General features: G+C 33.8%; 48 protein-coding genes, 1 long non-coding RNA gene, 3 other non-coding genes and 16 pseudogenes across 70 annotated transcripts; 39 read left to right on the top strand and 29 right to left on the bottom strand.

Annotated features, from left to right (window-relative positions):
• Nucleotides 1-15,677: 15,677 nt before the first annotated feature.
• Nucleotides 15,678-19,611, top strand: LOC120197804. Of its 3 annotated transcripts, XM_039199201.1 has the most exons (7): nt 16,165-16,424; nt 16,800-17,201; nt 17,308-17,430; nt 17,541-17,699; nt 18,174-18,296; nt 18,617-18,760; nt 19,010-19,611. In XM_039199201.1, the coding sequence occupies exons 2-7, from the start codon at nt 17,133-17,135 to the stop codon at nt 19,481-19,483; spliced, it is 1,092 nt and encodes a 363-aa protein (XP_039055132.1). In that variant the 5' UTR covers nt 16,165-16,424; nt 16,800-17,132; the 3' UTR covers nt 19,484-19,611. The 3 variants fall into 3 exon arrangements, with proteins under 3 accessions (XP_039055133.1, XP_039055132.1, XP_039055131.1); XM_039199202.1 differs by lacking the exons at nt 16,165-16,424; nt 16,800-17,201 and adding an exon at nt 15,678-15,898 and having other exon boundaries at nt 17,535-17,699; XM_039199200.1 differs by lacking the exon at nt 16,165-16,424 and having other exon boundaries at nt 16,596-17,201; nt 17,535-17,699.
• Nucleotides 19,612-21,067: 1,456 nt separating this feature from the next.
• On the bottom strand, nt 21,068-24,372 carry LOC120197805 (annotated as a pseudogene).
• A 4,793-nt stretch (nt 24,373-29,165) lies between these two features.
• On the top strand, nt 29,166-34,584 carry LOC120197803 (protein NSP-INTERACTING KINASE 3-like). 2 transcript variants are annotated; one of them, XM_039199199.1, is made up of 11 exons: nt 29,166-29,969; nt 30,226-30,358; nt 30,446-30,517; nt 30,635-30,778; nt 30,881-30,952; nt 31,091-31,150; nt 31,237-31,334; nt 31,457-31,594; nt 32,498-32,839; nt 33,430-33,821; nt 34,127-34,584. In XM_039199199.1, exons 1-11 carry the CDS (start codon nt 29,867-29,869, stop codon nt 34,442-34,444), a joined length of 1,872 nt encoding a protein of 623 aa, XP_039055130.1. In that variant the 5' UTR covers nt 29,166-29,866; the 3' UTR covers nt 34,445-34,584. The 2 variants fall into 2 exon arrangements, with proteins under 2 accessions (XP_039055130.1, XP_039055129.1); XM_039199198.1 differs by having other exon boundaries at nt 31,448-31,594.
• A 4,058-nt stretch (nt 34,585-38,642) lies between these two features.
• On the top strand, nt 38,643-39,794 carry LOC120198105 (annotated as a pseudogene).
• A 4,483-nt stretch (nt 39,795-44,277) lies between these two features.
• On the bottom strand, nt 44,278-50,759 carry LOC120198554 (annotated as a pseudogene).
• Nucleotides 50,760-57,768: 7,009 nt separating this feature from the next.
• Nucleotides 57,769-59,908, top strand: LOC120198555. Its single transcript, XM_039199867.1, has 7 exons — nt 57,769-58,135; nt 58,282-58,368; nt 58,486-58,713; nt 58,785-58,949; nt 59,021-59,074; nt 59,163-59,309; nt 59,527-59,908. Exons 1-7 carry the CDS (start codon nt 57,857-57,859, stop codon nt 59,902-59,904), a joined length of 1,338 nt encoding a protein of 445 aa, XP_039055798.1. The 5' UTR covers nt 57,769-57,856; the 3' UTR covers nt 59,905-59,908.
• A 21,699-nt stretch (nt 59,909-81,607) lies between these two features.
• Nucleotides 81,608-84,162, top strand: LOC120198048 (lipase-like). Its single transcript, XM_039199441.1, has 8 exons — nt 81,608-81,967; nt 82,067-82,161; nt 82,254-82,357; nt 82,599-82,699; nt 82,795-82,898; nt 83,114-83,551; nt 83,629-83,760; nt 83,841-84,162. Exons 1-8 carry the CDS (start codon nt 81,719-81,721, stop codon nt 84,001-84,003), a joined length of 1,386 nt encoding a protein of 461 aa, XP_039055372.1. The 5' UTR covers nt 81,608-81,718; the 3' UTR covers nt 84,004-84,162.
• Nucleotides 84,163-88,563: 4,401 nt separating this feature from the next.
• On the top strand, nt 88,564-90,538 carry LOC120198049. Its single transcript, XM_039199443.1, has 2 exons — nt 88,564-88,840; nt 89,408-90,538. The coding sequence occupies exons 1-2, from the start codon at nt 88,760-88,762 to the stop codon at nt 90,482-90,484; spliced, it is 1,158 nt and encodes a 385-aa protein (XP_039055374.1). The 5' UTR covers nt 88,564-88,759; the 3' UTR covers nt 90,485-90,538.
• A 3,961-nt stretch (nt 90,539-94,499) lies between these two features.
• On the bottom strand, nt 94,500-95,376 carry LOC120198050 (sufE-like protein 2, chloroplastic). Its single transcript, XM_039199444.1, has one exon. The coding sequence runs from the start codon at nt 95,257-95,259 to the stop codon at nt 94,552-94,554; it is 708 nt and encodes a 235-aa protein (XP_039055375.1). The 5' UTR covers nt 95,260-95,376; the 3' UTR covers nt 94,500-94,551.
• A 4,990-nt stretch (nt 95,377-100,366) lies between these two features.
• On the top strand, nt 100,367-103,531 carry LOC120198051. Of its 2 annotated transcripts, XM_039199446.1 has the most exons (3): nt 100,367-100,449; nt 101,903-102,208; nt 103,281-103,531. In XM_039199446.1, the coding sequence occupies exons 1-3, from the start codon at nt 100,439-100,441 to the stop codon at nt 103,288-103,290; spliced, it is 327 nt and encodes a 108-aa protein (XP_039055377.1). In that variant the 5' UTR covers nt 100,367-100,438; the 3' UTR covers nt 103,291-103,531. The 2 variants fall into 2 exon arrangements, with proteins under 2 accessions (XP_039055377.1, XP_039055376.1); XM_039199445.1 differs by lacking the exon at nt 100,367-100,449 and having other exon boundaries at nt 101,830-102,208.
• Nucleotides 103,532-106,668: 3,137 nt separating this feature from the next.
• On the top strand, nt 106,669-107,244 carry LOC120198104. Its single transcript, XM_039199484.1, has one exon. The coding sequence runs from the start codon at nt 106,669-106,671 to the stop codon at nt 107,242-107,244; it is 576 nt and encodes a 191-aa protein (XP_039055415.1).
• A 6-nt stretch (nt 107,245-107,250) lies between these two features.
• Nucleotides 107,251-108,072, top strand: LOC120198103. The gene has a single exon (XM_039199483.1). The coding sequence runs from the start codon at nt 107,251-107,253 to the stop codon at nt 108,070-108,072; it is 822 nt and encodes a 273-aa protein (XP_039055414.1).
• Nucleotides 108,073-109,172: 1,100 nt separating this feature from the next.
• Nucleotides 109,173-113,388, top strand: LOC120198616 (annotated as a pseudogene).
• Nucleotides 113,389-145,588: 32,200 nt separating this feature from the next.
• Nucleotides 145,589-149,963, top strand: LOC120198068 (annotated as a pseudogene).
• A 490-nt stretch (nt 149,964-150,453) lies between these two features.
• Nucleotides 150,454-154,020, bottom strand: LOC120198321 (probable E3 ubiquitin-protein ligase HERC3). Of its 3 annotated transcripts, none has more exons than XM_039199660.1 (7): nt 154,002-154,020; nt 153,127-153,167; nt 152,712-152,994; nt 152,281-152,630; nt 151,795-152,196; nt 151,122-151,506; nt 150,454-150,811 (listed from the first exon to the last, which is right to left on the bottom strand). In XM_039199660.1, exons 3-7 carry the CDS (start codon nt 152,934-152,936, stop codon nt 150,569-150,571), a joined length of 1,605 nt encoding a protein of 534 aa, XP_039055591.1. In that variant the 5' UTR covers nt 152,937-152,994; nt 153,127-153,167; nt 154,002-154,020; the 3' UTR covers nt 150,454-150,568. The 3 variants fall into 3 exon arrangements, with proteins under 3 accessions (XP_039055591.1, XP_039055589.1, XP_039055592.1); XM_039199658.1 differs by lacking the exon at nt 154,002-154,020 and adding an exon at nt 153,893-153,980; XM_039199661.1 differs by lacking the exon at nt 154,002-154,020 and having other exon boundaries at nt 153,069-153,167.
• A 10,640-nt stretch (nt 154,021-164,660) lies between these two features.
• On the bottom strand, nt 164,661-179,895 carry LOC120198322. Of its 3 annotated transcripts, none has more exons than XM_039199664.1 (9): nt 168,817-168,907; nt 168,582-168,646; nt 167,876-167,934; nt 167,486-167,773; nt 167,299-167,359; nt 166,319-166,443; nt 165,950-166,012; nt 165,730-165,854; nt 164,661-164,921 (listed from the first exon to the last, which is right to left on the bottom strand). In XM_039199664.1, exons 2-9 carry the CDS (start codon nt 168,601-168,603, stop codon nt 164,786-164,788), a joined length of 879 nt encoding a protein of 292 aa, XP_039055595.1. In that variant the 5' UTR covers nt 168,604-168,646; nt 168,817-168,907; the 3' UTR covers nt 164,661-164,785. The 3 variants fall into 3 exon arrangements, with proteins under 3 accessions (XP_039055595.1, XP_039055594.1, XP_039055593.1); XM_039199663.1 differs by lacking the exon at nt 168,817-168,907 and adding an exon at nt 179,886-179,895 and having other exon boundaries at nt 164,662-164,921; nt 168,582-168,669; XM_039199662.1 differs by lacking the exon at nt 168,817-168,907 and having other exon boundaries at nt 164,662-164,921; nt 168,582-168,727.
• On the top strand, nt 170,119-174,274 carry LOC120198319 (annotated as a pseudogene).
• On the top strand, nt 175,654-194,507 carry LOC120198323 (annotated as a pseudogene).
• A 13,755-nt stretch (nt 194,508-208,262) lies between these two features.
• On the top strand, nt 208,263-214,131 carry LOC120198320 (DNA polymerase alpha subunit B-like). Of its 2 annotated transcripts, XM_039199656.1 has the most exons (16): nt 208,263-208,474; nt 208,569-208,644; nt 208,823-208,954; nt 209,679-210,033; nt 210,121-210,216; nt 210,291-210,370; nt 210,784-210,859; nt 210,945-211,121; nt 211,457-211,561; nt 211,650-211,745; nt 211,960-212,052; nt 212,156-212,194; nt 212,283-212,324; nt 212,998-213,128; nt 213,255-213,381; nt 213,861-214,131. In XM_039199656.1, the coding sequence occupies exons 1-16, from the start codon at nt 208,399-208,401 to the stop codon at nt 214,020-214,022; spliced, it is 1,863 nt and encodes a 620-aa protein (XP_039055587.1). In that variant the 5' UTR covers nt 208,263-208,398; the 3' UTR covers nt 214,023-214,131. The 2 variants fall into 2 exon arrangements, with proteins under 2 accessions (XP_039055587.1, XP_039055588.1); XM_039199657.1 differs by lacking the exons at nt 212,156-212,194; nt 212,283-212,324.
• A 525-nt stretch (nt 214,132-214,656) lies between these two features.
• On the bottom strand, nt 214,657-219,195 carry LOC120197892 (3-oxoacyl-[acyl-carrier-protein] reductase 4-like). The gene is made up of 11 exons (XM_039199289.1): nt 218,877-219,195; nt 218,375-218,517; nt 218,087-218,140; nt 217,531-217,611; nt 217,413-217,458; nt 217,234-217,328; nt 217,117-217,149; nt 216,717-216,851; nt 216,325-216,418; nt 215,814-215,896; nt 214,657-214,939 (listed from the first exon to the last, which is right to left on the bottom strand). Exons 1-11 carry the CDS (start codon nt 219,058-219,060, stop codon nt 214,907-214,909), a joined length of 981 nt encoding a protein of 326 aa, XP_039055220.1. The 5' UTR covers nt 219,061-219,195; the 3' UTR covers nt 214,657-214,906.
• A 20,120-nt stretch (nt 219,196-239,315) lies between these two features.
• LOC120197894 lies at nt 239,316-240,889 on the top strand (annotated as a pseudogene).
• A 2,038-nt stretch (nt 240,890-242,927) lies between these two features.
• Nucleotides 242,928-243,572, top strand: LOC120198101 (B3 domain-containing protein At1g05920-like). The gene has a single exon (XM_039199481.1). It carries the CDS (start codon nt 242,928-242,930, stop codon nt 243,570-243,572), a length of 645 nt encoding a protein of 214 aa, XP_039055412.1.
• A 1,604-nt stretch (nt 243,573-245,176) lies between these two features.
• LOC120198093 (nuclear transport factor 2B-like) lies at nt 245,177-246,782 on the bottom strand. Its single transcript, XM_039199474.1, has 2 exons — nt 246,384-246,782; nt 245,177-245,487 (listed from the first exon to the last, which is right to left on the bottom strand). Exons 1-2 carry the CDS (start codon nt 246,675-246,677, stop codon nt 245,413-245,415), a joined length of 369 nt encoding a protein of 122 aa, XP_039055405.1. The 5' UTR covers nt 246,678-246,782; the 3' UTR covers nt 245,177-245,412.
• A 441-nt stretch (nt 246,783-247,223) lies between these two features.
• Nucleotides 247,224-247,305, bottom strand: TRNAS-UGA. The gene has a single exon. It is a non-coding gene; the product is annotated as a tRNA-Ser (tRNA).
• A 1,281-nt stretch (nt 247,306-248,586) lies between these two features.
• On the bottom strand, nt 248,587-249,419 carry LOC120197908 (flavonoid 3',5'-methyltransferase-like). The gene is made up of 3 exons (XM_039199303.1): nt 249,310-249,419; nt 249,044-249,206; nt 248,587-248,939 (listed from the first exon to the last, which is right to left on the bottom strand). The coding sequence occupies exons 1-3, from the start codon at nt 249,321-249,323 to the stop codon at nt 248,649-248,651; spliced, it is 468 nt and encodes a 155-aa protein (XP_039055234.1). The 5' UTR covers nt 249,324-249,419; the 3' UTR covers nt 248,587-248,648.
• A 4,943-nt stretch (nt 249,420-254,362) lies between these two features.
• Nucleotides 254,363-262,254, top strand: LOC120197829 (endoplasmic reticulum metallopeptidase 1-like). The gene is made up of 21 exons (XM_039199228.1): nt 254,363-254,782; nt 254,944-255,029; nt 255,204-255,305; nt 256,158-256,264; nt 256,355-256,455; nt 256,819-256,906; nt 257,080-257,168; nt 257,399-257,538; nt 257,632-257,794; nt 257,903-258,038; nt 258,183-258,279; nt 258,385-258,514; nt 258,865-258,924; nt 259,019-259,134; nt 259,685-259,809; nt 259,963-260,187; nt 260,384-260,544; nt 261,125-261,291; nt 261,375-261,457; nt 261,558-261,643; nt 261,933-262,254. Exons 1-21 carry the CDS (start codon nt 254,570-254,572, stop codon nt 262,074-262,076), a joined length of 2,619 nt encoding a protein of 872 aa, XP_039055159.1. The 5' UTR covers nt 254,363-254,569; the 3' UTR covers nt 262,077-262,254.
• A 4,320-nt stretch (nt 262,255-266,574) lies between these two features.
• On the top strand, nt 266,575-271,262 carry LOC120197787 (U-box domain-containing protein 6-like). Of its 4 annotated transcripts, none has more exons than XM_039199188.1 (6): nt 266,575-266,724; nt 267,718-267,793; nt 268,106-268,291; nt 268,463-268,570; nt 268,932-270,109; nt 270,356-271,262. In XM_039199188.1, exons 2-6 carry the CDS (start codon nt 267,743-267,745, stop codon nt 271,149-271,151), a joined length of 2,319 nt encoding a protein of 772 aa, XP_039055119.1. In that variant the 5' UTR covers nt 266,575-266,724; nt 267,718-267,742; the 3' UTR covers nt 271,152-271,262. The 4 variants fall into 4 exon arrangements, with proteins under 4 accessions (XP_039055119.1, XP_039055117.1, XP_039055118.1 ...); XM_039199186.1 differs by having other exon boundaries at nt 266,575-266,727; nt 267,678-267,793; XM_039199187.1 differs by having other exon boundaries at nt 266,575-266,730; nt 267,716-267,793.
• On the bottom strand, nt 267,005-287,016 carry LOC120197790. The gene is made up of 3 exons (XR_005523305.1): nt 287,006-287,016; nt 272,491-272,497; nt 267,005-267,146 (listed from the first exon to the last, which is right to left on the bottom strand). It is a non-coding gene; the product is annotated as an uncharacterized LOC120197790 (long non-coding RNA).
• Nucleotides 276,604-283,126, bottom strand: LOC120197786 (annotated as a pseudogene).
• LOC120197789 lies at nt 284,173-286,123 on the bottom strand. Its single transcript, XM_039199189.1, has 2 exons — nt 285,488-286,123; nt 284,173-284,471 (listed from the first exon to the last, which is right to left on the bottom strand). The coding sequence occupies exons 1-2, from the start codon at nt 285,803-285,805 to the stop codon at nt 284,442-284,444; spliced, it is 348 nt and encodes a 115-aa protein (XP_039055120.1). The 5' UTR covers nt 285,806-286,123; the 3' UTR covers nt 284,173-284,441.
• Nucleotides 287,017-292,394: 5,378 nt separating the features above from the next.
• On the bottom strand, nt 292,395-293,545 carry LOC120198098 (annotated as a pseudogene).
• A 4,859-nt stretch (nt 293,546-298,404) lies between these two features.
• LOC120198097 (probable chalcone--flavonone isomerase 3) lies at nt 298,405-299,108 on the bottom strand. The gene has a single exon (XM_039199477.1). The coding sequence runs from the start codon at nt 299,059-299,061 to the stop codon at nt 298,405-298,407; it is 657 nt and encodes a 218-aa protein (XP_039055408.1). The 5' UTR covers nt 299,062-299,108.
• A 5,666-nt stretch (nt 299,109-304,774) lies between these two features.
• On the bottom strand, nt 304,775-305,431 carry LOC120198095 (probable chalcone--flavonone isomerase 3). Its single transcript, XM_039199476.1, has one exon. The coding sequence runs from the start codon at nt 305,429-305,431 to the stop codon at nt 304,775-304,777; it is 657 nt and encodes a 218-aa protein (XP_039055407.1).
• A 2,015-nt stretch (nt 305,432-307,446) lies between these two features.
• LOC120197896 (sulfhydryl oxidase 2-like) lies at nt 307,447-313,890 on the top strand. Of its 3 annotated transcripts, XM_039199292.1 has the most exons (12): nt 307,447-307,747; nt 308,997-309,021; nt 309,086-309,178; nt 309,636-309,814; nt 310,746-310,815; nt 310,912-310,980; nt 311,096-311,169; nt 311,246-311,402; nt 311,808-311,848; nt 312,602-312,748; nt 312,829-313,272; nt 313,472-313,890. In XM_039199292.1, the coding sequence occupies exons 1-12, from the start codon at nt 307,527-307,529 to the stop codon at nt 313,491-313,493; spliced, it is 1,542 nt and encodes a 513-aa protein (XP_039055223.1). In that variant the 5' UTR covers nt 307,447-307,526; the 3' UTR covers nt 313,494-313,890. The 3 variants fall into 3 exon arrangements, with proteins under 3 accessions (XP_039055223.1, XP_039055222.1, XP_039055224.1); XM_039199291.1 differs by having other exon boundaries at nt 312,829-313,890; XM_039199293.1 differs by lacking the exon at nt 308,997-309,021 and having other exon boundaries at nt 307,621-307,747; nt 312,829-313,890.
• A 2,016-nt stretch (nt 313,891-315,906) lies between these two features.
• LOC120198058 (homeobox-leucine zipper protein HOX3-like) lies at nt 315,907-318,532 on the bottom strand. Its single transcript, XM_039199455.1, has 4 exons — nt 318,444-318,532; nt 318,113-318,288; nt 317,925-318,004; nt 315,907-316,273 (listed from the first exon to the last, which is right to left on the bottom strand). The coding sequence occupies exons 1-4, from the start codon at nt 318,502-318,504 to the stop codon at nt 315,970-315,972; spliced, it is 621 nt and encodes a 206-aa protein (XP_039055386.1). The 5' UTR covers nt 318,505-318,532; the 3' UTR covers nt 315,907-315,969.
• Nucleotides 318,533-322,631: 4,099 nt separating this feature from the next.
• On the bottom strand, nt 322,632-326,429 carry LOC120198094. The gene is made up of 7 exons (XM_039199475.1): nt 326,424-326,429; nt 325,597-325,721; nt 325,376-325,428; nt 325,042-325,120; nt 324,659-324,797; nt 323,661-323,774; nt 322,632-322,989 (listed from the first exon to the last, which is right to left on the bottom strand). Exons 1-7 carry the CDS (start codon nt 326,427-326,429, stop codon nt 322,789-322,791), a joined length of 717 nt encoding a protein of 238 aa, XP_039055406.1. The 3' UTR covers nt 322,632-322,788.
• Nucleotides 326,430-332,525: 6,096 nt separating this feature from the next.
• Nucleotides 332,526-338,747, top strand: LOC120198392 (putative clathrin assembly protein At2g01600). Its single transcript, XM_039199742.1, has 15 exons — nt 332,526-332,778; nt 332,886-332,955; nt 333,065-333,162; nt 333,931-334,069; nt 334,212-334,339; nt 334,445-334,537; nt 334,651-334,701; nt 335,993-336,058; nt 336,173-336,238; nt 336,417-336,497; nt 336,595-336,675; nt 337,268-337,435; nt 337,516-337,597; nt 337,708-337,829; nt 338,172-338,747. The coding sequence occupies exons 1-15, from the start codon at nt 332,689-332,691 to the stop codon at nt 338,541-338,543; spliced, it is 1,707 nt and encodes a 568-aa protein (XP_039055673.1). The 5' UTR covers nt 332,526-332,688; the 3' UTR covers nt 338,544-338,747.
• A 1,879-nt stretch (nt 338,748-340,626) lies between these two features.
• On the bottom strand, nt 340,627-342,562 carry LOC120198092 (E3 ubiquitin protein ligase RIE1-like). The gene is made up of 5 exons (XM_039199473.1): nt 342,039-342,562; nt 341,799-341,918; nt 341,586-341,718; nt 341,366-341,521; nt 340,627-340,788 (listed from the first exon to the last, which is right to left on the bottom strand). Exons 1-5 carry the CDS (start codon nt 342,560-342,562, stop codon nt 340,627-340,629), a joined length of 1,095 nt encoding a protein of 364 aa, XP_039055404.1.
• A 10,369-nt stretch (nt 342,563-352,931) lies between these two features.
• On the top strand, nt 352,932-356,198 carry LOC120198393 (annotated as a pseudogene).
• A 958-nt stretch (nt 356,199-357,156) lies between these two features.
• Nucleotides 357,157-360,312, top strand: LOC120198418 (zinc finger CCCH domain-containing protein 17-like). Its single transcript, XM_039199766.1, has 3 exons — nt 357,157-357,427; nt 357,931-358,041; nt 358,130-360,312. The coding sequence occupies exons 1-3, from the start codon at nt 357,272-357,274 to the stop codon at nt 360,098-360,100; spliced, it is 2,238 nt and encodes a 745-aa protein (XP_039055697.1). The 5' UTR covers nt 357,157-357,271; the 3' UTR covers nt 360,101-360,312.
• A 5,045-nt stretch (nt 360,313-365,357) lies between these two features.
• Nucleotides 365,358-393,101, bottom strand: LOC120198589 (zinc finger protein SHOOT GRAVITROPISM 5-like). Its single transcript, XM_039199898.1, has 5 exons — nt 393,092-393,101; nt 371,812-371,819; nt 366,968-367,094; nt 366,488-366,890; nt 365,358-366,070 (listed from the first exon to the last, which is right to left on the bottom strand). The coding sequence occupies exons 3-5, from the start codon at nt 367,080-367,082 to the stop codon at nt 365,380-365,382; spliced, it is 1,209 nt and encodes a 402-aa protein (XP_039055829.1). The 5' UTR covers nt 367,083-367,094; nt 371,812-371,819; nt 393,092-393,101; the 3' UTR covers nt 365,358-365,379.
• LOC120198091 (annexin D5-like) lies at nt 385,062-386,969 on the top strand. Its single transcript, XM_039199472.1, has 5 exons — nt 385,062-385,137; nt 385,216-385,361; nt 385,452-385,670; nt 385,741-386,043; nt 386,658-386,969. Exons 1-5 carry the CDS (start codon nt 385,062-385,064, stop codon nt 386,859-386,861), a joined length of 948 nt encoding a protein of 315 aa, XP_039055403.1. The 3' UTR covers nt 386,862-386,969.
• LOC120198591 (purple acid phosphatase 4-like) lies at nt 388,356-390,135 on the top strand. Its single transcript, XM_039199899.1, has 6 exons — nt 388,356-388,595; nt 388,675-388,831; nt 388,905-389,012; nt 389,086-389,342; nt 389,453-389,520; nt 389,895-390,135. Exons 1-6 carry the CDS (start codon nt 388,371-388,373, stop codon nt 390,112-390,114), a joined length of 1,035 nt encoding a protein of 344 aa, XP_039055830.1. The 5' UTR covers nt 388,356-388,370; the 3' UTR covers nt 390,115-390,135.
• LOC120198592 lies at nt 392,061-393,297 on the bottom strand. The gene is made up of 2 exons (XM_039199900.1): nt 392,941-393,297; nt 392,061-392,300 (listed from the first exon to the last, which is right to left on the bottom strand). The coding sequence occupies exons 1-2, from the start codon at nt 393,254-393,256 to the stop codon at nt 392,080-392,082; spliced, it is 537 nt and encodes a 178-aa protein (XP_039055831.1). The 5' UTR covers nt 393,257-393,297; the 3' UTR covers nt 392,061-392,079.
• A 2,331-nt stretch (nt 393,298-395,628) lies between these two features.
• Nucleotides 395,629-398,180, top strand: LOC120198612 (G-type lectin S-receptor-like serine/threonine-protein kinase At5g24080). Its single transcript, XM_039199919.1, has one exon. The coding sequence runs from the start codon at nt 395,657-395,659 to the stop codon at nt 398,126-398,128; it is 2,472 nt and encodes an 823-aa protein (XP_039055850.1). The 5' UTR covers nt 395,629-395,656; the 3' UTR covers nt 398,129-398,180.
• Nucleotides 398,181-400,058: 1,878 nt separating this feature from the next.
• Nucleotides 400,059-404,614, top strand: LOC120198615 (binding partner of ACD11 1-like). The gene is made up of 6 exons (XM_039199924.1): nt 400,059-400,176; nt 401,263-401,346; nt 401,911-402,014; nt 402,272-402,347; nt 402,822-402,905; nt 403,831-404,614. Exons 1-6 carry the CDS (start codon nt 400,171-400,173, stop codon nt 404,404-404,406), a joined length of 930 nt encoding a protein of 309 aa, XP_039055855.1. The 5' UTR covers nt 400,059-400,170; the 3' UTR covers nt 404,407-404,614.
• A 1,533-nt stretch (nt 404,615-406,147) lies between these two features.
• On the top strand, nt 406,148-406,233 carry LOC120198664. Its single transcript, XR_005523387.1, has one exon. It is a non-coding gene; the product is annotated as a small nucleolar RNA Z159/U59 (small nucleolar RNA).
• Nucleotides 406,234-406,333: 100 nt separating this feature from the next.
• Nucleotides 406,334-406,419, top strand: LOC120198665. The gene has a single exon (XR_005523388.1). It is a non-coding gene; the product is annotated as a small nucleolar RNA Z159/U59 (small nucleolar RNA).
• A 197-nt stretch (nt 406,420-406,616) lies between these two features.
• LOC120198089 lies at nt 406,617-409,503 on the bottom strand (annotated as a pseudogene).
• Nucleotides 409,504-412,129: 2,626 nt separating this feature from the next.
• LOC120198613 (transcriptional adapter ADA2a-like) lies at nt 412,130-417,707 on the top strand. 2 transcript variants are annotated; one of them, XM_039199920.1, is made up of 14 exons: nt 412,130-412,216; nt 412,310-412,415; nt 412,520-412,578; nt 413,231-413,418; nt 413,912-413,977; nt 414,094-414,219; nt 414,356-414,431; nt 414,677-414,737; nt 414,821-414,879; nt 415,047-415,151; nt 415,502-415,724; nt 416,361-416,571; nt 416,909-417,196; nt 417,401-417,707. In XM_039199920.1, the coding sequence occupies exons 2-14, from the start codon at nt 412,363-412,365 to the stop codon at nt 417,590-417,592; spliced, it is 1,707 nt and encodes a 568-aa protein (XP_039055851.1). In that variant the 5' UTR covers nt 412,130-412,216; nt 412,310-412,362; the 3' UTR covers nt 417,593-417,707. The 2 variants fall into 2 exon arrangements, with proteins under 2 accessions (XP_039055851.1, XP_039055852.1); XM_039199921.1 differs by having other exon boundaries at nt 412,186-412,216; nt 412,318-412,415.
• A 2,451-nt stretch (nt 417,708-420,158) lies between these two features.
• On the bottom strand, nt 420,159-424,430 carry LOC120198081 (annotated as a pseudogene).
• Nucleotides 424,431-428,267: 3,837 nt separating this feature from the next.
• Nucleotides 428,268-433,228, bottom strand: LOC120198080 (triose phosphate/phosphate translocator, chloroplastic-like). The gene is made up of 13 exons (XM_039199467.1): nt 433,073-433,228; nt 432,937-432,993; nt 432,483-432,559; nt 430,433-430,495; nt 430,126-430,204; nt 429,913-430,033; nt 429,727-429,822; nt 429,523-429,635; nt 429,330-429,407; nt 429,110-429,226; nt 428,704-428,803; nt 428,442-428,542; nt 428,268-428,324 (listed from the first exon to the last, which is right to left on the bottom strand). The coding sequence occupies exons 1-13, from the start codon at nt 433,226-433,228 to the stop codon at nt 428,301-428,303; spliced, it is 1,182 nt and encodes a 393-aa protein (XP_039055398.1). The 3' UTR covers nt 428,268-428,300.
• LOC120198614 (zinc finger protein ZAT9-like) lies at nt 433,165-434,895 on the top strand. The gene has a single exon (XM_039199923.1). It carries the CDS (start codon nt 433,301-433,303, stop codon nt 434,756-434,758), a length of 1,458 nt encoding a protein of 485 aa, XP_039055854.1. The 5' UTR covers nt 433,165-433,300; the 3' UTR covers nt 434,759-434,895.
• A 345-nt stretch (nt 434,896-435,240) lies between these two features.
• Nucleotides 435,241-436,396, top strand: LOC120198610. Its single transcript, XM_039199918.1, has 4 exons — nt 435,241-435,512; nt 435,667-435,756; nt 435,858-435,954; nt 436,197-436,396. The coding sequence occupies exons 1-4, from the start codon at nt 435,323-435,325 to the stop codon at nt 436,333-436,335; spliced, it is 516 nt and encodes a 171-aa protein (XP_039055849.1). The 5' UTR covers nt 435,241-435,322; the 3' UTR covers nt 436,336-436,396.
• Nucleotides 436,397-436,942: 546 nt separating this feature from the next.
• LOC120198608 lies at nt 436,943-439,193 on the bottom strand. The gene has a single exon (XM_039199916.1). It carries the CDS (start codon nt 439,086-439,088, stop codon nt 437,034-437,036), a length of 2,055 nt encoding a protein of 684 aa, XP_039055847.1. The 5' UTR covers nt 439,089-439,193; the 3' UTR covers nt 436,943-437,033.
• Nucleotides 439,099-442,493, bottom strand: LOC120198609. Its single transcript, XM_039199917.1, has 4 exons — nt 442,037-442,493; nt 440,291-440,526; nt 439,374-440,162; nt 439,099-439,246 (listed from the first exon to the last, which is right to left on the bottom strand). The coding sequence occupies exons 2-4, from the start codon at nt 440,522-440,524 to the stop codon at nt 439,226-439,228; spliced, it is 1,044 nt and encodes a 347-aa protein (XP_039055848.1). The 5' UTR covers nt 440,525-440,526; nt 442,037-442,493; the 3' UTR covers nt 439,099-439,225.
• A 12,765-nt stretch (nt 442,494-455,258) lies between these two features.
• LOC120197843 lies at nt 455,259-457,887 on the bottom strand (annotated as a pseudogene).
• Nucleotides 457,888-464,862: 6,975 nt separating this feature from the next.
• Nucleotides 464,863-466,980, top strand: LOC120198077 (annotated as a pseudogene).
• An 18,050-nt stretch (nt 466,981-485,030) lies between these two features.
• LOC120197920 (phosphate transporter PHO1 homolog 3-like) lies at nt 485,031-494,740 on the top strand. The gene is made up of 9 exons (XM_039199319.1): nt 485,031-485,792; nt 485,863-486,199; nt 486,288-486,538; nt 486,632-486,752; nt 487,928-488,186; nt 488,264-488,368; nt 488,437-488,910; nt 494,167-494,300; nt 494,426-494,740. The coding sequence occupies exons 1-9, from the start codon at nt 485,192-485,194 to the stop codon at nt 494,529-494,531; spliced, it is 2,388 nt and encodes a 795-aa protein (XP_039055250.1). The 5' UTR covers nt 485,031-485,191; the 3' UTR covers nt 494,532-494,740.
• Nucleotides 494,741-512,907: 18,167 nt separating this feature from the next.
• On the top strand, nt 512,908-516,831 carry LOC120198076 (annotated as a pseudogene).
• Nucleotides 516,832-520,696: 3,865 nt separating this feature from the next.
• LOC120198371 (probable methyltransferase PMT2) lies at nt 520,697-523,967 on the top strand. The gene is made up of 7 exons (XM_039199722.1): nt 520,697-520,893; nt 521,064-521,721; nt 521,836-522,046; nt 522,191-522,485; nt 522,764-523,153; nt 523,292-523,369; nt 523,481-523,967. The coding sequence occupies exons 2-7, from the start codon at nt 521,080-521,082 to the stop codon at nt 523,710-523,712; spliced, it is 1,848 nt and encodes a 615-aa protein (XP_039055653.1). The 5' UTR covers nt 520,697-520,893; nt 521,064-521,079; the 3' UTR covers nt 523,713-523,967.
• A 578-nt stretch (nt 523,968-524,545) lies between these two features.
• On the bottom strand, nt 524,546-525,100 carry LOC120198074 (F-box/kelch-repeat protein SKIP11-like). Its single transcript, XM_039199463.1, has one exon. It carries the CDS (start codon nt 525,098-525,100, stop codon nt 524,546-524,548), a length of 555 nt encoding a protein of 184 aa, XP_039055394.1.
• A 6,386-nt stretch (nt 525,101-531,486) lies between these two features.
• Nucleotides 531,487-531,990, top strand: LOC120198181 (transcription factor PRE6-like). The gene is made up of 2 exons (XM_039199546.1): nt 531,487-531,694; nt 531,836-531,990. Exons 1-2 carry the CDS (start codon nt 531,569-531,571, stop codon nt 531,986-531,988), a joined length of 279 nt encoding a protein of 92 aa, XP_039055477.1. The 5' UTR covers nt 531,487-531,568; the 3' UTR covers nt 531,989-531,990.
• A 4,496-nt stretch (nt 531,991-536,486) lies between these two features.
• Nucleotides 536,487-538,017, top strand: LOC120197917 (homeobox-leucine zipper protein ATHB-13-like). 3 transcript variants are annotated; one of them, XM_039199315.1, is made up of 4 exons: nt 536,487-536,877; nt 536,992-537,368; nt 537,437-537,515; nt 537,676-538,017. In XM_039199315.1, exons 1-4 carry the CDS (start codon nt 536,748-536,750, stop codon nt 537,843-537,845), a joined length of 756 nt encoding a protein of 251 aa, XP_039055246.1. In that variant the 5' UTR covers nt 536,487-536,747; the 3' UTR covers nt 537,846-538,017. The 3 variants fall into 3 exon arrangements, with proteins under 3 accessions (XP_039055246.1, XP_039055247.1, XP_039055245.1); XM_039199316.1 differs by having other exon boundaries at nt 537,437-537,524; nt 537,686-538,017; XM_039199314.1 differs by having other exon boundaries at nt 537,437-537,852.
• A 4,724-nt stretch (nt 538,018-542,741) lies between these two features.
• Nucleotides 542,742-543,424, bottom strand: LOC120198071 (protein LURP-one-related 14-like). Its single transcript, XM_039199462.1, has 2 exons — nt 543,186-543,424; nt 542,742-543,103 (listed from the first exon to the last, which is right to left on the bottom strand). Exons 1-2 carry the CDS (start codon nt 543,412-543,414, stop codon nt 542,742-542,744), a joined length of 591 nt encoding a protein of 196 aa, XP_039055393.1. The 5' UTR covers nt 543,415-543,424.
• A 9,071-nt stretch (nt 543,425-552,495) lies between these two features.
• On the top strand, nt 552,496-553,309 carry LOC120197899 (abscisic acid receptor PYL4-like). Its single transcript, XM_039199295.1, has one exon. It carries the CDS (start codon nt 552,567-552,569, stop codon nt 553,203-553,205), a length of 639 nt encoding a protein of 212 aa, XP_039055226.1. The 5' UTR covers nt 552,496-552,566; the 3' UTR covers nt 553,206-553,309.
• A 3,248-nt stretch (nt 553,310-556,557) lies between these two features.
• On the top strand, nt 556,558-558,873 carry LOC120198266 (ferritin-3, chloroplastic-like). Its single transcript, XM_039199616.1, has 8 exons — nt 556,558-557,062; nt 557,168-557,251; nt 557,340-557,400; nt 557,491-557,578; nt 557,958-558,019; nt 558,249-558,314; nt 558,388-558,451; nt 558,544-558,873. Exons 1-8 carry the CDS (start codon nt 556,731-556,733, stop codon nt 558,600-558,602), a joined length of 816 nt encoding a protein of 271 aa, XP_039055547.1. The 5' UTR covers nt 556,558-556,730; the 3' UTR covers nt 558,603-558,873.
• Nucleotides 558,874-564,755: 5,882 nt separating this feature from the next.
• LOC120197855 (protein SMAX1-LIKE 8-like) lies at nt 564,756-568,635 on the bottom strand. 2 transcript variants are annotated; one of them, XM_039199251.1, is made up of 4 exons: nt 567,363-568,635; nt 566,982-567,225; nt 566,684-566,795; nt 564,759-566,629 (listed from the first exon to the last, which is right to left on the bottom strand). In XM_039199251.1, exons 1-4 carry the CDS (start codon nt 568,589-568,591, stop codon nt 564,939-564,941), a joined length of 3,276 nt encoding a protein of 1,091 aa, XP_039055182.1. In that variant the 5' UTR covers nt 568,592-568,635; the 3' UTR covers nt 564,759-564,938. The 2 variants fall into 2 exon arrangements, with proteins under 2 accessions (XP_039055181.1, XP_039055182.1); XM_039199250.1 differs by having other exon boundaries at nt 564,756-566,795.
• Nucleotides 568,636-570,230: the final 1,595 nt, after the last annotated feature.

Below are 570,230 nucleotides of genomic sequence, written 5' to 3'. Positions count from 1 at the left end.
TTGTTAACCAACTAAAAGTTGGGGGTGTAAAGGAGGGATCATCTTAAAATTGGGAACAAAATCTGTGACAGAGAAGCATCTGATGCCGACAGTAACAATGGCAGTGGCAGTGGCAGTGGTAGTGGCAGAAGTAGTTTTTCTTTATAACAACAAACTACCGACGGTTCAGAAGCACTTTGTCGCTGTAGTCTTTCGATTGGTTCCGAAATAAAGAAGTAAATTCTCATTCCAATTAAAATAAAGAAATATTATAATTTCATTCTAAAATTCATTATTAATTTCAATGCACGAAACAAATGAAACTTTCAAAGGAAAATGGCGCATGATAAAAATATTCTTTGGGCGCACGATAGCATCTGAAAATTCCTTCGCGTCGCCGGTGAATCGATCGATTTTTCCTCGCAAGCCTCACCTGTTTCTTGTTCTTTCCTTAAACAATCGTCGGTTCGTTCTTCTGATGGAGTGGAGGAATCTCTTTGGATGCTCAGATGGACAAGAACTGGAATTCTTCTCCCCGTCCTACCCAGAAGGGATCCCAACAGTTCATCCCCCGCCTGAAGTCCTTGACGCTGGAATCTCCGAATGGAAGCTCTCCTTAGTGGGTCAATTCCTCGGGTCTGCTCCAAATCTTGTCACAATGCAAAGGATTGCAAGCATACTTTGGACAAAAGCAACACAAGGCTCTCGTGTCCAGGTTAGTAAGGCTGGAAGAAATCTCTTTATCTTTTCTTTCAACAGTGAAACTGCTAGAGATTGGGTCATAGATAATGGCCCTTGGCACATCCTAAACAAGCCAATGATACTTAGAAAATGGGAGCCGAACCTCAAGAGAATTAATTTTGATTTGTCAAAAATCCCAGTTTGAGTAAAACTCTTCAACGTGCCTTTGGAGCTTTATACCAGAACTGGACTCAGTTATATAGCCAGTGCAATTGGGAATCTTATCTCTTTGGATTCGATTACTGCTTCAAAAACAAGATTGGAATTTGCTCGAATCTGTGTTGAAATTGGAGTTACTGATGAAATCCCCAAATTCGTTAACGATATTCTCAAAGATGGGAGAACAACCTCCATTTCTGTTGAAGTGCCCTGGCTACCACTCAGCTGTAAAAATTGTAAAGTTTACGGGCACACAAAGAAAAACTGCTTCTCAAATGCAGCACCGGTCAAGACACAAGTATGGATCAAAAAGAGAGTACTACGTCCTAACTCAAAGGCCCCAACATCAGGAGAAAATGAAGCTCTGCAAGATCCAAATGAACCTGCCTCAATCACTACAATGGTGCAAAATAAAAACGAAGGTGGTCATGATAATGTTCTGGTGTATATCGAAACCAACTCAATTCATACGGCTCCTATTGTTGAGGAAAACTACACGGACACAGTTCAAGTAGAAACAGAAACAGATTCTAAACATGAAGGTATTCAAGACAATCACTTTCCAGCCCTTAAAGTTTCAGATATTGAGAATGTATCTACTGCTCTGGAACAATCAAATGACTCAGGCAGCAACTCTTCCACCATCCACAAACGAGAGAAAGGCAGACCAGTTAAGGACAACAAAAATGTTATCCTAGCTGGATCAAAAAATAAATTTGGCATCCTCAATTCAATAGACGAACATTCTTCTGTCACAGAGGGTTAAACCATAAAAGTTCGCACTGCTTCTCTAGGCGTTTCAGCTCTGCTCAATGATCTCAAAAAGAAGAAGAAAGAACACTTAGAAAGATCAAGGAGTTCAACAGTAGGAGGAACTGGGGGTGCTTCGAACTCTCTTGCTCAATGAATATCAGCTTTTGGAATGTACGTGGACTGAATAGTCCTCTAAAACAGGACAAAGTTCTACAAAGGGCTTACCAACATAATGTCGATGTCCTCTGCCTACTGGAAACACATGTTAAAGAAGAGAAGACAGTGGGCATATTTGAAACAAAATTTTCAAAATGGAATGTATGTTCCAATTACGATTTTGCTATTAATGGGAGGATTTGGCTTCTCTGGAAAAAAGATCTGGACCTCTCAATATGTGATACTTCCGCACAATGTGTTTCTGTCAAAGGATCCTACCAAGGCAACCCTCTTATTATAACAGCAATTTACGGAAGCAATGACGGAACTTCTCGAAAACATCTATGGCATCGTCTGCGAGAACTTGAAAGGAGTTATGGCCAATTATCTTGGATTCTAGGAGGAGACTACAATATTATATTGCACCCTAATGAAAGTTCAGATCATGATCTCCTGGGCCCAATCATTTCTCCTGAAATGAAGGAATTCAAAGAATGCACTCAAGACTTAGCACTACAGGATCATCCTTTTTTTGGTCCAATGTTCACCTGGAGCAACAAACAACAAGCCTCTTTCCTTGCGAGGAAGCTTGATAGGGTTCTAATTAATTCTACATGGGTGAGAACTTTCCAAAATTCATTTGTTGAATTCCTCGCCCCGGGACCCTCAGATCATTGTATGGTCTTAGTTTGCCTTAACAAAGAAATTCAAGCTAATAAACCGAAGCCATTCAAAATTTTCAACTTCTGGGCTCTCCATCCCAATTATTTGATAGAGGTACGACATTCTTGGCAACCAACCATTCAGGGCAACCCTATGCATGTTCTCTTCCACAAACTCAAACGTCTCAAAGTTTGCTTAAGGAAACTCAACACGGAATGCTACAGTGACATAACTATTCGAGTTAAGGATAAGCGGAAGGAGCTTGACCAACATCAACTCTCTACTCTCAGAGGTGATAACACTTGCGAGAAAGAGCTTATCTTACAAAAAGAGTTAACAACTCTAGAAAAGGCTGAGCTTATGTTCTTAAAGCAAAAGTCTAAAGCTAAATGGATAAAGGAGGGTGACAAATGCTCTAAATTTTTTCATTCGGTCGTGGCAATCAAACACAAGCGCGACACAATTAGGGTTCTTGTTGACGAACAAAGAAGAAGACTAGAATCCTTTGACACGATGGCATCTGAGGTGACTACTTTCTTCTCCAAATTAATAGGTACTTCAGATCCCAACGTAACCGAGTGCAATCAGACTCTACTCAAAAGCCTGCTACAATTTACTTTGCCTCCTGAAGCTTCTTCTGGTCTAATCAAGGAAGTATCAAAAGAGGAGATTAAGGAAGCCATCTTCAATCAAGGCAACGACAAAGCTCCTGGACCGGATGGATTCACACCTTATTTTTTCAAAAAATCATGGGATGTGGTTGGAGACGATGTGGTGGACGCAATAAAATACTTCTTTCAACAAACTTATCTGCTTCCAGCTTTCAATGCTACTACAATCGCACTGGTGCCTATAGTGCCAAATCCAAGCAAGGTTAAAGACTTCCGGCCAATTTCATGTTGCTCTGTTGTTTACAAGACAATTACTAAGATATTAGTAAAACGACTGACCAATCTACTCCCAGGGATGATTACTCCAAATCAATCTGCCTTTGTAAAAGGTAGAAGTATCGTCGACAATACTCTCCTTGCACAGGAATTGGAGAAAGGCTATGGAAGAAAATCAACTTCCCCAAGATGTTCTTTGAAGATTGACCTTCAAAAGGCCTTTGACACTCTTCACTGGGGCTTCATTTCATCAGCCCTAAATGTTATACAGCTTCCAAAAACCTTCATTGACTGGATTGAAGCTTGTTTCTCAAATGCTAGATATTCCATATCCTTTAACGGAAGCCTGATTGGATACTTCAAGGGTGAAAAAGGAATAAGGCAAGGTGACCCACTATCCCCCTTCTTATTCGTTCTCGCAATGAATATGTTGTCTAAAATTCTTAACTTGGCTGCTGCGAGAGGCATGTTTGGCTTCCACCCTAAATGTAAGAAGATAGGGCTCACTCACTTAATGTTTGCGGATGATCTTCTAATCTTTTGCAAAGGAAATTTGGAATCAGTTGTAGGAGTCAATACTGTTTTAGACAAATTCTATGAAATGTCTGGCCTCAAGCTTAATGCGGCCAAATGCGAATTCTATGCTTCTGGTATCTCTACTAATATCCTGGAGTTCATCACCAAAGCTACGGGGTTCAAGCAAGGATGCCTGCCTATGAGATACCTAGGAGTCCCTTTGGTCACAAGGAAACTCTCTGAAAATGACTGTGTTGTTCTCATTGACAATATCAAATCCAGGCTTTACCATTGGTCAGGTAAACTCTTGTCTTATGCAGGAAGACTCAAACTTATAAGAGCGGTCTTGTTTAGTGTTGCTAACTACTGGTGCAGACAACTTTTTCTTCCTCAATCTATCATTAAGAAGATTGAGCAACTCTGTTCTCGATTTTTCTGGAAAGGTTCTGATAAAGCGGTTACTGGAGCTAGAGTAAGTTGGGAAACGATATGCAAACTGAAACATGAAGGCGGGCTTGGGTTAAAGGACTTAAAAACGTGGAATAAGGCATGTATGATCCAACTAATTCGAAGTATCCTAGCAGGTGAAGGCTCATTGTGGGTTGCTTGGATAAATAACTATGTCCTCAACGATAAAGACTTCTGGCTCATCGATAGTGGTACAAACACCAGCTGGAGCTTCAGGAAATTACTCAAACTTAGACGAAAAGCCAACGTTGTATTCTCTACCGGAGCAACATCAATTCGTGCAATTTGGGAAGTGACAAGAGTTAAGCGAGACAAAGTTCTCTGGCATAATATGATATGGTTTCCTCTCCACATTCCTAAACATAGCATGATCGCTTGGATGGCTACCTTGGACAGACTTCCTACTAAAGTCAGACTACAACATATGGGTATTGTTACAGATGGTTTATGTGTTTTATGTAATGAGTCTCAGGAAACAAGATATCACATGTTCATAGAATGCCCACTTGTAAGCTCTCTCTGGAAGGAAATCTTACTACTAACCGGCTTGCGGAGATCTTCATTGTCTTGGGATCAACTATTATCCTGGGCATCTGGCACTTGGACAGGTAACTCCCTCCTTATAAATATTTTGAAGCTTGCTTGGACTGCATTTATTTATTCTCTTTGGGAAGAAAGAAACAAAAGGCTATTCAGAAGAAGCTCAAGAACAGTTGATGAAATTCTTAAAGCTATTAAGGAGTTTGTTATAATTCAACTAAGAGATAGGATAATCAATAGAATAGATAGAGTCAATATCTCTCTTTGTATTCAATGGGGTATTGACTAACCATATTACTATGTTGGTTGTTCATGCTCCACACATGTTGTTTTGATGAATGTTCTGTAACTGTTTTGATGTCTGCACTGTAGCATTATACTGCTGCCATTGGGTAATAATATTCTTTTATTTATCAAAAAAAAAAATTCAATGCACGAATGATAATAAAATAAAGTAAATTAAATTAAAAATTATCAATCCTTGTCGCGGCAGTCTTTCGGTTGGGTCTGGAATTGGGCTTCGACTTGAATTGATTAGGTTAGAGTCGCCACCGATCATTTAAAAAAATATTTAGGTAGATCGGATACCATCTTACCTGATCTGCGTTTTACAAAAAATGTGTCGAGTTCGGGAATCAGTTACGACAAATGAATGATTAGCACCCTTGAACCGCCCTTTCGGTACCAATTAATTTGTCGGTTGTCTTTAATTGCGAAAAATTAAAATTAAAAATTAAAAACCCGATCTGAATTACTTACCTTAGATTTGTTGAAGTTCTTTTAAAAAAAGTTGAAAAGGTTAGATAAAGAAATAAGTAAATGTTAAATATACAAACATAAAAACATAATAATAAAATTAACTAAATTAATAAATCAAAGGAGGGAAGAGAAGATAAATAAAAATAAACATTGATAAATCAAATAAAAATTTGAATAAAAAAACAAAAACAAAATTAAACATAATAAAATAATAAATTTAAGGGAAATAAAAGAAAAAAATAAGAAAAATATTAAATAAAATAAAAACAATATGAAGAAAAAAATAAAAAAAATAAAAAAAATGTTAAAATAGAAAAAACTAGTAAAAAAGAAAAAAAAAACGGAAATGAAATAAAAATTTAAAAAAAATAAGGGTTGGGTACTAAAAATAATTAAATCTAAACGAGACATGGACTAAAATAAAATATTTTCAAATATAATATCCAAAGTCAAATTTTAATGAAAATAACAAAACAAATAAGAGTCAGACTAAAATCAAAGAATTGAAACATTGATGCTCAAAATAAAATAAATTAAAAGTTCAATCCATGGCTAGAAAATGACATTACAAAGGATGAGGGACTCTTGATGATATTATCCCCTAAGCCAAATTACAAACCACCCCCATTAAAACTACGTCGTTTCGTGGGGATTATATAAGGCCTAAAACAAGGGTCAAATTCAACCAAAATCTCATATCTCCCATTTCCCCTCTCTCTCTACAAAAAGAAAGAAACTTGGTTCTCTCGCCTCTCTCTAGCCCTCCCTCATCAAAGGGAAACCGACAACGACCGCCTGCCGACAGAGGCCGACGACGACCGGAAAAACAAAAATGCCTCCACGCGTTCCTCTCACCTTTCCCAACCCGAAAATCAACTTAGCATCCCATAAAAATCCTCCTAGATTCGCAGATCTAGAGGTTACCTTTTCGAAAATAAACCGAGAAATAGATGATCGTTGGTGTTCCTGACGTTTCGCACGGTGGTGAGGATCTTCTTCTCTTCCTCTGGTTTTCTTCCGATGGCTCGGTTGTATGTTGTTATGGGTTGGTTGATTTGTGATTTGTTGTGGTTCGATGCATTGTTTTTTTTTTGTTTGTTGTGGCTCGACGATTCTGTGTTGATGTATTCTTGTAGCTTGTTGGATGTTTTGATGATGGTTTTTGGTGTTGATGGTTTGGTATTGTCGTGTCTCGGTTCCCGTGGGTTTTGTGTTGTCTTTCGATTTGCTCTGTTGATCGATGATGGTACCCCCACTGTTTGTTCGATCTTTGTTAACTGTGGGGTCTAGTTGGTCATGTGTGATCGGTTACCCCGGGATGGGTCAATCCCGGGGAGCTCGGTCGGTCGTTCGATGTTGACTGGAGCGTGGCCTCACGCGCCCCCCTCTGTTTCCCTATTATGCGATGCCTGACTAAGATGTGAAAACCCTAGCTTTTTGGGTTTCGATTCTGGGCTGGGTCAGGCCCCAAACCTGTTGGACCGTTTGGACCATAACCTTGCATCTGGACCGAAGAAAATAAAAAGAATTAATAAATAAATAACTAAAATAATAATAATAATAATAATAATAATAATATACTAATAATAATATAATATAAACTATATGATATATATATTTCTAAAAACATCTTTAAACTATATATTATATATTTTTTTTAAAAAGTTTTCAAAACTATATATTATATAGTTTTCAAAAATGATTTAAAAAATATTATATAAGTTTTCAAAAAATATTTTTTAAAATTATATATTATATAATTTTTCAAAAAAAGTTTTTAAAACTATATATTATATAAGTTTTTCATAATATTTTTTTAAAAAACTATATATTATATATTTTTTAAATGATTTCAAAACTATATATTATATAGGTTTTCAAAATGTTTTAAAAACCCTATATTATATATTTTCAAAATGTTTTTTTAAAAACTATATATTATATATATTTCAAAAAAATATTTTCAAAACTATATATATTATATGTATTTCAAAAACATTTGCAGATTATATATAATATATATATATATATATATATATATATATATATAAATAAATAAAATCGGAAGAAAATGAGTGTCTACAATCCTATTAAAAAGAAGAAGGATATTCGATTATTTAAAGACGTCGAGATCGGACCTTTTATAACTTCTAACAATCTTTTCTCGAAAAATTTAAACAGACGACCATTTCTTTTTCTCTCGTTCCCAAATTTTCGGTGCAGATAAATTCTTAGGGTTTATCTTGACGGGATACACTTTCATCTTAAGATTATCATAAAATGACTTTCTTATACGTTAAAACAGCTATTTTAAAACAACCTTAAAATGAAAGAGTATTACCCTTAATCTAATTATTTGAATCGAATGGAGTTATGCTTGTAAGTGTATCATACCTATTAGCTAAGGAGTGTCACATACTTATATAAATTATGGAACCTAGATCAATGCATTCAAAGGAGCACATGCATATGCAAATGCAGCTATTTGTATAATCTATAAACATGTTAAGGATTAATGATATTTAAATTCGATTAAGCAAATACATATTATAACTATTTTAAAGTAACATATAATAAATACCTTTAATACTAGCTCATATAATAATTGAAAGAAAATGTTTATCATGTTATATTTGGTATATGCATAAAAATATTAAGACGAGAATTAAGAACTATTTATAAATATGCATAGTATGGTCCATATGTAATAGATTTTGTTTTGCCTATAGATATGGGTATTCATATATTTAAAATATGTTTTCTATCTAAGATATTATGTTGTGCTTGTGTAATCTTATAGAGAGAGAAGATTGCACAAGCACAACATAATATTATCTTAGATAGAAAACATATTTTAAATATATGAATACCTATACCTATAGGCAAAACAAAATATATTACATATGGACCATACTATGCATATTTACATGTATATATATATATTGATGTTATGGAGGACTAAAACAACAAATACCAAAAACAGGTGGGCAAAGTGCAAAACAACAAATAAATTAAATAAGCATATTGTTGGACGAAAATGCAACCTAATAGAATTACAGGCACTGAAATAAGAATAAACCCACAAACATGCGTTGGACTAAAATGCGAATCATGAAAATAACGTGTTGAATGTATAAATAGTACGAAATACAAACAAACAAACAAGATGGACTAAAATGAAATATGCAAAAACTTAGAAGCCAAATGTCTAAAACAACATAAATTAAAAAATAATAATTGGGACTGGAATGAAATGTGTGTAAAATATAGAGACAAAATTAGAAACATAAAAACCTTGATTTGAGGATTAAAATGAATTTAAATGAAAATTGGCATGGCCTATACAACAAATAACCCATCATCAGGCGCTGAAATGGGATCCCTTACCCTAGACGAAACGACATCGTTTTGGCGACCAAATATGTAACAACCCGATTTTCAAAATAATATTTAATTGAAATTGGAGGTAAATTGTGAAAATGGGTGAAATTAAGTGACTAAAGTATAATTTATGAAAACTTGTATGCCATTTTCAAAGTAAAGGAAATTCAGGGACCAAGCCCTGAATTTCCCCTAAAAGTGTCGGCAAGTTTGTTATAACTAACGTGTTTTCTGATTTCAATAAGAAAACACAAAAGCTTTTCTTCAATTTTCTTCCTCTCACACCTCCATTTTCAAGTCCGATCCAAACGCTGTCCGAATTCCGATCGTTGTTTTGAAACCACCGTTGTGTTCATCATCGAGCGAGGAACAAACCCTTCAAATTAATTGAAGCGAAACGCGGCCAAACGTCGGGAATTTCCAGTCAAAGTAGCGACGGTTTTGTTAGCTCTATCGCCGAGGAAATCTTAAATTCACCGCTGATCGTTGCTCCGTTTACGACACCTCCCGCACCATCGTGTTCCTTGTGCCGTTCCGAGTTCACCGGTGTCAACCTTGTCCGCCGTAGACGGCAGCGCGTGAGGAGGTGGTACAGTCAAAGATTCGGCCGATTTGAAATCGAGCTCTCCGCCGTTCAAAAATTTGAACCGATCGTTGTAAGTATCTTGAAATCGCTCAAAATAATTTTTAGAAATTTTTTCGGGATTTTTAGGGCCCCGGAGGACGCCTCACGCGCCACACGCGCCGCCGCAGGGCGAGTGGCTGCTGGAAACCGGTTTAACCAGTTTTCAACCGATTCTGACCGGTTTGACCGGTTTCATCCGGTTCGAACCAGTTTGACCGGTCTGAACCGGTTTGACCGGTCTGAACCGGTTTGACCGGTCTGACCCGACCCGACCGTTGACCCGGCCCGACCGTTGACCGTTGACTTTCTTTGACCAAAACTTAGAATGGTTTTGACCGAGCATTAAACGACCGTTAATCTTTTCCGAGTATACCTATCCTGATAGTTTTCGACGTGCCGAATCCGTTTCCGTGGTCCGTTTTGTCAAATTCGAATCCGAAGGTCTCCAAATCTACGGTCAAAGTGGTTGACTTTGACTTTGACTTTGACCAAGAATTTGAATTTTCGAAAAGTCATACTTTATGTTTTTCGACGCCCTGATTCCGATTCCGCAATCTGTTTGGCCAAATTCAGACTCGAAATACCTCAAATTGATAGTCAAACCCGAAAAATGCGTATATACTTAAGAAGTTTAGCTTTGAACAATTAAATAGGATTTGAGACTGATAAATATTATTGTTTGAAGGTACAAGAGACTCTCCGGATCGTTCGACAGCTCGACCCAGCTCTTCTAGATCAGTTAAACCACGTGTGCCAGTATTCACCCTTTCGAAAACTGTAGCAGAGCGTGGTGAAACCAGCAATCAATAGATTTGTTATTTGAATCTATTGTCGAGGTGTGTTCCCTACTTATTATTGAACTGTTTTATTGGTTTTAATATGTGGTACACCGAATTCATTGGTTATTGTTTTATGGATGCACCAATTTAATGTGACAATTTATGGAATATGGCTGCTATCAAATTTTTGTTTTGAAATGGTATATGATTACCATGTTTTTGGATTTATGGAATTTATGTCACGGTGCAATTGAATTTTGGAATTGAATTACGATGGAATAGCTCTGATCAAGCTAACTGGGCTTAATGTGACTCTTGAGGGCCCCAAGATGTTTCATTAGGTCGGCTTTCCTTTGCTGTGTGCTTAGGGTAAGCTATATGGACTTATTGACTTGGGCTTAAGGATACAATCTTCAGAGTCTATCCTTAAGTCGGCTTTCTTTTTGCTATGTGCATAAAGTAAGCTATATGGAAAATAATTTTGGGAACTACTAATGGTGTACCAGAAAAGGGTTTACTCTATGATTTTCAAAAAGTTAAACTCTTTTACGAATTTGTGAGATTACTGGACTATGATTTGTACCTATTGTGATTTTATGGAAATGTTGGGACACACTGAGCCTAGCTCACCTTTTGAAAATGTTTCCCCCTTTCAGATACTGTTGGTTAGATACCTTGGTTCGAGCACTTAGAGGATCAACATATCTCTTGAAGTAAATCAGATTGTAATGTTTTATCTGGCAAGTTGATTTTATTTTGGTGACATGGACCTTATTTTAAAATATCGGATTTTATAATGATAACTCTTTTGCTAATACTGCTCGGTTTATTGTGATTTTGAATTTGAAGACATGTTTTAAATTAAATTATTATTTATTTGTACTATATTTACGAGTTGGATCTTGATAGTATAATTTGTTTATAATTTCATGTTATTTATAATGTGATTTTATATTGATGGAATAACGGTTGCGAAAAATGTCTTTAATAATCATAATGTGATCCACTAGACTTAGTCGAAACGCATAGGCCGGGTCTAGGGGGTTACAAAATATATATATATATATATATATAACATTTGGGTAAAAAATTAACCCTAGCCCATTTTTTAGCTATCATTTTTTCCTTTTTCTCTCTAACCCGCCATTTTTTTCTCTACTACCCCTTATCTCTTTCTTTTTCACTTTTGAACCCACGATCGCCATGGTCGTCTCCCCTAACACCCTGGACGAGGGACTAAAAGACCACTATATTGCAACCAAACAAACTCATAACCCGAAAATAAACAAAACTCCTACTAAAAACTAACCCTCAACCCCCAAACAGGTCCCAAATAATCTTTACCTACGACGACTTAAAGACGTTTTAGATCCAGGGGACGGCGAGGCTCCTTTTTCGACGGGAAATGTGAATTTCTTTCCTCTCAATGTTTTCCCTTTTTTTGGATGTCTGGTTCACTCATAAAAAGGGAAGAAACCTCTCTTTTATTTTTTACCTTTTCAGTTCTGTTTTCGGTGAGAACAAATAAATCGTCCCCCTTTTCTTTTGCTCGTGTGTTTTTTATGTATCCTCTAATTTTTTATCCCATAAAAATGCCACCTTTAATATGTTCCCTTTTTGTTTGTTTTGCATGTACGAGAAGGGAGGCCTTCTGCTATGACAGAGGGATTTTGCTCATCGACAAATTGCTCCTTACAGGCGTTTTGGACCATTGTAGCAGGTACGAACGATGGTGGCTGTGTGACTCAGACCCACAGGCGCGTGGAGCATTTGGTAGGGCCCGTATATGTCGAATGCACAGATCTGATCGGTTGGTCTACTCGAGTTGAAGATGGACCGTTGGATCGTTGGTCAGATCCAACGGTTCAAATGCATTGGCAGCGGTAGCAACATTCCAAGGTAAACATACCCTAGATCAGACCTAATATGGATCGTTAGACTCATTCTTGATCCGACAGTTGAGGCTCGGTGGCGCTGGGACTTGATGGAAGCTAGGGTTTCTTCAAACCCTATCAGATTAGGTTATTGGATTTGGGTTGAGTTACATCTCGAGCCTTGTGTGTTGATTAGTTGTAATATTTGGGCCTGTAACCAAAATTAATAAAGTGTTTAATATTTTGTTTTTAATTTTTAGGTTGCATGTATATATATTATCGTATACACATTATATTATATATATATAATAATATAACTAATGAGATATATACTTATAATTGTTGGAGGAAAGAAAAGTCAAAAAAGGGATTGTGTGCCACCGCCTAAATGCTTGGCATTTTAAGCAAAGTGGCACCGAACCCCAATTCTTTAATTAAAATATTTTTGGGTTAATTACATTTTAGCCATTACACACTTTAGTTTATTTATAAGATTAGTCTCTAAGTTCGACTATAAATACCCTAATCCATTTAGCTTCAAAATCATCCCAAAATCTTCCAGTTCTCTCTCAAGTGTGTTTTGTAAACACCTGTAATTTTTTCTCTTTAGTAAAAGATCTGCAGCAGTCCGGAGACGTAAGCACAATTGGCTGAACTCCGTTATCAATTTTTCGAGTATTATTTTTCCGCTTTTATTTTGTATTCTCACTAATCTGACTATAAGAAAATTACTCGTACCCGGTTTATTTCCCAACAATAATAACAATATATAATAGATGTATAGATGTATATATATATATACAAACCTATAAAGCGATGATCAACCATACAATTACGTAAAAAATAATATGCATATATATAGAAAGTCACATAATCATTATTAATAACTAACAATTAATAAAAATACGTAGCTGATAATATACCCAACTAATGATAATAACTAACAAATAATATTATATATATATATATATATATATATATATATATATAGATAGATAGACACATGCATAACTAATAATAATAACTAATAATTAATTATAATATAACAAGTGATAATATAATATATGAACCCATATAATATACACACTACAATGCATATGTATATAATTAAATACCCAAATATAATTAAATAGCCTAAACCAACAATTCAAACTAATTAATAATATATAATCACAAACGAAAACTCGAAGGGGAAAATCCAAGATAAAATGAGCATCTATACCTTCTGGTTCCAGGGTTTTACCCTGACTAATTCAGATCGATCCTCGTTGCACACCTAGTTTTGGTTGGTGAGTCTTTCAGTGAGAATTTTCTGCATACACAATATCTCGAACTCGAAACATGCTTAAACGATATCAAACTGCTTACCACTTGAACCAACCCATGTTGATGATATTTTCACTTTTTAATAAGAGTAACTTCTTTTTTTAATATATATATATATTAACAATATAAAATTTTTATACGAGATAAATATAAATAAAATTTTAAAACAAATACAATAAATAAAACAAATAAATATTGAAAATAATTCAATTTGAAGTTCAACATTCATCCGCCCTAAACTAAGCGTATGTCTGCGTCTGCATCTGCATCTGCATATACATAAACATATTAATTTAAAATAACGAATGTAAACACATTTTAATAGAAGTCAAACTTAATCACGACCATGAACTTTAATCCCTTATCTGATTTGTCTGAAAAGGAATAAAGCACCTCTCCAAATTCAGTTGGAATAAAACCAAATCGAAATTTGATACTCGTTTCCTCCATTCTTTGGTTGGTTTCAATAATAATTAGGGTAAAGTATATAAATGGTCACTAAACTTTTTACACACTTGCATTTAAGTCTGTTAACTTTTAAAACTTGCAATATAGTAACTAAACATTTAGTTCATTTGCAATATGGTCCCCGACGTAAAGACCGTTTCACTTCCGTTAGGGTAAATTATATAAATGGTTACTGAACTTTTCAGGTGCTTGCATTTAGGTCCCCCCAACTTTTAAAATTTACAACACAATCATCAATTACATTCTAAACCCCAAAATCCAAAATACTTCAATTATATTCTAAACCTCAAACTTCAAAATACTTTAATTACATACTCAACCCCAAATTCATAATTCATTCTTAAAATCTACTATAACAAACTAAACTTGAAGCAGTAACCCTAAACCCTCAAAATATAGCCATTTCAAAAAATTTAACCAACTATAAGTGAACAATAAGTGATTATGTTGAGTTTAGGGTTTAGGGTTATGTTGGAGCTAAATACTCAATTCAGTTTATAAAATAGTTGACTCGATTTTTTTTCGATTTGAGTTTATAAAATTTAAATAAAGTCGAATTGAATTGAATTTTTGAGTTTCTGTTTAAATTTAATTATAAATATTTATCATATTATAGTATTATTTTATTCTAATTCAGTTTAGTTTATAAAATAGTTGACTCAAAAAAATTTCGATTTGAGTTTATAAAATTTAAATCAAGTTGAATTGAATTGAATTTTTGAGTTTCTGTTTAAATTTAATTATAAATATTTATAATACTATAATATTATTTGATTCTAATTTAAATAGTTTTTTTAACCATATATAATACATACATTTCTTCATATTTTTCCCATATGTGATATAAATATATCATACAGAGTCAAGGGACTTGACTCAAACTTAAAAAATAGTCCACTAATTACTAAAAATTTTGAGATATTCGAGTTGTATTTTACAACTCGATTTTAACTTTATTTTTTTTAAGTTGAGTTTATGAAATCACAACTCAAAGTCAATTTGTATCAAATTTTTTGAATCAATTCAAGTCGAAAAATAATTTTTTCAGATCGAATTGAGTATTGTTCACTTATAGTTGGTTAAATATAACTTTTAAATCCTAAACCCAACATAATCACTTATTGTTATAGACCCAAAATGAACTAAATGTTGTTGATTATGTTGGGTTAATTGGTGGGGAAATTTAATATTTTGGGTTATGTTTTGAGGGTTTATGGTTGCTGCTTCAAGTTCAGTTTATTATGACAGATTTTGAAAATGGATTATAAATTTGGGATTGGATATGTAATTGAAGTATTTTAGAATTTGGGGTATAAAATATAATTAGTGATTGTGTTGTAAGTTTTAAAAGTTAGGAGACCTAAAAGCAAGCGCCTAAAAAGTTCAGTGACCATTTATATAATTTACTCTAACAATAGTGAAACAGTCGTTACATCGAGTATCATATTGGAAACGAACTAAATGTTAAATGATTGTATTACAAGTTTAAAATGTTTAAAGATCTAAATGTAATTATCTGAAAAGTTCAGTGACCATTTATATACTTTACGCTAATAATTGAGTTAGGATCAGCTTTTTTAGATCTATTTTCAGCAAGTTTCCTTTCTTTGAATGGTTGAAAACTTTCTTACTTTCCGAAGACCAAGCTCGTTACCGCCCTTGGATTCGCGTGTTTCATCTCTTTTGCCGCCCAACTTCTACTCTTCTAAAGCAAAAAGCTATCCACTCTCAATTTTCAGAATTTTAAATTCTGGGTTTTGTTTTTTGTTTCCTTTCGCCTGGAATCTCAACTGGAATGAATATTCTTGACCCCGGATTTATCCTGTAAGTTGAACCCCCTTTTTCTCTGATTTTTTCTCTCTTAATTTTTCATTGCAAATGCTGTTAGATTTCTACTGGGATGTTCGTTTTTGTTTCCGTTTCTGGGTTTTCTAGTCTCTGCCTTTGTCTTTTGATCATAACGTTTTCGGGTTGCATTTGGGAATTTGGATTCTGGATTTTAGAATGGTGTAAATTAATATCTATTTACTGGTGAATTTGAAATTCATGCAGACATTTATGATTTTGAATTTCATATTTTTTAACAAATGAAATTGGAATTTAAATATTCGAAACATAGTATTGATGGATAGTGATTCCAATGTACCTGTCTTAAAAGAGAATCCTGAATTTCGCTGAAAGCCATGGTTTAGTGCTAAGAATTTGTCTCAAGATTGTTTCATTTATGCTTAAATCTTGTATCTGGCATTGCCTTAAATATTAGCTTCATTTGATTAATTGTTTCGAAGGTTTGTCTTTGGGGATTATTGCTAATTTTATCTTATTGTAGGAGTTCTTCCAAGGTTTCCAAGTAAAAATATACTTCCTTTAAGAGATGTAGTTAATCACCTGATGAAAAACTATATTGCTATGACTCTTGTATCTGGCATTCGTGTTTTTGACCCCGAATTTGATGCTTATTTAGACTATAGTAGGGTATATGATCCTCTTAAGACCTTCCAACTATATGAAAAACATTGAACATCTATTCGATATCTATTCACGTCAAACACTCTCACCGAATCCTAGAACTGTAGATGAAATTGAAGATGCATCATAATGTTCCTGATCCGACCTGAACGCTGAACTGGAATATGAATTCTTACTAATGTCTATGCTCTAAGGCCCTATGTTACAGAGACAACAAATAATCCTAAAGAATGTATAATTTTGTGTGCCTTGTTAGTTTAATTAAGGGTCTGTTTTTTCTTATCTTTGGTACATAAGATTACTTTGTTGCAACTCTTCTTTTCTTGAAGTACTAATATCCAACACCTCTGTTGGGCACTTTTTCGGAGATGAGTGTGATTATATGATCCTCCAAGGAATCTTCAAATTTATGGAAAAAATTAGAAGAAAATGCAATGCAGTCAAGAAACTGATACCTAAGTGCCTGTGTTACACTTTCTCGGTCGTGAGTGTCAGATTGCAAGTATATCAATTTTTGTTTTTTTAGTTTTGGTGGTCATGTCTCCATACCCATATTGGAACATGTGTCAAATATGGGCATTTAAGAAAAATGAAAACTCAGGGCAACATAACTAAAAGCTATAGTAGTTATCAAAGTATCTTGCTGCCAAGCAGAGATGAAAATTTCCGCTATCCGTCCAAAATTTTAGAAATTTAGGAAGGATAAGAATACATCTTTTAATTGGTAACGGATTAACGTTTGCGTTAATATTCATATTTCACAGGTGAGAATGGAAGGGGGAAAAATAAGCATAGATATTCCCAGGGATGGAAAATCCAAGGTTCTTGATCCAGTATTTTCTGTCTTTCTTGTTCAACTTCCACACAAACTTCAAAACTGTCTTAAGGTTAGCCATAGCTTTTATGTTTCATGAATTTTATGATGCCATGCTGATAGATCATTTTTTCTCAATTAGAATTTGACTGACAAATTCCCCCTTCTTTTCGGTAGACACAACTCAAGAGATTAGCTAAATATGGTGACAAAATAAAACCGGTGAACTCTTTTATTGAGAAGAAGAACCGTTTATCTACCGGATTGTGGACAGATCGTGAGAAACAATTGCAAGCTTGGAGAGGAAATCCTTCATGGGTCCATCCACCTCCTGAAATAGAGGTAAAGAGGTATTGGGAAAATTTATGGTTTTATTCTCAAGAATGGTGCTGGTTTCACCCTTTGTCTTAAACATGGTGTATATCATAGACCAAGGATTTTCACATGAGATTGGTCAAGAACACAACACTTATGTTGCTTTGACTCTTCATTTTTCGTGATGCACTTGTGTCTGATATTAATATTCGATGCTTATCCTGGGCATAAACATTGGGATATGATCTTCCAATGACTATAAATATATGAAATTTTGAAATAATGAAACATACATCAGACACATACTTATGTCTAACACTTACATCCAAGTAACAAAGCATGAAACTTTCATAGTACTATTTCATTCATATAGGCGACATTGAAGAGAAAACTTTGTTTCTAATAATAAAAGATAATTATAAATCCAATATTTGCACTACAATGCTGTCATTTTACCTTCAGTTTTGTAAAATACTAGAAATCTAACGTTATTCTTGGCAGGTCAGTGTAGGGAAAGGCTCTCTTTGCCACCTTAAGGCAACAGCTGATATCGGGTTGCCCCCAGATGAGGTGTATAACATTGTTACTGATCCTGATAACAGGAGAGTTTTCAAAAACGTTAAGGTGAGTGCTACATTTTCATCCACAATAATAAATCGGAAGTTTTTTATATCATGGTACAATTACCCTATGTTGCTCTGGATCTTCATTTATTTTGAAGTACCGATATCTAATACTTGTGTTTGACATGTTTTTGGACTTGGTTATGAGGATACGGTCCTCAAAGGACCCTCCAAACATATGAAAGAATTCAAAACACGCACTCAAGTCTGAGTAACATAGCAACTACCCATATTTGGGAATGACGTTTATATAGCTTCAATGTTTCGAGCAGTTTTTGAAATTTCCAGTTTTTATTTTAACGACCTGCTTTCTGGATTCAGGAAGTGATATCAAGAAAAGTTTTAATCGATGAAGGTAAAAGACAGGTGGTCGAAGTGGAACAATCAGCTATCTGGAGATTCCTTTGGTGGTCAGGAACCATCTCGGTTCATGTTCTAGTGGATCAAAACAGAGAAGATCACACGGTATGGTTTCCCCCCCCCCCCAATTATTTATGTATATTTGTAATGATAATGGAAATTTGATCTTCCATGAATCGCTAAATACATAGAAAACCTATTCTAAATACCCGAGTCCGAATAATGTAAGTTTTACCTGATTGCTTTTTGCCTAAACTGATCTTGTTCGTATTGCTCGATGCATAAGTTGTTTGCTAAGCAATTGTGCAAGGTTTACTAGTGGATAACTCTTATTCTAATGATCTTGGTTAACAGATGAGGTTCAAACAAATGAGCAATGGATTCATGAAAAAATTCGAAGGTTACTGGCGAGTCGAACCACTTTTTGTCGACGAGGAAATCTGTTTTCCTTTCAAACCGAAAACATTATCAGAGTATTGTTCATGTACTGGAGGTAAAGGAAGGATTGGGACAAAGGCGAGCTTAGACCAACTGATTCAACCAGCCATCGCTCCTCCCCCACCCATTTCTTGGTATCTAAGTGGAATACCTGCGAAAACCACTGAGATGCTGATAAACGATCTACTTGCCGAAGCCGACAGTATCAAGGGCAGCCGTAACTCGGAAATCTTGGACAAGGAGCTTCGGTTATCAAAGAAAATAAACGAACATCGTTACCAACCCGAACAAGCCTGTGATATTAAAGGAAGATGGAAGTCACATCGGAGGAATCGGAAGTTGTTGCAGCGTCGTAAGAAGCTGTTCACATATGAATCCTCAAGTTTCTGATTTGTTCGAATTCATCTGTATTTTGTTGCGTCAATGCTATATGAAATTTGTTCAATAACTTTGTAATGATATCTCCATTTGGACATTTGTAACACTTTCAGATTTTAAGCAATCTTCCAATCTTCTTCCTCCACTTATGACCAGTGATTACAGTTAGAGGTGGCAATCAAGGGCGGGTTTGGCTTAGGTTTTTTTCGGGTTTTGGTTACTTTGGGTTCAAATTTGTCCAATTTTGGATTTTTTGGGATTCGGGTCAAGTTTTTTTTTTTTGAATCTTAGTGTTGGGTTTGGGTTTGTTTGCAATATATGTAATTATATCTATATATAATATTATTATAAAGACATGATCTGTTCAGTTCACACTGTATAATATTTTTTAATTTTGCAATTTTTTTTGGGAGAAAATATTCTATTTTCATTTATTAAACGATGTTAAACATGGAATCTACCCTTAGGGTGCGTTTGGTTCACGAAATGTAAGATTACTAGTGGGAATATAAGATTACCAGGGAATAGGATTACTGGAATGTTACATTACTGTGTTTGGTTTGTTTGACAGGAATGTATGATTACAGTGTTTGGTTGAAGGAATATGAGATTATTGGAATATATATTTTACCAAATTGTCCTTGTGCTATATGTGTTAACAAGTGAAATTCTAAATATTTAAATTAAAATATTCATATAAAAAAGAATAAAAATATATTACTTTATTATTTTAAATTTATATACTTTTTAATAAAAATTATATATAATTTTTTTATAAAATTTAAAAGATAAATGAGTAGAATAAAAGAGTAAATATATCATGTATTATTTTAATTATAAATAATATTATTTTTTACATTAATTATCTAAAAATATATTAAAATTTTACATCATGATTTAATTAAATAAGCATATGAAAATTTTAATAGATAAACCATTTTGCTCTTAAAGATAACAAAACTAAATTTTATAATTTAAACATTTTTTAAAATTAGAACAAAAACTAAAATTTATATTTATTCATTCAATAATTTCAGCATTTTATTTTGAAGTTCTTGATTGAGGTTGTTATTATTATTCTCTCCTAGATTGGTCTTCATTGTTGTTTGAAATTTGATATAGTTTGTGGTGTTGCTGAGTGGATTTGAAATTCCCGAATATTGAAGTTCGATTCGAAAATCTGACTGTTGAATCTTTTGTCCATGTTTGGAACAAAGCATTAGCAACCATTCCTAATTTTATTTTTAACATTGCCGAGGTAACAATTAATCCCTTTTTTAGGAATGCCCTGCCATCCCAATATAGTAAAACAATTTAAACCAGACTTACATGGAATAAGGATCAACCCGATATAAAGAATTAAATTGAGAAGTAAATAGGTGTTCGGAACATAATTAAGGGATAGTCTTGTCTTGTCCACTCAGTTATTCTAATGTTGAACATAAATATCTTACAAGTATGGAGTTAAATTTCCCATGGAAGCTTCAAACTTTCATAAATACCCCATAACTCAGCATCTAATATCGAGCAGCAACCTATTTTATACAAAGGCATTATCCTTACAATTTGGTGTACATTTCATTATTAGTAACGGATAGCATTTTATACAAAGGCATTATGCTTACAATTTGGTGTACATTTCGTCTTTACGTGGAGTAGTCTATACAACTTTACAAATAATTCAAAGCTAATTTTTGAACTAAAAATGCACAGCATTGTCACTCACTCCATTATGAACTTCCACACTTGGGCTTTGGGGTAAAGATACACATGTAAATACTCGGAGAGAACGGTTAACTTCTAAACATGGTTTAGGGCATAAACAATTTTCCAGTTCTGCATGTTTGCCTTCATAAAATAGAACACCCACATGCAGTCTTTTTGGGTGAATCATCGATCTTTTCAGTTTTAGACAGAAAACCAAGAATAAGTCGAATATATGAAATGTTACAACGTTGGTGACTCAGATTATTGACCTTAAAGACCAAAAGCAATCCCATTACTAATAATTTCTGGTGTTTAATTGATCTTATCAGTACGCAGAAATGAGGAAAGAAGCAAAAAAGGATAAATATGGCCTCTTTATAAGTTCATCATAATTCTAGAAGCATGCTCATCAGTGATAAATGACGAAGTTACAGGGAAGACAATATCAGTGGTACACCTAAACACCCTGATTAGCAGTTATAAGAATTCAAAGTTTAGGGTTTTATCTATATGTAGTGCAAGTGCAGATCCGTGTGAAGCAGCTTGTGTCTTCTTTATTGAGAAACCAAGCTTAAATGGAAATAAATAGGAGATCTTGAGATTTGAAAAGTATAGTTCCTCAGTTGCTTGGACTTCTTGACATGGTTATGTTCAACTTTTACTAAATTTTTTCATATATAAGGAGTGTCATATACTCGTATCACCATAATCATGTCCAAACATGCATAGGGAACTGTTTAAGAAACTAATACTTGAAGAGAAGTAAAGAGTTGGAGCAACAAAAGATGGTCCAACAAGAAGATAAAGATAGCGAATACCTGTTTTAGCTTTTGCAAGAGATGGCTGTACTACGACATGCATTATGATAGCTCCACCCGAGTCTTCACCAAAGGGTACTTTACAGAGACCAACAGTCCTGTTGTTCTCCAAAATTTTACCAGAGCTTATCAACTTTACTTCATTCACTGATTTTGGAACAAGTGTCTTCCCTAAGTAATGGCAGAAGCAACATTTAAGAAAATTAAAACAAAAATGCAATGCAAAATTGATGCATTCTTTGAGGATACTTAAGTCATATTAAGCAAACAATCAAGACCATTCTTTTAACAATCCATTTATTCAAATGAGCAAAATTGATGCACTCTTTGAGTATACTTAGCTATATTGGAAATACAATCAAGGCCATTCTTTTAACAATCCATTTATTCAAACGAGAAAAATTGATGCATTTTTTTAGGATACTTGGTTATATTGGAAATACAATCAAGACCATTCTTTTAACAATCCATTTATTCAAACGAGAAAATTTGATGCATTTTTTTAGGATACTTAGCTATATTGGATATCCAATCAAGGCCATTCTTTTAACAATCCATTTATTCAAAAATAAAACCATGATGAGGATAACATCAATGGAACAGTTGTATGACAATATGATGATTTACAACTATAACAAGCATTTAAATCACAGCTCCCTAGCTTAAGGGTGGGTTTCATATACGTGTACGTATCCAACAGAGGTGCACTCATTCCATATATTTGGAGGATCTTACTGTTCTACCCGTGTGCAAAATGTCAGAAATAAATTGCAGACATGCATATTCTAGAAAAACTGAAAAGATAGGGTAATATTTAATGTCTAAACATCCAACTGCCTTCATCTGAATATACATTCATAAGAACATTTTACAACTCATAAAATCATATAGACATGGATTATGCACCAAATTCATAAAATAATATACATATGACACTACAGAAAGAGTATCTCCACTCTTCATTAGGCAATCAATAGGTATTTTCCGAAGTGAAGGACATAATTTCTCCAAGTTTATCTACCCTAAAACTCTGCTACACCTTTCTGCTCTAAAACAACCCTTTCTTAATTCATTTATTGACTGACTAGCCCTATTGTCTTCTTCATCAGTCTTCGGTCACAACAATTAGGTTCAAAGCTCTGACCTGGATCGCTTGTTTCCACCAGTGTGGCAGTGTTCAATAGATAAGTTATTTTCCATACAAATTTAACCCTATGTTTGGATTGACAACAAATAAGGGAAAGGAAAGCTAAGGAAATGGAGATCCTTTCCTCTGTTTGGATCAATAAAGTGAGGGGGAGTTGAATATCCCTTCCTTTTCCTTAAAATACCTTGTTTCCATTTACCCCATTTTTTTATCCTCTTAACTTTTACATAAGAAATTTCATAATGAGATTATAAATGAAAATTTTTATGATAATCAGTATTTTTCTTTCATTTCCACAGATTAACAAAACGAAGTCCGGAAGTTCCTTTACTTTTCTTTTTCCTTTCCTTTGCTAATTTAGACTATCCAAACAAAATATGGGTGTATCATTTCATTTTCTCAATATTCCTTTCCCTTCCTTTCTTTTCTTTTCTTTTCCTTTATATTTTTTTATCCAAACATGGTGTAACAGAAATTCACCTAAAAATCTTACAAAAAATGTGAAATTCAATAACTAAACGAAACCCAACTTCAGAAGCATCATAAGTAATTAGAAAAGAAGTGAAAGAAATGAAAACAGTAAACCTTTAGGCCAATCAAAGACGATTCTTTGCTTAAGTATATCTGTCGTCGATGTGGCGGAGTATCGAAACGGTCCGATATCCGACCCATCATAAATCCTGAACTTTTATATCCACCAAATCCTCCTCCGACATTTTTGCACCTGCTTCCACTTGTTCAATTCCTCCTCAAATCCACTCACCCACTCATCACCGTCGACGGCTCATCAAATCAAATCCACCGCCTAAATTTTCCACAAACGGAAAACAAAACTGAAAATTCAACTAAATATTAAATTTAAGTACCGACCGAAAAATGAAATGAGTAGAATTCAAATCTGAATTCTAAAATAGGAAATTCGTAGCTTAAAAAGGGAACAAAAAAGTAAGCCTATGGAAGTGAGCGTTGGGGAAATCAATGGATAGATAGAAAAAAGACTTTGGCCATTTGCTTTGAAGCCTCATACCAAGAAGCCCAGAAGTGAAGGATAAGCGGTGCACCACTCTGGGTTCTTTTTTGGGTTCTTTCAAAACCAAAAAATATATTGAAAATAAAAACTGAAATATGGATGCCAGAAGCAAATATCTAAGTTAAATCAAAGAAGAAGAAGAAGATTTCAGTAGAACGAAGGAGAGGGGAAAAAGGTTATTTTAGACAACAAGGACGAGAATGAGTAAATACCTAAGGGAGAGGAATGATAGATATTTCCGGGAATACAGTAAAAAAAAAATTCATGTTGGTTTTAATTTTTTCCTGACAATTGGTAATATAACTCATCTAAATATGGATATTTTCATCCGGAAAAATAACATTCCTCCCGGAAAATAAATATACTGTGAATCAAACGTGGCCTTAATGGAACTGCCCAAAATTGAAATGGACGGATATTTAAAGATGAACAACGAACAAGAGCTGAGAGACGGAGATGAAGTTCGATCTGAATCCGACATCATTCGAGGAGATGTCTTAGAACTGGTTCTCTGCCATGTTCCACTTATGTTTTTTCTAAGTTTTTAAATTATTTTTTAGACCAAATAAAATTTTAAATTATTACATATAATCATTTTCTTAACTAAAATAAGCGTTTAAAGTTTGGCCGACTAGATATAATATTTTAAAATTTTATTTTGATCGAAAAATAGTTTAAATAGAGGTGTTCGCGGTTGATTTGGATCGGTTCTTGGTTAAAAATTTATCCGATCTGAAAGTATAAATGTTTGCGGTTTGAATGTTTATAAAAAAATCTGATCTAATCCGATCCGATCTAATTAAGTGTGACTTGATTCGGTTTAAATTTATGCTATTTTTTTATTCTAATTTTTTAAAATAATTTTTGAATTTTTTATATAAAAAAATAACATATGTATAATAAAACCAAAGAGAATATATATTTTAACAAATGTAAGTTTGTGAAACTTACAAAGAGAATATATATTTTAACAAATCAATAAACAAATTAGTTTCTCGTCAATAAAAAAATGGATGTCCCTTGTTTCCATATGTAATGGGGTAAGGGGATGTAAGATAGTATGCTGCCCCCAACACTAAGTTGAGAACAGTTTCCGTAGGAGACCTCCAAATTATGAAATGACCTACATGAGACTCAATCCTACGATCTCAAGGTTTAGAACCTTGTGCTCTACCAACTGAGCTGAATGATCATTTCAATTTCTTGTCAATAAGTCACTCATAAAAGTAAAATGACACATTTTTTAAGTTTTGTTTGACAATTTACTATTTACCTAGAAAATACCAAAAGACTATCATTCTTTGCTATTATCGTTTATTGCACCATCTTTTTCATTGGCATCAATGACTAAAATCTAGAACAAAATTGTTACGTGCATGTCGAGGAAAATTGAATCTGTATCTGGGTTTTGTGAGATTTAGTGGTGCTTTTGATGGGTTTGTTTCAAGTTTATAAATTCAATATTCCATTTCATCGATTTAGTTCGGTTCCGGATTTTCAAACTGAAACCGAACCTAACCGATCAGCTTGTAAAAAAATCACTAAATCAGTTTCAATTTTTTTCAGTTTATCAACTTTTTTGATCGATTTTCGACTATTTTTTTTAATCAGATTAGCTGTGAACACCCCCTAAGTTTAAAGACTTAATTTAGGGATTTATTTGTACTTTCAGTCTTAATTAAAAGAGGGGAGAAGAGAATAAAAACATGACACCAGCCACGTACATGGAAGGAGGACCCTTCTGCTATTTCAATGATAACATTGGAATAATTGTGATGTTATCTCATGATTTTCTTTTGAAAATATGTCTTCTTTATCTTTCACTTTTACTTTGATTAGTTTTGTTCAAACTCATCGTCTTATTTTTTTTTTATTTTTTATACTTACTTAATTTTGTCCATTAACAGTGTTTTCAATTTGGGTAAGCCCCCGCCTATATAGTAAACTCAAAATATATAAACAATAGGTTAAACTCGTTCTTACTATCCTAACTATTACTTTTATTCTATTTTAGTCACTTAACTATTTTTTTAAAAATCATACATAATGTTATATTTTAGTTTTATTTTGATTACTCATCGTCAAAAAATTAATGATGATATTGATATGTTACCAATATATGCCACATCATTATTGAAAAATAAAAAAATATTATATCAGTAGTTTTGTTAATTTTTTAACGATAAATTATCAAAATAAAATCAAAACGTAATATAACTACTGTTAGGTATGATTTTGAAAAATAATTAAATGATCCAAATAGAACAAAAGGGATAGTTTAGATGCTAAATGTGTAATTTATTTTAAGTATAATATATAAATATTTATTTATTTTTATTAAGAAGCCTTATAAAAAAGCACTCATTCTTCGTTATTTTCGAGAACTAGTGACCTAATCTACTACACAGAGGTTATGAATGTAGGTCACCCCGAGATAAATAAATAAATAAATAAAAAGTGAATGATTGGGGTTGAGACCCCAAAAAACGACCAAAATACCTTTCTTTTTTCCGCATTAAAGGATTTTGTTAATCATGCCTTAAAAATATCATTATTTCTTGTTTTAGTAAAACGTATGTTTAATATAACTAATTTTATATATCAATTTAAGGATTAAATACATAAATAGTCATTTGATTATAGATTCTTTTGTTAAATATTGATTAAGAAATTTTCTAAAACAATCATCTATGTTAACAAAAACAATAAATCAGTCCATTTCTATTAAAAATTTAATCTTCAATCTTTTTATTTTATTTTATTTTAATTTTTAATATTTAAATATTACATCAATTTATCCCTATAATCATATACTTCCTATTTTATTCTGAAAACAAACTAGACAATCATTGAACAAAGCTAATAAACTTTGTTTTCGAATTTTTATTTTCCAATAATCTAATTAAGAAGCTTTGTTTTTCAACTTTTTCCAACTCCTAATTTTCGTACATTTCCCATAAATCATAAATTAAAAATTCAAATTTTCCCAATTTCTTTTTCTTTTCCTGAACTTTTGTTTTCCGATCTTCGAAGTCATAATGCAAATATTATTTTTTTAAAAATTAAAATAAAACAAATTTGGTTAGATATCTAACCAGCAAAGATGTTTATAGTTATAGGCAGGGATTATCATAAAGGGTTGATAGAGGTAGATGTCCTAGTGAGAATTTTAAATTATTATATATTTTGATTTTTTATATATTTTTATTGAAAATCTAATTTTAGTATTTTTAAAATTTTATAAATTTGTCTTCTTTTAAAATTTTAATAATTATTTTCATAACATAAAATTCTGCGTCTGTCCTTAATTATAGGTAAGTAAACAAAAATGTTGATACTTTTAGAATTAAACTAAAGTATAAATAATAGGAGTTAAATTTATTGTTATGCAAATTTTATTAAGTATTATATTATATATTATTAATTTTTGATTAAAAATAATTAACTTGTTATTTTTATTATATCAAATATTTATTCTATAAATTTTCATAATCAATATTCAATAAAAAATAATATAGCACTACTTTTATATTTTACCTTAATTTTAATTAATTAATTGTTCACATTTCCCGCATGTATTAGCTTTCGCGAAGTTAGGGGCAGCTCCAGTGAACATACTCTCACCCTGTCTAATAATAAACAAATAAAACAATTTATTAAAATCAAATTGAAGCATTGAAGTGAAAGAGAATATTCAATTTTCCCAATGCGACAAATATGCTCTTGGGTTTTTACTTTTTTACCTTACTCCAATGCATTCATATTTTAATAAGACATTAAATTTTCTGGATTAAATTACATGAGAATTTATTTTTTATGGTGAATTATGTATTTTATTAAATAATAATAATAGATTAAAATTGTTTTAAACGTACAAAATAATTAGAATATTTAATTTATAATATCTGAATTTAAAATGAATTAAATATACATAAACATCTAAATTAATGTAATTGATATTAGGGTAAAGTATATTAATAGTCCCTGACTACATGATGTCGCTTTATTAAGTCTTCATACTATTTAAAGTTATAAAATGATCATCGGATTATATGACATTATTTTATTTAGTCTTTCGACTATTAAAAATTATAACATTACCACATGACTATTCAAATGATCCAGAATTGTCTTATTACATTAAAAAAAGTTATAACATTATCACATAACTATTAAAATTATATTTTAATGATGTATATTGGTACAACCGTTGTTTTAAAACACTGACTCGACGACATAATGTAAATAGACAGTTGATCCATAAAATACAACTTAAATAATTATGTGATCAAATTTTACAATAACTCAGTCAACAAGTTAACGTTTAGTTCAGACGACAACCAATTTTTTAACTAAAAATGACATGTTTAGAGCATATGAATAATTGACTTACTAATTTGTATTTTTTAATTATGAAAAAAGCAGCAAAAACGGTGGTTATAATACCAATAACTAGTTGATCTAGTTGGATGAGATACTAAATTTCTTAAGTAATGTCAAAGGTTTAACACATACGTTTGTAAATAAAATAAACTAGATTAAAAGGTCGTCTTTACTTTTGCAGTATATGATATAGATTAGTTGATAATAGATATTATACTAATAATTATTTAAAAAACAATACTTATATAATTTTTAATAATTAAAGCAATTGACAAAATATCGTTTTATAATCCAACATCATTTGTATATTTTAGCCTTGATATTTATTGCTATCCGGTAAATTGAACATTCTTTGTAAACATTCTGCCCATTTTACCTGGTGACCAATGTGTGCAGAACTTTAACAGAATAAAATTACAGTATCCTAAATTATTATTTTTTTATTATAAAAAAATGGAAAGTGATCCGAAAACCAACAAAGTTCAGGACAATCCGGGCACGTGATCTGTGATTCAGTCCAATCACTGATTTTTAAACAATCAATCCCTCCAAAAAGAATCCAAAATTCATATTTTTATATAAAATTCGTGATTTTTCACTATGTCTTTTGATAAGGTGTTTGCATCTGAAAGTGTGTAGACTTTGGCCTTTTGTTTTGGCCTTTGCTCCTTTGGTTCTTTCTTTGTTTCATTGATCTTTTATGCTTTGTGATTTTAAAGTGAATTTCAAAAAGGTGAAAGCAAAAAGATTGCTTTAAGAGAATGGTTTTTTTATTTAGGAATCAATAATTGAAGGAGCAAAGGGAAAGGTAGAAACCAAAGAGTAAATGATCGCTTCGGATTTGTGGGGATTAATCAAAAAACATATAGAAAATCAAATTCCAGCATTCTCAGATCTCTAGGATCTCAGAATTTCAGGAAAAAAGGCAACTTGTTGCTTGTTTCTCGAGAAAATTCTCTCTCTCTTTTTCTTCTTCTAGCTCTTTATCTTTAGCTCAATCTCTCCCTCTGGGGTTTACTCATTCGTATGGAACAAGTCATTTTAGGATCTGGGTGTTGATCAAAAACAAGTTTTGATTTTGTATTTTGAGGTGAAAAGGTTAAAAAACAAAAGGGATTTTCCTTTGAAAGTAATGGTGGTTTCAGTTTTGTGGTTCTGACAGAGACACCATTTGCTTGAACAAGGGTAGAACAAAGACTTTAGCTTCATGTGAAGAATGGCAGGTCATTGTTGTGCTGATCGGTGGGCATTGGTTTTTTCAGAGAAAGCATAGTTTGAATAAACTGAGAGACTGCAAGAGTTTTAACAGTATGGAAATAAAGAGTTTGGTGGTATTTACATTTGGGTTACTGATTTTGGCATTCATTGGGGTTTCCTCTGCAACTCTTTCTCCTACTGGTATAAACTATGAAGGTTGGTTTCTCTCTGAAAGTTATTCTTTGTCATTTACCTTCAAACTTGGAATTTTGAGGCTTCTTTTTTTTTCTCTCTTTTGTTCTTCATTTTGTTGTTTCTCAAGCAGTGTAGTGGAATTCCTTAACCAGTTTTAGTTTTCTCGGTTATTTTAGTATTTCCATTTTCTGTTCAATAGTTTTGCCATATTGATTGATAAGGAAAGAGATTTAACTCACCTATTTCCCCGTTCATTTATGATGGATTTCTTGAGCAGTGGTTGCTTTGATGGCCATTAAATTGAATCTACACGATCCCTATAATGTTCTCGAAAATTGGGATTCGAATTCGGTTGATCCGTGTAGTTGGAGGATGGTTACCTGCACTTCAGATGGATATGTTTCTGCCTTGTAAGTTTTCACAGTAACTTGAAAAGAAACTGAGAATTTTGGTGCTTGTTAGTAATGTAAACTCCTTTTTTTTAATCACTTGAACAGGGGACTTCCTAGTCAGAGCTTATCCGGGACCTTATCGACATCCATCGGGAACCTTAGCAACTTGCAATCAGTGTAAGTTATTGCCTCTTTGGTTATCCATGTAATTTTGTTGGATTTTCCTCATTTTGCAACCCTAAGTTCATGAAAAGTTCATTGCAGTTGTTATAAATGTGTTTGTTTTGCTTGTAGGTTGCTTCAGAATAATGCTATTTCAGGTCCCATTCCGGCTACCATTGGAAAGTTAGAGAAGCTCGTAACTCTTGATCTCTCGAACAATACTTTCAGTGGTGAAATACCTGCTTCCTTGGGAGACTTGAAAAACTTGAACTATTTGTATGTTTTAGAACTTATACTTCATTTGCATCTTGAAGCTCCGGTCGGTGTTTCTTTGTAGTGTTACTATTTCTTATATTTATGCTTGTTGGATGTACTTAGGCGGTTAAACAACAATAGCCTTACTGGAACCTGCCCGGATTCTTTGTCTAAAATCGGAGGTCTCACTCTTGTGTATGTACCTCAGCTTGTGTACTTTGTATTTTGATTTCTTGGGATGGCTATTTGTAAAACCTTAAAACCTATACGATATATTGTTATTGTTCCGTATGTATTTCGCTCATCATCGATTGTATATGAAACATGCAACAGGGACCTATCTTACAATAATCTGAGCGGTTCTCTGCCAAAAATATCAGCAAGGACTTTTAAGTAAGCTATTATTTCCCTTGTTTCATAATGCTTATAATGCATGTTATTATGGTTTATTAGTTATGGTTCCGGTTTTTTACTTTCAGAGTTGTTGGCAACCCTTTAATTTGTGGACCTAAAGCAAGCAAAAATTGTTCCGCTTTCTTTCCGGAGCCTCTTTCTCTCCCACCAGATGGTCTAAAAGGTGACATAACTGTGTTGTAGATACTGTTGCTTGTTAATATTTCCGGCATCTACTTTTCCCCATGTTACAGTTAATTACATGTTTTGAATTTATGGATTTTTTTTATTTCTTAGCTCAATCAGACTCCGGATTGAAGGGCCATCATGTAGCTGTTGCTTTTGGCGCTAGCTTCGGTTCGGCTTTTTTCATCATATTGTTTATGGTGTTATTTGTTTGGTGGCGATATAGACAAAACCAGCAGATTTTCTTTGATGTTAATGGTTGACTCCTTACACTTTCCTAATCTTCTTATTTGTGTTAAATTTCCCTTTCTAGTCTGCGATGCTGTACTGTCGTATGAATATCGGAAACTTTGGTACATAAAATATTATTATCGACATTCATCATCATCAAGGGGCCACAATTCACATGCATATGCTGCTGCCATGAAATTGTTGGTTCCGCTATGGTACGGTCAATGCCATCAGTTTTTATGAGCTCTGCATGCTGAGACAAGAAAGTTTCTCGGCATGTTGCATCATCTTTCATAAAAAAAGGTTTTATAGTAGGGAAAACTTGGTTTAAATGTTCCGCCTATATATTGTCCTTGCTTTCACATTTTCTCTGAAATCTCACTAAAGTCCATAAATTATGCAGTCATGATCTTTGCTTTGTTCGCAATGAAACATGTTTTCAGATAAGATTAATGTCTTCAATGTTCGTTAAGCCATACAAATCTTTGTAACTACTATTATTTTAAGGTTTTGATGTACAGTGTCCTACTAGCTTCATTTCCAGATATATCTTTAGTTAAAGGTTCATCATTTAAATTTCGTAAATGTACATGGTAAGATAAGATGAAACAAAGATGAATTTAAAAAGTGGTATTGTTACGACACAGTGTTTTTCTTAAAGTAACCATGTACGGCACTTGTGTGTGGCGTATTTTCGGACATGAATATGGGATATGACCCATGTAGAAAAATCATATCCGTATCAGATACATGCCCGTATCTGACACGCACACCCAAGTGCGAGCAATATAGTTAAGAAGGGGTAGACATGGACTTTAGAACAAAAGTTTGCTTTTTTGTCACATCTTGATCTATGTTTAACGTATAATGTTTTCCTTCGATTTCTTTATGTCATCCTCTTATTATGGAACCTTTCATGTTGAATGACAGAACAATATGTCCTGGAAGTATGCTTGGGCCATTTGAAAAGGTATACATTTAAGGAGCTTAGGGCTGCTACTGACCATTTCAACTCGAAAAATATTCTCGGGAGAGGTGGATTTGGTATAGTGTACAAGGGATTGTTGAATGATGGGACTTTGGTGGCTGTTAAAAGGCTGAAGGACTACAACATAGCTGGTGGCGAAATCCAATTTCAGACAGAAGTAGAGACGATAAGTTTAGCTGTCCATCGCAATCTTCTCAGGCTTTCTGGATTCTGTACAACTGAGAATGAAAGGCTCCTGGTTTACCCCTATATGCCAAATGGAAGTGTAGCATGTAGACTAAGAGGTTAGTCTTAGGAAAGTAGACTAATATTTATGATTCCTGTTTTTATTAGGATCTTCGTATATCGTACTATATCGAAAACTATGGCTGGTCACCTGTGGAACTGCTGTGTTTGAGTCACAATAACAGCCACGGGTGCGGTATAGAACCCTATGGTGCTTCTCGAGAACTGATATGTCTGTCCATCCTTGAGCAGCATATAGATTACATCCACTTACCACTGAATATGTTTCGGACATTACTCGAGGAAAATGAATAGTCAAAGTAACATAGATCGTTATTTTAGTTGATATTTGGACAATCAAAGTATCTCCATAATTAGTTTCCATAACTAAATACCATGATTATCCTATGGATAAACTTTAATCTCAGGGAATAGAATTTAATAACTAACCGGTGTTGCAAATAATTTTTCCGGTACGTGTCAACAGTTTGAACCATATAAAATTTTCTTTCAGCATATATTGTTTTCGTAAGGGTTACTCAATTCGGAAATTAAGATCCGAATTACTATTTGAGGGGATAAATCTTGCTAGAATTTGGCATCTATACGATACTATATTTTATATATATATATATGATATTCCTTTCAGAGAACATTCATGGTCGACCGGCTTTAGACTGGGCAAGGCGAAAGAGGATAGCCTTAGGTACAGCTCGTGGGCTTGTATATTTGCATGAACAGTGTGACCCGAAAATCATTCATCGTGATGTCAAAGCTGCCAATATTTTGTTGGACGAAGATTTTGAGGCCGTTGTTGGAGATTTTGGGTTGGCAAAGCTTTTAGACCACCGGGATTCTCATGTAACCACTGCAGTTCGTGGTACCGTTGGTCACATTGCTCCGGAGTATTTATCAACAGGTCAGTCATCAGAGAAGACGGATGTATTTGGGTTTGGAATCCTGCTCCTTGAGCTAATCACGGGTCAGAAGGCCTTGGATCTCGGACGAGCTGCAAATCAGAAGGGTGTAATGCTCGATTGGGTACTCTCTCTCCCTATGTGTTTGCCGAGTGCTGTTATTTTGAATACTTCCAATTAAAACATAAATGTAGTTTCCCTTCTTTGTTCTTGATGCATTATTCCATTCCTCGAAAAGGTGATTGTTAACTTGGTCTTTGGATGAGTTTCAATCTCTCCAACCTTACTGAACTCTTGGGTGAGGTTGTTAGGTCCGTTTAGGTCCGTCTCCGGACAACTATATCAACATCAGTTGCCCTCTTTCATGTACCAGACGTTTTTCTTCTTTCGATGAAATGTCTGCTTAATTTTTCCGACCTCTCTTGGCAGGTAAAGAAGCTACATCAGGAAGGCAAACTTAGCCTGCTGGTGGATAAAGATCTAAAGGGGAGTTTTGACAGGATTGAGTTGGAAGAAATGGTTCAAGTTGCTCTATTATGCACTCAGTTCAATCCGTTACACCGACCGAAGATGTCCGAAGTATTAAGGATGCTAGAGGGTGATGGTTTAGCCGAGAAATGGGAAGCCTCGCAAATGATAAAGACGCCAAGGTTCCAATCATGCGATAACCCTCCGCAACGGTACTCGGATTTCGTAGAAGAATCATCGCTGGTGCTCGAGGCCATGGAGCTTTCTGGTCCTAGGTGACACAATGTTTGCCTTGAAATCTTCGATCGCTACTCGATATATCGGAGCTCTGAAAACCAAAAAATATGCCGAGTGCTGTTGATAGTTGTGGAATGCCTGTATTCATCTGTAAAAACACGAAAATCATGTACAAGTTTCTTGTTGTTTTGGTCAAGAAATTTTGATAAAAATATGTTGGAAATATATATGGTATGTGCTTCTTTATACGGATAGTGCTGTAAGCAAGGGAATGATGAATCGTATCATTAAGTTTATTTTTAATGGAAACTAAAGATTTTATTTTCCCGACTCAGAAAATGTGTGTATTTGCTAATCCACCTGGAAGCTTATATGATTTGATTTCTAACATTCACAGTTTTTTTATCTCAACTATTTTAGATTTATGAATTTATTTTTTAGACTTTCATATTTAATAAATATTTCAATATTTGTAATTTTCTTTTTCATTTCAAGTTGTGAGGTAGATATAATATATATATATATATATATATATATATATATATATATATATATATATATATATATATATATATAATATTATTCCCTATTTATATAATATATTATTTAATTACAATGAAAATTTGGTCACTAAAAAACCGTCTTCGTTAAACTTTTTTTTACTGTTAATAAGTTTTTATCATTAAGTATATTTAATAATCAAATTAGTCTTAAACTTTTGAATATTCAGATTTCATTCTTAAATTATCACTCACATTCTAAATTCGTCTTTAAACTTTCGAACATTTTAATTTTATCCCTAAACTATAATACTCTTTCTAAATTATTCCAAAAACTTTTGAATATTCTAATTTCATCTCCAAATTCATCCAACTATGTAATTAGTTTCAACCATAGTTTAACCTAAATTTTGTTTTTTTACAAACATATAATAATATAATTTGGCCTAATGATTTTACTAACAAGGGATGTGATTAGTATATACATATAGTTTGGGATGAAATTGTGATGTTCAAAAAGTTTGGGGACTAATTTAGAATGAAGGTCATAGTTTGGGGTTGAAATTGACATGTTCAAAAGTTTAAGGACTAATTTAGTATGATAGGTATGATTTAGGGATGAAATTGAAATATTCAAAAGTATAAAGACCAACTTAAAATGAGATCATACTTTGAGATATGTGGTGTAATTAACTCATAAAATTAACTAGAATATCGCGTATTAAAATTTGAGGTAAGTCTCTAACATATTTAACTTGTTAACTGAAATCAAATTAAAAACAAAACGAAATATTATAACTTTGATCGATTTTTAAATTTCCTCGAATCCTAATTTATAAAACACGACCATTTAGATTTATATATGTAAACAAATCGAACATTACCGTTTAACGAAAAAATCATTTATGTCTATTATTTATTAAACGAACGAATATAAATAATATTTTATGTTTGTTCGTTCATTTACATTTGTGAACTTTCGGTAATTAATTAAGTTTATTCATTAATTTATGTACTTTTATGTTAGTTCGTTTATATACAATCCGATCTCCAGGCTCGTTTAAAATATTAAGACCTATTAAATTTTAACTTTAAACTCATTAATATTTTAAAACTCAAATGAAAAATATCCAAATCAATTAAAGAAAATATAAACTAAAATTATTTGGGGGGAAAACTCTTCTCAGATATAAACCCAGTTAATTTTATATTTATTTGTTTGTTGTGTTTGCATTCGTTTATGTTCGTTTATTATTTTAACGAATAAATATAAACAAAATATATTCTTTAACAAATAAAAACGAATAATAAATTTTATTCGTTAAATTATTCATATTTGTTCATTTGTTCGATTCATTTATCTGTCCTAGTCAGAGACCAACCAGATCATGGTAAAGCCGAAATTTAAATTGTACGATAATATTGGAAATGAAAATACTAGGCATATGATTATTTGCTGCCGGCTCCTTATTGATGGAAGGGACAATGTTCCTCCCATATGGGCCGACTCTGTATAATTAATGTGATGTTGCCTGTTAGCTTCTGCCAGATTACTTTCTTTGATTCCACGACAATTCCTGTCCATGCTCTTTTATGTGAGATATTGTAGGACTCTCTTATGTCCATCTGGAACATGTGAACCTTATCCAATTACGCTCTTTCTCAATTCAGAAAAGATGTTAACGAGGAATGGTATAGATTGCAATTTGGAAACAAATTAAAGGTAAAAAATGAACACCAACTCATTCCATTTATCCAAACCATTACAATGGGAGTAAATGTTTTAAAGGCGGATACATAAATAAATGGGTTTGATGTCTCTTGTTATAGGGATAGTATTTGTTGCATGAGTAGCGGTGTAAAATAGCATAGCATTTGGTGAACTGTTTGTTTATTAAGTTAAATAAACGACTATAAACAAAAGTTGTATGTTCATTTAGTAAACTAACAAACATGAATAAAAGTGTGTTCAGTTCGTTTACGTTCACGAACAAACTCGTTTATCGGCTTATTTTTTTATGTTAATGAACAAACTCGTCTAATAACGCGTTTAGAGCTTGTTTACTTCTCTCTTTTTGTACATTTTAAATATTAGTGATTATAGAGACTAAATTGAACATATGGTGAAATTTGGAATTTAATCTATAGAGCTTAAGGATTTTAAGTATTAGTAGCATACTTTTATCATTTTGAACTTGCAAATGAACATGTTTACAATCATATAAACAAATATTAAACGAACATGTTTACGAACGCTAAATGAATATTATATCACCGAGCAAATATTTGAAATATTATACTGGTACTTAAAAGCAACAACTATGTCAGTAGACATTATTAAAATATAATTTTATCATATCTCAGTTAGCAAGTTAATGTCCAATTCAGACGACCGTCATTTTTTCAATAAAAATTTATGATTTGGAACATATAAATAGTTGAGTGATCATTTTATAATTTTTAATAGTCGAAGGACTCAACAAAACAATGCGCTATAATTAAAATATCATTTTATAACTTTTAATAATTAAACGACTCAACAAAACAACACACTATAATTATAACCATTTATATACTTTTAACTTTTTTTATGATTAGGCGAATTTGGGAGGATTTGTGAATTAGTATGACCATTTTTGGTATTACGAATGATTTTAAAATAACATTATTTTAATTAAATTTTATTAATAAAAATCAATCCCGCTCAACTAAAAAAATGATGTTATTTTTATTTTAAATTATTTTTAATTTAAATAACATCAAATGAATTATTAATACCAATTCCATTAGTGATTTAAATATAGATAATGTATCAAGACACTGTCCTAGTTTTTGTTTTCATTCAAAAAATGCACTTCCAGTTTTACTTTTTAAAGTTTAGGATAAATTATAATTATTGCCGCTGAACTTTAAAGACATTTACACTTTGATCTCAGAAATAAAAAAAATTATAGTTTATTCACTTGCGTTCAGGAATGTTTTCATTTCTCACTCCATTAAATAATTAACGATATCTAAGGCCCCATTTAACATTACCGTTAGAAAGTATTTTTGGGGTCAAAATCACTTTTAAATTAAAAATAATACTAAACAGATAAATAATGTATGTTATAATTAATGTAATTTTAGTATTATTTTTACTATTTTATTTTAATATTTTAATTTTATGACATAAATTATGATTTTAATAAAATTAATTAATTTTATAAATATATACTTGTAATTTATATTGTAATTAATATATTTTTATAAAATAAATATAAATAATTTTAAAATATTCGACTCAACTCATATTCGTGGTCGTTAAAATAAATTATTTCTTGATATGACTCGCTGCTCATTAAGTTTGATAAAATTTTATTCGACTTATGATCATTAAAAGAACTTGTTACTCGACTCATTACTTATTACACTCACCAAAAGTTTTACTTTATTTTTTAATAATATGTAAAATCTAATAAATTAATAAATTAATATCCGAACGTTTGAATTAAGTTTGATAAAATTTCTAATTAAACACAAATCTACGTAAAATTAATTCAAATCAAACATTGATTCAGTCGAGTTTAACCATTCCACAGAACACCCATATCCTAAACTTGATACTCTACGTAAAAAAAAAAAAAAAACTTGATACTAGAACCATGTTCTTAAACCTTTTTATCCTTCTAAATATCATTAATTTTCTCAGCTTTTCCTCTCAGTTAGTTTTCTTTTTTTCCCTAGGGACGTCGGCTTTCATGGATGAAATGTACGGATCCTACTCTATAGGAGATCAGCACGTTGGCAACGCCTCACCTGAAAACATGATACTTCCTTCCGATTACCAAGCCCGGCTTTGTTTATCAGATCGGGTTCCGGCGTTTGCATCCGACGAGTTAATCTCTCAGGCCACCGCTATCTCCGAAGCCGGTTCCATCACCCCCTGAAATTCAACGAGAAGTGGACATTTCAAACGTGATCAAATCAAAAATCGCTTCTCACCCTTATTTTCCTCGTTTACTTGAGGCTTATATTGATTGCCAGAAGGTGAAGGGAACTAAAATTACTAAAAGGATTTTCGTTGTTTTTTCTATTTTTGATCGAAATAATCCACTGAAAAATTGCAAGTTTGAAAGAATTTCAAACTTTTTTTTCACTATAGCTTCATTAAATAGGATATAACGGTACTGCAGATGCTATTTGCAGGATTTCAAGGTAAGATTTGCTACAGTTGCTTTGTTAGTCGTGTTTTAAATTTCGGCCATTAATGAGTGTTTTACGAGGGTTTTTAGTCTCGAACTAGTCCGCACTGTGGTTTTCTTCAGTTTCAAGATCCTAACCTTTTCTTCTTACTCTTGGTAAAGAAATACCATAATTTAATCGGAATTATCTCATGGATATTTCATCAAATAGAGTGTATGAAGTTTATTGAAACTTTGTTTTGAGTATTGTTCTAAGCTCTTTATATCATTATTTTAGGTCGGAGCACCTGCGGAGATGGCGAGGATATTAGACGAAATTCTGACGGTGACCGATGTTAACAATCGGGATATCGTGCCAACCTACTTTGGACCCAATCCTGAGCTCGACGAGTTCATGGTTTCTCTCGTTCTTTGCGATTTTGAAGCTTTACTTTGCTTATCTATTTTCGTTGTATATAAGTTATGTATATGTGATGATCTGGGGTTTAATTTGTTCAGGAAACTTACATCGATGTGTTGGTGAAACACAAATCTGATCTTTCAAGGCCTTTTGATGAAGCGACTGCTTTTCTAAACAAGATTGAGATGCAGCTTCGAAATCTCTGCATGGATGCCTCCATTACAGGCCCTTTTGGTCAGTCCCTCTCTCTTCCACAAGTCGGAGTATTACAGTCTTATTTCTTATGGGTATCTTTATTCTTTGTTTAATCTTTTGATTCTTGGTTTTTGTGTTTTCTTATGTCTTCTTCTATTTTTTCCCCCTTATTTGCTTCTATTACCAAAGAAAATTCACCCAAATAAATGAATAAAGCTAAAATCAGTCTAGAAACCTCTCTTGAATCCCTGCAACTGGCAGGAAAAACTTGGGTTTCGTAGGTGGTTGGTGTATGATAATATGGATCGTTGAACACACGAGTGGACGACAGTTATTCATTTCCTAGTCATCGCTTTATATATATATATATAATTTTATTCAACTATATTTTGATATAATAATTTATGGTAAAATATTTTTTATTTGAATTGAATTTATTCAAAGTTTTTAAAAATAATTCGAAGTTAATTTAATTTGGAATTGAATACAAAAATGGATTGCATTGAATTTATTCTGATACTGTGTGAACAATAATAAACAATATCGATGTTCAAAAATTCCAAAATGTAAAATGAGTATCGATACCTCTACAGTAGTATCGATATTGATATAGTAAAATCAAACCCAACGGTCAAAAATTTTAAATATTACAAAGGTAGTACCAATACCCATTGAAGGGGTACCGATACTACTTGTTCTGGGCTGCTTTATTTTACAGAAAATGAATCTCTAACGGCTCCTAAACATCCTCAATGGTTATATACGACTTCAAACTCATTCTAACTTATAAATACATGTTCAAAACACTTGAAGAACATATAGAACAACTATTAAAACAATCAAACATAAGAGAAGAGTTTTTCAATCTTATTTCATCTTTCTCTTATAAATATTTTGCTCTTGTGAGTTTAATTTTTGTAAACATCTATCTTAGAGAGATTTTTTTGTTTACATTTTCTTTCATTGTAAATGAATTTTTGGTTCTAGTTAAGTCTAGTAAAAGCTAGTGAAAATGTTTTAGTTTATCCCGTGAAAAACTAGAGAATTGTAAAGGTTATCTCTTTGTCATTGAAAAAGAAAGAACAAATTAATGAATTTGTTGAAAAATCCTTAGTGAAGAGTTAAGGTAGTGGATGTTGATTTGGTTGAGAAATCGAACCACTATAAATCACTGTGTAATTCTTTATCTTTCAACCTCCTTACTCTCTAAACACAAAAATCGATCCCAACCCTCTTTGCAAACCATTCCGATTATCGATTCGAGTTTCTGCAAATCCCAACACATTTTCTGCTAGAGAACCGATTAGGAGGGTAACAACAGTACTCAAAGGAGAAACCTTTCGAGTGTATGGATAATATGATGGTAACACTAACGGAAAAACAAAAGAAATCCTAGAGATGATGTATAGACTAGTAATGTAAATGAGTCGCGTCGACTTCAAGTATTACGGAGTTTTATTCGATTTGAAAAAAAAGTTAAAAGCTAATTTAACTCGAACTCAAAAATAAAAAAAATAAAATTCGATTTGATTCAAAATCTCACAAACTCAAAATTGTCAATCTCGATTCAAAATAAAAAATTGAAGCTTAATTTGAGTTAAAAAAAAATTTGAACTCTAAACCTTCTTAGACTTAGCTCGATCGAATCATAAATTCAAGTTAGGTTCAAGTTCAATTTTGAGTTCGTACTTGAACTTTATACATGAAAACCTTATATTGTAATTTTTTTTAAAAAATAACATATAAATGTTAATAATATTAATACTTTTTAATTTAAAAAGTTTTAAAAAAATATTTTTTAAGTAAGTTATTAAATAATTCATTTCGAATCATTAAGAATTTGAATCTAATTTATTCAATTTGAGTATTAACTAAATTTTGACTCAATTAAATTTGAGTAATTCGTCGTATGTCTCATTTCATTTAGAACATTAATATAGACCCTTGGCTTTGTTTAGTAACCATTTCCGTCGTAACTTCCCCATAGTTAAGGTGGAATAGGGATTGATCTTTCTCCAGTGCAGTCAGTGTCATCAAGGGCTTGCATTTGCCTGTTAATTAGCATATTTGTTTGTCAGATCATATATTTGCTTTTTCAATGTTAGCTTCAGTTTTACCTTCAATTTTTTTTTGCAGTTTGTCAGAGAAAATGAAAAATGAAAGCCTGACAGTAAACATCTTTTGGTTTCTTTTTTGAGCTTATGAATTAACGATTCAGAGTTCAGTGAGTGACATGCGAATAATTGCTTGATAGACTCTCACCTGGGCGTTCAACTATTTCTTTTTTGCAATGCCTTAGATTATACAAAAACCTAAGCCTAGGGCCAGTTGTTTGAGTTGATTGAACGCTTGGATTATCTTATGTCATTTTTTTACCCCAATGTGTCTTCTTTCTCTCTCTTTCTCCGATTTTCCACATATCTTTCCTTTCTTTGGGGATTTTTTTTACATAATATGGTTGAAAAAAGAATGGGAAAATTAATTAGGGTAAAATTAACAGCATATAGTGGAAGACGTTCGAATCACAGTGTTTTTGGGAAGACACGACGTTTCTTGATACGCTGTCAAGGTTAACATTTACACTACATGTAACCTAGAAAAAACGTCGTTTCTTCCAAGCGTCTTCCCAAAGACATCTAGTACGAACAAACAAAATTCCCATCAAATTTACCCTTTTTGTGTGTGTTTTCCGTCTACACGTACAAGTGTAAGCTAAGGTTAATTCCATGGTACTCCAAGGTAATAAAATTCCCCTAAAAAGTAATTAACAATGCAGTTGATCCAAGCACTTGATCTTTCTTCCTTCTTTTTTTTTCTTTTTTGAAGTTTCCATATTTGACACGTTTGTCCTACATCAGTACAATGTATTTAAGAATGCAGTTGATCCAAGTTTTTTCTGCATGTATTGGTTGGAAGGATTATCTATTTACGTTAAAGTATGTGTGAAACACGGGTATGTTAGGTAGAATGAATAGTGTGGATAACTTGGGTTTTCATTTTGTTTCAAGTCTGATATACCTTTCCGATGATTTGATCACCATTTGTTAAAATGAATCTGCAGACTGCTTGAGTTGTAGGGCCTCGTGCATTTGTTTTCTGCAACAGTGTTATTGCATGATCGCCAAATCATGTTCCCCTCGTTTACAGAATTATACCCCAACCTCCTCCTAGGAACATATCCGAACTAAGAAGTTGGTGTTTCAAATGAACTTAAATACAGTAGATTTACTGCTGTTCATGATGATTACAATGTTTTATAGGTAAAAGATACATAAATCATTTTCCTGCAGTTTGCCGAAATGTTTCTAGCTTCGAAACTTTTGTTTGATGAGATCAATGCATAATTGCTCCATGAAGTGTGCTAAAATAATAAAAACATATACTATATATTTTTTTTATCTAATTAGATATTTGATTTTGATTTTTTATTCAGATATATATTCCTACTAAATAAATTATCATAAACGTTAATTTGGAAAAGAAATAAAGTTGAGTGTTAATTTAAAGTAACAAGTAAAGTTTAAGTATCTAATTAGCCACTAGAAATTTTAGATACTAAATTAAAATATCTAACTGGAACATGATTAGGTATTAAATTGTGTATTGAAGTTAAGTTTATATATTAAAACATATATGGAAGCTAAATTTTAAAATTTATGTTCATGTTCGGATCCAGCAAATCACTCAGATCATGGTCTAGTAAATTAAAAAAAATTATCGCATAATCTATGTATCCTTCAGCCTTCAAAATGTACTCTCGCTTGCATGAAACCATTGCATAAAGTTATAATGTCACACTTCCATTCCATTGCAAGAAACTTACCCGGATGATGCATATAAATAATGTGGAACAACGTGAATTTGTTCATCACACACTAATCTTACCCTTCAACTCTTCGACCAATTAACAAATCTCGACAAAACCAATAGTGCAATGTCGATAGAGTTGCGAACATTGTTTCTGTTCTCGACTTTACTCGTGTTTCTGGTAAGTTACCGATCGGATGCTGCCGAAGTAACACTAATACGATCCATCGGGGAAAGGAGTCAATAGGAAAATAAAAGAAGCCATTGACGTGCGCCGTTCCATCAAACAACGGCAAACTCGTTTTCATATTGGTTAAGCCTGGTATTTACAAATAAAAGATTGTTGTACCAGCGGACAAGCCTTTTATTACAATAAGAGGTTAAAAAAATGCATCTGTAATTATAACTTGGAATGATAGTGGAAATATATTTGAATCTCCTACAAAAGGTTGGGCTTTTTTTTCCTGGTCTTATTTCAACTGTATTTAATTTGTATAATTGAGTTTAGATTTATCATTTTATTTGGGTTTAGATTCAAATAATTATTTAGGAGTATCGGATTTATGTTGAATAATATATTTATATATGGATTTGGATTTAAATATTTTTATGATATATAAATTTAATAGACATTTTAAAATGAAGCCGGTCTTAGGGCTACCTATCAACAAAATTTTTCATAGCAAGTCCTACAAATTTTACATTATACAATAATTTGATGTCTTTCTGCATTTTGAGGATAAACTATTCACTCTACCAAAGATATACTACTCCTTCACCTTCATCTGTCTTCAAACATCATCTTGGGTAAAAGGAGTTGTGACCCATGGTGGCAATTGAATCTTTTCAACCTGCATATAGTGGATGGCTATTATTCTCGCACGTGTCGTTGAATTCCATCGTCTTTTCATCCATGACAGGAGGACTTGTTGGTGCTGGGAGGTCTTCTTCTTTCTTCGTTAGCATCTGTAGTGCCCTCGACATCGATGATCTTAGTGATCGGACCTTTTGGGTGCAAAGTAGCCCGATATGCAGTACTCTGTATATCTGATTCCTTTCATCGTTACATCGGCTGTCATCATTTAACGTTATATTCGGATCATAGATCTCCTCGGCAGTCCCTGATTGAAAGTGACTCCACGCCTGTTTGACCCGAAAAAGGAAAAAAGTGGAAATCAGCTTTATTTAAAATGGTGTTCCATGTAGGAAAAATTTAGGAGGGACTGTCTGAAGCTTACAGTTGCAATTATGCTGTCTGAGTAATCTGTCTTTGCTTCTGTTGTTTTGCTTTCCGGTTATGATCTCTAGTAAAAGCACTCCGAAACTATAGACATCTGCCTTGTCCGTTAACTGGCCATTGGCTAGGTATTCCGGAGCCATGTATCTGTTGGAAATTCAAACTCAACATGTCGGCAAGAAGAGTGTATAAAGTTTAAACGTGGCACCAAACAAAACAATAAAAAATATTATAGGTAACTTGGCAAATGAAAAATCAAAGTGTCGGCAGCCACACTTGAATGGAGCCAACATGCTTAACGTGGCAAAACAATAATTGTTGAAACAAGAGGCGGCGAGAGAATTTGAGAAGTTTCAAATAAGTCGGTTTAGTTTCCTATATATATATATGTATGTAATTTGTAGCAAAGAGTGTGTGAGTAAGTGGAAGAAAAATACGAGTGAGGAAAAATTAGAGAAAATTTAGAGAGCTTAGCAAAGTTATATTTGTGAGTTTTTAAACTAGTCGTAGCTAGTATTGTAATATTGAGGTAGTGTCATTGTAAGGTATTTTGTTTCGTATTAATAAAAGTTCGAGTGTTATAAATTAGTGAGTGTCCATCTACGCTTCCAACAAGTGGTATCAGAGCTTGGTTCGAGTTCAACATGGTGGAGAAGATGGCCAACATGATTCAACCACAAATCCCGAGATTGACAAAGACGAATTACGGCAATTGAAGCATTCAAATAGTGTTACTAGGCTCCAAAGATTGTTGGGATATCATCGAGGATGGTTACACCGAGCCTGAAAATGTAGCAGCAGAAGCAGCCCTAGCCAATGAAGAAAAGAAGGTATTGAAGGAATCCCGAAAAAAAGACAAAAGAGCGTTGCTCTTTATTTTTCAAGGAGTAGACGAATCTACCTTTGAAAAAATTTCTGATGCGAAGACCGCAAAACAAGTGTGGGAGATTTTGCAATAATCTCTGTAAGGTGCCGAAAAAGTAAAAAAGGTACGCTTACAAACTCTCAGAGCTGAGTTTGAGATGTTAAAAATGAAAAATACAGAAATCATCGATGATTATATTACTCGTGTGAAAGCGGCCGTAAATGAAATGAAAAGAAATGACGAATCACTCGATGATATTAAAGTGATGGAAAAAAATTTGCAGTCATTGACAAGAAAATTCGATTACGTGGTGGTGGCAATTGAAGAATCAAAAGATTTATCCCAAATTTCGATTGATGAGCTTGTGGGTTCACTTCAAGCCCATGAGCAGAAAATGAAACAAAATGAAGATTCTGAAAATTTGGAGCAAACTCTACAAAGCAAGTTGAATGTCAACGAAGGAGATGCTAGCAGCAGTTACACATGATGTCGAGGAAATCGTGGTGGTTATCGTTGAAGATACAGAGGAGGACGAGGAACTCGTGGACGTGGTGATCGATCATATGAAACCAATCAAATAAGTGAAAACAATCCAACATCAGGACGTGGATAAGGATTCAGAGGCCGAGGTAGATGCAGATATCAACAAGGAAATAAAATTCAGGTATAATGTTATAATTGCAATAAGTATAGTCATTATAGTTATGACTGTAGATCTGCTCCTAAACAAGAAGAAATAAATAACATAGCAGCAGCTTAAGAAGAAAAAATTTAAAAATCTCATGTATTCTTCACTTATAAAGGAAATGAAGAATTCAAGAAAAATATTTGGTATCTTGATAATTGTGTCAGTAACCATATGTGTGGTCAAAGGGAACTGTTTGTGAAATTAGATAAAACAGTCCATGGGCGAGTAACGTTTGGAGATGACTCGTACGCAGAACTAAAAGGAAAAGGCGAAGTCATGATTACTCAGAGAAATGGAGAAAAGAAATATATTTCAGATGTTTATTGTGTACCTGCTTTGAAAAGCAATATCATCAGTCTTGGTCAACTCCTGGAAAATGGATATGAAGTGCAGATAAAGAACCAGTCGTTTTCCATCAAAAACAAAGAAGGAGAATTGATAGCCCAAGTTGATATGACTCAAAATCGTCTCTTTACAATTGATATCGTTTCTGAAGAAGTCAAGTGCATGAAGACCGCGGTCAAAGATGATTCATGGCTATGACATCTAAGATATGGACATCTTAGATTTTCTGATTTGAAGTTATTATCAAAAACAAGCATGGTGAAAGGACTACCAGAGATCAATCCTCCAAATCAATTATGTGAGGCTTGCATCAAAGGAAAACAACATAGCAAAGCTTTGAAGTTGGTAGATCTTGGCGTGCCCGAAGACCGCTAGAGATAGTACACACAGATATAGCCGGTCCTTTTGACATACCATCGCTTGGCGGTAACAGGTACTAGCTAACTTTTATTGATGATTCTAGTAGAAAATGTTGGATTTATATATTGAAAGAAAAATCACAAGCGTTGAAAAAATTGAAAGAATTTAAAGCAATGGCGGAAAAACAAAGCGGTCAATATTTGAAGACACTCAGATCAGATAGAGGAGGCGAATATACATCAAAGTTATTTGAAGAATTCTGCAAAGAGCATGGCATCATCCATCAGCTGACAGCCAGATACATGCCACAACAAAATAGAGTTGCAGAGAGAAAGAATCGCACAATTCTAGACATGGCAAGAAGCATGATAAAAGGTAAACATCTACCGAGAAATTTCTGGGCTGAAGCAGTTCGATGTGCAGTTTACCTATTGAACAGATGTCCAACAAAAAGTGTGAAGTATATGACGTCAAACAAAGCATGGAGTGGACAAAAACCAGGAGTATGACACCTCAAGATTTTTGGATGCATCACATATGCCCACGTTCTTGAACATACCAGAAATAAGCTTGATGACAAAGGAGAAAAATGTATTTTCATTGGCTATGATGAAAGAAGCAAAGCTTACAGATTATATAATCCTCTTACCAAGAAAGTAATAATTTCAAGAGATGTCGAGTTCGATGAAGCAGACTATTGGAGATGGAGCAAAGAGGAAAAGAAAGTTGAAGGACTATTTTTTAAAGATGACGATCTTATCGCAAGATGAACAAGTTGATGATCAAGGTCCTCAACAAAATGTACAGTCGTCGTCAAACAGCAGAAACGATACCTGCAACATAATAGAAGATTTTGAAGCACCTCCCACAGAAGTTCAAAGATCCACAAGAGAGAGAAGAATGCAATGGATGAAGAAATTGCATCAATAACAACGATTATGAGCTAAATAATGTTTCACTTTTCTGCTTACTTGTGAACAGTGATCCAATAACACACGAAGAAGCGGTTGAAGATGAAAAATGGAGGAATGCAATGGATTAAGAAATTGCATCAATAGAAAAAAATGTGGAGCTAATTTACTGCAGAACTGAAAATCAACTAGCATATATTTTTACAAAACCATTGAGAACATATATATTCAACCGACTCAAAGAATAGCTTGGAATGGAAAGTCGAGTTTGAGGGAGAGTGTTGGAAATTCAAACTCATCAACATGTCGGCAAGAAGAGTGTAGAAAGTTTAAACGTGACAGCAAACAAAACAATAAAAAATATTATATGCAACTTGGCAAATGAAAAATCAAAGTGTCGGCAGCCACACTTGAATGGAGCCAACATGCTTAACGTGGCAAAACAATAATTATTGAAACAAGAGGCGGCGAGAGAATTTGAAAAGCTTCAAATAAGTCGGTTTAGTTTCCTATATATATGTATGTAATTTGTAGCAAAGAGTGTGTAAGTGAGTGGAAGAAAAATACGAGTGAGAAGTGAGGAAAAATTAGAGAAAATTTAGAGAGTTTAGCAAAATTATATTTGTGAGTTTATAAATTAGCCGTAGCTAGTATTGTAATATTGAGGTAGTGTGATTGTAAGGTATTTTGTTTCGTATTAATAAAAGTTCGAGTGCTATAAATTATCGATTGCCCATCTACGCTTCCAACAGTATCCGCTGTGGACCATACAAGTAGAAATTACTAGTTCGAACATGAGAAGCTTTTGATTATGCTAAACATTGAATAATTTCTGGTACAAGCAGAAAGAAGATGATGCTTACAGTGTTCCGGCAATGGCAGTGCTGATATGACTCTCATCTTCATTGAAAGACCTTGCCAAACTAAAATCAGCGATCTTGGCACGAAACTTCAAATCCAACAGGATATTACTCGCTTTTATGTCTCTGTGAATGATTTTGTTTGTTGGGTTCTCGTGAAGATAGACTAAACCTTCTACTGTCCTAATGATAATTTGGTATCTCTTTTCCCATGTAAGTTCTTTTCCTCTGCTGGGATCTGTTTATGCTTTCGGGAGGTCAAAACAAGCTTTTAGTGATATAATTGATTTAATCGTCAGTATCTACATTGGAAGTAAACTATTGGTGTTTACCAAAGATGAAAGAATCAAGGCTCTTGTTAGGGAGGAACTCATAGACAAGAAGACTTTCCGGTCCTGAACAACTACATCCCAATAATCTCACCAGGTTTCTATGCTCCACACTGCTTATCATGTTAACTTCATTGTAGAAATCTGCAGCTCGATGTCGATTGTTAAGGAAAAGTCTCTTCACAGCTATCTCTCTTCCATCAGGTAGAACTCCCTACAGATGAAAAATGAGTTACTGACCATGGCATACCACTTTAATGCCAAAGAAGAGCAGCTAACACATTGGTGGAAAAACTACCTTATAAACTGTCCCGAATCCTCCTTGCCCGAGCTTGTTCGCCTCATCGAACGATCCTGTAGCCTTCTCGAGCGTAGAGTACTTGAAATTTAAGTTACTATCACGAAGGACTTTCACCCACTTTTCTGCATAATTTGAACCTGAAAATCGGAAACATTTTAGAAATACAGACAAGGCTAGCTACAATCCCAGGTAGAAATATTCTTGCAATTTCATGTAATTGAATAATTTAGATAACTGTCTGAGATTCCTTTGTTCTTTTGCTTTTGTAGTGTAAAGGAGAGGAAAAGAATTTGCAGACATCGAAATTCAAATCGTACAATTGAGGTGACCGCATGGGATTAATTGAACTAAACATTTAATTTGGTAAGCAAACTTGTTACCTCTTTTCTTTTGTATGTATCTTCGCTTCCATATATATACTCCAGTAGCTGCAAGAACAGCTAAAACAACTAGGGAACTGAGAGTAGAAACTACTATAATTATAATGGTTCCTGCAAAATCATGAATACAAATCAAGTCATCTTATGTATTTGGTTCAATACCGGGTTGAGAAAATAACTCGAACCTGTCGTGTTCTGAAATTTCTTTTACCTCTTGAACTTCCTTTCGCAGGTTGTTTCTTGAGGAAATCTATATTGGAGTATCTCAAGTAGCAGCCGGTGTAGAGTGCCCGTCCCTCTGACCATGGGAAGCACCTTAACATCGCTGCTGATGCATTCCCGAGACATGCTTGACAAGAACTCCGGTTCAATGTCTTCCAGCAATTGACCAGAACATGAGCTGTGTCATTTCTTCCCGAAACCACCACCTGGGCCCTAGCATACACTCCATTATCCAGTGCAGTTGCCACTGCTTGTGACACCGGTCTTCTCGCCGATGATTAAAAATCCGATCCCTTGCGGCTTGCATTCCCGCACACAACCATGTCATTCGGTCCCAAGTACTCTTCATAGAAGCTATAGTTCCCAGATCTCACGAAGCATTTGTCAAGGAAAACTCGGCCACCGTTAGACGGATAGCATTCAGGAAGAACTGTACGTGCCTCAGCATAGCACAATGGACAGTCGGTCAAAGATAGATCTCCATAACACTGAGCTAGGCCATAGTTAGCATCAAGCCCTGAACCAATTACTGCAGTTCCCCAACCGAATTGACGCAAAACATCACTGATTCTCTCCATTAAAGCAATGAAATTGGGAACGAACAGAGTTGTGTTATGCTCCCTTTGAGGGTTACATGTCATGTTCACTATTTGAGCTCTCGGTTCAGCTCGAACTCCTTCGAGTAATGCTAGAGATTTGATCATAAGAACCGTGAAAACATAACCAGCTGTTTTATTCATTTTCTTTTCAACCTGAGCTTGAATCCTGGAGTTGTTTAACTATCTTCAACTTCTATTACAATGGCTCAAGAATTAGGTTTAAGTCCCATCAGCTGTAAATTTATCAATGAACCTGAAAAAGATGATTAGATTGATAATGCAAATTCCTCATAGTTTTGTCCCACTTGATATTCCCAATAAAGAACAAAATACAGAGAACCGACTCCACTTTTTTTTCTTTTTCTTTTTACTTTGCGGACAATATTAATTCATTATATAATATTTAAATATCTTGAAAAATAAAATACAGCTTTTTTTAAAAAAAAAATATTCGAAATTTTTTATAAAAAATCGTTCTATGCATTAAACCATAACTAAAATATAAAAAAAAAGTAACAATTACAGTTTTTGTCTCATAAAAAAGTAATTATAATTCAATAATTCTTAGTTTTGGTATAATTTCAAGTTTATAATCGGGTAGTTTTGGCTTAAAGATTGTGAATATAGCAGCGTTTGGATTAAAGATATGGAAGTGTTTAGGCTTATGAAAGTGAATTAATAAAACAAAATGGAAAGACTTAATTCAAGAAAATTTAACATACCAAAATCAATTAAGAGGCAGAAACCAAAAGGAAGTGAAAAAGGAGGATGTTATTGATACCTTAGTTGAACTTGCATGGAAATCCCGGAGTTGAGTTGCCGAAAGGAAGAAGAGAAATGCAAAGATGGAGGTCAAAGTAAGGAGTAGGAGTAAACGTATTTAGAAGCAAGGCACCACAATTCATTCCTTAATGGGCAGGAAGGATACTGCGCACTCTCTTTCAATCCCAGAATTCATCATATAGAATATTAATTGGAAAACTCCGGACCCCGCTGCTTCATTTTTCTACCTCTTCTTTAACTTCAAACTTTTCTACTTTTTTTTCCCAACCAATTTTACCGAACTAAAGCACAAATTGTGACCATAGTATCTTTACTTTTTTTTTTGAATTTTAGTTATTATCCGAATAAATATTTAATGAAATATATTTATTTTTATGATATAATTTTCGCCGTTAATTTTATTAAAAATATAAAATATCTAAATTATAATAAATGTTTATTACTAGAACGGTAAACTAAATATATAATAAAAATATTTTTCTAAAACTAAGAAAATTAGTCCATTAAGACCATATAACGATCATACGAGAAAAATGTTTAAAACCTAACTAAATAAACCCGAACAAAGGTAGATACGAACATATATGACAACATCGGTAAACAAACCACAAAAGTGATAGAGCAATTAAAAAACCATCAATAAACTGCAAATCATAATGTGAAAAATATTATCCACGAACGCAAATTGTGTATCTAAATTCAATCCGAGCATCCAAAAAAGGGAAAATCAACATGTTAGTAAATAAGTGTCATCTTGATTAGTCGTAAAAATATTAAATCCAACCCTGAACAAAGGGATAAATAAAAACAAATAGTCAAACAGCTGAAAAAGTGTTATAAATGCATAAAATAATTTATTATAAAGACAGAAGTAGATATGCCATAAACACAAAATTTTTAATAAAAAAATAATAAGGATATACTATAATTAAACAAATAAAAAGTAATGAATAATGACAGACGTTGATCAATACTGAAATTAGTGTCATCGCTGATTTCAAGAAGAAGAAAATAACGACTGACAATTTTTAAATACTATTTGCTTCCAAGTTCACGTTAATCAGTAATAAATAATATATGAATAGGAGCAATAGGTTTATATCTCATTATTTTAAAAAATGTTTTTATTTATTTATATCAAAACAAAAGCCACGGTTGAAATGGAATTGTTGCTGTTTCTTTTTTATAGCTGTAGAGATTTTCTATCGATTTATTTGATTATTAGATGTGGAAATTTTCGGATTTAACATGCCACTAATTCAAATTGGTGTGGTATAGTTTAATCAATCAAACTGGATTATTCAATCGATTTATAAGTTAAATATACAAATTTGATTGAATAGTACGATCTTTAATATATGATAATAGCTTACAAATTTGATGTATTTATATTTATACACATAAAAACTTTGATTACATTTCAAATTAATCTTATAAGTTTATGAAAATATCATTATAGCCCATAATAATTATAAAATTTTCACTTAAACCCATAAAATAAAATAAAAATAGAAAGAGCATATAAGCTTTTCCAATAGATGGGTCAATTTAAAGTCGTAGAAATTAAAGGTTTACGAAAGCATTTTGAAGTTTAAAATTTACACTTGATCTCTTTAGATAGTGGCAGAGTTGGTTGGACTATTTTTTTTAAATGTTTAATACAAAAATAAATATCTAAATTTTGTCTCAAAACATTTTAATATCTAAAGAAATTTTCGTTAAAAATAAATGTCTAACATTTTTATCGGAGATTTTTAGGCTCCTAGACTTTATCAACCGTTAAGTAACATGTGTCACATTCTACTAATTTTAATAATTTATTTTAAAAATAAAAAAAAAAATATTAAAAAAAAACAACCCCAATCACCGTGTCCCCCTTCTCCCCTTCTCTTTTCCCCCTTCCCCTTCCCCTTTTCTATGTTCGTCGGCCGGCCCATGACCGTCACCACCACCTTTATCAACACTGGCATTGACTCTCGACCAAACCCTAATGGCCTTTCATCGTAAAGTATCACCGTTTGTCGTATAGAAACGTTCAAAGGTTCATCGGATTTAAGCTACTGTCACTTTTTTTGTCGACTTCAACCGATCCCGACGTTCATAAACCAAACCTCCACCACCATTTTAACCAAGGTGCAATTCCAATCAAAATCCAAGTGTCCGACGACGATGGTGATTGAAAATGGCCGACGACAGTTAGTAATGGGGGTTAAAATGAGATATTTTAGTTTTTTAGATTTTTTATAATTTAATTAGAAGTTTAGGTTTTTATAAATAAATTAAGTTTTTTCAAAAATAATATTTTATTATTAAAAATTTTAAAAATATAACGATAGACACTTAATAGTGTAACTAATAAAAAATTAAACATCTATTTTTAAAAAAATATAGGTACAAAAACTTTTTTTAAGATATTGTTTAAGTACTTACTTCTGTATTAAAACAAAAACAAAATTATGAAATGACATCATGCATTGTGGTCACCAACAGAACCATACACTCATCCTATATATATATATATATATATATTAAATTAGTCATAAATAATAGTCGTTATCCTGCAAAATTTAATTATATTTTCTAAACATTACACTTCAACGAATGATGTTAAATATAAAAAATGAAAATTTAAAGAAATGATTGATTAAATGATTTCACTACTAAAAAATATTTTTTTGAATATTAAGATTCGAACAATTATATATATAAAATGTGTATTATAATGTACTGAATTTTTTTGAATAAATATTATTTTATGCTATTAAAAATATAAAAAAGAGCATTTGAAATATATTTATTTCTTTAATTTTATCAAATGTTTTCTCAAAATAAAGCACCAGTCTCCGTTAAAATAATTAAACAAAATTCAAACTTAAAATAAATCTAAACAGAACTGACATAATTTAAGCATGATAAAACTTAAATTAAATCAATTAACATTTGATAAGGCGGACAGAAATGGGTGTCAGAGGGGCCTCGGCCCATCTAAAATTTTAGAAAATTAGCATCTAATCCCTTAAAACATTTATAAATTTTAATTTAACCCTCTTATAATTTTTAAAAATTCTAATAAAGATTCGGTTTTTTAAAAATATTTTTAATTAGATCTCCTCTAATTTTTTTAATCTCATTAGTTTTTTTTCGTAAATTTTAATTAGACTTACAGATTTTTAAAATAAAATAAACCCTTTGAAATTTAATTTTTTTTAAATTAAATCTCTAAAATTTGAAACATACATTTAAATGGTGGTGGTGGTAATTCAAGATATTAAATTCCTAGTTTACAAAAATTTTCAATTGGAATTTAAATCTTAAATAAGTTTGTGGAAAGACATAAGGTTTAACGTTTTATTTTAGGATAAAAATCATATTTTAAAGTGTTAACCGTCTATTAACTAATGATTTTTCATTCATAGAGAAACCTTTTTATCTTAAAATAAAATGATGGAGGAAAAAATATTTAAAAAATAATATAAGTTAACATAATTATTTTGATTAAATGTGAGACTTCTTTTGACATTATACCAATTTGAAATGGAGAAGTCACAAGAGCAATGGTTCAAATATTTTATTTGCGGACATTAATAATTTATTTAAAAAAACTCCAATCAAGTGCTTCCATATGTTTTGAAAGGAGGAAAGGACTTCAATGAAAAAGCTTTCAAGTTCCGATTTATATTAGTAAAGGGCAGAAGTGATGGTAGTAGCGGCAGTGGTAGCAGTTTGGGGGTGGTGGCGGTGGTGTTTGGATATGTGGATGGTAGAGTGGAAATTGCATTGTACATGAAGGCAGAAAGAATAAAATAATTATTAAAATTGTTGAATGTGTAAATATGGAAGGTTAATTTGTGTTTAGGATGATTAGTTTGACGATGAGATCAAATTAATAAAAGAATTTAGAGGGTTAAATTAGTTAAACTAATTCAATTTAAAATCGAAATGATTAAATATATAAATAACGAGGATCATATATGTTATTATATAAATTTATTTAACTGTCAGATAAATAATTCTATTAATCGTTCAAAGTTTGTAGTTTGATGAATTCGTTAAGTGATCGTAATAGTAAAAGGAAATATTATTTTTCTTAGAGATTTTAGATTGGAGCAGAGAAAAATATAAACATATAATTAACATAATTTTATGAGATAACTGATTACTGAATTAAAACCATTACCTGTAAAAACCAACATCATCATGAGGATGATGCATTGGCAAATATGGTTCCATGAGATGATATGCCTTGGGAAATCATGGTATTGTAGTAGGCAAAATTAACATGTTTTTTGGACAAGATGGGTGATGTTGGCCTGCGACAATTATCAAAGATAATGTCTATTTGTAAACCCTTTTTTAGGGTTATTTGTTATTTATTTATTGCAACCTTGATTTAGCTAACCAAGTACTTAACCCATGCTTTGTCCGACAATATCATTGCTCAACATCAAGGTCCCATGCTTTTAAACCCTCCTTTTTATGTATTTATACACAAATATAGAGGTTGATAGAATCATGTGAACCACACCACACAGTAGCATGATGTTCAAAAACAATATATGATCTAACTTCATAATGTTAAGCACCATATAAAACACATGATGCAAAAAAATAGTACAAGACAAGATGAATATAAATTATTTTGATATATATAAAATACAAACAGATAAATTGTTGAATTTAGGTACAAACAGTGTGTTTGAAATCGATCCATGATTTTATAAACTTTAAACAAGTAGATACCCACTCTTCCTCATGATTCAATTCTCTTCTTTTCATGTGAGTCTTTATTGGAATTATTCTATTTTTGAATTAGGATAAAATATATAAATAGTTGTTAAATTATGGTAAAATAATTTTTAAAATTTTAAATTATTGAAAATATGAAATGAGTATTAAATTTTTTATTTTGTTATAAAATAGAAACTGTGACATTAGCCATTGTTAAAGGAATAATTATAACATGATACATTAAATTAGTGGATAATATTTTATTTGACCCCTCAACGATAATTAAAATTTTATTTTTGGTTCTGATCTAATATTTGTAAATAATAATCCTATTTTTTTTAAATAAATTTGTTATTTTAAAAATATATATGAAAATTTATAATTTATTTTTAAAATTATAATTATAAGAATTTTTTGCAAATCATAAAATTTTAATAAACCATTTATTAAATTTTCTTATAATTGAAAAATATTTTAAAATGTTAAAAGTGAATTATAATATTTTATATATTTTCAAAAAAAATCTGTTTATTTTTTAAAATATTGATATATTAAAAATTAAAATAGAATTTCCTCCTTCATGATCCCGAAAAGAATTTATTTTTACATTGTATATAAAATTTAAACATTTATGAGATAATTATAAATTATCACTTTCACGTTAAAAACGTTACATTTTGTCTCCAATAAACTAAGATCTTAGCTTTGTCTCTGTATATTCGTTAGTTAAACACCTCTCATTAAACCAGGTTAGAGTTTCAGACATCACTCTCCCAACCCACAGAAAACCAAACTTGACCTTTTCACAAAACAAATCCAAATATTCAAGTTTTTTTGTTATATTGCAGGAAAGTAAATGGAAAATTTTATGTGCGTGTAACTTTTTTTACCCTTAGATTTTGATGATCAAAAGAGATGGGAAAAAAAGAGTCTAAACTAAAATGGTAAAAAAGTCATTAAACCAATATTTATTATTATTAAAGCCACTTCTCAAATCATTTAACTTTAGTAACTTTTGGTTACTAATATTAAAATATGATATAAGAACATAAGTAAAAGTGTATCGATTTGAGCCAGTCGCCTAAACACCGAAACCATAGCAGCACTATGGGGGAAAATCAAAGTTGAACCCCAAAACAAAAGCATGAGCCGGAGAGTGTAATAGATGGAGCATGCAATGCAATACATTTGCTTGGATGTGTGCATAGGCATGCATGCAATGAGCAGCGCATTTAGGGTCAAACACATGATCTTATATAAGAATGAATTTATAAAATTTTAATTAACGAATTTATAAAATTTTAGAAATAATAAAAATATATTATTAATTGAAAAAAAATATCTAATATATATATAAATTTAAAACTTTTATGTACGACTACCCATTCACCCTCTCGATCTATCAATGAGCACACATATCCAAGTGCGGCCAATTTCTTAAAATAATTATAGTACAACCAAAGTGAAAGTGAAAGTGAAAGTGAAAGTGAGCTTTTTAGCTTGATGGGTAGCTGACACCAACAACATTATAGGGAAGTGAGAAATGGTTTTCTTTAATAAAACCAAAAGGCATGCAAATTCAAACCAAGGTGTGGGTGCGGGGACATCGAAACCAAGATATTATAAGAATCTGTAAGAGAAGAACAAGAAGAGGGAATTAAAGAAATATTTTTGCCATTCTTGGCTGTTTTCAAGAGCTTCGAAAAATGGTGAAGGAATATTGAATCGGTCGAGAAAGTTTTTCTTACAATGTTGATCTTATGTTGGATCGGATCAGCTGTCGCCATTTCCATTACGGAATAAGACTACTCCACCAGTGCACAACCATGGCTTCTTGTTGTCGTAAAATCTCTTCTATCATTCATATCTTTGCAATCTTTCTTCTTGTTTCTTCTTCAATTTGTCCTGTCTTCGCATCGGAACCCCACAATCTCCGTGCGAGAAATCAAACTTTCCGACCAGAGAAAGAGTTGAAAAAGTTGAAAATCATAAGGCAACGTCTCAACCAGATCAACAAACCAGCAGTAAAGACAATTCAGGCAATTTAATCTAATTTTTGGCCCTCGGGTCTTTTTAATCTTTTATCAGACATTACATCCAGTCTCCGACATGTTTTGGTATGTTTTCTTTTCTCTAACTATGTTATCCTCTTTTGACGTTCTTAGTTTCTGGTTTTCCGTTGCAGAGTCCAGATGGTGATATTATTGATTGCGTTTTGTTGCATCATCAGCCTGCCTTCGATCATCCTCAACTCAAAGGACAACAACCCTTGGTAATCATTTATTATTTATTCAAAACCCACATATAGAGTAAACATGACACAACCAGAAACATGTTATGATATGAGATTTAAATTTAACAGTTTTTGTGATTGTTGAGATATCTGCAGGATCCACCAGAGAGACCTAGGGCTTATGATGCAGAAGGAATGATGAATACGGGGGCAGAAGAAGAGCACGTTCAGCTATGGAGGATGTTGGGTGAAACGTGTCCGGAAGGAACAATTCCGATCAGAAGAACAACGAAAAAAGACATGTTGAGGGCTAGTTCTGTAAGAAGATTTGGAATGAAACCGAGAAGACGTGTTAGAAGAGATTCAATCAGCAATGGCCATGAGGTAGGTAGCCCTCGACATGTACTTTACTAAACAAAATCAATGGGAATAATAATAAAGGTAGGGTTACACAGCATGCGGTCGGATACGTGAACGGAGAAGAATATTATGGAGCCAAGGGCGGCATAAATGTGTGGGCACCTCGTGTCTTTAATCACTATGAGTTCAGCTTATCCCAGCTCTGGCTCATCTCTGGTTCTTTTTCTCACGATCTCAACACCATCGAAGCCGGTTGGCAGGCATGTCATTTCCCTTCTTAACTCTACTTTTTAAGACACTAATTAACTCACTCTAATTCCATTTTATGCAGGTGAGTCCAGAACTATACGGGGACAATTATCCTAGATTCTTCACCTATTGGACCGTATGTATATTATAATCATTTGGAAACAATTTAATTGCCTAATTTATTCCTCTTCGCTTTGCGTAATGATAATGAACCTATTTTGCAGAACGATGCATATGAAACAACTGGGTGTTATAATTTGCTGTGCTCAGGATTTGTTCAAACCAACAATAGAATTGCAATTGGAGCGGCGATCTCCCCAGTCTCATCTTACCATGGAGGACAGTTTGATATCATCCTCTTGGTTTGGAAGGTTATAAATTAAGTCTGCATAACTCGTCAAGTGACTTTAGTAGTAAAAAGAAAACGATATTCTTTTTAAAGTATTCGAGTTCAAATAGTTACTTTAACAGAGTATGTACATTGTCAATAGAGTAAGAAAAGTTCTAAATAAATACTATCTTGTAATCACGATACAATCGAACTTTTAATTTCAACCTAGAAACTCAACAGGTTTATGTTTGGTGTAGGATCCGAAGCATGGACATTGGTGGTTGGAATTCGGGACGGGGGTGCCGGTGGGATACTGGCCATCATTTTTGTTCACTCACTTGAGGGATCATGCAACCATGGTTCAATTCGGTGGGGAGATAGTGAATTCAAGGGGCGGAGGTTTCCACACCTCAACGGCAATGGGAAGCGGTCATTTTTCCGGCGAAGGGTTCGGAAAGGCGTCTTATTTCAGAAATTTACAAGTGGTTGATTGGGATAACAACTTAATCCCATTGACGAATCTTAGGCTACTAGCTGATCATCCCAATTGCTATGATATCCGAGCTGGGATTAATGGAGTTTGGGGGCATTATTTTTACTATGGAGGACCGGGAAGAAATGTTAGATGTCTGTAATGGAGAAGGACGAAGCCTTGGCCGGAATAGGTTAAATAATTTTGAAATCCAAATCTATTTTTACCATTACTAAGATTGTTCCAGGGTAGATATTATTATTTCTTTAGCATATAGTTTTTTATTTGAATTTCTTGGGTTTCTTATGGAGACCATTCATTCAGTAGGTTTGGGCTTTCGGGGTATTCTTATAGTAATTATTTTCCTTTTATTTTAATCTTTTTATCATTTTCTTAATTCCATGTATATATAATTAGTAAATAGAACACGAATGAAGTAATCTAAGTGGTTAAAATGATGATTGTTATCTCTAGAGGTTTTAGGTTTGGACACGACGTATGCAGAGATAATTAAACAATCATTGTTAAATATGATTGAGAGTTTTTCAAACATATATTGTCTTGTAACCATCTTAGACGGATAAAAAAGCAAATATAAAATGTTATTAAAAACTGTGAAGTTACATGTATCACGTTTATATTTTTACTTTTTTTAAAAAAAATATTATTATTAATTTAAAGAATCCAAGATATTTTAAAATTACATAAAAAATCTCAACACTCTAAAACCTCTCATTCCAATCACATTACTAACTTTTGTTGGTTATCACCAGCCGCATTCACCATCGTCGAATGGCCGCTCGACTGTCACTGGATCTCCATTATCGATCATCCTTATTGCCGTGATCCCAATCTCCTTAAACTCATAAATCCATAAACTTAAATCCTTAAATCTAATACCCAAATCTATAACCTTAATCCCAAATTTATCTGCACCATCTTCATACTCACAAATTATTCATAATCTTAAGTTTGAGTTAAGTGCATATTTGCATTTCTAAGCGCATGAACTGGGGAGGGGGGATTTGCACAGACATAAGTAGGGGGAACTTTGCGTATGTGAGGAGATGGGGATTTGTGCGGGAGGATTTTTAAAAGTAAAAATTTCAAAAGATATATAAAATTGATGTTATTTAACCATTTTTTTAGCTATCGTTACGGTATATAAACATAAAAATATAACGGAGAAAATATTAGACATATTTTTAAATAAAAAATCTTTTGACACTTAAAGTCAAATTAAATATAATTTGTACACTTATTTTTGCATTCCTTTTAAAAATACAAGTAGTTTGTAAAATTTGAACTCTATACATATGGTTACACTAAATTAAAACTTAGACATCATATTTTAGATTTTATCATAATTAAAATAAAATCTTGAAATTTATTTGAATATGATAATTTTAAAAAGAGAAAATAACCTGAGTGACCAAAAATCTCATATAATATACGATTTTAACCAACTTTTTCCGGATTTGCCAAAATGACCAACAAAATCGTAATGCGATCGCTAATTCGCAACGCGATCTCCATTATCGCAAATTCGCGTTGCATTTTCGCAATGCGATAGTTGAAAATCGTGTTGCGATGGTCTATAGTATCGTTGCGATTTTCCCAATTCGCAATGCGAATAAGTAAATCGCAACGCGAATTGGGAAAATCGCAATGCGATACTGACTATCGCAATGCGATAATAAAAAATCGCAACGAGATACTTACTTTCGCAATGCAATTTACATAGCGCCATTCGTATTAACGCGTATTTTTTTTTCAAATTCCAAACACGTATTTTTTCTTAATAAATCGGAAAATGAATCGTCCACAGTAATCGCAACTCATAACCTCAAACCCAAAAACACAACACTCAGTCCCATCTCCATCTCTCACTCTCTACGGCGAAATCCGTCCCCATCTCCGAAGATTTCTGTCCCCATCGCCGGCGAAATCCCTCACAACCATTCACAGTCAAAAATCCCTCACAATCATTCAGAAATGGAAAATCAATCTCCGAGGGTTAGTTTTTTTATTTTTATTTTGAAATTTTTGCATTATTTTAGGTTTTTCATATTGAGATTGATGATAAGTTTACTGGTAATTTCAATAATAGATTAACCATTTCACTTAGATTTCTTATTAAATTCATTCGATTGCTGCCAATACTGCTAAACTGTTTAGCCTGTGAAGTTAGTATTTGTCTTTGCTTTGTCTTTTGGTTGAAGTAATGCAGAAGAAGAATAGTTTCGAGAATGAAAATCGCAACGCGAAAATAACTATCGCAACGAGATAATCGTAACGCGAAATAAAAATCGCAACGCGAAACCAAAATCGCATTGCGATTTTCATTTCGCGTTGCGATTTTCATTTCACGTTGCGATTTTTATTTCGCGGTTGCGATTTTCATTTCGCGTTGCGATTGTCTAGTCGCGATAGTCATTTCGCGTTGCGATTCTCTCGTTGCGATAGTCATTTCCGCGTTGCGATTCTCATTATCTCGTTGCGATTTTCATTTCAACCAAAAGACAAAAACAGTGTTGCAAATTTTAGTTTCAAGAATAAACTACTATTTATGTTTATTGTTTTGTTTTTGGTATATCTTGACAGTGTAATTTTTGGTATATCTAACTTGGTATGTTTATTGTTTTTTTGTAGAAATTTTTTTCGGCTTCATTGACATTAAGGAATAAAGTTAGCCTAGCCACTACAATTGCTTCGAAGCTTTCACCTGCACAAAGAAAATTGTTTGAAGAAACCTGCTTCGGGCCATGGCTGAGAGTACACCATCCGGGTGGAGATGCTAGTTTGACCCATTTGTGGCTTCAGACCATGACTAGCGATCTACCCGACAGTATACAACGTGGTGAGGAAGAGATATGGTTTCATTTTCCACCGGCGTATACTTGTTTTGGGCGGAAGGAGTTCTGCTTAATCACTGGTCTACGATTCGGACACGATGATGTAGGCCGGTACACTCGTCATATCACCCGCCCATCATGGTTATCCAGGGTTTTTCCTGATGAGTCAATAGAGAAGCCGAACTTACACGTCGACGACATGAAGAAATTGTTTAATAAGAAAGATGGTTTTACTCGGATGAATGACGTCGATGTTGTCCGAGTATGCCTTCTACTACTTTTGTATGCCAGCTTTCTAGGCAGAGAGGCCAGACAACCTATTCCTCAGGAGCTAATATTTTTGGTAGAGGACCTAAATGCATGGAATCTGTTTCCGTGGGGTTCGTATATATGGAAAGCTACCTGGACTAAGTTGTCGTCTGCCTTTGATGACCACAAAAGTTTGCGGGGCGATGGGTCGAAATACACTTTGTCAGGCTTTGTTTGGGCCTTTAAGGTAAGAATTTCTATATAATGTTTTCAAAATTATAATTAATTATTTAACAATTACTAATGTTTGTTATTATATTGTTTGTAGATTTGGATATTCGAGGCTTTCCCCAGTATGCGGACATATGCATTAAAATCCTCAGATGATATTCCTAGGGCTATTTCCTGGAAGAGGAAACGTATGTTGGATTGGGAAGACTTAATACCATATGCGACAATAAATAATGTAAGTTAACACAAATACTATCATATATAAACAAGTTATTAATAGTAGACGTTTAACTTTGTTTTAGTTTTTATATTTTTAGGAGGCCAACACTCCATTAATGAGACTGACACCCACGGAGGCTGAGCTTGCCACTGATTGGTGGCAAGCTAGTCAGCGTTTTTTTGATGGCACGAATGATGAGCAGCCTCCACTTCCTCCACTTCGAGAGCCATCACCTCACCCAGAGCCATCACCTGATCGACCCGACTATACACCTCTACAACGAGAGCCATCACCTATCCCGTCACATCATCGAGTCTCTTCTCCACCATCACCTCATGATAGGCGACCGACAAAGATGCCACGACTTCTATCTCCCTGTTCTCCACCTCCACGGGATGAATCAAGGGAGTTACATGATGAGGTCAATGCCTTGCGTGAGGAGATCGGTACTCTACGCGATAACGATGGTGCATGGCGTGTGGAGGTGTCTACTTTACGTGGTGAGGTTGCCGCTCTACGTGAGATGGTAGTATCGTTGCAGAATGAGGTTCATACTCTACGCAACGAGGTAAGTTTAAGATTTTCCATATTTAACTTGATGATAAATTTACTCGTAATTTCACTTAAATTAACCATTTCACTTAGATTGCTTAGTAAATTTATTCGGTTGCTGCCAAAACTGCTAAACTTTTTACTTTAACACTGTGAAGTTAGTATTTGTCTTTGTTTTGTCTTTTGGTTGAAAGTTTGAAATATATTTATCTTTGTTTTCACTGTTTAAATATCATGTATGTTTATTTACTGATATTTGTATTTTTATTTAGCGGACTGATAAGGTGGATGCTTTACGTCGGGTTTTTCTTGCACGACAGAGTTCACGCATCAGACGGCGTGCACGTGCTATTAAGTCTCTGTATACCCCAATAGTGCAAAGACACCGCAAGAAGAAGCCCGACTCGCCTATCATCCCTCAAAAGTCCACTCCTATCATTGAAGAGGCCCCTATCATTCCTCGAGAGTCCCCTCCCACCGTTCAAGAGGCCACTGTCATCGTTGAAGAGGTCCCTCCCACCATTCAAGAGCCCGATTCACATGGCGTCATATGTAGGATTCTTGAGAAACCCTCTGACGTGCCGGACATGATGGATTCAAGTTGGCTCTCGTATGAGTTACCGGCCAGTACCATACCGGTATCTGAAGAGGAGAGGAAACAACTACCGGACACAATTCTGGATAACACCCTTTGGGCTAAGACCGCAGTTGATTTTTATCTACATGAGCGAAGCCAGGGGTGTTTCACTGACATATGCAAGCTCAATGATGATATCTATTTGTTGCTTGATCGGTCTTGGTGGGGCTTATTATTAGGGGTCGAAGACAATGGCTATTTCGATGGAGGGGTAAGTCTTATATTTTTCTTATATTTTCATTTGATTAATTTGTTTAAAAATTAATGTAATTCACTAATATATGTATTTTTTTGTAAAACATCATATCGATGCGTGGGTGTCACGTCTACTAATAATTAGGAAACTTAAGGAAAATAAAAGAAATACACGGTATACAATAATGCCGACGACTTTTAACGCAGTTCACTTGAAGAATCAACGAGATGAATCATTTGCGTTGGGCAATGGACACGCTAAACTTTATCATGCATGGTGGGAGGTCGATAAGGTTAGTGTTTATTTTAGATTGAGTTTAAAGGTATTCATAAATAAGTGCGCAAATGAATGAATTATTACTTATGATTGCAGGTGTTTATCCCTGTTTTGGAACGTAACCATTGGCTTCTCGTCGAGCTTCAGATCCCATCCCTTAAGGCAATAGTATATGACAGCATGATAAATTACATATCATTGGCTGATTTAAGAGATATTATTAAGGGATGGAGCTCTTATTTGGCTAAATACTTGGATGCGATAAATTATTGGACTCGTTCTGGAAACAAGAAGCCAAAGAAGCTCAATATTACAGTTAGCAGAGACGAGACCGCACCACAACAAACGAAAGGACCCAGAGGGGATTGTGGTCCTCTCATATGCTTGGCGTTGGACCGTTTGATCACAGGAAGTATAAAGTATCTACCTCCCACCGATATAGATAGAGCTGCAGTAGGCTAGTGGTTTCGACATTATATGGCTAGATCGATATATACGAGACGCTGCCTACCTGCATCCGCGTTATAAAAATGTCCATAAACAATTGGTATGTTTATAGGCTTGTGGTTTGAAAATGTTTGGTTAAGTACCTAGAATTCAATAATTTGCTGTTTGTAGGTTTTAGATGTGTAGAAAGTGTTGTTTGAGCAAATGTTTGGTTTATGCAGGTTAATCTCAGAAGTGAGCTGCGTGAAAATGATGTATGGCTGCAAAAGTTGATTCAATAGTAGAAGTGTTATTTTCTCTAATAATTATTGCTTATTTTTTTATTGTTTAATTGATTTGTAAAAGGTGATTTGTAAAAGTTGATTTGTTTAATTGATGTTAACATAATTCTTATTTGTGCTTGTTTAATTGATTGAAATGTAATGGTTGATTTTGTTGATTTCAATCTGCATTATGTTGAAGGCAAAAAGTACTATCGCAATGCGAAATGAAAATCGCAACGAGAGAATCGCAACGCGAAAATGAAAATCGCAACGCGAAATTAAATTCGCGTTGCGATTTTCATTTCGCATTGCGATTCCCTCGTTGCGATTTTCATTTCGCATTGCGAAATTAGCGTTGCAATTTTCATTTCGCATTGCGATTCTCTCGTTGCGATTTTCATTTCGCATTGCGATAGTAATTTCCGCGTTGCGATGGACATTAAAATGATTGCCTATTAAGTGATAACAACTGGAACAGATCATAGCAATTTTCAAACTCAAGTTACTAATACATGCCTAACTGAAAATGTTAAAAGTTCACACATAAAATCTACATAATACAACGTTTGCATTTAAAAATCACCTAAGTTAACAGTCCCAAAAGGTGAAGCCAGTTGTGATTGGGATTTTAAAGATGATTGCGATTTTGATTGCCTTTTTCTTGACACCATATGAGCTTTGGATTTTGATGATGATCCATATTTTGGTAGAGCAAAAGATGATTCTGATGGCACTGGTGATCCACATGTCAACCTTGTATGACCACTTTCCTTACACCGACTACATGTCGATCTCTTCTTCTCTTCACCCTTAGACGGTATACGATCGTGACTTTTTGGTCGGCCAGGTAGCCTTCTGTCCATGGTTGGTGGCAAAACTGTTTGTAAGTCATCTGGTATGTCCCACTCAGAAGGATGTGAAATAGGGTAGACAATCTCGGCATAAGTCTGTCGATATACTTCTGTAGTGTAGCAATCCATAGCGTATGTGCTTGAATCATCTTGGTTTAGATGAAGAGCAACTTTTATAACATGGCCACATGGATAACCAGATGTTTGCCATTTCATACAACTACACGTCCTTGCATTTAGATCGACAAGCCCATTTAAGTTATTATCCAGTACTTCAAACAAAGTGTTTGAACATGGTTCAACTCTCCATGACGTTGACTTCACAACACGTTTTGTTATCTTTTTTTTCAGTCCATGGTGTAACACGATGTTCCAATGTTCCTGTAAATTTAAATAAATAATACTTAGTAAAATATATGATAAGTTACGAATTCAAAGAAATAATACCTGCATGGTTTCTTTTCTTGTAGTACCACTGTTGAATAGAGGCTCGAAAAAACTCCATTAACATAGTAATGGGTAATTTCCGGGAATGACGACTTAGAGCGTTAATTGATTCTGCACTATTAGACGTCATGAAACCATATCTTGCTCCAAGTTGATGTACTCTTGACCATCTTTCAAACCCGACATCTTCTAGTGTTTGAGCACACTGAGGCAAAACACGTCTTAAACAGTTTATATGCTTATTGAAATCCACTTCCCGATAAGCCTTTACAGCCTTCCAGTATGTCCATTTGTGCTTTTTTATATCAGCAGACCTTGATTTTAGGTTTCTATACAAATGAACACCACAAAGTCCATGAAAAGCATCTGGGAAACACCTTCTAACAGCGTTGTCAATTGAGTTTGCCCTATCGGATATGATTGTCAGATTGCTAATAGGACCTATGCAATCCCTAAGATGCCCCATAAACCATGTCCATGAATCAGAGGTTTCAGATTTGCCAACCCCGTAAGCTATTGGCAATATCCCATTGTTAGCATCCATGGCTACTGCTAATAAGTTTACTCCAAGGTATCGACCTTTCAAATGTGCTCCGTCAACTATAATAACTGGGCGCATGCAAGTAATAAACGAACGAATCTACAAAATAATATACACAAGAAATATAATCATTTAAATTTTAAATGCATGTAACTAACAGAAATGAGTCAACAGAATTATATTGATTTACTAACCGCAGCACCAATGGCGATAAACAGCAACTCAAAGCGTCCATCTCTATCTGTTTTGATATGAGTTACCGACCCAGGATTTTTCAGCTTTAAATTGTGACAATAAGCCGGCAGTTGGGCAAACGATGCTTCTGGCGACCCCCTCAACAATTCCAAGGCATAACATTTGGCTCTCCAAGCTTGAGAATATGATATACTAATCTTGAACCGAGCATTCATGTCAGTCATAATTTCATGTCCCCGATATACCCTGCCATTCAAAAACATTAACTCAGCCAGAAAACCACCCAACACCTTTTTGTTTGCCTGTCTATGGTGAGGAAAAACTTGGGTTCTTGAACATGTATGTTTATCAATAAAAGTCCTAACTTGAAACATTGCGCAATCTTTTATCCTCTTTGCAATCATACGCCACGTACAGTTTTTGTCAATCGTACACCTTGTTTCGAAACGATCTTTGCTTGATTTGTTAACTTTTAGTTGATAGCCATCTTCCAAACATTTCGTATACAAAGCTATCTTCAAGTCTTCATTTGTATCAAAACAATCATCTTTCTTGATACGAATAACTTTTGTGTAACAATCAACTGCTTTCTTTGCCAACTCTTCTTCTGGTAACTGAAGTAATTCTGGCATATTCCAGTTATACTCCCGTGGCATTTTCTTTTCTTCGGGGACTTTTTCTTCTTCTTTTTCTTCTTCAGGATTATGAATTACAGAATGGATGTTCAACATGTTCATTCACAGTCGTAACTTCCTCCTCATTATCATCAATAACATCTTCCTCGGCAACGGGTGTTTCATCATCAAAATTCGGGTATTGACCAATATCAAAATCATTACACGCAGGGTCTGTTTCTTCTTCTGAAACATCATCAAAATCCGTGTATTGACCAATATCAAAGTCTGGGTATTGACCAAGATCAAATTTCGAATACTGACTAGTACTCACAATTTTTTCTCTTGGCTCATCATCGTTTAATTGGTCAATACGAAAACCGGATTTTGGTGCTGAAAGTTTATTTGGATTTGGATTAGAGAAAGGCTGTGGGTTTTTTGACCCACTTAGTTGATTACTACCCGCTACTGACCCAACAATACTACTTCTAGGTTCAACAACATACAATGTAACATCATCACTTGAAACATTAATGTAAGCAATGAATCGTTCAACATCTTCATTGTCGGTTAACAAATAAACTTTACCATTTCTCTGATAAGATAGCCTAAATCCACTTAGGGGCTCTAAATTCAATTTCTTTGAAACACGTAACATTAGGGTTTCATAAGTTAACTTCTTTAATGACAGTTTTAGTTGAAGATTTATGGGTAAAGGCATATATTGTAAAACACCATGAACATTCTCCCATGACCCTCCAAAACACAAATCTATCCAAACATGATCAACATTAGATGATTTCATGGTTGTAACTAAACAAACGAGATGCGAAACTAAGACCTGTTGCCGGATGGGGAAGGATGTCGTTGGATATTGGAACGAATGTCGCCGGAGAGAGTGATAGATGGAGATGGCATGAGTTACGATTTAGGGATTTAGGTTATGAGTTGTTGCTGCTGCGTATATATATACACTCAAAATTTGGCTTGCGAAACTAAAACCTGTTGCGAACTTTGAAACTCGCATTGCGATTCTGTATTATCTCGTTGCGAAAGTCAGAATCGCGTTGCGAAAGGCAATCATTTGACCATCGCAATGCGAAATGCAAATCGCAACGATAGAATCGCAATGCGAAATGAAAAAGGCAACGAGGATTAACATGCATAAACTTTTAACAATTATTATTGAATTCTAGGTACTTAACCAAACATTTTCAAACCAAAAGGAGTATATATGTTAACAAAACTTGCAATATGTGTATTTTATGTGTGCACTTTTAAAATTTTCAGTTAGGCATGTATTAGTAACTTGAGTTTGAACATTGTTATGATCTGTTCAGTTGTCATCACTTATTAGACATTCATTTGACTATCGCAACGCGAAAATGGCTATCGCAACGCGAAAATGGTTATCGCAACGAGAAAATCGCAATGCGAAATGAAAATCGCATTTGCGATTTTCTCGTTGCGATTTTCATTTCGCATTGCGATTTTCATTTCGCATTGCGATTTTCTCGTTGCGATAGCCATTTCGCGTTGCGATAGTCTGTTTTGCCTTCAACATAAAGCAGATTGAAAATCAACAAATCAACTATTACATTTCAACACAAATTATGTACACATCAATTAAACAAATCAAGATTTACAAATCATCTTTTACAAATCAATTAAACAATCAAAAAATAATAATAATTCTTATTTCTTCATCAATTATTGAATCAATGAATCAACAACTTTGTGACCCCGTACATCCATTTCACGCAGCTCACTTAAGGATTAACCTGCAGAAACCAAACATTTGCTCAAACAAGACTTCCTACACATCTAAAACCTACAAACAACAAATTATTGAATTCTAGGTACTTAACCAAACATTTTCAAACCAAAAGGAGTATATATGTTAACAAAACTTGCATTTGACTTACCAATTAACAATGGACACTTTCATAATGCGGATGCAGGTAGGCAGCGTCTCAAATATATTGCTCTAGCCATATAATGCCGAAACCACAAGCCTACTGCAGCTCTATCTCTATCGGTGGGAGGTAAAAACTCTGTGCTTCCCGTCGTCAAACGCGCCAAGCAAAGGCATACGAGAGGACCACAATCCCCTCTGGCTCCCGGCGATTGCTGTGGCGCGGTCTCATCTCTGACAACTGTGACATTGAACTTCTTTGGCTTCTTGTGTCCAGAATGACTCCAATACTTAATCTCATCCAAGAATTTAGCCAAATGAGAGCTCCATCCCTTGAAAATATCTCTCAAATCAGACAGTGATATGTAATTGATCATGCTGTCATACACTATTATCTTCAGGGATGGGACCTGAAGTTGGACGAGAAGCCAGTGACGACGTTCCAAAACAGGGATAAACACCTGCGATCATAAGTAATAATTCATTTATTTGCGCACTTATTTATTAACACCTTTAAAAAATTAAAAAAATTAACACTAACCTTATCGACCTCCCACCATGCAGGATAAAGTTTAGCTTGTCCATTGCCCAACAAAAATGATTCATCTCGTTGATTCTTCAAGTGAACTGCGTGAAAAGCCGTCGGCATTATTGTATATAGCGAATTTTTTTTTATTTTTCCTAAGCTTCCTTATTATTAGTAGACGTGACACACACGCATCGATATGCTGTTTTACAAAAAAATACATATATTAGTGAATTACATTAATTTTTAAACAAATTAATCAAAATCATATATAAGACAAATATAGTCTTACCTCCCCATCCAAATAGCCACTGTCTTCAACCCCTAATAGCACACCCCACCAAGACCGATCAAGCAACAAAAACATTTCATCGTTGAGTTTGCTGATGTCAGTGTAACACCCTTGGCTCCGCTCATGTAGATAAAAATCAACTGCGGTCTTAGCCCAAAGGGTATTATCCACAATTGTTTCCGGTAGTTGTCTCCTCTCCACTTCAGATACCGGAAGGGTACTAGCCGGTAACTCATACGAGAGCCAACTCTCATCCATCATGTCCGGAACCGGTGGGGGTTTCTCAATACTTCGATATATTACCCCATGTGAATCGGGCTCTGGAATGGTGGGAGGGACCTCTTCAACGATGACAGTGACCTCTTGAACGGTGGGGGGGAATCTTGAGGGAGAATAGGGGCCTCTTGAACGATTGGAGGGGACTCTTGAGGGATGACCGGTGAGTCGGGCTTCTTCTTGCGGAGTCTTCGCACCATTGGGGTGAACGGAGACGTAATAGCACGTCCACGCCGTCTGATGCGTGAACTCCGTCGTGCAAGGAAAACCCGACGTAAAGTATCCACCTTATCGGGCCGCTAAAAAAAATTAATACATAAATCAGTAAATAAACAGACATGATATTAAACAAAGACAAATATGTTTCAAACTAGCATTGTATTCACCCAAATCATTATTCTATCATAGTTCACAAAATGCTCAGATAACATTCCAGAAGTAAGCACTTATATAAACATTTAAAAGGACAACATATAAACATTCCAGAAGAAGAATAGTTTACTTTCGCAACACGAAACTTAAAATCGCAACGCGAAATGACTATCGCAACGCGGAAATGGCTATCGCAATGCGAAATGAAAATCGCAACGCGAAATGAAATCGCAACGACAAAATCGCAACGCGAAACACAAATCGCATTGCGATTTTCATTTCGCGTTGCGATTTTGTCGTTGCGATTTCATTTCGCATTGCGATTTTGTCGTTGCGATTTTCATTTCGCATTGCGATAGCCATTTCCGCGTTGCGATAGTCATTTTCGTGTTGCAAAAGTAAACTATTCTTCTTCTGCAAATTGAAACTTGAATGGATTGCATTACTTCAACCAAAAGACAAAAACAAAACCAAAAACAAATACTAACAAAAACATATTGGCAGCAACCGAATGAATTACGAGTATGAAAAATCTTAAACTTACCTCGTTGCGTAGAGTATGAACCTCATTCTACAACGATGCTACCATCTCACGTAGAGCGGCTACCTCATCGCGTAATGTAGACACCTCAACACGCCATGCACCATCGTCTTTGCGTAAAGTACTGACCTCCTCACGCAAGGCATTGACCTCATCACGTAACTCCCCTAACTCATCCCGTTGAGGTGGAATTGGAGAACATGGAGATAAACGTCGTGGCATCTTTGCCGGTCGCCTATCTTGCGGTGATGGTGGAGAAGAGGCTCGATGATGTGACAGAATAGGTGATGGCTGCCGTTATGGAGGTGTATAGCCGGGTCGATCAGATGATGGCTCTGGGTGAGGTGATAGCTCTGGGCGAGGTGATGGCTCCCGAAGTGGAGGCTGCTCATCAACCGTTCCATAAAAAAATGCTTACTAGCTTGCCACCAATCAGTGGCAAGCTCAGCTTCCGTAGGTGTCAGCCTCTGTAGAGGAGTGTTGGCCTTCTAACAATATAAAAGCTCAAACGAAGTTAAATGTGTACTAGTAATAACTTGTTTATAAACATATGATAGTATTTATGTTAACTTACATTATTTATTGTCGTATACCGTAGTAAATCTTCCCATTGCAAGGTTCGTTTCCTCTTCTAGGAAATAGCCCTGGGAATATTATTTGAAGTTTTTATTGCATATGTCTTCATGGCGGGAAAGGCCTCAAATATCCAAATCTACAAACAATATAATAACAAATATTAGTAATTGTTAAATAATTACTTATAATTTTGGAAACATTATATAAAAATTCTTACCTTAAAGGCCCAAATAAAGCCTGTCAAAGTGTATTTGGAACCATCGCCATGCAAACTTTTTCGATCATCCAAGGCAGACGATAACTTATTCCATGTAGCTTTCCATAAATACGAGCCCCACGGAAACAGGTTCCACGCATTTAGGTCTTCTACCAATTTGATTAGATCATTTGGAATAGGTTATCTGGCCTCTCTGCCTAAAAAGCCGGCATGCAAAAGAATTAGAAGGCATACTCGGACAACGTCGACGTCATCCATCCGAGTAAAACCATCTTTATTATTCAAAAATCTTATCAGGTCTTCTACGTGTAGACTCGGCCTCTCCAGCTCAGGAAAAACCCGGGATAGCCATGATGGGCGGGTAATGTGTCTAGTGTACCGACCTACATCATCGTGTCCGAAGCGTAGACCGGTGATTAAGCAAAACTCCTCCCGCCCAAAACACGTATACGCCGGTGGAAAATCAAACCATATCTCTTCATCACGACGTTGTATAGTCTCTGGTAGATCTCTAGTCATGGTTTGAAGAAACAGGTGTGTCAACATCGCATCTCCACCGGGATGTTGTACTTTCAGCCATGGCCCGAAGCATGTATCCTCAAACATTTTTCTTTGTGCAGGTGAAAGCTTCGACGCAATTGTTTTGGCCAGGCTGACTTTATTTCTCAAGGTCAATTGAGCCGAATAAAAGTTCTACAAAAACAATAAACATACTAAATTAGATATACCAAAAACTACACTGTGAAGATATACCAAAAACAATAATAAACATAAATAGTAGTAGTTTATTCTTCAAACTTAAATATGCAACACTGTGAATTTCGTATTTGTCTTTGTTTTTTGGTTGAAGTAATGCAATTCATTCAAGTTTCAATTTGCAGAAGAAGAATAGTTTTTGAAAATGAAAATCGCAACACGAAAATGACTATCGCAACGAGAGAATCGCAACGCGAAACTAAAATCGCGTTGCGATTTGCATTTCGCGTTGCGATTCTTGGTTGATTTAATAAGCAATCTAAGTGAAATGGTTAATCTATTATTGAAATTACCAGTAAACTTATCATCAATTTCAATATGAAAAACCTAATAATAATGCAAAAATTTCAAAAAGAAAATAATTAAAAAAACTAACCCTCGTTGGTTGATTTGGTTGATTTTCCATTTCTGATTGTGAGGGTGACTCTGAGAGATTTAGATAGACGAATTTCGCCGGAGATGGGGACGGATTTCGTCGGAGATGGGTGAGAGAGTGAGAGATGGAGATGGGACTGAGTTGTGATTTTAGGTTTTAGGTTATGAGTTGCGATTACGGGATATACTGTGGACAGTTCAGTGTTCCAATATATTAATATTCATGTTTGGAATTTAAAAATAAAAATACTTGGCCAGGATACTAATGGTGCTTTGAAAATCGCATTGCGATTATGTATTATCGCGTTGCGAAAGTCAGTATTGCGTTGCGAAAGTAAGTATCTCGTTGCGATTTTTTATTATCGCATTGCGATTGTCAGTATCGCATTGCGATTTTCCCAATTCGCGTTGCGATTTACTTATTCGCATTGCGATTTACTTATTCGCATTGCGAATTGGGAAAATCGCAACGATACTGTAGACCATCGCAACGCGATTTTCAACTATCGCATTGCGAAAATGCAACGCGAATTTGCGATAATGGAGATCGCGTTGCGAATTAGCGATCGCATTGCGATTTTGTTGGTCATTTTGGCAAATCCGAAAAAAGTTGGTTAAAATCGTATATTATATGGGATTTTTGGTCACTGAGGTTATTTTCTCTTTTAAAAAACTTTATTCAATCCAATGGACCATTAAAAATGTAAGGAAGCCTCTGTATTCTTGCGGCCCATTTGGTGACCTAATATAACCTTGATCCTAGGTTGATAGCATTTTTTTGGGGACAAATTTTCAATTTAATCTTAATTTTATTTAGAGATGAAGGTAATGATGGATTTTAGTAGAATAAATAAGAGTATTCCTAATGGATCTAGAATATATGATTAAAAGTTATATAAAGTAATAAAGATGAATAATTTGACCAACTGGCCGAATACACTTATTCATATTGATACAAACTTATCAATAAATTAAAAATAAAATTGAATCATAATATTTAAACAATCAATAATTTATAAATTTGGCGAATAGTGATAACTTTTATGACACTCTTGCTTCACTTGGAGCACCAAGAGAGCCTTTTTCATGTTTATGAGTTTGTATACACTATGTTTTAAACATAAAAGTATTCAATCTAGATTAATTTAATTTAAATTAAATTAAATATTTTAAATTTAATTATATATAAATAATTTTATATTTTTTATCATTTAAATATCAAAACGTATAAGATAAATAAAATCAAGATGAGAACATGAAATTATTTGGTGGCCTACATTCATGAAGTGGTTAAAGCGTGGTTCATAGGGGGTGCAATTCCACATGCACCAACTGGATGTAGTAAGATAGGTTTCAACAACTCGAGTAGAAATTATTCTGGTGACCTAACTTAATCCGACTTCATGAAGTGGTTAAAGCCTGGTTCATAGTGGTGCGACCACTAGCACCAGCTAGATGTAGTAAGATAGGTTTCAACAACTCTAGAGGAGAATATTTAATAGAGTCGAATTTTGTTAGCTATTTAAATTGATGAATTTTATTTTATAATTTAAAAATATATTTATAATTTTTTAAGTTTAGTCGAGTTATTAAAGTTTTTATTTAAGTTGATTCTAATTTAAAAGATTTTCTATTACCATATAAGATATTTTTATATATGATATACATATATCATGCAAAGTTTAAGGATTCTATTCCAACTTGAAATTCAATATACTATTTTCTAAAAAATTTGAGTTATATTTGAATTCTACTTTATAACTCAACTCAAATTTAAAATATTTTTGAGTTAAAAAGAATTTGTAAAATTACAAATTAAACTCAACCTTTTAAAATCAAATTGAATCAAACATTTTACTTTTTTTTAATCGAATCAAATTTTACACGTCTTAAATTCAAAACGAATTTTCCAGAAACTTTTAGAAATTCAAAACAAAAATATACATCTAATAAACCGCAACAAATGACGCGGGCGACAAGCTGCTGTTCCCACAACTTGAGATGGGGACCGCTGATATATACAACAATTTAATATTTATCTTTTCACCAATTAGTAAGAGCGTCTATATACAACAATTTTACGAGAATATTATCTTTTCAAAAATTATTTAACAAAATAATATTTCTCTTATTACATAAGTTTTTCTAAAGTACACATTTAAATCGATACATTTTTTTCATATGGCATAAATGATCGGAATAGGTGAACGTATCAGATAAAATGTGTTTATTTTTTTTATACATTTAATACATTTTTTTAGTGTTTCTGTATTTTATTTTTTATTTTAGACTAATTGTTTTAAGGTTTTTTACTATAGTTATTTTGGGGTTTGTAGGGTTATGGTTTTAGGGTTAAGTTTGTTAGGGTTAAATGATTTAGGGCTGTTTTAGTGTTCTAATTTTTGAAATTTGATGTTAAGAAATAATATGCGAGTTAATGTTCTAGTTTTGAAGATTATTTTATATTGTTATAAATATAATGAAATTGTTGCATGTGAAGATATACTAATAACGATTTCATTTAAAAGTAACTTTACAAAATATGTATTACAAATGATAAAAAACACCAATTATGGTTCAGGGTTGTGAGACGTTAAGAAAGATAAACAATTTTTCTTATTATGACATGGGTTTCTATAATAAGTTGTTCGGTTTTTCCATTGATAAATATTATTGTGATTCTTAGTTAATGATGAATAATAGCATGTAGGTTTATACACAATGAATAATCTATAGGCCAAGTGATAACATCATTCCTTTCTTTTTCATTACGGTTGGGGGGAAGTCATATACGCATACATTGATGACATACGAAAATGATATACATCATCCACGTATCTTCTATGATCTATATTAACATTTGAACATGTAAATATGATGGGGGTATGAATACTTGAGTGCTTGAAAAAAATCACAATTGTACCATCATTGTTATAGATTTACTTGGAATGAGTTTAACATAACACATTCCAGAGGTTGTTACATCTTCGTAACATAAAAACTTTGATTTGCACGTGAATTTTTTTTAATCATCGTGTTTGATTTGGAAAAAAATTTATAGACATTCCTTAAATTTTGTTTGAAAGATGTGTTTTATTACCAATCCACTTAAGAGCTTATCTCTCTAGGTCGTCAAATAGCTTACATAACTAGTAATATATTGCAAATCAATCAATACAATAAATAATGTCTCGATGTCACCATAGAAATCGAGTACAGACAATAGAAGGGACACTCAAAGTCACATATGCCTCAATATAATTTTCGCTCACGATATACAACATTAGTATGATGTCACCACAACATTCAGGCTAGGCACCAGATATCCAACAATCGGTATAACACAAGATCACAATATGCATAAGTGTCCATAGATCATACATATAAACCATTACCTTATAAGGTCAAACAAAATAATTTAAATATTTAAGCATCGTTGCTAACACAATCAAGTGAGAACATTTTCTCTCTTATTGCTACATAACATGTTCTCTCATCTAGAACGTTAAGCAATGACAACTTAGTCTTTTAGTAACCTATAATGTGTATGACATTAAGCATTATCGTCACTCATATGGTACATTATTCACTTAACACATTATTCAGCTTGAAATCGATTTTTCATTAACGATTCACTACTCATATGGTATAATATCATTTTAGGTAACTTTTAGTTTAAATATTAGTTAATAAGGCTTTTGTCTTCCTTAATTTTTAGATTCAAATACTTAATAGATTCTTGTTCTGTTTATATAAAATAATTTTACTCTTTCAACATTTGATCCTACTTCTATCCTTACCCTCAATTTATCAATAAACTTGAGAGGTGGCTTACACATCATCAATTCATCATTCTTTTTCAATACTGATACATTCAGGGACATTATCATAGATTTATCCATCTAAGGGTATTTTGATCATTTACCACCCTCAAGGATATTTGAATCAAAATTGTCTATTTTAAAATAAATTATAAAAAATTATAAAATTAATTAAAATAACATTTTAGATTGCACTCAATTAGAAATGTTAAAAAAAAGTTTAACATTTTTTATTATATCTTTTCTTAATTTTAAATTAAATTACCTTACAGCAGAATTACTCGATGAAAGAAAGTTTAAAACTTTCATATTTTTAATCTCTCGTTATTTTTTGTTTTAGTTTTTTAAAAATGTTCATGCATTAGAAAAAAATACACCGAATAAACGTAACATGTTAAACATTGTGAATAAATAAAAAATAAAAAAATATAAATTAAATAATAATAAATGTAATAAAGACAATTGGAAGAAAACAGGAGGTGCACGTGGGTTAGACAACCAACACCTAACTGATTACTATATTGCTCATTTGCCGCATCTCTACACTCCACTATTCCTTCACGCGCTTTCAACTTTAGACTTCCCATTCAATCCTTTTGACCGCTACAAGTTTTGGACCTAAACATTTAAAAGAACAAATTTGATTAAATAGAGTTGTTATTTTTATTAAAAATATAAAATATTTAAAATTATAATAAATTTATAAATTATCTGATTGTATTAACAAAAGAACCATAATAAATATTAAATTACTGAAAAAGCACCGACAACTGCAAATCATAATCGAGCGTCGTGAGAAAATTATTTACGAACACAAACCGTGTATCCAAGTCCAATGTGATGTTCCCAAACAGAGAATATCAACATAATAATAAATAAACATCATCTTGATCAGTCATGACGACAACGTATTCGATCCTGAAAAAATTAAACGATCTATAAAGAAAACAAATGAAAATGCGGAGAAAAACGTGTGATAAAAACATAAAAAAAGTACCATAAAAGTGGAGTTATTGAAAACTAAAAGAACCAAAAAGGACAAAGATATGATATAAAAATATAGGGAAAATAGAGAACACACGTGGTCGATTATCAATATTAAGGTTAGTGCTACAAAGTGGCGGATTTAAATTTTTTTTTTAGGGTGTGTACATATATATTAATAATATAGATTTTTTATAACTAGGTGTATATGATAAATTTTAGGATGGGCACGATAAAATTTCAAGGTAAACACACATATAGGAAAATTTTTGAATTTCATAAAATTTCAGGGTGGGCATGATCAACATAAGTCCGCCACCGGTGCCACCACCTAAATTTTTTAAATTTAGCTTAGTGCAAAAATAATGTCTAAACTATTTTTTTTAACTCTAGGTATTTAAAGAATTCTTCGCTCAAAGTAGACGTCTAGCATTTCTAACATTACTCTTTCAAGTGTCTATGTCGTACCAGTCATTAAAAAAAGTTGTTATATGAACGTGTCGTATTTATACTTTTTTTGAAACTTTTAACTTTTTTAAAAAATTCAAATTTCCTTTTAAAATTAAAAAAATCTAAAATCTTAAAATCTCTAATTTCAAACCCTATTTCCAGTAATCGTCGATTATCTCCGACCACTGTCTCTGTTACCACCCACCCACTGATCGGTCATCATCTTTCTCGTCATCCCAACCCTAAATACATAAACTCATAAGGTCCTAACCCTAAATTTAATGTGTGAAAGATTTAACTGGATTTAATCCTAACAATCCTAACATATAGGTGATTCATACAGGGAGGGAGGAGACGAGGAGGAAAATATTTTTTAATATTTTTTAAAAAATATTTTTATTTTGTAGAAAATAAAATTTTTAAAAAATTTAAACACGACATGTGTTAAATAATGATTTTTTTAACGATTATTAAACATAAATACTTAAAAAATAATATAAAATATCAAACACATACTTTAAACGAAAATTTTTATAAAAAAATAAAAAATAATATAATTTAGAAAATATTATTTTCATTAAATACCTAAACATTTGCCATCTCTATAAGGATGATGTCTCTCTTTTCAACTTGCAAGTGACTTGAAACCTTGAACTAATCTTTATCATAGGCATAATAACAAAAAAAACATATCATCATTAAATACCCAACTCATTAAAATTAAGAATTTTGTACGAGTATACATCAAAGAAATAAGTTCTGTTTAGATTAAAAACATAATGATTTATGAAAATAATCTAAATTAATTTACTTTTAAATAAATTAACCGCTATTTTTGTCAAGTTGAGAATTAATAATGTTATTTTTGATCCATTATCTAAAAATGATAAATATTTCAACCAGTGAAAAAATCGATTATTATTATTAAATCTTTCCAAGATTTGAATCTTTAATTTTTTATTAATGTGATTTTTATTGATCAGATCAATTGATTCTGCTGTGATTATTTTAATATGCATGGTATCTGCATGGTCGTATTGACTTGTGGGCGTAGGCGCGTGGTGAAATGAATGGATAGGATTGCAGAGTTGGCTCCAGCACACCTTTCCTGAAAACTCTCGCCTAGAATCATCTTTTATATATTTTTTACGTTAAACTCAAGATTTCATTTCTCTTTTACTATTCCACCTTCACTCAAATCTACAAACTTTATTTATTTTCTGGGTTTGGGATTTCACGGATCAATTTTTCCTATTAAAGTATTAGGTAAACAACTCATTAAAATAATACTTTTTTATATTTCTTTACTAAAATAGTAGTTAAAATATTTTAATTTTTAAAATATAATTTATTTATATTAAAAAAACGTCTTTACTTACTCTACTGGTCATTTGAACTTGTTTCTACAATACTCATCTAGTACATATCACTTATGTCTTACGTGATAAAATAATTTTGATACCACAAATCATTGGCTGGTCTCGTCTATCTACATGTCTTTATATAAAACAAATCTATAAATTGTATAATATGTATTTTTAAGAAAATTATGGAAAATTTGAGATTTAGGAAATTATTCGGTTGGTAAACTTCTTTTAATTCCACAAGTTAAATTATGAAGATCGTACGTTATTAGTTAATATTTTTTTTTATTAATTAAATAAAACACATGCTAATTTTTAATCCACTTGTATATTTCATAATTTATAATTAATTTATCAAATGACAATCTAATTTTTTTATTAATTTAAGGTGATTATAAGATAATATATGTTTAAAATATTTTAATTATTTAATAATAAACATTTAAATATTTTTTATAAACATCATTCTGGAACTAAAAATTCTATATATAACACTAATTCTTTAATTAACTTATTCTAAAACATTTAATGAAATAAACGTGAAATATAAATGAATCACTTCAAATGCGGGGAAGAGATTAGTGTGCAAATTTGAGAGGGCGAGAAGTAGGTGTGGGGTCACCAACAATGAGTCTTCCCGTTGGTAATTCCTTATATATGTCTGGAAATGTGGAAGTTTTTCCAGATTTTGTTATCACACAATTTTCGAACTTTGGAAGTTGAATCCCAGAAGAAATCTATATACTCATCTCCTCCTCCCCCCCCCCAAAAAAAAAAAAGAGGAAAATTTTGGTAACCTGTTTCTCCTTTCCCTTCTTCAACGGCAGTAGCATATAAGGAGACCCTCCATTTATTTCTTTGAAGAACAAGAAATTGGAGGATTTGTTTTACTTTTTTTATAAAAAAAAAATCTTTTGGAGGGGAGGAGTTCCGAGAAGATGATAAGATGGTGGTGGGTTTCTGCTTTTCAATTAGCCGAGCTGTTTGTTAGCTCAATGGTTCATCTTTTATATGGGTTTTATGTATATAGCACTGCTGTTGCTGGGGACCTTCCTCAAGCTTTGAGTGATCGGATTTTCAAGGCTAATGCAAGTTTAGAGGTGAAAAGACAAGATCCCAGTAAAACCAACGTTGACGATCTCCCTCCTATTGTTTTGGTTCATGGCATTTTTGGATTTGGCAAAGGAGTATGTTCATCTTCTTCCTTTTGGTGTTCTTTTTTTTTTTCTTTTTCTTTTTTAGTTTAAGCTGAATTTTATGATCTGATGTGGGTTATTTTTTTGCAGAAATTTGGAAGTGTTTCATATTTTGCAGGGGCTGAGAAGAAAGACGAGAGGGTTCTTGTGCCTGATTTGGGATCTCTTACCAGCATATATGATAGGTAAATTGATTATGTAGCATAAATGGTTGCCATATAGGTTTGACTTTGTATGTTTATATGGGATTTTTTAGAGGGTTTTATGTTGGTTTCAGGGCTCGTGAATTGTTCTATTATTTGAAAGGTGGGAGAGTTGATTATGGTGAAGAACATAGCAAGGCTTCTGGGCACTCCCAGTTTGGAAGACTTTATGAACAAGGCAAGCTGAAATTTCCCTGCCCTTTATTGTTGTTTATGTGTTTTAGTGGACGAATTTGCTCACTTGATTAGCATAATAGTTTATGCTTCAAGATATTTCTGTTAAGTGGACAGGAGAAGACTATCCCTTAATTATATTCTGAATAGCGATTTACTTTTCAATTTTCGTTCTTTGTGCCGGATTGATTCGTATTCCATGTAAGCCTGGTTTAAATTGTTTTACTGCAATATTGGGATGGCAGGGCATTACCCGGAATGGGATGCTGATCACCCTATTCACATTGTTGGCCATTCAGCCGGTGCTCAGGTTGCGCGCGTATTGCAGCAGATGCTTGCTGATAAAGTTAGTCCATCTCTGATTCGAACGTAGAATCGTCTTTTACGGGATTCTTTTTCTTTGTTTTAGTGCTGATCAATTATGTTAGTCTTTCTCCTTAGGCATTCAAGGGATATGAAAATACATCTGAGAATTGGGTGTTAAGCATAACAGCCTTATCTGGGGCCTTCAATGGAACTACGAGAACTTATTTAGATGGAATGCTGTGAGCTCCCTTCAAACTAATCTTATTTGCTTAATTCAAAAGCACTGATTGAAGTGAATTCTACCATCAATTTTAAGTATGGTAAATTTTGATATCCCGAAAAATAGCCGCTTGCATTCGAACGTTTTCATGATGCTTTAGCATTGATATTCATACCATCATCCTTGTAAAGAGTTTCCTGATTCGTGGTTGCTGTGATTTTGATTGGTTTTCAGGCCGGAAGATGGGAGAAATTTGAAACCTTTATGTCTGCTACAGCTATTACGGTTGGGAGTTGTAATATATGATTGGCTGGATATCCCCTTGCTAAAGGCCTACTACAATTTCGGGTTCGATCACTTTAACTTGTCATGGAGAAACGTAGGTCTTTGGGGTCTTGTCGATTGCCTCTTGGGGAATGCAGGGCCGTGGGCTACGGGAGATTGGATCCTCCCCGATCTTACGATTCAAGGAGCCATGAAACTGAACAGTAGTCTGCAAACCTTTCCGAATACATTCTATTTCAGCTATGTTACGAAACGTACAAGGAAGTTCCTTGGTGTCACAGTTCCTTCCGGTATTCTTAGCATACACCCTATGCTTTTTTTGCGAGTTCTACAGATGAGCCTGTATCGACATCCTATCGACGTTCCTCCGCCATATAAAGGCTACCGGTGCGTCCCTAACAAACTGTTGTTTTAAGATCGCAATGCTTGAGGTTTTAAGATTGAAAACATATTCGTATTTGCAGGGACGAGGATTGGTTGGACAACGATGGAGCACTGAATACGATATCCATGACCCACCCTCGTCTCCCGGTCGAGCACTTGAGCTGTCGTGTTTTAAATGATTCGGAGTGCCTATCTTTGCAGCCAGGCATATGGTTAGTACCACCGACTTCTCCATCAATGTTTTAGTCGTGTTGCATCAGCTTGACATGGAAATGTAATGAAAAAATTGCAGGTATTACAAGATAGTAGAGGGAGATCACATATTGTTCATATTGAATAGAGAAAGAGCAGGCGTTGAATTCGATGTTTTATACGACAGCATATTTGAGCGTTGCAGAAAACATATTCTAAAGAAGACTACACAAACTATACCCAATCAAGCTACCAATGCTTGATAAGTCCACTATTTCAAGCATTTTTCTTAGTGTTGCAGACATTTTTAGGAAACTTTGTAGTCAATCAAGCTCCTTCATTTAAGAGACTACTAGGGGCAAAACCTTTTTATTTCTCACTCATGCTTGTAAGCCTGGGTAAATGTAGGAAAACATGATCAACTTCTAGTCTTCTACGATAATCAATTGCAATATCTTCACATTTTTTATTTTCTCTCATGTCGATTCAGTATTTAACGATCCAATATCATAAAAAACAATATAATTTGATTGAAAAATTCTAGAACGCTCTTCGAGTGCGGATGAACACCGTTAACGATGAGTATCATTAAATTAATTTATAAAACCTTAAATTATAAAGTACTAAACATATAATTATAAATTAGTTAAAAATCTAAATGTAATTTAATATCATATTTATAAAACATTAGTTTTTAGGGTAAAATATACCATTGATCTCCTAACTATTTACCCCTTTTGCTTTAACTATTAATTTTTTAATTTTGTCAATCAGGACACCTAACTATTTAAATCTATGGTGACATGTGTTACTATGTGATTGGATTTTCTTCTTAATATTTTTATTTAATTTAATATTTTTTTCATCCAATCAAATGGTATCACGTGTCACCAATTGAATGAATAGAAAAATAAATTAAATAAATAACAGATGTTGGTAGGTTTTGAACCCAAGATATGAGAAAAAGAAGCAAACACATTGGAATATTATTAAATGACAAACCTATCACGACGTAATATATAGTTAATGACAATATAAAAAAATAGAAAATGACCTAATAAGAACTCCAACGTGAAATAATATGATAACGTGAAATAATATGATAACATGATATATGTACACAAATATTATAATTGGTTAATATGTGAATATATTTTATTTATATTTTAAATCATTTTAATAAAAAAAATAAACATAATTTTAATATTTTATAATTGAAATATAACGAAGAGTTTCATTAACTTCGAATTTTCCTGGTAGTTGATGGCTTATCGTAGTAAGCATTTTAACTTATGCATTGACTTGCTTATATCGATTAAAGTAAGAATTTTATATTTTATCATTTATTCATTACATATTTGAAGAAACTTTTAAGAGAAACTTGATTTTATTGAATTAGTCTATTTTAATATAAAGTTGTTAAATAAGATTAGAATCCAATCGATGTTATAATATTTCAAAATATAAGATATGATAAATTTCAATTCAATAAAATTAGAATAATGAAGACAATTTATTGATTTAAAATATGTAAAATGATACACTTCCATTTATAATATATTAAATTCATTTTTATTTTATATTTTTCATTAAATGTGATTTAAAATATAAATAAAACGTATTCATTTATTAACCAATTATAATATTTATTTATATATATTTTATTTTTTACACTATTCAATTATTTCATGTTTAAGTCCTATAAAGTCATTTATTACCATTAACTATATTAAAAATTATATAGGTTATATTTTGTATTCTAAATAAATTTAATAGTCCAACTTAGTGGTTAGAGTGCTCAATTTTTGGGATTGTGTCATAGGTTCAAACACTATAGGTAGTGATTATTGATTTAATTTATTTTTCATATATTCAATTGGTAACACTTGACACCATTTGTTTGGATGGAAAATTTATTAAATAAAAAATATTAAAAAAAATCGAATCACACAATGACTCATGTCTCCATTGGATCGATTAAATTTATTAAATTAAATAAAACTTAGGACCGAATTAATAGAATGTGTACGTAATGAGAACTAAATGTGTAATTATATAAATTTTATTAACTGTCGCATCATCTCCTTTGTTAATATTTAATGGCATGTGGCTTTATTGACAATATTTAAATAGCTAGATGACCCAATTGACAAAATTGAAAAATCGGTAGTTAAAGTAAAAAGAGTAAATAGTTAAGTGGTCAATGTTATAGTTTACCTTAAAAATTAATGTTTTATAAATATTATATTTTAATTAGTTACATTTAAAATTTTAACTAATTTATAATTATATATTTAGTACTTTATAATTTAACATTTTAAAAATTAATTTAATATTGTTCATCATTAACCGTGTTCTTCGAGCATGACAACATTATCCAATTTGATTTCACGATTACTAAATATGAAAAGTTTAAAAGTGATTTGTTTTAAAAATATATTTAATTTATTTTACTATCTAAATGGTATTATATGTTTAATATATTATTATATTATTATATTTTCGACTGAAAATATATTTAATGAATAATAATATATTTAAATTGATAAGATACAATTGAATTTTTTATATAAAAATTGTTCAAATATTCTAATATTTTTTAATAATTTAAAATTTATTATTTTATAATTTGTGATATTTATTTTAATTTTTTTAATTGTGTTATTGGAGTATTTTTATTTTTAATAACTTAATTTTTATTTTTAACTTTTTTTTGTATAATTATCGATATTCGGTCTACTAATCAATTAATTTTGATTGTATATTGTGGAGAGTCAATATGTGACGACCATTATAATCCAGTTTATTTTATTCGTAAATGTTAGAGTTCGAATACTTAATTTTTAAATAATTTTTTATTTTAAAATTAGATAAATTCACAAACTTTTTATAATAATTAATTAAATTTTTATATCACATCATCTTTTATAGTACATTGTCACGTTAATATTAAAAACTATCATGTAAACACTATAACGAGTAACGGTGATCTTTATTAATAAAAAATTATCTTTTTTCAGTTTAAACACCACATTAAATATAAAATAAATCTTGAGACCACCATGTTCTTTTCAAAAATTTAAGGGACAGTCATTTACGCTCTTCCATTAGGTTAAATATATAAAACTGCCTCCGAATTAACAGGAAGCAATAGCTCTTTATTCTTTAACTATATGATGATGCTGGCATGCATTACGAGTAAGGGAATATCATTAAATTAATTTATAAAATTTTAAATTATAAAGTAATAAACGTATAATTATAAATTAGTTAAAAATATAAATGTAAATTAATTAAAATATAATATTTATAAAATATTAGTTTTTAGGATATATTATATCATTGACCACCTAACTATCTATCTATTTTTACTTTAACCACTAATTTTTTAATTTTATCAATTAGGTCACCTAACTATTTAAATATTATCAATTAAGCCACCAACAAATAAATATTAACGGAGGAGATAACGTGGCAGTTAATAAAAATTTTATATTTACACATTTAGTCCTCATTACTTACACATTCTATTAATTTGAACATAACTTTTATTTAATTCAATAAATTTAATCTTCAATCCGATGGTAACATGTGTCATTATGTAATATGATATTTTTTAATATTTTCATTTAATAAGTTTTTCATCCAATCAAATGGTGTCACATGTCACCAATTGAATGAATGAAAAATAAATTAAATCAATAACTTTTGTTGATGGGGTTTGAACCTAGGACGCAAGTCGAAAAATTAAACATCCTTACCACTAAGTTGAACTACTAAATTTGTTTAGTATATAAAACATAAACTATATAATTTATAATATAATTAATTGTAATAAATGATATTATAAGGACTCAAACATGAAATAATTGAATAATATGAAAATAATATATATATATATAAACAAATATTATAACTAATTAATAAATGAATATGTTTTATTTATGTTTTAAATCACATTTAATGCAAAAACCGTAAATTTAATATGTTATAATTGAAACATATCATTTTGCATATTTTAAAATATTATAACGTTGATCTGATTCTAATTTTATTTAACAACTCTATATTAAATTAGACTAATTCAATAAAATCAAGTTTCCCCTAAAATTTGCTTCAAGTATATAATGAATAAATAATAAAATATAAATTTTTTACTCTAACTAAGATATAAACAAAGCAATTCATTAGTTAAAATGCTTACTACAATAAATCTTCAACTATTAAGAAAAATTTTAAGTTAACGAAGTTATTCATTATATTTCAATTATAATATATTAAAATTATTTTTATTTTTCATTAAAATTATTTAAAATATAAATAAAATATATCATATTATTGTATTATTCAATTATTCCATATTAGAGTTCTTTAAGTCATTTTCTCTCTTTTTTTATTGTCATTAACTGTATACATTATGTTATGATAGGTTTGTCATTTAAATAGTGTAAAGCAATAGTTGGGATGTTTGCTTCCTCTCTATTCTTCTTGGGTTCAAACCCCTATCAACAATAATTATTGATTTAATTTAATTTTTATTAATTTAATTGTGACATATGTCACCATTTGATTGAATAAAATTTTATTAAATTAAATAAAAATATTAAGAAAAAAATCCAATTATAAAATGATACATACCACCATCTAATTAAGAATTAATAAATATTGTATTTTAATTAATTTATATTTAATTTTTAACTAATTTATAATCACACATTTAATATTTTAAAATTTAACCTTTTATAAATTAATAATTGTGCTCATCCACGATCGTAGATACTTATAGAATTTTTTACATGTATTTGTCTGAGCGCGTGTGTAATTCCTTTAGCTCAAACTTTGCTTTAATTGACTTTAAGAAGGGTCTCTCTCATGGCGCTTATGGATTTTCCCTTCGTAGATGGATTTTCCTTTCGTAGAGAGGTTATAGGTAATAGATAAGCGTTGGAAGAGGAAAGAAGTTGGATCGAGATTTTCTGGAACTCATCTTTCTGGTTTCTTGAGGAAAACTATTTTTTAATGTGTTGGACGAAGAATGAAGGAAGAGGGCATTATTGCTCTAAAAAACATGATAATATCTGGGGATATGTATGTGGTCAGGTATTTTGATTTTCTTCCTTTTTTTCTCTTTTTGGTCTTAAATTTTTCGTTGGAATTTGATGGGTTGAATTTTTATTATCATTGCAATTTAGTTGCTAATCGTTGAATCTTAATTTCTCTGTTTTTGTGGGGTTTGGATTGTGTTATTGATTGTTTTCTTTTTATATGGGATTAGAGAGTTTGCCTGATAATCCATCTGAAATCTATTAGAAATTGGAGAATCTATGGATTAAGTGATTTGGGAACTTAATTTACAAAAGATTTGCTATTCGGATTCAAGACGAGTGACTGAATCCAGTAGAGAATCATATCTGGTATTTATGTACGTATATGAAGAGGTGTTTCTGGGTTCATAGCTTTTAAGCCAGAGATTAACTTCCTGCATATATTACATTGCTTTTCCTCACACTTCATGCTTATTCATAGGGTCGATGCAAGAAAATTTATGTTACAGGTTCGGGATAAAAGAGAATCAAATTATAAATATTTTGTGGTCCGAAACAAGTTTTTACTGTACCTTGAATGAATTTGATTACTTATTTATCTAGTACTTCCACGATGCTATAGGAATCGAGTCGATTGAGCATGTCGAGAATCCTTCGTATTTTATTGTTTCTACTGCTTCCGACATGCATCTTCAGTATATATGTTAATGGACTGAAGATCTCATACTTCCTTCGACCATTATGGGAATCGCCGGCGAAACCTTTCCGTGATATCCCGCATTATTATCACGGGAATGTGTCGATGGAGAAGCTCTGTAAACTTCATGGTTGGGGGATTCGTAAGTTTCCGAGAAGGGTTTATGATGCAGTTTTGTTTAGCAACGAAGTGGATATTCTCAAAATACGGTGGCAAGAGTTGTACCCTTACATTACACAGTTTGTTCTTCTTGAGTCCAGTTCAACATTTTCAGGAATTCCGAAGCCTATGGTTTTCGCTAGCCATCGAGATCGATTCAAATTTGTTGAGCCCCGGTTGACTTATGGCACAATTAGAGGAAGGTTTAAGAAAGGAAAAAACCCTTTTATCGAGGAGGCTCGGCAGCGAGAAGCATTAGACCAGCTCCTCAAAAGAGCAGGAATTGCCGATGATGACTTGTTGATAATGTCAGATGTCGACGAGATACCGAGCAGGCATACGATCAACCTCTTGCGATGGTGTGATGACATACCTCAAGTTCTTCATCTTCGGATGAAGAAGTATCTATACTCATTCGAGTTTTTTGTGGATGATAAGAGTTGGAGAGCATCGGTTCATAGGTATCAGACTGGTAAAACGAGGTATGCACATTGTAGGCAGGCAGATGAGACTTTGGCTGATGCAGGGTGGCATTGCAGTTTTTGCTTCCGTCGCATCAGCGAGTTCATATTTAAGATGAAAGCTTACAGCCATAAAGATCGATTGAGGTTCTCTCTTCACTTGAACCCGAAACGAGTTCAGAGAGCAATCTGCAAGGGCGCGCTTCTGTTCGACATGATCCCTGAAGAGTACACATTCAAGGAAATAATCCGGAAAATGGGACCTATACCCCATTCCTTCTCGGCTGTTCATCTTCCTTCGTATCTTTTACAGAACGCGGATGAATATAAGTTTCTTCTACCTGGAAATTGTTTGAGAGAGAGAGAGCCAATTTACTTGTAGGATATTCAGATCGTACCTCTTATTTGCTGTTAATTCTAAATCTTCCTTGTGAAATTATTCATTTACACAAAATAAAACAAAATTAATGTACTGACCTCGAATCTTGGCTTTAAAAGTAGCTAATTACACTTTCAAGTCTCCTGCACAGCCTTCCATACACAGATCAATCTCTCGGAAAACACGATTTGAGAATATACGTCATTATTTAAAAATATAAGGATCTAATTGAAAATTGAAAAGGTCAAAATATTAACAAATTTTAAATTTTAAGGACTGAAATGGATAACCTTCAAAAGCGAAGTGGCACAAAGATAGTTTCCACTTTTAACATCAAAGCACGCAGATCCTATTTTTGAGTCGTATCTTATTTTATAATCTTTCATATTAAATATTCTTTTAAAATAATTAAAAATCACCAAATCATAACTAACAGGGGTTAGTTTAAGTGGTAAGTAGTTTGATATCGCTTAAGTAATGTCTCGAGTTTGATTTATTGTTTATGCATAAAATTCCTGTTGAGAGACTCATCCACCAAAATCAGATGAGCAATGCGGGTTGGTCCGAATTAGTCAAGGCGAAACCTTGAAATCAAGAGGGCAACCAATTTTTTTTTACCAAATCATATATATATATATATTTTAAATTAAGAAGAAAAATTATTACAAAAAATTGATAAAAATTAATATTATAATACAAAAAGAAAATAAAACCTACATGTTGTTCACTATTTATCAAATTGTTGAGGGTAGAGATTATATTCACTCAGAGGTCAATGTTTGGGCTTCTATGGTCAACTTAGTGGGGGCTTTTCTTCTCCTTCTAATCTTCCTTTTCATCACTGTTCCTTAGATATGCATATTTTTTATTTGAGTAAAATTAAATCTTCCAATGAAATTGAATAACAACAGTAGTCACAAAAATTAAGAAAAATAGTTGTTCTTGGATTTTAGAAACATCCTAAATCAATAAATTCTCTCCATCCTTTTGCGGTGATAAGGAAAGAAGGAATAAAATAACAATTATTAAACTTTTTTTAATATTATTAAATTTATTTGCAATATATATATATATATATATATTAAATGTTCATAGTGTTGTTCTTTTTAAGGTTATAGATTTGAGTAATTGTGTCTGTAGAGTGAATATATGTTATTAATGGTTAAAAAAATTTATTAACCAATATTACGTTATAATCAACCCAAATTATTAAAAAAGGGTAAAGTACAAAAATAGTTCATTGATTATAGGACATTGTTCTATTGAGTCATTTGACTATTAAAAGTTACAAAATGATCCCCTATTATAAGGTGTTGTTTTATTGAGTCCTCCGACTATTAAAAGTTACAAAACAATCACTCGACCATTCATATATTTCAAATTCATAATTTTTTTGTTAAAAAAATTGACGACCATCTAAGCTGAACGTTAATATGTTGATTGGGTTACGATAAAATCATATAAAATCATATTTTAACGATGTCTACTGGCATCGCTATTACTTTCATACAGTTGTTCGAAGACATAATATTTCATGCGCTAACTCGACGATATAATATTTCAAGCACTAACTCAACAACATAATATAAATGTAGAGTATCTCCATAAAATACAGTTCAAACGGTTATAGGATCAGCTTTTATCATATATAGAATCAGATTTTATCATACTCCAATTAACCTGTTAACGCCTAATTCAAACGATCGTTGATATTTTAACAAAAAATGATGAATTTAGAAGATATGAATAGATAGAAATAAACTACCACCAACAATTAGTTTGTTTTTTTATTATTAGTCAATTAGGCCTTATTTTGTTGGACGGTTATCATTTTAGTTAGCAATATAGGCTATATAAGCCCACCAAACATAATGAGTTAGTTAACCATTTTTCTTTAATTAAGTTTCAATAATAATTCTCCACTAATCTCGTATTTATTTTCTCTGCTTTTGTAAAACTAAATCCTTAATATATGTTGTCGTCTTTCTCTTTGCTCATCAACTCCGATCACCGTGGCAACTTTCTCACAAGAATATTTGGGTGAACATATTATAACTTTTAATAGTTGAGAGATTCAACAAACAACGTTATATAATAAAATAATTATTTTATAAATTTTGATAATCAGATTACTTAACCAAACAAAACACTATAATTGAAGGATCATTTGTATATTTTATTCTAAAATATATTCCACTTTAAGGCTTCCTATAATCGTGGAAACCATAAATTAATTTAAAAATGCTTTAAAGTCGAGCTCTTAACCGCCATGCCATCATGTCATGCATGACATATATCATGTTATAATGTTGCATATTCGACACATATGTTATAAGATTCCCAACACAATACACGATGTTTTTCTTGTTAATGAGGAAAATTGTTTTAATATAGGATTTGATGATTTCCTTGGTTAAGTAATCTATTTTTTTTTTGGAAAAATATAAATATTGATAATTTAATTTGAGATCTATTATAGTATATTTGAAATTTATCGTATAAAAATAATGAGTTATATAAAATAAAATAAATAGTTAAAATTGTTCATATAAATATGCTGAGTATCATATAACTTGTGTATTGTTCAAATGATGAGTTTTAATTATGAATATATTTATAAAATGAGAAAATAACCTCAGTGACCAAAAATCCCAGATAATATACGATTTTGATCAACTTTTTTTGGATTTGTGAAAATGACCAACAAAATCGCAATGCGATCTCCACTATCGTAAATTCGCGTTGTATTTCGCGTTGCGATTTTCCAAATTCATTGTGATAGTTAAAAAAAAGATTTTGTTTCACTAAGATTGTATCCGCGCGGACGTGTCGAAGACACGTATTACCACGACCACGACCACGACTGCGGCGGCAACGGCGCGCGAGAGTCCCCCTTGTTCTCTATCACTCAACAAGGAAGTGGGAAAGTCAAGCCTTAAATACCATTCTCAATAGTGTTTCCAATACTATGTGGGATTAAGCATTACCAACACTTGTTTCCAATACAATGTGATTATTCAGGAAACAATTAACAATCATGCACCTTAAAACAACTGAATCAGCAACCAATTGCATTAGTATTATACGATTAAATATGTCATAATTAAAAGTCAATCTACAATCAATCGCGGTTATTGCAATTTTAAGCAAAACATTCAAAAATAATATCACTATTTAAGGCTCAATCCCACATAGTATTGGGAACAAGTGTTGGTAATGCTCAAATCCCACATAGTATTGGAAACACTATTGGGAATAGTATTTAAGGCTTGTCTTTCACACTTCCTTGTTGAGTGATAGAGAACAAGGGGGACTCTCGCGCGCCGCCGCCGCCGTCCGTCTCGTGGTCGTGGTCGTGGTCGTGGTCGTGGTCGTGGTCGTGGTCGTGGTCGTGGTCATGCGTGTCTTCGACACGTCCGCGCGGATACTATCTTTTTAGAAAAAATTCTTAAGAAACAAAATCGCAACGACAACTGTAGACTATCGCAATGCGAAATGGAAAATCGTAACGCGATTTTCAACTATCGCAACGCGAATTTGCGATAGTGGAGATCGCAATGCGAATTAGAGATCACATTGCGATTTTGTTGGTCATTTTCACAAATCTAAAAAACGTTGGTCAAAATCGTATATTATATGGGATTTTTTGTCACTGAAATTATTTTCTCTTATAAAATTTATCATTTTAAGTTTTATATAAATTAATATTTCAACACAGGTATTTTTTTTTAATTTCTTACCCACAATATTTCCAAATTTTATTGGAATTTGATTCCTAATTATTCGGTGGCGACGACAGAATATATATATTAAGATGAAATAATTTTATAAATAGATTAAATATCAACATATTATTATACAATTTTAAAATCAAATTCTTTTTATCGATGAGTTGTTATGTGTTATTTATTACTATGCATAAAATAAAAAACTTCATGCATCAAATATATATATTATATGAAACCCCTATCAAGTGTGGATAAAATCTAACAGTAGTGTATATACAAAAGTCATATAACCATTAAAATGAAAGTAGCTTAATTTCTTAAAAACAAACCTATATGTCTTGTCTAAATTCCATCAGAGTTGACCGACAAGGAGGAAAATGGTGGCCGTCTTAGCTGATGAGCTAATTTCAAGTGTTTCTCCGCCACCAACGCCGCCGTTCTATCCTGCATACTAGTCAACACATTCTGCCACGTATTCACTCTAGATTGGACCTTCCCGTGGACTCCGACGTTCAGCTCCGCCAGCTCCTCCGCCGTCACCCCAATAACCTCTTCAGGGTCGGCCCCATCCATTACCCATATCAAACACGAACAAAACCCTTTACTTATCTCCGAATCACTGTCGGCTCGAAACCAAACTTTCCCGTTTTTATCCATCCTGACGTCGAGCCACACCTGGGTAGCGCAACCTTTGACTCGATTCTCCGGTAACCGAGCCGATTCATCAAACGGAGCGAGCATCGCCGCGTAATGCAATAACCCTTTCACGCGATCGATCGGCTCCGTCAAAGACTTGAATTCCGAAACCAAAAGCTTAACCTTGTCGGAAACTCCTTGTTTATACGTAGTGTCGGAAGGTGTTCGAGGCTTGGTTGAACAAGGCGAAACAACGAATAAATCACTAGAACCGGATTTACATTCGAATTTCGGTCTAATATTTCGCCTGGGGAATTTTAATTTAACGTTTTGAGCGTTAAGGAAATAGTGTTGGTCAAAGAAACAACGGAGGGAGAAAGTGGAAGGGGTTGTTGTTGTGGATAATGAGAACATGTTTGGACAGAAAGAAAATAAAGAAGAGGTGGAAAAAAGGAAGGGAAATTACGATAAGGGAAAAAATGAATGGGAAGACCGACAAATTCGATAACCTTGAAGAATAAAATGGAAAAAGAAGATCCTTAAACTACGCAATGGAATCGGTTGTCAGATATTTTTCTTGGAAATTCACAAGCATCGGTGTTGACCATATATAATGACAACACCCAAAGGCTGCTTGTTACCAATAATCCATGAGTTTAAAAATAACGGGGCGGCGTTGGTTATTTTTTTATTTTTTAAGTGATTATAATGATCGTTTAAATTTTAATATTTGTGAACATATTTGTTTATTTATTTTTAAAAATGTTTGTGTTAAGTTTTTTTTTAATACTTATGAACATGTTTGTCTAACGTCCTTGAATATATTCATCAAAAATGTTTATGTATATGTTCAGAAAAATTTTGTCCATTCTTATTTAATTAACTTAATAAATAAACATAAACAAATATTATATGAACGATTCATGAATATTTCATCAAATGTCATCTTCAACTATACTCCTACCAATAATATTTTTTTTGATGAATCGATTGATCAACAAATTTCTTCAAAAATAAATATCAAAATCATGAATTTGTCAACTTCATTAAAATCTTCAAGGTATTACAATCGCATTAAATACATTTGGTTACAAGATTTATGGAGTATCAAAATCTTTTGATAATCTTCAACATATGAGCACTTGTAAATGCCTTCGCCTCATGTTCAAAATATTGGTTCTCCAAATCTTTGAATTTTTGTCCAATCGACTCATATAAATTCAACCACCATTGTAATTATCCGATACATTCTCAAAAAACTGATAACACAAATCGGGCCAATTCAAAACACATTTATCCATCCAGAACCGTTTCTCAAATTTTGGTAGCCCGGGACGAATTCGAAAATGTGACATCTAATAGTAAATATTTAAAAAATAAATCTAAGTATACAAAAAATTATCTAAAACTCCCTTTTGTAATTGTACTAATTTTTGTGTTCGTTTTTTTTCTTTTTCCTCCACTACCAAAAGCATATTTCGCGGTAACATTATACCATAAAAATATGAAGTAAAAAAATATAGAATGATAGCATCTGAAGCTTGTCGTTGAAATTTTATCCTACTTTTAGATAAATTAATCGACGATATAATACACTTTTACCTACATTTCATAATTAACAAAAGAAAATAAAAAATATATAATTGACAACTACAAACTATAAACATAATAAAAAAAGTCAGAATATACATAAATAAAATTAAAACACAATCAAAAATTAATAAAATATATTTAACTTAGTTTGAGTGGCTTTTAACCTTTGTATCTTAATTGATAACCACATTCAAATTCAAATATAAAAAAAAATCAAAAAGAGATTTATCAACTTTAACAAAATATAATCCGAACAAAATAATAATTTTTTTTTATCGTACGACTTATTATATAAACAAAAGAGGACAATCATTGAACATAAATATGGCTTACTGGTTACATCAAGAGCCTAGGAAAACTAAGAAAACAATCATTAATAATGACTTTATTAAATAAAACTAAAACTGAAATAATATTCACTTTTAAAATTTTATTTTTGGGTGATGTTTACGGTTGTAATTTTTAATCTTTGTGTTGTTTTATTAATGAATGATCAGTACTATTATTAAAAAAAGAAAAAAAATAAGTATAACCATTAATTTTTTATAATTTAAAATAAAATAAAGAAAATTAGTTTTAATTTTTTATTGGGGCATCGACAGGGAAAAAAGAAATGTATTTTACGTTTCATCTGTGCATTTTTATTTCTAAAACTGTAAAATATATCAATTCAATAAACTAACAAAATTATTTTTGAAAAATGGGATATTAAAATCAAAATAAAATCTGAAAAATATACGGTAAATATAATAAGAAACAAAAGTAAAATAAATATACAAAAAATTAATATATTTTTGGACATATTTTATTATTATATAAATAATTAAAAGAAGTAGTACTTAGCCCAAACATATAGATTAAATATATATGAAAGTTCAAGTAATTTTTTTCTTTTTCTTTATATATATATAAACATTACTACCACCTGATCCGAAGGCAATCAATGTTTATTTTTAAATTGGTATAATGTCAAAATTAGCCCCAGACGTTTATTAAAATAGCCCTTTTATCCCATATTCTACTTTTTGGAGCATTTTGGCCCTCGATGTTTCATTTTAGGGCAAAAATAGCCCTAACATTTAATAGAATAATCACTTTGTCCCTTTTTTTTTGGCATTTTAGCCATAAATGTTTCATTTTAGGATTAAAAAACTCTTATTTTGGAGCGTTAATAGTGTGTTAACTAATGATTTTCATCTATAGAGTGAGTTTTTTGCCTCAAAGTGAAACGTTGATGGTCAAAATACTAAAAAAAAAAAGCATCAAAATGACTATTTTAATCAACATTGGGGGATCTTTTTGATGTCATGCCTTTTAAATTTTAGTTTTGGTTTCTTATGTGAGCAATGACGATAATAAAACATATTAAAAAATGCTAAAAGATATAAATACATGCCCCCTTAAACCTATTGTTAAGTATGTCAATTGATATTTATTTAGTTTTAAAATAGAAAGCACCTTTATAACAAAACGTAATAATTAACTTTATAGATATAGTTAAAATATACTATTAATAACTGAACTTTAATCATATTTTTAATTTGATAGTTAAATTATAAAATATTTCATTTAAGACATTATTTTTTTTAAAAAAAATCTGTCACTAAATCGTTAAATCCAAAAGAAATCGATGATGTGACAATTTTGTTGATGCGTGCTGATGTAAAAGTTGAAATAGTATTTTTTTATAGATTTTTTAACGTGATTTTTATGTACACTCATATTTATCTGGGCTAACTCAAACGAGACTATCAAACCTACGGCAACCCAAACCCATACATATAACCCGATCCAACCCCAAACTTTTACTCGTGTATCATCACTATCAATCCGATCAAGTGAGGATCTCTCTCCTCTAATCATTCATTACATGTTCTCTCACCTAAAACATCGTGCCAGGATAAAATAATCTTTAGTAGCTTATGGTAATTAAGGCATCAAGCATTGTCATTTTTCACATAGCACACTATTAGGCTTGAAGTTTCTTATTCACCGTTGATTCATTGCTTACATTTTATTCTATTTTTCACACAATTCATCTATAGAAGTAATTTATTTGTCATTACACACCTAGAGTTTTTTTGATCATTTTCACTTTCAAAGGTATTTGAATCACAATTGCCCATTTTAGTATTCTTTAAGCTAAATCCTCTTATTACGAGTAATTACTTAATCTTACTATTATTTCGAAATCAAACTTATCTTTTAAAAGTAAAGAGTATTGATATTAAGTAGGGAGTATCGATTTTCAACTTTCTAATATTGATACATTTGAATAATATCAATACTAAAAAATATCTCAGAATCTTTTAATATTAATATCTAACTTTTGAAATCAATACCTACAATATTAATACTTACAGTAACATAAACCAAAATGTAAGAAGCTTGGGCTTACTCACCTTTCTTTTGCAGATGCTCCTATGATATTTTGTAAAGGCAATGTTGATTCTATTATGGGTGTCTTAAGTGTTCTTGATCAGTTTTCTAAAATTTCTGGGCTTCACCTTAATTCTTCTAAATGCAAATTTTTCGTTGTTGGCTGTTCTTCAAGAGCGTTAGATTTATTTAAACAGATCTCTGGTTTTAAAAAAGGGTGTGTACCTGTGAGATACTTAGGGATTCCCCTAGTTACTCGAAAACTAACTGAGAAGGACTGCGAAGTGCTTATTGATAAAATTAAACAAAGGCTTCACCATTGGTCTACTAGAAATCTGAGTTATGCTGGCAGGCTTGAACTCATTCGTTTAGTCATGTTCAGTGTCTCAAATTACTGGTGTAGACAACTTATTCTTCCCCAATCGATCTTATTAAAGATTAATCAACTCTGTTCCAGATTTTTCTAGAAAGGCGAAGACAAGGCAGCTGCAGGCGCTAGAGTCAGTTGGGATTCTATTTGCTTTTCCAAATCTGAAGGAGGCCTCGGTCTGAAGAACATAAACATCTGGAACAAAGCTTGCCTTATTGATCTCATTAGGAAAATCATTGTGAAAGATGGTTCTCTTTGGGTTGCTTGGCTATATGAATATATTCTTAAGGATCTTGATTTTTGGGATTATAATGCAGGTTCTAACTTGAGCTACACTGTTAGCAGAATATTAAAAATGCGTACTTTTCCTATTATTTCTTCTTCTGGTTCATTAAAACTTTCTGATATCTGGGAAGCTATCCGAATCAAAGGGGAAAAAGTTCCTTGGCACAAATTAATCTGGTTTCCCTTGCATATTCCTAAATTCAGCTTAATTTCTTGGATGGCTTTGCTGAATAGACTTCCTACTAGAGACAGGTTACTCAAAATGGGAATCACCTTGGAAGGGGCTTGTGTTAATTGCAATATTGAGCATGAGACAAGAGATCATATTTTCTCAACTTGTCCACTTGCTGTTCAGTTTTGGAACTCCATAATGTCTCTAAGCGGACTGCAAAAGGCTTACTTATCTTGGGATGAAATGGTTATTCATGCTGCTACAACATGGAAAGCGAAATCTTTACTCACCACAATTCTGATCTCATGGACTGCTTATATATACATTTTGTGGGAGGAAAGGAATCATCGAGTCTTTCAAGGCAGATTTAGAACTACCGAGAACCAGTTAAAGGTTATTAAAGAAGTAGTGAGGATTCAACTTAAGGGTAGAAATATTAATAGAACTGATAGTATTAATGATCACCTTTGTAAAGCTTGGGGAATTGACTAGCCAATCTATGTATTTGTAAGTAGGTTGATTATTGTTTTTTTGTTACAGATTGGTTGATTGTTTTGTAGCAGAACAATGCTCTTTGGATAATAAAATTTGATTTATCCAAAAAAAACCATATAGTAGAGGCCTTCTATATGTCAACAGGACATTAATGGAATAACATTTATTGATTGAGGGTATTTTAGTCATTTGATACTTACAGAAAAAAATACTCTTAAAAATCAAAAGAAAAAAACCCTAATGCAAATGTGTACCGATAGAGAGGGAATCCCAAATCCTGAGGAAAACTTATTACAGAGATGAACGCGAGGCGAGCTATTATCGGGCCGGTGAGTAGAGATGGTAAACGGGTACAGTTTCGTGGATTCCGCACCGCATCCGCTCCAATTGGAGCGGAGATGGGTATAATTTTAGCGGGTAGTAGGCGGGTGTGGATTTATAAAGTGGTACCCGTCGTGGGTGGTGGGCGGGTAATGGGTTTGAGACATTACCCGCCCCGCATCCGCCCGCCCCACATCCGCCCACCCAACTAAATATCTATTAAATTTTGGACCATTATGAATTTAGGTGTAATTTTAGAGACTAATTTATAAATTTTAATATTGTATAATATATAACATATAATTTATCCAAATATTAAGGATATTTAGTCTTTAATTTGGTCTTTAATTAGGAAAATATTCGACTCTTTGATTAAACCCATAATCCCAATAACCACGCCACTTTCCATGTTCTTTAGCCCATGCTGCCCATCCAAACACAAATCACCCGTACTATAAGCATCTTTCATACCAACAATTATATATTGTGGCGGACTCTAATCTAAATAGGGTTCTTCAACGAAAAAGGGTCAGAATGAGGAAATGGGATGATCCAGATTTATCATGGCTATCCAAGAATGTCCATCTTTGAATTAAGGGTTCGTTCATAGTGTAAGACTTATATGATCTTTTCATCTGATCTTTTCAATTGTTAGAATTTTTTTTTCTTGAAACAATCATGAATTTTTCTAGGACAGTATTTAAGGATCTCATCGAAAGCAGCAGTTTCCATGTTCTTTAGCCCCTCAAAACCTATATTAGGTGCACTATGAGCATTAACATCGAAAGCAACACAACAATCCAGCTCGGCAACTACATGCTCCATACAATCTGTCTCCATAACATTCGTAGAGCTACTCCTCTGACAAATTGAAGCATGCGCTGCTACCCCATCACAAACTGTCTGGGAACCAACTCCAACATCCCATTAGTTTGTTGTCAGGCGGGTCTAGATATGTATGTCGCTAGTGGGTAGTGGGTGTGGGGATGGATTTGAAAATGTACCCGCGTGGGCGGGTGTGGATTTGAAAATTTGTACCCATCATGGGTGGTGAGCGGGTGGTGGATTGAAAAATATTAGGTGGGTATGGAGATGGGGGAGGGGGTATCCGCACCCGACCCGCCCGTTTGCCATCCCTATCGGTGAGACAGGGAATCAACTCGATGGGTCATGACCCGAGTAAGTTTCAGGAAATGAGAGGTATAAGATACTCTTAAACAATATTAATACTTACAGTAACATAAACCATAGAGTAGAGGCCTTCTTTAGGTCAACAGGACATTAATGGAATAACATTCATTGATCGAGGGTATTTTAGTCATTTAAAGTTTTATAAAAAAAATACTCTTAAAACCCAGAAGAAAAAACCCTAATGCAAATGTGTACCGATAGAAAGGGAATCCCAATTCCTGAGGAAAACTTATTACAGAGATGAACGCGAGGCGAGCTATTACCGGGATCTTTACTCCGGTGAGACAGGGAATCAACTCGCTGGGTCATGACCCGAGTAAGTTTCAGCAAATGAGAGGTATAAGAGTGAAGGTAAGGGACGGGAACTTGGAGCGAGCGTTGGCGATGATGCAGCGGCTGATGCAATCGAGCGGAATCGAACGGATGATAAAGCAGGAACAAACTCATCACATGAAGAATTCTGAGAAACGCATTTTGGCTCGCAAGAATTTGGAGCGTAAGCTCCGATCGCAGGACCACGCTCGCAAGCTTCAGATGATCCTCGTCAAGAAAGTCAGGTACTTGAGAAGTTTCCTGGTTTCTAAAATTTTGAATTCCCTTTTTTTAGTGCTCTAAAAGGGTTAGATAGTCACAGTTAAAACTTGAAACTTAAATGAATCTAGCATAGAATGTCGACCATGAATAAATTGATGGATGACAACGCCTAGGGTCTAATTGAACGGAATCAAGCACAAATTTAAATCGAAATTTGAGTTCAATAGAGTTTCATTTTGAAAAGCTGGAATTTAGTTCAAGATAAGAATCAATTTGTTAGAGCTTAAAGCTCGTTTATCTTGTTCTTATACTCTATTTCAAATTGGATTATTAATGTTTGAGCTCGCGTTTGTAATCAGTTTTCCAATATTAATTGAAAATAAAGAAGTTTGGTTAGAGCCACAGACTACTCAAGTCAAGCATTGATAGACTATAATCTGGATTAGTCAATAGCCTGAGCTGCTCAAGCTCCAACGTGATTGAGAATGTTCATTGCAAATTCGAGTTCTTTCAAGACGAACTTGAATAGCTTACAAGCACAATTGTCTGTGCATAATCATGCAGTATCCTTTTGTATCTAGACTAGCTTTCATCCTCTATTGTTTGTATACTCTAGTAAAATATAAGCTTGCCTTTCATGCTCAACTTCAAATCAGATTATTTGTGTTTGAGCTGAGATTGAATTAGGTTTGTCAATACTCTTAAAACCAAAATTTTCAAAATTCTTTTCAAAAGTATTTTTTTCACAACATTTTTCAAAAGCAATGCTATGCTAACCTAGATAGAAATTAGAAAAAACTGGATTAGGCTTGCGAGCTAGCTGCTTATGGCAAGCATTAGGATACCTAGCATCTGCTTATTCAATAGCTTGAGCTGCTCAAACTCTAGCTCAACTAAAGAATGATCAAGACAAATTTAGTTCTTTCGAGACAATTTTGTGGAGCTTGCAAGCATAGTTGTCTCATATACTATCATCCATTACCATGTTCGAATCTGCTCTTTTATGTTTGCTATTATTTTCTCTGTTACTTCTTGTTTTGCATTTTCCTTTAATGGGAGAACATATATGAAAATGTCCTTGTTTTTGTTATGCAGGGGTCTGTGAGGACAGCTTTGGTGGAGTTTTCTCTGTAATTTTGCAGGAAATTTTAATGCTCCTTTTGATATCAAGGATTGAAATCAAGAACCTTTTCTTTCTTTCTTTCCCCCTTTTTTCCTTAGCTTGATGAAATGGGGATTGACATTTGCATATTTTGCTGGTTTGACAGTTCTTTCATGATTGGGAATTGAAGAATGATGATACATATTTATGTGCATTGAAATAATTACAGTGTTGACTTATGTTGTTTGGACTCTATTTTTCTTAAAGCACTAATGCATGGCACGTTTTTTGTTAAGGATAAGAGTATATATTCCTCTGAAGGCTCTTCAAATACTTGAAAAGAGAACTTTAAAATATTAAATTTACCCGTTTCGATTGCATATTTGTATCTGATATTTACACTTGTCCAAGGAATACAGGTTTTTATCTCTATTCCGTTGCACACATTTTGAAGTTTATTGGAAATTTTGCCCGTGCATTCAACTGTAGTGGTATTTCGGTAAAACCATTCGAATGTTATTGATTATTCATTCAACATTCGATGCCATTATTAGGACACTCAGATGTCACTATTGTGCATTCTAAAATGTTTACAAAGAAGATGCTTGAAGGGGCTTGGGGATTTGATTTAGGATTTGAAGAAGTAGATATGGTTGCTTTGAGTTGTGGATTTCAAGCTTATGTATCTGAACGTTAGGCTTCTTTTGGCTAAATATAAACCTTAGGAAAAATAGATGATTATTCGGATTATCCGATTGTTGAGGAGTTTTGACACCGATGAACAGGAATGGAATGTAGGGCTAACTAAATTCGACTTAAAAAAAAATTGAATTTTTCAACTCGATTCGATGCTAAAAATTTGACTCTAAAATTTTCAAATTTGAGTTTAGTTATAAAATAAAGCTCGAATAATTTTAAATTTGAGTTTAATTATAAACTATAACTTGAATAACTTGAAATTTTTAGTAATTAATAAGTTGATTTTCAAGTTTAAGTCGAGTCTATTAATTAGACATAATATATGTATACCAAATATAAAAAATATGAAGATATATATATATATATATATTATATATAGTTATTGAAAATCGTTTAAATTATAATCAAATAATATTGTAGCATTAAAATATGTATAATTAAATTTAAACATAAATTTGAACAAATCAACTCAACTTAGCTTGAATTTTATAAATTTGATTCGACTCATAAATTTTTAAAACAAAGTTTAAGTTATAAAATAGGGTTTATCAATTCATATAATTTAATTTTTTTATTTGATTCAATTCAATCGAATACTCACCCTTAATGATATGCTCAATATAATACTATTTTATGTTTTAAATTTAAATATTTTTTCTAAACTTTATTCAATTTAATTTTTTAAATTCTCATAATTCAACATTATTCTTTCTTTTTTCATAACTAAACAACTAAATAAAACTCAAAACACATACTTATACTGTTATACACACAATACAAACACAATTTATTACTTAAGAAATATTAATTTCACATATATTTATGCAACAATTTAAACAAGAACATATCAAAAAATTTATTTAAACAACATATACTATTATCGAACAAAACTTACTTGAAGTTGAACCTTGGTAGAGGAAGAAATTAATCTTTGCCGCCCCTTTCGACCAACCCCATTACCCCTCAATGACGGGCGAGCAATAGTGTAAAGTCGGCGAATGCTTATAGGACAGATCCAAAAATACTTTTAAAAATGAGTATATATATATAATAATAGCACAAAAGTTTTGAATGGACAGATATAATTAAAATTTAAGGGTGTGTGTTGTGAATAAAATAAATAATTAACTAAAAATAAATAAATTTTACTGTCTACCCTCGACAAGTTGTGGATTCCCCACTGATGGTTACAACTTATAAAATAGATAAACTACTTATTTGATACTTCACCTATTCTCACATTTAGGTTTTAGTCATCTAAATATTTTTAAAATCATACCTAACGTTATTTTGTTTTTATTTTTAATATCTTATTATAAAAAACTAATGATAATAGCGACATTAAATTTTTTCACGTCATATATTCTCTCATTGTTAGTATCTTAGTGATATATTTTAATGAATTTATTCGGTCTATAAAATGTTGATATGAAAATAATGGTAAAAGAAAATATAATATAAAAATTAAAAACAATAATAATAATTTCACATCATTATTAACTTTTTATCGATCGAATATCAAAATAAAAAAATATATAACATTAAATATAAATTTTAAAAATATAATTACATAATTAAAATAATAAGTGCCATTTTGAGGACATTTCCAAAAGGGTTAAGGATAAGAGGGATCAGCTTGAGCAAGTGTAGCTTGCAAATCTTTCACATGCTGGCTGCTACATTGATGATGAGAAGAGCCTTCAAAATGAGCTTCATGACCTTGAAGTGGCTAAAGCTTCTTTCTACAAACAGAAAGCCAAAGTCCACTGGCTTAGGGAGTGATAGGAATACCAAGTTCTTCCATTCTTCTGTGATGAGGAAGAGGAAGAAGAACACTGTCAGATTGCTTTATGCTGAGGATGGCTCTAGGCTAGATACTTTTGAGACCATGTCTGCTGAGATGGTGAGGTTTTATACAGTGCTACTTGGCATGGAGGACTATTGTGTTAAAAGTCGTGATGTGGATGTTCTTAAGGATTTGTTGGGGTATGAGCTTCCCTGTGCTACTGCTGCCTCCCTAGTGAAGGAGATTTCTAATGAGGAAATCAAAGCTTCCTTGTTTAAGCAAGGGAATGAAAAGAGTCATGAGACTGATGGGTATACTGCATACTTCTTCAAAGTGGCCTGGGATATTATTCAAGTTGATTTTTTTGCTGCCATTAGAGAGTTCTTTCAGACTGGTGTCTTGCTGCATGCCTTCAATGCTACAACCATTGTCCTAGTGCCTAAGACTCCTAATGCAGGTATGGCTAAGGACTTTCACCCCATATCTTGCTGCTCGGTTGTATATAAAACCATTACTAGCATCATTGTTGATCGTTTGGCTAGCTTCTTTCCAAGCTTGATTTTACTGAATCAGTCTGCATTCATTCAGGGTCGTAACATAGTTGATAATACCCTATTAGCTCAGGAAATAGTTAGGGGATACTCTCGCAGCTCACTGTCCCCTAGATGTGCTTTTAAAATTGACCTTAGGAAGGCTTTTGATTCTGTGTGCTGGGATTTTTTGTTGAAAGTTCTTGTTGCCTTGGGGATTCCTGAGGAATTTAAAGTTTAGATCAAGGTTTTTATCACTGGTGTAAGGTTCTCTGTGGCATTTAATGGGAGCTTAGTGGGATTTTTAAAGGGAGAAGGGGGATTAGGCAAGGGGACCCTCTGTCCCCTTATCTTTTTGTTTTGGTTATGAATGTGTTGTCTCATTTGCTTAATGTTGCTGCTTGTAATGGCCTAATCCGGTTCCATCCTAAATGCAAACATGTCTCCCTCACCCATCTTAGTTTTGCTGACGACTTGCTTATTTTCTCTCATGGTGATGAGAGCTCTATTTTGGGTGTTGTTGGGGTTTTGGAGGTTTTCTATGAGTTGTCTGGTCTTCAGCTTAATGCTGGCAAATCTGAAATGTTTGTTTGTGGGGTGCAAAATGATATTTTAAGTAGGATGCTGGCAGTAACTGGATTTAAATTGGGAAGACTCCCTGTTAGGTACCTTGGGGTACCTTTAGTCACTAGAAAATTAGCTGTCAAGGATTGCATTCCTTTGATTGATAATATTAGAAGTAAACTGAACATATGGTCTAAATTGAAGCTGAACTATGGTGGTAGGTTGCAGCTTATTCAACCTGTTCTTTTTAGTATTTCAAATTATTGGTGTAGGCATCTGGTTTTGCCAAATGAGGTAATTAGGCAGGTTGAGCAGCTTTGCATGAGATTCTTTTGGAAGGGTGGTGACATTCCTGCTAGGGGGGCTAGAGTGAGCTGATTGCAAATGTGCTGGTTAAAATCGGAGGGTGGTTTGGGTTTGAAGAGTCTTGGTTGTTGGAATAAGGTGTGCTGCTTCTTGTTGATAAGGAACATCCTAGCTAATGCAGGGTCACTTTGGGTGGCCTGGATCAAAGAATATGCTCTGAAGGAGACTGCTTATTGGGAAGTCAGTCCTAAACCTCAATTTAACTCGATTTTGAGAAAACTGCTTAAACTTAGGAATGAAGCTGCTGTCTTATTTGGTAGTATAGTGGACTGGAATATGGTCAAAAGTAAGTGGGTGTGGGAGAAGTTAAGAGACAAGAGGGAAAAGGTCAGATGGGAACACCTTATTTGGTTCCCCTTACATGTCCCAAGAATGTCAATTGTTGCTTGGATGGCTGTTTTGAATAGGCTCCCTACTAAGGACAGACTCAACAATATGGGAATGAAGTTGGATGGAGGTTGTGTTCCTTGCAATGCTGGGCTTAAAGACATAGACCATCTTTTCAATGACTGTGTTTTTACTAGGGGAATTTGGAGCAAGGTGCTGCAGACTTATAGAATCCCCTACAGGGAATTGTGTTGGAGTGATTCTTTGGCTTGGGCAGTAGCTAACTTCAGGGGTAAATCCTTGTTGATTTGTATTTTGAAATTGGCTTGGATTTGCCTTTTATACTTTGTGTGGGAAGAACGCAATCTCAGGTGTTTCAGAGGCTGCTCTAGGACAGATGATGATATCTTTGAAAGTATTAAGAGATCGGTTGGGGCTAGGTTACAAGGATACAACATAAACAAGGTTGACAGTGTTAATCTTCAGCTCTGCCTGGAATGGAGCATTGGCTAGTGTTGGTTTGCTGATTTGATGAGGGCTTCTTGGTTCTACATTCGCAGATGTGTGCAGGTCTATGGGCGGTTGCTTATGGGGAGTTTGCTCTTGCTTGCTTTTTGCTGCTTGTTTTCTTATTCTATTTATTTTTTGATGTATTTAGTTTGGTTGTTACCTAGGCTGTTAGTAGGGGTTTGGTACCTAATGACTTTTGGTAATTTGTATTGATTGTAGCACGTTTCTTTTCTTTCTTTTGGGTAATAAAATCAAATTATCAAAAAAAAATAATAATAATAAATAAATGACTTGTCAAATAGGTAGTTTAAACTAAATTTATTACCCAACACATGATCACGATTTATAAATTCGCCGGACATATTACCTATTTTATTCCATTTTTTAAATAAATCAAGACTTCAATAATTTTAGAATCAAGAGACAACGTAGTTTTCACCTTAATTCATGTCTAGATACCTCATTTCACTAATATTTTTCAAAGCTATAATGATAAAATTAGCCTCTAATGTTTGTGTAAAATTATTTTGTATTATATTTTTCTTAAAATATTTTTATTTTTAATTAAAATAATCTATATTTGATAAAAAAAATGTTAATTGATTAATAATTATTAATATGATATTTTTATACGTATTTAATTACTGACGTAATATGTATCACATCATTTAAAATAATGATGTGACATGTATTACATAACCCACGTCACTAAAAATATAACATGATAAATGTTATGTCACCAAAATAATATCATAGCACATGCTATATTATCAATTAAATAAAAGTAAAATGTTCATGTTAACAATGCATAGGTTAATTGGTAATTAACTAACTATTCTCATTTAAATTATTTTGATTGAAAATTAAACCATTTAAAAAGTTGATAAAGTAAGGATAACTTTTTATTATAGATATTTTTTAAACCACGATAATTCCCTAAATTAATCAGATTTTGTCGCCTTTTGTCATCAGTTGCTAAGAATTAAGATCACGAGACAGCGTCGCCTTTCGTATGATTGATGCAAAGTTTTGTTTTGTTTTTTCGCTTTGAAGAAACATGCAGGGACAACCTTTATGCAGCAGAAACTGAGAAAAGTATAATCTTCGCTAAAATCCTGTTTAAAAAATGGATCGACATGGTTCAGGGAAGAAACCTCATTGACTCTCTAGTCTCACTCAACTAAAAATCAAATCAAACTCATCGGAGCTTTAGTCGCAGATGCACTTGAAAAAGACACGTTTGCACTTTTAATTCCATGTGATGCACCTTCCCTTACCGAACTTTGTTGACCTTTCATCCCCCAATTACCATCATTTCGTTGTTTATTTTGACATAGAAACATCAAAAATCTTTTTCAGGTGGAGACAATTTCCGTTGTTTATTGTAACTCTCATATCTGTTTTTCAGATCATCGTGTAGAGTGACTGAATCTCAAGTCCCAACTGGATAAACCAAGGTTTGATCATTGTTACTTCACTTTTTTTTTTCTTGAATTTTTACTTTGAAATGAAGATGATGACTCAGAACCGTAGGGTCTTTGTTTAATATTTAATTGATTCGTTTCCAGAATATGGTTGGTTTATTATAGAATAATAAACCATCAAAACGCATTGATTGGAAAGCAAAACCGACAGAAAAACAATGGTAGTTGATTCATTTATTAAAATTATAATTCCTTGCTGGCGAGGGATGCGTATACAATTTAATGTGTATCGCTTTCTTTATTTTTATGGAAACATTTGGGTGTTAAAATTTCCTTTCATCAGTAGGTAGCTTTTCGAACCAGTCAATGCAAGCAGCAGCAATTTTTTTTTTTTTTTTGCATTTTGTTAGTCTTTTCTTTCATATCAGTAGGTAGATTTTAGTTGGCAAGATTTTGATCATATTCAATTATTGCAGTCATTTTATGAACTTATCCCATAAAAGTTGTCTGTCTTTCAATGATTTTCATGATTGATCTTATTTGATTTGCAGGAGTTAACATTTTTCTGCAATTTAAGTCTTGGGGTAGCTTAGTTTGTTAAGATTATATTGGTTATGGGAGGTAAAAGCTCAAAGGATTGGCGTGGAAGAGAGTATCGGACAAGCACGTCCAGTGGTTCGAATTCATGGAGTCAATACGGATACCCTCCGCAATCAGGACCCACAAAATCTTTATTATACACCACAGCATCACTATGCTCCACCTCCCTCGAGCAATTACGGATCGCAAACACCCCGCCGCGGGCATAAGACTGAAATACACGAGGATAGATGATAATTACAAAACACTGGACCAGGTAACCTTCTTGTTGCTATGCAATTCTTATGAGTGTTATCTGTATTGTCCTTGTTTTGGTTAACGTGAAGAAAGGGTGTGATTGGCGGTGATGGTAAACAGGGATATTTGTCCATAATGAACATGATTTCCATGACCCTATTTTACTTGCACTGAGCTGTGAGTGTTGGATATGGGGTATGCCTTTGACACGGGTATACCCAAAATTTTCTATTAAGATGGTTTTTAGAGGTTCATGTGTTTGACACGGGTACTTCAAGCGCAATGAAGAGTCATGGACTGCTAAAATTTAATTAGAATGCCTCATGAGTTCTGGAAAAGGATTAACTTCTGGTTTTTCATTTAGGAGATTCATTTAATTGACAGCAGTAATGTATTGTCTGTCTTGTGACAAATTTTGCAATGATTTTAAGTTGATTTTTTTCCTGTTTCTGCCATATGTGGCTGCTTCAATCATTCAGATGTTTCATGCGGAAAACTTGCTGACTGCATTAATTACTGACTGCAGGTTACCGCAGCCCTTGCACAAGCTGGCCTTGAGTCCTCTAACCTTATTGTTGGTATCGATTTCACAAAGAGCAACGAATGGACAGGTATAACTTACTGATTCTATCCGCCACGTAGCTTTTTTTTTTTAAACGATCTGCAGCACACCACTTAAATTTGCTGGAAACCAGGTGCAAGGTCATTCAACCGCAAAATCTTGCATCACATTGGTAATGGCCAAAATCCCTATGAACAAGCTATATCGATTATCGGACAGAGTTTGTCTGCTTTTGATGAGGATAACTTAATTCCGTGTTATGGATTTGGAGATGGTAAAGTTCATTGAAAGTGTTTTCTTACAATTCTGCATTAATTTGATTTCTACATATGGATTATTAAATTTATTCGCTTCATACGTCCTTAGCATCAACACATGATCAAGACGTCTTCAGTTTCTATCCTGATGAGAGATTTTGCAATGGATTTGAGGAGGTGCTTGCACAATACAGAGAAATTGTTCCCTAGCTTTGCCTCGTAGGTGCCAACTTGATTCATTGGATTATTCTTGTTATATATACATCTTGAAGTCAAACCACAACAGCCTTTTTATTTTTGTTTATGGCAGGACCAACATCTTTCGCACCCATCATTGAAATGGCCATGACCATCGTCGAGCAAAGTGGTGGTCAATACCATGTTTTGCTGATAATTGCTGATGGACAGGTAATATGCAAGAAGAAAACTCAGTTTTCTATGTTTCAAAATTTTGATTGTATACACTCTGGTCTAGGAATAGACAGAAACTGAGACATGCTCCGAAAAACTAGACTAGAGTAACAAAATATTTGGTTAAGAGGATAGACCAACTACTAAGCATTTGGTATAGTGGGTTTCTATCCCTCTAAATCCAAAGATAGTTTACTGCCACTATTAATAAGGTAACTCTGGATAATATAGAGAAGCAAAAACTAGAAGCATCTATTTGATATAGTGTCACCATCTCTCCGGATCCGAAGAACATCTGATCATTCTGATGTTGATTGGACTAACAATTGTCCGTGAAAGACAACTTCGATTTTACTCTTACGATGAGTCATCCTTAATATAAGTCCAGGTGAAATCTGGATCTCAGTTTCCAACATTTTTGTTTCATATATCTCCTAGGTTACAAGAAGTGTTGATACACAGCACGGTCAGCTTAGCCCCCAAGAGCAGAAGACAATTGATGCAATCGTTACAGCAAGGTGACTACCATTAACTCGCCACTTGCTTTAGATTGCCTCGCACTATATGTTCTAACATGGTTCATTTGGTTGCAGTGAATTCCCCTTGTCAATTGTCCTAGTCGGGATTGGCGATGGACCTTGGGACATGATGAGGGAGTTCGATGATAACATCCCTGCTCGTGCTTTCGACAATTTGCAGGTGAAATATCTTTGATGACTTGTTATTGTTGAAAACTGTAATTTACTTTTGTCTTCGGGTGTTTCACAGTTCTCTTCCCTTTTTGTCTACCGATGAATGTTCTTAGTTGTTAAATGCCATCTTTTTCGCCTTACTAGTTCGTGAACTTCACTGAGATTATGTCGAAGAATACGGATCCATCGAGAAAGCAAGCAGAATTTGCTCTTTCAGCCTTGATGGAAATACCTTCTCAGTATAAAGCAACTATCGAGCTCGGCCTATTGAGGTAGTTATCAAATTTGTTATCTATGTTACTTTGACTCTTAATTAATTTCTATAACTGTTAGTAATGTAACATTAATTTCTAATTGTTTTCTTGTTATTGATAAACCAGAGGAAGAAAGGGAAATACATCAGAGAGAGTTCCTCTCCCACCTCCCATGTACGGTGCCTCATCCTTCAATAACCCGAAGTCATATTCTCGCTCGAGCAGTTTTCAGCAGGATGCATCTCCGTATTCTCAATCCAGCAGTTTTAAGCAGAATGCATCCCCATATTCTCGCCCAAACAGTTTTCAGCAAAATGTACCACCGTATGCTGGATATGATAGCGCTGCTACCACCGGCACAGGTCCATCTTATGATACGGCAGCTACCACAGGCACAGGTCCATTTTTGAGCTCCCTTTACGATAACCAGGTATGCTAAACCTTCCATTGAAATAACATTGTAGTTATTAGCATTATAAAGGGCTTTTTAACCCTTTCTCTCTCAATCTTGACAGGTTTGCCCCATTTGTCTTAGTAATCCCAAGGACATGGCCTTTGGTTGCGGACATCAGGTTATATTCAATTTCTTTTAAGATTTCATTGAATTTGAAAAATCTAAAGTATATATATATATATTTCAAGAGCCGAGTATCGACATCTTCCTCGTCTATTTTTCTTGAAATTTGACAGACTTGTTGCAAATGCGGAGAGGACCTCCAAGTGTGCCCCATATGTCGGAGTGACATCCAAACTCGGATCAGGCTTTATTGATCAGTCTTTCGGACTGTGTTTTTGGTTCAGTAGATTGCTGAAACAAGCATTCGATGTCCGAAAGCAATGGAAGGTTAGCCCTTGACTGTGATAAAAAAACGATAAAAGAAATATAGGAAGTTTCCATTGATGAGCCTTTTAACAGCTAGCAAGAGATTGTAATATGTATAGGTTAAGGGCCATAGTCTTGCCGATGCATCCCTTTAGACGGTAAACTCTCTCATACCCTTTGCTTGATCGAGATTTATGATGTCGGCAATACAAGTCTAGACCGAGCAAATCGTATATTTTTGTTGTGTTGTTGATGTATGTTGTAAGTGGTGTGGTGTGTTGCGTTGTGTTGTGTTGCTAAGTCTATATTAGGGCTGTAAATAAGGAAAGACAATCATACACATCACGTATTATTCGAAATCGGTTAATATTCGAATTTAGTGATCTCAACTTAAGTTCGAGTTGAGTTACTTTATATTCGACTCGAAAAGTTCACATAACTCTAAAAAAAAAATATATTAAATTTTTAAATTTGTAAATTAAATTATTATAATATTAATCGTTTTTCTTTTTTAATATATGTATATATATAATATAAGATTTTAATTTACTTAATGTTCTTGTTCGAGCTGAGTATGAGAATATTTCGATTTCAAGTTTTTTTGAACTCAAGTCGAGCTTGAAAATTTTAAGCTTGTAAGCTTTGGAGTCGAGTCGAGCTTCAATTTTTTATTTCAAATTCGAGTCGAACAAATCAAATCGAATTTAACAATATTCGAGCTCGACTCAACTCGTTTTCATGATCTTAACCAATAAAATTAAAATATAACTATTTTTTAATCATAATTAAATTCAGGTTTAAATTTTTAAATATTTATTTATTTCCATATCTTCTCACAACTACCATGATCACCGTCATCATGAAGTTCGCTGCTCAGGTTGACGATGGACCTTTGATAAAATTTGCACGCATATTATCTGGAGAAACTAATTTGGAGTCATAACTACGATCAATTAGAGGGACGCTAGATTTCTTTACTTCTTCACTGGTATTTGGAACAAGCATACTCCTTGCAGCCTTGTTGGTTCCACCAAACGAACACTTATCTTCCTCCAACTTAACCGCTGAATTTTCTTCATCAGGGTAAGATTCTAGTGATGCTGATTATTTCTCTTGATCGACAGCGACGACATGTTCAAGTATTTGGATGTGAAGGTTCTTATTGAAGAGTACTGGTTTTTTCTGGGTATCGACTTCTTACATGATGGCACCTGCTGCAGCAAACTCTCATGTCAATGGATCAAATTCCAATCCTCCTTTCGCACTTTGCACCGAGTGAAGAACAGTTTGTATTATTTTTAATGATCTATTTAATCTTGCGTGAGGGCCATCTTGAGATCCCGAGTTGTCTACAAATACTTTTCAGTGTAGTTCACTCACGTCGTTAACAACAGATCTATTGCTTCATATTTGGCACGGCTGTAAACGTCGCTCTTCTCGTCCACTTCTAAATCTGTAATCGTCCGCTTCATTTTTGGCTCTTATCGTCCACTGAAATGAACACGCTATAAATGTTTACAGCTTCATATCGGTACCTTTGGAGCTGATCATCGGCCGGAGATCGATGGGTGAATTCGGTGAAGGTATAGATATCGTTCATTGGGCTAAACTACCGAAAAATTGTCGAAGAGATGAATCGGTTAACATCGCTGATTCAAGGGTAACAGTCGTGCCCAAAGATGAAACAATGCATTTGTTGTTCATTGCAATTTTTTTTTTTTAATTAAAAGAAGACTATTACAATGAAATACTATGAGCGAGTAAAAGCAGGACCATGAAGGTCTCGAGCAAGATGAGGTATTATCTCTTGGGGAGGTTCAATGTATATGCATGGTAGATCATTTGAAACGACGGTAGATTTTGCAAGGAAGTCTGCTGTAGCGTTGGCTTCACGACGTATGAGAATGAAATCAACCTTCCATTGTTTTGAAATAAGGCTCGCGATAAATCTGACAATAGACACTGGGCTGGATGCGGCTGTTGAAGAAGTCACAAGTGTTAGAGCTTCCGCACAGTCCGTTTGGCATTGGAGGTGCTCGAGTATTTGAGACCACGCTAATTGAAGTCCTTCAAGAATCCCCCAGAGTTCAGCTTGTAATGGGGAGGAAATACCAACCGCTTTATTAAATCCGACGATCCAATCTCCATCCTTGTTCCGGATGATGCCACCTGCCGATCCTAGAGAGGAAGTATGATGAACTGCACCATCCGTGTTGAGCGTAAACCAGCCAGCAGGCGCTGGTCGCCATTGAATAAGTTTCGGGCGAGGAAAAGCAGTACCGGTCGAGGAATCAGGCGTCGTAGTGATGAAATAATTAGCCCAGTTTTTGCTGTGGTTGAGTAATTGATCATTAGAGGGGGAAAGATTGGAGAATATGGATGAATTTCTTCGCTTCCAGATCTGCCACGCTAGGGAAGCAAATAAAGTTTTCCAAGGGATTTTTGAACCTGCAAAAAGTCGATTGGAATCAAGATTCATCATAAGCCATTCATTAGTTCCTAGAGTGAAGAAATCCTGAAGTTGCTGCTGTCGAATGATCAGTTGCCAAAGAGAAGCAGTTTGTTTGCAATCTCGCAACACATGCAACAAAGTTTCATTAGCTGATCTGCATATTTGACATAGAGGATCATCAGTAAGGTTACGCGCACATCGATTGACATTCGTTAGTAATCGATCTCGATAGGAAATCCAAAGGAAGTGCTTGATACGCTCCGGGATAGGAAGATGCCAGAGCTTAATCCATTTAACGTCTGTAGGATTCCAAAGTTCTTTAGTAATAAGGTTATAAGCGGATTTCACGGAGAATTCACCATTCTTGCCGTGAAACCAGGAACAACGATCAGTGCCAGTATTGGGATTAGGGGGCTGGATATTCAAAATATGTTGGAATGTGGAAGGCTGAAGAGTCTGCTGAATGAAGTTCCAGATCCAGCTACTGTTCGATTGGGAAACATCACAAACCATCAAGTTGTCTTCAATAGTGATGCTCTCTTACTTCCAGTTAGAGAGACGTCCAAGTTTCGGCAGCCAATTATCGTGCCAAAATCTTGTAGAAGCACCATCACCTACGGACCAAGAGATGAAACTATGGAAATTATCCCAGACCTTGGATAGAGACCTCCACAAATGAGAGCAATTCAACCGCATGATGGAAGGTGGGCACATAGATGTCACTTTATATTTTTGTCGAAGTAATTTTATGAAGTATGTCTCTGTGTTCGAAGCAACTGCAAAACAAAGCTTCATTAGGAAGGCCGAATTATGTTGCTGTAACCTCCTGATGCCGAGACCTCCATTGTGTCTAGGTTGAGATAAGGCGTCCCAACTAACGATAGGAATTGTAACCCCCCAGATCCGGGGTGTCACATTTGGGCCACCGGAGCGACCCACTGTAAAAATAGCGGAAAATTTAAAACTTTTATTGAAACATGTAACTTATCAAATCAGTTGTCACTATTTAAAAATAAAACAGATTTCCAGACTCGTATATAAATCAAAATACAATTACATGCCCCCTAATCACATGTACCATACTCTGCAACAACGCCGAAAGAACTCCCTTACTGAAGTCGATAGATGCACTGGTACAATTCTTTTAACCTGAAAAGGTGAGTAATAGAGTGAGCTTCGAAAAGCTCAATAATACAGAACTACCAGATGATGCTGAAAAACGTGCAGATACAGATAAACATGTTTTCCTTATTGGTTCAGATATTTACAGATCTTTATATTGAGCTGAGGTACATTGATATCGCATGTAGTAACAAATAATATTCATTTCAGATGGAAATATTTCGGATGTCTAGGTTCAGGAGATCAGAACAGGTTTTCTAGTGTGTTCCCATAAAACCAGTAAAAATATATAGATCTTTTAAAACATATATATATATATATATATATACCCCCATCCAACAAGTCCAAATTATGTAGGTTCCCCATAACCATACACCCACCATCAAGTCCAGTTGGCGCTGAGCACACAGCCGAGGAACTGATAAATAAGTCCCTGAGCACACAACCGAGGAGCCTCCAGGTATACTTCCTCCAATATTACCCCCAAGTAAAATATGTCCGTCCGTAAACGGATATATCAAAAATCAAAACATAAATCAGGTCAAGTATCATATCAAAATCCAGATCAAGTATCAGATCAGAATCCAAGTCAAGTATCAGATCAGAATCTATGTCAGATATCAGATCAGAATCCATGTCAAGTATCAGATCAGAATTCAAATCGAAAATCAGACAAAATATTCATGTGAGTAGGGAACACACCAGAATTTACAGATAGTATTCAAAGATATTGGATAATCTTAACAAGTAGAGGAATACATATCTTTAGTATACCGATAGAATATCGGAATTCAGAATCACTATTGGAAGAGTTCAATGAGTGACAGAATCATCAGTTATTCATAATGTGACTTGAGCTGATAAGGAAGAAATGAAGATTCAGGACATTTATATTCTATGTCGATTGATTGGATAATCAGACAACTCTTACATGAATAGTTCCCAGAACTAATGCCTGTCGATTGGTCAATTCATTGTTCTTCCAGGGTATTTACTCTTTAATACCACAATTCTTGTCCATAGATCATTTTCGGAATCATCGTTGAATAGATCTTCCAATGTCTTTATTTCATTTCCACACTTCCACAATATCATGAAATGCTGACGTACTTGATTAATTTGTTCATAACCCATTGTAATTGTACACTACGTAAACTCATCAGAGTTTCCAGACTTATCCAAATCACTTACTAAATCCTCAGTCATTGAGGTTACCTATTTCATTTAGCAGTCATCTCCATTCCAGTTACTTCAGGATTTTCCAGAGTAATTCAAACGTTCCTGAATTTCAGATAAATATTGTACTTCCATTCCATTCAATTTGGTCTTCGTGGTTGATTGTCAAACAAACGTCCAATTCTTAATACTGAATACGATCTAGAGTTGAGCTGAGTTGAATACTTCCAAAATTTATCATTGAGCCAAACTTGAGAAGACGAACACGCATTCAAGTAATATCTATGTCGTTCAGGTACTGACATATTATTAAGGCTGATCGGCTCACTTAAGTTATGTTCCATAACTTTTAAAGGTAGTCCAATACCTATGCTTATTTGGATTCCTTAATTAATCCAAGGCATTTACTTAATATAGGCCAAAAGGGTATTTTGGTAATTTTGGTGTTTAGTTTTATTCCATTCATTTCAGAGCTCGAGAATATCCAATCATTCATGAGCTTGGTGATATTCTTGGGTCATTTCTATTACAGGGGTATTTTGGTCATTTTACAGATCCACATTATTTCAATCTTTTTCCTCCATCCGGTCTTATTATTTAATTCCAATTTATTATCTATTCCAGTCCGTTCGAACAATTCTAATAAAAGAGCACCCTCCGATAAATTGTTCTTCAGGTATTTACTCATAACTCATATATTTTCGGGTCAAGTGCCTTCTCGGATTTTACAAACGGAATATTATGAATTTTTCTTTACAAAGACAGAATATTAATAATTAAATTTGTACTTAATCGAGTTAAGTACAAATCCTCAAAGTACTTTCTCCTTCAGGGTCAACTCTGACTATTTTATCTCTCAAGGGCATTTTCATAATTTCTTAATCAGATAATTTCGATATTAGCTCTTAACGAAAATTATATAATATATAGATCCTATGATTAATTGCTTCCTCGAACATTCTTTGATCTTGAAATGATTCCTTAAAAGTCTTCTAGTATATAGCATAAACCTTCTTGGGGTTAAAAACCGATTATCCATAATTTCCAAGTAAAACTAACATTTCTTATGCACATCAATATATTTATCGTATCAATATGTCTTTTCAGATTTATTAATCCACTTCCAGGGACAATTCTTATCATTTTCCAATATAAGGGTAATTTTATATTTTTACCATACCGAAGTATTTTCATAATTTCCCATCCAAGTACCTTTAACATTTAACCTTTGATGATATAAAATATAATTTACAAATCCATGTCTGATTTCTTTATCACTATTCACAAACTTGTAATTTAATTCTAACAATCTTTCAATCTCTTATATTAGTCATTCGATCCGTATTCAGTTACAGAATTTCTACCACATTCATATCGAGTGAATAAATTATTCAACTCCACAAAAGTGACCAACATTATCTTATTCATGCATTTATCAATATCAACATGTTCCATAAAACATAAAGAGGTAGTAAAGTATTACCTCGATTTCTGTGCAATACTGATCGACCATAAAAATTCCATTAGGACGTATTTGATCTTCAATTCAACTTCCAATAATTCCTCAGATACATATCAACATAAATTATATCAGAAACGGAGCTTAATTACGATAAACAGATCAAATCGGGTGATAAATCAGTGAAAGACGGCTTACCGGGTTCGAATTTGGCGAAACGGATTTCGGATTCGGATTCAAGACGTCGAAAGCATAAAATATGACTTTTCAGAAATTTGGAATATTCAGTCAAAATCAAAGTCAACGGGTTTGACCTATAATTTCGAGGTCTTCGGGTTCGAATTTCGAAAAACGGACAGCGGAATCGGATTTAGAACGTCGAAAAATGTCATGATAGGTATACTCGGTCGAAGTCAAAGGTCGTTTAATGCCCGGTCAAAGCCAGTCAAAGTTTTGGTCAACAGTGGTCAACGCCAGTCAACGAGTCGGGTTGGGTCAACGGGTCAGGTAAACGGGTCAGGTCGGGTTATGACCGGTCAAACCGGTCAAAACAGTTCCAAAACCGGTCAAACCAGTCACTTTTTCCTTCCCCACGCGCAGTGGCGGCGCGTGAACAGTGCTAAAATCCCGGAAAAATTCTAAAAATTATTTTGAGCGATTTCGAGATACTTACAAAGCTCGGTTCACAATTTTGAACGGCAGAAAGCTCGATTTCAACAAATCGGAAACTTTGACCACTTCACCTCCTCACGCGCCGCCGTCGACGTAGACCAAGGATGACACCGGCAAACTCGGAACGATGCAACGAACACGATGGTGCGGGAGGTGTCGTAAACGGATGACCCGATCGTCATGAATCGATGAAAAACCAACTAAAATCGAGTTATTACCGATGATACTTCCGACTGAAATTCACGACGAACGGCAACGATTCACGACGAAAGGTTTGAGGGGTTTTGTTCCTCGCTTGACAACGAACACGATGGTGGTTTCGGCTCGTCGATCGGATATCGGACGGTGAGTAAATCAGAGTTGAAAGAAGGGTTGATGAAGGGGAAAATCTGGAAAATTTTCTAGAAAACATACGGGAATGGGGATTTATAATTCAACTCATAATAAAAATGGCTAAACGATCAGTTTAGTCACTGAACTTCCTGCACTTCCTAAAACGGTCTGCCAACTTTAAAATCTTACAATTTAACCCACTGTTTCTTTCAAAATACCAAATTAAATCCACCACTTTATAATTTCTAAATTTTAGCCCCTAATTTGGGGTATTACAGGAATGCCACGAGATTGGTCGTTAGAAGTCCATATGAAGTGTCGAACGACTTTTTCAATGTCGTGACAAACTTTGGAAGAGAACCGACAAGTTTGCATGAAATAGGTGGGAATGGCCATAAGAACGGATTTAGCAAGAGTAACCCGACTAGTAAAAGAGAGGGATCGAGCCGACCACCCTTGGAGCTTCGATTTAATTTTGTCAACTATGAAGGCATAGAATTCACAAGTGGCACGCTTATGCATCACCGGCATTCCGAGATAAACACCCAAGTTAGAGACTTGCTTGATGCCAAGATGAGAACATACTGAATTTGCTGTGTCAGCACTAGTATTTGGCGAGAAGTAAATATAAGATTTTAGTTTGTTTACTTTGTGACCAAAATAATGGCCAAATTCTGCTAGAATATTGTCAATCAATATTGCTTGATCAGTGGTTGCCTTGGCATATAGGATTAGGTCATCCGCAAAGAATAGATGACTGATAGGAAGGCCACCCCGTACAAGCTTGAACGATTTCCAGTCACCTCTTTCAGAAGCAAGCTGAATACGGTGACCTAGTCTTTCCATAGTAAGAACGAAAAGGTAAGGAGAGATTGGATCCCCTTGCCGAACTCCACGTTGTGGTTGAAATTCAGAACTAAGGCCTCCATTGAATTGGATTTGCATCTTAGAGGATGATATACAATGCAGTATGAGCCGGGTGATTGTAGGGGGAAAGCCTGCTTCATACAGAGTATCAGCTATAAAGTCCCAACGTAAACGATCAAATGCTTTCTCCAAGTCCACCTTAATAGCCATCCATCCATCTTTATCTTTCTTATGTTTCATGGAGTGAATGACTTCCTGGTTAATGATGACATTCTCTGAGATGCTACGACCCTGAATAAAACTTGTTTGGTTAGGAGCAACAAGTTTAGGCATAATGTGTTGAAGGTGTCTGTCAATGATCTTGGTGATCAGCTTATATAAAACAGTGCAAAGGCTGATGGGTCGAAAGTCTTTGAAACTGGAAGGACTTGGAACTTTAGGAATGAGAGCAAGAATTGTTTTGTTCAAGGAAGGCTCAATGTTGCTTCCGAAGAAAATATCTTGGATCGTAGAGCAAACCGAAGCACCAACAATGTCCTAATATTTTTGATAGAAATGTGCATGTAACCCATCTACTCCCAGGGATTTGAGAGGAGCCATAGCAAATAAGGCTTCCTTTATTTCCATGGGAGTTGGAATAGAGTCTAGATTTTGCAAATCTTCAGTAAGAAGGATAGGGAATAGACCAGAGATGGGAAAATTTTCATGCACCTTATCATCAAGGGAAAACAATTTCTGGAAGTAAGCATTAGCTTCTTGCCGAAGAACATTCGTGTCTGAACACCAATCACCAGTGGAAATTTGGACAGAGTAAATTCGGTTAATCTTTTTGTTAATAATGGCTTTTTATGGAAGTAAGTCGTATTACTATCGCCAAAGTTAATCCAGTCCGATCGGGATTTTTGTTTCCATAGGATTTCTTCCTGATCGAGGATTAATTCCAGCTCAGTTTGAAGTTTAGTCTCGAGCCTGGACAGGTAGGAACTTCGATTTTTATCGAGATAGCGTTGGATGCCCTTGAGCTGAGCCATAACATTACGCTTCCGATGTGAGAGCTGACCAAAAATAGAGTGATTCCAATTATTAGCAGCGACAGTAAACTTGGAGATATCATCCGTTATTGAGAGAGAAAAATCCTAATTATCATTCACAAACTTATGAAAGTCTTTGTGAATGGTCCAACTAGCAAAGTAACGGAAGAGGCGCTGGTGCGCTGTATCGGGATAGGATAGAAGCCATTTATCATTGCATAAGCAGCGATCAAGACGAACTGCACAGGATTTTCTATACCAGGTGAAGTCTGGTCCTTGGTAACCCATATCATGTAGTCCTGAGTTAAAAACTGCTTTGCTGAAGTCTTAATCCGAGGAAGGGATGGTGACACATCCTTTATGGTCATTTGGGGATAAAGCAGCATTGAAATCACCTAAGACAGCCCAAGGCTCATTAATATGGCAAGAGAGAAGTTTAAGATACGACCATAGCGCCTTTCTTTTTGCAGGATTCGGACTTGCATAAACGAAGGTAACAAGAGCAGAATGGTTGTTGGACTTACTTTGGATCCGACAGTGAACGAATTGAAAATGGCTGAAGAGAACATCAACCTGAATATGATCATACCAACATACCCAAATGCCTCCAGAAAATCCATCAGCTTCAACTCTGAAAGAGTTAGGAAAATTGAGTTTGGCAATAACTTTGTCAGCAGTATGATTACTTATTCGGGTTTCAACAAAGCTCACAACGTCTGGAGAATGGTCACGTATGTACTGACGTACAACGCGAATAAAATTCCGGTTACCACAGCCTTGGGCATTCCATATAAATATGTTGAGATACATAAATAAAGTAATTAAGGGAAGGTAGACAGGATAGCCCATTATTCGACCATAGCATCACTACCCTTTCTAGTTATAGAGGGAGTTAGAACTTCGGCTGGAATACTTGGATTATCCTCATCTGTTAATGTCACAGCTTGGTGTTTGTTTGGATCAAGGTTTTCACCGAAGCTCGAACATGGCATTTTGGAGGAAGAAGCTTCACTCACTGTGGTACGTAAACCGTGTATGGGGTTTTTTACGAGTGCATGAGGTTTGGTGGCTTTAACTCTAATATTGGCCTGCTTCTTAGTAACATGTGAGACAACTGTCACCTTTTTGGGGTGAACTAAGGTCTTCCCCTTAGAGTTGTTTTTTCCTGAAAGAGTATTCCTTGAGGCAAGCAGTGGAGCAATTACATGAGATGATTGCGGCACAAAAGGTGGCCTAACAGATTCTTCTTCGGTTACTATAGAATTTGTCTGTAATTCCTGATTGTTAGGAATTGCTTCAAATATGGGATTGGATTTGGCAATAATGGGGCCAGAATCCCGTGTAGTTTGATTTTCAGATTTTAGGTTCCTGGAATTTCGTTTTTTCCGTTCCACCTGCATCCAAGGTCCGAACGCTTCATCCGAAGCTGGGTTCTCGTTAGCCGGGGGCGGTGGCGGGGGTGGAGGAGCCTCATTCACTGGTTGATCATTTCTCTGCTCTTGAAGCTTCTGACACATATCTTTATGATGGCCATATATGCAGCAGTGAAAGCAAACAGTAGGTAGCAATTCATATTCAATGATTTGGAGTCGACCATTGATGAGAAGTTTGGATACTAGTGGCCGATGAAGATCGAGGCTAATAGCTAGTCTAGCAAAACGACCCCTGTAACCATTATCCGTTTGGAAATCAATTTTAACAACAGAACCAACCTGGTTTCCAATAGCTTCGATGATGCTTCTTTTATAAAGAGTGATGGGGAGTCCAGGTAATCGGATCCATACCATTAAGCGACTAGGATAAGCTTGGGTCGGTTGAAAGTCTATAGACCATGGTTCCACAGTGATGTAGTGGCCAAAAATGGTTCAAGGTCCTTCTGTGAGCACCTTAAGATAATCTCCATGATCGCTAAATTTCACAAGGAAAAAATCATTCTCAATATCAATTAATTTCAGAGGGTGAGAGGGTTTTCAAATACCGTAAATGAGATTATGGAAGGTGTTATAACCAACTCTTCGTCCAAGGACTTTGACTATGAGCATTAGATCCATGCTTTTGACAGCAAGAGATTGAACTCGATCTGAAAAATCTATGGTTGGAATGCCATTGGAGGAGCCAAGAGCAATGTCGTCTTCAAGAAGTTCGATATCATCATCCTCTAAGTCAACGCCTTTGGATTCAGGTTGAGAAGCAGTCGCCTTTGACACGATGTCCTTGTAGGATAAAGCAAGTGGGGAGCCATCACATTCCATCAGAGAAGGAGCACCTTCACGAGCCATGGTATATGGATCAGGCGGTTCTTCATCTCTTCTCATTTGTTTTTTGGGGAGTCTAGGATCGACACTCGAGATTTCAGAGGATTTTCCCATTTTTTCAGAGTATACGAAACATTGTATCCTTGTTCATTGCGATTTTATGCGTGCAAATGTTATCAAAGTTCCCTCATCGTCTGACGGTGGCTATGGTACTTGTGGTTAACGATGGAAGGGAATTAAATGGTTGAAGAAAAGATGAAAATTTAATGTTGACAGGCAAATAAATAATTAATTAAAAATTAAGTTTAAATTTAATGCTGATTAATTTTTTTTGACATTTTTAATTTTATTGATTGTTACTATATCCTATATGGTGAGGACGGTCTATAAAATAATTTATCCTGAAGAGGAGTTTCAATTTTTTCCTTATTATTTTAGGCTAAGTATAAAGAAGGCTTAACTATACAAAAGATGTCCAATCTTTGTCCGCTTTTTTAATTTAGTGTCTGACGTTTATTTCGTTCTAGTTTGGTGCGTAATGTTTCATTTCATTACTCAAAATGTATCAAGTCGTGACGAACTGTTAGTTCTCTTCATTAAGTGACATGTGTCACAATCTGATAAATTTTAAAAAATATATAAAATTAAAAAAAATTATATATATTTTTAAAAAAACACATAAAATTCAAAATAACCCTGAAAACTTTAAAAATCTTCATTTTAACCCCTAAACCCACGTTGCTCATCGCCTTTTTCCGTTGACGAAGCTTCACCTGATCTCAATCCCCCTGCAACCATAACCTATATGAAATTGTGACTGATCAACGCCTAATTGACGAAAAATAGACGTTTTATATCCCGCGAACCCTATGATGAAAATTACAATCCCAAGCAATTTTGGTCGACCAATCGACGATAGCTACAACAACTTATAACTAGGATAATGACAAGGATTATATCGACGGTGGTGGTCGTGGCAGGAAAGTGATGCGGTTGTAAGTTAGTTTTAGGATTTGAAGACTTTTTTGTAATTTAAAAGACATAAGAGTTTTTTTATATATAAATATAATAATATTTTTAATATTTTTTAAAAATAAATTTTAAAATTACGAGATTGTGACACGTGTCACTTAATGGATAAAACTAACGGTCTGTCTCAGCTTAACCCATTTTGAATAACAGAATGAAACGTTACGCACCAAACTGGAACGAAATAAACATTATGCATTAAACTGAAAAAACGAGCATAGATTGGATACCTTTCATATATTTAAGCCTATAAAGAATAACAATAATTTATTTACCATCAAAATTAAAAAAAAAGAATTTCAACTTAAATAATATAAATAACACCAAAAACAAATAATTTAGAAAATAGTATTCCTGACACAAATTGGCATGTAAAGTAAATATGTGTTATGTAAAAACGTGCTTTAGAGCTGTGTCATTGCTAGGGTGCCCTTAGATCATACATGGTAATATTTGTTTTATTTTTTTGCATTTTCAGGATTAAATTGAAAAAAAGTATAAAAACTAAAACATAAATAATTTAATTTTGATATTCCAAATATAATTATATTATAAAATTTTTGAAAGATTGTAATTTTGTACTCAATTTTGATTAGACAATTATAATTTTTTTAGGTTTATGTATTGATAAGGTATAAAAAATGTCTTATCGTTATGAAAATTTATCATTTTATCCTTAATTTTGAATTTATTTTTGTTAAAAGTTAGTTTCAAAGTTTGGCAACCAACTTTGAAAAATGTTTTTCAAATTTTGGTAAATGTTTCTTTGAAAAATGTTTTCCAAAGTTTGGTGAAAATAGGAATGGGTAAATTCACTTTAGTCATTGCACTTTAGGGTATTTTCAAAGATTAGTCCCTAAGTTTCAACTATAAATACCCTAGCTCATTTAGCTTCAAAATCATCCCAAAATCCCAAATCATTTCTTTCTCTCAATACTAGAGAGCTTTCGTGTGAATAGTGAGTATTTTGTAAACACCTGTAAAATTTCTCTCTAGTAAAAGATCTGCAGCAGTCCGGAGACGTAAGCAAAATTGGCTGAACTCCGTTATCAATTTCGGGTATTATTTTTCCGCTTTTATTTTGTATTCTCACTAATCTGGTTATAGGGAAATTACTTGTACTCGGTTTATTTCCCAACAAATGGCATCAGAGCTTTTGGTTGTGAATTTTGTCAATTTTTTGCGAGGTTACTATTCATTACTATTCACGTGAATAGTGAATTTCGTGAATAGTAAAAATTTTGTCGGCGATACGAGCTTGTCGACGGAGGTGTTCTAATACACGGTGGTTCGCAAGAATTGTCAAAAACGATCCAAACGAAACCAGATTCGAGTGGGAGCGATGGCTGCAGACGAAGGGAAGGTGAATATTGAAAAGTTCGATGGTGCGGACATTGGCTTTTGGAAGATGCAGATCGAAGATTTTTTGTACCAGAAAAATCTATATCAACCTCTCTCAGGAAAGCAACCAGAGGGCATGAAGAATGAAGACTGGGCTCTTCTCGACAGACAAGCCCTCGGAGTTATTCGACTGACGTTATCCAGCAATGTTGCTTTCAACATAGCAAAGGAAAAGACCACGGCGGGTCTTATGGCGACTCTTTCCAGTATGTATGAGAAGCCATCAGCCTCAAACAAAGTACACTTGATGAGGCGATTATTCAATTTGCGGATGACGGAAGGGGCATCGATGGCACAACACCTAAATGAACTCAACACAATCACAACCCAGTTGAGTTCAGTGGAAATTGAATTCGATGATGAAGTTCGAGCTTTAATTCTCTTATCATCTCTACCAAACAGTTGGAATGCTACTGTTACAGCAGTTAGCAGCTCGTCGGGAAATAATAAATTGAAATTCGACGATGTTCGGGATCTGGTACTGAGCGAAGAAATTCGACGGAGAGAATCGGGTGAAGCATCAACCTCCTCAGCCTTGCACATGGAGTTTAGAGGGAGAACTTCAGAAAGAAATTCAAATTATGGCAGATCGAAATCCAGAATGGGCAAATCAAGGACAGGAAAGAAAGATTTTGCCTGTTATAATTGTGGCAAGAAGGGTCACTTTAAAAGAGATTATCGAGCACCGAAGAAAGATACCGGTGCACAGGAATCTGCCAACATGATAGAGGAGACAGGTGATGCCATGATTCTAAGCGTCAACACTCCGATTGAATCATGGATCTTGGATTCAGGGGCATCTTTCCACTCCACCCCATGCCGAGAAATCATGGAGAACTATGTCAATGGTGATTTTGGGAATATACATCTAGCTGATGATGAAACCTTAAAGATCGTCAGAAAAAGAGACATCCGATTAAAGTTGCCAAACCATACCACCTGGACGTTAAAAGGAGTGAGACATATTCCTGGCCTCAAAAGAAATTTGATTTCTGTAGGACAACTTGATGAAGAAGGATATAGCACAACCTTTTCAGGGTGTGAATGGAAGATTACCAAAGGAGCACTCATCATTGCTCGTGGTAAGAAGACCGGTACTCTCTATGTAACCTCAAATTTAGAGAATATCATTACAGTAGCGGATGTTGATGGAAAATCAAACCTATGGCACCAAAGGCTTGGCCATATGAGCGAGAAAGGGATGAAGACACTTTTATCAAAGGGGAAGTTGCCGGATCTAAAGAATGTAGATGTCAGACTATGCGAGGATTGCATCTTTGGCAAACAAAAGAAAGTCAGTTTTGCAAAGATTGGTAAGACACCCAAGGCTGAAAAGTTAGAGTTGGTTCATATTGATGTATGGAGACCATCTCCAGTTCCATCTCTTGCAGGCTCATTATATTATGCCACCTTTATCGATGATTCTACAAGGAAGGTGTGGGTTTATTTTCTGAAGAAGAAATCAGAAGTCTTTGATACCTTCAGAAAATGGAAGGCCATGGTGGAAAATGAGACTGGTTTGAAAGTCAAGCGGTTGAGGTCTGACAATGGAGTAGAGTACAAAAATAGAAGATTAATAGATTTCTGCGCAAACAATGAGATCAAGATGGAGACAACAGTTCCCATGACACCGCAGCATAATGGCGTAGCAGAGCGCATGAATAGAACTCTGAATGAACGTGCCAGAAGCATAAGGATACATGCCGAATTGCCCAAATTTCTATGGGCTGAAGCTATCAACACTGCAACTTACTTGATTAACCGTGGGCCCTCAGTTCCTTTGGATGGCAGAATACCAGAGGAAGTTTGGAGCAAGAAATAAATAAACCTTTCACACTTAAGAGTGTTTGGTTGTATTTCTTATGTACACATAAACTCTGCTGAAAGAAGTAAACTTGATGCTAAGTCCAACAAATGTGCCTTTGTTGGTTATGGCAGTGATGAGTTCGGTTACCGATTTTGGGACTATAAAAATCGGAAGATCATCAGAAGCAGAGATGTCATTTTCAATGAGAATGTGATGTACAAAGACAGGTCAACCATAGAATCAAGTAGCTCCAATACTGAAGCTGAAACAAAGAAATTTGCTGAGTTCGAGGAGACTTCTGGAAATAATGTTCAGATCAGTCCTGAAGCAGTTCAAGAAGAACCAGTCACACCAGAACTAAGATGCTCCTCCAGAATTCCTAAACCAACCTAACGGTATTCTCCTTCTTTGCACTACTTGTTGCTGGCTGACAATGGTGAACCAGAGTGCTATGATGAAGCAATGCAAGTAGAGGATTCAGTCAAGTGGGAGTCTTTCATGAAAGATGAGATGGACTCGCTTATATCAAATCAGACGTGGGAATTAGCTAAATTACCACCAGGCAAGAAAGCGCTCTACAACAAATGGATTTACAGGATCAAAGAAAAACACGATGGGAGCAAACACTACAAAGCAAGATTGGTTGTCAAAGGTTTTCAGCAAAAGGAAGAAAATTTACATCTTGAGCAGTTAGATGTAAACACAATTTTCCTTCATGGTGATTTGGAGGAAGAAATCTATATGAGGCAGCCAGAAGGCTTCATAGAGGCAGGAAACAAAAACCTAGTATGCAAGTTGAAGAAGAGCTTGTATGGTTTAAAACAAGCTTCTAGACAGTGATACAAGAAGTTCGACAGCTTCATGGGTAGCAATGGTTTTATCAGATGCCAAGCATATCATTGTTGCTACATCAAGAGGTTCGACAATAGCTTCATTATTTTATTGTTGTACGTTGATGACATGCTCGTTGCAGGCTCAGACATGCAAGAGATTATAAACTTGAAGCAAAAATTGTCGAAGCAGTTTTCTATGAAGGATCTGGGCACTGCAAAGCAGATTCTTGGGATGAGGATCAAGAGAGACACAAAGTTGGGGACTTTGATATTATCACAGGCTGAGTACATCAACAAAGTACTCTCCAGGTTTAACATGCAAGATGCTAAACCAGTAAGTACACCTTTAGGTGTTCATTTCAGACTCTCCGAAGAACAGTCACCAAATACGGAGGAAGAACGTGCACACATGGTGAAGGAGCCGTATGACTCAGCAATTGGAAGTCTGATGTATGTCATAGTTTGTACCAGACCAGATATTGCTTAAGCAGTGGGAGCTGTTAGCATGTACATGAATAATCTGGGCAAGGTACACTGGAAAGCAGTCAAATGGATCCTCAGATATCTGCGTGGTACTACAAACAAAGCACTTTGTTTCAAAGGTGGAGATACGATACTGACAGGCTATGTAGATGCTAACTTAGCCGTAAATATTGACATCAGAAGGAGCACTACAGGATATGTCTATACTCTAGGAGGAACCGCAGTGAGTTGGGTTTCTCAACTACAGAAGATAGTTGCTCTCTCCACAACTGAAGCAGAATATGTCGCTGTTACGGAAGCCAGCAAGGAGATGATTTGGCTCCAAAGTTTCTTGGAAGAGTTAGGCAAGAAACAAGAAAACAATGTCTTGTATTGCGACAGTCAAAATGCTATCCATCTAGCAAAGAATCCGTCTTTTCATTCCAGGACGAAGCACATACAATTGAGATATCATTTTATCCGATCTCTTCTGGAAGATGGGATTTTGAAACTTGAAAAGATTAGTGGAGCTCAAAATCCGGCAGACATGTTGACAAAGACGGTGACTACGGACAAACTGAAGTTGTGTTCAACTTCAGTTGGCATGCTAGAATAACAAGACCAGAAATACTACTGCATTGATCGAGGTGTGAAGACATATTAAAATCAGTCTTCAAGTGGGAGATTGTTAAAAGTTAGTTTCAAAGTTTGGCAACCAACTTTGAAAAATGTTTTTCAAAGTTTGGTAAATGTTTCTTTGAAAAATGTTTTTCAAAGTTTAGTAAAGTTTGGTAGATGTTTGTTGAAGATAAGAATGGGTAAATTCACTTTAGTCATTGCACTTTAGGGTATTTTCAAAGATTAGTCCCTAAGTTTCAACTATAAATACCCTAGCTCATCTAGCTTCAAAATCATCCTAAAATCCCAAATCATTTCTTTCTCTCAATACTAGAGAGCTTTCGAGTGAGTAGTGAGTGTTTTGTAAACACCTGTAAATTTTCTCTCTAGTAAAAGATCTGCAGCAGTCCGGAGACGTAAGCAAAATTGGCTGAACTCCGTTATCAATTTCGGGTATTATTTTTTTGCTTTTATTTTGCATTCTCACTAATCTGGTTATAGGGAAATTACTTGTACTCGATTTATTTTCCAACAATTTTTTTATTAATAATTTAACTCTTTAATCTTATTCATTTTTATCCATCGAGCTTAAATATATTTTTTACAGAAATATTTTGTTATTTAAAAGATAAATAAAAAATAGATTATATAATTGCAAAACGGAATGAAATGAACTCTTGAAACCTGTAATTATATTTAAGTAATTTTCTTTACATAAATTATATAAATTAGAGTTCACACTATTTTATTTATTTAAAATTTGAAGTACAAATTCTTAACTTCTAAACCGTAAATCTAAAATCTAAATAAAAACTCTCAAATAAAATACATATTATTAAAATAATAATTGTATACACTAGAATTTATTCTCTATATTAGATAAATTATTTTATATTTATCCAAGGAAAACTAGAAAGAGGAAAATGATTTTTTAAATGTATTCTATTTTTTTATCCTTAATTTTTCACATATACTATTTTATAAAAATATAATTAAAAAATCATTAAAAATAAATAAATTTTCCTATCGGCCTAACCAAACAAAATTTGAGAAAACTAATTGCAATACAATTAAATGATTTAAACTAATAAAGCAATAAATTTTAGTAAGAACAATTTTTCTCATTCCAAAACTAGAAAAATTAAACATTAAGCGAAACTAATTTAGAAGGCTTAAGTAGGAAAAAAATAGCTGACCCTTATTCTTATATAGGTAAGGGGAAGTAGAATAGTAAGTTACCTAATACCAAATTAAGAGTAACTTTTCGTGGAGACCTCCGAATTATGAAATGTTCTTGTGATACTCAATCCCAGGACCTCAAGATTAAACGCTCTACCAACTGAGCTGGACGGTAATAGCTCCACCGAAGGTGGATAAACCACCTAGGGTGGTTGCACTGCCGGTAGAAGGCTGAGCAGCAGGTACACTGCCCTCACTGCCATTAGGGCCTTAAATAACTGCACCAACTCCAGCATGACCACCATTATTAGTCGGTGCACCTTCATCACCGGTGTTGCCAATGGCATCATGATCACGCCCGAACATGGCGGTTTCTCTCTGACTGCTCATCGGCGACGCATTATTGTCAGCGGAAACAAACTCAAGAAAGGCAATGTTTACGACCAAAACGAGAACAACGATTTGGGTTGCCATTTTTTTAAAATGTTAGGGTTTCTTTGAGGTATTACTAGAGATTGGTTGGGAAAAGAAGAAATAATTGAAAATTTAATAAGGAAAAACGATGGTGGGAGAATTTTCATGAAGAATTTGTTTAACAAACAAGAAACGATGAAATATTACGGAGGGGAGAGAAAGAGATTGGAGGTGATATGAACGGGAAAGAAGGGTTAAAACCCCAAATCAAAAGGAGAGGGAGGATTCAGGGAAACCATGCAATTTCTTTTTGTTAATGATTTCTTTTTCTTTTTAAATATTTTTTTTGTTAAAATAAGTATTTCATCATTTTTAAAGTGTAAGTAATAATACAGTAAAAGTTCAAAGCTTTTTTTTAATAGAGAAAATAACCTCAGTGACAAAAAATCCCATATAATATACGATTTTAACCAATTTTTTTTTTCGGATTTGCCAAAATGACCAACAAAATCGCAATGCGATCTACATTATCGCAAATCAGTTTCCAGATTCGCAACGCGATTATGACTATCGCAATGCGATTTTCCAATTTCGCGTTGCGATTTTCCCAATTCGCAATGCGAATAAGTAAATCGCAATGCGAAAATTTGGAAAATCGCAATGCGAATTTGGAAAATCGCAACGCGATAATACAAAATCGCAACGCGATACTGACTTTTGCAACTCGATACTTAATTTCGCAACGCAATACTGACTTTCGTAACGAGATAATACATAATCGCAATATAATTTTCAAAGCGCCATTAGTATCGCAAAGCGTATTTTATTTTCAAATTCCAAACACGAATATTAATATATTAGAACACTGAACCGTCCACAGTATATCCCGTAATCGCAACTCATAACCTAAAACCTAAAATCACAACTCAGTCTCATCTCCATCTCTCACTCTCTCACCCATCTCCGACGAAATCCGTCCCCATCTCCGGCGAAATCCGTCTATCTCCATCTCTCAGAGCCACCCTCACAATCAGAAATGGAAAATCAACCAAATCAACCACCGAGGGTTAGTTTTTTAAATTATTTTCTTTTTGAAATTTTTGCATTATTATTAGGTTTTTCATATTGAAATTGATGATAAGTTTACTGGTAATTTCAATAATAGATTAACCATTTCACATAGATTGCTTATTAAATCAACCGAGAATCGCAACGCGAAATCAAAATCGCAACGACAAAATCGCAACGCGATTTTATTCTCTCGTTGCGATAGTCAAATTCGCGTTGCGATTGTCATTTTCGTGTTGCGATTTTCATTTTCAGAAACTATTCTTCTTCTGCAAATTGAAACTTGAATGAATTGCATTACTTCAACCAAAAAACAAAGACAAATAAGAAATTCACAGTGTTGCAAATTTAAGTTTGAAGAATAAACTACTACTCTTTATGTTTATTATTGTTTTTGGTATATCTTCACAGTGTAGTTTTTTGTATATCTAACTTAGTATGTTTATTGTTTTTGTAGAACTTTTATTCGGCTCAATTGACCTTAAGAAATAAAGTCAGCCTGGCCAAAACAATTGTGTCGAAGCTTTCACCTGCACAAAGAAAAATGTTTGAGGATACTTGCTTCAGGCCATGGCTGAAAGTACAACATCCCGGTGGAGATGCGATGTTGACACACCTGTTTCTTCAAACCATGACTAGGGATCTACCAGATACTATACAACGTCGTGATGAAGAGATATGGTTTGATTTTCCACCGGCGTATACGTGTTTTGGGCGGGAGGAGTTTTGCTTAATCACCGGTCTACGCTTCGGACACGATGATGTAGGTCGGTACACTAGACACATTACCCGCCCATCATGGTTATCCCGGGTTTTTCCTGAGCTAAAGAGGCTGAATCTACACGTGGAAGACCTGACGATATTATTGAATAAGAAAGATGGTTTTACTCGGATGGATGACGTCGATGTTGTCTGAGTATGCCTTCTAATACTTTTGTATGCCGACTTTTTAGGCAGAGAGGCCAGGCAACCTATTCCGAATGATCTAATCAAATTGGTAGAATACCTAAATGCGTGGAACCTGTTTCCGTGGGGCTCGTATTTATGGAAAGCTACATGGAATAAGTTATCGTCTGCCTTGGATGATCGAAAAAGTTTGCATGGCGATGGTTCCAAATACACTTTGATAGGCTTTATTTGGGCCTTTAAGGTAAGAATTTTTATATAATGTTTCCAAAATTATAAGTAATTATTTAACAATTACTAATGTTTGTTATTATATTGTTTGTAGATTTGGATATTTGAGGCCTTTCTCGCCATTAAGACATATGCAATAAAAACTTCAAATGATATTCCCAGGGCTATTTCCTGGAAGAGGAAACGGACCTTGCAATGGGAAGATTTACTATGGTATACGACAATAAATAATGTAAGTTAACATAAATACTACCATATGTTTATAAACAAGTTATTACTAGTATATGTTTAACTTTGTTTGAGCTTTTATATTGTTAGGAGGCCAACACTCCATTACAGAGGCTGACACCCACGGAAGCTAAGCTTGCCACTGATTGGTGGCAAGCTAGTAAGCGTTTTTTTGATGGCACGGATGATGAGCAGCCTCCACTTCGGGAGCCATCACCTCACCCAGAGCTATCACCTCACCCAGAGCCATCACCTGATCGACCCGACTATACACCTCCACAACGACAACCATCACCTATTCTATCACATCATCGAGCCTCTTCTCCACCATCACCGTAAGATAGGCGACCGGCAAAGATGCCACGACGTTTATCTCCCTGTTCTCCACCTCCACCTCCACGAGATGAGTTAGGAGAGTTACGTGATGAGGTCAATTCCTTGCGTGAGGAGGTCGGTACTTTACGCAAAGACGATGGTGCATGGCGTGTTGAGGTGTCTACTTTACGTGGTGAGGTAGCCGCTCTACGTGAGATGGTAGCATCGTTGTAGAATGAGGTTCATACTCTACGCAATGAGGTAAGTTTAAGATTTTTCATATTTAACTTGATGATAAATTTACTCGTAATTTCACTTAGATTAACCATTTCACTTAGATTGCTTAATAAATTTATTAGGTTGCTGCCAATACTGCTAAACTGTTTTTGTTAGTATTTGTTTTTGGTTTTGTTTTTGTCTTTTGGTTGAAGTAATGCAATCCATTCAAGTTTCAATTTGTAGAAGAAGAATAGTTTACTTTCGCAACACGAAAATGACTATCGCAACGCGGAAATGGCTATCGCAATGCGAAATGAAAATCGCAACGCGAAACACAAATCGCATTGCGATTTTGTCGTTGCGATTTTCATTTCGCATTGCGATTTTGTCGTTGCGATTTTCATTTCGCATTGCGATAGCCATTTCCGCGTTGCGATAGTCACTTTCGTGTTGCGAAAGTCATTTTCGCGTTGCGAAAGTAAGTTTCGTGTTGCGAAAGTAAACTATTCTTCTTCTTGAATGTTTATATATGTTGTCCTTTTAAATTTTTATATAAGTGCTTACTTTTGGAATGTTATCTGATGCATTTTGTGAACTATGATAGAATAATGACTTAGGTGAATACAATGCAAGTTTGAAACATATTTGTCTTTGTTTAATATCATGTCTGTTTATTTACTGATTTATGTATTAATTTTTTTTAGCGGTCCGATAAGGTGGATGCTTTACGTCGGGTTTTCCTTGCACGACGGAGTTCACGCATCAGACGGCGTGCACGTGCTATTACGTCTCCGTTCACCCCAATGGTGCGAAGACTCTGCAAGAAGAAGCCCGACTCACCTGTCATCCCTCAAGAGTCCCCTCCAATCGTTCAAGAGGCCCCTATCATCCCTCAAGAGTCCCCCCCACCGTTCAAGAGGCCACTGTCATCGTTGAAGAGGTCCCTCCCACCATTCCAGAGCCTAATTCACATGGGGTAATATATCGAATTATTGAGAAACCCCCACCGTTGCCGGACATGATGGATGAGAGTTGGCTCTCGTATGAGTTACCGGCTAGTACCCTTCTGGTATCTGAAGTGGAGAGGAGATAACTACCGGAAACAATTCTGGATAATACCCTTTGGGCTAAGACCGCAGTTGATTTTTATCTACATGAGCGGAGCCAATGGTGTTACACTGACATAAGCAAACTCAACGATGAGATGTATTTGTTGCTTAATCGGTCTTAGTGGAGTATGTTATTAGGGGTTGAAGACAGTGGCTATTTCGATGGGGAGGTAAGTCTTATATTTGTCTTATATATGATTTTGATTAATTTTTTTAAAAATTAATGTAATTCACTAATATATGTCTTTTTTTTGTAAAACAGCATATCGATGCGTGGGTGTCACGTCTTCTAATAATAAGGAAGCTTAGGAAAAATAAAAAAAAATCGCGATATACAATAATGCCGGCGGTTTTTCATGCAGTTCACTTGAAGAATCAACGAGATGAATCATTTTCGTTGGGCAATGGACAAGCTAAACTTTATCCTGCATGGTGGGAGGTCGATAAGGTTAGTGTTTATTTTTTAAATTTTTTAAAGGTGTTCATAAATAAGTGCGCAAATAAATGAATTATTACTTATGATTGCAGGTGTTTATCCCTGTTTTAGAACGTCGTCATTGGCTTCTCGTCCAACTTCAGCTCCCATCCCTGAAGATAATAGTATATGTCAGCATGATAAATTACATATCACTGTCTGATTTGAGAGATATTATCAAGGGATGGAGCTCTCATTTGGCTAAATTCTTGGATGGGATTAATTATTGGACTCATTCTGGACACAAGAAGCCAAAGAAGTTCAATGTCAACGTTGTCAGAGACGAGACCGTGCCACAACAATCGCTGGGAGCCAGAGGGGATTGTGGTCCTCTCGTATGCATGTGCTTGGCGCGTCTGACGACGGGAAGCACAGAGTTTCTACCTCCCACCGATAGAGATAGAGCTGCAGTAGGCTTGTGGTTTCGGCATTATATGGCTAGAGCGATATATTCTAGACGCTGCCTACATGTATCCGCGTTATGAAAGTATCCATTGTTAATTGGTAAGTCAAATGCAAGTTTTGTTAACATATATACTCCTTTTGGTTTGAAAATGTTTGGTTAAGTACCTAGAATTCAATAATTTGCTGTTTGTAGGTTTTAGATGTGTAGGAAGTCTTGTTTGAGCAAATGTTTGGTTTCTGCAGGTTAATCCTTAAGTGAGCTGCGTGAAATGGATGTACGGGTGCAAAAGTTGATTCGTTGATTCAATAATTGATGAGGAAATAAGAATTATTATTATTTTTTGATTGTTTAATTGATTTGTAAAAAATGATTTGTAAATGTTGATTTGTTTAATTGATGTGTACAAAATTCTTATTTGTGCTTGTTTAATTGATTGAAATGTAATAGTTGATTTGTTGATTTTCAATCTGCATTATGTTGAAGGCAAAACAGACTATCGCAACACGAAACTGACTATCGCAACAAGAAAATCGCAATGCGAAATGAAAATCGCAATGCGAAATGAAAATCGCAATGCGAAATGAAAATCGCAACGAGAAAATCGCAATGCGATTTTCATTTCGCATTGCGATTTTCTAGTTGCGATAGCCATTTTCGCGTTGCGATTTCCCCGTTGCGATAGTCAAATGAATGTCTAATAAGTGATAACAACTGAACAGATCATAGCAATGTTCAAACTCAAGTTACTAATACATGTCTAACTGAAAATGTTAAAAGTGCACACATAAAATACACATAACATAACTTTTGCATTTAAAAATCACCTAAGTTAACAGTCCCAAAAGGTGAAGCCGGTTGTGATTGGGATTTTGAAGATGATTGCGATTTTCAGAATCGCGTTGCGAAAGTCAGTATCGCGTTGTGATTTTGTATTATCTCGTTGCGATAGTCAGTATCGCATTGCGATTTTCCGAATTCGCATTGCAATTTACTTATTCGCATTGCGAATTGGGAAAATCGCAACGCGATACTTACTTTTGCAACGCGATAATACAGAATCGCAATGCGATTTTCAAAGTTCGCAATAGGTTTTAGTTTCACAACACAAATTTTTTGTGTATATATCTACGCAGCAGCAACAACTCATAACCTAAATCCCTAAATCGCAACTCATTCCATCTCCATCTATCACTCTCTCCGGCGACATCCGTTCCTACATCTTTCCCCATCCGGCAACAGGTCTTAGTTTCGCAGCTCGTTTGTTTAGTAAATTAATTTACAACCATGAAATCATCTAATGTTGATCATGTTTGGATAGATTTGTGTTTTGGAGGGTCATGGGAGAATGTTCATGGTGTTTTACAATATATGCCATTACCCATGAATCTTCAACTAAAACTGTCATTAAAAAAGTTAACTTATGAAACTCTAATGTTACTTGTTTCAAAGAAATTGAATTTAGAGCCCCTAAGTGGATTTAGGCTATCTTATCAGAGAAATGGTAAAGTTTATTTGTTAACCGACAATGAAGATGTTGAACGATTCATTGCTTACATTAGTGTTTCAAGTGATGATGTTACATTGTATGTTATTGAACCTAGAAGTAGTATTGTTGGGTTAGTAGCGGGTAGTAATCAACTAAGTTTTTCTCAAAACCCACAACCTTTCTCTAATCCAAATCCCAATCAACTTTCAGCACCAAATTCCGGTTTTCGTATTGACCAATTAGACGATGATGAGCCAACAGAAAAAATTGTGAGTACTAGTCAGTATTCGAAATTTGATCTTGGTCAATACCCGGACTTTGATATTGGTCAATACTCAGATTTTGATGATGTTTCAGAAGAAGAAACAGACCCTGCGTGTAATGATTTTGATAATGGTCAATACCCGAATTTTGATGATGAAACAACCGTTACCGAGGAAGATGTTGTTGATGATAATGAGGAGGAAGTTACGACTGTGAATGAACATGTTGAACATCCATTCTGTAATTCATATAATCCTGAAGAAGAAAAAGAAGAAGAAAAAGTCCCCGAAGAAAAGAAAATGCCACGGGAGTATAACTGGAATATGCCAGAATTATTTCAGATACCGGAAGAAGAGTTGGTAAAGAAAGCAGTTGATTGTTACACAAAAGTTATTCGTATCAAGAAAGATGATTGTTTTGATACAAATGAATACTTGAAGATAGCTTTGTATACGAAATGTGTGGAAGATGGCTATCAACTAAAAGTTAATAAATCAAGCAAAGATCGTTTCGAAACAAGGTGTAAGATTGACAAAAACTGTACGTAGCGTATGATTGCAAAGAGGATAAAAGATTGTGAAATGTTTCAAGTTAGGACTTTTATTGATAAACATACATGTTCAAGAACCCAAGTTTTTCCTCACCATAGACAGGCAAACAAAAAGGTGTTGGGTGGTTTTCTGGCTGAGTTAATATTTTTGAATGGCAGGGTATATCGGGGACATGAAATTATGACTGACAAATCAATTAAACAATCAAAAAATAAGCAATAATTCTTATTTCCTCATCTACTATTGAATCAACTTTTGCAGCCATACATCATTTTCACGCAGCTCACTTCTGAGATTAACCTGCATAAACCAAACATTTGCTCAAACAACACTTTCTACACATCTAAAACCTACAAACAGCAAATTATTGAATTCTAGGTACTTAACCAAACATTTTCAAACCACAAGCCTATAAACATACCAATTGTTTATGGACATTTTTCTAACGCCGATGCAGGTAGGCAGCGTCTCGTATATATCGATCTAGCCATATAATGCCGAAACCACAAGCCTACTGCAGCTCTATCTCTATCGGTGGGAGGTAGATACTTTATACTTCTTGTGATCAAACGGTCCAACGCCAAGTATACGAGAGGACCACAATCCCCTCTGGGTCCTTTCGTTTGTTGTGGTGCGGTCTCGTCTCTGCTAACTGTAATATTGAGCTTCTTTGGCTTCTTGTTTCCAGAACGAGTCCAATAATTTATCGCATCCAAGAATTTAGCCAAATGAGAGCTCCATCCCTTAATAATATCTCTTAAATCAGCCAATGATATGTAATTTATCATGCTGTCATATACTATTACCTTAAGGGATGAGATCTGAAGCTCGACGAGAAGCCAATGTTTACGTTCCAAAACAGGGATAAACACCTGCAATCATAAGTAATAATTCATTCATTTGTGCACTTATTTATGAATACCTTTAAACTCAATCTAAAATAAACACTAACCTTATCGACCTCCCACCATGTAGGATAAAGTTTAGCTTGTCCATTGCCCAACACAAATGATTCATCTCGTTGATTCTTCAAGTGAACGGCGTTAAAAGACGTCGGCATAATTGTATATCGCGTATTTCTTTTATTTTCCTTAAGTTTCCTAATTATTAGAAGACGTGACACCCACGCATCGATATGTTGTTTTACAAAAAAAGACATATATTAGTAACTTACATAAATTTAAAAAAAATAATCAAATTAAAATATAAGAAAAATATAAGACTTACCCCTCCATCGAAATAGCCATTGTCTTCGACCCCTAATAATACGCCCCACCAAGACCAATCAAGCAACAAATAGATATCATCGTTGAGCTTGCATATGTCAGTGAAACACCCATGGCTCCGCTCATGTAGATAAAAATCAACTGCGGTCTTAGCACAAAGGGTGTTATCCAGAATTGTGTCCAGTAGTTGTTTCCTCTCCACTTCAGATACCGGTATGGTACTGGCCGGTAACTCATACGAGAGCCAACTTGAATCCATCATGTCCGGCACGTCAGAGTGTTTCTCAAGAATCCTACATATGACGCCATGTGAATCGGGATCTTGAATGGTGGGAGGGACCTCTTCAACGATGACAGTGGCCTCTTGAACGGTGGGAGGGGACTCTCGAGGAATGATAGGGGCCTCTTCAACGATAGGAGTGGACTCTTGAGGGATGATAAGCGAGTCGGGCTTCTTCTTGCGGTGTCTTCGCACTATTGGGGTGTACGGAGACTTAATAGCACGTGCACGCCGCCTGATGCGTGAATTCTGTCGTGCAAGAAAAACCCGACGTAAAGCATCCACCTTATCGGTCCGCTAAATAATTAAATACAAATATCAGTAAATAAACAGACATGATATTTAAACAGTGAAAACAAAGACAAATATATTTCAAACTTTCAACCAAAAGACAAAACAAAGACAAATACTAACTTCACAGTGTTAAAGAATACACAGTTTAGCAGAATTGGCAGCAACCGAATAAATTTAATTCAACCAAAAGACAAAACAAAAAGACAAATACTAACTTCACAGTGTTAATAAACAGTTTAGCAGTATTGGCAGCAACCGAATAAATTTACTAAGCAATCTAAGTGAAATGGTTAATCTAAGTGAAATTACGAGTAAATTTATCATCAAGTTAAATATGGAAAATCTTAAACTTACCTCGTTGCGTAGATTATGAACATCATTCTACAACGATACTACCATATCACGTAGAGCGACAACCTCACCACGTAAAGTAGACACCTCCACACGCCATGCACCATCGTTATTGCGTAGAGTACCAATCTCCTCACGCAAGGCATTGACCTCATCACGTAACTCCCTCGACTCATCCCGTGGAGGTGGAGGTGGACAACAGGGAGATAGAAGTCGTGGCATCTTTGCCGGTCGCCTACCATGAGGTGATGGTGGAGAAGAGGCTCGATGATGTGACGGGATATGTGATGGCTCTCGTTGTAGAGGTGTATAGTCGGGTCGATCAGGTGATGGCTCTGGGTGAGGTGATGGCTCTCGAAGTGGAGGAAGTGGAGGCTGATCATAATTTGTGCCATCAAGAAAACACTAACTAGCTTGCCACCAATCAGTGGCAAGCTCAGCCTCCGTGGGTGTCAGTATCATTAATGGAATGTTGGCCTCCTAAAAATATAAAAACTCAAACAAAGTTAAACGTCTACTATTAATAACTTGTTTATATATGATAGTATTTGTGTTAACTTACATTATTTATTGTCGCATATGGTATTAAGTCTTCCCAATCCAACAGACGTTTCCTCTTCCAGGAAATAGCCCTAGAAATATCATTTGAGGTTTTTAATGCATATATCTGCATGCTAGGGAAAGCCTCGAATATCCAAATCTACAAACAATATAATAACAAACATTAGTAATTGTTAAATAATTAATTATAATTTTGAAAACATTATATAGAAATTCTTACCTTAAAGGCCCAAACAAAGCCTGACAAAGTGTATTTCGACCCATCGCCCCGTAAACTTTTGCGGTCATCAAAGGCAGACGAAAACTTAGTCCAGGTAGCTTTCCATATATATGAACCCCACGGAAACAGATTCCATGCATTTAGGTCCTCTACCAATAATATTAGCTCCTGAGGAATAGGTTGTCTGGCCTCTCTGCCTAAAAAGCCGGCATACAAAAGTAGTAGAAGGCATACTCGGACAACATCGACGTCATTCATCCGAGTAAAACCATCTTTCTTATTAAACAATTTCTTCATGTCGTCGACGTGTAAGTTCGGCTTCTCTATTGACTCATCAGGAAAAACCCTGGATAACCATGATGGGCGGGTGATATGACGAGTGTACCGTCCTACATCATCGTGTCCGAATCGTAGACCAGTGATTAAGCAGAACTCCTTCCGCCCAAAACAAGTATACGCCGGTGGAAAATGAAACCATATCTCTTCCTCACCACGTTGTATACTGTCGGGTAGATCGCTAGTCATGGTCTGAAGCCACAAATGGGTCAAATTAGCATCTCCACCCGGATGTTGTACTCTTAGCCATGGCCCGAAGCAGGTTTCCTCAAACAATTTTCTTTGTGCAGGTGAAAGCTTCGAAGCAATTGCAGTGGCTAGGCTAACTTTATTCCTTAATGTCAATGAAGCCGAAAAAAAGTTCTACAAAAACAATAAACATACCAAGTTAGATATACCAAAAACTACACTGTGAAGATATACCAAAAACAATAAACATAAATAGTAGTTTATTCTTGAAACTAAAATTTGCAACACTGTTTTGTCTTTTGGTTGAAATGAAAATCGCAACGAGATAATAAAAATCGCAACGCAGAAATGACTATCGCAACGAGAGAATCGCAACGCGAAATGAAAATCGCAATGCGATTTTGGTTTCTCGTTGCGATTTTCATTTCGCGTTGCGATAGTTATTTCCGCGTTGCGATTTTCATTCTCGAAACTATTCTTCTTCTGCATTACTTCAACCAAAAGACAAAACAAAGACAAATACTAATTTCACAGGCTAAACAGTTTAGCAGTATTGGCAGCAATCGAATGAACTTAATAAGAAATCTAAGTGAAATGGTTAATCTATTATTGAAATTACCAGTAAACTTATCATCAATTTCAATATGAAAAACTTAAAATAATGCAAAAATTTCAAAATAAAAATAATTAAAAAAACTAACCCTCGGGGGTTGATTTTCCATTTCTGAATGATTGTGAGGGATTTCTGATCGTGAATGGTTGTGAGGGATTTCGCCGGCGATGGGGACGGAAATCTTCGGAGATGGGGACGGATTTCGCCGTAGAGAGTGAGAGATAGAGATGGGACTGAGTGTTGTGATTTTAGGTTTGAGGTTATGAGTTGCGATTACTGTGGACGGTTCAGTTTCCGATATATTAAGAAAAAATTCGTGTTTGGAATTTGAAAAAAAAATACGCGTTAATACGAATGGCGCTATGTAAATCGCAATGCGATAGTAAGATTCGCATTGCAATTTACGTATTCGCATTGCGATTTTCCTAATTCGCATTGCGATTTACTTGATCGCGTTGCGATTTACGTATTCGCATTGCGAATTATGAAAATCGCAACGTGAATACGTAAATCGCAATGCGAATTAGGAAAATTGCATTGCGATAGTCAGTATCGCATTGCGATTTTCCAAATTCGCATTGCGATTTACTTATTCGCATTGCGAATTGGGAAAATCGCAACGCGAAATTGGAAAATCGCATTGCGATAGTCATAATCGCGTTGCGAATCTGGAAACTGATTTGCGATAATGGAGATCGTGTTGCGAATTAGCGATCGCATTGCGATTTTGTTGGTCATTTTGGCAAATCCGAAAAAAGTTGGTTAAAATCGTATATTATATGGGATTTTTGGTCACTGAGGTTATTTTCTCTTTTTAATAATAATAATTAAGAGTTAATTGCATCACATGTTCTTCAAGTATTACTTTTATTTTGAATTGATCTTTAAACTTTTAAATATTTTAATTTCATCCCTAAAATATGACTATCATTCAAGATTAGCCCTCAAACTTTTGAACATTTCAATTACATCCCTAAACTATGACCTTCAATCTAAATTGATCCCTAGTTTATTTTGAACAATCCAATTTTAGCTCAAACTATATGTATATACTAATCACATCCCTTGTTAATAAAATTGTTAGGCCAAGTTATATTATTATACGTTTGAAAAAACAAAATTTAGGTTAAACAAGGGTTGAAATTAATTACATATTTGGATTAATTTGGGGATGAAATTGGAATATCCAAAAGTTTTAGGATTAATTTAGAAAGAGGATCATAATTTAGGGATGAAATTAGAATATTCAAAAGTTTAAGGAATAATTTAAAATAAGAATAATAATTTATAGATAAAATTAAAATATTCAAAAGTTTAAGTATCAATTTAAAATGAGGATTATAGTTTGAAGACTTATGATGCAATTAACTCAATAATTAATAAATAGATAAAAATATAACAATTCAAGTAAAAGCATTTATATAAGATAATAAAGTATAAAAATATCAAATAACATTTTCAAGAAAAATACAAAAAAAATAATGAATTGATCTTATATAAATTTATAAAAAATTGAAAAAAGAACTCAAAAAATCAATTTACACTTAAAAATTGAAATATTAAAATTTATATTTATCTAAAAAAATTGTTTTTATATTTTATAATATAATGATAATATTATTACAATTTACAAATCAATTAATTAACTGATTAGATTATAATATTTTGAAATATAATTACACAATTATGTACTTACTAATAATAGAATAGCTTGTGTTGCAATGTAATAAAACATAAGCAGACAGGTGCATGAAATTACAGAAGAACCACTGATTAGGGCTTTGAAACCTTCCACACTCCTCATTTATAAGGACCGAAACACTAAGGAAGAAGAAGAAGACGAAGAAGCGTACATCGGCGACGAGAAAGTCGGGGGGGGGGGGGGGAATGGCGTTGGCGTTCGACGAGTACGGGAGGCCATTCATTATACTAAAAGAGCAAGAGCAGAAAACGAGGCTTAGAGGGCTCGATGCTCAAAAAGCCAACATTTCCACTGGCAAAGCGGTCACTCGGATCCTCCGAACCTCTCTAGGACCCAAAGGCATGGATAAGATGCTCCAATCCCCTACGGCGATATCACCATTAGTTAACTCCTTTCTACCTCTTTCTCCGTCTTGTTTTCGAATTTCTTACTTGATCGTTAAGTTTCTAGTTACTCAATATGATTTTCGAAAGATGATTTTCGGTTTTGGATCTGTTTGACATCAACTTTGAAATGAAAGGGTAGATATATTAAGCTATTTTGGTGATAAATGTAGGTTTTAACGACACTTTTAGGATTTGTAGTTACTTTATGGAAATTCACTAGTTGTTGAACTGCAACTTTGCTTTAGGTAAAGTTACCGTTGATAATTTTCTGAACTAGGGTTATGAGCTTAATGTTTCAGGGCATAGCTTCTTGAAGTTTATGTTTCCAAAGTAAATGTTAACCACATAAGGATGTTGGATTTGTTAGTGGAATTAGACATGAATTGTGTTCAAAGTTTCCTGATGTTTTCTTTTTGTTTGATATTCCTAGCAAATGACGGGGCAACGATCTTGGAGCAGATGGATGTTGACAATCAAATTGCTAAGTTGATGGTTGAGCTATCTCGAAGTCAGGATTATGAAATTGGTGATGGAACAACTGGTGTTGTCGTCATGGCTGGGGCACTTCTTGAGCAGGCAGAGCGGCTGTTAGAACGTGGGATTCACCCCATCCGGATTGCAGAGGGTTATGAAATGACTTCTAGAATAACTGTTGAGCATTTGGAACATATAGCTCAGAAGTTTGATTTCGGACCTACTAATTTAGAGCCTTTGGTTCAAACATGCATGACCACTCTGTCCTAAAAAATGTAAGTTTTCTAGCTTTTTCCCCCCTCGTAGTCTATTTTTGTTCTAAATACAGTTTCTATTTCCCTTAGCCATGTTCAGATCACAATAATACATTACTAAAAACATTATTGTTACAACCGTAACAGGATAATACTAGCTTATGTTGCATGGCTAAATATTTTCTTGCATATTGTTCTTCTATAAGGAGGAAATTGTGTCTAATTTGTTTCAAGATGCTTCTGTTCTAAGCAAAGGCTAATTCATATGTATATGTCATCTCTCCTACATGTCTGGTAATTGTGATAACCTTTCTCCACCACCTGGATTTGCTAATCGAATTAGATGATCATGGTTGCTATCAGTATGATGTTAAATACAATTAATTGCCTCCCTGCATTTCTTCTGATACAGTAGTCTGGAACTAGATTGGGTGGCCCGTGGCTTGATTAAATAGCTCTTGCTGTCAGCTAGCAATTCATGAACTTGTTAGTATTGAGAAGTGAGGCTCTTAATATTGGAATTCAGGAAAGATATTCAAAGATAATTTTTTTGTGAATCCATTTCTAGACTGATGTATTTTGTTATATTTTGTATATCATGAATGTGTAACCATTTTCAATTGTTTTGTAGTGTAAACCGGTGCAAGCATGCTTTAGCTTAAATTTCTGTTAAAGCAGTTCTTGCTGTTGCTGATCTAGAGAGGAAAGATGTCAATTTAGATCTGATCAAGGTTGAGGGAAAATTTGGAGGAAAATTGGAAGATACTGAGCTAATATATGGAATTACTGTTGATAAGGACATGCATCCTCAGATGCCGAAGCAAATTGAAGATGCAAAAATTGCAATATTAACTTGCCCTTTTGAGCCACCTAAGCCAAAGACTAAACATAAGGTAGAGATTGATACTGTGGAAAAGTTTCAGACTTTGCGCCAGCAAGAGCAGAAGTATTTTGATGACATGGTTCAGAAATGCAAGGTATAGCCGCAGATTGGAGTTCTTAGGAATTTCCTTTTTCAATTTCAAGTTGATCTTTTCACATTCTGTCTTGCTTCAGATTATCCTCTTTTGTGTGTGGGCGTGTGTGTTTGGGGGCGGGGATATTATTATTTTGGGGCGAGGTTGGACAACTTGTTCTCATAGTAATGTTGTTTCAGGATGTTGGTGCCACCTTGGTTATCTGTCAGTGGGGGTTTGATGATGAGGCAAATCATTTATTGATGCACCGGAATTTTCCTGCTGTCAGATGGGTTGGTGGTGTGGAATTGGAACTTATAGCAATAGCTACAGGTTTGTTTCCGTTTAGTTTATTTTTCATTTGGCATCATGCAGGCAAATTTTATGATAGATTAATATTTTCTAGTTGATTGTGCAACCTTAATCTGCAATGAGTAATCTAATCATATTTATCTTTATAGGTGGAAGGATTGTTCCAAGGTTCCAAGAGTTGACCCCAGAAAAAGCTGGGAAGGGTATGTGAATTCTTTCCTTGTCTATCCTACATTGGTTAGAAATGTGTGCTAGATAAATTCTTCGTTTGGGAATTCCTTTTCATGCATTAGATAGAGGACGACTGATGAAAGCCCGAGTGAGATGATTCGACATTGAATGACTTTGAGTTTAAGCAAGCACTGGAGCTTTGCTCATTTGGACTAACAATTCTTGGATAAATTGAATTTTATTATATCCAAAAAGTAAGCAAACGAGTTGCTACAAAAGGACCACTACTTTCTATCCCATCAATAACTTATACATTTACGCCCCAATTCCTAATCATTTTTCTATTGAAGTAATTATAGTAATCTTCTTAGTATCCATCCTAACTGCACAATATCCTTTATGCAATTAAAATGACTTTGAACATGAAGTCAAGATTCACCATGGAGCCTCGAGTTTTGCTCTTTCCAAATGACATACACATAAGCATTCCATGGTAGACGAACAATAGAGGTCTTTACAATCTTCCCACACCCATGAGGCCAAGACTAAACACCCATGGAGATTTTTTCTCCTTGTTCTATTTGGTTGCAGTTGAGTTGGGTGGTTTATTACATTATGTTCAATTGATAATATAGTTATCTCTAATTGATCATTAGAATGGAAACTATTGACAATATGATTGTAGACAGCATTGTGATTTGTTTTTGTATCTTAAACTGGCTTAAGCCTACACAATTGTTCTACTCTGTGAATTACTTGTGCTATTTTCCTGTTTCTAAATTATTGTTATGCCTCCTGGTCTACACGGAGTGAGGCTTTTTTACCAGCCAACTTTAAAACTGGATAAACAAATAGGAAAATTAATAGGTTGACGAGTAATCTGGGGCCAAGCTTACATGACACTTTTAGGCACATTCTGAGACATTTCTTGCTTCCGTTTTAGTACTGCATTCCCTGTTTAGAGATGTTGGGACATTTTTTCCTGTTCAATACAGAATTGATCGGGCATTTTTTAAGTTTATTATATTGACTGAAGCAACAAAGTGACTAAGCTAAATTGAGATGGTTATGCATGTATAAATCATTGAATGTTTCCATTTATGTCTGATGATGCTTTAGGAAACAAAATGATGATAGAGGAGACAAAGCGCAGTATCCATGATGCACTGTGTGTGGCTAGGAATCTCATTCACAATAATTCTATTGTCTATGGTGGTGACTCAGCTGAGATTTCTTGCTCAATTGCCGTAGAGACTGCTTCAGATAAATAACCTGGAGTTGAGCAGGTAAAGAAGTAGCTCTTTGAATCATCTTCATAGTTAGTGTTCCCTTTTTGTTGTGGTATTTATAGTTTCTATCAATTTTTTATCTGCAGTATGCAATCCGGGCATTTGCAGATGCTTTAGATGCTGTCCCCATGGCTCTGGATGAAAATAGAGGGCTCCAACCCATTGAGACATTATCAGCAGTGAAATCTCAACAAATTAAGGTAAATTACTTGGTAATAGGATGATGACTTTGATCCGGTATAATATTCACCTCCATGGAGTAATATAATTAACTCTTGCTTGTGTCTGACGTGCAGGAAAATAATCCACACTTAGGGATAGACTGCAATGATGTTGGGACGAATGATATGCGTGAGCAAAATGTCTTTATCGGGAAGCAGCAGCAAATCTTACTTGCAACACAAGTTGTTAAGATGATTTTGAAGATTGATGATGTCATTTCCCCATCTGACTACTGAACTTCACGGTCAGCTGGAGGTTAGCCTGTTTGATGGTTTTGTATTCTTCACTGTGAAACCATGTGTTCACTTTAGACGCAAGCGAACACATGTTTTGCTTATAATTTTTGAACTGCCAACCCTTGATTGATAGAATTGTTTTGAGTAACTTTCAATAACATATGGATCTTTGATACTAGGTCTTCCCTGTATGTAAAAATGCCAGACAAGAAAAAAACTGCTATTTAATGTTGAATTTGAATTTTGGTTGTTTCCTCTAATATATCGTGCAAGTATTTGTGTGACATTAGAGTTTTAGACAATAAAGGCTATATGCCGAGTCGACCGAGACTTGAATATAACTATTAGGTATGGGTACAATTATAATTAAATTTTAGTTTTTCATGTATTTAGATCTTTGGAGGTCATGTCCCCATACCCATGTGTCAAGTAGAGTATTGGATATTGATTTTAAAAAGAATGAGTCATGGTAACTAGCTGAAGACTCTTTGCAATCTACTAAAAACAGTTGAAGATCGGATAAATTAAGAATTTAACTTACATAAGTAGGAAATATTTGAACTATTATCTACTTTATGGCCAATGTGCTAAACCATTGCCTTAGGAAATCAACCTTGTTGCACTGCTCAGGGCCCCTTATTAACCTAACTTCACTGATAAATCTTCACGACGCTTCTGTGTACCTCTATTTACAACATAAACAAAAGGAAATCTAAACATCAAATGCAATTAAGTGGCATGATAAGTTGGAAATGATGGCATGGTCTAAAGCGATTAGAGGAGAAATTGATCTGAGTTCCTAATCGAGATCGAGATCGACTCGTTCTGGGTTTCCCTTTTCTGTCTGATTGTTCATTAGCACTATGCCTAGCTGACCTTTATCTCCTGCCCCAAACGCATAAAGCTTCCCTGATTCAGTGAGTGCAAATGTGTGGGCATTCCAGTGTATTGAGTTTGTTAGGCTAATCTGTATCACCTTTTCATTCACTTGCTTCAAGGACTTCACCAGTTCTGGGCTCAACACATTGGCATGTCTGTTCCCCTGCCACATTAGCAATAAACCGAAATGTTGATGGTTACTTGATCACTTCTTTTTAATTTCTAACTTCCTGTTTCAATTTCTCCAGACATGGATGTGTCCAACATGAGGATACTCAATTTCCCCAAGTTTCTTCATATACATTTTTGGAGGATCCTATCTCCACACCCATAACAGAAAAATGTATGCCGGAAATAAGTGTCGAACACAAGTACTTTTGATAAAAAGAGTCCATGTAACATAGGTTGTTATTTTCTTCTCAAAATTATTATAAAACAGTAAAATGAAGTCTAAAGGGAATGGAAGTTCAAACCTGTCCTTCAGCTGCAGTATTGTGTCCTAAGCTGGCAGATTCCCCACAACCAAAAGAATATACATCACCATCTTCAGATACCACAAAGGTTGTATAGTCCCCTGTAGCGACATGAACTGCTTTGACATTGCTTATTGCCTCTACCACCTTCGGGACCGATTCACACTCTTCATTTCCATGACCCAAGCACCCATAACGTCCCCAACCCCATGTGCAGACCCTTCCATCCCGAGCAACGACAGCTGCATGCCAAGCACCAGCAGCAACCACCATTGGCTGAAGGTTCAAAAGCTGAAATTCTTCGATTAATCGAGGGTGCTTTTCATCCGTTCTTGAACCGTGTCCTAGCTTTCCACCCAAGCCACACCCAACAGAGTACACTGACCTAATGTTTCAAAAAGCAGGGCACACTGGTAAGTAATTGTTCATATAAGACATTCAAATGAAATGACCAAATAATGACATATCCTCTTAATTTTCAAAATGCCCATGTCCCACACATATTCGGACAGGATTCTTGGAGAGTCACGTTCTTGTACCCCCATCCAAAAATGTGTATGATATAGGTGTTGGACATGAATGATGCAAGAAAAATGAAAAACCGAAACAATGTCTGCATGCCAGCTTAAAAGTAGATTTAAGGAGCCCCACAAAAAGGTATTCGGATACTAACATGCCACTTGGTTGACAAGCTAGGCAAAGAAGGTAGCAGTATCCAGCTGCAATTTGCACAACTGGTATATTTTCTAGAGCCCCCAAAAGAGGTTGAGGCTCAACATCATTTGGTTCAGTTTGGTGACCAAGCTTCCTGTCTTTACCCCAAGAGAATGTGTAAACTCTGCCCTCTCTTGACAATACGGCCGTAAAAAAGTTTCCAATTGCAGTCTGCACAACGAATATGTCTTTCAAAGACTCAACAAGTTGCGGAGTCGTAACTAGGTTAGTTCCTTGAACCCCAAATTCCGCTTCACCAAATGTATCCTTTCCGAAGGCATAAACTCTACCAGCATCACTAACTAGCATCGTCCGACCAGCCCCGGCTGCTACTTGAATAATTCGAATGTCTTGCAAAGATCTACAACATAATGGAGTTCCATTAACTCTTTGTATTTACACTTTCACAGTTTCATGCATACACAGTGATTAAGATATTGACGACCTTATTTGCCGAGGCCGCCATTCTTCCTCCGTGGTGCCATGTCCTAACTGTCCTGAGCTATTAGATCCAAACGAGTAGACTTCTCCAGTTGATGTCACAGCAATGCTGTGACCAGGCCCTGCAACTGCCTGTGATTTCTCCCTCCTGCAACATGTTTCCCCAGCCAGCAGAAACCTGAGGACCAATTTCCAAGAACCTCCGCATTTTTGCTTCAAACTTTGACGTTCTTCGTCAGCCATCGGCTTAAATATAGCTCTTTTCTGGCACATATCAAGAGCAGCAAGCTCTGATATTGACAATTCATAATCGGGGGCGAAGTTTGCTTGTCGCTTAAAGAAGGAACATGTCGCCTGAAAACAACACATTTACAGAATCAAATCATTCAGCATTATCAATTCTAACATTTCAAAACAGCTTCATTTTCAACTTGCCTCTAGTTTCGCAAGATCTCGAGGGTCCAAATTGCACGCGGTAAGGACATGAAGAACAATGGAAGGATTTGCAGCTAAGGGGAATTCTCCGGGAGATGAATCCCCGAAGCAAGGACGAACTTGTCGTGGAAATGCTGGTACAGAAGTGGCAACAATAGCAGTGATTGGTTGATCAGGGATATTATGGTATCTTATAGTCGGAGTTTCGCTTCTTGTGGCATCCATGGGCACTGCCCAAGTTATGCAGTGCCCCCTAAACTTGACAATGAGATTATCTAGATTGCTGGAAAAAAATACAAAATATGAGATTAAAAAAGCAACATTAAGAAAAAAACTCAAATGATCCAAATTACTTTATAAACATTAGAACTTTATCGATTTGTTGGTTCAATTTACAAGTGCCAAGAACATCTACCTTGAATAATTGGTTGATTCAACAAACTTCAAGTTTCAAACCTACAAATAGGATAGTGAGAAGAGATTCTCATAAAAACTCCTAGAATCACATGAGAAAAAAGGACAATTTAGGCCAAAAATTATGTGATCATTTCAAAAAGCACAAAGAAAAATAAGTTTACAATTCGAACCCATAGTTTAACTTGGTTTATTCATTCACATTGTTTGGGATTAGAATCTCGGTGTTCGATCACTTCCCTTGTTTCGAAACTAGGATTCTATGCCTTAACATCCAATGATTGATCAAAGCTAACAGAACCAAACCAGGTTTGATGATCCAAAAGGGCTAAACACAAAGGTAATCAAAACAGCAACAGTGGCAGAAAAGCCATAGAGACGATCCAAAAACAGCAACTTTAAACCATGATATTTAAGGAAGAATTGTAGAAGAATAAAACTTTCAAGAGAAGAACATAGTCCTCCATGTTAAAAAAATATTCTAAACTCGAATGAAAACCCAGACAAAAGGCAAAGTATGATCATTGACCTGACAAACAATCAAGCAAAATCAACATCCACCGTTTAAAAAACAGGGGATTTGAGTTAAAAAAAATCACGGTCAAGATAATGAACTTATTGAAAAACCCCAGATCATCAACAACATCAGATGATAATAAAAAAAAAGAAAAAGAAAATCCAAAGAACAAAATAGAATTATATGTTTAAATAATATGATCATTAGTTCATTACAGATCAAGGCAGAATACATAGAGATTGAAAATTACATGTTACAAAGACCCATAATTCTTCTAAACCCATCTGCATCTGTCAATTATTGAAGAGAATTACAACCCACAAATAAGATGAAATAAAAAAAAAGATAGCATAATTTACATCAATTTGGTAGAACAAAGAAGTGGGTAATATAAAACCGAAGTCCATGGCACTCACTGGCTCTATGCTATGTTTCATGCTTGAGAAATGGATCGTGAATCGGATTCTTCATAGATGATAAATAAATAAATAAATAAATAAATAAATAAAGAAGACGTTTTGTTTATTTTTCTCGCGATGAGATGTCTTACATCCCCATTGATTTATGCTTCTTACCTGGGACAACTTTTACACGTCAATTTCCTCTAAACTATTTTAAATTAATTTATTTAATTTTGCCCATCAAAAGATGATAATTGATGAGAGAGGAGGGCTTAGATGTTAGTAAGCTATAATTTTAAAAATAATTTAAATTTAATTAAGATAAATATAAAAATTATATATATTTATATATATATATATATATATATATGTATTGTAACTGTTTAGACTCGGTCTGTAAGTTAGACCCAAACCTAAGTGGTCACATATCTCATTCAGAATTTTTTTTTATTTCCTTAAAATACATTAGATATAATATAGAAAAAAATATTAATAATACATATATATCCAAAACAATAGCAAATACATGTAACTAAACATAACCGAAAAACATATAGAGATATACGTTCGTACAAAATAAGTAGTTGATCTCCCCTGATGCCAAATTTATTAGCTTACGGTATGTTGTTATCTAAAAAAGGATAAAAACTACATAATGAGCTAAAAAGCTCAGTGTGCTCCATACAATATATAAAAAAACATACAGATAAAAACTTTCAATAAAATCGGTTTATGCAACATGTTTTTAAAACATGAACACTACCCCCATCCGTTCACATCATAAATGTGTAGGTTCCCCAAAACCATACACCCAACCGCACATGCCATTTAGACCCTGAGCACAAAGCCGAGGAGTCTGCAGAAAATCTTCCTTCAACAATACCCTCAATGACAATATTAAACATGAATGTATTCAAGTGAAAACAATGATTAATCACTTAAAACATAAAAATGTTTCATACTTGGAAACCATATGCAGAAATACAGAAATCAGAATTCAAAACAGTAATATATGGTAATTCAGATGTCAGATAATCAGATTTCAGAAATCGGTATGAAATACCTTAATCCAGAAATTATATCGGAATATACAGTAAATCATATATCAAATACTTGGTATTCAGATGAATCATTTTAAAAAAGTAATGTAATACTGTCAGGAAACACACCTGTAACAGTCTGAGAAATCAGATAGGGAAGCATACTACTGGGTTTGTCGATCACGTTCTGCTGCAGCGCTAGATCCTACGAATTGAAAAAATCCATATTGGAATCCTAATATAAATAATCTTAATCTTTATTTAAATAATATACGGAAACCTACGGGTAATTCTTGTAGTACGCGGTTCGAGCTGATCTGACAAACGAACAACTCCGGACCTAACTGATCCTCGCTCAGGTGAAACACGAGTACCTTCATAAAATATTTTATTGAATCAATTCCTTAACCAAATCTCAAATAAATAATTAAAATACTAAAATACTAAGCCCTTTTTGGGTTCACGTGCTCGATTTGGGAATTCCGGGTCATAATTTGGCAAAACAGACTTCGAAATCAGATTCAAGACGTCGAAAAACATAAAGTATGACCTTCCGGATATTTAAATTCTTGGTTAAAGTCAAAGGGTTTGACTAACAATTTGGAGATTTCGGGTTCGAATTTGGTGAAACAAACCCCAAAAATGGATTCGAGACGTCGAAAAATATCAAGATAGATATACTCGAAAAAGATTAACGGTCGTTTAATGGCCGGTCAAAGTTCTGGTCAAAGGAGGTTAACGATCAACGGGTCGGGTCGGACCAGTTCGGACCGGTCAACCCGGTGCGGACCGGTCAAACTGGTTTCAAGCATTGGCCGAGCCTTCCCCACGCGCAGTGGCGGCCCGTGGGACCTCTTCCGGTGTCCTATAATTCACGGAAAAATTTCTAAGAATTATTTTGAGCGATTTCGAGATACTTACAAAGCTCGGTTCAAATTTTTGAACGGCGGAGAGCTCGATTTCAACAAATCGGAAACTTTGACCACTTCACCTCCTCATGCGCCGCCGTCTATGAAGACCAATGATGACACCGACAGACTCGGAACGTAACAAGGAACACGATGGTGCGGGAGGTGTCGTAAACGGAGCAACGATCGGTGATGAATTTAAGATTTTCTCAGCGATTGTGCTAAAAAAACGTTGAGACTTTGACTTGAAATTCCCGGCGTTTGGTAGCGTTTCACTTCAATTAATTTAAGGGGTTTGTTCCTCGCTCGATGATGAACACGGTGGTGCTTTCAAATCGACAATTGGAGGTCGGATGGCGTCGGAATAGTGGTTGGAAGTTGGGGCTTTAAGGGAGGAAATTTGGTGATTTCACACTTATAATGTATGAATGCCGACACTCTAGGGGTAAATTCAGGGCTTGGTCCCTAAATTTCCTTCATCTCTAAAATAAGCTACAAGTTTTAAAAATTTTCAATTTAGTCCCCAAATTTCACCAATTTACTTAATTAACTCGTCCAATTTCAATTAAAATTATTTTTTTTAAATTTCCGGGTTGTTACAATTCTCTCCCTCTACAAGAAATTTTGTCCTCAAAATTTACCTAATGAAAATAGATGAGGAAACTGAGCCTTCATTGACTCCAAAGTCTCCCAAGTAGCTTTTGAGGGACTACGATTACTCCACTGAACTTTGACCATTGGAATACGCCTATTCCGAAGAACTCGTTCATCCCTCTCTAAAACCTGAACAAGTTCCTCCTCATATGACAAATCAGGTCTCAGTTCTACCTCATCAACCTGAATGATGTGATTCGGATCTGGATGGTATCGTCTCAACATAGACACATGAAAAATATCATGAATACGACTGAGCTGTGGAGGTAACTCAAGTTGATAAGAAACAGGTCCAACTTTCTTCAAAATACAATACGGCCCAAGAAATCGCGAACTCAGTTTACCCATACGTCCAAATCTCAATACCTTCTTCCAGGGGGATACCTTAAGAAAAACATGATCTCCAACCTCAAACTCGATATCCTTACGTCGCTTATCTGCGTATGATTTCTACCCATCGAATGCCTCTTTTAAGCGATCATGGATCAATTTGACAGTATCTTCAGTCTCTCGAACCAAGTCTGGACCCAAAGTTTTTCTATCATGCAACTCAGTCCAACATATAAGAGTACGACATCTACGTCCATACAGAGCCTCGTACGGTGCCATGCGAATACTCGCCTGATAACTATTATTGTAAGCAAACTCAGCTAACGACAAGAAATCTTCCCAGCTACTACGGAAATCAATCACACAACCCCATAACATATCCTCCAATACTTGAATAACTCGTTCAGACTGTCCATCAGTCTGAGGATGAAAAGTTGTACTGAAATTCAAACGAGTACCCAGAGCCTCATACAAAGCTTTCCAGAACCTGGAAGTGAACCTCAGATCTCGGTCAGATATGATAGACAATGGTACACCATGAAGTCTAACGATCTCATAAATGTACAACTTAGCCAGTTTGTCCAGAGAATAATTAATCCGGATAGGAATAAAGTGCGCTGACTTGGTGAGTTGATCAACAATCACCCAAATAGAATCCTTTTTAGAAGGAGTCAAAGGAAAACCAGTAACGAAGTTCATCGTAATGCGCTTCTATTTCCACTCATGACTCTTAATTGACTATAACAATCCAGATGGATGCTGGTGTTCTGCCTTAACCTGCTGACAAGTCAAACACCTCGCCACAAAATCTGAAATATTCTTTTTCATACCAGTCCAAAAGTAGCGCTCCTTGATATTATTGTACATTTTGTCCCCGCCAGAATGCATAGCATAAGGACTACTATGAGCCTCTTGAAGAATAACCCGTCTCAACTCATCATCTTTAGGTACCCAGTAACGACCGTGAAAACATAAAATACCATCCTGATTCACAGTATACTCTGAACCCGTTCCCTGCTTAACTTGTTCAATAATGGGAAGCAATGAGCTATCTAGAAGTTGTTTGGCCTTAATCTCCTTGGCCAAAGTGGGTTTAACCTGCAACTCTGCTAACAGACTGTTATCATCAAATAAACTCAAGTTAGCGAATAAGGCTCTGAGATCTGATATCGTCTTATGGCTCAAGGCGTCTGTCACTACATTAGCTTTTCCTGGATGATATTCTATCTCTAAATCATAGTCCTTTAGAAGCTCCAACTAGCGACGCTGTCTCAAATTTAATTCTTTCTGAGTAAGCAGATGCTTCAGACTCTTATGATCAGTATACATATAACACTTTTCTCCGTATAGGTAGTGTCTTCATATCTTTAAAGCAAAAACCACGACAGCTAACTCCAGATCGTGAATAGGATAGTTACGCTCATGCGATTTTAACTGACGTGAAGCATAATCGACAACTTTCCCATCTTGCATCAAAACACATCCTAATACAGAGTGAGAAGCATCACTGTAGACAGAAAAATCTTTCCCAGATTCAGGCTGAATCAACACTGGGGCTTGAGTTAGAACAGTCTTCAATTTCTCAAAGCTAGCTTGTTGGTTCTCAGACCAGACAAATGGAACATCTTTCCTCAATAGTTTCGTCAGAGGAACTGCAATAAGGGAGAACCCCTCAACGAAACGACGGTAGTAACCAGCTAAGCCCAAGAAACTACGGATCTCAGAAACGTTCATGGGTTGCTTCCAGTTCAGAATAGCCTCCACTTTTCTTGGATCCACCCGAATACCATCAGCAGAAACGATATGTCCAAGAAAAGTCACTTTGTTGAGCCAAAACTCATACTTGCTCAACTTAGCATATAGCTTATTCTCCCTTAGAGTCTGTAGAACAATCATTAAATGCTCCTCATGTTCTACTTCACTTCTAGAATACACCAGTATGTCATCAATGAACACAACTACAAACTGGTCAAAATAAGGTCGAAACACCCTATGCATCAGATCCATAAAAGCAGCAGGGGCATTTGTTAACCCGAATGACATCACTAAAAACTCATAATGCCCATACCAAGTACGAAAAGCAGTCTTCGGAATATCCGAGTCTTTCACTTTGAGTTGATAATAACCAGACCTCAAGTCTATTTTTGAGAATATATAAGCCCCTCGAAATTGGTCAAATAGATCATCGATCTTGGGCAGAGGATATTTGTTTTTAACCGTTAGCTTGTTCAGCTTCCTATAATCAATACAGAGTCTCAATGTCCCGTCTTTGTTCTTGACAAAGAGAATTAGGGCTCCCCACAACGATACACTGGGTCGAATAAATCCCCTATCCAACAACTCTAGAAGTTGGACTTTCAGTTCCTTAAGCTCATTTGGGGCCATACGATAAGGAGACATTGAAACCGGAGTAGAACCAGAATAGACTTTAATCTCAAACTCAACTTATCTATCCGGAGGTAATCCAGGCAACTCCTCTAGAAAAACATCGGGAAATTCCTTAACAATCCGGATGCCTTCAATATCAGATTGAGAACTCCTAGTATCCAATATATAAGCAAGAAACGCATCAGAACCTTTCCTGATCATCTTCTCAGCTACCAAAGGAGACACAACATTCGTCAGAAATCTACGACGTTCCCCGATCATTACAATTTTTTGATTATCTGGGGTCTTCAGAACAACTCTCTTAGTCTTAAAATCAATATTTACTCGATGTTTTTCCAACCAATCTACGCCGAGAATCAAATCAAACTCTTCCAAAGGTAACTCCATCAGGTTGGCCAGAAAAATTTCCCCATTGATCTCTATAGGACACTCTCTAAAAATACGATCCAACATTATGGACTTGCCTAAGGGACTTTGAACTATCACCGAATACTCAGTATTCTTAACAGGAATATTTAGACCCTCAGAAACGGAATGCGATACATAGGAATTGGTAGAACCACTATCAAACAATGCAAAGTAGGGAACTGAATAAATAGTAACAGTACATGCAGTCACATTAGGCCCATCACGATCTTGTCGAAGTCTGGCAGTGTAAACCAATGCAGGTTGTCTAGCCTCAGATCTGACCGGACCCCTACTCTGAGATGCTCGACCTCTGCTAGCCGATCCCGATTATCTCTCATGAGTACAACCACCTACAGGAGTCTGAACAGTACTCTGATTATGAGCGGGAATACGAACTGGTGTCTGAACTGTAGTAACTGACACTGGACAATCCCTTATAATATGGTCACCAGAACCATATCTAAAACAGGTGTCAAATTTTCTCCTGCATTCCCCAAGATGATGTTTCCCACAATAATCACATGTCTGCAAAGATTGTAACCCAGAAGATCCACCATGTCAAGAAGGCTGAACAGCTGAAGAACCAGATACAGCAGGTCTGACACTCACACCGTCTCTCTAAAAGGAATCACCCCTGCCTCTCTTGCTAGGATATGCAGAAGAATCAACAGAACCAGAAGGCCTCCTAAATTGGTTTTGAGCCCGATCAATGTCTCTCTTGCGCTCCATACTCAATCGCTCTATTTCCTCAACAGTCTTGGCTATCTCAACCAAGGCATCAAAATTCCTCTCCCGGTGAGTAGCAACTCGGCTCTTGATTTCATACCTGAGTCCATTCTCGAACCTCAAACATCTATTTACCTCAGTGTCAACAAGTCCAGGGGCATAACGACTCAATCGGATGAACTCCACCTCGTAATCCATAACAGACATATTACCCTGCTTCAGATCCTGAAACTCCTGGCATTACTCCTGCATATATCTCTCCCCAATATATCGACTCCGAAAACGTGTCTTGAAAATATCTCATGTTAACTGGTTTCTAGGAATACTACCAGAAATTGATTGTCACAATCTAAAGCTCTCTTTCTTCAACATAGTTAGGCTCCCCTTCAACTTCTGCTCAGGTCTGAGATCCATCTCATCCATAATCCTCTCTGTGTCCTCCATCCAATACTCAGCGTCTGTCGGAGGTCCACCAGTAATACCCTCGAATGGAACTACACCAGCAGCGACCAGAGAATTTGAAATCTCAACCGTAGTCATATTACTAGGGGCTCTAGCAGATCTCTGAAACATGCGGAATATAGCTCTATTAATGGCGTCTTCGTTCATGTCAGTATCCTCATCTCCAGTGACGGGAGGGTCTCTCACAGGAGTAAACTGGTCATCATGAGAAAGGGTCTGATCTACTTGCGGAACAAGAAGATCACGTGGAGACATCGGATCGTCGATCGTAACAGAAGGTCGAGCGACTCGTCCTCAACCACGGCCACGTCCTGTCCTACGACCTCTAGCAGCACTCATCGTTGGATCTATAAGGCTCTACAGAAAGAATTTAAAACATATGTCATATTAGCATCAGGGGTCTCGAGAAAACTTTAAATCATAAAATAATGTGACATGTTTTTTTTTCTCTTCAAAATTTCTTAAAAATCCAAAGTTTAGGACCCATATACAGTCTGAGTGTTTAAAACCGAAAGCTCTGATACCACCAAATGTAACCCTCCAGACTCGGTCTATAAGTTAGACCTAAACCTAAGTGGTCACATATCCCATTTAGAGTTTTTTTTTTATTTCCTTAAAATACATTAGATATAATATAGAACAAAATATTAATAATACAGATATAGCCAAAACGATAGCAAATACATGTCACCAAACATAACCGAAAAATATATAGAGATATACGTTCGTACAAAATAAGTAGTTGATCTCCCCTGATGCCAAATCTGCTAGCTTACGGTCTGTTGTTATCTGAAAAAGGGTAAAAACTACATAATTAGCTAAAAAGCCCAGTGTGCTCCATACAATATATATAAAAAACATACAGATAAAGACTTTCAATAAAATCGGTTTATACAACATGTTTTTAAAACATGAACACTACCCCCATCCGTTCACATCATAAATGTGTAGGTTCCCCAGAACCATACACCCAACCGCACATACCATTTAGACCCTGAGCACAAAGCCGAGGAGTCTGCAGATAATCTTCCTTCAACAATACCCCCCAATGACAATATTAAACATGAATGTATTCAAGTGAAAACAATGATTAATCACTTAAAACATAAAAATGTTTCATACTTGGAAACCATATGCAGAAATACGGAAATCAGAATTCAAAACAGTAATATATGGTAATTCAGATGTCAGATAATCATATTTCAGAAATCGGTATAAAATACCTTAATCCAGAAATTATATCGGAATATACAGTAAACTAGATATCAAATACTTGGTATTCAGATGAATCATTTTAAAACAATAATGTAATATTGTTAGGAAATACACCTGTAACAGTCTGAGAAATCAGATAGGGAAGCCTACTACTGGGTTTGTCGATCACGCTCTACTGCAGCGCTAGATCCTACGAATTGGAAAAACCCATATTGAAATCCTAATATAAATAATCTTAATCTTTATTTAAATAATATACGGAAACCTACGGGAAATTCTTGTAGTACGCGGTTCGGGCTGATCTGACGAACGAACAACTCCGGACCTAACTGATCCTCGCTCAGGTGAAACACGAGTACCTTCATAAAATATTTTATTGAATCAATTCCTTAACCAAATCTCAAATAAATAATTAAAATACTAAAATACAAAGCCCTTTTTGGGTTCACGTGCTCGATTTGGGAATTTCGGGTCATAATTTGGCAAAACAGACTTTGAAATCAGATTCAGGACGTCGAAAAACATAAAGTATCACCTTCCAGATATTTAAATTATTGGTCAAAGTCACAGTCAAAGGGTTTGATTGACAATTTGGAGACTTCCGGGTTCAAATTTGGTGAAACGGACCCCAAAAACGGATTCGGAACATTAAAAAATGTCAGGATAGGTATACTCGGAAAAGATTAATGGTCGTTTAATGGCCGGTCAAAGTTCTGGTCAACTGTCAACGGGTCGGGTCGAACCGGTCAAACCGGTTTCAAGCACTGACCGAGCCTTCCCCATGCACAGTGGTGGCGCGTGGGACCTCCTCCGGTGTCCTATAATTCACGGAAAAATTTCTAAAAATTATTTTGAGCGATTTCGAGATACTTACAAAGCTCGGTTCAAATTTTTGAACGGCGGAGAGCTCAATTTCAACAAATCGGAAACTTTGACCGCTTCACCTCCCCACGCGCCGCCGTCTACGGCCACCAAGGATGAAACCGACGGACTCGGAATGAAACAAGGAACTCGATGGTGCGGGAGGTGTCGTAAACGGAGCAACGATCGGTGATGAATTTAAGATTTTCTCGGCAATTGTGCTAAAAAAACGTCGAGACTTTGACTTGAAATTCCCGACTTTTGGCAACGTTTCACTTCAATTAATTTAAGGGGTTTGTTCCTCCCTCGATGATGAAAACGGTGGTGCTTTCAAATTGACGATCAGAGGTCGGACGGCGTCGGAATAGTGGTTGGAAGTTGGGGCTTTGAGGGAGGAAATTTTATGAAATTCATTCTGATTTCAGAATGAATTTCGCGCTTATAATGCGTGAATGTCGACACTCTAGTGGTAAATTCAGGGCTTGGTCCCTAAATTTCCTTCATCTCTAAAACAAACTACAAGTTTTAAAAATTTTCAAATTTTACCAATTTACTTAATTAACTCGTCAAATTTCAATTAAAATTATTATTATTTTTTCAAATTTCCGGGTTGTTACATGTATTATTAAATATTTGATATAATATATAAAATTTTATTTTATAGTACAATTTATACGTAAAGTTTTGGCTTAATTCAATTTTTATAAATTATTCAAGTTATTGTTAACATAAAATCATTTTATATTAACATGATATATATATAAGTGATTATATTTATTTAAAATGAATATCTATATATATTAAGAGCTATATAATTGAATTTAAATTAATATTTTATTTATATAATTGAACAAAATTAAGACTTCATGTGTATAATTGTACAAAATTAAAGTTATGTACTATATTACATATTGGATGAAAAATCATATATACTTTTAATAATTATTTTAGTTTAAATTAATCATTGTTGTATTATTTATTTATAATAATTTCATAATTCAAATATATTTTAATTCTATTAATTTAAAAATATAATTATTTTTTTACCATAATTATAAAATTCAAATTCAAAATTGAACTTAACTATGAATATGCTAATTTTAATGTCAAGTATAATAACATTTTTATTAAATAAACAGGTTTAATTTAAATAATACTATTTTCGTTTCAAATTAACATAACAAGTTTAAATCTTAATTTTGTGAATACAAAATAAACTAAATCAAATCAAGAAGGTGATTCTCTAGATATTAATTTAGATTAATTAATTAATTAATTAATTAAGAACTGAAATTAAATATTTTATTTATATTTTGATGAGTGTTGTTTGGCTCTGTCATAATACTGACGACAAAGCAACCATTTGCAGCATTACAAGCAATAATATTATTTATTTAGACTTTAAATGTCCATGAACGCTACTCATTGTGTCAATGTGATGAAGACGAAAGCATAACACCCCCCAAAAAAACATGATTCATGTGCTTCTTCATGCCACATTGAGGTTGTCTCTTTTTTATAATGCAAAAAAAAAAAAAAAAAAACACGACGCAGAATTCTTTTATTAGTAAATTATATACATTCGATGATAAACACCGTATCGAAACATATTCATATCTAACACATACCATGTCTAATATCCGTATCGAAACAAAATCTTATCTGACCCACCCGAACCTGGGTACATAGATGATGCATATTCAAGACAGTGTACCAACTTGACTTAAAACCCCAAAATGGCATCTAATTCTCAGTCAACGGCCTTTGAGGTATAGCGCCAAAGAAGCCCTCCAACAAGGTTGTTTAATGCATGGGAAGCCATGGGAACGATGAGGCTAGAAGATACGATTGTTGCATAACCATACACAATCCCAACAAAAGTTGCCCTACAACATTCAACATCACCTAAATGATATGATCATACAAACTTGGTATAAAAAAAATACTAAAGTGGAACCTATGTAGTTCCGATTATTTGCTTTTGTTGAAATACCCGTATCAAGCACATATGTTCGATATATGGGCATGGAGATATGAGCTTCTAAGCACCCTCCAAGTGAAAGGAAAAACTTGGAAGAAATCAAATTATACTCGGGTTAAACACATACTTGTCCGAGTAACATGCTCTTTAACATTATTCTAAGGCATAGCCAAGAATGAGAAAACATCCACAAGCCCTGGTTCTCAATATTTTCTGCATATTTGTAGCAATTGTGGAAGACACGGTTAGTATGTAGACTGAACCCTGATAAATTTTAACAATTTGGGACCTAAAGAAAAAGATATTCCTGACCTAAACTTTATTTCAGTCAAACAGGTTTACCTAATAGACTAAAACCATTACATAACATGCTAACATGGCTTAGTTGACCAAAACAAATTTGTTGTGTCAAGTAATGCCACATCGGTACCTAAAAGAATATTTTGATCAACTCATGATGTTTATTTGTACTGAAAAAGAATCATAATGTCTAGCATTAAATCAACCTAAGCTCCTTGGACTCCGGTATGAGTGTCGGATAAGGATATGTGTCTGACATGGGTATGGTCAAAATTTTCTAATTTTTTCCATGTATTTGGAGGGGTCCTTGGAGGTTGTCCTCATATCCAAGTCTTAGACACGAGTTTTGGGCATGAATGAAAAAAGATGAGTCGGAGCAACATAAGAATCAGTAAGATGTTAGAAGCGTATACCATACTGCAAATGAATACTTTCTCCCATTGCCCAAGTGTAAAACACCAAAAAGTGTGCTAACAACCAGGACACTCTTCCAGTCAAATCCAAAAACTGGAAGAAGTGCACCACGAAAAAGGAGTTCCTAGACATCGTGCATATGGATTAGTAAGGTAAATCACAAATCTGAATTATGAAAAAACAGGAGTTGACAGGAATCAGAAACAGCTTTTCAGTTACCTCACTCATCCCAGGCAGAAATGCAACAATCAAGTAATCGTAAGGTTGTAGTGAAGAAAGAACCTGCAAAACGGAGGAATATGTTTTTGAAGTTCAACAAATCAGTCAAAAGATCAGTATGTGTTCATATTTGAATCATTATTTAATCTCAACTATCAATAAAATTGAAAATCAACCAAATAAATACATTAAAACCAAACTATCAGACAATATAGAATAAAGACAGAACAAACTGAGCCAAATGAACCAAATTTAATAAACCGGTAGGTTTAATAGGTAGTTGACATTTTGTTCACCCAATCAACGGTGAACCAGCAAGGAGTCCGGGTAAAGACCAATGCATGAAAGTGAGCAGGATAGATAACCTACCTGCTTATTGGCTGTTTCACTTGACTCGGAAAAACTAGGCCACGTCTTCAATAATATATACCGACATGAAGAAATTAGCACAACCAATCCAGTGATAAACTCAAGATGCCACATCTCAAAACCAACTGCAAACAATTCGAGAGACAATTATTCTGTTTGGTATATAATAGCTACATTACTCGGATTCAGGTGCAGACATCTGACTTTAAATTTTTCTAAGTTTTTTCATGCGTTTAGAAGGTCGTATCCTCTTACTCATGTTCAAAAATGTGTCGGTCATGGATAGTAAAAGAAAAGTGAACAGTTGGAGCCACATTGTATGAGAGTCCAAATTCTCCCAAATAGCATTATAGTACACGCATGTACTTAGTTTTGCACGCTCAAATGCATACATGAGAAACCTTAAAAAAGACTATTCAATATCAAACTAGAACCCTCAGCTTCTTCATAGTTCACTTATCACTGAACCTACTCTGTTTCTAGAACTCCTTTCATCGAAAGCTTAATCAGCAATGGTCGTTTTTAAATAGTCCCTAATATCTAAGATGCATCTAGGGCTATTTTTTCCATTTGAAAAAAGAACCTGTAGACCAGAATATACTATGCCTTTCCACAAGCAATGCTAAAGTGAGACTTCAGGTGGCTATTTTCACTATGCACGTCTAAAAGTTTTTTGAACAGGGCAATCCAAGGCCAGCAGCACTCTATTTTACAATATCTGACCATTTCTAATATGACTTGAGGTCAATTTTGCCCCTGCACTGGAGTCCTACATGCCAGTTAATCTGACGGTCCATAAATATGTAATGAATTAAGACAATATTTCAGATAATCAAAATTATACTCGTGACCTCAACTTATTTTTAAAGGGCATATTTTGCTATGGAATGCAGTTCCATCTAACATTAATGGCAGAAAAGTGGAAAAGAAACCAGCTTCAGAAAATCATTTAGGATGGAAGCTTAAATTGAAATATATACATGATACTTTCATGGAGCTGTCAAGAATCGGCAATCCTTCCATTGACCCAACATGCGATGCCTGCAGATTACTAAAGAAAATCAAATACTTAAATGCTACTACAAAGTGATGGATGTAAAAAGAGGCCTAAAAGCAAAGAATAAGATAATTGAAATCAAGCTAGTGATCATGCGTGCTGAAGGAAACCTGTCTAATTATTAAACCCGCAGCTGCTATCAACCCAGAAGTGATGGTACAGGCTTGAAGCACATTGCTCCTGGAAGGAATGGAAATTGAATCCTGTGAAGCTGAATGTACATTTTTTCCATTATTTATATTGTCATCCTTAGAGAGACAAGAATCGGCTAGGACATTGCTGTCTTCTGATAAAGTCTCTTTAGTTTGTATGGTGTAACTTTTACTTAGTCGTCCCTCTCTTCTTGATTTTTTCATTGATTTGCGACTAGCAAAGGTCCTTATGTTAAATCTAGTGCCCTGCAGACGAAAGCAGACATGTATAAAACCTAAAGGCTATGTACTTTTCAAACACAACAGATAGCTTGCGCTTCTACTAAAAAGAAGAAGAAGATAGCTTACACTGATTGAGTTTTGGGTTGAAAGCACTTTGGTTCCATAGTAGCAAAAACACTTCCCACCTATTCAAATATCACCAATCGTGCACACCAACAAAGAATAAAGATGAGCTATTCTTTACTAATAACTGAGTTCTTGATCCAAATCTTAGGGGAGTAAACAAGGGTACTTGGGTTCAAATAAAGAAACTTGATTTGGCTCGGTCATTGTCAAGTCAAGCTATTAGACAAATTGGATTCGAGTATTCTGAAATTAAACTAATCGAGTTCAAGCGTAAATAATCAAGTCTTTAAGACAATAATGGAAATAGACAAATTGGAATCAAGTATTCTGAAATCGAGCTTACTTTTATCAGATGAATGAGATTAATCAAGTCTATTCAAGCAAGTTCATGCATAAAAGCTTGATAATTGAGCTTATTTTTACCAAGTAAAATAAAAAAAAATGGAGCAAGCTTGAGCAGTTCAATTTTTATCTCGAGCTTGAACTTCAAAACGTGAAACTCAATTAAACTAGAACCAAATTTCAGGCCCTGAATTTTGACTCGAGCTCAGCATCTCATCGGCACAATTACACCCCTAACAAATATGATACATAGGTATGCAAGAACTAACATGAAAACATCAAAACTTTCCCAATTTTAGCATTCGTCTAGATAAACATTTCAGTTGGTAAAACAGACATAATAAGGAAGAGAAGTTGTACTAACAGCCTATAGTGAGCAAACCCATAGCTGGTTTCAGCTTCAAAATCGAAGTGGATGCAACCTTTAAGCTGTCAGACCCAAAAATCACAAAAAATGAAAACCAAAACATGAAAAAGAAAGAAACACAGAAAACGTTTGCGTTTATGTGTGTGTGTGTGTGTGTGTGTGTGAGAGAGAGAGAGAGAGAGAGAGAGAGAGGGGGGGGGGGGGAGAAACTCAATGCAAGGCAAAAGCAAACCTTTATCCGCAGCTTCTGTGTTTCTAAGTTCTCAACTAGAATTTCACAATTAAGATATCAAAGTTACCCAAATAAGAAGTGAGAAGTTAGGAGATGTGTATGTGGTCCATCAATTTATTCAAATTCATTTATTGATATAAGTAGTTAAAAATAAATTTAAATAGAATATTATGTAGATATAATTACTTAAATTTAAAATAATTAAAAAATATTAATCTCTTTAATCATTAAGACTGTTAATAATTTTAAAAATAATAAATTACAAATAAAAATATAGATAATGGTTCACTATATAAATTAATATTTGTAGTCTTTGTATTTTCAAATTTAAAACTTTATTTTAAATAAAAATAGATGTGAAATTTTAAATTAAATTCATTAGTCTTTATAATATATGTTGATTAAAAATTTTAATTAATATTTTTTATTAGATAATTTTAGTTAATGTAATTTAATTATGTCATCTCTTTATTAATTAAATCAATATTAAAACTAAAAAATAAAAAATAATAAAAAATAATTAAATTAAGATATAAATATCTTATCCACAAATGTTACACGAATAGCGCACAAGTGAACAATTTGGCCTTTTTTACATAATCATCATCCAATAGAAAATTAATTACAAAAATAGCTCCTCGGTCATGAATTGGGAGACTGTGATAATATAAATATAAATGTATAAATTTTATGTTCAATTACTTAATAAATATATATCTAAAAAATTATATTTAAATATTAAAACTCTCATATTTAAACAATGTAAGAACGACCATTTTTAAATAATTAAACATAAAGTTAATAATGTGTGTTTTGTCGTCGCTTAATTTGTATGGTGATCGTGTAATTATGTATTTTCAATATGTATTGCATTTTTTTATAAAATTCATATATATATATTTCATATTTTTAGCCCCTTTTACTTTCTTACATTTTAGTTTAAATTGTGTTTATATTGTTATGACGTAGGCAAAAATGGTATCTTATAAAATCATTTTTAAAGACGTTTTTAGCGTAATAAATCTTTATTTTTTTGAAAAAATATTATCAATCCAAAATATAATTTGAAATGATGTTATTTTTATAATTATTTTTTATTTTGATGATATTTGGATAGAAAAAAGCCGCACAATTTGCTAGTTGAAAATAAAGTGGGCTTAACACATGGGCTCATATGGTTTAACGAAGAGAAATGCTCAAATCATCTGAAGGGTAGGGGCCCATCTGAAAGCGGCCATTGTAGAGAAAGAAGAAAAAACCGAAAAGATTGAACGACCTTAGAAAAATAAACCCTCAAACCATAAGCGAGAAAAGAAGGATCCGGTTTTATTCGTTGGAGAAAACCCATGGCGCCTAAGCCTAAAGAGAAGCTAAAAGCGGCTTCTTCGCCGTTGCAGCCTCCTCCCCCTATCGAAGATCTTTTCACTTCACTCAACAGACACATCCAACGATCCGAATTCACACAAGCCGTCAAAGTTGCAAATCAAGGTCCATTGAATTCGTAATTTTTATTTTCTTTTTTACTATTTCCAAAATCAATCAAATCTAATGAGTAATTTTGAATTTTACGCAGTTCTGTCAGTTGCGCCGGGAGATGAAGACGCCATTCGATGCAAACTTGTGGCATTGATAAAGGCCGATAAGATTGTGGAGGCTCTCTCAGCAATTCAATCTGCTCAGAAGGTTTCTTTTGATTTCAGTTTCTACAAGGTCGTCCATTAACCTATCTATATGTGAATCCCGTGTTGTAATCTGATTTTAGTTTCAATTTTATGCGATTACTGAATATTATTGAACAATAAAAACTGAAGTATTAAATATTTGTGAATAGGGAAAAAATGCAGGAATTCACCTATCTATATGTGAATCCCGTGTGACAATCTTGTACATATAGTAATTTGCACATTTTGATCATGATTTGAATTCATCGAAAACTAAATAGCAAAATAGTAATCAGACAGAGTTTAAGTATATTGTATTTATGTTGATTCATTGATATATCATTTAGTAGGTTTGGGAAGTTTTCTTGTAATCATGATTTGGAGTTCAAGTTCTTGCTTTTTTGATTGATTTTTTTTGGTTAATGGATTTTATGTTTAATTTATTTCAATTTTGGTAGTCTATAAAAGGTGTTTTTATATTATGGGACTTCTATGCAAGATTTCTAGTTAGTTTTTGGTCTTATCATATTCTTTCGTTTACTGTTATCAGCTTTATCTGTTTATTCATGTTTCCCTCTTATGTTGTTGTAACTCTTAAGTTTTTCTGAAGCAATCGTGTCCGACTCATTTTGGACATGGGCATGAGGATATGACTCTCCAAGACATGAAGTTCTTAAAAATAAAAATGAAAAATGCTCGTATCGGACACAACCCCTTTTTGACACACCTGAATCTGAGTAACATAGTTTCACTCTGCACCTTATGTTTGCTTGCTTTCTTGATATTTAATTTATCTAGTTAATAATATGTTGCCACATTTTGGGTGCATTGATGTTCCAGAACAAATTACTATTTCTATTAATACATCTGTTTTCTTTGTATCTCTAAATAAGGCATATTGCCTATACCGGCTAAACAAGTTGGATGAAGCTTTGAAGCATTTGGAGAAGCAAGATAAGACTCAACCTAGCATGTTGTTAGAATCTCAGATTCTATACCGTTTAGGAAAAATGGACGCCTGTGTTGATATCTGTCGGAATCTTCAAAGAGAAAAGATTGATTCCTTGGAAATAAATTTGGTTGCTGGTTTTGTTTCTGCTGGAAGAGCTTCTGAAGTGCAAGGAACTTTGGATGCCATTAAGATCAAAGCTACTAGCAGCTTTGAGTTGGCATATAATATTGCTTGTTCTTTAATTGAAGGAAACAAGCTTAAGGATGCAGAACAACTCTTGCTCACCGCCCGAAGGTACTGCAGTATTTTTTTGTTCGATATGTATTATCATGGGAATTTTTTTTTGTTACTCAATATTGGCTGGGGGATCAATGTTTAATTTTATTAGTGAATCCACAGAGTACTTGTGTTTTGGGGCTAGTATTTTGTCAATAATATATTTAGATTTTAGAGGAACCTAGTAATGATATCAAGCATATGTTGGCGGGCCTTCTTTATCTCAGAACTTTTCATTATAACAATAGTTTAGTTATGCTGATTGTCTATATTTTTAGTTTGATCTGTTTTTGAATAATTTAACTTATTTTATTCTCATCATCAGTTCTACTTCAGAAATACAGTTGAGTGGTGGCTCCTTCTGTGATTTGACCTTAAAAATAAATATATATATATATATATCTTGATAATTTTACTGTGCTCTAGTTTTATCAGACATAAGTAGGTTTCCATGGCTGACTGGACGGAAGTTCTCTAGAAAAACAATTTTATAAGGCTTCAGAAATTCTTTTTTCAAACAAAGCATAGGTAAAAATCAGCTTTCAAATGATTAGGTTGTTGATATCTGTTTTAGTTTCATTCAGATTAATGTTTCCAATTCTAATGCTCTGGCTTCTAAGGGAACTATTATAACATACTGCTTAGCTTATTCATTTGATATTAAGATGTATCCAAATAGTGGTGGACCACAAATTCTACTGTTTTCAGATGTTGATTCATGTTCCTTTTCTTGTTTTTATCTTTTTATTATGTTAGAATTGGTCAGGAAACACTGACAGAAGAAAACCTTGCTGATGATGACATCGAGAATGAACTTGCTCCTATTGCTGTCCAGTTAGCTTATGTTCATCAGGTAAAACAATAGCATCATGTAATCATTTTTTGTATTATTTCTCTTTTTTTATCTCCTTCCTGTTAATGGGGTTAGTGCAGCAGCCACTAATGTGTGTTAACTTGCTTTATCAGCTCCTTGGTCAAACACAGGAGGCTGTTGGAGCTTATACAGATATCATAAACCGAAATCTGGCAGATGAACCATCACTTGCAGTGGCGATGAACAACTTTATTGCTGTGAAAGGTCCAAAAGATATATCTGATAGCTTAAGGAAACTTGACCGGCTTAAAGAGAAAGACTCGCAGAAGTTTGAACTTGCACATGCAATTGACTTGAAGCTTTCACCAAAACAAAAAGAGACAATATATGCAATCGTGTTCTTCTACTTCTTCATGCAAATAAGATGGATCAGGTTTTCTGTTTTGGGATTTTGCATTTATTTCTTTTGATATGCATTGGTTTTTCAGCTCCCTTTTTTTAGGGGGAAAGAAAAAAGAAGACAGGAAGCTAATCAATTTGTTTCCCTTTTTTGTTGGTGAATATCTGCAGGCTCGGGAACTTGTCTCTGTTTTGCCACAGATGTTTCCTGACAGTGTGATGCCAATACTGCTCCAAGCTGCTGTCTTGGTAAGAGAAAACAAAGCAGGGAAAGCTGAAGAAATGTTTGGTCAATTTGCTGAGACGTTCCCTGAAAAGTCGAAGATCATATTCTTAGCAAGGGCACAGGTTGCTGCTGCTGCTGGTCACCCTCAAATTGCAGCTGAATCCCTTGCTAAGGTGCCCGATATCCAGCACATGCCTGCCACTGTTGCCACTCTTGTTACCCTTAAAGAGCGTTCTGGAGATATAAATGGTGCAGCCGCTGTTCTTGACTCCGCAATCAAATGGTGGAAATCTTCTATGACCGAGGACAACCAGCTCAGTGTTATCATGCGAGAGGCTGCATCCTTCAAGCTCAGGCATGGAAAGGAGGAGGCAGCTGCCCAGTTGTACGAGGAGCTTGTAAAAAGTCACGGAAATATTGAAGCATTGGTTGGGCTGATAACTACAGTCGCTCATGTGAATGTTGAAAAGGCTGAAGCTTACGAGAAGCAACTGAAACCATTACCAGGTTTGAAGGGAGTTGATGTGGATGCTTTAGAGAAAACTTCTGGAGCAAAACCTGTTGACAGTGCTTCTCGTGGCAGTCTTGCTGATGCTCGAGCGGATGGTAAGACCAAGGAGAAACCAAAGAAAAAGAGGAAGAGAAAGCCGAGGTATCCCAAAGGGTTTGACCCGGCAAATCCTGGTCCTCCGCCAGATCCTGAAAGATGGCTCCCAAAGAGGGAAAGGTCAAGTTATAGGCCTAAACGGAAGGATAAGAGAGCAGCTCAGGTAAGAGGATCTCAGGGTGCAGTAGTTAGAGACAAGAGTGAGCCTAGTGCTTCAGCTACCAATTCTAATACTTTGAACCTGAAATCAAACCAAGCTTCTAGTTCGAAAGGAGCTTCACAGAATGCTGAGCCATCATGACCTCAATCTAAGTCCTCAAGAAAGAAGTCTAGAAAGTAATCAGGAGAAAATGACATTTTTGGGGTAAGAAATCTTCAAACTGTTTTACATTTAACATTATGTGTTTCGTCAGCGATCGTGATAGAAATAGTTGAATTAATTATGATATGCACTTCGTATAAAAACCCTATCAAATCTTGAGGATATTTTTTTTTGAGGGAGAGTCAAGTGTTTCGTTATTTCGTTATTTCGTTGGATCTTGTAATATATTCTGTTGTATCTTTTTCATTGGTCATCTCATTCAGAGCAATGAGCTCTTGTTTAGACTTTAAAGGCGTTTCAAAGAAGTTTTGAGAGTTAGAAGATCATCATGTTTAGTGTTTCTTTTAGGATTGTGATCAAGTCAAGCGAAGCTCGACCAGTAGAAGTCGGAATCGACTCTAAATCCGGGTTTAGCTTACTCGAGTTTGATTCACAGCTGATATCGGCCAGCATGTGTGTAGGTAGTTTAGTGTTTCTTTTTCCCCAGGAGTTGCAATTATGAAGGTAGGATTTTTTTCACATTATTGTTTAGTGTTTTGATTGGAATCTATTTGTGTCAAACTCAACCAATAAGAAGTCCAACATGACTCAATAATGTCGATCAATTTTTATCTGAGCCGAGCTTGATCTTAAGTTCGAATGGATATAGTAATATTATTAAAAAATGAAAAATTAAAGTTACCTTATTCAGATTGTACATTAACATACTTGAATTTTGTTCAACAATGTGAGATTGATCGAATTGGTGTTAGAGAGAAATGGGGCAGTGATTCAAGATTTATTGTGGGGATGTTTTTTTTTCTTCATTGGAATTGAACAAAGAAAAAAAAAGAATATGGAACATTCGAAGGGATCTGGAAGATCCAAAAATAATGGTCGATATTTTTTTCCAGTAATTCTAATATAATATTTAATTTTTTTAATACTATTGAGTAAACTATAACTCTATAAGCTCATTTTTGTTTTAGTTTTGTTTATTTTTTATTATTGATTTTGAAAAAGTGAAATTTCGGTCACGTTGTAAGTCTATCTTCCTCTTCAACGTCCTATCATAACTTACCTCACCAGCCAAACCCCAAGGCTGCTGCGTTTAAACGCTCTGCCTCGGTGTTTAGCGCCGCCTTGATAACACATAGAATGCTGAGACGAGCCTTTCTGTTCTACATTACATAAAATTCAATCTGAAACATGTGAACATCAAACATTAAATGTTTGTGCTCCAATCTCTTATTGGCTTTGAGATGGAAGAACATAAAAATTAGGCTGAAGAGTTTATGTTTTATCTAAAAAAAACATCTAGAGATAATGGATTAGTGATCAAAATATAACCAGTGTAAATGATTAAAATGTAATAGCCTGATAATATAAGCGTGCAAAATACATCTTTTTTTCAACAAAAGAAAGTGACTAACGGTGAATGAAATTGAAACTAAAATGACCATTCTTATAGTTTACCCAATATTATTTAAAATAATGTATCCCAAGCTTGGCTCAACTGAGTCTGAGGCTGACCATGGAAATAGAAACGGTTCAGGTTGTGATCCATTAACACTTGGAAAATTATTTCAACAGAGAAGAAGCAAAGAGCAAGGCAGACGCAAATACAAAACGCACGGCCTTTGAGAATTCATTTGTATACACTCAGTCCAACTCCCCAACCGTCTGCTGCTGAAGGTTTTCTTATTTCTTCTTCAGATTCAAAATCCGTATGTACTTATCGGAGAAGCCCCGTCCAATAGAGTTATACAAAGAGGAAGATCCCGCCGCCGCCCGTGACATGATCATCTAGGTCACCACCAATGGCGATTTTCCACCTCATCACCACCACCACCAACAGCAACAGCAAATGATCCTAGGTGAAAGCAGCGGCGAAGATCCTGAAGTCAAAGCCCCCAAGGAACGAGCCGAGACATGGGTCCATGACGAAACCCGCGGCCTAATCGGCTTTCGAAGAGAAATGGACGTCCTTTTCAATACCTCCAAATCCAACAAGCACTTGTGGGAGCAGATTTCGGCTAAGATGAGAGACAAAGGGTTCGATAGATCACCCACTATGTGCACGACTAGTGGAGGAACTTGTTGAAAGAGTTCAAGAAAGTTAAGCATCAAGATAGAGGGAGTGGGTCGGCCACGATGTCTTATTATAAGGAAATTGAAGAGATTTTAAGGGAGAGGGCCAAGAATGCGTATAAGAGTCCAACCCCTCCTCCTAAAGCTGATTCATTTATGCATTTCGCTGATAAGTGTATGTGTTTATCTTTTAGGCTTCTCCTTTTTTGGCATTTTAGAAAGTGGGGAATTTTTGGGGAATGTCTCAGGAAAGGCGGGTTAATATATGGCTAATATACAGCATTACCGGATACATTAAAATGTATTTAATAAATTCGGTTTAGCGGTACCTATTATGTTGACAATTAATAATGTTTTAGGTAGAAAATATGAAAAACTATTAAAAAATTTGGTAACCGGTAAACTTTGGTTATCGGTAAGTATCTATCCTTTTTATAAAAGTGTCCATACTTTTAACATATCAAGTAAATTTTACCGGTTTTGTCATAATGAATCTGGTTTTGTCATATTTTTACCTGTTATATTGTAAATTATCTATCCTTTTTATAAAAGTGTCCATACTTATTTCACTGTGAAAATATATTTATTATTATCTTTAGTTAATATTGTTAAATTTAAAATCTAAATAATATTTTATAAAATATCAAAACAATCAAATAAAATTTTGTGTAAATTAAATTATTAAATTAATATTGTAGGTGGAAAACATGAAACACTATTAAATAAATTGAAACATAAATTACATAACTTTAAAAGCAGTTTTAAATCCTAAAAAGTGTCGATACTTTTAAAAAATATATCGATCCAAAACGATATACCAGGTAAAAATATGATAAAACCGGTAACAAAATGATAAAACCGGTAAATTTAAAAGTGTCGATACGTTATATAAGGATCGACACTTTGTGAATTTAAAAGAGAAGCAGTTATAGCGCCTATAATGTGTCGATACTTTAAAAAAATATATCGATCCACAACGATATAACAGGTAAAAATATGATAAAACCGGTATCAAAATGATAAAACCGGTAAAATGATACCGGATATATTGAAAGTGTCGATACTTTCGTAAGTGCGTGTAATAAATTATCGACACTTTCAAAGAAATAGGTAATTATCCTTTCGAAAGTATCGACACCTGACATAAAAGTATCGACACTTTTATATTTGTATCGATTAAATATAAATAACATATCCGATGAAAATATAAAGGCCATAGCTAAATATCCTCTGAAAAAAGATAGAACGGACGAGTTTTTGAAATCGAAGAGTAATTGTTGCTGCATTTCAGAAGGTGTTTCTAAAGCGAAGTTTGTTTGTTTGTTGCTGCAGTCGAATCGAAAAGTATGTTGTCAAAACCCTAATTTTTTATTATTACAGTAATCGCGATAGGGTTTTTTATGTGTTGATTGGGGTTTTGGAGTAAGGAAGCATTTGGGACCGATTGCAGGTAGAAATAGATATTCAAGGAAAAATATAAATGTCGATACTTTTATTAAATATTATAGGTAGAAAATGATATTATAGGTTGTATAAATGTGCCGACACATTTTGGTGTGGCCATTCAAATTATTTTGAATAAAACCGTTTTACCACAAGAGTAGTTATCTATATTTGTATATTGAATAAAGTGTATGTAACGAAATAATTTGATTTGCGTAAACTGATATATGAAGGAAAAATGGAGTCAATGGGTTGGAAAATTGTTGGTGGAGCAGATGACTTTGAAATTGAGGCCGAGACTCGAAAGCAACCAAAGGGTGGATATATGTACTTCTAGTAAGTATCAATGTCCTTTTGTTATTATTGTTGAAATGGTAATTGGATTAAAGTATCGATAAACTTTAAATTGATTACAAATTTTAAATGTTAACAGTATGGCCGAATGCAAAAGGATGAAGGGAGATGGCACACAGAGCGGTTCGGTATGTAAAATGAAATTGACATTGAGTAGTATTAGTATTTAGTGTTAATGTATTGATTAAGAAACGTTTATGTTTAATATTAGGTGAAAAAAGATGTGAGGTCCAAATGGAATTCAATGAGTGATGCTGAAAAGGAACCTTACATCACACAGTCAAGGAATGATAGTAAAGAGTACAAAGAACGGAGGAAAGCACTAGAAAATAAGGTATTCATTAAACTTGTAAATACGTTGATACAAAATATATAAGAACTATAACATTATATATTGTTAAAAAATGTAGGAAGTGTCGACAAGATGCAGCATTAAAAGGGTGAATTTATTAATTAAACACCTTAAGGAGAAGGATCAGTTGAATGTGCTGGGAGAAATAGGTTTTGGATCGTTGATCGGAGTAAGGGATCGACCTATTCGGAGGGAATTGTGTCGATCCTTGATGGCACAATTTGACGTCAGTCAATGTATGGCTAAGTATGGTGATTATTCATTCCCTCTGGGGGTATCGACTGCTGCAGCCGTATTGGGGGTACAAAACAAAGGCAAAAGTGTTATAGAAGTCTGTAGGAGTAAGAACTGGAAAGCACTTGCCTCCAAATATGGTTTGAATCATAAGGTGACATATGCTGAAGTTGAAGAGGATATCAAAAGTGGATCTTACTGGGGGGATGAGCTGAAGGCCCGAGTTCTATTGTACCTTGTCGGGATATTTCTTTGTCCAACGAGTGATACGTCAACGAACAATGAATATATGAAGCTCATTTGCGATGAAGGCTTGAAGGGTGAATTCAATTGGGCTGAATATATCCATTCGAGATTGATTGAATCAATAATCACCTTTAAAAAGGGCAGCCAGAGATACCTCAAAGGGTGCATAGCAATCTTAGAGGTAAATGAGTTGAATCACTTTTTTGTGTTTTTATATAAAAATATAAATTTTATTATAAATGCAGGTTGCACTGTTCGATTTTTGGTCGGGCTGTGAGGCAGTGCCGGCTTATGAAAGAACCGGAGTGGCACGCATCCGTGCATGGGGGAAGGAAGATGTGGTTAGAGTGATGGTGAAGTTGAAGTTGGATAGAGGGAAGAAGCAAGAAATGGTAATAAATGTAATTAAATAATATTAAGAATATAATCAATGTCTTAATATTGTAATTTAATTTTGAAGGTTATTGGCAAGGATGTAGAGGAGGCAGTGGAGGCAGAGGAGAAGAAAGGAGGGATGGTTGTATTGGGGGATGACGGTGAGTGGGACGACGGTGAAGCAAAACAGAGTAACTTCGACATTTTGATGTATGAATTGGCTGATATCAAAAAAATCCAATTTGAAATCATGCAAAGACAATCAAGAGTCGAAGAGAAACTTGATCAAGTCGTAGAGAAACTCGAGAGAGTCGAAGATACACTCGAGAGGCATAAGGGGGTAGTGGAAGGAAAAATAGATGGAGTGGTGAATGAAATAGAGGTGTTGAGGGGTGAAGTGGTGAAAGAAGTTGGGGTGTTAAGGGGTGATATTAAGATGGTGACGGGAGAAAAATTTGAGGGAGTGGTGAAGGAGGTTGTGGATTTGAGGAGTGAACTCACGGGGGTGAAGGGGGTGGTTGATAAATACTCGGATGAAGGAGCTCAATTGAAGGGTGAAATAAAAGAGATGAAGAGCTATGTAGAAAAAAAGTACGATGAACTGAAAAAATATGAAGAAGAAAAGAGGGAGGAGGAAGAATAAGAGATGGAAGAAATGAGGAGGAAGGAAGTCGATGTCATTTATACACCGGAGAGTGTTATAGCAGCAGTTTTGGATTCGGAATGTCCTGCACCCCAGAAGAAGAAGCAGAAGGTAAGTTTAATAAAAGAATACTTAATTTGATTTTTATTATGTTGTTGTGACAAAAATTTGTATGCAAAATTGTAGGTTGAAAAAGCGGATATTCCAAGCGGAATTGATGACACCGAAGCTGCAATTTGTGATTATTTATGGAATAGCGAGTTAGAATCGGGGTAAGTGAAATATATTGTTTTGTGAGTGATATTTAAATATTTCATGACAACATATTAATCCTAATGATTCATACAGATATTCTGTAATCTCAATGGGAAATCAATTCGCTACTGTATACGACGTTGCAACGTTGAAGCCTACGGAATGGGTTGGCGGTGTGGTAAGTAGAAAGTAGAAAATGTTAAAACTTATTGAATATGTTCTGATTGTGTAATTAATTTTGTTAGGTTATCGATTTGCTCGCCTGGACCATATGCTACGATTCTCAAAAGTCACTCCGGAGGATTGGCTACCTTCCATACCTCTTAGTGGTGAGTTAAATTAATAAATATTGAAAAGTAGTGTTATAGACGGTAAATTAATAATGTTTGTTGTGTAATTACAGCAACAGGCGTTGGAAGCCAACAACAAAGAAAGTGTTGAGAGTATTTCTACCTTCTGGGGTGTCATATTGGATAACTATGTGAAATTCACCGACTGTGAGAAGGTAAGACACCATACCAATTGCAAATGATGTTTTCGGATATAGAATGTTGAATTTTGTCAAATTGGGTGTGAAATTTATTGCAGATCATGATCACATTAAACTACCATAATTCACATTGGTATCTGTTGGTGTTGGATATGGTAGATCATGTTGTAACAATATATGATAGTATGTTTACAACTGAAGCAGCTAAACAGAGAGTGAAGGATGCTAAGAGATTGGTATGTATGTTAGTTTGTTATGAAAGGACGTTATGTAAATTATAATGCATAATTTTTTTGGTGCATAACTTCTTCTATTTTAATGCAGATTAAAATATTAGATTCTTATAATAAGAAACGCATTTGGGTTGAGTCCTGTGGATCTCTAGGAAAGTATCCCTTGAAAAATTTCAAATTTGTGGAGCATAAGAAGAATAAGCAATTGAATGGGTATGAGATGTTATCACAAATAGAAAGCTTAATTTATGCAGTATTCATCATAATTGACATGTGTGGTTTTCAAATTTTGTAACAGATATGATTGCGGCATGTATGTGATGATGTGGATGGAATCGATCGGTTCTACAGGGGCAACTGGTGATTTTGTAAGTGGATAGAAAAAATCGTTTGTGGTAAAATTGTTAAAAGTCGTAGATTGAATACTGTAGTTGACAATACTTAACGTTCTGACAATTTGAATATAGGTTGTTGGAGACTGGGATCGATCGTGAGTATTAAACGATCTCGTAAGCCACAATCAAAATGAACGAAGACAGGAGATAACAAAAGCTGCAATATTACATAAGAATAACAAAAGGATGCAATGATGTAAATGTAGGGTTAATTTTGTATAAGATTTATAATTTTGTATACGATTTATATTTTTGTATGTGAATATAATTATGAATGAGATGAGAAAAGTTAGCAGTATGTTGTTGTACATGTTTCTTATACACATGAAGGGTCATGTTGATACTTGGAAGTAAAAGGCAAATTTACAATATGGAAAACAGGGTGCACCCATAAAGTGTCGATCCATATATAAAAAGTGTCGATCCCAAAATCATCGAACCCAAAAGTATAATGTAATATGTAATTTTTCAATCTAACCGGTACAATTATACTTATTTTATGAGAGAATATGTCTAAATAATGTGTCGACACTAATATAGTTTGTGTCGATATTTGTTTTCCAGAATGAATGGAAAACAGGGTGCACCCATAAAGTGTCGATCCATATATAAAAAGTGTCGATCCCAAAATCATCGAACCCAAAAGTATAATGTAATATGTAATTTTTCAATCTAACCGGTACAATTATACTTATTTTATGAGAGAATATGTCTAAATAATGTGTCGACACTAATATAGTTTGTGTCGATATTTGTTTTCCAGAATGAATGGAAAACAGGGTGCACCCATAAAGTGTCGATCCATATATAAAAAGTGTCGATCCCAAAATCATCGAACCCAAAAGTATAATGTAATATGTAATTTTTCAATCTAACCGGTACAATTATACTTATTTTATGAGAGAATATGTCTAAATAATGTGTCGACACTAATATAGTTTGTGTCGATATTTGTTTTCCAGAATGAATGGAAAACAGGGTGCACCCATAAAGTGTCGATCCATATATAAAAAGTGTCGATCCCAAAATCATCGAACCCAAAAGTATAATGTAATATGTAATTTTTCAATCTAACCGGTACAATTATACTTATTTTATGAGAGAATATGTCTAAATAATGTGTCGACACTAATATAGTTTGTGTCGATATTTGTTTTCCAGAATGAATGGAAAACAGGGTGCACCCATAAAGTGTCGATCCATATATAAAAAGTGTCGATCCCAAAATCATCGAACCCAAAAGTATAATGTAATATGTAATTTTTCAATCTAACCGGTACAATTATACTTATTTTATGAGAGAATATGTCTAAATAATGTGTCGACACTAATATAGTTTGTGTCGATATTTGTTTTCCAGAATGAATGGAAAACAGGGTGCACCCATAAAGTGTCGATCCATATATAAAAAGTGTCGATCCCAAAATCATCGAACCCAAAAGTATAATGTAATATGTAATTTTTCAATCTAACCGGTACAATTATACTTATTTTATGAGAGAATATGTCTAAATAATGTGTCGACACTAATATAGTTTGTGTCGATATTTGTTTTCCAGAATGAATGGAAAACAGGGTGCACCCATAAAGTGTCGATCCATATATAAAAAGTGTCGATCCCAAAATCATCGAACCCAAAAGTATAATGTAATATGTAATTTTTCAATCTAACCGGTACAATTATACTTATTTTATGAGAGAATATGTCTAAATAATGTGTCGACACTAATATAGTTTGTGTCGATATTTGTTTTCCAGAATGAATGGAAAACAGGGTGCACCCATAAAGTGTCGATCCATATATAAAAAGTGTCGATCCCAAAATCATCGAACCCAAAAGTATAATGTAATATGTAATTTTTCAATCTAACCGGTACAATTATACTTATTTTATGAGAGAATATGTCTAAATAATGTGTCGACACTAATATAGTTTGTGTCGATACTAATTTAAATTTCAAGTGTTTTCCACCGTTTACGATATATAGTACTCTTAATCGAGAAACCCTAAACATAAAGGCAAGCATGCAGATCTTCCTCTTTCTTCTACCGTTATCATAAGTGACGATCAGATATTCAGGTAAATTTATCGATATTTTATGGGTTTGATTGATTTCTATATTGGAGTTTTTATCCTGAATGTGTTTGTGTTCCATTGTAATAGGGGTAGCATCCAACCAAAATGGCTCCAAAACGTCAGCGTCAGAAGCGAGGTCTTTCTCAAAGCTCTTCTCAACCCAGTTCTTCTCAACCACCTCCTTCTGTAACAAACGATTCTTCTGAGGAAATCAGGTCCTTCGAAACTCTGAACTTTAGATCCGACATGGAGAAACAAAGATGGCAGACGAGTTTTAAAGTAAGGAAGATTCGTCCCGAACGTGTCATTGACATGGGTTTCTTGTTTGATGATAAATATGCATTTAGTTTTAAATCCACATTTACATCTTGGGGTTGGCTTGAATTCCTTGGTGTAGAACCAAGATATTATCCCAACCTAGTTAGAGTCTTCTACAACAATGCTTCCTTACAGCACGAGCCTAATAAGACTAATATAATAGGAATTAATACACATGTCATGGGGAAGGATATGTATATATCTCCAGAAACTATTGCGGAGGGTTTAGGTGTAGCGAATACAGGGGATTCAGATGAAAATGGTTTAGATTGGTCTACAATTAAACGGGTTACTAGAAATAGCCCAATTCACCTCGATGTAGAGTCGAGAGTGTTTCACAAAATGCTCACATGGTATATCCGGCCTAGTGGGGGAAAACATTCAACGCTTCGAGACAGCGATTATTGGTGGATAGCAAAGTATAAATCCAAAACGGCTCCAAACATTGCAAAACTCATATTTAATACAATTGTATATATGGTCACAAAGGGAGCAACAATTTCAACTACACTACCATATGGATGTGTCATCACCCATCTGTTGAAGAAGAAGGAAGTTGATTTTTCGCATGACGCCCCTGTTCGATTAACCCGCAAGATTGACATGGTATTTATTAAAAAAGCGGGATATGATTTTGTTGAAAAACTCGGTTGGAAGCGTGTCAAGGAGGTCGGATTAGATCAAGAGAGGGAGGAAATGGACCCCGTTGGCCATGAAGAAGAGCAACCAAGTGGAGACGCAATGATGGAAGAAGCTCCAGTTGCAGAGGATGTCACAATTAAGACCGTGATGGAATACATGGTCAATTTTCGGGAGCATATTGATTCCCTTGTGAGTGGAATGCGATCCGATATTTCATCATTGCAACGTGAAGTCTCCATGTTGCGTAACGAATTACGTCAACGACATCAAACGAGTTAGGTAATTCATTATCTATGTTTCTTAACATTTACACGTTCTGAACTTTATTTTATTTTCTTTTAACAGATGTGGACAACCAAGCGGTCGCAGAAGATGAAGCTGACGATGAAGATGACGATGATGATGACGATGATGATGATGATGAAGATGATGATCCAAACAAGTATATCGTGTATGCAACGCCGCCTTTAAGAAAACTTTTAATTTTTGATCTCAATGGTGTCCTTGCCTACATCCCAAGACTGCCGGTAGGTTTTAATTCTATTCTTTTGTATCCATTATTTTAACATATAAGCGTAGAACTTTAATCTCATTTTCTTCATGTTGTAGATGTTGTCCTCAGAAGAGGATTATTTGAATTTATGCAATTTTGTGTCGACAATTTTGTTGTTGCCCTTTGGTCTTCAAAGATGAGGTTAGAACATGTTTAAGGCAATTGAATTACTGTAGTCAAAATCGTTAATATACATTTGAATGTTAACATTCAAACTTGATTACAATCTCAGGCATAACGTCGACCGTGTACTTGAGAAACTACCTGTATTTTCCGAGCATTTTCTATTCGTGTGGGTAAGATGAATGTCATTACAGTTTGCTGACTTTTCGTTGTCTATGATTCCTACATATTTATGTTCGACTGTTTGTGAACAGGATCAAAAAAATGCAAAACATACGATTCTGTTACCTACTGTAAAGATCTCAATGATGTTTGGAACGCGTGTCCCGATTTTAACGAGCTAAATACACTTTTGGTCGATGATTCAGCGGAAAAAATGATTTATAATCCGGTAAGTTGCATTTATGCAATATGTTTTTCCAGTTGAACAGGTGTTCAGACATTGATTATTTTAACAACTTATGTGTTATATAGAAATACAATTACATATGTCCACATACCTTTGACGCTGCTTCCCATTCGAACGACAAAGCTCTAGGTATGACACAAATTTATTCATGCTTATGCGAATTTAATTTATTGTTAGTAAAATTGCACCTCATTAGTTTGATAATTGAAATTATTTATGTATGTCCTCAGAAAAAGGCGGAAACATACGAGAGTATTTGGAAAATTTGTTGAAGGCCTCTAATGTTCCGGACTTCGTTAGAAACAACCCTTTTTCATCGGATTAATTTTGTTTGTCGGTACATTATTTGAACATTCTTGTGTATTTATATTTTAGTGTGATTATATTGTGTATATACATTTGAGTGTCTATACTTTTTTAATATATTGTAAAGTATCTATCCTTTTTATAAAAGTGTCTATACTTTTTCCACTGTGGAAAACATTAATTTAAGGTTATCTTTTGAGTGAGTTTTAAGATATTAATTTAGTAATTATAGGCGTCTAATGATTTATTTTACGTTACGGTATATATTATTAAATTAAAAATTCTTAATATTATTTTATAAAATATCAAAACAATCAACTAATTTTTTTTGCAAATGAAATTATTAAATTAATATTGTAGGTGGAAAACATGAAACACTGTTAAAAAAATTGAAACATAAATTACATATATTTAAAAAAAGTATCGATCCTTTTTATAAAAAGTATGGACACTTTCAACATATTATAATAAAATAGGTAAATTTGCAATATAACCGGTATAAATATACCGGTTTTATGCGTGAATAGGTCTACAACCTATATCGACACTTTTTAATATTGTGTCGGTACTTTATGTCCATATTGGAAGAAAAATGTGTCGATACGATTTAAAAAAGTATCGACATTTACACATCGGAACCCAGATTTATAATGTAATAGATAATTTTGTAATATAACCGGTATAAATATACCGGTTTTATGCGCGAATAGGTCTACAACCTATCTCAACACTTTATAATATTGTGTCGGTACTTTATGTCCATATTGGAAGAAAAATGTGTCGATACGATTTAAAAAAGTATCGACATTTACACATCGGAACCCAGATTTATAATGTAATAGATAATTTTGTAATATAACCGGTATAAATATACCGGTTTTATGCGCGAATAGGTCTACAACCTATATCGATACTTTTTAATATTGTGTCGGTACTTTATGTCCATATTGGAAGAAAAATGTGTCGATACCATTTAAAAAGTGTCGGTAATTTTAAGTGACGCGGTTTTTCTTCCTTCATTCAAAATATTTATATGTACATACAATAGGAGTCATGTTGATACTTACGATATATTATATGGAGATCGTTGTCATTCCATTCCGTCTTCGAAAAAATCAGTTGATGTAGGCTGTGTGCTTGTACTCAAACTAAGCTTGACTTGAGGACATGTTAGTTTGTTATGCCCCTCACCGTTGCAGTACCCACATCGCCTAATTTTCTTCTCGACCTTGTTCTTCGGCACTTCTTTTCGCTTGCGTTGATTTCGTTGAGGGTCACGAACATTGTTTACTACAATGCTCTGGTTGACTGAATGATTCAAACCAAACGAGTTTTCTAATTCTTCTATTGTGTTATGGTGATGATTGACACCAACAATAGGCATAATTGGTCGACCATACAAATTATCTTTGTACGTTGTGTCGAACGCAATTACATCACCGAAGCATGTGTAATCCGATCTCGATGTAGAATCCGACCAAATAAGATTATACAATGCCCCCGATTCGTCTACCGAGTATGTCATAAAAAACCCGGGATCATCATGTTTCTTATAATCAAAGTAGGCAATAAGTGCATTCACATCCCCATCGACGATTTCCTTTGTTTTACCTCTTTGAAGTGCATTGTAGAGGTCTTTATGTGTAAATCCAACATTATGATAGCCCCCTGCCTGCTGCGTTAAATAGTTCATTACTTGTGACGTGCCAACACCGACCTCTTTCAATGTTGTTGCCTCATCGATATCAGCCTTACTTACAGCTCTATTAGAACGCATAAATGGTGTCATAGCAGATGTGCACAATGCATGATTATGTTTCTGATCAGACTTACTTATAACCCACTGATCGTTTGTATTTGTTGCTGTAACTACGACTCTAGCCTTACATCTTGTTCTTGTGACTGGCGTATGAGCACGTTGACGATCAACAGTATTGACTTTTGATACTCGAAACCCTTCTTTGGAACAACAAAATTCTTGTGTCTTCACATTCCCTTCCACGTCAAGCCGTGTTGTTCCCTTACGTGCACTAAACCCATGTTCCCGTGCGAATCCCTTGTAAAAGTGCCAAGCTTGATCACGTGAACAGAAGAGCTGACCAACCAATCTGTCAGATTCATCAACATTATGTACTTCATGACATTCCTCGGTTGGCTTAACATTGTCTACATCAGTATTATCCATGGCAAAAATTTTGTTGTGCAAGTTCAGTGCTCCAGGAGTTGATGGAGATGTAACAAAGGTTCATTTTGAACATGTTTCTGTCGTGCTGCTTTCAATAGGATGTGGCATTGGTAGTGGTAGTTAAAGGGTGGGTACAACATTAAATTCGCAGTACATATTTAGGTATGTACAATAACTACAAGTATATTATCATTAAATTTAGGTATGTACAATAACTACATATTTAGGTATGTTTGTTAACTACATATTTAGGTATATACATCTTTTGAGTGAGTTTTAAGATATTAATTTAGTAATTATAGGCGTCTAATGATTTATTTTTTACGTTACGATATATATTATTATTAAATTAAAAATTCTAAATAATATTTTATAAAATATCAAAACAATCAAATAATTTTTTGTGTAAATGAAATTATTAAATTAATATTGTAGGTGGAAAACATGAAACACTGTTAAAAAAATTGAAACATAAATTACATAACTTTTAAAAAAAGTATCGATCCTTTTTATAAAAAGTATGGACACTTTCAATATAATAGGTAAACATATGATGTAATAGGTAGCCCTTATATAATGTAATAGGTATCGTTTATATAATGTAATAGGTAGTGGTTATATTGTAAAGTGTCTATCCTTTTTATAAAAGTGTCCATACTTTTTTCACTGTGGAAAACATTAATTTAAGGTTATCTTTTGAGTGAGTTTTAAGATATTAATTTAGTAATTATAGGCGTCTAATGATTTATTTTTTACGTTACGATATATTATTATTAAATTCAAATTGAAAATTAAACAACAAATCAATTAAACATTGTTGTGGGTACATTAATTGAACATTGTTATGGGTACATTATTTGGAAAAATAATGTTCCGGACTTTGTTAGAAATAACTCTTTTTCATTGGATTAATTTCGTTTTTGTGGGTACATTATTTGAACATTGTTATATATAAATTTGTTGTGTAAGTATGTTTTGGTTTGATTATATTGTATGTATATTTTCATTCAGTTGAGATGGGTTATGTATAACAAAACAATCTATCTCGCATGTGAGTACTTTATTCCAACCATGTGACAAGTGTGACAACTCCATCAACTCACAACTCAGCTTTGAACTCAATCAATATTGTCTTTTAGCTTGATGGTTCATAAAGCATGTTACTTGAACAGTATGAATCAATTATGCAATTTTCATGTTCAATTTAACACTGCATTTCAAATTCATTTCATATGTAATTGGAGTTTGAATTTAAATTTCAATTTGAGTTTGAATTTCAATATATATTTCGGCTCCACTATAAATATTAGCCCAAGCCAATATGCATGTTATCATTGATTATTCCTAATTTCCATTATTTTTTTCCAACGTATAAACGCGAGGGAAATCCCGACCATTTTATTTTTTGGTCAACTTTAAAACGTCAGAAACGTTTCGGGCGTATGATATGGGTGGTATACAAGAAATGTAACAAATAGCAACTAAAATCATAAGTTGAGTACCACCCAAATCATAAGTCCGAAATACTTCCGATGCTCATCAAAATCCAAAGCTCATATGGTGCCAAGCAAAAGGAAATCAAAATCCAAATCTCATATGATGCCAAGCAAAAGGAAATCAAAATCTACAACTTGAGTTTGAACATTGATATGATATGTTCAGTTGTTATCATGTTGGGATTTTCTCGTTTTTGATTGCTTGGATAGTTGTTCTCTTGCTTCTTCAAGTGTTCTTAAGGTTATCCTTTGAGTGAGTTTTAAGATATTAATTTAGTAATTATAGGCGTCTAATGATTTATTTTTTACGTTACGATATATATTATTATTAAATTAAAAATTCTAAATAATATTTTATAAAATATCAAAACAATCAAATAATTTTTTGTGTAAATGAAATTATTAAATTAATATTGTAGGTGGAAAACATGAAACACTGTTAAAAAAATTGAAACATAAATTACATAACTTTTAAAAAAAGTATCGATCATTTTTATAAAAAGTATGGACACTTTCATATAATAGGTAAACATATGATGTAATAGGTAGCGCTTATATAATGTAATAGGTATCGTTTATATAATGTAATAGGTAGTGGTTATATTGTAAAGTGTCTATCCTTTTTATAAAAGTGTCCATACTTTTTTCACTGTGGAAAACATTAATTTAAGGTTATCTTTTGAGTGAGTTTTAAGATATTAATTTAGTAATTATAGGCGTCTAATGATTTTTTTTTTCGTTACGATATATATTATTATTAAATTAAAAATTCTAAATATTATTTTATAAAATATCAAAACAATCAAATAATTTTTTGTGCAAATGAAATTATTAAATTAATATTGTAGGTGGAAAACATGAAACACTATTAAAAAATTGAAACATAAATTACATAACTTTAAAAGAAGTATCGATCCTTTTTATAAAAAATATGGACACTTTCAATATAATATAATGTAATAGGTAAATTTGCAATGCTCACTGTGGAAAACATTAATTTAAGGTTATCTTTTGAGTGAGTTTTAAGATATTAATTTAGTAATTATAGGCGTCTAATGATTTATTTTTTACGTTACGATATATATTATTATTAAATTAAAAATTCTAAATAATATTTTATAAAATATCAAAACAATCAAATAATTTTTTGTACAAATGAAATTATTAAATTAATATTGTAGGTGGAAAACATGAAACACTATTAAAAAAATTGAAACATAAATTACATAACTTTAAAAGAAATATCGATCCTTTTTATAAAAAGTATGGACACTTTCAATATAATATAATGTAATAGGTAAATTTGCAATGCTATCGGTATAAATATACCGGTTTACTTATAAAATACGTAAATATAAGCGCTACCTATTACATTATATAAGCGCTACCTAGTATGTTATTGTACTTTATAATATTTCCGGTTAAATAATATAACATAACCGGTCTAAATTTTAACCGGTCACTTGTTTAACCGGTCACGCCGTATATTAGCCGTTTTTTAGGCGCCGCACCGCAGAACTACCCGAATTTTTGTTCTTTCATTCATGGGTCATTAATGAATGATGATGGGTATTCTTTGTAAATGCTCTATTTTGGTGGTTATTTCAAGACAGATGAAGAGAAATGAAGAGTCTGAGCATGTCTTAAAGCTGCTATTATTTTTTAGGTTGAATTTGGTAAAAGTTACGTCCTAAACTGGCTTAAATGAGGGTATCATGTATTGCTATTGGATTTGGGAAAAGAAAAATGAAGGGATTGCTTTTGGTTCTTTTGACTATATTAATTTATTTGATTTGAAATAACTTCAACTGATTAGGCTTCCATTTTTGTCGATAGTTATACCGAGTGCTTTACAAGAAGGTTTGTTCTCATTAATTATGCTTCTGAAGTTGGTACTAACAAAACTACTGCTGATATCTTTAATGTGGAGTTTAGATGGCTATATACATGTCATGTATTATATCTGCTTTTGAAGCAAGCTGTCATATTGAAAGAACAACTGTGTGATTCAATATATGGTATGGCGTTCAAGGTCTTGAAGCATGAATGATGCTCAACTGAACATGAATGTGTATTTTGCGAAGAAACCTGCAGATATGGCATAAAGGCTGTAGGCTTCTCTGGTTCTTTGAAGTTTATAATGTAGACTGTAATAAGAGCAGGGAAGTCGTATGTTGATAATATAGCCGTAGGCTTTTTTGGTTTCTCTAAAGTTTAAATATGGTGTAAAGGGTGTAGGCTTCTCTGTTATCTTTGAAAACAACCTGTAATAAGAGCAGGGAAGTAGTGTGTAAATATGTTTTAAGAATTAAAATCTTATTTTGGTAGTGACACTATTGGTGTATTGATTTCCGTTCTGTTGTCTTTTGTCGCCAGATCACTTGTCCATTTGCTTCATTCTATGTTTAATTGGCTCCCTCTGGTTTTACCCTTGACATAAACTTCCTGTTGCATATTGCTTCACAAAAGCAGTATATAAGTATTAACCTCCTTGATTTCTCTCTCTCTCTTTCTTTTCTTTTTTTTTTGGGGGGGGGTGTTGAAGGAGTCATGTAAGCTACTGATTGATAGTTTTATTATTTTGATACTCAAACTGCAACATATACCAAGTCTTTCATTCTATTATCATTATTTTAATGATTTTCTTCAATATGGTTTGATTATCGCAGGTTTTGATGATACTGGCATATCATTTGGTCCTGTTGAAAGTATGTTGTCGTAATTTGTGTTTCCTTCCTTCGGGTATATCTTGTTTTGTCTGTTTCACTTCTTTATCTTGTAGTAAGATTTTTTTTCAAGTTAATTTGGGAAAATCATGGAATTAGTTGGATGCCATGCAATGGCATTGATCATCTTATCAACCCTTTACCACATCAAATTCTTGCCCTGACACAGTTTTCATATCTTATCAACCCTTTACCACATCAAATTCTTGCCCAGACACAGTTTTCATAAGACCATTCTTATCACCTGTAGATTAATCAGACTGTCTTTATGTACTTTTGACGTAAGGTCTCTCTCTCTCTTGAACTTAAAATTGTACCCCTTTTCCCGAATATCCTCTCTTATATGCCCTTGTCTTTCCATTTATGGATTTCCGTACTTCATCAATAACTAAGTGTGGTTTTTGTGTCGCCTTTGTTGATTTTTAGGTGCTTCTAATGTACATGTTTTTGTTTATCAAATGTTAAAAAAACGGATATCTATCACTGGGTTTTGTAAGTATACAATCGATGTACATGTTATATGATGCCTTTTATTAGTTTTCAATATTGTGGAGTTTTTATTTTACTGGGAATAACTAGAGTGGGGAGCTATACAATGAAAAGCATGTCGATATGGCATGTTGATGTGCTTCCACACTGAATCAACTTTTCAGTTAAAAGTAAAAATTACGAACTCTACAAAGTGCCTGATCTGTATCAAACAACATTTTACTGAAGCATGTCTTTCATCTATTGACAGTATCGTGCCTTTGAAACGTTATGAATCTCCTTCTCCTTTTGTTTTCCGGTGTGAAGCTAGTGGTAGGCCGACACTGAATCTTGAAAGACGTCTAGATCATGATGGACATCCTCTTGCTATCACTGCAGCTGATGCAGTTGTGGCCAGTGGAGTTCTACCTTGGAATTGGAGATAGACCCCGGGAAATGGTAAGTTCAGTTGTTTGGTTGGTGTATCACAGGCACATTTTCCTTCGTTCTTGCTCAAGTGAAATTGATTTTGGCAGACACTCTTGATTCGGAGCGTTACGTCCCAAATATTTTCTGGGATGAAACTTTTAAATCCAATGGATATCCATATATTAACTTCTCATTTTCTTTAACATTTTGGTGGTGGGGAGTGTCAGTCATACGGAGGAAGGTTCTAACTGTCAAATTTGAGGACTACACAAGAAGGATTGGTATCGAGGGCACCGCGGATGCCTTCAAAGAGGCAATTAAATCTGCATTTAGACTGAGAACGAGGCGCTCATTTTGGTTGGAGGATGAAGACAATATAGTTCGTAGTCTCAACCAAGAAATGCCTTTAGGGAATTATACAGTTCACCTTGATGAAGGTAACATTGGCATGGATTCCTTTATACTACATAGTTCTGGTCATTTAGTAGGAGTGAATGACACTCAATTCGACTTGAAAAAATCATTTTTTTTTTAATTTCAAGTTATTTAAGTCTATTCAAATCTTTAGTTTGGAGTTCAAAGTTAGAATAACTGAAAATTAAAATGATGTCGTTTTGGTCTTTAGCTAAATTATTTGATTATTTTGCGATTTAGTCATCGATTTCCTTGTTTCTTCAATTTCTCCTTCATTTTTATGGTCTTTTTTAATCAAATTTGAACTATATGCTCCTCAACCACCGTAGAAAACGTATGTAACTTCAATTTCTCTTTTTAACAACAAATTTCCTATTTTTGCAATTTAGTATCTCAACTTTGTAAGATTTCTTTGTTTTAAGTCCATTTTTTACTAAATTTGAACCTTGTTCTCCTCAACTAATTTAAAATAATTATGTAACTTCAACTACTCTTTTTGACAACAATTTTTCTCTCTTTTGTAATTTAGTCTCTTAAGTTTATATTTTATTCAATTTGATGTAATTTTTTTCTTCCCATCAATTCCTTAACTCCTTTATATTCCTCTTAATGTTTTGTCCTAAAAACCCTCTCTTTAAAAAGTAACATTATAAATATATAATTTTCAAGAAATTATTTTACTATCAAACATGCCTAGGGCACATGATAGCTGAGGATTTTTTTTGACTGATATTTGAGAATAACATGGAAAGTACTTATATTTTATGCATTTGTTTGCCTCCTGCATTCAGGTTTGGGTATAAAAGTGTACCTCTACGACGAGTCTGATCATATACCGGTCCACACCGAGGAGAAGATCTTTTACACAGAAGATTACCATGAACATCTGGCCCATCGAGGCTACACAGGTCTCTGGGAGATTGATGGATACAGAAACATAGATACTATGGACGACCTTCGACCTAATGCTTTATATCGAGGAGTGAGCTGATTACCAGTTCATTGTCTAGTCGTCTCGACAGGCTCTACGAAGTTGCCTCGTAAAGATTGTGATTATGTTGTTTGCTTTGTGTACTGATCAGAACCATGTCACTCGGCAGTAGATAGCTTGTTGTCTAATGTCTCTTCTTAGGGCATGGGATCCAGTCTCCAGTACTTGTTCTATTCATGCGGCCTGATGTTTATAAATATTCTTTCAGATTAAGTTCTGAAATGGCAGCTTCAGCTAAAAATTTCTCCACATTACATCCCAACTCCCCACATACTATTATTATTAATGGCAATCTCCATAATCTTCTCTCAAATATGTAGATATCGTATGTATAGTTTGATTAGTGTCAATAAAACGGACAGAGCTAATGTAAATTTATCCATTTTCGAACTGAATATATAATTTTTGACGAATCTATCGCTTTATAGTTTATATATTTCTTTCGAAAAAGAAGGACAAAACTTTCAATTTTTAATTGAATGTGTATGTGTCATCTTCTTGTGAAATCTTTGAGGTGCTATACAATAAATGCACTTGATTATAATATTTATCGAACATCAAAATCCTTGTATGATCTTTAAAGTATATACACGTGTAAATATCTTCTCTTGTTCAACTAATTCGCTGAAGATCAAGGTCCTTGAATTTTCACAATCATAATAAATGTACTTGATTATGAAAAGAGAAAATAACCTCAGTAACCAAAATCCCATATAATATACGATTTTAACCAATTTTTTCCGGATTTGCCAAAATGACCAACAAAATCGCAATGCGATCGCTAATTCGTAACGCGATCTCCATTATCGCAAATTCGCGTTGCATTTCGTATTGTGATAGTTGAAAATCGCGTTGCGATGGTCTACAGTATCGTTGCGATTTTCCCAATTCGCAATGCGAATAAGTAAATCGCAACGCGAATTGGGAAAATCGCAATGCGATACTGACTATCGCAATGGATACTTACTATCGCAATGCGATAATACAAAATCGCAACGAGATATTGACTTTCGCAACGCGATAATACATAATCGCAATGCGATTTTCAAAGCGCCATTAGTATCCTGGCCAAGTATTTTATTTTTAAATTCCAAACACGAATATTAATATATTGGAACACTGAATCGTCCACAGTATATCCCGTAATCGCAACTCATAACCTAAAACCTAAAATCACAACTCAGTCCCATCTCCATCTCTCACTTTCTCACCCATCTCCGACGAAATTCGTCCCCATCTCCGGCGAAATCCGTCTATCTCCATCTCTCAGAGCCACCCTCACAATCAGAAATGGAAAATCAACCAAATCAACCAACGAGGGTTAGTTTTTTTAATTTTTTTCTTTTTGAAATTTTTGCATTATTATTAGGTTTTTCATATTGAAATTGATGATAAGTTTACTGGTAATTTCAATAATAGATTAACCATTTCACTTAGATTGCTTATTAAATCAACCGAGAATCGCAACGCGATTTTAGTTTTGCGTTGCGATTCTCTCGTTGCGATAGTCAAATTCGCGTTGCGATAGTCATTTTCGTGTTGCGATTTTCATTTTCAGAAACTATTCTTCTTCTGCAAATTGAAACTTGAATGAATTGCATTACTTCAACCAAAAAACAAAGACAAATACGAAATTCACAGTGTTGCAAATTTAAGTTTGAAGAATAAACTACTACTCTTTATGTTTATTATTGTTTTTGGTATATCTTCACAGTGTAGTTTTTGGTATATCTAACTTAGTATGTTTATTGTTTTTGTAGAACTTTTATTCGGCTCAATTGACCTTAAGAAATAAAGTCAGCCTGGCCAAAACAATTGCGTCGAAGCTTTCACCTGCACAAAGAAAAATGTTTGAGGATACATGCTTCGGGCCATGGCTGAAAGTACAACATCCCGGTGGAGATGCGATGTTGACACACCTGTTTCTTCAAACCATGACTAGCGATCTACCAGAGACTATACAACGTCATGATGAAGAGATATGGTTTGATTTTCCACCGGCGTATACGTGTTTTGGGCGGGAGGAGTTTTGCTTAATCACCGGTCTACGCTTCGGACACGATGATGTAGGTCGGTACACTAGACACATTACCCGTCCATCATGGCTATCCCGGGTTTTTCTTGAGCTGGAGAGGCCGAATCTACACGTAGAAGACCTGACAAGATTGTTGAATAAGAAAGATGGTTTTACTCGGATGGATGACGTCGACGTTCTCCGAGTATGCCTTCTAATTCTTTTGCATGCCGGCTTTTTAGGCAGAGAGGCTAGACAACCTATTCCAAATGATCTAATCAAATTGGTAGAAGACCTAAATGCGTGGAACCTGTTTCCGTGGGGCTCGTATTTATGGAAAGCTACATGGAATAAGTTATCGTCTGCCTTGGATGATCGAAAAAGTTTGCATGGCGATGGTTCCAAATACACTTTGACAGGCTTTATTTGGGCCTTTAAGGTAAGAATTTTTATATAATGTTTCCAAAATTATAAGTAATTATTTAACAATTACTAATGTTTGTTATTATATTGTTTGTAGATTTGGATATTTGAGGCCTTTCCCGCCATGAAGACATATGCAATAAAAACTTCAAATGATATTCCCAGGGTTATTTCCTGGAAGAGGAAACGGACCTTGCAATGGGAAGATTTACTACGGTATACGACAATAAATAATGTAAGTTAACATAAATACTACCATATGTTTATAAACAAGTTATTACTAGTACACGATTAACTTTGTTTGAGCTTTTATATTGTTAGGAGGCCAACACTCCTCTACAGAGGCTGACACCCACGGAAGCTGAGCTTGCCACTGATTGGTGGCAAGCTAGTAAGCGTTTTTTTGATGGAACGGTTGATGAGCAGCCTCCACTTCGGGAGCCATCACCTCGCCCAGAGCTATCACCTCACCTAGAGCCATCATCTGATCGACCCGACTATACACCTCCACAACGACAGCCATCACCTATTCTGTCACATCATCAAGCCTCTTCTCCACCATCACCGCAAGATAGGCGACCGGCAAAGATGCCACGACGTTTATCTCCCTGTTCTCCACCTCTACCTCAACGGGATGAGTTAGGGGAGTTACGTGATGAGGTCAATGCCTTACGTGAGGAGGTCGGTACTTTACGCAAAGACGATGGTGCATGGTGTGTTGAGGTGTCTACATTACGCGGTGAGGTAGCCGCTCTACGTGAGATGGTAGCATCGTTGCAGAATGAGGTTCATACTCTACGCAACGAGGTAAGTTTAAGATTTTTCATACTCGTAATTCATTCGGTTGCTGCCAATACTGCTAAACTGTTTTTGTTAGTATTTGTTTTTGGTTTTGTTTTTGTCTTTTGGTTGAAGTAATGCAATCCATTCAAGTTTCAATTTGCAAAAGAAGAATAGTTTACTTTCGCAACACGAAAATGACTATCGCAACGCGGAAATGGCTATCGCAATGCGAAATAAAAATCGCAATGCGAAATGAAAATCGCAACGACAAAATCGCAACGCGAAATGAAAATCGCAATGCGATTTGTGTTTCGCGTTGCGATTTTGTCGTTGCAATTTCATTTCGCATTGCGATTTTGTCGTTGCGATTTTCATTTCGCATTGCGATTTTGTCGTTGCGATTTTCATTTCGCATTGCGATAGCCATTTCCGTGTTGCGATAGTCATTTTCGCGTTGCGATTTTAAGTTTCGTGCTGCGAAAGTAAACAATTCTTCTTCTGGAATGTTTATATATATTGTCCTTTTAAATGTTTATATAAGTGCTTACTTCTGGAATGTTATCTGAGCATTTTGTGAACTATGATAGAATAATGACTTGGGTGAATACAATGCTAGTTTGAAACATATTTGTCTTTGTTTAATATCATGTCTGTTTATTTATTGATTTATGTATTAATTTTTTTTTAGCGGCCCGATAAGGTGGATGCTTTACGTCGGGTTTTTCTTGCACGACGGAGTTCACGCATCAGACGGCGTGGACGTGCTATTACGTCTCCGTTCACCCCAATGGTGCGAAGACTCCGCAAGAAGAAGCCCGACTCACATGTCATCCCTCAAGAGTCCCCTCCAATCGTTCAAGAGGCCCCTATCCTCCCTCAAGAGTCCCCCCCACCGTTCAAGAGGCCACTGTCATCGTTGAAGAGGTCCCTCCCACCATTCCAGAGCCCGATTCACATGGGGTAATATATCGAAGTATTGAGAAACCCCCACCGGTTCCGGACATGATGGATGAGAGTTGGCTCTCGTATGAGTTACCGGCTAGTACCCTTCCGGTATCTGAAGTGGAGAGGAGACAACTACCGGAAACAATTGTGGATAATACCCTTTGGGCTAAGACCGCAGTTGGTTTTTATCTACATGAGCGGAGCCAAGGGTGTTACACTGACATAAACAAACTCAACGATGAAATGTTTTTTTTTGCTTGATCAGTCTTGGTGGGGTGTGCTATTAGGGGTTGAAGACAGTGGCTATTTCGATGGGGAGGTAAGTATTATATTTGTCTTATATATGATTTTGATTAATTTTTTTAAAAATTAATGTAATTCACTAATATATGTATTTTTTTGTAAAACAGCATATCGATGCGTGGGTGTCACGTCTACTAATAATAAGGAAGCTTAGGAAAAATAAAAAAAATTCGCGATATACAATAATGCCGGCGGCTTTTCACGCAGTTCACTTGAAGAATCAACGAGATGAATCATTTTCGTTGGGCAACGGACAAGCTAAACTTTATCCTGCATGGTGGGAGGTCGATACGGTTAGTGTTTATTTTTTAAATTTTTTAAAGGTGTTCATAAATAAGTGCGCAAATAAATGAATTATTACTTATGATTGCAGGTGTTTATCCCTGTTTTGGAACGTCGTCATTGGCTTCTCGTCCAACTTCAGCTCCCATCCCTGAAGATAATAGTGTATGACAGCATGATAAATTACATATCACTGTCTGATTTGAGAGATATGATCAAGGGATGGAGCTCTCATTTGGCTAAATTCTTGGATGGGATTAATTATTGGACTCATTCTGGACACAAGAAGCCAAAGAAGTTCAATGTCACAGTTGTTAGAGACGAGACCGCGCCACAACAATCGCCGGGAGCCAGAGGGGATTGAGGTCCTCTCGTATGCTTGTGTTTGGCGCGTTTGACGACGGGAAGCACAGAGTTTCTACCTCCCACCGATAGAGATAGAGCTGCAGTAGGCTTGTGTTTTCGGCATTATATGGCTAGAGCAATATATTCGAGACGCTGCCTACCTGCATCCGCCTTATGAAAGTGTCCATTGTTAATTGGTAAGTCAAATGCAAGTTTTGTTAACATATATACTCCTTTTGGTTTGAAAATGTTTGGTTAAGTACCTAGAATTCAATAATGTGTTGTTTGTAGGTTTTAGATGTGTAGGAAGTCTTGTTTGAGCAAATGTTTGGTTTCTGCAGGTTAATCCTTAAGTGAGCTGCGTGAAATGGATGTACGGGGTCACAAAGTTGTTGATTCATTGATTCAATTATTTATGAAGAAATAAGAATTATTATTATTTTTTGATTGTTTAATTGATTTGTAAAAGATGATTTGTAAATGTTGATTTGTTTAATTGATGTGTACATAATTCTTATTTGTGCTTGTTTAATTGATTGAAATGTAATAGTTGATTTGTTGATTTTCAATCTGCATTATGTTGAAGGTAAAACAGACTATCGCAACACGAAACTGACTATCGCAACGAGAAAATCGCAATGCGAAATGAAAATCGCAATGCGAAATGAAAATCGCAACGAGAAAATCGCAATGTGATTTTCATTTCGCATTGCGATTTTCTAGTTGCGATAGCCATTTTCGCGTTGCGATTTTTCATTTCGAATTGCGATATCCATTTTCGCGTTGCGATTTCCCCGTTGCGATAGTCAAATGAATGTCTAATAAATGATAACAACTGAACAAATCATAGCAATGTTCAAACTCAAGTTACTAATACATGCCTAACTGAAAATGTTAAAAGTGCACACATAAAATACACATAATACAACGTTTGCATTTAAAAATCACCTAAGTTAACAGTCCCAAAAGGTGAAGCCGGTTGTGATTGGGATTTTGAAGATGATTGCGATTTTCAGAATCTCATTGCGAAATTCAGAATCTCGTTGCGATTTTGTATTATCTCGTTGCGATAGTCAGTATCGCATTGCGATTTTCCAAATTCGCATTACGATTTACTTATTCGCATTGCGAATTAAGAAAATCGCAACGCGATACTTACTTTCGCAACGAGATAATACAGAATCGCAATGCGATTTTCAAAGTTCGCAATATGTTTTAGTTTCGCAACACAAATTTTTTGTGTGTATATATCTACGCAGAAGCAACAACTCATAACCTAAATCCCTAAATCGCAACTCATTACATCTCCATCTATCACTCTCTCCGGCGACATCCGTTCCTATATCCGTTCCTACATCCTTCCCCATCCGGCAACAGGTCTTAGTTTCGCAGCTCGTTTGTTTAGTAAATTAATTTACAACCATGAAATCATCTAATGTTGATCATGTTTGGATAGATTTGTGTTTTGGAGGGTCATGGGAGAATGTTCATGGTGTTTTACAATATATGCCTTTACCCATGAATCTTCAACTAAAACTGTCTTTAAAAAATTTAACTTATGAAACTCTAATGTTACGTGTTTCAAAGAAATTGAATTTAGAGCCCCTAAGTGGATTTAGGCTATCTTATCAGAGGAATGGTAAAGTTTATTTGTTAACCGACAATGAAGATGTTGAACGATTCATTGCTTACATTAGTGTTTCAAGTGATGATGTTACATTGTATGTTGTTGAACCTAGAAGTAGTATTGTTGGGTCAGTAGCGGGTGGTAATCAACTAAGTTTTTCTCAAAACCCACAACCTTTCTCTAATCCAAATCCCAATCAACTTTCAGCACCAAATTCCGGTTTTCGTATTGGCCAATTAGACGATGATGAGCCAAGAGAAAAAATTGTGAGTACTAGTCAGTATTCGAAATTTGATCTTGGTCAATACCCGGACTTTGATATTGGTCAATACTCGGATTTTGATGATGTTTCAGAAGAAGAAACAGACCCTGCGTGTAATGATTTTGATATTGGTCAATACCCGGATTTTGATGATGAAACAACCATTGCCGAGGAAGATGTTGTTGATGATAATGAGGAGGAAGTGGAGGCTGTGAATGAACATGTTGAACATCCATTCTGTAATTCATATAATCCTAAAGAAGAAAAAGAAGAAGAAAAAGAAGAAGAAAAAGTCCCCGAAGAAAAGAAAATGCCACGAGAGTATAACTGGAATATGCCAGAATTACTTCAGATACCGGAAGAAGAGTTGGTAAAGAAAACAGTTGATTGTTACACAAAAGTTATTCGTATCAAGAAAGATGATTGTTTTGATACAAAGGAAGACTTGAAGATAGCTTTGTATACGAAATGTGTGGAAGATGGCTATCAACTAAAAGTTAACAAATCAAGAAAAGATCATTTTGAAACAAGGTGTATGATTGACAAAAACTGTACGTGGCGTATGATTGCAAAGAGGATAAAAGATTGCGAAATGTTTCAAGTTAGGACTTTTATTGATAAACATACATGTTCAAGAACCCAAGTTTTTCCTCACCATAGAAAGGCAAACAAAAAGGTGTTGGGTGGTTTTCTGGTTGAGTTAATGTTTTTGAATGGCAGGGTATATCGGGGACATTAAATTATGACTGACATGAATGCTCGGTTCAAGATTAGTATATCATATTCTCAAGCTTGGAGAGCCAAATGTTATGCCTTGGAATTGTTGAGGGGGTCGCCAGAAGCATCATTTGCCCAACTGCCGGCTTATTGTCACAATTTAAAGCTGAAAAATCCTGGGTCGGTAACTCATATCAAAACAGATAGAGATGGACGCTTTGAGTTGATGTTTATCGCCATTGGTGATGCGGTTAGTAAATCAATATAATTCTATTGACTCATTTCTGTTAGTTACATGCATTTCACATTTAAATGATTATATTTATTGTGTATATTATTTTGTAGATTCGTTCGTTTATTACTTGCATGCGCCCAGTTATTATAGTTGACGGAGCACATTTGAAAGGTCGATACCTTAGAGTAAACTTATTAGCAGTAGTCATGGATGCTAACAATGGGATATTGCCAATAGCTTACAGGGTTGGCAAATCTGAAACCTCTGATTCATGGACATGGTTTATGGGGCATCTTAGGGATTGCATAGGTCCTATTAACAATCTGACAATCATATCCGATAGGGCAAACTCAATTGACAACGCTGTTAGAAGGTGTTTCCCAGATGCTTTTCATGGACTTTGTGGTGTTCATTTGTATAGAAATCTAAAATCAAGGTCTGCTGGTATAAAAAAAGCACAAATGGACATACTGGAATGCTGTAAAAGCTTATCGGGAAGTGGATTTCAATAAGCATATAAACTGTTTAAGACGTGTTTTGCCTCAGTGTGCTCAAACACTAGAAGATGTCAGGTTTGAAAGATGGTCAAGAGTACATCAACTTGGAGCAAGATATGGTTTCATGACGTCTAATAGTGCATAATCAATCAACGCTCTAAGTCGTCATTCCCGGAAATTACCCATTACTATGTTAATGGAGTTTTTTCGAGCCTCTATTCAACAGTGGTACTACAAGAAAAGAAACCATGCAGGTATTATTTCTTTGAATTCGTAACTTATCATATATTTTACTAAGTATTATTTATTTAAATTTACAGGAACATTGGAACATCGTGTTACACCATGGACTGAAAAAAAAATAACGAAACGTGTTGTGAAGTCAACGTCATGGAGAGTTGAACCATGTTCAAACACTTTGTTTGAAGTACTGGATAATAACTTAAATAGGCTTGTCGATCTAAATACAAGGACGTGTAGTTGTATGAAATGGGAAACATCTGGTTATCCGTGTGGCCATGTTATAAAAGTTGCTCTTCATCTAAACCAAGATGATTCAAGCACATACGCTATGGATTGCTACACTACAGAAGTATATCGACAGACTTATGCCGAGATTGTCTACCCTATTCCACATCCTTCTGAGTGGGACATACCAGATGACTTACAAACAGTTTTGCCACCAGCCATGGATAGAAGACTACCTGGCCGACCAAAAAGTCACGATCGTATACCGTCTAAGGGTGAAGAGAAGAAGAGATCGACATGTAGTCGGTGCAAGGAAAGTGATCATACAAGGTTGACATGTGGATCACCAGTGCCATCACAATCATCTTTTCCTCTACCAAAATATGGATCATCATCAAAATCCAAAGCTCATATGGTGTCAAGAAAAAGGCAATCAAAATCGCAATCATCTTTAAAATCCCAATCACAACTGGCTTCACCTTTTGGGATTGTTAACTTAGGTGATTTTTAAATGCAAACGTTGTATTATGTAGATTTTATGTGTGAACTTTTAACATTTTCAGTTAGGCATGTATTAGTAACTTGAGTTTGAAAATTGCTATGATCTGTTCAGTTGTTATCACTTAATAGGCAATCATCTTAATGTCTATCGCAACGCGGAAATTACTATCGCAATGCGAAATGAAAATCACAACGAGAGAATCGCAATGCGAAATGAAAATTGCAACGCTAATTTCGCAATGCGAAATGAAAATCGCAACGAGGGAATCGCAATGCGAAATGAAAATCGCAACGCGAATTTAATTTCGCGTTGCGATTCTCTCGTTACGATTTTCATTTCGCGTTGCGATTCTCTCGTTGCGATTTTCATTTTGCATTGCGATAGTACTTTTTGCCTTCAACATAATGCAGATTGAAATCAACAAAATCAACCATTACATTTCAATCAATTAAACAAGCACAAATAAGAATTATGTTAACATCAATTAAACAAATCAACTTTTACAAATCACCTTTTACAAATCAATTAAACAATCAAAAAATAAGCAATAATTCTTAGAGAAAATAACACTTCTACTATTGAATCAACTTTTGCAGCCATACATCATTTTCACGCATCTCACTTCTGAGATTAACTTGCATAAACCAAACATTTGCTCAAACAACACTTTCTACACATCTAAAACCTACAAACAACAAATTATTGAATTCTAGGTACTTAACCAAACATTTTCAAACCACAAGCCTATAAACATACCAATTGTTTATGGACATTTTTATAACGCGGATGCAGGTAGGCAGCGTCTCGTATATATCGATCTAGCCATAATGTCGAAACCACAAGCCTACTGCAGCTCTATCTATATCGGTGGGAGGTAGATACTTTATACTCCTGTGATCAAACGGTCCAACGCCAAGCATACGAGAGGACCACAATCCCCTCTGGGTCATTTCGTTTGTTGTGGTGCGGTCTCGTCTCTGCTAACTGTAATATTGAGCTTCTTTGGTTTCTTGTTTCCAGAACGAGTCCAATAATTTATCGCATCCAAGAATTTAGCCAAATAAGAGCTCCATCCCTTAATAATATCTCTTAAATCAGCCAATGATATGTAATTTATCATGCTGTCATATACTATTGCCTTAAGGGATGGGATCTGAAGCTCGACGAGAAGCCAATGGTTACGTTCCAAAACAGGGATAAACACCTGTAATCATAAGTAATAATTCATTCATTTGCGCACTTATTTATGAATACCTTTAAACTCAATCTAAAATAAACACTAACCTTATCGACCTCCCACCATGCAGGATAAAGTTTAGCTTGTCCATTGCCCAACGCAAATGATTCATCTCGTTGATTCTTCAAGTGAACGGCGTTAAAAGACGTCGACATAATTGTATATCGTGTATTTCTTTTATTTTCCTTAAGTTTCATAATTATTAGAAGACGTGACACCCACGCATCGATATGCTGTTTTACAAAAAAAGACATATATTAGTAACTTACATAAATTACAAAAAATAATCAAATTAAAATATAAGAATATAAGACTTACCCCTCCATCGAGATAGCCATTGTCTTCGACCCCTAATAATACGCCCCACCAAGACCGATCAAGCAACAAATAGATATCATCGTTGAGCTTGCATATATCAGTGAAACACCCCTGGCTTCGCTCATGTAGATAAAAATCAACTGCGGTCTTAGCCCAAAGGGTGTTATCCAGAATTGTGTCCGGTAGTTGTTTCCTCTCCACTTCAGATACCGGTATGGTACTGGCCGGTAACTCATACGAGAGCCAACTTGAATCCATCATGTCCGGCACGTCAGAGGGTTTCTCAAGAATCCTACATATGACGCCATGTGAATCGGGCTCTTGAATAGTGGGAGGGACCTCTTCAACGATGACAGTGGCCTCTTGAACGGTGGGAGGGGACTCTCGAGGAATGATAGGGGCCTCTTCAACGATAGGAGTGGACTCTTGAGGGATGACAGGCGAGTCGGGCTTCTTCTTGCAGTGTCTTCGCACTATTGGGGTATACGGAGACTTAATAGCACGTGCACGCCGTCTGATGCGTGAACTCTGTCGTGCAAGAAAAACCCGACGTAAAGCATCCACCTTATCGGTCCGCTAAATAATTAAATACAAATATCAGTAAATAAACAGACATGATATTTAAACAGTGAAAAAAGACAAATATATTTCAAACTTTCAACCAAAAGACAAAACAAAGACAAATACTAACTTCACAGTGTTAAAGAATACACAGTTTAGCAGAATTGGCAGCAACCGAATAAATTTACTTCAACCAAAAGACAAAACAAAAAGACAAATACTAACTTCACAGTGTTAATAAACAGTTTAGCAGTATTGGCAGCAACCGAATAAATTTACTAAGCAATCTAAGTGAAATGATTAATTTAAGTGAAATTACGAGTAAATTTATCATCAAGTTAAATATGGAAAATCTTAAACGTACCTCGTTGCGTAGAGTATGAACCTCATTCTACAACGATACTACCATCTCACGTAGAGCGGCAACCTCACCACGTAAAGTAGACACCTCCACACGCCATGCACCATCGTTATCGCGTAGAGTACCGATCTCCTCACGCAAGGCATTGACCTCATCACGTAACTCCCTTGACTCATCCCGTGGAGGTGGAGAACAGGGAGATAGAAGTCGTGGCATCTTTGCCGGTCGCCTATCATGAGGTGATGGTGGAGAAGAGGCTCGATGATGTGACGGGATAGGTGATGGCTCTCGTTGTAGAGGTGTATAGTCGGGTCGATCAGGTGATGGCTCTGGGTGAGGTGATGGCTCTCGAAGTGGAGGAAGTGGAGGCTGCTCATCATTCGTGCCATCAAGAAAACGCTGACTAGCTTGCCACCAATCAGTAGCAAGCTCAGCCTCCGTGGGTGTCAGTCTCATTAATATAATGTTGGCCTCCTAAAAATATAAAAACTCAAACAAAGTTAAACGTCTACTATTAATAACTTATTTATATATTATAGTATTTGTGTTAACTTACATTATTTATTGTCGCATATGGTATTAAGTCTTCCCAATCCAACAGACGTTTCCTCTTCCAGGAAATAGCCCTAGGAATATCATTTGAAGTTTTTATTGCATATGTCTTCATGGCTGGAAAGGCCTCGAATATCCAAATCTACAAACAATATAATAACAAACATTAGTAATTGTTAAATAATTAATTATAATTTTGAAAACATTATATAGAAATTCTTACCTTAAAGGCCCAAACAAAGCCTGACAAAGTGTATTTCGACCCATCGCCCCGCAAACTTTTGCGGTCATCAAAGGCAGACGACAACTTAGTCCAGGTAGATTTTCATATATACGAACCCCACGGAAACAGATTCCATGCATTTAGGTCCTCTACCAATAATATTAGCTCCTGAGGAATAGGTTGTCTGGCCTCTCTACCTAAAAAGCCGGCATACAAAAGTAGTAGAATGCATACTCGGACAACATCGACGTCATTCATCCGAGTAAAATCATCTTTCTTATTAAACAATTTCTTCATGTCGTCGACGTGTAAGTTCGGCTTCTCTATTGACTCATCAGGAAAAACCCTGGATAACCATGATGGGCGGGTGATATGACGAGTGTACCGGCCTACATCATCGTGTCCGAATCGTAGACCAGTGATTAAGCAGAACTCCTTCCGCCCAAAACAAGTATACGCCAGTGGAAAATGAAACCATATCTCTTCCTCACTACGTTGTATACTGTCGGGTAGATCGCTAGTCATGGTCTGAAGCCACAAATGGGTCAAATTAGCATCTCCACCCGGATGTTGTACTCTCAGCCATGGCCCGAAGCAGGTTTCCTCAAACAATTTTCTTTGTGCAGGTGAAAGCTTCGAAGCAATTGTAGTGGCTAGGCTAACTTTATTCCTTAATGTCAATGAAGCCGAAAAAAATTTCTACAAAAACAATAAACATACCAAGTTAGATATACCAAAAACTACACTGTCAAGATATACCAAAAACAATAAACATAAATAGTAGTTTATTATTGAAACTAAAATTTGCAACACTGTTTTGTCTTTTGGTTGAAATGAAAATCGCAACGAGATAATGAGAATCGCAACGCGGAAATGACTATCGCAACGAGAGAATCGCAACGCGAAATGAAAATCGCAACGTGATGATCTAATTAGATTATCAAAGTTATACAATAGCGCATCTAATCAAATATATATTTTTAGATGACATGGTTGATTAGGTGTATAATTGTCTTGTGTAACAAAAATTTTTATTTTGATAAATAAACATGAATGAACACTATTATAATTAAATTAAATTATATATATGAAAAAGGCTCTTGAATTTTGGGAAATAATAATATTTTTATTCTTGAATTTAAATAAAAATATTATTACTATTATATAACTTGAATCAATACTCGATCAGGCCGACTAAAGGTAAAAGTTTCATTATCCAAGAGCACGACCAAAAAGAGGGGTCTTCTCGCTAATAGATGAAAAAATTGGGGGCTAAAAGTATATTAGACCAACAAAAAACCCGCGAAAGTGCAAAAGCCCTCTTTTTGTCATTTACTTATCCAAAGCAAAAAACTTTCCCGCCATTTCTCGCATCAGCAAAAACGAAACCCTAGATTAGATTGACAGAAATCGACCGAGAGTTAGAGAGAGACTGAGGCAGCCATGGAAGAGGAGATCAAAGCAGAGTTCTTGAAGAGCGGGTTCACTCTTGATGAAGAAGAAGAGATACTCAAGAAATGTGAGTTTTCTTTTTTAGAATTTCAATTTGATCGTTTCTCTTTTTCTTATTGATTAATGGTGAGCAAAGATCTGAAATCCTTTTTTTCGGTTAGGCCACACGTTCTGTGTAAATTACTGTCTCCATCCTTCCGATATCGTTTCAAGCTGGGAGGTTTATTATCTCAATCGGTAATTCTACTGATTTAGCTAGCCCTCTTGTTTTTTTTTAATTAGTAATTGTGTAGAGAAAATTTTATAGAGCAATTTCTTATATGGTTTCTTTGTCTTTGTTTTTTCTTAAATTTTGAATATTTACTAGATCTATAGAAGTGTTAATACTCTAATTAAAAGCCTACTTTTGGTGCAGACAACTTGATGAACCTGTTGTAAGGGATGCAGAAATGGATGGGTTTTTAGGACACCTACAGAACGAACAAGTAGGGGAAGGTGTTAAAAAGGATGCTGGCTTGCATTTGTACTCTTTCAAAGATGTCGACATGTGAGCATTTTTTCATGTCATATTGTTAAAATAATATTAGCATTTTATTCTTTCGCTTTTTGTACATAGTTTTGGAAGAAAAAGAAAAGGGAAAGTAAATCATTTGCTTGTTTCAAATGATCCTAAGAGGAAAACTTGTGTAGCATTTTGGCCTGACCCTAGAGAAGTGGTTTTCTGAAAATAAAGTTCTGCTTAGGCCGGGTCGTGTGGGTTTTCTATTAAAATTTTTGGGTTCAGGTTAGAATGGTTTTAGATAAAATCCCCCAACCTGGAATATTTACTAAGATACCTCTCTTTTAATTTTATATATTTTAATTTTAGTTTGCAAAGTTGACTACACTTTATCATATGTGTTTTTTATTTTAATCGTTTGTATTTGGTTTAGTTGGTAGGTTTTTTATCGTATGTGTTTTTTGTATTTGGTTTGGTTGGGGGTTTGTTTATTTTGGATTCAGGTTAGGGTACTAGAACTTAAATTAAGTTCAGGTTTGAGGCGGGGTGGCAGATCAGTGGAAACAAATGAATATCTAATCGTGGTTGAATCCCTCAATAGATTTCATATGGCATTTTTGGATGTTTTCATTTTCTCCTTTGTTTTTATTTGGTAATTGTGGTTGAATTTCCTCTTGAAACATTACTGGGCTTCAAGTGCTGTGTTTTGGATTATTTTGCACAGTTTCTGATTTAAGTTTAGTTTTTAAATCATGGGATGTGATTTGTCCAGGGTTTTAGATGCCGAAGTTGAAGATACAAACAATGTTATTCTTGGAACCCCAACAGGGAAATCCGAGAAACATCATTTGGACATATATGACTCATCACACAAAATGAAGGGGAACATTTATTCTTCTGAGAGGAAATCAAAACTAGTGACACCATTTGGGACACGAAGTAACAAATTTGTGGTCAAATTCAACATTGATAATCTTCCTACTACTGAGACTGCAATTGAAGATCATGAGAATCCTGAGGATGGCATTATTAAAAGGATTCAACCTCAGAAAAGCTGTTCATTGGTGGTCCACAGATCAGGGCCAGAACCAGGTTGCAGGTTCTTGTATGACAGGATTGAAGACAGGGTATACTGATAGTTATTATATCATAAATCATTGTTTTTTCTTTTAATCTGCAATCTATGTTAGTAAGATGGCTTATCATTGCTACAGTTCAATGTACTTGAAAACCGCATAAAGAAGCATGCAACTGCACTTGTTGCATCTAGTCTCTATGAAGAACCAATGGATCCATCAATTGCTTCACAGGTAGTTTGCTGTTTCACCTGTCATCTCTTAGAGTCTTTAATTGCCCATGCATCTAAAAGAATTTATTGCTTCAGAGGAGCATATTTGCCGTCGGGATGATCTGCTGTGATGGTGAGGGTCATCTAAATGATAAATCCATCTTATTGCAAAGCAGGTAAAATGCCCTGGGCCGAATATTTATTGTATTTGTGTTCATTAACACATTAAGAGGGAACCAAATAGACATTCATTATGTTAACTGGTGTAAGCATAGTCAAAGATAACAGATGATTTTATCAATAATGAGCCAGCCACATGACAAATGAACAATCGAACACTTTAGCAAGGGTGCTGTTGTAATTAAATTATGAATAGAACCAATTTACCATACTGTGTGAGATCAATTTGGTTGATAGAATACTTTTAGTCAGCCTAAATCTGGACTTTCGACATACCTTATTTTATATTTAAGAGCCTTGCCTTGTAAATGGAGGCCGGACTACTCTACACACTTTTCACATTAGAAAAATAATATTTATATATGCTGTTCTAACTCTCCTTTTTGGCTGTCTCCTATCGTTTTGACAGTGTTGAGCATTCTGGAGGGCAACGTGTTCGACTAGAGTTAAATAAACTGAGCCTCTTTTCCTTTTTTCCGGGCCAGGTAATAAACATTATAAAAGATTGTTGGTCTTGTTTGGTCTGTTGAAAAAATCCCATATCAGACTGGAGATATTTATTCTATGCAGGTTGTAGGTATCAAGGGTAACAACCCTAGTGGCCATTGTTTGATTGCATCAGAGCTAGTAGATTATATTCCTTTATCCATTGCTGCTGATATGGATCTGCCTCCTGCAAAGAAGCAAGCTTTAGATGATGAGATTCAGGCAACACATCTTTCCTCTGCGTCAACAGAGATAACAATGGTGTGTAGGATAATCTTATATGTCAGATAACTATCTTAGATTAGTAATTTCTGGACTCATGCAGCCATGGCAATCTGGAATTCTCTCTAATGACGATTCCTATGTTGTTCCGACTCTTCATTTTTCTTGAAGTACTGTGTCCAACACATTTTTGGATAGGAGTATGGGGATATGATCCTTAGAGAAATTTTGCTTAAAAATTGGAGATACCTCTGTCAGATACATATAATGACACTCATACCCTAGTCTGAGTAATGTAGGATTGTTTCTCTTCTCTTAAGTTTCTGACTTTTTGTTTTTAACAAATTCTTTAATTGTGATGAATGTTTGAACAGATTATTGCTGCTGGTCCATTCACTACTACAGACAACTTATTATTTGAGCCTCTTTCAGAACTGCTCGCCTATGCAACCAGAAAGTCTCCACAGTTGCTTATACTGGTGTGAAACCACTGCACTTTTTTTCCCCAGTTCTTTTGTAGAATTTTACTGTTGTTTCCTAACCAGGTGGCTTCTTGATAACTTTCAGTTAGGGCCTTTTATCGATTCTGAACATCCACAGATCAAGAAAGGAACTGTTGACTTGAGTTTTGATGATATATTCCAATCAGAGGTTCTTAGAATGGTATCTATAAAGAAAAAGTTACTACTGATGTTTTATGTTTCTCTTGCCTTTCATTTTTCTTGAGTATCTCTGTTGGTTTGTATTTGGATATGGGTACAGAAATATAATACCCGAATCCAATTAGCATAACTTATGCTTCTTTATGAAACACTTGAATCTGAGTAACATAACTTATGCATCTTTCATCATCTGTTTTTCTTACTGGTATTTTCAGGTTCAAGATTATTTGGAATATATGGGTCCCAGTGCTCAGTTGGTTATGATTCCATCTGTACGAGATGCTCATCACGATTTTGTTTTCCCTCAGGTCATTTTCCCTTTTGCCAAATAAAATGAATTGTACTTCTGTTTGGTTTGTTGATATTTTGAAATTAATCAAATGCTGAAATTTCTATTTGAACTTTATGCAGCCTGCTTTCGATCTTGATTCTCTCGATGTTAAACATCAGGTCTGCTGATATAGTGATGAATTCCTACTCGAGTCCACAATCTGTTTTTTCATAAATAACTTGATCTCGTTTCTCCATTCTTATCCAGATAACCAATCTTAATAATCCAGGGATTTTTGAGGCAGATCAGGTAAATCAATTGCAACTTTTATCTATTATGTTGCTTTATTTACCTTTCTCTCGAGCTTTTGCTTGGTAGCCATGTTACTTGGAGTCAGAGGTCAGTGTTGGGTACAAGTATGCATCCACCACTGATATAGTCTTGGAGGATTCACCATGAGTGTATATGTTTTGGGCGTAACTACTTGACACGGATACTTCAAGGAAATTGAAGAGTCAGATTAAAATAGCTTAATGGAGCATATCTTCTAAACATGTTTGACACCGAATGCTATAACTTTTAAACTAGTTGCCAAATTATGACGGTTTAACCTTGAGTGGTAGAACATGTAAAAGTATATTCGATGGTAATTTTGGGCTAGATTCTGATTTTTCATCTTTCTTAAAATATTTATGTTCATCCAATACTCGTTTTCAATGTGTATGCAAACATGATACAATAGTATATTTCTCCAAGTATTCTCCAGATACACGAAAAACTTGAACATGCCCATGTTGGGTTCATACCCGGTAATTGACACTAACATGTCCGATTCATATTCGAACATGGTATGGGGATATAATCCTGCAAGCACCTTCTGAGTACATGCAAATTTTGGGGGAAAATATACATATAAGTATTGGGTAGACACTCAATATCCGATACATACCTAAATCCAAGTAACATAAATTTTCGCTTTCAGGTCAAGATAGGTTGCTGCACAGTAGATATTCTCAAACATCTTAGTGGGGAGGAGATGTCAAGACATTCAGTGGAGGGAAAACCTAATGATCGCTTGAGTAGACTTGCCACCCATATTCTTAGCCAACAGAGGTATCTTTCAATAAGTTATTATATTTTCTGAAACTCATTTCAGTTAATAATTTCTTAGTTGGTTCAGTAATATGACATGTTAATTAACCTATCAAATATGTTTTATTTTGTTGATTGATGTTACAGCTTTTATCCGCTCTATCCACCAGCTGAAGGTGTCCCAATGGATTTTTCCCTTGCTCCTGAAGCTCTTCAAATTTCTTCAGTTCCGGAGCTTCTTATCTTACCTTCAGATATCAAGTATTTTGTCAAGGTTAGTGGTGATCCCAAACCGTCCTATGTTGCTCCTACCCCATATTTCTCTTGAAATATTTGTATTCGGTATACATGTCATATATATTGAAGCATTGATACGGGAAAACGATTTTTAAGGATCCTCTATATAAGTCCTAGCAAGATAGTTAAAGATACACATATTGAATACATCTGGGGTCCTGGTAACATAGAATTTTCTCAGTTCCAACTTCAGTTAAGATGATAAAGAAAAGAAAACACCGTTCCAGTATCTATTTATGTTGCTTTAACTCTTGATTTTTCTTCGAGTATCTGTGTTTAGTATGGGATATAATCCCTTAAAGAACCTCTAAATATATGAAAAAATGGAAAATACAGTCGGTGTTGGGCACATACTCATATTCAACACATGCTTGAGTTCGAGTAATGTGGTTTTTTGCAATAAATAAAAGAAGAATGAGATCCTCATGCATCCTTGCATGTTCTTTGTGGTTACAGGTGTTATCTGTAGGGGGAACAAGCAAAGGGGAAGAACAAATGAAAAGATGTGTTTGTATTAACCCAGGAAGACTGGCCAAGGGAGAAGGCGGAGGCACGTTTGTAGAGCTCAAATATCAAGGGAGTCCTGATAAGATGAATGCTTCAGTTATTAGCATATGAGCCTCTTGAACTGTCTAAAAAAATGCAGAAGGCGTTCCTCAGAAAATGATTCGAGAAATGGGGGAACCAAATGCTAGAGAGAAGATGCAAAGAAGTTGGATTTTAATGCTTAGCCAAAATCGAAGTTCATGAGGTATTGATATTAGATGTGGAAATTCAGTATTTGTGTTTTGGTTATTTAAGATCAAACTAATTTGCAGGACCAGATAGAAGAAAAAATAGATAAATTAGAGGGTATGTTTGTCCTAATCGTTATTAACTTTTTGTTTTTTGATTCATGTTCCATATATGATGTTATAATCGGTCGTATCTAATATTCCTTGTATTTAAGATCAAAGGATTAGATAGAAAATTGACACTAGAGAGGATTGGATATAAAGCATGAAAAAGTACTCATTTGAAAAAACAAATTTTGTTTTGATTTTGGATTAATATATTCGAAGTCTGTGGGTTTAAGGTAAATTAGTAACTTTATATAGAATAAACTATTTATCAGAACTCTACTCTATCCATCCTTGCTCTTCGAGAAAAGAGATCAAGCCATTCAAAATGACTAGATATAAAATCCGCGGATAAAATTTTAGTCATCCTTGATAAATGAAATAGCAGAAATATGCGGGCAAATTGACATAAATTTTCAGATTCAAATGTTAAAACTCCATGTATGAAGAGAACAAACTGTTCAAAAGGTCAAATGAAAGCCTACAAGTAAAATAGCTTTTTCGTTTGGAAATGCTGCCGATAATACTTATATCATGGCGAATAAACTTCGAATAGCTAAAACTGATCGACTCATAGCAAACATCCAAAACACTAAACAAGCTATATTAATTTTGAGTCCTGATATAGATGCAGAACCGATGAAAGCTTAAGGTACCACAATTTTACATGACCATTCCTCCATCAATGGTAAACACCTGCAAAACAACGTCCCTAGGCTATCAGCTATAATTCAAGAAAAGGGGAAAAGAAACAAGATAAACAATAACACTCTCGGATGCGAGGCACTGTCAAAACATTGTCAGAGAAATCAATCATGGAACATGATGTGAATTGACCACAGTTGCAAGGCTTAGAACTGATTTGGCCCTTTTTGTTTCAACAAAAACAATTACTTGCACCCCATCAATGTCTTTGTATGACTGTTTCGATAGAGGTCAATCGCCTTGTGAAAACTAATCAACTAACAAGCAAGGAAGTGCAAGCAAATCCCGACCAAGTTATTCAGATTTGGGTATCAATGTTTGACATAGATATGTGTCTGACACGTGTATGTTAATATCTCCAAACCATGTCTTGAAAAATGTTGAATATAGTTTCAAACACGGGCACTTCAAGAAAAATGAAGACTCGGAGCAACAAAGAATTACAAGGCGAAGAAAATAATGCAAGTCAAAAAATATTAAATAAGCTTGGCCTCTCTTATAGCTCACAATCAAGTGAGAGACAACGAAATCATTAAAGCCAGGCCATACAAAAACCAAGATGTTGCATTGGTAGAAAAATATATGCATTTATCCATGCGTGCAAAAGCAAGCAAAGAAACAACCAACAAAGATTCATTATACCGAATCAAACTTATATTGTGACATGCAGGGCCTAGCCCCAAGGTTAAACTAGTGTAAGTGCTGATTTGATCCGCGTCAGCATTCAGCCTAGTTAATCTTTAGGCATCATTTATACTTTATAGCCAGCTAACAGAATCATGGATACTTGTGAGTTGAGGCATATCACAAGTTCGTCAAGTCCACATAAAGATTTTATATAAGGCAAGAATGATAACTGATATACCTGTCCTGTGATGTAATTAGAAGCAGGGTTTATGGCCAAAAATTCCACCAGTCCGGCAACTTCTTCGGGTTGGCCATACCTTCCTGTATCCATAACAAATATAGTTAACCACTGCTGCAAATATGTAACCAAATATTACTACTCAAAACATCCAATTTGAATCTGTGGCAACTAGGATATCACGTGATAATACAAGTTTATATTAATAGAGGCAATAAAGAAGGTTGTTGACTAGAGTCAAAATAAACAAATATGCATCATGTTTGGAATATTGCAAGATTGACAGCAATAAGAACTCTCAGGCATTTCAACCGAAAGCTAACAATTTAACAAGAAAGGTTCACAATGATGGAGATAATGAAATTTGATTTTGAATAATCATTCTAAGCTACTTGGACTTGAATGTGAGTGCTGAACTCAGATATTTTCAATGTTTTTCTAGATTTTCATCTATTTAGAGACTCCTTAGAGGATCATATCCCCATGACCATGATTTTCTAGATTTTCTTACCTAAGGGAATTGTGTCCAAGATTTTCTTCTCAATGTCATCCCCAAGTTTGGCGGTCATATCAGATGCAATAAATCCCGGTGCAACAGCATTGACCTGGAAGAAAATTTTCATATTGCATTATCAGAGTAAGCATATCCCAGATTAGCAGCATAAATCTTACTCCTTGACCTCATATAAGGATGGTGCCCTTATTGTTCAGTTTTCATCTTTCTTCACATTATCCACATCGCATATTCCAATTCTTTTTCCTCTTAAGATAAAGGGAGAACTTGAAAAGAGAAGAATTGGAGCATATCACATCTTGAAAAAAGCATGCAACAAAACTCCAAAACACATAATCCTGGATCTTTCTTATCAAGTACTGGAAGTGGATTAACTGGGGAAAACTTACATTAATGTTTCTGCTCGCATATTCCTTTGCAACAGTCTTTGTCAAACCAATAACTCCAGCTTTAGCAGCGCTATAGTTGGCTTGCCCTATGTTGCCGACCAGTCCAACAACTGATGCTATGTTAATTATCTTCCCCTGAAATTAGAACATATATTGAGACATGACACATGTTCTAAGACAACAATCTTGAAGCTTGCTTAAAAACATTTCCTTCATTTCCTGGCACTACAAAAGAGCAAGCATCCACAAGAAAGATGCATCCCAAAGCTATGACATTAGAATATTTTGGCTCAAGTTATGGGCTATAGATTATCAGTTGACTTGGATGCACAGAGTTCAACAGTAATCAAATTGGCAAAGCAACACTACATGTGATGTTCAAATGAGAATATCCAATTACCTTTTTCTTCTTCATCATGATTTTGGCTGCTGCCTGCAAAGAGAAAAAGCAACTAAGTTCCAATAAACGACTCAAGCATCCACTGGAAATACTTACTTAGATGTTCAGCATTCAAACCTGAGTACAAAGAAACACTCCTGTAAGATTCAGATCAATAACCTCCTGCCATTGTGATTTCTTCATCCTCATTAGCAAAGTATCCCGAGTAATTCCTGAAATGATGATCACCAACTTAAGCGGCTAGGTCGGAATCAACAATTGAGCAAGTAATGCAAAAAGAACGGATTCTTAATAACCTGCATTGTTTATTAATATATCAACAGTTCCCCATGTATCAACAGCCTGCACATATAAAGTCATGAAACATGCATCTACTATTAAATTACAAAATATGAAAAGGGAACATTCACTCACAGTTTTTATCATTGCCTCTACATCAGCTTCTTTTGAAACATCTCCACCAAAAGTAACAGCCTGACCACCATACGACTCAATCTACAAAAAGTCCAACAAGCTATTAATATTAGACATTTCAACCATGCAGTATGATCTAATAACTATCTAAAGTAAAGACCATTACAAATAACCAAACAAACAGAAGAACATAGAGGCACTTTATGAAAGATTTTAAAGAAAAGACTTGAGTAAAGACTAAAGGTGACAAAAGGTACAAAATGTCCAATTATTATATCTGGAAAAAGGGGTCATATTTGATATTATGTTCCCCTTAGATGCATACAGCCAGATGTAAAAATGAGCACATAAGGAATCCTAGAATTAGATTTCATGCACCCTACAAACTCTCATCTGCAAGTCAAACTAAAAAGACCCCATTCAAGCAAACATAACGCCAGGTTACTCATATGAATTCTTATGCATTAGTTGACAAAATTCCGTGAGCCGAGGAAAAAAGAAGTAAAATTCACACTCAAGTTTTGATATACATTTCTTCCAAGGGCATACTGTTTACCTCTTTTGAAACTTCCTCAGCCTCCTTCGATGATCTGGCATAATTCACTAGGACCTGAAATAGCACAAAGGCACCAACAACCATCATATTCAAAACAAATAGTAGTGCATACAACGAAGAAAATATTTCTTTAGCTGTTTAAACAGTTTTTCTTGAAGTACTTGAAGGATACTTGAGAATTATTAGTTTCGGTCAAGACTTCAGCTGCGACAACTTTCATTCTTCGTATGCTTCACATCAAATTAAGGTAAAAATGACAATAATATCCCAAAAGGATCACTCACTAACCTTGCAACCTGCTTTACCTAGAGTCAATGCAACTGCTTTGCCAATGCCTCTAGAAGCTCCAGTAACTATGGCTACAGGAGCTTCCACCTTTTGAGCTGCTTCAGTGCTATCTTGTTCAACAGTGGCAACCTGAGCTTTTATACCTGTAAAAGCAAAAAAAAATCAAAAGTCAAATAACTAGATATATATCTCTCATAAATCATCACTGATCACTCAGATTACTAACGAATGTAGCTTATTATCATCAGTTAAACAACAAAATTCCACAAGCTCCAACAATAAATTTGACTGCAATTCAGTATCCTTAAACTAAATTAACTAGAGATATGTTATCATCAATAATCTCTCAAGTCTCGGGTTCTTAACATGTGTAGCTAAATATCAGTTAAATTAGCCAAAAAAAAAAACATATTCCACACGCTGAGCTTTCTGCAAAATGAGAATAAAAAATATTTCTTAAAGATGAAAAAGAAAGCGCTCAAAAGCAAGAGAAAACAAATACCGGATGAAGCAAACGATCGTTTTGATTTGCACTGGAGCACGATGCTGGGCCGAGCCTGAACCGATCCGAATCCGCCGGAAATCGGAGACCATTGCCTAATCTGAACAAACTTTCGGTTACTGCAATCAGCAAACCTAGCAGCGCATTTCAAAGCAACGGCATTGGATCCGGCAACAGAAGCCATCGGGATCGGAGCTCGGTGGAATCCACGAAGAGCGAGGAGAGAATAAGAGCGAGAAGCAAAGAGAGTAGCCAGAAAATTAAGGCCTTTAAATCGAAGCTGAAAGGTTTAATAATTGGCGTGTTGAAATTTTGCTTTGGGAAATCCGGGGAGTGTTAAAAGAGTGGGCGAAGCTAACGAAGTGACAGTTGTTTATTCAATTCCAAGGATCGGCAGAATTTGATTAATCACAGTAATGGGTCTTGGTATAGCTGGTAATTACAATGACAACCAATGCCTTCGAGTGGCCGATGATAAGGCTCTAATATCCACTGGGTGGAAAATGGCTATGCAGTAAAATAAACAGTTTATGGGGGCTTTATTGTAAGTTTCCTTCGTTAATTAGTTGAAATTTAGGTTAAACAGGTGAACCAATAGGCAAACCTCTCGAAGGAATTTTTTTTATACAACTCGAAGAATTTAAATAATAAAAATAACTTAATAAAAAATTAAGTGTTTAAATTATTATTTTTATTAATTTTAGGTGTTTAAATGTTTTTTTATTTAAAGTATTTATTTAATATTTTTTAATACTTGTGTTAATAATAATCGTTGAAAAAAATTATTATCTAACATGCATTATGTTTATAAACTTTTAAAAGTTTTATTTAAAATATAAAGATTAAATATATATATTTAAAATAAATCTATCCAAAAATCTTTAAAATCTTAAAACTTTTAATTTCGGTATTGTTACCAATTATCGTCACTGTCAGGATAGACACGTTAATTTGTGTTAAAGGTATGAAATTAAAAGTTTATATTAAAAATTTAAGAGATAATATAATAAGAGAATACGTAATCAAATAATTCATATAAAATATAAAAAAATATCTAATATATAAAAAAATTAAAATTTTTAAAAGGTACAACGGTTACTCCAATACCTTCTCGATCCAAACTGATCATTGTTATTATTGATATTGTCAGTCAATGACCCACCTCTCGTAGGGGAATGTCTCAGGAAAGGCGGGTTAATATACGGCTAATATACAGCATTACCGGATACATTAAAATGTATTTAATAAATTCGGTTTAGCGGGTACCTATTATGTTGACAACTAATAATGTTTTAGGTAGAAAATATGAAAAACTATTAAAAAATTTGGTAACCGGTAAACTTTGGTTATCGGTAATTATCTATCCTTTTTATAAAAGTGTCCATACTTTTAACATATCAAGTAAATTTTACCGGTTTTGTCATAATGAATCTGGTTTTGTCATATTTTTACCTGTTATATTGTAAATTATCTATCCTTTTTATAAAAGTGTCCATACTTATTTCACTGTGAAAATATATTTATTATTATCTTTAGTTAATATTGTTAAATTTAAAATCTAAATAATATTTTATAAAATATCAAAACAATCAAATAATTTTTTGTGTAAATGAAATTATTAAATTAATATTGTAGGTGGAAAACATGAAACACTATTAAAAAAAATTGAAACATAAATTACATAACTTTCAAAAAAGTATATATCATTTTTATAAAAGTGTCCATACTTATTTCACTGTTGAAAACATATTTATTATTATATTTGGTTAATATTGTTAAATTTAAATTCTAAATAATATTTTATAAAATATCAAAACAATCAAATAAAATTTTGTGTAAATTAAATTATTAAATTAATATTGTAGGTGGAAAACATAAAACACTATTAAATAAATTGAAACATAAATTACATAACTTTAAAAGCAGTTTTAAATCCTAAAAAGTGTCGATACTTTTAAGAAATATATCGATCCAAAACGATATACCAGGTAAAAATATGATAAAACCGGTAACAAAATGATAAAACCGGTAAAATTAAAAGTGTCGATACGTTATATAAGGATCGACACTTTGTGAATTTAAAAGAGAAGCAGTTATAGCGCCTATAATGTGTCGATACTTTAAAAAAAAATATCGATCCACAACGATATAACAGGTAAAAAATATGATAAAACCGGTATCAAAATGATAAAAACGGTAAAATGATACCGGATATATTGAAAGTGTCGATACTTTCGTAAGTACGTGTAATAAATTATCGACACTTTCAAAGAAATAGGTAATTATCCTTTCGAAAGTATCGACACCTGACATAAAAGTATCGACACTTTTGTATTTGTATCGATTAAATATAAATAACATATCCGATGAAAATATAAGCTAAATATCCTCTGAAAATAGATAGAACGGACGAGTTTTTGAAATCGAAGAGTAATTGTTGCTGCATTTTAGAAGGCGTTTCTAAAGCGAAGTTTGTTTGTTTGTTGCTGCAGTCGAATCGAAAAGTATGTTGTCGAAACCCTAATTTTTTATTATTACAGTAATCGCGATAGGGTTTTTTATGTGTTGTTTGGGGTTTTGGAGTAAGGAAGCATTTGGGACCGATTGCAGGTAGAAATAGATATTCAAGGAAAACGATAAATGTCGATACTTTATTAAATATTATAGGTAGAAAATGATATTATAGGTTGTATAAATGTGCCGACACATTTTGGTGTGGCCATTCAAATTCTTTTGAAGAAAACCGTTTTACCACAAGAGTAGTTATCTATATTTGTATATTGAAAAGTGTATGTAACAAAATAATTTGATTTGCGTAAACTGATATATGAAGGAAAAATGGAGTCAATGGGTTGGAAAATTGTTGGTGGAGCAGATGACTTTGAAATTGAGGCCGAGACTCGAAAGCAACCAAAGGGTGGATATATGTACTTCTAGTAAGTATCAATGTCTTTTTGTTATTATTGTTGAAATGGTAATTGGATTAAAGTATCGATAAACTTTAAATTGATTACAAATTTTAAATGTTAACAGTATGGCCGAATGCAAAAGGATGAAGGGAGATGGCACACAGAGCGGTTCGGTATGTAAAATGAAATTGACATTGAGTAGTATTAGTATTTAGTGTTAATGTATTGATTAAGAAACGTTTATGTTTAATATTAGGTGAAAAAAGATGTGAGGTCCAAATGGAATTCAATGAGTGATGCTGAAAAGGAACCTTACATCACACAGTCAAGGAATGATAGTAAAGAATACAAAGAACGGAGGAAAGCACATGAAAATAAGGTATTCATTAAACTTGTAAATACGTTGATACAAATATATAAGAACTATAACATTATATATTGTTAAAAAATGTAGGAAGTTTCGACAAGATGCAGCATTAAAAGGGTGAATTTATTAATTAAACACCTTAAGGAGAAGGGTCAGTTGAATGTGCTGGGAGAAATAGGTTTTGGATCGTTGATCGGAGTAAGGGATCGACCTATTCGGAGGGAATTGTGTCGATCCTTGATGGCACAATTTGACGTCAGTCAATGTATGGCTAAGTATGGTGATTATTCATTCCCTCTGGGGGTATCGACTGCTGCAGCCGTATTGGGGGTACAAAACAAAGGCAAAAGTGTTATAGAAGTCTGTAGGAGTAAGAACTGGAAAGCACTTGCCTCCAAATATGGTTTGAATCATAAGGTGACATATACTGAAGTTGAAGAGGATATCAAAAGTGGATCTTACTTGGGGGATGAGCTGAAGGCCCGAGTTCTATTGTACCTTGTCGGTATATTTCTTTGTCCAACGGGTGATACGTCAACGAACAAGGAATATATGAAGCTCATTTGCGATGAAGGCTTGAAGGGTGAATTCAATTGGGCTGAATATATCCATTCGAGATTGATTGAATCAATTATCACCTTTAAAAAGGGCAGCCAGAGATACCTCAAAGGGTGCATAGCAATCTTAGAGGTAAATGAGTTGAATCACTTTTTTGTGTTTTTATATAAAAATTCTAATTTTATTATAAATGCAGGTTGCACTGTTCGATTTTTGGTCGGGCTGTGAGGCAGTGCCGGCTTATGAAAGAACCGGAGTGGCACGCATCCGTGCATGGGGGAAGGAAGAGGTGGTTAGAGTGATGGTGAAGTTGAAGTTGGATAGAGGGAAGAAGCAAGAAATGGTAATAAATGTAATTAAATAATATTAAGAATATAATCAATGTCTTAATATTGTAATTTAATTTTTTGAAGGTTATTGGCAAGGATGTAGAGGAGGCAGTGGAGGCAGAGGAGAAGAAAGGAGGGATGGTTGTATTGGGGGATGAAGGTGAGTGGGACGACGGTGAAGCAAAACAGAGTAACTTCGACATTTTGATGTCTGAATTGGCTGATATCAAAAAATCCAATTTGAAATCATGCAAAGACAATCAAGAGTCGAAGAGAAACTTGATCAAGTCGTAGAGAAACTCGAGAGGCATAAGGGGGTAGTGGAAGGAAAAATAGATGGAGTGGTGAAAGAAGTAGAGGTGTTGAGGGGTGAAGTGGTGAAAGAAGTTTCGGTGTTAAGGGGTGATATTAAGATGGTGACGGGAGAAAAATTTGAGGGAGTGGTGAAGGAGGTTGTTGATTTGAGGAGTGAACTTACGGGGGTGAAGGGGGTGGTTGATAAATACTCGGATGAAGGAGCTCAATTGAAGGGTGAAATAAAAGATATGAAGAGCTATGTAGAAAAAAAGTACGATGAACTGAAAAAATATGAAGAAGAAAAGAGGGAGGAGGAAGAAGAAGAGATGGAAGAAATGAGGAGGAAGGAGAGGCCCAATGTGCTTTATACACCGGAGAGTGTCATAGCAGCAGTTTTGGATTCGGAATGTCCTGCACCCCAGAAGAAGAAGCAGAAGGTAAGTTTAATAAAAGAATACTTAATTTGATTTTTATTATGTTGTTGTGACAAAAATTTGTATGCAAATTGTAGGTTGAAAAAGCGGACATTCCAACTGGAATTGATGACATCGAAGCTGCAATTTGTGATTATTTATGGAATAGCGAGTTAGAATCGGGGTAAGTGAAATATATTGTTTTGTGAGTGATATTTAAATATTTCATGACAAGATATTAATCCTAATGATTCATACAGATATTCTGTAATATCAATGGGAAATCAATTCGCTACTGTATACGACGTTGCAACGTTGAAGCCTACAGAATGGGTTGGCGGTGTGGTAAGTAGAAAGTAGAAAATAAATAAAACTTATTGAATATGTTCTGATTGTGTAATTAATTTTGTTAGGTTATCGATTTGCTCGCCTGGACCATATGCTACGATTCTCAAAAGTCACACCGGAGGATTGGCTACCTTCCATACCTCTTAGTGGTGAGTTAAATTAATAAATATTGAAAAGTAGTGTTATAGACGGTAAATTAATAATGTTTGTTGCGTAATTACAGCAACAGGCGTTGGAAGCCAACAATAAAGAAAGTGTTGAGAATATTTCTACCTTCTGGGGTGTCATATTGGATAACTATGTGAAATTCACGGACTGTGAGAAGGTAAGACACCATACCAATTGCAAATGATGTTTTCGGATATAGAATGTTGAATTTTGTCAAATTGGGTGTGAAATTTGTTGCAGATAATGATCACAATAAACTACCATAATTCACACTGGTATCTGTTGGTGTTGGATATGGTAGATCATGTTGTAACAATATATGATAGTATGTTTACAACTGAAGCAGCTAAACAGAGAGTGAAGGATGCTAAGAGATTGGTATGTATGTATGTATGTATGAAAGGACATTATGTAAATTATAATGTATAATTTTTTTGGTGCATAACTTCTTCTATTTTAATGCAGATTAAAATATTAGATTCTTATAATAAGAAACGCATTTGGGTTGAGTCATGTGGATCTCTAGGAAAGTATCCCTTGAAAAACTTCAAATTTGTGGAGCATAAGAAGAATAAGCAATTGAATGGGTATGAGATGTTATCACAAATAGAAAGCTTAATTTATGCAGTATTCATCATAATTGACATGTGTGGTTTTCAAATTTTGTAACAGATATGATTGCGGCATGTATGTGATGATGTGGATGGAATCGATCGGTTCTACAGGGGCAACTGGTGATTTTGTAAGTGGATAGAAAAAATTGTTTGTGGTAAAATTGTTAAAAGTCGTAGATTGAATGCTGTAGTTGACAATACTTAACGTTCTGACAATTTGAATATAGGTTGTTGGAGACTGGGATCGATCGCGAGTATTAAATGATCTCGTAAGCCACAATCAAAATGAACGAAGACAGGAGATAACAAAAGCCGCAATATTACATAAGAATAACAAAAGGATGCAATGATGTAAATGTCGAGTTAATTTTGTATAAGATTTATAATTTTGTATACGATTTATAATTTTGTATACGATTTATATTTTTTTATGTGAATATAATTATGAATGAGATGAGAAAAGTTAGCAGTATGTTGTTGTACATGTTTCTTATACACATTAAGGGTCATGTCGATACTAATATAGTTTGTGTCGATATTTTTTTTCCAGAATGAATTTTTACAAGGTGCATCAATAAAGTGTCGATCCATATATAAAAAGTGTCGATCCCAAAATCATCGAACCCAAAAGTATAATGTAATATGTAATTTTTTAATCTAACCGGTACAATTATACCGGTTTTATGAGAGAATAAGTCTAAATAATGTGTCGACACTAATATAGTTTGTGGCGATATTTTTTTTCCAGAATGAATTTTTACAAGGTGCATCAATAAAGTGTCGATCCATATAAAAAGTGTCGATCCCAAAATCATCGAACCCAAAAGTATAATGTAATATGTAATTTTTCAATCTAACCGGTACAATTATACCGGTTTTATGAGAGAATAAGTCTAAATAATGTGTCGACACTAATATAGTTTGTGTCGATATTTTTTCCCAGAATGAATTAAAAACAAGGTGCACCCATAAAGTGTCGATCCATATATAAAAAGTGTCGATCCCAAAATCATCGAACCCAAAAGTATAATGTAATATGTAATTTTTTAATCTAACCGGTACAATTATACCGGTTTTATGAGAGAATAAGTCTAAATAATGTGTCGACACTAATATAGTTTGTGTCGATATTTTTTTTCCAGAATGAATTTTTACAAGGTGCATCAATAAAGTGTCGATCCATATATAAAAAGTGTCGATCCCAAAATCATCGAACCCAAAAGTATAATGTAATATGTAATTTTTCAATCTAACCGGTACAATTATACCGGTTTTATGAGAGAATAAGTCTAAATAATGTGTCGACACTAATATAGTTTGTGTCGATATTTTTTTCCCAGAATGAATTAAAAACAAGGTGCACCCATAAAGTGTCGATCCATATATAAAAAAGTGTCGATCCCAAAATCATCGAACCCAAAAGTATAATGTAATATGTAATTTTTTAATCTAACCGGTACAATTATACCGGTTTTATGAGAGAATAAGTCTAAATAATGTGTCGACACTAATATAGTTTGTGTCGATATTTTTTTTCCAGAATGAATTTTTACAAGGTGCATCAATAAAGTGTCGATCCATATATAAAAAGTGTCGATCCCAAAATCATCGAACCCAAAAGTATAATGTAATATGTAATTTTTCAATCTAACCGGTACAATTATACCGGTTTTATGAGAGAATAAGTCTAAATAATGTGTCGACACTAATATAGTTTGTGTCGATATTTTTTTCCCAGAATGAATTAAAAACAAGGTGCACCCATAAAGTGTCGATCCATATAAAAAAGTGTCGATCCCAAAATCATCGAACCCAAAAGTATAATGTAATATGTAATTTTTTAATCTAACCGGTACAATTATACCGGTTTTATGAGAGAATAAGTCTAAATAATGTGTCGACACTAATATAGTTTGTGTCGATATTTTTTCCCAGAATGAATTAAAAACAAGGTGCACCCATAAAGTGTCGATCCATATATAAAAAAGTGTCGATCCCAAAATCATCGAACCCAAAAGTATAATGTAATATGTAATTTTTAATCTAACCGGTACAATTATACCGGTTTTATGAGAGAATATGTCTAAATAATGTGTCGACACTAATATATTTTGTGTCGATACTAATTTAAATATCAAGTGTTTTCCACCGTTTATATAGTACTCTTAATCGAGAAACCCTAAACATAAATGCAAGCAGGCAGATCTTCCTCTCCTCTTTCTTCCTTCTACCGTTATCATAAGTGACGATCAGATATTCAGGTAAATTTATCGATATTTTATGGGTTTGATTGATTTCTATATTGGAGTTTTTATCCTGAATGTGTTTGTGTTCCATTGTAATAGGGGTAGCATCCAACCAAAATGGCTCCAAAACGTCAGCGTCAGAAGCGAGGTCTTTCTCAAAGCTCTTCTCAACCCAGTTCTTCTCAACCACCTCCTTCTGTAACAAACGATTCTTCTGAGGAAATCAGGTCCTTCGAAACTCTGAACTTTAGATCCGACATGGAGAAACAAAGATGGCAGACGAGTTTTAAAGTAAGGAAGATTCGTCCCGAACGTGTCATTGACCTGGGTTTCTTGTTTGATGATAAATATGCATTTAGTTTTAAATCCACATTTACATCTTGGGGTTGGCTTGAATTCCTTGGTGTAGAACCAAGATATTATCCCAACCTAGTTAGAGTCTTCTACAACAATGCTTCCTTACAGCACGAGCCTAATAAGACTAATATAATAGGAATTAATACACATGTCATGGGGAAGGATATATATATCTCCAGAAACTATTGCGGAGGGTTTAGGTGTAGCGAATACAGGGGATTCAGATGAAAATGGTGTAGATTGGTCTACAATTAAACGGGTTACTAGAAATAGCCCAATTCACCTCGATGTAGAGTCGAGAGTGTTTCACAAAATGCTCACATGGTATATCCGGCCTAGTGGGGGAAAACATTCAACGCTTCGAGACAGCGATTATTGGTGGATAGCAAAGTATAAATCCAAAACGGCTCCAAACATTGCAAAACTCATATTTAATACAATTGTATATATGGTCACAAAGGGAGCAACAATTTCAACTACACTACCATATGGATGTGTCATCACCCATCTGTTGAAGAAGAAGGAAGTTGATTTTTTGCATGACGCCCCTGTTCGATTAACCCGCAAGATTGACATGGTATTTATTAAAAAAGCGGGATATGATTTTGTTGAAAAACTCGGTTGGAAGCGTGTCAAGGAGGTCGGATTAGATCAAGAGAGGGAGGAAATGGACCCCGTTGGCCATGAAGAAGAGCAACCAAGTGGAGACGCAATGATGGAAGAAGCAACAGTTGCAGAGGATGTCACAATTAAGACCGTGATGGAATACATGGTCAATTTTCGGGAGCATATTGATTCCCTTGTGAGTGGAATGCGATCCGATATTTCATCATTGCAACGTGAAGTCTCCATGTTGCGTAACGAATTACGTCAACGACATCAAACGAGTTAGGTAATTCATTATCTATGTTTCTTAACATTTACACGTTCTGAACTTTATTTATTTTCTTTTAACAGATGTGGACAACCAATCGGTCGCAGAAGATGAAGCTGACGATGAAGATGACGATGATGATGATGATGACGATGATGATGAAGATGATGATCCAAACAAGTATATCGTGTCTGCAACGCCGCCTTCAAGAAAACTTTTAATTTTTGATCTCAATGGTGTCCTTGCCTACATCCCAAGACTGCCGGCAGGTTTTAATTCTATTCTTTTGTATCCATTATTTTAACATATAAGCGTAGAACTTTAATCTCATTTTCTTCATGTTGTAGATGTTGTCCTCAGAAGAGGATTATTTGAATTTATGCAATTTTGTGTCGACAATTTTGTTGTTGCCCTTTGGTCTTCAAAGATGAGGTTAGAACATGTTTGAGGCAATTGAATTACTGTAGTCAAAATCGTTAATATACATTTGAATGTTAACATTCAATCTTGATTACAATCTCAGGCATAACGTCGACCGTGTACTTGAGAAACTACCTGTATTTTCCGAGCATTTTCTATTCGTGTGGGTAAGATGAATGTCATTACAGTTTGCTGACTTTTCCTTGTCTATGATTCCTACATATTTATGTTCGACTGTTTGTGAACAGGATCAAAAAAATGCAAAACATACGATTCTGTTACCTATTGTAAAGATCTCAATGATGTTTGGAACGCGTGTCCAGATTTTAACGAGCTAAATACACTTTTGGTCGATGATTCAGCGGAAAAAATGATTTATAATCCGGTAGGTTGCATTTATGCAATATGTTTCTGATCAGTTGAACAGGTGTTCAGACATTGATTATTTTAACAACTTATGTGTTTATATAGAAATACAATTACATATGTCCACATACCTTTGACGCTGCTTCCCATTCGAACGACAAAGCTCTAGGTATGACACAAATTTATTCATGCTTATGCGAATTTAATTTATTGTTAGTAAAATTGCACCTCATTAGTTTGATAATTGAAATTATTTATGTATGTCCTCAGAAAAAGGCGGAAACATACGAGAGTATTTGGAAAATTTGTTGAAGGCCTCTAATGTTCCGGACTTCGTTAGAAACAACCCTTTTTCATCGGATTAATTTGTTTGTCGGTACATTATTTGAACATTCTTGTGTATTTAAATTTTGGTGTGATTATATTGTATGTATATTTTCATTAATTATTCCATATTTGCTTCTATGTGTACATATACATTTGAGTGAGTTTTAAGATATTAATTTAGTAATTATAGGCGTCTAATGATTAATTTTTTACGTTACGGTATATATTATTGTTAAATTAAAAATTCTTAATATTATTTTATAAAATATCAACACAATCAACTAATTTTTTGTGCAAATGAAATTATTAAATTAATATTGTAGGTGGAAAACATGAAACATACTTAAAAAATATTGAAACATAAATTACATATCTTTAAAAAAAGTTTCGATCCTTTTTATAAAAAGTATGGACACTTTCAACATATTATAATAAAATAGATAATTTTGTAATATAACCGGTATAAATATACCGGTCTTATGCGCGAATAGGTCTACAACCTATATCGACACTTTTTAATATTGTGTCGGTACTTTATGTCCATATTGGAAGAAAATTGTGTCGATATAATTTAAAAAAGTGTCGACATTTTACACATCGGAACCCATAATTATAATGTAATAGATAATTTTGTAATATAACCGGTATAAATATACCGGTCTTATGCGCGAATAGGTCTACAACCTATATCGACACTTTTTAATATTGTGTCGGTACTTTATGTCCATATTGAAAGAAAAATGTGTCGATACAATTTAAAAAAGTGTCGACATTTTACACATCGGAACCCATAATTATAATGTAATAGATAATTTTGTAATATAACCGGTATAAATATACCGGTTTTATGAGCGAATAGGTCTACAACCGGTATCGACACTTTTTAATATTGTGTCGGTACTTTATGTCCATATTGGAAGAAAAATGTGTCGATACAATTTAAAAAAGTGTCGACATTTTACACATCGGAACCCATAATTATAATGTAATAGATAATTTTGTAATATAACCGGTATAAATATACCGGTTTTATGAGCGAATAGGTCTACAACCGGTATCGACACTTTTTAATATTGTGTCGGTACTTTATGTCCATACCATTTAAAAAAGTGTCGGTAATTTGAAGTAACGCGGTTTTTCTTCCTTCATTCAAAATATTTATATGTACATACAATAGGAGTGATGTTGATACTTACGATATATTATATGGAGATCGTTGTCATTCCATTCCGTCTTCGAAAAAATCAGTTGATGTAGGCTGTGTGCTTGTACTCAAACTAAGCTTGACTTGAGGACATGTTAGTTTGTTATGCCCCTCACCGTTGCAGTACCCACATCGCCTAATTTGCTTCTCGACCTTGTTCTTCGGCACTTCTTTTCGCTTGCGTTGTTTTCGTTGAGGGTCACGAACATTGTTTACTACAATGCTCTGGTTGACTGAATGATTCAAACCAAACGAGTTTTCTAATTCTTCTATTAGTTTTTTCATCTCATCTCTTGCGGTTTTGAAAGACTCGTCTGTCTTTGATGCAATGTAGCATAACCTACTTGACGTTGAACGTAGAGCAGCGAACCTTGCCATTTGCATCACTTCTGGAGACACATTCAAATCAACATAGCTGGGTGCAGAAGCCTTCGCATCATTAGTCCACCTACTTTGAATCAAAGTCCCGGGCAAATATGTGTAGTCCAATTGCTTCAAAATGTGAAGTTGATGGCGACACGGAAGTCCAACGGTCTCGAATTTTTTGCAGGAGCAAATTAGAGTTTTCGTACGAGAATCAAAACTAATTTCAAATTTCCTATTTTTTTCTGCGTACTTTGACAAAATATAATGTTGACATTCATCTGATAAGGACTTAATCTCTGCCTCAATCCGGTACAATGTCTCCCGTGTAAGTTCATCTTGGAACACACGAAAAGATTCGCGGGTAAAAATCGCAGCGGCATGGCTTTCAAGGTCGACCAGTTTTGTGATCTGGAAGGGCTTCGTATGGGAACTTAAGTAATCCGCTTTCAACTCGTTCATACGCATTCTACTAATTCCATCTTCAATTGCACGAACAACATCTAAATATGTCTTCTTGTGTTTCAGTGCAATAGCTAGTGAAGCATTCATAGACTCGCACCTTTGTGTTGAGCGAATATTGGCAAAGAAATGACCGGTTAGATATGCTTGTGCCCATAAGTGTCGTGTATTTCCCTTCTCAATCACCCATGGATGCTTTTGGACGTTGAATTCTGAAACAATCGAACGCCATTGAATATCAAATTCCTTGGTTGTCCACCAGGAAGCCATGGATTTTGAGAATGCTGCTGTAAACTTTGGGTCACCAATGTTAGCTTGTGCATTGCGAGAAAGATGCCAAGAACATAATCTGTGCTTAGCATAAGGGATAACAGATTTGATAGCCCTCTGCATTGCCCTATCCCCATCGGTTACAACAGAAATAGGTGATTTATTCATCATGGCTTCTAAAAAATTCTGTAGCACCCACTCGAAAGATTGAGACGTTTCGTCAGCGATTATGGCAGTGGCAAACACAATTGTGTTATGGTGATGATTGACACCAACAATAGGCATAATTGGTCGACCATACAAATTATCTTTGTACGTTGTGTCGAACGCAATTACATCACCGAAGCATGTGTAATCCGATCTCGATGTAGAATCCGACCAAATAAGATTATACAATGCCCCCGATTCGTCTACCGAGTATGTCATAAAAAACCCGGGATCATCATGTTTCTTATAATCAAAGTAGGCAATAAGCGCATTCACATCCCCATCGACGATTTCCTTTGCTTTACCTCTTTGAAGTGCATTGTAGAGGTCTTTATGTGTAAATCCAACATTATGATAGCCCCATGCCTGCTGCGTTAAATAGTTCATTACTTGTGACGTGCCAACACCGACCTCTTTCAATGTTGTTGCCTCATCGATATCAGCCTTACTTACAGCTCGATTAGAACGCATAAATGGTGTCATAGCAGATGTGCACAATGCATGATTATGTTTCTGATCAGACTTACTTATAACCCACTGATCGTTTGTATTTGTTGCTGTAACTACGACTCTAGCCTTACATCCTGTTCTTGTGACTGGCGTATGAGCACGTTGACGATCAACAGTATTGACTTTTGATACTCGAAACCCTTCTTTGGAACAACAAAATTCTTGTGTCTTCACATTCCCTTCCACGTCAAGCCGTGTTGTTCCCTTACGTGCACTAAACCCATGTTCCCGTGCGAATCCCTTGTAAAAGTGCCAAGCTTGATCACGTGAACAGAAGAGCTGACCAACCAATCTGTCAGATTCATCAACATTATGTACTTCATGGCATTCCTCGGTTGGCTTAACATTGTCTACATCAGTATTATCCATGGCAAAAATTTTGTTGTGCAAGTTCAGTGCTCCAGGAGTTGATGGATATGTAAACGAAGGTTCATTTTGAACATGTTTCTGTAGTTAAAGGGTGGGTACAACATTAAATTCGCAGTACATATTTAGGTATGTACAATAACTACAAGTATATTATCATTTTAAATTCGCAGTACACTGTTAAAAAAATTGAAACATAAATTACATAAGTTTTAAAAAAAGTATCGATCCTTTTTATAAAAAGTATGGACACTTTCAATATAATAGGTAAACATATGATGTAATAGGTAGCCCTTATATAATGTAATAGGTATCGTTTATATAATGTAATAGGTAATGGTTATATTGTAAAGTGTCTATCCTTTTTATAAAAGTGTCCATACTTTTTTCACTGTGGAAAACATTAATTTAAGGTTATCTTTTAAGTGAGTTTTAAGATATTAATTTAGTAATTATAGGCGTCTAATGATTTATTTTTTACGTTACGGTATATATTATTATTAAATTAAAAATTCTAAATAATATTTTATAAAATATCAAAACAATCAAATAATTTTTTGTGCAAATGAAATTATTAAATCAATATTGTAGGTGGAAAACATGAAACACTGTTAAAGTATCGATCCTTTTTATAAAAAGTATGGACACTTTCAATATAATATAATGTAATAGGTAAATTTGCAATGCTATCGGTATAAATATACTGGTTTACTTATAAAATAGGTAAATATAAGCGCTACCTATTACATTATATAAGCGCTACCTAGTATGTTATTGTACTTTATAATATTTCCGGTTAAATAATATAACATAACCGGTCTAAATTTTAACCGGTCACTTGTTTAACCGGTCACGCCGTATATTAGCCGTTTTTTAGGCGCCGCACCGCAGAACGACCCCTCTCGTAGTCGTCATTGTTATAATAACGGTTCCCCAAGCCCCAAAACCAATCATTACTATACATACCATCCAACATAATTCCTAGCAAAATAGCACTGATATGGTTGCATAACAATTCTAATACAGTACTAGTGAAAACTAATTTTTCAAATATATAATAATCTAAATATTTCCCGTTTATAGGTTATCAGGTCGACATCTAATCTGAATTTAATAAAAACAATGAACAAATAAAACCAAAACAAGTTATCCGGTTATTAGCTTGGTAGGAAAGTAAAAAAAAAAATATTTATTTGCAAAAATAATTTATATTTTCTTGATAATATAAGGATAAACAACACGTTTAGTACTTAAACTATTAGTTTTATTTCGTTTGAGTATATAAACTTTCATTTGTTTCAAAATCATATTTAATGTTTATTTTTTTTATTTTGTTTTAGTACATCAACATTAAAAATTTAATAGAATTGTTACAACATGATACTCTTTTATGGGTAAATTATCATTCTTCACTTAATTATCTTCTCACTCATACTTTTATCACTGAAATTTAATTTTCTTAATTTAGTTACGTAACTTTTCAATTATTCTTTAATCACTCTAACTTTCAAATTTATTTTTTATTTTAATTATATATTAATAAAATAATAAAAAAATGACATGTCACAAAACTTATTAATAAAATAAATTAGAGTGTAAAACATGAACAATTTAAAAGTTGAGTAGTTAGATTGAAATTTTAAACTTTAGTGGCTGGAATAAGAGTGAGAAGATAATTAAATAATAAATGATGCAATTTACCCATAAAAATTATCACATTTTTAAGCGATAAATACTAAAATAAAACAAAGGTAAATAAATACTAAAATGAAATAAAATTAAAAGTTAAATATAATTTTAAAACATATTAAAAATAAAACAAATAAAAAATTAGACACTAAAACGAAATAAAACATACTAAATATATAACTTACCTATAATTTAGTTAAGACAGAAAAGGAGACAGTTATCATTAATAATAGTTAAATAAAAAACTATGGCATCAACAGTAACGACGACTGGTATTTTAAGCAACTTGACTTTATTTAATTAATTAGTTAAATTTTTTGTTGTTATTATTTTAATATTATTCACAATATAATTTCATTCTTCACAAAAAATGTGCTGAGTTACTTGTAAATAAACATAAATTTGATAACTCAGCACAATCTTATGAAGAAGGAAAACATTGTGAAGAGGGATACTTGTAGGCCTTCCCAATCCCTTCCAGTGCTTTAATATATAAAACATAGTGAACTTTTCTATTGCTGAGGAATGTGGGATAGTTCTCTACTCTAGAGCTCTTAGACCTTGGCCAAGCTCTGAAGTATTTTAACTTCATTCATTTGTGAAATCAGTTCGTTTCTTTCCATTTTCTTTGAGTGATCTTATTACACTGAAACAGGAAATTATTGTTGTCAATCATTTTCCTGAAACCTTCTGATGAAGGTCGCTTTTGAAGCTGCCAAGTGCCTAGCATTTCTGCACTCGGACCGGCAAAAGTGATATATTGGAAAATAAGCCCCTAAACTATGTCCTTTTTTTGTTAAAATAAGTATTTAAACTATTATATGTAACTGTTTTAAGTCCTATTATTTTTCAGCTATAAAAATTTTCTTTCTACCAATGAAATTTAGACATGTCACTCGAAATTAAGTACTTGTTTTGATCAAATAAATAATTTAGAGACTTAAAGGGAAAAAAACATAGCTCAAAGGCTTATTTAACCAAAAAGTAGTTTAAGTAAAATAGTTAAGGACTTAAAGATGGAAATAATAATTATAATTTTAAATAAAATATGTTTGCGTAATTTTCAATTGAGTTGATATCTAATTAATCGGTAACCAATTTAATCAAAGACTTAATAATAATATAAATAATTTAATTATACATATATACTTTTAATCCGTTTATATAGTTGAAAAAATTCAATTATCCATCTATCCAATAATAATCATGTTAACTACTTTTATTTTATTTTATTAAAATTGATATGTATTAACCAAAATAGAGTCAAATTGATATGTCATCCGTTAATAATAAAAATATATAATATAATCATTTTATAAAAAATAAACTTAAAAAACCAACGTTAAAATTTAATTAAAAATAAAATTTTAATCAAATCAAATTATTATAAAAAAGTTTAAAATATTGAAAAATCTGACTAAATCGAATCAATCTTAATCATATACTACTATGGATCATCAGCCAATAATAGTAGTATCCAAAAGACAAGTAAAAAATGTATTGACAATTAGCCCCAACATTTGAATTTAATGCTTCAAATAATACACAGATACGGCTAGGGGTGTAAACGAGCCTAGTCAAGTTTGAGTATTGCTGAGCTCGACTCTACTCGAAAACTCTGAAATGGAGCTCAACTCGACTCGAAAACTCGCGAGCTTAAAATTTTCAAGCTCGACTCGAACTCGAAATCTTGAACTAAAGCTCGTGAGCATCTCGAAAAGGCTCGAAATGAAAAAAAAAATCTTAAACTTAACTCGATTGAAGCCTTAAACTCAAACATGAACCTTAAATACATGAAATCTTATTGTATTTAAAAAAAATCAATATATAAATATTAATATTATTATTAATATATTTTTTAAAATAAAATCTTAATATATTATATTTTCGAGTTGCTCACGAGCTTTTCGAGTCGAATATCGAGTAGCTCGTTAAGAACTCGAGTCGAGTCCATTCGATCCGAGTATTTATCGAGTCTTGATCGAGTCGATCTCGAATAGCTCGCGATCTGTCTCGTCTCATTTACAGCCATAGATGCGGCCCATCGAGGTCACGTGAATAGCTTCATGTTCCGATCACCCTCTATTATTATATTTTCTTTTAGGTTTAATATAAAAAATTCCCAATTTTTTCCTTTTTTCCATTTATGTACTTAAAATTTTTTCGGTCAATTTAAATGTTTAATGTTACAAATGTTGCTAATTTAAGTATATCAAATCGTAATAAAATTAAAAAAATCGTTAAGTGACACATGTCACATTTATATTTTTTAAATTTTTTAGAAGAGAAAAACAAATTCTTCGTGCTTCCCCCTGTCGCAATTTGTCGAAACCTCTGTTTACGTTATATATACGCAACAGGGGTGGCGCCATCTAACCCCCTAACCCTAACGTATGAACATCAGTAAGGAGATTTTCTAATTCTATTGAGATTTTAAATTTTGAGTTTTAGTATTTAGGGATTTAGAGTTTTGATTTAGAGATTTTGGTATTTAAAGTTAGGGATTTTGGCAGCAACGTTGGGGGAAGAAGTAAGGGGCTTCAGTCGATGGGGTTTTGGCGTTGTCATTGTCGGTGGAGGTTCGACAAAAATAGCGACGAACGATGGTAGTTGGCATGGGTATAAGGACTGAAATAAAGGTTTTCAAAATTTTGAGTTTTTTTTATAAAAAAGTGAAAATTTTGGAATTTTTAAAAGAAATTAAAATTTTATTTTTTAATTTTATAAACGTGACACGTGTCACTTAAAAAAATTTTAAAGGTCGTTACGGTTAGAACACTTAAAATAATAACGTTTGTAACATTAAATACTTAAATTTATTAGAAAAAAAATTAATCACCTAAATAGAAAAAATGTATCATTTGGAATTTTTTTGTATTAAGCCTTTCTTTTATGTATTTTTTATTTTTATATCCTTGTTTTGTTATAATTACAATTAAAATAATTATTATAAAATATATTTGTTTAATATTTTAAATAATAATAATGAATTTGAGACGATAATTAAATCAGACTAAAAGAAGGTCTAAATAAATAAATTAATAATAATAATTCTAACGATAAAATGCTCTAAATATGAGAATGTGAATTTAATCTTAAACATACATTTTTCAGTTGTAAAAAGTAATTAATTTTAAAAATATATATTATAAAATATAATTAAATTTTATATTAATATTATTTTTGTACAAACATTTTTAATCTATCATCACTTATTTTTAATTATATTTAAATAAAATAATTAAAATGATAAATTTGTCATAAATCAAATGTTTTTTTTTTTAACATCGAGATTTTCATCTGACAATTCCTCCCACAATCCACTTGCCGCCCATCTAACACCACACTCTTTTCACTAACCTAGTTACCGTTGAAAGATAATCATATTTCAAAAAGAATAGAAGAAAATAAAATAAGGATAAACTACAACCGTGACCATTTAATTATGAGGAGATTTTAGTCTAAATATTGATCTTTTAATTTTTTAATTAGGCTATTTAATTATTTAAATGATGTCAATCAAATCATATATAATTAATATTTGATGGAAGAGTTGACCTGATAGTTAATAAAATTTGTATAATTTTATATTTGGTCATTATTTTCACATTCTATTAATTTGATATTCATTACTCACTGACCACTAGGACATGCCTAACCACTAGGCCGTCTCCAATTAAAACTATGACCAAATTGATAGAATGCGTAAGTAATGAAGATTAAATGTCTAATTATACCTATTTGATTAATTGTTAGGTTTGTTCATTCGTCAAATGTTAACGGAATGTGGTTTGATTGACATCAATTAAATAGTTAAATGATTAAATTGATAAACTTAAAAAAACGATGGTTAAATTAGAATCTTCCCATAATTCAGTGATCATGATTGTAATTTACAAATAAACAATACTCATACCTTTATTAGCTTATTTATTTACAATCAATACAAAACAGTTCCCAGGATTCCCATTGTGAGTGCAACTGCATGAGAGGCAAAAGAGTTGAGAATTCCCAAAATTTTTTATACCATTAGTTTCTGTGTCAAAGTGCCTTTTGCCTTGGATTGTTATTTTATGATTTTCATTGCATTTATTACGTTATCACATTTGTAATCATGTAAATGGTTGAAGTTTCCAACCATGCAAACTTTTATTTTCAGTATTTTAATGTTGAAATGGATCTCAAGTTCTGAAACTCTTCTATTTTTTATCTCTAGCTATGACAATGTGTCACTATGATCTATGTGGTCATAATTTATTTTATTCGTATTATATTCACATATTATAGTGTAATGTATATCTATTATTTTCATACGCAATGGTTTTCAAGGCATTATTCTCTGTTAAAATTACGTCTCTGCTGCAAAACCCAGAAGCCTTCTCTTTTACCATGAAAGTGTATTTTATTTGTTTATTGGGTTTTGGGAAATCATTAACCTTTTCATTGGCAGCAGCACTGCTTTGACAGATAACTCCTTTACTTATTTTTTATTAATGGGAAGTTTATAGGTTCTTTGAACATGTTGACTACTTAGTTTAATGGATAGATCCCACATGGGTGATGGGACCCTTTACTGCTTTGATTCTTGTGAACCTAAGTTTCAGATGTTTCAATGGCTTCCTGTAGAAAAAAAAGACATTATTGATCTGCTGTTTGATGTAACACTATAGTGTCATTTGTGCTTTAATTGCTTCTAAAAATGCCTCAATGTTTTCTAAAAGATAACATTGATCGGTTTTGAGGTTTGAATCCTAACATTTTTTTGTTTTGTTTTGGTCCTTGTTGTGTAAACAAATTCTTACATTTCATACAGAAGCTTTTGTCCATTAGAAAATGAGATCAATTGAAGATAAAGGATACTATGAGATTTCGAGCAGCAATGGTTTCGAGTTTCATAGAGGGAATGGGGCTAACCGTGGTTCTCATCAACGACCAGGCTTCTGCAAACCGACACCTTCGAAATAGGACGATGCGCAGAAATGGCTGGTGGGGCTGTCAAGAGGCAGAAACAAGAGCCAACCCGAAACCACACCTCGGAACTCGAAAGCGGATGACCGGAGACTGATAGCACCTGTTCCACAGAAAGAACAAGACTGTTCAAACAGTGAAGGTGATGGTTCAGCAGCACAAGAAACACATGGTCTGCCAATGGCTGCCAGTACTGCTGTTCCAGCGATGCCGTCTGAATACCAAGATGAAACAAAATAGGTGCATTGTGATGAATCGGTTTGGCGAGTCAATTACAAGCGTGCAAATCAGAACTCAACATCGGTTGTTAGATCAGTATTTGTGAGAGATATGGGGACCGAGATGACCCCTGTTGTAAGCCAAGAGCCATCAAGAACGGCCATGAGTCCTTCTGCAAGGAGTCCTATTGCTTCGGGATCTTCCACATCGGTTAACTATCACCATGGACAACCCTGTGTTGAGAGCCATCAAGCAAGTGCAACAAAATCAATTGAGGCCAAGGGTGAACATGAAACTGATGGAGCTGCCAGGGGAAATGGATTAAATGGACTGCATAAACAAGAATCCAGGATGGAAAACAATAATTCGGATCAAGCTAGCAAGCAAAATACACTAGAAAGTCAAGCAGCAGCTTGGGATGAGGCTGAACGTACTAAATATATGGCAAGGTGATGTACAGTTAGCCTAAGCTTAGGGATTTCTATATGATTAGTTATAGTTTATAATAAATTAATAATGCAATATGATTTTTTTTTTAATTTTCTTTTAACTCAAGGTGATCTGATTAGCATATGCCTTGTACTGTAGGTACAAGCGTGAAGAAATGAAGATAGAAGCCTGGGAAAATCATGAGAAGAGGAAAGCAGAAATGGAAATGAAGAAAATGGAGGTAACTGATTAGCTAGCTCCATATAACTTATGTTGTTCCAACTCTATATTTTTCTTCAAACACCCTTGCATCCGATGCATACCCGGATATGGTTTGGATCTATGATTATCTAAGAACCCTTCGAATATATAAGAAAAAAAACTTAAGCATACTTGTATCGTACACGCACACCGGGGTCCCAGTCACATGATGTATGACATTTACTGTAAATTACTTCAAAGGCATGGCAAGTCATCCTTAATGTCCAGCACATCTTACCAATACTGTTATGTTGATGTTCAGGTGAAAGTTGAGAGATTGAAAGCTCGAGCAAAAGAGAGGTGTGCAAACAAACTTGCTGCCACAAGGAGAATAGCTGAACAGAAGCGAGCAAACGCAGAATCAAAACTGAATGAAAAGGCAATGAAAACTTCTGAAAGGGCAGATTACATAAAGAGGACCGGTCACTTGCCTTCTTCATTCTATTTCAAGTTGCTTTCCCTTTGTTGGTAACTATTATTGAACTCTGCTGCAAAATGTTCAATGCCATTTCAATCCCTTGTTCTCTGACCTTTTTCCTCTATATATGATGCACGTTTCGGATTCTGTTACAGAGATTCGAATGTGCCGGATATATGAATGCATCCAACACAGATAATGTTAATTTTTCTTTAACTTCATGTATTTTAAGTGTCATTATAAGGTCATCCACTCGCATCCCTATACGTATGCAAATATTTGAAAGGAATGCTTATAAAAAAAAAGAGTCGGAATACTGCAAATCTGAACCAAGAAAACAATCAATGGACTATAAATAAGAAAACTCACTTGGAATTGAAGGGTATATAATCCGTGGAGAAACTGATTTGTTTGATTGGAGATTTGATTAGGCAGGACTGAAGACGACGGTTTGTCCAAGCAGGAAAGTAACCAACGTAGGTTCAATGAAAAAGATTGTGTTGATGAGTCCCCGATCAACTGTCCATCCAAATATAGTAATGCCCCCTGGGTTGGCTTGCAAGTACATCACTGCATCACACAAAACATTAAACACCATAAGCATTGATTCACTGACTAAATTCATATAGGTGCTCAAATGTTATAGTGCAGCTTGCTTAATAATCTTGTTGTAGTTCAAGTTCTTAGAAGCACAGCCTTGACACAAAGTCACTTTGGGACCTTGCTCTTGTTAAAGATGATGTTGCAGGGGCTGTGGAACGTCCGAGTACAACATACTTACCAGGAAGGAAACATGGTTGCAGATCAAATGGCGTCATTCACCGCAAGTTGTTTTGTTGAATGCAGTGATTACTATGATCCTCCCTCGACTATTCTCAAACTTATTGACAACTTGAGGATGATATAAAGGGGCGGGGAACTCCCAATTTCTCTCTTTATTTTACCAAAAAGATCTTACCTTTAACCCAAATACACATTCATCTGGTCGGACTTGAACATTAAAAGTCTGACCGGTTTGATCTCTGACATCATTTTTTTTAACATTGGCCATGTTTATGTGATGTAATTACCCCAGGAAATTCTCACTCTATGCCTTGATGTAAGATTGTAAGGACTGAATTCTTTTTTGATACAAAGGAGTGGGGGCTAAATGAAAATGCTTACAGATGCTTGAATACATGAACCTACTGAGCTTAGCCCTGGGGTCAACCTTAAAATTGCATCAATCAGTCTTGCTCTAAATCATATGAACAAAGTCCAATAAGAGAAACAAGCTAGAATTTTAATTCCCAATATTTCTGAATTTTATTTAATCATATGAATGTCTAAACCATAAAATAAAAGTATTTTGTTCAGGAAAAAAAAACATTCCATGGAGATCAACAACTTCAATTCCGAATAACAATATAACAATAGATATTCGGTTATGCTCTAAATTTTAATTAGTTTACTCTTGTAATATATATATATATATATATATATATATATATATTACTGTAGCATGATCTTGAAAATTATTTTTTCTGAAAATAAAAAATTAATTCAAATAGATATAGGAATAGGATTTGCAACATTATGTAAACTTAAAAGACCTTTTATTCTAAGTCAATTGTCTTCTTTAAAGGCTAAGTAAATAAATCTTGGTTACCATTGTTAATGGCCAAATCTTTCTCTCTCTCTCTCTCTCTCTCTCTCTCTCTCTCTCTCTCTCTCTCATAGATATTTAAACTTTACTTGCAAGACAAGAAGTTTTCTAATAAACCCTCCCTCAGACAACTCTACACGGCCAAAGAAAAAGAATTTGATCTTCACCCACACCTATATAATTCTCAAGAAAATATGTAATCATTTACTTTTCCTTTCTTTAATGTTACCGTTGTTAATGTTTTAATGACCAAATCTTTCTCTCAGAGATATTTGGACTTTACTTGTAATTCAAGAAGTTTAATAAACCTATATATTTCCCACACCCTCGAAAGACTCTACACCGCCGAGGAATTTTATCTTCACCCAAAGAACTCTTCTTTTTAATTACAATCAACCTCCATCTGGTTTTCTTTAGTCAAAAGAGTATAGATTTCCTAAGGAAAATATGGATTTTCTGAGTTTGGATGATTTCAAGAACATAGAAGTTGATCCCCAATGGACTGCTTTTGATTATTTACTCAAGACTGTGGAGGTGGACCAAGAGAAAGCTGCAAAGAAACGGTCCCCCCTTGGCAATGCAGGAGAATCCATGGGGAAGAAAAGGGAAAGACCAAGACAAAGAAGAGAAGAACATGGCCGGCAGAAGAGAAGAGCCAGAGCCATGGTATTGGTCCCTCCTTGTGCTCCCCCATTGTTGCCCCAGAGCTTCAGCCAACGCATTGAAGAAATGGGTGGAGGAAATTTGGTTTTCGTGATCGAGAAGAAACTGTTTTACTCGGACGTCAATCCCCAAGCCAGCCGACTTTCCATCCCCTTCTCACAAGTCCAATCTCATGCCTTCCTCACAGAGTCAGAGGCCCAACATTTGGAGGGGAAGAATAACACCATTACAGCTCTCCTACTGGAACCATCAATGGTGAAAACTGAGGTCAACTTTAAAAAGTGGATTATGGGCAAGAGTGCAGCGTATGTGATTACAACAACTTGGAATTCTGTGGTGAAGAACAATGAACTGAAGGATACAAGTGTTGTTCGGCTCTGGTCGTTCCGTGTCAACTCTGCTTTATGCTTCGCACTTCAAAAGCTCTGAGTTTTGTTGGTCAAAGTGAAATCGTCAAGAAGATTTGTAGCGCTGAAACTCGTTTTTGTGATGCCATTGCGGATTACCGGATTTTGATAATTAGAGTTTTTGTAATCAATCAAGATGTTGATTATAAACAGAGTTTTTTAATTACTTCTTTTATATGTTTGTGTTTTTGAACTTTTGATCCTTATATATATGTTTGAGCAGTTCAGTAATTCGAATATGTGTATGTGCATACATTCAACATTTGGCTACAATTTCAGAAGCTACTTTCTTATTTATGAAATGGACTTCAGTTTAAAACATTAAAAGTTCAAGTGGTCAATTCTTATTCGTTCCATCCAAAATTTGTATTTAATTCGAAATTCAATTGAGTTTATTAATTACTTTTATGTGCTTTTGAACTTTTGATCCTTAATATATGTTTGAGCGATTCAATAATTCAAATACTTATGTATGTAAGTGTATATACTAGGGATGAGTAAAACTCGACTCGAATAAAAAAAATTAAGTTCAAATCGAGTTGTAAAATATAACTCGGATAACTTGAATAGTAACTCGAATAACTCAAAATTTTTAATAATTAGTGGATTAATTTTTAAGTTTGAGTCAAACCCATCGACTATGTATGATATATGTATATCACATATGAAAAAATATATATGTATTGTATATGGTTATAAAAAACCATTTAAATTAGAATCAAATAATATTGTAGTGTTATAAATATTTATAATTAAATTTAAACATAAATTCAAAAATTTGATTTGACTCGAAAAAATTTCAAGTAAAATTCGAGTTATAAAATAGGACTCATCAACTTGAATAATTAAATTTTTTTGATTTGACTCGATCGAACATTTACCCCTACTCTCAACATTAAACTACAGTTTGAGAAGCTACAATTTTGATGATGGTTAGATGCTCGGCTTCAAATATATTGTAGCTTTCTATGTAATTCTTTCTTACGCATCTACGTAATTAGTGAGAGGCGACGATGACGACTGAATAAATGAGTGGTAACGATGTTAAAAAATGGATGTTAGGAAAGATCGAGCATTGGGAACGGGATTTTATAATTTTATGTTAATTTAAATTGGTAGAATTTTAAAATAATAAACTTTTATTAAATTAATTTAAATTAAGGTCAATTTAATAAAATATATAAATTTTAATGACTGAAATTACTATTATATTATGTTACATCTCTATTTTTATTAAATCATCAATAAAAAAAAATTAATGACAAACTATTATTATATTATATCATGTCTCCCACTTTTATTAAGTCATCGATCAAACTTAGTACTAAATGATAAAAACAAAAACAAAATATAAAATAAATTATTTTTTATAACAAAATACAGTTCAACTACCAAAATAAAAACACAGAAATAAATAAAAGACCAAATAAGCAGTTTTTTAAAAAAATGGGGAGAGATGATGTAGCCATGATATATTCACCCTAACCTTCTGTCAATCTTTAGCTAAAAGGCTTGTGTTCCAAGCTAACCAACTTTCTTTGACTATAATTAAACTTTACATATCAATGCAAAAAAAAAATTAAATTTCATTCGAACCAAAACAGGAGTGCAAATAAGTCTTTGAACCAAACATCCAATTCATAAATGGTGTTTTTCACTAACTCCACCAATCATACAACAAAGGAAGCTCCAAAATATGATGAAAACATGGAAATCATGAAAACATTTAACAAAAACAAAAAAATTCTCTTTTTTCTCCCAATTTGAAACGACTAAAACTGAACGGGGAGATTAAGCAAACATTCTTTAGATCCTTTGACATTATATTCCCACCCCCTCGGCTACTTGTACCGATCAAGTCTTCATGCATAGTTCAACCTGAATATGTCATTCAACACATAGAAGCTTCCCTGCTGTGTTGGCATCAAATGAAACATCTAAAAGGGCAGGATGCCATGACAAAGAGACTTGGTTAGTGACGTTACAAAACGATGTCAAACTATCAATACTAATGGCAATGGTGGACCAGAAACAGATAAATTTTCTATAAAAAAAAAGATAAATGTTTTACACAGCACAACAATGAACATTTAACATTAAATTGATGAAACTTATACAAGTCCGAATGTGAGACATTTAACCACAAGGAAATCATTGTGTCCCAGAGAGGATAAGAGATGTCTAAGTGTGGGTTTCTTTTGTATCCAGCAGAGTTCCAACTCCCAACATACAACATTGAGAGAGATTCCAGATGATTATTCAGAGTAAGAAACGAGCACACACTTTGTGAATTAATCATAAAGCAGAAAAATTAAACTCGCCTAAAGGAAACTCAGAAAATATAAGTAATCTCTTGATTGCGGTCCATAATTAATGATACAGTTATTTACAAAAACGGCAGGCTAAGGTAAGAGGAAAGGAATATCCAGGAACTGACGTAGTTCGATTAATTGGCAAAGATATTCACATCTTCCAAAATTTATTCATGAAAAATTTCCATATTCAATTATCTTACATTTATGTTCCCTTCTTAAGTTGATTACTGTAGATTCAAATTTAATGAAAAAAAAGCAATTCCTGAAAATGTCATGAGCAGTAAATATATAAATAAAAAATCAATATTAAAGTTAATTGCATTATTAAGATCTCAACTTCAACCCAGAGTCCAGCTTCCAGCAAACGAAAAACTCACTTTTCACATCACTAAAAAATCGCATAGCAAAATCAAATAAAACCGATACTATCGATGAAATTGACAGTGACACATAAATTATGCTCGATCACCTAACTACACATAAACCCTGGAAAATAAGCAAGGACACAAGGGAATTACCTGGCTGAACTTGAGAGCATGCTGCTCGCCGGTGAGCTGGAGGGTACCACTGACGAAAACAAGCATACCACCGGCACCGGAGGGCTGACAATCGACGGTGGTGATGCTGTGCTGACACTGCTGGAAAGGAAGGCTGGTGAGCTTAGCGACGATGCTCTGAGCTCCTTGGATCTTTTGACCCTCGAAGGTCAACATTGAACCATCCTGGTAGAGGTTGGCTAGACCGGCCCGGTTTGAATCGAACGTCGTGTAGTAGTGCTCGACGAACGCCTTCGCTACTGCGTCTGGATCCATCTGATTTCTTTTTTAAATTATTTATTTTCTATAAATTTTATCTTTCTGATTTCTACTATGAGATTGTGCGGTCGCTTCTAATTCACGCTAGAGAAATAGAGAGAAATCTAATAAGGATTTCGTTATATAGAGGGAGAGAGTCAGGAAAGATCTAACGGCTGATATTGAATGGTAAAATGAAAAATCTAACAGGGGGCTGGCTTTTTCGCCGTTGAATTTATTTGAATATCTTGGCTAAGCGGACCGCTCTTTGCGTAGCGTCAAAGCGACGCAGCCCCCATCCCTCTTTTTCTTTTAAAATTTGAATTTATTTAAAGCAATAATTTTTTTTCTTTATTATTTAAAGTAATTAAACTTCACGATAAAATAAAAAGATGATGACCAATATGTATTATTAAAATAAAAATTGGTTCAGTATTTCTTTTAGCAAAAATACCCAAGAAGATGAAGCTTTTTTAGACAGTAATGTATCCTTTTGTTGATTTTGTTAGGTAAAAAACAGAAATAAGGTTAATAAAAAAATATATTCAAAGTGAGGCATAAACACGTCGACAGCAGGGTTCGAACCTGCGCGGGCGAAGCCCAACAGATTTCAAGTCTGTCTCCTTAACCACTCGGACATATCAACATGAATGTGTAAACGTGATAGACAATTACATAAATAAATATAAATATTTGTTTAAACTGTTCCAACTGTTATTAGTTTACATTATTATCATTTATCAAATAAATTTTGTTAATTTATAATTAGATGTAATGTAAATACTATATTAAAAATTAATAAGGCTTAACGAAATTTTTAGACATAATAGTTATTCTTTAAAAAAGGAAGTGAAAATATTTGATTTTTCGAATTGTTATCATTTATCAGATAAATTAATTAGTTAACTAAAATTAATTGTAATGAATTTGCGTAAGTTTAGGATTTGATGCACGGACTTTTTCATTCCCCAATCTATATAGATTGAATCAAGTCGATAGGCAATCCAAAGATTTTAATTTTCTTTGTCCATATTTGTTTTAATCCGATTTAACTTTAAAAAAAGTTGAATTGGTTATTCATTTAATAACAAAAAAATAAAAATATACTTTTATAATTATTTTAGGTTATTTTTATAATTAAATTTAAATATATATTTAAACCAAATCGATCCGAGATGAAATTAACTTTACCTAAATTCATGCGACAAATCCAGTTAAACATCAAGAGTAATCTAAGAGTTTTTTTTCCTTCTTGTTTTTGTTTTTACTTTAACTATATTTTTTAAAATTAAAGAAATACATGTAAGAATTCAATTTTTAAAGTCAACGTATGGAGTTGACTTGTGGAACATAAATCGTGTGTGATAATAACTATATTTGTGGGGTTAGATGTGGACCTAATTGAATGTAATTTGGATTCGATTAATCATAAAATAGGAAATTTTGCATGAAAAATAATGTAGTTAGACTATTGATGATTATAAGGATGATTTATTTGGGGTTTTTGCTTGTCTTATGCGTGGGTTATTAGGGGAATAGCTGAATTAGCTTCTCGCTCTTCTTTCCGCTTTCTGTTCTATTTCTTCTTCCATCTTCCGTCTTCCATCTTCCATCTTCCATCTTCCATAAGTTTAAAGGCGATACTTTTATAGAGCAAAGCTTCCATCCGATATTGTGAAGGTGAAGGTGAGTGGTGGCTACATAAAGGAGTTTCATTTCGGTAACCCCTTAATGTATAAACCTGGAATTCATCCAGTTAGAAGCTTAATATTATGTATGTTTATTGAATCTTAATGGTATGTAGATTTATCCGATTGATAGAGAACATGATAAACAACACATATACATGGATTATCGATTCTATTTGCCAATCACTATGCAAATTCTTTTCTCCGATTATTCAAACTAATTAAAGCATCAAGACGCCATGGCTGACGGGAAGCGGCGACAGTTCAACTCCATCAAGAAATCACTGCCTTTTTTTCCCCTCTAGTATAGACGCCGAAAGAGGGTGAGGCCATCGCCGACGGAAAGCAGCGACGACTCAACGCGAGGATTGGCGGCAAGAAAACCATTGAATTCGATCACGAAGTTTCTGAACTTGTTGATGAGATCATCGACGATTTCTTTCTCCGATTCTGCAACCGATCCGTACCATAAAGTGTTGTCGTAAGCTATAATCCCTCCGATCTTAACTAGCTTCAATGTCAGCTCATGAAATTTAAGATAATCGCTCTTATAGGCGTCCACAAGTATGAAGTCGAAGCTTCCTTCCTCGCCCTGCAATATATAAGTTGTGTAGACTCGGTTTCTTTTTTCCGAAATATTCATATTCGACCCATTCGAATCATATGTATATATATAAAAGTATAGTACTTAATTACATTTTGAATGAGATCATCTAAAATCAAGAAGGCATCCGAAGGGATGAATTTAATCTTATGGTGCATTCCAGCTTTGTTAATGAAGGGTGAGCCAGTCTCATATGCCTCTTTGTCTGGATCAATTGCTATGCTCCTTGGGATAGGCACTTGTTTCGTAGATGTACTGTGATACAGTAACAGCATTAATCTTATATTCATATCCGAATATGACATGGATACGAATATTGAATGAATAAATTTGGATGTCAGGGATTAAAAGAAAATATCTGAAGAAGGGCATCGTTTCTAAGGATGGTCTTCTTGGTCCAATCTGCCATGATCTGGAAACTTTAGCCAATGTGGCTACGACCACTCTCCTTTGTTTATGTGCTGAAATATTGCAATTATTTTATCATTTGAAGTGATTTCATTTTATAGCAAGAGTTGTTGAGAAGTATACTTATCAACTTATGTCCAATTATTTCAATAATGACCGGGGGAAAATTTTATTATAAAAAAACAATATTAGATACCAAAAAAGCAATTAGTGATATATAAAAATATTTTTTATTGAAAAATAAAATATTTTATATATCAAAATTTAATATTTTATTTTATTTTATTAATATTATCGTTAATAATATATAAAAGAACGTAAAATTGAATATTTTTTTATATATTATCTTTTAATCTTTTTGGACCTCTTACAACTTGTGACATATTCATGAACATTGCAAAGTATTCAACGCTTGTTTGGTGAGTTTTGGAATTACTCGATCATGTCAAAATTATGAAAAACATTTTCCCAAAAAGAGAAATTAGTGTCCCCACCAACTCTCTAGATGCATTTTAGACCATCACATAAAAAATATGAACATAATACGAAGGTACCAACATATTACACTCTAAAGGATATAAATGGTCTATGATTATATAATATTATTTTATTAAATCATTTGATTATTAAAAATTATAAAATAATATCTGATTATAAGTGATGTTTTATTGAATCCCTACACTATTAAAAGTTACAAAATAGTCACCTGACTATTCATAATATTTCAAACTTATCATTTTTCGTTAAAAAAATTGACGGTAGTCTAAGTTTCTCGTTAACCTACTGACTAAGATATGATAAAATTTGATCTTATGACTATCACATTTCAGTCAACATTATAATCTTACAATCATCGATAGACTCAAAAAAGTAACACCCTATAATCGAGAGACTATTTTATAACTTTTAATAGTTAAGGAACTCAATAAAATAATATCTTACAATCATCGATCATTTATGTATTTTATTCTAAAATTAATTGATTTATTAAACATTATATAAATATAAACTAATGTAAAAAATGTTTATAGTACAGAAAAATATAAAAAACATAATTCGGATGAAGAAAGTAACTTGCAAAGGTCTCCTTATAATCTTATGGGATACGTCTATGATGATGATTAAATATGTTTGATTCGCGGAAAAGATCATTATTAATAAGAATAATTTTGCTCAAAATTATATTTTTATGTTTGTTTTACAGAAAAAATTATTTTCAGGTAATATAGTTCATGCTACTTTAGACAATAATACTCTTGAAATAATAAACTATTTTTATATAGATCCTTTCTAATTTTATTATTCGTATTTTACTTAAAATTATAAACATAATAATAATAAAAACATACAAAAAGGTTTGTTTAATAAAACATTAATAAATTTGATTAATTAAAATTATTTCATAGTTTTAATATTTAATATATTAATCATTTATAATTGTATGAGATGAAAAATGACATAATTATAAAATATGCAATTATTTAAAATAATATATAACTTTGAGTTATTAAAAAAATATCTTATACTTTGAAAATAATATTTTTGGCCACTCAATACCATAATATTATTTTTTTAAATCAAAATGATACTTACGAGTTACGAAAATTATTTAAAAATATAAGTTTATATACTAATTATATTAATTATATGCTAATTGTATTTTTTTCTCAAAAGTTAGATATTGTAACAACTAAAATATTTTTATGAATTTTCATATTAAAATTTAACTTATTGAAAGAAAACGTGTATCACAAGATAATTCAGTAAAAAATGTATCCAAATAATCTTATATTCCTCAAACCAAACATTATAATTTTACACTTTTATTAAACAAACCACTCAAAATATTACAACATTCTCAAAATATTATAATATTCCAATAATCTTATTTTCAAATATAATTTTACATTCCCCTACTTTATATTGGTACAACTAATCCAACTACTTTATATTGGTAAAAAAGTAAAACCCTCTTTTGGAGTCAACAATGCACAGGCTTATCTTCAATAATGACGGAACTCGATTGATTCGAAGAACTGCTGAGCTAACTTTATTTGTAATAATATGTGTGTATATATATATATATATATATATATATATATATATATATATTATTGGTAAAACTTTCGAGATAATGTTCTGGAAAAAATTAATTCACGAGATAAAGCACTCCCAAGATTAATTGCTTAAATAAGGTGAAATACACAGTATTGGCCGTAGGTCGCCATGCCTTCCGGGCGACTTACTAGGTCGCCATGTCTTCCCGGCGAGCTACAAGAGATTGCATGTGTCATGCACGTCCCAACACGCTGGGCATCCGAGGCCATCCGACCGAGGTCATCCGAGAGCATCCGAGGCCATCCGAGAGCATCCGAGGCCATCCGAACGAGCTATGCGAGGGCATCCGAGGGCAACCGAGCGAGCTATGCGAGGGAATCCGAGAAAAGCCGAGCGAGGGTAGGTCGCTCGGAGTGCATGGCGACAAGGTCGCACAGAGGGCATGACGACCTACAAGATCGTCCGGAGGGCATGGCGACCTATGTGTTGGGACGTGCATGTGCCATGCAACACGTTCATTCTCTCTGTTTGAGCAAGAGTAGGTCGCCCGGAGTACATGGCGACCTACGGCCAACACTGTGGATTTCACCCTATTTGAGCAATTAATCTTGGGAGTGCTTTATCTGGTGAATTAATTTTTTCCAGAACATTATCTCAAAAGTTTTGCCTATATCATTTGATATACTATTTATGAAATAAAATAATTTTATAAATAATCTTACAAACTACTCAATCAAACATTACGTGTACTGACATCTCGTTTCACTCTACCTAAATTGTTTGAATTTGAACACAAACAACCCATCCACAATCATCAATTATAAAGAAGTAAGCGTAACCATATAAAGAGAGGAAAGAGTTCGTCGATGGTCCCCTAAGCTGGTCTGTTTGAACTCTTGGTCCGCAACGCGTTGGTAGGAATAAATATGGACCGGCGTGGATTTTATATTATGAGAATAAATTTTTAAAATCTTATTTTATTTTAAAGGTAAAAACATATGATCAATAAAAATATAAAAAAATATATTTAAAATATATAATAATTTGAAAATTTTAAGAACGACTGAAGATCCATCCATGGGTACAAATATTTCCAAAATTAACAATTTAATAACATATTATTAGTGGATGGAAGTTAAACATATCTAAAATACGTAAAATTAAATATACATAAAAAAAATGTCTTTTTACTCTCACAATAAAATGTTAGGAGCCAAAATATATTAAAAAAAAAGTCAAAATAATTATTTAATCAAACATCAAATATATTTTTTACCATTACGCCTTTTCATTTTAGGCATACTATGACTACCATATTTCATCATGTATAGCGTCAGTTAATCGTGCTTCACACAATCACGTATCATTGATATATCACAATGTACTTAATTTCAAAATAATAAGGATTTATTATATATTTAATTTAAAAAATTAGAGGGGTAATTTCATCTAAGTTTAAATGGTAAGGACTTAAAATACTATCAGACTACAAATTTTAGGAAAAAACAAGAACTCCTCCCACTCTTTATATACATCCGTCCATGATGCTATCATTGCATATAACTTCTAGGAATCATCACACACTTGATCCATTATTTCTTACTAGTACAATCATGATTGTAGATCATTTTTAGATGTTATATCCTATTATTAATCATAGTTTAATAAATGATTTTATATCATGGATCTTTTATGTATGGTCATCAATGTATATAATTCTTTTACCACAATAAATATTATTAGCTATTTTCATTTAACAGGACATCACATTGGACGAGAGAATTATTTAATTCATTTAACAGGATATCACGATACACAAAAGAATTTATTTAATTCATGTGTATTCATTATTCAATCTCTTTTATCATATTTGAATAAATCAAATTCCTTACCGACCAGAAAAACTAGATTGTTTAGTTATTCGGAGGTTTGGTTTTCCCTCTTAAATATTGATAATTCTAATACCTTTTCCCTTATGTTATAGGTAGAGTTCAGGGATGTATACATGATTTTAAACTCTACATGATTTTATGTTAGGGAATGAATTTATAAAATTTTAAGAGACAATGAGGATGTATACATGATTTTAAACTCTACATGATTTTATGTTAGAGAATAAATTTATAAAATTTTAAGAGACAACGAACTTATAAATTTTAACCTACTCCCCCTTAGTCCACTCCTATTAGAGACTATGGAGGTCTCAAATGGAGAAGAAGGGATCCATTATACCTTGAAGTTGGGATTTTGTAAGGAGGATGAGGGGTAGTAAATTACATTTTTATCCTCAAATTATGTCGCTACAAAAGGTAGGATGGCTTAAAAATTGGAGTGATGTATTGATGCGGATCACATTCTCATATAATTATTATATTATAATATGTAACTAAACTCAATTACGCAATTTGAGTTTAATATTAATAGTAAATAGATAATATAATTGGGGAGAAGTTCAAGTAGAATTCAAACTCGTAGTTTCCGCAGACAGAACACCGGTCACAACTCAACTTTCATGGGCAAATTGATGGAAATAAAAATGGTAAACTTATATTTAGTCACTCAACTATTCTTATAGTTTCATTTTAATCTTTTAATTATTAATTTTAAAATAATATCTAACTTTACGTTTGGTTATCCACCACTAAAAAACTAACATAACTACTGATGTAACATTTTTTACTCTTTTAATGAAGATGTAATATTATCATAGGATAACACATTGTTCACTCAAACACGTCATTATAAAATAAAGCTAGATGATTAAAACAAAATTACAGGTACTTTTAAGTGATTAAATACGTAGTTTATCCAAATAAAAATAAAATCTTGGGAGAAACAAACGAAACTGAAGTCAACAACGTTTCACGGGAGGGAATTCAACAAACTTTTATTCCCATTTTTGTAAATGGATCTCCAAACTCTGCTGTGCTGACAAAATACAAACAAAAGCACACCCTGCAAACTTCCTTCTCCAACTCTTTCACTTCACCTTCGTACATTTTTATACAGCCTTTTTTTTGGGGTATCTGGGAAAACTTTTCAATCTCCAAACTTCGACTTTTCTTCCCTCTTTCTGTGTTTTCTTTTCGGTAAGGAGGCGAAGATACAAGTACTGTGAAATCGAGCTTTGGATATATTTTTTTTGTTGTGTAATGGCGTTAAGATTCGATGTCGGAGATGTTTTGGGATTCAAATTCTTATTTTCATTGGCGGTCATGTATGGTCTCATGTCGATCCTTGTTCACTCCGTGATTTACACCAAGTTCATCACACCGTTGGGTATCGACGCGCCTCTCGATCGCTTCTCCGAAGCCAGAGCTATCGAGCATGTTCGAGTCTTAGCACATGAAATCGATGGTCGACAAGTGCGTCAACATATCTTTTTTTAAGCTACTATTAATTGGTCGATGGTTACTTAGACTGAAGGTGACTCTTGGGAGAGTTGAAACGAAAAAAAAATACAAATTTATTAGTGTAATAGAATAAGAATTTATATTTATAAGTCTGGGTTTTCTTTATTCAACAGGAAGGGCGTCAGGGTTTGAGAGAAGCGGCTGAGTATATCAAGGCACAGTTGGAAAGGTTGAAGGAGAGAGCTGGATCAAATTTCAGGTTTTTATACACTTGTTTTAAAGCTGAATTGTATAATTTTAAAATTGGGTTTTTGTTTTTTTAATATTGTTTAAATTTTCTGGCTTAAACTTCTTTTAAGTTAATAGTTTGCAGTTCTTCATTAATTTGTTTAAAGTTTCTGGTTTGACTTGACTCAAGTTCATGAATTTGCAGGATTGAGATTGAAGAGAACGTTGTTGCTGGGTCATTCAATATGATGTTTTTAGGCCACAGTATATCGTTTGGTTACAGAAATCATACCAATATATTGATGAGGTAAATCTCTGAAACTGAATAGGGTTCTTCAGAGGATTTATATTGCAGCTCTATGTCAATCTTTCACGAGAATGATTAGGAAATTTCCTTACCTTCCTTTTGCTTGCATCAATTATCACTGAAGGCATCCATCGCACCAAAGTAGGGGCTACTCTTACTGATGGGATCCACTTAAATTAACATCAGCCAGTGATTAATGAAAGAAATAATAGTTGGGAAAATCCATATCATCTTTCTGGTGATAATGCTTCTTTCATACATCATGACTGAGCCATAGTTGCAGTTGCTTTGATTCTTTATTTTTTTTGAAGTACCCATGTCCTACACTTGTTTCTGTATACGAGTATGGGGATAATGACCTTAGGACCCTCCTAAAATATGGAAAATCAGAAATCAAAACATGCACATGTTACATACAATCATACATACGTAACATACCCGTATCAACACTCTCCCTAAACTAACATAGGTTGCATGTGCATCTTCCATATCATTTAGGGTGTCAAAGTAGTGTGTGAAACTTTGTTTTTTAAGCTTGATCATGGATAGAAAAAAGATTGAACACCATATTGGAAAGTTTTAATGTGCTTGCCTCATGAAAAATGAGGGGAGTTATTGATAGCGTTGTTTAAGGAATTCTACAACTGGTGAGTAGATAGTGTCGCATCTCTTATCATGGAATCAATGTTGAATGATTCATCAGGCTTTAGGTTCCCAAATTTTTGTTTGTCTTATGCTTTAAGAGGCAATAACCATCTTGCATCTTTTCTGTTGAACATAGTGAAGCAGTCTATTTTAGTATGCACCTTTTCTGGCAAATAACATTATCTTCTTTATTTTATATAATGACAGGATATCCTCAATAAATTCACAAGAAACAGATCCATCAGTTTTAATGAATGCTCATTTTGATAGTCCACTTGGTTCCCCTGGTGCAGGTGATTGTGGTTCATGTGTTGGTAAGTGCATTGAATATTTTTAGCTTGATTGGTGAAATTATACTGGCTTTTTTATTGAAGATATCTCCCTGACGCTTTGTATTATTGCAGCGTCATTGTTGGAAATTGCAAGACTAACCATAGACTCTGGTTGGGTTCCACCGCGGCCTATAATTTTACTATTCAATGGTGCAGAAGAAGTTTTCTTGTTGGTAAGAAATATATTAATGCTTTGTCTTAAAGTAGTCTGTCCTTTCAATTGAGATTTCTGTAGCTTGTTCTTTTTAAAAGATAGATCATGAAACTTGAAGAAACAATGTCTCGATTCTTATTTTGGGACTTATCAAAGAAGCAACTTAGTTCATTCTTTTGGAAGAATGGGAAATGGTGTATGGAACTTCAAACTCTCTCAATAAGAAGGATCGTAAGAAGTCATGTCACGGAGAAAAGGAAAATGTGAACCAAACTGAATATCAAACCACAAGCTGAGATTATTTTGTTAATTTTTCCTGAAGATCCAAATCTTGTTGAATATCCTACATATGGACATAAAATTGTTGCTTCCGATATTTTAGGCTGCAAACGGTTTTGTGAGGACTCATAAATGGCGTGATTCCATAGGAGCTTTTATAAATGTGGAAGCATCTGGATCGGGAGGCATTGGTAGGATATAAATCAATGCTTATGTATTTTCTTTCCCTGGTTTATGAGAACATTATTTTTAGTTTCCGAGAATGACCTTGATTATGATAAATGTTGAAAAATTCTGTATACGGACGTCTGTGAAGTTCCATTTTGATTTTCATGCCTAAGTTACTTGTTTGTTGACACTACAGATCTAGTCTGCCAATCTGGACCTGGTTCTTGGCCTTCTTCCATCTATGCTCAGTCAGCTATTTATCCCATGGCACATAGTGCAGCCCAGGTTTTACTTTATCCTTTTCCAGTTTTTATCTATGCTCTAACGAGCATTTATGTTCTTGGAGTACTACTATTAAAGTATTCATTTTATTTATAGTTCCAACATGTTTCCTTGTGAAGGTTATCACACTGTAATTTATTCTTGCTGACCCTGAAATTTGTGTACTCAGTTTCTGCTCTGCTAATTTTGATGGTGTAACTAAGCCAATTACAAATTATTCATTATTCTTGCAGGATGTTTTCCCTGTTATTCCTGGAGATACGGATTACAGGATGTTTTCTGAAGATTATGGCAGTATTCCTGGTCTGGATATTATTTTTCTTTTTGGTGGTTATTATTACCATACTAGCTACGATACAGTGGACAGACTAATGTATGTAATACATCTGCTCCTGTGGTTCAGAATTCATTTATTGGAAATTTATATATTTTGGTATTAAGCACTTGCCTTCCTCTTCCAATGCAGACCAGGTAGCATGCAAGCTCGCGGAGACAATTTGTATAGCACGGTCAAGGCCTTCACAGAGTCTCCTAAGCTTAAAAATGCTCATGAAAGAGAGTCCCTTGGTGTCAGTGATGAATACGACCATGGACGAGCTGTTTTCTTTGATTACTTAACTTGGTTCATGGTAAGTTTTGTGTTTGTATATTATGCATTGAGAAGTTTTTATTCATGGATAATGATTGCCTATCATCAATGATGTATATATCAATTTTTTTTATTATGAGTGTTTCAGATATTCTACTCAAGAAGGATAGCTATGGTACTTCATAGCATTCCCATCATCATCTTTCTCATAATGCCTTTCTTTTCACGTCTTCTGAATTCTGGGTTGTGGGGTTGTTTTGCAACCTTCTATGATTTTGTGAAAGGTAAATGACCACAATCTTTCATCCATTTTGTAATTAATTAATAATTTCCTTTAACAAGTTTTTCTTCTCAGTACTTATCATATTGTAGTTCTCTTCAAGTTGTATTGGACTTACATAAAATTTTAGCATTTGCTGATTTTGCAGGAATGATCCTCCATACTACCGGAATGATGCTGGCTATAATTTTCCCAGTTATATTTTCTTTCCTGAGATTGCTAGTTTCTAGTTATGGAATGAACTGGTTGGTTGTACATCTTAAGCTAGAAGATCGTGACTATTTTCTCATAGTTGTGAATGAATGATCAAATGTTCAAAATATTAGTTGATGTGCTGAAATTGCATGCAGGTTTGCAAATCCTTTCTTGGCTTTCATGATGTTCATTCCCGCTTCACTTGTTGGTCTATTAATTCCAAGGACGATTTTTCTTGGTTTTCCCCTCTCCCAAAATGCTTCAGCTCTCAAGATGTCAAAAGAGGTAAAACTTTGTAGATTCAATTTTCTTTAATAAATTGACTGAGATCTTGCTTATTGCATGTTCTTCTTTTACAAAACTCGTTCCTGTGTGATTTTGATATGTATAAATTATATAATATCTAGCTCAGATCAACATTCAAGTTATTGCAAACATGAATATCACATAAAAGCTGAAATACTGAACATATAATCCAGTGGATCTGGAAGACTTGCTGATACACTGAATCTTGCCAACCTATGTATAAATTATATAATATCCGGCTCAGATATGATGCATGCAACGGTTTTAGTTTTTTCGAGTAAAATTGTTTGTGGTTACTGAAGAAGTATGTGACTAAATGAATCTTACAGGCACTATCTGAGGAGGCAAGATTCTGGGGAGCATTTGGATTTTATGCTTCATTAACTTTGGTATTTGACATGATCATTTTCATTCACTAGTTTATATCATGGGTTTTTATTGCATTGATTTTCTCAAATTATATAAACAACCTTGTAATGGCAGGCTTATCTTGTAGCTGGGTTAAGTGGGGGTTTCTTGAGCTTTTTCACATCTGCGTCTATGCTTCTTGCATGGATTTTTTACCTATCAATCAAGTTTCATGGTCATCACTCAGTCAGGTATCATTTACATTGAATTTGCAAATTGAATATTCTCTTCATAAACTATGAGCATATGGTTGTTTTTTATTTGTTACCGAGCATTTATTCACCGGAGTCTTGCAAACCCCTCTTTCTCTCTTTTCTCCATTTCTGACAAATGATAAAACTTCATACTTCTCGTAACTACTTGTCCTTTTCGAGTGTCTTTCTCTTTGTACCATTTTTTTTGAAAGGGTTTTTAACAATGATAGAAAACAATAAATCTATTTTGCTTCGATATTATGGAATTTTTTTACCTCAAGATTGGTCGATTGAACTTTTGGCCCAATGGCTTTCATTGATGATATAACAGAAAGTTTTGTTTATGATTCCATTTCTTTGAGCTTCAGATTTGTCGGTTTAACATGGTTTATTTTGATTCCTGAAAGTTCATCTCATGTTCGGAATTAAATTGCGTCTTTCATTGGCATACTTATTTCTTCAGTCGTAAATTTTTATGTCAAACTATAGAACAGTATTAGTACAGTGGTACATGCTGCATATAGATTGATAAAATTGTTTCTTGCAGGTCTACGGTTTTTTATGTGATACCTCTAATTCCATGCCTTACATACTCTGTTTATTTTGGTGGGTTTCTTGTTCAATTTTTTATCGAGAAAATGGGTATGATGGGCTCTCTTCCACCGCCTTATGGTTAGTTTTTCTCTACTTCTATACTTCAAACCTAATTTTGATTCATAAAATTCGTATAGATCTGGCGCTAACTCTTCATTTTCTTGAGGTAATCATGTTCAATACATATCCAGATATGGGTTTGGAGATATGACTAATGTGTTTTACCTGCAGGGAATTACATTCCTGATATCGTGGTAGCAACAACAGTTGGTGTTGTTACCAGTTGGTGTGTGGGCCCCCTCATACCTATTTGTGGCAAATTGTTATCCAGGTCATCCATCTTGAAATTCTTACTACATCTTACTGTGGTTGCTTTGGCTTTGTCGTCGCGGTTCTTTCCCTATAGTACAGATGCACCTAAGAGAGTCGTTCTCCAGCATACATTTCTGACTGCAGGTATTTAGAAGTCTCTAATTTATATTCAGAAGCCCTTTGAAATCCATGAGTTCCTTTATTTATACGAGCTTAATTCTTTTTATCAGTGATGTTCAGGACTAGAATTTCAGTTGATGTTTAGAATTGTAATATCTCCCATGTTGAAAAGTTTTGTTACTGTTATTTCTAAACATTGTTTGACTTCTGGGCTTGACAGATGCAAATCGGGTTGTTGATTCAAGTTACGACTTATCCGTGGTGGATTCCAACTCTTTGCTGTTTCTTTTTAAACATGCACCCAAAGTGGCAAAGGAGTTGCACATTGACCCCGATTTTTCTTTCGAAACTGCTAAAATATCTAACCAACAGACTTTTTTGGTATGTCATTTTTCGTTATCATGCCAATATTTTTAATAATTTCTCATAACCCACGATAATTTGTCAGTTAGGAAGAGAAAAAATGGCTTCCCTTTCTATACTCAGTTGCATGTGCATGCAATGGTTAGTTCCTTAGGTCCATCTGCGTTAACATAATTGCCTTTCTTCATCTCCCTTCCTTTGCTGCTTCCTTTCCGGGGCTTGTTTGTTGTGATATCATTTTCTTTCTCTGGTAAAACTTTCTGCGAGGAAAATTCCCTATATATCTGTTTATTTTCGACCTCAACCAAAAGATTGATACAAATTTTCTGACAAATTATCAAAAGGCTCTTTTGCTGAATGTCTGTCTATAACAATGTCGACTTTCGTTTCATAGAAGTATTCTTTATTTGGTTTTCATTCCATAATTTTATGCATCCCCCATATCGATCACTTGCACTCTTGAAGTATCTGTCCATACCAATCACATTTTCGGACATGGATACAGGGATATGATCTTCCAGGAATCACATAGACTGCGATTAACATACAGAACAAATCATCTGTGCATATGACGAATGAAAATTTTATTTCTTGGCAGACACTTTTTCCTGTCAACTTCATGTTTTCAAGAAGTTTGAAGTTCCCTGCAGCAAGCACTGATGGGGTTTTGAAGCAATATACACAATTCCCTCATTTGTATGCTAATAAGCCACAATCGACATCTAGCGATGGCTCTCGGAGAGTGCATTTGGAACTTTCATTTGGGTGAGTCAAGACTTTCAGATTCTGCGGACTGTCCTCAGTTTTAACATAATGCGGATTCTTTTTTAACATTTTCATCTTTGCAGTTCCTTAAAGGAGGTTTGGGTTGCTGTTCTTAACATTACTGGTCCTTTATCCAATTGGTCATTTGCTGACAATAAGCTACCAGGTTAGAAAACTCTTTTTTTTTGTTCTTCCTTTTTCTCTTTTACTATTGCATTGAAGTTTAATCCTGTTTTTGTGGTTCATTCTACCGATAAATTTTGCAGCCCCAGAAATCGCCGAAGGCGGTCCACCATCGTACATATGTAGACTTACTGGAGCGAGTAATGAAAAATGGAACTTCTGGTTAGAGGTACAATTCTATGTTATCAGTTACTGCATTGAAGTTTATCCTCCCCACAAGCAACTAAAACAAACTTGGCTTAGAATATGAAAATGAAAATCCTAAACTATTTCACTTCAAGTAAAGCACTTTTCAATGTTGTAAGAACCGATTATCTAGTTCTATCGGTTGAATCGGAAACTGGAGGTTTGATCGATTCAACTACCTGTCCAGTTTTTATGCCTTGTTTTATCCGAGGAACTCCGGTTTCTCTACATGTAAATGTTCCATGCCAAACTTGTTTAACGTCGATTTTCAGGCCAGCAACTTCGGAGATTTAAGGGTGGATTTGGCAGTGCTTGACCAAGTTTTGGTAGATGAAGCAAAGAAGTTGAAAGCGCTTTTCCCACCTTGGGCAGATGTTACTGCTTTTTCTAGTTTCATGTCTACCTATGTCTTTTAGTTATTTATACTCAATATGAACCCATTCTACGTTATACGAGGACACGTGTCGGATACGGGTTTATTTTTTTTTAAGTTTATATATAATTTTTTCTCTACCTTTTTTCCTTTCATTTTCATTGTAATTTGTGAAGTTTATAATGTAATGATAAGTTATCTCGGAAAAATGATTATGGTTATATTTGTAAGCTTGAATTCCTTGTTAAATAGTTATCCATTTACTTATCTCTCAAGCTTTGTTCGGTAAGCCCGACGCACGTAAACCCAAGCTTACCTTATTAAAAGGGTAACCGGCCTTGGACATGAATGTACCCTAATAAAAAAAATTAATACAAATTTTCACGGATAATATCACAAATGATGCTTGTACTTTAACCGAGTTTTCAATATGGTACCTTTAAATTTAAAATAACGATTTTTGTATTTAAAGTATTATTTCATCTGTTATTATAGTACCTATAATTACCGCTGTTAACATGTGATACTCTTTCCCCCCCCCCTTTTTTTTTACTAATTTGGAATTTATATTTCCAAACATTGCATATTTGGTATCGATCAAGTACCAAATGTGTAATGTCTAGGTACTGAATTGGTAAAAAATACAAGTATAACATTTGTAAAAGTGACAAATTTATATATCAAATTGATTAAAAAAAATACATGATGTATATGCACAATACATTCCGAGTGTTCTTTTATGCATTAAATTAGTTTTTCAATGTTTGATTTATTTTATCACGATTAACATCATGAGTTTGACTTCTTTTGGATATCACAAATAAGAGACATAAGAAACTCATTGATTTATATTGTTCATATTTCGCTTACATGATATGTAAATTTAGATCATACAATGTATACTTCATGAGATATATCCTCTATTGTATGATTCAGTTATAATAATTAAAGTATATAATAAGGTCATCTCAAATACTTTTGGGTCCCGAGTAAAAATTCAAGAATAGACTCGTATAGAACGAAAACATATTCTATTACTTTGAATAATTAATTTAATATTTCACGAATAAATCATAGAAGCGTGATTAAATTTTGTCAAACACATTAGATAACCGCTAACTTACAAGATTATCCAAAATCTCAATTTCGATTGACACCAATGTTATTCTATTGGGCTTTTCTTATGATATAGAACTACATAAATAAAATAGAAAATTAATAATTTTATGGGATTAAAAGATGCCTGATAAGATATCGAGACGATGAAACTATAAAGAAAAAGGGTGAAGATTATGAGCTAGAGCTATCTCTTAGGTACATGCGGTAGAATAGCAAGTCATTACAGTTGAAATAAAAAAATATGAATAAATTAATCAAGACATAGTTAATTCTAAAAAAATGATAAAATATCTTTATCTTATTTTTCTTATATAATATATTTAAAATTTACACGGACCTTCATTAGACACGAAACAAGTATTATTTTTAAATAATTCAAAAATATATTTTATAAATTGTATTATTTCTTCAGGTTATCAATTTTGTAAAATAATTTCTAGACTAAACAATTTCCATGATTACCGCAACGGAAAATGAGGGACAATTTAGATTGAATTTTTGATTAAATACGGACTGAAATAGAGCGTGAATGACTCTCACCATGTACTTAGAGACGGGACAATGGAGGAATTTTGTACAGCACGTGGCGTGAATTGCTCGTCTGATTGGATATATCTCCCTGACAATAATGACAGGAAGTTTGTTGTTTAGGTACAAGATCTCAACTATCACCTTTGTTCTATTTTAGACATTCAAATATTTTTCTCTCAAAAACATATCCAATATTATATATAAATTTCGTTTTGATCACTCATCTTTATAAAATTAATAAAATATTGATGTGAAATTTTTAAATGTTTTTCTAATGATGATATGAAATTAGCTTATAGTGACATGTCAATATCACTATTATTTTTTTAACGATTGATGACCAAAATAAAACTAAAACTAAACGTTATATATGATTTAAAAAAATAGTTGAATAATCAAAACAAAATAATTGTGATAGTTGAAATATTAAACATATAGTCAGTTGTTTTCGTCGTTAATTGGGAAGCAGTGAAAAATAAGGTTTATATGGTAAATAAGTATTTAAAATATATAAAAAAATTAGTTGGTCTAATAGAATAAAACACTAGATATTTTAAGTAAAAACAAGTAGTTCGAATCCTACATTTATAAATGGAGTAAATTGAATTAGGGGTCGCTCTTACGACCTTACCTTTGTGGTACCTAATATGAATGAGTATTTTACTCAAAATACATATTTAAAATATTTTATGATCAAAATTAATATTTAAAGTATGTAATATTTTTCATCTAATTTAAAAAAAATTGATACAAAACATTAATTAAAGAATATTATAGATATTTAAATGAGAAAGATAATATATTTTGATTATCCATTTTAATCAAAAAATTATTGCAGCATTTATTTTATCCACACTGATAATTTAGTTATTTATTCTAATAAAAAATAAATTAAATATATAAATAAAAATATTATTTACTTTGAATAATTTTTCGTGACATAAACAAAAAAATATAAATAAGAATTTCTTAATTGTTCAGAATTAACTGATCAATAAAAATATCAATTGATCTGTCAGAATGAATGGTTTAAAAATACACACGTGGATGGCTTGGTTGACATTCCCGCCAACCCGTGCCTCCCAAAATGGTTTTGCTTTCTAAATAATAATTTAATTTATATTTACACATGTTTATACTAAACTATGATTTTCGTTCTCTCATTGTTTCATCATTTAAATTTAATATATTTGTTTTTAAGCTTATTATTATTAATTTATAAAGTTATTTATATAATTAATACTATTTAGGAACACGTTGATCTATTGATGTGATTTTTTTTTATAAAAGAATCCAAACCATTGATGTTATTTTTAATAAAGTTATTTATATTTTGTTCCAAAAGTGATAAATTAGCGATAAATAACTTTTGATAATCAAGGTACATTAGTGTTTGGTTTGTGTTGTTTGGGAGATAATTAAGGACAATTGAGTCATTTGATAGCATTTCAGGCTAATCCCACAAATGAAGAGGTCGGCAATTGTCGGCCGGCAAATCAGGGGGACATAGTCAAAGAAATTCAAACCACAATTATTTAAATATTCAAGATTAGGGTAAACTATATGTTTAACACTCCAACTATCACTTTTATTCCATTTTAGTCATTCAACTATTTTTTGTTTCAAAAGCATATTTAACATTATATTTTGATTTCATTTAGTCACCCACCGTTAAAAAATTAAAGATGATGCTAATGTGTCACCATAAAGTAATGTCCCGAAATCATTGATTTTTTTTATAAAAAATATCATGCCAATATTTATGTTATTTTTTAAACGATGGGCGAATAAAATAAAATCAAAATGTTACGTTAGGTATGATTTTTAAAAAATAATAGTTAAGTGACAAAAAAGTTAATTAAAGTACTAAACATATAATTTACCCTAAATATTAATACAAATTTCAGGTTAAAAATTAAGATAATCGATAAACTATTTAAATATTAATTTTCAACATTAATTAGTGGTTATAGACACCCAGTAACTAAACCATGGATAAATTAGAGTCCATAATTTGAGATTCATGGGGATTTGGATTTCCTCAAGAAAATTTTGAGAATTCTTAGAATTTGGTCATAATTTAATAATTTAATTTTGGAATTTGATTCCAAATTATAAAATCTTTGAAAACAGGGTACATCTACCATGGAATTTAAAAAATAATAATTTGACCTTCAAATTCTACTAAAAAAAATTAAATTAGCACGTCTATCATGTTATCGGTCACCGTAGATCATCATGTAACCATTATAGATCGTTGCATCAATATCGTAATGGTCAACAACGAAAATCATTAATCAATGAGTTATATTATTTTTTTTAAGTTTTAGGACCAAATTAAATACAAAAAATTTCAAGAACTATATTGTTTTTTTTAAAAAAATTGAAGACCTCTTATATCATTAAGCCATAAAATAACTATTAAAAGTAGTTAATATACAACAACAACAACAAAACCCAATTCCCATATGTATGGGATAAGGGGGAGGTAGGATAGTAGACTGTCCCCAATGCCAGGTTGAGAATAACTTCCGTGATAGACCTCCGGCAGTCAAAAGTAGTTAATATACAAATACCAAATTAATGAATTTATATTTTCCTGTAAATTTATCTATTTGGTACTCTATTTATTTTCATGCTTTTTATCACTCAACTTTGATAAAATCAAACTTAAACGCAGTAACACATATATACAAGAATAATTTGAGTGACCAAAAAAAATACAAAATTATATGAGATGTCAAACAAATAATTCACCCAAAAAATTTATCCCACTTTAAAGTAAACCGTTCTTTTTAAAACATTTCCAAATATTACTTTCAATAATAACCAAACAGTTAAATCTCTCTTTCCCTACAGCTACTACACGTCTCCCGTTACTCTCAGACAAATTCTCTACTTCGAACCACAAATCTTTGAATCCCCAAAGGCCCAAACCCTAATTCAACAATAAGATTGGATCTTCAGAAACCTAATTCCCTGCTTGGATCTTAATTCCCTCCTAAAACAATTTTTTATATGAAGCCTCCTTGGCTATCTCCTTTCCCCCCCGGTATGTTATATATATATTTTAAAATCTGTAACCCGGCTTAGATTCGATCCCATTTGATTTTTACTTTAGGAAAATAGGAAGCATTTCTTTTGTTTTTGGTTTCCGTAGCTCCTTGTTTTGTGCGTTATATGTTTCTCCGTTGGACGAGTTTCATTATAGATTTTGTTTAGTCTTTTACTTGTTGCTATGTTTTTGGAATATCTACTAAAGCTGATGGTGATTCTCGTTTCTTGTCACGGTTAATGATTTCCGGGGTTTCAGGCCATTTTTCAAAGATTCTTTTGATTTAACTTTTTCGTTAAATCCGTTAAGAATCTTGTATATTTCAGTTGTTTGATGAGATGTCTAAATCAGATTGTTTATATATTTCTCAATACCAATCATAAGTTTTAGTTTTGTGCTGGAGAAATTCTTTTTTCGTAGCTCTATCTTCCAGTATTGATGAAATGTCTGAATCAAAATCATAAGTTTTTTTTCTCGATATCACAATGATGTCATGAAGAATGCTCATACTGCCTAGTGTACTTATATACCGATTTCTTTTCAATATTGTCCATTTGACCTTTTATTTTTTAGGAAATGTTTCAAAAGTATGAATATTTCTAAATAATACTTCTATTGTATATATACAAAAAAACAGTTGAACTGAGACTAAGAAGGCATTTGCTTTGCCAAGGTGCATCTTTTTAAGGAAAATTGAAATACATAAGCTTTATTACATTGCAATTGAAACAAATAGGGCTTGAGAAATTTTTATTCATGTTCATGATGCATGGTTGGTCGTGAACATTTGTGTCAATGAGGATAAAAATGAATTTTTCAGATTTTTATGTTAGTTAAAGGAATAGAGTTTAAAGTTATGCATGCAATTTCAACTTTCTGTTTGTTGTATTTTTAAATAGATTTTAATGGTTAGTTTGTAACCATCTGACTATGTTATATTTTTTCCTGCATTTCAGTTGATATAGATTTGCATTTTAGTGGTTTTTTGCAGTGAATGCTAAATTATGGATATTTCTGAAGTTGAAGAGAACCTATTTGCAGTTAGTGATGCAAAGGTATGGAATTTGAAATCATTTGGATATGTTAAATTTGAAGTATTGGAACCACCATTTTATACATGTGCTGTTTCTTTAATTCAAGGGGCATGCCAATAATTACTTTTATACTTTGTAATTGCACTTTCTGCATTGATGGCATCATTCCATCTCCAAAGTTTCTTTTTAACTGTTTATTATCAAAGGCCTTTGTTTCTAGTGCTGCAGCAATGGTTGAAACATGTTGCATGTGTTGTTTTAGGACAAAGAAGACAAAACGTTTTTAATGTTCATCATTTTCTTACTTCTATTCTTGACTTTTCCCTTATGCAGTTGCATGGAGATATGTATAAGACACTTTCTGCAATTTATTGCAAAGTTTCATTAATATTTTCTTCCTTAGAATCAGCAAGGCCAAGGAGCAAATCTGGCATTCAGGCTTTATGCTCATTGCATATGGTTCTAGAGAAGGCCAAAAATGTTCTTCAGCACTGCTCTACATGTAGTAAACTTTACTTGGTAAGAGTTTGTTTTCTGGGCACACAAACAGGATATATGCATGCATAATTGTATCGGTACACGTGTGTATTCTTAGTATGATGGTTATTAATTTTTAATTGTTTTCCACAATGTTTCCTTTCTCTCTTATAGAGTGTTTTCTAATTGTATTCCCCCCCCCCACTCATGTAGGCTATTACTGGAGATTCTGTTCTTTCAAAGTTCGAGAAGGCAAAATATGCTTTTATTGATAGTCTTAGGCGCGTAGAAGATATAATTCCACAGTCTATTGGATGTCAGGTAATGCTCCCCCCTCCCCCTAACAAAACAAACCCACCTACTGTCTGAAATTGCAAAGATTATTTATTTCTTTTTGGTATTTAAGTGATACTGGTCTCTTTTTGGCAAGCAGTTTCAACAAGGCTGTGCTGCTGCTGCTGTTTTATTTATCCACTTTATCTCTGTGCTTTTTTTATAATTCCTAATTCTTGTTGAGATTAAGAAAATTATTGTAGTTTTTTTTTTAAGGAAACATGCCTAGACATGGTTGTATTGGATTTACCTGCAGCATGATCATTTCATGTGAGATTCTCTAGTAGCTGTTGCTTTAGACTGTATACTCACAATATTTCTGAATTCCGATTACTTGATTGAACTTCAGGTTTCAGAGATTGTGAGTGAACTTGAGGGGACTGTTTTCTCACTTGATCCATCTGAGAAGCAAATTGGTGATGATATCATTGAATTACTTCAGCATGGGAGAAAATTTGATGACTGTAACAATAACAATGAGCTCAAGTCTTTTCACCAGGCTGTTACGAGACTTGGTATTACTTCTTCAAGAGCAGCCCTAACTGAAAGAAGGGCTCTCAAGAAGGTTATAGAAAGAGCTCGTGCTGAGGAAGACAAGAGGAAGGAATCTATTGTGGCTTATCTTTTACATCTCATGAAGAAATACTCCAAGTTATTTCGAAGTGAGGTTTCAGATGATAATGATTTGCAGGGTTCAACACCTTGTTCCCCCACTGTTCAGGGTTATCTTGAGGGTGGAGGGGCTGGTGGTAATGGCCTGGCATTTGAGCGGCAGCTATCTAAGCTCAGTTCTTTTAATTTCAAGCGAAATATTAGATCTGGTCATATGCCCCTTCCCCCTGAAGAATTACGATGTCCAATATCATTGCAGCTTATGCACGATCCAGTCATAATTGCTTCTGGACAAACATATGAAAGAATCTGCATCGAGAAATGGTTTAGTGATGGACATGACACCTGCCCAAAGACTCAACAGGAGATTCCGCATCTCTTTTTGACTCCTAATTACAGTGTTAAGGGTCTCGTTGCAAGTTGGTGTGAACAGAATGGAGTTCCTATTCCCAATGGTCCCCCTGAATCTCTTGATTTTAACTACTGGAGACTTGCCTTGTCCGAGTCTGAGACTACAAGTTCAAGATCAAAGGATAGTGCCGGTTCATGCAACTTAAAGGGGGATAAGGCGGTTCCTTTAGAGGAGAGTGTCACTGTTGAGAAAGCGGCAGGAAATGAAGCGGAAAATGGATATTCATGCCCACAAGAGCAAGTTTCGGAGCGTAATGTGCTAGAAAGTTATCAGGATTTCCTATCTATCCTGAATGAAGAAGAGAACTTGCAGAAAAGGTGCAAAGTCGTGGAACAAATAAGGCTTTTGCTGAAGGATGATGATGAGTTTAGGATCTTTATGGGGGCTAATGGCTTTGTTGAGGGATTATTGCGATTTCTAAGTTCAGCTGTGCATGAAGGGAATACAATGGCTCAGGAAATTGGTGCAATGGCTCTCTTTAACCTTGCTGTCAACAATGACAGGTTTGTTACTCACTTTTAATGCCTTTGTTTAGTTAAATGCAGACAACGATAGTTGCGAGCAACTGCTGCTGCTCTTTGATTCATTAACGGATACACCAAATGCATCAAAGTAATAGTAGGGGAAAGATCATTTTCATGTCTTTCATTCATAATACTGTATTCCTCGTGTTTGATTGTCATTATATATGTCCTGATTAAGGTGAATCTTATAGTTTTATTTCTCCATTTTATCAATAATAAAATCAGGAACAAGGGATTGATGTTAGCATCCGGAGTAATTCAATTGCTGGAGAATATGGTTTCCAACTCCGATGCACATGAATCAGCAGCTGCCCTCTATCTTAATCTCTCTTGCCTCGAACAAGCCAAATCTATCATAGGCTCAAGTACGGCTGTACCATTCTTAGTTCGGTTACTTGGTGGTGAAACTGATCCAAAATGCAAGCTAGATGCCCTTCACACTCTTTATAACCTCTCTACTGTGCCGTCCAACATTCCAAGCCTTCTTTTTGCTGGCATAATCAATGGCCTCCAGTCGCTTGTGGTCTCGGGTAACCATACTTGGATAGAGAAATCCATTGCAGTTTTGATAAACATAGCTTCGAGTCCAACAGGAAAAGATGAGATGGTATCGGCCTTTGGTCTCATAAGTGGTCTGGCATCAGTCCTTGATGCTGGGGAATCGATTGAGCAAGAGCAAGCTGTTTCATGCCTTCTGCTTCTTTGTACTGGACATGAGAAATGCAGTCAAATGGTCCTACAAGAAGGTGTGATACCTGCACTGGTGTTGATTTCAGTAAATGGGACAACAAGAGGGAGGGAGAAGGCACAAAAGCTTCTGGTGCTCTTCCGAGAACAACGGCAACGAGATCAACTGCCAGTTGAGAAATACAAGCCAGTTGAAAGCAGTGAAGATCCGATGCCTGCTCCAGCCTCATCTATAGAAATGAAGCCATTCCGTAAATCGGCATCGAGAAGGAAAATAGGGAAAGCCTTTAGCTTTCTAAAGAAGAGCAAGAGCTACACGGTTTGTCAGTGCTGAAAAGAGTGGCAAAAGATAGCCTAATGTAAATTTGACTCAGTTGTATCTTCTTTTTCTTTGGTTATCATATAGAGAAGCAGAAAATGTACAGACCTTTTGTTTATTACGTCACTGTCACTTGAGTGATAATCAAATACAAATACATATATTTATGAGAAAAAAATCCAGATATCACATTATCATGTTACTGTGAATGAAAATCGAATGCAACAATGATTTGAGTTTGGTAATGAGCATCGGCTTTGGTTATTGTAATTTTATATATGAAAAAAGTTTTAAATCACCAATTCTACATTATATGCATATCGTTTGGTTTTGATAATTATGCAAACTTTAATTAGAGGTAAACACTGCAAGTAAGGGAAAAAAGTTTAATCAGAGTTAACACTGTTTATCATCATCCACTTGGTTGATTACAAACACTCAAATTATCAAAATCCGGTAATCCGCAATAACATCACGAAAGCGATTCGATCGAGTTTCAGCGCTACATTGAACTCTTAGAGCTTTTGAAGTGAAGATCCGCAATAACTTCACTTGACTAACAACACCTAGAGCCTTTGAAGTGCAAAGCATAAAGTAGAATCGGCACGGAACGACCAGAGCCGAACAACGGTTGTATCCTTCAGTCCATTGTTCTTCACGATAGAATTCCAAGCTGTTTTAATCACATACATTGGACTCTTGCCCATCATCCACTTTCTAAAGTTGACTTCAGTTTTCACCATTGATGGTTCCAGTAGGAGAGCTGTAATGGTGTTATTCTTCCCCTCCAAATGTTGGGCCTCCGACTCCGTGAGAAAGACATGAGATTGGACTTGTGAGAAGGGGATGGAAAGTCGACTGGCTTGGGGATTTACGTCCGAGAAAAACAGTTTCTTTTCGATCACGAAAACCAAATTTCCTCCACCCATTTCCTCAACGCGTTGCATGAAGCTCTGGGGCAACAATGGGGGAGAACAAGGAGGGACCAATACCGTGGCTCTTCTCTTCTTCCGGCCATGTTCTTCTCTGCTTCGTCTTGGTCTTTCCCGTTTCTTCCCCATGGATTCTCCTGCATTGTCAATGGGGGACCTTTTCTTTGCAGCTTTCTCTTGGTCCACCTCCACAGCCTTGAGCAAATAATCAAAACCAGTCCATTGGGGATCAACTTTTGTGTTCTTGAAATCATCCGAACACAGAAAATCCATATTTTCCTCAGGAAATCTATACTCTTTAACTGAAGAAAACCAGAGAGAGATTGATTGTAATTAAAAAGAAGAGTTCTTTGGCCGAAGATCAAGTTTTTTGGCGGTGTAGTGTTGTTTGAGGGCGTGGGAAATATATAGGTTTACTGAACTTCTTGTCTTGCAAGTAAAGTCCAAATATCTCTGAAAGAGAGAGAGAGAGATTTGGTCATTAAGACATTAACAACGGTAACTAAAGCTTAAGGCTATGTTTGGGGTTCAGAATGTTAAAGAAGGGGATACGTATTTTCTTGATAATTAAAAAGAAAGGGTTTATATATTAAACCGAGTTTCTTGAAAGCAAGATGAAGCAGGAGGGTTCTTTGGCTGTCGAAACACAATTTGGTATAACGTTATATTTTGGTAATGATTGATCTAATAATCGCAATACTCCGTATCTACTAGCTGTAAGATTCCTTTAAATCTCCCAAAAGAAAATTAGGTTTTTAACTTCATCTTTCAAACCCTTCTCTCTCCAAATTAGTTTCATATTTTTTGGAATCCCAACTCTACCATAGTTCTTTTTTTGTTGAATACTTGAGAGGATTAAGAATGTTACGTTAAATACAGATATATATATATATATATATATATATATATAGTAATTTTGTGTTCAATTTTTTATATACAAAACACACATTTCCATGTCTTCATCATATTTCGGAGCTTCCTTTGTTGTATGATTGGTGGAGTTAGTGAAAGACACCATTTATGAATTGCATGTTTGCTTCAAAGACTCATTTGCACTTCTGTTTTGGTTCCAATGAAAGAAAAAAAAAATTGCATTGATATGTAAAGGTTAATTATAATCAAAGAAGGTTGGTTAGCTTGGAACACAAGCTTTTAAGCTAAAGATTGACTGAAGATTAGGGTGAATATATCCTGGCTACATCATCATCTCTCTCCAAATTTTTCTTCCATAAATTTATTCTTATGTTTTATTTTGGTCGTTGATCTGTATTTTTTTTAATAAAAAAATATTTAATGTTATATTTTATTTTTGTTTCAATCACCTACCATTAGGTTTGATCGATGACTAAATAAAGATGTGAGTATGTGACATAATATGATAATAGTTTTAGTCATTATTTTTTTTACCGACGAGTTAATAAAAATAGAGATATGACATATTATAATAGTAGTTTTAGTCATTAAATTTATATATTTTATTAAATATAAACTATTCCAGACGCTCAATTGAATTTCTAATTAAATACAAGATTTGGTTGGAACAAATAAGAATTTACCACGTGAACCTTTAATGTTTTAAACGGACATTCATCGCTTCATTAATGAGAAAGTAGCTTCTCAAATTGTAGCCAAATGTTGAACGTGCATATTCGAATGATTGAACTGCTCAAACATATTTATAAGGATCAAAAACACATAAAAGAAGTAATTAATAATCTCTGTTTATGATCAACACCCTGGTTGATTACAGAAACTAAAAATATCAAAATCCGGCAATCCGCAATAGCATCACAGAAACGAGATTCAATACTAGAAATCTTCTTGACGACTTCATTTGACAAAACAAAACTCAGAGCTTTTGAAGTGCGAATCATAAAGTAGAGTTGGCACGGAACGACCAGAGCCGAACAACAGTTGTATCCTTCAGTCCATTGTTCTTCACGACAGAATTCCAAGCTGTTTTAATCACATACATTGAACTCTTTCCCATAACCCACTTGTTGAGGTTGACCTCAGTTTTCACCATTGATGGTTCCAGTAGGAGAGCTGTAATGGTGTTGTTCTTCCCCTCCAAATGTTGGGCCTCTGACTCTGTGAGGAAGGCATGAGATTGGACTTGTGAGAATGGGATGGAAAGTCGGCTGGCTTGGCGGTTAACGTCCGAGTAAAACAGTTTTTTTTCGATCACGAAAACCAAATTTCCTCCACCCATTTCCTCAATGAGTTGGCTGAAGCTCTGGGGCAACAATGGGGGAGCACAGGGAGGGACCAATACCATGGCTCTGGCTCTTCTCTTCTGCCGGCCATGTTCTTCTCTTCTTTGTCTCGGTCTTTCCCTTTTCTTCCCCATGGATTCTCCTGCATTGCCAAGGGGGGACCGTTTCTTTGCAGCTTTCTCTTGGTCCACCTCCACAGTCTTGAGTAAATAATCAAAAGCAGTCCATTGGGGATCAACTTCTATGTTCTTGAAATCATCCAAACTCAGAAAATCCATATTTTCCTCGGGAAATCTGTACTCTTTTGGCTAAAGAAAACCAGATGGAGGTTGATTGTAATTAAAAAGAAGAGTTCTTTGGGTAAAGATCAAATTCTTCGCGGGGTAGAGTCGTTTGGGGGTGTGGGAAATATATAGGTCAATTAAACTTCTTGAATTGCAAGTAAAGTCCAAATATCTCTGAGAGAAAGAAAGATTTGGTCATTAAAACATTAACGGTAACATTAAAGAAAGGAAAAGTAAATGATTACATATTTTCTTGAGAATTATAAAGGTAGGGTTTACATATTAAACTGGTTTTCTTGAAAGTAAAGTTGAAATATAACGCTACAATTTGTATTTATTGATCTAATCATTGTAATAGCCCGCGTACTTGGTAGTTGTAAGATTCATTTGAATCTCTTGAAAGAAAAGTAGGTTTTAAACTTATAATGGTCTTCCAAACCCTACTTTTGTCCAAATTAATTTCATATTTTGTGAAATCCTAATTCTATCATAGCTCTCCTTTTTTTTCAATTGAATACTCAGAGAGCCAAAAATATTGGGTTAAGTATAGATATGCCATAATTTGATGTTCTGTTTTTTTATATACAAAAGATATGTTCTCCCATTAGTGTCTAAATATGCATATTAGTGACGGATCTAAGAATTAAAAATATGAGTCCAAATTTTCATATTTTTTTAATAAAATGAGTATGCATTTCTTTTGTTTAACCCATTGAACTAAATTTAATAATTTATCCAAAATAATGGGGATGCACTTGACATTCTAGAGAGCATAGTGCATCGTTCATGATGCATACTATTATATACTTTAATATTTTTTTAAGTACATATCATTTTAACTAATCAAATTTATCCAAATTACGACAAAATTGGACTCGTACTTGAGCACATTCTAATGAGAAACTGATATGTGCATATCAAAACGAATCTAAATATGATGATGCATGATATTATGTACATACCAATTTCTTAAGGACACATTCTCCTATTAATGTATCCTTTTTTAAGTTTAAATATTTATTAGATTTGTTTTGAACAAATTTCCATATTTTGTTTTTTAAATTAGTTACTTATAAAACTAAAATTTTGGTCTCTATTCTATACTTTATGTTAAACTCTGTAGGTTTATTATTTATCGCGACTCTCTATTTTTATTTTATGTTTATATTAAATCAATGAACCGCGATTTTTTATTTTTAACATATACCTATAATTATTTGATCGCATAATCTTAACTCATTGTATGTGTGTCACGTGTAAAAACATTATTGATTTTTTAAAATATCATAGCATTTAATATTAATATTAATACAAAAGAAATATTAAAAAGCGTAAACAAGTTAAATTTAGACCAACAATTAAATGGTCTAACGGAACGGAATAAAACAATATAAATTATATGAAATTAAGATGAAGGAAAGACGATTTATATGACAAAAAAAATTGGTACAATACATGTACTAAAGAGATAATTAATCTTTTGGAAGAAAAAAAAAGTCATTTACCGAAAATGAACTTAGCAAATATCACATATAAGGTACTTAATGATTTGTGTATAAATCTATTAATCACACATGTCGATCTCAAAATATTTAATTTTTATTATTTTATTCAAAGGTTGTATAAAAATATAAAAAATGTAAAAACCTCTTAAAATAATATTAATTAACCACTTTAAAAAAATATTTTCAATCGTGTTTTAATTAAATTGATTCCCAATTAACTTATAACACTAACTTAATCAAGATTTAACTTTTTAAGTAGTGGAACATATAAGAAAACATTGACACCCTATATTAATAGTATTTGTGTTGGGATTTTATAGCAAATTTGAATTCTGATTTTACAAATATATATATATATATATATATATATATATATATATATATATATATATATATATATATATATATATATATATATATTCCTAGCCCGACCCCTTAGCTAAATTGAACAGGAGGAAAATTAAGGTGAAAAAAGATGAATCAACCTCATAAGAAATCAGATTACAGTAAATTACTAATTACAGGGAGCATATACAACACAAGTGCTCAGGGTAAATGAGCAAATCACTGTATACTTACAAGTTACAACTATGTCAAACTGCAGGCTATTTCCTTGCAATATTATACAGCAAATCCAACAAACTATGATATTAGGTTCAATGAGGAAGAAGGGTGAGTTAGGGGTTACCTATTGGAAATGCAAAACATTGTCACTTTCCATGTCGTAAACATCAGTTACACAAGTTGATGCTGTTGCTTCATTTGTATTAACAAGCTCAGCCTGCAAACAATAATTGAAAATATTGATCTTCCAAGTACCAAAAATATTATTTAAATGAACCCAGTCCTAAATTACAGGTATCACAAATTATGCAATTAACAGATGGATCAGTGATGAGTTGGGTCAAGCTTACCTTAGCTTGGTGATACCTTTCAAGCATCCGACGATATTGTTGACGGGCATCCGGAGAATCAACCATGGATAACACGCGTGAGACAGCCTCATCGATTGTTGCATCCACTTTCTGTTTGCGGTACACTTTCAGAATGTCCTCTTCATCTTCGTTTTCGTCGTCAATGGAATCTGACTCGCTGCGAAACCCTCGCAAGCCAACACTTTTCCGGCGCCATCGAAGTACAACCTTATCTAGAACGCCAACAGCCCAACAGATTACCTTGTAGTTCTTCCTCACCTGGTAACCTCTTACATGGGCCTGATACAAAAATGGCACAGAAACAATTTTGAAATATTCCACATCCCATCTCACTTCTTCTTTTTATATACCCCTTAATTTTTTTATACATATCCTTTTATGTTATATACAAACACACATGATAGATATATATACTTAAAGCATATACAGATACAACATATATAATCTATATCATAAATAATACAAAAGAGTTATATATATATTGAAATATGTTCATGGATAAATTATAATATACTTTTTGTAATATGAAATTAAAACTTATTAATAAAAAAGTGGGCAGAGACACAAGGAGAGCAGTTATGTATTTATTGTAACCAATATCAATGGAAGTGGATGCTTTCAACTTCCATGCAAGAGTGAGTCGGAGATAGATAAAGCTAGGGGTGAGCAAAACTCGACTCGAAAAATCGATTTTTTCGACTCGACTTGAAAAAACTCGACTCAAATTGACTTCGAATTGTAATTTCATAAACTCAACTCGACTTGAAAAAATTTCAAGTTCAAATCGAGTTGTAAAATACAACTCGAATAACTCAAAATTTTTAGTAATTAGTAGATTGATTTTCAAGTTTGAGTTGAAGTTTGTATCAAGTCTCTCGACTTTGTATGGTATATGTAAATCACATATGAAAAAAATACAAAAAAATATATATGTATTGTATATGATTATAAAATATCATTTAAATTGGAATCAAATGATGTCATAATATTGTAAATATTTACAATTAAATTTAAATAGAAACTCGAAAATTTGACTCGGCTCAAAAAAATTTCAAGTCAACTCCGAGTTATAAAATAGAACTCATCAACTCAAAAACTCTAAATTTTTTTACTCGACTTGATCGAATGCTCACCCTAGATAAAGCAATCCCTGCCTCTGCCCTACTTCATTACCATCCCTTATTTACATCTCACAGCTCTTAGCTGAAGTGACACTGCCAGAAAGTTCCTAACAGTGAGCAGCAGTTATCGATACAACTGACATCCGTAGAGGAGGATGTTTCTGACATCCATACAGGGATAAAGCAATCCCCGTTCTAACCCCACTTCATGACCATCCCTATTTACAACTCTCAGGTCAAGTGACATTGCCAGAAAGTTCCATGCATCTATACAACCTAGCAAATCCAGATAAATAGTAAAGATACCTGTATCTTCACAACTTTCTGACGAAGTGAGAGAAAGTCTTTCCGACCTTTCCAGCCTCGAAATTTCTTCTGAATAGATAATGCCGCTGAATTGTGATCACGGGCATTCCCAAAAGCTAGCTTTGACATGGTAGAAAGATTTTGGATTTCATCCAAACTGATACCATACTCATCAACACTATCTGCAGTAGCAGCATCTTCTTCCTGTTGCCGTTTCCTGAAAGAATGTGCACGTAAAGCATTTTGTATACGTGCAGCAAACTGAGCTGCATTTCGGACAGCGGCCAATGTATCTTTAAGTGAAAGGTGATCCTCACCGGTGGCAAGGCTCCCATTTGAGACACTATTCACAGCCATTTCGGCCTGAACTGCAGCTGAGCCTTTTGAAAGCTCACTTTCTTCCATTGTAAGGGATGAAAGGTGGCTCGTAAGAGCTACCTCAGAAAGATAACCAGCAAGTCCCTTATGACCACTTGAGGCAGCAATAGTTGATGCCGTTTTTCCACTAGGATCTTGAGAGGTGGGATCAGTCACTGCTCCAGCTGAAGCAACTGAAGCTATAAGTGCAGCAACCATGGTTTCTCTGTTAAGAAGAGAAAAACGATCCTCTTGATTAGTTGGATGCATTGTAAAAGCAGTCATTATGTTAATATTCTGAAGCGCATTTTCTAAACTAGGGAGTGCGGATATATCATTATGCTTTATGAAAGTAATAATTCTTAATGGTTTTCGTTAAAGATTAATTGTGAAAGAGAAAGAGAGAATGAAAGTTAAAGAAAGTAGATTTGATTCTGGTTTACCTTCCAAATCTTGCAGCCCAGTGAAGCGCAGTCCACCCATTTATGTCCCGGAAATTTACACTGACTCCATGGCTCAGAATTGGATTTAGCGCCCACTCGAACCCCAATCCAGCAGCCATGTGTATTATTCCTTGCTCTTTCTTGGACACGGTGATGCCTGACTTGTCTCCTAATTCCTTGGATCTAGAATATAACCATTGTTGCAATTTGTCCTTTAAATGCACTTGCACAAGCCAATCAACAGTACCGGAGGCAGTCCCACTGCCAATTAAAAGAGACTCTATGATATGACTCCATGATTCATCGTTAGCTTTAAGCTTTTCCGGAAAATGTTTTCCAGAATCTATGTTGTGCAATGATGAATCAGACAGAAGCATCTCAACAAATCTGACAACAACAGCTCTTCAACACTTTTAGCAGCTTCTGTGTGGGATAAATTACACCGAGTGCAACTACTAGTACCATCTTTATACTCAAACTCTCTGATTTCACTGCAGGGCTCACGGTTAGCAGTAGTGATGCAGAGCGTGACCTTCCCAGGAAGGTGAGGAGGAGCTTTACAACAAATAACACCTTCATGAATGGTCTCAATAGGAACTTCAGTCTTCCCAAACATACATGCCCAGGAAGATTCTGCTGGATCGCAGAGAAATGATCCAACAATGATGACCTGCATCATGTTCATTATTATGCTTTAAAATTTTAAGCTTAAACTGCAGCAGTTAAGACAAAGAACTTCATGAATTAGTGGCAGAAAACAGAATAAATAGAATCCCTTGATGCACACCTTTGTAGGCTCACTGGAGTAACCCCAATCTGGAGAAATTTCCCGAATTGTGAATTTCTGCTTCTGTGCAATAGTCAATCTTGAATCTGATGCAATAGGAAAACCTATTTCTTCTTGGTTGAACAACATAGTATAATAGACGGACTTGGTGTCGATAGCTTCTATTGCTGAAGAATATGAAGGAATTTCAACATTTCCAACTTCCGGATGCTGCATTACAGAGGCTGGCAGAGAAAGGGATAGAATGAAATAAAGTTAAACTAGATACTAATATTTCTAGAGTCAAATACTTATCAAGATAGAAGATCATACAGTTTTCAACGTTAGATCCATTAAAATTCAGCAAACCACATTGTTCCTGCTACTCAGTTGGTCTCATCCTTGAAGAAGATAATGGCTTTCCCTGTTTAAAAGACAAAAAAGCTCTCCATGTAACAAGAAGTGATAATACCAACAACAGCAACACATGTTTAGCCCAAAAATTAACCTAAAGGCTGAACTGTGATTAACGGAGCATAAAAGGTAAAAGAATGGGAGTTATCATAGGGTTCGGGTTCCAAATCCCAGATCCAACAATTGGGTGATTTTCTCCATAACCATAACCTCAAGCTAAAAGGTAGCCTACTATCAAATAATTAGAAAAGGAAATTTAACAATTTACTGTAGTGGTGTTGTAAATATATAGTACAGAATCACTAACATGTAGATACTAAAATAGTTTCCATGCTATAGACATTTCAGTTCAATGGGAAAATGTGTTTACCTTAGAGCCAACACCTGATGGAGTCTTGCACAAGTCAAATACATTTTTCCAATATTGAGATTCCTGGCTTCCATCTAAATTATCATTGCCATATACTTGACTATGTCCTCCATTCATACCTACAAAAGGTTAGTTATTCTTTTCAGCTTCCTTACCCATCAATCATATTCAAGAATTAACCAATAAATATAGAAACAGTAAAGAAAGAGAGGCTAGCCATTAAAATATACAGCAGTAGATCCGTCGGGTGTCCATGTTTGCCATAAACTTGAGAGCAAAAAAAAATGCAATTTCAAAAAGACAATGATTTCAAATTGTTGTTCTTATATATTTCTTATCTTTTCTTGCCTTTCATTACCCTTTTGCATTTCTGTTGGGAAGACTAGAGACTAGAGACTAGAGAGAGGGGATGTGGGAGCAAATTTGAAATTTATGCTTTTCTAGTGGATGTGGACGATAAAAAGAAACAAAACAGAAGTATATTTTGACAATTCTGAGCATCAAAGAAATGACAAACAAACAAACCTCCATCAGGAAGCAGCACAGAACTATACGAATAATTTTCCATTCTAGCAGATTGGGAATAAAGTTGATCTTGAAAGATATCACTGCTTGGCAATCTCCCTTCCGTATTCCAGAAATTCTGAATCATGTGTATCCTCATCCAAGCAGTACAATGGACCCATTTCTTTGATGCTGTCCTCATTCAAACTTAACTGCTCCTCAATCCGCTTTAAAGCATGAGCAACTTGAAAATCAGCAGGACTGGTATATTCTACTTTAGTATCTATTCCATTGTTCTTGGTGACTATATCAGAGCTAACTTCAGCAGACACTGGACTAGATAAGTTCTGGTATGGTTCATGTACATCATTAGTTAGAGAGTTTGCCCTGGGATGTTGAGAAGTATAAGACTGTGGACTTGGACTAAAAGAAGAAGAGGATAATGGCGATTACACAGTGGATGCAGAACTGGACTTAGCCTGTGTACAAATGCAAAGAGTGACATTAGTTTAACAGAGAAAGTAAAGTATGCCCATCTGTAATTGTGAACTATAAAAGTTATATTGGATACCAGCTATACAGAGAGGAAGACAATTACACCCAAATTGTTGGGAAACCATGTTCTAGGCAGAAAGAATAAAAAGATCACGAAGGAAAGATGTTAGAAATGACTAGTCTAGACATCAAAACTTACCTCGTTTATCTCTCTATAGTGAACAAGAACTATATGCTCGTATGCCTTGCAAAAGTAATAAACCATTAGCAAATATAGTTCCCCAAAGGTCAAAATGAATCACCAAAATATTTCATATTAGGATGTGAAATGCTATAAACAAATATGCTACCCAGTACACTTACGGGTCCAGCATCCAATAGCTACGTCTCTGAAAACTGGGGTTCTGTTCTCTGTGAGCATAGTAACAATTCAAAGCTTCAACATTACCAACCTGGCCATGCATGTAATAAATCACCTCTCAGATTGAAGATATCAATATAAAACTCAATTGACATCAGAAACAGTCAAATGCATTGAACATTTAATGCTAACAAGGACACAAACATCCTTCTTCCCTTCTTAGACAGCCAGACATTAATTTTCAAGTATGTTTCCCATGCACCAGGAGTTCACTTTAAACCAATCAGTTAACCAATCATTTTCTAAATAACAAAAGCACACACTTCACATAATATCCATCTAGTACAACAAAACTAAAATGCAAGCGGTGTTTGATAAAACCTTAAGCCTTTCGTGGGCTTCGCCGACAGTTCTTCCATCCTTCTTCTTACGCCAACTGTGACCATCTTTACGAAAGAACCGAAGGATCCTCCTATTGAAAAGAAACAAAGAGCCACCTATATACATATATATAATTCCGGTTAATAATACAGAAATCCAAATATGTAATAACAGCAAAAAACTAAACTTAGAATTCAAGTTAGAAGATTTACTGGTCGGCTTCTGAGGAGGCTGTTGCTCAAATTGATACTTTTCATGGTTTTGTAGTATAAACAGTACTTCAGCTGGCTTCAACCACCGAGATTGAGCTTCCCGAAACAGATTATCAATACCATACCCTTAGAAAGAAACAACTTCTATGTTCAAATGATTCCCAATTTAGTTAAAACCCTAAATCTAATATTCAGTCCAACTATAATTGTAAACAAAAAATAAAAGCAAAAAAAAAATCTAAGTTTCACCTGTTTGATCCATCTTCAATTTCAGTGAGAAATTCTAAGTAGAAGAGAATCAACGATCATTGTCATTTGAACCGAAGCGGATTACCGAAACAAGAAGGAAATTAAGCTTAGTTATTTATTTGTAACTAAAAATAAATAATAATCACTGGAACCACGAAGCTGCTGCTCGATGAATTATGAAACGTGGGGTTTGGGTACTTCATGACGTGGCAAACTTTAATTGGTTGATGTATTAAGTATTTTCTAATTTAATTCTGAATGTACTGGTCCCGGTCTCATATGCTGAAATCATACGAGGACAACGTATTTAATTCCCCCCCCCCCGAATTATAACAGGAAAACTGAATTAAAAATATTAAGAATATGTTCTACTTCTTGTATTCATAAATAAAAATTAAAGATAGAAGAATCGTATTGTTTGATTACTATTTTTACATAATTATAAATATTAATCTATCTATTTATTTAACATATTATATTTTATAAATCTATTCATATCACATATTAGATTTTATAAATCTATTCATATAAAATTTTATAGTCGCAACATACATAAATACCCTATAATTTAGTTATTACGAGATATTATTTAGATTTTTTCTTAATTTATCACTAAAATATACATATCTTATAGACACAGTTGCTCAAACTTAAATCTTCTAAGAAGAACAATATTTTATTTTATCATAGTCATTCAATGAATTTTTGTTACTTGATTGATTATCAAAATGAATCAAAATTTGGATACTTAAAACTTTAAACCATTCTAAAATTGATGTGATTACTTTGATTTCATTTTAATCGATTTAACTTTCGATTATTATTACCGAATCTTTTCATTCATATTTCTTTTCAAATTAAATGATAAAAAAACATTTGGTATTTATTTAACGTTGAATTTAATTTTAAATACAAAACCATATTTCATGCTAATGTTAAATCAGATACCTAAATTTAATCTTCAACTCGGTCTATTTACACCGATTAAAAATTTCAATTTAAGCAGATTAAACCGGAGATTTGATCCACATAAAAGAAAGAAAACCAAAGAGGACAATGGCACAGTCCCACGCACCGATCTCAACCGCTCCAAATCTCAGAATCAGTATAGACGTAAACCAATCCGATATCACACAAAATGAATATCTATATATATATATATAATTATCATTGTCGAATTATTAATTGGACGTGAAATTAGTTTGTCTATGTATTAATTGAATTATTAATCACAATTGACTTTGTCCCCATTACAAATAGATCAACATAAATATTGGAATAGGACAGTTTAAATATAAATAAAAAATCAATAATCCAATACATAATGATTTGTTTAATCGTTGTATAAGTCACTAATTCTAGTAAAATCAATAAGCAATATCCACACCTCCTGCTTTAATGCTCCAACAGGGAACCTTCCTTGCTCGCTTTCCCTTTTATGCAGCATTTTGAAATCACCTTTGCTCCTCACAAAAGCTTCCATTCTACAACGCCAAAATCATATCGAAACAATTTAATAGGTCATTCCAACTTTATTTTTAAATATAATTCATCAAGTGATTTTAATGATTAAATAGAGTATTATTCTTCACAAAAATATTAAGTCCGAACAATTACATCTAGATGGTATGTGCATTATCAATGATTAATTGATTAAGAGAGCTTATGAACCGATATTACGTTATAATCTCCTCAAATTATATTTAAAAGAAATACTTTTAAACATTCATATCAATATTTACATATAAAAATGTTAGAATATAACTTTTCAAATCGATTTCAAAAGTTTACCCGAATAACCAACTGAAAACATGAAAATATTATTAGAAGTGGAATCAAAAATATTTTTAAGGGTATTTATAATATATATATATATATATTAACAACATAAATTTTTATATATAAGTTTTTATATAAAATTGTACGCAAGTAAAGTCTTTAAAGTGAATATAATTAATAAAATAAAGAATTAACAGAAGAAAAACATAATCTCAAAAAACACACGTATTTATCTTAAACTACGTTTAATCCACTACATTTAATTTATGTATGTATGATCCGCCACTAAATATTATTTGTAATAGTAAAAATAATTTTATTATACAAATATTTTAATGATATAATTTAATCAATATCTTATTTATCATGTAAATCTAAAATATAATCTTTTTAATATATATTTAATTGATGAGGTAATATGTTTGACTACAGAAATAAACTCCACAATGTTGGACATTGATGTATATATGAAGGACACGTGCGAAACTTGGCGACCTAATGGATGAAGTTCAAGACACATAGTTTAGTTGTCAAATTCTTATGCAAAACGTAACTTCGATGTTTTTCGACACTTAAAAAAAACCCCGTGACTTTGTCCGATATCAAAGACATACGTCAAGAACACGAAAGCTCCAAATCATAAAGTAAAAAAGCGAAGCAACACATATACTCATATAGAGAGAGAGTATTTATTTATTTTAAAAAGATTTGAAGAAATTACCAGTAATATCTTTTCCGGGTGGAGGAAGGTGCCATGACGTAACAAAGAATCCGGCGACCGAACATCGAGATCGTTGAAACAATCCCGGCGATGTAAAAAACCATGAGTAAACCAACAACCCAAGGCATCAACATGAACCCTAAAAAGAAAGTGACTGATCCACAGAGCATTAAAGAAACCGATATCCCCATCATCAGCCAACCACATCCCACCGTCGTTATCTTCGTCCGCATCGGTGATTGGTCGGCCAAACTGCTCGTCGTCGGCGTCCATCGGAGGAGGTTCAGGACTAGCGCCGACAGCTCGTAAATAGCACATGACAGCTGATCCCGTTGCCGATGATTTTGCTGTTGACTTCGCATCATTTTTTTCTATGGAAAAATAAATAAAAATCGCTCGGGAAAGTTGGAAGATGGAAAATTGGAAGGATAATTAAAGGAAATTTGGGAGATCAGAAAGTAAAGTAGAGATGGTTTTGCTTATGATTTCCCATTTTTGTTTTGCTAAAAACAAGGCAAATGGATAAAGTTGGGACAATTAATAAAACCGCAGTTTTGATTGGAGAATTATTACACAACTGGAGATTACTGTAAGAGAAACCAATACTAAAATGAATGGGCAGCTTTCGGTTCCTATCTTATCGTTATAAACTTTGACTTTATATAGCAATTTTGAATTAAATATATATAAAAAGGAGTTTTAACAGTTTATTAATTATTAAATATGAGCTGATCAAGCATACTGATAGATTAGTTAAGCTGTTAATCTTTGTTCGCTTATATTTTCTTAAATTATGTACTTTAGATTTATAAGGAGTATTTTTTTTACTTTCTAAAAATTTTTACTTCTCTGTTCTAGATAATATTAAAATTAAATTTAAAATTTATCAAAAAATATATTAAAAATGAGTCGAACCAAATTGTATTCCCAAGGCATCTTCCACATCATTCAATGTATGTGTATGTGTTTTGCATACCAAATTGAGTATCATGGCCATTTATATCAAGATCCAATATTAATAATATAAATCATTTAATTTTAATTATGTAATGATATTAAGTTTATAGATCATATTACGAGTAGATTAAATTTGTTGCACGAAGTATAGGCCCAATCATAAGAGAATTAGACACAATTGACATTAAAAAAGAGATGTTTAATTGAACAATAAATGAAGAAGGGATATGTTATACCTCTTCCAAATCTTTTTTTTTCAAGTGATATATTTGTTGTCATTCATTCGTTTATCGAGCCTAGAGACATCTGAAAATCTATATTTCCATACTAGTTGAGACCCCTTGACATGACCATTAGCATGCAAACGTGATCGACTGACAACCATGTTTATTCACATTGCTAACGTACAAATAGTCACCATCATCATCGGCTTGACATCAACACTAAAGGTATGTATATAAACCATCATGAAAAAGCTAGAGAAGGGTCTCTCTCTCAATCTCTCTAGATCTTAAATCCATCTATTCTCTTTTTCACCAATCAATTTATGCAACTCTCCACCTAAATCAAAAGGAGTGAATCGTCAAAAACCACCACGACTCTATCTCTCCCGTCAATAAACTAAAAATATAATTACACCATTAAAAAATCATAAAATATATTTTATTGATTTTTCTCTTATCATACGTGGAATTAGGGAAAAGTTAAACATTATTCATCTACCTCTTTTTTTTTCATTCATCTTTCCTTATCACTTAACTCTTATTCTTCAAAGCCTTAAGAATCTATATAAGTCAAAAGAACAAACTTTTTGGTAATTGTGTATGATTCAATATCAAAGGAGATAAGCTTGTTGATCTATATCCCCTAAGCTCCAAGAAATACTCAACATCTTTTATGAAAAATGTCACAAAATTTATTTTCACATTTTCTTTAATTTTTTGATTGACTGAAAATTTATTTTGACGCATGTTTAATTAGTAAAAAAAATGTGAGAGAAGCATTTTATGCAAGGAAGAAAAAATTGAAAGGAACTTGTAACATCCTCCATACCGGGTTAGTGATTAAATTGTGAAATTTTAAAATTTAGTGATCAAAGTTGATAAATTGAAAGTTAAAGGAATTGATTGAAATATTTGGTGTAGGATCAATTAGCAAAGCATAGGGAACTAAAGGGGCAAATGAGTCTTTTGACAAGGAAAATAATTAAAGGTTTCTTAAGGATATTTAATAAACTACGTGGAAAGCTAATGAGAGAAACAAGGTTCTGAATATTTCTTTCTTCTTCATTCTTCTTCTCTCTGCCGTGAAGACAAAGCTAAAGGTAAGTTTTCTTATTGATCAAATTCTTAATGAATTTAAGGTTTCTTATTGATCCTTAGATAATAACTAAGCTTAAGGAAAGCTTAGATTATCTTAAAACCATAAGATGAGGAGTATATGAAGAATCAAAGAAAGGAAGTAGAAAAGTGAAATCTTGGATTAGAGCTCATAATAAGAATTTGAAGTGGGATTTGACTTGTCATAAAGCTAACTAAGAAGTATGAAGTGTTAGAATTCAAATTAGAACATGTTGGAATTTGGGTTAGATTCTTAAACTCTACATGGAGAATTGGATTTCTAAGTTTTAAAAGTATGGAATGGATAATAATTAGTTTAAGTAGAGTATGCAAGCTAAGGATATAAAAAGAGGAGAAATATAAAGTGTTAAGTAGAATAAGAAGAGATTTTCGTGCTAAAATGATAATTTTGGGCAATGTGCATCGATGCACATTCATTGTGCACCGATGCATCAATGATAAATCCCAAAAATTGTTTAAGGTGCATCGATGCATTAATTTAAAAGAAAACATCGAATGCCATCGATGCATCGATGCATAAGGAGTGCATCGATGCACCCCATTAAATACAAACATCGAATAGGATTTATGCATCGATGCATGGTGTAGTGCATCGATGCATACCTCCATTAAAAGATGAAAATGGCTTTTCTTTTAGCCTAAGAAATGATAGTTTAGAATATACTAATTAGTATACTGATAAGTATCAATGAATTACTATGTAGATATCGAGCCTAAACAAGTTCTGGAACAATCGACAAGTAGGATTGATCGAGGGAAAGACAAAGAAATCTAGGTGAGTGCATATGCATAGCATGAATATGTATTCTATTCAGTTCTAGACTTGTGATAAGTCTAGATTAAATATTTTGATACATGATCGCATTTCATATTATGATACATGGCATGAATTCATACCATATGTATTATGTGACATGAATATGCAAGAAAAAGTTATATGAGTTATGTGATAAAGGTATGGAAATGATATGTCTATGTGATAAAGGTATGAAAATAATATGTTTACGTGATACAAATTATGTGAATGGTGAAAGCCCATGTTATATAGATGAGAACTATAGGTATAGTTGACATGCCAAGGGTAGAGGATCTACGCGGTCCTTCGGGATATATATATATTCTTTGGAACATGTGTGAAGTATTGTGAGACACATACTTGATCCCTAGTATATGTATATGATTCTTAAGGAATGATATGTGGTCCTTATGGACATTATTATATGGCACTACGGTGCAATTCTACGCGGCACTCCGGTGCAATTCTACGTGGCACTTCGGTGCAATTATACGAGCTGTGGTGACAGCATAGTGCACAACCTCACAATACTCACATACCTTAGGTTCTCAGTATGGTACCATGGGCTAATGAACTTAATAAGGTGAACTTATAAATGTGAATTTGATAAGTATATGTGTAAGAAACATGGTTATGGTTATTGCATTGTTTACATACATCTTATTATTGCAACCCATCTCATTTTGGCAATTCCTTTATATTTTATTGATATTGTTATATTGCCTCACTAAGTCGATGACTTAGCGTGTGAGTGTTTCACACGTAGGATCCGATAAAGTAGACGATCGAGGTTAAGCAGCTGTACAACATTACTCCTGCAACTATCAGATCAGAAGCAACTTAATTAGTAGGTCATTTTGTTATCTAAAGGGATGTTGGCATGTAACTAAAGGGTTAAGTTGTGTATGCTCTGAGTATTTTGATAAACTTGTATTAATATATATATATATATATTATTGTATTTTAATAAGAGAAAATAACCTCAGTGACCAAAAATCCCAGATAATATACGATTTTGATCAATTCTTTTTGGATTTGCGAAAATGACCAATAAAATCGCAATGCGATCTCTAATTCGCAGTGCGATCTCCACTATCGCAAATTTGCGTTGCATTTCGCGTTGCGATAATTGAAAATCGCGTTGCGATAGTTGAAAATCGCGTTGCGATTTTCCATTTCGCGTTGCGATTTTCCAGTTCGCGTTGCGATAGTCTACAGTTGTCGTTGCGATTTTCCAAATTCGTTGCGAAAATCGCGTTGCGATTTTCCAGTTCGCGTTGCGATAGTTGAAAATCGCGTTGCGATAGTCTACAGTTGTCGTTGCGATTTTCTAAATTCGTTGCGAAAAATAGTTAAAAAAAAGATTTTGTTTTTTAAGAATTTCTCTAAAAAGATAGTATCCGCGCGGACGTGTCGAAGACACGTATTACCACGACCACGACCACGACCACGACCACGACCACGACACGACCCGACCCGAGACGGACGGACGGCGGCGGCGCGCGTGAGTCCCCTTGTTCTCTATCACTCAACAAGGAAGTGGGAAAGCCAAGCCTTAAATACCATTCTCAATAGTGTTTCCAATACTATGTGGGATTGAGCATTACCAACACTTGTTTCCAATACAATGTGATTATTCATGAAACAATTAACAATCATGCACCTTAAAACAACTGAATCAACAACCAATTGCATTAGTATTATACGATTAAATATGTCATAATTAAAAGTCAATCTACAATCAATCGCGATTATTGCAATTTTAAGCAAAACATTCAAAAATAATATCACTATTTAAGGCTCAATCCCACGTAGTATTGGGAACAAGTGTTGGTAATGCTCAAATCCCACATAGTATTGGAAACACTATTGGGAATGGTATTTAAGGCTTGGCTTTCCCACTTCCTTGTTGAGTGATAGAGAAAAAGGGGGTGGTCGTGGTCGTGGTCGTGGTCGTGGTAATACGTGTCTTCGACACGTCCGCGTGGATACTATCTTTTTAGAGAAAATTCTTAAGAAACAAAATCTTTTTTTTTACTATCGCAACGAATTTGGAAAATCGCAACGACAACTGTAGACTTTCGCAACAACAACTGTAGACTATCGCAACGAATTTGGAAAATCGCAACGACATTGTAGACTATCGCAACGCAAAATGGGAAATCGCAACGCGATTTTCAACTATCGCAACGCGAAATGCAACGCAAATTTGCGATAGTGGAGATCGCAATGCGAATTAGAGATCGCATTGCGATTTTGTTGGTCATTTTCGCAAATCCAAAAAAAATTGGTCAAAATCATATATTATCTGGATTTTTGGTCACTGAAGTTATTTTCTCTTTTAATAAAATAAGTTCAAATGTTTTATCGGTTTTTTTTAAGTATTGTTTTGTTTAGTCAATGTGATATCATGGACTCGTATCCGGGTCGGATATGAGTTGAGGGTGTTACAGAACTGATAGAAGAATTGTTCTTTTGTGACGTGAGCTAAGATATTTGTTCATATTTTCTCATATTTTAAACATCAATTATAGATTAACTTAAATATAATACTTCGTTAAAAAATCAAATAATGACTTTGTTCAATAATTAACGCATGACTAAACCCTACCATCATTTTCATATTTTTTTGCTCATTAACTACAAATTAAAATAAAAACAATATTTTGTTAATGAAACATCAAATATTAAATTTGATTAAATGATTAAAGCGTATTTAACCTTTCCAATAATCAGATATGGTTTCTCTCATTCTATTCTTTTTTATTTAATTTTATCTATTAATATGATGACAGATGTAATTATATGATTTTAACTATCTCATAGACGAATTATTAAATTATTTTAATTAACATTAAATTAAATTAAAGTAATATATAAATAATAATAAATAAATATATAATCATATAAATCTGCTTAATTGTCGTGTCAACATTTCGTTAATAGTTAACAATTAATAATCAATGCCTTTTGAAATTATTTCAATATTTTAGTGACTTAATTGAAAAATATAGTAATTCAGTTATTAAAATCGAACTAAACCAATTGTTTAATGACACATATTTTAATTTACCCTAAAAAGTTATCATGTACACCAACCTCGTCACTTTTCTTCATGTGACAAAGGAAAGCTTCCATCAAACTTTCAATCCACGAAAAACTCAGACCATGTTTATTACGATACGATAAACGACAAAGAGAGAAGGCACAGAAGAACGCGAACCAGAAACAATGGCCACTCGATCGTTTCCCTTTTCAAGGTAACTCGCCTTTTACTTTTATGTAATGTTTCAGCAAATTCAGTGAAATCCCACTTTACCTATAATTCAAACCTCTCTTTCTTTTTCTCAAATGCAAACATTTCCTTCACAATCGGCCTGTTTCTAGTTGGAATTTTCAATGATTTTTTCTAGGCTGTCAATCTCCATTGGATAAACTTTAATTTTTTTTTAAAAAATACATTGGATAAACTTTATAATTGCAAAGACTTGTGCGGTTTATCCTCTGTTTGTTTCTCCGTGTTCTACTTTGTTTGTGAAATTCCATTTCTCAGCCATTAAGATAGCTTCAATGTGTTTGACGTTATGCCGACTAAATGGCATGTACCTTTTTTTAGGCTATGGTTTTTTCCGTAATTTTCTTTCTTTCATATATTATATTGTAAAGCTTTAACATGCTCCCAAATTTGTGTAAAAACAAGGAGGGAGAAAGAATTTGAGCTTCTGATTACTTTTGCAGAATTATCTCCAACCACTGGATTCAAATTGGTTGAATGACTTGAATCTGCAGCACTTCATGTAGGAAATGTTACCATTTCCATTGGAATCTGAAACAGTTCTCCGAGTGAGGCCCTATGCTCCTTTTTTTCCACTGTTGTTGTTTCTGACAATTCAATTGCAGAGCCAAAAAGATAACCTTGGAATGGAAAAACTATGTTGCCATTCCCATTGGAATCTGGAACTTCGGTCGGCCTTGCACCAAGTGTAATTGTGCTGCCATGGCTGCTTCTTTCGGTGCTGACATAACTGTTTCTTCCAGATGAGTCGGAGCAGCCTTTTTCTTTAGCTACAGCTCCCAGAAACCTCTCCAACTCATAATAAAAGAGCTTCAGCTCATTCTCTGTTAGGTCCATTGCTTTTTCAGTTATATTCTCTACTGATATAGCAAATGTCGGTGTTGATGGGTCGAGAATGTTTGGGTCTGAACCAAGGGGTGCCAATTGCAAGAAAGCCATGGAATAACCCCGATATTGCTGATGATGATGATTCTTCAGTCTTCTTCTTCTTCTACCCGTGCTGATTCTACACCATCAAATGACTTCCTAAGATGCTCTGGGGTTGCCTGAATGGCGTGGTGCCGTAGTATGGCTTTGAGTAGAATTGTTGGTCATCCAATGATGACTGCCCTGTAAGACAATTACAAGAATGCCATGTAAGACAATCACATTTGGTTCATCTTAAGCCTCTCTCTTTTCAGTCATCAAAGTGAGCAACACGGGGAGTGTGATGTTCAGAGTTCTTTATGGTTCATGTTTTGCAGCCTCTTGTGCATATCTAAAATCAGTCGTGTTTCCATTGCAGTTTTCATAAATTTTATGACAATAGATTATAGCTTTCAGGTTACATCCCTCATGTAAATGTCTTTGTAAAAAAAGCTATATGGCAGGATGACACTTACCAATGGCAAAATCCTTCAGTGGTTCACTGCTATTTTGGTAGAACTTACGGTGCATCCAACCTAGTAACTGCAACCAAAAGATAAAAGATCAACCTATTGAATAAGAAAGATCACTTTGATCTGCCATAAGCGAAGAGTGTATACCTTCATCTCTGCTCTCTTTAGAATACCAAATTAGATTACTTGTCGCTGATGGTGGGTGGTGTTCTGATCTACTTAACAATTTGATGTGGAACTGTTTATGAATGTGAGATAAATTAGGTCCTTAGTGCATCCTATCGTCTAAGATAAAGATGGCTCAAAAGAAACACAGAGACCATTACAAAATTTGGGTTGGGTATTGCTAGTCAAGATCACATCATGTACCCTGATGGGGAGTGGGTCCTTTACTCCAGGAGTTCGAAATTTTTTATAAGCCATCAACTCATGTTTATGTGCATGGCGGGTATTAGGATTCATGACTTCTTTTTCCTTTCTTTTCATTGTCACTTTTTTATTTCTTGCATGGAACCATACTGTAACATTTAAAAATCTTTCTTATGGAAGCATATATGTATCACTTGCAAGTCCATTGAATCAGTACATTATTATGCATTAATCATGGTAAACTGTTTTAGATCATCATTTAGAAGTGTGCCATGTGGTACATTACCACCCTTTCCGACATGTAAATCTGCTTGCTCTTTTTTGCATAGGATGTTGATGAAATAATGATCATTATTATGATAAATATAATTTACTTTGTATTCGTTGGAAGAACCCGGTTTTGCTAGTAGGGGCTCTGGAGATTATTTTGTCAGATTTCATTCGGTTCAAAGGATGTTTCAATAGAAGAAAATATTTTCTCATTATGGACACAAGATAAGTCTGCTAGATCCGCCTGGGTTGGTCCGATATTGTGTGGGGTTTTGACCTGAACCCTCAACTACTGGTAGGATCTTTGCAAAACCTTTAATTAGCAACTGTGAAAATAATATATTTGAGTTCCTTTCTAGTATTGCAAAACTTTTTTATGGATAGATTTTCATGTTTTTTCTGTACGAAATGGAATATGAGATATGGATTTGATGTTACTGCTAAATCTATTGCAAACATGAGGTAGTAACAAAGATAAAATTGATTTATATTAGTAGGTACTGAATGTATTTTTTTTTCTTCTAATGGAATAATCTATATAATTAATTGTTCAAGAACTGTAGAAATTTTAATCTCTGAGATGTTCCATTGAATAGATGAACTTGTGGAATGTGGCTGATAAAAACAATAGAGGATGGTTAAGTGTTGAATGCTTTTATCTTGCTCTGACTCTTTGTTCTTGAATTACTGGTACCTGACGTGTTTTACACACTTTTGGACATGGGTATATTGTAAAACAGAAAATTTTAATGTTGTGTCAGACACATACTCATATCCAACACTCACACTTGAATCTGAGTAACATGAGAATACTCACTAAATGATTTTGTTACTAGGTTGTAATGGCCTTTCCTGCATGATTATATATACATATCCATAATTGTAAAACTTTTTGGCCCCTAGTTCAGTAGAATAACTCAATCGTAGTTTCTTCTTTTTTGTTTTTCCTTTTCGTCCTTCTTACTGTTTTTTGCTTTGTGGGACATGGCCTTGCATAAGAACAATTACATAAAGAAAATAAAAAGCTCAGGAAATGAAAAATGGGTCTGACAGAAACAAAATGGCATGTTAAGCATCCGTGTTAAAAGAAATGGTCATATACTACACATGTAGGGTCAGGTGGAATTCTGTGCTTTGCTGTTTTGTGTAGCCAACTTGAAACTAGAATACGAACCATTGTGACAACTCCCTACCTCGAAACATGAAAAAACCGACAGCGTGGAAGAAACTACAAGGTTCATTTATCATTGACACCAAGTGCGTAGACCTTAATGCAATATGAATTCAGTGTGGATAATTGTTATGGTTCATACTTTTACCAAACTTTATGAAAGGTGGCTCTATTCGTTCTTTCTTTGTTAAACAATAGATTCTTGCAACCAAGACAGTGGAAAATCAGTCAAATATATAGTGTTAAGCAAGCGGCGCATAGTGGTGAATATAAATCAACAGTGTTGGATCGGTGGTCAGTGATGTTGGTTCTTGCAGTGATTGGTCCTCAATCAATCGAATTGTGGTATGCCCTTATGATCCTTTTACTTCTCCTTTAGATTATAGACACCCTGTGAATTGCTGCCACACAATTGTGTGGTCATGGATCAAGCAAATGTAGGTAAACAATAAGTGTGCCGGTTCTGGCTTTTTATTTGGTAAACAATTTAGAGAGAACCCATGCTTTTTATCGGTAGAGACCAAAACAACTTTCTGTTTGATTTTTTTATGCTCACTTTTGTCCCAGATTTTTAAAAATATTGAACAGAAAATTTGCCCCAAAATATGGATATATGGTTTAAAAGCTTGAAAGAATCTAAGGTGACATGTCTTCAAGGCTTCAAGCTTGTGTGGCAAACTTTGTCATAGTACAAGGGGAACAGGGCTCTCTTATCGGTTTTTAATAATTCGGATTTTTGTTCCTTTTTTGAATAATCTGGGGTGATTATAATGTAATATATGTTCAAAATCTTTCGTATATATTGACAACGCACACACATCTTGTAGATGCTCAACTATTCAAACCTGAGACCTTAGGGAGAACAATACTTTCTGTTACCATTGAGGTCGCTCAACGAGTTCCTAGTTTCCTTTGTTGGGTTCTTTTCTTATTGTTCAAGTTTCTGAAAGGAACTAGAGCTGCCTGATTTGACCAACTATTTATACCGGATGCTGCCAATCTATGTTATTCCGACTCTTATTTTTGTTTGAAGTACTTGTTTACAACTTATAGGAGGCACTAGTATAAACGTAAGATCCTCCAATGATCTGCCAATTTATGTTGCTAACATCATGCATTCAATGTATCTGATTTCCATTAAACTCTCCATGTTAAAAACTTAAAAGGAGAGAAAGAGCTAAAGGATAGAAAATAAAATTTCTCAATGCTACTTTGATATTTTTATTCTATTATTTGATTTACTATTACCAAAAGCTAACCGGTGATTTCTCCTCGGGAAATTTGTTCATCCAAGACGCATTCTCACACTTGGCCTGCACGACATGAACAAGTACTTGAAAGAGAAAATTAGATTGAAATATGGGTTTAGGATATTTAGTGACCCAAATGTAGGGTGTTCATCATTTGGTTTTGACTGAATTAATCAACCGAACAAAAATCTAATTTGGTTAATCGATCGGGTAATGAGATGTTAGATCGATTAATGGTTAAGAATTTTTTCAAAGTTTGGTTTTCGGTTAATTCAATTTGAAATTGATTAATTTATTGAATTAATTGAAAGTATTAAAATATATATATATATATATATATATATATATATTATATATATATATATATATATATATATATATATATAAGCTCAAACTCATTAAGAATCAAGACTTAATTATTTTTAGTGGGATCAGCATTAGATCTCTTAAACAATGTCAGAAGTTCAAATCTTGGTGTTTGCGAATGAAGCAAATTGGGTTGGGAGGGTCGCTCTCTCATCTGCAGTACTCTCTCCTGATTAGTCAATCAATAGATCGAATAATAATGGTTATATAAAAAAGGACTCAACTATTTTAAACCCATTAAACTTTCAAGATTCAACCAAATTTTAACTCAAATAAAAAATACCTCTATTAAACACAAATTAACCTAACTAAAAAAATTACAATAAATTTTGCTTAATTGAAAAATCAATCAAACTTTGTTCGGTTAGGTTAATTATTATCAACAACAAAAGTTTACTTAGTAGCTATTGAAAAAAAATCAATTAATTCGATTTGAACCAATTTGATTTGGTCAGCGATTGCATTAAGCACCCCTATCCAAATGGTAGATAAATAAAAATGGATATCCACTTTAGTATGGTAGCTCATACAATGGTTAGTATAGAAATATATAAAGTAATTAAGGCATATTTAACCTCGTTTCTTTCTTTGAATTCCCTCTTTCTATTTTCTTATATTATTCCCGAGACACAGATACTGTTATTATTCCTTCAATGGTTTCCAATTCTTCGAAAGGCTTTGAAGGTTCGAACATTTTAATGTTTTGAGTTTTTTTTTATTATTATTAAAATTCAATATTTGGATTAGGTATTGAAGAAGTGGAGACAGATATTGAAGGTGATAGAGTGATAGTGAAGTCACAAAAGGCTGATCCATTGAAGATTTTGGAAAGAATCAAGAAGAAATATAGTTGAGCTTATTTCTCCCATACCAAAACAGAAACCGGAGGTATTCGTCACTTTTTTATTTATTTTTCATTTGATATTATTTTTCAAGTTTAATTGCTCTGGATTCAAAAACTCATTTCAGATTTGATTCTATTTGAGTCCAATATGTCAAATTGGAGAAATAATTAAACTAACATGCAAAATTATTTTGGTATCACAACTATCATTTTTGTTTCGTTTTGGTTACTGTCGCAACCGTCTTTCGGGTAGGCTCCGAAATTGGGCTTCGACTTGAAATAAGTGAATTAGAGTCGCCACCGACCACTTTAAAACGAATTTAGGTGGGACAGACACCATCTTACCTGATCTGCGTTGTACCAGAAACGTGTCGGGTTCGGGAGTCGGTTACGGTCAAGGAAGGATTAGCACCCTTGAACCGCCCTTTCGGTACCAATTAATTTGCCGGTTGTCTTAGTTGCGAAAATTCGCAATTTAAATTCAAATTTAAAAATTTAATTCAAATTGGTTACCTTTGATAGATTGAAAGTATCCTTAAAAATCAAAAATGTCATACAATAAAAAAACTAATGTTAAATAAATAAAAGAAAAAAAATAATAATAAAATAAAAAACAATAATAATTGGTGAACCTGACAAGTTAATGGCAAACCACTCTTTGAAAGTAAACCACACTTTGAAAAGAATAATAATAAAATATAAATTAATGGCGTGAACCCCACTCTTTGAATTTTTTTGCACTGGCACCAATAAATTCCATAGCTATTTGTAAATGATGACAAATAATCTTTGTCATCTACTTTTTATGTCAAAGATTCGGTGAGGCTTGTTGCTTCAGTATTCTCTAAGCCCACTATTGTTAGATTTTAAACAGAGCTAGTAATGAAAAACCTGTGAGGAACGAGAGTAGCAGCGACCCTGTTTTGGAGTCGGATCTCGGAACGGATGAAAGTGGTGAGCCCATCAAAACGCGGTGGACAGACGAGGGAGCCATGAAATGGGCCTTGTGGGTCTTGCGACGAGAGGAGTAGACTTGTGGGTTACACTTCATTTTTGCAGTGGCTGAATTTACTAGAAAATGGTATGTGATGATTGAATCCTTCTTGAAGTACTTAGTCTGGAAGAATTCGACAACTTTCTCTAAGGCATCTTCTTCGTCCTCTTCATATTTGTCGTCAGCCGCCAATCGGTCCCTCACGGCACTCTCTAGTTGCACTCCATATTGGGATCCTTTGATTTCCTTGATCATCACAACTCTCAGAAATTTCTCCACCGGAGCATTAATAAGAGCCTCAAAGAAGTCATCTTCTGCTAGCACGTTTCCAGACTTACCCTTCCATTGTTGCAAGTGTTTAACAACTTCAGGTTCAAGGTAAACTCCGATCGCTGTGCACTTGATTTGCAGAAAGTGAATCTCAATATCGGTAATCCCATGACCAAAAAGTGAGAGTGGCTTGGTGGTTGTGATTTGGGAGGGGAAAAGTATCTCATCAACCATCACCATTTCAGTAGCCATAGCTATGTCTGCTAAAGGTTGAAGGCAAGCAAGGAAGCAATGCAAGGGCAAAGCTTGTTGAGTTTCAGAGTGCAATCGAGAATTCAAAGAGTGGTTTGTGCATTTATACCAAAACATTAATGGCAGGAACTTAGAACAGCAACATTTCAGCGTGGGATAGCTAGTATTTTTTTGTTCCCCCTACGAAAATGCCACGAAGCTCCCCTTTTAAGTTGATTTCAATCACTCCAAATTAAGGTCTGTTGCCTCCGTTTCCCACGTCATTTGCTCCCTGATGCATGTGGTAGTGGAGTAGGTGGGTAGGTTTGTAGTTGAGATAATGGTGGGTAGTGGGGCCTGCAAAAATAAAATTAATAGAATTAATAATAATAATAATAATAATAATATTTATAATAACATGTATATATTTTTTTAAGCCCAGTCAAAAACTAGTGTCTACAGCTGCCCCTCTTTGCACATTTTTGTGTTAACAAGAATATGGCAAAGATGAAAAAGACAACAAGATTTTGTCTGGTTTTCTTTGATTTGAGACTTGATAGTGTTTGTTGTGACACCAAGTCAATCCATTGGGCATGATATCTTTCGTTGTGAAGTTGAAATCGTGGATGACTCCTTCGTTGTGAAGTTGATTCCTGAATTGAATGTTTTTCTTCGTGAAGTTGAAATCCAAGTAAGTTGTATTATTCCAAGTCCAATATCCTCCGACGTGAAGTTGAAATTGGCTCTGGAACTGGGAAATTGTTTGTTGACAACCAGCGGTCCCTTCGTCGTGAAGTTGAACTTGCGTTGTATGGAGTCCAATATCCTTCGTTGTGAAGTTGAAATTGGGAAATTGTTTATTGACAACCAGCGGTCCATTCGTCGTGAAGTTGAACTTGCGTTGTCTGGAGTCCAATATCCTTCGCTGTGAAGTTGAAATTGGCTCTGAAATTGGGAAGTTGTTTATTGACAACCAGCGGTCCCTTCGTCGTGAAGTTGAACTTGCGTTGTCTGGAGTCCAATATCCTTCGTTGTGAAGTTGAAATTGGGAAATTATCAGTTGACAACCAGCGGTCCCTTCGTTGTGAAGTTGAACTTGCGTTGTCTGGAGTCCAATATCCTTCGTTGTGAAGTTAAAATTGGCTCTGAAATTGGGAAGTTGTTTATTGACAACCAGCGGTCCCTTCGTCGTGAAGTTGAACTTGCGTTGTCTGGAGTCCAATATCCTTCGCTGTGAAGTTGAAATTGGCTCTGAAATTGGGAAGTTGTTTATTGACAACCAGCGGTCCCTTCGTCGTGAAGTTGAACATGTGTTGTCTTGAGTCCAATATCCTTCGCTGTGAAGTTGAAATTGGCTCTGAAATTGGGAAATTGTTTATTGACAACCAGCGGTCCCTTCGTCGTGAAGTTGAACTTGCGTTGTCTGGAGTCCAATATCCTTCGTTGTGAAGTTGAAATTGAGAAATTGTTTATTGACAACCAACGGTCCCTTCGTCATAAAGTTGAACTTGCGTTGTCTGGAGTCCAATATCCTTCGTTGTGAACTTGAAATTGGCTCTGAAATTGAGAAGTTGTTTTTTGACAACCAGCGGTCCCTTCGTCGTGAAGTTGAACTTGCGTTGTCTTGAGTCCAATATCATTCGCTGTGAAGTTGAAATTGGCTCTGAAATTGGGAAATTGTTTATTGACAACCAGCGGTCCCTTCGTCGTGAAGTTGAACTTGCGTTGTCTGGAGTCCAATATCCTTCGTTGTGAAGTTGAAATTGGCTCTCGAGCAAAATGTGTTGTTTCGAGAGAAACTTTCAATCTGTCGAGTTGGTCGAAGTGTAGCTTCTTACTGCCGAGTTAATCAACCACCATCCTTCTTTGAAGGCGCTTCAGAATCGAGTATCCTTCATCCTGAAGTCAAAACTTGACTCTAAAAGCTGCAAAAATGTGTATGCTAAAATGATGAATGTGATGCACCTAAGTATGTTTAAGATGCATGCAATATGAATGAATTATGTGTTATCTTTTGGATGGAGTCTCATTCTTTGTCTGTCAATCAGGTCCTTGGAATGGATCGTGCCCCATTTGCTTCCCGAGCTTTGGCTTTACAGACCTTTCATATCCGAGACTATTCTGCTTGAAAATGTTTTTCTCATTTTTCTTGTTTTAGGAGAGAGACATGATAAAAATGTTGTAAAATATTGTTCGCAATTGAATCAAATTATAAATGTGAGTTCAAAAAATATCAAAGGAATCAAGAGCTCTTTTAATGCTTTCAGAGTTACAAATCTTTGACAAATGTTCAAATGGATGAGTTGGCTTTAGGTTAGCCTCCTTTCCAAGGTTTTGGTAACCCAAAATGTCATTTTTTTAAAAAAATATCGAAATATGCTTTGGCATTTCATTTGGGTGCGGACATAATGACGCAACTAGAATGACCAATTACTAGACATTTTATTTCGGTCCTCTGAAATCTTCCATTTGTTCAAGCTTTGTAGGCTCCTCCAACAAAGGCAATGCAAAAATATCAGTCTAAGAATGAAATTTTTGAGTGCTCGTGTGTAGTCGACTATAACAGGTGTTCCTTAACTCCCTTAGTCCATTTTACCGAAAATTTCTTGCTTAGATAAATTTGATTTAACTTGTCATTATCTGGCTAGCTGAATCCATAAAGCCGGGGCATTTAACCAATTGCTTTAGAGGGACAGCTTAATATTATAATCACTCTTATCAAGTTAACTGAAGGGTTCATCTTATCACAGAGTCTTCGGCCTGACAAGAGCAGTGGAGCAAACACCGAATCGCCAAGTGTCCGAGCAATGTCATGGTTTGAACATAATCTACTCATAAGGCCAGGGCTTTCAAGTTTCATCTATAACCAATTGCCTTAGTGGACTAGCTCAGCTTTACAGATTTAATTTCTTAAGATTATCAAGAAGAACCTGTTATAGCCTAGGTGTTTGTTGAAAGTCAAAACTTTCATCTTTAGAGTTTAATTTTCAAGCAACTGGCCTAAACTGGATTCATCTACTCGACTCTTTCATTAGTAAAGATCATCACCGTCATTGAACGTCTTAAATAAAAAACATAGTAATTGTCATATGAAAATGATGCCCCGTGTTGTCCGCACCTTATGAAAAGAAAATGTTGTATTGGTTAATTGTAAGAGCAGGGTACGGTGTTTGAGGGTATATTCTAGGTAAGGTCAAAGTCCTTGTTTTAAATCATGTTACTTTGTCAAAAGATCTGTAACTTTAAATCATTTACAGATTTTCTTAATTCAAATGATATTCAAAGAATTGCAAGTTTGCAAATGTGATTCATTCAAAATTCCTTACAAAAATTTGAGAAGTAATGAAAAAACAGATTCAAACAGAATGCCTCAAATGATGAAATGATCTTCCTCACTTGAATGCCCCAAAGTTGTTGAAGTCGATCCGATTCTTGTTATGTATTTTCTGTATGATTCTCTTGATTGTGGAGTAATTCTCGATAGTGCGCCTTGGGACTCCGCTATGATTTTCGCAATGAGCGTTCTCATCATACTACCTGGGGTACGGGGCTTTATGGATTTCTCTGGATATGGTGACATCACGTGTGCGTCAAACAATTGTTGGTAAAGCTCTTTATATGTCATAGGATCGAAATGTTCACATCTTTTATGAGACATGTGAATGTAATGAAAAGGGAAAAATAATACGAATATAAAGAAAAATAACAAAATGCACAATATGTCTGAATGCATGATGCATGAAATGTTCGAGGCATTGATCCAAAAAATGTACCTGTTATTATAAATAATCCTTATTGGGACAAAAGTGTTATGTCTTAAGAGACAAAAATATTTTAAAGGCATAGACCCCGAACAACTTCTGATAGGTTGATTAGTCTTCTGCCTTCGTCTGTCACCGGTTGAATACCCTGTCAAACCGTTCCGGCTCCTTTGGCTAAAATGTGCAAATAATGAGTTGCTTGCCCCAAAAAAGGTCTCGAAAGACTGCATCTCTGACTTTCACTCTCTACCGAGATTGTTTCTAACGAAAGTGTCATTGGAGCCCTCCATCGAGAGAAACTATCCGAAGCTTGCTTCTTGAATTCGTCAGCAATGGCATCTAGCTCAGCTAGGGTTTCACCATCTTGTTCTTGTAGTTTTCGAAAGGAGCGACCGGGTCAGTGACCTTTTCCTCGTATTGCCCCTGCAACTTTGCCTTTGAGTATTCTTTGACCACGGTTGGACTTCTGAGTTTTTTTATCTCTTTGTATTATAACCCCTTTGTCCGTTAATGTAGATTATTTACGTTTAACACACATTTTTGGTGGATCAACACCTCGTTTTAATGATGCGAATGATAAAAAAAATGCCAAAGAATAAAAATGAAAGGGAGGAAAAAAGTTAGTGAGATAAGGATAATAATAAAAAATGATAAAAATAAAAAGTCCTACCCCATATGATATCTACCCCACATGCTTATTATTCATACCCGGACATGATCTCTATCCCGCATGCTAATTTCAAACAAATCCTAACCGCATATTTGTCTAGTTCGCATGCTTTGAATAGAAAGTAAAGCAGGAAATAACTCAGGCATCATAGGGTTTGAAATGAGGTTTTGGGGTGGGCTCAAATTCTCCATAGTCTCCCGGTTTAGGTTCTAAAAAACGGTACCCGAATTATCCTTGCCGGTGCCCCCTTGGACTTGCCAGACCCTTAGTCCTAAGCCTATTACAAGCTTGCGTGGACTAAGTTAACTCGAGAGGAAACATTCCCTTATGCCCGCACGGTGAATAAATTCACACGAAGACATAAGGTATATGAATCCCGAAGGTTACTTGCTAGGCCCGTACGGAGAATAAATTCCCACGAAGGCGTCGCTTTCGCCCCCACTTAAAAGGGTTCGGAGCTCGGGTATAGAGCTAAAGATGACAATTTTGAAAAATATCTGAAATCATTAAAAAACGTTAGTACAACTATTTATTTGAAAAAAAACAATCAAAGATAAATAATAAGAATCGAATAAATAAATTAAAATTTAAACTTGTAATTTTCGCTAAAAAAGATAACCAGAAATTAATTTCGGCCTGACTCACTTACCTGTCCCCAGCAGAGACGCCAAGCTGTCGCAACCGTCTTTCGGGTAGGCCCCGGAATTGGGCTTCGACTTGAAATAAGTGAATTAGAGTCGCCACCGACCACTTTAAAACGAATTTAGGTGGGTCAGACACCATCTTACCTGATCTGCGTTGTACCAGAAACGTGTCGGGTTCGGGAGTCGGTTACGGTCATGGAAGGATTAACACCCTTGAACCGCCCTTTCGGTACCAATTAATTTGCCGGTTGTCTTAGTTGCGAAAATTCGCAATTTAAATTTAAATTTAAAAATTCAATTCAAATTGGTTACCTTTGATAGATTGAAAGTATCCCTAAAAATAAAAAATGTCATACAATAAAAAAATTAATGTTAAATAAATGAAAGAAAAAAAAAGAATAATAAAATAAAAAACAATAATAATTGGTGAACCTGACAAGTTAATGACAAACCACTCTTTGAAAGTAAACCACACTTTGAAAAGAATAATAATAAAATATAAATTAATGGCGTGAACCCCACTCTTTGAAATTTTTTGCACTGGCACCAATAAATTCCATAGCTATTTGTAAATGATGACAAATAATCTTTGTCATCTACTTTTTATGTCAAAGATTCGGTGAGGCTTGTTGCTTCAGTATTCTCTAAGCCCACTATTGTTAGATTTTAAACAGAGCTAGTAATGAAAAACCTGTGAAGAACGAGAGTAGCAACGACGCTGTTTTGAAGTCGGATCTCGGAACGGATGAAAGTGGTGAGCCCATCAAAACGCGGTGGACAGACGAGGGAGCCATGAAATGGGCCTTGTGGGTCTTGCGACGAGAGGAGTAGACTTGTGGGTTACACTTCATTTTTGCAGTGGCTGAATTTACTAGAAAATGGTATGTGATGATTGAATCCTTCTTGAAGTACTTAGTCTGGAAGAATTCGACAACTTTCTCTAAGGCATCTTCTTCGTCCTCTTCATATTTGTCGTCAGCCGCCAATCGGTCCCTCACGGCACTCTCTAGCTGCACTCCATATTGGGATCCTTTGATTTCCTTGATCATCACAACTCTCAGAAATTTCTCCACCGAAGCATTAATAAGAGCCTCAAAGAAGTCATCTTCTGCTAGCACGTTTCCAGACTTACCCTTCCATTGTTGCAAGTGTTTAACAACTTCAGGTTCAAGGTAAACTCCGATCGCTGTGCACTTGATTTGCAGAAAGTGAATCTCAATATCGGTAATCCCATGACCAAAAAGTGAGAGTTGCTTGGTGGTTGTGATTTGGGAGGGGAAAAGTATCTCATCAACCATCACCATTTCAGTAGCCATAGCTATGTCTGCTAAAGGTTGAAGGCAAGCAAGGAAGCAATGCAAGGGCAAAGCTTGTTGAGTTTCAGAGTGCAATCGAGAATTCAAAGAGTGGTTTGTGCATTTATACCAAAACATTAATGGCAGGAACTTAGAACAGCAACATTTCAGCGTGGGATAGCTAGTATTTTTTTGTTCCCCTACGAAAATGCCACGAAGCTCCCCTTTTAAGTTGATTTCAATCACTCCAAATTAAGGTCTGTTGCCTCCGTTTCCCACGTCATTTGTTCCCTGATGCATGTGGTAGTGGAGTAGGTGGGTAGGTTTGTAGTTGAGATAATGGTGGGTAGTGGGGCCTGCAAAAATAAAATTAATAGAATTAATAATAATAATAATAATAATAATAAATAATATTTATAATAACATGTATATATTTTTTTTAAGCCCAGTCAAAAACTAGTGTCTACAGTTACTTAACTATTATTTTGCCAAAATCATACTTAATGTTACGTTTTGGTTTCATTTTGGTCACCTGCAGTTAAAAAATCAACAATTCTTTTAAAAAAAATTCAATGATAATGTGATATTATCTTACGGTTACACGTCAACATCATCGCTAATTTTTTAAAGGTGGGTGACCGAAACGAAACCAAAACGTAACGTTAGGTATGATTTTGAAACAAAAAAATAGCTAGGTGACTAAAATGAAACATAAGTGATAGTTGGGGTACTAATTGTATATTTTACCCGATTATATTTTTTATTTGAGTTGAATATGTCAAAAGTAATTTGATTTATATTTATTTATACATATTCCGATTGAAGTTGTTTTGCTTAAAATGTATATCCACTGTGAAGGCTGTGCAAATGATATTAAAACGAGAAAATGAAAGGTAAATAAATAAGTTCTCTAATTCAAATTTACATTTATCTAATTTCCCATTCTTTCTACAGATTTCATAGTCGGAATTAATATGAGAAATTTAAATAGGTCGTTTTAATGTAATTTAATTATCATTTATGAATTTTAACCTATAAAATTAATGGTGAAAATCAATACACGATTATAGAACTAAATATTATATAGTACATAAAACATTAAAAAATAAAAATTATTACACAAAAGGACATACCAACAACTAACTAACTAATACACAAACTCAAATAATAAACTCTAAACATGCCAACAAAATTAGGTACATATGACGAGCTCGCTCTATCTTCTCTCTCTATGTATATATTATGAATGTGTATTTGAGATATTATATGTACTTAAATTATGGACCATAAATACATTAAATATTAATAAATTATTAAAAATAAAATTTTGAAATTTAATTACAATTCTATAATTAATATATTAACGGATGATTCATTAAATTTAGGGATGATAATTTAATTTAAAATCGATAAATTTTCACATCATTTGATAGAGTTAATTTTATTTAAAAAAAAATAGGTTCGGATTGGATTTTATATATGGTAAATTCGGGTCGAATAAGATAGAGGGTGAAAACCCTCCGACTCGATCCAAAATGAGGATAATAGTATAATTTTTCCATATAAATTTATAAATAATGGTTATAGTACCCCTTCTCTCTATAATTTTTAATTAAGTATTTATTTTATGTCAGATCAGATTAAATTTATACTTTAAAAATTTAGATTAAATCAAGTTTGAGTATATAAAATATGCTCTTTGGGTCGAATTAGATTAACTGAAAGTATTTTTTCGAGTCGAATCGAATTGATAAAAAACTCAACTCAATTCAATCTGACCTGTTATCGTCTCTTATTGAATCATACAATATTAATCTATTTATTATTATTGAACGATATTTATTTTTAACACTCAATTTTTAATAAAAAAAATTAATTCAAAACTTAATAAGATATCAATCTATTTCAAATTTAAATCTTATTAATTTTAAAACTAAAATCTTAATATTTAATTTCTTAACATCTTTCTTTTCACATATGTTTAATAATTTTTTTTTCAAACTTAATATCCTATAAAATGTCAAAGACGTCATAAAAGAAGACTTTCATTTCAATTCCGAAGAAGCCCCAGAGAAACATACATTCAGTTTTCATTTTTTTTGCTTCTTTGTTTCCCATGTCTCATGTGTTCTGGATTCTGATTTTGAGCCTTTCGATTTTAAAAGCGACGTCGTTGCAAGCAGGATCGCGGACGGTACTTCGTGTGATTGGCGATAACAACGGCGGCGGCGGTAGTGATCCGAAGGACTATGGCGTTGAATTGAACGCCACGAACTTCGATGGAGTTCTCAAGGACACTCCCGCCACTTACGCTATAGTCGAATTCTTCGCTCACTGGTTAGTAGTCCTTTAATTTTCATCCATTCTAAGCTGCACAACTGTTTTAAATCTAGAGCTTTAAGAACAATAAATATATTATCGCTTTTCATAGTTTTATGTGGTGACAGCGTTGACCATGGAAGAAATTGTTTTTCCTTACTTTATCAAAACTTAATCTGCTGAAAATTAATCTGTAATTTGGTTGTCGTGGCGAGGACCATCATCTGAGAAGAAAAACCGAACAAACCGATTTTGAACGGTAGTGTTTAGATCGACTTTCGTTTGGGTTTGAATAAAAAACCACAATTATTCAAACCAAATTATATTTTTTATTTAATAATTTTTATTCGGTATAGCTTTTTTATAATATAAAAAATATTTTATAAATTATTAAAAAATATTTAAATAATTTTCTTAAGAAAATGGAAAAGGGATGAACCAAGCTGATCCGAACCATTGGAATTTGGTTTGGTTGGTTCGGTCAAGAAACTTGCCCATAACAAGGGCATCTAATTTAAGTTAATGAAAGAGTCTTCGAATGTAGAGAAAGATACCTTGAAGTTTGAACCTTTATCAGTTTCCTTGCATGTAATTGAATGCATTATTTTATATATCTGCTGTAATTTAAGAATTGGAGGGAGACTTTTTAGGGAATTGAATTTCATTTAGTTCAATGAACATAACTGGTTCTTTTAATCTTTCAGTTTGCTTTTCACGTAAATGAATGCATTAAAACTATAATATATAATTTTTGGAATTTAAGAATTAGAGGGATGACTCCGTAGGAACTGAATTTATTTTTTTAGCTCACTGTCCAAAATTTGTTCTTTTTCTTTGTTTCAATAACAAACTTGCGTGATTTTATAAAATTGAATTTTCCATTTCCCCCTCCCAAGTTTCCTCTGTTGGTTAGGTATTTTGCACCTTTGATAAACATAAATACGATTGTGTTCTTTTTTTAAAAAAAAAAACAGGAAGTGTGAGGGTATTGTTATGTCCATCCAAATAGGGAAAGAGTTGGCAAACCAACTAATGGTCACGGTTGTTTATAGTTCACAGCCAGATTAACTAATCAACACATCCAGAGTCCAGTTATGATCAATATAATTTGTTTCCTAGTAGCTGTTGTGTTCGCTCAATTTTATGCCGTTTATGAAAATTGCACATTCATATACATGAGTGCATTTGCTTGCATGCGTGGCTAGTAGTATAGTTACGCTAGTTGTTAAATGACAATCCTCTCTTTTGTGTGATTATTACTTTTCAGGTGCCCCGCTTGCAGAAATTACAAGGTACATCATGGTCTATTTTGCACTCAGTGTTTTTTATAGATTCACTTTCTTATGATTTTTGCAGCGTCATTATGAAAAAGTTGCTAGGCTTTTCAATGGACCTGATGCGGTGCATCCTGGTATCGTATTGATGACTAGAGTCGACTGTGCATTAAAGGTATTCATTTTGTCTTTTAGATACCTGCAAAGTGCAGCCTCATGGAAATAGTACTTTAACAATCCATGTTCTGTCATAGACTCATAGCACATATTTTCCTCATTAGCATAATGCTGGTAATTTTGATGCAGTTGAAAATGTTTTCTGGCCTTCTGGCCTTCTCCAGTTTAGTGTAAAGTTGTTAATATGAAAATTAAATAAAAGTAGCACTTTAACATCGTTCTGTTCTTTAGTTCTTTTTGTGAGTTTTGAAGAGTTGGAATATTACCATGTACTGTGGCTGTTCTTTTTTGTCTGTGTAATTTGGTTTACTTATCTAGCCTTGTTCTTTTAAGTAGCCACTAAATAATATATTGCATTCCTTTTTGAGGTTCACTCTTTCCTACTCTTGTTTATAGTTGTTGAAAAACTGTCTAGTTAATCTAAGTTTGGATCTTTGACTTCTCTGGCAGCGCAGATAAATACCAATCTTTGTCATAAGTTTTCTGTTGGTCACTACCCTACGCTGTTTTGGGGTCCTCCTAAGAAGTTTTCCTCTGGTTGGAAACCCAATAAAGAAAAAAGTGAAATACGTGAAATTGATGATGGGCGAACAGCAGAACGTTTGCTTAATTGGATCAATAAGCAACTAGGCAGGTATGTATGAGGTATCTACATTCACCACTTATTTAATGTACATCATTTTTATATTCAGAGCTAATGATCGCTTGGAATTATGGAATTGTAAACTAAATGCAATTATGAGGGCCTTACTATTTGGTATTCTGAATGAGATTAATGTTTTTTCAACTGTACTGGTACATTTGAGAATTGCTCGGTGATCAGTTAGTTAAAAGAGCGCTATGTACATACAATTCCTAATTAATATTGACACAGCGTGCAGTAAGATGTTTTGATAGCTGAAAGAATATAAGATTAACTTTAAAATCATGATTTTGTGTGGTATGCATTCTTCAGATTCAGTTGAAGAATATAAGATTAATTCATTAAAATCATGACTAATATAACATGGAATAACATATTGGAGAATGATGTGTTCTTCAGATTCAGTTGAAGCGTATGCTAATGTACATAGAACTTGCCAGCGTGTTGTTACAAATCCTTGAGACAGAGTGACAGACTATGATTGAATAGTTTCATGCGTTGCCAGATGTTTATTCCACACCTTAGTGTGCATAAGTAGGAAAGACAGTTTCTATAGTGTTTGGTTTTGTATTACATACCTTGACTCAAACCTCTGCCTGATCTCCGAACAACTAAGACTCATAAGATTTTTTACGCTTTTTATATCACACCTGATGCTATCAGGCATTATGTTAGTCCTAGAAAATGGGTTGGGAGGGGATTGGAACTTTGAACCTTCTTTTGATGGTAAGGCATGGCAACCATTGACAGCGGGGAGGTTATGGACTATGAAGAAATATGTTTCTGTTCTGATAATGTACTTGTAAAATGAGGGTGATTGATAGATATGCAGCTGAAGTTAATGCCAAATATTTGCACTTATCTATGATACCTTTACTGTCAGATTTGGTCATATGATTTATGCTAATTGACTCCCTTTCAGTTCATATGGCTTGGATGATGAAAATTTTGAAAACAACCTTCTTCTGTCCAATATATCAGAACCTGGACAGGTATTTTTGTGCATTTCTAATTTTCTTCTTGAACAATGTATGTTTGAGGTTTTCAATTTGCTTAGGATTTTAACTTTGTAATTTGGCTTGTGTAAGATTGCTCGAGCCATATATGATGTGGAGGAGGCAACCGCAACTGCCTTTGACATCATTTTGGAACATAAGGTGGGGATCTCTAATGTAGATTTTCCCTCTGTATCTCATGTGTATATGTTTATGCATATGAAGCTAGGGGAAAAACTTCCCGTTTTCTAAAGTTGCAACATATGATGTCCTGCAGATGATTAAATCAAAAACTCGAGCTTCACTTATAAAATTCCTTCAGCTTTTAGTAGCTCATCATCCTTCCAGGAGGTAAAGATCCTTCTTTTCATTATGACCGTGGCTTTATATGGTGTTTCCTTAATTGTGCTATTATTATATGAATTAGGTGTCGAAAAGGAAGTGCAGAAGTGCTCATGAACTTTGATGAATTGTGCCCATTAGATATGTGGTCATCTGATAAAGTTGATGATGTCACCAATAACCTGAAAGAGGTGCTACATGATTTCCAGATTTGTGGAAAGGAAGTTCCTCGTGGATATTGGGTAGGTTCTAAAAGGAAAATCGGATTGCTATTTGGTATTTTCTTCCCTTGCATATACCTGAAAATGTTAACATTAGTAGCATCATGTTGGCCAAGTTAAATAATTGCATTACATGGACCTTCTTGATTGCTGACAATTACTTCATTGCTTGCTGTTATGAATCCCTGAATTACACTTGATGATTCTTAGTTACCAATAAGTTGGTTCTACTCCCTATGTTACTCGGACTCTGGTTTGAGTGTAATATACGAGTTTGTTCAAATTTTTCTTAGTTTTTCTATGTATTTAAAGGGTCATGTCCCTATACTCTGTCCAACTATGTCTCCGACAGTATCAGACAGGGATAGTTTGAGAAAAATGAAAAGTTGGAGCATCATAGGCTATTTCATGTATTCGTTTTTGCAGATGTTTTGTCGTGGCAGCAAGAACGAAACCAGGGGCTTTAGGTAATGATTTAAAATTCTTAATTTTTAGCTCATACATTCGTTTTAGGAAAAAAATTATACTCGTCTAGTCGGGATCTCTCAAACTGTCATAAAAAGAATAACCTTGCCATCAAAATTGTTTTACCCTGTCAAACTAGCTGTCTCTCATAGTTATTTGTTCCTATAATTTGGTAACTAAGAATATTTCTTTTTCGACAATTATGAGCCTTGTATATTAAACCAAGATAAAATAAACCCACTTCTGCTAATTTGGGGGCAACTCGGACATATCATTATAACAAAGACATCTCCAATTGTTTCCAATTAATTTTATGAATGTTTATTCTAAAATTTAACTTGGGTTGGAGCAAGTGTTGTCGCCTTTTTTAACCCCACTCTTATTCTCTATGTTAACAAAGTGAGAGCCGAGTCTTTCCTTTGATTTTTTTTTTTTTTGATAGGAAGTTTTTCCTTTGATGAAAGCACGAACGGTAGGGCTACTATGCATTTGATGTATCACGTACTATATCTCCTTCATGGTACATGTCTCATGAGGGGTAGGATTTAAGTGGAGATAAATTAAATTTCATATTTGTTAAATTGGGACAACCTAGATACGTAAATATAATAAGACCCTCTCCACCACCTATTGTCAATTAGTTTTATGTTGGATATCCGTTCTAAAATTGAACACATGAATTCAATTATAGCGGAGATTCCTTCACCTCTAATTGGTTTTCTAAGATGTCAATAATTATTCATATTTGTTGGCAGTTGTGGATTGTGGGTTTTGATGCATTCACTTTCAGTGAGGATTGAAGATGGAGAAAGCCAGTTTGCGTTTATATCTGTATGTGATTTTATTCACAACTTCTTTATTTGCGAAGATTGTCGTCAACATTTTTACGAGATGTGTTCGAGGTAAATTCAACTTCAAAGCAGTTTATTTTCTTAAACATTCCAAGTTTGTTTCATCTAATTTGCAAATATGCAATTTGTAGAGTTACTAGTCCTTTGAAGAAAGCACGTGATTTTGCCCTTTGGTTGTGGAGTGCACATAATGAGGTTAATGGGAGATTAATGAAGGAAGAAGCATCTCTAAAAACCGGAGATCCGAATTTCCCGAAGATTATTTGGCCTCCGCGGCAACTTTGTCCTTCATGTTATCTCTCACTGGGTCCCAAAGATAAAGGAAACAATCAGATCGATTGGGACAGGGATGAAGTGTTCAAATTCCTAGTCAGTTATTACAGAAATACGCTTATATCGTTGTACAACGAAACGGGTCTTCGTGCCAGCGATAGGACCAATGTTACTCTGGATGATTTGGTGGCCTCAACAAATGCAATCGTGGTGCCTATAGGAGCTGCATTGGCTATTGCAATTGCTAGCTGTGTGTTTGGTGCTCTTGCTTGCTACTGGCGATCTCGGCAGAAGAATAGGAAGTATTACCATAAACTATACTATTTAAAGAACATATGATTATTATGAAGACTCACGTACTTTCAAATTGGGTCATAAGCATTAGAATGAAATCATAAATGAGGGCTAAAATGGCTGAAAATTGTTAAAGGAAATTTGTAGAGGGGTTTAGATGTTTTGAATTGTAACTTTCTCATTTCATTTCCTTGCACCACTTTTCAGGCCAAGGAGAAGCTGGAAATAGGATTACTTAGACAACAGAAAAATACACAACCTTTTAAGATGTCCAGGTTTCAGCCCTGTATCAACAGTCCCTCGTGAGGTCGTATTCTTAACCGGTTCTTTTTCTTTTATGAATCTCATCATGAAATATAGTTTTGGGTGCTATAGATTAACATATATATATATATATATATATATATATATATATATATTTATTTTGAGAAAGAAATGTCCTATATCTGCATTGTGTTTTTTTGAATTATCCGATTCATGCCCGTCCTTGACTTACCTGATTTTGTTCTTCAGAGCTAGTTTCTTTTGTTCCTTAATACTATACAGGAAGGAACTATAGTATAAGTTGAATGTGGGGATATTGTATAAACCTCTTGTAAGTTCATTACAAAAGTTTTATCTTGTTGCACTGAGGTGCCGGAAAGGACATAGAGGAAGAAGGTTTATCGGCCCATACATCGGCATCCGGGCATAACTATATGTACTATAATAGGATGTCCGACATATTTGATGTCACGAGTTAACAATTATCGAATCAATCTTTAAAATTACCTTAAAAGTTCGAGTTAATCGGATATCGATTTAGTCCATAAATTTAGGGTCCAAAGGAGAATATTAAAGAGTGTTATTGTTTGTTTGTCTCAGTTAAGGCTATTTACATGTGTCTAGGTAGCCCCCGAAGGATATTCTGTCGCGCCCAGTGGTCAACTATTTAAATAGACTATATACATGGATTTTGAAAAAGTAATTTTTAATCAGTTTAAATTGAGTTCAAATAATATATTAACAAAATATTTTCATTAAAATTTAATTATGAAATATGATTCTATTTATACATTTTTTAGGTTAATATATTGCACGAATCAAACGATTTTAGTGGTAAATTAAATTGATGTTATTTCTAGAGGTCTCAGGTTTGAGTACGACGTTAGCAGGGGTGTTTGAATCTTTATTATTAAATGATTAAGAATCTTTTGAATAGACGTTACTTTGTAATTATCTTAACTAATGAGAAAAGTATACAAGATTTGTTCGATAATATATAAAAACTTTAAAAATCTAAATAAACCCACTCCCGCATATATTTTTATTTAGATATTTAAAATATTTTTAATCAATATCGTTTATGAATTTTTAGGTACTTACAAAAAAAATGATATACTTTAAAGATGATATTATTTTACTATTTATTTTGATAATAAATACTTAAAAGTTTGGATAAGAAAGTGAATATATTAAATATCTCTTTTAATTAAAAATTGTTTTAAACATTTAAATGAAATATTCATATTTTAAATATTTTATTAAAATAATAATTTTTTAAACGAATAGAAGTTCAATATGTTCCAATTTCCCAACTTTCTGTATTGAAGGTCCACAGATGATATATCTTGTGCCCTATATTTTTCGAACTAATGAGAGACACAGTGATTCAGTAATAAAAACTTTATAGAAAATATTTCTAGATTTGTTTAAACAAATACAAGTATTTATAGTGACATGTGAATTTATAGATTTTTTTTAAAGAAAATTAAGTAATTTCATATTGAACTCTATGCCTTGTATCTTCGGACCAATAAAAGATCTGGTTTCTGTGGTTATTATAAAATATAATGTATTATCTTTAACTCATACTTATTATTATTATCTATATATTATTTCGACTCTTCATTTAATAAGATTAATTTTTAAATATAATAAAAATTATATAAAAAAATCATCATATCCGTATTAATATTTAAATCTAAAAACATATTTTTTTCATCTTTCACTCCAACATACCATCTTGATTTTGGACATATGAGAGATCTTACGTGCACAGAATTAGTTATACTGGCAATGTAACATGTCCAAGAACTTAATAGGAGTTACAAATTTGATTGAGTCTACGGTGAATATCTATAGACATTGTACTTCAATTATCGTTAAGAGATGACTGGGCATACTAAATTAATAAAAAAATGACTAAAAATGTTAATTTTGATATTTTAAAGTAATAATTCTTTAAAAAATCATTTTATATACATATATATATATATATATATATATATGGAATTTCATAATTTATTTGTTGAATTATAAAAAAAAATTAAATCATATTTCTATGAAATTTTCGTAATTTATCATATTATTTTATAATTATTTTTATTTAATTATGATTATATTTACAAAATTAAAAATTTGTAATTCTTAAAATTTAATATTCATTATGTGATTTTTAAAAATTTAATAATTCAAGAAAAATAGGATGTCATGGCCAAAATCCCATCATTAAAAACGAGGATAATAATTGCAGATGCAGGAGCAACAATCCCAGTTTTAGGAAGTAAAATATTTTCATAAATGTTTCATATAGAAGGATTGAAAGCTATTTTAAATTATCCTATCTATCCCTTACACTATTATGGACATTCCTTCCTTGAAAAATTTTCTTTTAAACCCCTCTTATCTTATGTTTAAGACCTAGTCGTCTACTTCTGAAGCTTTCATTGGAGGGCTGGTGATGCGCCAACTTTAGCACCAGTGGTCACGGTGCTGGTGGTGGATGCTGTCATTTTGATGGGATCGACGCCGTGCACGATGGTGGTGACACGCTCGCACCGTGGGCACGTCGTAAGGGCTAATGCAGGGAGCGGTTCACAGCTGTGAGGCGAAATCACTGTCGGCGGCCCTACTTTCATGGCCCTAAGCTCCTCCACTTCGCTTTGAAGCCGCCGGTTTTGTTCCGTCAATGACCCGAACCATCTCTTTAGGTACTCGCACTCCATCTCCGTCTGCTTCAGCTTGCTCCTATATTTGATTAATTTATCATTAACATATATATATATATATATATAATTACTTAGTTAAATATTATAAAAATAATACATAAAGAAGTGAATATAAAATTTATTATTATTCTTTGAGTTTTATGAGTTCTAATACTGCATATATATAAGGACATGAACATTCATTATCAACAAATTAAAAGCCTTTGAACAAATATTAACATGTTTTTATATCAAATTTATAAAAGAAATTAAAAATATATATAAATAAAGACATGTCCAGAAGATAATTAGATAAGATCATAATATATTCAAATTTTAATTTTAATTTATTTATTTAAAAACTCTATTTTCATATTAATAATGAATGAGTGCGGGGAATATAAATAACTTAATTAAGTAAAAGCTTTTCCTGATTATCTTTTTCATTATATTAAACTTTTTTGTTTCCAAAAAGAGAGTATAATAAATTCAAAGTTGGATTTTATCCATATTTAATAAATAAAGTGCATTTATTATCTATTAAATGCTAAACCGTTACAGTAAATACCACCAAATGATCTATCAATGACTCATAAAAGCAGCAATTTCTATTTCAGTAATAATTCTGCAATCTGCTCTCAGTTCTTCAATGATCTATCAATGTACCACTTTATTCATTATTATCATTCCTTCTAGTTTTTTAATATAAATATTCCTATAATTTTTTAAATAATTAATTCAAATTAGACATTCAAGAGATATATTATGGGATAATTTTCTCAACTCAATTTACATTATTCAAAATGTTAAGATTTAAGTTTCAATACTTATTTAAGAGACTTAATAATTTATTTACTAAAGAAAAACTTTTTAAATTTTATTTAATATTATTTATATATATATAGGATAAGTATTATTTATTTTTTTGGTGTAATATTATAAGTTGCCTTTTTAAAGGGATGCAATATTGTCAATTGGTGCAATGATTGTAATATATTTTGATGTTTTAGATTTTTAAGACAAACCGTCATTGTTGTTTTATTCTCAAGCTCTCCCATCTAATGAAATCAAACAAAATCATTAATTTTTCATAAACTTGTTCATTGTTCTTTTAACTGATGCATGGTGTTAAAAATTAATTGTTCTTTAAGATTTTTTCCCATTAAATACATGTATTGAATTTAAAAAAATAATTATATATATATATATATAACAAGAAAAATAACCCAAAACATTAGCTAATTTCATCCCATACATGAAGCTTATATTATAATATTATATATAACTGCAACAATTCCTTAATTTCATGGCATTAAATCCTATAAGTTCTGACTTTATGTAAGAATATATGGATGGTGTTTTCTCGTTAATGTGATAACATTATCATGATAAAAAAAAATCTTAAATAGTAATAATTAAAATGTGACGTTATAAACTTTTTTTTGACATAAATGTGACGTTATAAACTCAATTTAAATTCATTGTGGAGATTATATATTATAAGAATGATAGTGATATATCAACTTCCCAAGACAAAGAATATATGTAGAACTGATTCAGATTATTTATACTTTCCGAAATTCTGTCAACATTTTTATGGTATCTACCCTAATCTACTTGTTATAATAAATTACCATAATATTTTTAAGAAAATGAAATAATTCAATGAATAAATCTATGTTTTATTGTACCTGGCTCGACGATTCTGGAACCAAACCTCAACCTGTCTGGGCCGAAGCCTCAGTTGCAAAGCCAATGCTTCTTTCTGTTTCTGAGGGGGAAAAAGATGAAAAATAAGTGATGATCTGATGAAATCATTGGAGATTTTGAAAGAGAAAAAAGGTTGGGTTTTGGGGATTATGTTTGATATATTACATACAGGGTTTAGGGTATGATTTTGTCTGAAACTTTCTTCGAGCAAACGTGACTGTTCTTTTGAGAGACGAAGCTTTTTGCGAGGACCGACGCCATTGATGGTTTCTTCATCGATGGTTGATGTCATCCATTCGTCTTCGGATCCTGCCGGAGGTACTTGGTTTATATCCAAATCTCTCACTGTTTTAAAAACCAAAAACCAAAATCAATCCATGTTACTGAAGATCATCGTATCAAAAGAGAAAAACAAAGACCCTTGTTTGGAAAGCGTGTATTGAAGATCAAAGGGGGAAACATGGGATTTTCGAGGGGATTGAAGTTGTCTTTTTGCTTACCGGAAGGGGGGACAGATATTGTTAACTCCAAGTTAGAAGAGAAGATCGGTGAGATCGCCATGAAAGTTGCAAACAAAGAAAGAAAGGGATTAAGGGGTTGATTTAAAGACAGAAAAAAAGGTATACTTTTTTTAATAAATAAAAAGGGAGATAAATAAGGGATATGGAGATGTTAGAGAATTGAATAGGAAAGGAAACGATGGGAAATAACGATTGGGCAAATGTCAAAGTCGTTAATAGATATAATAAATTAAATAAAATGGGATAATTCCTTATTTTTATATTTAAAAAATAATTATAAATTAATATTTATTTAGAATTCTTTTTAATTTTGATAATATATATAATATATATATATATGAATGAAACTTAAGGATGAAATGAGAAATTACTAGGAATGTTGCAAGTTAAGGATATCATGTGAGTGTAAATTTAATTTGTATTTATGTTATCGAATAAACAATGGTTTGCGATGAGATATTGACAGAGTTTCTATGGTAAGAAGTGACTCCTAAAATATTATATGATTTGTGATGCATGCATATATGTGTATTAGTGAGCTAATAGAATTAGTTAACGAGTTTAAAATACAAATTGGTGAAACCTGCTTAAAATTTATGTTATGGACATATTGATTGTTTAGATTCAATTCTTTTAAAAATAATAATACTCTCTTATTAGATTAAAAAAATTTAAATAATGAAATAACTATTATTTAATAAATATTTAAATTTAAATAAATTTAGATATTTATAAATTAAATTATTAGAATTTATATAGATAAACATGTCAACGTGGACAACTCTTTGCGTTTAGATTTTTTTCAATATTAATATATGGGAGTTGTATTTGACTGTGCTCATTAAGTCAAAAGGTTTGACCTGTCTGATACAGGACACGTGTCAAGAGAAAAGAAGATCTTGGAGGGTGTAGGAGAAAAACCGGCATGTTTTGCATTAATAAGTGCCGAGTCTGGCTGTCGGTTCAAAGGTTCACTGATGGAATGATTGGGTGCTTAGACTGACTCACTGAGTCCGAGGGGCCGATTTACGACTGGGGCGGGGCAGAGAAGTAGGGCTGAACAAAAATTATTCAAATCACACTATTTTATTTTATTTTTTATTTGATCTTTACTCAATTAATAAGTAATCTATTGCTCAAACTTAAAAATTTTAAAAATTATAATTAAAATCAATCGAGTATATTGTATAATGATAAAATTTTAATTACAATTATTTAAAAATAATTCAATATAAAGGTATAAATATTTAAAAATATATAAAAATTACTGTCATTCAACAGTTATTGAAAAAGGATACTGAAGAACTAAATGCTACTTTACTTGTTTGACAGGTTCAAATCAAACTGTAACGTCCAAATTTACACTAAGTGCTTACATACGTAAATAAAATATAAATTATAACGGTTAAAATATTAAAATTTAATGTAATAATTAAATTATCCTTAATTAATGCCATCAGTAGTTCACACCTCATTTTGCACAAATCATTAATTGTATATTTCTTTTTCTGGAATTGAAAATTCCAAGTGTGTTGGTGTGAACCCTAGAAAGGGTGATTCATTGCCATTTCAATTAAGACAATTAAATAAGGAGTTAATAGTGATCAATTAAAATTAAGATTAAGCTTTGAATTGCTGATTATATTAATTAATGAAAACAAATGTGGTTTATAAGGAAATTTGGAACCCAACTTTGGTATGGCCAAATTTGACATGATCATCCCAACCACCCAATCACATGTGTCACGATTAAATTAAACCTATTGCAAATTGGTCAAATATATTATACTTTTTTAGAAATTTATTTATTAATTATCTTTTTCTTTAAATATAATTTAATTTGAAGAAAAAAACCAGTGACTCACCTTATTTTTTTTACTCCTTGAAAATTGGTAACTTGTAATCAATTAATTATCTTTTGAAAATCTTATTCAATCAAAATTTTCAGAAGTTGAGCTCTACTTTTAATCGAAAAATTTGTAATTATTTGACTGATTACCATTTATAGTGATCAATATAAGAATGTGAATGCAATGCAAATGGGTATTATTATTATAATTATTATTGATAAACAAAATGTGCGGTTTGATTAATCTTTTTTATTAATATGACATATCATCAATGCATCTGGGATGGACGACTCAATGATTAAACTATAATTAATTGATCCAAATGTAACAATTAAAAATTGAATAATCAAAATTAGAAGAAAATTAAACAAAAGTGAGTATGAGTGTAGTTGATCCTAGAGTTCACTATATAAAATCGCCATGGGAAAAGGAGATCGGGGACGGCGATGATGGGGTTAGGGGTAGTGGAAGACAAAGTATAGGGAACAAATTGGGGCGATGATTAGGATTGGGACAAATCTGGGGGCCCACTTGTCTTCTTGTCCTCTTCCCCTCCGCCACGGCGGATCCCTCTTTCTCCTTTGTCCTCCCTTCCCATGTTTTGTTATCTCAGTGGATTACATGTGGGACCCCTCTTATACAATTGTAAATATTATATATCTAAAAAGAATTTTAGTCTTCTTCTTCTTCTTAAAAATAATAATAATAAAAAGTTTAGTCTCACGTATGAACCTGGTTTTATTTCATTTTTATTAAGTTTTCTTATGTTTTTAAGAGTAAAATTCTGTTATGTATATAATGTTACTGATGTAATCGAGTAGGATAAGTTGTATTGATTGGTATATAATATAAGGAAAAAACTTAATTATTATATAAATTATTACATAAATTTTAATATAATTTATCATGACATAAAAATAATTAATATAAATCTAAATCTAAATAAATATGAAAAAAAAACTTAAAAATAATATATTTTTAAAAAAGATAAGATCTTATTACATAATATAATTTTTTTTATTTTTACATAGATTTAAGATCGTTAGATGAGTGAAAATAGAAAGTTGGGATTAGCAGCAGAAAATGAGAATATATTCAATGAAAAAACAACCACTTAATCTCAATCATCTATTTTTACTCATCCAATGATCTCAAATTTGTATAAAACTAAAAGAGTTTTGTACTGTAAGAAGATAGGGGTGTAAATGAACAAAGCTTAAACGAACAAGGTGATGTTCATGTTCATTTGTTTATTTTTTAAGGTGTTCATGTCCAGATTGTTTAATTTTTAAGATCGTGTTTGTGTTCGTTTATTTATATTCACAAATATATTCGTTTAATATTCACGACCATATTCGTTTATATGTTCACGAATATGTTTATTTGATGTTTATTTAGTGTTTGTGTTCGTTTATAGTTCGTTTATATATTCAATTTTACTCTTTCATTTGCAAACTAAAGAAAAATAGTAAAATTATGTCACTAGTACTTACCTCCTTAAATTTCACAGTTTAAATTTAAATTTTTACCATGTATTTATTTTAGTTCCTACTTTCACTGATATTTAAAATGAAAAAAAAATAAAGAAAAATATGAACCAGGTAAATAAGCTTGTTCATGAACATAAATGAACGAGTTGATAAACCCACTTATAAACTAATTTGTTCGTGAACATAAACGAATATAACACACTTTTGTTCATATTTGTTTGTTTGTTTATTAAATGAACATAAAAAACTTTGTTCATGCATGTTTATTTAGCTTAACAAAAGAACATAAATGAACGTTATACAAACAGTTCACTGAACGTTATGTTCATCACCCGTGTCATGATTTGCTTAAGAATTAATTATGGTTTGATGGAGAATTATTGTTAAATATATACAAAGCTTATGAGCTAAGGATCATTGTTTATCTACCAAATCCACACTCTGATTGATGCAACCCAGAGCCTTTTATTATTAATTACTTTTCATAGTAATAAATCACGGATAGAGTTTGAACCATTCATTGTTATAAAAGAAATCTTAATTATTTGAAAGGTCAAATATTTTATTTCTTAATTTGTATAGTCTTTAAACTTTTTAACATATAACAGATAAAATAATGTCACCTTTGAGCCAACCACTAAGCAAAAAAAATTTAAAAATTAAAAATAAGGTGTTCAATTTAGATTTTATTAAATTTAATTGTTCAATATGCTTTTCAAATCTCTTGTTTTTAATCAAGCCTCTATCTATTTATATATTTCTAATCATTTGCAGCAGGATTCCTCAAGTATCAATGTACGATGCATATCAAAAATAAGTCCCTCTAAATACATGAATAAAATAAATAAAACGACTGAATATGTCCATGTTTATTCCTAATTATGGTGCTTGGAAAACAATGCGAATTCGTTTCCCCAGCTCTCAAGGTAAATGAATAATGAGGAATTAACGAAAGATATAGGGTTGGCTATATGATATACACTACTAGAGACGCTTGTTACAAGTGCCAGCACCAACTGCTGCTGCAAGATGCCATGCGGAATGAAGGAAAGGCATCCCGGGAAACATATCATCGGCGATGAAAAGAGCACACCCCCCCCCCCCCCCCAATAGAGATGATAAATTATGCACGTCATGTGCTTTCCTTGATTCTGGATCATTTACAGCTCTTTTAGCAAATGCTACCTGTAATGGATCAACGGGAGGTTTTAGCATGCAAACAATTTCAGCACACAAGGCAAGTTTAATCAACTGTACTGTTAAACTGGAGCAATGCTTGGGAAATCACAGATTCAGCTAACATCAAACTTATAGTGTACGTTATTCGGGTTTTCCCCCCTTAAAATAACTTATAGTGTACAGCAGTTGTGGTCAATATAAGAACAGCTTCAGCTTAGAAGGTAAGAAAGCAACTGTATTGAAACTGGAACAATGATTGAGCAATCACAGATTAGCTAACATCACAATTATAGTCTATGATGCCTGGACTCTTTCGTTTATTTCTAAAATATCTATGTCCGACACTTGTGTCGGGTATAAGAACATCTTCAGCCTAGAATTACAGTAATTCAACTGTACTGTTTAAGCTGAAGCAATGATCGGGCAATCACAGGTTCAGCAAACATCAAACTTCTAGTTTTTTTTTCTCCTTTTCTAAAATATCTGTAATTGATACTTGTTTCAACACATATTCAGACGTGTCTTAGCATAAGATCTTCTAAATATACAGACAAAGTGACAAACTATTAAAAGATTGCCCAAAGCCGTTTTGATCCCATCGATTAAATTGCAACAAGTTATAGGAAAAAATAGTAGGAACCCCAAGTTTTTCCCAAGGACCGTAACCAGTTAGTTACCTCCATCATTCCAGTGTGAACAGCTGAAACCATCAGAGGCTGGACAGGTAGAAGCAAAGCCGAAGCTTCCATTAGTAACTTTGGGTTTTCGTTCCGAATAGCTCTTGATAGACACTGCAATAACGATTAGCTGTTTTAAAATTTTGCATCTAAGAGAGCAATTTAAAATAGAAGTACAGCAACTACGTCACTCAGACTTGGGTGGAAGTGTCAAATCCGAGTATCTATTTGACACAAGCATCTCTATTTATTTATTTTTAAAGTTCTTTCATGTATTTGGAAGGTCATTTGAGGGTCATATCTATTTGACTTGGGTGGAAGTGTCAAATCCGAGTATCTATTTGACACAAGCATCTCTATTTATTTATTTTTAAAGTTCTTTCATGTATTAGGAAGGTCATTTGAGGGTCATATCCTCATACCCAAATCCGAGATGCGTCCAACACAAGTATTTTGAAAAAAATGAGTCGGAGTATCATAGAGCGTCAACACAAGTATTTTTGAAAAAAAAAACGAGTCAGAATATCATAGAGAATAGTTTCTCCAGGTTGCGTTGTTTTCTTAGACAAGTATAAAATGCAGCATAGTAACAACGCTTCAACATTAACTTTAATCTTTAAAGTCGTACAAGTCAATAACCTGTGTTACTTGGACTCAGGCATTGTCTAATGAGTGTGTTAAAGTTTTTCCAAGATTTTTAAGCATTTTGAGGAACCTTGAAGATTGTCTATAACCATGTCCGTACATGCATTGGACAGGGTACTTTAATGCATCTATTCCAATCAAATTCTGAATCAGATTGAACTTACCTATGTTACTTGGACTCGGGTGTAAGTGGTGGACATGAGCATATGTCTAAATGGGTAAGTTCAATCTTTTCTAAGTTTTTCCATATATTTGGAGGATCATATCCTCATACTCATGTTCAAAAATGTCCAACACTCGAGACATAAGTACTTTAAGAAAAAATGAAGAGTCGAAGCAACACAGGAACTTACCACAGTTGCAGTGGCTATCATTGTATAGTCGACCCGCCTTAAGTACTTCCTCAGCTTTCCTCTGGAAGAATGGTACAAAGTAGAGGCGACTCCCACTCCAATTAGTGAATTAGCATCCAGTGTAGTATTAAATTTTTTCCTGCATCCAAGTAAATAAAGTACTAATAAGTTTTGTAATTCGGACATGGGTGTGAATGTCAAATACGGGTATGTTCTACTTTTTTCTAATTTTTCATGTATTTGAAGTGTTTTTGGAATATCATATCATCATGCTTATGTTCGAGTATAGGTTGTATAACACAAGTGCTTAAGAAAAATGATGAGAAGGAGCAAATTAAATAGATTGATATCTTGTTTATGAAGAAAACTGAAGATGATATTACCTAGGGGCTTGGATCCCAAGAACTATGAAGGGAAGTGATGTCAACACATTTGCATCAGTCTCTACAAGATTATGGCCACCTAACAAAATGTTTAAAAGATAAGCATTGACAAAGAATCTTATATAGCAAAATTGAGAGCCAAGATACACACCCACAAACTATGCTGCTTGAGATTGAGTATTAAAAGTGGATACGTCATGCGTCCAATAATAGGTATATTCAATTTTACAAGTTTTACCATGTATTTGAAGGATTATATCTTCATAATCATGCCCAAAAATGAGTCAAACATGATTTCTTCAAGGAAAATGAGTGCATTAATACTTTACCATACCTTGCGTACAACATCTTATAGGCCTTAAACAAGCTGGTCTCTGCTGCCATACTCTGAACAACATGTTCAATCAACTATGTTACAGAGACCACAGGCAAAAAATAGTGTATTTATGAGACTTTCTACAAATATATTGATAAGTTAGGATTTAAACAGATGGACACTCAAAATATTTTGAGTAACTGATAATTTTTACAAAATAAGTTTTCGGTTCAACATACTGTATCAATAGTGGTTGATTCGCTGTAATAAATGATTTATCATGACTGGATTGGAAGTTTCCTTGTTGGTTAATCTCCTCCAGTGCAGATTGCGAATGAGGAAACACTTGCACCCCATGCAAACCCTAGAAGGCTTTACTATGTTTCAATGCCATCTGGGGACTCATGATCCTCAAAAGAATGCGGAAAACGTTTTAGCTGCCAGCAAGTTCTTGCTGGCAATGGTTGGAAGAATAGTCTAAGACGAACCTTGTGTGCTTAACCTGTGTGCAGCGAAGAAGCGGCAATGTTAGAGGTAGAAATATATGATGGATTCTTCTTTCTTCTTAAAGTACTCATGTCAGATACCCATGTCTCACACTTATCTAGGTATCACTACAGGGAAATGACCCTCTAGATAATTTAAAACGCTAGAAAAAATTTAAACATACCCATGTCAAATGCATATAGCATATACATATTCAACACTTGCACCTAAGTCTAAGTAACATAGATAAATGCTAAATTCACATGCAACAAAGGAAGCAAGGATAAGGCCACTTAAAATCACTATTTTGAAGAATTAGCAACTTCCTATGAATTAATCGAAGGTATAGTTTGATAGGTAATAGTTTATTGAACACCAAAGGAAGATTTGTTAGAAAGAATATATTCATTGTATGGCTTTCATTGGGAAATAAAAGCAAACATTTAATGAACAGTGTCAATCTATGAACCACCCCGACATCATCTAAAAGGTTCCAGCCAGAATATCAATCTAAATACCGAAATCCTCCAAATATATGAAAAAATTCTAAACATTGAACATTTCATTACCGGATACATACCGGCATCCGATGTCAGACACAAGTCCCAGTGACAGACTACTATAATATATTTCTTTAACCAATTTATGCATATGTAATCAATACAGATAACTGAATCCAAACGTAGCTGTTTTATACATTAAGAATCTAGCAGTTTTGTAGAAAAGCCAATTTGATTTCAAGTACTCATAAAGAACTAGTTTTAGATAGCTAATCGAAAACTTCGGCCAATTAAACTCAACATTATTACCAGTCCCATCCCTCTGGAGCAAACCCAAATCTTAAAAACAAACACGATCATCCAAAATCGAATCCTTAATTTCCCAGGAATTCCCAAGCATCAAAATCGAGAACATGGTCCCCTAGATACAAGCAAAAGAAGAAACCCCGCATCGAGAAACTGGAAAATAAGAGCACCTTGGAGAGCAAAAAACAAACAAATATATGCATTCATGTATGTATGAAAGTACCTGGGAAGATGTGAAGGAATGAAGAGGCAGCCGAGGAGTTAAATTTTGATCTTTCAGTTAGGGAAGGGGAAAGTATAGTTTTCACTAAGAAAAAAATAAGAGAAAAATAGGATGAGGAAGACGAAGAAGAAGAAGAATCGCAAAGAGTCACGGAGAGTGACTGGATATTCCACTTTACCTAATCAATATTCGCCACCTATATATACGCCAGTAGATTTGATAATTAGGTAAACTATGTATTTAGTCACTAAACTATTACTTTTATTATATTTTGATCACCAATTATTTCTTTTCAAAACCATTACAAACATTAAGTGTTTGTTTTATTTTCATCATTCGTTAAAAAATTAATTCTGAAGTTAGCGTATCATCAGGGCCGGGGCAGAAGGGGCGCCCGCCCATGGCCCATAAAAGTTTTATTTTTTAATACATAGAGAATGGTTTCACCGGTTAGGCAGGGACCACAAATTTATTAAATTTTTTCTTTAATTAAATGCAATAAACGTTCTTTTTTTTTGTGGAAATCCACTAGACGTTAATTATTTTTCAATTTCTATATCTGTTTAGAATTTATTATAACTGTTCATTTTTTCAATAAAAAATTAGGGGCTCATTTCTTTTGTTTCGCCTAGGGGCCAAAAAATAATTAGGATTGACCATGCGTATCATCATAAGATAATATCATATCATTATTAAAAAAATAAAATACCATATCATATCAGATTGGTTGGATCAGGAGTAGGTGGCCTGTTCGGCTTGGTAACATACATAAAACGGTTGGAACCGATCAAGAACTGATGAAAAATCCAATTTAATTGAGTTTAGTTGGATCAGTTCTCTTTTTCGATGTTGAATTGATTAAAATATTTTTTTATTATTTTAAATTTCATTTTTTTACTCGAACAGTGAGATTTGAATTCTTGACTCGTGTTCAGGTTCAGGAGGCGAAGCCTATGTTTTATTAAATACTTCCTATCATATGATACTGAAACTCAGAAATGTCAGCAATCTTGAACCAGCTGGACTAGAGGTCCTACCTATTCAACCTGCCGTCATCTTTTAAATGTTAGGCAGTAGGTTTTACATGTAACCTGAGAAGTATTGTAGGCATATATCTTGGAAGCTATCACGAGGCCATGGGTGCATCAAAACGTTGGCTATTGGTGTCGTTGCATTTGCTGTGGCTTCTGCCGTCGTATCTCCCATCATCGACGTCCAGGAGTGGAACAAACTGTATGTTGTTTTCAGCTCTTAATCAATCTTCCCGTTTAAAGACCGTTTCCAGCTACATTCTTTTCCTCAGTTAAGAGCTTTCTAATTTAGATTTTTTAACCGAGACGAAAACAGAGGTGTTTTGATATTGGCGTTTAGAGGGGAAAATGTCTTAAAAGAAGTAAAAGAAAAGGCTTTAAGTGAAGGGGGAAAACCTTGCAATGAGTTTGGTTCATTACAATTACATTACATGCATTTGAAGTAATTTAGCTCCTAAATTTTAATAGATTATCACTATTGGAACTCTTTCCCTTTTGTCTTCCTAATGCCACGTCTTCTCAGCCTCATATAAAAAATTGTCTTGTATATTATCAACAACATCCCTTCTTTGTATAATGTCTATAAATAATATCAAAATTTGGATACACCAACATTGATCTTGAAATATTCTTAAATTATCATCAAAGAATTATATCGATAAAACACTCTAAAAGTTTAACATGCAATGTTAAAGACCAGATGACATATCTATTTCTAGAGGTGACCGGGTTTATAAACCAGGTGGCACGCCCTGTTTCTATGGGTGATTAAGTTTGGCATGCAATGTTGTAGATCAGGTGTCTAGATATTGTGCACATTATAAAAATGTTAGACAAATATTTAAGCAACCTTGGTATAGACCATTGGATGGCATCCATGAGGGTTATGATTATGAGTTATCTTCAAAGAATAAAAAATTGTATGCGCACTTATAACTTATATATTTGGATGTCGTAGGATATTTTTATTTCGATTTCGCAGAGTGTCAAGATAGTCAGACTACTCAAATTATATTGTCATTGGACTGTGCATTTTGGAGAAAGACTACTCAAATTATTTTGTGATAATAATAAGTCAACGGTATTATATTTCAATAACAATAGAAGGCATGTTGACATAATTTTTTTAGTTGTAAAAGAGAGAGCGTATAGTGGACAAATATCCATAGAGCGAGTTGGTACAAACTCCATGATAATAAACCTGCTCGTAAAAGATTCACCACCCAAAATATTTCACAAGTTTATACGAGTATTATATCATTTGAGGATATTATTGTTTAAGTGATAATTTGTAATTTATTTATTTAATATTTATTTTTAAATATTTATATATTTGGTTATTTTTTATAAAAATAAAATATCCCGTTTATTATTATAGGTGATCATTGATAAGTTTAGTGGATATACTTATGGATTAAAATGCTATAAAACATATATTGTAAGATTATATATTTATCAAGAAACATACGTTATCCAAATAAAATACTGTTGGACTAAAATCATCAATTATATGTACATATATATAATGCTATTATAAAATATAATATAAAATAAATTGTCAATTAATTCATATGTGTCAAGTGTTCTCAAAATAAAATATACATTCTATCAAAAATAAAATAAAATGTATATATCATGAAAATTCTTTTTTTTATTGTTGACTCTAACTTTAATAGAAAATATAAAAATTGATGAAAATATATAAAAATTTAATGATTACAGTCGAACGTAAAACTTTTTAATACAATACCAAGCAAACCCTAACTTCCGTAACATGATTTTCAAAGAAACCCAATAAATCCAAAGAACCCTAAACCCTAAAGTTTAGGCATAAACTCAGCACTCAAGAAATCCAAAGAACACCTTAAATTCTGTTTTTTATCCATAGTTTGACACAAAACTCAACAAACCTAAAGAACCTTAAACCCTAAACAGGCATTTGATTTATAAAATGTAAGATTACATTTGGGAATAATATTTCTATGAGAATGTTGTATTACACGGCGTATATTCGATTCCAAGAAGAACAAGTTCTGCCGAGACTAGCAGCATCAACGGTAGATAACATTGAAAGAATATTATACACGGCGTTGGCCGGAAGGAATTTGAGACTCAACATTGTCTGTGTGGATGATGATGATGGTGGTGGAGGTGGTGGTGGAAGAGACGACAGTTGTAGCTGCTGAGAGTAGCTTCTCCTTCGATCGGAAGAAGCCATTGATTAAAATATTATGGTGGTATAATCACGTAGCATATTATATATATTGCGGCGGAGCCAATCATATTATAGGGTATCAATGATATCCAATTTTTTATTTTATTTTTCATCTTTATAAATTGTATATAAAAAATATTAAAAGTAAAACAAACATTAATTTTGTCGTCACTTTAAAAAATATTGGAGTCTTTTATAATTTTTTAAAACTTTAATATTATAATTTAATTGTTTTTTACTTTATCCCTATATATATTAATGTACTAGTTAGTCAATTTTTTCCTCAATTATGAAATTATAAGTTAGTTATAATTTTAAAATTAAGCTATCTTTCTTGAAAATCAAGTTAGTTAGAAAGTTACATCTTTTACTTGAAAACCAAGTTAGTTAGAAAGTTAGGGTTTAAAGTATCTTTGATCTGTCTTTTGGAATATATATCTAAAATATATTTGTGAATTACAAGATCGATTAGCAGAATATTTTTTTTTTTCAAAATCAAATAAAATTGTCAATCTAACTCTTTTTGTAAGATTTTTTTTTATAAATTACTACTTTTATTAAAAATAAAAAATATCCAAATTACAATGAAAGTTTTCAATAAATTCGTAAATTAAACGTATAATAAATATATTTTTCTAAACACAAAAAGCTAGTCACTTAAGATCACAATGACCATATCGGGAAAATGTTAAAAAACCTAACCAAATAAACTCGAACAAAATGTAGATACAAACATATCTGACTGCATCGGTAAACGAACCATAAAAGGAGATGAAACTATTGAAAGACCACTGATAAACTTCAATTCAGAATCGAACGACATGAAAATATCGATCTTTAAATGTGTGTGAGTTTATTTAAATTTATAATTTAATATAAACATTTTATAATTTAATTTATTAGTATAATAATTATTATAATATCTAAAAAATATAAATTGAAATATTTCCATCCAAAAAGTATATACTCCTATATTATTATTCAAATTAAATATTTTGAAAGGATTTTGCCGAGTTTAATGGCATTGTATCAATCTGGAAAAAAATAGTAAAAGAAGTACCAATTCCATTTTTTTTAAATAATTACAAGAGTACACTATATTATGCACTACTAAATTTTATTCACTCACTTATTTTATATTATAAAAATTTCAGTTTTTTATTATAATTATAATTTTATGTTCAATTATGTCACTCTATCGTTAAATCACTAATAGGATGATAACATGAATAACAGTTATTGATGTGATATGTCACACCATCGAGTCCTATAGAGGGCATTTCATAATTTGGAGGTCTCCTACGGAAGCTGCTCTCAACCTAGTGTTGGGGGCAGCCTACTATATTACCTCCCCCTTACCCCATTACATATGGGAACAAGGGACATCCATTTTATCGTTAAATCACTAATAGGATGATAACATGAATAACAGTTGTTGATGTGATATGTCACACCAAAATGACTTTATTTTGGTGTGACTGCAATGATTCCCAAATAATATCGTTTTAGACAATAAACTTTAAAAGAATATCAATTTTGCTATAGAACTTTTAAATAATTTATTTTTTTATGATAAATTTTTTGCTATCTTTGACAGTTAATCAATGCATTTCACTGATCGTTTTTTGTGACAAAATCAATATCAAAACATTTATATTTCACTCCCTTTCTTCTCATAAAACTAGTTTTTCATAAAACACACTTAAAATCAGTTAAATTAAACAAAAAAAATCTATTTTTAGATTTTTATAGATTTTCTTAAATTTACGAAATTTTGGGTGTTTTTTTTTTAAATTTGAATGGTTTAGTAGTATTATTTGAAAAGACGAACAACATACATCAAAATAAAGAGATCGAAATATTAATACGTTGAGTATTTAAATAGATTTTCATCAATTTTAAGAGGGTTACATGAAAAATCAATCATAGGAGAAGAAAGATAAATGACTTAGTACTGATCTTTACGCAAAATATGATCGATGATGGGAAGTGCTTGGCTGTCATGGATGGATAGTACAATGTCAACAAAACAAATTATTTAAAAAGTCAGTGACAAAATCAATACACTCTTAAAATTTAATATCTAAAATGACGTAGTTTTATACATTAATAGTCATCATTAAACCGACACAATTTTAATATAACAAGCCACGTCAACATTCGTAAGTTATATCACTATCTCATTACTAACTTAATTACGAAGTTACATTATTAAATATAAAATTAAAATTTAATGTTATAATTAATAAAATTAAGAGTTTAATCATATATAAACGAATCACCAATTTAAGTTTATTGGTGTGTTGAGTAGTTTACCCTAATAATAATAATAATAATAAAAGACTACAGTTGAGATAGAAGCGTCCATCAGTTCGGCAACGACAGCCCGTCTTTGGATTCTCTTTCTCTTTCCATCGATTACGATTATATTTTCCTCTGACAGAGAAAAGAAAAGAAAATCCCAAGTGAAACTTAAATTATTAGCAATCAAATATAGAAAGATTGAGAAAGGAAAGTGAAAATCCAAGGGTCTTCTTTTTAAGAGCGATCTGAGCGGTTAGACGCTACAAATGGGGACTCTTCAAACATGGAGAAAAGCGTATGGCGCTCTTAAAGATTCCACCAAAGTCGGTCTCGCTCATGTCAATAGTGATTACGCTGTAATGTTTCGAAGATCTCCTTTTTTTTCATTTCTTTTCTTTCCCCTATATTTAGCATGTGGAATTTTATTGGTTTTGATTTTTTTTTGTGAAATGTTTATAATTAGGACTTGGATGTGGCTATAGTTAAAGCCACTAACCATGTTGAGTGTCCTCCTAAAGAAAGTCATCTTAGAAGTGAGTTATTTTGGATTTTTTGTATTGCAATTTTACGGATCCAATTTAATTTTCTGGGGTTTTCAGTTTCTGGGATTGGATATGTATAGATTTTGTTTTTTTTTTGTAGAAATATTGTTAGCCACATCAGCGGTTCGGCCTCGAGCAGATGTTGCTTATTGCATTCATGCGCTTTCCCGCCGATTGGCCAAGACTCATAATTGGACGGTATTATTTCCTTGATATTTTTTTGTTGTAATTATGATAAGGAAATCTTAGGACTTCTTGCCTTTAAATTTGATATGAAATCAATGTTCATCTGGATGATGGTGCTTCTGCTTTGAAATGTAGTTGGGGTTTCCAATTGCTATTTTAATGTGCATTCAACACTAATGTTTCCGGAGTTAAGTTATTTGTTTTAGTGCTTTGTCAACTGACATGTTTATGTATTAGAATTTTTTACCATCAATTATATGATTGTGGATATAATATACAAGGTACCACTGTGCATCATAGCGTATGTTTTGCTGTAATATTTATGGAAGAGTGCAACATTCAAAATGTATACTATGATGAGAGTTCATTTCAATATCTTCCAGTCAAACCTTTTTCCTTTGGCTGATCTTCGTTATTCTAATTATGTATGCATTTGTGGGTGGTTGTTTGGACTAGTTTCTAGACACACTGAAGTGATATTGACTACAAGCACATTTGTTAGGTTTTTATGTAATATTTCCGTTTTCAGCTTTGAAATGATCAGTGAACATTTATTTTTGGTGGATGATGAATTCATCTTCTTGGGCATGAGATTTATCCTGAAAGATGGTTTATTCGTGTTTTTGATTCTTTAATTGCTAAAGTCTTTGAATGCATCATAATTAACACTTATGAGTTATCAAATAACATTGTTCTGATGTGTTACGATATTTCAGCATCTAGATATTGTTTTGACATAAGTAAATGAACTTATATTGTAAGTTTTCATCTATTTTATAGGTTGCATTGAAAACTCTTATAGTTATCCATAGGGCTCTGAGGGAGGGTGATCCCACTTTCAGAGAAGAACTTTTAAACTTCTCGCAAAGAGCACGCATTCTTCAACTTTCTAATTTCAAGGATGATTCTAGCCCTATCGGTGAGCCTTTAATCTCTCTACTTTTGTGCCTATTGGTCTATGCATGTGTCTCCATCTTCTCTACATGTCTTCTTGTCACTAGTAATAACTTCTGATTTGTTTGCCTATTCATCCCTGCCCCTTTTTTGTATATTCTCTACAGCATGGGATTGCTCTGCCTGGGTGCGTACATATGCATTATTTTTGGAAGAAAGACTTGAATGCTTTAGGATTCTGAAGTATGACATTGAAGGTGAGCTTCTCCCAAGACCTTCGCAGGGGAAGGATAAGGTATCATTCTTTTGGGAATATTTGTACCGTAGCATTACATAGGTATTTTGTTTTACCATTGTGGGTTCTTCGTCTGCTGCAATTTTGGTTCTCTTATATGGGCAGGGTTACAGCAGAACAAGGGAATTGGACAGCGAAGAGTTGTTGGAGCAGTTGCCTGTTCTGCAGCAATTGCTTTATCGTCTCATTGGTTGCCGGGTATTATCAATTTTTAATCTTGTCTAATCTGAGTTTTGTTTCCTCAACTGTTCAGATTTAATTATTTTTTTAAGTATCTGGAAAGTTTATGGGCTTCTCTGCTCTCCTTGCAGCCGGAAGGTTCTGCTGTAGTAAACTACGTTATACAGTATGCCTTGGCTCTGGTACGTACAATTTCTTAGTCTCTCTTTGTTATGTGTTCGTGTCATTTTATTTAGTCCTGAAATCTTATTTTTAATCGTCACCAGTGGCATCTGGATGTTTTCCTGGCTTTCATGCAGTATTATTTGTCTTCATAGATTCCAACTTTTGCTTTCGGGTTCCCCTCTAGTTTAGATAATGATTTTCATTATACTTATGTGAACACTTGTAATTCACTAGTTGTCTTCTCATCTGGTCAGACCCTAGAAAAGGAATACTGGTTGTATGGCTAAGAACACTTGTAATTCACTAGTTGTCTTCTCTCTATCAGCAGTTCTTTGTAAATTGATCAAACTGTTGTGTTTTTGTTATTAATGAGCGCCACATGTATGATTCTTATCTAGACCCCAGTTGTTTTGAGGTTTCTACTGGAATCTGGGTTCTGCTGTTAAAATCAAAGTTTAAACGTATCATTAAAGAGTTTTTCATTTTTCCATTTGCACAATTTACAAAGTTCACAAAATTATTTCTCCATAGAAATAATAACTAACCAACTGGGGGAAGAATCCTCTGAACTTCACAACCTAGTGTCCCAAAACCTTTTTAGAGATAAATTCACCAATCCATAACATTTCTCATCAAACTTTGAGTCCCTTGATTTTATTTACCCGACAGTTTACCTCTTATTTCAATTCTGACTAAACCTCTTGAAAATTTCACTGTTTATTTTGGCTGAATTTTTTCTTATAAAAAAATTTTTGGCTGAATTTTTGAAAAGATCATGGCCAAAATCAACAAAATCTTTATAATTTAGTTCTAGCGAGTAAATAGGTTTCATGTGAATCCATAAAAAGGATTACGAGCAGGAACATGTCTGCTAAATATTGCTACCTATAGAATCATGTTAAGCTGCCTCCTGAAATGGAGGGATAGGAGCGGAGATGTTTGATTTACGGAAGATGGATTGCAGTTTTGAGTTTAGAAGTTATGCTTCCTGTATGTAAATCAACACTGATGTTAATAGAAGTCGTGATTGTAGGACCTATAATTTAAAGGTTAATTGTGTCATCTATGAATATTCAGAATTTTAGATTAAGATTTTTAGACCCCGTTATGTATATGCACTTCCTTTTTTTGTATTATAAAGTTCATATGAGAATTTTATGTGTTAAAAAAAATACGGGAAATCTATTTTTGTACTTTTCTTAAGAATCCCTTTACCTCATCATATGAATAAGCAAGATGATATGTATCTGACAATGGAAACACTTTGCTTTGGAAACTACGTCAACCTCACAATATTGCACTTTTCAGGTATTAAAAGAGAGCTTCAAAATATATTGTGCTATTAATGATGGAATTATCAATCTTGTTGACAAGGTGATGTGTTTTTTTATTGTTTAGAAAATAATTTCCTGGTTTCAGGTTGATGCTTTTTTTTTCATTGTTTTCTCCCCCCTTTTCACAATAGCTTGAGTTGTGATTTCATTGCAGTTTTTTGAGATGCCTAGACATGAAGCTGTCAAAGCACTTGATGTATACAAGCGAGCTGGTCAACAGGTGAAGATGAAAATTTGTTAAAAGTAACATTTGTGTCAAATATTTTAGTTAAGTAGTTACTTTTCTGGTTATTGAATTACATTCTTATTTGGTTAGTAATTGTGGTTGGTTTGATATCCTGGCAACAGTTAAATATTATTTTGGCTTGGTAAAAATATAATTAATGTCTATGATGCAGGCTAATAGCCTTTCTGATTTCTACGAAGTTTGCAAAGGATTGGAACTTGCTAGGAACTTCCAGTTTCCTGTTCTTCGGGAGGTATGGGTTCTGTGGAGGTGATTTTTTTGTTTGAATTATCTTATATGACTTTTTTGTTCAACCCTTTGATGTTAATTAATCACTATCATTGTTCCAGCCTCCACAATCTTTTCTTGCTACCATGGAAGAGTACATTAGAGAGGCACCACGTGTGATTTCTGTCCCCACGGAACCGTTGGTTAGTCCTCTTTCAACTATATTCCTGATAACACACACAAATACACATGCATGCTACATATATAAGAGATTTATTCACGCTAGTGTAAAATTAGTTTACTTGTACGCCCTATCATAATTTTTGTATGATTTATATATATTTTTAATCCAAAGGTTGTATTTCATGTTTCATTCATGCAGGTTATGCATGCTATTTGTTCAACCATTAAATATGAAAAAGATTGTATTCTCTATCAATATGATAGGGATTTCGGGTTGTTTTGAAAATTTGTTTGCATGTTGTGTACGATTATATTGTTAAAGCTAACAATTAACTATACATGAATTAAAATAAACTCTCAGAAATATGAGGGAAGTTGCTAGAGATTATTTTCGATTACAAAACCAAAGATGAAAATAATGTTATAAAAAGTGCTATCAAGACTAGAGGAAGCTAGAATCAAATATAAGCTGAGATGGTAAGAACAAACATGATTGATTGCAATTGCAAATGTAATGTTAAAAGTTTAGTTTAGAATTCTCAAATTGCCTTGGAATTTAGCATTACTTTGAACTGATATATGCTAAAGAATTAATGGTATCAACTATTACAGCTTCAATTAACATACAGACCTGAGGAAGGTCCTTCTGAAGATAAAATATCATCCAATGATGAACCTGAACCATCTGCACCTGCTGATGATGTTCCTGTTTCCAGTGTCGAGACTGCTCCCCCTCCCCCTCCAGCACCTCATACCAACTTGGACACTGATGATTTACTTGTACGTTTCTTTTCCAGTTTCATAGCCTTATCCTATTTGTCTATTTCTTTCTTTTGTTGACTGCATTTTGTTGGGTTCAGGGATTGAATGATTCTGCACCCAATGCCTCAGCAATTGAGGAAAGTAATGCTTTAGCACTAGCCATTGTTCCAAAAGAATCTGGTAAACTATGTTTCTTAGTCCCTTGCCCCCTTCCATTATTTGATGGCTAATATAATATTTTTGGAAGTTCCAATGCTAAGAAGGTGCATTTTTTTTTATTTATTTTGCAGATACTGCTTTGACATTTAATTCTAGTGCCGGTCAACCAAAAGAATTTGATCCTAATGGATGGGAACTTGCCCTCGTCACAACACCAAGCACTGATATTTCTGCACCAACTGAAAGGCAATTGGTATGCCCTTTCTGTGCTTTCACTTCTCATGTCCGAAACATATAGTAATAATGATAAATATAATAATAAATATTGGAAAATGCTTGAGATCATTAAATTAGTGTACTTCTATGAAAGAAATATATGCTAATTCTAGACTTCTGTATTTTGGAACAAGGGCGTCTTAGTTCTGGTTTTAGTTTTTGGTGAGTTTTTTTTATCATGTGTCATTCGTTCTGCATTCAGTTTAGATTTCATTCCTCGTGCCATTTTAATGATACCATACGTGAGAATACATTTGAGGACATGAGTCCGTAGAATAATATTAATTATCTGACTGATTTTTTTATTGATGATTTCCAGGCTGGTGGATTGGACTCACTCACTCTCAACAGTCTATACGACTCAGCTGCATATACAGCTTCCCAGCAGCCAGTATATGGGACTGCAGTACCGAATCCGTTTGAGGTACAGGATCCATTTACTGTGTCGAATAACATTGCTCCCCCTACAGCAGTTCAAATGGCAGCAATGGCTCAACAGCAAAACAATCCTTTTGGTTCTTACCAACCTACCTATCCGTTGCCTCAACAGCAGCAGCAGCAACATTTGATGATGAGCCCGTCAAATCCTTTTGGTGATGCAGGTTTTGGGGCATTTCCGGTGAACCAAATGGTCCCTTATGCTGAACCACATGCAAACAATCCATTTGGTAGAAGCACCGGCCTATTGTAATGTTAAATATGAATAGTCAATCTGTGTGTTTTTGGTCGGTGCAATCGTTTTCGATGTCGTTTGAAGATGAGAAGCATGTGGAAAGGATGAATGGGTCATCGTCAGTGTTCTGTATTTGTGTGGGTTATATAAGTCGAGTGTTGAGTTCACGAAAAAAATCAGCAAGTGGATATTTAAAGATGTGATGATATAACCTTTTTGGTACCACTTCATTAATGCCACAAAATTATTTTGAAAATTTTGGAGCTGATTTTTCACTCATATGCCATTTTCACTAATTTTCATCGAATAACCTTTTAAATTTTATTTATTTTTAATTAACACGGAGAGAGTTTCTTTTGTTTTTCAACAAAAAAGTACACATTGTGTCACTTCTGAAAGCAATAGACATGAAAACAAGATATGCATGGCAAATATCCCTATAGAATCAAATTATGTATAGAATAAAACAGATTTCGTTTTACGTACATTAGCTATTCCTTATTTTATACAAACTATGTTACTCTTCATTTTGTCTCAAATATCTTCCAGTGTCTGATACACGGGAGAGTATGGTCCTTCAAATGTGTAGAACTTTAAAAGTTTTGAGCATACTCATGTCAGGCACATACATGTATCCGAAACTCACTTAAAAAAATCCATGTCGGACACATATCGGACATTCACATTCAAACCAGAGTAACATAGAATGTACAAAGGTGAAATTCGACAATAAGAGTTTGAAGCCAACTCTCTCATACAGGAGAGGCATTGTCTTTACCTTATTGAAAATATATTCACTTATGTCTAACAATATAATTTAAACAATGAGGCCAGACAATGAAAACAAGACTCTGAACAAGCAGCTCACACACCTTCATTACTGAAGTGGAACTGTCTCGTAATTGAGCTCGTGATTTTGCAGACATATGGTGGTATTGCTGCATTTTCTTATACTGTTGCATTGTAGCAAAGTCAATTCCATTCTGTAAATTCCCATTATCTTGGTCCATATCACCATCCTCAGTAATTTTTGATCTTCTAGGATGTAAAATTTGGGAGTAAGGGTTGCCTGATGATGCTCGTTTGAGTTGATCACCATTGAAAGAGTTTGACGGCACAGTTTTCAGACGTCTTCACAAAATCTTGAAAGCAACACTTTGCTGCAGTTCAATAAAAAGGTCAGTATAATTTAACAAATGAAAAAATAATGCACGTGTATGTATCAGTTTGTGACAAGTGCAAACACAGAAGAGAAGTTCCCTTTGGACCATTAAGCTGCTTCAAACACATAACATATTTTCTAAATTCGAAAGAAAATAAAACAAATATGTATTAGAGAATTGCAAGTACAATGACAGCTAATGAACTCACTAAAGCTAACATATTTTGTCACTGTAAACTGCTTAGCAATCCCTTATTTTCAAGTTTATAAAGATATGCAACTATCTCATAAGGACAATTGTTCATCATATAATATAGAAGTTTGATGGTCAGTCACTGAATTTGTGGATGCCTTCTCAAAAATGAAGTCTTCACAACGACCGTCATTGGCAAAACATCCCATCATAAAATGGTTAAGAGAAGGAAAATTTTAGACATTACCGTGTGAGTAAACATCTATATTACAGCGAACAACATAAAATAGTCACTGCTTAAGACTTGCTAAAATATAAGCATCAGATGTATAATATAATTACATCCCAAAGTTTAATATATAAAATTATATTGAAATTAATTTTAAAATATTTAACATGAATTTACATAAAAATTACTAAAAAGAAAAAGTATAATATAGTTTCCGTTCTCGACAGTTTTCTAAAAATAATTATACTTATATTAATAGTGAAACCAAGAACATTTGGAGCAAAGAATACATTTCCAGTTTTTTATTTCTTTCATGAAAGGATGCATGAAAGAACTCAGGCAGCGACTAGAAGAGAATCAAATCAAATTCAAAAAGGCATTTGAATTGAAAAGAAGAAGAAGCCATGAACGTATCCGAGGTTTGCTGTTCTTAGTGATTTAGTTTCGTATGTACATAAGTTGAGTGTTGGCTGTTCTTCGTGATTTAGCTTCCGGCAAATAGTGCTCGTCTTTTCTTTCATTCGTGTTCGTCTCCCTTTAATATACTGTGTTTGCAGAGCGGGCATGTTGCTTTCATCTTAAGCCACTTCACGATGCATGTTGAATGAAAATGGTGGTTGCAAGGGAGAGAATGGAGTTCTTCGCCATCTTGGTACAAGTTGAGACATATACAACATTCCTGCAAAACAGAAGAAAAAGGAGGTAAAGCATGCATCTTTCATTGGCTGCACATTATACTGCTCTTCATCATCATATAGCTAATCAGTGTCAAGGTTTACTATCTCCATAAGGGGTAGAATAGAGATGAATAAGAATGAAATAATTCCATTTGTGTTTCATTCCTTTTTCTCGGTCTTGTTACTGAGTTTTTTTAGTGACTCTTGAAATTGATGTTAGACATATGATTATTATGACTACTTGTAGGGTTGGCAAGCTAAATGAATATAATTAGCTAACCATTGATTAATTGACTACTCTAGTAGTCCACGTGGATCTGTCAAAGGTCATATTAACAAGTTGTAACTTCGCGATGGTTGTTTACTATCCAGAGGTTCTTTTTCTAAAGATGCTTCATTATGTCTTCTAGAATTTTCTAAATACTGAAGGTTCAAAAATGCTTATGGGTCCTCCGAAGGGTATGAGCCGTGGAAATGATATGCAGGGACCTCTAGTGTTGAAATACTAGTGCTTCAAGAAAATTGAAGAATCAAAACAACAACAAAAAAATGTAAATCCATGATGAAGTTGTAGCTTACTGCATCCTCAGGTAAGAGTAAATGCTCATTTCCCAAACATCTGCCACTCGTTTCTACAGGGACCATTTTCCCCGCCCTCGTACTTGAGTTTTCATCATTGTTTATCCGAAATCGATATTTCAGAAGGATATTAAGATCTGCTTCTGCTGCACCTTCCTACTCAATAGCACATGAAATAAGAAAATGATTTAGCTATCAATTTGTTTCAAGGTCTTCATACCTGCTTGGAAGCAGCATAAAAGATTGCAATGATGCTGGGCAAGCAGCAGCAAAGAGCAATCCCGATCAAACATGCCAAAACAACACAAACGATTCCAAAGAACACATCGAATGCCAGAAAAACCACAGCCAACCTGCAGTATAATTGTCGACCATGTCACCTATAGGGACCAGTAAATTGCTTTGTCAAATAACAGGTTGGTTAATGACGTACCAGAATAAACGTGGAGCGTTTTGCAGAAAAATTTCACCACCGGAAACAACCCAGTAGAGGCCTACCATCCACCAAAGAAACGATGCCATTATATTCGCGGATTCGCATCGTTTAGCTACACTGTCGATTTATCAACAATTCGATGTGAGTATAGTAGTTTAACTAACGAAAAGAAAACGCAATGCTTTCAAGAAAATTATATCTTGGAAAACATTAAAATTCATGTTTTTAGCTGATCACCTTGGTTGATATGAATTAAAAAGACTGCTTTCAGTCTCATCTTCTTCATCTTCACGATCATTAACATCTTCAGCAGCAGCGTCTCCTCTCTCCTCATCAATGGCGGACGTTGTGCTGGTGTTCCTCCTCCTGCACCCCAACCAAACCAAAACAACATGCACCGAGCTCTGCAGAGCATAGCCGCAAACCCATATTCTAATAGGAGTATTAGGTTTCTCATCCAACGTAATGATCAAGGTCACCACAGACACCGCCACGAACACTGCATTCCACAGCATGTCCAGCGCCACAACCGGATCCAAGTCCACCTGAACCTCCTCCAACACATGTTCCTCCGTCTCCCCCATGAGCACTGAATATTCATGCCGACGCAATACCTGTCTGGATAAAAGTGGCGGCATGGGAGGCTGAGCAGCCGAAACAGCATGAGACAAGCGTGAGGTGAGTAGTGGCGCGTGAGGGACAGACGTCGTCGTGTCCGCCGCTGCAGTAGCTGTTGTTTCTAGAAAGTATGTAGAAGACATGGGAGAAATTGATTTCGAGGTATCTAAATTCTCCAGGAATGGGGGTTTAGAGAGAGGAAATGGGTTGAAAGAAGGGAGACGTAATGGAAAACTATTTATACACACGGAAAGAGTGTTTGAATGAAATAATTTCAGTTTAGGGCTAACTGTCCGAAAAGAAAAAAATTTGTTCCGTTGGTTGAAACTTGAAAGAAGGTATTAATACTGCTTTTTGGTTTCTGTTTTGCTTGTAGTTTTGGATATCTAAATTCTTTTGTAATCCAAATTCTCCTAATTGTTTTAAGTTTTTAGTGCATTTTTATTTGTATTAAATAAACTGCTTAATATTTTAATTTAAAAATTTTTAGTATTAAGAGTGAAAATAAACGTTAAGATCAACAGTCGGAAAACGAGAAGATATTTACTAAAAAAGGACAATAAATTAATGTCAACCTCTCGTTTTTATTTATATTTAGTATAATTGATAAAATATTATTGTAACTCCATATTTTAATTCCTTAATAGAAAATTAGGTAAACTTATGATAATTTTTTTTATTAAACTAAGGATGATTACAAATATTTATTTTAAATACTCTTAACCATTTAATAATGAACGTTCAATTACCTTTGTAGTTACTGGTGCTCGAATCCATGACCTCTAGGAACAACAACAGTTCTTTTTATCCACTGAGGTAAGTTAATTCGTACAACGTATGATAAAATTACAAACCTATAATTATTGAAAAATAAATAAATACCAAGATGATATAGAGGATGATAGTTTTATGTCATCCCCATGCCAAATTTTATTATTTCAGAGTACGTCATAACAACACATAATTAAGAAATAAACGAAGATTAATTTACTTATAATATTTTAAGTCAGATGATTAAAATTACCTAATCAATTCAAATAAATATGAAATATATTTCAGTAAGACTTGTAATTTTAGAATGAATAATTATGAAATAATAACCATCAATCTTGTATTAATATATATCTATATATCTATCTATATATTCATCCACCCATGAAGAATTACCAAAGCATTTGACCTTTCACGCATTACAATATGAAGGATTAATCAATCAAATAATAGATAAGAAATGAAGGTTGAAAATAAATGAATTGATTGTCGTAAAATATTATTCTCCTAACTAAAATAAGGTGATTGATTTGATTTGGGGATTTTTCTCCTATTCATATACGATAGATTCTTAGAGAGATTTTTATCTCCTGTACGTTATTTTTAGTATTCCATATATATAAACATATTAAAATTTTTGAGTTAAATTATATATATAGTGAATGTAGCTATGATATCATATTAAAAATCATTAACGTGAATTATAATTATTAAGCGAAATTGTATTAATAACATATAATAAAATCATAAAACTTAATTAAGTTGAAAGGGAGGGTGATGTGATGAAAGGGGTGGGTTCGGAGTCTGACATTGAAGAGAGAGATCTAAAACATGGAAGAAAAACAGAAGAGAGGGGAAAAGAAAGAGATATAGGAAGAATATAGATTGTCACGTCAACTTTTTCTAACTATAAATGATGATAATGATCTTATTAAAGACGAATTAAAAATTTAATGTATATATTGCAAGTTAAAAAACAATGATCAAAGTGAAGATATACTAATTATTTTTATAACTATTTTAAGACATAATATTTTTTTTAAATATTTAAGCCCTCAACGTTTTAATTTTTAATTAAAATTGTTCATGTTTGATGAAAATTATTAGTTGATTAATAATCAACGTATGTTTCAGATGTAATAATTTTACATGTATTAAATTATTAATATGTCACATGTCATATGATACAAGATAATTACATGATATGTGTCATATTAATTAAAATAATGACATAATATGTATTACGTAATCTAAGATGATGATAATATATATGTCATATTAATAATTAAATATATAAAAATATAACTTTAATAGTATATATTGATCGCTAATCAATTTTTTTTTATAAAACAAAAAAATTAATTAAAAATTAGAAAAATAAATGTTAAAATATTATTTAAATAAATATTAGAGGTTAATTTTAAGATTATACCTGATTTTTAAATTTACCCCAGTATATATTTTCCATTCAAACTTTTCCTCTTCCACTTTCTCATTTTTATATCTGAAAATCTCGGTTATGTCTATTTTATAACGATTGCGATAATAACGGGCACTATTATGATTATAGTGGGTATATCAGAAGGCAATGTTACTGCTTCGCGGATCCTTTTTAAAACCTGCTGAAAATTTGTTCAACAATTTTATTTCAACTTATTTTAGAACAATAGAACCTTTTCATTTTGGATCCACTTCAAGGTTTAGTTGTGAAAGCTAACTTCTCTCTGCAAAGAATTCCACTTTTTTTTGTTGGTTTTTGTGTTTCGTGAGAGGAAGAGTTAGGATCGGAGATGGCGGAGGTTACGAGCTATGCAAGGAGTGAGTCGCCGACGACGTCGGGAGCACTTCCTCCTTTGACGGTGTCGGCGTCGTTTAAGTTACGGCCAAATTCGAACACTAATAAAAATGTAATAATAAACCAGATAAGGACTAAAATATAATGAAAGTAAAATAAACAGACATTAATCGATATTTAACCCAAAATATAAGAGTAGTGATCAAGATAAAAGTTTCATAAATAAGGAGTACAATGTCTAAACTTTCAAAAATATTAACAATAACCAGTCCAGTGACCAATGTGTAAACTTTAAACATATAGGGCTTGAAGTACAGAATAAATAAAATACACTAAGCCCTTAAACAACTTACAAAACAAGGGGATCCTTACAATGTAATTAAACCATAGGCTAATTAGTGACTAGAATAAAATATACACAAATGTCATGGACAAATTTAAAACATTAACAAAAATAAATAACACACCAGCACAGTGGCTAAAATGAAAAAAACATAAATCACAGGTCCAAATTCGAAGATCATAAAACACACATAATATATAAACTAGTGATTCAAATAAAACAAAATAAAACTATAGGCTCGAAATAAGATTGCATGGATTTCATTTAGTGACCAGATCACAACCCTTACAAAAGCTTGAGGGACCTAAACTGTGATTAACCCTAAATGTAAAAACACGTAATGGGGGAGGGACCGAAACGGTGCGTTCCATTCGGTGGTTATAAACCACCTTAAGGGTTGAGAAACCTAACCTTTCTCATTTCTTCTTTCTCAGCCGCAGACTCAACCCGTGGGAGAGAACTCTCCCTTGGCTCACCGCCATGGGAGGCGACCAAGCCTCCTGCAACCGCTAATCAGTGGCCACTAAACCTAAACCGATCAACCATCCCCCACGAACGACCTCTCCTTTGAAACCCGACCTCTAGAACCCAAACCCACAACTTATACCACCCGAAACCAACCCCCCCAAAACCAGAAAAACAAAGGCTTTACCTTCAGATATGGGGCTAGCCGGGATCGGAGAAGGTCACAGCGAGATTCACGGTGGTGGTTAGAGAAGGTAAAACTTTTCTTTCTTCTCTTTTTTTTTTCTGTTTCGAATTTCTCTCTGTATTTTTTCGTTTTCTTTTCTTTTTTTTTTCTGGTTTCGTTCCCTTGATTTATGTTGAGTATTTGGTGAGATGATGATATCTAGAAAAAATAGGAGATGGGTCTCACTGACTTTGCATGATTACATCCCGATTTTTCGGGATTTAATCTGTTTTTAAATGGATTCTCGGATTTAGGCTACTGTAGATGAAATATATACTGATTTGGTGATATGTTTCACTGTAGATGACGATGGTGGTGGGGTAACAGTGACTAGATCATCGGAGTGGGCCGGAACTTGCGGCGGCGGCGTGACATTTCCTCTGTTGAGGGCGACGGCTACTGAACGGTTAGGGCTTCAGACCTAAATGGCCTTTGATCTGGACCATTGGATGGGTCCAGATCAGACGGTCTTGATGGTGCGGCGCTGAGGCAGAGAAGGGGTAACCCTAACGGGTTTGGGCCGATTGATGGGCCGCAGGTCTGGGTTGTTGGGCTCCGGGATTGGGCCTTTGTAATCTGAATTGGGCTTCTAAGCCTGCAAAAAAATGTAATATGTAAAATTAATAATAATAGTTAATAATAATTAATAATAAAAAATAATAATAAAATAAAAAATAAAAATAAATATAAATATAAAAGACCCGGACAAAAACGGGTGTCCACAGGATGTCTGAAAGGCTCAGAGAAAAGGCTGTCGAAGAGCTTGTTGATTTTTTTAAAACATATAGTATATATCAGGATTTAATTTATATAATAAATTAATCAGTGAACACGCCTTAGTGATAGTGGTAGTTAAAGTAGTAAATTTTTTTTTGAAATATTTTAAAGATTTTCTTATTGTTGATTTATGTCCGATCTTAGTGGAAGTCCGTTGTTTCTTTTTCTCCCTGTTAATTGATGTTAAACATTTTTTTGGGGGGGGGTGCGAATAAATTCGTTGAAGTTTAAAGATGATGGATTATTTTATTAAAAAAATAAGAAACTGATGAAGATGGACTTGTTTGCTTTATTGCTCCTGCTCTTCATGTTTTCTTGAAATATTCGTGGTGTCTGGACATCTGATTGGGGAGATGACCCTCCAAGAAGATACCTGTGCCAGATCCCTCTCCTATTTTGCACTTATTGCCAAGTCGGGTAACATAATCTGTTTGTCTTGATCCTGTAAATTCTATATGTAAATAATTGTGCCTGCCTCTGTCTACAATGCTGATAGCAAATCTATGTTACTTCTAATGGTTGGAAAGTTGGTTTCATGATCTACGGGGATACGATTGTTAGATTTGTCTAGAAATTAAGTTGATAAGTTGGAAATTTCATTTTGGTTGGTGGCCAACTTATTGGAAATTTCATCTTGGTTGGTGGCCAAACTTTGAACATGTGAATTTCATATTTGGTGGCTAATTTGTACACATTAGAAAATTCTTTGGTATGTGGCCAAACTTTGAACATATTGTTCTTGAAACTCAACTATAAATAGGCCTAAGTATTTCCATTAGAAATTATCCCAAAAAACAAGTCCTCTCTTCCTCTTGTATTCTTCATTCTCCCACTTTGGGAATTCCAAAGAATTTCATTTGTTGTAATATTGGCGATATAGTGAAGTTATCATCCGGTGTGGTGCCCGAGGAGTAGACGATATTCTCGTCGAACCTCGTAAATTTGGTGTGTTCTCTCATTTATTGTTTTTTATTCGGTTCTTTTCCATTGTGTTTCAATATTCAATAGTTTGACAGGTTTATCCGCTATGCAACCTTTGGTGGTTTTAATCTTGACATTTTAGGTCAATTTTAAAACTACGTCAATTTTAAAACCACGTTCGTGTGGGAAATAACCCATTTTCCCCAACAATTGGTATTAGAGCTTCGGTTGAGGTATCCTGGTGGTTCCGTTGCTGAAAAGATACAGTTCGTGATATTGAATATTGTTCGTTAGAATTAAAATGTCAAAATACGGATCAGTTGAGACATCAAGCTCTTCATCTGGACCGGTGAGGAGGGTGATGTCAAATGCAAATTTCTCGGTGGAGTTGTTCGATGGATCCGATCATTTTGGCATATGGCAAGGTGAGGTGTTAGACGCTTTATTCCAACAAGGTCTAGACATCGCCATTGAGAAAGAAAAGCCCGAATATATGGAGGAGAAAGAATGGGGAACAATCAATCGTTTGGCGTGCAGCACGATTCGATCTTGTCTTTCCAGGGAGCAGAAGTATGGCTACAAGAACGAGACTTCTGCAAGTAAGATGTGGAAAGCTTTGGAGGAAAAATTCCTGAAGAAAAGCTCTCAGAATTGTCTCCACATGAAGAAAAGATTGTTCAGATTTGATTATCAACCAGACACCAGTATGAATGAACACATCACTGCATTCAATGAGCTAGTGGAAGACTTATTGGGCATGGATGAAACCTTCAAAGATGAAGATTTGGCTTTGATGTTGTTGTCATCTCTTCTAGATGAATTTGAGTACCTTGAGACAACGTTACTTCATGGTAAGGATAATGTTACCCTTAAAGATGTAATTGCTGCTTTGTATAGTTATGAACTCAGGAAAAAAACCAAGAAGGAGAGCAAGTACGAAGCAACAGAGGCCATGGTGGCAGGAGGTCGCTCGAAAAGTCAAAAGTCAAAGTGGAGAGGGAGATCAAAGTCGAAGTCTAGACTGGGAAAAGATGAATGTGCCTTTTGTCATGAGAAAGGCCATTGGAAGAAAGATTGTCCGAAGCTGAAGAAGAAAGGAAAAGCTGCTCCAGATGCATGTGTTGCAGAGCATGATGCACATGACTCTGACATATCATTGGTTGCTTCATCAACAACATTCCATTCCGATGAGTGGATATTAGATTCGGGTTGCACCTATCATATGTCCCCTAATCGGGAGTAGTTCTCCGATTTAGTGGAACTAAATGCATGAGTTATTTATATGGGCAATGACAATGCCTGTAAAACTGTTGGGATAGGTTCAATTCGATTGAAGAATCAAGATGGATCAACCAGAGTTCTGACGGATGTCCGATACGTGCCCAGTTTGAAGAAAAATCTCATCTCGTTGGGAGCCTTAGAATCCAAAGGCTCAGTAGTCACTATGAGAGATGGAGTTTTAAAAGTCACATATGGCGCACTTGTGATGATGAAGGGCATCAGGAAAAATAATTTGTATTATTACCAAGGTAGTACAATTATTGGAGCAGTTGTAGCAGCTTCCGGAGGTGATGATTTGGACGCAACCCAGTTGTGGCATATGCGGTTGGGACATGCTGGAGAGAAATCTTTGCAAATTCTGGCAAAGAAAGAATTGTTGAAAGGTGCAAAGGCTTGCAAATTGAACTTTTGCGAGCATTGTGTTCTGGGAAAGCAGAAGAGAGTGAAGTTTGGCACCACTATACATAATACAAAAGGTATTATAGATTATATTCACTCAGATGTATGGGGTCCTTCAAAGACATCGTCTTTGGGAGGAAACCATTATTTTGTAACTTTTGTAGATGACTTTTCTAGAAGAGTTTGGGTGTATCCGATGAAGTCTAAAGATGAAGTGCTTCAAATTTTCCTGAAATGGAAAAATATGATCGAGAACCAGACTCGTAGAAAGATCAAACGTCTTAGGACGGAAAATGAAGGGGAATATAAAAGTGACCCATTCTTTGATGTTTGCCATGAGTTTGGTATTGTTCGACACTTCACTGTTAGACATACACCGCAACAGAATGGGGTGGCAAAGCGTATGAATCGAACACTATTGGAGAAAGTTCGATGTATGTTGTCTAATGTTGGGTTAGGCAAGGCATTTTGGGCTGAGGCTGTGACATATGCTGGCCATCTCATTAATCGTCTGCCGTCATCAGTGATAGGAGGAAAAACACCATTGGAGGTATGGCCTGGAAAACCTGCTACTGATTATGATTCCTTACATGTATTTGGATCCACTGCTTATTATCATGTGAAGGAATCCAAGCTTGATCCGAGAGCAAAGAAGACTCTCTTTATGGGAACCACCCATGGAGTGAAGGGATTCTGCCTTTGGTGTTTAGACACCAAGAAGATAATTTGTAGCAGAGATGTTACCTTTGATGAATCTGCCCTAGTAAAGAAGGTAACAAGTGAAGCTGTCCAGACAAGTAGTACTCCGCAGCAAGTGGAGCATACTCCAAAACAGGTGGAGTTTCAGCAGATGATGATCCCAGAAGTTGATGCAGCTGATTCTTCAACTCCAATAGAAGAATCAGAAGATGAAGAGGTTCAAACCCAAGAACCATTGGAGACACCAGAAACACTTGCAGTTACAAGGCCAATGAGAGAAATTCGTAGACATGCTCGATTTGTTGATATGGTGGCCTATGCTCTTCCAGTTGTTGATGATGATATCTCTATCACTTACCAAGAAGCAATACAAAGCTTGGAAAATGATAAGTGGAAAAGTGCCATGGATGAAGAAATGCAATCTCTCCAAAAGAATGATACTTGGAAACTGGCACAATTACCGAAAGGTAAAAAAGCCATTGGATGCAAGTGGGTATTTGTAAAGAAAGATGGATCTCATAACAAGAAAGATGTTCGCTACAAGGCACGGTTGGTAACTAAAGGCTACGCTCAAAAGGAGGAAATCGACTATAATGAAGTATTTTCCCCTGTTGTGAAGCATTCCTCCATTAGAATATTGTTGGCCTCGGTAGCACAGTTGAATTTGGAGCTAGCTCAACTTGATGTAAAGACGACTTTCTTGCACGGTGATTTAGAAGAGGAGATCTATATGACACAGCCAGAAGGATACAAAGATGGTGGTTGTGAGAAATGGGTTTATAAGCTGAACAAATCGCTATATGGATTGAAGCAATCTACGAGGCAGTGGTACAAGCGATTTGATAGCTTTATGAGGAGGCAAAAGTATACTAGAAGCAAATATGATCATTGTGTGTATTTGCAAAAGCTCAAAGATGGATCTTTCATTTATCTTCTCTTGTACGTTGACGATATGTTGATCGCTTCGAAGAGTCAAAAGGAGATAGACAAATTAAAGGCTCAATTGAATCAAGAGTTTGAGATGAAAGATCTAGGTGAGGCCAAGAAGATTCTTGGTATGGAGATAAGCAAAGATAGACAGAGAGGGAAGCTTTGTTTAACACAGAAGCAGTATCTGAGAAAGGTATTACAATGTTTTGGCATGAATGAAAATACCAAACATTTCCATATGCTAATGCAGTTGGGAGCTTGATGTATGCAATGGTGTGTACGCGTCCTGACATTTCACAAGCAGTTGGAGTTGTGAGCAGGTACATGTATGATCCTGGAGAAGGACATTGGCAAGCTGTGAAATGGATTCTACGGTATCTCCAACAAACCGTGGATGTTGGTTTAGTTTTTGAACAGGATGAAGCACTTGGTCAGTGTATGGTTGGATATGTTGATTCCGATTATGCTGGTGATTTGGATAAGCGTCGATCAACTATTGGGTATTTGTTTACTCTTGCTAAAGCCCCAGTAAGTTGGAAGTCTACATTGCAATCTACGGTGGCCTTGTCTACTACAGAGGCAGAATACATGGCAGTTTCAGAGGCTGTAAATGAAGCAATTTGGCTTAACGGGTTGATGGAAGACTTGGGAGTTGTTCAAAGTCACATTAGTCTCTATTGTGACAGTCAGAGCGTTAATCACTTAGCAAAAAATCAAGTCTACCATTCAAGGACTAAGCATATCGACGTGAAGTATCACTTTGTGCGGGAGATCTTTGAAGAATGAAAGATTCTACTTCAGAAAATTGCGACATCAGAAAATCCTGCAGATATGATGACCAAGGTGGTAACAGTAATCAAGTTCAATCATTGTTTGAACTTGATTAACATCCTGAAAGTATGAACACCTTCGGGTGTGTGGCGCTTGTGAGCGCAATTAGAGGCACTACAAATTCGGGGAGTTGAAGAAGTTGAGTAGGCTTGGTAATTTCAAGCCAAGGTGGAGATTTGTTAGATTTGTCTAGAAATTAAGTTGACAAGTTGGAAATTTCATCTTGGTTGGTGGCCAAACTTTGAACATGTGAATTTCATATTTGGTGGCTAACTTGTACACATTGGAAAATTCTTTGGTAGGTGGCCAAACTTTGAACATATTGTTCTTGAAACTAAACTATAAATAGGCCTAAGTATTTCCATTAGAAATTATCCCAAAAAACAAGTTCTCTCTTCCTCTTGTATTCTTCATTCTCCCACTTTGGGAATTCCAAAGAATTCCATTTGTTGTAATATTGGCGATATAGTGAAGTTATCATCCGGTGTGGTGCCCGAGGAGTAGACGATATTCTCGTCGAACCTCGTAAATTTGGTGTGTTCTCTCCTTTATTGTTTTTTATTCAGTTATTTTCCATCGTGTTTCAATATTCAATAGTTTGACAGGTTTATCCGCTGTGCAACCTTTGGTGGTTTTAATCTTGACATTTTAGGTCAATTTTAAAACTACGTTCGTGTGGGAAATAACCCATTTTCCCCAACAACGATTTCTTGTGATCTCATGATATGGTTTATGACTCTTACTATTTCTACATGTTACAAATGATCTCTAGTCTTGTTTGGGAAAATTCATGATCTTTATATAATGAAGAGGTATTCAATACTTGCCAACTCACTTGCATATATTAACCTAAGAATTCTTTATGTATTTTATTAACCTTTGTTTGTAGTACTCAATATATAACCTTTGTTTGGGAAAGCTTATATTAACCTTTGTTCGTTGTAACTCAATATATAATTTAAACTTCTGAATGTTTCCAGTGTTGGATATATCTGAAATTTTGTTTCATATCGATCATGACCTAAGAATTCTTGTAACATTTTTTATATCTGGATTTTACTACAGTTCACTGATGAGCTCTCTAAAATGGAGGAGAAGCTTAAACCGACAGAATCTATTCTGGAAAGCAAGGTATGGCTTCGAAATTTTTTTCAAGCCTTATTATTATTTTGTTTTTATATTTGGTTCTTAAACATGTCTTTCCAGAACCTTGAAATCAAGAAAATAAATGACGAGAAGAAGGCATCCATGGCTGCTCAGTTTGCAGCTGAGGCCACACTGCGGAGGGTTCATACTGCTCAAAAGGATGATGATATGCCTCCAATTGAAGCCATTCTTGCACCCTTGGAGGCTGAGCTGAAGCTTGCTCGGCAAGAGGTATTTCTTGCTGCCATTCAACTGTTGGTTCTGTCTCACAATGAGAATTAGAGAATGCTTCTTAAACTTATATGCGATTGGTTATTCTCTCACTGATTAGTTCTTTTGGTTCTCTGCAGATTGCAAAGCTTCAAGATGATAACAGAGCCCTTGATCGCCTAACTAAATCAAAAGAAGCAGCTTTACTTGATGCTGAAAGGACCATACAGATTGCGTTGGCAAAAGCATCTATGGTAGATGATCTCCAAAACAAAAACCAGGAGTTAATGAAGCAGATAGAAATTTGCCAGGTATTCCCATCATTCTTTGCATTTCCTTTATCAGGTGCATCAGGAATTGAGGTATATAGATTTTCTTCACTCCGTAAACTATGTGATGAAGAAAGTCACATGTCTATGACCTGTCTATGATAGGAAGAACACAAAATTTTGGATAGGATGCATTGCCAAAAGGTTGCGGAGGTTGAAAAGCTGGCACAGACAGTTAGGGAGCTGGAAGAGGCTGTTTTTGCTGGTGGTGCTGCTGCAAATGTAGTAAGGGATTACCAGCGGAAAGTTCAGGAGATGAATGTAATGCGCTAAGCCTTTAACTGTCTGAGTTTTCCTGATTCCTTTTTGGTGATATAGACTTAAAGTTTTCTCAACATGAATGATTGTTTTGGAGTTTTAGGAGGAAAGAAAAATTATTGATCGAGAGCTGGCACGTGCAAAAGTAAGTGCTAATAGAGTGGCCACAGTTGTTGCGAATGAGTGGAAAGATGCTAATGACAAAGTGATGCCTGTAAAACAATGGCTTGAAGAGCGGAGATTCTTGCAGGTTTTTGTGGATAGTTTCTCTATCGAATAAATCTATAGGCACATAAATTAGTACCGTGTCTTTATCATGGACCTTTTTCTTATAGGGAGAAATGCAACAACTCCGTGACAAGCTTGCCATAACTGAGCGAACTGCAAAATCTGAAGCACAGTTGAAAGTAATAATCTGATTGTGACAATAGCCACTCTGTTCTCTTTGTTGATGCTGCCGATTTGGAATAAGAGGTTTTATTTTAATTTGCTAGGAGAAATATCAATTGCGGCTGAGAGTTCTAGAAGACAGCTTGAGAGGATCTTCTAACAATGTAGTCGCAGTACATCAGATGGAAGAAGTGTGAGCAATGGGCGTTCTAGGCTTCAGTCTCTTGGTGGAGTTGATAACTTCTCGAAACTTACACCCAATGGAGTTTTATCCAAGAGATCACCAGGCTCTCAATTGAGATCATCTTTCTCATCTTTTACAATATTGAAACATGCTAAAGGAACATCCAAATCATTTGATGGAGGCACAAGATCATTAGAAGGGGCAAAAGTGCTTTTAAATGGAGCAGGCTCAAATATTTCATTCAACCAGCTTTCTGAGGGAAAGGGTGAGGCACCGAGTGAAGAAACACCAAATAATTTCCCGTCAGAGGATGTGGAGGATAATGTTCCAGGAGTATTGTATGATTTGTTGCAAAAAGAGGTCATAGCTTTGAGGAAAGCTGGTCACGAGAAAGACCTAAGCCTTAAGGATAAGGATGAAGCGATTTAGGTTAATACTGTTCTTTCAGTCCAACACTGTTTTAATCTATCTTACTGGATACTGCTCTAATAATCCTTGTATTTTTCAGATGCTCGCTAAGAAGGTGGAAACATTGACAAAGGCAATGGAAGTTGAGGCTAAAAAGATGATAAAAGAGGTTGCTTCCATGCGTGTGGAGAAAGAACGTGAAAATCGAGCCAAGGGGTTTGGAAATTCCAAGGGGTCTTCTGCTCAGTTTCTTACTGGAAGGTACTTTTATCTTTTTGATAGTTGTTTAGCTTTTAACATTCCTCTTTTTCATATAACGCTTTAATAAGCTAAAATTAGTCACACTATTTGTGTTATACAATATTCAGAGAATCGAACAAGTTAAATCCTCAATATATTCTACAAATTTGGTTTGAAATCCCAACATCTATTAGTTACACAAATTCGTAATTATTATTTACTTTTTGCCTAATTCTTCCAACACTTGCCCCGAATTGGTTTGAAGATGCCTTCCATACCCAGTTGCAAGTCAAGTAATCAGACAGCCCCTTGTTGATCTTCGTTTTTAGAACATCTGCTTATTGTTCTCGAGTTGGGATGCATGGAAAACATGCACGTCCTTCCTCTAGCGTTTCTTTGATGAAGTGTCATTATACTTCAATGTGTTTTTTCCTGTCATGTTGAACCGGCGTATGAGCTATACTTATAGTAGCTTTGTTGTCCCTGTACACCTTGGTAATCTTTCCAACCATAACAACTTGCTTATTGCAGGAGTATATGTTGCTCAGACTCTTCATTTTTTCTTGAAATATGTGTCCTACACATATTTGGGCATGAGAATGGGGATACTAAAAAGATTAGACATCTCTGCATCGAACACGCACCCATGTCCGAGTAACAGAGCCAATAGTTGTTGCTCTAAATTCAGCCAAGTCAGTGTCTTTTCATCTGATAGGATTCATTGTAATTTATTCAATACTTCATATCGTAGTGATTAAATTCAAAATGAATCCACCTGTTAATTATGTTTGACATTCGCCTAATTGATTTTCGATGATTTGCTTGACCGAGAGTTGAGACCTGTAATCGATAAATGCCAAAATGTTAGTTTGCTTTTAATTGGTTTCATGGTTATTATATTTCAAATATTGACATTTTATTGTCCAAAAATATATTAGACATTCAATATAACTGAAATTTTCTCAAATTTATGCAGAAATGTATCTCGAAGTGGGTTAACGCGCAGCACACAATGAAACAAAATTCCAATCGAATTAGTAACAAGGACTAAATTTGCATAGGTCTCCTTAGTGCATTGCCTTATTTATTATATATTACCTCCCTGGTGATTGATTATAAGGTTTATAACTTCTCGTATTGACGAAATTAACGAGGAAAAGAAATCCGGTACGAGTAAACTTCGAAGTATGCTTTTGAAAATGCTTATTCCTCTTCTTAGAGGTAAGCCAAAGAAAGGAACCATTGACCGTAAGCTAACTTTAAAAAATATTTCCCGAATCATAAAGATAAGAAACATACACTGAAATGCAATATGCTTCGACTTATAATTATCTAATTACATAAATAAAGAATCACACCACCCATCACAAAGGGGACGAAGGGGGTGGATAGTACGGCGAATTGACATGGGGACAAGACTGTTGATTACCTAGCATGAGACACATTGATAAGCAGGACTGAAGAACGGTTGATTTCATTCTGATTTCTTCTTGATAGAAAATATTGTCCTGATTTGGCATGTAAAATTATGTTATTCGACTATGAAAATAAAACAAAACTTTGTTTGACATAAAACTTCCCTTTAACCGGAGTCGTAGGGAGTAAATGTTTGAGGTGTACAAATGTATCGCTATGGGAACAAGTCGTAAAGGAGTGATTCGGGAATAAATATTATGTTAATTTGTCGTATGAATTTTGAGGTAATTTTTTTATGAAAATAAATATTAGATTTGCGTGTAGGTGACTAAAAAGAAGTTGAATCGAAAATTTTAAAGTTCAATAGTCTTCAATGATGATGGTGAGAAGAGCCGACGATAAAGAATTTTAGTCAGATTCAAAAGTTAAATTGATATTTTATTTAAAATTTAAGAGTCAAATTAATATTTTATCTAAATTTTGAGGAACAAGTCAAAATTTTTTTTATTAATATGTTACATCGTCAAATTAATTTCATTTAACGTCATAATGATTAAATGTTATAAATCGATAAGCGACTAAAATATTATTTTTTTTAAAATTTAATGAAGAAAAGTGAGCACCAATGAAACAAAAGTGATCATATTGGTACTCTACCCTTTATCTTATTATCTCTATTTCTTTTTTAAAAATAAAAGTTTTATAAAAAAAAATCATATCAAACTCCAATCTCTTCTTCGCGTCTCTTTATGTAAAGGTTTCGATCTGGCAAAGGAATGATCCCTTCTCTCTTTTCCGATTTGGGGATTTGATATATTGTTAAAGAATCCGCCATGATAGCGGCTATGCTGCAAAAACAACAGCAGCAGAAACATGCGGTTGCAGCGACAGCTACGGCGGGGGATACAAAAACATCGGCCGAAGAAGAGACCTTGAAGAGGAACACAGATTGCGTTTACTTTCTTGCCTCACCTTTAACCTGCAAAAAGGTTCGTTTCTTAAAAGGGTTTAAGGGCTTCAAATAAGATCTTGTTTCCTTTTTGGGATCTTGATTTTATGCTTCAATTGAGGTTTCAGATTTACCCATCTACTTTCCTTTATTTTAATGACTCTTCGTTTAGCTTTTTATGTAACTTTGGGAGAAAATATATGTTAATTTTAGTTGGAAAGTGAGCTTTGTTTCTTTAGAGCCTTTTAGGTTGGATCTTGAGTAAAATCCTTAGTGAATTTCATCAGGAAATGTAATGAATCTTTCCCTTGATGTTTTTGTTCATAAATTTATGCCATTAAATGTGGGTATGTAATCATCTTATTTTCTGAATCGTTTTGTATATAAGAACCAATTAATTTTAGATAGTGTAAGGTTGTGCAATGATTAATCCGTACAATCTAAAATGCAGTGGACGTATCTGATGTATTGCAGTTCATTTTTTTTCTGTCATCAATAGTCGTTGGATTCTGTTAGACTCATTCTCTTTTTTTGTGCCAATAGGGAAGTGAATGTGAGTATCGCCATTGCGAATATGCTCGGATTAACCCAAGGGATTGTTATTACTGGCTGAATGGTAATTGCATGAACCATAAGTGCGGATTTCGGCATCCTGTTAGTTTCTTCACTTCTCTTTTCCACCAGTATCGATATTGTTATGTGCTAGTTTTAATATTTCTTTGTTTTGATGCTGTCTTTTCAGCCCCTTGATGGTTTGCTGGGAACACAAGTAGCAGCTCCGGCTGGTTCTTCCGTGCCTTCGTCACACATCGCTGTGACACCAACACCGGCTAGTTATAACCAGGGTGTTTCTTACAATCCCGGAAAACAAGCAGTGCCATGTGTTTTCTTCCAAAAGGGGCTTTGCTTAAAAGGTGACTGGTGTGCTTTTCTGCATGGTCCAAGTACGAGTAATAAAGCCCCTCAGCCAGCTGCATTGCATGGTCCATGTACTAGTACTAGAGCCCCACAGCCGGCTGCAAACATCACTGCTACCGAACCTAATTCTTATAAGAAGATTTTTGGCGATGCTGATTCATCTCAGTTGCAGAAGTTTCCCCCAATTAATGTTTCAAGGACAGTTGGAGTACCTCCTGAAAGTAAACCTGCCCCAAAACTTGAAGCTGCTTCGACTAGGACTGGTACTTCTATTGGGGGAACTGTGCCACATCCGGCTGGCATGGATGAGGAACTTCCTAAATGTAAAGGAACATACACTACCTCAGTTGTAAATGATAGTGCCATGGGTCGTTCCAATCGTTTGCATCAAGTCCACATTTCAGATGAACCGAGTTTTCATGCTGGTAAGGAGACTGACGAACTTTTGAGGGAGTCTTCTCCTGGGTTTGATGTTCTTGTGGATGATGAGCATGGAGATTCTGATTTCTACCACAGTGAAGAGAGAGATGGAGGAGAGAGAGGACATGAGGGAAGGAATGTGAATGAATATGAGATTGGTCTTGCTGCTAATTATGATGCCATGGTTGATGCTGACCGAGATATGTTTCTTGATGGGAATTACTATGATTCGTTTGACCATGTGCAAAGGAACTACGGATGGGACCAACCGAGTGCTTCATCTGAGAGGATATCTCTGGGACCTTCCACACTTGAAAGAAGGGGCTACACCAGAGTTAATAGTCTTGATCGTGTTGAGGAGTCAGACCTACGGCATCAATTATCTAAGCATACGCAGGTCAATGGCCTGAGGTCTGTTTTCAGTCAGGATCGTGCCCTAGAAAACCATGAAAGGGAGCAAAATTACTGCGATTCTCTTAGAGACTCACACCATTTCCCTGCCCATGAGAGCTCCTTTAGTAGTCGCCTTCGGGGTAGAATAAAGCTTCCTGGAAGATCTCTAGTTAACGTGACTGATTCACGTCCTGAAAGAGAGATAGAAAGGGGGCCAAATTGGGGCCGATTTTCGCCAGGAAAGCCACAAACCACCTCCCACCAGGGGAGGCTCCGTGACAGAATAAAAGGAAGGGTGGAAGGGGAATACAACAATAAAGATGGTCGAAGGTTTGGGGGTTCAAGAATAAGACGAGAAATAATGGATGAGAGGAATGCTGATTTTGCTGGTCCAAAACGTCTTGCAGAGCTGAAAGTTTGTAAGAATATTGATAATAATGAGCACCTTTCTCTTGGAAAGCGAAAGAGCATAGAGGATCATAAACAAACCGAAGGTGGTATTTCATTTGAAGGGCCAAAGTCTCTAAGTGAGATTCTGAAGAGAAAGAGGCAATCTGAACCTACAACTTCTGGAAGTGGTATAGCATCGGCACATAAAGATGTTAACCAGAAACAAAGCAAAGAAAGCTTGAATGACGGCTCCAGTAACACAGTAGTTTCATTGATGCTGGAGGAGGCCAACAGAAAGGATCAATCCAAGTCTACATCTGCAGATATTGGGACTGCAGAAGTTGCTCATGGTGAATCTTCTCAACTAAACAATCACAAGCATGAGAATGAGGACGGGATAATTGGGGACGTGACAATAGAAAATCACAAGCACGAGGCAGATGACCGGGGGGATGAAGGGGAGTATCACTACGAGGAGGGTGATGAAGGAGAGTATAAATACGAGGGTGAAAATGCGGACCCCAAAGAGGAATACATAGAGGAGGAAGACGGGGATGACTTTGGAAAGAAGATTGGTGTCATGTTTTCATGAACAGTGGGGAGATATAGAGATGGTGAGATAATATTGGAATTTTCATTGTAGAAGTAGGGGGGCAGTGAGTTTTGTTATGTTCTCATTGTATTTATGGGGGATGATGATTCTTATGTTTTTGAGGCCTTTTTAATGTGCCTAGCAGTTGAACTTTAGATTGTCCTAGTGCATGGCTGGAAAGTTAGGAGAATAGGGAAAATTTTAAATCTCCATTTCTTTATCTTATTACTCTCTCATTTCCCCCATCCCCCACGGTCTACTTTCACAGCTAACTTGCTCTAGTTTTATGATTTCTGGTCGAGTAAATTTGGTCAACAGGTTATGTGTTAAATGATTTTAAAACCCAAATTGGAAATGAAGTCTTTAGCTTTATAAAGAAAGTTAATTCAATATATAACCTTAAAATGATCCAAAGGTTTTTATCCAAATAATTTATAGACCCAAAATGTTAAAACCCTCCACGTAGTCCTTGTGCAGCAGAATTGCTTTCATTTCCGGTTCCATCGATGCCGAGATTCACTTTCTTCAATCTAATACCCGATGTCGAACCACAAAAGGTTGAGACATCGAAAATGAGTGACAAACGTCAAGGTATTTGTTTACATTTCCTTCTTGCCATGGAATTGACTGTAACATTATGCTTACTCGTTCTATTTTTCCCTCCAAAGAATCTAATTTAGTAAAGATAGATTACGTGGTGAGTGGGTCGATTATCCGTTGGGCATGATGCAGGAGTGTATATGATAGGTGATGGTGGCGGTGGTTAACGATGATGGTTGGTGACGACGTCAGCAGTTGTGGAGGGTATGTGGATTTATGAATTAGGTTTTTTAGAGGATTGGGGTGTTTCTAAAATTTTAGAAATATTTTAGGGTTTTTTTTAATAATAATAATAATAGTTTTCAGTTTTTTTAAATAAAATTTATGATAAACTACACGAGTGACCACTCAACTATTACCTCCTTTCATTTTGACCATCGATGTTTTAATTTGATCAATCACATCACCCAACTATTTAAATGGTTCAATCAAATCACATGCCGTTAAAATTTAACAGAGATGATGACGTCTCAGTTAAAAATTTTGGTATAGTTACACTTTTGATCCCTGTTACTTACAGAAGATGTAAATTTGATCCTAATTTTAATTAAGTTCTATAAATTTAATCCTCTAATTAAATTACAACACGTGTACTGGACGGTCAAATTTATTTATAATTTATTAAATTTATTTTCCTCTAATAAGAGGATGACACATTTCACCCTCTTAAAACAAGAAAACCAATGAAAGAAAGTTGGAGTTGAAAGGAATCAGACCAAGGGCGTTGGTTGCCCAAGCAAATGAGCAACCACCAAGACAAGTATACCGGATTGTTTGTGTTTTACAATATATGGTGGTACATATGTTGTATATTAGTGTTTAAAATTTAATTTAAATCATAACATTTTTATATATATCTCAACTTAATTCATATCCTAAGCTTAAAAATATATATTTTATTTTTTATTCAACATATTAAATATATTTTATTTTTATTTTAACTTAAAAATATATTTTATTCTTATTTTAACTTTAAAAATATATTTTATTCTTTTATTAACTTAAAAAATATATTTCCCTATTATCTTAACTTCAAATATATATATATATATATATAAACTTAAAAAATGTATCTTATTATTATATTAAGTTAATAAAAGAACAAAATATATTATTTGAAGTTAAAGTTAACAATAAAATATATTTTTTAAGTTAATAAAAGGATAAAATATATCTTTAAAGATAACATAAGAACAAAATACATTTTTAAGTTAAAATAAAGATAAAAATATATTTAATAAGTCGAATAAAAAATAAAATAGGTTTTTTAAAGTTAGGATATAAACTTAACTTAGATGTATAAAATGTTATGAATTAAAATTAAAATTTTAACAATAATATACAAGGTATATACCGTTTGTTTCAAACTCTAAGTTATCTAATACCCTTGCCTCAATGGCTGCCATTGGTTCAAATCTCTCTAACACCAAAACCTTTTTTCATTTGTTCTCTTGTAATCATAGGGTGACATGTGTCACCTTTTTATTGGAAGAAAATAAATTATAAATAAATCTAACCATTCAATCATAGATTGACATGTTTCACAATTTAATTAAATGATAAAATTTATTGAATTTAATTAAAAGTATGATCAAATTGACACCTTATGTAAGTAACAGAGATCAAATACGTAATTATACCAAAAAAAATTTAATTGACACGTCATCTTCTCTGTTAAGTTTTAACGGCAGGTGGCTTGATTGAACCATTTAAACTGTTAGGTGGTCTGATTGATTAAATTGAAACATCGGTGGTCAAAATGAAATCTGACAATAGTTAATTAGTCACCAGTGTAGTTTACACTAAAATTTATAAGCATGTCACCTGTCACATTTTGAGTGACTGATGAAATTTTTTAACATCTGTCATGGGTCATGCACTTAAAATGGTAACTTTGGTAATGGTAATCATCTCGAAAAAAGTTTAGATACATAAATAGGAAAAGAGGTATATTTTGGGTTTTTTATAGGATAAACGACACGTTTAATACTCCAACTCTCACCTTGTTCTATTTTGGTCATCAACTATTTTACTGTTTCAAAATCATATCTAACGTTACATTTTTTATTTAATTTTTGGTTGTTCACCATTATAAAATAATGACATGAAAATTGAAAGAAATAATAATAAAAAAATGCAACATCATGTATGATTTTAAAATATTATTTAAAAGCGTGTCAAAATACAAAGAAAAATGTATCATTAAGATAGAATTATTAAAACATAAGAAAAGTAAAGATATGGAATAAGAAAATAGAAAATAAAAAATACTAGTTGTGACGATCAACGTCAAAATTAGTATCGTCACCTACCAACCAAAGATTAAAAAGAAAAGAACAAACTACGGTGGGTGAAAGCTCATATAGTTGAATTGGTTTTGGTTGTTTGATCGCTCTTGTCGTTTATTTTTCTAAATGTTGGATTTGATACTGCTGCGACTGATCAAGATGGCGCTCATCTATTATCTCGTTGATCTTCCCTGTTTTGATCCCTCAAATTAGATTTGGATATGAATACTGCGTTTGTAGATAGTTTTCTCATGATGTATAACTCTGATTTGTATTTTCCGATTGTCTTTCAATAGTTTAATTCCCTTTTATAGTTCATTTATCGTAGCAGTCAGATATGATCTACCTATTGTTCGAGTTTTTATTGGGATGAGTTTTTCATCTTTTTCTTATATGACCGGGTGTGCATTTTCGGATATTGAATATTATTCGATCCAAGAATTTGGATCACAAAAATTTTGATTTATAAAATATCCGAAAAAATCAGATATCTAAACTTTCATATATTCGAATTCGAATATAAATTTTAATTTTTTAAAAAAATAAATTTAAAACTAATATTTTGTAATTTTATAAAATATATTTTATACCTATACTATATATTTACCAAAACGTATTTAAATAATTCAAAAATAAATATTTAATATCTCATTTAAAGGCTTCAAAAATAAATAATTTAAAAGTTAAAAAAAGGTTGGGCCATTGACACTGGGGGTGGGCTATTAGAGGCCGAGGCTGGAGGTTGGGGGGTGCTAGAGCTGAGGGGTTGGAACCGTTGTGCCCGAGTAAAATCATTTAAAGGCTTAACTTTTTTTTAGATAATTTAAAATTAAAATTTCACTGATTTGTATTCGATTCGATTATCTAATTTTTTTATATCTGAAAATTAAAAATAAATCAGATATCTAAATTTTTAGATTGGATTTATTGGATCGATTTTTTGCATACCACTAAATTATTGTGTTAATGGTTATAAAAGAATATTTTAATTATGTGTTTAGTTTATTATTCTAATTATAAATCCTCATTAAAATTTGAATGATATTTCTTCCTTACTAAAATTAACTGTTTTTATTTCTGTAAGAAATAATAATTAAGTGATTGAAATAGAAACATAAAAATAATTTACCCTAAAATAAATCCCATAATTTAACGACCTAGATTTAAGTGTAGCTGTTAGGCTTTAAAGGGAAACAAATATAATTGTAGGTTGAACCGCTAGTCATTTAATTTAGTATACAAAGAAATTTATGTCCCTCTGCTAACACTGCAACTGCGACCTCTTCTGATAAAGTGAGAGAGAGAATTTATGCTTTCATATGCAATAAATATATACAATTTGTTAAATGTTTAAGATGGACTATTGGCACTGAAAAACATGGCCTTTTTATAACCATTTAGGGGCTTACAAATGCTATGAAAACGACCCCTCCCTTTCACTTTTAAATTTTCCAAACATTGAATTCCCCTATTGCCTCCTTGAATCGTTCTTCCTATTTTCTAGCTAAAATATGGTCCTATTCCCTGCCATTTGGTTCCGTTTTTATTATTCGATTATTTCTTTAAAATCATAATTAACATTGCATTTGAATCTTATTTTTGTTACTTCTGGTTAAAAAATTAACATAACCGCTAAATTACTTGCTTAATCACCAAACTACTTTTTTTTTAAATTCTCACAATGTTATTTTTTAAATTTTATTTTAGTCGTCAACCGTTAAAATATTATCAGTGACACTGACGTGTCATCATAAGATAATATCATGTAATTGATAAAAAAAATATCATGTTAATAGTTTTGTTAATTTTCTAACGGCGAGTAATCAAAATGGAACTAAAATATAACTTTAGTGATTTAAAAAAAATATATAGTTAGCTTATCAAAACAGAACTAAAGTGATAGTTAGATAGCCAAATATATAGTGTATCATTTTATTTTTTTCAATAATGACACCTTATGGTAATATGTCAATATCATTGTTAATTTTTTAATGACAATTAATAAAAAAAACTCAAAACATAATTAAAAATTAGTTAAATGACCAAAATGAAGCTGCACTAGTAGTTGGATGACTAAATATGTAACTTTCCTTTTTTATATCATTAAAGGTTAGAGACAAAAAGGCGAAGTATCCTCGTCGATGGGTAAAATTAGGGAGAGATAAAAGATGAAACAATGATATTATCTAACACCCTTTCTCATATTTAAATAACAGTTGTAATATGATATTTACTAAACCCAGAAATATGGAACTCAACACAACACCAATATACCATGCAATTCAAAAACAAGAGATTTACCAAGTTCCGTTGGACACTTGATACATAGAGAAAATAAGGGTTGATTTTCTTCATTTTGATTTTGAAATAATCAAAGGACTAAGGGTCGATTCACTCTCCTTCCCCTTCTGTTGTGGCAGAAGACATGTAACTCATTGCAAGTGAGGTCTCGTCGGCCGGAACCGCAGCCGTCGCTTTTTGGAATTGATGCTTGCATGCTTGGCAAGTGATCTGCATGATTATGGCATTCATCTTCTTCGTCGCCTCGTCTTTCAACACTTGAGCTTTCTCCAGTTCATCTTGCGCTTGTTGCCTTATCCTTTTCGCAGTCGAGAACTCCAGTTCCGCCATCTCCACTTGTCTCTTCGCTTCTTGTCTGGCCTTTTCCGCGTAAACCTTCTCCGCCATGGCCACCTCTTTCAAAGCTTCGAATGATTTTTCGGTGGCATTACTGAGCTTGTTTGCTTCAGTTTTCTCGAAACCGTCGCTTGAGCCTATTGATAGCTTCAAGCTGTGAGTGTTTGGTGATGGAAGAAGCTGAAGTTCAAGGCCGCCGTGGAGCCGGTGGTCGGAAATCTCTGTAGACGCATGACTGTACAAGAAAACAGGCTCAGTTGATCTTGGCATTGGCAATCCAAGCAACGGCGTCGCCGTCTTGCGGGCTATGCTGAAGTTGATATCGCTCGACGGACTAGTACTTGACATTACTCGAGAAGCGTAGGCCGGCTGCACCACCACCTGCGATCCCGGACGAACTCGCTGAACAGTACAAGCATCTTGGTGCTCAATGAAACTCTCCACTCTAGACGACAAAGGGTATGTAAAAGAAAGATTCAAAACGGATATTATTAGATTGTTAAATGTTTAGTATATTTTTTTTGGGAGGATACTAATCAAGTCAAGGAAACAATCAAAGCTTGTTCATGTAGTGTTAAAAAGCAACGAAGGAATATAAAATTATTGATTTAAGTGTCTAATATATATGGATTATGTGACTAAGTTCACTACATTAAAATACTAACGATTAAATTAAGCTAAATAAAAATGGAAAGCTGAGCAAATCACTATTGGATTTTGAAGATAATGAGAAATCCAACAAGAAGAAAGATAATACTCTATGGTAAAAAAAAATTAGGGTTTTAATAAGAAACAAAACAAAAGCTAACCATAATTACATGAAGAAACATGTAAATAGTTTATGAAAGAGAAGGTAAGTGACCTGGAAAAAACACGACCACAGTCACAAGAGTGGCCTCGGGTGCCACAAGTTTTGAGATGAGCCTTGAAATCAGACTGAACAGCGTAGCCTTTACCACACTTATCGCAAACCCACTGTTTCTGATTGCTGTGTTTCCTCCTGAAATGCTTCTTTATCCCGACCAGATCCCCCAAAGCATGGCAAGGATCATGGTGCAAGCAGCTGGGCTCGGGGCAAACGAATACCCTCTTTTTCACCTCTTGACTACTCTCCCTCTTCAGCAGCTTCCATGGAACATTGTGCCTTCTCCTATGCATTTGAAGGTTCTGGTCTCTTTGGAACCCTTGGTTGCAGATCTCACACACATACCTGTCTGATTCCAACAACGTTTCTGGTGACAAAGAAACTACTTCTGCATCCGGATCTATCTCAACAAACATAATATCAAACATGTCAGAACTCACAAACCAATTCAATATAGGTAAAGTTGTTTTTTTTTACCTGGGGTGCCTGCCGGCTTCCTTTTTCTTTTCTGAGTGACGCCGTTTTGGAAAGGAGCGAGATGATCAGATGAAGAACATGGAAGTGGAGAAGCGGCGATGGTGTAATCCAACATAGTGTTTGATTGGAAGACAATTACACGTTGGAGATTGATTTAAGCAAATTAATCTAAGGGTTTAGCTGAAAAAAAGTGGCGGTGGGGATTTTTCAGCTTTTTCTGATAAACACGAAGGACATGAAGAAGGGGAAAAAGTTTTTTTTTTAGAAGAAGATGAAGAAAAAAAAAGAAGTAAGATGAGAAGCTTTTTTGCTTTCTGCAAACAACTTTGTTTTCAACTTTAAAGACTCTTAAAAAAATGTTTAAATTCTTCTATTAGTCCTATATTATGTATAAATTATGATTTTAGTCCCTATACTCTAATTAAATAATTTATAATTATATATTTTGAAATTTTGCTTCTTACCGTAATCGTAATCGTTAAATGTTAAGTCAAAATTTATTATTAGTCTATTTATTATATATAAATTTATTTTATTCTCTTTAATTTAATTTAATTTAATTTATTATATATATTATTTGGGTTAAGATTAAAATTTTAAAGTTAATCAAATATGGGAAATATTAATTGAAATATATAAATTAAACCTTTAGTTTTATATGTAATATAAGAGCTAATAATAAAATTTGACCCAAAATCTTATATTAGATAATTTAATTTTTTATTAATCTAAATAAGTATAAGATAATATATGTTCAAAGATAATCTTCGATCATTTAAAATTAAATGTTCATATTCCTGGTATTCATACTACTTGAACCCAAAATTTCAAAAAATAACAACAACTCTTTTACCATCAAAATCAATTAATTCGTTTTTAATTTTAAACTTTTTCATTTTCTTTTTGGAATGACCCCACTACTATAGCAGGTAAGGCTGAAGCATGTGTTATAAAAGTTGGGATATGATTATTGTGGAAGAATTTCGGACCCTTCAAGAAGTTGGATTTTTTTGGGTGATTCTTTTTTCATTTTATTTAAGTAGACATTTATAAAATATTATCTTTATTTCAACGAATTTCAGAATATAGATTGTTTTGAACTCAAATGGTACCATTTTTCTATTTAATTATCTATGTATATTTTAGAAAGTAAATTTATAAGAATTTATATTAGAAATTTAGATTGCAAAATTATAAAATTTTAAGATATAAAATTATATTATTAAAAAATAAAAAATACTTATAAAATATTATATTTATTTCAACGAATTTCAAAATGTAGCGTGTTTTGAACTCAAACGATACCATTTTTTTAATTTAATTGTCTATATATGTTTTAGAAAGTATTGATGTAGAATTTTTTTGTTAGAGGTGTAAATTCAAGAATTTATTATAAAAAATTAGATATAAGAAATTATAAAAATTAAGGATATAAAATTATATTATCAATAAAAAATATAAAGACAATACTTAAACTAAAAAAATTAAAATTTTTAGTAATGCGATAGTAACTCTAGCCTTTGATTCATCCTTAACTTCAGATCATAGAGTCAAGTTTTCTATGTGTAGAATATGATAATATGTAATAATAATAAAAATATGATAATATGAGATGAAATAGTAAGTAATACCAAAATAGAAAAAATTTACAATGTTCGTCGAGCGTGGATGAGCACCGTTAACAATAAGTACTATTAAATTAATTTATAAAACATTAAATTATAAATTAAAAAACATATAATTATAAATTACTTAAAAATCTAAATGTAATTTAATTAAAATATGATATTTTATAAAACATTAGTTTTTAGGGTAAACTATATCATTGACCACCTAATTATTTATCCCTTTTATTTTAACCACTGAATTTTCAATTTTATCAATCAGGTCACCTAACTATTTAAATCTTGTCAATCAAGCCACTCGTTAAATATTAATGGAGTAGATGACGTGACAATTAATAAAATTTATATAATTACACATTTAGTCCTCATTACTTAAACATTTTATTATTTCGGTCCTAACTTTTAATTAATTTAATAATTTTAATCCTCAATTATATGGTGACATGTGTCACTATGTGATTGAATATTTTTCTTAATATTTTTATTTAATTTAATAAAATTTTCATCAATCAAATGGTGCCACTTGTCACCAATTGAATGAATAGAAAATAAATTGAATACAAAAACACTACTGGTGGGGTTTGAACCCAAGACGCGAGGAAAGGAAAAAAACGATTCATCCATTGGGTTACACCATTCAAATAACAAGCCTATCACAACATAATATATATATATATATATATATATATATATATATATATATATATATATATATAATTAATAGAAATAAAAAAGGGAAAATTACCTAATAAGGACTCCAACATGGAATAATTGAATAATACGATAATATGATATATATATATACACAAATATTATAACTAGTTAATATGTAAAAATATTTTATTTATATTTTAAATCATTTTAATAAAAAATAAAAATAAAAATGATTTTAATATATTATAATTGAAATATAATGAATAACTTCATTGACTTAGAATTTTCCTGATAGTTGAGGGCTTATCGTAGTACTAAGCATTTTAACTTATGCATTGACTTGTTTATATCCTGGTTAGAGTAAGAATTTATACTTTGTTATTTATCTACTATATATTTGAAGAAAATTTTAGCCGAAACTTAATATTATTGAATTAGTCTATTTTAATATAGAGTTGTTAAATAAGACTAAAATTCGATCGAGTTATAATATTTTAAAATATAAGATATGATACATTTAAGTTCAATAAAATTAGAATAATGAAGACAATTTATTAATTTAAAATACATAAAATGATACATTTCAATTATAACATATTAAATTAACTTTTATTTTAATTTTACATTAAATGTGATTTAAAATATAAATAGATTATATTGATTTATTAGTCAATTATAATATTTGTTTATATATATTTTATATTTTCATAATATTCAATTATTTCATGTTTGAGTCCTTATAAGGCCATTTATTACTAATAACTATATTATAAATTATATTGATTATGTTCTGTATACTAGACAAATTTACCGGTCTATCTTAGTGCTATGGGCGCTCAATTTTTCGGTTCGAGTCCCAAGTTCAAACTCCACTAGCAGTTGTTATTGATTTAATTTATTTTTCATTTATTCAATTGGTGACACATGGTACCATTTGATTGGATGAAAATTTTATTAAATAAAAAATATTAAAAAACCATCCGATCACACATTGACAAGTGTCACCATCGAAATGAGGATTAAATTATTGAATTAAATAAAAGTTAGGAACAAATTAATAGATTGTGTAAGTAATGAGGACTAAATGTATAATTATATAAATTTTATTAACTAACACGTCATATTCTTCATTAATATTTAACGGTAAGTGTCTTGATTGATAAGATTTAAATAATTAGGTGATTTGATTGACAAAATTGAAAAATCAGTGGTTAAAGTAAAAAAGATAAATAATAAGATGGTCAATCGTATAGTTTACCCTAAAAGCTAATATTTTATAAATATTATACTTTTAATTAAATTAAATTTATATTTTTAACTAATTAATAATTATATTTAGTACTTTATAATTTAATATTTTATAAATTAATCTAAGAATGCTCATCTTTAATATTACTTATCTGTAATTGAGGAACGTGATAGCATCATCCTACCAAAATATGATTATAATAGGTGAGAGTAATGAAATAGTTATGATATAAATAAAGGGCAGCGAGGGACAGAAACAAGAAAAACATCCCTTCTACTGTTCTACTTGAAAACAAAACATCCATTATTTCATATTCTCACTGTAATTTTGCATGTATTTATTATCTATTCAGCCGATGCTGCAGTCCATACCTTTTATGCCACTTGATCGCACCCTCTCCTCACGTGATATCTTCTATTTAATTTAATCTCATAATTTTTTTTATTAAACTTAGGTAAATACAAGATAATATATATTTAAAGATAACTTTCGGTTATTTGATATTGAACGTTCATATTTTTTATATTCTTGGTGCTCGAACCTGATACCTCATAAAATAACAACAATTTTTTACTACCGATATCACTTGATTCGTGTTTAATCTCATAAATTTATATATCATATGCATATAATCTTATTCATATTTTTTATAATTATTTGCATTTAATTTATTAATTAAAATTAAATATGCAATTTTTTTTTATGGAAATGATATTTCTAATCCAATATATTTTGTCAACAACATATTTCAAACCAGAGATATCGTTTAAAAATTTTAACATTTTATCCCATTAAATAATTTAATAGTTAATATATAAAATGCAATTAATATAAAAGTTTGTATGACAAAATTTTATTTTATTTTATATTATAATTTTATAGTTTTATAGTTTTAATATCATATAATCATATCATATTTAAAAAAATCAAATAAATAAATACCAGAAAATTATATCAGTACACTATTTTAACATTATGATATTAATATATGTAGTATGATATATATATATATCCATTTAAAATTGTTATTATCATCGTATTATTACGTATATTTATTCATTATTTTATTATTGTACTTTTATTATATAATACTAATTATTATTAATTTTATATTATTATGTATTATATTAGTTTCTAAAATATATTTTGTATATTATCTTCTATATTCTTTTTTGTATTATTAATATGGGACAAGTACAATGTATTATCTGTTCAAAGATAATTCTCAACCATTTGACTTGAACGTTCGTACCCCTAACATTACTAGTATTCAAATCTGATACCTTAAAGAATAATAATAATTTCATATCACCGAGATTAATGGGGTTCGTGTTCATTTATATTTTTATATATATACTTTAAACAAATCCGCCTTTATGTGAGAATGTTAGTGGAGAAGTTTTCTAAATTGTTGAAGCGTAACTTTGTAAGACTGTTATAATATAGTGATGAATCCATAAATATTTTTTGAGAGTAGATATATGTACGTTAATAATGTAAAATTTTCAAATGAGGTAGACATAAATAAAATTCTTAGGTAAAAATATTTTTAATAAAATAAATAATTAATCGAAAAAAAAAACCATATTTCATAATGATCACGTGCCGGCTCTAAGTAAGTTATAGATTCGCCATTGTTCTAACAAAAGGGTGTTTATTAATATTTTTAAATAATTTGTAATTACTTGGAATAAAAAGTATACGATTATATTTGAACTTTAAAAATGATATATTTTCTTGAAACAATGATTGGTGAAAAAGTCTCCTAAATTAATAAAGAAAAAGTTTAAAAGATCAATCGAATGAAATAATATTTAGTTATATTTTTGAAATAATATTTAATGTACATTATTTTACTTAAATATTTTATCTTTATCCTACATCAACATTCTTAATTTTACTTTTGATATTATGTTGCATTAATTTTCATATTTTACTTTTACATCATGTTTTTGTTTATTTTATGAAAAATAATGATATAATATCGTTTTATTATAAGTTAGATGGGATAGATTTCAAAATTGTTGAAATGCGACTCTCATTAGTATTTTAAAGCAAAAAGATATCCTTTCATGAATTCTAGTGAATAGAGTATTTCTAGATATACCCATTTCTTAAATTTCATTCACCTCAAATAAATTAACATCAATAAAAGAATTATATTTTAAATTTAGATTCGAATTAATAAAATCTATTATAAAGAATATATTTCTCAATTAAATACTAGTCCTAGATGTTGTGGGAATGTGCGTCCATCCTTCTGTGTAACTGACATTTGAACTCTTTCAAAATGTTTCTCTAATGAAATGTGAACTTCAATTTTTTTTTTTAAATTCGATTCTATAGGTGTTTGATTCTACCTAACTCAAATGGTCAGTGATGACACTGACATTTGAACTCTTTCAAAATGTTTCTCTAATGAAATGTGAACTTCAATTTTTTTTTTAAATTCGATTCTATAGGTGTTTGATTCTACCTAACTCAAATGGTCAGTGATGACTTCAAGTTTATTTTTAAAAAATCGAGTTTTTAAATTTTTTAAGTCGAGAATTATCTGAGCTTAAAGATCATTCAAGCATCCTCCAGTCAATTATAATCTTCTGACATGATCATTGCTAGATTCACGTGATCTTTGAGAGCAAAGTATGTTATCTAACAGTCATATCTAGTCATCCTATCATTCAATAGATAGCCACCATGACCCTAGGTTAGACACCAACCATCAGTGGATCTAGAAATATTTTTGAGATGGGCATACTTGTATTAATAACACAAAATTTTGTATGAAGTAAACACAAATAAAATTTCAGGTGGACACAATCAACAAATATATAATTAATTGAAGAAAATTCAAATTTCAGAATAGATACATATCCATTCTAGGTTATAGGTGCATCCGCCACTAAAACTAACCATATATACCATATTCAATCTTCTTATAGATCATATATATATATATATATATATATATATATATATATATATATATATATATATATATATATACTTTTTTTCAATTTATTCAAATCGTGACTCTCCGCCCAAATTAATAAATAAACAAAAACCGTAACATCGGTTTTTTATTAACGAGAACAATATGGCATGCAAGAGTATTCACGGAATCAATAGTACCGGTGGCATGCGACAATAATAGGTTTAACAATATTTCAGGCATGCATTAATGTATTTTGCACAGAAACAATAGCGTGCTTCATATTTCATCTATCACAGACTAGATAATATCAGATAATCAAAAACTATCAATAGAGAGATGACTGATCAAGCGGTGGCGGATTAGATTTTCAGGAGATTAGATCGTGATTTTCAAGTTTTGAGGGATAGGAGGCGGTCAGAACTAATGGTTCCAGCGAATGATGAAGGGACGATGGTACACGAACGGTCGGAGAACTGTGGAGGATGGGCGGTTGCCGGCGACGACTTAGGAGGTGTTGACTTTTAAGACAACATAATATATATTTTATTCAAAACGGGAAAATTGGAGGATAAGTCCTCAAATCTCCTTAATTTTACGATAATGATCCCATACATTATAATAAATTTCAATTTTAACCTTTCTCTTTTCCCCCCAAATTTCAAATAAATTTCCGAAATTCAAAATCTTAGTTTCCTCTTAGACATTTAATCCTCAATTGGGGGCATGACATTTATCGTTACATGTATATAAGATTAATTTATTAAACATGAATATATATTATCAAATAATTTTTAATATAACTATAATTTGATCTAACAATATAAGATGTTAGGTTCTTTAAACACAAATCATAATTCAAATTTTGGCAATGTGAATTGAACATATTAGGTTGAGAGAGTTGTTCATATACATTTAATGTACTCGATTCAAATTAATTGATTAATCGGTCTAACATCAATAATTGTACCAAAACTAATAAATTTTAATACACAAATGTTTTGAGACACGATTAAAATAATAATTTGTTTGTTAATTATACATGTTAATTAACTTAATTTCATCTAAAGAGTAACTTTTTAAAATTAAATTTTTAAAGAGGTTGATTATTAAAATTTAGTGGCATACGAATTTTTATATAAACTTGTTAGTATATTTATCGAAAGAAACTTTTTTAAGTTAATTTTAAAATATTGCATTAGTTATATAATGAAAAATAAATAGTACTTTTGGTAATTTAAAAATTTCTCTAAATTCATGCTTTATATATTATATATTATTTTATCTTATTTCTTTTATTTTTCCTTTATTATACACAATTGAAGTATGCATAATCAAATATTCATAGCGATTAAACTTCCTTATATGAAATAGATGAAAATAGACTCAATTTATGATTTATGATTGGGTTAATAAAAAATAAGTCACCAAACTATGCATCGAAAGACGTTTTAGTGCCTAAAGAATTTTTTTGTTAAAAATAAGTGCTTAACGTTTTCTTCGTTACCATTTTAGGTGCTCGGACGTTAACTACCATTAAAAATCTCCGTTAAGTGACACATGTCACATTCTGGTTATTTTAAGAATTTTTATTTAAACAAAAATATATTTTAAAAAAACCTATTTTTCAAATCTTAAAAAAAACTCAAAACTTTTAAAACCTTAGTTTTAATCCCTTTGCCACTGCTGACCACCACCAACGTCATCAATCGGTCAAACACCCAACGACGTGTGTTCGACTAACCACCCACAACGAAAACCCCATTCTTTCACAATCGATCGAACATCAAATCCCCCTAAATCATAAATTCCTAAACATAAATCCTTCAAAACCCTAAAACGATCATTTACACCATTTTTGAGTGTTCGATTAGTTGCAAAAGTACGGGGGTTTTCATCGTGGGTGGTTGGCCGGTCACAAGTCGTTGGGTGCTCGGCCGATTAACGGCATTGGTGGCGGTCGGCGGTGACAATGGGATTAAAATTAAAGTTTTAAAAGTTTTGGGTTTTTTTAAAGATTTGAAAAAATATGTTTTTTAAAATATATTTTTAATTTAAATAAAAATTCTTAAAATTACCAAAACATGACACGTGTCACTTAACAAATATTTTTAACGGCGGTTAACGTACAAGCACCTAAAATGGTAACAAAGAAAACATTAGTCACTTATTTTTAACGAAAAGTTATTTAAGTACTAAATTTTTTTTCGAAACATAATTTAGCCATTTATTCTAATATAATGCTTTTATGGTCTAGGGTTTAGGATTTAACACATAAATATTTTTTTTTAAATAAACATCACAATTATTATGTTAAAATGAAAAGAAAAAAACATCACAATTATTATGATAATTGTAAATCCAAAAGATATTATTGAACGCAATGCATAATCCAAAAGAGATATACATGGATTTCTTCAATAATTTCATTGCACTGAAACCTGAGGACCTTTGTCTGGTTTGGTTTTGTTCGTATCCAAGGAATTGGAATCTATGTTACCCAAAATTCATACAAATACACTGATCAAATTGTTTGTTTGTTTGTTTCCCATTTTTATTTTTAATTATTTTTATTTTTTATGAACTACTATTTATTTTTTTGTCCGAGTTTTAAATTTTTTCATTTGATTTCATTCTACAATGTATTATTCTCATATCCTGTTTTTTTTCCCAATATGGGATTGAGTATTTTCTTTCGCCCTTTATTGATTTTTCATTTTTGTTGATTTGGGATTTTTGTATTCTTATTATATTTGTTTTTGGTATTATAATTATATTATGTTTTTAAATTTTCTAGATCTTATTTGGTATTATAAGATTTGAATTTAATCTATAAAATAACATTCAGTTTGATTCTAAAATTAACCGATTAAATGAATTTAGTGATAAAATAGACTGTTATTTTCTTAAAGATTTCGGGTTTTAGTAGATGTGTTTGCGGGATGGGTATACTTGTTAATGGCTAAAATTTTTTTAAAATAAATATTATCTTATAATCAACACAGACAATTTAAAATTTTGATTTTAAGATACCATGATTTTCATCTAAAAAACTCATCTATAACATATATAAAAATATTACATTATTAATCGAATTTTAAGTATATTTTTTATAAAACATAAACAAATATTAAGCATTTAAATAAAAATTATTAATGCAATTAAGATACATTTATTTATAATGATTTCTTTCAACCCAAACATAGTAATAATAAAATCTAATGATCATATACATTTTTTTATGATATATGCGTTCACAACTTTTTGAGTTTGTTACAAAACGGTCATCAATAATAGTATAAATAAAGAGATTCACACACTGTAGGATTTTAAATTTCCATATAAACTTTCATTTCGCATCTTTAGCCCGTCCGCAATCCTTGAGATGATAATGTTAGAAATTCATAAGTGAACACATGAGATTTAACGCGATTTACTTTCATTTACTTTTACAAATGAGAATAATATTAATTTATAATAAATATAGAGGTCACGATGTTTAAAAAATATGATATATCATATATTTTAAAATCTGATATTGATATCAAACTCAGAGTATCTCAAATTACTCGCCATGTATACTTACAAAATATATATATATATATGTAACATAAACTCTAAAAATTGTAGAGACTATAAAAGATTACGCTCTCCAAAATATTTTTTTCTCATCGTTATGAAGGTTAAGACTTATTCCATATTTATATAGTCAAAATATCTGGTCACAAGAAACTTAATTCTATAAATTTATTGCTTAAAATAAATATTTACTTATTAAATAAATACAATAACCAAGTAATATTCTACCACTAGAATTATATCAAAATCCAACTTAATTACCAACTAGAATTTTAGTCAATATCAAACAATCTCTCATTTAATATAAATTTCATTCATACATTGGTCTTCAAGTCTTTAACAACACAAATGGTTGTTGCAAAATTTGTTGAAGCACAGCTAGATCGACTGAGAATTACTCCCCATACAACTAAAATTTTGTTGTAGCAAAATTCCTCTTATATGTATCAAAATTCACTAATTAAATCTACAACAACAAATTCTTTTAAAATTTCATAATTCGAACCATGACTCTAATACCACTTGAGGGAAAAAATAACCAAAACAATATCAACATAAAATATAAGAACGTAGAGATGAGATTTAATGTGATTCGACCTTGCATATTACCTCTACGAATGAAAAGAATAGTAATCTGCTATAAACGTAGGGATCACGAATGATATAAATACATGACATCTCATATATTTTAAATTTTAATATCAATATTAAAACTCGAAGTATCCCAAATCACTCTCTTAATATCTCTAAAAAATAATCTTATATTTTGTGAATCAAATATCTTTTTAATATGATGATTTCTAGTATTTCATTTAATAATTATATAAAGTTAATAAAAACAAAAGTACTCTCATAATAATATTTTTTTTCTAAAATAATAATATTCTAAACGGAATTCTCAGAATAATGGATTTCTAAAATAATAACACTGTAAAAGCAAAAGTACTATTATGATAATATATTTTCTAAAATAATAATTTTTTACATAAAAATTACGTATATTATAAACTGAATTCTCAAAATAATGGATATGTAATTCATTAGTTTTCATACGCTCCATGGGAGGCGGACAAGTTGTTTAGTGAGTACAGCACAAGTGTCAGGTTCTGAAAAGGCAAAATGAGCGTTTGGTAAATTTATAAAATTCGTAGGAAAAAAGTTACACAAAAGGTAAAAACAAGTAAATTATAAATCCGAACTTTTTAACCAAAAGTAAATATAAAGACGGACAAATTTGTTAGGGACTTGACTCCCACACGACAGAGTCAATAAAGCACCCTTCAAAAAATTTAGTCCATACAGACTGATGGACGTTTTCAAAAAACCCGACTTCTCTGTTTCTCGGGTAAACTATTAGATTGGTCACTTCCTTTTTATATTTATGTATTTTTATTCATCAAATTCAAAAAATTTAATTTTTGATCACTTATGTTATTAAGTTATTACATTTTAGTCACTTATATTATCGATTGTTACATTTTAGTCATTGAACCGTTAACTCTTAATAATTTGATGATGTGACACGTTAGTTAAAAAAGATAAATTTTTAGTTTTACCCTTGAACTTTAAATAGAATACTTGTTAGACCTCAAACTTTAGATAAAACATCATTTTGACCCCTAAACTTTAGCTGAAATATCAATTTGACCCCTGAATTCAACCAAAATCTATTGTCATCGCCACCACTAGACATTGTCATTGTCGATTATCATCAGTTGACATCGACCATTGTCTCTGTCGACTGTTAGACTCTAAAATTTATAGTTCACTCCTTTTTGACATTATGAACACGAATTTAGTGTCGATTTCACCAGAAAATATTCATAACTCAAAAAATCTAACCTATAACTCTTCAAACTCCTTTCGAATTAAACCATAATAATAAATTTATTATAAACATTCATTTAAAATAAAAAGATTAAAAATCTAAATCTATATCATAATCAAAATTATAAATTCTTATTTATAATATTGTTATGTTATTTTTATTATGTTTATAGTATTAATTATAATTCAAATCAACTTGAAAATGGTCCCAAAAATAAGTTTTTAATCGTTTTCAATTCTAGTCCAACTATTCGAACAAAATTCGAGACGACTCTGATATATATCATTTATATGATTTGTTTGGTTTAATTTTTAACAATTTTTTTGTATGGTTCTTTTTTTTTCTTAAGTAGCTAGTTCATGCACTTTGATTATTTTAGAGGAATGTCTAACTTATGTGATTAATTTACTCTTTTTTTGGGTAGTCTCTATGTATAATTTGAGGTACTGTCTCTTTATTTAATAAAATTATCCCTAAAATTTTAATATCACTTCTTAAATTCGTGCGTCTAACATAATTGTTTGCGTCCATCTCTGTTTGCATTTAGATCCACTGATTTTTACAATTATCCATTACCAATAAGTAGCCATAATTGTTATTATATTCACAATCAAAAATAGTAAATTTAAAAGATTTCTTAAATACTTTTCGTTGGCAGCAGCGGTCAATAATACAAAAGGAAATAATAAAATAATATGCATCGTCGTCTTATCGATGATAATTAAAATAAAAGATTTTGGATTTTAATGACCAAAGTGAAAGCACACTAAAATGTTAATAGCTATTAATATAATTTATCCTAATACTAATTTATATTTATATAAATTACATAGGAACTAAGGGTTGTTGTTCGTTACAGTAAGAAACAGGAGCTCAACCAGTGGCATGAAGCCTTATCTAAATACAGAAACAGAAGGGTTTCATAAAATATTAAATCCTTGGAAATTCGTTTTCCATCAATATAAGTTCAAACAATTTACCCACAGCCTAGGGCTTGTTTCTCATATTCTTTCATTTATACACACATACTATAATTAATATAAAAAAAATACATGCCATAAGAGCCAATAATGAATTAATTTAGTTGGACAAGATATTTGATTCTTTAAATAATGTTAGGGTTTCAAATCCTGATATTGACTAATAGAGCAAACTAAGGAATAAGGATAGACATATGCTCACTCTAGAATATGATTTTTCTCATAATAATAATTATTTTTTTTAATTTTACCCACTTAAAATTTTATTTATATTTATCTTACATAATTTTTTTTTATATTGTTAATATATATATATCTGTCTTAACATATATTTATGAATTCGCAGTATGAATATTGAAAGTACCTTACCAACCTCTCTACATTGACAACTCCAATAGCTCACAATATTCATTTATTACGGCATATATACCATAAATGCATAAATTTTATATCCTTGTTTTGACTTGCTTGTCGCGATGCACTTGGCTTTACCCTAAAAGATGGATATGCAGAGAGATCATAAAAACCAAACAAATTTGAAAAACTCTCAAGAAAAGTGGACAGTAATTAAGGTGGTCGTTAGGTCAATTTATGTCCCGATAAAGTTAGTGGGTTTGACCCCACTGTTGCGGTTCATTTTCATGATGAAAAAAAAATATATGCTACCAATATCATCGCAAAGTTTCGATCTTCAGAATCGATGCAATTGTTTTAAGCTTCTTTTTTCTTTTCTTTCACAGATCACCTTGAAGATTCAACACTCATATTTTCTGGTGTATTTTTTGGTATGATTTTGGTTTTTGTTTTCTGCGAAATTCAAAGCTGGACAAGCCAGAATCCTGGCCTGGTTTATCTTTTGTTTTTCTTGTCTGTTTTCCAGGAAAATCTGAAAGGGAAACGTGAGGTTATGGCCATACATACAATGGTGAATTGGGTTGGACCCAAATTTAAAGTGGACATGGCAAAGCCAGCCGAGAAGGTTGAACCCAACGCAGCCGCTATCCTTCATTTAGGGACCCTTGGGCTAATCAGTACCTTTACAGATCCGTCCATTGTTCTTTAGAATTTCAGATCACGATATCGATAGAAATTTTTAAGGATAAAGTACAATCCCGATTATAGGATTTGTTGAGCTTTTTTATTATTAGAAACTATAAAATGATTTTATGATTGTAGGACGTATTTTTGTTGGGTCTTTAAATTATTAAAAATTATAAAATAGTCATTCAACTATTTATATGTTGGTCTCCAAACTCGTATTTTTATGTTAAAAGATTGATGACCTTGTGAGTTCGACATTAACTTGTTGATTATGATATAATAAAATCCTATTTAATGATTGTAGACACTCATTTTATGTTTTTGGATAATATAATATATATTATATATAGTATATGCTACATAGTATTTAACTTCACTCGACAACGAAGAGCTAATTTACAATCAAGGTCTTCAAGTCGAATTTCAATTTCACGACGAAAGATATTGGACTAAAAGAAAACTCAAAATCAACTGCGATTTAGATTAACTCAACAACGAGGAGCTACTTCCCAATCCAGACATTTAGCTATATTTTAACTTCACGAAAAAGGATATCATGCTAAAGTCATCAGAGATCGATTCTGTAACCCCCTAGACTCATCCTATGAGTTACGACTAGATCTAGCGGATTATAATAAAATTTCCAAAAGCATTTTTTGATAATTTAAAACCGTATTATAAACAATATCTAACAAAAATAACACATAGTTAAAAATGATAAAAATTTCATAGAGTAAATATCAATTCGTCAGTGACTGAATAAAATAAAACACATCATAATTCGTATCACAGTGAAAATCATAAACATAAGTATTTCTTAATAAGGGCACATGTCATCGCAAATAAAGCAATTCGAAAGATAAAAACATTACAACAAAAAGTTATGTAAGAATGTGTAGATCCTCCAAGTGCCTGGTTTGGGATGCCTATCCAAAAGTATCTGAAAATGGGAAAATAGTTTGAAAATGGTGAGTTAGGGAGCTCAATGTGTCACAATAGTGCAAATAAAACATAATAGATAAAACAATCAATAAGTGTTTCAGAAAGATTTCGTAAAAGTCATCGATAAGTCGAATTTAAAAATCATAGTTACCCTCCTTCCATACAACAAAATGCAATTCCCCCAGAATTGCATCCATAAGGGTTACCTTATACCCATTGGGTACAGGAGCCATCTTAAAGGAGTACCTTGGGGCCTAAGAGTCTACCCAAAAAAGTTCTCGGGGCCTTAGAGCCTACCCAAGGGTCGTCTTAGGTCCATAAGGTATTACAGCTTTATTAAAGGTGAACCTACATACTCCAGTATCCTATCCAAAATAATATCTCAATAAAACTATTTACATAGTAATTAGTAATTTATAGGAATCCGTAATTGGTATAATCATATTTCTAGTGAAAACAAATAATCAGATAACATATATCATTTAGCCATAGTCCATAAGACATCAACCAGTAAATCATAAATTTCGGTGAAACTCATTTCAAAACAGCTAAACATTCATGTAGCATATAGGAAACACACCACGCAAAACGGGGTCGATCAGGGTGTCTACTGAGCATATGCTTCACCACGCTCTGCAGCAATGCTCAAACCTAATTCATAATAAAACTGGGTTACTAGCGGAGTAACATATTTAATCTATGCAATCATAAGGTTTGCGGGTCATACGTGTAACTACTGGTTCTCGGGGTCGAACGAATCGAGAGGAGCTGGGTCGAGCTGTCGAGCAATTGGGAGAGTCTCGTGTACCTTCAAATAACAATATTTGATAAGTATCTAACCTTAATTTAATTATTCTTAACCAAATTACTTAAGTACATATGCATGCTCGAGTTTGAAGGTCAATTCAAAGGCTTTCTGGTTGGAATTTGGCAAAACGAACTTTAAATTCAGACTCAAGACATCGAAAAACATATAATAAAACTTTTTGAAAAAATTGACTTTTTTTTGTCAAAGTCAACGGTCATAGTCAATAAGTTGACTAAGTCGAGTTGACTCAGCCCGGGTTGAATCAGGCGAGTTGACTCGATTCAGACCGGTTTGACTCAGGCGAGTATAATATATATAATTTATAGTATTTATTAGTTTATATGTAGTATATATAGTATTATTATATTGTTATATAATAATATTATTATTTATATACTATATTATTAATATTATTATTTTTGGTTTTATTTTTAGGTCCAAATCCAGGTCAAAGTCCAAATCAATTCCAAAATAGAGTCCAATCCAACAAAGGTATAATGATTGGAGCCCAAATAGAAGCATAAGTTACTTGACCCAGCGAACTAGGGTTTCATGCTTAACTCTAGCACCACACGTTCCTAGCCGCAAGATCAGAACAAAAATCAAGGGACCAGATTGAAGCAAATTAGGGTTATGAATCCCTTAAAATTCATCATCATGCACAGTCGCACGAGAGCCGTTGGATCTGGCTCTTTGATTCAACTGTCGAAAATGCATCAGGATATCAGAAGGCATTTCCAGATCACTTTTGGGAAAATTTTCCAAATCAAAGATAGTAATAAAATCAAATCCAACCTAAACAGAGAAACAAGAATCGAATCAGCGAACAAAAAGAAAACATCTTTATAGCATGCAAATCAATCCGAACCAAAACAATCAAATCCTAATAGTTTCGGGATCGTGAGTCCACCAATTTAAGGGAAGAAGCCACATTCGACGAACTATATAAACCCTGCAAATCAAACAAAAAATAGACCAAACATCAAGCCTAAAAGCATTTGAACACCATAAAAAAATCACCCAAAAATCGAAGAAGAGAAGAAAATGACTTAGCTTTGTTGTGTAAATCGAGCGGTCACCGGGAAGGTGAAAAAACACCAATGAAAAGTAAAAAAACCATGAACTTTGGTGTAAATCTACGCTGTTGTGGTGGTTTTTGGGTTAAAGCGAGGCTAGAAACAGGTTTAGAATAGTGAGAGCTTTTTATGGGCTAGTTTTTTAGGTTTCCGACCACCATGCGGTCGGCGATGGGCTAGGCGTCGGAGAGTAGCCGGTTTAGGAGGGGGAGTTTGAGTTGAGAGAGTTTGAGAGAGTTCTTTTTTATGGTTTTTGAAGAGAGATGGAAAATGAGAAAAAAATGAATTTAGTGGCTATTTATAGGAGGAGCCTCTTTGTAATTAGCAAATATTTAAATTATTTCTGCAGTCCCTGAAATTCTGATGCATAATTCATTTTGGTCACTACTTGTAATTTAACCCTTGAATTTCAGTTTAATTCAACTTAATCCCTTTTTGATCTTGTTTTTATTTATTATATTCTTATAAATTGGTACCCTAACCCATTTTTTTGTTTTGCAGTATTTATTTATTTTTCTTTAACATTATTTTATTTTTTAGGGACATTTTTAATATCAAAATTGATTAAAGGTAAGTAATTTGGATCGAATATTTAAATTTTAATCTAAATTTAAAATTTCGCAAATAAGACAATCGTGTAATCGTGTTGGTACCGAAAGGGCAATATGAGTGTGTTTATCATTCCTTGACTGTAATCGACTCCCGAATACGACTAATTTCTGGTAAGATGCATATTCGGTAAATGGTAAGTTTTAGATGTTCGACCAACCTAATTCAAAATGATCGGTGGCGACTCCATCACATTAATTCAAGTAGAAATGCAAATTCGGGACCACCTGAAGGACCGTTGTGACAATGATATATACTGGCATCGTTGTTGCTTTCAGTAACTGACTCGACAACATAATGTAAATGAAGAGTTTGATACACAAAACACAACTCAAACGATTCTTGGATCAGATTTTATCATATTCTAATCGACATGTTAACGTCCACTTTAATCGACCATCAATTCTTTTAATGAAAAAAAGATGAGTTTGGAATATATATATATATATATATATATATATATTAGGATGACTATTTTTTAATTTTTAATAATAAGAAGAAACGGGTAATCAGTCTCAAATTTAAAGTGTATTTTTGTTGTAATAAGCGATCTCTGGCTGCTTTTATTAATATGGAGTGTTTAATAATAGAAAAGGCTGAAGAGCATATATATATATATATATATATATACGGGGGCGGTTGTAAATTGGTGGATAATCCTAAATGCATGGGATAAGCAACCTCTGTTCACCTTCTTCTTATTGCATATCCATATCCACCTTCACCTTTACCTTTCTTCCTGTTTCTTGTTGATTTCCGAAACGACGAGAAATGTCGACTGTAACAGTACCTCCGGTGGCACCTTCCCACCGTGAAGATGCCATGCAAATCTTCCGCGCCTTCAAAGGTATTCTTTTCTTCTTCATTTCTCCCCATTCTTCTCTTTTGCACTTGATTTTGCCCTAATTATGTCCTTCGTCTTCAGGAATAGGATGTGATGCGGGAGCGATCGTCGATATTCTAGCTCACAGGGATGCCACGCAACGCTCCCTCATCGAACAAGAATACGAATCCGCATACGGTCATGAACTTCGGAAACGTTTAAGATCCGAGCTCAACGGCCATCTCAAGGTAATTAATTAACAATATTCATGTTTCAATCTACAAAAATCGAAAACAGGGACTGATATCTGCACACAAAAAATATATATATGATCTTAGAAAGCAGTATTGCTGTGGATGCACGAACCAGGAGAACGCGATTCTTTTATTTTGAAGAAATCTTTGAGAGGAGCCGTGAAAGATCAAAAGGCAGTGACCGAAATCATATGTTCTCGAACTCCGTCGCAAATCGGACAACTTAAGCGAGCTTATTTCACAAACGTCGGAACTAATCTCGAAGACCACGTTGAAGATGAATTATCCGGTGACCATAAAAAGGTCTTTTTTTAACTAGCTATCTTTGTTATCTGAGATCATTGTCATGCTTCATTTAACTGTGATTTTACAGTTACTGCTTGCGTTTTTAACAACGTCACGCTACGAAGGCCCCGAGTACGATGAACAGTTAGTAGAGGAAGACGCGAAAGCATTACACAAAGCGGCTAAGAAATTTAGTCTGTCGGAGAAGACTTTCATACAGGTTTTCAGTGAAAGAAGTAGGGCACACCTTTGTGCTGTTAGTGACGCCTACAAGAGCATGTTCAAGAAAACATTGGAGAAGACGATAAGAGATGAAACTCACAGGAACTTTGAATATGCCCTTAAAACAATATTAAGATGTGCTGAAAGCCAACCAAGGTTCTATGCAAAGGTGAGGCCAAAAACTGCAGTTATTCTATTAGATTCCAATCAAATTTTATTTTTATAATATCGTTGATGGAACAAGATGGTTGACAATTTATTTCTTTTGATTTGGATAATTAGGTATTTTATCTCCACGAGGAGTTAGAAGAGGGATAAATTGAAAAAAGGATTTTAAATCTCTATTCCACTCCTCATAGAGACTAAGATCATTTGACCCCTCGATTACGACTCTCCAACAAATGAACCATCTACAATTACCATAATCATTTTTGTTCCATCAAAAAGAATAAAAAAGAATAATTCATTTATAAAACATTTGTTCGAGATCTCTCTGTCGTAACTCTTTTGATTTAGACAAACAACTATTAGTTAGTGTTTTGATCTTTTGTCTCCATGAAGACGTAAAAGAGAGCTGAGAGAAGAAAATGAGTTCCAAATCTCTCTTTTACTTCCTCAAGGAGACAGAATAACAAAATATTGGCCGTGATTGTTTGATCACCGACTGTAACTCTTCATTCAAATCACAAAAGATGAATGATCTACCACCATCATTATCATCTCGGTGTATCAACTGGTATAAAAATGAATAAATTATTTATAAAACATTTGTTCTAACAACAGGCGTTGAGGAAGGCAATGAAAGGTCTTGGAACAGATGACACTGCACTAGTAAGGATTGTGGTTACCAGAGCTGAGATTGACATGCAATACATAAAGGTGGAGTACCGTAAAAAGTATGGCAAGACCTTGAATGATGCCGTCCATTCCGACACATCAGGACACTACAGAGCTTTTTTGCTAGCCCTTTTAGGTCCCAATAATTAGGTCTCTCGTACAGGCCGTGATACAATCTTAAAACATGTAATGCGTAGGGATTCAAGCTTTAAACACTGCATGAATTTGAGGTCGGAGATTGAGTTTTCATAACTTGTACGTGATGGGAAGAATATATATGTTATCACATACAACTTATAAACTTTATGTTGTACATACTTGCTACTAGAAATGCAAATCCTGTTTGGTATTGAGTGAAGATTTTCTTGAGTTTTATTGGAAATATTAATATATATATCACGTGGACGTGTTCGATAGAGTGATAACAGCTATAAATTACTTTTGAAAACACTAAAGATAAAACTTAAAGCACAAAATATATAAATAAAAGACATGAAAATGTTTATGCAGTTCAAATCAATGTATTGATCCTATCTTGAGGAACCTTACTCAGATAGAAATTTATTAAAATACTCCTTGATTAATCTCACTTGTTCATAGGACAAATATAATTCAAAATAAATTCTTATATAGATGCTTGAATTTTTGACAAATTTAGGAGTCATTATTTCTACTATATTCTTCGGATAAGAATAGTAAGTTTATTTTATTTTTTTAATCTTCTTTACATTTTACTTTGAAGATCCCATTAAACAATCTTAGTGGTTAAGGAAATATTGTTCTCCATATAGGTCTTGGTTCGACCAGCTGCATTTGCAGAGTGTATGTATATTTTTGCTGGCTAAGAAAGATTATAAACAAATTCTATCATATAATAACCCTAAATTATTTAAAATAAATAAATAAATTTTACTTTGAACAAAAATGTATTCTGAATAAGAGATATTGAAAATCTTTCGTCAATGATGCTCCTCTAACATGAACACATATTTATTAGTTTATGTATAAAAATAATTTGAACGCTAAAATTTACAAGTCCAATGATATACATCTACTTTATTATATTTTATGTAATTCATAAACATACAAAATGACATGAGTATGATCATCGAAGCATACACATTAATTAACATTGTTTAAACCAATTAAATAAGCGTGGAAAGAAGCATAATTAGAAATACATCAGAGGCTTACTTTGCATATCACCTTACACGAACATGTCATCATAATAGTACCATGCCCATACAGCTAAATTTACTCGTTTAAAGAGTATATCACATTGATCATATTGTACATGTATTGAGATATTATTGAGTATCCGCATAATCTTATATCATTCATGATCACTGGTCGAATAATAATATCAGATGTTGGAGATATTCATCAGTCATGACTGTTGTTTTATGTGGTATCCGATGATTTGGGATAAAAATCAGAGCAGCCACGACTTTCTCAGAGGAGAGGGAAATTCCTTGTAAAACGGCTAGCCAGTTACAATCTCAGCAAACACTAAACTATATAAATGGCATCAGATCAACCAATTTCTCCACAGCAGTTTTAACTTGTATCTTTTTAATAAAATAAATAAATTATTTATCCCAATAAGTCATAAATCCTTTCCTTTTGAAAAGCCTCTTTGAAATCCATTTTTTAACAGCCATGGTGGTACCAACGGCGGCAGCCATGGCGTCCGGTTTCCCAACCAAACCAATGCTCGACCTTTCCTGTTGTTTAACGGTGGCCTTTTGCGCATTCTTTGTCCCAACCTTCGCCAAGCTTACAACCATTGAACACTCCGTCAAAACGGATGGGTCGCTTAGCTTCCTGGTTATCGGAGATTGGGGAAGAAGAGGACTTTACAATCAATCTGAAGTCGCTTTTCAGGTATATTTTTCTTTCTCTTTAAAGAAATTAGATCAACGCAATGGTTTAGAAATTCAATTCAATTGATTGAACTAAACAGATGGGAAGGATTGGAGAGAAACTAGATATAGATTTCGTTATCTCAACGGGTGATAATTTCTACGACAATGGCTTAACAAGCGTGTATGATCCAGCATTTAGAGAATCTTTCACCAATATTTACACCGCCAAGAGCTTGCATAAGCAGTGGTATAACGGTAAGTCTTTAATCGAAATTCAACCTCCTTCTCTCTCTCACTCTCTCTTTAAATTAGGGTTTCAAATGTGCAGTTTTAGGAAATCATGATTATAGAGGCAATGTTGAGGCACAACTCGGCCCGATTCTACCCAGTGTCGACAAACGATGGATTTGCATGAGATCGTTTGCTGTAAAAACAGGTAAATTGAATAAGAAAAATTGATTAAACAACGAAAATAGATAACTGATTATGAAAATTACTTCTGTTTCCAGAAATTGTTGATATCTTCTTCCTGGACACGACTCCGTTCGTGGACAAGTACTTCATCGAGCCAGAAGAACATACGTATGACTGGGAAGGCGTACAGCCTCGCAAAACTTACCTGGCTACTCTCCTGAAGGATTTGAAAGCGGAAATGAGAGACTCAACTGCAAAATGGAAGTTTGTTGTTGGTCACCATGCGATTAAAAGTCTTGGCCACCATGGCGACACTACCGAGCTTGTCAAGTTCTTACTTCCACTACTTAAGGTAATTTAATCAACTTGTTTAAAACAAATACGAATCGAGTTGAATTTATTGAGATGAGATTAACACTAATTCTTTACCAATTTGTTTTAATTCCATCTAAATATTTTCAGGAAAACAATGTTGACGTTTACATGAATGGGCACGACCACTGTTTGGGGCACATCACTAGCATTGATGGGTAAAGTTTTCCTATTTATGTTAAGTTTAAAAAACAGTGAATAGTTAAAAATCACAAAATTAAATTAAATCAAACAAAAAAATTCGGTTTTTATGTCATTTGGTTTCAGATTCGATTTTAGAAAATTATATAGAATATGCACTGAGTTTAAGTGTGAAGTTTGCTATTTTTTATGTTGAGATTGAAAAATAATGAATAGTTAAAAACTACAAAACCGAACCAAAAGTTTTAATTTTATTTTTAGAAAAATGCATAATGCGAATTGATTCATCTTTTATTAAAAAACCAAACCAAATTGAATCTAATGCAACCCTACCTACAATGCAACTCAAAATTGATTTGTTTGAATATGAATGATGTGTTTGGAAACGCAGTCCTATCCAATACTTAACGAGCGGAGGAGGGTCGAAAGCATGGAGGGGTGTCCTTAAAACCGAAGACGATATTGATGACACCGTCAAGTTCCTTTACGACGGACAAGGTTTCATGTCAGTGGAGATGAATGAGAGAGACGTCATGATTTTGTTCTATGATGTTGATGGCAATGTTTTGCACGATTGGAAGATCTCTAAATTGCTCTATTCTGCAGTTTAGAAAAAGCTTGCATTAATCAGGAGAAGAAAATTTAAAAAAAAAATTCAAAACATATATATTTTTTTGCAGAGTCTATAAATAATGTAATCTTGGAGATTTCATTAGATTTCTCAGTTTTATCTCCAAGTATTTTATTTATTTACAAATGAGTGTTCATGTTTTTGTCAACATGAAATTTTTTTGACTATGAAGTGGATTCTTTTTCATTTATTTTTACGTCAACTTCCTTTTTCTATAAGTTTTTATGTGAATTCCAGGTTAATTTTTTTATTAAAATATTCATATTTAGTTCTACAGTCCAATATATTTATAAACATAAGAATATAATCCTCTAAATATTTTAAAAATAACTTATAAAATATAACCCTGCAAATATCTTTCCAACACTCTAAATTCCTTACGTTCAAGAATTTAAATTTTGAAAATAATATAAATCGAATAATAAAATCCTTAAAAATATGACATGACTTTCTATGAAATTCAGAGATCTATTAAATGTTTATTCAATAGTAATCTTAGAATATTTCTTAATTTAAATTTCATAATTTTATATATTTTTTTAAAGATGGTACTTTGTATTATAATCATAAATATATATTTTTATGCTTTTCAACTATATTTTCTATTAAACCTTAACCATACATTCATAATGTATGGCTTTTTATTATCCTTTACATAAGGGTGAATTATAGTCATGATCACTTAATTATGGTCGGATTTTATTTTGACTACCAAACTTTCAATTTTATCAATCAGATCATTTAATTATTACGTGTTATTAATCAAGCCACCAATCATTAATAATTAACGGTGGAGCTCATTTAATAGTTAAAAATTAATATAATTATATATTTAGACTTCAAAATTTACACATTCTATTAATTTATTCATAATTTTAATTTAATAAATTTAATCTCCAATTAGATGGTAATATATGCCACCACTTGGTTAAAAGATATTTTCTAAATTTTAATTCATTTACTCTAATAAATGAGTTGTATATTTTTTTTAAAAAATTAAAATTATTAATTTAGTTAAAAAAGTCCTTTTTAATGATTATATATGACATTGTAAAAAAATATGGAAAAGAAAAAAATAATAAATATTCTATAAATTTAAAATATAAAAATCTTAATGTCATTTTTATTTTGAGTATTGTATTAATTAAAATTTAATATATCATTTATTAGATTTATTTCAATAGTTTAGGTACTCCTGTATCTATATATGAAATATTATAAATCACTACAAATATGTGATTTAACTTGGCGATTAAAGCGCATGCCCCCTCTTTTAAAATCTTAGGTCCAAATCATCACGTAATAGCTTTTACATCCTTCTTTTCTGCCACTAATTACAATAAGATGTGTATATGCTTCTCCACAGACTCAGGTTTGATCGCCTTATTGCCTAATCTCTTGCGAAAATCGATGGTTGGAACAAAATTAATGTATAATTAAGTGATCATGATTGAAATTCATCTATAATAAATAAAATCCAAAATCAAATGGAACAGATATGTAGATAAGAAACCCTGTAAACCAGATATTAAGAACAAAAGTTAAATAAGAAATGGAGTTTCTAAGAGTTGTAGCCATAAGATGACAAAAGAAAACCTCTAAAAAATAACATGAAGGATTACAAAGAGATTTTCCCTCCCCTCTGCTGGTATGAAACTTCAAAAAAAGTTTCCAATGTTGCCGATCTATACATTTGCTTTTAAACTCATTGCAGCTCGCAGCCTACCACCTTTCGTTCAAGAAATCTGCTCTCTCTCTCTCTCAACTGCGTTAGCAGATTTACTTGACACTGTTGTCATTACATTGGTGTTCTTCATTCATCACAGCCCTTCCATTGCTGGTTTCATCTAAGCTTCCATTGCAGCCTTGATTTGGAGATCTATATGGTTTTTAGGGACACTTATTAGCTGACTTCATGACCACAAAACTTCGGATGAAAGGAGAGTCAGGCATTCAAATACATACCCCTAATAGATAGTTGTAGCCAAGTCCATGTAACATAAGTTAAAAGCAACACATCACCAAAGTAAAAGGATGTACCTTTGTAGTTTGATGTGCATCCACCGTTTACATCCTCACTTCCAGGTTCGGTATTTCTAGGCGTAGTTTTCTTTGAACTCTCTGACCTTTTTAAGCTGCTATCAGCATGTCGTCTAGAACCAGTATCTGGGTTCAAAGCCCAAAAAAGAAATACAAATGTAAGGCCCAAAAGATAGACCGTCAAGTACAACACATTTTTTACTATTAATAATGGGTATAGTTAACTTGTTTAAAAACATTAAGAAATTGCCATCCATCGTTGTACGGCTTATAAAACCTTGAAAATGTATCCAAAGAACCTACATCAAGTGCGAATGAACAATCCCTGGGAGTTATCATTAAAACCAGGGTGACTGGCTTATGCACTGATATGAAATCCCCCAAACACAGTTCTATTGAAATTTATGTACATATTCGGAAGCCTATGAAAATAGAAGTATTTCAAACAAATATTTTGAATATAAAAGTCACCAATATCAACACCCCTAATCATTTCCAAGTACAAAATTCAATCTTCTCCTCACAGCGAATAACCAAATATAACAAGCTATAAATAGAAGATAATGATCACTGACGAATTCAGCGTTCACCGCAATGTAAGTAAAAGTCACCAACCCAGAATCCTTTAGAACTACAAATTTCAACCATCCGATCACAACCAAACCTAACAGCTGTAGAATAGAAGGTATCATTCACCATCGAGGCCAATGTTCACCGGAATGAAAGTGAAAGATATGAAATCAATAAACATGAAACAATTTGTAACCTTTTCTATCCTCTGTCACAGCCGAACCTTTATCCCCATCCTTCCCTAGCTCAACACAAGAATTAAATTCCTCGTGTTTCTCACTCCCTTTCTCATTTCTCTCGGAAACTGCAGACACAGTCGAATCCCCATCACAATCCACCCCAGAGTTCTGTATTTCTTTGGAAACATCTATCCTATGCCCCTTAAAGCCAAAGTTGGGCCTTTTAAATTCCTTTCCCCCAACTTTCGTGTGATCGTAGTGCCTTTGCCTACATCTCCAGGCCACCTGTTGAAGAGCATAGGAAACCTCAGCAATAGAAAAGAACTGCTGCATATGAAGCACGGGGTTCCAATGGCATCTCCGTTGTTGAATGCAAGCTAGCTTCCCCAACCTCACGCAAATGATTACAAAGGGCGTCAATCATAGCATTGGCTGCTGCGAATTCACCACGCAACCAATAGATAAAGCCATCACGCTCATTCGGGGAACCAATTCTGATTATGTTTCTGGTTGAACTCTACATTTCCCGATGGCACTGCCATTGAGGACAAAAACACACTCCCTAACCAACAACCCCCACAAAAAAAAAAAAAAAACTCAAACTCCTAAAACAGCATATATAAATAAAAATAACGAAAAACAGATCTAATTAGCTTAATTCTCGTAGAATCCAGCGTGATTACGTAAAATCACAAACAAAATTATTTTTTAACTCAAAATAATCCAACTTCAGAACTAGGTACAATTCTGATAAGAAAAATTAAAAAACTGGGTCTTTCTCTTTATATATATATGGAGTTAAGCCGATCTAACAAAATATTTGCACTGAGAAAAGAAATTGGTAGCTGAAGAACAAAAGAAAAACTAGGAAATGGCGTTGGTTTGGTTTAGTCGGAACTGGAAAAACGGGGTCCTTGCTTAGCTTTAGCCATGTGTAGTAGATGACGTGAAGATTGGGATAATCAAAAGCCAAGATCAAAGCGATCTAGGGTATGGGTTTTTGTTTTTGGAGTGAAAGCGCGTATTATATGGAGACTAAAATCCAACCAAACAACCTTCTTCCGGATATCATCAATTTCTTTGATATTTTAAGTCTGGGAATCGAGAGGTTTATTTTTGGGTTTTAGATTTTGCAACTCTGGGCTCAACTTCTCTGTGTATCACCATATTTTAGGATTTGAGGGTTTTTATAAAAAATCAAATTTTATTTTCCATATTTTCTCGTTAATTTTCAATTATATATTGTTATTAATTTTCAATTAATTATCGATTGGTTAAATAGATAAAATATTAAGTTTTTCAAATAAAGTTAATGTTTGAATTATGATAAAGTTTTCCTATACTCTATTATAAATTTCTTTTTCGTTTGCATATTGAAACCATCTCTTCAATAAATATTATATTAAACTTTTTAAAAATAAATATTAGATAGAATGATTATGAACATAAATTTTATACTTAATTAAAAAAATCAACAAAACGGTACTACGTTGTAACTAGTACATCTACATGCTACATATTGTTGTTCTAATTTAAAGTCAACGCAACACAACATATATCATCACTAATCCTATTACAAATTTCAATACAATATACACCATCAAAGTTTAAAAGATAAATCTTTAACAAACACAAAACAATCATCATACTTTTATTTTTCCTTAAAAGATATATTTATAAAATAATAATTTATTTATTAAAATCTACGACTGTAACCGTTAATCATTATAGATTTGATTAATTAAAATTATTTACTCTTACTAATTTAATTAATTAATGTATAAAATATAACAGTTATATCAATTAACAATTAGAAATTTATACGCACACATTTAACTAAGACTCAATGTTTAACTTAATAACACATTAATAAAAAGTTGATTCTGTGATACATGCTAGTCTTTGAACAAAGCACATAACAATTGATAAACATTAAATTGATACAGCCAACCAACCGTAGTAATATTAGTCAAAGCCGCCTACAATCAACACTTCTTTCTTTTAGGCATAATAACATTTCTTATCCTCCAACTTCATTACTTTTATTGTTTTAGCCTTTAAACTTTTACTATAGTTTTTTACCTCGAACTTTTTTTTATCAAATCAACTTAAATACAACATATCAAAAATAAAACGTTAAACCGACATCATGTATTTTGTTATTTTCAATCGATCCACCCAAAAAATATATTAAAATTATAAAAAAAATAATTAAAAATAGTGTTTTCATAAAAAAATAATTATTTTTTATTTTCATGACGCTAAAAATAACAAAATAGATTGCATAGATTTATCAATATTGTTATTGTTATGTTATATATAAATCAATTTAACAATAATTAAAAGTTCAAAGGTAAAAAAGTATAAGAAAACAACCTTCAAAACTCATTGGATTCCAACAACCATAAGGTTTGTTTTTATTGGATGAGAAGATAGGATGAGAGAAGGAGAAAGATGAAAAATGAAAAGAAAATAAATCTTAAGTAGGCTTGAAAATAGTATTCAGGAGTTAAAATGATACAAATTAATAGTGTAGGGGCCAAAATGATAAAAAAATAACAATAATAAAAGGATCAAAGTGAAATTTTGACTATAGTAAAGTTAAGCCCTTTGTCTAGGAGGCAAAAGATGAAGCAGTAGGGTCCCGTCCCATTTGCACCAGTGGAAGAACTGAAAAAGTTATTGCCAATCAAAGTCGCCATTAAAGCACCTTAACCTGATCCAGCCTCTGTGATGATTCAAAGTTCAAACAATAAGAAAAATATCCCCATTAGCAAAACAAAGCAAGCAATACCCATGTCTCTCCTCGTCCTGTTCTCCTTCTTCTTCACTCTCCTTCTCTCAAACACTTCACCATCTTTGTCCCTACAAGCTCGATCTTTCACATTCTCGGACTTCCCATGGCGCCCAACTCAAAACAAACTCCTCATCTCTGAAAACAACGTTTTCGCCGCTGGTTTTAAGGCTGCAAACTCTTCTCCAAATCGCTATATTTTCTCCATTTGGTATCACAACGTTTCTGGAAATTATAACACAATTGTTTGGTCAACCGACGCGAAATCTCCGGTCACCGATGATTCCTCCCTTGTTCTCGGCGACAATGGTGTTCTTCGTTTAATTGACTCTTCAGGCCAAAACTTGTTTCCGTGGGACTCTACAGAGACTGGTAATAATCTGAATTCTACTAGGTTAACCTTGGAGGATTCGGGTAATCTTGTTTATGGCAATTGGCAGAGTTTCAATCATCCAACGGATACGATTTTGCCTAACCAGACAATGAATGGAAGCAAGGAGACCACATTGCAATCGAAGAACGGTAAATTCGGGTTCGTGGGTTGGAAAAGCCTGGTTTTTCGTTCATCTTCATATTGGAGCACTAGTAATGCGTTTATAATGCTTGAACTAACTGGAATGGTGACTCAAGAGACTGGAGCTACTTTGGTTTCTTCAGATTTCGGTGAAGGAAACAAGCTACGGAGATTAACATTGGATGATGATGGGAATCTCAGGATTTACAGCTTCGACCGAAGAGCTAATGAATTGAGTGTTGTTTGGTTTGCTGTTTATGAAACGTGTACTGTTCATGGAACCTGCGGGGATAACGCGATTTGCATGAACGATGCTTCGAATTCTGATCTCACTTATTGCGTTTGCCCACCAGGTTTCAAACAAAACACCAGTGATCGTGAAAGCTACTCATGTGAGATGAAAACTCCATGGAAGAACCACGGGGAAACCAAGTTTCTTCGGCTGGATTATGTTAACTTCTCTGGAGGATCAGATCAGACAGATCTCAAAGTTGAGAATTTCTCAATTTGTCAATCGAAATGCCTTGCCGATCAAAACTGTAAGGGGTTTGGCTTCAAATACGATGGAAAAGGCTATTGTGTGCTTCAGATCGATCGCTTGGCATTCGGATACTGGTCACCGGGGACCGAGGCTGCGTTTTTCTTGAGAGTCGATGATTCCGAAACTGATGAATCGAATTTTACAGGTATGACGAGCTTGTTAGAAACAACCTGTCGTGTTAATATAAGCCTGCCTGAACCACCCGATGAATCGAATACAGAGGTTCGAAATATAGTGATAATTTGTACCCTTTTTGCTGCTGAGCTTATTGCTGGTGTTGTTTTCTTCTGGGGATTCTTGAAGAAGTACATCAAGTATAGAGACATGGCTCGAAGTTTCGGCCTCGAGTTCTTGCCTGCAGGAGGGCCTAAACGGTTCACATATGCAGAACTCAAAGCAGCTACCAGTGACTTCTCGAATCCGATCGGGAGAGGGGGCTTTGGCGATGTTTATAAAGGGGAATTAGCCGACCACCGTGTTGTTGCCTTGAAGTGTTTGAAAAAGGTGACCAGTGGCGATGCGGAGTTTTGGGCGGAGGTGACAATTATTGCTCGTATGCACCATCTGAACTTGGTTAGATTATGGGGATTTTGTGCTGAAAAAGGCCAGAGAATCCTTGTCTATGAGTATGTTCCTAACGGTTCTCTTGATAAATACCTGTTCCCTGCAAGTCAGGCCCCATCTTTAGACAAGATAGTGGAGATCGATCCAAGAAACACCGACGTGCCGAAACCGATTCTAGATTGGAACATCCGATACAGAATCGCGCTTGGTGTGGCGCGAGCAATCGCATATTTGCACGAAGAATGCTTAGAATGGGTGCTACATTGTGACATCAAACCAGAAAACATACTCCTAGGAGATGACTTCTGCCCCAAGATATCAGATTTCGGATTGGCAAAGCTGAGGAAAAAGGAAGACATGGTCAGCATGTCAATGGTCCGAGGCACCCGCGGTTACATGGCACCAGAGTGGCTCAAAATGGACCCCATAACGCCCAAGGCCGATGTTTACAGTTTCGGGATGGTTTTATTAGAGCTTGTGAGTGGGGTTCGGAGCTTCGATATGCAAGGCTCATTGATAGATAGTGAAGATTGGTATTTCCCGAGGTGGGCATTCGACAAAGCGTTCAAAGAAATGAAAGTGGAGGACATCTTGGATCGGCAAATCAAGCACTGTTTCGATAATCGACTGCATTTCGATTTGGTTGATCGGATGGTGAAGACAGCGATGTGGTGCCTCCAAGACCGGCCGGAGGCAAGGCCTTCAATGGGAAAGGTGGCTAAGATGTTAGAAGGGACTGTCGAAATTATAGAACCTAAAAAACCCACAATCTTCTACTTGGCGGATGAGTAAACGCCCAACACTTTATCTAATCTATTGAGTTTCTTGACGTTTATGTGCATTTAGATGTAATTCATGCTTCGTCATGACTATGTTGTTAGAATTTAAAGAAAGTATGGGATATGAATATAAATTTGATAAAAAAAATGTTTATGATTCATCTGATTTAAAGGATTGTTTCTCAATTTTCTAATTGAAATATTATCTTAATTCATTTTATTTATAAAGAAAATCATTTGACACTCTAAGTGATATGATATACTATATATATTAATTTAAAAATTGCATAACAACTTTAAAAATTAAACAAATCTTAAATTTTAAAATATCAGCATGTTTTTTCAAATATTTTCTTAAAAATTCTTAATTTTGTCGGAAGTAATTAATATTATACGTTACGTTTCTAGAGTGTTATTTAGATTTTTCTTAATATAAAACAAATAAATTGGATAATGTATATCACGATTGAATTCATAGATAAAATTAAATTGAAAACATTCTCCAAAAATCAAAGTGATAATAACTTTGGAGTTTAAAATATAATTTCCTTTTTAAAATTTAAAATAAATAATTGATGGAATAATTTTACAGCTTTTATATCATAAACAAATAGAAGGAGATTGTACCATCCCTGGTTTTAATACCCGAAATCGATGATAAAAAAATCATTGTTCTAATTTAGTGGTAGGAGGAAGTATTATTATTTTTTTTATAAATTTTAAGTTTAAATAATTATGTTTGTAGAGAATATATTTGTTGTCAGTGATTAAAAAATATTCTCTAAAAATATTATATTATAATCTCTTTAGACTATTCAAAAAAATAATGACAAAAAAATCATAAAATCAATTATTTTATTTATAAAAAATTAAAGTATGCACTCCATTAATTTTGATATATATTAACAACATAAAAATTTTACACATAATAAAATATGAACACAAATAAAATTTCTGAATAAATAAAATTAATAAAATAAGTAATCATCCGAAAAACTTTTAAATTTCAAGATTGTTACTTACCCAGAGATTCTCGCTAATGATAAACACGGAAATAAATAATATTTTAAGAATTAATCTTTTTAAAGAGGGTGATATATGGATGAATTACTCTAAATAATGTTTACCATTAATTAATAAAGTATAAGAAACACTACTCATACACTCAATTATCCACTTAATCCAAATTAAATCAAATCAAATTACATCTTCTTCATTAAAACCTCCCCCAAAAAAAATGTCCATCTAACTTTATTCATATCCAAACTTAGTGTCCACCAGCCATGGTGATTTATAACATGTCTAGGAGTCTAAATTACTACATATATTCAAAAATCTGTTTTTATATCATTTTAAAATTTAATTTAATTAATGTATATGTTTAAATAATATTTCAAATTAAATTGAATCATCTATGAATAAATCTATAAAACAATTGGAATTCATTCATAAGTGAATATATTTTATTGAATTAATTTGTTTTTTTTTATATATTTTTTCTATACTAACTTAAAAACAAATACTAAAAATGTAAAGAAAACTTGAAATTATTGGTTAAAATTAGAAATACAAATTGATAATATTTAATTATATCAAATTAACCGAATAAAAGTAAGAACAAACAAATTGGTTAAAATTAGAAATACAAATTGATAATATTTAATTATATCAAATTAACCGAATAAAAGTAAGAACAAACAAACAAATCGTAAACTAGTTTATGTGATAAGCTTGAAAATTAACAACTCAAACATCCATCAACTTTTCAATTTGTAATTCTCAACTATTTATATTCGGATTTTACAAAATAATTAAAAATAAAATTTTATTTTATTTTTTGAGAAGGAAAAATAACAGAGATTATCCAGTTTTTATTACAGTTGAAAGTAAAAAGAAGGGGCAAGACTCAACGTGCTTCGAAGAAACTAGCCCGCGTATTTAAGGTGAATAAAGACGCTGCGGCCCCCATTTAAGCCCTCAATCTTCCTATCAAAATCCAATCAATCCAGTATTCCTTGTAATCTTCGTATTGGGAATTCTTTGTACAATCTGCAAATGTCGGTGAGTTAATTTCTTTAGTTTTTTTAATTTATTTTTTTGATGAATTTGACCATTTGCTTTGTTAGATCCATGATTCTTTGTTCTTTTAGAAGTAAAAAAGGGTCAACTGAAAGAGAAATGTGGGTGTTGCTCTGTTTGTTATCTGGGAAAATGTAGGAAAAAGGATACTATAAAAGCTAGATTCCTGACTTGATCTCTACTAGACCAAAATGCCACTTTGGATTTCTAAAATTGATCTCACTGTAGTTCTTGGGTTCTGAAAACTACTTCAATTATAAGATTCAGTTGGGATACTTTATTTAGTTCTCTTGGAAACCAAAATGATTGTAAAGTGTTCTTCAAGTTTTATGGTTTGATGGTCAAGTTATTGTTAGTTGTGGCTTTGTCTTACATTTCATGCTATTTCTAGTCTATGCATTTTATTTTATGGTTCTTTTTTAATAGTCTTTGAAGTAGTATTTCTATAATCTTTAGTTTTAATTTGTAGGGTCAGATAGGATTGCTATAAATTATTGGTGAGAGTGTTTTTCTTTAAATCATTCATTTGTGCAGGAAGCATAAAATGGTTGTGTATAATGTCCTTTCTATACTTAGATATATGATTTGGTTGCAATTGATGTTATAATGCTCTGTTTATGTGGCAATGAGAATTTTCTTTTGTACTAGGAAGAGAAATATTTTCTTTTTAGGCTTTTACTTTTTATGAATCCTGTGGTACCGGAGAATGGGATTGCATTTTTAGGTCACAATTGAACAGATTGCATGAATTCAAAGTGATGTAACATAAAACTATTAATCCAAAAGTCTCATGGAGATGAACAAGTGTCCACAGACCATCAATCAGCACCAATGAGTAAAATCTCCTTATGCTTTTGGACCCCATTGTAACAGTAAAGAATTGTGGTTTCGGGTTTATTTGTTGCGCTTTGATCATGAATCCTGGTTTTCTTTACTTTCATCTTGTTCATTTAGTATATCAATGTCCTTCATTCATCCATTTATGCTTACATAATTTGCAGTTACTTTTTTTGCCAAGTAGAGCTTCTCTTTTTTATTTTTACTCTTTTTCTATGATTTCATATGCAGCTTTCACCGGACCATACAAATCTTAGTCTTGGAGCAGTACCTCAGACAAAGGCAACAACAAATTGGACAATCAGTGTCTCAAATGTGAGGAAAAAATACTTTTGATGTTATTAACAATAAACCTCTTCTGATTATCAGTTACTTCTGCATGTTGTTGATGATAATATAGTACTGAAATGGCTGTGAAATAAGCTTACACTTTTTCTTTCGTCTCATGAGATTTTGAGCTGAAAAAGAGTAGAAATTTTATCTCAACTTTGAATGGAGCTAACTGTTGTACCCGTTTACTTATTTTATCTCCTTTGGTTTCTATAAATGGTGCTTTTACATAAAGTTGTGCCTTGTTTCCATTTTTCATGGTATCATATAAGTGTTATCTTGAAATGTTTGATGAGTATGTTTATTGTGAATATGTGATATCCCGTGGCATTAGAATCCGAAGACTCCATAAATAGCTTTGTATTTGTGCTATATGTTCGTTTAATTGAAAATAATGAATCGAAGCTTTAAGTTGAACGTATGTGATTTGATGGACACATGGAAAAAGTAAAAGCCTGCTTCTGGTGTTTTTTTTTTCAAACTCTACCACCTGTTTATAGGAAAATAATACTAAATACATATATTTATCAACTCGTTTTCTCTGTACAGATAAAAACAGTTCAGGTCAGTAATATTTCTCTAGCTGCTTCTGAGAGGGATATCAAAGAATTCTTTTCTTTCTCTGGTGATATTCAGTATGTTGAAATGCGAAGGTGGGTGCTCTGTGCCAATGTTGCTCTGGCTTTTCATTTTTCTTGAAATACCCTTGTCCTGACACATTTCCTGACATTGTATGGGGATGTGAACCTCTGAGGACCCTTCAAATACATTGAATCTTTAAAGAAATCGAATAACTTCGTGTTAGATACATACCCTTGTTCAACATCCACACTTTTGTTCCAGTAACATAGCTATAGTCCAACTGATTTGTTTCGAAAACTCATCCTTAAGATTGTTATGAATTTTGCAGGGAGACTGAAAATGCTCAGGTTGCTTATGTTACCTTCAAGGATACGCAAGGAGCAGATACAGCAATACTATTGACTGTATGTTAGTGATATTAAGTTATTTTTTATGCTTATGTTTCCTCATCAAAGTTTACATTTATCAACAGTATCACCTAGCAAAACTCTTATCAGCGTTAATGCTTCCTTAATTCAAAACGGACAGGCAATTTGAAAGTTGAAACTTTCGGAAAAATAATTATATTTTACATGTTACACCTGTCAAACTTGATTAAAACATTCCAGGTCTGTTTTTTGTGACTTAACCATCATTCATCCCCATTGCCTGTTGTCATATATTAGAAGTTAAGAATGAACTGCATTGGTGTGAATGGGAATTACTCCACTCGTGTGGCCGCTTTTGACCATCAAAGCCTAACAATGACATCTAGTTATCGAGCTTCAATTACATGGCTTACTTGCTTTCTGGCAACTTATTCAATTTGAATGCCTTTATTTTGTTGATAAAACGAATGCTTGTTTTGAATGAAGTTATGTACTTTTTTATTGCTTCAGGGAGCCAAAATAGTTGATCTTTCTGTCAATATCACACCTGTTGAGGATTATCAGCTACCCCCTGAAGCTCTCCTATCAAACATGGTAAAATTCCTCCTTTAAACCATATCCTACATTTTTGGTCACTGAGGTTATTTTCTCATAATAATATCTATGTTTCTCCGACTCTTCCTTTTTGCTTGAAATATCTATATTCAACATATATTTAGACATGGGGATTGGTATATAACCTTACACGAATCCTCCAAATACATGAAAAAACTTGGTAATATATTGAATATACCGTGTCAAACACATACTCATATTAGTCGCTTACACCTGAGTCAGAGTAACAAAGAATAATAACATTAGGGTTAGTAGTATTTCAACCGATTGTTGTCAACCGGTTCTTCAAAAATACATGCTTTTATTCCTTCGAATCCTCGAATGCATCTTTTGTGAAGCCTTTCAATGGAGGACAAGTAAACTGAAATGCCAGGATGCAAGGTTTGTAATTGTATACTGTCACCACCAAACTTAGAAATTGGTAACATATATTGTCGGTAGCCTGTTTTCAATCCATTGTAAGAACTTAGAAACTGAATTAGCACCGATTCTCAACAGCTGGAAATTTTCTGATCTTTTGGGAGTCTTCTAGTGTGTGTGTAATTGTATATATACATTGCCTGTTTTTCTCCCGGTTCACAATAGGAAAAGGCATGTTTCTTCCCTATGTCACTCAGACTCGGGGCAAGTTCTGGATATGGGTATGTGTACGACATGATTATGTTCAATTTTTTAAGAAGTTTTTTTCATGCATTTGGAGAGTTTGGGAGGGTTATATCTCCAAACCCATGTTTGGATATGCGTCTGACCATGGCTGTTAGTCACAAGAACTTCAAGAAACATGACGAGTAGGAGTGCATCATTTGTTTGTATGCATTCGTAAGAATATGACTGAAAGAAGTGAATTATTGCATATACACTGTCTTTTGTTTTCGTCATCATTGTGCTATCTTCTTATTTGAAGGAGAAAAATCCAGTTGTTACCGATTCTACTGTGAAAAAGGCTGAAGATATGGTAAGCACCATGCTTGCCAAGGGCTTTGTCTTGGGAAAGGATGCCATAGCCCAGGCAAAAGCTTTTGATGAACAGCATCAATTGACATTGAATGCCTCTGCTGCCGTAACTTCTTTCGATCAGAAAGTGGGTCTGAGTGAAAAGCTAAGCATCGGAACAGCTGTGGTAAACGAAAAGATGAAAGAGATGGACGAGCGATACCAAGTATCTGAAAAGACAAAGTTCGCCTTCTCTGTTGCCGAGCAGAAGGCAAGTATTGCAGGAACTGCAATCATGAGCAACCGCTACGTATCTACAGGAGCTTCATGGCTTTCAAACGCATTCAATGCAGTTGCGAAGGCAGCGGAAGACGTAGGCGTGTTGACAAAGGAGAAGGTCGAAAAAGCCGAGGAAGAAAAAAACGATTCTGTTTACAAGGAGAGAACAAGGATCATCAATGAATTTGCACAGCTCCATCTTGAAGAATCTTCCATGGCGGAACCTTCAATAGCTCCAGTTGATTTAACAACTGATAAGAAAGATTAGAATGATATGAAATGATTGCTTTTGAACTTTGATTTTCCTTCAATATCTTACTGTTTCACTGTTGTACAATATACTGTTACATGGGATTGGAATTCATTGGAATTTCTGCGATATATATATATATATATATTCTACTTATGGGTGGGGATGATGGAGCTAAAGTTGTAAGAAGCTTGAGCTTGACATTTGTAGTTCGAAAGTTGGCTTGAATTTAGCTTAGCTTTATTTTTAAAGTTTGAGTTTGCAAAACATTTTTTTAACTTAGTAAAAGAATGAATGTGATTTTCATGCTTGGTTAAGTTTTGATTTAGTTGTGCTACATCTTTCATTTGAGTTTGAGAATAGATATTTTTCGATCTAATTTAATACTTCAAGACCAATTTACTAATGAAGTCAACACTATCAGTCAACCCAAAGTTCAAAATTATAGATGAATAAAAATCAATTAAATTTTAAAATAAATAATACTTAAATTTTAAATTATTTAAGCTTGTTATATCTCTTCTCCTACGTAGAAGAGTTATTTTAGAGATATTGTCTTCCTTGTAAACAACTAAATCGATACGAGAGTTAGACCACTAATGATCTACACGAATATGTTAGAGGAAGGTTGACCCCTATTACATTTAGGGGTGTGTAAAAATTTTGATCCAATCTATCTAATTAAATCCGTCAATTCATTGACCTGAAAAAAAATCAGGTATCATACATCTTCGATTCTTCTTTCATTTTAAATATAATTTTCTTTTACTAATTTTGAACCAAATATTCCTTTATCCATTATAAGATAAATATATAACTTCAATTCTTTTTCTTTTCTTTTTTATAGAGAATTACTCATTTTTAAATTCATCTCTCAACTTTGCATTTTATTTAATTTTATCCTCTAACTATAATTTTATACAAATTATTTCTCTCACCAATTCTTTGCTCTTGCACTATCATTGACATTTTATTTTAAATTTTATTATTTGAACAAATCACATTAAAACTCTTACTTGCACATATGAAAAAAGAATATGAATAAATATATATGTAAATCGTGTATAGTTAGAGATAATAATTTAAATTAGAATCAATCAATATCATAATATTATAAATAATCATATTTAAATTCAAAAAAAAATTAACTAAATATATTCAATCTGACTAGACTCAAATTTTACAAACTTAACTTAATTAAAATAAATAAATATTATAATAATGCCCATAAACTTAGACCAATTCAAAAATTCTACACAATCAAATACTCACCTCAAACCCTATTATTAAGCGATGTAGTTGACGCTCAAGCCCAATAACATAAAACCCTAATTTGAAAGGTCTAGGGTTTTGTTAGTTGGTTGTCGAGGTCTATAAAACGGCTTTATACTCCGTTTCTCCTCAAATCAGAACTTATCGGCGGATTGCTAATCATGTAGCTCTCTTCTTTAAGCTTCTTAATATTTTTCTTTTTGCTCTTCTCATAAATTTTCTTTGTTTTCCAAAGCTAGGATTTCGCCTTTCTCTAACTGTCAGAATTTTAGCGTATCAAGTTTTAAATTGATAACAAAAATGGTCTCTGAATCTGATGGTGACCCAAACCTTTTTAGAAAATTTTAACTTTTGTTCTTCCGAGAGAAAAAGAAATCGATTAAGAAACCTGAAAAGAAGACCTGAGCTGAAGAGAAATTGTTGTTTTTCGGCTATTTAATATAAATTTTATACTTTTCTTTCTCTTTTATTGATGTTTTTCATGTTTATCTCCGAGGATGATTGAAAATAGAAACTTTCGTTCTTCCGAGGAAGTCCATGCGGAAAATTTCTGGAGACCTGAACTGAGGAGACTTCATTTTTATCCGTTGATTTTGTACAAATGTATATATGCATATATATTATACATATATATTTTTTGAGGCTTCTGGAATTAGGATTTGAAAGCTTCTGCTACTCTGATGATGTTAACTGTAAAAAACTTTCGTTCTCCTGAGCTAATATATGCTGAAAATTTATGGAGACCTGAGCTGAAGAGTTTCAGAATATTTTCTTTTAAAATATCTTTTGCATACTTGTTTGGTTCAATGATTTCTGAAAGTAATAAGTTGTGTTCTGCATAGTTTATTTTGTTTCATTTGTTGTAGTATCAATTCTATTTCAGCAATTTCCAGTGTGCTTGTATGGTTATGCATTTTGATAGCCCTATAATTGGTTTTCACTTGACTTATGCGGATCTAAGTTTTGATTAAAATATTGTTGTCTGAACTTCCACCATGATCGGCTGCCTTTATTGCCAAATTCTTCCACTTTATTGAATTCTTCTTGATCTCTTTGCCCCTTTCCTCCCATTATTACTTCATCTATGCATTGTTTTGTAATCTCTCTTCTCACAATACCTTTCTCGTCACCCAAAGCTCGATCCCAATCTCCCAAACATCTTCAACATACCCACAATGGCTCACGAAACATCCAACGGACTCGTGTTTTAGGACCTCCAATTGCGGGCACCATCTGACAATCAAACCCTTTTCTTGAGTCTTGTCGTTGAAATCATGGGGTAGCTTGGACTCCAATCTACCTCGGTCATTTGTTCGGCACCGAGCTCAGCCATGCTCCCAAATGAGACGTAAACCACTGAGCCATTTGGTTTGGTATTTAGCCGTCTCACGCATGTGCATGTGTTGGGGTTGAAGAGATTTTGACCATAATCCTTGTTGTTTTTGAGCCTTTTGTCCAAGTACATGGATGGAAGGGCTGGTCCGATTGCCCCGAGTTTACAAAATTTTGACATCCAACCTGCAACCTAGTATAACAAAACCAACAACAACAAAATATTTGTTAGGATACTATCCGAATAATATTATATGAATTAGTCTTAAGTTGTACGCGTCTTAATTCTTAGATTTGATGAATCCCTCGTTTCAACCTTCATTTCCAGTCATTGTTGATCATCTCCAATTATCATCTTCATTATTATCGATCATCTCCAATTATTATCTACATTTTCGATCATCTCCAATTATTATCTTCATTGTCGAATGACCACCACCAATCACTGGCCATCAATTGATCGACTATTTTGTTTGTCATCATCCTAAAACTTTAAATTTATAAACTCTTAAATCTCTAAGTCATAAATCCCTAAAAAGTTGAACGTGTGAAATAGGGTAACATTTTATGAGATTTAATCCCAGAACATCCCCCTAAAAGTTTTAGCAGCGGGGTTGTTTGGATTTAATCCCATGGCATGAACAGAAGGTTATTGAGATATTATGAAGATTTTTAAAAAATAGATTTTTAACAAAAAAATAATTTTTATAAAAAAAATAATTTTTATAAAAAAAATAAAAGTTTTTTAAAAATATAAAACGTGACTCGTTTCAAATATCAATTTTAATTAAATTGAGATATATTATTATCTAATTAAATAAATATTTTATCTCTATATATTTTTAGTTAAATTTTTATTTATCAAATAAAATAAGAATTATATATAAGTATATCAAATATAATTTTTATCTAAAAATCAAATCATTTTTCCAATCATTTTTTTTAAATCAGATTAAATTAGATACCGGATAAACAAATATATGACTCTAATTGAATTAGTTACGAGCGCAACTCAATCCATAAGCATATAATCTTTATCCCAATATAACCCTCTAAAAATATTTATTGATTTTGTACAATAGCCAAAAATATTTATTGATTTAGTACACTTTTGATTTTATTTATAGATATAGCACTTAGGAAGGTGAGATCGTATCCACAACTTTGTCCTTTTTTAGTAATTGAAGTTGTTATCTTTTTTAGTAATTGAAGTTGTTATCTGTTATTAGCGATTTCGTCATTTTTATATATTTAAAATGGTTAAAGTTTTTAATTAACCTCTGTATTATTAAATTATTTTTTTAATTGAATTAATTTTTTAAATTTATTTACTTCGTAAATTTAAATTATTAATTATAAATTAAACACTATTTTAATTAATTAAATCAAATCTGATATCAGTTTTTGTATTAAGCATAAATTGTAGATTTAATTCTTTCAGTTGAATTTTAACGACTATTATTTTGTTTAAAATAAGAATAAAATATAAACTAATAACGATATCCCATTTAATAAATTTAACAATTATCAATTGAATTAAGATCTAATAGCACATAAGCTAATAATAAGATCTAATCTAATAAATTTAATCGTTTGAATTAAAATTAAAATAAAATCTATGTACCAAAAAATTAAATAAAATCTTAATTACTTATCAAGAATCTACAAAATTATGTTTGAGTATTATATTTATAAATAAAATTAAAAAATATTAGACCGTTAAATATGTTTAAGAGGTTAGATACGAGTAAAAACACCCATAAAAATAACATTTTTATTTTTATTCCGTTGATTTATGAAAGAGTTGGACAAATTTAATTTATGTAACCTTGACTTGAAATATGAATTATTTAATTAATTCAAAAAGATTAACTAAAAGGACTTTAAGGAAATTAACTAAAATTCGCTAAACTGAAATAATTGAAACAATATCGTACCTCTTTCTCCAGTTCGTAAAAGGTGTTAACTAGAACCCAATCAACTTCTTCGATGTCGGAGAATTGGCCGACGACGACATCGTACCAGGCAGGGTTCGATCCATGATGATAAACAAGCGACGGAAGCTCCCAAACTTTAAGCTCTGGCAGTCCGGGAAGCGAAACTTAGGGTCCCTCAACCGGCAGCTTCAGAAAACCCCGACTCATATGGTAGTGTATGCTATTAGCAGCGTAAGACTGAGTTAAAAACACCGCCGCCCGTATCCCGAACCGCTTCGCGACGTCGAGCTCCCACGGCATGAATCCGTCGTAGATGATGGAATCGATGGGAATACCGGAATCGCCGAGTTCTTTTATCAGACTCGCCAAACTCCGCGAACCGACGGACTCGAAAGTTGGGAGGTAAATATCAGGAGACTTTGCCTGAGCGAACACACCATCGTCGAAGCCGTCGGAGACCGTTAGATAGCTCTGCTAGCTCCTGCGTTCGCACACCGTGTTTTGTTGCAGATTTACGGTCTCTGCTGGGTCTTGACGTCAGCGATTGGTGGCAAGGATAGGTCACGTTCTCCATTGAGATCGAAGCCCAAAAGGACCAAAACTCCTATCCTCTTTCTACTATTTAGTCATCTATTGATAGATTCATGATCGTTTACCCATAACCGGAGAACTTAACTCTTCAACGAAGTCTGTTGAGAAACCTCTCCATTTCACTTTTCGTGAATGGTGTCCCAGGAATCCACGTATAAGTGATCATTCGCAAATCCAGGTTATAGTTTGATGACAGCTCCATCGTGTTATCATAAAATAAGCTCGATGTCATTTCTGGTTCAACCAATGAGTCTTCATCAACTACTTTTTGGTTGGTTTTGCGAAGAAGGTGAAGAAGAATAGTAAGGGCATTGGTTTCAGAAGGTCATCCAGGGAGGGGTCTCCATTTGTATCTGAGATGCAAAAGGTTAATGCAAACGAGTCTTCATCTTTGTAACTAAAGAAAAAAGAGTCTTCATCTTCATATCCATATCCAATATGAGGATGAAACTTGTAGAGATTGGATCAAAGTTAACTGGAATATACATAAATGGCATTTTGCAGATTGCATCCTTATAGATTTTGTGTTGGGATTTATATATAAGGTTATCAAAGCTCTCAAGTATTTTAAAAACAACACTAGCAAAATAGGTTTTTAGCAGTGTTTGTTTTAGCTCAATAGCGACGTTTATAAGCGCCACTAAAAACTTTCCCGGCACCAATAAAAGCGCCTCTAAAACCAACGTCACACAGTTAGCGGCGTTTGTAAACAGAAAACGCCGCAAAAGGTCAAGCTCTATAGCAACGTTTCTCTAAAAACTCCGCTAATTATATTGTCTTTAGTGGCATTTATTATCTCAAACGCCGCTATATGTTATGATATTTAGCGGAGTTTATGTAGAAAACGTCGCTATTAACTATATAGTGTTTTTAACAAACACCTTAAATTTGTACTTTATTAGTGGCGTTTTCTTCACAAAACGTCCCAAAAGAATCTAACTTCTAGTGTCTTTTATTTACAAACACTGCTATGGTTAACTAATTTCGCATAAATTATTTTCTACTTTATTTTACTAAATTTAATATCTTGTAGCTTTATTTAATAACAATAAACTTAAAATTTAATTACGACACAAATTATGTAGAAAAATAAATCAAAATTTATAAAATTAAAATGAAATGTAACATAGTTCAACACTGTTCACTAAAGATGGACTAATTAAATGGAGAAACAGAAGCAGAGTCGATTACCTTAGCCCCTTGAGTTTCTTAATCGTGAATAGAGAAAATCTGAAATAAGAAAATAAATCGGATGATGAAAAATTGTGGCTATTGTAGAAACAAGCGCCACTAAAGTACAACACAATTGCAGCATTTGATACGAAAACGCCTCTAAAGTACGCATCTATAACGGTGTTTTCCAAAAACACCATTGAATATCAATCTATAGCGGCGTTTTTTATACAAACGTCACTAAAGTTTACATTACTTTAATTCTCTTAAGCGAATACAAATATAATAAAATTGGCTAATTGAATTTATTTTAATTCTCTGAAGTGAATATTACTTTAATACGTATATTTTTCATAATGATATATTCCTTGAAGTGAATACAAATAATATGTAGATATGATAAACGCATAATAATAATTATTACAAGAGTGATCATATTAATTATTCTCTTCATTATAAGTGGATAAAGAAAGACAAGATAATTATAGGAGTTCTCAATATAACTTTACAAGAATAAAGATATGATTTTTGCTATCAAAATCAAGATAGAAATATAAATACAAGAGAACAAAAAGAGTTATCAAGATAACATTGTAAAAATAATTATTTTGATGAATCAAAGACATAAACAAATATCAAACGACCATCGATGATGCCCCGCGATATATGTGCGCGACGAAAATGATCACCAATGCTTCTCAAAGGAATAAAGAAATGTATATAAACCATCACCACTTTTTTATTCCTTTCTTTATTGATTTTCTAAAGAAACAAACAAAAAAAAGTTTTTTTTTGAAATTTAGTTCATTATTGAAAAATAAACAATCATAAGTATAAGATACTTTGAGTTTGAGAATTTATTTATTTTTATGTATCAATTTTGATTTATGTCTCTTATTAAAAATCAAGTTAAATAATTTATCTAAAAAAATACTTCGGCTTTGGAAACTCATTTATGTAAAAGTAAAATAAGACCCCCAATTCAATTTTTTTATTATTAATGTAAGTGCTTACAAATATTATATGTTATAAAGATTCTTAATTATTTAATAATGAAAATTCAAACATTTTTATAATCTCTGATGGTTGAATCTAAGACGTTTAAAGATAACAACCATATTTTAATCAATAAGATAATTTAGTTCATACAATTCAAAAAAATTATTTTTAAAACATTTAGATTCCGTTGAGCTGGAAAAAAATAAAATTGCAGGACTTAAGGAAGTCTTCGACAGTGGGTAACAAGTTTTTTAAATGTCAGTGATTACAAAATAAAATTAAATGCTATTTTAAAAAAAACTTCAAACATAAAAAAGCACTTGTCATTCAATCAAGTTATTAAAATCCGACCAATCTCACTTTTTTTAAAGAGCGGGTCTGGTTCAAACCTAATGAATTCGGGTTATGACGTGGATAGTAAGCACAGCATAAAGTAGAAACAAGTTGTGGGTTCGGGTCAAATTAGGTGCGACTCTCTCCAACTTTCTCGCTCCTCACTTCCTTCCTCGTTTTGCCCATCTTCAGTAAGCAGTTACCTTTAAAAGTTCAATTATCCTTTTTCCCTAAAAATCTAGAAACCCTAATTTATTATGATTTTCTCTCTATCCATTTCCAAGTAATTTAGGGTTTTGGGTGGCTACTGTTTGGCGCAATTAGGTGAATTGAAGGCATGGGTCGATCGAGGGCAGTCTCTCGTCCTACTGAAGAGGATCTAAATCAAAGGTCTTTCCCTTTTGTTTATGTTTTTTTAATTTCATTTATTTTATGAATTATTTCCTTCAAGGATCTTGTCTATAGTTGAAAATTTTCCCTTTTTCTTTTTGAAGATCCAAAAGGAAAAAGACCGGGTCTGGTGTCGTCGACAGTGTAGAGCTCCCATCTACTGGTATGACAAAATTACTTTTATTATTTAATCTTTCTAAAGCTTGTTTAGTTGCAAAAGGAATAATGGTACAATTTTAGGAATAAAACGTATGGTTTTACTTTGATTATAAAATGCAAAAATTTATAAAATGCAAAAATTTACTTTTATTATATAGAATTATTAGATTTCCAGGCAGGCTTTTATATTAACTTTTAGCTCCTATTTTTATCAGAAGTAGTTTTACTTTTACTTGATTAGAAAATTAACTTTATTTGGAAAAAGGGCAATAACAAGAAACCATGTAGTGGAAGTATGAATCAGTGTTTTAAAAAGCGCTTTGAGGCGCTAGGCTAGGCGAGGCGTTTAGAAGAAAGCCTCTGACCACCAAGGCGGTGGCGAGTACATGAGGCTGCGTTTCAGTCGTCGGAGGCAGCGAGAGGCGACGAGGTGGCAAGGCGACGAGGCGGCGTTTCACGAACAATGAACTGAACCGTAAATGGCTGAAAAATATTATGAAAAAGAAATGCTACTGGCTTAGCATTTCCTTCAAATTCTGAAGTCTTATGGTCTTACCTCCTTTGATTGTTTTGAGGGATGACCATTATAGATATGATTGTGTTTATCGTTTAGTTTTGTTATTTTCTAATCCATTGATTCCATTTCTTTCAATAAGGCGTTGAGCAAGTACCAAGTGAAGCAAAAGGGCCAGCTTTATATCACTGTAATTATTGCAACAAGGATCTTTCTGGAATGGTTCGGATTAAGTGTGCAGTTTGTCCAGATTTTGATCTTTGTATTGAATGCTTTTCTGTTGGAGCTGAAATTTCTACTCACAAGGCCAATCATCCATACAGGGTTATGGTTAGTCACCTTCTTTCTAGTTACTTTTTTCTTTAGCAGTTCAATGTTATAGCATATCAGTGATGGTTAACCCAATTACCCAAGTAAAGTATACTAGAACTTTTGATAAATGTTAACGAAACATGGTTACTTAGGTTTTAAGCGAGTTAATAACATATTTGTTTCCTGTCAAATACCGATGCCATTTTTTTGCTGAAGTTCTTACCGCATGTTTCATAATTTTTGTTACAAATGCATCCACCGCACCCTCACCTTTCTGCTCAATGCTAGGAAACTTTGTTTACCTATTCTGGAACCTCTCTTTGGTGGGACACAACTTAGTGATTGCCATCTGTGAATTTGTATACTAACTGGCATCAAAAGCTGTCATTCTTTTCACCATCTACTCTATTTCCTTCATTTATTCTTATGATATTGATAGATGACTTCAAACATGGTTTTGCCCCTTTTGCTATTGGTTGGAGCATGCGTGCTAATTTTTTTTTCCACGCAGGACAATTTGTCTTTCCCACTTATTTGTCCAGACTGGAATGCAGATGAGGAGATATTGCTTCTTGAGGTATGCCTATATGCTAGCTTTACTTTTAGGGGCATTAACGTATCTGGCAACTGCTGCTCATATTCTTCTGTATTCCATTGGATTTGATGGTTAGACGATGGATATCTTATTTTCAGGGGATTGAAATGTATGGATTTGGAAATTGGGCTGAAGTTGCAGAACATGTTGGAACTAAGAGCAAATCACAATGTATTGATCACTATAATGCTATATACATGAACTCTCCTTGTTTTCCTCTGCCAGTAAGACTTGTGTTATAATCTTGGCTTTAAAGACACTACCCACATAAGCACATGCAAATGCAAATGCAAAAACACGTAAATAAACATAAAAATAAAAATTTTCTAGTAATAATACATTGCATGGTTCTTTTCTTAGGACTTGTCTCATGTTATGGGAAAGAGCAGAGAGGAGCTCCTTGCCATGGCCAAAGGGAATGGTCAAGTCAAAGAAGGTTAGACTAAACCTTTTCAAGTAATTACCAGTTGCTAAATTGTTGCTATAAAGATGATTTTTTTTTCCTGGCTGTTTTCCTTCCCACGATTATTTTTTTCTAATTGGATCACTTTCTTTTTGTTGGGAACAAGAGTGATATGCAGATTGTCAATATTCTTGTCTGTCTTATTCGATTTCTGAGAGTCCTATTTTGCATTTGCTTTCGCGAAATAAAGTTGCTAGACTAAATGGTTATTTATGCAGAATTCACCACACATGGTGAGCTTTCCCTGAAACAAGAGTCTCCCTCCGGTGCAAAACTCAAGTAATTGTCTTCCCCTTCATATCCTTTTTTTTGTCTTGTTTTGGTTTTGGTGATTCATTTGTGCTTCTCCTATAATTGATCAGATATAAAGCACCAAGAAAAGAAGATCCAGCTCATCAATCCTCATCTAGCTTAACTGGAGGTATGACATCAGCAAATTTGAGACATTTTTTTTTATTGAAAGTGGGGTCGCCTCTTTGATTTTTTGAAAGGCATGATTGTGTGGCAACATTTTCTTATATGAACACAACACATTATCTTTTCTACAATATATATTATATAAACATAATGCATTTTCTCTGGCATCAGAAATAGGGTCCCATATTGATTCACGCAGTGGCGGTAACAAGTTCCCAAGTGCTGGCAAAAAGACCTCCAACATGGTCCAGAATAAAGAAGGCATTAAAGTAGAAGGTATGTTCTCTCATATTGCTGTTTATCATGACTGCCGCTTGTGACTTTACGTTCTGCACGAAATCATTTACTCCCAACATGGAAATGCCAATCTAACAAGTGGCAGTAGGCAGTCTGTAAGTATTGTGAAATGATTTATTCTGAAAGAAAGGATTTCAACTATAAGCATCATAACCATAATTTGTGACGCAAATAGTAATAAATTAATTTTCTCTCTCTGAAGTGAGTTTGTTGAGTTGATCTTCCCCTTCTTTTAATTTTGGTGATTAATATGATGTATGTTGTTGACCATGTTTCACGGATTTGTTAGGCAAGTACATAATTCCTTCTTTCTTAAACCTTGTTATCAGAACCTCAATCAGACAGGAGCATTGGCGAGAAAAAACCTAGGGTTTTCACTGAGGAGGAACCTTCTATGACTGAGCTGAGTGGCTATAATTCCAAGAGGCAGGAATTTGAGATTGAATATGATAATGACGCTGAGCAGTTATTGGCAGACATGGAATTTAAGGATACCGACACCAAGGCTGAGCATGAATTGAAGTTGCGTGTACTACATATATACTCAAAAAGGTATTTATCTATGTACAGTGAGTATGCAAGTCACAATTTCTTGTCTCTTGACATGGAAAAGGTCTTATGGGATACTGACCATCATTTTTCAGTAAAAGATCTTATAGGGAATATAGAAAGTGGTAGTTCTGAAAGAAAAGATTACACACTCCCAATATGTGAAATGAAGCAATTTCTCTAAACACCTAATCTTGAGTTCGAAAACTACTTGAAGCTCCTCTAAGGTGTTAAGAATAAAACTCAAAGTCCAGAGCATGTGAGTTTTCGACTTCATGCACCATCAAATATCAGGATAGAACTTTCCCACAATATCATGATAATTTGGAGTTGATTGCAGAATCCGTCTCTACATTAAATCTTGAGTGCGAACTGTTTGGAGATTTTTAGTGTATTCAAGCTGAATGATTTCTGCTTGTATTCTTTCATTTATGCAGTTCTATGTTTTGAGCTGTGTGTCTTCTGTGGTTGCTTTCGTATTGTCATTTCACTTTACTAGTTGGAAAGAAGAAATTGGCATGTAGCATACTATAGAGTAGCATATCATGCTGCATATTGCAAATTATGTTGGATGGTGTATTGTTAGTTTTTTTATCAGATTTGAGTGTTCAGATTTATGGTACAATGATTTATTGACAGGCTTGATGAGAGGAAGCGCAGGAAGGATTTTATCCTGGAAAGAAATTTACTTTACCCCGACCCTTTCGAGAGAAACCTCTCACCCGAGGAGAGGGAAATATACCAGCGTTACAAGGTGTTTATGCGCTTCCACTCAAAAGAAGAGCATCAAGAGTTTCTTAAGAGTGTCATAGAGGAACATCGGATTGTTAAAAGAATACAAGAACTTCAGGTTAAATGCTTGCTTGCCTTGTGCTGACTTTGTATACTTTTATGCACTCTATGAACTAGTATAGATTTCCGCAGTTAAATTCACGTTTCCATTGGGATTGAAATTTGATTACATTTTTAACTGCATTAAGAAGTGCTGGAGCCTGATATTAGATATTAGAAACTATGTGCTTTTGGCTTGGTTCAGGCTTTCGTCTTTTAAACAAATTGTTGTCATTCTTCATTTCCAAATGGTTCAAAATTCTACATTGATTTCTACCCCTTGGGGCTGAATCTCCAAATACATCTATTTAAGCATCAACTTTTTTTAACACCATTCACGTCAATTTTATGTGCAGGAAGCTCGAGCTGCTGGTTGCCGAACCACAGCTGAAGCCAATAAGTTTATTGAACAGAAGAGAAAAAAGGAAACTGAAAAAAATGCCCAGAGACTCGAGGAAAATGTACAAGCTGGTCCTAGTGGCAAAGTGTTGCTGCATGGCAATCCGAGAGGTATCGTGAGGGGATCCACTGGTTTACAACCTTTCGGTAAAGAATCATCAACTGTCATGGGACAAACTACATTAAGCACCCTGGATGATTGGGATATCACCGGATTCATAGGAGCCGATTTATTGTCGGATTCTGTAAGGATGCCCTCCCTACCTTGTTCTACACTGCATAGACATACTGTTATTGTTTACAAGTCCAAGTTTAAGTAATTAACTGCCAACTTTACGTATACATGTAAAATATAACGTAGCATCAAGTTTAATCGGAAACCATTTGTGTCTAGACCATCTCGAAGATCATTTCGGATTTTGAGTCTCTTATCATGCTATCTTGTGCAGGAGAAACAGCTTTGCAGTGAGATCAGAATACTGCCTTCACATTATCTGTCAATGTTGCAGACCTTATCAATGGAGATTATGAAGGGAAATATTAGAAAGAAATCTGATGCTCACAACCTGTTCAAAGTTGAAGCAAGCAAGGTGGATAGAGTCTATGATATGTTGGTGAAAAAGGGGATTGTTCAGGCTTGATCAAGATGCAGCATCTCAAGTTTTGTAGATTGAAATTGTACATATCTATTCAGATAGGTAAAAAAAGATTAATTATATTTTTTACTCGTTACAATTTATCATTAACAACCAAATTCGCATAATTCTCTTAATCTTCGATCTCTTCTGTACGAAAAAGAAAAAATAAATAGGGTAAATTGCGAATTTACTCACTGAATTTTACTCTTATTTTGTTCACTATACTTTTAATTTTTTTCAATTTAATCATTGAACTTCATTTTTTTAGTTACTCCATAATTCAATGATAGGACATTTTTTCATAATTTTTAAATCAATTAATATTTTATTAATATTATTCCCCTCATTTCTCGCTCACTTTCAGTTTCCCCTTCCCCATCAGATTTCATTAGTTCCGTTTCGCTTTCCCCGCCTTGTCGTCACCTTCCGATTACTCCAATGGAAAACTACCCAATCTCACAACCGAAGGTCACCAACTTACATAGCCTTCCGATGAAGGCTAGCCACGCCAGTAATCACCATTACTTGGTGGCGATAAATTTTCAACTTTACTCTCAAAAACCCCTTCGGCAGAAGTCCCCTCATAGAGAAATCGATGACCAAATACGATCCCTCCAAAACCCGCCCACACAGTCCATTGACCAAAATCTCACAAATTGCCAAGTAAAATTCGTACCCAGATCGAATCATCTCGTTCGTCATCTCAAAAGCTTCATCGACATTCATTTTTCTAAAAATACACACATTAGGACTACAGCCTTTCTCCTTCATCTTCCTAAACAACTTCAATTCCAATTCAGATTTCCCATTCCTACGATAACTACTAATCAGAGTATTAAAATAGACACATCCGACTTCACTGTCTTTTTTCACCCTCTTATAAAACCTCAAAGCCTCCTCAAAATCCCCAATTTCGAATACTCATTAATAAAAATATTATAAACAATAACATCAGGCCTTCCATCGTTCAATTTCTTCATAATTTCGAAAGTAAAAACATCATTCAACTTCTTAGATCCACAAAGCGCATCGATAACAAAACGAATTTCTTCTGAGAGCAACATAAATACCTGGAGAGCAAGGGCAAGGGTTGGCGACTATGAAAATAAGAAAAGATCGAAGCGAGGAGAAACGGTGGGAGAAAATCAAAGAGTGAGCCATCCAAAGGAAAATGGGCGGAAAAGGGCAAGCCGAAGATAACATTTGGAAGTGGAGAGGGTTATGAGGGTTATGAGGTTTAAGGGTATCTTAATTTTTAATTATTTTCTTTTCTAGTTATTTTTTCTTTTTTACCTATATTTTAATGATTAAAAAATACTTATTTAATCCACGTCCTAACTTATTAGAAAATTAACGGTGGAATGAAAAAAAATGTATAAAGTTAGTGATTTAATTAAAAAATTAAAAATATAGTAAATAAATTAAGAGAGATAATAAAATTCAATTATTAGATGGTTTAATACAAAAATAAATGTTTAAATTTTGTTTCGAAAAACGTTTTAGTACCTACAAAATTTTTCTTTAAAAATAGGTACCTAACGTTTTTATTGGAGATTTTTAGGTACATAGACCGTAACGACCGTTAAATTTGATCGTTAAGTGACACATGTTATGCTCTCGTAATTTTGATAATTTATTTAAAAAAAATTAAAAATTAAAAAAATTTTTATTAAAAAACCCCAACAGCCACAACTTGCGTCACCCTCCCCCCCACCCCTTCTCTTTTTCTCCTTCCCCTTTTCCCTTTCGATGATCGTAGACCGATCACCCATGACTGTCATTGCTACCTTCATCGACACCGACGTCAATATCCGATCAAAACCCCGTTAGCTTTTCGTCATAAAATACTACCATTTGTTGTTGATAAGCGTTTAAAGATTCGTCGAATTTTAAAATCTCATCACTTATTTTCGTCGATTTCAGTCGATCCCGACATCTATAAGCCACATCACCGCCACCATTCGAACCACCGTGCAATTACGATCAAAACCCAAGTGTTCAACGACAGTGATGGCCAGAGATACCACGACAGTTGGTAATGAGAGTTGAAATGAGATATTTTAGTTTTTTAGAGGTTTTTTTTATAATTTCATTAAAAGTTTTGGTTTTTTATAAATAAATTAACTTTTTTAAATAATATTTTTATTATTAAAAAGTACAACATTAAACAACTAAAAATATAAGTGAAAAAACGTTAAGTATATATTTTTAACAAAAAAAATTCTTTAGACATCAAAATATTTTTCGAGATATTATTTAAAAACATATTTTTGTATTAAGCCTTATTAGATTTGTAATTTACATATATAGATATTATCCCTTGTTTTACCTGTAGAACTACAAGAATCCTTGTCAGTTTTTCTTCCCCAAGAAGGGAGAAAAAGTGGGGTTTCCACTCCGATTTGTGAGATCTATCATACTTATTTGAGTGAATTTTATAAGAAACTTTTGATTTAAATATGGAAAAGGTATTTGTACTGTTTCAAAATTCAAAACAGCCATCATACTTTTAATTCTCGAAAAATGCTGTGTCCATCAGTCATTGATTGCTTTATTTGGTATGGTCGGATATCTTGAAAATGGTTCCAGGCATCAAAAAAGCATCTATTGCTTAATCAAGTTCCTGATAACATATGGAAGTATGCCACCATTGTTGAAGTAGGCCAATTCAACCTGCAGTTGTAAAATACACTCAGTTCTGGTTTTAAAAAGCATATAAAACTTGAAGATATCCATGTTAAACACATTTAAACTAGGATTCCATAATAACCATATCGGGTAAGTTGCATGTTTCTTCAGACAAGGATGTATTTTTCTTCATTAAAAGCAATAACCATGCATGATAATCACATGATAGCAGATGATAAAACACAATGCATGCTGCACTAATTTGCACCAAAAAAAAGGAGTATTCGTAACCATTTGGTAATTCAGTGTCGAAGCGGACAGTGCAGGAGAAAGACTTCCCATTGTCCGTCCTAACAGTCACATCTTGGCCGGGTCTTATATCGGTTATTTTGCTTGGGAGATCTATGGTATAACGTTCATGACCAGTTAAGCCTAGTGTGTCTGCGTCCACACAAGACTTGAAACAAAGTGGAATGATGCCCATTCCTACCAAATTACTTCCATGGTTTCTCTCGAAACTTTTGGCAATCACTGCTTTTACTCCCTGTTATGCAACAAAGTTACTAAGGTGCACAAAACACCAACCCATGCAAGCTGCTTAAGTTAGACGCACAAAAATTAATTCTAAATCATCTTGTTCATTTTTTAGTCGAGCAGCTCAACCTATGGAGCTCATTTTTTTCACCAGATAAACGAGTTTAATCAAATCTAATAGAGTGAGCCCAAGCTGCTCGGTTTTATTTAATCTTAAATCTTTAATCAATCACTTTAAAAGTGAAATTTGATCAAGTGTGAACCAAGCTTCGATCCAAATTCCATATAGAACTCAAGCTTTTTACAGTTTGAATTCAACCCAGCTAAGCAAAGCACATAAAAAGACTTACTAATAGCATTGGACCTTTTGCAGCCCAATCTCGGGAGCTATCACTTCCATACTCCGCTCCAGCTAAAACAATGGTGTCATATCCGGAATCTTTGTACCTCTGAAATTACAGATTGATTGTTGAGCTTACTATTTGCATAATATGACTGCATAAATAATTTGATTAAATCATATTCCATACAAAACCAATAATTTGATTGTAAAATTGGCATTTATTGAAAACAAAAACTCGGTAATGAAAGTAGAGCTATGAAAACAAGAAGTCACTGTAATAAGATAATAAATTGGTTTAATATCAAATTGTACTTCAACATTGAAGAACTCACCATTGCTGCATCAAATACATAGAGTTTCTCTCCAGTAGGGACGTGTATGGTTTTCGGGCCAACTTCCCCATCCAACAGCTTGTTAACAAGGTGAATGTTAGCAAAAGTTCCTCGAGCCATCACTTCATCGCTACCGCAACGACTTCCATACGAATTGAAGTCCTTGCGATCTACCCCACGGTCAAGTAGGTATTTTGCAGCAGGACTGTCCTTATGGATGCTTCCTGCAGGAGAAATGTGATCTGTTGTGATACTGTCACCAAAGTTCAGTAAGCAGTAGGCATCCTTCATGCCATGGGCTCCAGGAGGTTCCATGGTCATGTTCTTGAAGTATGGAGGCTCGTGAATGTAGGTTGAGTTGGGGTCCCATTAGTACATGGTGGAAGAAGGCACAGATAGTTGATTCCACATGGGATTGCCTTTTGTAATAGCCTCATAAGTACTTTTAAACATATCTGGCAAGACACTTGAGTGAACAGCCTAAAATAGCAGATCAGTTCAAGCTTATTAGTTTCATGCAAAAATACACGAACTTTGAAATTTCACGAAAATTTTAGGATGTCTACCTCTGCAATTTCTTTAGTAGATGGCCAGATATCCTTACAATAGACACTCATACCATCCTTTCCAGTTCCGATTGGCTCCTTATCAAAGTCAATATCAACCTGGAAAGTCACCATAATTACTCGATGATCATAAAAAAAGATACTACAAAAGCTTAGTCCTTTATCAAAAAATTAAATGCATTGACCAACTCAATGACTAGACATAATCAAGTAAAACTTATTTAAAAACACCAGATATATTTTCTTCGAAGGAAATTAAATCCAGATGCACAAGAATTAATTAGTTTAGAAGATAACCACCATTGAACTCTCCAGCTTTCTGAGTTGACATCAGATTATATGGATTGTATAGTGATGACATAAATCTCAGTGAATATTTAACAAATATAATCATCAGCAGTAAAAAATTAGGTATAACGAACCGTGTCAGCAAGGGCGTATGCAACCACTAAAGGAGGTGAAGCGGTAGTTAGATCTTGTTAAGGCATGCACACGACCCTCGAAGTTCCGGTTCCCAAAGCACAGCAGATGCTATTATGTCTGTAGAATATGGAAATATTTTAGATTAGCCAGTAAAAAACTGAACATTGAATTTCGGTTCCAGAAAGTACATGCATCAAGCAAAATATGAATCCAAAAAAGGTTTTACAGTTAAAATTTTCAAGGGTACCATTTTCTGAAATAGCAGAGGCAACTGATTCATCCAATTCTCCTGAATTTCCTATACATGTTGTGCAGCCATATCCAACAATGTGGAAGCCCTGCTTTTTCAAATATTCTTGCAACCCACTGCGGCACATAAACCAAAGTTAGTTAACATCTTTGTTAAAATTATACCGAATTTTTTAATTAAAAAAATCACTCCAAATCCATTCCAGATACAAGTAGAAATTAAACAATACCTCTGCAGTAAATATTTTGTAACAACTCCTGAACCTGGTGCAAGACTTGTCTTTATCCAAGGCTTGGCCTGTAAAACAATTATGTAAGCAAAATTCAAATATTCGCATTAACATTAGTAGTCATATAGTTCGAGGAAAGGCAAGGTAAGGAAGTATGAATACTTTGAAGAGAGATTTTCAGGGAAAAAAACGAGGGTGCAGAATGGGAAAAAAGATTGTAGGAGATATTGCAGAAAGGAAGGATCGGCACAAACATAAAGATAGAAAAAAGCCAAACCTGTAAACCAAGTGCACAAGCCTTTTTTGCAACAAGACCTGCCCCGAGCATGAAACTAGGATTTGATGTGTTGGTACAGGTTGTAATTGCAGCAATTACAACACTGCCATGCCGAAGCTCTGCTGGCTGTCCATGGAATGAAAATTTTGCCACCTTGTCCTGTGCCTCTTTTGGCACAGCAAACCCCTACACATATGTTAAGATATTCAGCAGAATGTGTAAAAGTTTAACAGAAAATAATTCTGATAATTTTACACCTAGAAGGAGAGAATTCTGATCAAACTTGGTCTATATCATTTCCTACCTAATCTTATTATTTTATCCTTTATTTTTTCTACAGTGTGATTTTTGTTGCTCGCGTCACCATATTCCAGGAAAAGCAGCGTATGGATTAAGTTCTAGAAGATAAGAGGGGTAAGAAATCTAGAAGCAGGGAAAAAGGAAGAAGAGAGAACTGTCCATATATAGATTCATATGAACAGGTCATAAGCATGGTACTTTCTTTTTCTATGTTTCGGATTCATGATAGAATATTAAATACCATTACAAGTTAGAGACAAATTATGGTACTGATTTTATTTTGGAAGTTATGCCACATACACAGAGTTTGTAATCAAAGATATTTGGCTTCAGGTTTTAGCCAGGTAAATTTACTTTCTTGATCACCATACTTCAATATCAAGTTGTTTGTAATTTGTTATTTTTTGGATAATTTAGTTTTATTACCCAAAGAGCAGTGAACTGCTTCAAAAGAACAATGAGAGTTCGGAGTACAAGGATTGCCCTAAATCAAAGGCAAACAAACAAAATCAAATTATACCCCATTGGTTACAAAGATTAATATTAACAGAATCTAATCTATTGATAGGCCTACCCCTTAGATGAAATCCAACAGTTTCCTTGATAGCTTTGAACATAACATCAACCGTGGAAGCTTGACCTTGAAAGATTCTCTTGTTCCTTTCTTTTCAGATTGTGTAAATTAGAGCATTGGAAGAGATTTTCATTAAAGAAGTGAGGAGGGATTTGCCATTCCAAGTAGCAATAGCCCAATTAAAGAGAGTTTCCCAAGAAGTGTGCCTAAAACAAATTCCATTGGTGTCAAAAATAGCAGACCATAAAGCAGTGGCAATCGGACATTCAAAAAATAAATGATTTCTAGTTTCAAATCCTACTCCACAAAGAGTGCAGTGGAGGTCAGTAACCAGCCCTATACGATTGAGCCTTTCTTTTGTAGGAAGGCGATCAAAGAAAGCCATCCATGCAATTAGGCTATGTTTTCTTGATATGTTTTCTTCACCCGAAAATAATGGGACCCCAAAGGGGTCAAGGAAACCAATTATCTTTCCTTTTAACCATAAACACCTGGTCATGAACGATGGCACATCTTTTTCCATTCAGCCAACCCAACCCCCTTCCCCCGGCCCAATTTTACCCAAATGTCATCATAAAAATAAGGGTAAAGTATAGTAATGGTCACTGAACATTTCTGAAGTTTGTATTTAGGTCCCTCAACTTTTAAAACTTGCAATACAGTCCCCTAACATTTATTCCGTTTGCAATATGGTCCCCCAACTTAAATCACTGTTAGAAAATTAGGGTAAATTATATAAACGGTCATTGAACTTTTCAGGCACTTGAATTTAGGTCCCCAACTTTTAAAACTTGCAAAACAGTCCCCCAATAATTTTATTTTCTTATTAAATATAGATGTATAGAAAATATAAATGATTCAATTTATATTTAAATGTATGAATCATTTATATATTTTTGATATATTTTATTTTTCTTGTATAAACTAGTATTTAAAATATGCTTATATTTTAATCAAAATATTTCAATATACGAATAAAAATATATTTATATAAATGTATATTTATATTTAGATGTATAAATAAAAAAATATATTCATATATTAATGTATGAATCATTTATATTTTTTGAATATTTTATTTTTAATAAGAAATTAAAATTATTAATTATATTAGAAATACTCAACTTAAGATTTATATATATAATCATGAATTATATATATGAAAAATATAATTATTAAATTTAGTTTAAAAATATATAAATCTTAAATTTATTCTTTTAAAATATTGTATCAACTAATATTTAAAAAATATATTAAATCTATCAAACAATTTATCAAATATAATATTTTTATTGTAAAAAAATATAATATTTTCCCATCATTTATTGGTTTCAAATTTTTTGCCGAAGTTCAAATCTCATTATTTCCATTTTCCATTATATTCTTTTTTTCTGGCATTGGTCATACTATTAGTATATGTATTATTGTATATCTCTTAACACAAACGATGGTGTTAGCTTAGTGGCTCCACCCTGTATCTTTCATTTGCGTGACTCAGGTTTGAGTTTGCCCAAGACCCAAATTTTACTTCTTTGTAACTTAATTTTCTTCTAATTAGGTGGTGACATGTGTCACCAATAACATATATCATGATCATGTGTTAACACATGTCAGATCCTGGTTAAATGATTAGTTTATTAAATTTTATTTAATTTAGGACCAAATTGATGGCATATATAAATAATTAGGTGGTGACATGTGTCACCAATGACACGTGTCATGATCATGTGCTAACACATGTCAGATCCTAATTAAATGATTAATTTATTAAATTCTATTTAATTTAGGACCAAATTGATTATATAAATAATAAAGACTGAATGTATAATAATGTCAATTCCTTTTAACTGCCACTTCATCATTTGTATCAATTGATAACGACTAGTGGCTTAGTTGAAACAGTTAAATAATTATGTTGTATGATTGATAAATTTAAAAGATCGATGACAAAAATAAAAAGGGCTAGATAGTTAAGTTGTCAACCTAGTAGTTTACACTTTTATTTATACGTCAAAATAACATTTTATAAATTTAAAATTCGAATTATTTTAAACCTCTTCTATATCCTAACTACTTTTTTTAATTAAAAAATTTATTCAACAGATAAGAATTATACTATTATATTTATATAAAAAATACTTATCACATGAAATAAGATGAAATTAAATAATAATAAATCTGACATAATTGAATTTAATTGAATTATTTTGGAATTTAGGGTTTAGAATGAAATTAAATTACTTTGGAAATTGGGGTTTAGAATGAAATTGAGGACTATTTTGCAAGTTTTAAAAGTTGGGGGACCTAAATTTAAGTGTCTAAAAAGTTCAATAACCTTTTATATAATTTACCCTAATTTCTAACGGTGGTTTAAGTTGGAGACCATATTACAAACGGAATAAATGTTAGGGGACTGTATTGCAAGTTTTAAAAGTTGAGGGACCTAAATGCAAGCTTCAAAAATGTTCAGTGACCATTACTATACTTTACCCTAAAAATAATTAATTATCAAAATAACTCCCATTAATGATCAACTTTTGATCTGACACTCATTTTTGCCATATAGGCAAGGCAAAGGTGCGTTCTGCAGGAAGCATTTCGGATACAGCCAAGAAATTATATACAAAAAAAAATTCCAAATCAAGAAATGATGGGTGTTTAGTGATCAAATAACCACCTAGTTTTCTGCTTTTCCTTCTTACCGCAACAGCCATGCAGGTAGCGTTTTGGATACAGTATTCGACCGCTCCGACGGCTATCCGATTGCCTGCCCACATCATTATCAGACGCCAAGTCATCGACTTCTTCTTCTGTCCCAAAACCAGAAGTGTCACTCCTTGCTTTTTGGCTTCTTCCACTATTGCAGGACCTTTCTCTTTTCCTCCACCACCGAGACTTCAACTTTCACCTGCCCATAAACAAAATCAGCATGATAAAAGGATACATTAGTTAAACTGTCATTGTGTCCATATACCACCTCAGGTCTCTTCTGCTTGCACATCCTTTTCAGGGAGGAAACTGGTTCACATGCCCTTGGAGCTCTGTTCTCATTATTTGTAACTGTAACATGATTATTAAGATTAATTCAAGCTAATAACCGAAACACTTTACATGCTAAGTATAGAAGAAAAATGGAGAGTTTCAAACCTTGTTTCGAGGGTTTTGTTACAGAGAGAAGAACAACAGTGTCCTGACATTGAACAACAGTCTGAGAAAGTGCCCATTGTAAAGCTCCCTTGGCTTCAATGCTGAGAATCAACCACGATCATTATTTTCCTCCCAATCACCAACCCAGCTTCTTCTCCGACTTTGTCACAAAGTTGATGTATTTTTTTAGCAGAATCCAGAATAGGATTGGGTTGTGTTGGAGGAGACTTAACTCTAATATGAGGCCTAATCCTGTTTAGACAGAAACCTGGCAACCTCGGCCCTGTTCTTCCCATCTCCTCAAATGCTTCACTGCTGCTAAGCTTTCACACCAAATTATATGTGTATATATATATTTGATGAACCAAATTTCTAGATGTAAGCTTGAGGGGAATTGGTTTATTTCATTTCTGCCAAATTTGCTTTCTTTTGTTTGGTAATCATGAAAGCAGGTCTTTGGTTTCCCTTTTTTTTTCCCTTTTGCGGGGCAGTTCCTGAACGTGCCTGTCATGAATCCGTAGGCCCTTCCATTTTAGCTCAAGTAGCATATATATATATATATCATTCCTCTTAGCTATGAAATAATGGAGAAGTTGAGGAACGAGTAATGATATCAATAAGTGGAAAAGAAGATAATTAAGAACTTATTGATGTTTTTCGGTGAAATGAATATTAGATTCGTATTTAGAAGGCTAAAAAAATTAATTGAAAATTTTGAGATTCAATTGTCCTTACTGAGGCCGATGACAAGCGACGGATGACGACTAAAGACTTTAGTCAGATTTATGTGTTAAATTTATATTTTATCTAAAGTTTAAGAGTCAAATTAATATCTTGTCTAAAGTTCAAGAGTCAAATTAGTGTTTTATCTAAAACTTAGGGGTGAATTATTCAAATCATTTGAGATATTTGAATATATCTCAAATCCAAATTAAATTATTTAACTCTGGTTTGAAAGTTTGTACAACCAAAAGTAATTAGTTTGTAACGGGGATCCAATGACAATTTTGATTATTACGACTCTCAAATCTCAATGGAAATGAAGTCAAGTCCAACTAAGAAATTTGGTCTTATTCTTTCCCATTTCATAATCCCTCCATCTTCACCATTAAATTCCTTTGGATGTTGCCTTCTGAAATGTTGGAATTACATGTAAAGTTATCTATAAGTCAATTGAGATAAATCTTGGAGAAAATGTTATAATGCTATTTAAATCAGGAAAGAGATGGGTGCTGGTAACTGATCTTACTCTCTTTTGTTCTTCCATGTTTGCTTTTATCAGGGAATAGATGGCCACTCCAGCGATTGCTATCGCAGTTCCAATCCCAGTTTGAGTGGAGATCTTATTGCCTGCAACAATACCGTGTTTTTATTATTATTAATAATATTATTATTTATAATGATCATCAGTAAAGAATTGAATCAGATCTTTTCATACTCGTCCGAATCTGAGTAACATAGCCTGCTGCATGAACATACGGTATGCGGGAGAAAAACCGGGAAAAACTTACCGAAAACGACAATAGAGAAGCCGATAACAAAAACTCGCTTCAATACATTTCCGACTGCATGTGCAAGTGGTGCAACCCTTTCCAAGGTATTAGTAGCCAGCTGCATTTTCTCACCTCAATGAGTTAGTTCCGTAAGCGAACCTTGAATTCAATTCACTGATGCAACTATTCTAAAAAGATGACATTCAACAAATCTACAATTCAAGTCCCAGCATTAGCTTCCGGCCATTTCTTTGATGACATTTCCATTTAATAACATATGTAAGAGTTTAGACAGAAGGAAAGAACGAAACCCGAAACTTAACCGATTCGTGCAATCACAGTCCACAGATGACATTCAAGAAACTCACTGTTTCTGAATTCATATATTTCACATACTGCAGGGTTTTTTTTATGCAATACATACCTGATTGTAGAGGTGATAAAACATTCCAATCCAAAATAAGTCGGACAAGAATTTGGTTAAGCCAACTTTGGCAATAGCATCTCTGAATCCATATTGCATCAGCTGAGGACCCTCAATCTGGATTCAAATCAACTCCATATTAGCAAATCATTAGTTATAAATAGTTCAATCAAAGTGAAAAAGCATGGTGAAGATCCCTTCTCATTTTTAATTTACTTACAAAAATTGCAGGTGGTAGACAGAACAAGAGGGCAATGATGGAAATATATGCATAAACATTTGTGCTATCCATGCCTGTCTGTTAAATATAAAGGGAAAGCTATGTCAATCAAGGCGAATGTTGAACACGGATGTATATTCGATACAAATAGAAATTTTTGTATAAAAGGTAAAGTGAAATTTCCTTCTCTTACCATTGCTTTCTTTGAGTATATGCTTCTGTAAGTAAATGCAATGTTTGAAATCATTGCACTGATAAAACCAGTCCAATTGAAAGAAAGTTCAGTGAGTGAAGCCATTGAAACACCTTAAAGTAAAGCAGAAGATAACATCAGATGGAAAAGATTAATCAGAAGGAAATCTGTTTAACATGAAAAAGAAAAAAAGAAACACTTTACCAATAACAACAGGAGCTAATGAAAGCCAAAGGGAAAGTGGAATCTGATGGCCCAAAACAAACTGAGAAGCGGCAGCATAGAAGAATGGCTCCAGGGCTGTTGAAAAACAACAACATAAATTTAGATTGCGACTGAAGGCGTTTAAAAAAGTTTGAGAATTGTTCCCATTTTCAAAAATCATTTTACCTTTGATAGTGTGAGTGAAGGACACTGCAACAGCTGCAAATGATACATCGGACATGACATGTCCAAGGGCATGGCAGAAAGCAACAGGAGTCAACAGAACCAAGAGCTCCTTATCAATTGGCTAGTAAAATAGGAAGAAATTATGCTTTTTAAGATGAAATCCATCATCTAATCTAATATTGAACAGAAAAGAACTGAGAAAACTAAGCTTACAGCTCTTTTTGGTAGGCCAACACCCCAAGAAACCAGACAGTAAGCCACTCCAACTACCAGATGTATAACCGAAACAAAACTGCAGAAGGGGGGAAGTGAAATAACTCTTTATTACAGATATGTTAATATTTTCTTTTAGTTTGTCCTAGTATTTGGAGTATACTAAGAGGATCACCTCCCCATACACCTACACATACACATAAATGATAAATGTGTAGGATATATAGATTCTTCAAGAAAAAAATGAAAAGTACTGGGTAAAACTGCGACGAACTCTTAAATCTAATGATGCATAATTTGTACATACTATGGATATGGGAAGTAATTGTAGACCTTGTTGAGAATGTTGAAGATTACATTTAAAAAGTACCTGCATTATAGATCGAGAGAACCGTGAAAATCAATATGAAGAGCATCATTTTACCCGGAAAAGCTGAAGAAGAAAAAAAACATGGTATCAATTTAATTTGTTGAAGCATTTTATCATATTGCTTTGGGACATAGGAGGCAGGGGAAGGAGCTTAATTCATAGGAGCAAAAACTAAGATGATGGTTCATTCTTTTATGAACTCAAAATCAATTAACAACAAATGGGAACACCCAAAGCAGATTAAAAAGCAGCTGCATGTATAGTTAGTTAGCTCATATGAGTTATCAACGGTATTCGTACGTCAGGAACATCAATAATGGAGAAAAGAGATTAGGAGTTCTGATTCCATCGTCTTTTACTTCTTCAAAGATCAAATACTGCTTTTTCTCTGCGCTTACGTACAAATTTAGGGTAGTATGGTTCGAGTCATAAGAGAACCGATTCATCGTCTATGCGAAAGTTTATGGGATTGTTTAATCGCAATTTCCATAGAAATCATGTTGGAAAACTTTTTTTTTCTTGGCAAATCGTTTTCCGACAGAAATTATGTAAAGGGAGCTTTGGCTACTTTAAAAAATAAGAGTAAAATACACAAGTAATCCCTCAATTATAGGGTATTTTTATGTGTCCCCAAACTTAATACAACTTTAGGTTATTGACTTTAAAAAAATAATTAATACAAAAATAAGTGTTCAAATTATTCATTTTATTAACTTTAAGTGCTTAAAAAAATTTCTTTCAAAATTGATGACTAGCATTTCCGATGTTATATTTTTAGGTGTTTGATCCGTCATCGCCGTTAAAAATTTTATTATTTAAAAAAACTTAAAATTTTATTTTATTTTAAAAAATCTAATTTTTTTTATTAAATAAAAAACCTAATAACCCTAATTATCTACCCACCGTCGTTGATGTTACCTTGATCGTCGCCCTTTACTATCGGTTACTTCATCTAATCAGATTCTAACATACGGCGAGAGGAATCATCGCTTGAAATACTAGATTCATTTCCCTTTACCGAAATCTCTTAATCCCTGCCATCATTCATTTTTTGTTGTAATATCGTTTGAAGCAAGAGGTTTCGGTCGTCGGGTATTTGTGCCTTCGTCTCTTACTCTGTTTTGTTTTTTTCTCTTCTCGGCAAAGGTGTTCTCGTATAAACGCCTCCACCATGAAGCTCATTATTTCCCGCTCATAAAAGGACAATCCAACATAAACAAAGAAAATCAGAGAAAACATTCCACATACGAGACCGAACTAATCTTATGCGGTTCATGTTTTTTTTTTTTTTTGATTAATCATGTTGTGATGCCTGGGATATGAAATTCCATGATAAATACTTTCCATGGGAACACAAAGGAGGAGTGTGAGATAGACGTGCCACTGCAAATTGATCTATGAGGCTAAAAACTTGAGGATTTGTTGAAGATGGCAGTATAGGAAACTTTCTAAAAGAAAAAGATGAGAATCTCATGCAATTTCTACTAGCTTTATGAGGCTAAAAAGCATGTGGCTATGTGCAAGAACATGGTTCAACTTGAAATTTCCTATATAGTCCCAAGAATTCAAGTTTGCAATGAAGTGGTTAATCTACTTTGAAGTTACCAGTCTTGAACTATTGACTCCAACAAATACAATGGTGCGATCATATGAACCCCCTGGGACAACTTCCAATTAGCTGGATTATTTCTTTCAAAATTATTCAATGTTGTCAAACATGTATAGAAATTACTGCAGTTGCCTTTTTTGTTTAAAGTAAACAAATTCATCAAGTAAGCTATATGTTTGTGAGAGACTACTTTCATGTTCTATTATCTTTATTTTTTCGTAAAAATAAAATAAAAGTTAAGGATGGTTCACGTATTATGATCATCTTTGTATATCTTTGACTGTGTTCGTGAATATATACAACCTCAAAGCAGCTGGCAGACAAATTCATGGGAGTTCCAAGCTCTGGTTTTCATCCCTTTATTCAGAATGAACTTACCTTCTGGTATTCAACCCTCTGCTTTTGAGTCCAATATGTGGATTGTTATAAGCATTTCCAAGTTCGAATTTCAGTATCTGAATTCAGTAGTAGTATCTAATTTATTATAATAACATTTATTATCGAAATTAAGATATTTATCGCCGATAACAATAATTAATTTCTCTGTCACACGTGTCCTCACGAAAAAAAATAAAGGTATGAGCAAGAAATACGCTCATAAGATATTTGCAGCTTATGATGCGAATGTGAGTTACCATTGTCATATATAACAAAATTGTGAGGTTTTAAGAAGAAGTAAAGGGCAATAGTTTTGGATGTTGCAGCTGATGCTTTAACACTCATTCGTTGGGATCCTTAGATCCTCAAAAAAGGAAAATAAATAAAACTCAGAAATCTTGACCATTCAATCCATCACCGAATGGTTCTCACTTGACTACACGTGCTGCTTTACCTTTTCCTTTACCTTTTGAATCTTTTTTTGCCTTTCATGCATGGAATTCTCCTTCAACTACAACACAAAAACAAAGGAGAAACAGTCACGGCCTTTTTTATTTGCTTCTTCATCTTATAGGCCTCTTCATCTCCACCATCAGCGACACATCTTCTTTTTCTGGTTGTCCAAAAGCAAGAAACTTTGTGATCTGGATTCTGGATTTTGCTTCTTCGCCAATGAAAGATGTGTTCTTGGTCATGAAAAAATGCTGTATTTTTTGAAGATTCAAGGTAAGGAATAAGCTACTCATCTCGTTTCGATTACTGGGGTATTTTTCTATTTTTGTTATCAGTGATCAAAACCCTTTGAAATTCTTTCTTAAATGGAACAAACTCGAGAGAAGAAGTTTGTTTGCAAGTTTTGCAACAAAAGGTATCCATGCGGGAAGTCCTTAGGCGGTCACATAAGGACTCATATGAACAATGAGAATTGTGGTGAATCAGAGACAGTGCCATCAGCTGGACTTATCTGCAATGGAAGAATCGTCAAGAGAGTCGCCGAAGCTGAAGCCGATGGCTATGGCCTGAGAGAGAACCCCAAGAAAACCAAGAAATTCTCTGTTTCGAGCAATGCTCCTTTGCTCAAAGAGATGATTTGCAAGGAATGCGGTAAGGGTTTCCATTCATCCAAAGCTCTTTGTGGTCACATGGCTTGCCATTCAGAGAAAGAGAGGGTCTATTGTGAAAAACAGAAGCCGATGATGGACAGTCAGTCCGACACCGAAACATCATCGACTCCAAGTAAGAGGAGGAGATCTAAAAGAATAAGGTACAGATCAACTGAGGTTTATTCTAACAATTCGGTTGTTATGGAGAATGGTTCATCATCTGTTTCGGGGATTGAGCAAGAACAAGAAGAGGTTGCAATGTGTTTGATGATGCTCTCGAGGGATTCATCAGGTTGTTGTAAGAAAGGATTGAGTTCAATTGGCGACTCTTCTGATAACAACTCTGTCATTCTGGAAGCTAAATCATCGTCCATTGATGTGAGGATTACTGTCAAGAATGACATGAAATGTGTTCCCAACAATGGTGAGTACTTGAAGATGAAACAAAGAGACACCAAATTGAAATCCGCTGAGGCTGGTCCTTCTTCCGAGTGTTCAGATTCTTTTTATTTCACGAATGGACCCAAAAAGGTGGAATTCGAGGAATTCGATTCGAAATTCGGGAAGAGTTCGAGTAAATTCAAGAGTTTGAACACTGAATTCCCCAAGGATAATAACCAAGCAAATAGAGGTTTGAATCAGTATGATTTGAGAAGATCAAATGCCAGGAATGATGATTATTACAGTCATGAAGTTTACTGCAATAACCCTTCAAAAGGAAGCAAATATGAGTGTTTGACCTGCAACAAGGCCTTCGATTCCCACAGAGCACTCAGGGGACACAGAGCTAACCATACAAAAGCCAATGACTGCAACGAAGATAGCTTAGCAAATGATGGTTTCATTGTCCCAATGACTCATAACAAAGTGACCAAGCCATCACCACATGGAAGAACCCTAAATAATCCTCTTGGTTCCTCGTCCGAGAAAAGATTGGGATCAAAGAAAAACAAGAGGCACCAGTGCCCATTTTGTTTCAGGGTTTTCAAGTCAGGCCAAGCTCTAGGAGGTCATAAAAGGTCCCATTTTGTTGGAGGTGCTGAAGATAGAACATTGGTGATCAAGCAAGACTCGCCAGATATGCCCACTGCCGCTGTAATTGATCTTAACCTTCCCGCTCCTGTTGAGGATGATGCCATGGGGAATGTTGGGATCTCGCCATGGGAGATTTAAAGGTCAAGAACCATTCCTGGTGCAGGTGGAATGGTGGGTTCGGTCTCTTGAATGAATGAAGTCTTGGGAATAGGGTACTTCATTATGATGCAAATATTTCAGTGTATAGACAAATTAATTAGTTGGTCCCCTTGCATTGGAAACTACTTGTTTCTGTTCATTTTGTCTATGTTCTTAGATTATATGTTCATCATAACTTCAAATGATTTATCTTTTTTATATTATATGTTTTACTTCAAATGTATTCGATACATATATTTTGATTCAAGTCTCGTAAAGAGTATTTGACATTTTTCTCTATCATAACAATGTCGTTTTAGTGTACCGTTGTCGAGTCAATGGTTTAGTTGTATAATTGAAACGAAAATCAAAATTTAATGTTATAATTGAAATAACTGAAAGATCAGTTGTATAAATGATACATTGTCTAAAGCTCAATGGTATCTTGTGTAATTTACCCATATTAATATCAACCCTTCGTTCGTTTGCTCGCTCTTATCTTAACTAACGTTGTTCATCTGGAAGACAGGAAGAGAGAACCGGAGAGAGGACAACAACCCAACGATGTTTTGCTCAACAGCTTCCTCTATCCCCATTTATTTTGATAAAAAATTCCCCATTAGCTCCCCTAAAATCCTTAAACCTTCTTCTTCTTCTTCTTCACCTTGTTGTCTACCATTGAATACCTGGGTGTCACCCAAGTCTCTTGTACCTCTGGCTGCTTCTGTTGCTATTCTTCTTTCTCCAGTTCCAGGTACATCGATAGATGATTTGATGCTATATTTCCATGGCTTCAATTTCAGTTCATTGCATTGACTGTTCTTTTGACTAGTCAAATAAACTGCGAAATTGTTGAAATTCAGGGCATAGTTAAAAACGATAAATTGAGGTTCTTTTTCATTTTGCAGCTAAAGCTGGACTGTTGTCAGGATTCCCTGGAATCGAATCAGTTCCTGGTCCTAAATTACCTGAGATTGAGTTCCTAAATCGCTTCAATGGTTTGGTCATCATTCACAGTCCAATTCATTAACATTTGTGCTTTATATTCTAGTTTGCTGACACGAAATTAGCCTTAAAAATGGGTTGCTTGATTTTTCAGAAGAAAACCAGAAGAAGTACGCTGAAGCTGATGCAAGATTCAAGTCATCTCCCTTGCTGAAGCAGTTGTTAGAGCGGTCTAAGCAGAACAAAGAAAAGTATTTCATCTTCTTTATCCTATATCAGGATCAAAATTCCTTCAGTTGAACTAATATTTCTCAAATTCATTTGTTCACTTATCTGTTCAGTCGATGTGAAATTCGAGATGTCTGAATCCAACTTGAAAACGTATATTAAAAGATGGTTACATGAACCACTTATAAGTTCTTGAACTTGCATTATATGGTTAGTCATCAGGATAGAATTGTGATGTTTGCTGCAAATATTTGGAAAATTGCAGGAACAAGCAAAAAATTCAAGACAAGTACTGCCTACGAGGGGCAGAGATGGGAGTAGGGGATTGTTCGGTAGAGGCGATGTCGCCGGAAGACAAAGAAAAGTTCATTGCAACATTGAAGCAGAAGGTCGGAGTCGAATGAAATGGAGGGGACTTCTCTTTTTCTCTTTTCTTGTTTTCATTTCATTGGTTGGATATATTAGGTCAAAGCATATGAAAGAATAAATGTAATGGCAATGGCCATATTTGTATTGAGTTTGGTTTAAATCAAAATCCATGAAGAAAAAAAACAAGGCAAGATGAAAAATAAGAAATCGCCCCGTATGCTTTTCAAATGTTCTTGTACAGAAAGTTTGCCTGGAAAATTGCTTGAATAAAGTGCACCAGAAATTATTTTATGATCCAAGGTGATTACTTGAATAATCAAACCAAATAAGCACAAAAATATTGTTGAATTATTTTTTCTTAGCACTCCATTTCATAAACTTGAATTATTATTGTTCATTAAATAACTGTATACACAAGGTTATTGATCCAAAAGAAATATTTACATTTGTTTTGATTCAAAAGAGAAGAGAAAAGAAATAGTAAGAAGTTATCATCTCTTAGATTAAACCTATCATCTTCTGAAACAACCATTGATACTATGAAGAAATGATGCATGCAGAGCATTATTTATGGATGATACAAGTTATTTGTTTGTAACAATCCAAATTTCAGGATAAGAAATGTACGAAGGCAAGATCCATGGATCATCATTTTAGACCTCGCCTCTCAATGCAATGAACTAGTTCCCTCTATAGTATTCTCAATTAATACATTAAAAGCTTGTATTCGTTACTAGGTTATGGCAAGAGGTGGAGGATTCCCTGCAGGGCATCTCTGTCTGCGAGGCCGTCTAGTTGTTTTCCCCCACCCAGTAAGGCTTCTATCCTCCAACCCCACTTCGATGTTATTAAGCTGCTGCACCAGTGTTGTGGACATTGCCTCGGCTACCGAAGCAGGAGAGGAGTTAGTAGCTACTGACAACCGCCTCCGCCTGCCACGCCCGCTTCTGGTGCCATTTCTTTTTGTCAATCCGGATTGCCATGAGTGTCCTGTTGCTCTCATAAGCCATCCAAATGTCTGAATATCTTCTGTTACCTCATGCCTTGATAGGGAAGAAAGGCCTGGAAGGATGTCCTTTCGGAAGTCCCTCCGCTGCCTTCCTCGCCTTCCCTGGCCCTTCCGCGTTTGGATTGTTAACAAAGTGGTAGTTCCGGTTTCTTCCACTTTCACGTTTTCAGGAACCAGAGGTTTGGGCATGTAATCCTCTTCCTTGGTTTCTGCTAATTCCAAAATCATAGATTCAAAGTAATCAATCTCTTCCACTGAAGATTCATCTTGATCCCTATCTTTAACTCTTGAAAGATCCTCAAGCTTGCTCTCAAGATCCTCACCAAAAGAGGAAATCATCTCAGCAAACCAATTAAGGGTGTCTATCTCAGAAGTTTCAGATGAATTGGGATTGACATCATCCATATGGCTGCACAGACCAGATGATGAGATGTCAACAATTGCCTCAGCTGCACTTTTAATAAGTTCATCCTGCAAGCAGTCATCTTTGCTTCTTACTGATAGCAAAGGTGACCCACATGCCTTTTCCAGTAATTCTTCTCCATTAATAACATCCTCAGGCTCAGGAGCTGGTGGAGCTTCCAAATCTATCCCCCCAGCCATCTTCATGCCAGTGCTTGGAACAGAGGGCGTAAAAGAAGCTTCATTCTCATCAACACAGGAGTTCAAATCAATTTCAGGTCTTAGACTTGATAACTTTCTTTCTGCTTCCTTCCCTAAGGCTGAGTTCTCTGCAACAGAGTCTTGGCTCACATCGAGAATCGTTGCATCACAAGGTAAGTTAATATCAAGTAACCTATTTCTCCCCTTATTTTCTGCTTCACCTTCAAATGGCTCGGGAACAGATACGAATGGGGAGGTAAAAGAAGATTCATTGTTAGAAACAAAACATTTTTCAAAAAGAGGAGTCCCCAGAATCATTTTATTGTGCAGGCATTCACTTATTTCACTCCTGCTGGCATTGGCATTATTGGAGAACGGAACTGACTTCATATTTCGTGTCAAAATTTGAATGAAACCATTTCTGGTCTCATTTTTAATGGTCGACTGCTTTGTAGAAGATTGAGAGAAGCTCAACTCTCCAACAGTGAAATCCCTTGCTTCACTAGTGGGCTCGTTCTTACAAGCACGCTTGGCTCGTAACCATGGCAGGCCTGGAAGATGGTCCTCATGCTTTCTTCCTCCGACTACTTGATGACCTTGCTGCAAAACTGGTTTGGTAGATGAATCGTTCGAAAGCAACACATTCAAATTCATATCAGTTCTGGACTTCATATTAACACTATTTGAGCAGTTGTAGAGCTTAGATGAATCACGAGTGGTGAAGTTCTCTAAGACCCCCTTACTATCATTACTACATTTTGGGAAATCATAACTGATGGAAGGGAAGCAAATTGCAGGTTCCTTGGACCCAGACGATGATCCATTATAACATCCATTTCGATTGGGCGGTTCACCTCCAAAACCTGGGTTAAGTTTAGAATTGCGACTCACCTGCCACTTCTCCCAAAAAATTCCATTGCTTTGCGGTGCCATCATGGAACTCTTACTAAAAGAACCAGATGAATTCAAAAATGGGCGAGTCTGAGCTGAAACTGACTTCTGGATTAAGTTACTGGAAGGCTTTTCCCACGAAGAAACTGAATGAAACCATTGCTTCACAGCATCGGAAGAAGTAAACGGATTCAAACTGGGTATGCCGGAAGTCATGATTGAATCAGGATGGCTGTTATTGGATATTTCACAAATTCTTTCGGAAACTTCTAAACTGTGAAGCATTCTCTCTCTAGAGAGATATGCCTTGTTTTGACCAGTTAGCAAAGAAGTTGGAGGATCATGAGCTTTGTCAAAAAGAACATGTACCTGCTGAGACGATACACGCAACTTCTCGGACTGAAAACCTTGAGAAGTAGATATTAAGTTGGCTTTACAATGCCCTGCAAAGAAAGACAATATTCACATTAGAATAACCAAAATTACATGTTAAATTATGATCAGGCAGTCTGCACTTTTTTCGGTCTGGTATCAAAAAGAAAAGACTTGATGGAAATTTCAATTATTGACCTGCTTCAAGCACAGGGGGAAAGAATCCCTATTATTTTCAACGTGCACATTATTTATGGACCAATTATCACTTTGGCGATGAGAGCTGATAGAATTTTCTTTTGACAAATCAAGGAGCTCTTGTTTTGGTTTCACGGATGGTTCACAGCCTCCACAATCGGGATCTTGGCAATCCAAGTATGAAGAACCATTGGTTTCTTCAATAGGCTCATTCAAGTCGGCCAAACTATTTTTTCCCCGCAAACATGTATCAGATCTTGAAGTATCACCTAAGCAACCAGCCTTCCCAACATCACCGTGAAATAGCTTCTTACCACTCTCAGGCCCGATTTTCCCATTTCCACATGGAAGATATCTTGACATGCCAGGTGCTGTTTCATCCTTGAACTGTGCTGCTTCTTCAGTATCAATGTACTCATCCGCAGGAAGTTCAAGATCAAACGTTTCCCTTATCACTTTTGTGGGTCTGCACTCTACCACCTCAACACCATTTGAATCATCTCCATTTTGGGGCAGAAAGGAACCAGCTTGGATGGTGCTTCGCTTCATGAAACTCAGGGGAGAATGCCTATGCTCAACACCAGATACCAATGGTCTAGCACAATTGGAGTTTGCCGCAGGGAAGCTGAGGATATGCAATTTATGGGCATCTTCGGTTGTAATTTGCGAAGCTAATGGTCTTGATGAAAATGTTGGCCCAATAGGAACCTGATATTTTGGTATTTTTTTCTTTTTTATTTCATCCATCAAGTCCTTTTGGGTCCTATACAAGCGATGAAGCTCATACACCTGGATAAAGACAGAGAACTACAGATATTTAAATATCTACGAAACAAAGTTGAGTTTATAAACAAACAACACTCAACTTCATCGGAATATTTCAGGCAAAAGCCATATAAAACTAAATACAGGCCAACCTGAGTCCTGAAAATTGCCTCATGCTCAAGCATCTTTCGCTTCAAAGCATTCTTATCATACCCAGGATATGCATCTGCTATGGCCCTCGGGAAAAAACCATTGCAATACTGACCATTTATCAAGGTCTTATCCCCGTAATAAAGTGGCCAGTTACAACTGTTAGAATCATCGTTTAGATCTCTCATCGAGTAATATCCTGGAAGATAGCTTTCAGACTGCACTTTTGTTCCCATTCCTGAAATTAGTGAACAAGTCTAGGTAATTTGATATATAGTAAACAATCATAACTACTAGAATCTTAATACTTGTTGGCCTAAAAAAATACTTGCAGTGTTATCCATTCACATTATTTATAGCAGAAATCATAGATAATGATCACATATAAACATCAAAAGAGCACTGTAAATTCTCGTAGTATAAAGAAATTCTTCAAAAATGTGAGAAATTTTTTTCTAGCAGAGTCTGATTTTGTTAAAAACACGTGGAATATTTGTTATTGGAACAGAATAGGGAACCCTACCGTTGCTGCTAATGCATGGATCCTATCCCAATGAACCGTAAAACAAATAACAACAACCACAAGCAATTATGAAATGAAAGCCTGTGATAGAAAGCAACCCAAGTAACCAAAGATGAAAAACTTGGTTGAATGCCTCTCTGACAGTGATTTGACAAAAATAATTAAAAAAGAAAAGAAGCTTCAACAATAATTGAATGATCTTAAACCCTAAAGAACAGCCTAACAACTTGCTAAAGCACCAAAGATGATTGAACGAACCACTTATATTTCACATAAAACTGACTAGTAATATTAAACACAAGTCGTATGGTTGAAGGTCTATGGCATATGCCTGGTTGATGAGCAAATTCAACAGCAACCCAAAGAAAATATCACAAACCATCACAAGAATAAAGGAAGCAGCCGGTTAATAAAAATAAAGGATAATGGTTGAAGTCCTAAATTTCGATGTTATCCCTACTTTTAATAATGCATGCTATAACATCAACTACGTTCCGTAAATATAGCCATCAAAACCAATGAATCATCACACCTTTGTTTGGTACAACATGTCCATACACTAAAATAGTTCCTATACATAGTTCCAGCTAAAATGTAAAAGAGTTTTGTCCTACATTTATGAAAAGGTATCAGATCATGAATTCATAGCTATGCCATCAAAAGTAGACACATAAAACCAAGATTTAGGAGTATAATTCAAGTCAAAAACACCATCAATTAAGAACAATACCCACTTCATATACATATTGAAAACTCCCAGATAAAGACATAATTTAGCAGGAAAGTTAGGAACCCTATGAACAAGAAGGCAAAATCCTATTCTATTTATGAAGAAATGGGGACATTAAGATGCTAAATTAGTAAGCAAAGTTAATAGACTAGATCCCACATAACTAATACCTAAACTAATATGACAAACTACCAAATATTAACATCTAAAATTTAATTGCAAAAGATATGACACCAATCAAACCAAAATTACCAATAACCCCAACCCACAAATCACAACGTAGAAATTAAAACAATAATAATTAATTAAAAAATTATAGTTGAACTAAAAGGTTCAAATAACTCAATTACAAAGTGTATAAAAATAACTCAGGCAAAAAGGAAAAAATGAAGAAAGAAAAGAGAATCCAAATAACCAAATCATGGTAAGATAATAAATAAATAAAAATTCTATAAGTCAAATTAACAGTGTGGAGAAAAACGAAAGAACTTTTACCTCAGACCCACATCCTGTAATCACTCCTCCTTCAAGATTGTTTTATTTCCCCTTGCTAGATAATTCATAGCTCCCAAACATCCCCAGGGTATCAACAAAGATTAAATCTTTACAGAAAAAAATACAGCTTTCACAACCAAGTGAGTGTTATTGTAACACCATTAAAGGAGCTCAGATCATCATCAGATTGAATAAAAAAACAGAAGGAGATTCCGATCTACAGGGCACTCTCTTAAACAAAGAATAAAGAATAATTGTTGAAGTCCTGAAATTGGATTTTGTTTCTAGAGAGAAAATGTTTAAAAGGAAAAGAAAGAAAAAAAAAACTAGTAGAATGGTTTGGTTTGGTTTGGTTTGGTTTGGTGGTGTGAGAGAGAGAGAGAGAGAGAGAGATCCCATATAAGAAATGAAATCTTTCACACAAACAAAGACATGAAATTTGTCAACATACGGTCTCTGCTTTTTCTTCACTTCTCTCCCTCGTTTTCTTTTTCGTTTTTCTCTCCTTGGGTTCTTTCTGAAACTACGATTGTATATAAATATAATATATTATTTATAGAAAGGGAATTTCAGATTCTCTCCGCCTCCCCTGCTTTCTATTTTTTCAGATATTTAACAAAAATAATATAAGGCCCTTGTTTTATAAAGCTTTGTCAATTTTTCTAATTACTTTTAATATAGTATGAATGCTTCAATTTTTGCCTATTTAATTCAGTTTAAACTACTCATTAATTATTAGGACTGACTATTTAATCTAATCAAATAGAAAGAATTTAAGTTAATTGAGTTTATAGATATTACTTTATTATTTAAATTTTATTTTTTTAATTTAATCAAATTAAATTTATAAAATTTGATATTTATTTGAGTTTATGTTCAAATTTAAATGTATTTATAATATTTTAGTAATAATTGGTTCTAACTGAAATGATCTTATCTAATCATGTTATATATATATATATATGAGTAAGTAATATTTATAATATTATTTAATAAATTAAATACCATCTATAATTATATAATATTAATAGGAGTATAAAAGATTTAAGAAATTGGCGAGAAAAAAAAATGATTTGTAAAGAGTTGCACTTAAAAGATTAAATAAAATAAAATATAAAGTGAAGGGATTGAATTGTAAAAGAGAAAATTATTTTTACAAATAAAATTTAAGTTATATAAGTATTCTGGGTGATATAAGAACATGTGATTTAAATTTAATTAAATAGATTTAAAATAAATAAAAAACACGTAAAGTTGAAGATTAATTCTAAAAAGTAAAAGAAAATTTATTATACGGAATGAATTAAATCTACATATATAATAGTCATCGGTTGGTTCAAATTTGAGTATAAAAAATGATTTTAAAGGATGGAAGAATTTAAGAAATAAAAAGTTAGTGTCAAAATCACAAAATAGATTAATTGCTCAGTTAAATATTAAAATAACATAATTTTTTATTTTTACTTTTTAAATTATTTAAAATTTAAAAATTATATTTGAATAAAATTTAATATTCAAACAAAAAAATATTTTTAAATAAAATCAAATTTTACGCATCTTTATTATTAATAAAAACCACATCTTTAAATATTACTTTTACATTTTGTTGCGGTTCAACTTTAAAATCAACATTTACAATCGAATTAATGTAATTTTTATTTTGGTTAAGCTTTTATTTTAGGTTTTTTATTATATTTAAATTTTAGATTTAATTTCTATACTTTAATTTGGTATAATAAATATTACATGATTTTCTTTAAAAAAATCATTTTAACTTGTAAATTATCTTTTCTATTAAAATTATTTTCTTAACATAAATTCATGTCAATGCAGCACATAAATTAAAATCATAATTTTAACATTTTAATCTAGATGTTTAAATAGAAAATAATCAAATATGTTATTACACCTTATTAAGATGTAAAAAAGGATGAAGCCAGTGTCCTGTTTCAAAAGGGGTAATAGTAATTATTTAGAGGTTAATTAGTTTGCAAAACGGTGATTAATTGGCTAATTCATAACGGCAGACAACAAATGGGGTCCTCTAATCTTGTCTGTGTTAAGGTTGAGGTTTCTTCAGGTTTAAGACACATAATTACGATATTAGTTTTTTTTTAATATTACATATAATAATTTGTTATAATCTTATAATTATAAGATTGTAATACACAGAAGAAGTTTTATAACATGATTTAAAATAGAAATATGTCAAAATTTATATAACATGAGAGAAAGAATTTTTTATTTTTTATTTTTTGTGTTTGTATCATACAATCATATCATATATATATAAGATTACTGATTATATATATGAATATTAATAAATATGTTTATTTGTTCAACTAAATTGTAAAGCAAACTAGAAAGTACCAGTAATTTATTGTTTTTTGAATATATTTTGAAAAAATATAAAAATTGCGGTAGAATTTTATGTAGTTTGAAAATTACAGAAAAATGAAGAAATAAATTAAAAGTATATAAAACATTTATATTTGTACGTAAATGAGAACCTTAATTATTATATTTAGCTTCAAGTCATATCCATTGATGGTTAATTAATTGATTGCTTCAACATTTTTAATGCACTTTAAGAAATCAAAAGTTTGATAAGACAATTAATTCTTTCAATGTTTCCAAGAAAAAGTATTTAAAATTCAACAATTATTATTATTATTAATCTGAGTTGAATATAAGATAATGTTTGTTTAAAAATTATTAAATTTAACATTTAACTCTCGTATTCATTAGCGGAGCCAACATTTAACAAGTGGTGTCAAACGACACCCAAAATTTTTTGGAAATTTTATATATATAGATTTAATACAAAATTTTTAAAAAAAAAATAAAATTAACATATTTTTAAAATAAGATTAGCACTTTTAAACATAAATTTGCACCTATTAATCATTTTCATCCACATGGAAAAAAATTCTTCATACAATTTTTAGCTTTGACACCCCAATATAAATTTTCTTTATATTTGTCACATCAAAACAATTTTTCTAACTCTGTCCCAGCTCATATTCCTACATACGTGATGTTCAAATTCGAAAGCTCAAAGAATAACAATAATTCCTTACATTATGGTCACTTGATTCGTACATCCAACAATTATTATTAAACTTATTTAAGGTGCAACAAATCTAAAAAAAAAAGTAATCAATAAGTCTGTTTGTTTGCCATAAAATGAATTAAGGAATTGGTTTTCCTCGAAATCTCATGTTTGTTTCACGTAATTCGTTTTCCGAAAAATGTTTTCCTGTGTTTGTTTCATGTAATTCGTCTTCCGTAAAATGTTTTCCAGTGTTTGGATGGAGGAAAACTGGTTGGTCAACGTAAAACATTTTCCTGATCAACAGAATTTCTTTTGTGTTTTCTGAAAAATGACTTACGGTCTGATTTTCCGTAAATTATTTTTCGAACTTTTCACTTCAAAGAATAAATACTCAAAATAATTTTATTTATGAATTTAATATTAATAAAATATTTTAATATAATTTTAATCAAAATATTAATTATTAAAATATTTACTAATATTTATTAATATTTATAATAATATAATATAATATTTTTAATATTATAATAAAATAATCAATTATATTATAACAATATAAGATATTATATTTTTAGTTTAATAATATATAACAAATTATTAATAAAATTTACATTATTCATTAATTTCATAGAAGTAATATTATTAAATTATTATTAATATTATTATTATCTATATATTTAATATTAATATAATAATCTAATAATATTTTAATAATGATATTTAAAATATACTAATTAATATTTTTAAAATATAATATAACACTATTACTTTAATAAATAATTAATGTAATTTATAATATTTTTATTTCAATAAAATATACCAATATTAATATTTTTATTAATAAAATTATAAAAATAATATTTAATAATAAATAAATTATTTAATATTTTAAAAATAATAATATTAAGTTTATAATAAATAATATTATTTATTGTATTAAATATTTGTAATAAATAATTTTTAAAAAATTCATTAACTAGTGGAAAAAATGTTTAAACAATATCTTCCAAATATCGTAAAACGTTTTCTATATGTTTTTCATAAAAATGTAATTCATTCTATGTCAAACATTTTCCGGAACACATTTTCTAGAAATATAATTCATTTTCCAGAATTTAAATTCCAATAATTCATTTTTCATAATTCAATTTTCAAAAAATCAACTACAACCAAACAAACAGACCCTTATAAACATTACTAATATGAAATATTTTTTATCTATATTTAAAAATATTTCTATTAAAATTCAAGAAACTAAATTTAAATAATTAATTTTATTTTCATATATATTGTTATTATTATTCGAATTTGAACTGGTGTGATCCAATTTGTTCCAATCAATATGAATCGGTTGAGTTTGGTTTGATATAAGACTCGGCTGTCATAAAATTTGAGGAACAAGTCAAGTCACTATCAACTTATTTAATCATTAACCAAGAAATAAAAAACGTTATATTCATAAGTAGACTCTTTGTTTCTTAGGTTTTTCTTAGAGTAAAACACACAAATGATCTCGTAATATAAGAACATATTTTATTGATTTGTTTGATTATTAAAATTTATAAAATAGTCATTTAATTATAGGATATTATTTTATTTAATCATTTAACTATTAAAAGTTATAAAATGGTCATCGACTATTCATATGTTTTAAACTCGTCATTTTTATTAAAAATTTGACGGTTGTCTGAGTTGTACGTTAACATTTTGACTGAGATATAATAAAATCTAATCCCACAATCGTTTCAGCTATATTTTATGGATCGACTCTCCCTTTAGATTATGTCACTGAGTCGGTGCTTGAAATATTATATCGTCGAGCTAGAGCTTGAAAGCAGAGGTGATGTTAGTAGACATCATTAAAATATGTTTTTATCATATATCAATCAACATGTTAACATTTAGCTTAGACAACAAATATTTTTTAAAGAAAAGTACGAGTTTGAAACATATAAATAGTCGGGTAATCATTTTGTAACCTTTTATAGTTGGAGGACTCACTAAAACAATACCTTATAACCAGTTAATCATTTTGTAGCTTTTAATAGTCGATATACTTAACAAAATAATATTTTATAGTCATATGACTATTTGTGTACTATACCCATTTTTTAATACATATTAGGGTAAACTATGTATTTAGCCACCCAACTATTCGATAAGATTTGTTTTGGTCACCCAACTTTTTTTTCAAAATTATACATAATATTTCGTTTTGGTTTTATTTTGGTCACCCGTCGTTACAAATTAACAAAACTACTGACGTTGTATTTTTATAATTTTTAATGATGACATGGTATTATCTTATGGTGACACGTCAGTATAATCGTTAATTTTGTAACAAAATCTGACCAAAATAAAATCAAAATGTAATGTTAGATATGATTTAAGAAAAAAATGTTGAATGACCAAAACAAAACTCTATGAATAGTTAGATGATTAACTATGTGATTTACCCTACATATTATTATGGAAATTGTACCTTAATCTTAATTGTGGGCCCTTATATACGTCTGCCCTTGTCATTTTCATGGAAAATGTGTGAAGTTTTCTCATGTCAAGTAGAAAGATATGATCAAGTATGCGTATGCAATCAATTTAACAATATAAAAGGTATTTTTTATATATAACAATATAAAAGACTAACTAAGATCCATCCATGGGATGAGCAGCCAAGGAGGCAACGTCTTGGGCCAGCAGGTCATGAATAGGTTCTGGGGGGCGTCATGGACGAAAAGTTCATACGAGCGGAGTGAGCGATCTTCGCCAGCAGGTCTGCAGGTTTGTTTGCGGTACGGGGAATCCAGATGATATCAGTCACCCAGCTACGGCGTCTGATGTGATCGATGGCACGAATCAGGGAATGGTTGTTGGCATGAGCAGTGAGGGAGTTTATGAGAGTCACGGCCATGGAACAGTCGGTTTGTACCTGCAAGAACTCGAGTCCAAGTGATCAGGCTGTGTGAAGTCCATCATGGATGGCCCAGAGCTCTGCTTGGAGGGAATCGGAGATGCCAAGGGTGCGAGAGAAACCCAATATCCAGGAGCCACTATCATCCCTGAAGAGGCCACCAATGGAACTCGTTCCATAGGAAGGGTTGACAGAGCTATCAGTGTTGGGAGCTATCCATCGAGGGGGAGGGGGTGAAGGAGGACCCTGGTGGCTGAAGTGGGTTGCCCAAGCGATGTTTTTTTTTTTCAATGGAGATGGTTGGGTATAAGATCGTCTGCCAAAAAGAGGGGTGAGAGAGGCGTGCTCTTACGAATAAAACGAAAGGGTTGTCAAGCTCCGGAAGTTACACTTGTTAATATTGTGTCAAGGTGTTACATGGCAAGAACGAAGAGGTAAGACGAGAGAGGATCGTCTTGTTTGACTCCCCGTTTCGGATGAAAAGCAGCAGTAAATTCACTATTTCATTGGATCTGCATGGTCGAAGAGGTAACACAGTTCATGATGATTCTGATAATACCAGCAGGGAATCCAATGTCCTGAAGAGTATACTGAATAAAATCCCATATGAGACGGTGGAAGGCTTTTTCCAAATCTACCTTGATTGCCATCCACCCCTGGTTGGATTTAGAGGATCTCATGGAGTGAATAGCTTTTTGGTTAATGAGGATATTATCCGTGATATTACGTCTGACAACAAAGCTTGTTTGATTAGCCATGATCAGGGATGGCATGATAGGTTTCAAACGTCGAACAATAATTTTGGTGAGAAATTTATAGATCACTGAGCAGAGGCTAATGGGGCGAAAGTCACCAAAAGTTTATAAATATTGAAATTTGAATTCACATAAATTAAGACAAATTGAGCATTCTTAGTCACTTGATTATTAATTAATTTTTATGATATGAATATTGAATAAACGAAATAATAAATATGAATTATTTATTTATATCCAACTTAATGGTTAGTGTCCCATAAAGATTTGCTTGATTTTTGGGTCAATTACATGATTTAATTTCAGCAAAAGGTTTGTGCATGAGAAAAAGACTGAAAATATATATGCCATGAAAATTGGCATGTTTTCAGGACAATGGGATTAAATCAATTCACGTATTTAAGAACCATCAATCATCGCTATCTAATTTTACCTGATTGGTTTAAATCGTCTGGGCAGTAGTTTGCAGAAAATTTTTGAATGCATTAAATCAACTTGGAAAATTATTTTATTATTATAGAAATATATTAAATTCAATTAATATTTAAGAATTCTTAATGTTATTTATTAAAATGAAATTAGTCTTTATGTCAAATATATTTTTAACGTGTACGCACATAGAGCTACCTAATCTTATCTAAAGTAAACTATTAAAACAGTCATCGAATTTTTAAGGTGTTTGTATTCTTTAATCACTGAAATTTTAAAATTTGTAACCATTAAAAAATGTTGACGTGAAATATTTGAGTTGTCTTATTCCTTAGAAAATTCTAATTTTTTTTTTAAAAAAATGATAGTCGTCAGTCTCTTTTCGCTTGTATTATTATCATTTGATGTTCTATGAATCATCAACGTCATTCAACATAAAATCCACCATAATCAAGAATTTCTTTTAATTATCGGTGATAACAATATGTTATGTGAAAATTCTCAAATATATCAGAAATAACTTTAGTTAATATATTGTATGACTTTATTTGTTTTTATCAAGTGATTTAGCCAATCTTATATTGTCATCAGAAAACAATAATTGGATTCGAAGCTTTCATACAACTCTACTGAATTAAATATTAATTTATTATCCGTGGAAGACGTAAGCCAGATTAATTTTTTAAAATTTATTGAATTAAATATTTTACAAAGTCAATTATAAAAAATAATTTTAAGACTAGTTTATTTAGTTTCTATAGAGTACATGTATATTTATGATGTGCTTCTCAATATTTTTCACTTAAAATTTTTTTAAAAAGATAAAATAAAATCATAGTAGTAGACCATGTCACTCAATTTGTCGAAAAACTCTTAAAATATTAATTAAACTAATAGGAACTTATATTTATTTATAGAATAATGTATGACCCTAAAAGTATTTAAATATTATGTGACATTGTTAAATTCTTTTAATTTTAATCGATTCAAATGTTTATGGAAAATATCAAATTTTGGTTTTCTCTTTCTCATTTTATTTATATTTGAAAACGAAAACATAGAAAACCATGATTTGAGAAACAAAAGTAAAAGATAATCATAAGCAATTGATATAATGATCCTTTAATTATGAGATCCGAAACTCTGTTATTATTTTTAGGAATAAAATAAAGTTTGTAATCATTTATTTACTTCACCGAAAATAGTTAATCACTATTATGGAATTACTGTAAAATACTTTGCTTGCCTCGTATATATCTTGTTTGGTTACATGTGAGAAGTAGTTCATATGGAATTTCTCCATATTTGTGGAGACATTTTTGAACGTCAAGAAAAGGACAAAATGGATGTAGAAATATTATATAGCAAATAAATAAATGAAAAAAATTCACATTCCATACATTGAGATGGAAAAGTTAAAACCCTGGACCAAAATAGGCGGGGCTTGTTTTATACCAAAATAAACAGCATAAATTCACATTCAATAATTGCAATTTATATAGCTGTCTATGTATAAACATTTACATTTCATTCATATTTCTTCTCATAAGATTGATTTTTCACAAAACTCACTCACAACCGATAAAATTAAAAAAATTCATCATTTTTAAGGATTTTGGATTTTTTTTTCGGATTTGAGGGGCTTGGAGTGTTAGTTCAAAAAGTATTCATTCATCTTTCTTCTCATAATATTGACTTTTCACGAAATTCGCTCATAGTCGAAAACTAAAAAAATCCATCATTTTTAAGGGTTTTGAGTTTTTTTTTTGGATTTGAGGGGTTTGGAGTGTTAGTTCAAAAATTCGATCAATTGGAAATATTATTTCAAAAAGATGAACGACATACCTCAAAACTAGCCTCATCGGATTGCCTTCAGAATATATTAGAGTATTAGCATGTCAACCTTGAGATGTGTTTTTATTGATTTTGAGTGAGTTTCATGAAGAAAAAAAATCATATGACAAAATGAGTGAAATACAAATATTTTGATACCAATCTTGTTGCGAAAGATGAAATACTAGCAACAACAAAAAAGTGCAATGGCTATTTAAAGTTTAATGACAAAATTGATATACTCTGCAATTTAATGCCTATAACGATGTTATTTTAGGCATCAATAGCCAAGACAAAATAATGTCGTTTTCTCCGTATCATCATAGATGCAACAAGATTCATTTATATCTTTGTGTCGTTAAAATTTAATGGCTCATTAGCATAATTGAAGTCAAAATCAAAGTTTAGTGTTATAATTGAATAAATTGAAAAATTAAATAGTATAAACAATACATCGTCTAAAATTCAATGATATATAATATAATTTACCTTTTATTAAATTTAAAAGGATTTTTAATATTTTCAAATCTTGAACTTCACAAATTTCAAGCAAAGCATGGACGTGTAAGTTTTTTTTTATTAAATTTTATTCTATTATTTATTTCAATTGTATTATTATTATTAATAGTATTTTTTAACATTTAATATATATTTTTATTAAAAGTACAACATAACTTACTATTATATCGATCCTTGTTGTTGGATAGATAAATGAGCTAATTCATTAATAAATGTATATATTTATATTTTTTTTATAAATTTAGGTGAATATAAGATATTATTTATTCGAATATTTAATCTTTTAATAATGAAAACTCATACATCTATATATGTAGAGTTTAAACCCAAGATCTCTAAAATTAATAAGAAATCCCTCATACAATAAATACGATTGATTTATGCTATATATTTATATTTCAAATGCGTTGTAAGTGAGTATTGGATGCACTGAATACATTTTACATAATGAAATATGTTTTTATTCTAAAATCTAAATGAGTGTGAAAAATACCATAAAATATTATTTCATATATATATATATATATATATGGTCGTACAGGTAAGTGGCAAAAGGATATACAAGTAATTATAGAGATTTACAAGGGCTATTCCAAAAAAAATCAGACAAAAGATCCTAGGATTATCCGTACAATATTATGTTTAACTAGAGAGGGTTCCAAATCCCCATGCCGATCTGTACTGTCCACGAATCTGGGCGTTCCAAAAGACGGAAAGCAAGTTGACCCTCACAGCCACACCCCTCGTTTTATACGAAAATAACGGAATTACCCTTTTGTTTTGTTGCTTTTGTACTATGACGAAATTGGCCTCACCAAAAGGTGGTGCAACGCAATGTTTTCATGAAATCCGAGGAAGCGTGCGTCTTGTTTCGCCCCCGGCTTTTTCGAGAAAGCAAGTTAAAAATTATTTCCCTACCCCCGGCTAAATTTTCCCCGGGGGGGGGGGGGTTTAAATTTGTGGCACAATAAATAATTAAAGAGAGTAATTTTTTTCAAAAAAATAAATTTAAGTAATTAATTTATAATTGTATGTATTATTAATGGTTATAAAAAATTTTAAATAAATATTATCTTATAATTATTATAGGTTATAAAAAATGGTAAAAGAAAAAAAAGGCTAAATTACATGACATAATCACTTAACTGACTTAAGTATAAGTAATTTTTTTTAATAAAAACTGCTAATTTTATTAAAAGCAAAATTGTCACACCCCAAAATCGAGGTTAATATTTTTGTTTTGATAATTTAAAATTATGTTGGTTTCATTTTTTTGACTTGGTGCCAAATTGAATAAATGTGGAATTTGAGATACTTTCTAAATAACCTTAAAAAATTAGGGACTCACCTTGAATTTAACCAAAAATACTCTAATAATTTCATATTCTTCAAAATGTGTGATTTAGTGTTTGTTTTAAAAAGAGTTTTACTTTATTTTGATTTCTAATTATATCCATTAACATATTTGTTTTAGAATTCAACTTTAGATAAGATTTTTAATTTTTATTTATTTATTTTATTTATCAATTACTTTATCTATTATATTATTTGTTTATTTTAATTTAAAATATACCTAATAAACTATCTATTTTAGAGTTATTTTTAAATATTATTTCTCTCTTCATTTCTCTCTTTATCTTTATTTTAGTTGAATTTAATTTTATTAATTTATAAAGTATTTTTTTTATAAACTCTATATATTGCCACGAAATAAAGGGAGAACAAATTCATCTTCTCCCTTATTGTTCCGTTTAAAATTTTACGACTATTAATTTAGTTAGCTTTTTTAAAATCGTGTGGCCCCTCTCTGTTAAACCTTCGACTCAAGATTTCGACCACAAAAGTCTTTGCTTATTAGTATATTTATCTCTATACGATTTAAGGTGTGTGTCTTACCGTGCTACAACTGTTTTAATTTTGTTTAATAGTTTTTCTATTGAATCTGAAATAATTAAATTCTGATCGATGTCGTGATGATGTATTTGAATATATGTTTGTCTCTATATGGTGCTAAATCAGTTTTGTGATAATTGTTTGAGTGGTTGAAAATTGGTTTGAAGCATGACTTTTTTTGTGATATTACTATATTAAATTCAATTCGAATAAATATGTTATGTGACACATGTTATATATTAGCTTCGTAATTTATGCTATGTATTTGGGTTTTGATATTATGTAAATATTTTTACATTCGGATCTGATTGGAATTCAGATATGAATATTTTTATGTCATGACACATTGGGATGAGATCAATAAGGGAAGTTCAGTGTGTTCACCCGACGGGGTAAATTTCACTTCGGATTCAATGGCCTCTGTCTTTGTAGCGGACTTCACTTTGGATGGTGTGTTGTAGTTAAAACTTATAGTGATTATGGGGAACTTACTCTTTGGACGGTGTGCAGTGTATTGGTGCATTATATTTGTATATTTTTTTCGTACCATGAATATTATGACTCAGATTGTGATTATACTTGTTGATTATTTTTCTGAATATTTTGTTTATTCACACTTTTTGATCGCACTGAGCTCTGCTCACCCCCTTTATTTCTCCCTTTCAAATATTTCAGGATGTTATAATTAGATCGACATCTCGAAGATTGGAGTCTTGCTTTAAAAAAATATTTTGATGAAATATTTTTTTTTGATAAAGTGATAATAATTGTATAAATATTTGTAATTCTGATTTAATATTTGATAAATTGTTTTAAATTAAATTCTAGATCACTTAGGTGATCAATGTGACTTTCCAAATTCGGGTGTAACGTCTAGGCCGGGTCAAAGTACTCAGAACTACAATGAATGTTTATTATAATTGAAAACTAAACATATATTAAGATATTTTACTATAACGATTAACATATGAAACTAACCACTTAAAATCATTCAATGACCATATAATGAAAATGTTAAAAAATTAAACCAAATTGTTTGAACAAAGATAAATACAAATATATATGATTACATCGGTAAACGAACCATAAAAAATGATGAAAACTACTGAAAGATCATCAATAAATCACATATCATAGTCGAGCAACGTGAGAAAACTATCAATGAATGTATCCCAATCTAATGGTTTAAAGTATGGAAGATTATCATGATAACAAATAAGTGTCATCTTGATCAGTCGAGACGTCGTTAAATTCAACCCTGAAAAAAAAAGATAAAAATGAAAAGAACGATAAAACGACCGAAAACATACCAAAAGACAAAAGAAAACATATAATAAAGACAGAAAAAAACATGTCATAAAAGCAAATTATTAAAAACTAAAAATTAAAAGGGAAGCAAATTATTATTTTTTCATAAATACAATTTTTAAAATTGAGGGTAGCTGGATAAATTTTCTTTATTTTTTTAAAAAAATATTTTTTAATATTAATTAATAGTTTAAAAAAATTGACCGGGAGGGAGGGACCAAGGTTTCATATTGGCCTCATGAAGGTCCGCCCATGAAAATAATATATAAAAAAGAGTAAATTCAAGAAGTCTCAACGATCGATAATCAATACTAAAATCGATATCGCTATTGACCAAAGTGAAAATAGAAAGATGAAGCTACTTAAAGGAAAAATCTTAGGAAAAAAGAGTTTTACTTAATATTAATTAATTACTTAATCCTTAATTACGTAGATTAGATGTTTTACTTCATATTTAATATTAACTTTTTGGGTGTATGCAAGAATCAATCAAATGGTTTTGAGAAATATTAAACTGTATCTTTGATTGCCTGCAGCAGAAGAGTTGATACAGATACTTGGAAGTGCCAATAATTTGCGGCGTAAAAATGTATGCTACAACTGATCTTCCCGTACTTTTCAGTTATAATCTGCTTGATTTTTCCTACTGTAACCAGCTTGCCTACCCTAACTTCCTCACCAGCTAGCCATTTACAGAGATACCCCGGTTGATTCACGGACAATCTCATATATTGCTATCACGTTCTCGATAGTAAACAAGAAAATGATACACCATTCCAAGAGATCGGACCGTCTATTTTGGATAACTTCTTGAAGGAAACGAATGTTATGCTGCAATAAACGAAGTAAATGTTAAATTACAACCGAAGCTCTAACATGCCACAGCATGTTTTACTTTGAAAAAGATTTCTTAGAAATCAATAGGTATGAAATTAATATAAGTATAAATAAACATGAAGGTACCTCCACAAATTTTAGCTTGAAATCCAGATTCCCAAAGCGTTGCGTCACCTCATACTCTTCTCGAAGGTACTCATATATTTGAGCATATTTTGCTTCTCTCCAAGCAATTTCTGATCTGGTAATGAAACAAAACCAACAAATATCAGGTTTGGTAAACAAATCCAAACGAGTAAAATGTGCTGCATTCTACAGCATTGTGTAAGGCAAGTAATTTTGCCAGAGATAATACCTCTCAAAAAGACCAACTTTAAGAATTACATCTGCCAAATTTGATTTGGCTTTTCCAACGAGTTTAATGAGGCTTGTCCTATCCATTGTGAAAGTTCCAGTCTTTCCATTGCAAGATTTATGTCAGCAAACCCTTCAACCATCCCATCAACCTGAGAGACATGGAGAGAGACCATATTCAATCTCCAAAGGAAATACCTTGCAGAGTAACAGGCTTTCAAGCCGGGAATCATTTGGAATGAGAAGTATGGTATCTATACAAACACCTTTTTTCGTAATAAGCTAAATATTTATGCTTCCGTGGAAATTTCTTGTAGTACATGTGAAACAAAATAATCCAATGCAATGCTTTGACCAAGAACACTTCCGATGACGCGGATGCTATCAGTGTCTAAAGTTTTGAGAACAATGTAGTCAGGTCCTCCCTGCATATCCTTCGTCAATAGCGGCTGCTCTTTTATAGTATAATCTAATGCAAACAGTCAAACCTAAAACATAAAATTAGTTTGTAATATAGGACATTACATGTGCCTCAACCCGAAATGAAAGAAAAAAGATAGTAAAAGAATTTACCATCTCTCCTCATTTCTGTAAGCAATCCAGAAAAATGTTTCCTAACCATTTCGAGGTGGCTCTCAACTTCATGGTCTTCAATGTTAAACAAGACAGTTGATCCATACTAAAAAAACAACCATATAACGGCAGCTACTGGCTTTCTTTTTAATTCCAAGTGCCTAAAGTCAATTGGAGAAAAGATATTGTTCAATCAAACAATAACAAAAGCAATTAGCAAACTTGACAGATTCTCACAAAGATAACACTTAAAGTTCATCCTAAACTGTTAGTCAACTCATAACATTCTTAATGAACAGCGCCGCATTTACAACTTTGTTAATAGGGGAATTAAGTATTGAAGTGTAGAGATAACGGTAGCCAAAGGGAAATAACTAAGAACAACCGAGGGTGCTACGGAAACAATCATAATCAAATTTCAACATTACGCTACTCACTTGTAATCATGCTCAATGCTGAGAGAACTTGTAACAATCATAGGTAAGCCTTAAAACCGATCATTAGTAGGAACTAATACACCTCTAACAATTCAAAACAATAAATATCTCAATGATCAAGGAAATGGCTACAAGCAAAATCTCCTTTAAACGGGCAATTGCTGAATAGTGAGAATATAACCACGAACGGATAGGTTTAACTGAAGTAGGGAAAAGAAAAACAAAATCTTTTGCCGAACATCTTACAGTAATATCTGGAGGGAAATCACAAAATCTGAGGGCAATATGATTTGATGAACGAGAAGGTAGAATGTTGCTTAAATTCTCAGCTTGCATGCTCTTCAAATCGATACTGCCAAAACCATAAGTCTGAGAAAAACCAACCCACCAACAACTAAAAAGCAATACACAAACTGTACAAAAAGCATAGGCATCGAATCATTCTATCCAGAAAAAGGAATATCTTGAATAACCATTGAACTATCCAGAAACACCTAAAGCTTCGAATATAAAACATCGAATATTAGGAAGCAAACCTAGTGCAAAGTAAACAAGCTTTTATGGGTATCTTGCCGACTTCCTCCTCTTCTTCTTCTTGGGAAACAAATCCAATATTTTGGTGGGAAAATTCAGGAGACTCATGATCGAAATCGCTGGTATAAACTGAAATTTGAGAGGACAGAGCGCAGAAATGTGTAGTAAAGAGAAAGCGGGGAACTGGGTTCAAAGAAGGGGATCGGGAAACAGGTCTGGGTGACAGGAATTTATGAGAAGGGAAGGGGAGCTTGTTTAAGTAGTTCAAGAGAATTGAAGAAGCAACAGCTCTCCATCTACCCATTCACTGCAAAGCAAAGAGGATCTCTCTTTTATTTTAATTATCTCGATTTCTAGTTTTGGTTAAATTAAAGTACAATTTTTTTTTCAATTCCATGGACATTCTCGTCGATTTCCTCAGGTTTTTGTGCAATTTCTCTATTTTCTTTAAGGAAAAAAAACTTCAATATGTTAATAATCGGAAAATTTTATAAGAAACCCTAGTAAATACCATTGATTTTAATGGTTTAAATACTCCTAAGATCCTTATATTATTTTATAATTTAAAATTTGGTCATTGTACAATTGAATTGTTATACTAGTTTTTTTTTTCTTTTGAAAATCTTACTTCCTCACTTAATTTTTGTTCTATTTTATCATTAATCTTTAACCTAACAATTATAAAAAATAAAATAACCTTTTAATCTTTTATATTTTATTTTTATCAATCTCATCTCTAAAAATTATGAATGATTGATATATTATTTAATTAATGATAATTTTATTAGTTTTTAAAAAATCATAAATGATTAAAAATTAATATTAAATGATTAATAATTTTATTTATAACCTTAAAAGATTGAAAGGTTATTTTTATTTTTTATAACTGTTAAAGAATATATTAAAATCTTAAAAAAAAGAATAATACAAAGATTCAATTCCATCAAAATAATATAGATTAAATTTTAAATTTTAAAATAGTACACATACCTCTGATATATTTAAATCGTAAAAATAGTAAATAACAAAGTTAGTTAATTATATTATATGTAAATTATATTTTAATCATTCAACTTTAACTATATTTTTATTTTAGTCATTAAATTTTAAAATATTTTTATCTAATCACTTGACTTTTGAATTATTCTATTTTTATCATTTAGATATTAAATCAGAAACAACGAAATGACATGTGAATTGTTTTTTGACATGGAAGTCATATCATTTATTTTGTTTTTCATTTTATCATATTCACGACACTTGTCACTCTAGTCACTTCTAATTGACGAACTCGTCTCATTATCCCTATCGATCTATCAATTTAGACTTCCTCAAAATATATTTAAAACTAAAAAAAAATCATCCTAAAATTTAGAGAAAACAACTTTGATCTATAATCCCTACTCCCGGTTATTATGGAATTAAAATATATTGTTCGTCTCCTTTCTCTCGACCTTCCCACCATTGAAATTTAAAAGAAAATTCTTTAACATCGAAGAACCAAATAGAATTTTAAATAATTAAATTGAAAATTGAAAAGAAAGATTTTAAAGGTATTCTCATAAATTTAAAAGAAAATTATGTGATAATTTCATTATTTTCTGAAAGATAAATAACATACTATGTATCGTTAAATAATTAACAATGGAATAACTAAAAACAGAAATATATCAAATTTGATCAATTAAATTAAATTTTTTAAATATAATGAGCAAAACAGAAATATGGTCAAAATTTATTGATGAACGTGAAATAGTTGAAATTTGTAATTTACCCTTATATTATTCGGGTGATTTTGCCATTTACGACATTTCGGCGGGGTTTTGATTCAAATGCAAATTTGTCAATCCTTCTACCAGCTGCGGGCTCTCATAGCTTAAAAAATTAGTTGCTTTTTCTTGCTTTCCCTTATTCGTCTTGCAGCTAGGCTTCTTCTCTTTTGTTAACTTTGTGAACTTTCGGAGAAGTTCAATCCATTGGCCCTCAACCTGGTGAGGACTTTTGCATTCAAAGGAACTTATTTGTAGTATAACATACAATATATCAAAAAGCTTATGCCCATTATGTTGCGGAAGACGGTTAACGGATAGAGCAAAATCGCAATTGATAATTTAAGAAAATAAAAATGAAGATAAAAGATACACAAAATTTACGTGAAAACCCCTAAATAATATAAGGTAAAAACCACGGACAACGGTAGAAGAATTTCACTATGAGAAAATAGGAATTACAACTTCTCTCGATCTACCAAGGAGAAAACAATGATAATTCTCTCTTGATAAATAGGAGAAAACAACTCTCAAGAAACTCTCTAAATTCTCTCTAGTATTGGAAGAAAGCTAGAATGCTTTGGGATGGTTTTGAAGCTAAATAAGCTAGGGTATTTATAGTTGAAGCTTTAAGGACTAATTTGTAAATAACCTAAATTACAATGGCTAAAATTGAGGTTCTACCATTGTTGAAAAATCAACAAATTCTGCATCTACCATTCGGTGCCTACAATTCTTGACTTCATTCATTATTATTTTTTTTCTTCAACACCTTTCGGTGCCATGTGCACCAACAATCTCCCACTTGAAGATTTGATTGGAACAATCATATCTTCACATCATTCTTTCTACCTTGTACCATCATGTTGCTTACGTTTCTGACAGACCACATGAGGATCGACACCAAGTAAATTTATCAGCGTTGATCACTTTCGTCATGAAATCTGCTATATTGTCTTTGGTATGGATCTTCTGTATATCTACCGTCCCTTCTTCCACCTTTTCACGAATGAAATGGTACTGAACTCGTATGTGCTTTATCCTTGAATGAAATGCTAGATTCCTTGCTAAATGCAAGGCGCTTTGACTGTCACAAAATAGAGAGACATACTCTTGATTGTGCCCAAGCTCCTCCAATATCATCTTCAACCAAATTGCTTCTTTACTGGCTTGTGTAGCTACTACATATTCTGCCTCTATTGTGGATGTAGCCACAACTGACTGTAATTTTGAAACCCAGCTTACATCTCCACCAACAACTTTGAACACATATCCTGTTGTAGATTTGCTTTTATCCAAATCTCCTGCATAGTAAGAATCTACATACCCATTGATTAGTAAGTTTGATCCTCCGTAATATAATGCAACATTTGAGGTCCCTTTGATGTATTTCAGGATCCTCTTTACTGTATTTCAATGCTCTTTGCCAGGATTCGCCATGTACCGACTAACCACTCCCACTGCTTGTGCAATATTTGGTCTTGTGCATATCATAACGAACATTAAACTTCCCACTGCTGATGCTTACGGTACTCGAGACATCTCCATCCTCTCTTCTTCACTGCTAAGACTCATACTGAAGGATAATTTGAAGTTAATAGGAAGAGGGGTGGAAATTGGCTTACAATCTTGCATGCTGAATCTTGACAAGATATTCTTCAAGTAATTCTTTTGTGAAAGCCAAATCTTCCTATTACTTCTGTCTCAGTGAATTTGCATCCCTAGAATCTTATTTGCTGATCCCAAGTCCTTCATTTTAAATTCTCTAGCCAGTTGTGCCTTTAATTCTTCAATATGATCTTTGTTGGGTCCTGCAACCAACATGTCATCCACATACAACAACAATATTACAAAATCGTTATCACCAGACCTCTTGAAATAAGCACAAGGGTCTGCATTAAGTCTGTTGTATCCAAGGCACATAATGAAGGAATCAAATCTCTTACACCAACACCTCGGCGCCTGTTTCAGACCGTACAGAGATTTGTTCAACCTGCAAACCAAGTTCTTCTTTTCTTTTTCTTCAAAACCTTCAAGCTGGAGCATATAAATTTCTTTTTCAAGATTTCCATGAAGAAAAGTTGTTTTAACATCTAGCTGCTATAGATGTAAGTCCAATGTAGCACACATTGCCAAAACTACTCGAATTGTTGTTAGTTGAACCACAAGAGAAAATATTTCATTAAAATCAATACATTCTTTTTCAGCATATCCTTTGACCACCAGTCTTGCACAATACCTCTCAACTTGATCGTCACCATTTCGCTTGATTTTGAAGACCCATTTGTTACCAATTGGCTTCCTTCCTTGTGGTAGTGGCACAAGGTCCCACGTATTATTTTTATGAAGGGCTTCAATTTCTTCTTGCATCGCCATCATCCATAGTGAAACATCTGAGCTGTTTATTGCTTCCTGGTATGTTGATGGCTCACCGTCCTCTGTTAAAAGGCAGTATGCAACATTTCCTTCTATAACATAATCTGAGTGCCAATTGGGACGTCTTCTCACACGATCTGATTGACGAGTTGTTGGAGCTTCAGAACTCTCTGGTTCTTGTTCATCATGTGTTGGTCCTGCTTCAGAAGAATCTCCTTGTTCAAACTCTTTTTTCACATGTATCTGTGTAGTCTCTGACTTTTCAGCGCTACCATCTTCTTCTTTTCTTTGTAGCTTATTTTCTACAAAGATAACATCCCTGCTAATGATCACTTTGCGGGCAGTGAGATCCCACAAATGATACCCCTTTACACCATCAGCATACCCCAAGAATTTGCATTTCCTGGATTTTGGATTCAGCTTTGAGATTTCGTGGGAGTTGTACATCACGTACACAATACTTCCAAATACATGAAGGTTTGAATAATCAGCTGATTTACCAGTCCACATCTCCATTAGTGTCTTCAGCTCTATTGCAGTTGATGGAGCTCGATTCACCAAATAATAGGCGGTATTGACTGCTTCTGTCCAGAATGATTTTTCTAGGCATGCATCCCTCAACATTGCTCTTGTTCTTTCTAACAAGGTTCTGTTCATCTGCTCTGCCACTCCATTTTGTTGAGGAGTGTTTGCCACTGTGAACTGTCTTTTGATTCCTTCTTTCTTGCAAAAGTTATCAAATTCTTCACTTGTGTATTCTCCTCCATTATCTGTTCTGAAACACTTGATCTTATTTCCAGAATCAAGTTCCACCCGCGCTTTGAAGATTTTGAAAGTTGAAAACACATCTGACTTCTTCTTAATAGGATACACCCAACATCTCCTAGAGTAGTCATCAATAAATGAGACAAAGTATTTTTCTCCACCTAGGGATGTAACTGGTGCTTGCCATACGTCAGAATGAACCAATTCTAGAACATTTTTGCCTCTAGAATTTGACGTGTTGAATTTCAACCGGTGCTACTTACTTGTTATGCAATGATCACACAAAGTAAGTGATACCTTTGTTAAGCCTGGATATAGCTTTTGCTCCACAAGAACTTTCATTCCTTGTTCTGACATGTGTTCAAGTTTTTGATGCCATATCATTACAGAATCTAAACTACATGAGGCAACAGAGGCTTCTGCTTCTAGCAAAGTCTCTCCCTTCAGCATGTACAAGTTTGCTCCTATCTTTTCGCCTTTCAGCATCACAAGCACTCCACGGAACACCTTCATGATTCCTTTCCGTGTTTCAATCTTGCTTGCATTATTATCCAACAATCCGTAGGATAATAAATTTTTCTTCAGGCCTTTCACGTGCCGCACATCTCGAACAACTTTGTTTTTTCCATCATACATCTTCAATTTGATGGTTCCCACTCCAACGATCTCTAAGGCATGATCATTACAACTATACACAGATCCTCCTAAGACAGATTCATAATGATGGAATCATTCTCTTCTTGAGGTCATGTGATATGTTGCTCCCGAATCAATGAGTCATATATCTGCAAATCATTTTCTACCTTCGACGGTGGTTGACGCTTCACAACATAGAGCATCTCCATCATCTAAAGTGTCTGCGGTATTGCCTTGTGGATTGAAGTTTTTATTTAGACTCCAACAATCCTTCTTCAAGTGACCATTATTTCCACAGTTGTAGCACTTTAAATTCTTCTGCTCCTCGACTTTGATCTACCATGTTTGTGACTGCTGCTTTGGCCACGTTCTGTTGATCTCACTCTCATCGTTGTCAATGCCTCTGCTTGTTGCATATTTATTTGTTTGTCTTCTTTGTTCTTGCGTTGATTTTCTTCTTGTAGAACACCAGATGCAACGTCATCGAAGACTAGGCTGGTGACATTATTGTTTGTCAAGTTGATGATGAGTTGATCATACGAATCAGGTAGACTTTGAAGTAGAAGTTCAACACGTTCTTGTTCTCCTATTGTACATCTTAAGGATGTAAGCTGAGAAAATAACGTGTTCAGAGTGTTTAAGTGCTCCGTCACTGAAGTAGATTCTGACATCCGGAGAGTGTATAATTTCCTCTTAAGGAAAATTTTATTGTGCAACGATGTGGCCTCGTACAATTTGGTGAGATGATCCCATATCTCCTTAGTTGTCTTCTTCTCCTCGATGCTTGACAATACTTCATCTGCTAATGCTAGATGAAAGTTTGCCATAGCATTCCCGTCCATTTCGTTCCATTTGCTGTCATCTGCGAAATCCTCTTGCCTTTCACTGATAGCCGCTAGACACCCATCTTTCCTCAGGATAACCTTCATCTTCAATTTCCACAATGAGAAATTTCTCCAATTGAATTTTTCAATATCAAATTTTGTTGACATAGCTTCTATTTCGGATAGCTCCCACTATTTCACTATCGTGAATAGTTCTCTGGAACCTTCAAAGAATGAGTAATACCTTCTTACTTTCTTATGTTGGAGGATCCACCTTTTGGCGGCAACCACAAAGACAATAAGCATATATTACACACTCTAATCTGGCTCTGATACCAATTATTACGGAAGACGGTTAACGAATAGAGCAAAATCGCAACTGATAATTTGAGAAAATAAAAATAAAGATAAAATATACACAAAATTTATGTGAAAACCCCTAAATAATATAGGGTAAAAACCACGGACAACGGTAGAAGAATTTTACTATGAGAAAATATGAATTACAACTTCTCTCGATCTACCAAAGAGAAAACAACGATAATTCTCTCTTGATAAATAGGAGAAAACAACTCTCAAGAAACTCTCTAAACTCTCTCTAGTATTGGAAGAAAGCTAGAATGCTTTGAGATGGTTTTGAAGCTAAATGAACTAGGATATTTATAGTTGAAGCTTTAAAGACTAATTTATAAATACCCTAAATTACAATAACTAAAATTAAAATTTTACCATTGTTAAAAAATCATCAAATTCTGCACCTACCATTCGGTGCCTACAATTCTTAACTTCATTCATTATTTTTTTTTTCTTCAATACCTTTCGGTGCCATGTGCACCAACACATTATCCTTTCGATGAAATGTCTGAAACAGAATTTTGCTGAATCCCGAGTGGAAAACAGGTAAATTCTTTGTTGGCAGAAGAAATGGACAGCTTACGCCAGGAGAAAATACAGAAGTTTGAAGAATTTGTTGATCGCCGCCTTAAACCGGACCTTGTTCGTGATCTTGGTGAACGCTATGAAAATTTTCTCTACTAATATTTAGTCTAATTATATACATGTGAACAAAAAAAGAAAGGGAATATCAACATTGCTGATTATATTTTCCCCATACTTTTGCAGGGCCAAGGTTCTTGACCAGCAAAAATTTTTGTATCCTTTTATTTAGAGACTGAGTTTTTTTCCTTCCAAATAAGGACACAATTACTTGATAGTTTTTTGTGCTAAATCATTTCCCTTGATTGGGTTTCTTTTTTTCTTGCTGAAAGATAGAGCTTTGTATATGTTTACTTTGACACTTTGTCCTGTAGCTCGGATTTGCGGAAGAACATAAAAAACTTGAGAAAAACAGTGTAACTAATCTTCGAACATTGGTTAATCTTGGGTCTGAAGTGTACATGCAAGCAGAAGTGTAAGTCTTCTATGTCTCTTGTTTTTGGTTTCTTAGTATACACCCGTGTATATTTTGCATGCACGCTTACTCCTTTATTCCTTTCAGCATAAAAATTTACTGCAATTTATGCATTTGTGTAGTGTTTTCTCACTTTCATAATTTTCGTTTCAGTTAATAGGTCATCTACTTGTTGCAATCATGAATAGGGTTGTTCAACAACCGGTAAGGTATTATTTTCCTGGGGTGCCTATGTGTGGTTTTAGCCTCGGGATTTTGTCTCCCGAACCTTAGGAGGGTGCCAGGAGCACCTTGTCAATGTAAACCACAATTCTTGGATCGTTTGGAGAGCCGTGGAACACTCACACCAAGGGGAACTTATCTCTCTCTTGGTGGGGTTCAATGCCGTGTCCTTAAGCTTAAAGGGCATTTTCAATGGCACTTTGGTTTGATGGTTCCATTTGCCGTTCAAAATGCCCTTTAAGCTTAAGTACAAGACATTGAACCCCACCATGACTGAGATAACTTCCCATTGGTTTGAGGGTTCTGCGACCCTCCAAACGATCCAAGGATCATGTTCTACATCAACAAGATGCTCCTGGAACCCTCCTAAGGGTAGGTAGACACAATCCCGGGGCTAAAACCACACATAGGCACCTGGGAAAACAATACCTTACCAGTGGTTGTTGGGGTTCCAACCAAATAACCTGGAAATCCCTCAACATTATGTATTATCTATTTATATTAATTTTGATGTTTTCGTTGTGGTGTTTCGAGGGCTTCCTTTTGACATTTACAGGCCAGATACACAACGTATATTTGTGGATGTCGGACTTGGGTTCCATGTGGAGTTCACCTGGTCAGAAGCATTGAAGTTCATCTCATTGAGGGAGGAAAAGCTGGAGAGGTATATGATTTTTCTTAAATTGATCAAGCTCCTTCGTTTGGAAGCTTTGTATGTCTCTTATTTGCTTATAGCCTTAAGCACAGAACTACTTCTCATAACCTACTTCTTTCTAATCAGTCAGAATTTACAGAAATGCTACGTACGATTCACTCATTGTGGAACCTAACATGTTATGCAAGGATCATCAGTTCAATAAACCTATGGTATCCACCAATGCCACTATAACAGAAATCTTAAAACTTCATCCATCCTCTCCTATATTTCCACTATGCTGGATTGAGAAGCTCGTTTTGCCAAACTCAACTTTTTCTTAATCACTTTAGGTGTTAATTTTGCCTCAATCATCAAGTTAGTTTCATGGTTGAGGTTAAAGTTGAAAGAACACAAACAAGCTTCAGCCTCTGCAATGGAATATGATCATAAGATTTAACCCTTCACATGTTAAGCCGAGATTTACCGAATTGTACAGCTTATTCTCCCTTCTTTTGTCTCTCTCCAGTGATTCTTTTTTCAATTTCACTATGCAGGCAAATAGAGGAATATACCCGCCTAATTGCATCAATTAAAGCACAGATTAAGCTGGTATGTTTTAAAGATATGTATTAATGGGTGACCATATTGTTTTGGTTGGCATTAGCAATGATCATATACAATCACTGCAGGTTTGTGAAGGAATTCGAGAGTTGCTTCAGATCCCGGAAGAGAAAACCGTAGAAGGGCGCGTTTTTTAGCATCTGCAACTAGAATATGTATGAATTCTGTGAACTTGTCCTAATGGTAACATTGTTTCTGAGAGTAATGAAATAGAGCACAACGAAGTGGACCCTTTTCACTTGATCCCATTTCCACTGATGCTACCTTTGCATTCGGTTTGCTCAAAGATTTTTGCATTGACCTGTTCGAATCCATTTCGAACAAGGGTTTTCTTTAAATGTCATGACTGCAAAATATAATGATTTTGATAATTGCTCGTCTCATTGTCATCCCTATCTGCCTGCATTAGCATGTTCGAGTTTGTAAAGATGCGAAACTTGAGAGTGATTGTTTAATTTTTATCCGGGTTTAGGATTATAGGAAGGGTAAATTAGAAGAATGGTCACTATCATGAATATCTCCAAAAAGAATTTTTTTGAATATTGCTTCAACATATTTTTTTAAAATATTTGTTTTGAACATTTTAGTATTTTTTATATTTTTAATAATTTCTTGAGTGGCAGAAAAATAGTAAAAATTTATATATATTTGTTTTTAATATTAAAAAATATAAAAATATTAGGATAAATTATGTATTTATTCATCCAATTATTACCTTTATTTTGTTTTAATCATTCAATTTCTACTCATTATATTTTTAAAATTATCACTTTAATTTTGTTTTAGTCATCTAACAATGATTTTGACAGTGGTTAGGTGAAAGAGTTTCTTAGAGATTTTTTTTTGAGGGAGAGGGTTGGGGTTAGGATGTGTAGCCTTGGACGAGAGTGGGTTGATTTTTATTTTTTTTTATTAAATAAGATAATATTATATTTCTAATATAAGTATTAAGATCTAAATCTATATAAGATAGGACAATATGTGCATTTAAAACTATTCTAGGTTGTTTTTTAATTAGGATAATCTATATTAAGTTGTTTTTTAAACTGATGGTTCCCGTAGAACAGGAAATGGATTTACTGTTTGTGGGAGTTATTCGGTCCTCGAATGGTGGTTTCTCTAAAACAATTGGAATATGCTCTATCGTTGAGGCGGAGCTATGGGATGTTCATGAAAGTCTTACTCATGTTTGGAATCTTAGTGAGAGACAAGTGATGTTAGAAGTGGATAGCTTGGAGGTTATTCGTATACTGCAGCAAACCCCTCATAGAGGCTCGCGCTTTACCCTTCTGGACCGAATTACAGAGCTGCTAAACCTGGAATGGAATGTGACCTGAGACATATTAACAGGGCTGTTAAGTAGGTTGTTGATAAACTAGCGGAGATGACAGTAACAAGAGGTGTTGCTGACATGATTTTCTCCATGCCACTTTTGAAAATTGCTTCTCTATTGCAGCAAGACTATGTTGTTTCGTGATTTGAAAGTTTCTGTTTAATTTTTAGTTTACACTCTTATTTCATTAAAAAAATAGGCCGAGTGTGCGGATTTGGTTAGGAATTAATGGGCCTGAGTTGGATTAATTTAGCGTCTACACTCTACACCCTACTCAACCTATTTAATCCGAGATAATAATGTCACGTCGAAAAGCTGGGCGATTTTCTCGATATATCACCAGTGACCGGTAATATTACCGATCTAACACCGGTAATATTACTGATCTAACACCGGTCAGACTATATTTCTCGATCTAACACCCTTAGTGTAACCCCCTAGACCCGGCCTATGCGTTTCGACTAAGTCTAGTGGATCACATTATGATTATTAAAGACATTTTCCGAAATCGTTATTCTATCAATATAAAATCACATTATAAATAACATGAAATTATAAACAAATTATACTATCAAAATCCAACTCGTAAATATAGTACCAATAAATAATAATTTAATTTAAAACATGTCTTCAAATTCAAAATCACAATAAACCGAGCAGTACTAGCAAAAGAGTCATCATTATAAAATCCGATATTTAAAATAAGGTCCATGTCACCAAAATAAAGTCAACTTGCAAGATAAAAACATTACAATCTGATTTACTTCAAGAGATATGTTGATCCTCCAAGTGCTCGAACCGAGGTATCTAACCAACAGTATCTGAAAGGGGAAAAACATTTTCAAAAGGTGAGCTAGGCTCAGTGTGTCCCAACATTTCCATAAAATGTCAATAGGTACAAATCATAGTCCAGTAATCTCACAAATTCGTAAAAGAGTTTAACTTTTGAAAATCATAGTTTAAACCCTTTTCTGGTACACCATCAGTAGTTCTCAAAATTATTTTCCATATAGTTTACTTTATGCACATAGCAAAAAGAAAACCGACTTAAGGATAGTCTCTGAAGCTTGTATCCTTAAGCCCAAGTCAATAAGTCCATATAGCTTACCCAAAGCACACAGCAAAGGAAAACCGACCTAATGACACATCTTGGGGCCCTCAAGAGTCACATTAGGCCCATTTAGCTTGATCAGAGCTATTCCATCGTAATTTAATTCCAAAATTCAATTGCACCGTGATATAAATTCCATAAATCCAAAAAACATGGTAATCATATACCATTTCGAAACAAAAATTAGATAGCAGCCATATTCCATAAATTGTCACATTAAATTGGTGCATCCATAAAACAATAACCAATGAATTCGGTGTACCATATATTAAAACCAATAAAACAGTTCAGTAATAAGTAGGGAACACACATCGACAATAGGTTCAAATAGCAAATCTACCGATTGCTGGTTTCACCACGCTCTGCTACCGTTTTCGAACGCGTGAATAATGGCACACGTGGTTTAACTGATCTAGAAGAGCTGGGTCGAGTTGTCGAACGATCCGGAGAGTCTCTTGTACCTTCAAACAATAATAATCTATCAGTCCCAAATCCTATTTAATTGTTCAAAACTAGACTTCTTAAGTATATAAGCATTTTTCGGGTTTGACTATCAATTTGGGGTATTTCGAGTCTGAATTTGGCCAAACGAATTGCGGAATCGGAATCAGGACGTCGAAAAACATAAAGTATGACTTTTCAAAAATTCAGATTCTTGGTCAAAGTCAAAGTCAACTACTTTGACCGTCGATTTGGAGTCTTTTGGGTTCGAATTTGACAAAACGGACAGCGGAAACAGATTTGGCACGTCGAAAACTATCAGGATAGGTATACTCGGAAAAGATTAACGGTCGTTTAATGCTCGGTCAAAGCCATTTTAAGTTTTGGTCAAAGAAAGTCAACGGTCAACGGTATCAACGGTCCGGTCGGGTCGGGTCGGGTTAACGGTCGGGTCGGGTCAGGTCAACGGTCGGGTCGGGTCGATCGGTTGGGTCAGACAGGTCAAACCGGTCAGAACCGGTTGAAAACCGGTTAAACCGGTTTCCAGCAGCCACTCGCCCTGCAGCGGCGCGTGTGGCGTCCTCCGGGGCCCTAAAAATCCCAGAAAAATTTCTAAATATTATTTTGAGCGATTTCGAGATACTTACAACGATCGGTTCAAATTTTTGAATGGCGGAGAGCTCGATTTCAAATCGGCCGAATCTTTGACTGCACCACCTCCTCACGCGCCGCCATCTACGGCGGATAAGGTTGACACCGGTGAACTCGGAACGGCACAAGGAACACGATGGTGCGGGAGGTGTCGTAAACGGAGCAACGATCAACGGTGAATTTAAGATTTTCTCGGCGATAGAGCTAACAAAACTACTCGGGACCTTGGGACCAAGACCAGTCGGGTCAATCTCTCTTCTCTACCGAGCTAATCTAATCTTAAGCAAAGGATTCCCCATTCTTTCTATGATCTTTTGCGCAGCCACAAATAGAATGAGCGATGTCAGACACATCTTCATGTTGTCCCCTACTGCTACCGAGGGAAAAATCTCTGGCAAGAGAATCAAATCTCGCATGCTACCTCCTCTGTCGTAACCTATTATAAAGAAAATAGGATTCAAAATCCATCAGTGTCAGACATGTTTTCATGTCTTCTACATCTATAACTAACGAGGCTACTTTGACTGGAAATTCCCGATATTTGGCCGCGTTTCTGCCTCAACTCAGCATCATCAGGCACACAATATATACCTTTAAAGCATAAAACTTCATCCTGATCAATTGCGTAATATGAGTTTGTCCCCTGCTCTACTTGCTCAAAGATGGAAAGCAAGGAGCTATCAAGGGGCTGCTTAGCTTTGATCTCATCAACCAAGGTCGGCTTAACTTGCAATTCTGCTAACAAAGTGCCATCGTCATATAAATTCATCTTGGCCATTAAAGACCTCAACTCCGATACCGTCTTTCGACTCAAAGCATCTGCTACAATGTTAGCTTTACCAGGGTGGTAATCAATCACGCAATCATAATCCTTTAGAAGCTCTAACCAGCGACGCTGTCTCAAATTAAGTTCTTTCTGGGTCAGAAGATACTTTAAGCTCTTATGATCTGTGAAAATGTAACACTTCTCTCCATAAAGATAGTGTCTCCAAATCTTCAAGGCAAAAATTACTGCTGCCAACTCTAAATCATGAGTAGGATAGTTACTCTCATGCGGCCGCAGCTGACGGGATGCATAAGCCACCACCTTACTTTCCTGCGTTAAAACACAACCAAGTCCTGAATGTGAAGCATCACTATACACTGTAAAATCCTTCCCGGACTCTGGTTGAATCAACACCGGTGCTTGAGTCAAAACCGCCTTTAATTTCTCAAAGCTCTCTTGTTGTGCCTCGCCACAGTCAAACAACACATTCTTCCTTAACAACTTTGTCAAAGGAGAAGCAATGATCGAGAAGCCCTCAACAAAACGTCGATAATAACCAGCCAAGCCCAAGAAACTACGGATTTCAGATACGTTCTTAGGTCGTTTCCAATTCATAATAGCCTCTATCTTGCTGGGATCAACCTGAACACCTCGCGCAGAAATAATATGCCCCAGAAATGACACTTCTTGAAGCCAAAACTCACACTTGCTTAGTTTGGCATATAGACGATGCTCTCTCAAAGTCCGCAGAACGATCTTCAAATGCTCGTCATGCTCTGCCTCAGTACGAGAATAGATCAGAATATCGTCAATGAAGACCACCACAAATTGATCCAAATATGGTCGGAACACCCGATTCATCAAATCCATAAAAGCTGCAGGAGCGTTCGTCAAACCAAAAGGCATCACTAAAAATTCATAATGACTATATCTAGTGCAAATGGTCGTTTTTGCAACATCAGATCCTTTAACTTTCAATTGATAATACCCCGAATGAATATCAATCTTAGAGAATACAGTAGCTCCTCGCAATTGATCAAATAAGTCATCAATCCTGGGTAATGGGTATTTATTCTTGACCGTCATCTTGTTCAATTTCCGATAGTCAATACATAATCTTAGCGACCCATCCTTCTTTTTCACGAATAGAACTGGAGCTCCCCATGGTGAAGTACTATGTCGGATAAATCCTCGATCGAATAATTCTTGCAATTAGACTTTCAACTCCTTAAGTTCCTTTGGAGCCATACGATAAGGTGCCATAGAAATAGGTGAAGATCCCGGATAAGTCTCAATCTCGAACTCTACCTCTCTATCAGGAGGTAACCCAGGCAACTCCTCCGGAAAAACATCAGGAAACTCGCTAACTGTACGAATCTCCTCGATCGTGGACAATGCACCTTTGGTGTTCAAAATACAAGCAATGAAGGTCTCATATCCCTTCCGGATCATATGATCAATTTTCATCGCTGAAACTAAATTGGAGAGATAACCATGTCATTAACCAATTAACACAACAGTCCGACCATCTGAAGTCTTCAGAGTGGCCCGCTTGTATTTGCAATCCAGCTTTACCTTGTGTTTATTCAACCAATCCATTCCAAGAATTAGATCGAACTCCCCTAAAGGAAGTTCCATAAGATCAGCGAGAAAAATTTCTCCCTGCACCTCGAGAGGACAACCCCAAAATACTTTATTCACTAATACCGTTTGTCCTACTGGACTTGTAACTGTAACAGTATTTTCAGTGTTCTCGATCGGAATCTGAAGGTTTCGAGATACTGAGCTCGATACATAGGAGTGAGTGGAGCCATTGTCCAATAATGCAAAGTATGGGGTAGAATAAATAGTAAATGTACCTGCAATAACCTCAGGCTCATCTCTGTCATCACGACGTCTAGTTGCATAAACTAAAGCTGGCTGTCTAGCCTCAGAAGCTGTTGGCCCTCTATTTTGCTGAGGTCGGGCTCTACTGTCTGTCTTGGACGCTGATCCTCGAGTCTTTCCTTGACTACGATCTCTAATTGGGGTCTGTATTGTAGTCTGCGAACGCACAGGAGTTTGGGTAGTGGTCTGCTCAAACGAAACTAACTGAGGACAATCCCTCCGATAATGACCACTAGATCCACACTGATAGCAAAGACCCATCTTCTTACGACACTCTCCTGAGTGCTGTTTACCACAATACTCACAAAGGGGCCCATTATAATACGACGAGGAACCGCCTCGACTGACAGCTAAAGGTGAGGATGCTGCAGGCCTGAAATGTGTATTGCTTTTCTGAGGGGATGAAGTACGAGTCCTCTTCCCGGACTGTGCTGATGACTCCATCGGGCCTGAAAATTTCTTAGATCGATCTTGATCAACACGCTCTCTACCAGAAGCTAAAACCTCCACATCTTCTGCATCTTTGGCTCTGCCTACCAGCACATCAAATATCTCATCCTGATGGGTTACAACTTGCCTACGCAGCTCGTATCTGAGTCCAAGGGCAAATTTACGACATCGATCTCTCTCCGTAGGTACCATACTGAATCCATACTTCAGCAACTTCAGGAACTCGATCTTATATTCAGAAACAGTCATGTCTCCCTGAACCAGGTCTTGAAACTGTTGTCGTCTCTGAGCTAAGTAGCGCTCTCCCAGAAAACGGCTCTGAAAGCGATCCTTAAAGAAATTCCAGGTCAAACGATCGGTAGGAACACTACTGGTCACTGACTCCCACCAAGTGTAGGCATTGCCATCTAACATCGCCACAGCACCCTGATATCTCTTAGTTGAGTCCAAACCCAACTGATCCATGCGTCTCTCTGTATCCTGGAGCCAATCCTCAACTTCAGTAGGAGCTCCACCTATCTGTCCCCCAAAAGTTCTAACTCCATTGGCAATCAAAGTCTGCGAAATAGGAACCTCAGATACAACACCAATAGCTCTGACTGCTCCCTGTATTAACTGCAGAAATTGTCTACCAAAATTCTCATCCAAAGCAACTCCGGTAGACTCTGACTCAATATCGGTCGCTCCTATTATCGGTGTAGTCATGCCAATACCAGCGGCAGGAGCCAGATCCGTTGGGGTCGTAGGAGCATGATCACCTATCGGAGGTGGGGGATCTACCCGTATCTCATCGATCGGATCTGCGAATCTAGCCACTTGACCTCGTCCACGGCTAGTTCGACGACCACGTCTAGCACTCATTTTGATGGATCTCAAGTTTACTACAGAAGATAAAACTTAGGGTTAGATAAGCACTTGGAGTCTCAAACATAGTTAAAATCTTAATAACTTTGTGACATGGCCTTAGTAACTCGTTTTGTAAAATATTTCAAAACCGTATTTACAATGTGGACTCATACATAGTCCGAGGGTTAAAAACCAAAAGCTCTGATACCAATAAATGTAACCCCCTAGACCCGGCCTATGCGTTTCGACTAAGTCTAGTGGATCACATTATGATTATTAAAGACATTTTCCGAAATCGTTATTCTATCAATATAAAATCACATTATAAATAACATGAAATTATAAACAAATTATACTATCAAAATCCAACTCGTAAATATAGTACCAATAAATAATAATTTAATTTAAAACATGTCTTCAAATTCAAAATCACAATAAACAGCGGTTTTAGTAAAAGAGTCATCATTATAAAATCCGATATTTAAAATAAGGTCCATGTCACCAAAATAAAGTCAACTTGCAAGATAAAAACATTACAATCTGATTTACTTCAAGAAATATGTTGATCCTCCAAGTGCTCGAACCGAGGTATCTAACCAACAGTATCTGAAAGGGGGAAAACATTTTCAAAAGGTGAGCTAGGCTCAGTGTGTCCCAACATTTCCATAAAATGTCAATAGGTACAAATCATAGTCCAGTAATCTTACAAATTCGTAAAAGAGTTTAACTTTTGAAAATCATAGTTTAAACCCTTTTCTGGTACACCATCAGTAGTTCTCAAAATTATTTTCCATATAGCTTACTTTATGCACATAGCAAAAAGAAAGCCGACTTAAGGATAGGCTCTGAAGCTTGTATCCTTAAGCCCAAGTCAATAAGTCCATATAGCTTACCCAAAGCACACAGCAAAGGAAAGCCGACCTAATGAAACATCTTGGGGCCCTCAAGAGTCACATTAGGCCCATTTAGCTTGATCAGAGCTATTCCATCGTAATTCAATTCCAAAATTCAATTGCACCGTGACATAAATTCCATAAATCCAAAAAACATGGTAATCATATACCATTTCAAAACAAAAATTAGATAGCAGCCATATTCCATAAATTGTCACATTAAATTGGTGCATCCATAAAACAATAACCAATGAATTCGGTGTACCATATATTAAAACCAATAAAACAGTTCAGTAATAAGTAGGGAACACACCTCGACAATAGGTTCAAATAGCAAATCTATTGATTGCTGGTTTCACCACGCTCTGCTACCGTTTTCAAACGCGTGAATAATGGCACACGTGGTTTAACTGATCTAGAAGAGCTGGGTCGAGTTGTCGAACGATTCGGAGAGTCTCTTGTACCTTCAAACAATAATAATCTATCAATCCCAAATCCTATTTAATTGTTCAAAACTAGACTTCTTAAGTATATAAGCATTTTTCGGGTTTGACTATTAATTTGGGGTATTTTTAGTCTGAATTTGGCCAAACGAATTGCGGAATCGGAATCAGGACGTCGAAAAACATAAAGTATGACTTTTCGAAAATTCAGATTCTTGGTCAAAGTCAAAGTCAACTACTTTGACTGTCGATTTGGAGTCTTTCGGGTTCGAATTTGACGAAACGGACAGCGGAAACGGATTTGGCACGTCGAAAACTATCAGGATAGGTATACTCGGAAAAGATTAACGGTCGTTTAATGCTCGGTCAAAGCCATTTTAAGTTTTGGTCAAATAAAGTCAACGGTCAACGGTCAACGGTCGGGTCGGGTCGGGTTAACGGTCCGGTTGGTTCGGGTCAACGGTCGGGTCGGGTCGGTCGGGTCAGACCGGTCAAACCGGTTCGAACCGGTTGAAACCGGTCAAACCGGTTTCCAGCAGCCACTCGCCCTGCGGCGGCGCGTGTGGCGCGTGAGGCGTCCTCCGGGGCCCTAAAAATCCCGAAAAAATTTCTAAAAATTATTTTGAGCGATTTCGAGATACTTACAACGATCGGTTCAAATTTTTGAACGGCGGAGAGCTCGATTTCAAATCGGCCGAATCTTTGACTGCACCACGTCCTCACGCGCCGCCGTCTACGGCGGACAAGGTTGACACCGGTGAACTCAGAACGGCACAAGGAACACGATGGTGCGGGAGGTGTCGTAAACGGAGCAACGATCAGCGGTGAATTTAAGATTTTCTCGACGATAGAGCTAACAAAACCGTCGCTACTTTGACTGGAAATTCCCGACGTTTGGCCGCGTTTCGCTTCAATTAATTTGAAGGGTTTGTTCCTCGCTCGATGATGAACACAACGGTGGTTTCAAAACAACGATCGGAATTCGGACGGCGTCGAAATCGAGTTTGGAAGTTGTGTGCGTGAGGAAGGATTTGTGAAATTGATTTCTGTTTTTCAAAACAGAAATCACGCATATAACAATTGCCTGCCGACACTCCAAGGTTAAATTCAGGGCTTGGTCCCTGAATTTTTTTTAACTTTAAAATAAGCTCCAAGTTTTAAAATCTTTCAATTCAGTCCCAATTTTTTTTGCAAATTTTCACAATTAAACCCTCCAATTTTAATTAAATATTATTTTGAAAATCGGGTTGTTATACTTAGCAGTAAAGCGCCCCCTGCACCATGCTATACGAATATTTGGCGCCACGTGGGGTATAGCGCGCCCCCTGAACCGCGCTATTCGGTGAGCTGGCGCCACGTGGGTATAGCGCGGCCCCTGCAGCGCGCTATACGCCACGTAGGGGTATAGCGCGGATCAGGTACCGCGCTATACCTTTACTCCTAATAATTTTATATAGCGCGGGGCAGGTACCGCGACATACCTTTACTCCTGACATTTTATATAGCGCGGGGCATGTACCGCATTTTGTATAACTTTCCTCGCTATAAATACCATTCTCAGCCGGTTAATTTCTCACATCTCTCCTCTCAACTTATAAATTAATACAACAATTCCGTCAACGAGTCAATAATTCTGACAATCTTCTCATATTTTATTTAGAAATTCGTGTGATTTTTTGTTATAAGGTAATTTTGTTATAATTTTGTTTATTTATTGTTTATTATGATTATTTGAAAAAAATATTATACTAATTATTTTCAATTAATTTTTGTGTTTGTAAAATTGAAAAGCGGGAGCATACGTCGAAATAGTTTTGCGGTGCATGTAATAATATTAAATTATATTATTTAATTTATTTACGTTGATGTGTAAAAAATTTCATTGTGTTATATGTTCGTTCATATATAATTTATTAAATCAGGTTTGTTTCATTTTTTTCCAGATATAATAGTGCCGCATTTTTAAACTCAAATAATGACGCGACTTTCAGCTATTGTTTATTATGATGGTGAAATTCGAGAAGATGAAACTGGCGTTGTTTTCGTATCAAATGAGCGTGTTAAAATATCATTCAAGAGAAACATAACTCTTGAGGAGCTTATAACGAAGATTTCGAGGAAGATTCATGTTGGAAGTAGTAGAAGAGTGTCGTCGTTGCAGTATAGATTTCCAACATCATTGTTGCCATTAACTTATACAGCGTTCGAACTTTCGAACAATGATGATGTTGAAATGATGGTTGAAGCTCAAAGTAATTATTCAGACGCCGCTATTGAGATGTATGCACATTTTGTTTAAGTACGTGTTGTTCGGGGTCAATCATTAAGCTCCCACTATGGGCTGACTGAACAAGTTGATCAAGTTGACAGCCCGACGACAGTAATGTGTAATGATTTTAATGCCATAATGGGGAGACATTCATCCGCAACTCCTTACGATATGTACCAAGGTAGGTCGATGAATAATCCGTATGGCAATATCGCGTCCAGTTCAAGGGGAAGGCATTCATTTGCAAATCCCTTTGACCTTAATATGGAGATGCCATCGACGCAACCATCTGTGCAGTTTTCATTTGACGCGATAGCTTCAAGCTCTAGGGGGAGGCATTCGACTGTGAGCTTTTTCGATCTCAATGTCGATATGCCTTCCAGTTCAAGGGGAAGGCGTGCAAGTAGTAGGTTCTTTGACCTAAATGTGGAGAGCATGGAGGAACCATCATCTCCACCAGAAGAACCGCTTCGTGAGCCTGGTGCGGATGGTGCTGAGACTGGACTGTTCATTGACCCAGAATCACCGCAATTCAACTCCGATGATGATGAAGTTCCAGGAAATGTGGCACAAGCTGACCCTCCTGCACACATGTATGAAGCTGATTATGGTGCAATGTACGTGCCAGAATTTACGGATATGTCTCATCTCGGTGACTATGGGTATTACTCATCAATAAATAATGATGAGTTATCTTTAGGCATGAAGTTTTCAAGCAAAGAAGAAGCGATGATGGCTATCAAAAATTACAATATTCGTAATTCTGTTCAGTCTAGAGTAGACCGCTCCACGACCAAAAAATATGTATGCTACTGTGCCCAGCGCAAAAACGGATGCAATTGGATGGTTCGCGTATCGAAGAGGAAAAACAACAGATGGGAACTAACAGTATACAACGGTCCTCGCACATGTTGTGCTGGAGGGGTCAACCAAGATCATCCCAACTTGGACTCTGAAGTGATATACCAAGGCATCATGCTCATGGTCAAAGCAAGCTCTCATATAGTTGTTGCAGTGTTGATTTCAGCTATACAATCGCAGTATGGGTACACTGTCTCCTATAAAAAAGCTTGGTTGGCAAAACAAAATGCCATTGTCAAACTTCATGGCGAATGGGATGCATCTTACAACGAACTTCTAGGTTGGTTTAGGCTGGTGAGAACGTTGAATCCTGGGACAATTGTGGACTTCGAAACCTCCTATGCATACCATAATGATCGAGTTCTTCGCGATCGATGCCAATTCTACCGGGTTTTTTAGAGTTACCCACAGTGCGTTAATGCTGTCAAATTCTGCAAGCCTGTAGTCCAGATCGACAAGACTTTCTTGTATGGAAAATACAAGCAAATTTTATTATTGGCAGTTGTCCAAGATGGCAATCGCAACATTCTTCCAGTTGCTTTTGCTCTTGTCGAAGGAGAAGATACAATTTCTTGGGCTTTTTTCCTCCGAAATTTACATGCACATGTTATCACGAGGGAAAACATCTGTGTCATTTCAGATCGCGGAGCTGAGATCAAAGCAGCAATAGAGATATTTAATTATTAATATAATAATCATGCATTAAATAAATAACTAAATATTACTAATAATTTAAATTAAATTAAAACGTTAAAATGTTACCGTATCAGCAAAGTGTAGAGATATATAATTTCCATCCGAGCGAAGTAGAATGCCTTCCATTATATATCTGCAAAAGAATTATATTAGTAAAATATTAAATAAAGTAAAAATATAATAGTAAAAATATTATAAAATATACCTTAAAAAGAGAGTATTTGAGAGAAATTTAGAGAATTTGAGAGAATTTGGTGTGATAAAATTGATTGAGAATGTGGGTATTTATAGGGAGGATGGGTCGGTAGTTAGAGGTATAGCGCGCCCCCTGCACCGCGCTATACCCCACGTGTCAGATATACAGGTATAGCGCGCTGCAGGGGCCGCGCTATACCCACGTGGCACCAGCTCACCGTATAGCGCAGTGCAGGGGGCGCGCTATACCCCACGTGACTCCAAATCATCGTATAGCGCGGTGCAGGGGCGCGCTTTACTGCTAAGGGTGTTAGATCGGGAAATATAATATGACCGGTGTTACATCGGTAATATTACCGGTGATATATCGGGAAAATCGCCGAAAAGCTGTTTTGGCTTGTACCACTAAGACGCTTTTAAAAAAAATCTTTTAGTATAAAAGAATATACGAATGAAAGAAAGGACCGCATTAATGGTGCATACAAGTCGCAGGTTGAAGAAACGAATGTTGGAGGTATGGTTTTCAGAACCGGACCGGTTCACTAACCGGTCATGTTACCGATTATTGGTTTAATCGGTCGAATTGGTTTTACCGGTCGGAAGAACCGAACGACGTCATAATTATTTAAAAAAGTTAAATAAAAATATCAAAAATATTTAATAAAAAATAATTTTTTATATCACAAGTCATATTCAAAGCAAATCATAACATATATAAGTTAAAAACCATAAAATCAAGTGAAACAAAATGATTCAAATTAACTACAACATAATATTTAAGGTAAAACATATTAAATAATAAATATAATTATATAACTATAATTAAAAAATAAATTTAGGGCTAAAAAAATCATAACAAAATGATATTGTTTGGTTTAATTTTTTTTTAAATAATCCCACATGGCTAAGAAACATAGAAGAGCATCACAAAAGTCTAAAGAGTAAAAATATGAAAACAAAACAATCTCACATGGCTAAGAAATATAGAAGAGCATCCCAACTAACTTCTATAAATAATAGATGTAATTTGACATTCAAAATCATGGAGCCTTTTGGTGAGCATCGAGTGAACTATTCTTTCAATTTAATCAAGCTCGAATTTTAGGCTTCAATCTAGCTTCTAAATTTTTTTTAGTTCAAGTCTTTTCGAGTTCAAGTTTCAATATTATATTTCGAGTTCGAGTTGAACTTGATAATTTTTAGCTCGTGAGTTTGAGTCGAGTTGAGCTTACTTTTAAAGTTTTCAAGTTCGAGTCAAGCTCGGCAATACTCGAGTTCGACTTGGCTCGTTTAATAAACGACGTCATTTGATTTAATTTTAAAAAAACAAAATTGGTGGGTTTTTCCGGTTTTCAGCCAGTTCGGTTCGAACGGTTTAACGATTTCGGCCGGTTCACTAGTAACGGTTCAACCGGTATAAATTGAACCGAACTAAGTAATGGTTCACGGATGAACCGGCCGGTCCGATCCGGTTTTCAAAACAATGGTTGGAGCTAATATCAACCAGCTGAATCCTATCCATTAAATGCCCACTGCACGTGCTTAACTAATGTAATTGTGACATTTTACCTACCGGGAAACCCAGTAGAAAATAATGCCAAATGGAAACCTTTTTATCAAGCAAACAAATGAAATATATATTATATAATAATGTTGATTATAATGTAATTATCTATTTAGAATTGAATAAGCATATTTGGTTACTCATCTTTGTTTTATGGTATTCTTTTAGGTTATTAGTTTTAAATTCACTAGGAGTATTCTCTTTTCTTTCATTAGAGTCTTCCCTTCCACTATCCTTTTAGTATGATCAAAATCAGAATTTGTTAAAAAAAGTTATTTGTTCAAAAAATTTTAAGTCATTGATAATGTATATGAATCTTGCAAACATAACTACTTGATCTCGTGACTTATGAGCAGGGACAGACGCAAGATTTTATGTTAGAAATGTACTTATAAAATTTGAAGGTGAGATAAACTTATAAAATTTGAAGGTTTGAGTTACAACCATTTTAATCTTAAAATTTTCAAGTAATTTTTTTATTTGTAAATCAAATTTCAGATCAGATTATTTTAGTTTCTTCATTTGAGTTTGATAAGCGGATTTAAGGAGTTTTGAGTTATTTATTCTAATAAATTTAAATATTAAATTTAATTTAGTAATATTTTATGATTAAACTATATTTAAATTCAAATTAAACAAGTAAGATTTTCAAGTTGGGATATAAAACTCTATTAGTAATAATCAGGGTCAATAACTCCCTATTATTATATTATTATTATTTTTACTTTAATCACTAAACTATTTTTTGTCATTTTTATTTTATTTTAATCATGAATTATTTATTTTATGATAAATTTTAGTTGAGATGATTACGTCTATTGATATAGCAATAATGTTAGTCTTCAAAAACATAAACATTCTATCAATTAGATCATAATTTAAAATAAATTAATAAATTTAATCTTCAATGACATATATTATCATCTTATTTGTAAAAATTAAAGAATAAATAAATAGGTCTAGAGGGATCAAAACTTGATACCTGAGATAAATAATACTTAATCGATGCTACATGATTGAAGAAAATAATATTCAAGTTAAATTATGATTGATACATTTTCTTTAAATATAAGTTAGCGCTAGAGATAAAAAAACACTTAATCGTTACAATAAGTTTAATAGTTATTACATTGTTGATAAAAATAATATTTGAATTAAATTGTGGTAGAAATTAATTATATGTTCGGATGAATTAGAAAATATTTTAATAAGCGATGAAGAAAATAATAATATTAAAATAAAATTACGAAATTTTATATTCAAAAATTAAACGTCAAAATATTGATTTTAAATGTAATATCTAATGATTGAGTTTTGATTTTTCTTCTAATTTGATTTTATTTTTATTTTTTATAATACAAAATGAATTTAGTTCGATCTAAAAAATAAGACAGATTAATATTATATCAATTATAATTTAATCTACCTTTTTAAAAAAAAAACTATAGTTTAACCTAAATGTAATGTTTGTCAACTATGCAACACTTATTCAGCGTTGTACAACAATTAAGTTTTGATTTATTCTCAAGCTCTAGGTTTGACCCAATCAAACCATAATTTATATTTTTCGTAAAAATCTCTTATCAAACATAATTTAATCTAAATATTGTTTTTATCAATTATATAACAAATACTTAATTTGATACACCGGTTAAGTATTACTTACCTTTAGGTACTATATTTGATCCCTCTAAACTCAATTTATATTTTCCTTAAAAATGTTATATTAACCGCAATATTTAACTTAAATATTATTATGTCAATCATGTAATTATTGTTTTGCTTGATGTAACAGTTAAGTGTTGTTTATCTTATATCTCAAGTTCAATTCCCGCAAATTTATTCATATTTTCTTTAATTTTTACTAATAATTATTACAGGGTTAAATTTATTAAATTGTTTATAATTAAAGTAAAAATTAAATTAAAATAACTTATTTATAAATTATGACCAAATTCATAGAATATATAAATTTAAAGAGATTAAATTTTTATTATATTAGAACATATTATAATCTATACTAATTTTTTTTGGATAATCTATTTCATTACCCAAGAAAACAGAAACCTGTTACAAGAAACCAATTCAATACATTAACAGTAAATTAACAACTAGCTATACAACCACAACCCATAAGGCAAGGGAATAAAGATCATCTAAACTCATGATATACCCCAGCTTATACAAAGAGCAGCATTCCTCGAGTCTACTCTGTTGATAGAACAGCCGTTCAATCGAATCCGGATGGTTTCTCTAATATCCTCTAGTATATCACCCATCAACCTAGCTTTTCCCCCAAACAACCTACTATTCCTCTCCTTCCAAATGCTATACGTGTAGCCAACCAAAGCAAGCTTTAACACTCTCACAATGAGAGACTTACCCTTAAAACAATGAATAGCCCATGCCAATTCACTGTCCCATCTATTCACTCTACGATTGACACCACATAGAGAAAGTATAGCCCCCATAAAGCTTTTGCAAACCCACACTCGAAGAAAATATGGTTTCTTGTCTCAGACTCAATGTCACAAAGCAAGCATTTATCATTTTCAATGATTAATCCCATCCGCATGAGTCTAACTCGAGTAGGAAGCCTATCTAAGATAGCCATCTATAAGATTATACTATGCTTTGGGATACGCCCAGGGAACCACACCAGATGGTGTATCAAGACCCTTGGAGTCATGGTGCGCATGTCTTCCCATATTTGTCTCGTGCTAAGTTCTCTGACCAGACCAACAACTAAGTGAGAAATAGTAGGCCTCACTTTCAATAAACACTTAAAACTCCAACTAGCATTTGTAGGGGTAGGGTTGAGCAACGAAATCGAGAAAACCGAAAAACCGACACGAACCAAGTAAAACAGTTGGGTTCGGTTTGGGTTTACCTTTAAAAGGTTCGGTTTCGGGTTGATTTAAAGAATCAATTCTATTGATCTGGTTCGGTTTGGTTCGGGTTTTCCATATGGAACCCACTTGTTCCATATTGAACCGAATAGACAATTTTTTTTTTGAATTTATAGTTTCAAGTGAGTTTTTCATTGAAAAACTGACGAACTGAACAAACCGAACTGAAAAAACCGCATTACCGAACAGAACCCAAAAAACCGGTTTCACATAATTCGGTTTTTTAACCATTCGGTTTCGGTTTAAATTTTAAAAAACCGTTTATTTAAGTTCAATTCAAATTTTAGTAAAAAATCGAACAGAACCGAACTGAATACACCCGTAGTAGGGGGCTCATCTGCCAGAAATCAGAATCTTTAATCACATAAGAATGAATCCAAGCCACCCAATGAGATCCCTCCTCTGCCAATAAGTTTCTGATCAGCTTCGCAATGCAAGCCTTGTTCCAACCGCCTATATCAATTACGCCCAGGCCTCCTTCAGATTTTAGGAGACAAATCTGCCTCCAACTAACTCGAGCACCTTTAGCAGACACGTAACCTCCTTTCCAAAAGAATCGAGACCACAATTGCTCAATTTTCTTGATTGCCACTAGAGGTAACATAATCTGACTGCACCAGTAGTTTGTGATGTTAAATAATACAACACACACCAATTGTAGTCTACCAGCGAAGCTCAGGTGTATGTTTACCCATAAATTTAGCTTGACCCTTATCTTTTCAATAAGACATTGACAATCCTTCTCTGCAAACTTTTTAGTCACCAAAGGAATTCCCAAGTACCTCATAGGAAGCTTCCCTATCTCTACTAATTTTTTAATGGCTGGTAATGACCAATTTTCCAAAAAAGTTTGTTGACCAAAACGAGACGTGGTCAACATGTTGTTTACCCTAATAATTAAAGCTTTACAACCAACGAAGCCAGCTCCCTCGTCAAGTTGATATTTCAATTCTCAACTGAACTTGTGTAGTAGTATTTAGTTTCAAGTTCTCAGCTACTTCTGTGGGGTTTTCTTCTGTTTCAAGATACGAAAGACCCAAACTTCAGAAGCTTTACATAAAGTTCAAATATATAATAAAAAAACTGTTTCCCTTACACTGTCTTCATCTGAATCGGCAGTCCGCAGTTGTGAAAGCCAAAAATGAAATTCGGAAAGGAATTTGCGTCACAGATGGTGCCGGAATGTCAAGAAGCGTACATGGATTATGATTACTTGAAGACACTCTTAAAAGAACTCCAGCGTTTCAAACATAGGACCAAGCTGCAGGCCACCCCAGCCGGCGGCCTCAAACGAAAGCTTACACTTTATAGAGCTTTTAGCGGCCTAACACAGCGACACCACCAACACAACCCAACCAGTTCATCCACCTCACCCGACCTTGAAAGTCAACCCATTTTGGTGAGTTCCGTCGATCGGAACGGCACCCAGAGTTACGAAACGACGTTCCTTATGTCGTCCGACGAGGGTGGAGAGTATGAGCTGGTGTTCTTTAGAAGGCTTGACGATGAGTTCAATAAAGTGGACAGGTTTTATAAGGCTAAAGTGCAGGAAGTGATGAAAGAGGCGGATGTTTTGAACAAGCAAATGGATGCTTTGATTGCTTTTAGGATCAAAGTTGAGAATCCCCCTGGGATTCATTTTGATCGGTCAGTCGAGATGACTCGTCTTGCTTCGGATATAGCAGCTTCTGCTGCTTCATTGTCTGTTCCGACTACTCCATCGGGGAGTAGAGAGGCGGGCAGTAAATTTTCACCTTTGTCCCAAGTTTAATCATCCATAAATTATGTTTAATCCTTGTTTTGGATTTGCAGAAAAAGCTGCTCACTTGGAAGCCATTGAAGAAAGCACTCACGGACAAGCTGATGATGATAACAATGGAGATAAAGAGATAGAAGCAGGTCCGATTCAAGAACCCGAACCGTCGAAACCCAAATTGAAAGGAGTCAAACCGGCACCACTTGAAGTACTAGATCGGGTTAAAATGAACAATACACTCGATACTCCTCGTTCCACCATTAAAGGTGTCCTTCAGGTTCCAAACCAGACGGAGTTGAGTTTTAGCAGGGAAAATCTAAGAAAGGTTGAAGAAAAACTAAAGGTGGCTTTCGTTGAATTTTACCAAAAACTTCGCTTGCTTAAAAGTTACAGGTAATTAATGAATTGAATGGCTCTTAGATTTTACTTGATCGCTTCATCATTTGGTGTATGTAAGTAATTTGTTTCCTGGAATTAACAGCTTTTTGAATACGTTGGCTTTCTCCAAAATCATGAAGAAGTATGATAAGATAACTTCCAGAAGTGCATCAAAATCATACATGAAAATGGTGGATAATTCTTACCTTGGTACTTCAGATGAGGTTACAAAGCTGATGGAGAGGGTTGAAGCCACGTTCGTCAAGCATTTCTCTAATACAAATCGTACCAAGGGCATGAACTTCCTAAGACCAAAAGTCAAAAGAGAAAGGCATAGGACAACCTTTTTAACTGGTAATTCCTTTTTTTATTAAAGATGCTTAGATCCTATTGGAACTTGCTTCAATCTTTGATCTGTTTAATGGTGTTTTCTTTTTAAAAAATCAGGTTTTTTCGGTGGGTGCATGGCCTCTCTTCTTTTAGGCCTTATTCTGGTCATTCGTCTCCGTAAAATCATGAATAGCGAGGGTAGGATTCAATATATGGATACCATGTTTCCTCTGTATAGGTACTCTCCTTTTCTTCTTCAAGTTTAGCCGCCATTAACGCATCTCACCATTTTCTGATCTGGCTATTCTCTTCGTAATTTTGTTAAACAATTATTGTGGTTATGAAGCAATGTAGAATTAATCCTGGATGCCCAGTGTGTCATCTTATTGCCCAAAACTCTGTAATCATTAAAGACACTGACGTTTGTGGGCCAACACTAATATGGAAATTATGGTACTCTCCTTTTCTTCTTCAAGTTCAGCCGCCATTAACACATCTCACGATTTTCTGATCTGACTATTCTCCTCGTATTTTTGTTAAACAATTATTGTGGTTATGAAGCAATGTAGAATTAATCCTGGATGCCCAGTGTGTCATCTTATTGCCCAGAACTCTGTAAACATTAAAGACACTGACGTTTGTGGGCCAACACTAATATGGAAATTATGGATAGCTACTGACGTTAAAATTTTTGTTGCTGTTGTGAGATTGCGTGTATAGATTCAAAGCATGCAGAAATATAATGTATACTTTTATTTTCAACCATCCCTTCTTTCCTGAACAACTATCTACCTTCGGATAATTTTGGAATGTTATAGTTAACTAAAAAAATACATAATTAAATATTTAATTATCTTAGATCAGATTACTTTGGTGATTAACAAGTTTACCATCCTATAAATGATTAATTATCTTAATAAACTTTTATAATCTTTTCATTACAGATATTTGACCATAAGTTTCTAATATTAATTTATAATACTTAAAATAATTAATTTGATTGTAATCATAATTTTAGGGATCAAAATACATATGACTTTAATTTTTGGATAAAAAATTATAAATCAAAATTTTAGGGATCAAAAGAGTAATTTTCCTTTAATGTTTCTCTTCTCTTGAATCGAACGATAACCTATTTGTTTAGGCTTTATTATACAATTACAATTAGAAAGATAGCTGACTTTTGGTTTATTCTCAACCATTTGATAATAAAAGCTAAATCACTCCTGGTGCTTGAATATGAGATCTCGGATAACAATCATCATTCTAATATGAGGTAGTTTGATTCGTACGATTTCGGGTTTTGAGATTAAATTTTAAATGAGTGTATTTTTTAAGCTTTCACAATTATAGTGTGACCGTTGAACATGTTTAATAAAATTGGTTTAACAAGTTGTGATAATGTGCGTGCAGTTTGTTCGGATTCATTGTTCTACACATGGTAATGTATGCAATTAATATATTCTACTGGAGACGGTACAGAGTGAATTACGCCTTCATATTTGGTTTTAAGCCGGGAACCGAATTGGACTATCGACAAGTTCTGCTTCTCAGCTTCGGCCTTGGAACATTGGCATTAGCCACTATCCTCTCCAACCTTGACATGCAGATGGATTCCAAAACAAAAGACTACAAAACCTTCTCCGAACTTCTTCCTTTACTCTTGGTCCTGGTAATTAACATCACCATTCAACAATCATTTCACTCCATTCTGCTCCCATTCATCTTCACAACAAACATATTTTGCAGTTTATATTCATCATCCTATTCTTCCCATTCAACATTCTGTATCGATCGAGTCGATTCTTCCTCCTCACATGCTTGTTTCATTGTATAAGCGCTCCTCTGTACAAGGTAAATTAAAAAGCAAATGTTAACCCTTTGATCATACCAGTGGATTTAACATATGTGTCATGCTGCAGGTCACACTCCCAGATTTCTTCTTAGCTGATCAATTCACTAGCCAGGTACAAGCCATTAGGAGCTTGGAGTTTTACGTTTGCTATTATATCTGGGGAGATTTTAAACACAGGAAGCACACTTGCAAAAAGAGTGAAGTGTACCAAACTTTCTACTTCATCGTGGCAGTGCTTCCGTACATGGCTCGCCTCCTCCAGTGCTTGCGTCGCCTGTTCGAAGAGAGAGATCCGATCCAAGGATACAATGGACTCAAATATTTCCTCACCATTGTAGCTGTTTGTTTGAGAACAGCTTACAAAGTTAATGCGGGAATTGGATGGAGAGTGATAGTTGGGATTGTGTCGGCCATTGCAGCAATATTCTGTACGTATTGGGACTTCGTTCATGACTGGGGGCTCCTGAACCCACGTTCCAAGAACCCTTGGTTGAGAGACAAACTCCTTGTTCCTCACAAAAATATATATTTTGTAGCCATGGTTAGTTTATAATGTTGGATCATAAACTTGATCCATTATGGGAGCCTAAACCCAAACCCAAACTAAATTGATGTCATTACTTACATCATTTAATTAAAGATGTCATTGCTTACATCATTTAATTAATGATGTCATTGCTTACATCAATTTAGTTAGGTGAGAGTTAGATATTTGTTGAATTTGTAATGGTTTAAATTAGTTTATTTGTGTGGTGTAGGATTGTTCTTGAGTAGTATAAATATCCCTTCCCATTTTAGTTTTAAGCATCAAGAAAAATTAAGAGCTTCTAAGTGAGTCAAGAAGCAAAGTCTTATAAGAGTGAGTTGTAGTTCTTGTTTTTGAGTGAGAGTGTTCTTGTAATATTTCTTTGAGCTTCAATAAAAGTTGCTTGTGTGAGCGTTTTATTTCCAACAAAGTGGCATCAGAGCGAGTTGGAAAGATCGAAGGTCTCGACGAGATGAATACGACGCCGCCAGAATTTTCTCAATCTGAGTTCTGACGCACCGCCACGCACCGCCGGAAGACTGCTGCCAGAAAATCGAGTTGACTCACCGAGTTGAGCCGAGTCAGCCGAGTTGGAGCCCTTGACCGAGTTGTCCAAGTCCCTCCAAAGTTTTTTTTTCATCGTTCCGGATTCATCCGTGCAATCGGATTTTACAAAATCTCATTATATTGAGAGATATGGCAAATGGTATGGCACCATTCCAAGTTCCGACACTCAACAACAACAACTACGACAATTGGAGTATCAAAATGAAGGCACTTCTTGGATTACAAGATGTGTGGGATATCATAGAGAAAGGCTATAACGAGCCTGCGGATGATGATGCTTTTGCTACTCTTACACCAGATCAAAAGACAACTTTGAAGGATTCAAGAAAGAGAGACAAGAAGGCTCTCTACCTCATCTATCAAGCATTAGATGATGATGGTTTTGAAAAGATTTCAAGTGCAAGCTCTAGCAAGGAAGCGTGGGAGAAGCTGCAAACCTCTTACAAAGGATCCGAGCAAGTGAAGAAGGTTCGTCTCCAAACATTAAGAGGTGAATTCGAATCCTTAAACATGAAAGCATCTGAGTCTATTTCAGATTATTTCTCAAGAGTAGTAGTTGTTTCTAATCAATTAAAAAGAAATGGTGAAAAGTTAGACGATGTGAGGATAATAGAGAAGATACTCCGTTCGTTGGATCCCAAATTTGAGCACATCGTCGTGACGATTGAAGAAACTAAAGACTTGGAAGAAATGAAGATCAAACAGCTCCAAGGATCATTGCAAGCATACGAAGAGAAGCATAAAAAGAAGCATGAGTTTACTGAGCAACTCCTCAAGCTGCAACTCAAGGATATGCATGAGAGCCAACGCAATGATAGAAACCAACGTGGCCAAGGCAGAGGTAGAGGCCATGGACGAGGTGGAAGTCGAGGTCGTGGACGAGGCTGGAATTACAACAATAACAATTCCAACAATAATTATGAGAAAGGAGAAAGCTCAACACGAGGCCGTGGAAGAATTAATCCAAACTCAAAGTATGACAAATCTCAAATTCGATGTTATAATTGTCAAAAATTTGGGCATTATGCTTCATAATGTAGAGCTCCCAACAACAAAATTGAGGAGAAGGCCAATTACGTGGAGGAAAAGACAGATGGCAAAGAAACTCTTCTTCTAGCACGAAAGGAAACTGATGGTGGCCAAGCAAATTCCTGGTATCTTGACAGTGGTGCAAGCAATCACATGTGTGGAAGGAAAGACATGTTTGTGGAGCTAGACGAGTCAGTAAGTGGAAATGTTTCGTTTGGAGATGATTCCACAATAGCAGTGAAAGGGAGAGGTAACATTCTTATCCGTTTGAAAGATGGGAGACATCAATTTATTTCAAATGTCTACTATGTGCCCAATATGAAAAGTAACATTTTAAGTTTAGGGCAACTGGTAGAGAAAGGTTATGATATTCATATAAATAATTATAATCTTTCTATAAAAGATGATAAGAATAACTTCATTGCTAAAGTGCCGATGTCAAAGAATAGAATGTTCTTGATCAACATACAAAATGATGTTGCAAAGTGCCTGAAAGCTTGCTACAAAGATGCATCATGGCTTTGGCATCTTCGATTTGGGCATCTCAATTTTGGAGGTTTAGAGCTATTATCTAAGAAGGAGATGGTGAAAGGACTACCTCACATCAACCATCCTGACCAGCTCTGTGAAGGGTGTCTAGTCGGGAAACAATTCAGGAAAAGCTTTCCAAAGGAGTCAGAGACAAGAGCTAAGAAGCCACTTGAGCTCATCCATACCGATGTGTGTGGACCGATCAAGCCAAGCTCTCTCGGTAACAATAACTATTTTCTTCTCTTCATTGATGATTTTTCAAGAAAAACCTGGGTATATTTCTTGAAACAGAAGTCAGAAGTTTTTGAAGTCTTCAAGAAGTTCAAAGCAGCAGTGGAGAGAGAAAGCGGTAGAAAGATCAAAGCCATGAGATCCGATCGAGGTGGAGAATTTACTTCCAGGGAGTTTCAAGAGTTCTGTGAAGCAAATGGAATTCGTCGACCAATGACAGTTCCTAGATCCCCCCAGCAAAATGGTGTGGCAGAAAGAAAGAATAGAACAATCCTCGACATGGCACGAAGCATGCTCAAAAGCAAGAAACTACCCAAAGAATTTTGGGCGGAAGCAGTATCGTGTGCAGTCTACTTGTCAAATCGATTTCCAACAAGAAGTGTATGGGGAAAGACACCGCAAGAGGCATGGAGTGGAAGAAAGCCTGGCATTTCCCACTTGAGAACCTTTGGAAGTATAGCCCATGTTCACGTACCAGACGAGAGAAGAACGAAGCTTGATGATAAAAGCGAGAGTTTTATCTTCATCGGCTATGATGCTAATTCGAAGGGCTACAAGTTGTACAATCCAGACAATAAGAAGTTTGTGATTAGTCGAGATGTGGTCTTCAACGAAGAAGGAGAATGGGATTTTAACTCTCATACAGATGACTTCAATTTCTTTCCTCAGTTTGAAGAAGATGAGCAGACAATGAGGGAGCAACTAGATGAATCTCAACAAGAGCTTGCAACTCCACCCACTTCACCAACATCAACCACTCAAGGAGACTCATCACCTTCATCATCGTCAAGTGGGAGTCAAAGTGAAAGAGTTGTACAACGTACAAGAAGCCTTAGAGATCTCTATGAGGTAACTGAACGACAAGATAATCTTACATTATTTTGTCTGTTTGTCGATTGTGAACCAGTGAGCTTTCAAGAAGCAATACAAGAAAAGAAGTGGAGAGATGCGATGGACGAAGAAATCAAGGCCATCGAGAACAATGACACATGGGAACTTATCTCACTTCCCAAGGGACATAAGGCGATAGGTGTCAAATGGGTGTACAAAACAAAGCAAAATGCCAAAGGAGAGATTGAAAGGCACAAGGCGAGGCTAGTTGCTAAAGGCTATAGTCAAAAGCCTGGAATTGACTATGATGAGGTATTTGCTCCTGTTGCTCGATTGGATACTATTAGATTAATCATTTCTTTGGCAGCTCAAAACAAGTGGAAGATACAACAGATGGATGTAAAGTCTGCCTTCCTAAATGGAGTTCTTGAAGAGGAAGTCTACATTCAACAACCATCAGGCTACGAAGTCAAAGGGCACGAAGACAAGGTGTTGAAATTGAAGAAGGCTCTTTACGGGCTAAAACAAGCACCAAGGGCATGGAATAGCCGAATCGACAAGTACTTCCAAGAGAATGGTTTCAACAAATGTCCCTACGAGCATGCTCTATATATCAAGATCAAAGATGAAGATATTTTGATCGTGTGCCTCTACGTGGACGATTTGATCTTCACTGGAAGCAACCCAAGCATGTTTAATGAATTCAAGGATGTGATGATGAAAGAATTCGAGATGACAGACATGTGGCTCATGGCGTACTACCTTGGCATTGAAGTTAAGCAACAAAATGATGGAATTTTCATTTCACATGAAAGCTATGCAAAGGAGATACTGAAGAAGTTCAAGATGGAGAACTGTAAGCCAATAAGCACACCGACAGAATACGGGATCAAGATGACCAAACATGAAGAAGGCGAAAGTGTAGATCCAACATTCTTCAAAAGTTTGGTAGGAAGTCTACGCTATCTAACTTGCACGAGACCTGATATTCTTCACGCAGTTGGATTGGTTAGTCGCTACATGGAATCCCCAACAACCACCCATTTTAAAGCTGCAAAGAGAATTCTTTGCTATCTGAAAGGTACAATTGACTTTGGCTTGTTCTATTCAGTTTCTAATGATTACAAGCTTGTTGGATATAGCGATAGTGATTGGGGTGGAGACATAGATAATCGAAGGAGCACTACTGGATTCGTATTTTTCATGGGAGATACTGCTTTCACATGGATGTCAAAGAAACAACCGATTGTCACATTGTCCACTTGTGAAGCGGAATATGTTGCTGCTACCTCATGCGTTTGTCATGCAATTTGGCTTAGAAACCTATTGAAAGATATATGTTTGATACAAGAAGAGCCTACCAAGGTTTGTGTCGACAACAAGTCAGCCATTGCCTTAGCAAAGAATCCAGTATTCCATGATCGAAGCAAGCACATCGACATTCGCTACCACTATATAAGGGAATGTGTTGCAAGAAAGGATGTGGAAGTTGAATACGTGAAGTCACAAGATCAAGTTGCCGATATTTTTACCAAGCCACTGACAAGCGAAGACTTCTTAAGATTAAGGAACCTACTAGGGGTCACGAGATCAAGTTTAAGGGAGGGTGTTAGATCATAAACTTGATCCATTATGGGAGCCTAAACCCAAACCCAAACTAAATTGATGTCATTACTTACATCATTTAATTAAAGATGTCATTGCTTACATCATTTAATTAATGATGTCATTGCTTACATCAATTTAGTTAGGTGAGAGTTAGATATTTGTTGAATTTGTAATGGTTTAAATTAGTTTATTTGTGTGGTGTAGGATTGTTCTTGAGTAGTATAAATACCCCTTCCCATTTTAGTTTTAAGCATCAAGAAAAATTAAGAGCTTCTAAGTGAGTGAAGAAGCAAAGTCTTATAAGAGTGAGTTGTAGTTCTTGTTTTTGAGTGAGAGTGTTCTTGTAATATTTCTTTGAGCTTCAATAAAAGTTGCTTGTGTGAGCGTTTTATTTCCAACATATAAGAGTATAGATATTGTTTCCAAGTTTGAGTTCATTCATAATCCTAGTCTAACAAATTACATAAATTCCAGGGTTTGAATGTTGCGCTGAGATTTGCCTGGCTCCAAACTGTGTTGAATTTCAATTTTGATTTGCATCGAGAAACCTTGGCTACACTTGTCGCTTCTCTTGAGATCATTCGTCGTGGCGTGTGGAATTTCTTCAGGTAATCCCTGAAATTGATTGCATAGCAGAGCGATTAAATGACATATTTTCTCATCTAAAAGTACCTTAACTTTTTCGACATTTTACAGACAAGTTGTTCTTAAGAATTATGATTCATGTAATTAGGTTGGAAAATGAGCATTTAAACAATGTTGGAAAGTATCGAGCGTTCAAGTCTGTACCGTTGCCGTTCAATTACGACGAGGACGAGGACGATGACAAAGATGAATGAATTCTTTTGTTCACAATCTGCAGAAGAAGTAAGATACCTGCCAGCAGCCATAAATGCTTCGGCGTTCATCTGATATTCATTAAGCGAAAACCGTGTGAAGGCAAGCGAGTCGGATGATTTGACACAGATTGCTGAACATGGGATGTGTTAGACGATCAAGGAATAGTTTGGCGAAATCCATAGCTAACGTGGATAAATTATATACTTGTTACAGAAAATGAAATGATTGTGACTTGATATTTATGATAAAACAATTAATTTAAAGAGTATATAAATAATGATTGATAGATAAAATAAAATAAAAAAGTGTAAATAACAGTGTAGTTTTTAACTTCTTTAATTTGTAATACGTAGAATTAAATTATCGCCAATAATATAAAATCAATTTTATTTGTCACGTGAATTCATCAAGTGATTTCAGTAGACAACAATTAAAAAGAATGTTGTTTTCTCTAGAGATCTTGAGTTCAAATAGTTGTGCATGTGAGTGTGTGCATTATTAATAATTAAAAAATATTATGAATAAATATTACTTTATAATCATTCTAAGACTATTAAATAAAAAATTACTTGTCATGTAAATACATGTACGGATATTATTTTGAATTGCACACTACTCAAATGAGTATTGGGTATGATTTTAGGTTAGAAATCTTGGTCGGGTTAATTTAATTTTAAAATTTTAGGGCCATTTGTTGTTTTAATTTATTTAGGGTCATATCAGTTTTAAATTATTTAGTGTTTAAGTTAATTTAATTTTAAATTATTTGTTTTTTTATAAAATAATTTGAGTTAGGTTTTATGAGTATGAATCATTTTAAGTTTTTTTTTTCTTTTCTTTAATTTCATTTGGGATTGACATACCTTATTTAATGTCTTGAGAGGTGAATTTAGTACTGTTGCATTTTCAGTAATTTGATCTTTTAATTTCCCCCTACTGCCATAATGTTTCATGGTAGCTATCTCCGGTTGTGCTCGTGTTTTATGCTTTCTCTTTAATTTTGTGTTTGTGACTGCTGACTGGAATTAGGGTTTATATTTGATACGACTTTTTCTGGTTTTCATTTGTGAGTTTAGTGAACTTAAGCTTGTTAGGTCAATTGAATTCGCTTATTTTTTTGAACTTTTTTTTAATTCTGTTTAGTCTTTATGCCATGAGTTATGTTTCTGTGTGTTCGAGCTTTAAAATTTTATTTTAACGATTACTTAACTTCTTGATCATTGTACGTATTAGATTATGCGCTTGAATCTTGCGGCCAACGCTCTTGAGGGTTGTACTGGGGACAATGGTTTAAATCCTTCCACATCAGACTCAAAACGCTATGTTTTGTTTATGGTTGTTAGTGGGCTATGTATCTAATTATAAAAGGCTAAACAAATGTCGTTTAACTGGAAAAAAGCTATTTATATTTGTTTAAATTATGATTGTAACATTTCCAAGCTATATGTTTGTAGTTTAATTTTCATGAAAATTTGATGTGAGATTATTGTGTATTTCTTATTGCTCATGAAACGCCTTCAATATGTTTGCAAAGGTTATAATTTAGTTAAAATTTATTCTTTAAGTTCTGTCACTTAAAGTGGTTATCCTTGATCTCATTTTTTTTTATTAATGTTTGATTCTTGTTCAGAAGTTTTGTATGTGTTCATTGTTCAGAGCTGCTCAACGGTAAATTTGTGAAAAAAAGATAAGCATGCAGTAATACACCCTGCAAGTTGTCAAAAGTTTATAGTCAACTACTCAACAGATGGAGGATAATTAATCCCAATGGACTTGCAACATGTGTGGTGTCGTAACCGATTTCCGGCGATACGACGAGTCTCGACTTATTTTGTGCAAACCCGATTATGTAAAATAAATATTTCGGAGTCGCCATCGACCTTTTGAGTTAGGTAGGTCGAATGCCTAAAACTTTTCTTTTAAAAGAGTTTTTAGGAAAACAACATTTAAAAGATTTATCGATCCACGTGTAATCAGAAATTTATTTTTAAGCAATAAAAAAGGTTCGGGGGGTTCATTATGTGTGGGGAAGGATAAGCACCCCCACAACGCCCAAAATTAGTACATATCGATTATATATTGTCTCTAAATAGTAGAAATCTAAGAATTCAAATATATATTTAAATTACGATTTCATTATTTCGAATTCAACCATACAATATTATAGAACAAAAATTCTAAGGAAAAATGAAAAATATTCTCATATTTCTAATTGAAGAGAAAATACTCCCTAAAATTCTTTAGGACGAATATTTTTCTTTCCAACTGAAATGAAAGAAATATAATAATTTTTCCTAAGAATTAAATATTAAAATAATTTTTATTTTTTTCAAAGAAAGAAATTAAACCCATTAATCCTAATTATATTATTAGAAAAGATAAGAGATATTCAATTATTTAAAAATACCGAGACTTAATCCCTAATAAAATTAGACGAATTGTCTCGATAAGTTTAAAATAGTGAATATTTCTTTTTCCCTTCAAAATTAATTAATTTTAAATGCAATTAATTTTTTAGATTTTTCTAGTGCGATATTTATTTATTTTTAAAATATTAGAAAATGACATCTAGTTGTCTTAAGAATGTCCATCCTTAATATCTTAAAATAAATAAATATTGCTCATAATCTAATTATGTAATCAGTTGAGTTATGCTAATGAGGCTTTTAAAAGAAATAAAAATGATACACGGAAGCATTTAAAAAAAAATATAAATACACAAATAGACTAAAAACAATTTTAATACTATTTTTAACTTTATTTTACTTTATAAATAGATACATATATTCTAAATGTGATATTAAACATAGAACCAAATATTTATTCTAAAATATATTGAAAATGAAAAAATGAAAAATTTATAATATGCTCTACATACAATCTTATGTACATAATAAAGTAATATAGTACAAATAAAATAAATATTTAAAACATAAAACACTTCAATGATACAAATAAACAATATACATATGAATCTATTCATTACATGGTGACAAAATAATTATAAAATAACATTGGTGTCATAAAATTAATAAAACAAATATTATAGCATAAAACAAGAAAATATCATAATAGAAGCATCATAATCGTAATAAAACCATAAATATAGGACTAAAATGGTAAAACATAAACAACAATAGCCAATCTCGAAAGAAAAAAATATTCAGCAAATGACTAAATTAATGTAATACAAAACAAAGTATCTAATTCGCACATCATATAAAATAAAAAGAAATGGTGACCAAATCACAAAAAACGCTAAACTTCAAGGGACCTAAGGCACGATTAATCCTAAAAAATTACTAAAACGCGAATCACCTTAAACATAAAGGACCAAAAGAGTGATTTAACCTAAAACTAATGATCATAAGGCAAATATATTCCTAAAGATAAAGGACCTATGGATGATTATCCCACAGTTTGGTGACTGAATAGCAAAAACACACTAAAGGTACATGGACCTTAACATGATTTGTCCAAAAACCCCAAAGGACTATATTCTTTTCCCCCTAAATTCCATTTTGCACGATAACTTTCTCTAAATCCCTAGCCTTCATTCGTTCATCTTCACGCACACGGTGGCCATGGCAGCCGACCCTCCGACGAGCCAGCAGCGACGCCTCGACCACCCTATATGGGTGACCATTCTCCTCCCGCCAAGACCCACACACGACGTTGGAAATACCACAAACCCAAACATCTCCCTTACGATGTTTCCTTCCTCGGGTAAGAAGCAAGTATCGGACCACCATGCATAGTGGTTTTTCTACTTCAACTCCACACGAAATAATCTACCCTCTCCCCGACGACAATTCTACCCCGACGATCCTACTATCCCGACGAAACCCACGGCTACAAGGTAAACTACATCTCTAACTTATTTTTTCGAAAGCATAGAACAATAAATGAAACAAGTATTTGAATACCTTTAAAAGTTTGATAGATGAAAAGAATTTGTAGCTTTTCTTTCTTGTTTTATTTCTCTGAAAATCCCCTTATATTCTGGTTTTTATTGGATTTTATATCCATTACATATGTAAAGATAATAAAAATAATTGCTTGTTGGTACATGTGTATTTGGCAGCAAGGTATGGCAGGGAATGGGATTTCTCGGGGTGCTGGAATTGGCAAGACCAATGCAGCTCAATTAATTAATTGCTGGTGTTCTTCACGTGGGAGCATGGGTGGTGGATAGGGAGTTGAACCTTTGTCTGCTCGTGGGTGGTGCTTGGGCAGTAAGGTATGGCCTTTTTTACATTTTAAAATAATTTATGTAATATATTTTTTGGGTAAAAAATTAGTGCGTACAATTGCCCCTCTTTGCTCGTTGTTGTGGAACAGGAATGGAGCAAAGACAAAAAACACAATTTTTTATCGATTAAGCTCATTAGTGAAAATTTGAGCTCCAAGTTTTTCTTAGCGGGCGAGTTCTTCTCATTATGAACTCTTCACTGGGGATATCAATCCACTGTCTTTTGGAATGGTTGACCGAAGATGATGCTAATCCAACTACTTATGCGATGGATTTAAGTAAAATGACAATGTTTGATCCACCTTATTCTGTGATGAAATCGAACAAAATGTTGATGACGTTCCAACTCTGTATACAATGGAAACAAGTTAAGGTTGAACAAGTTCTTCTCATTATGAACTTCTTCTCCCTCATTAGATAAGTTCCTCTCATTATGAACTCCATATGCGATGAATCGAGCTAAGGTTGAACAAATTCTTCTCATTATGAACTTCTTCTCCCTTTGTCGGATGAGTTCTTCTCATTATGAACTCTTCTGAAAATGTTAATCCCTCGATTGAGGTGTTACTGATTCAACTCCATAAGCGACGAATCGGGCTAAGGTTGAACAAGTTCTTCTCATTATGAACTTCTTCTGGAAATATTGATCCCTCGAGTGAGGTGTTGCTGACTCAACTCCATATGCAATGATTTGAGCTAAGGTTGAACAAGTTCTTCTCATTATGAACTTCTCCTTCCTCATTGGATGAGTTCTTCTCATTATGAACTCTTCTGGAAATGTTGATCCCTCGATTGAGGTATTGCTGATTCAACTCCATAAGCGATGAATCAGGCTAAGGTTGAACAAGTTCTTCTCATTATGAACTTCTTCTGGAAATGTTGATCCCTCGAGTGAGGTGTTGTTAATTCAACTCCATATGCGATGAATTGAGCTAAGGTTGAACAAATTCTTCTCATTATGAACTTCTCATTCCTTATTGGATGAGTTCTTCTCATTATGAACTCTTCTGGAAATGTTGATTCACCTCATTCTGTGGTGAATTATAATCTTTGCTGAAATCTTTGCTAATCTCTGGAATTCTGATGACCCGAAGGATTTAAAAATAAAGAAACCCCCGAAGGCTTAGTTTCTTAGTTGTCAATGAACCCCTTAAAATGCTTAACTTTTTTTAACAACTCTTTTGAGATAATTAAGAAACCCCTAAAAGGCTTAGTTTCTAAAGTCTCATTTGAAAATATCTTGCACTTAAGGTCTTATGGATGGCCTGAAGGACTTACAAATCAAGAAACCCCTGAAAGCTTAGTTTCCAAAACATATTTGAGAAAAAATCCTAAAAATTAGGGTTAATTTCTTTGAAATTCATTTGAGAAAAATCAAGAAACTTCAGAAAATCGGACTTAGTTTCTTTAAAATAGATTTGAAAATCGTCAAGAAACTTCTGAAAACCAGACTTAGTTTCTTAAAAACTCATAGTGAAATCATCAGGAAACTTCTGAAAATCAGACTTAATTTCTTTGAAAACTCATTTGAAACGATCAAGAAACTTCCGAAAATCAGACTTAGTTTCTAAAAAACACATTAGCTGGGTAACATGCCCCACTTCAAAAAATGATAATTGTTATGTGTATTGGGTTCCTCAATTCTTGAGATTCTGCCACTCGGAATATAATTCCATTCATTCAAGGCTTGAATTATATCTTTTCATTCTCTTGAAAAATCTGTAAAATTATGCTTTGATGCATGAATGCAATGGATATGTATCTAAATGTATGATTTATTATGCAAATGATGTTCTTATGAATGCAAAAATATTGAGGCAATCTTCATTTGACTCCAAAGTAGTGAACTCGGTCTTCCTTCACTTAGTCAAAATGTCATTTCAAGCTGGCATTTCTGATGAACCATCTGATCCACTTGCATCTTTGTGTTTTCTTTTTTTCATTAAAGTCTCAAAAGAAATATTTCATTTGTGGAACTCTTGCCATAGTCAGAATTATGATCTTGATGCCCCATTTTTTCATGGATAACACCACTTTCTTTGCTTGGACTTGTGTAGAAATCCAATAAAACTTTCATCTTTGAAAATATAATCTATCATCTTTGAAAAATGTAGATGTAAATATGATAAACTCAGTAGAGTTAATTAGGAGAGCAGCGTCTGTTCTGATTTGACTCTTGAAACACATCACAAGGAGGATTTATCCTAATTCCTTTCATGTCTCCACATCTAATCGAATCTCGAACAAGCCATTCAGACCATATCATCTCGAGATGCCTAACAACAACCTGTTGTTCAATCTTAGTTGGCTCCACTAGTTTCTTATTATTAAAATTCTGGCTCCCCTTCATGTAGAAAGAAATCTTTATCATTTCTTAAAGTTTTGAACCTTGGAGTTGAAGAAATCAAACTTCATCTCAGATCAACAAATGAAAATTTCATATGATCACAACATTGGTTCAGCACGATAATCATTGGTTCGTAGAACATTTGACAACACATTCATCCTTTCCTGTGGCTTCTACCCAGATTTCTTGTTAGTGAAGCTCTTTGCATAGTGTTTGGAGCTTTTGTAGGTCGTCATTTAAGAACAAAGCTCAGTGAGAACGCAAGTGGGATGCTTTAACTACCAGCATCAAATCGCCAAAATAATGCAACTGTATGATGAATGAAGCGATTATGTATAGTCAGCACCACTATCACTGTTTCACCATTTTCATTCTTCATATCTTTCTGTCTCATTAGAAATACTTGCTCAAATCAATGACCTTAAGACAAGATAATATGGGCCTTCAGCAAGCCCCAACATTTGCTGATATAAACGTTCAAAATGCATTCAAAATTGTTTATTGCTGATACGAGCTTTCTAAATGTCTTAACATGAGCTTTCAAAATGCCACACATGGATACTTTCTGTCTAAAATGGGCCTTCAAAATGCCCCAACATTCTATTTTTGGACTTTCAAAATATCCCAACCTTTTTATGCTGGTGTAAGCCTTCAAGATGCCCCACATGGTCTTCTGTCTTTTTATACTAATGTGAGCCTTCAAGATGCCCCACATAGATTACTTTTTTATTTTTCATGCTGATGTGAGCCTTCAAGATACCCCACATAAATTACTTCTATCTTTTCATACTGATGTGAGCCTTCAAGATACCCACATGGATAATATGGACCTTCAAAAATACATCCAACCTTCAAGTCAAAAGGTTCACCCTCAATGTCTACTGAATTTGAATCTCATGATTCCCACGAGGTAGAACTTTGATAATGCCCCATTTGTGGATCATCGTGGCTTTATCCGTGCCCAAATCTGTTTATCTTGAATGCTCTCATTCTGGTGTTACTAATCAATAATTAAATAACTTGAAAAAATTCTCTTCATGTTGTCATAAACTTAAGAAGTAGTCAATCCTCCTGACAGAAATGTCTGAGATATGTGTCTCTTCTGAATAAGGTGGTCATCTTCTGCTTGACTAGTCGCATTCTTGCCTCTCTCTTTTTCTATGCACTGGAATATGTGTCCCTTTGAATATGGTAATCCTTTTTCTTATCAGGTTGCTGACAATGTCATAAGAGAGTGTTACAAGGTCTCTCATTTAACCCTTATGATCTTTCAGACCACTTACTCTCAAGAAGTGCTTCATCATTCTGGAACCGCTCATTCTTTCTCTACAATGGAGGCATAACAGTCCTCAACTTGCTTCAAGAACCTTTCTCCTTTGAGACTATCCTGTTTGAAAATGTTTTTCCTCCTTTCTTTATCAAAGAATGAAAGAAATTTGTAAAGTATTGTTTCTTACAGGTTCACAATTTAATCAAATCATAAACAATGAGTTTAATGACTATCAAATAAATCAACTACTCTTTTAAATCATTCAAAATCATAGTCCTATGGAAAGTGTCAAAATTATTGACTAATTTAAGGTGTCGGTTGATTCTGGTAAAGTAAGGTCTCTCAGGTTGGTCCATCACATATGTCTCTTTGAACTTTCACTAACTTAAAGAAAATGAGTGTTATGCTCATCTCATAGAGATACTTCTTGGTTCCAGACTCTCAGGAACGTCTTTAGGATGTGCGGTTCTTCATTAAGAGCTTAAGATCGTCTCTTATGTCGTTATTGCACCATTCAATATTCGAGCCGCCTTTTCAGGTTTTCAACTCGAATCCTCCTTTGGTTTCAAGATATTATTCAAAATTTACATCTTGAACCCCCTTTTATAATATCATGCATTAAAGATTTTTAAAAAAAAAATTGTAAATAATCCTGAGAGGTGGAATAAAATCTGAATATAATCTCTTTTACTTAGAAATCCATGTATGATTAGAATGGACTTTTCAGGGATGTAACATAGGTCAGGGCTCATGGTTATAAAAAAAAGGGATAAAAAGGCCCAAACAAGTGTTTAAGGGTAATTGAACCAAGGATCAATTCATTCTGATGCCTTCAATCTTGCCTTGCTTGACTTGGATATGCTTTGCCACTTGTATTTTATCATTTCTTTTTCTGGATCCCTCGAGACTGCCAATTTTTTGGTTTATTTCCATTTTCTTATATCTCCAATATTTCTTGCACTTCTTGTTAAATATGAATCTTTGAACTAATTGCACTTGATCAACCTTATAACTTTGAGGCTCACTGAATCACCCATCTTGATTCAATTTCTTTTTTTATCTCTTTTTTATGTTTTTCTGTTTTTTTTCTATTTCTTTTATTTTTTTTATTTTTATTTTTTTCTCTCTGATGGATGATTATAAGACTTTAATTGCTTTAAGTACCTTTTTTTACTCTTGCATTTGTTATTCTTGACTGGATTTGATCTTCAAGCACCTCATATTTGACCTGTTTTGTGGTTCAAAACTCTCTTTACTTCATGGAAATTAGTCTTCATAATAAAAACTGGATTGACAATCTTTATTCTTGTGAATAGATATCATTCACCTTGCCCCCAATGTGGAGGGTGATTATTGGTTAGGGTTGAAGCAGAAGAAAAATCATTCAGGCTCAAATGGGGACAAAAAAGGATATATTTTTCTTTTGCGAATGAATAAATGAAGGAAGATCGTTCATCATTTCATACACAGAAGTCTATGTAAAAACATGTATCCCCAGGGGGATGAATATTCAGGATTAACTTTTATTTACATGAAAACAATGTAATTAATGCATGATAATTATTTAAATCAATCCTTTTTTTTCTTTTTTTTTTCTTCTTCTTACTTTGAGCCTGCCCCAATTACTCGAAATTATCTTCGACAAGTTGGTCCATGATGCCCCATCTCGTTTCTTCTTGCAGGAAGATTCATGGATAATTGAAAGTTGGGTTTTTTTGAGGTCTGTTGATTTCACCAGTATGATGGTTTTGTATCTGGAAGGGCAAATATGTGACTTTTGAAGTCATGTATATGGTGGAATGTTATAAACAAATCAACTCTACCTAAGAAAGTAAACATCTGGATTTGGTGTCTCAAAAACAGGTAGAGACATTAATTCAGATCCTCAAATAAATGTAGGATCAGGATTTAGTAAGGGTCAAAAATAGATCAAGTAATTGTATCTCTGGTATTGTATGGGATATGAAAGGTCTAATTTTATCACTTGCCAAAGATCTACGATTCTTGAAAAAATAAAAGAATATTTAATTTACTTGATACTCAAAAACTTCAAGATTAAAATTTAATTCCTTGCTTATAACCATAAAAGCAACACAAATTTATTTATTACACAAAAGGCGGAGAAAAGAACAAAAAACATGTTCAAACAAGATGCTGAAAATAAAATACAACTGTGGTAGATAACAACTTCCACTTATTTATTTAGCATGCCCCATTACTCCTAGAATATTAGGTGTGTAATCGGACCAGGGTCCTTGTCCTTATTTGCCCCCCATTTCTTGATCATCTTTTGTGTCAACTTCTTTGGATAAACCTTCAGATGCATAAATCTCTGCTTCCTCCTGAGCAGTCTCCATCATCATATTTTTCTTCTCCGACTGGAAATTGGGCTCAATTTTAGATCCATAACAACTTTCCTTGGTGATGACATTTTTGTCGTGTTTCTGAATACTCATTGTAGTTATGATTGGTGTATTATTCACAAGACTCATCAAATTGCCCCTTACCTCACTTGTTTTCAGAAAATCTGATATAGGTGTCTGGGGTGTCTTCTGGGTTACATCTACCCCATTCCTTTTTAGACCTATGGGCCAATCTCGAATTAATTTTCCTTTCATTTCTTCATTTCTCATCTCTTTCTTATTCTTTAGTATCGAAGAAGCATCAGGAGTTGAATCTGCCATACATACTTCACCTTATTTAGTTTTGCCTTTTTTTCTTTTCAATGTCCTATGATGTATGAACTTCACTTGTTTTGACACTATCAACTTTATTTTGGGGGTTGAATCCTAATTGTATGATCAATAGGGATTGATTGTTAACATCCACTTCTATGAACTTATAAACCAAAAGGTCTTGAACTCGTCGTTTGAAGTTACCACAATTCTCGATGGAGTGTCCTCGAATTCTAACATGATATTCACAAAAAGACTTTCTCATTATACCATCTCGAGTAAGGAGGCAATAAAGGCTTAGCCTGACATGAGGCAATAAGTTGGGCTTTGAGTAACTTAGATATAACTTGTTACACGAAATTAAAAGAAACTTAGGTAGAATTTCCTTTGACATCACTGTCTCCTTACAATTGTTTACTTTGCTTTCTTGAAGACCTTATGACTGATGATCAAAATGTTTGCTTTTAATTTTTGATTTCTGACCAACATCATGAGAAAAACAGTAATTTGAAAATTTCTCTTTCTCGACTAGTTTTGAGTTTCTGAGGAGCTTAGGTTTCCCATATTCAAAACATAGCAACCCTTCTGTTATAAGATCTTGGACTTTTAATCTCAGAATTATGCAATTTTCTGTAGAGTAACTGAAATCTCCAGAATGATAATTGTATAAATCTTTAACATTTTGCCAATATGGACGCATATAAGTACTAGGAGAAATGGGTGTTACAAGACCACTTTAAAAAAGAAAGGGTAACAAGTCTGAATATGAGATTGGAATTGGACTGAGATGTGTCATCTTCTTTTCCTTCTTGCTCTTTTTATCCTTCTTCACTGGTACTTGGTCCTCTTCCATGCTTCTTTTCTTTGACACCAGCTCAAATGATTTTTGGAGTTGCATTTGATTCCCACGTTCTTCTACAAGTTCCTGATTATTTGTCCTTCTTGTTTTGGTTACAACACCAACATTCATATTTTCATTCAAATCCATCGTAACTGGATTCTCTAAGGGTTTTTCTTCATGGATCACAACATTCACCATGTCCATTAATTTGGTCATTTGTTCTATTGAATCATCCTAAAACTTTTTTGCTTAATCGATAATCTCTTGTTGAGTTTTGATAAGTTGCTCTTGGAGTTTCTCGATTCTACCAAGTTAACTCCAATTTGATTTCAAAAATTCTGTCATGGAATCTTCCACGAATTGTTCCCATATTTTCATGATTTAATGCATATAAAAATACTTAAATGAATGTTATGCAAAATGCAATGATGCAAATGCATATGCAAAAATATTGATCCCAATTATGGATATCATAGAATAATTTTCACCAAAAATAAAAGCTTTCATATTATAACACAGTGCACTTTACAGACATGCATTCACTTAGATGTTGAGTCTGAAAGGGATCACCATTTCACCTTGGGTTTTCGTCCTTGAAAATGATGCCCCTCGAGCACTTTGTATCCCAACTTTGTTAATGCCCCAGTGATGCTGAAGTGCATTACTCTGTAATAGTTAACGATGAAATGATCATAGATAAAAATCCATTACTGGACTACTCCTTGGATCAGTGGATCGTCATTTCAGTCTCGAATGTTGTACGATATTCCAGCTCACTGCTTTGTCTTGGATCTTCGTATTTGGAACTAATGCCCGCAATGCTTTGTAAACTAATTCCATTAATGTCTCGGCGGTGCTCACGTCAATGTGTCACTCCTTGAAGGCTAGTTATTAGAGGATCTTAGATAAGAATCTATTATTGGATTACTTCTTGGATCAAAGGATCAGCTTTCCAATCTCAAATATTGTACGATCTTCGAACAAGTCTTATTCTGGTACTATGGACTTCTCTTAGCCCTCGACACATGTCTGTGTATGCGACTGCTTGATTGAAAATTTTTAACTCTTCTTGTGCAAAATTTCCACTTGAGTATCCCTGTAACATCCCTCATACCGGGTTAATGATCAAATTGTGAGATTTTAATTTCAGTGACCAAATTAGATAAATTGAAAGTTCATGAACTGGATTAAAATATTTAGAGAAGGATAATTTAGCATATAAGGAAAAGTTAAGAGGGCAAACTAGTCTTTTATCAAGTAAATGAATTTAATATTATTTGGGGTTATCTTATAACCCACGTGGATGGCATTTGGGAGAAAAATTAGAGTTCTAGACATTTCTCTCATCTTCTTCTTCTTCTCCCCGTGAAGCCAAGCTAAAGGTGAGTTTTCTTGTGAATCAAATTTTTGATGAATTTAAGGTTGCTTATTGATCCTTAGATAATAACTAAGCTTAAGGAAAACTTAGATTATCTTAAAACCATAAGATGAGGAGTATATGAAGAATTAAAGAAATGAAGTAGAAAAGTGAAATCTTGAAGTATAGTTCATAATAAGAATTGAAAGTGGGATTTGACTTGTCATAAAGCTAACTAAGAAGTATGAGGTGTTAGAATTCAAATTAGAACATGTTGGAATTTGGGTTAGATTCTTAAATTCTACATGGAGAATTAGATTTCTAAGTTTTAGAAGTATTTAATGGATAATAATTAGTTTAAGTAAGAGTATGCAAGTTAGGGATATTAAAAGAGGCGAAATATAAAGTGTCAAGTAGAGTAAGAAGAGATTTTTGTGCTTAAATGACATTTCTGGGCAATGTGCATCGATGCACATTCATTATGCACCGATGCATCAATGATAAATCCCAGAAATTTGTTGAAGGTGCATCGATGCATATGAAGTGCATCGATGCATTAATTTAAATACAAACATCGAATGTCGTCAGTGCATCGATGCATAAGGAGTGCATCGATGCATTTCTAATAAAATGAACATCGAATGCCCTCAGTGCATCGATGCATCAGGAGTGCATCGATGCATGCCTCCATTAAAAGATGAAAATGGCTTTTCTTTTAGCCTAAGAAATGATAGTTTAGAATATACTAATTAGTATACTGATAAGTATCAATGAATTATTATGTAGATTCAGAGCCTAAACGAGTTCCGGAATCATTGACAAGTAAGATAGATAAAAAAGGGAAGATAAGAGATTGGAATGGACTAGTGAGGCCAGGTGAGTGCATACAAGTTAGTTTATGATGTTTAATGGAAATAAGACTTGCAACGAGTTTATTTCCTATATTATAATGCATTAATTTATGATCATAGGCATATGTTTGATTTGGGTATATGTGATATATATTACAATATGTGTTAAATGATTGTGTGAATACATGTATTATGATAAGTATAGGAATTAATATGAATGGTCTATATGATTGCATGGGAATATGAAATAGGTTATATGATAAGTGGCCATACATGTTAATAGTATAAGTGATCAATTATAAGAATTTATATAATAGATTTATATGACTACATGAGAAAGGTGATGAGTTAAATAAGATTAGACTAGAGAATAATATGAGAATAATATATTAGTGAAGGGAATTGAGTATAAATGATGATACCAAACCATAAGATAAGTATTTACTTATAGGATAATATGATATTATATGAATATAATATATAACTTTATGAGGAAGAATTGGGTGTTATATGATTTAGGTATGAAAATGATCTATGCGTAAGTATATTACGTGATTATGTGACTATGTGTGAAATAGAGTAAACTAGGTAAGTATAAGATATGTAAATATATGGCTATGGAACAAAGTATGTAATAATACAATGTTATTTGATTTATGATTTTGGTATGTGCATAGATACATGAAATGGATATAGGTTATTATATATGTTACATGATTATATGCATGTGTGATATATGCTATGAGACATGCCCAATGTGAAATGAAATAAGCCAAGTGACTATATGAAATATGTGAGATATGAATATAAAATCATATGAGAAGTGAAAAGAATTACATGAAAATAGACTAAGTGATTACATGTATATGTGAAAGAAGCTATGAGCTTATATGAACATGTGATATGATATGGAATACATGATTACACATACATATGGTATGTGACAGAAGAGAAATGACAAGTAATGTGAACTGTTAAATGACAATGCCCATGTTATGTGTCATGAGAGCTAGGGGTATAGTTGGCATGCCAAGAGTCGAGGGTCTATGTGGTCCTTCGGGACATATATATATTCTTTGGAACATGTGTGAAGTCTGGTGAGACACATACTTGATCCCTAGCATATGTATATGATTCTTAAGGAATGATATTTTGTCCTTCGGGATATTGTGGTCCTTTGGGATATATATGTATTCTTTGGAACATGTGTGAAGTCTGGTGAGACACATACTTGATCCCTAGCATATGTATATGATTCTTAAGGAATGATATGTGGTCCTTCGGGACATTGTGGTCCTTTGGGACATATATGTATTCTTTGGAACATGTGTGAAGTCTGGTGAGACGCATACTTGATCCCTAGTATATGTATATGATTCTTAAGGAATGATATGTGGTCCTTATGGACATTATTATATGGCACTACGGTGCAATTCTACGCGGCACTACGGTGCAATTCTATGTGGCACTTCGATGCATTTATATGAGCTGTGGTGACAGCATTAGTGCACAACCTCCATAAACTCACATATCTATAGTTCTCACATATGTACATGGGCTAATCCAAAGATATGAACAAATATATGTTAGTGGTATGATAAATATTATAGAAATGATATGATGTTGTGTGTGTATAGTGTTTGATTGAAAATGTTAAGCATAAAAGTATGTGATTACATGATAAACTGTTAATGATGAGTTATGTGTATGTATGTATTTACTGTAATTAATCTGATATGATTTTATATGATACGAAGAAAGCATGTAATTTGGTATAACATGATAGAACAGAACATGCATGTATTGATATATGTTATAAAGTGCATTATAAGTTTTTATGCCTCACTAAGTCTTCGACTTAGCGTGTGATTGTTTCACACGTAGGTTTCGAGAAGAGTAAAGAGTAATGCGGAGCAAGACAGGTCACTTCTCCTTACCAAATGTCAGATCAGAAAATATATGTACTGGTTATAGAGTGTAGTTGGCATGTAGTCTAAAGATATAAATTGTATGAACTCTGATATATTTTGTAAACGTTTTGAATGAGTTAACTGTTATCAAAGTTTTTAAATTACTCATTATTTTATACGAATAAATGTTTGAAAAGTCAATGTGACACTTCAGACTCGTATCCGGGTCGGATACGGGTTGGGGTGTTACAATCCCCTTGCGAATCAACACTTTTGCATTATGTTATGTTGATGCAATGCAATGCAAAGAAAGATGAAAAATGACACAAACAAAAGAAATAAGTTAGTGTACACAAACAAAACAAAAGAAATTAGTTAGTACAAATAAGATAATCAATACATATAAAAATGTTATTCAAAGATGAATAAAACACCTACCCTGCCATGATATCTACCCAAACATGCTTTAATTAAATAGTAATCCTACCCAGACATGCTTTCTACCCACAATGATTTTTCAAGAAATTAATCAAAACTGCATGGTATCTAGTTCACACGTTTTTATTCGAAAAGAGAAATATATTATATGAATTTAAAGTAAAATAAAAAGGTTTAGAAATGCTCCTCCTTTGTGTACACCTATTTTGGGTACCTACTGACGAACATAGGTTCGGTAGAGCTATATCTAGGGTGATCATTCTACGGTTCACTATATGCATGGTTTCGGCTCTATGAGGAAAAAAGGTACTCGAATTGTCCTTGATGTCGGTGCCCCATTGGGCTGCTAAACCCTCGATCCTTACCCATCATAGGTTTCGAGCGGAACGAGTTCAATTCGAGAGGATACATTCCCTTATGCCTATGCGGAGAATAAATTCCCTCGAAGACATAAGGTATATGAATCCCGAAGGTTACTTGCTATGCCTATACAGAGAATAAATTCCCACGAAGATGTCGCTTTCACCCTCACTTAGAAAGGGTTCGGAGCTCGGGTATAGAGCTTATGTTATGCAATGCAAGTGTCGTGTGTGAGGAGAAATTATCAAACCTTTGACATACAACCACACAAAAACGAATACCTTTGACATATAACTGAATTCTCAATTTCTAACTATAAATACAATATATAATCGATTTAAGGCTTGACCCTCTAAGATCCCTCGCGGAGTCGTCAAGCTGTCGTAATCGATTTCCGGCGATACGACGAGTCTCGACTTATTTTGTGAAAACCCGATTTTGTAAAAGAAATGATTCGGAGTCGCCATCGACCTTTTGAGTTAGGTAGGTCGAATGCCTAAAACTTTTCTTTTAAAAGAGTTTTTAGGAAAACATTTAAAAGAGTTACCGATCCACGTGTAACCATAAATTCATTTTTAAACAATAAAAAATGTTCGGGGGTCGATTACGTGTGGGGAAGGATAAACACCCCACAACGCCCAAAATTGGTACCTATCGATTATATATTGTCTCTAAATAGTATAAATCTAAGAATTCAAATATATATTTAAATTACGATTTCATTATTCCGAATTCAACCATACAATATTATAAAACAAAAATTCTAAGGAAAAATGAAAAATATTCTCATATTTCCAATTGAATAGAAAATACTCCCTAAAATTCTTTAGGACGAATATTTCTCTTTCCAACTGAAATAAAAGGAATATAATATTTTTTCCTAAGAAAGAAATTAAACCCATTAATCCTAATTATATTATTAGAAATATAAGTAATATTCAATTATTTAAAAATACCGAGACTTAATCCCTAATAAAATTAGACGAATTGTCTCGATAAGTTTAAAATAGTGAATATTTCATTTTCCCTTCAAAATTAATTAATTTTAAATGCAATCAATTTTTTAGGTTTTTCTAGTGTGATATTTATTTATTTTAAAATGTCAAAAAAAGACATCTAGTTGTTTTAAGACTATCCCTTCTTAATATCTTAAAATAAATAAATATTGTCTTTAATCCAATTATATAATCAGTTGAGTTATGCTAATTAGGCTTTTAAAAGAAATAAAAATGATACATTGAAGCATTTAAAAAATATATAAATACACATATAGACTAAAAACAATTTTAATACTATTTTTAACTTTATTTTACTTTATAAATAGATACATATTTTCTAAATGTGATATTAAACATAGAACCAAATATTTATTCTAAAATATGCTGAAAATGAAAAAATGTAAAATTTATATTATGCTCTACATACAATCTAATGTACATAATAAAGTAATATAGTACAAATAAAATAAATATTTAAAACATAAAACACTTTAATGATACAAATAAACAATATACATGAATCTATTCATTACATGGTGACAAAATAATTATAAAATAACATTGGTGTCATAAAATTAATAAAACGAATATTATAACATAAAACAAGAAAATGTCATAATAGAAGCATCATAATCGTAATAAAACCATAAATACAGGACTAAAATGGTAAAACATAAACAACAGTAGCCAATCTCGAAAGAAAAAAAACATTCAGCAAAGGACTAAATTAACGTAATACAAAACCAAGTATCCAATTCGCACATCATATAAAATAAAAAGAAATGGTGACCAAATCACAAGAAACGCTAAACTTTAAGGGACCTAAGGAACGATTAATCCTAAAAAATTACTAAAACGCGAATCACCTTAAACATAAAGGACCAAAATAGTTATTTAACCTAAAACTAATGATCATAATGCAAATATATTCCTAAAGATAAAGGTACAGCTACCTTAACGAGATTTGTCCAAAAACCCCAAAGGACTCTATTCTTTTTCCCCCAAATTCCATTCTGCACGATAACTTTCTCTAAATCCCTAGCCTACATTCGCTCCTCTTCACGCACACGGTGGCCATGGCAGCCGACCCTCCGACGAGCCAGCGGCGAGCCATTTTCCTACCGCCGAGACCCACACACGGCGTTGGAAATACCACGATTACGATGTTTCCTTCCTCGGGTAAGAACCAAGTATCGGACCACCATGCACAGTGGTTCTTCTACTTCAACTCCACACCAAATAATCTACCCACTCCCCGACGACAATGCTACCCCGACGATCCTACTATCCCGACAAAACCCACGGCTACAAGGTAAACTACATCTCTAACTTATTTTTTCGAAAGCATAGAACAATAAATGAAACAAGTATTTGAATACCTTTAAAAGTTTGATAGATGAAAAGAACTTGTAGTTTTTCTTTCTTGTTTTATTTCTCTGAAAAATCCCCTTACATTCTTGTTTTTATTGGATTTTATATCCATTACATATGTAAAGATAATAAAAATAATTGCTTGTTGGTACATGTGTATTTGGCAGCAAGGTATGGGCAGGGAATGGGATTGCTCGGGGTGCTGGAATTGGCAAGACCAGTGCAGCTCAATTAATTAACTGCTGGTGTTCTTCACGTGGGAGCATGGGTGGCTGGATGGGTAGTTGAACCTTTTTCTGCTCGTGGGTGGTGCTTGGGCAGCAGGGTATGGTCATTTTACATTTTAAAATAATTTATGTAATATATTTTTTTGGGTAAAAAATTGGTGCGTACATGTGGGAATACAGGAATGGCCGATGGATCAGATGGCTACTTCTATTGCTTGAGATGTGGGTCTCAGGCTGATGACATCATTGATACGGGTGTTGCTGATGAGGATTTTTTGAAAAGGGTACTCAGGGTGGCGCGGTTTACTTGGCCAGCCATACTTGCCATTCTCGCCAACCTGTCATCTCAGCCCAACCGATCTCACAAGTTGACCCACAATCTCAACAATTTTGGTCCAATTTGAATCAAGATGGAATTGGAGATGGTATGGGGCCCTCGGGAACAAGTGATTTTGGCTCATACTCCATGTGTGCATACACTGATGAAGGTTATTACAAGGAGGTTAGGAACAGGTATTTGATGGGGCTGCAGATGATGATAGAAGCTCAACGTGAGGCTCTGGTGGAAAAGTTTAATGTGAAATCTTTGATTTGTGAGATAGTTGGACCTATTTGGCTGAGATTTTTGGCTAGTACTGGGGTTTTTGTGACGGTTGGGCTGATGAGGCTATTCATCAGTCTGAGATTCAAAAATCAAGTATCTGCTGTTGGCTGTATCATTTTAAACAATTTCTTGTATTTACCTTTTACTTGCATAACTATGAGTAAATGAATGAAAGTTGATGATGATGCTTGTTAGTGTCATAAGTACTTTGTGGGTACGGTGATATTGCTGCTTTAGTTTTCATACAACTCTGCCCTAGGTTTTGATTGTTTGAGTGTTTATTTTTTATAGCTATTTGTTTGGTCATTACAGGTCACTGTTTCTGGGCTTTGATAATAGTTAAGGCTGGTTGATGTTATTCTGCTTCTTTCCATCTTAAATTGATGTTAGTTTTCCCCAAGTGTGAAAAAAAGTGTAAAACGGTACTTGCCATTCAGTGTCAGCTGTGCCCTAAAATATAAATATTGAATAAAATATCTGTGAGGTAAAATTTGTCGTCTTGAATTTGTTTGGTTCTATAGTTTTTTGACAAGTGACATTTTCTTATCATTAAATTTTTGGTGGTGGTGAAAGGAAAATAATTCATATAATCAAAGTTGTTTTTACTATATAGTTTTATTTGAAAGTATGGTTTAACCATATAGTTCTACTGGTGAAATTGAAAATGTCTTATTCCCTACAATTTACATGCAAATTATAGTGTTCTTTTAAAGTTGTTTTGTTCTCTCTCTCTCTCCCAGTCTCCTCCATTTTTGTTTGTTCTTATTGATAGTTATGTTATTTTCTGATCACCATCTGCATTTTGTCCATATGTTTAGGAGAAATTGAAAATGTTAAGCCATATTATCGTCACAAAGCAGAGCCTCACAGCATCCACGGTCAGAGAGCATTAATGATATGGAATAAGTATTTAAGGAAAAAGATTCTGTTATCTTGTTCTTTAGCTATTTCTTTTCTAGGATGCCATATTGCAAGGGAAGCAGTTCTTCCAACAAACTTATCAAGTGGTCGGTTGAAGGGGAGCTTACCTATTTTGATGCTTTTGTTGAAATTGAGAAACGCATCGGACAGTCTTTGCCTCCATTTCCTTTAACTCTTTGAAGTATGTTTAGGCCTGCACATGCTTATTCTGCTCAACAGTTGGAATCACTGGCTGCTATAGTGTCTCAGTGCATAGGCTTGAATTTACCCCCAGTGAATTTCTATGAAATTGCTTCCAGATATCTAAAGGAGTTGTCTATTCCAGTGGAAGAAATTCTGCCATGTGCATGCCGCATATATGAGTGGGTGATGCCTCCAGAATTATGGTTGTCAGCAAATAACTCTGGACTTCCTACTCGTGTCCATGTGGTGTCAATGCTGATTGTAGCAATACGGATTCTATATGACATAAATGGACTTGGGGTGTGGGAAAAAAGTTCGTCCAGTCCTAATCTTCCTAGTAGAGCTACTGAAGCCATGAATAAGGACCCTGCAAGTAGTCCCAAAAGTAGGGTCGATGCTGAAAATAGTTTTGGTTCTCCTCACAGTGTGGATGATTTGGGTACTAGAAACCCATTATCTAATCATGAATCCAAGTTTGATGCTGCTGAGCTTTTGCGCAACCTTGAAGCAAGATATAATGAGATTTATAACACATATGGTGGTGTTAAATGTACAAGAGATCTTTCTAAAAGCATGCCATCATATCTACAATTCTGTAAGGATGTGGTCTTTGCTGGATCAGAACCGGCTGTGGACTTTTTTCACGAGGAGAAAACTTTAATTGACAAGCTTTGGAATTATTATCAAGAAGAAAAGGTAAGTTATCAGCTATGATTATATGTTATGTTGCAAATTGAAAGAAATAGTATGAAAATACTTTTAAATGGGTTTTCTGCACTCCGGAACAAAGGTCTAAGTCTGACTTCTATTATGCAATTTTAAAACATTAGAAGCTATAATTAGGTATTTGTTCAGTAGCTGATGAACACTTATGTTGTTCTGGCTGAAAACAGTCTTTTTTATTCGTTCCCTCTCATTTTTGGGTCTAATTTTTTGTCCTTCCCATCACGTCTAGAACTTGTGGGTCAAAATCCTTTGCTGTTCTTGATAAGTGTGACACAAACTTTATGAGTGAAACAGTTTTTAAGTTAGAAAATACTACTTTTATGTTTGAATTATCATTGCCTGTGTTGATTTCAGGATTCTCAACCAGCAGCAGGGGTGTGACAGCGACATAGCAGTGCCGACATCATGTATAAAGCGAACAAAAAGGTTCGAGATAATGAATATCATTCTAGTCCCTCTCCTGATGGAAGGACTTCTCATGAGGATATTTCGTCTCAAAGACACTCAGATGTTGACAATTCATCCATGACTTCAGAGGAACATAAAAATCCAGAACCCAGTGACAAAGGTTCAGCAGAGACCGATGAACATAGAGCAATTAGATTGATGAAGAAAAACATGGAGGAGAACAGGTTCTGTTATATCCCACCAAGAGTTAAGTTGAGGAGATTGGATTACCTTCAATATGTAAGGAAGAGAGATGAAGGCGTCATAACATATGTTGCTCATGCTGATTACTATATCCTACTTCGAGCTTGTGCCATGGTTGCCGAGGTCGACATGCGGATTATGCATGTTGGGGTACTGGGTATGGAGAGGAGATTAGATTGGTTGGAAAAAAGAATTGATCACTGCTTACATCCAACTCCTAGTACTACTACATGTAAATTTTGTAGTGATGAACCAGAACAAGCTACAGATCATACAATAGAACTTCCAAATCCGAGTCTATTATAAATTTCTCCATTTTCCATTTTAGCTTTCAAGTTTTAAATCAATTTCAAAGTGTTAAAACTTACAGTAGTGTTCTCTACTCTTCCTTGCTGAAGAAATTAAACCATTTGATCTTTGTCATCAAGACTTGTGGATAGGATCAGGTCCTCTTGGGAATCTTTGTTTGCGATTCGGATCTAATGTGTAGTTTCCAACTTCAGGTTATTTTTTCCAGCACACAAGGCAAGCAAACTTTTAATGGCATTATTTAAACATATTTTAATGGCATCCAATGCCGTTTACTTTAGAAACTTAGATACACGATATTAATTATTGGGTTTGCCTCTGTTTTTCTGAAATTGAGGAAACTTTTGTTGATAAAAGAAATAAGGAAACTTATGAAGATCTTCCACCGTATTGGTTGGTTAAATAGAAGAAAACAAAGAATTGCAGAAATGAGTGGGTGGCTGATTGGCTTGGAATTCCCACTGAGTGAGGCAATGAATCATTCTCACATTGCAAGAACGTGTGGACCATTGGCTCAAAAATCAATATCTTACAAAATGACAAACTAAGGCTATCAATTTCATCCCACCTTCGGTTGGTAGTTCACTGCCACCACTAACTCCTTACTGATTCCTCAATGCCATCTGAAGTTTTTCTAAACCTATAATTTATATTTATTTAAAATCTTTTTAATATCATTCCTCGTTCAATCAATTTTATCGATAATTAAAAAAATTATCATTTTAAGCTTTTGGAAATATTTTATTAATTAAAACATCCAGTAATACACTGTTACTACAAATCAAAACATCATGTGATTGGTTCCACCAAATCTTTGAAAAAGGATTACCTCGTAGACATAATCTCACTGCCAGATGTATTAACATGATGTGTATGAATTAATTAAGTAATGTGGTCCAATCAGAAACGTCCTAGACATAGAATGTTAACGCATTGTTTCCATTTCACTTCATTGTATATGATAAAAAGGATTGATAGGCCAAGTTTGATGGGATGTAAGCCAATTGATTAAGCAGATAGAATAAATCAACACCAACACCAAAAATGTATATTTATATAGAGGCGATGGACCCAATCTTGAAAGTGTCATAATATAATACACATAATTGTCCTGTATGAACCAAACCCTCCATTTGCCTATTCTGCTGCTCCCATCTAAACCAAATCAAACTTTTGACATTAGTTATTTATTTGTGGCCTTCTGTCTTTGGACATGCATTTCCCTACATGTTACTTCTCTCTTCTTCGTTGTGCATAGATTTTATTTAAATTATAATATGTCAAGATCTAAATTTATTACTAATATCCAAAAAAAAACACCGACATTGTATTGGAAAGTGGAGCTCATCCATAAAGTTTATTAATCTATTTTGATATATTGTATGGGAACATTGAAAGTAAACTATACATTAAATATTCCAAGGTATCAATAAATCTAAAAATATATGTTTTTGTTAACAATTATTAGAGTATGTGATTAAACTTTTTCATTTTATGCATGTTATATAATCTATTTTTACGTAATATTATATTTATGATGTTATCATAAAATTTATTATATTAATAGTTTATAGTTATAAGTGTTGATAATTTTACCCTAATTTTTTCTCAAGCATCCTTTGTTTCTTTTCTTTTAGTTTTATTAATCGGTGATGGCATTAACACCAATGTTGGTTGTCATCTGTTTTTTTTCAACTATTTTCTTATATCACAATTATTTTTTAAATTTCTAATAACTCTACCTTCCTGACACATTTTTCTTTGTCTTTATATTATGTTTTTCTTTATCTTTTGACACGTTTTCGATCTTTTGTATCGAGCGTTTGATCATTATTTTTTGTTTAATTTTCTCATAGTTCAATTTTACATCGTCTCAATTGATCAAGATAATGCTTTTGTTATCTTGCTTATCTTCCCTATTTTGGATCTCATATTGAATTTAGATATGTGGTTTATGTTTAGAGATAATATTCTCACGATGGTTAACTCTGATTTCCGATTATCAATGGTCTTTTTAGTAATTTCATAATCTATTGTTGTTCGTTTGTCGATGCAGTCAAATCCATTCATATTTATTTTTTGTTTGAGTTTTTTGAATGAATTTTTAATCTTTTCCTTGTATGGTCGTGTATGATTTCAAGCAGGTAGATTTTTATGTCTATAATTATAAGAAATGTATTAATTATGAATTATTTTACACTTATAATTGTAAAAATTTGTTATAATTTTATTTTTTTCTTTTAATAAAATTAGTCGTTTCTTTCTGCATAAAAAAGTGTTGGTTTTTTAGAGAAAAAAACTATATTTGAATATTAAAAGAGCCATTTTTTTTGGTTTAATACATGTAAATGGGCCTCTTAGAAGCCCGTTATATCGGCTCTAATTATCTCCTCAGCTTCCTTAGGGTAAATGTACAGAAAAACAGAATCTTCTTGTTGGTTCCTCATTTGCTTGGCGATGATGTCTGCGACTCGGTTGGCCTCCCTTGGTATGTTCTGAATCTTTACTTCCCAATTCCTTTTGAGCAGATTGTCTATGTGTTGAAGTATTGTTAGTTGTTTGTGTTCGGTCGATCTATTGTTTATCAGTTTTACTACTTCCTTATTATCCGATTCCAGTATAACTTTTCTTTCTCCTTTTATCCTGCTATTTTTAAACCTTCATGAATTCTCCAGAGTTCTGCTTCCAATAAGGTACAAATACCTATTTTCCTATCAAATCCCCAGAGCCAATTACCTTCATAGTCTCTAGCTACTATTCCACATGATGCATCTCCATCATTCTGATTTCTTGTTTCATCAGTGTTAATTTTACAATAACTAATCTCTAATTTTTGCCATCTATATTGGACATTCTTTCTAGTTTGATTAATTCCAATCTTTAGGGTTTTCGAATTTTCAACCTCATGAGTAAGAGTTATTATTAAAGGAAAGAGTCTACAACCCTAAATATAAAGTATAAAAAAACCCATATTAATAGTTTATAATTTCTGGATTCTAATATATTTTTGGTATCATAATATCTCAACAAACTAAATCAAACAAATTGAGCAGTTAAGTTCCCCAGCTTCAATTGCTTACCACTCAAGTTGTCGCACATTTGTCGCGATATGGATATCTTTTGATCAATTGTTAATGTCAACCGTCAGATTTTCTATCAATACTATCATCCTACGGACCAGAATTGTTTCCCATATATACTTGTCTCCACTTGACCATCTTCATCAATCACCGCCTCAATCTAGATCCTTTCCGTATGGGGGTGGGACCCAGTGCCTTATATCTTTCCACTCAATCCTCACCCTCCTTTCTTGGCCAGTGGGACCCATCCCACGCGCTTTTCGCACCCCGTTTTAATTTAACTCGGAATCGTTTTATTCAGGTCTAATGATGTTTTGAGCCCTTCAATTATTATTAATTTTGAAATTAAGTCTTTTCACTCAATATAATCCTCTATTTTTATAATACTATTAACATATTCTAGTTGATAACACTTTTAGTTGTTTTCATGAAAATGATAATATATTCTTTCATTGTTATTTCAGTATACAATCAGAAGCACGTAAAAAATTTAATTTAATTATGTTTAATCAAATAATAAATTTAAATCTAAACAAAATATTTGTTTTTTTAAACCATTACGTTACTAGAAACGACTAACAATATTATTATCTTGAATCAATTAATAATATTACAAAAGATAAAGAGATCAAGATTCGTCAAAATAAAAAATCAGAATAGAGGGACTAAAATCAAAATTAAGCCGCTTATTAATTACTATAACACGACACGACAGATGGAAAGACGGAAAAAGAGTTGAGTTTTCGGAGTCTTGGATGCTTTTATAGTAATCCCCGTTACCAAAAAGTGATTCTTGCTTTTACCCTTTTTCTTCTTTATAATTTTGTTTCACGATGATCGTTCTTCTTCGATTTTACTATAATTGAGATTTTTGAGACAGAGCAGTCTAGTGTTGTAAGTATTTTATCAACACGTCTCCTTCCCTTCCAAGCTCTCAATATCCCTTTTTTTAAGATATTCAACCACTGATTTCGTCTATTGATGCGATTGGTGAGTCATCTGACATTTCTTTTCTTTCGATCCATAATGGGGTTTATATTAATGACTGAATCGAGATGTTTAGTTAGTTTGGTTTAGCTTTCTTTCATCGAGATGTTTAGTTAGTTTGGTTTACTTTCTTTCTTTAGTTTTAATTGATCTGGAAAAAAATTAATTTGCAGGTTATTATTTTGAAAAATGGCACTGAAGAATCCAGGTGACAGTAGAACAAGGAGTTGGGTTCAAATATTTATCGTTTTTGGATTATGCTGTTTTTTCTACATATTAGGAGCTTGGCAAAGAAGTGGTTTCGGTAAAGGGGATAGCATAGCTTTAGAGATAACTAAACACGGTGCCGATTGCAATATAATTCCTTCCTTGAACTTCGAAACCCATCACGCCGGCGATGTTGGCAACGCCGATGAATCTGAAAAGCCCAAATCTTTTAAGCCATGCCCTCCTCGTTACGTCGATTACACGCCTTGCCAAGATCAGAAGCGTGCCATGACTTTCCCAAGGGACAACATGGTGTACCGCGAGAGGCATTGCCCCGGGGAGGAAGAAAAATTGCATTGTCTTGTTCCGGCACCGGAAGGATACGTAACCCCGTTTCCTTGGCCCAAGAGTCGGGATTATGTGCCTTATGCTAATGCTCCCTATAAGGCCTTGACGGTTGAGAAGGCGATTCAGAATTGGATCCAATATGAGGGTAATGTGTTTAGGTTCCCTGGTGGAGGAACGCAGTTCCCACAAGGGGCGGATAAGTACATCGATCAGCTCACCGACGTGATTCCGATTACTAACGGGACGGTTAGGACCGCACTCGATACCGGTTGTGGGGTATGTTTATGTTGTCATGCTCTTCAAAGTATTGTTTTTTAAGTTGATCTATTGATTTGTAATGGTAGAATGTATTTTTCTATATAAATCTTAGAATTGGTTAATTTTTTTTAGGTTGCAAGTTGGGGGGCATACCTTTGGAGTAGGAATGTCCTTACCATGTCATTTGCACCAAGAGATTCGCATGAAGCACAGGTTCAATTTTCTCTTGAAAGAGGTGTACCTGCTGTTATTGGTGTCCTTGGGACTATAAAGATGCCATATCCATCTAGAGCTTTTGATATGGCTCACTGTTCTCGTTGCTTGATTCCATGGGGAGCAAATGGTGAGTTATGTACTGAAATATGGGCGTTCCTATGTTTAAGCATAACTAGTATGGTATTTAAGTAGATTTCGGCCTTCGAGGCGTTGTTTAGTGAAGATTTTTCGTAGCGGAGGTCAAGTGATTGATGGATGTGTCTGATTGCAGATGGGATGTATCTGAAGGAGGTTGATCGTGTTCTTAGACCAGGTGGTTACTGGATACTTTCAGGTCCACCAATCAATTGGAGGAACAATTACAAAGCATGGCAGCGTCCCAAGGAGGAACTTGAGGAGGAACAACAAAGGATTGAGGATGCCGCCAAACTCCTTTGCTGGGAAAAGAAGCATGAGAAGGGTGAAATCGCCATTTGGCAAAAGAGAGTTAATGACGGTTCTTGCCGCGGTAGACAAGATGATTCTCAAGTTAATTTCTGCAAAGCCGGAGAGGCTAATGATGTCTGGTATGAGCTCTGCTTGAAACTTCTTGTAGTGTGTAATGTTTGGATGCTAATCAGTAATCATCTTCACACCAATTCATGATTATCATAGTTAATCTTGTTAATTGTTATAGAAATTTTCCCAACAGTGCAACCGATTAAAGTTTGAATCTTCAGATCATGTCTCATGCCTTGGAACCTGTATTTTCAGACATATTTACAGTTTTATGTTCCCAGTAATTAGTTCTTTTTGATCTGGAATTTCATTTTACATAGTCATCTTTTCTTGTGGTGGTGGCTAGGTACAAGAAGATGGATGAGTGCATTACTCCGTATCCAGATGTTAGTAGTCCCGATGAAGTTGCTGGAGGGGAACTGAAGCCGTTCCCAGAGAGGCTATATGCTGTCCCTCCTAGGATTGCTAGTGGAAGTGTACCTGGAGTTTCTGTTGAGACTTATCAAGAGGACAATAATATTTGGAAGAAACATGTTAGTGCCTATAAGAAAATCAATCGACTTATAGACTCCGGGAGGTATCGTAATATTTTGGATATGAATGCTGGGATGGGAGGATTTGCAGCAGCTCTCGACTCTCCGAAATTGTGGGTTATGAATGTGATGCCATCAGTAGCAGAGAAAGAGACCCTGGGTGTGATATATGAGCGAGGATTAATTGGCATATATCATGACTGGTAAGGATTCATAACGATGAATCATGAGTTTGCCTGGCTATGGTTATGCTTGAAGAAACTACCTCTGGTTCAGGTCTTATATAATACAATTGCTTACGTTATGCGACTCGTTCATTTTGTTGTCTTTCGTTGGTTCAGGTGTGAGGCTTTCTCCACATACCCAAGGACATATGATCTCATACACGCACATGGTCTATTCAGTTTGTACAAGGACAAGTAAGTATCCACTAATTACCTATTCTTTGGTATGAGCTCACCATTGTTAGGACTATTTGGCATTCTGTTTCTTGTCCTGAACTTTTATACATTTATTGGATGTATGCACAGATGTAATATAGAGGACATTCTATTGGAGATGGACCGGATTCTGCGTCCGGAAGGCGCAGTTATATTCCGTGATGAAGTTGACGTTCTAATTAAAGTGAAGAAGATAACAGCAGGGATGAGGTGGGACACTAAGATGGTAGACCATGAAGATGGTCCCTTGGTCCCTGAGAAGGTATTGGTTGCCGTTAAGCAATACTGGACAGTAGGGGGAAACACGACATACGTGGAGTGAGCGGAAGAGGATGGTAAACTTAAACAGTGGCAATGCACTCATACAAGTAAGTTGGTGGCGTGAATTTATGATTTCCGGTCTGAATTTTTTTGCGAGCAGGGTAGTTTCAGTGTAGGAGGCTGAACTATGGGATCAGCCTGTGTTCATTTGTATTAATTTATTTACAGACAGCTATGAAAGCTATAACTCCAAAGTTCTATGATTCTTGAATTAATCCGGTTTTTTGTCATAATCAAATTACCTCCTTTAAATTTATCTTAGGATGAGTAAAGGAAAAATGTATAATTTCCATGAAAATTTGGAAATAAATACAAACTATCAACTTATGAATTGGCAGACTACTGCAAATAGAGGACTCCACAAGCGTACATAAAACATAAATACCATACGAAAAATTCTGGGAATATTATATGTCTATTGATTGTAATGTAATTAATACATCAGCCAAAATTTAGCATAAAAATTTCCACAACTTATATCCCCCCATTTAAACACAATTCCAAGAAAAAATAAGGATGAAGAAAGAACACCCATATAAATACCTACTGTGTTAATAGAAAACGCTTCAACAAATTGTAAGCCAAATGTGTTTTGCTACTTCATATTATTAAACCTATTCCTCTGTGTGTGTTGCTGCAACTTCGAAAGAAAAATGGAATGGAATAAACTTTGAATGAAGGTTGTAAAAACAGATGAGATATCCACTCAATAAAATGTTCTATTGAAACAAGGGGAAATTACCATTAGCAAGAATCCGGACTTGTGTGTTGGAGGAGAAACCAATCATGTAAACCCCAGCAAATTTCATCTCCTAGCATCCCATCACCGCACAATTATAGACAGTTACCCAATCGCTTTCTGGATAGTAAGTCCCATTGTGGATGCCCTTCTCTCGGAACCCACGAATTGAGCTCTATAAAACTTAGACCTGAGGCGGTAGGACTGCCGATCACTATAAGGCGATCACCGCATGCTCTGAACGCAAGACCCCAACCATTCATTGAAACCGCTCTTTTGGGAAACCTTCCGATAGTAAACCATGAATTTCTCGCCTCGTCATACTTTCTTACTGCCATGTCAGCATGATCGGTCGCATAAAGTTGGTTGTTTACTACTACGGCAACCAGAGGGGGTGCCCCAGCTGCCGCAGGCATCTCAGCCTGCCCATCTGTCCCATTCCTTGGAGGAGACATGTTAGGAATTCGAGTCCACATTTTTAACTCTAAATCATACTCCTCCCCACAAGTGAGAACCGTAGCATCATTCCCCACTCCACCAGTTCCCTCAAGTACATAGAATTTCTTATCCATAAATGCCCCACTACACAGATTCCTCGGGGTATTCATGCTTGGGAGACTCTCCCACCTCTGAGTCACGGAATTGTACATTTTATTACCCTGAGAATCACAACCACCGACTATGGGTATGAATACTCGAAGCTTACCTCATCACAAATATCGCACTAAGGGTATGTTTTGTTTCCCGTAATTGGAATTACGGAATTGGTTTTCCCTGAATTCCCGTGTTTGTTTCACGTAATTCGTTTTTCGGAAAATGTTTTCCCGTGTTTGTTTCACGTAATTCATTTTCCGGAAAACGTTTTCCCGTGTTTGTTTCACGTAATTCGTTTTCCGGAATGTAATTTATTTTCCTAGTAACAGAATTTCCTTTGTGTTTTCTGTAAAATGACTTACGGATTCATTTTCCGTAAGTCATTTTCCAAACTTTTCACTTCAAAGCAAAAATACTCAAAATAATTTTATTTTATGAATTTAATAATAATAAAATATTTTAATATCATTTTCATCAAAATATTAATTATTAAAATATTTAAAATATATTTATTAATATTTATAATAATATAATATTATATATTTTTAATATTATATAAAATAATCAATTATATTATAATAATATAAGATATTATATTTTTATTTTAATAATATATAATAAATTTTTTATATATTTAATAATGAATAATATTATTTATATATTTCAATAATATTTTAGTAAAGATATTTAAAATATACTAATATTTTTAAAATATAATATAGCACTATTACTTTAATAAATAATTAATATAATTTATAATATTTTATTTCACTAAAATATACCAATACTAATATTTTTATTAATAAAATTACAAAAATAATATTTAATAATAAATAAATTATTTTAATATTTTAAAATAATAATATTAAGTTTTATGATAAATAATATTATTTATTATATTTAATATTTGTAATAAATAATTTTTAAAAAACTCTTCAACTAGTGGAAAAAATGTTTAAATAACATCTTCCAAACATCATAAAACGTTTTCTAGATATTTTCCAGAAATGTAATTCATTTTCCAGAAATGTAATTCATTTTCCAGAATTCAAATTCCAGTAATTCATTTTCTGAAAAACCAATTACAACTAAACAAACAGACCCTAAATTCATATCTCTATGGTACTGAAATTTGGTGTATTTGTGAATTGCTCTTTTTGTTATATTATATTATTTCGGTTTATTTATGGATTGTTATTTTAGAGTTTGGACTTTGAAATTGATCTACGCATTATTTGGATATTTTTTTTATTAAAATTGTTACTTTATATTTATATTAATATATATATATATATATATATATATATATATATATATATATATATAAATGTCTAAATTATACTCTTTTTCCTAAATTGGTGCCTAATTTTTTTTTGGATCAACTCAGTGTCAAACGTCACTAACGTTATCACTTTAGGTACCCGACCGTGGCGCCCGTTAAACCATTAAGTGACACGTGTCGCGTTCTGATAATTTTAAAATTTTTATTTAAAATAAAAAACTTAAAATTGTAACCACGAGACCCGACGAAACAAGGGACATTATGGGTGTCAAAAATGAAGGCGATGGCGATGGCGCTGGCACTGACGATGGTTGTGGTCGGAAAAGGAGATGGTAAGGTTAGAGTTTTTAGGGTTGATTTTAGGGATTTGATATATTTTTTATAATTTTAGAAATTTTTTGGTATTTTTAATATAATATTTTTTTTAATTTTTTTTAAAAAAAATAAAATTTCTAAAACTACCAAAACGTAACACATGTCACTTAATGGAAAAATTTGATAAGTATTACGGTTGACCACCTAAAGTGATAATGTTTGTAATGTTATACACCTTCATTAAATCAAAAACAATTTAGATATTAATTTAAGAAAAGGAATATGATTTGAATACTTTTTCTTTTATATATTAAGCCTATTAGGCTGTTATATAATATCACAGGATTAACCGACTCTATTTTGGTCGTGAGAAGCAGAATTTGATGTTTTAGTGTAATAGTGTGTGACTCAAAATCGGTTTGATAGGGGGATGGGCCTACGACGATATGGGGAATCATATCATACTCAAAATTCACATGTAATGCATGAGAAAGCTGTAAATTGGAGACACCGACAGTGACTCTCCATCTAAACTAACCACTTCCTCTCTCTCTGCACTCACAAAGCACATCCTTTGTTTTTAATTCACTAAAAAAACATTACATGTTTTTGACAAACCAAACTGTGATTTTACTTCTTTCCAACCCATTACTCTACACCTACAACATTGCTTTTTGTTCTTGTAGTAGGCGTACTTACAATTCACAGCCTAACTTTGTCACATCCCGAGATCAAAAACATACGAGTTCCGCTTATTATATACAAATGATCAGCCATTTGGATGTAGATGCCCATTGTCCTTGCTACTGGCTACTCATGCGTGCTTACAATTGACACCCTAAATTTCTCACATGCCTTCCATTATTACAACAAAAACATATGTTCCAGAAATTACGAGAAAATTACTTAATCTCTCTCTCATACATACATTTTTTAAGGAAAATATTTATATCATTTTCTATCTTTTTCCTTTCCTCCATATATATGTATACGCATAAATAAGGCCATAGCTTTAGCTGGGAGAACGACGTTTGGATTCAAAACTTGCTAAATCTCAGATCAAAGCTGTGGCTTCAGCTTTCTTCCTTGTCTTCCCATCAACCAGCATATATTAAAACGTGCAAATATGATGCTAATTAATGTTGGTAAATTTGTAAAAAGAAAAATAATAATAATAATAATAATGTTGGTCAATGGTCAACCACCAAGGTTCAAAACTATATAATATATATCTAACATGTGCAATTGGACCGATGATCTAAGAAAACGTTGCATAATTTCATGCAATAAGTTATTATCTATTAATATGAACGTCTCATGATATTTTGGATCTTGTTTTTAAATTTTGTATTTATTTTTATAATATTTAATAATTTAAATATTTTTATACTTTATACTATATATATATATTAATTTTTTTATTTTCATAAAAAATAATTGATGTCAATATTGTCAAAAATAACATAATTAACGTTAATTTAAAAGATTTATTATAAGATAAAATGAAAACTATATGAGATTAATCTAAAACAAAATTAAAATAATATTTCTTATCAATACACTATAAATTTGGTTGACGAAACTCTTTCATTAATTAACTTAAACAATTCGCTAATACAGATTTATTCCTAAGTATTGAGCTTATTGTATCTTGACGTCTAAATATTTTTTTAAATAATCTTGGGGATTACAAGATATTATTTATTTATAATTTTATTAACTTATTAATAACACACAACTACTCAAACTTAAAACTTCTAAAAGAATAACATTTTTTTTATTACTTAGTCCACTTGATGAATTCATGTATTAATAATATTTAAAAAAAACAATGATTTGATTATAATGTCTTACACGTATAATTTGACACCTTTTAATAATGTATAATTTCACAGGAGTCAAAATATTGTACTATTTAAAAAAATATAAAGACTTATTAGGTATTTAAATTCAAAATTCAACATGAAACAAGTAATATTAGTGATTAAGAGATTGTTGTTATCCTTAAGGTCTCGAGTTCGAGCACTGCGCATATAGTGGTATGAGCCTTCTTCGTCAAATAATTGAGAGTCTTTGCATATATATTACCTTGTATTCACCTTAGATTTATATTAAAAAAACCTCAAAATTCATAAGATAACACCTAATTTGTATAATATCTAAACTTACAATCAGGGCCGACCCTAAGCATAGGCCAGGGGTGCGACCGCCTAGGGCCCCAAGCTTGGAGGGGTCTATTTTTAAAAATATTTTTAAGTTTAAAAATTTAAAAAAAATATTTTTAAACATATTTTTTAATTTCAAACACTCGAAAATATAGTAATTTAGTGAGCCACAATAATTAAAAAATATTTTTAAACATTATTTTTTATTAAAAAACTCGAAAACATGGTGATCCAATGGGCCTCATTTTAATGATTGAAATGGAAACTAAGTATGGGCCTCCACTTGTCTTCTTGTCATCACCTCCTGGCCTAGGACCCTTAAAATGTCAGAATCGGACCTGCTTACAATGACCTAAATTGTTATTAGAACAAAATTTTGAGAACACGGAGTTATCATTCTTTAGTTTGGTCCTTGATTAAATATTTAATAAATTCTTATATTTTTTAATTTAAATATTTATTTTTACATAAACAAAAATACTATTATATCAAAATTATATCGAATATATAAATTTTAACAAGGATCAAGGTCTCGTTGGACCCTCACTAAACTCCGCCACTGTATGTTAGCATTATAGATTGTATGTATCGAGTTCAAGGACATTTGATACGATGGAAAGTAATCGTTTTTGGGAGGGAATGTATGTTTTTGTTTTGGAAGGATGCACATGGATATGGTTATCAACTACAGCTACTCCCAAGCAGCTAAATCCGGTAATTGCATCTTGTAAATAGCTTTATGCTTCCCCTTTAGACACTGAATTTGTTGCATCAACATGCATGAATTTTAAAGGCCACGTCGTGTATGATATTGCCCCTCCAATGGCAACAAAATTTTGACTATGTTGATTCCCCCCACAGAGGAAATTGATAGCAATAATTAGTGTATTATTAGGGTTTAGTCTCGAGTTTCTATTGCTAATTAGGGTCCAGTAGTTTCTAAATCAAACCATTTTAATTAAGAGGGTTGATTAATGTTTTGCATGTGCAACATATGATATCACGTGTGGACATGAACTTAATCCATTTTTATATTGAATTAATGCTTGTGGCCCAGAGAGTGTTAAGTCATAACAAGCAGGCATCGAGATAAAAGAAAACGTGAGAATTTTGTAAGTGCACATGGACGTTACATTTAGTTAAAATAGTTCAGAGATGGATAATTTGGTCTGACAAACATCGAAAGTGTAACCGTGAAACAGTTCCACTCATTCACATGGGGACAGGGGTAAGGAGAAGACACGTGGCACGTGGTGAGCAACATTAGCTATGGAAGATGTGATGAAGATTGGGATTGGGATTGGGATTGGGATTGGGGATGGGGATGGGGATGGGGATGGGGATGGCGTGAAGAATGGAAAAACATTATCAAATCTGACTTAACTGCTCAACAATGTCGCCTCTCCAGCCCCTCGAAACAATTATTAGATGGACCTGATTTATTTATTTCATTTTTTAGTATAAATAAATAACTGATAATTATTTAAAAATTACTTTTAAAAAAAATATTAACTAAAATCATAAATAACGTGATGAATCGAATCTATCTAATAATTTTTCTCGACTCTCTATATCTCTTCAAGTTATTCTATAAATTCTAACTTTAACGATCCAAAACTAAATATCATTAATTTGATTCAACTTTAATTCAGTTAATGTAATTATTATTATAATAATCAATAATTTCTAGAGCATATAGTTAGAAGCTCTAAGTTAACACTTTCCTTTTTTTTTTTAGATTGTGAGTTCAATGCTTATTTGAAATAAAATTTCTCTTCTCCTCCTCTAAGCGAGAATTGTTAAAAAATTATTATTATTATTATATTCTTTTATTAATACATTTATTATTATAATATTTAAGAAGATATATATTATTTTTAATAAAATAAGAAGATATATATTAGAATATATTTATATGTATATTATCATTATATTTATAGATAAAATAAGATCTGGATAGTTTATGCATTTGTTGTGTAGAAAAGGTTGGAAGGATCGCAATATAATATATTTTTGTAATATTTAATTTGAATTAATTTATTAATAAATTGAATATCGATCAATGATTAAAAAAAGGATTATAATTATCAATTATCAATTGATATATTAGAATGAAACATTAAATTACTTAATTAATGTTAAAAATTTAAATTCTAACATTTTGAACAAAAATAATTAGATTAGCAGGATTATTCCTTACTAAACTTGTATGGTATTTGATCTAGATAATTTAAAAAAACGAATATCAATAATTATATAAAAAAATATTATAAGATTAACCCAAATATATGTTTAATACAATAAATTTGATTCATATTTAAAAAACACGAATTAGACTAAAATAAAATGAAATTATCCATAAAAAAGTGACGAAACTGATCCAAAGAGAATCATATACTTTTTCTTTTTCATAATTTGTTTCATATTGATTATACATATAAATGATAAAATTATCTTTAAAAAGTGTTTTGATAAATTTATTTTGATTAGTGTAAAAAAGTACGACAAGGGTAAAAAATATATAAGCACTGTTGTTTGAGACACATTTAGTTAACCTGAGTAAGTATTTATTTTATTGGATAAAAATCAGAAGCCTATTTAATAAGCAGAAATTGATAGCCCTACTTTGTTCCATTCAAGTCTCTTGTTCGCAATTGTCACTTCACCCTTTTCCTACCTTAACTCCTTGCTCTTCTCTTTGCTCATCTTTCTTATATATCTTTTTTTTTTCTCTGACAAAACCACATCCATCCTTGAACACAATGTCAAGCAGAAGATCACGTTCAAGGCAATCAGGTGTTTCCAGCATCACAGATGATCAGATCGCCGATCTTGTTTCCAAGTTGAAACACCTCATCCCTGAGCTTCGGAGAAGCCGCTCCGTCAAGGTAAGCAAAATAAATATGTTCAGCATACTTCATGCTTTGACATCATCATTCGTCACACTCAAATGAATCGACGCAATTTGATATTAGTTGTTAAGCTTAAAAATCTAATGTTATTTTAATGTCTGCTAAATTTGTTTTCAGATATCAGCCTCCAAGGTCTTACAGCACACCTGTAACTACATCAGAAGCTTACGCAGAGAGGTGGACGACCTAAGCGACAGGTTATCCCAGCTATTATCTTCCACAGACATCGATAGCGACCAAGCATCCATTATCAGGAGTTTACTTATGTAATAATATACCTGTGCTGTATTGTGTTAGTAGTCGACGTAGTAATGCAGAAATTACTGCCTTGTCTTCAAATATTAATAAAGTTCATCATCATATATTATAAAAATGAAAAGACATCAACATTTCTAAAAAAAAATATTTAAATTTTTTATGAGTTGATTTACAGATATGATTACTGAGGATTCAGGCAATGAAATTACTGCCTTTTCTTCGATGCACCCAAGGAGAGAGAGAGAGAGAGAGAGAGAGAGAGAGCGAATACTTAAGATTATATATCTTGCTTTATTGTCATGGCGTATTTGTATATAAGCTTCTTATATATATATAAAATTAAAGAACTTGTTAAGACTGAACAAACAAAGAGGTCTGATCAGAAAACATAAAAGAAGAAAAAAGAAAGTGGAAGATAGAGATTTTTTATACATAAAATAATATTATATTATTATATATTTAATTATTAATAATATATTTTATATATAAAATATTATATTATTAATTATTAATAATATTATATAATTATATATTTAATAATTAATAATATTATATATACATTTAAATTTGTGTCTATTTTTTAATTAATAATTTGAAGAAAAAAAGGGTATCCGGGTACCTGAAATATGGGTACCCGTAATATCCGGGTCGAGACACGGACAGAGAAATAAATTACCCGAAGATCTAGGTACCTGTCACTTCGGCTACCCGAAAACCCGGTACCCGGATTTACACACCCCTAATTAGAATACCTTAAAATATCTATTAAAAATAATATATTAAAATCTAATATTTTTTAATACAAATAGTTTTATTAAAAAATAAAAAAATTACATGAGAATTTACATCAAAATGAAAACTAAACGCGTAGTTAAGATATTTCCTATAATCATTTATCAGAAATTAGTAGCTTAAGATCATATAAAGATCATGCAAGAAAAAAAATTAAAAACTCATCCAAAAAACTTGAATAAAATAAAAATACAAATAGATATGACTGCATAGGCAAACTAACCGCAACAAGAGATTAAGTTACTGAAAGACCATAAAAAATCGTGAATCAGAGTTAAACGTCGTGAGAAAACTATCTCGGAACACAAATCACATATTCAAATTTATCTGAGGGTTCAAAGCATGACAAATTAGTAGGATAACAAATAAACATCATATTGATCAGTCGAGACGATGTCAAATTTAACCCTAAAACAACATAAAAGAACAACCAAACGACAGATAGAGAATACCGAAAATGTGTCAAAAGGTTACTAGAATTAGAAAAAACATAAGAAAAAGAAAGATGCGATATAAGAAAATAGATAAAAAAAATAAGGAATATCAACAGTCAACTATCAACATTAAGATTAGTGTCACCGCCGACCAAGAAAACTAAAGAAAAAAGTTCAAGCTGCTTGAGGGGGGAAAATCTCTTTACTTTCTGTTAGGTTAAAGTTTTTAGTTTATAAGATAATTATTTTTAAGTATTGATAATTTTAAGATAATATATTATTATTATATAGTTATCCACACATAATACATACTCAAACTAAATTTAACATTACTAAATTTAAAATAAATTAAAAGAATTTGAAATAATATTTTAGATCTTATAAAAATAAAACTAATAAAAAAATTTAATGGTTTTATACTGCAAATCTAGCGAATTTTTATTTTTATAATGAAAAGCAGCATAGTATAATTTACAATATGCAAAGTAAAAACTGAGATAAAACAACCCAAGTGATTAAGTTTTCTAAAAACATATTTGGTTGTTTGTGCTCCACTTATGTTTCACAAGAAGTTAGATAAAAAAGTACTTCCAAGTGTCTTTATAGACTGTGACACTGTTGTGAAATCTTATAAAAGCTTTTCTAACCGCATATTGAGAAAATTTTCATAAGAAAGATGTTCTTTTGTGAAAGGTAAAGAGTGAAACTGAGATAAGGCAAAGAAAAATGATCAAACTGTAGTATTTTCTATTTCGACCACAAATGAAGATGAAAGTCCACAGAATGAGTTGGCGTGTGATGCTCCTCTAAGGGGTACTCACTGACTTTTATGCAAGATGCAATATAGTTGTGTGTAAACCTACAACTTGCTGATAGGAAATAATGTAGATTGGTTGAGGAATTCAAACAAAAAATGATAAAAGCTTTAGAGAAGACAAATCTCAGATTGATGACCTTCTTTCTTGGAATGGAATTAAGCATGCTGAGCATAAAGTTTTCATCTGCCAGAAAAAGTACTTTTTCTGATAGTGACTTAAAGAAATTCATGATTGAAGGATACAAGGGAGTAAGCACTCCAATGAATCAAAAGAAGAATATGTGTCAGGAAGATAGAGTTGATAAGGTTGTTGAGAGATATTTTAAAAGTTTGATCGGTCGCTTGATATACCTTACAACAAGTCTTGACATTTTATATGTTGCAAGTACCTTGTTCAGATTTATGCATTGTGCAAATAAATTTCATCTCAAAGATGTCCAGAGAGTGATTTGATATGTGACAGGAACTAGTAATTTTAGTGTTAAATTTACAGGAAGTAAGACATTCAAAGTTGTTGGTTTATCTGATAGTGACTTGGAAAGTTGAGTACCTCAGGCAACTGTTTTACTTTTAGATCTTGTGTTTTCTCATGGAGCTCAAAGAAATAAGAAATCGTGAATCAATCCACAGCTTAAGCAAATCTTTTTGCTGCAACAGGTGTTGTTAATCAAGTTTTATGGCTAAGAAAGATATTAAGTGATCTTAACCTAGAATAGGAGAGTAAAAAAAATTTCATTGATAATCAAGCTGCCATTGTAATTTTCACAATCTAGTGTTTCATGGGAAGACTAAGCATTTCAACATTAAACTTTTCTTCTTGAGGGAAGTACATGAGAAACAGGTTGTAAATGTCCATCATGCCATTGCCAATAAGCAAATTTGATGTTTTGAGGACAACACTTGGTGTTTACAGCTCCTATAGCAAGGATGAGTGTTAGATGACATGTTTATGATTGTTGATTGTGTTTAGTTATGTTTCAAGTAGTTGCTATTTTTTTAGACATTTTATTATTTAAGTTTATGTTTGTGACTTAAGCTTATGTCATGTTGTTAGTGTTATTTTTCTTTGATTTAAATTGTAAACGTTGCTGAACAAAAATAATACAGGTCCAATTTTCTTTTTTTGATAAAAGAAACCAGCATTACTGAACCAACGGCAATGGTTGACAATCAATTGCAAAAATTGCATATTTCACGGCCCATTGGCCCAAAACTTTCGAGGAAATAATAATAATAATAATAAAATAAAAGAACCCTAAAAGAGAAACCAGAGGGGATGCAGTTGACGGCAAAACAAAGATGAGCACATGGGACTGCAAGCTGAACCAACTCCCCCATGGGAGAAGCAAGTAATATATGGCCATGTGGAAAGGAAGATTCAGCTCTTCTGTTTTATTTATTTTAGTAAATTCTATATTATTTCCCCTAATTATTGCGTAATTATTAATAGAATATATGATGTATTCGGGTTTAAGAGAGGTTTTTCTTATGTAGCTTATGAAAGCTGAGTACAGATGATGAGCAAAGAAACTGTCTGCTAAAGTAAAAAAAAAAAAAAAAAAGGAAAGGCCCCTCCTAAAAGAGATGATAATGGAATGGAAGCATCTACGTCTAATCAAATAAACCTGTATAAGAAGTATGTTAAGTGAGGAAGTTTGGGATTTGTTGTAGAATTTTAACATGGATTCATGAGAAAGATTTTCTTCTCTCTCTCTCTGTCGCTGTCAAAGATACAGCCATTTTACAGTTGCAGAGAGGAAAGGGAAGGACTGAAACTGATGAGAATGGGATAGAGGGTTCGGTCCTGATGCACGATAGGTGTTGGTGGGTTAGGTATCAACCTCTGACCTCGGCCCCATCCTTTTGATTCCTGCCTCTTCTCATTCATTTCCAACTCATTTCTCTCTTTTTTCTTTTTTACTAATCATCACATGCTTTTTTTTCCCTCCATCAAACCCTCAACTTTTTTCTCTCTCTCTAACACAATCACATTTCTTCATGGAACTAATCGATCTTCTTTGAAAGCTGCTTCCCATTTTTTATTTATCTGTCTAAAGACAAGTCTATTTTATTTGTTTCTAAAGTATGGAAAAAGGATAGTACCATGAAAACGACCCTAAAATTATTGGAATCACTGCATGATATTGTTTTCAGCCACCACATTACCGGGTTTAATATTGTTAGCAGCCAGCCAGCCAGCCTTTCCTCCCCTAGTTATGCCCTTCTTTTTCTAGTCTCACTTTTGTCCACTAATGCGTATGGGTTTTGTTTGATATGCATTAAGGATTCATTCAGAATGTTTTTAAATTTAGAAAATGATTTGCAATCAAAATCATAGTTTAGGAGTGTTTGATGCAATTAACTCAAAATTTATAAAATAACACTGATGTGTCCCTCTCTTCCAACGAGCTAAACCCATCTTTGTATAAAGAGACTAAATGAAACAATAAGAGTCATCATTCATATACGTCTCTTTCTCTAAGAACTTGAAGGAAATAGGAACAGAAATAGTATAAAAGAAAAATAAAGTTTCTTCCTAGAAGCTAAAGGTTGAAGTTGACAAGCTATAAAAGCTATAGATTTTCTACAAATCTCTGCATCACCTTAAAATCCAAGAGATTCTAGTTTTCCATTCAGTCTGATCTATATATCAGATCCCTCTTATGCTTTTCTTATATTAAACTCTGTGTCCACTCCGAGGACGATCTACTGCATATCCTTCTGCTCCATGTCTTGCAATGGCTTGGCGTTTTCCCCAGCAAATTTCATGCTCCAAGTCCAACACGAAGATCATCAACGCTCCACTAATTTTGTCAATCAAATTCTCCCTTCTTGCACGGTTCCCCAGGACTTTCATGGTGCCACTCAATTTATTTTTATGCTTTCATCTGATCTAGTTTAAGAGTCAAATGTCAATCTATGGGAAATTTAATTCGGTTCCTGTTTTTGGTTTTCTTGGTTGATTACCATAGCTGTAGCATCGTTTCTGGGGAAGAGATCAATTCCATTTCCAGGAAACGATGTGTGTGAAGAAGCAAACATGGGGGATGATCTATCAGATGATGGTTCACAGGCAGGAGTAAAGAAGAGAAGGCTTAACATGGAACAAGTGAAGACATTAGAGAAGAACTTTGAGTTGGGGAACAGGCTTGAACCCGAGAGGAAAATGCAGCTGGCTAGAGCTCTTGGACTGCAGCCCAGACAGATTGCTATTTGGTTTCAGAACAGAAGAGCGAGATGGAAAACCAAGCAACTAGAGAAAGATTATGATCTCCTCAAGAGACAGTACCAAGTGATCAAAGCTGATAATGATGCACTTCAAGCTCAGAACAAAAAGCTCCACGCAGAGGTAATCTATTTCTTATGATTAATTCAATGAACATTTAATTATTTATAAGTTAATTAATGTACATGTAGATAAAGGCACTGAAAAGCAGAGAAGCAAACGAATGTATCAACCTGAACAAAGCAACCGAAGGCTGTAGCAGCAATAGAAGTGAGAACAGCTCGGATGTGATGTTGGATATATCAGCATCGGCAAACGAGAGCCCGCTAACAAGTAGCAGATCAAGAACATTTCTGTTCCATGCAGCATTGTCGAATTTAAGAGACGATAATCATCACCATCAGCCACCACAAATGGTTAAAGAAGAAAGCCTCACCACCAACATGTTCTGCGCCATCGAGGATCAAACCGGGTTTTGGCCATGGCTCGATCAACAACAATATCATTTCGATTGATTCAAGCTCAGAAAAGTTGATTTTAGAAATCAAGAGAGACGTGAAGAATTTTCCAAGTAAAATTATATACTTGTTTCCCCAGTAAATTGCCGTGCAGGAGCAGATCTAGCATATTGGGCCATGAAAGAATATAGAGCGATGATTCTCTTTAGCTACAGATTTTTAATTATTGTTTCTTTTTTTCCCTTGCTTTGAATTCATGTGTTTTTGTACTGTGGAGTGCATTGAAGTGAGTCCTTGCAATGATCATTTTAATTTTTTCATCATTAATTGATCAGTACTAAACTGTAAACGACAATAGTGAACAAAAAAAAAATCTAATCCTAAGTTAATATCTTAATTTAAAAATTATATATAAATGAAATCTACTGCAAGTATGCAATCTTTATTTTATACCGAGGAGAAAAGGAGTGTATCCAACACACATTCCAAGGGGAGAATATGACAAACATGTACATGAAGAGTGGAAGCAAACAAGGGAGTTGAAAAGGGTCATTTTAGTGAATATATTTAAATTATTTTATTTAATCATAAGCTAATGTACACATGTTTCGGTACAATCTTGCTACATTACTACATGCAATTGATCAGTAAAAAATTGATTGAGAAAAAATACGTGTAGCCCAGTGGCCACTGTCATCAACTCTAACACCATCTTTCATTTTTGGTCCCATTTCTTCTTTCCAATGACAGACTCAAAGTAATTGTCAATGGCAGCAGCCCAAATCAACAAGTAAATATTGATGTAAATTAATGTGTTAGGCAGCTAATGATCTTATTGTCTGGTAGCTAACCTATGATATTCCTCATTCAATTATCATACAAGCTCCGCATAAAGTAATATATTAAGCGAACCATTAATTAAGACTAAAACAAAATTACTCAGTATTTTGGTGCACTAGGATGGATATATATATTTACAATACTCAGCCAAAGAAACCATAATTTGGCACAAACAAGTCAAAGGATTTAACTATAAACTAAACGCGACGTTAAACGCTTGTTTATTCAGTTAAAAAAAATTAATTGTTTAATTATACTTTCTCTTATGGGATCAAGTGAAGAGATTTGAGATAATCTTCTGGCAACCTGCAGGCTGCAACTATTGGCATTTAGCGAATAGAATTTTAAAATAATATTTGTATTTAAAGTATATATTATTGATATTTAAATTTATATATTGAGAAGCTATTAAATGATACATGTGATAAAAAAAAGAATGTTATTCTTTTTAGATGTTCGAATTTGAACAATTGTGTCTGTAGAGTATATTTATGTTGTCAATGATTAAATTTGAAAAAAAAAATACTACCCTACATATTATTAAAAAAATATTAAAAAAAAACTGTAGTGCCAAAATGGTTAAGAAATTAATAGTTGGGATAGAGTTTGTTTAGTGGGCACATGCATGGTACAGATGGTTTTAATTCATTTTGAGTAAAGATTTTTAATATATTGTCAAACATGTATGCGGGACGGGTAGTTAGATAGCATGTGAGCAGCAAAAGCATATACTAAATGGTGATGGAATTAATTAATTAATCAATTAAACCGTGATTTGTAACATGAAATTGGGCAGCGTCAACTGCCTAAAACAATATTCTAAGCACCAAGAATTGAGTTATTTAATCGAAACAAGTAGATTTGGAAAGCTTTGTCTACCTATTCACAACAATAAAAAACAAATTTATTTCTGTAGTACACCCAAGGTCGAGGTTGATACTGATCAGGTATTCTTTCATGCATTTCATCCTGTGTTTAGGTAAAATAATATAGTTTAAATTAATTAAGCAATTAATTAGAGAATGATTATTATTATTATTATTATTATTATTTGACACACTATTGTATTTGGGATTTGAAGCAATGGGCGATTCCTTTTGCATGTCTTTGTGATTCCAGTGATTATCTCGCTGATATTTTTTTAATTTTTTTTCAATGATCACATAAGATTATTTTATGATGCCATCACCCCTATGCTTTTAACGGCCGAGTATAAAAATTAAACTTAAATTAAATGTTATATATGGTTTTAAAAAGAAAATAAAGTTTGGAAACCAAAACAGAATAAAAGTAATAGTTTAGATACTAAACGTGTAGTTTACCCTTAACTTTATTCATCCATAATTTACTTTAGGAGTGTTCAAGAAAATTTATAACCATTAACCAGTATAACCGTTACATTTAATAGGTTAATTAATTGAATCATTAATGTTAAGCGGTTTCGATTAACTGAACTACTAAAATTGATGGTTAACGGTTTCGAGCTGCTTGTTTGACTTACACTTCCAATGGATTAGTGAGTTTTTCCTTTTTAATTTTTTGGATTTGATTTATATTTTCCGCAGAATCACTGATTCTTCTGTTATTCAATTTCGGTTCATTTAATTTATTTGACTTTATGTTAATGAACTCGTAATTGAACTTTTCCAACTCTTCTAGGGCAATGCACATATATTTCTATTATTTTTTCCTTTTATTTCAATCGTGAATTTATTTTATGTTTGTTAAATTTCACTCATCACGTTCTCGTTCTTTACTTATTAGCCTAGTTTTAGTATGAGTTTCGATAAAATTCCTTTGGATACATCTTTGTTTCATGTGTTTACATGAATAATTTTCGTGCCTGATTTTATGATTGATATACATTATATAGATTTATTGTTCTGACTCATTCTTTACGGGCTACCTTTTTATTCAGTTTTCAATTATGTCAGACAATCACATCTACTGGGACTAAGAAAGGTGAATTTCTTTTGGCTGATGTAAACACTCAGCGGAAGAACAACATCACAACTGATGTGGCAGTCGACATTAAATCGAATGTAAGTTGTGCAATGCATTCACAATTCAGTTAAGGTTTATATCTCTAAGGTCATATTAATAATTGTTATATCATGCTTGCATATGTCATTCTCATGAATGCAAAAATAACAGAGGCCCTTTGGAACGTATAGATGTGCAAAGTGTTATTCCTATTTCAATTTTCAAACCATGGCAAGCCTTCTTTATTCTCTTGACATGTGAAATTATTGTAGTGTCCGATATCATCTCATTTTGGTTTTTCGAGTTTGGCTTTCGCTTTTTAGCTTCTCACCACTGTCACTGTTGATGAACCTGCATCAGGATTGAAGACCATCTTTAGTTTCGTTGTTCCTAATCAAAAGTCCGGCAAGGTAATCGAGATCGAGACTTTCTTACTCCTGTTCCTGTCATTGAGTTTTGTGTTTGCTAATAACAACATTTTCAGCATGTTATTGAAGTACATAGGCGTGGCTATATTTGTCCCCTCGTTAACTTTAGGTTTCATGAGTAATAACCGTCTTTATGTTGTCGTAACAGGTTGAGTTGCAATACCAGCATGAATACGCTGGCATAAGAACCAGCATTGGATTGACTTCACACCTTCTTGTTAACTTTTCAGGTGTGGTTGGAAACAGTTGTTTCTCTGTTGGGACTGATCTCTCATTTGAAACTTCCAGTGGAAACTTTACCAAATTGAATGCTGGGTTAAATATCACCCATTCTGACCTCATTGCATCTATGACATTGTCGGTGCGCCAAATGTGATGAAAAGAATAAATGAACGAGTTGACTAGCAAGGTGGCGGATTTCAGTAAGTAGCACGCCGGCAATAGAATAATCCGGGACAATCGAGGAAGCGTGATTGATCACGGAGCGAGAGTTAATCTCGATCATCACAGAAGAGTAGTCTCGAGCATTTGACAGCTTAAGGCTAAAGCTTAGTTAAACACGCCAGGGCTTCCACAACAAAAACATCAAGAGCGTGAGGGACAAAACTATATGCACCAGCCACAAAAGCACCAGTTGAGTCGCGTGCAACAATGTTGAGACCACCAGCACCTGAAGTTCGATCAAAAGAACCATCAAGATTTAATTTCAACATACCTGAAGGTGGTGACAACCAAGCAACAGGCACCGACATAAAGGCGACATCAGGTCGATAGTTAACATGTACAAATTCTACGAAGTATGCCTCAACAAAGCGATGCATTTCCAAGTCAGAGTAGGAGATGTCATCTTGAAGGTGGCGGTTTCGATTTCCCCATATACTCGGGAGCAAGATAAGAAATGAGAGAAGTCATGACCCTGTAAAGGTTTTCTCATTGTCAATTACCAATCCGCAAAAGTAGAAACTGATATTTGATTCAGCTGATGTCAGTTGAAGAGAGACCAAACAAAAATCACACAACACATGGAAAGAATATGGGGGTATGGAATGTGTTTATAGCATAAAACCAACACACTAGTTAGTGAATATACAAATCAAAAGGCTTTCTTTTGCATGCAAACGTACGGGGTGTAAATCAATTCCACCCAGGGTTTGGGGTCCCCCACACGACGTGGGCGAAACAAAATGTTTGCATTCGTTATTGTTGTATCTTGAGAGAGAGACGTCCAATATTTTCGAGTACCGATGAGAGGACGCCTCAACAAATTTTCAGAAACTTCCGGAAAATCCTCCACTCAAGTTTCTTTGGAACCTCCGATAATTTCACCTCTTCTGGAAACTTTCTATTTCTTATTATTATTTTCTTTACGATAATTTTTCGATAGAATAATTGTCCTTAAATTATTACTGCGTTATTTTTTACACAAAATAGATCGTGGAGAAACCAGGAATTAGCTATAGTTAAAGTCAATATAGATTGGTTGGTTGTAGCGCTGTCTCATGCTGTCGTTCTTGAAGTGTCTCAACTCATGAGGGATCACTTGGTCCAGCAAAATCGAACATTGCAATTGGCACAACAGAATGCTATGGGGGAAAGCAAATTTTTTAACTTTAGTGACCAAAATAAGAATGAGAATAAAGTTGAATATTGAAATTTATAATTTACCCATATTAATTTTACATTTCTATTCAGGGTTGTGTGTATATATATTTCATATTTGCAGCGGAATATATTACAGATTTACATCAAAAGATCAGAAATGATAAAAACTCTAGACTAATGAAGATTTATACATTCTCAGTCTCGTGCATAATGACAACCAAAGCTAGAATAAAGGCGTAGTCAACCTCCGGATACACTTTGACCTTGAAACTTTCTTTGCCCTGGCAGCTTCCCCATGTGTAATTATGCTTAACCTCATCAATGATTAAATTGCCTTTCCAAACTTTGAAAGAAAGGGAAGTAATACTCGCTGTTACATGAAAATCTGGGCCATCTTCCTTGTAGTTGCTCGCTAAGTAGACATCGAGATCGTTCTTGATCTGAAGTGCATCCGATTGTTGCACGCTGCACACACAATGGTTTTGCTCCACGCTTTCGCCTTCATAGATTTGCCACTTCTTTTTCCACGACGATGTCTGCTGATTTCCACAACTCGCATCATTTACTTCTTAAAAACTCATAACATGTCAGACGGAAAATGTTTGCATATGTTATTATGTTACCTTTTTGCAGAGTGATGACAGGCGAACCAGCATGATCTTTTATCACAATTTTCTTGGCTGAGTTCCAGACGCCAGCGCCGCCATCGATTTGAAGGAGGACATCTCCATTGCTGTCGAACATATCGTAGTGTGCATGGGAAAATGATTCTACTTTTCTCTTCACGTTGAGATGCAATGTGTAAGAGACACAGAATTGATCCCCGATTATTTTGATGGTCGGTTCGTCAGTTGCCATATTCTGAAAAATGATTTAGAAGCTGGTATTCTTTAGTAAACTGAATGAAAACACTCTTGCTTCTTCCTGGGAAAAGAATTACAAGGAAATTATAAGGGCGAAGAGGTAAAATAAATTTACTTTAAATATAGTAGGATAAAAGAGCAAAATTCTGGAGAGACTGTTGTGACGATATAACAAGATTTGCTTCATTGGGTTTAGATTAAAGATTTCAATTATCCAGAAACAAAATTCTGGCACTTTGTTGTTATGATGTACAATGAACAACTGTTAGTTCTTAACCACAAACATTCTGATTTGTTTAATAATCAAACACAACTGATTCATTTCCATGATTATGATTATATACAGCATTAATCATTGTTGTCATAAACCATATTTGTTTTAAAAAAAAAATCATATGCGAACATAACTTAATAGTAGAATAAAGTACTTACGCTTATGATATAGTTAGATAATTTAGAACTTATTAATACATATCATTACTGTTCAACTACTTTAGATCATCGCCCCATACTCCCATAGCTTGTAACTTGAAAAGTTTGAAAATTAAACAATTGCATTGAGTTTTATTATTGAATGAAAATATATTTTCAAGATTGCATTAAATTTTGCCGACTCCATCTCCAGTTGTGAAAGTTACTTTATTCCTTCTATCTGTTCATCTATCTTCGTCCTAATAAACCTTTTCTTCTCTGTGTTGAAAATATATGCTTCTCTTTTATTAAGAGACTCGCTGGCTTTTGCTATTGTTTCCAAGGTGTAAGCCTAAATCATTTCAACAATTAATTGGGGCCTGGAAAGGCTGCCTTTTCATTGTAAATTTAAAATCAAGTTTTAATCAAACGTAAGCAAACAAAAAGAGAGATTGATTAATGAGGATCTTTTGAATAGAGCAAACTGAGTTCGAAAGTTCATTTTTGTCTCTATAATATTCGATATGAATTAGTTGATTAATAGATTGAGATTATACCAAAGAAAAAAAAATCTCGTAAAATTCAATAATGATAAAGTGGTAATAGGATTCTCATTATTTTCCTTACCAGGCCATTGATTCTTGTTCAAGTCGCTATAGGTGTAATTCAAGAGTGTATTGGGTGCGTAAATGTACCAAGAATATTTAACATGAGAACGTGCATGCAACGGCTGTTGGGGAAAACGGGTTATTTCCCACACGAACGTAGTTTTAAAATTGACCTAAAATGTCAAGATTAAAACCACCAAAGGTTGCACAGCGGATAAACCTGTCAAACTATTGAATATTGAAACACAATGGAAAAGAACCGAATAAAAAACAATAAAGGAGAGAACACACCAACTTTACGAGGTTCGATGGGAATATCGTCTACTCCTCGGGCACCACACCGGATGATAACTTCACTATATCGCCAATATTACAACAAATGGAATTCTTTGGAATTCCCAAAGTGGGAGAATGAAGAATACAAGAGGAAGAGAGAACTTGTTTTTGGGATAATTTCTAATGGAAATACTTAGGCCTATTTATAGTTGAGTTTCAAGAACAATATGTTCAAAGTTTGGCCACCTACCAAAGAATTTTCTAATGTGTACAAGTTAGCCACCAAATATGAAATTCACATGTTCAAAGTTTGGCCACCAACCAAGATGAAATTTCCAATAAGTTGGCCACCAACCAAGGTGAAATTTCCAACTTGTCAACTTAATTTCTAGAAAAATCTAACAAATCTCCACCTTGGCTTAAAATTAACAAGCCTACTCAACTTCTTCAACTCCCCAAATTTGTAGTGCCTCTAATTGCGCTCACAAGCGCCACACACCCGAAGGTGTTCATACTTTCAGGATTTTAATCAAAGTTCAAACAATGATTGAACTTGATTACTGTTACCACCTTGGTCATCATATCTGCAGGATTTTCTGATGTCGCAATTTTCTGAAGTAGAATATTTCCTTCTTCAAAGATCTCCCGCACAAAGTGATACCTCACGTCGATATGCTTAGTCCTTGAATGGTAGACTTGATTTTTTCGCTAAGTGAATAGCACTCTGACTGTCACAATAGAGACTAATGTGACTTTGAACAACTCCCAAGTCTTCCATCAACCGTTAAGCCAAATTGCTTCCTTTACAGCCTCTGAAACTGCCAGTATTCTGCCTCTAGTAGACAAGGCCACCGTAGATTGCAATGTAGAATTCCAACTTACCGGGGCTTTAGCAAGAGTAAACAAATACCCAGTAGTTGATCGACGCTTATCCAAATCACCAGCATAATCGGAATCAGCATATCCAACCATACACTGACCAAGTGCTTCATCCTGTTCAAAAACTAAACCACATCCACGTTTGTTGGAGATACCGTAGAATCCATTTCACAGCTTGCCAATGTCCTTCTCCAGGATCATGCATGTACTGCTCACAACTCCAACTGCTTGTGAAATGTCATGACGCATACACACCATTGCATACATCAAGCTCCCAACTGCATAGCTATGGAATTTTGCCATATCACTCGTTCTTCGTTAGTTTTAGGAGATAATTGAGAACTAAGTTTCAAATGAGAAGCCAATGGATACTTACATGTTTGTATTTTCATTCATGCCAAAACATTGTAATACCTTTCTTAGATACTGCTTCTGTGTTAAACAAAGCTTCTTTCTCTGTCTATCTCTGCTTATCTCCATACCAAGAATCTTCTTGGCCTCACCTAGATCTTCATCTCAACTCTTGATTCAACTGAGCCTTTAATTTGTCTATCTCCTTTTGACTTCGAAGCGATCACATATCGTCAACGTACAAGAGAAGATAAATGAAAGATCCATCTTTGAGCTTTTGCAAATACACACAATGATCATATTTGCTTCTATATACTTTTGCCTCCCATAAAGCTATCAAATTGCTTGTACCACTGCCTCGGAGATTGCTTCAATCCATATAGCGATTTGTTCAGCTTACAAACCCATTTCTCACAACCACCATCTTTGTATCCTTCTGGCTGTGTCATATAGATCTCCTCTTCTAAATCACCGTGCAAGAAATCCGTCTTACATCAAGTTGAGCTAGCTCCAATTCAACTGTGCTACCCAAGGCCAACAATATTCTAATGGAGGAATGCTTCACAACAGGGGAAAATACTTCATTGTAGTCGATTCCCTCCTTTTGAGCGTAACCTTTAGCTACCAACCGTGCCTTGTAGCGAACATCTTTCTTGTTATGAGATCCATCTTTCTTTACAAATACCCACTTGCATCCAATGGCTCTTTTACCTTTCGGTAATTGTGCCAGTTTCCAAGTGTCGTTCTTTTGGAGAGATTGCATTTCTTCATCCATGACACTTTTCCACTTATCACTTTTCAAGCTTTGTATTGCTTCTTGGTAAGTGATAGATATCATCATCAACAACTAAAGAGCATAGGCCACCCATATCAACAAATCGAGCAGTCTACGAATTCTCTCATTGGCATTGTAACTGCAAGTGTTTCTGGTGTCTCCAATGGTTCTTGGGTTTGAACCTCTTCATCTTCTGATTCTTCTATTGGAGTTGAAGAATCAGCCGCATCAACTTCTGGGATCATCGTCTGTTGAAACTCCACCTGTTTTGGAGTATGCTCCACCTGCTGCGGAGTACTACTTATTTGGACAACTTCACTTGTTACCTTCTTTACTAGGGCAGATTCATCAAAGGTAACATCTCTGCTACAAATTATCTTCTTGGTGTCTAAACACCAAAGGCGGAATCCCTTCACCCATGGTGACTCCCATAAAGAGAGCCTTCTTTGCTCTCGATCAAGCTTGGATTCCGTCACATGATAATAGTGGATCCAAATACATGTAAGGAATCATAATCAGCAGGTTTTTCCAGACCATACCTCCAATGGTGTTTTTCCTCCTATTACTGATGACAGCAGACGATTGATGAGATGGCCAGCATATGTCACAGCCTCAGCCCAAAATGTCTTGCCTAACCCAGCATTAGACAACATACATCGAACTTTCTCCAATAGTGTTCGATTCATACGCTCTGCCACCCATTCTGTTGTGTATGTCTAACAGTGAAGTGTCAACAATACCATACTCATGGCAAACGTCAAAGATGGGTCACTTTTATATTCCCCTCCATTGTCCGTCCTAAGACTTTGATCTTCTCTACCAGTCTGGTTCTCGATCATATTTTCCATTTCAGGAAAATTTGAAGCACTTCATCTTAGACTTCATCGGATACACCCAAACTCTTCTGGAAAAGTCATCTACAAAAGTTACAAAATAATGGTTTCCTCCCAAAGACGATATCTTTGAAGGACCCCATACATATGAGTGAATATAATCTACAATACCTTTTATATATAGTGGTGCCAAACTTCACTCTCTTCTGCTTTCCCAGAACACAATGCTCGCAAAAGTTCAATTGCAAGCCTTTGCACCTTTCAACAATCCTTTCTTTGCCAGAATTTGCAAGGATTTCTCTCCAGCATGTCCCAACCGCATATGCCACAACTGGGTTACGTCCAAATCATCACCTCCGGAAGCTGCTGCAACTGCTCCAATAATTGTACTACCTTGGTAGTAATACAAATTTTTTTTCCTGATGCCCTTCATCATCACAAGTGCGCCATATGGACTTTTAAAACTCCATCTCTCATAGTGACTACTGAGCCTTGGATTCTAAGGCTCCCAACGAGATGAGATTTTTCTTCAACTGGGCACGTATCGGACATCCGTCAGAACTCTGGTTGATCCATCTTGATTCTTCAATCGAATTGAACCTATCCCACAGTTTTACAGGCAATGTCATTGCCCATATAAACAACTCCTGCATTTAGTTCCACTAAATCGGAGAACCACTCCCGATTAGGGGACATATGATAGGTGCAACCCGAATCTAATACCACTCATCGGAATGGAATGTTGTTGATGAAGCAACCAATGATATGTCAGAGTCATGTGCATCATGCTCTGCAACACATGCATCTGGAGCAGCTTTTCCTTTCTTCTTCAGCTTCGGACAATCTTTCTTCCAATGGCCTTTCTCATGACAAGGCACATTCATCTTTTCCCAGTCTGGACTTCGACTTTGATCTCCCTCTCCACTTTGGCTTTTGACTTTTCGAGCGACCTCTTGCCACCATGGCCTCTGCTGCTTCGTACTTGCTCTCCTTCTTGGTTTTCTTTCTGAGTTCATAACTATACAAAGCAGCAGTTACATCTTTAAGGGTAACATTATCCTTACCATGAAGTAACGTTGTCTCAAGGTGCTCAAATTCATCTGGAAGAGATGACAACAACATCAAAGCCAAATCTTCATCTTTGAAGGTTTCATCCATGCCCAATAAGTCTTCCACTAGCTCATTGAACGCAGTGATGTGTTCATTCATATTGGTGCCTGGTTGATAATCAAATCTGAACAATCTTTTCTTCATGTGGAGACGATTCTGAGAGCTTTTCTTCAGGAATTTTTCCTCCAAAGCTTTCCACATCTTACTTGCAGAAGTCTCGTTCTTGTAGCCATACTTCTGCTCCCTGGAAAGACAAGATTGAATCGTGCTGCACGCCAAACGATTGATTGTTCCCCATTCTTTCTCCTCCATATATTCGGGCTTTTTTTCTTCAATGACGATGTCTAGACCTTGTTGGAATAAAACGTCTAACACCTCGCCTTGCCACATGCCAAAATGACCGGATCCATCGAACAACTCCACCGAGAAATTTGCATTTGACATCACCCTCCTCACCGGTCCAGATGAAGAGCTTGATGTCTCAACTGATCCGTATTTTGGCATTTTAATTCTAACGAACAATATTCAATATCACGAACTGTATCTTTCAGCAACGGAACCACCAGGATAACCTCAACCGAAGCTCTGATACCAATTATTGGGGAAAACGGGTTATTTTCCACACGAACGTAGTTTTAAAATTGACCTAAAATGTCAAGATTAAAACCACCAAAGGTTGCACAGCGGATAAACATGTCAAACTATTGAATATTGAAATACAATGGAAAATAACCGAATAAAAAACAATAAAGGAGAGAACACACCAACTTTACGAGGTTCGAAGAGAATATCGTCTACTCCTCGGGCACCACACCAGATAATAACTTCACTATATCGCCAATATTACAACAAATGGAATTCTTTGGAATTCCCAAAGTGGGAGAATGAAGAATACAAGAGGAAGAGATAACTTATTTTTGGGATAATTTCTAATGGAAATACTTAGGCCTATTTATAGTTGAGTTTCAAGAACAATATGTTCAAAGTTTGACCACCTACCAAAGAATTTTCTAATGTGTACAAGTTAGCCACCAAATATGAAATTCACATATTCAAAGTTTGGCCACCAACCAATATGAAATTTTTAATAAGTTGGCCACCAACCAAGATGAAATTTCCAACTTGTCAACTTAATTTCTAGACAAATCTAACAACGGCAAGGCCAGACTCCAAAATAACAGGTTTAAGTATAATTAAGACTCAATTTGTATCTCTATTTAAATATCATAATCATAATTAGAGATGGTTAACATATTTTTAGATATTTTTTATTTTCTATTAAAAATATGTTTTCGTCATCTGAAATTTTATAAATTCGCATCCCTTAAAAATTTATAAATTTGTCCACTTAACATAAAATTCTGCATACATCCCTAATTATAATTAGTAATAAGATTTATATTTTGAAACCATAAATGACTCTGTATGGTATTAATGAAGCAGATGGTTAACATATGATTAATAATAAGAGAAAAGTACACAAATCCCTTTGATATTTTGGAAATTCTACTTATCTCTAATAGTTTAAAAAATGACTTTTATTCCCTTGAGATTTATTTATGATAACTTTATTATTATCCAATTTGTTTCCTTTCTTTCTGCCCTTTAATAAATTTACAGTTCCATTTAAAATAAATAAAATAAAATCATGCTGTGTAAACTGTAAAGGCCTCTTCTTCTTTATTTTCTTTTCGTTTCCTGTCATTTTCCAAAATAATAAGGGTAAACTATATCATGACCGCTTAACTATTACTTGATTTCATTTTAACCACCGATATTTTAATTTTATCAATCAGACTAACTATTTAGCTTTTGTCAATCAACCCACCAACCATTAACATTTAACATAAGAGTTGATATGATTGTTAAAAAAATTAATATAATTACACATTTAGTCCTCATTATTTACACATTCTATCAATTATTCATTATTATTCTACTTTGGAATTAATATGTTATGAATCCGATAACTAAGATAAACTATTTCCTCTTCAAATTTTAGATAATATAATAATCCCAACATGAAATATTTAGTTAAGATAATGAAATATACGTTGGGGAGAACTAATTATTTAATTAGAGGAGAAAGGAAGTATAAATTGTTCAATGTCAAAACTCAAAACCATGGGTGAGGGTTGGAACCGGGATTGTATCCAACCTTTTTTATTTTGGATCTAAGCATGTAACCTAAAGAAAATACCCATAAAATAATAACATAAATGAGTAGGAATATAGATTGTGATACCAGATCCCATGAACCCAACCCTCATGAGGATTTGGTCGGCTCACATTATATATCCCAACTTGTCCAAATAAACGACCCACCTTCTCTTTTTCCTCCAAGTTAGATACTACTCGATTCACTTCCTTGACCAGGTATTTCGAGGATACATTCATTCCCCAATTTGTCAACTCGGCATTAACATTTAATTTTATTATAATTACCTGGATGGTAATTTGGAACTTGTGGGAAAATAATTAATTTCAAGCCCCTGATTAACTTAGTAATTTTACATTTTTAAATTTTAAACTTTGTTCCCTCCATTACTTTTTTATTTAATATTCAATAAAAGCATGATCATTATATACACTGATAATTAGTGTATTAAAGATTAATGAATGAAAAGATAATAAATTCATCTTAACCCCACAATTGTTATTGTTTTAAACTTCTGATTTCAGTCTCGAAATTATCTACATTAGTCTATTCAATATCCAATTTGGTAATTCATATTCTTGAATTTATAATGAAATTAATGCAAGATTAATCTAAGAGCTAGCAGAAAGCATGAAGAAACAGAAGATTAAGCAAGATTTGAAGAAGGCAGCAGAAACGTCTGAGTAAGAAAACAGCAAAGAAAGTTTCGTTCATTTAATCTATTAAGTGACATCTGCAGTAAAAGAGAATGTTATTCTTTCTTGTGACGTCAGATTTGAATAGTCGCGTTTGCATATATATTATCAATGATTAAAAAATATTCTACCCAACTCAAAATATTTTAAAAAAATTTATATTTGATGCTAGTTTTTTTCCTTGGGTGTAGCACAAAATGGAAAGGACTGGTTAAACATTTCAAACTAGAAAAAGGACCAAGTTGGCGGACATTGTCTGGAAAATGAAAGGAAGAAAAGGACAAAAGAAATGAGTTATTGAACCCAAGGCCAACGGAATCATTTCCCTTTCAAAAGCTGTACCCGTAATTTAATGCTTCAGCTTTTAGCCTTTACAGGGCAGGGTAGTTGATTATTAGAGTTATTTATGGTAATAAAATAGATTTAAAAACTTAATATATACATATAAGAATCTATTATTTTTAAAATAATTTTCATTGTAAGAAATTAATTCAATATATTAAGCCGGTGAAAGCCATTTTTATTTTCTAATTATTAATTGATGTGGTGCTGAATCGATAGCTTACCTGCTTGCTTTATATATAATTATGTTCAAAAGTTGAATGACTTAATGTGTAGCCAATAACCTAGAAGGGTGATAAGAGGTCCAATTTCTTATTGAATTATGCATGCGAATGTGTAATCCATACCGACACACGTACACTAAATTCTATCACAAATTAGTTTGTATATATATATATATATATATATATATCTTCAGCTTCAACCTTACTCTATAACTATAATAATAATAATTGATTTACAATTAATAAAAAAAAGTAATTTTAGAAATGATAACAACTGGTATCCATAAATATACCTAATTAAACAAAGTCCAAAAGAGAAGCTGCAACTTGGTGATCCACTTGCAGCGTGATCTCTTCCTTTTCTTCCTGTTAAAACTCCAACTCTTCCCTAACAAATCCAAAATATATTTCAAGTATATCTGTTTATATATATACTCTTCTTTTGATTTTATAAATTCTCCTATAATATTCAACCTCTCGCAGCCATGCCATCTTCACTGCACCTCCATCCACCCCTTGCCGCCGCCATCGGCAGCAGCTGCCGCCACAAACAAACTCAACCTACCACGTTGACAAGGTTTTTCCCTCTTCCTAGCTGGATGTCGCTTCCCGACACGGTGGCAACATATCATATCCGCACCGTGGGGCCTAACCAGTGCTGTTCGGCAGTTGTTCAAACCATAAAAGGCCCTATCGAATCCGTTTGGTCCATAGTCCGTCGTTTTGATAACCCTCAAGCTTACAAGCAGTTCCTCAGGAGCTGCCAAGTTATCGTCGGAGATGGCGACGTTGGCTCCCTCCGTGAGGTCCACGTGGTGTCCGGCCTCCCTGCAGCTTCCAGCATGGAGAAGCTGGAGATCCTTGACGACGAACGCTATGTGCTTAGCTTTAGTGTAGTGGGAGGGGATCATCGCTTGACCAATTATAGGTCTGTCACGACTCTACATGGTACACCAGAGGGTAACGGGACAGTGGTCGTGGAATCGTACGTCGTCGATATTCCGGTAGGTAACAGTAGAGAAGATACGTGTATTTTTGTGGACACAATTGTACGCTGCAACCTTCAATCTTTGGCTCGAATGTCTGAAAATATGGCTAGAACAGAAACATTATCTTCCCCATAATTACTTCAAAACAAAAGGGGTTCTTGTGACGTTGAAGGTGATCGTATATTACAAGCTCCAAATATTAATTATGTCTTACTTTCTTTTCTGCATTGCTTCTTCACCATTTTTCTCCCTTATGTATACGACAAACATCTCTTACAATTATTAGCAACTTTAACAATTCCTTTTTAACTAACACATTTTTTAGAAAATAATTAATAATTAAAAGTATTTACGAAACATAATATACCATATATATATATATATGTGTATGACCCAAGTTAAATATTTTTTTCATTATAAAAGAGTAATAGACATGTGCAGCAAAATGGTCAAGACTGCAATTTGAAATGCAATGATAAGAATGCGATAAAATTTATATATTTCTATATGATGCATATGTGGTATATATATATATATATATATTAATAATTTTAGGTGATTTTAAGATAGTATTTATTTAAAAAAAATTAATTAATTAATAACGTATATACATATAGTAGATGTAATTGTTTAAACTTTCCACTGATGTCATAGGTTAATGTGGTATATATATTTTAAATAACTTATATTATATATAGCTTTATATATTATAAGTTAATATTAAATATTATTTTAATGCAATAAGACAAGTGTATTTTGATAAATAACGTGCTTTTTTTCTCCATCATAAGTACGTCATTTGATTAACCATGTATTAAGTATAAGCTCCCTTTTTAATTATGCTATAATTTTATATCGTGCCTTTATACTATTTCTGTTACATTAACTTCTGAAAGAATATATATAGAATTAACTAATTACTATTTTGTAAAACAAATATCTAATGATTATTGATTAGGCTTAAAGAGTATAAAATTCTTCCAAAAATAATTGAAAATTTTAAATAAGTTTCTAATCGAAAGTAATATTTTATTAAATTCTTTGAATTATAAATTTTAATTAATTATATTTTATTAATATCTTTAATAATTTGTTCAATGATGATGTATAGGTGACATGAAAAAAAATGATAATTGATGTATAAAATAATGACATATGAGAGACTCTTTTTTTTTTCTTCTTATTCTTATTAATTATATGGTTAAGTACAAGACAATATATGTTCAAATATAATTTTAAATCATTTGACATTAAACGTTCAAATCCTTAATATTCATGGTACTCGAACTTGAGACTTTAATGAATAACAACAATTCTTTTATTATCGAGATCGCTTTGTTCGTGCAATTTATTATTTTTTTATTATATTTCATGAAAACCCACACACTACATATTTATCTTTAAACATGATTTTAATAACATTTGGATGTCAAGTCCGGCTTGACAATGCAAGTTGATATAAATTTGTGTGTTTTAGGGAAGATGATGCAAGTTGGATTGCAACATGGCAGAGAGTTTTTTTTTTTTAAATAATCTAGAGTGATTATAATAATGATCGATGGACGAATTCATCGTGAAGATTCTCGAGCCATAAGATGTTGTGTTCTTGGGCCTGTTTACTGGGCTACCTAAAATCAGCATACTCCAATCTGTTGAGATATGAAGATAATTAATTTTGATTATAGTTATTTGTGCATTTGTTTATACATAATTACAATTGCGATTTTACTCCCAACTTTTATATATGTGTAAATGGTTAAAATATGTTCATAGTCTCTATGTTTTTTACATTTAAAATTTAATTTTCTTATTTTTTATTTTTGAAAATTTAATCTCTCTAATTTTGTATTTAAAAATTTAAATAAATTATTGATATCATTAAAGTTGTTATTAAATTTTATTAACGTAAAATTTAAAAAAAAACGTTACTAGTTTAACAATCATGTAAGAAAAATAACAATAGTATACTTGAATTTAATGAAAGAGTTTTATATGTTTATAAGTTAATCTTATTTTTTTTAAACTAATAATAGTCCTTAATTTTTGTTGTGTAAAAAGGAAATACAATAAAATTATAAACAGATTCTATAAAATTAAAATCAGTTAAATATTTAAAGTAAAAATAGATCAATAAAATAATCAAATTAATATTAATTAAAAAATTTATTAAATTTAACTTTGAATAGATGAAAAATACTATAAAAATAAATAAAATATATATTATAAGAGAAAACAGAATCATTATTTATTGATTTAATATAAAAAAGTCCAAATTATACTTTTTTATTTAAATGCTTAAATTGCTTTCTTTTAATACAAGTGTCTAATGTTGCAAATGTTATTGTTTTAAGTGCTTCGATTGTTAAAATTCTGTTAAGTGACACGTGTTGTATTTATATAATTTTAAAAGTTATATTTAAACAAAAAAAATTAAAAAAAATAGTATTATATTTAAAAACCCTAATCTCTCTAAAATTACTAAAAAAATCCTTAAATTCCTGAAATCAACATTAGAATTCCAAACCCAAATTTTACCATGTCTATTGTCACCCATGGCCACTGTCGGTGTCATTGTCTTTTTCATCTCCCTTATTGATCGTTGTTATTCTTTCTTCTAATTGGTCGTTGGGTGGAGGTACGATTAGATGGAGGTTCAATTTGATGACAAAGGTGACGACCAACATGGGTACAAGGATTGGAAATAGGGCTTTTAGAATTTTTTTGATTTTTTTTAAGATTTGAGAAAATTTAGAGTATTTCTAAAATAAATTTTTAATTTTTATAAATGCGACATTTATTACTTAACAAAATCTTTTAATGGTAGTTAAGGTCGAAACACTTAAAATGATATTGTTTATAACGTCAGACATTTAAATTAACCGAGAAAAAAGATTAGATACTTAAATTAAAAAATGATATAATTTATTTATTTTTCTTTGTATTAAGCCTGAATTATTTCTCTAAAAATAAGAAAATAAATTAAATGAAAAAATAACATAATTTATATATAAAACAAAAAACTTTTCTTAAAAAATTGACAAAATAGAAACAAAATCAATGATAACAATCCGTCTAAAATTGATAAAAGTATTTCAATAATGAAGTTAAAGGATAATTATTTATATAAGATAAAGTAAAATTTATTTCTAAACTAGAATCTTTGTTATATCACTTAATAAAAAGCATCAAAATTACACGATAATTTTTTTAAGTCACCAAAATTATACAAGGACTTTTCCATACAAATAAGGTAAAGGAACATTATTTTAATTAAAAGAATCATCTTGTAGTTCTAATGAATTTCAAAAGTAATAGTGTGATTTAAATAATTTTAATTTAAAACTTATAATATAAAATAATAATAAAAATAATTAAATTTAAATTTATGAAAATAAAAGAACTAAATATTAAATATTACCATAAATCCATAATAGCATATGGAAGTGGTCATATTTGAACCTTTATTATCTGATATATGGATATCAAGCTCGACTAACGAGCCAGCTCGCATGCATGCCACGCTCCACACCCAGCACCTCCTCACCTTGACCGTACACGTTCCATCCCTCTCCCCCTTCTTATTTCACTCTCTCCTTCCATCTTCCACTGTTTGCAAAACTCTGATTTCCCTTTTCTTCAAAAGCTTTGGTTTTTTTAGACATGTTGCTGAGAGCTGCACCAGCCTTTTCTTTGTCAAATCATCAAGTGGAAACTCAGGCCCCCCTGTTTTCCAATGTTTCTTTATCTCAAACGACATTTTCCCGTTATTTTTCTTCTTCGAGTCATCAGCTTTATTCTCCAAGAAATGGAACTGGGTCTGTCGTGGTTTGTGCCACCAAAGGGGCCAACCACAAGCCACTTAGCGGTGTCGTTTTTGAACCCTGTAAGGAAGTTAAGAAGGAGCTTGATCTTGTACCCACGTTGCCTCAAGTTTCTCTGGCTCGCCAAAAGTTCACTGATGACTGTGAGGCTTTAATCAACGAACAAATCAAGTGGGTTCTTTCTTCTTCTTCTTCTTTTAGTTTTTTAAAACCATCTCTGTATTTTGGAAAAAAATATATTTTCTAATGTTTTGTTATTTTATTTTGGCTTGACAGTGTCGAATACAATGTTTCCTATGTGTATCATTCTATGTTTGCCTACTTCGATAGGGACAACGTTGCACTCAAGGGTCTTGCCAAGTAATTCTCCTTGAAAACTTTTGAGTTTGCTCAGCAATATGGAACCCTCTTTTGGTGTTAAGCTAACTTCAAACTTTCCCCTGAATAGGTTGTTCAAGGAATTAAGTTTAGAAGAAAGAGAGCATGCTGAGAAATTTATGAAATACCAGGTTCTTTTATCTAAGGTGTTTTCTGCTTATTGTCGATATTCTTTTGTCTTTGCCATTGTTTTCCTATTTGGATTTTTTATTATTAATCAGAATAAACGAGGTGGAAAAGTGAAGCTGCAGTCCATATTGATGCCCCTCTCGGAGTTCGATCATGCAGAGAAAGCAGATGAATCGTATGGTAAGTTTATATTATTAGAGCTTGTCTTTGGTTTGGTAAAATGTGCTTCATTTCTTATTTGGTTGTCTTCTTCCTTCTAGCTTCAGGTACTATATATCCATATCAATGAGGTATAGATTCATATTTTAGCTATGGAAGTATGTTTGTAATTTTCTATGGTTGGTGTGTTCATATATCAACATGAACAACACGCAATGAGATATACATTCACTTATTAACTCCATGAAGCATCTTGAAATTTGTTCTGTGATCATCCCATTATCAATGTTGACTAGGATTGCATGATAATGTCATATTGTTCAAAAGTTGGAAAAAAAGTACTTTTGGTGTTGCATATTATATGCAATTGAAGCTGATTGTGTCTAATTCTTTGGTTCAGCAATGGAGCTCGCCTTATCTCTTGAGAAACTAACAAATGAAAAGCTCTTGGACCTGTACAGTGTAAGACTCTCCCTCTCTATCTATGTATATATATATATATATATTCTTTTCTATCTTGTTATCAGTTTCTAATTGTAAATTCTGATTTTAAAAATTCTAATAAGGTATATGGCTTCATTAATTAGGTTTATGAAATCATTGGATAAAACAATGTTCAAGAGATGCATGTTTCTAAAATGATAGGAAAACAGTTTTCTTTGAACTAATAAGTGAAGGCTTTGGTAAACAGGTAGCTGTGAGGAACCATGATGTGCAGTTGACAGAATTCATTCAAAGCGAGTACTTAGTCGAGCAGGTATAATAAAATTTGGTTTTACTGATGAATGCTGAAATCAGGGTTTTAATGCTGTCTTGGTTTCTCATTAAAGGTGGAGGCCATCAAAAAAATATCAGAATATGTGGCTCAGTTAAGAAGAGTTGGAAAAGGACATGGTATGAGTCTATAAAGTCTTTTCATTTTTCTGAAAAGTGATAACTTTAACTGCATGATTTGTTCTTGTTCATCTAATGTGGTGGATATTTAGGGGTGTGGCACTTTGATCAGATGCTTCTTCATGAGGGAGAGGAAGCTGCTATTGCATGAGCCGCTTCAGTCCTTATCAGAAGTTGTTTGTTTAAGTAGATTTGGGTTGTATGAGCAGTTCTTAAGAGTTATATCAAAGTAGATTCATGGATGTCCTGTGTAGGTCCTGCTGCATCCCACAGTATCCCGCCTTTTGCTGGGGGATGAAAATGAAGTTGTAAGTATGAAACTTGGATTTCTCTTTTGAATTTAGCACAAGGTCTGTTGAAAAATTAAACTCATCAGTTTTATCTTTAAGAAATTTATATTTTAATTCTAATAATTATAAACACCTACTTTCTTATCTATTTAATGAAAAAATATGTCAATTTATTTGTCCGATATTATAAAGAAAATGGAGATGCAGGGTATCGTTTCCCGTACCTATCGCATGCTTAGCGAGCGTTCTATCACCTGAGCTACATCCCCTGTTGCAATACGCATGTCGTGTTAACATTTTCAACTATAACAAAAACATAAAGCAAATTGTTTGAAACACTTCACTACATACTACAAAAAGACAACCAATGAGCAGCAGCAGCTGCTATTGGAACTTGGAAGTGGAAGACAGAAGCCCTTGGCCTCTTCTTGTCTTATGTTATCTGCTCTACTGGCCAACTATGTATCGTTTCTCTTTTTATATCCCTTGTGTTGCCTAATAAGCCCTGGAAACTAAACAGAAGCTTTAGAGTCTGAAAGACTTGCTTGTACCAAGCTCTGGTGGCTCACTCAATGGCGTTGGGTTTTAACAGCATCGAATCCTTCCTAAAATTAGAATCTATCCTGCTTTAACTTCAAATTCAAGAAAAAATGTTTTAAAGATTAGAACAACTTCGGTCAGGTTCTGAAGCTAATGGTTTCAGATTTATGGTAGAGGACTAGGAGGGCTTACAAACACGATCGTGATGTTGGAATTCATGTTATATAATAAATCATCTTCTTCCCACAAATCCCTCTCTTATCACTTGATATGTTGCTTTCATAGTTTGAAACCACTGACCGAGCATGGTGTTGTGAGGCGGAAGATGATCATTATGCCAAAGTGTAAACGTGGAAAGAAAATTTGCATTAACCTTTTTGTCACATTCAACCTTCATAAAAATAATAATAATTGTACAAGGAAAACCTAAAACAATCATAATAGTAAACAAATCGCCTCTAAGGAAGCTAACTAGGGGCGCACGATAGCGGGTTTTCTCTGGGTGCACGTTAGCTGGTTTAACGTTTATGTGTTCTCCTTTTGTGGCTCCGGTTGTTCATCTGTCCTTCTGGTCATCTCGGCGTTCTTTCTCCCAACTTATTTTCCTTGATCGAAGTCTGTATCCATGGATTGGAGAAAGTTGTTTGAAATTTCAAAAGGGCACGACCTAGATTTTTATCCCCCAAATATTCGAGATGGGTCTCCGGTGGTTCAGCCTCCGCCTGAGGTGAGGTTTTTGAAGATGGAATAGCGGAGCGGAATCTTTCCTTATTGGGGAAATTCCTCGGGCCTCCTCCGAATTACGCCTCAATGCAGAGAATCATCGATTCAATGTGGAAAAAAGCTTTAAACGGTAGCCATGTTCAAATCAGAAAAGCAGGTAACAACCTCTTCATCTTTTCTTTTAGTTCGAATGCTTCCAGAGAATGGGTATTAGAACATGGACCTTGGCATATCTACAATAAACCACTGATTCTTAGAAGTTGAGAACCTAATCTGAAAAAACTAAACTTTGACCTATCTAGAATTCCAGTTTGGGTTCACTTTTACAATGTGCCTTTAGAACTTTATTCTCGAGTTGGCCTTAGTCATATTGCTAGTGCCATTGGAGTCCCACTCTCCATGGACTCTGTCACTGCTACCAAAACCATATTAGAATTTGCAAAAATCTGCATTGAAATTGGGCCAAATGATAAACTACCTGAATATGTAGAGGTTGTCTTAAACGATGGGTCTGTTACTTCAGTATTTGTTGAGATTTCTTGGTTACCACCAAGTTATAGGAGATGTAAAGTGTTTGGGCACTCTAAGAAAGGCCGTAAAGATCAAAAACAGTCTGGCAGACTAATACCCAAGTATGGAAAAAGAAAGAAACCCTACAAACTACTAATGCTATAGAGCCTTCAGTAGGAGGAATTGAAATGCTTCAGGATAATTTACCTATTGTTAGCAACATCAACAATGAGCTCAACTCAAATGAAGTTAGTACTGACTCTAACAACATCAATAATTCCAGTGTTAATCATGATTCTGTTGATAAAATAGCTACTCCGGTCCCTGGCCCAACTGTTCCTTCAGTAGAGGTTACTAACTCTGAACCTCCTTTGGGTAGAGGAAGACCTACAAGGGACAAATCGAAATATGTTATTGCTGGATCAAAAAACAGGTTTGAAATCCTGTCCACTGTTGAAGATTCACCTCCTGTTCTGATTAATGTTCAACCTAAGAAAAGAGCAGCCTCTAAAGGTGTTGCTATTCTTGTGAATGAACTAAAAATCAAAAAGAATGATTGTTTAGAGAAAGTTAAAAATACTGAAGTAGGAGTTAGTGTGACTGCTACTTCCACTCATTCTCAATGATTATGGGATTTTGGAATATGAGAGGACTCAATAGTCCTCTCAAACAAAATGGTGTTCTTAAGATAGCTAGTCTTACAAAGGTTGATGTTTTCTGCCTCTTGGAAATCAGAGTTAAATCTAGTAATGCTACTTTTATTCTTAATTCTAAGTTTGAGCACTGGAATGTTTGTACTAACTACAATTTTGCTGAGAATGGGAGGATTTGGATATTCTGGAAGAAAGGCATTAATTTCTCTGTTCTCCATACGTCTGATCAGTGTATAACCATTAAAGGTCATTATCTTGGTACTCCTCTGATCATCACTGCAATATATGGCAGTAATGAAGATGTTTTGAGAAGACTACTATGGCAACAACTCCATGATGTGAACAGTCAGCATGGTAATATTCCGTGGATTTTGGGAGGAGATTTTAATGTTATACTCAATTCGAATGAAAGCTCTAATTCAGCTATGTTGGGTCCTTTTCTTACCTATGACATGAAGGAGTTCCAAGATGCCCTGTTTGACTTGGAATTACTTGACCACCCTTACTATGGCCCTACTTTCACTTGGAGCAACAAGCAACAAGAATCATTTCTAGCAAAAAAACTTGATAGGGTTTTAGTTAATCCTCTCTGGTTCACTGCTTTTCCTAAGTCCCATGTGGAATTCCTTGCTCCTGGAATTTCCGACCATTGTTTGGTTATCTAAAGAGGTCCATGTTGATCATCCCAAGCCTTTCAAATTTTTTAACTTCTGGGCCCATCACTCTGAATTCCTAAATATTGTTAGTCAATCTTGGCAATCTTCTTCTCAGGGCAACCCTATGCAGCAGCTATTCTCCAAACTTAAGCGCTTAAAAACCAATTTGAAAGCCCTTAATCAGAACCATTATAGCAACATTTATGCTCGTGTAAACCAAAATAAACTGGAGCTTGAGCAACAACAGATCAAATCTTTAAACTTCGCTGATTCTTTCCAAAAGGAATACCAATTGCAAAATGAGCTTCATCTTCTTCAAGAAGCCGAGAACATGTTTTTACGACAGAAAGCTAAGACTCAATGGATTAATCAAGGTGATAAATGTACTAAATTTTTTCACTCTGTGGTTGCTACTAAAACCAAGAGAGACATTATTCGAGTGCTTATTGATGACCAAGGTAGAAGATTAGAAACTTATGATGATATGTCTGCAGAAGTGTTACGGTTCTTTACAAATCTGATTGGGACTCCTTCTGAGGTTAAAGCTTGCAGCCATAACACTTTAAAAGAACTGCTTCCTTACTCTTTGCCTTTGGATAACTCTATTGATCTTGTTAAAGAGCTCACTAGAGACGAGATTAAAGAAGCAGTTTTTTCTCAAGGCAACGACAAAGCACCTGGTCTTGACGGCTACACTCCGTATTTCTTCAAGAAAGCTTGGCTTATTATTGGAGATGATGTGGTGGCAGCTATTACTCACTTCTTTAGAAATCCTTATTTGCAGTCTGCTGCTTTTAATGCCACTAGTATTACTTTGGTGCCTAAAATTCCTAATCCAAGTAAGGTGAAAGATTTTAGGCCTATCTCTTGTTGTTCGGTTGTCTATAAGACTGTTTCTAAAATCTTGGTCAAACGCTTGACCCCTCTGCTTCCTGAAATTATTTCTTTTAACCAAACAACTTTTGTTAAAGGGAGGAACATAGTAAACAACACACTTCTTGCACAAGAGCTTGTCAAAGGCTATGGCAGGATGACTTTATCCCCAGGATGCTCTATTAAAATTGATCTCCATAAAGCTTTTGATTCTTTGCATTGGGACTTTATCACTTCTTCTCTCATTGTTATTGGTCTTCCTACCACTTTTATAAAATGGGTTGAAGCTTGCTTCACTATTGCTTGTTACTCTATATCATTCAATGGAAGTCTCATTAGGTTCTTCAAAGGTGCTAGAGGATTAAGACAGGGTGACCCTATCTCACCTCTTCTTTTTGTACTTTCTATGAATGTCCTTTCTAGTATTCTTAACAAGGCTGCTACAAGAGGTATTTTTGGCTTCCACCCTAGATGTAAAAAATAGGGTTAACTCATCTTACCTTTAACGATGACTTGCTTATATTTTGTCGAGGGAATGTGGAATCTGTTGTGGGGGTAATAAGTGTTCTTGATCACTTCTATGAAATCTCAGGCCTAAAACTTAATGCTCATAAATGTGAATTTTTCACTGCTGGACTTTCCTATAGGATAATCGATGAAATCAAGCTGATTATTGGTTTTAATCATGGTTGTTTACCTGTCAGATATTTGGGTGTTCCACTTGTTTCTAGGAAACTTTCGGAGAAAGACTGTGTAGCTCCAATTGAAAATATTAGAGACCGTCTCCAAAAATGGTCCAGAAGACATTTGAGTTACGCTGGTAGACTTGAGCTCATTAAAATTGTTCTGCAAAGTATTACTAATTTCTAGTGTAGACAGCTTTTCCTTCCTCAATCTGTTCTTAATCGTATTGAGCAGTTATGTTCAATGTTCTTTTGGAAAGGTTATGACAAAGCTGCTACAGGTGCAAGAATTCGATGGGAAAAGTTGTGCCTCCCTAAATCTGAAGGGGGTCTTGGTCTAAAAGACATAAAATCTTGGAATAAATCTTGCATGCTGCACTTGATCAAGAAAATCCTTTTGGGTGATGGTTCGTTGTGGATTGCTTGGATTAATAATTATGTTATCAAGAATTCTGATTTTTGGACCATGGAGGCTAGAATCAATACAAGCTGGAGTTTCCGTAAACTGCTAAGGATGAGGAATCAAGCTGCTTCTGCTTTTGCTACTGGAATACATTCAATTAAAGACATATGGAATCACATTCGTAACAAGAAGGAGAAGGTTGCTTGGCAAAAGCTATTTTGGTTCCCTCTCCATGTGCCTAAGTATAGTATTATTACTTAGATGGCTTTCCTTGACAGATTACCAACCAAAGATAGGTTGATTCGAATGGGGCTCAACTTTGATGGTACTTGTGTGCTTTGAAACGAGGCTATGGAAACTAGGGATCACTTATTTCTCCAATGTTCTTTTGCAAATTCGGTATGGAGCTCTATTTTGAACCTTAATGGCATTTGCAGAGGATCTTGTTTGTGGAGTACTCACATTTCGTGGGCTTGCGCTACCTAGAAAGGAAATTCATTTCTAACTACCATCATGAAGCTTGCTTGGACTACTTTTATCTACACTATCTGGGAGGAGAGGAATAAAAGAATCTACCAAGGACGTTCAAGAAATGTTAATGCCTTACTACTAGCTATTAAAGATTATGTTGTTATTCAACTTAGGGGTAGGGAAATTAATAGAAATGACCATGTCAATAGTTTTCTTTGTATTCAATGGGGCATTGAACGTTGATGTCTTGTTCTGTTGTATATTGTTGTGTAAGTACTGATTTTTGTAAAAACATGTTGTATTTTTGACCTCTTTGGATATAAAATTTGATTTATCCAAAAAAAATAATAATAATTGAATATGGTACAATCCATCAGAATCTTTCAGGGTGGGGTTTTGCAAGATATTTGAAAGCTACTGCAATTTCATCTAAAAGATTCACCCCTCTTTCAGATATTTGTAGAACATGGTACATGAATTACAAGATAAATGTAAGAATTGGTTACTTAATACAATATCTAAAAACACCCATAGGAAATCAAACCAAGCAAAAAAAAAGGTCATTTTCACCAACACTTCACTGCAGATTTGATTATACACGACCAAGCTACCTGGAACTGGAAGATGAGAAGATGCCCCAAAAAACCATGGGATTATGAAGCTAAGCATGCTTATAATGCTTATATTAATTGATAATAATTCTGGGGGGAGCACAAACACCTAGTCCTAGTGTGTGCTCCTCGGAAGGGAGGCCCTCATAGGGGACAAGTTTCACCACAGTGCGAGCGTTGAGGTTGTGCTTTTTCTCAACTTCTGCAAATCCCTTGTTAAGAACTTGTTCCACCCAATCACTCAACGCCCTTTTCTCATCGGATAAATATGCAACTGCTACTAGTTGTTCCATAGCTTCTGACTCTATCACTAACAAACACTCTGCGCCTATTGACTTGCGGAAACTCTGGTTTATGTTGTCACGTACTTCCTCCGCAAGTGCATCAAAATCAAATGACTTGAATACCACGTTCTTGATAGATTGATCAAAGAAATCCTGCAACCAATGCATGGCGCTCTCATTGACACAGTCACAATCAACAGTTGCATCATCAGTATCCTGCAATTCACTTTCTTCAGCCGGAATGTTCAAATCTAGATTCAAAGATGATGTTCGGTTAGCCCTCTTGGTAATTTCCATCATCTCATGCTGCTCCAGAGTTTCATGGGAGCCGATCAGCTTTCTTTTATTCAACAGCCCCAGCTTAGAGATGCTATTTCTTTTTGCAATTATGTTGTCATCATATTTGATCACTATCTGCAGTGGCCTACCCTTGGCTCTCAATATTTTCTCTTCAGAATAGTCAGATGTTTGTTGTTTGTGACAAACAACTCGATTTTCCTTGGTTAATGTTGAAGTCGTCACGAATATCGCATTGCTGGTGCCGACTTCTCTTCCATGTGAGTCCGGAAACTTGCCAGTTCGGATAGCTCGGGACAACCAGCTCTGAACCTGAATATCAGCTCGATCTACATTTTCAAGGAAAACAACAGACAAAGGCTTTTTGCTCAACTCTTCGGCAATATAGTCAACCACAGTCTTCCCTCGGAACCTTGAATCATAATTCACTTGCTGGGAATTGAAGAGAAACTGCATACCCATCACCACCCCATCTTGGGAACTTAGATCTACGTAGGTGAATTTTTCTCTGCTTCCATATATTATGTCTGCAAGTGTAACAGCAATTTTCTTTTTTGCACATCTATCAGGTCCAGAGAAATTCAACCATATATCACCTCTTCGACTGGCTCCGTGACATTTTTCGTTTCGTGCACGGCAATTAGCTACTGTTTGGCAAATAACACTTACAGCTTCAGGTTGCCATCCAACTCTTTCGGTGACAGCTTTAAAAAGCGTCTTGAAATTGCTTACGTTAAGTTTTCCACCCAAGTCAGGAGAGAAAGAGGATGAGGACTGAGATTGATGGCTGGAGACAGTCCCATTAATAGCATCAACATTTGCAGGAAGTAAACCCGGATGGTTTCGATTTGTAGGTTTCATCACTGTCTTGCTTGAGGAAACCGGGCATAAACCTAACCCTAAATCAGTTGTCACAGATGTAGGTGATGCTTGACTAGCATCAACAACACTTGAATTGGAAAAACAGTCAGTTGCTTCGAAAACACATCCTTTGGAAGGTTTTTCCCCTAGTTTGGGCAGGAAAGTTCCATTTTCAGTCCTGGATACTCCAGAGGAAGGATCGTTTGATGGTGACGTAGACATCGTTTTAAAATCAAGAGGCAAGCATGTAGTTGAATTTATGCAATGATTTTCACCATCCGGTGCATTTCCGTTGTCGCTACTATGACCACGAGCATTTTCCTTCTTGTCTTGGATGAAATGAAAGCCCGGAACAGTTGACAATGGATGATTTTCTGGAGAAGTGTTTGACTCCGGGCCTGGATGAGTATGATGAAGGCGCTGGCAAATATTGTCCCACTTCTTTTGCAGTCCTGCTACCATGGTGTTTAATAACTGCCCATCTTTGGCCTGCACTGAAGATAGACAAACTTGTTCACATAAATTTCATAAATTATTCGAAATAAACCGAATAAAAATTATGTTTAGAGTGCACCCGTATCATACCATCAACGGGCTGTGAGTGCAAGTGAATGATCCCCAGTGCAAATACTAGCGCAAAACAAGCACTTGAAGCATAAACTAAGGGATACACACCTTCAAGTCTAATCCCTTGTTTGCTCCAACCTCTGTCATCTGCAACCAAGAAGGCAAAGTAGATCGACACTGATCTGCCACGGAAACGTTGAATCGTCCCTTTGAAATTGCGATTACTTCTTGTTCACACCTCTCGTTGCATAGATGACAGCGGGGTACATGTTGATATGAGGTGCTCAAGGACCCCTTTGACTCAGAAGGTGCAGCAAAGAACCCACCAAATGGAACAAATGACTCCATCAAGCTGTAGTTACATAAATCATGAGATCGAGTCGGATTCAATAGGAAGATGGTAAGAAGACGTTACACAAGGAAACCGAAGAAATCAAATAAATGGTGATGCTGCATAAGAACAAAAAGAATGAAAACAATATCATATACCTGGACTTGGGGTAAGACTGAGGCAATGACTTCTTAACAGAAGTGATAGGCAAAATCTGCAAATCCCAATCTTTTTCAACTGAAGGAAACCTGCTTAAGAATTTCAAATATGTCTGATAACTCGTTGCAGCTCCCAACAGCCAGATTTTCCCTCCATAAACTTGTAATAACCTCGTTAACTGTCCAACCGCATAACTAAGGCCATCTTCTTGATCGACAACGCTGTCATCGTTCTTGTCTTCATCTTTTTTACTGACAAAATTTTCCAAATCCCCATAGTTCACCACCACCCCAGATCCGGATCCTTCCATTTCCCGACCCATTTCTTCGAATTTTGAATCCATCTCCCCTTTATCAAAACCTTCATTAACGCACTTCAACATCAAATTTCGGATGCAAATTATGTTTAACCTCGTTATTTTCTTAGACAAAAATCCATCCTTTTTTTCCTCCAATGATTCCGTGAATTTCGCGAGTGCATCGTTTGCACATGCACCAACAAGTAGCGGATTCCCCCTTCGCGCCAAAACTTCTCCTATTCTCCTACAGCTTTCTTCTCCTTCATAAAACGATGCAAAACCCGGGAACGGGAAACTGAAGCCCCGATGTCCTGGGATCCGGGTGTTTCCATGACCCGAATCCGAATTTTCAAGATTGCAAAGGAAAACCGGTGGGCCACGTGGTCGGGAGTATCTTAAGAGACTAGGGAGGGGGCGGATGACTGCCAGTTTGATCTCTGAGCTCCGGAAACCCGCCTCGCCGAAGACCCGACTAACAACTGGGTCATCGAGTATGGATAAAATCAAGTGTCGGAGCTCCACTTTGACACATGAGATATTATTGGAAGGATTTTGCTGCGACATATCGCGATAAAGGTAGAAATTTTCGGGCTGTCTTCTCTGGTTCGCCTGTGACCGCTTTACAGCGGCCATGAGCGAGTTGGAGACGGGCGGGTCGTTGCTGAGTTGACTCGAGGGGACTCGGTCCAGTGACACGCTAAGGCAAAGCTCCAACGCTTTGAATTGGAGGCGAGGAGAGTAAGCCGCGTTACGGGCACGATCGCAGGCGTCGCGTAGTGGGGATGAAGGGAGAGAAAGAAGAGCGGAAATGGCATGGAGCGACGTCGTTTGCGCGTGTCCCCTCCGTCGTGCGACTCTCACCGCCTCGTCTAACGCGTGAGCTGCCTCTGGCGTTAAGCATTGCCGCGCTATACTTACCGGCGTAGGCATCGCCGGCTATCATAAAAACAAAAAAAAGAACACTTATTTTATTCAAAAACTTTTTTCTTTTTAAAGTTAAAACCAATAAATATATATATATATATATATGTGTGTGTATGATTGTTTAGCAGGATTGCAATTTGCAAGAGAGTGAGTTTTATAAAAAGAAAAAGGTCCCTTTTATGGAGGACAATACATACATACATACATATAAATGTACTACGAGTATTTTTTGGACAAGTAAATGTACTAATTATTTAGGTTAAATTAATGCAATGGTCACTTTTATTTTACAAGTATCCAATTTTGCACATTGAATTAAAAAAAATCTCATGGAACTAAAAAAAAATATTTTGATTATTTATGTTAATGTTTTATAACGTTTTAGTTATTGAAATGTTAAATGTCGTTCATTTTAAATTGGTATTTTATCTAATGTTTTATAACGTTTTAGTTATTGAAACGTTAAATGTCATTAATTTTAAATTGGTATTTTATATAAACCTTAAAGATAAAATTGATGTTTATCTAAAATTTAGAGGTTAAATTACTATTTCATTTAAATTTAAAGGGTCAAATTAAAATTATCCCTTTTATTAATGGCCAAAACATAACTTTTAAAAATTTGATGAGCAAAAATGAACATATTAAACGAAAGTGACCAACTGTAGTTTACCCAATTATTTATTACGGAATCATGTCTTATGTCTTGTGCAATGTTAAAGAAACGGGAGAACTGTTGCCTGTCTAAGTCGGGGGTTAATGGGGTCCACTGTTGATAGATCATTTGGAAAACAACAGGTAGTGAATACAGATTCTCTTCTCTAATATAAATTAAACAAAAAACTATATTTGTAGTCGTTTAACTTTTTATGTATTTTTGTTTTGATGCTAAACTTTTAAATTCATTTTTTTAAGTCACGTTTCTCGTACTTTTTTATTTATAAAATTAACTTAATATTTTAGTTTTTTGTTTTCTTTAATCGGTATTCTTTTCTAATATTGTCGTTGATAGTCAGAATATAACTAGAATCTAAGTTTTTTTTTATTCCCTCATTCTTCTTCTAATTTGATTATTTTTAAGATTTCTTCAAATTTGATATAACTTAAATTAAAATTTCAACTTTATCTTATTTAAATTTGCAATATCCACTATTTAATCAACATGAAATCAATATATATATATATATCATCTTTCTTGACTTTCTTATTGTTCGAATTTGAAAGAAAATATTTCAAACGATAGTAAATCAACGAGAATTTCAAAATTTAGGTTTGAGACATTTGAGGAAGAAAAGTTTTTAGGGGCTTTTGCATAAAATTATCAGCAACAAAATTTGTGCATGATTTTTAAGCGGTTAAAGATTTAATTGTTGAGTGACTTAAAAAATAAAATTTGAAAGTCTGGCTATCAAAAAAATTACAATTTGGTGACTAAAACAAAAATATGTTACTAATTGGGTGACTAAAGAGATAATTTACCCTAAAAATTATGTTAGTGTGTATAATAATAAATTAATAGATTTTTGAAATAAAAATATTAGTAAACTTTTTGTGATGTTGTAGTAATCAACAATTTGATTTTATTTTTATTTTTATATTTAAATTTTTTTAAAATAATTAATAGTTAAATGTTTTCTATATCACA

This window comes from Hibiscus syriacus, unplaced genomic scaffold (assembly GCF_006381635.1).
Source record: "Hibiscus syriacus cultivar Baekdansim isolate YM2019G1 unplaced genomic scaffold, ASM638163v2 tig00117056_pilon, whole genome shotgun sequence".
In the NCBI taxonomy this organism is placed as follows: domain Eukaryota; kingdom Viridiplantae; phylum Streptophyta; class Magnoliopsida; order Malvales; family Malvaceae; genus Hibiscus; species Hibiscus syriacus.
This window is presented reverse-complemented; position numbering and strand designations above follow the sequence as displayed.

What these genes read in the sequence shown, in the direction of transcription:
- LOC120197804 (XM_039199200.1), top strand. Translation starts at nt 17,133, where the DNA reads ATGAAAACTCAGGGCAACATAACTAAAAGCTATAGTAGTTATCAAAGT. An exon ending in TCTTGCTGCCAAGCAGAGAT is followed by an intron (nt 17,202 to 17,307) that starts GAAAATTTCCGC and finishes CATATTTCACAG; the next exon opens with GTGAGAATGGAAGGGGGAAA. An exon ending in AACTTCAAAACTGTCTTAAG is followed by an intron (nt 17,431 to 17,534) that starts GTTAGCCATAGC and finishes TCTTTTCGGTAG; the next exon opens with ACACAACTCAAGAGATTAGC.
- LOC120197803 (XM_039199198.1), top strand. Translation starts at nt 29,867, where the DNA reads ATGGAAATAAAGAGTTTGGTGGTATTTACATTTGGGTTACTGATTTTG. An exon ending in GATGGATATGTTTCTGCCTT is followed by an intron (nt 30,359 to 30,445) that starts GTAAGTTTTCAC and finishes TCACTTGAACAG; the next exon opens with GGGACTTCCTAGTCAGAGCT. An exon ending in CTTAGCAACTTGCAATCAGT is followed by an intron (nt 30,518 to 30,634) that starts GTAAGTTATTGC and finishes TTTTGCTTGTAG; the next exon opens with GTTGCTTCAGAATAATGCTA.
- LOC120198555 (XM_039199867.1), top strand. Translation starts at nt 57,857, where the DNA reads ATGTTGGATCGGATCAGCTGTCGCCATTTCCATTACGGAATAAGACTA. An exon ending in CAGCAGTAAAGACAATTCAG is followed by an intron (nt 58,136 to 58,281) that starts GCAATTTAATCT and finishes TTTCCGTTGCAG; the next exon opens with AGTCCAGATGGTGATATTAT. An exon ending in TCAAAGGACAACAACCCTTG is followed by an intron (nt 58,369 to 58,485) that starts GTAATCATTTAT and finishes AGATATCTGCAG; the next exon opens with GATCCACCAGAGAGACCTAG.
- LOC120198048 (XM_039199441.1), top strand. Translation starts at nt 81,719, where the DNA reads ATGATAAGATGGTGGTGGGTTTCTGCTTTTCAATTAGCCGAGCTGTTT. An exon ending in TGGAAGACTTTATGAACAAG is followed by an intron (nt 82,358 to 82,598) that starts GCAAGCTGAAAT and finishes TTGGGATGGCAG; the next exon opens with GGCATTACCCGGAATGGGAT. An exon ending in TCTTTGCAGCCAGGCATATG is followed by an intron (nt 83,761 to 83,840) that starts GTTAGTACCACC and finishes AAAAAATTGCAG; the next exon opens with GTATTACAAGATAGTAGAGG.
- LOC120198049 (XM_039199443.1), top strand. Translation starts at nt 88,760, where the DNA reads ATGTGTTGGACGAAGAATGAAGGAAGAGGGCATTATTGCTCTAAAAAA. An exon ending in GGGGATATGTATGTGGTCAG is followed by an intron (nt 88,841 to 89,407) that starts GTATTTTGATTT and finishes ACGATGCTATAG; the next exon opens with GAATCGAGTCGATTGAGCAT.
- LOC120198050 (XM_039199444.1), bottom strand. Translation starts at nt 95,259, where the DNA reads ATGTTCTCATTATCCACAACAACAACCCCTTCCACTTTCTCCCTCCGT.
- LOC120198104 (XM_039199484.1), top strand. Translation starts at nt 106,669, where the DNA reads ATGAATGTGTTGTCTCATTTGCTTAATGTTGCTGCTTGTAATGGCCTA.
- LOC120198103 (XM_039199483.1), top strand. Translation starts at nt 107,251, where the DNA reads ATGTGCTGGTTAAAATCGGAGGGTGGTTTGGGTTTGAAGAGTCTTGGT.
- LOC120198321 (XM_039199660.1), bottom strand. Translation starts at nt 152,936, where the DNA reads ATGGATGCCACAAGAAGCGAAACTCCGACTATAAGATACCATAATATC. An exon ending in GAGATCTTGCGAAACTAGAG is followed by an intron (nt 152,631 to 152,711) that starts GCAAGTTGAAAA and finishes TGTTGTTTTCAG; the next exon opens with GCGACATGTTCCTTCTTTAA. An exon ending in GCTTGTCAACCAAGTGGCAT is followed by an intron (nt 151,507 to 151,794) that starts GTTAGTATCCGA and finishes TTGAAACATTAG; the next exon opens with GTCAGTGTACTCTGTTGGGT.
- LOC120198322 (XM_039199662.1), bottom strand. Translation starts at nt 168,687, where the DNA reads ATGTTTTGGTTTTCATTTTTTGTGATTTTTGGGTCTGACAGCTTAAAG. An exon ending in GTGAAACAGCCAATAAGCAG is followed by an intron (nt 166,013 to 166,318) that starts GTAGGTTATCTA and finishes TCCGTTTTGCAG; the next exon opens with GTTCTTTCTTCACTACAACC. An exon ending in TTCTGCCTGGGATGAGTGAG is followed by an intron (nt 165,855 to 165,949) that starts GTAACTGAAAAG and finishes CACGATGTCTAG; the next exon opens with GAACTCCTTTTTCGTGGTGC.
- LOC120198320 (XM_039199656.1), top strand. Translation starts at nt 208,399, where the DNA reads ATGGAAGAGGAGATCAAAGCAGAGTTCTTGAAGAGCGGGTTCACTCTT. An exon ending in GAGGTTTATTATCTCAATCG is followed by an intron (nt 208,645 to 208,822) that starts GTAATTCTACTG and finishes CTTTTGGTGCAG; the next exon opens with ACAACTTGATGAACCTGTTG. An exon ending in GGATTTTTGAGGCAGATCAG is followed by an intron (nt 212,325 to 212,997) that starts GTAAATCAATTG and finishes TTTCGCTTTCAG; the next exon opens with GTCAAGATAGGTTGCTGCAC.
- LOC120197892 (XM_039199289.1), bottom strand. Translation starts at nt 219,060, where the DNA reads ATGGCTTCTGTTGCCGGATCCAATGCCGTTGCTTTGAAATGCGCTGCT. An exon ending in TAGAGGCAATGATAAAAACT is followed by an intron (nt 217,459 to 217,530) that starts GTGAGTGAATGT and finishes TTATATGTGCAG; the next exon opens with GCTGTTGATACATGGGGAAC. An exon ending in ATGCGAGCAGAAACATTAAT is followed by an intron (nt 216,419 to 216,716) that starts GTAAGTTTTCCC and finishes ATTTTCTTCCAG; the next exon opens with GTCAATGCTGTTGCACCGGG.
- LOC120198101 (XM_039199481.1), top strand. Translation starts at nt 242,928, where the DNA reads ATGGATTTTCTGAGTTTGGATGATTTCAAGAACATAGAAGTTGATCCC.
- LOC120198093 (XM_039199474.1), bottom strand. Translation starts at nt 246,677, where the DNA reads ATGGATCCAGACGCAGTAGCGAAGGCGTTCGTCGAGCACTACTACACG. An exon ending in ATGCTCTCAAGTTCAGCCAG is followed by an intron (nt 245,488 to 246,383) that starts GTAATTCCCTTG and finishes CTGCCCTTTTAG; the next exon opens with ATGTTTCATTTGATGCCAAC.
- LOC120197908 (XM_039199303.1), bottom strand. An exon ending in TAGATGATCTCATTCAAAAT is followed by an intron (nt 248,940 to 249,043) that starts GTAATTAAGTAC and finishes TATATATTGCAG; the next exon opens with GGCGAGGAAGGAAGCTTCGA.
- LOC120197829 (XM_039199228.1), top strand. Translation starts at nt 254,570, where the DNA reads ATGGCGTTAAGATTCGATGTCGGAGATGTTTTGGGATTCAAATTCTTA. An exon ending in AGAGCTGGATCAAATTTCAG is followed by an intron (nt 255,030 to 255,203) that starts GTTTTTATACAC and finishes ATGAATTTGCAG; the next exon opens with GATTGAGATTGAAGAGAACG. An exon ending in GCATACATTTCTGACTGCAG is followed by an intron (nt 260,188 to 260,383) that starts GTATTTAGAAGT and finishes TGGGCTTGACAG; the next exon opens with ATGCAAATCGGGTTGTTGAT.
- LOC120197787 (XM_039199188.1), top strand. Translation starts at nt 267,743, where the DNA reads ATGGATATTTCTGAAGTTGAAGAGAACCTATTTGCAGTTAGTGATGCA. An exon ending in CATGTAGTAAACTTTACTTG is followed by an intron (nt 268,292 to 268,462) that starts GTAAGAGTTTGT and finishes CCACTCATGTAG; the next exon opens with GCTATTACTGGAGATTCTGT. An exon ending in CTTGCTGTCAACAATGACAG is followed by an intron (nt 270,110 to 270,355) that starts GTTTGTTACTCA and finishes TAATAAAATCAG; the next exon opens with GAACAAGGGATTGATGTTAG.
- LOC120197789 (XM_039199189.1), bottom strand. Translation starts at nt 285,805, where the DNA reads ATGTGCTATTTACGAGCTGTCGGCGCTAGTCCTGAACCTCCTCCGATG. An exon ending in ACCCGGAAAAGATATTACTG is followed by an intron (nt 284,472 to 285,487) that starts GTAATTTCTTCA and finishes TTGGCGTTGTAG; the next exon opens with AATGGAAGCTTTTGTGAGGA.
- LOC120198097 (XM_039199477.1), bottom strand. Translation starts at nt 299,061, where the DNA reads ATGGCTACTGAAATGGTGATGGTTGATGAGATACTTTTCCCCTCCCAA.
- LOC120198095 (XM_039199476.1), bottom strand. Translation starts at nt 305,431, where the DNA reads ATGGCTACTGAAATGGTGATGGTTGATGAGATACTTTTCCCCTCCCAA.
- LOC120197896 (XM_039199291.1), top strand. Translation starts at nt 307,527, where the DNA reads ATGTCTCATGTGTTCTGGATTCTGATTTTGAGCCTTTCGATTTTAAAA. An exon ending in ACATCATTTTGGAACATAAG is followed by an intron (nt 310,981 to 311,095) that starts GTGGGGATCTCT and finishes GATGTCCTGCAG; the next exon opens with ATGATTAAATCAAAAACTCG. An exon ending in AACGAAACCAGGGGCTTTAG is followed by an intron (nt 311,849 to 312,601) that starts GTAATGATTTAA and finishes ATTTGTTGGCAG; the next exon opens with TTGTGGATTGTGGGTTTTGA.
- LOC120198058 (XM_039199455.1), bottom strand. Translation starts at nt 318,504, where the DNA reads ATGGCGATCTCACCGATCTTCTCTTCTAACTTGGAGTTAACAATATCT. An exon ending in AATATCTGTCCCCCCTTCCG is followed by an intron (nt 318,289 to 318,443) that starts GTAAGCAAAAAG and finishes TTTTTAAAACAG; the next exon opens with TGAGAGATTTGGATATAAAC. An exon ending in TTCCAGAATCGTCGAGCCAG is followed by an intron (nt 316,274 to 317,924) that starts GTACAATAAAAC and finishes AATCAAATATAG; the next exon opens with GAGCAAGCTGAAGCAGACGG.
- LOC120198094 (XM_039199475.1), bottom strand. An exon ending in TATAAGATGTTGTACGCAAG is followed by an intron (nt 325,121 to 325,375) that starts GTATGGTAAAGT and finishes ACATTTTGTTAG; the next exon opens with GTGGCCATAATCTTGTAGAG. An exon ending in TTCACACTGGAATGATGGAG is followed by an intron (nt 322,990 to 323,660) that starts GTAACTAACTGG and finishes GATCCATTACAG; the next exon opens with GTAGCATTTGCTAAAAGAGC.
- LOC120198392 (XM_039199742.1), top strand. Translation starts at nt 332,689, where the DNA reads ATGGGGACTCTTCAAACATGGAGAAAAGCGTATGGCGCTCTTAAAGAT. An exon ending in TTATCAATCTTGTTGACAAG is followed by an intron (nt 336,059 to 336,172) that starts GTGATGTGTTTT and finishes ATTTCATTGCAG; the next exon opens with TTTTTTGAGATGCCTAGACA. An exon ending in CATTGTTCCAAAAGAATCTG is followed by an intron (nt 337,598 to 337,707) that starts GTAAACTATGTT and finishes TTTATTTTGCAG; the next exon opens with ATACTGCTTTGACATTTAAT.
- LOC120198092 (XM_039199473.1), bottom strand. Translation starts at nt 342,562, where the DNA reads ATGTCTTCTACATACTTTCTAGAAACAACAGCTACTGCAGCGGCGGAC. An exon ending in TTTAATTCATATCAACCAAG is followed by an intron (nt 341,919 to 342,038) that starts GTGATCAGCTAA and finishes ATAAATCGACAG; the next exon opens with TGTAGCTAAACGATGCGAAT. An exon ending in TTTATGCTGCTTCCAAGCAG is followed by an intron (nt 341,522 to 341,585) that starts GTATGAAGACCT and finishes GCTATTGAGTAG; the next exon opens with GAAGGTGCAGCAGAAGCAGA.
- LOC120198418 (XM_039199766.1), top strand. Translation starts at nt 357,272, where the DNA reads ATGATAGCGGCTATGCTGCAAAAACAACAGCAGCAGAAACATGCGGTT. An exon ending in CACCTTTAACCTGCAAAAAG is followed by an intron (nt 357,428 to 357,930) that starts GTTCGTTTCTTA and finishes TTGTGCCAATAG; the next exon opens with GGAAGTGAATGTGAGTATCG. An exon ending in AGTGCGGATTTCGGCATCCT is followed by an intron (nt 358,042 to 358,129) that starts GTTAGTTTCTTC and finishes CTGTCTTTTCAG; the next exon opens with CCCCTTGATGGTTTGCTGGG.
- LOC120198589 (XM_039199898.1), bottom strand. Translation starts at nt 367,082, where the DNA reads ATGTTGGATTACACCATCGCCGCTTCTCCACTTCCATGTTCTTCATCT. An exon ending in GAAGCCGGCAGGCACCCCAG is followed by an intron (nt 366,891 to 366,967) that starts GTAAAAAAAAAC and finishes TTGTTGAGATAG; the next exon opens with ATCCGGATGCAGAAGTAGTT. An exon ending in TGTGGTCGTGTTTTTTCCAG is followed by an intron (nt 366,071 to 366,487) that starts GTCACTTACCTT and finishes TTTGTCGTCTAG; the next exon opens with AGTGGAGAGTTTCATTGAGC.
- LOC120198091 (XM_039199472.1), top strand. Translation starts at nt 385,062, where the DNA reads ATGTCGACTGTAACAGTACCTCCGGTGGCACCTTCCCACCGTGAAGAT. An exon ending in AATCTTCCGCGCCTTCAAAG is followed by an intron (nt 385,138 to 385,215) that starts GTATTCTTTTCT and finishes CTTCGTCTTCAG; the next exon opens with GAATAGGATGTGATGCGGGA. An exon ending in AACCAAGGTTCTATGCAAAG is followed by an intron (nt 386,044 to 386,657) that starts GTGAGGCCAAAA and finishes TTCTAACAACAG; the next exon opens with GCGTTGAGGAAGGCAATGAA.
- LOC120198591 (XM_039199899.1), top strand. Translation starts at nt 388,371, where the DNA reads ATGGTGGTACCAACGGCGGCAGCCATGGCGTCCGGTTTCCCAACCAAA. An exon ending in GCATAAGCAGTGGTATAACG is followed by an intron (nt 388,832 to 388,904) that starts GTAAGTCTTTAA and finishes TCAAATGTGCAG; the next exon opens with TTTTAGGAAATCATGATTAT. An exon ending in CACATCACTAGCATTGATGG is followed by an intron (nt 389,521 to 389,894) that starts GTAAAGTTTTCC and finishes TTGGAAACGCAG; the next exon opens with TCCTATCCAATACTTAACGA.
- LOC120198592 (XM_039199900.1), bottom strand. Translation starts at nt 393,256, where the DNA reads ATGCAGCAGTTCTTTTCTATTGCTGAGGTTTCCTATGCTCTTCAACAG. An exon ending in TGTGACAGAGGATAGAAAAG is followed by an intron (nt 392,301 to 392,940) that starts GTTACAAATTGT and finishes CTTTGAACCCAG; the next exon opens with ATACTGGTTCTAGACGACAT.
- LOC120198612 (XM_039199919.1), top strand. Translation starts at nt 395,657, where the DNA reads ATGATTCAAAGTTCAAACAATAAGAAAAATATCCCCATTAGCAAAACA.
- LOC120198615 (XM_039199924.1), top strand. An exon ending in GGACAATCAGTGTCTCAAAT is followed by an intron (nt 401,347 to 401,910) that starts GTGAGGAAAAAA and finishes TTCTCTGTACAG; the next exon opens with ATAAAAACAGTTCAGGTCAG. An exon ending in CAGTATGTTGAAATGCGAAG is followed by an intron (nt 402,015 to 402,271) that starts GTGGGTGCTCTG and finishes TGAATTTTGCAG; the next exon opens with GGAGACTGAAAATGCTCAGG.
- LOC120198613 (XM_039199920.1), top strand. Translation starts at nt 412,363, where the DNA reads ATGGGTCGATCGAGGGCAGTCTCTCGTCCTACTGAAGAGGATCTAAAT. An exon ending in GAAGAGGATCTAAATCAAAG is followed by an intron (nt 412,416 to 412,519) that starts GTCTTTCCCTTT and finishes TTCTTTTTGAAG; the next exon opens with ATCCAAAAGGAAAAAGACCG. An exon ending in TGTAGAGCTCCCATCTACTG is followed by an intron (nt 412,579 to 413,230) that starts GTATGACAAAAT and finishes TCTTTCAATAAG; the next exon opens with GCGTTGAGCAAGTACCAAGT.
- LOC120198080 (XM_039199467.1), bottom strand. Translation starts at nt 433,228, where the DNA reads ATGAGTAGCTTATTCCTTACCTTGAATCTTCAAAAAATACAGCATTTT. An exon ending in TATACTCAAAGAAAGCAATG is followed by an intron (nt 429,408 to 429,522) that starts GTAAGAGAAGGA and finishes TATATTTAACAG; the next exon opens with ACAGGCATGGATAGCACAAA. An exon ending in CTTCTCTATTGTCGTTTTCG is followed by an intron (nt 428,543 to 428,703) that starts GTAAGTTTTTCC and finishes GTATTGTTGCAG; the next exon opens with GCAATAAGATCTCCACTCAA.
- LOC120198614 (XM_039199923.1), top strand. Translation starts at nt 433,301, where the DNA reads ATGGAACAAACTCGAGAGAAGAAGTTTGTTTGCAAGTTTTGCAACAAA.
- LOC120198610 (XM_039199918.1), top strand. Translation starts at nt 435,323, where the DNA reads ATGTTTTGCTCAACAGCTTCCTCTATCCCCATTTATTTTGATAAAAAA. An exon ending in TCTTCTTTCTCCAGTTCCAG is followed by an intron (nt 435,513 to 435,666) that starts GTACATCGATAG and finishes TTCATTTTGCAG; the next exon opens with CTAAAGCTGGACTGTTGTCA. An exon ending in TCTAAGCAGAACAAAGAAAA is followed by an intron (nt 435,955 to 436,196) that starts GTATTTCATCTT and finishes GGAAAATTGCAG; the next exon opens with GAACAAGCAAAAAATTCAAG.
- LOC120198608 (XM_039199916.1), bottom strand. Translation starts at nt 439,088, where the DNA reads ATGCTTCACAGTTTAGAAGTTTCCGAAAGAATTTGTGAAATATCCAAT.
- LOC120198609 (XM_039199917.1), bottom strand. Translation starts at nt 440,524, where the DNA reads ATGGGAACAAAAGTGCAGTCTGAAAGCTATCTTCCAGGATATTACTCG. An exon ending in AGGCAATTTTCAGGACTCAG is followed by an intron (nt 440,163 to 440,290) that starts GTTGGCCTGTAT and finishes GTCTTTATCCAG; the next exon opens with GTGTATGAGCTTCATCGCTT. An exon ending in TCCCCCTGTGCTTGAAGCAG is followed by an intron (nt 439,247 to 439,373) that starts GTCAATAATTGA and finishes CTTTCTTTGCAG; the next exon opens with GGCATTGTAAAGCCAACTTA.
- LOC120197920 (XM_039199319.1), top strand. Translation starts at nt 485,192, where the DNA reads ATGAAATTCGGAAAGGAATTTGCGTCACAGATGGTGCCGGAATGTCAA. An exon ending in ACCATGTTTCCTCTGTATAG is followed by an intron (nt 486,753 to 487,927) that starts GTACTCTCCTTT and finishes ATGTGCGTGCAG; the next exon opens with TTTGTTCGGATTCATTGTTC. An exon ending in GGCGTGTGGAATTTCTTCAG is followed by an intron (nt 494,301 to 494,425) that starts GTAATCCCTGAA and finishes TCATGTAATTAG; the next exon opens with GTTGGAAAATGAGCATTTAA.
- LOC120198371 (XM_039199722.1), top strand. Translation starts at nt 521,080, where the DNA reads ATGGCACTGAAGAATCCAGGTGACAGTAGAACAAGGAGTTGGGTTCAA. An exon ending in GGAGAGGCTAATGATGTCTG is followed by an intron (nt 522,486 to 522,763) that starts GTATGAGCTCTG and finishes GGTGGTGGCTAG; the next exon opens with GTACAAGAAGATGGATGAGT. An exon ending in ATTGGCATATATCATGACTG is followed by an intron (nt 523,154 to 523,291) that starts GTAAGGATTCAT and finishes TCGTTGGTTCAG; the next exon opens with GTGTGAGGCTTTCTCCACAT.
- LOC120198074 (XM_039199463.1), bottom strand. Translation starts at nt 525,100, where the DNA reads ATGTACAATTCCGTGACTCAGAGGTGGGAGAGTCTCCCAAGCATGAAT.
- LOC120198181 (XM_039199546.1), top strand. Translation starts at nt 531,569, where the DNA reads ATGTCAAGCAGAAGATCACGTTCAAGGCAATCAGGTGTTTCCAGCATC. An exon ending in GGAGAAGCCGCTCCGTCAAG is followed by an intron (nt 531,695 to 531,835) that starts GTAAGCAAAATA and finishes ATTTGTTTTCAG; the next exon opens with ATATCAGCCTCCAAGGTCTT.
- LOC120197917 (XM_039199314.1), top strand. Translation starts at nt 536,748, where the DNA reads ATGTCTTGCAATGGCTTGGCGTTTTCCCCAGCAAATTTCATGCTCCAA. An exon ending in GGTTCCCCAGGACTTTCATG is followed by an intron (nt 536,878 to 536,991) that starts GTGCCACTCAAT and finishes TGATTACCATAG; the next exon opens with CTGTAGCATCGTTTCTGGGG. An exon ending in ACAAAAAGCTCCACGCAGAG is followed by an intron (nt 537,369 to 537,436) that starts GTAATCTATTTC and finishes ATGTACATGTAG; the next exon opens with ATAAAGGCACTGAAAAGCAG.
- LOC120198071 (XM_039199462.1), bottom strand. Translation starts at nt 543,414, where the DNA reads ATGGCAACTGACGAACCGACCATCAAAATAATCGGGGATCAATTCTGT. An exon ending in TTCGCCTGTCATCACTCTGC is followed by an intron (nt 543,104 to 543,185) that starts AAAAAGGTAACA and finishes ATGCGAGTTGTG; the next exon opens with GAAATCAGCAGACATCGTCG.
- LOC120197899 (XM_039199295.1), top strand. Translation starts at nt 552,567, where the DNA reads ATGCCATCTTCACTGCACCTCCATCCACCCCTTGCCGCCGCCATCGGC.
- LOC120198266 (XM_039199616.1), top strand. Translation starts at nt 556,731, where the DNA reads ATGTTGCTGAGAGCTGCACCAGCCTTTTCTTTGTCAAATCATCAAGTG. An exon ending in AGAAATTTATGAAATACCAG is followed by an intron (nt 557,401 to 557,490) that starts GTTCTTTTATCT and finishes ATTATTAATCAG; the next exon opens with AATAAACGAGGTGGAAAAGT. An exon ending in AAGAGTTGGAAAAGGACATG is followed by an intron (nt 558,452 to 558,543) that starts GTATGAGTCTAT and finishes GTGGATATTTAG; the next exon opens with GGGTGTGGCACTTTGATCAG.
- LOC120197855 (XM_039199250.1), bottom strand. Translation starts at nt 568,591, where the DNA reads ATGCCTACGCCGGTAAGTATAGCGCGGCAATGCTTAACGCCAGAGGCA. An exon ending in CAGTCTTACCCCAAGTCCAG is followed by an intron (nt 567,226 to 567,362) that starts GTATATGATATT and finishes ATGTAACTACAG; the next exon opens with CTTGATGGAGTCATTTGTTC. An exon ending in ACAAGGGATTAGACTTGAAG is followed by an intron (nt 566,796 to 566,981) that starts GTGTGTATCCCT and finishes TCTTCAGTGCAG; the next exon opens with GCCAAAGATGGGCAGTTATT.